This window comes from Bufo gargarizans, chromosome 5, assembly GCF_014858855.1.
Source record: "Bufo gargarizans isolate SCDJY-AF-19 chromosome 5, ASM1485885v1, whole genome shotgun sequence".
NCBI lineage: Eukaryota > Metazoa > Chordata > Amphibia > Anura > Bufonidae > Bufo > Bufo gargarizans.
Window position 1 is genome coordinate 288,878,185 of NC_058084.1, and position 576,716 is coordinate 289,454,900.

Sequence of the window (576,716 nt, forward strand, 5' to 3'; positions counted from 1 at the left end):
AATCCCAAAGGTGGATGGTTGCATATCCACGTACCTCGACTATATAACACCTGAACACCCTACAATAGTGAGGGGACACGACCACCGGCTCCCTACACCAGAGACAGAGGGAGTCAGGGTCACCTGGGATCCAGCAAACAGAAAATAACAGATAAATGTACAGCACTTAACTTAGTAGCAGACTGGGAAATAGGATCAGCATGCACACACACTCCAGGAAGAAGTATAAGCCGCCCAGTAAAGCATTATGGGGAGGAATTTAAAGGAAAGCAATCAATCCAACTACATGACAGCTGAGAGAGGCTAACCAGATGAGGAACTGAATACCACAACAAAGAAAACTCAAGGAGGAAGTTCTGAAAGGCCTCTGTTAGAGCTTCTCAGCTGTCTGGTTGTGACACTGAGTTGCTCCCTGGCTTGGAGTGGAGGTTGCTTTGTGGGCAGGTATCAGCGGTACTTTGCCCTGGTGCCAGCGTTACCACGGAAGAAGCCTGGTTGGAGTCTGGTTGTTGGAGGGGGAAACCGACTGTCTCCCCTTTGGCTAAACAGCCCTGTTGCTGGGGGGAAGGACCGACTGTCCCTACCCCCTGTGCTGTAAGTGCAGAGACCACGGTCCCATCTGCACTGTTGTGGGGCTTACTGTCTCCCCCTGGTGTGTTAAGCTGCCGCTGGGGAGAGGGGGTAACGAGCTCCTCTCCCATACATACTTCCAGCCGCTGGGGAGGGCGACCGACCGCCTCCTCTCCCAAGACAGTGTCCTGCTGCTGGGGAAAGGAGACTGGGCTCTCTATTCCCTGTAGGACACTCTGCCGCTGGGGGACAGGACCGACTGTCTCTGCCCCCTGTAACTCCGCCTGCCACTGGGGAATGGAGACTGGGCTCCCAATTCACAAAAAATCATGCTGCTGCTGGGGGCCAGGAACAACTACCTCTGCCCCCTGTAACTCAGCCTGCCGCTGGGGAGGGAGGACGTTGCTCTCCTCTCCCTGCATTTCACACTGCCTTCCCGGCATATCACTCTGCTGCTGGGGGGCAGGAACAACTACCTCTGCCCCCTGTAACTCAGCCTGCCGCTGGGGAGGGAGGACGCTGCTCTCCCCTCCCTGCACTCCACACTGCCACTGGGGAATGGAGACTGGGCTCCCTCTGTCCCGCAACTGTAACTTCCGATGGAGGTCCACCCAACGTAGCAGCTGACCGTCACCTTCTGCCGGGTATAGTAGGGTCTTGAACACTAGACTCCTCACGAACTTCATGTATTTCTCAGCTGGATTGGGTCCGAAGAAGTTCAGCCGCAACCACATCATACGGTCAAATTCCTCCACAGAGTATCTGTACTCCACTGCTGGTTCCATCCTGGTGCTTTTAGGGTCGCTGTACTGAGACATGCATTGCCCTTAAGTTGTAAAATCCAAAGAAATGGTGTCTCCTGTAGCTGTCCTTCTGGCTGTAGGAACGTTCCCGCTGCTTCCCACCAATTGTAACGGACCGTTTCAGCAGACAAGGGGTTAAAATCCGTTTAGGCGATATGCCCCTTTCTGAGAGACAGGCACAGCTACTGCAGAACACCAAACTCCCGAACTGGATACAAAATAGCACTCCAAACTGGAACCTCGCGAATAGCTGCTAGCAGACGAACAGGAAAAGCATACATCAGCTTACACTCCTGGAAATCAGTCTCTAACAGCATACAGGGAATCCCCCCAATAACGAGACAAGGCTCCGTGTTGAGGGTCAAGCAGTGCTCTGACTGTACTTCAGATACAGACTCTTTTATTCATAAAAAACAAACATAGTACTGCCCACAGGGTTTTGAAATCCAACCAATCAATATCTTACAACACACACAATGCAAGTACAGCAACCAATCGTTCACGCCCCCTAGAGGACCAGAAGGGAGACTGCGACACAGAACAGATACAACACATCCCCACAATGCATCATGGTTTCCTCCTCTCTGTCCCAGAGACAACCGAGGGCAATCCAATTATCTCTCAGGACAAAGGGGAGATCGCCAATACACATGCGGAGACAACAGGACAGACATCACCATTTAAACACACAATGGGACAATGGGACAATAGAACCACACCCATCATATTCCTCCCAAGCTGACAAGTTACACTTATTATAAATTGTTACAACTTTGTGAGGTTACCATTGTCCATACATATAACTTACATCAATTTAAACAGTATAACTTGGGGACAAACCTATCCAAAATTCACTTGAATAGGTTCAGGGGTTTAAAAGTTAGCAAAAGTATCTCAAAGGGCCGTAATCCTGGAGCAGGAGGCTGGCAAACAGCCCCCTCCAAAACACCGTGGCGAGGTTGGTTTTGCCACAGTCAGGCTACCTGACCCGATGTCACGAGGGTGTCAAGAGCCAAGTCTGACTCCGTGATACCCGGGGTCAGGAAGTCGCAGCGGGTGGCTGCGCGCTCTATGTCTAAAGATCACGTTGTTTCTTAGTGATTGTTTTCTGTGTTTGCCTTGCTATCCTTTTTGTCTCACTCAGGGATCCGTAGCTTCTCCTCCTCAGCTGTTTCTTGTCTGCCACTCCCAACCTCCTTATATTCTCCTCTCACACTTCTCTAGTTGCCAGTTATAGAGCTTCCTGTCTGGACTTCTATACTGACCCACTGGAGCTGTGAATCCTGGTTGTTGTTCCAGAGTGCTACCCTCCGGATCCCTGTTGGGCTTTTTGTTGTCTCCTGTTGTCGCCCACCTGGGATTATATGTTGAGTCTGTATTGTCTGTCCTCCCCTTGGTGTTTTCCTTTAGAGCTAGTGGTGCGGACTAGTGTTCCCACCGCCCTGTTCACTATCTAGGGCTCATCTTAGGGAAAGCCAGGGTTTTAGGCACGTGATCGGCGTACGGGTGAGGAACCCGTCTAGGGACGTCAGGGCAGCCAGGTGCCAGCCGCAAGGTGAGTCAGGGGTCACCACCTTCCCTCTCACTTGGGCAGGGCCTTCCTCTTTCCCTCCCTCTGTGTCACGTATGTGATAGTCACGCCGATCGTGATATTATAACTGGCCCTTATTTTTTGGGAGAAAAAAAAATATTATTTTTTTTCTCTCTACTTAGAATCCAATATAGATCCTATTGCTGCTTGGGCAAAACAGCTTTAAGGCCTGTCTTTGGAGGTGGAAGGATTGAAGGCGTCTGTCCTCCAACAACAGCAGCAAATGCAGCAGACCGCAAGCCCAGCGGTTGCTATGGGTAACCAGGTTGTTACAGAACCCAAGGTTGTTCTTCCTGACAGATTTTCTGGGGGAAGGGACAAATTTGTGACGTTCCGTGAGGCCTGCAAATTATATTTTAAGCTGCGCCCTTACTCCTCAGGTAATGAAGAACAGCGGGTGGGGATTGTTATTTCCCTGCTTCAGGGGGACCCGCAATCCTGGGCGTTCTCGTTACCCCCTGGTTCCCAGGCTCTCCGGTCAGTGGAGGGATTTTTTGGGGCTTTGGGTCTCATATATGATGACCCTGACCGAGTCGCCCTGGCTGAGTCGAAGTTACGGAGACTCCTACAGGGAGATCGGCCAGCAGAGGAATTTTGCTCAGAGTTCCGTAGATGGGCTACGGATACTCAGTGGAACGACCCGGCTCTCAGGAGTCAGTTCTGCTCTGGGTTATCTGAAAGGGTTAAGGATGCGCTGGCGCTGTATGAGACCCCCCTTTCCCTTGATGCTGTTATGTCCCTCTCTATCAGAATAGATAGACGTCTTAGGGAGAGATCGAAAATTCCTGAGCAATTGGTAACCTCTCCCAAGCAGCAGTTAGTCTGTACTGACTTAGATGAGCCTATGCAGCTAGGAGGAACTTCTCGTCAGGTCCGTCCTCCTGAGGTTCGCCGTAGGTGGGGGGCTTGTTTTTTCTGTGGGGGGAGGGGTCATTTCATTAATGTCTGTCCCCTCCTTTCTCAAAAACAAAAGACCGTCGGAAAACTACTAACCCCAGGCTGTGCGGAGGATGTCAGCCGGGGGGTATACGTTTCCTCCATACGAACATCTCAATTTGTGTTGCCAGCGGTTATTGTTTTTGGTGTTAAGACGGAGTCTATTTCTTTTTTTCTAGACAGTGGAGCAGGGGTAAATTTGATAGATGCCCATTTTGCCCGCACTATGGGTTTGTCTCTCTGTACGCTGCAGAGACCTATTCCCATATTCGCTATTGATTCTGCTCCTCTGTCTCAGAGAAACCTCACTCACATTGTCCATAACTTACACCTTCGGGTAGGGGACCACCATAATGAGTGTCTTTCATGTTACGTTCTGGAGGGCCTTCCCTCTCCTGTGGTATTGGGTCTTCCCTGGTTGGTAGCGCACAATCCAGTGGTGGATTGGCAGGCCAGGGAGATATTGGAGTGGAGTGAGCATTGCAGAGAGAATTGCCCGGTTAACCTGATTCCCGGTGCAAAATTACCCAAGTCCAGGTTGTATAATCTTTCGGGTCCCGAGAGACAAGCCATGAAAGATTATATCTCCGAGAGTCTGGCTAAGGGACACATCAGACCCTCTTCTTCACCCGTGGCTGCAGGGTTTTTCTTTGTTAAAAAGAAAGATGGGGGCCTGCGTCCTTGCCTAGACTTCCGTGAGCTAAACCGGATAACCATCCGAGACCCATACCCTCTTCCTCTCATTCCTGACCTTTTTAATCAGATTGCGGGTGCTAGGTGGTTCTCCAAACTTGATCTTAGGGGGGCCTACAATCTGATTCGTATCAAGGAAGGAGATGAGTGGAAGACAGCTTTTAACACCCCTGAGGGGCATTATGAAAATTTTGTCATGCCTTTCGGTCTGACCAATGCCCCTGCTGTCTTCCAACATTTCGTTAATGATATTTTTAGTCATCTCATCGGCAGGTTTGTAGTCATATACCTAGATGATATCTTAATTTATTCGGCTGATCTGAAAACACATGAAGTACATGTCAGGCAAGTACTGCAGGTCCTACGGACGAATAAATTATATGCGAAAATTGAAAAGTGTGTCTTCGCCGTTCAGGAAATACAGTTCCTGGGATATCTATTATCTGCTTCAGGTTTCCGTATGGATCCTAGGAAGGTCCAGGCAATTTTAGATTGGGATCTTCCTGAGAACCTTAAAGCTCTACAACGGTTTTTGGGTTTCGCAAATTTCTATAGAAAGTTCATTAAAAATTATTCAGTGATCGTTAAACCCCTTACTGACATGACTAGGAAGGGGACTGATTTTTCTAAATGGTCTGACGCCGCTAAAATTGCATTTTCCTCTCTAAAAGAGAGATTTACCTCGGCACCTGTTCTAATTCAACCTGATGTCTCCCAGCCTTTTATTGTTGAAGTAGATGCGTCAGAGGTGGGAGTGGGGGCTGTATTGTCTCAGGGTCCGTCTCCTGGCAAATGGCGTCCTTGCGCTTTCTTTTCCAAAAAGTTATCTACAGCAGAAAAGAACTATGATATTGGAAATAGGGAACTGTTGGCGATTAAACTGGCGTTTGAAGAGTGGCGTCACTTCTTAGAGGGAGCAATCCACCCCGTCACGGTGATACTTCTGTACCTAGAATCGGCTAAGCGTCTCACCCCTAGACAAGCTAGGTGGTCGCTATTCTTTACCAGATTTAACTTTGTAATCACCTATCGTCCTGGGGCAAAAAATACCAAGGCAGACGCATTATCTCGTAGTTTCCCTGGAGGGGGTAATGTTAGTGATCCGGTACCTATTTTACAAAGAGGAGTGGTTGTCTCTGCTGTACACTCTGTTCTAGAGGGAAAGGTGTTAGAGGCCCAGGGGGACGCCCCGGCCTCTTGCCCCTCAGAGAAATTGTTTGTACCGTTAAACCTGCGTCTTGAATTATTAAAGGAACATCATAATTCGGCACTTGCTGGGCACCCGGGTAGTAAAGCAACCTTGGAGCTATTGTCTCGTCGTTTTTGGTGGCCAAGGTTGCGTCAGGATGTAATGGATTTCGTGTCTACTTGTTCTACTTGTGCACGCGCGAAAGTCTCTCATACACGTCCAGCAGGGTCTTTATTGCCACTTTTCATCCCCAATAGGCCATGGACACATCTGTCAATGGATTTCATCACTGACTTACCGTTGTCTGCGGGTAAAACAGTTATCTTGGTAGTAGTAGACAGGTTTAGCAAAATAGTACACTTTATTGCGCTACCCGCACTTCCTAATGCTAAGACTCTTGCTCAGGTGTTTATCAGTGAAATCGTGAAGCTTCACGGGGTCCCTTCCGATGTGGTTTCGGATCGGGGAACCCAGTTTATTTCTAAGTTTTGGAAAGCTTTTTGTTCCCGTTTGGGGGTACACTTGTCCTTTTCCTCAGCTTTCCATCCTCAGTCGAATGGACAGACTGAGCGTACCAACCAAAACCTAGAAACATATTTAAGGTGTTTTGTGTCTGAAAACCAAGAGGTGTGGTCATCATATTTACTGTTAGCCGAGTTTGCCATAAATAATCGCTGTCAGGAATCCACTGGCAAGTCACCATTTCTTGGTGCATACGGTTTTCATCCCCAATTTTGTACTTTCAAAGAGGGGGGATCTTCTGGGGTTCCCGAAGAGGAACGGTTTTCTTCATCTCTTTCATCGGTATGGCAGAAGGTGCAAGCTAACTTGAAAAATATGAGTGGTAAATATAAATGCATGGCCGATAAGAAACGGTCGCCAGGTCCGGACCTAGGAGTGAATGACTATGTGTGGTTGTCTACTAGGAATATTAAGTTGAAGGTTCCCTCTTGGAAACTGGGCCCTAGGTTCATTGGTCCTTATAAAATAGTAGCCGTCATTAACCCTGTGGCTTTTCGCCTGGAGCTACCTCAGACTTTTAAAATCCATAACGTCTTCCATAAGTCGTTACTCAAGAAGTATGTTCCACCTCTAGAACCATCACCGCTGCCACCTCCTCCTGTTATTGTGGATGGTAATCTGGAGTTTCAAATATCCAGAATTGTTGATTCTCGTCGGGTCCGCCGCTCTCTTCAGTATCTGGTGCATTGGAGGGGTTACGGTCCCGAGGAAAGAATGTGGGTTCCAGCGTCAGAGGTAAACGCCAACAGGTTAATTCAGGCTTTCCATGCCTCTCATCCTGAGAGACCTGGTCCTGAGTGTCCGGAGGCCCCTCGTGAAAGGGGGGGTACTGTCACGAGGGTGTCAAGAGCCACGTCTGACTCCGTGATACCCGGGGTCAGGAAGTCGCAGCGGGTGGCTGCGCGCTCTATGTCTAAAGATCACGTTGTTTCTTAGTGATTGTTTTCTGTGTTTGCCTTGCTTTCCTTCTTGTCTCACTCAGGGATCCGTAGCTTCTCCTCCTCAGCTGTTTCTTGTCTGCCACTCCCAACCTCCTTATATTCTCCTCTCACACTTCTCTAGTTGCCAGTTATAGAGCTTCCTGCCTGGACTTCTATACTGACCCACTGGAGCTGTGAATCCTGGTTGTTGTTCCAGAGTGCTACCCTCCGGATCCCTGTTGGCTTTTGGTTGTCTCCTGTTGCTGCCCCACCTAGGTTATATGTTTAGGTTGTATTGTGTCTGGCCTCCCTTGGTGTTTTCCTTAGAGCTAGTGGGGCTGACTATGTTCCCACGCGTCCCTATTCCTATTCTTATGGCTCATCCTAGGAAAGCCAGGGTTTTCGGCAGTGATGCGTACTGGTAGGAACACCATCTAGGGAGACGACAGGCAAGCCAGGCGCCATCCGCAAGGTGAGTCAGGGTCACCACCTTCCCTCTCCAGAGGCAGGCCGCCCCGTTTTTCCTCCCTCCGTTCACGTTATGGGACAGTTACGCCGATCGTGATTAGTGATGAGCGGCAGGTGCCATATTCGATTTCGACGAAATTCGCGAATATTCGATAGAATATTCGTTTTATATTCGTCGAAATCGAATATTCGTCATTATTCTTGTTATCGCGATTAATATGCGATTTAAATAATCGAATTTCGATTTTAACTTAAAGGCTACTCTCCTATTGAAATTGCAATTCGATTTTTTCAAGTTATAATAATCGAATTTCGATTTTAACTTAGCACTGCTATATGCCATATTAGGCTAACTAATATGGCATATAGCAGTGCTAAGTTAAATTCGAAATTCGATTATTATAACTTGAAAAAATCGAATTGCGATTTCAACGTAATTCTCAAATCCGACAGTACATTCTAGTATATGGAGTCGTTCCCATGGTGATGGGGACGCTCCATAAGCATGGAATATGGCTTCAATGGCTTGGTAGAATTAGCGAATTGACGAATATATTCGTTATATTCCACAAAACGAATATAACGAATGTATTCGTCATATTCCACAAAACGAAGATAACGAATGTATTCGTCATATATCACAAAACGAAGATAACGAAGTATTCTGCATCTTCATTTTAGCTACATATTCATCAATTTCGCTAATTCTAGCAATGATATAGGAAAGTTGACTATAGAGACAGCTAAGTATAATTCGCTATGCGATTATATTACTGCTTTTTTTTATAAATAGTATAATTATAATAATTATCAGGTATTATAATTATTCTATTTATTTAAAAAAAAAGCAGTAATATAATCGCATAGCGAATTAAACTTAGCTGTCCAGTCAGTGCCCGTTGCCGCTTCTGCCGACTTCCATGCTCATGGAGCGTCCCCATCACCATGGGAACATCTCCATATACTAGAATGTACTGTCGGATTTGAGAATTACGTTGAAATCGCAATTCGATTTTTTCAAGTTATAATAATCGAATTTCGATTTTTAACTTAGCACTGCTATATGCCATATTAGTTAGCCTAATATGGCATATAGCAGTGCTAAGTTAAAATCGAAATTCGATTATTATAACTTGACATAATCGAATTGCGATTCCAACTTGGACCTGGTTTACTATATGGTTGGCTTCAATGGCTTGGTAGAATTAGCGAATTGACGAATATATTCGTTATATTCCACAAAACGAATATAACGAATGTATTCGTCATATTCCACAAAACGAAGATAACGAAGTATTCTGCATCTTCGTTTTAGCTACCTATTCATCAACTTCGCTAATTCTAGCAATGATATAGGAAAGTTGACTATAGAGACAGCTAAGTTTAATTCGCTATGCGATTATATTACTGCTTTTTTTTAAATAAATAGAATAATTATAATACCTGATAATTATTATAATTATACTATTTATAAAAAAAAGCAGTCATATAATCGCATAGCGAATTAAACTTAGCTGTCTCTATAGTCAACTTTCCTATATCATTGCTAGAATTAGCGAAATTGATGAATAGGTAGCTAAAATGAAGATGCAGAATACTTCGTTATCTTCGTTTTGTGATATATGACGAATACATTCGTTATCTTCGTTTTGTGGAATATGACGAATACATTCGTTATATTCGTTTTGTGGAATATAACGAATATATTCGTCAATTCGCTAATTCTACCAAGCCATTGAAGCCAACCATATAGTAAACCAGGTCCAAGTTGGAATCGCAATTCGATTATGTCAAGTTATAATAATCGAATTTCGATTTTAACTTAGCACTGCTATATGCCATATTAGTTAGCCTAATATGGCATATAGCAGTGCTAAGTTAAAATCGAAATTCGATTATTATAACTTGAAAAAATCGAATTGCGATTTCAACGTAATTCTCAAATCCGACAGTACATTCTAGTATATGGAGATGTTCCCATGGTGATGGGGACGCTCCATGAGCATGGAAGTCGGCAGAAGCGGCAACGGGCACTGACTGGAGCAGCCAGGAAGCCAGGAATCCAAAGGACAGGTAAGAACAACTTTAGGGAAGTGGGAAAGAAAAAAATATAACACTAAAAAAAAAAAAAAAAAAAACGAATATTCGAAATATCGAATTTATATCACTATATTCGAAATATTCGCGAATTAGCGAAGTGCCGATATTCGCGAAAAAAATTCGATATTCGAATATTCGCGCTCAACACTAATCGTGATACGTTAGACGATGAACTCAATGTTCACATGCCTAGGAGAGGCCGTGGGCACTTGAGGAGAACCCAGGCCCTTTAAAGCAGTTGATAGGTGGGGGTTTCTGAGAATCAAAACCACCTCCGATCAAATACTGATGACCTATCCTAAGGGTAGGTTATCAGTATTAAATAATTTAACCTTTAAAGTTTACTAACCGAGAACCAACAACCACTTTTTTTCCAGTATATGTCCAAAATCCTAGTCATTTGTGAGCCGCCCTCAAAAGCATTTTTTACCAATGCCTAAAGCACTTCTAACTACTGTATGTGCCTCTCCTAACTAAACGGTGTGTGTGTATATATATATATATATATATATATATATATATATATATACAGTATCATAACTGCCAACTGTCCCAAATTTGCCAGGACTGTCCTTGATTTTCATAGACAGTCCCAGCAAATTAAGGCTTATATGCCCTGATTTTACCAACTCAAATGTTGGTAAGTATGTAGTGTGTGTGTATGTATGTATTACTGCGCTGATGGATTTAAATGAAAATAAATAAAGCAACCCTACAAATACTTTCAACCTACAACATACTTCTTCATGCACAACTCTGCAGACCATAAATGATCCCTGCGTGTGGCTGCATTCTGCAGTCATATGTTACTCCCTTCCTTCTGTCCCATATAATATTTACTCTTGGTAGGTTGGTAAGACATACAGTACAGTAGGAGATAATGGGAGTAAGTAACACATGATTGCAGGATTAGACTACATGGACTGGTTTGCAATCTGCAACCATAGGAATACAGAACTGTTGATATATCAAAAATTATTTCTATTATTATTATTGGTAAAATATAATAGATATCCTGGTGTGTGTGTTGTCTGTAAATTAAAGACAAGCAAAAGGTTTTAAAGGGGTTTTCCAGAAATAATTATATTATATTATATATAATAACAATTTTATGTAACATCCATAGCCTGCCTCCTGGAAAAGAAGATTCACACTTATCTGCTCCACTCCTCGCTAGTCCTCTACTGTCTCCTTCTTCTGGTGCCCCCACTGTTTACTGTTGAATCTTCTTTTCCAGGAGGCAGACTGGGGGCATTACATAAAATACAATTATTACCAGAAAACACTTCTAAGAGGTGGTCTGGCTGAAATTATTTCTTTGAGGCTACTTTCACATCTTCGTCCTTTCTGGTTTTGAGATCCGGCAGAGGATCTCAAACCCAGAGGAAAACGATTCAGTTTTGTCACCATTCATTTTCAATGGGGATACAACCGAAGAGACCGGAACACAGTGTGCCAGAATGAATTTCGTTCCATTTTGTTGCATTCCAATCCCGGACACAAAAAAGCTGCAAGCAGCATTTTTGTGTGCTTCATGGGAAACTGAACCTGTAAGTAGTAAAAAACATGTAAGTTAATGGTGCCGGATCAGTTTTTTCGGACACAACAAAATCGGTTCTGGCACCCATTGACTTGGTATTGCATGGTATTGGATGCAGATGCCAGCATGTTCATTTTCTATATAATACAACTGGATCTGTTCTGAGTAGATGCAGCTGGTTATATTATTCAAACAGATTTGTTTTCCTGCGGTTTTGAGATCATTTGACAGATCTCAAAACCGGAAAGGAAGATGCAAATGTTAAAGTACGATAGCCTTATTTGTTTTTTACAGAGGCTTCCTAGGTCCTCTGCCAGTCTTTGCTACAGGAAATGAAAACAGGAGGGGGATCTGTGAGGTATTCTGAGCCTTTTTCGGTATACTGAGCTTGTAGAAAATAAAAATAAAAAATAAATTATACATATATATATATATATATATATATATATATGAACTAGGCAACCCGGATTTGCTCATATAGGTTAGAATTGCTTCTTAGTTTTCTCTCTAGGTGTGTCAAATGTGTGTCAAATTGTGTTAATGCAATCCTCCCATGTATGCTATATTGTCATGTAAACTATACCAGTGTGTGAAAATGCACGAATGTTTCTCCTTTACAGTTTGTGCAGTGACTTACCTTTTTTAGGATTAAAATCCCTTCCTGTGTATCATTATCTGTTATGATATCAAAAAGATTCCCACCATCTCCAGGAACAATATTGTACTCAATTTCTGCATTTATTCCAAAATCAGGGTCCACTGCCCGTATTCTTCCAATTGGTGACCTAACTTGTGAATTCTCTGGTACTTTTAAATGAAATATACCTGGTAAAGACAGACAAAAGAAAAAGAACTAGTTAAACACCCTTCATCAGAAACAGTGTTCTATTTCTATTTGCAAAACATCGATTTTCCTTTAATAAACTGCAAAGAGGGAACTCACAGCCCTAAAATTGTTTCTACAGATAACGGAAATTATGGAGATCAAGCAAATTCAGGAGTCCTTCAAACAGTCCCACTTTACTTGTCATGTCATGAAGAAACTGACAAAAATCAGGAGATTGGCTAAAATGCTATACTTGATAAGTTAGAGTAAACCCTTTTCTATCTGGAATATCTTACACTAGTGCAGAACAGATCATCGTGTTGGGCGAGCATGCCCTTTTGTACTCAAACACCGCGTGTGCTAGAGCGCAATGCCTGAGTCTCCTCCCCGCACGTTTGTTGGTTGCTACACATCCAATAAATGTGCGCAGAGGTACTGGCACTCACTGTAATGCCGTAGCCATGTTGGTTACTGACATTACAGTGATTGGCTGGCCGGAACGTGTCATCGGGCACTATATAGCACCCAATGACACATGGTTCGGCTCAGTATTAATCAGGGAGAGCTGTAGCAGAAGGGACAGATAGTGTAGGGACAGGAATAGGTTTCTTTGCTAGGCAGGTTTTACTGTTGAAAGGTGTTAGAAATAGGGATGAGCGAACTCGAACTGTATAGTTCGGGTTCGTACCGAATTTTGGGGTGTCCGTGACACGGACCCGAACCCGGACATTTTCGTAAAAGTCCGGGTTCGGGTTCGGTGTTCGTCGCTTTCTTCGCGCTTTTGTGACGCTTTCTTGGCGCTTTTTGAAAGGCTGCAAAGCAGCCAATCAACAAGCGTCATACTACTTGCCCCAAGAGGCCATCACAGCCATGCCTACTATTGGCATGGCTGTGATTGGCCAGAGCACCATGTGACCCAGCCTCTATTTAAGCTGGAGTCACATAGCGCCGCCCCTCACTCTGCTCTGATTAGCGTAGGGAGAGGTTGCGGCTGCGACAGTAGGGCGAGATTAGGCAGATTAACTCCTCCAAAGGACTTGATTAACTGATCGATCTGCAGCTGTGGATCATTGAGCTGCTGATCCTCAATTGCTCACTGTTTTTAGGCTGCCCAGACCGTTTGTCAGTCACATTTTTCTGGGGTGATCGGCGGCCATTTTGTGTCTTGTGGTGCGCCAGCACAAGCTGCGACCAAGTGCATTTAACCCTCAATGGTGTGGTTGTTTTTTGGCTAAAGCCTACATCAGGGTGAAGCTGTCACACCAAGTGCATTTAACCAGCAATAGTCTGTTCATTTTTTGGCCATATACAAAATCAGGGGCAAGCTGCGCCTGTCACCAAGTGCATTTAACCCTCAATGGTGTGGTTGTTTTTTGGCTAAAGCCTACATCAGGGTGGAGCTGTCACACCAAGTGCATTTAACCAGCAATAGTCTGTTCATTTTTGGCCATATACTAAATCAGGGGCAAGCTGCGCCTGTCACCAAGTGCATTTAACCCTCAATGGTGTGGTTGTTTTTTGGCTAAAGCCTACATCAGGGTGAAGCTGTCACACCAAGTGCATTTAACCAGCAATAGTCTGTTTATTTTTTGGCCATATCCCAGTCTAATTCTGTCACTAAATCCATACCGGTCACCCAGCGCCTAAATACTAGGCCTCAAATTTATATCCCGCTAAATCTGTCCTTAGTGCTGTAGCTGGGCGAGTTATTTAGTGTCCGTTCAAGCACATTTCTTGTTCTGGGTTGAAATACAATTCCCAATTTAGCAATTTCATAATTTAGTGGTTTCTGCTATATCAGAGCTATTTGAAATCTATCCCTAAAAGGGTATATAATATTCAAGGTGCACATTGGGTCATTCAGAATAACTTCACACACACCCGCTACTGTGTATTTCCAAGTCTAATTCTGGCACTAAACCCATACCTGTCACCCAGCGCCTAAATACTAGGCCTCAAATTTATATCCCGCTAAATCTGTCCCTAGTGCTGTAGCTGGGCGAGTTATTTAGTGTCCGTTCAAGCACATTTCTTGTTCTGGGTTGAAATACAATTCCCAATTTAGCAATTTCATAATTTAGTGGTTTCTGCTATATCAGAGCTATTTGAAATCTATCCCTAAAAGGGTATATAATATTCAAGGTGCACATTGGGTCATTCAGAATAACTTCACACACACCCGCTACTGTGTATTTCCAAGTCTAATTCTGGCACTAAACCCATACCTGTCACCCAGCGCCTAAATACTAGGCCTCAAATTTATATCCCGCTAAATCTGTCCTTAGTGCTGTAGCTGGGCGAGTTATTTAGTGTCCGTTCAAGCACATTTCTTGTTCTGGGTTGAAATACAATTCCCAATTTAGCAATTTCATAATTTAGTGGTTTCTGCTATATCAGAGCTATTTGAAATCTATCCCTAAAAGGGTATATAATATTCAAGGTGCACATTGGGTCATTCAGAATAACTTCACACACCCCCGCTACTGTGTATTTCCAAGTCTAATTCTGGCACTAAACCCATACCTGTCACCCAGCGCCTAAATACTAGGCCTCAAATTTATATCCAGCTAAATCTGTCCCTAGTGCTGTAGCTGGGCGAGTTATTTAGTGTCCGTTCAAGCACATTTCTTGTTCTGGGTTGAAATACAATTCCCAATTTAGCAATTTCATAATTTAGTGGTTTCTGCTATATCAGAGCTATTTGAAATCTATCCCTAAAAGGGTATATAATATTCAAGGTGCACATTGGGTCATTCAGAATAACTTCACACACACCCGCTACTGTGTATTTCCAAGTCTAATTCTGGCACTAAACCCATACCTGTCACCCAGCGCCTAAATACTAGGCCTCAAATTTATATCCCGCTAAATCTGTCCCTAGTGCTGTAGCTGGGCGAGTTATTTAGTGTCCGTTCAAGCACATTTCTTGTTCTGGGTTGAAATACAATTCCCAATTTAGCAATTTCATAATTTAGTGGTTTCTGCTATATCAGAGCTATTTGAAATCTATCCCTAAAAGGGTATATAATATTCAAGGTGCACATTGGGTCATTCAGAATAACTTCACACACACCCGCTACTGTGTATTTCCAAGTCTAATTCTGGCACTAAACCCATACCTGTCACCCAGCGCCTAAATACTAGGCCTCAAATTTATATCCCGCTAAATCTGTCCCTAGTGCTGTAGCTGGGCGAGTTATTTAGTGTCCGTTCAAGCACATTTCTTGTTCTGGGTTGAAATACAATTCCCAATTTAGCAATTTCATAATTTAGTGGTTTCTGCTATATCAGAGCTATTTGAAATCTATCCCTAAAAGGGTATATAATATTCAAGGTGCACATTGGGTCATTCAGAATAACTTCACACACACCCGCTACTGTGTATTTCCAAGTCTAATTCTGGCACTAAACCCATACCTGTCACCCAGCGCCTAAATACTAGGCCTCAAATTTATATCCCGCTAAATCTGTCCTTAGTGCTGTAGCTGGGCGAGTTATTTAGTGTCCGTTCAAGCACATTTCTTGTTCTGGGTTGAAATACAATTCCCAATTTAGCAATTTCATAATTTAGTGGTTTCTGCTATATCAGAGCTATTTGAAATCTATCCCTAAAAGGGTATATAATATTCAAGGTGCACATTGGGTCATTCAGAATAACTTCACACACACCCGCTACTGTGTATTTCCAAGTCTAATTCTGGCACTAAACCCATACCTGTCACCCAGCGCCTAAATACTAGGCCTCAAATTTATATCCCGCTAAATCTGTCCCTAGTGCTGTAGCTGGGCGAGTTATTTAGTGTCCGTTCAAGCACATTTCTTGTTCTGGGTTGAAATACAATTCCCAATTTAGCAATTTCATAATTTAGTGGTTTCTGCTATATCAGAGCTATTTGAAATCTATCCCTAAAAGGGTATATAATATTCAAGGTGCACATTGGGTCATTCAGAATAACTTCACACACACCCGCTACTGTGTATTTCCAAGTCTAATTCTGGCACTAAACCCATACCTGTCACCCAGCGCCTAAATACTAGGCCTCAAATTTATATCCCGCTAAATCTGTCCCTAGTGCTGTAGCTGGGCGAGTTATTTAGTGTCCGTTCAAGCACATTTCTTGTTCTGGGTTGAAATACAATTCCCAATTTAGCAATTTCATAATTTAGTGGTTTCTGCTATATCAGAGCTATTTGAAATCTATCCCTAAAAGGGTATATAATATTCAAGGTGCACATAGGGTCATTCAGAATAACTTCACACACCCGCTACTGTGCATTTCCAAATCTAATTCTGTCACTAAACCCATACCTGTCACCCAGCGCCTAAATACTAGGCCTCAAATTTATATCCCGCTAAATCTCTCGTTACCGCTGTCCTGTTGTGGCTGGGAAAGTTATTTAGTGTCCGTCAAAGCACATTTTTTGTTCTGGGTTGAAATACAATTCCCAATTTAGCAATTTCATAATTTAGTCGTTTCTGCTATATCAGAGCTATTTGAAATCTATCCCTAAAAGGGTAGATCATATTGAAGGTGCACATAGGGTCATTCAGAATAACTTCACACACACGCTTCTGTGCATTTCCAAGTCTAATTCTGTGACTAAATCCATACCGGTCACCCAGGGCCTAAATACTAGGCCTCAAATTTATATCCCGCTGAATTTGAATACAATACATTGGGCCAAATAATATATTTGTTGTTGTGGTGAACCATAACAATGAGAAAAACATCTAGTAAGGGACGCGGACGTGGACATGGTCGTGGTGGTGTTAGTGGACCCTCTGGTGCTGGGAGAGGACGTGGCCGTTCTGCCACATCCACACGTCCTAGTGTACCAACTACCTCAGGTCCCAGTAGCCGACAGAATTTACAGCGATATATGGTGGGGCCCAATGCCGTTCTAAGGATGGTAAGGCCTGAGCAGGTACAGGCATTAGTCAATTGGGTGGCCGACAGTGGATCCAGCACGTTCACATTATCTCCCACCCAGTCTTCTGCAGAAAGCGCACAGATGGCGCCTGAAAACCAACCCCATCAGTCTGTCACATCACCCCCATGCATACCAGGGAAACTGTCTCAGCCTCAAGTTATGCAGCAGTCTCTAATGCTGTTTGAAGACTCCGCTGGCAGGGTTTCCCAAGGGCATCCACCTAGCCCTTCCCCAGCGGTGAAAGACATAGAATGCACTGACGCACAACCACTTATGTTTCCTGATGATGAGGACATGGGAATACCACCTCAGCATGTCTCTGATGATGACGAAACACAGGTGCCAACTGCTGCGTCTTTCTGCAGTGTGCAGACTGAACAGGAGGTCAGGGATCAAGACTGGGTGGAAGACGATGCAGGGGACGATGAGGTCCTAGACCCCACATGGAATGAAGGTCGTGCCACTGACTTTCACAGTTCGGAGGAAGAGGCAGTGGTGAGACCGAGCCAACAGCGTAGCAAAAGAGGGAGCAGTGGGCAAAAGCAGAACACCCGCCGCCAAGAGACTCCGCCTGCTACTGACCGCCGCCATCTGGGACCGAGCACCCCAAAGGCAGCTTCAAGGAGTTCCCTGGCATGGCACTTCTTCAAACAATGTGCTGACAAGACCCGAGTGGTTTGCACGCTGTGCCATCAGAGCCTGAAGCGAGGCATTAACGTTCTGAACCTGAGCACAACCTGCATGACCAGGCACCTGCATGCAAAGCATGAACTGCAGTGGAGTAAACACCTTAAAACCAAGGAAGTCACTCAGGCTCCCCCTGCTACCTCTTCTGCTGCTGCCGCCTCGGCCTATTCTGCTGCTGCCGCCTCGGCCTCTTCCTCCGCCTCTGGAGGAACGTTGGCACCTGCCGCCCAGCAAACAGGGGATGTACCACCAACACCACCACCACCACCTCCGTCACCAAGCGTCTCAACCATGTCACACGCCAGCGTTCAGCTCTCCATCTCACAAACATTTGATAGAAAGCGTAAATTCCCACCTAGCCACCCTCGATCCCTGGCCCTGAATGCCAGCATTTCTAAACTACTGGCCTATGAAATGCTGTCATTTAGGCTGGTGGACACAGACAGCTTCAAACAGCTCATGTCGCTTGCTGTCCCACAGTATGTTGTTCCCAGCCGGCACTACTTCTCCAAGAGAGCCGTGCCTTCCCTGCACAACCAAGTATCCGATAAAATCAAGTGTGCACTGCGCAACGCCATCTGTGGCAAGGTCCACCTAACCACAGATACGTGGACCAGTAAGCACGGCCAGGGACGCTATATCTCCCTAACTGCACACTGGGTAAATGTAGTGGCAGCTGGGCCCCAGGCGGAGAGCTGTTTGGCGCACGTCCTTCCGCCGCCAAGGATCGCAGGGCAACATTCTTTGCCTCCTGTTGCCACCTCCTCCTTCTCGGCTTCCTCCTCCTCTTCTTCCACCTGCTCATCCAGTCAGCCACACACCTTCACCACCAACTTCAGCACAGCCCGGGGTAAACGTCAGCAGGCCATTCTGAAACTCATATGTTTGGGGGACAGGCCCCACACCGCACAGGAGTTGTGGCGGGGTATAGAACAACAGACCGACGAGTGGTTGCTGCCGGTGAGCCTCAAGCCCGGCCTGGTGGTGTGTGATAATGGGCGAAATCTCGTTGCAGCTCTGGGACTAGCCAATTTGACGCACATCCCTTGCTTGGCGCATGTGCTGAATTTGGTGGTGCAGAAGTTCATTCACAACTACCCCGACATGTCAGAGCTGCTGCATAAAGTGCGGGCCGTCTGTTCGCGCTTCCGGCGTTCACATCCTGCTGCTGCTCGCCTGTCTGCGCTACAGCGTAACTTCGGCCTTCCCGCTCACCGCCTCATATGCGACGTGCCCACCAGGTGGAACTCCACCTTGCACATGCTGGACAGACTGTGCGAGCAGCAGCAGGCCATAGTGGAGTTTCAGCTGCAGCACGCACGGGTCAGTCGCACTACAGAACAGCACCACTTCACCACCAATGACTGGGCCTCCATGCGAGACCTGTGTGCCCTGTTGCGCTGTTTCGAGTACTCCACCAACATGGCCAGTGGCGATGACACCGTTATCAGCGTTACAATACCACTTCTATGTCTCCTTGAGAAAACACTTAGGGCGATGATGGAAGAGGAGGTGGCCCAGGAGGAGGAGGAGGAGGAGGAGGAAGAGGGGTCATTTTTAGCACTTTCAGGCCAGTCTCTTCGAAGTGACTCAGAGGGAGGTTTTTGGCAACAGCAGAGGCCAGGTACAAATGTGGCCAGCCAGGGCCCACTACTGGAGGACGAGGAGGACGAGGATGAGGAGGAGGTGGAGGAGGATGAGGATGAAGCATGGTCACAGCGGGGTGGCACCCAACGCAGCTCGGGTCCATCACTGGTGCGTGGCTGGGGGGAAAGGCAGGACGATGACGATACGCCTCCCACAGAGGACAGCTTGTCCTTACCCCTGGGCAGCCTGGCACACATGAGCGACTACATGCTGCAGTGCCTGCGCAACGACAGCAGAGTTGCCCACATTTTAACCTGTGCGGACTACTGGGTTGCCACCCTGCTGGATCCACGCTACAAAGACAATGTGCCCACCTTACTTCCTGCACTGGAGCGTGATAGGAAGATGCGCGAGTACAAGCGCACGTTGGTAGACGCGCTACTGAGAGCATTCCCAAATGTCACAGGGGAACAAGTGGAAGCCCAAGGCCAAGGCAGAGGAGGAGCAAGAGGTCGCCAAGGCAGCTGTGTCACGGCCAGCTCCTCTGAGGGCAGGGTTAGCATGGCAGAGATGTGGAAAACTTTTGTCAACACGCCACAGCTAACTGCACCACCACCTGATACGCAACGTGTTAGCAGGAGGCAACATTTCACTAACATGGTGGAACAGTACGTGTGCACACCCCTCCACGTACTGACTGATGGTTCGGCCCCATTCAACTTCTGGGTCTCTAAATTGTCCACGTGGCCAGAGCTAGCCTTTTATGCCTTGGAGGTGCTGGCCTGCCCGGCAGCCAGCGTTTTGTCTGAACGTGTATTCAGCACGGCAGGGGGCGTCATTACAGACAAACGCAGCCGCCTGTCTACAGCCAATGTGGACAAGCTGACGGTCATAAAAATGAACCAGGCATGGATCCCACAGGACCTGTCCGTCCCTTGTCCAGATTAGACATTAACTACCTCCCCATAACCATATATTATTGGACTCCAGGGCACTTCCTCATTCAATCCTATTTTTATTTTCATTTTACCATTATATTGCGAGGCTACCCAAAGTTGAATGAACCTCTCCTCTGCCTGTGTGCTAGGCCTAAATATATGCCAATGGACTGTTGCAGTGGTGGCTGACGTGAAGCCTCATTCTCTGCTATGACATGCAGACTGATTCTCTGCTGACATGAAGACAGATTCTCTGTTACGGGACCTCTCTGCTCTGCCTGTGTGCTAGGCCTAAATATATGCCAATGGACTGTTGCAGTGGTGGCTGACGTGAAGCCTCATTCTCTGCTATGACATGCAGACTGATTCTCTGCTGACATGAAGCCAGATTGTCTGTTACGGGACCTCTCTGCTCTGCCTGTGTGCTAGGCCTAAATATATGCCAATGGACTGTTGCAGTGGTGGCTGACGTGAAGCCTGATTCTCTGCTATGACATGCAGACTGATTCTCTGCTGACATGAAGCCAGATTGTCTGTTACGGGACCTCTCTGCTCTGCCTGTGTGCTAGGCCTAAATATATGCCAATGGACTGTTGCAGTGGTGGGTGACGTGAAGCCTCATTCTCTGCTATGACATGCAGACTGATTCTCTGCTGACATGAAGACAGATTCTCTGTTACGGGACCTCCCTCCTCTGCCTGGGTGCTGGGCCTAAATATATGCCAATGGACTGTTGCAGTGGTGGCTGACATGAAGCCTGATTCTCTGCTATGACATGCAGACTAATTCTCTGCTGACATGAAGCCAGATTGTCTGTTACGGGACCTCTCTCCTCTGCCTGGGTGCTGGGCCTAAATTTATGACAATGGACTGTTGCAGTGGTGGCTGACGTGAAGCCTGATTCTCTGCTATGACATGCAGACTGATTCTCTGCTGACATGAAGCCAGATTGTCTGTTACGGGACCTCTCTGCTCTGCCTGTGTGCTAGGCCTAAATATATGCCAATGGACTGTTGCAGTGGTGGCTGACGTGAAGCCTCATTCTCTGCTATGACATGCAGACTGATTCTCTGCTGACATGAAGCCAGATTGTCTGTTACGGGACCTCTCTGCTCTGCCTGTGTGCTAGGCCTAAATATATGCCAATGGACTGTTGCAGTGGTGGGTGACGTGAAGCCTCATTCTCTGCTATGACATGCAGACTGATTCTCTGCTGACATGAAGACAGATTCTCTGTTACGGGACCTCCCTCCTCTGCCTGGGTGCTGGGCCTAAATATATGCCAATGGACTGTTGCAGTGGTGGCTGACATGAAGCCTGATTCTCTGCTATGACATGCAGACTAATTCTCTGCTGACATGAAGCCAGATTGTCTGTTACGGGACCTCTCTCCTCTGCCTGGGTGCTGGGCCTAAATTTATGACAATGGACTGTTGCAGTGGTGGCTGACGTGAAGCCTGATTCTCTGCTATGACATGCAGACTGATTCTCTGCTGACATGAAGCCAGATTGTCTGTTACGGGACCTCTCTGCTCTGCCTGTGTGCTAGGCCTAAATATATGCCAATGGACTGTTGCAGTGGTGGCTGACGTGAAGCCTCATTCTCTGCTATGACATGCAGACTGATTCTCTGCTGACATGAAGCCAGATTGTCTGTTACGGGACCTCTCTGCTCTGCCTGTGTGCTAGGCCTAAATATATGCCAATGGACTGTTGCAGTGGTGGGTGACGTGAAGCCTCATTCTCTGCTATGACATGCAGACTGATTCTCTGCTGACATGAAGCCAGATTCTCTGTTACGGGACCTCTCTCCTCTGCCTGTGTGTGTGCTGGGCCTAAATATATGCCAATGGACTGTTGCAGTGGTGGGTGACGTGAAGCCTGATTCTCTGCTATGACATGCAGACTGATTCTCTGCTGACATGAAGCCAGATTGTCTGTTACGGGACCTCTCTCCTCTGCCTGTGTGTGTGCTGGGCCTAAATATATGCCAATGGACTGTTGCAGTGGTGGCTGACGTGAAGCCTCATTCTCTGCTATGACATGCAGACTAATTCTCTGCTGACATGAAGACAGATTCTCTGTTACGGGACCTCTCTCCTCTGCCTGGGTGCCGGGGCCTAAATATCTGAGAATGGACTGTTCCAGTGGTGGGTGACGGGAAGCCAGATTCTCTGCTATGGAACCTCTCTCCAATTGATTTTGGTTAATTTTTATTTATTTAATTTTTATTTTAATTCATTTCCCTATCCACATTTGTTTGCAGGGGATTTACCTACATGTTGCTGCCTTTTGCAGCCCTCTAGCTCTTTCCTGGGCTGTTTTACAGCCTTTTTAGTGCCGAAAAGTTCGGGTCCCCATTGACTTCAATGGGGTTCGGGTTCGGGACGAAGTTCGGATCGGGTTCGGATCCCGAACCCGAACATTTCCGGGATGTTCGGCCGAACTTCTCGAACCCGAACATCCAGGTGTTCGCTCAACTCTAGTTAGAAACCCAAAAGTCCTTTTAAAGACTATTGTTTTACCTGGCTGCTATATATATATATATATATATATATATATATATTATTAGCGCAACGTGCGCTATATTGTGTGCAATTGTTTGGTTGCTGCTGACAATCACACAACCTCTGCTACATCTGCTGTGTTACATTTGCGCTGTGAAATTGAGCGCAATTGGTTGGCCGCTGGTGACAGCAATATTTCCTGCGCAACATCTCCAGTATAACATTAGCGCATCCAAAATATTAGTGACATTCAGTTAATTTTTTTCCCTGCTGGTGGCAGCGACATTACCTGTGCTACATCTCCTGTATAACGTTTGCCATCCTAAATATCAGTGACATTCACTCTAATTTATTTGTGCATACACTTACAAATCCTGTGCTACTGTACATGTGACATACTTGCAAGCATATATACCATTTAATATGCTGAAGGCGAGCAGTAAGGGACGGGGAAGAGTCCGTGCTGCTGATGGTGCACACAGAGGCCATGGCCCTGGGCACGGTGAAACTGTGCATGCTGCCAGAGCACAAGAAACAGACTCATCCACCATACCTAGCTTCATATCCCAGTTTGCAGGGAGGTACAGGACACCACTCTCGACGTCACACCAATGCGACTAGGTGGTCGGTTGTATTGCAGCAGATAGTGCTTCCAGTCGGTTAAACACCATCCTGTCTTCCACAAAGTCCAGTCTCAGTAGCCAAGAGTCTGGTCAATAGTGTTGGGCGCGAATATTTGAATAGCGAATATTAATCGAGAATATCGGCACTTCAAGAATTTGCGAATATTTTGAATATAGTGATATATATTCGTAATTTTGAATATTCTAGATTTTATTTTCATCAGTAACCTCCCTTCTTGCTTGTGAGCCAATGAGAAGGCTGCATTGTCTTTGTCTGAGCTTAGCAACATCCCTAGCAACCAATAGGAACGTTGCCTACTCCTTACTATAGACGAACCTCCCCAGCAGCCCTTGTATGCAGTATTTTGCAGATCTGAGAGAGACAGCAGTGTTATTGCTGTGCTCTCTGCTTTCCTGTGTGTCTGCTTTCATAGTGCTGTATGTATGTATATATCTATGCTAGATACATACATACATAGTGCTGTGATGTCACAAGTTCGCAACAATACTTAGTGCACCAATCACTAATTAGTAGACAGACCTGTTAAAATGTGAAATTGCACGTATTGTGCCAAAATATTTGCATCATTAGTGCCGATTTTGCAATCGCAAATATAATGGAGCACTTTATTTGCATATAAAGCTATTGTAATGTTCAGCCATGCCAACCATTTTCTCCAGTCTCAGGAAACTACTAGCAGCTTAAAAAATGTAGCTATAGTGACCCACGCCTGTATTTTGCGCGCATTGCACAAATATTACATTGCCAAATTTTTGCGATCAAGAAAATAATCTCGAATTTGCAAATATATGACGAATATTCTACCAAATATTTGCAAAATATCGCAAATTTGAATATTGCCCCGGCCCCTCATCACTACTGGTCAACAGAATCCTCACCCTGATACTCCTTACTCCCACCATGGAGAGTCTTGGTAAACAAGTGATCCCACACTCGGATATTCCGAGGAGCTCATTTCATCGACATTCCTTGATTTGGCCCTCTCGCCAAGCCCGCTTGAAGAGGGACATGAGGAGATCTTGTGCACTGATTCCCAAACTCTTGAGAATCCACAATCAGAAAAAGATGATGGTGGGGAACAGCAATTAGTGTTTCATGAGGTGGATGATGATGATGAGACAGAGCTGCTAATAAGTCAACCGCAATTAGTGTCTCAAGAGGTTCATGATGAGGATGAGACACAGTTGTCAATAAGTGAGGTTCTTGTTAGGTCAACAAGTCAGGAGGATGGCCAGAGTCAGGAATTGGAAGAGTATGTGGTGGACGATTAAATCACTGACCCAACCTGGGAAGGAGGCAAGCTGAGCGAGGACATCAGTACAGAGGGGGAGGGATCCGCAGCACCCCGACAGGCTGGAAAAGGCAGTGGGGTGGCAAAAAGGAGAAGGAGGGCCACACCAAAGAGGCCAGCAACTGATCCCCAAAGCACCCCCTTGCGGCAATCTCCCTTGCCAAGGGGTAGGTGTTCCGCAGTCTGGCGCTTTTTTTAGGAAAGTGTGGAGGAAAAAAGAATTGTCATTTGCAACCTGTGCCATACCAAAATGAGCAGGGGGATAAACACAAACAACCTCACCACCAACAGCATGATCCGCCACATGGCATCAAAAAACCCTAATAGGTGGGCTGAACGCCTGGGTCCACAATCAGTGTCTGCGGGTCACACCACTACCTCCTCTTCCCCTATGTTATGTGCTGGCCAATCCCCAAGACGCAGGCCCGGATACTTCCCGCCATGCACCTGGACCTTCGCAAGCACCATCATCTACCACATACACTTCTGTGTCCCAGCACAGCATAAAGATGTCCATACCCCAGGCCTTTGAACGAAAGCGCAAATACCTAACGACCCACAGGCCATAGCACTAAATGCGCACCTTTCCTTGCTGGCCCTGGAAATGTTGCCATTTAGGCTTGTGGACACTGAGGCTTTCCGCATCCTGATGGCGGTGGCCGTCCCTAGTCACTCAGTCCCCAGCCACCGCTATTTTTCCTGGTGTGCTGTCTCTGCCTTACACCAGCATGTGTCCTGTAACATCACCCGTGCCCTGACCAACACAGTTATTGGGAAGGTCCACTAAACGACTGACACATGGACAAGTGCTTGTGGCCAGGGAATCTACATTTCCCTGACGGCACACTAGGAGAACATTGTGGAGGCCGTGAGCGAGTCGAACTCCGGGATGGCACAAGTGCTACCGATGCCAAGGATTGCGGGCCCTACATCCTTCAGGATTTCCACCACAACCTACATTAGTGGCTGCAACCCCCCTTTCTCCTTCTCCACCTCCTCCTTCACTTCCACCTCTGAATTCTCATCTTGCAGCACCAGTCAGCCATCAGTCAGGAGCTGAAAGCAGTGTAGCACTGCAGTGGGGAAGCGGCAACAGGCCTAGCTGAAACTTATTTGCTTAGGTGACAAGCAGCACACCGCCGCAGAGCTGACAATGGCCTAACTTGGTGGCGGCTTTGGAACTCGGTAAGCTCACATACAGTGAGGAACAGAAGTATTTGAAAGTTTTCAAGTTCTCTTACTTAGAAATCATGGAGGGGTCTAAAATTCACATTGTAGGTGCATTCCCACTCTGAGAGATAGGATAAAAAATTTTTTTAAAAATCAGGAAGTCACATTGTATGATTTTTAAAGAATTTATTTGTCTTACACTGCTGAACATAAGTATTTGAACACCTGAGAAACAGCAAGAATTCTGGCTCTCAAAGACCTGTTACTGTTAAAAAGTCCACCTCTAATCCACTCATTAACCACTTCAGCCCCGCTAGGTGAAACCCCCTTCATGACCAGAGCACTTTTTACACTTCGGCACTACACTACTTTCACCGTTTATCGCTCGGTCATGCAACTTACCATACAAATGAATTTTACCTCCTTTTCTTCTCACTAATAGAGCTTTCATTTGGTGGTATTTCATTGCTGCTGGCATTTTTACTTTTTTTGTTATTAATCAAAATGTAACAATTTTTTTGCAAAAAAATGACATTTTTCACTTTCAGCTGTAAAATTTTGCAAAAAAAACGACATCCATATATAAATTTTTCACCAAATTTATTGTTCTACATGTCTTTGATAAAAAAAAAAATGTTTGGGCAAAAAAAAAAATGGTTTGGGTAAAAGTTATAGCATTTACAAACTATGGTACAAAAATGTGAATTTCCGCTTTTTGAAACAGCTCTGACTTTCTGAGCACCTGTCATGATTCCTGAGGTTCTACAATGCCCAAACAGTAGAAAACCCCCACAAATGACCCCATTTCGGAAAGTAGACACCCTAAGGTATTCGCTGATGGGCATAGTGAGTTCATAGAACTTTTTATTTTTTGTCACAAGTTAGCGGAAAATGATGATGATTTTTATTTTTATTTTTTTTCTTACAAAGTCTCATATTCCACTAACTTGCGACAAAAAATAAAAAATTCTAGGAACTCGCCATGCCCCTCACGGAATACCTTGGGGTGTCTTCTTTCCAAAATGGGGTCACTTGTGGGGTAGTTATACTGCCCTGGCAATTTAGGGGCCCAAATGTGTGAGAAGAACTTTGCAATCAAAATGTGTAAAAAATGACCGGTGAAATCCAAAAGGTGCACTTTGGAATATGTGCCCCTTTGCCCACCTTGGCAGCAAAAAAGTGTGACACATCTGGTATTGCCGTACTCAGGAGAAGTTGGGGAATGTGTTTTGGGGTGTCATTTTACATATACCCATGCTGGGTGAGAAAAATATCTTGGTCAAATGCCAACTTTGTATAAAAAAATGGGAAAAGTTGTCTTTTGCCAAGATATTTCTCTCATCCAGCATGGGTATATGTAAAATGACACCCCAAAACACATTCCCCAACTTCTCCTGAGTACGGCGATACCAGATGTGTCACACTTTTCTGCTGCCAAGGTGGGCAAAGGGGCACATATTCCAAAGTGCACCTTTCAGATTTTGCAGGCCATTTTTTACACATTTTGATTGCAAGGTACTTCTCACACATTTGGGCCCCTAAATTGCCAGGGCAGTATAACTATGCCACAAGTGACCCCATTTTGGAAAGAAGACACCCCAAGGTATTCCGTGAGGGGCATGGCGAGTTCCTAGAATTTTTTTATTTTTTGTCACAAGTTAGCGGAAAATGATGATTTTTTTTTTTCTCTTTTTTCCTTACAAAGTCTCAGTATTCCACTAACTTGCGACAAAAAATAAAAAATTCTAGGAACTCGCCATGCCCCTCACGGAATACATTGGGGTGTCTTCTTTCCAAAATGGGGTCACTTGTGGCATAGTTATACTGCCCTGGCAATTTAGGGGCCCATATGTGTGAGAAGTACTTTGCAATCAAAATCTGTAAAAAATGACCGGTGAAATCTGAAAGGTGCACTTTGGAATATGTGCCCCTTTGCCCACCTTGGCAGCAAAAAAGTGTGACACATCTGGTATCGCCGTACTCAGGAGAAGTTGGGGAATGTGTTTTGGGGTGTCATTTTACATATACCCATGCTGGGTGAGAGAAATATCTTGGTCAAATGCCAACTTTGTATAAAAAAATGGGAAAAGTTGTCTTTTGCCAAGATATTTCTCTCATCCAGCATGGGTATATGTAAAATGACACCCCAAAACACATTCCCCAACTTCTCCTGAGTACGGCGATACCAGATGTGTCACACTTTTTTGCTGCCAAGGTGGGCAAAGGGGCACATATTCCAAAGTGCACCTTTCAGATTTTGCAGGCCATTTTTTACACATTTTGATTGCAAGGTACTTCTCACACATTTGGGCCCCTAAATTGCCAGGGCAGTATAACTACGCCACAAGTGACCCCATTTTGGAAAGAAGACACCCCAAGGTATTCCGTGAGGGGCACTGCGAGTTCCTAGAATTTTTTATTTTTTGTCACAAGTTAGCGGAAAATGATGATTTTTTTTTTTCTCTTTTTTCCTTACAAAGTCTCATATTCCACTAACTTGCGACAAAAAATAAAAAATTCTAGGAACTCGCCATGCCCCTCACGGAATACCTTGGGGTGTCTTCTTTCCAAAATGGGGTCACTTGTGGGGTAGTTATACTGCCCTGGCAATTTAGGGGCCCATATGTGTGAGAAGTACTTTGCAATCAAAATCTGTAAAAAATGACCGGTGAAATCCGAAAGGTGCACTTTGGAATATGTGCCCCTTTGCCCACCTTGGCATCAAAAAAGTGTCACACATCTGGTATCGCCGTACTCAGGAGAAGTTGGGGAATGTGTTTTGGGGTGTCATTTTACATATACCCATGCTGGGTGAGAGAAATATCTTGGCAAAAGACAACTTTTCCCATTTTTTTATACAAAGTTGGCATTTGACCAAGATATTTTTCTCACCCAGCATGGGTATATGTAAAATGACACCCCGAAACACATTCCCCAACTTCTCCTGAGTACGGCGATACCAGATGTGTGACACTTTTTTGCAGCCTAGATGCGCAAAGGGGCCCAAATTCCTTTTAGGAGGGCATTTTTAGACATTTGGATCCCAGACTTCTTCTCACGCTTTAGGGCCCCTAAAAAGCCAGGGCAGTATAAATACCCCACATGTGACCCCACTTTGGAAAGAAGACACCCCAAGGTATCCAATGAGGGGCCTGGCAAGTTCATAGAATTTTTATTTTTTTTGCATAAGTTAGCGGAAATTGATTATTTATTTATTTTCTCACAAAGTCTCACTTTCCGCTAACTTAGGACAAAAATTTAAATCTTTCATGGACTCAATATGCCCCTCAGCAAATACCTTGGGGTGTCTTCATTCCAAAATGGGGTCAGTTGTGGGGTGTTTGTACTGCCCTGGCATTTGAGGGTCTCCGCAATCATTACATGTATGGCCAGCATTAGGAGTTTCTGCTATTCTCCTTATATTGAGCATACAGGTAATGAGATTTTTTTTTCCGTTCAGCCTCTGGGCTGAAAGAAAAAAATGAACGGCACAGATTTCTTCATTCGCATCGATCAATGTGGATGAAAAAATCTCTGCCAAAAAAAAAAAATGGAGGGGAAAGGCGTCTGCCAGGACATAGGAGCTCCGCCCTACATCCATACCCACTTAGCTCGTATGCCCTGGCAAACCAGATTTCTCCATTCACATCAATCGATGTGGATGAATAAATCATTGCCGGGATTTATTTTTATTTTTTTATATATATATATATATATACAAAGTGCTTGCCAAAGCATAGGAACGCCGCCTCCTCCTCAGCTCGTATGCCTCGGCAAACGTATCTGTCACTGCAGAGGAGAAAATCCCGTCTTGCAGCGCCGCATACACCGACTTGCATGTAATCTGACAGCAGTGCAATGCTTCTGTCAGAATGCACATCGGTGCTGCAGCTAGTCAATCGGTTGGTCCACCTGGAAGGTAAAAAAAGAAAAAAAAAAGAAAAAGAAAAAACCAGGCCGCAACGCTATAATTTTATTAACTTTGCAACAGAACATATAAACTTTAACTTTTTTAACTGAACATTAACGTGTTTGCTTACTGGTGTGTTTTTTTTTTTTTTACCTTTATAGAACAAACCTCTCCTTCCCCATGGGTCAATGTGCAAAGCGCAAATCGCCCAAAGATGTGGCGAAGTGCGTTATGCACTTTGTCCCATGTGAAAGGAGACGTTTGCAGCAGCAGTGAGTGAATGGGCCCTAATAGCCCTGTGTGCCTGTCCTGGTGAGATGATCCCTATGCTAATAGTGTACCTGTGAGTGGTACTTCCGGAAACACTCTCCAAAGCATAGGGCAGGGTGGTCCGGACAGTCAGGACAGAAATAGCGGGTGTCACGCCTTATTCCACTCCTGCTACAGACACGACATCTTTTTCGGGGTGACTGTTGGGTTGAGGTACCAGGAACGACATTGGGGAAATGTCGCTCGTGTAGACGGCTAACTACACTGGTGGTTGGGGCCACGGAACCTCCTGGATACAGGAGGTTCTCGATGATCTCTTCCTGAAATTTGAGGAAGGATCCAGTTCTCCCAGCCTTACTGTAGAGAACAAAACTATTGTACAGAGCCAATTGAATTAAATATACAGACACCTTCTTATACCAGCGTCTGGTGCGTCGGGAAACTAAATACGGAGACAACATCTGGTCATTGAAGTCGACCCCTCCCATGTGGAGGTTATAGTCGTGGACTGAGAGGGGCTTTTCAATGACACGGGTTGCTCGCTCAATTTGTATTGTCGTGTCTGCGTGAATGGAGGAGAGCATGTAAACGTCACGCTTGTCTCTCCATTTCACCGCGAGCAGTTCTTCAGTTACACAGTGCGGCCCTCTGCCCCCTTGCAAGACGGGTGGTAACGAGCCGTTGGGGGAAGCCCGCGCGACTAGTTCGCGCGGTACCACAGGCGCCAATCCGTTCTAGAAACAAATGCCTAAAGAGGGCCACACTTGTGTAAAAATTGTCCACATAAAGATGGTACCCCTTGCCGAATAAGGGTGACACCAAGTCCCAAACTGTCTTCCCACTGCTCCCCAGGTAGTCAGGGCAACCGACCGGCTCCAGGGTCTGATCTTTTCCCTCATAGACCCGAAATTTGTGGGTATAGCCTGTGGCCCTTTCACAGAGCTTATACAATTTGACCCCATACCGGGCGCGCTTGCTTGGGATGTATTGTTTGAAGCCAAGGCGCCCGGTAAAATGTATCAGGGACTCGTCTATGCAGATGTTTTGCTCTGGGGTATAAATATCTGCAAATTTCTGGTTGAAATGGTCTATGAGGGGCCGAATTTTGTGGAGCCGGTCAAAAGCAGGGTGGCCCCTGGGACGGGAGGCGGTGTTGTCACTAAAGTGCAGGAACCGCAGGATGGCCTCAAAACGTGCCCTGGACATGGCAGCAGAGAACATGGGCATGTGATGAATCGGGTTCGTGGACCAATATGACCGCAATTCATGCTTTTTTGTCAGGCCCATGTTGAGGAGGAGGCCCAGAAAAGTTTTAAGTTCGGAAACTTGGACTGGTTTCCACCGGAAAGGCTGGGCATAAAAGCTTCCCGGGTTAGCGGTGATAAATTGTGTGGCATACCTGTTTGTTTCGGCCACAACTATGTCTAAAAGCTCCGCAGTCAAGAACAGCTCAAAAAATCCCAGGGCCGAACCGATCTGAGCCGTCTCAACCCGAACTCCAGACTGGGCAGTGAAAGGGAAAACTACAGGTGCGGCTGAAGTTGGGGACTGCCAATCAGGGTTTGCCAGCACCTCTGGGATTCTAGGGGCTCTACGGGCACGTCTTTGCGGTGGCTGCTGGTGTATGCCTCACCACGTAATCCGACAGCACCAGCCCCACTCTGCTGCTCTTGAAGCGGATCCTGCGCAACCTGCGGTCTAGCGACACGGGGCCGGGTACGCCTGGTGGTATCAGGGACCTCAGCCTCCTCGTCCGAACTTTGGGTCAGAGAGCCACTGCTTTCTACAGGTTCGTATTCTGACCCGCTGGATTCATCAGATGAGGGTTCCCACTCCTCATCCGACTGGGTCAGAAGCCTGTAGGCCTCTTCAGAGGAATACCCCCTGTTAGACATGTGGGCAACTAAATTTAGGGGTATTCCCTGAGACTACCCAAGAAAAAAAAATCAAGCCTGTCTTACAAAGGGGAGGCTAGCGAAGTACCGGAGGCCGCTGCGGTTGATAAAAAATATCAAAACTGATTTTTTTATCGCCGCAGTGCGTGTAAAGTGAATGTGCAGTGATCAAAAAAAATTTTTTTTTTTTGTCACTGCGGTGGGGCGGGTGTGGGCGAACGCACGTGTGGGCGACCGATCAGGCCTGATCGGGCAAACACTGCGTTTTGGGTGGAGGGCGAACTAAAGTGACACTAATACAATTATAGATCTGACCGTGATCAGTTTTGATCACTTCCAGATACTATAAAAGTACAAATGATGATTAGCGATACGCTAATCAGCGAATAACGGACTGCGGTGCGGTGGGCTGGGCGCTAACTGATCGCTAACTACCTAACCAAGGGACCTAAACTATACCTAAAACCTAACGGTCAATAACAGTGAAAAAAAAAGTGACAGTTTGCACTGATCACTTTTTTCTTTTCACTTGTGATTGACAGGGGTGATCAAAGGGGTGATCAAAGGGTTAATTGGGGTTCAGGGGGGTGATCAGGGGCTATAGTGTAGTGTTTGGTGTACTCACTGTGAAGCCTGCTCCTCTGCTGGATCCAACCGACGAAAAGAACCAGCAGAGGAGCAGGCAGCCATATAACAGATCATATTTACTAATATGATCTGCTATCTGGCACTTTGATTGGATTTTTAAAAATCAGCAACCTGCCAGCCACGATCATTGGCTGGCAGGTTGCTGACGAAATACTGCTGTGTGAAATGCCGGCGCGAACTGCGCATGCGCGCGCGCATATTCGCGTCATCTCGCGTCTCGCGAGATGACGCGTATATGCGTGACTGTGCGCAGCGCTGCCACCTCCGGAACGCACATGTGCGTTAGGCGGTCCGGAGGTGGTTAATCTAACTTAGTAGCACCTGTCTGAGCTTTTTAAAGACACTTGTCCACAGTCAGTCAGATGCCAACTACTACCATGGGCAAGACCAAAGAGCTGTCAAAAGACACCAGAGACAAAATTGTGGACCTCCACAAGGCTGGAAAGGGCTATGGGGAAATTGAAAAGCAGGTTGGTGGAAAAAGATCAACTTTTGGAGCAATTGTTAGAAAATGGAAGAGGCTAAAGACAACTGTCAGTCTCCCTTGGACTGGGGCTCTATGCAAGATCTCACCTCGTGGGGTATCACTGATGATAAGAAAGGTGAGGAATCAGCCCAGAACTACAAGGGAGGAGCTGGTCAATGACATGAAGAGAGCTGGGACCACAGCTTCAAAGGTCACTGTCAGTAGAACACTATGCCGTCATGGTTTCAAATCATGCATTGCATGGAAGGTTCCCCTGCTCAAGTCATCACATGTCCAGGCCCATCTGAAGTTTGCCAGTGACCATCTGGATGATCCAGGGGAGGCATAGGAGAAAGTCATGTGGTCAGATGAGACCAAAGTAGAACTTTTTGGTCTAAACTTCACTCGTCATGTTTGGAGGAAAAAGAAGCATGAGTTGCATACCAAGAACACCATCCCTACTGTGAAGCATGGGGGTGCTTTTCTGCGAAGGGGACAGGAAAACTGCAGTGTATTAAGGAGAGGATGAATTGGGCCATTTATTGTGAGATTTTGAGCAACAACCTCCTTTCCTCAGTCAAAGCATTGAAGATGGGTTGTGGTTGGGTCTTCCAACATGACAAAGACCCAAAGCACACAGCCAGGATAACCCAGGAGTGTCTCTGTAAGAAGTATATCAAGGTTCTGGAGTGGCCTAGCCAGTCTCCAGACCTAAATCCAATAGAACATCTTTGGAGGGAGCTGAAATTCCTTGCTGCTCAGCAACAGCCTAGAGTAGATTTGTGTGGAGGAGTGCGCCAAAATTCCTGTGCTGCAGTGTGTGCAAACCTGGTCAAGAACTACAAGAAACGTTTGAGCTCTGTTATTGCAAATAAAGGCTTCTGTACCAAATATTAAAACTGATTTTCTAAGGTGTTCAAATACTTATGTTCAGCAGTGCAAGACAAATACATTCTTTAAAAATCATACAATGTGATTTCCTGATTTTATTTAAGTTTTTATTCTGTCTCTCAGAGTGGGAATGCATCTACAATGTGAATTTCAGACTCCTCCATGATTTCTAAGTTGGAGAATACTTCTATTCTTCACTGTACATACCATGCCTAGCCCAAGTCTTCAACTTAGGCCTCGTTCACACGGGCGAGTTTTCCACGCGGGTGCAATGCGTGAGGTGAACGCATTGCACCCGCACTGAATCCAGACCCATTCATTTCTATGGGGCTGTGCACATGAGCGGTGAATTTCACACATCACTTGTGCGTTGTGTGGAAAATCGCAGCATGCTCTATATTGTGCGTTTTTCACACAACGCAGGCCCCATAGAATTGAATGGGGATGCGTGAAAATCGCAAGCATCCGCAAGCAAGTGAGGATGCGGTGCGATTTTCAAGCATAAATGCTAGGTGACGATTGGAATGAGGACCCGATCTTTATAAATTTCCCTTATAACATGGTTATAAGGGAAAATAATAGCATTCTTAAAGGGGTTGTCCCGGTTCAGAGCTGAACCCGGACAACCTCCATTTTCACCCCGGCAGCCCCCCTGACTTAAGCATTGGAGAAGTTCATGCTCCAATGCTCTCCTTTGCCCTGCGCCAAATCGTGCAGGGCAAAGGCATTTTTTGGAGATCCGGTGACATACCTGGGCTCTCCATGGGGCTGCCAGGAAGCCCAGTGACGTCACGGGCACTGATGGGAAGGATTTAGCACTGCCCTAGCCAGTAAAACAGCTAGGGCAGCGCTAAAGCCCGCCCATCTGAGCCAGTGATGTCACCGAACACACTGCCGGCCGGAAGTTTCCGCCCGGCAGTGTGTTATTGAAAACAAAAGAGACCTTGCCCTGTGCAATTTAGCACAGTGCAAGGGAGTGCAGCGGATCATGAGATGCTCCAATACTAGCCTCAGGGGGGCTGCCTGGGTGAAAATAAGGGTATGTCCAGGTTCAGCTCTGAACCCGGACAACCCCTTCAATACAGAATGCTTAGTAAATCAGGGATAAAGGGGTTAAAAAATATATATATAAATAAATCAATCTCACCTCATCCACTTGTGGATGAGGTGAGTTTAAGATATATATATTTTTTTTTTAACCCCTCCATCCCTAATTTACTTAGCATTCTCTATTAAGAATGCTATTATTTTCCGTTATAACCATGTTATAAGGGAGAATAATAAAATCTACACAAACACCTAACCCAAACCAGAACCTTTGTGAAGAAGTCTGGGTTCAGATCTGGGTCCAAACATGCCGATTTTTCTCGTGCACGTGCAAAACGCATTAAAATGCTTTGCACTCACGCGGAAAGATCACACATTTTCCCGCAACGCACCCGCCTCCTATCCGGCCCTCACATGCACCGTGTGAAAGAGGCCTTAGTGGTTCAGCGGTTTCTCAAGACCTACCCCAATTTGCTTGAGCTACTGGTGAAGGTGCACAGCGTGTGTGCTCATTTCCGAAAGTCATCCGCAGTACAGTTGCCACCGGTGTGGCAACTCTGCAGCAGCACTTTCAATTGCCAGCTTACTGACTGTTATGTGACGTGAGCCCACGCTGGAACTCCACGTTCCACATGTTGGCCAGGCTTTGCGAGCAGCAGAGGGCAGTAGTGAAATACCAGCTGCAACATGGTCGTTGCCTTTCCAGTCAGCTTCCGCTCTTCACAAGCGACGAGTGGGCATTGATGTCTGATCTCTGTGAGGTTTTATGCAACTTTGAGGAATCAACACAGATGGTGAGCGGCGATGCCACTATTAGCAGCGTAACTATCCCACTTCTGTGTCTACTGAAACACTCTCTGCTCACAATGAAGGCGCATGCTTTGCATGTGGAAAAGGTGGAAATAGGGAAGATAGTACACAGTGGTGATAGCCAGACCACCCTCCGTTCGTCTTCTCAGTGCAAATTGGATGATGATGAGAAGGTGGAGGAGGAGCAGGAGACGGTTTCCTCCTCTACAGAGGGTAGTACCCACAGCAGATTTTTTCCATCTGTTCAACGTTGATGGGTCGAAGAGGAGGAAGAGGTTGAGGAGATTGAAAGTCATCCTCCTGATGAGGACAGCGAAGTCTTGTCTTTTGGGGACTCTGGCATACATGGCTGACTTTATGTTATGTTGCCTTTCCCATGACCCTCGCGTTATAAGCATTTTGGCCAACACGGATTACTGGTTGTTCACCCTTCTCAACCCCCACCAAAGAGAACTTCTCATCTCTCATTCCTATGGTGGACTATCAAAATGGTGCAATACAAAAAGGTCCTTGTGGAAAAATTGCTCCAAAAATTTCAAGCTGACAACACTGGCGAAAGAGTACGTAGTTCCTTGGGCAACCAAGGAGGGGAGATGAGGGGAACACGCAGCAGTTCCAACAGAGGCAAGGCAACACTCTTGATGGCCTGGGACAGTTTCATGACATCCCGCAGGCACCCTCACCCTGATGCGTGGCCTAGTGTCACAAGGAGAGAAAAGTTTTGTAAGATGATGAAGGAGTATGTAGCAGACTGTGTCAGCGTCCTCAATGACCCCTCTGTGCTTTACAACTATTGGGTGCCCAAGCTGGACACATGGCACGAATTGGCGCTCTACGAGGTGCTGACCTGCCCTGCCGCCAGCGCTTTGTCAGAGCGGATATTTAGTGCTGCTGGGGGCATAATAACTGATGAGCACATCAACTGTCAACTGAAAATGCTGACAGGTTGACTCTTATCAAATCTTTACTCCATAAAGCGGCTGAACATAAAGGCATTTTAAATGTGGCTTTTATGGTGTATTGAATACACTGTATTCCCATGCACCCCTTCCACCACAAAAAAGTGTATGGGGTTCAATCTTCCTTTTCTCCTCCTCCTCCTCCTCCATCATATCAACATGCTTATTAGGCTTCCCTCGCTCCTAATGTTTTTGAGGGTCAGCTTAGCAGCAGACCCTCACCCCAAATGTTTTAGAGGGTCACCAGCAGGCCCTCGTCCATAATGTTTAAGATGGTCAGCTCAGCAGCAGACCCTCAACCCTAATTTTTTAGATGGTCAGATCAACAGCCGGCCTTTGCTCCTAATGTTTTAGATGGTCAGATCAGCAGCAGACCCTCACCCCTAATGTTTTAGAAGGTCAGATCAGCAGCAAACATTACCCCGCCCCCCCTGCCATGCTAAACACACGTTCGGACAATACACTTGCTGCAGGGCAGGCCAGCACCTTCAAGGCATAAAGGGTAAGCTCAGGTCATGTGCCAAATTTGGAGACCCAGAAGATGAATGGGACAGACCCATCAGTCAGTACGTGTAGGCATGTGCACGCGTACTGTTCCACCATGTTGCTGAAATGCTGCTTCCTGCTAAGACAATTAGCCATTGTCAGCTGGTGGTTGTTGTGGCGTGCTGACAAAGCTTTTCCACATTTCGGCCATGCTAACCCTCCCTTCTGAGGTGCTGGAGGTGCCCCAGCTATTTTGCCTTCGCATTGTGCTTCCACTGAGCACCCGCTGTCAGGTGTGAATGCCATCAGCAGCGGGTCTACCAGCAGGGGCGTAACGATCGCGGTCGCAGGGAGTGCGACTGCGACCGGGCCCGGCGGGGGGAGGGGCCCGCTGTACTAACATGTAATGAAGCGCTGTGACGGGGCCCAGCATGAAGTACAGTGACAATGCCGGGCCCCCATCAGGGCGCTCCATTACATGTTTACATAGGCGTGCGCACGGGGTGTGCCTGGGCACACCCTAATAGGTTCGTCACCTCCGTGCTCACTGCCCTAGTCCCCTGTCTGTTATGCTGGCTGCCGCCGCCCACCGCACATAAATTAATCTACAATACCTGGCTGTGAGCTGCCGGCGGGCGGCGGCTAGTATTCACATAGGGGGGCGGAGTCCTGGACCCAGCTGACGCAGAGAGGGAGCAGTACGGGTCATGCTGTGCGGCGCAGGAGGAGTTGACGTCACGTCACGCTGCATCTGTGTGCCTGAGCCTCGCGCGCCTGCTAGCTGGTGAGGTGAGGGCATATAAAAAATAAGTATGTTCCATTGTACCCCCCTGTCCCACAGTGCTATGCCTTCTCTATTGTCCCCTGTATTACCCTGATACCCCTCAGTTATATAATATATCTGAGTGGTATCAGGGTAAATTATACAGGGGGCAATATAACTAGGGTTATCAGGGTAACATGAGGGGTAATATAACTGAGGAGGGCTAGGCTACTATCAGGCATTATACAGGGGTAATATAACTTATCTTACCCCTCACCCCTGTATTATGTCTTGATAGCCCTCCTCAGTTATATTACCACTGTATAATGTACCCTGATAGCTACCCCTCAGTTATATTACCCCAGTATAATGTACCATGATACCCCTCAGTTATATAATATAACTGAGGGGTATCAGGTTAAATTATACATTATTATACAGGGGGAATATAACTAAGGGCTATCAGGGGACATTATACAGGGGGTAATATAACTGAGGGGTATCAGGGTAAATAATACAGGGGGTAATATAACTAAGGGGTATCAGGGGATATTATTATACACGGGTAATATAACTGAGGAGGGCTATCAGGGGACATTATACCTGTGTATAATCTCCTTGATAGCCCTCCTCAGTTATATTACCCCTGTATAATGTACCCTGATAACCCTTAGTTATATTACCCCCTGTATTATTTACCCTGATACCCCTCAGTTATATTACCACCTGTATAATGTCCCCTGATAGCCCTTCTCAGTCATATATCATCAACAGGTCCTCCATAACAGTGTGTCATCCACAGATCCCCCATAACAGTGTGCCATCCACAGATCCCCCATAACAGTGTGCCATCCACAGATCCCCCATAACAGTGTGCCATCCACAGATCCCCCATAACAGTGTGCCATCCACAGATCCCCCATAACAGTGTGCCATCCACAGATCCCCCATAACAGTGCGTCATCCACAGATCCCCCCATAACAGTGCGTCATCCACAGATCCCCCATAACAGTGCGTCATCCACAGATCCCCCCATAACAGTGCGTCATCCACAGATCCCCCCATAACAGTGCGTCATCCACAGATCCCCCCATAACAGTGCGTCATCCACAGATCCTCCCATAACAGTGCGTCATCCACAGATCCTCCCATAACAGTGCGTCATCCACAGATCCTCCCATAACAGTGCGTCATCCACAGATCCTCCCATAACAGTGCGTCATCCACAGATCCTCCCATAACAGTGCGTCATCCACAGATCCTCCCATAACAGTGCGTCATCCACAGATCCCCCCATAACAGTGCGTCATCCACAGATCCCCCCATAACAGTGCGTCATCCACAGATCCCCCCATAACAGTGCGTCATCCACAGATCCTCCCATAACAGTGCGTCATCCACAGATCCTCCCATAACAGTGCGTCATCCACAGATCCTCCCATAACAGTGCGTCATCCACAGATCCTCCCATAACAGTGCGTCATCCACAGATCCCCCCATAACAGTGCGTCATCCACAGATCCCCCCATAACAGTGCGTCATCCACAGATCCCCCCATAACAGTGCGTCATCCACAGATCCTCCTCATAACAGTGCGTCATCCACAGATCCTCCCATAACAGTGCGTCATCCACAGATCCTCCCATAACAGTGCGTCATCCACAGATCCTCCCATAACAGTGCGTCATCCACAGATCCTCCCATAACAGTGCGTCATCCACAGATCCTCCCATAACAGTGCGTCATCCACAGATCCTCCCATAACAGTGCGTCATCCACAGATCCTCCCATAACAGTGCGTCATCCACAGATCCTCCCATAACAGTGCGTCATCCACAGATCCCCCCATAACAGTGCGTCATCCACAGATCCCCCCATAACAGTGCGTCATCCACAGATCCCCCCCATAACAGTGCGTCATCCACAGATCCCCCCCCATAACAGTGCGTCATCCACAGATCCCCCCCATAACAGTGCGTCATCCACAGATCCCCCATAACAGTGGTCATCCACAGATCCCCCATAACAGTGCGTCATCCACAGATCCCCCCATAACAGTGCGTCATCCACAGATCCCCCCATAACAGTGCGTCATCCACAGATCCCCCCATAACAGTGCGTCATCCACAGATCCCCCCATAACAGTGCGTCATCCACAGATCCTCCCATAACAGTGCGTCATCCACAGATCCTCCCATAACAGTGCGTCATCCACAGATCCTCCCATAACAGTGCGTCATCCACAGATCCTCCCATAACAGTGCGTCATCCACAGATCCTCCCATAACAGTGCGTCATCCACAGATCCTCCCATAACAGTGCGTCATCCACAGATCCTCCCATAACAGTGCGTCATCCACAGATCCTCCCATAACAGTGCGTCATCCACAGATCCCCCCATAACAGTGCGTCATCCACAGATCCCCCCATAACAGTGCGTCATCCACAGATCCCCCCCATAACAGTGCGTCATCCACAGATCCCCCCCATAACAGTGCGTCATCCACAGATCCCCCCCATAACAGTGCGTCATCCACAGATCCCCCCATAACAGTGCACCTGCGCACTGAGGAGAGACTGAAAGGAGGGGAAGATCCGCGGAAGGAAGCAGAGGACGGCGCAGCAGACGACTGAATAGCTTTTTTTGTAAGTAAATTATTTTATTATAGTGCTGAAACTGCTTTAAACTATAAAGAAAAGTTTTGGAGAGTGTTTCTCTCTTTCTCAGGTCTGAAGCAATACCGAGGAAGAAAGGAAAACTCTTGAAAGCTTGTCTTTTAAGTATTAGGTTGGTACAATAAAAAGGTATCTCTGCGTACAGCAATACTCGTATTTTGTAATCTTATTTATATATACTTATTTTGTTTTTTTCAGTGGTATGATTAAGTGGTGAAAATTATTAGTGCCCCCCCCCCCAGTTTTGACTGTGCCCCCTATATATTGTTCCTAGAGTCGCCACTGCGCAGAGGCGAGTCACAGCAACGCTAGGCTGAGGCCTGGCCTGTGTGTGTATGTATAATATATATATATATATACGGGCGTGTGTGTTTGTACTTTATGGTGCACACCCTAATGCAATAGGCTGCGCACGCCTATGCATGTTTAATATGAAGCAAGGTGGGGGAGGTTTGCGCAGAGGGGGGGAGGAGGAAGAGGGGGGGACGCGCGCACTCACTCACTCACATACAGTCCGCCCGGCATTTCTTGTCACTGCCAGGCTGTATCCAGATCATCAGTGAAGCAGGCGCTGCTGGCTGTGGGAGGAGCTCTGAAGGCCCGGGAAACTGCCTTCAGCACAGCCAGCAGTGCCATGTGAGTGTGGCAGCGCAACACCAGGGAAGAGGGTAAGTATGTGTTTTTTTATTTTCTTTTCCTAACACTGCAGACTGGGGGCAAAGGGGAAGGGGGTTGATGGGCACAACTAGAGTGAGGGGGCACAAAAGTGGGCATCTCTACTGAGGGGGCACCTAATATGTCATAACTACTGTGAGGGGGGCACATATAAAGGCATAACTATGAGGGGGCACATATATCAACTACTGTGAGGGGGGCACATAATCTAGCATAACCACTGTGAGGGGCACATATGTGGGCATATTTAATGTGAGGGGCACATAATCTGGCATAACCACTGTAGGGGGGCACATATCTGGTCATAACTACTGTGAGGGGCACATAATCTGGCATAACTACTGTGAGGGGTAACATATCTGGCCATATCCACTGTGAGGGGCACATATCTGGGCATAACCACTGTGAGCGGGCACATATCTGGGCAAACCCCTGTGAGCGGGCACATATCTGGGCATATCCACTGTGAGGGGGAACTTATCTGGGCATAACTACTTTGAGGGGGCACATATCTGGCATAAATACCATGAGGGGGCACATATTTGGCATAACTACTGTGAGGGGGCACATATTTGGCATAACTACTGTGAGGGACACATATCTGGGCATAACTACTGTGACAGGAACAAAGGTAGGCATAACTGCTGTGAGGGGCCACAAGAAGGACATAACTTTTGTGAAGGGACCACAAGGTGGGCTTAATTACTGTGAAAGGCCACAAGGTGGGCATTAGTACTGTGAGGGGCCACAATGTAGACATTAGTACTGTGTGGTTGCACTTAGGGGAAATGTCCTAAATTACCCTGCTATACATTGGCATAGCTCAGTCTACCAGGCCAGCACAGCGCCCCCTGCTGGTAGTTTCATAGGGGCAGTCACCATCCCTTCCTTATGTGATTATTCTTTTTTTCTCTATCACCACAGGAACCTTGTTCTGGATCCAGCGGACATCACGCCGACGCCAGAGACACCCTGGATGAGGTAGGACCAGATTTTATTAGGACTGGGTGAGTGTAGCCATGCATTGGGCTTAGGGCTCTTTAACACGAGCGGATCCCGTGTGGCTAAACTGCTGTGTGAAAGAAAGCCAAGCCCCGCTCCGGACAGCAGAGACACGGAGCAGTAACATGACTGATAATGCTCTTTGCCTCTCTGTGATCGTTTTGCTACAAAATCACGGTGACAACTTTATCTCATTGTGATTTTGTAGTAAAAAGGTCACAGAGAGGCACGGAGCTGTCTCTGCTGTCCGGAATGGGGCTTGGCTCTCATTCACGCAGCGGACTAGCCGCACGGGAAAGAGCCCTTAGTAAGAAATTCTGCCGCTTCTTTGTATAAATGGGGGGGGGGGGGGCCCCGATCCAAAGTTTGCACTGGGGCCCATAACACTCTAGTTACGCCACTGTCTACCAGCGTGTGCTTGTAATCACATATCTTCCGATCATGCTGAAGTGACGGAATTAAGCACGTTGTCCTTGTAACGGGGATCCAGCAGGGTGGCCACCCAGTAATCAGCACTGGTTAGAATGTGGGCAACTTGGCGGTCATTGTGCAGGCACTGCAGCATGTAGTCGCTCATGTGGACCAGGCTGCCTAGAGGCAACGACAAACTGTCCTCTGTGTTAGGTGTATCGTTTGTGTCCTCTGTATCCCCCCCCAGCCACACTCCATTGATGTTCATAAGCTGCTTTGGGTGCCACCGTGCTGTGAACACGGTTTTGCATTAGTTGGTGGTGAAGTGGTGCTGTTCCACAGAGCGACTCACCCGTGTGTGCTGCTGCTGAAACTCCACTATTGCCTGCTGCTGCTCACACAGTCTCTCCAGCACTGAGCTAAGCAACTTTTATGTAAAAAAATAAATAAATATATATATATATTTCCTAATTTCCCTGGTTCTTTACTGGCCCTTTGTTTACATGCAATAAAAACAATCTCTGCCCCTCCCCCTGCACTGCTAAGGGAGTGGATACAAGAGCTGCCCTGGGTGACATGTCTGCCTGCTGGGAGACTCAGCAGTATGTTGTATGTGTAGGACTACAAGTCCCAGCTGTATAATGGCACTGCTAAGGGAGTGGATACAAGAGCCGCCCCGAGTGCTGGGAGACTCTGCAGCATTTTGTATGTGTAGGACTACAAGTCCCAGCTGTATAATGACACTTCTAAGGGAGTGAATACAAGAGCTGCCCTGAGTGACATGCCTGCCTGCTGGGAGACTCTGAAGCATGTTATATGTGTAGAACTACAAGTTCCAGCTGTATAATGACACTGCTAAGGGAGTGGATACAAGAGCTGCCCTGAGTGACATGACTGCCTGCTGGGAGACTCTGCAGCATATTGTATGTGTAGGACTACAAGTTCCAGCTCTATAATGACACTGCTAAGGGAATGGATACAAGAGCTGCCCTGAGTGACATGTCTGCCTGCTGGGAGACTCTGCAGCATGTTGTATGTGTAGGACTATAATTCCAAGTTCTATAATGACACTGCTAAGGGAGTGGATACAAGAGCTGCCCTGAGTGCTGGGAGAATCAACAGCAACTTGTAAGTGTAGAACTACAAGTCCCACTTGTATAATGACACTGCTAATACACACAGGATCTTCCCCCTACCTTCTTGTGCAATGCTCTCTCTAGTCTGTCAGATCCTGTGCCTAGCATTGTCTCCTCACTGCTGCAGCTACCCAGTCTGTGTAGCTGAAGGGGTTAAGAATCTTAGGAGAGAGAGAGCAGATGGCAGTGAAGGGGGGTGTGGCCAGCACAGTGATGTCTCATTTACAGGCTTGTAAACAAACTTTATCAGAGCAGTAAGAGAAGCTGACATCACAGGTCATGTGACCCTCAGTCAAATCGGACAACCCCTTTAATTATTATATTTCTGTGTCAAGGGTACAAAGATGGTGCATTGCACCCACAAAAGATCGCTATAGGTCACCCACAGAATTAACAGCCAGATTAACTATTAAATTTCTGTGTCAGGGGTACAAAGCTGGTGTATAGCGCCCACAAAAAAAATTACTATAAGTCACCCATAGAATAAGTAGCCAGATGATATTCCTAACACTCTCCCTCGCTTCAGCTGCCTGCTTCCTGCCCTGTATTACTCAGAGCTGATGGGTTGTGCTACATGTGATCCAGCTTGTATAGAGGCTGGGTCACAAAATGTACCTGCCACAGCTTAAAAGCTTGTTGATTGGCTGCCCTGCAGCCTTTCAAAATCTTTATTTAATGCCCAAACACTGAACTCGAACCCCAACTTTTCCAGCAAATTTCGGGTTCGGGTCCGGGTATCCAAACTCGCAAAGTTCGGTATGGACCCGAACTTTACAGTTCGGGTTCGCTCAGCACTAATGGCAACAAAACAATTTTCCTTGAAATGGGGTAAAAAAGTGATACTCACCCCATCCATTTCAGTGCAAGGAGCCCGCCGCCACCATCTTGAATGAAGATTCCGCACAAAATCTTGTGCACAGTGATGTATGACTTCACCACATGGGCCAATGTGATGGCATCATTACAGGCTGCACAAGATTTCGCTCTGGATCTTCAATCAATATGGCATCAGTGGGCTCTTTGCAATCAAATAAATGGTGGAAAGTATGATTTATTTTATTTTTTATTATAGGCCTTAATATTTTTGTCAGATGCCGTGATCAACGACAAACGTGGCATCTGAATGTTACAATGATGGGGAGCTTCACAATCGCCATTCCCTTTCATTGCACCCACTACTTACAAAGAAATGCGCTTTGTGATTAAGTATTTTGTTGCAAAGCAAATTTTTTTGCAAAATTTGGCAAAGCAGCCAAATCAAATTTTCAAGAACTTTGCTCCTCTAAAGCCATAACTTTTTTATTTTTCTTTCTATGGAGCTGAATGAGGGCTTGATTTTTGTGGGACAACTTGTAGTTTTCATTGATATCATTTTGGCGTAAATAACACTTTTTGATCGCCTATTATTACCTTTTTTTTGTGGCAACTGAGCAAAAAGCAACAATTTTGGCATTTTTTGTTGTATTTCTTTTTACAGCATACATGATAATTTGAGTAGTGTGGGTCATTATGAATGCTGTGATACCAACAAGGGGGAGAGAATTTATTTTTGCAATTTTTTCCATTGAAAAGAATATAGCAAACTTATTGACATGAGCCCACTGTATTCAGGGGGGGGGGGGGATTGCTCACTTCACTTATTGCTGCCTTTCTGAGCAGTGGTTTTATTACAGATACATGGCAGTCACCTCATTGGTGAGAGGGATGGGAGGAGGCGATGGGAGTGATCTCAAGAATATGAAAACTCATAACTAGGAATCCACTGCATTTTTTTAAATCTTTGCTATTTGGGCAAAAACCATGCTGGGCCTGTCCTCATACGATGCTGCACTAAAAATAATAGCAATTAATAAATAAAAATAAATGATAGCATATTTCTTGGCTTAATGTACCAACATATACTAAACATTGTACTAAATCCCAAATTATCACAACTTTATTACTACTTTAATTTTGAAATAGTGCTGTTCTTAGCTGCATTCATACATTTGTTTTTATCCAAAGTTTCTACAAAGTGGTTAAATATAAAGTGTACAGTATATTGGAATAACCTTCTGGTAACCTTATGATATTCATTAACTGTTTTGTTCACCACTCTACCTTGACAAATTGCAGAGCAATGAAACCAAGAGACAGATGGGGACCACACACGCCACCATCATCTACACTGAGCAATGGGATGTTTCCCAACGTTAGTATTTTGACAATTAGAGCAAAGCAAAGTTTCATTATAAAATGGCAATAGTGTTGAGCGCAAATATTCAAATCGCAAATATTTATTGTGAATATCGCCACTTTGAGAATTTGCAAATATTTAGAATATAGTGCTATATATTCGTATTTGCGAATAGTGTTGATCACGAATATTCTAATTGCAAATTTATCGCAAATATCAGCACTTAGCAACATCCCTGGCAACCAAATAGGTAAGTTGCCTACCCCTTAGTGTTGACCGCAAATATTCTAATCGCAATTTTTTATCGTGAATATATTACATTGCCAATTTTTGCAATCAAGTAAATAATGACTGGAGATCACAAATTATCAAATTTGCAAATTTATGGTGAATATTCGGCCCAAAATTTGTGAAATATCACAAATTTGAATATTGCCTATGACACTCATCACTAAATAGCAATGATCTGATTTGCACAACCAAAATAGTTTCCTTAGATCTCTATAGATTTCTACATCTATTTTTTGAGAAATTAAAAAGACATACGGTACATTGTAACATATATTGTATATTGATTATTGTGCATATGTAGGTTAAAGTTTATGTACATCTTTGTGACTAAGGCCTCTTTCACACTTGCGTTCTCCGGCGTGTACTCCACTTGCCGGAATTACACGCCGGATCCGGAAAAATGCAAGTGTACTGAAAGCATTTGAAAACGTATCCGTCTTCAAAATTCTTTCAGTGTTACTATGGCACCTAGGACGCTATTAAACTCCTGGTTGCCATAGTAGGAGCGGGGAGCGGGGGAGCGGTATACTTACAGTCCACACGGCTCCCGGGGCGCTCCAGAGTGACGTCAGAGCGCCCCATGCGCATGGATGACGTGTCATGCGATCACATCATCCATGCACCTGGGGTGCCCTGACGTCACTCTGGAGCGCCCCAGGAGCCGCACGGACGGTAAGTATGCTGCTCCCCCGCTCCCCACTACACTTTACCATGGCTGCCAGGACTTTAGCATCCCGGCAGCCATGGTAACCATTCAGAAAAAGAAAAAACGTCGGATCCGGCAATGCGCCAAAACGACGTTTAGCTTAAGGCCGGATACGGATCAATGCCTTTCAATGGGCATTAATTCCGGATCCGGCAAGTCTTCAGGATTTTTGGCCGGAGCAAAAAGCGCAGCATGCTGCGGTATTTTCTCCGGCCAAAAAACGTTCCGTTCCGGAACTGAAGACATCCTGATGCATCCTGAACGGATTTCACTCCATTCAGAATGCATTAGGATAAAACTGATCAGGATTCTTCCGGCATAGAGCCCCGACGACGGAACTCTATGCCGGAAGAAAAGAACGCAGGTGTGAAAGAGCCCTAAAATTCTTTTTGGGAATGTCTCATTGACCTTTCTGAAAATAGTTTAATGTAGGCCAGACACTGAGACCCCAACAATCTCTAGAACAAAGAGGCTGCAGCACACGTCAGAGTTCTTTGCTACTTTGGTTTCTTCCATTGCTTTTAGGGTTTAACCACAAGAAGTGTCTGAGTCTTTGATCTTCACTGCTTGTTCTGTCTTGTAGTGATTTGTCGGCAATTTATTTGAAGTCTACATTTATTTAGATATCGTTTTTCTATGCTACTACTGTACATCACATAATATATATATATATATATATATATATATATATATATATATATATATATATAAATTTCACCTTCAATAAACTATAAAATGTTTGGACAATGGACTTTTCTAATATATAATGGATGATTTTATTAACCATATTTGCATTTAATATCTTACTGCACAAAAGGTAAAGCATATTGAAATGTATTATTACACTGTAAGTATACTATATACTAGCTTATTGACTTGCAGTGTATATTCTTGATGAAAACAGTGTTAGCTTTTTACATATTCAAGGCAGACAACCCACCAGGAATATGTTAACCTTGAGCATCTTACATCCTCATACATCATATAGTGTGACCTTGGTTAAACATTTTGATACTTCATATCTAAGTGGTATTCTAAGGGAATTGAGTTTGGTCTGTCACTAGCCAAGCAAAACACTGATTTAGGGGGTAGTGATATATACAGTATTTTAATGATGTGGATGATTATTATTAATATTGTCGTTGTTACTAAAATTGCTACTAGATGTATTCAGAATAATTTTATTTTAGCTTAATGGACTGATACATAGGGAAAGAATTACTTAGTTCACAATAAGGCAAGGTTCACATTGTCCCTTTCAAGGTTAACAAAGAAACTGTGGCTCATTTGTAGTGTTGAGCGAATGGAAGCATCTGAAGTAGAATTCTGTCTAAATTTAGGAAAAATTTGAATCAACACAAAGCTGAATTTCCTTGCGCTTCGTGGGAACAAATCAATTTTTCCTAAAATGGTGGCTGGAACTGTTACAAATTTAAAATAGAAAGCCCGGGAACTCAATATGACCCATAATGCCGTGCAGTCAGCTAATCAATCTGCCGGAACCCATCCCCTATGATGTCACAGGCCAATAAAACTCTGATTTTGCATGGTCTTCACGATTTTTACTGTGAGCTGAGTGTAGGGAGAGATGTGGCATGTGCTCATGTGCTAGGGACAGTGCTTCTCCAATAATCCAGCAGCCATGTTTGATCCATCCACAATATTTAGCCATCTGATCTTAACTCTAATAATTTTAAACCAAAATACCACTAGGTTCTTATTAAGTATCTTATGAAGAGATTAATGTGGGTTTATGGTCATCCCTGTTATGGATAGTTCAATTTTATTTCTTTGAACAAGATTTTCCCACCTCAATGTTGTGTACCATCTGTGGTACCATCACACAGGAGGAGAGGGACTGCTGCATACATGCTTTCGCTCCCTCGATCTCCACTAGGGGGACTGGAGAATACCCAAATGACCACAACATCTGAAGGTTTAAAAGTTAGTGCCAGACGTCTGCTCTTTAAAACAGCAGACACCCAGCTGCCATGGTACCCGCTGCATAGGCCCAGCTGCCAACGTAAATTTACTAATGATGTCTATCAGTACATGGTTATATAGTTTTCAATAGCTTGATCCTCACTCAGTATGAAAGGGCCCTAAAGTAGGACTTGTACTGCATATCATCAATGCAGCCAATCAGGAAGAGCATAAAAGATTACAAATATAATATGCAAATCGAGAGCTAAATATAACTAGAGTTGAGCGAACACCTGGATGTTCGGGTTCGAGAAGTTCGGCCGAACATCCCGGAAATGTTCGGGTTCGGGATCCGAACCCGATCCGAACTTCGTCCCGAACCCGAACCCCATTGAAGTCAATGAGGACCCGAACTTTTCGGCACTAAAAAGGCTGTAAAACAGCCCAGGAAAGAGCTAGAGGGCTGCAAAAGGCAGCAACATGTAGGTAAATCCCCTGCAAACAAATGTGGATAGGGAAATGAATTAAAATAAAAATTAAATAAATAAAAATTAACCAAAATCAATTGGAGAGAGGTTCCATAGCAGAGAATCTGGCTTCCCGTCACCCACCACTGGAACAGTCCATTCTCAGATATTTAGGCCCCGGCACCCAGGCAGAGGAGAGAGGTCCCGTAACAGAGAATCTGTCTTCATGTCAGCAGAGAATTAGTCTGCATGTCATAGCAGAGAATGAGGCTTCACGTCAGCCACCACTGCAACAGTCCATTGGCATATATTTAGGCCCAGCACCCAGGCAGAGGAGGGAGGTCCCGTAACAGAGAATCTGTCTTCATGTCAGCAGAGAATTAGTCTGCATGTCATAGCAGAGAATGAGGCTTCACGTCAGCCACCACTGCAACAGTCCATTGGCATATATTTAGGCCCAGCACACACACAGGCAGAGGAGAGAGGTCCCGTAACAGAGAATCTGGCTTCATGTCAGCAGAGAATCAGTCTGCATGTCATAGCAGAGAATGAGGCTTCACGTCAGCCACCACTGCAACAGTCCATTGGCATATATTTAGGCCCAGCACACACACAGGCAGAGGAGAGAGGTCCCGTAACAGAGAATCTGGCTTCATGTCAGCAGAGAATCAGTCTGCATGTCATAGCAGAGAATGAGGCTTCACGTCAGCCACCACTGCAACAGTCCATTGGCATATATTTAGGCCTAGCACACAGGCAGAGCAGAGAGGTCCCGTAACAGACAATCTGGCTTCATGACAGCAGAGAATCAGTCTGCATGTCATAGCAGAGAATCAGGCTTCACGTCAGCCACCACTGCAACAGTCCATTGTCATAAATTTAGGCCCAGCACCCAGGCAGAGGAGAGAGGTCCCGTAACAGAGGATCTGGCTTCATGTCAGCAGAGAATCAGTCTGCATGTCATAGCAGAGAATCAGGCTTCACGTCAGCCACCACTGCAACAGTCCATTGTCATAAATTTAGGCCCAGCACCCAGGCAGAGGAGAGAGGTCCCGTAACAGAGGATCTGGCTTCATGTCAGCAGAGAATCAGTCTGCATGTCATAGCAGAGAATCAGGCTTCACGTCAGCCACCACTGCAACAGTCCATTGTCATAAATTTAGGCCCAGCACCCAGGCAGAGGAGAGAGGTCCCGTAACAGACAATCTGGCTTCATGTCAGCAGAGAATTAGTCTGCATGTCATAGCAGAGAATGAGGCTTCACGTCAGCCACCACTGCAACAGTCCATTGGCATATATTTAGGCCTAGCACACAGGCAGAGGAGAGAGGTCCCGTAACAGACAATCTGGCTTCATGTCAGCAGAGAATCAGTCTGCATGTCATAGCAGAGAATGAGGCTTCACGTCACCCACCACTGCAACAGTCCATTGGCATATATTTAGGCCTAGCACACAGGCAGAGCAGAGAGGTCCCGTAACAGACAATCTGGCTTCATGACAGCAGAGAATCAGTCTGCATGTCATAGCAGAGAATGAGGCTTCACGTCACCCACCACTGCAACAGTCCATTGGCATATATTTAGGCCTAGCACACAGGCAGAGCAGAGAGGTCCCGTAACAGACGATCTGGCTTCATGTCAGCAGAGAATCAGTCTGCATGTCATAGCAGAGAATGAGGCTTCACGTCAGCCACCACTGCAACAGTCCATTGGCATATATTTAGGCCTAGCACACAGGCAGAGCAGAGAGGTCCCGTAACAGACAATCTGGCTTCATGACAGCAGAGAATCAGTCTGCATGTCATAGCAGAGAATGAGGCTTCACGTCACCCACCACTGCAACAGTCCATTGGCATATATTTAGGCCTAGCACACAGGCAGAGCAGAGAGGTCCCGTAACAGACGATCTGGCTTCATGTCAGCAGAGAATCAGTCTGCATGTCATAGCAGAGAATGAGGCTTCACGTCAGCCACCACTGCAACAGTCCATTGGCATATATTTAGGCCTAGCACACAGGCAGAGGAGAGAGGTCCCGTAACAGACAATCTGGCTTCATGTCAGCAGAGAATCAGTCTGCATGTCATAGCAGAGAATGAGGCTTCACGTCACCCACCACTGCAACAGTCCATTGGCATATATTTAGGCCTAGCACACAGGCAGAGCAGAGAGGTCCCGTAACAGACAATCTGGCTTCATGACAGCAGAGAATCAGTCTGCATGTCATAGCAGAGAATGAGGCTTCACGTCACCCACCACTGCAACAGTCCATTGGCATATATTTAGGCCTAGCACACAGGCAGAGCAGAGAGGTCCCGTAACAGACGATCTGGCTTCATGTCAGCAGAGAATCAGTCTGCATGTCATAGCAGAGAATGAGGCTTCACGTCACCCACCACTGCAACAGTCCATTGGCATATATTTAGGCCTAGCACACAGGCAGAGCAGAGAGGTCCCGTAACAGACAATCTGGCTTCATGTCAGCAGAGAATCAGTCTGCATGTCATAGCAGAGAATCAGGCTTCACGTCAGCCACCACTGCAACAGTCCATTGTCATAAATTTAGGCCCAGCACCCAGGCAGAGGAGAGAGGTCCCGTAACAGACAATCTGGCTTCATGTCAGCAGAGAATTAGTCTGCATGTCATAGCAGAGAATCAGGCTTCATGTCAGCCACCACTGCAACAGTCCATTGGCATATATTTAGGCCTAGCACACAGGCAGAGGAGAGGTTCATTCAACTTTGGGTAGCCTCGCAATATAATGGTAAAATGAAAATAAAAATAGGATTGAATGAGGAAGTGCCCTGGAGTCCAATAATATATGGTTATGGGGAGGTAGTTAATGTCTAATCTGGACAAGGGACGGACAGGTCCTGTGGGATCCATGCCTGGTTCATTTTTATGAACGTCAGCTTGTCCACATTGGCTGTAGACAGGCGGCTGCGTTTGTCTGTAATGACGCCCCCTGCCGTGCTGAATACACGTTCAGACAAAACGCTGGCTGCCGGGCAGGCCAGCACCTCCAAGGCATAAAAGGCTAGCTCTGGCCACGTGGACAATTTAGAGACCCAGAAGTTGAATGGGGCCGAACCATCAGTCAGTACGTGGAGGGGTGTGCACACGTACTGTTCCACCATGTTAGTGAAATGTTGCCTCCTGCTAACACGTTGCGTATCAGGTGGTGGTGCAGTTAGCTGTGGCGTGTTGACAAAAGTTTTCCACATCTCTGCCATGCTAACCCTGCCCTCAGAGGAGCTGGCCGTGACACAGCTGCCTTGGCGACCTCTTGCTCCTCCTCTGCCTTGGCCTTGGGCTTCCACTTGTTCCCCTGTGACATTTGGGAATGCTCTCAGTAGCGCGTCTACCAACGTGCGCTTGTACTCGCGCATCTTCCTATCACGCTCCAGTGCAGGAAGTAAGGTGGGCACATTGTCTTTGTAGCGTGGATCCAGCAGGGTGGCAACCCAGTAGTCCGCACAGGTTAAAATGTGGGCAACTCTGCTGTCGTTGCGCAGGCACTGCAGCATGTAGTCGCTCATGTGTGCCAGGCTGCCCAGGGGTAAGGACAAGCTGTCCTCTGTGGGAGGCGTATCGTCATCGTCCTGCCTTTCCCCCCAGCCACGCACCAGTGATGGACCCGAGCTGCGTTGGGTGCCACCCCGCTGTGACCATGCTTCATCCTCATCCTCCTCCACCTCCTCCTCATCCTCGTCCTCCTCGTCCTCCAGTAGTGGGCCCTGGCTGGCCACATTTGTACCTGGCCTCTGCTGTTGCCAAAAACCTCCCTCTGAGTCACTTCGAAGAGACTGGCCTGAAAGTGCTAAAAATGACCCCTCTTCCTCCTCCTCCTCCTCCTCCTCCTGGGCCACCTCCTCTTCCATCATCGCCCTAAGTGTTTTCTCAAGGAGACATAGAAGTGGTATTGTAACGCTGATAACGGTGTCATCGCCACTGGCCATGTTGGTGGAGTACTCGAAACAGCGCAACAGGGCACACAGGTCTCGCATGGAGGCCCAGTCATTGGTGGTGAAGTGGTGCTGTTCTGTAGTGCGACTGACCCGTGCGTGCTGCAGCTGAAACTCCACTATGGCCTGCTGCTGCTCGCACAGTCTGTCCAGCATGTGCAAGGTGGAGTTCCACCTGGTGGGCACGTCGCATATGAGGCGGTGAGCGGGAAGGCCGAAGTTACGCTGTAGCGCAGACAGGCGAGCAGCAGCAGGATGTGAACGCCGGAAGCGCGAACAGACGGCCCGCACTTTATGCAGCAGCTCTGACATGTCGGGGTAGTTGTGAATGAACTTCTGCACCACCAAATTCAGCACATGCGCCAAGCAAGGGATGTGCGTCAAATTGGCTAGTCCCAGAGCTGCAACGAGATTTCGCCCATTATCACACACCACCAGGCCGGGCTTGAGGCTCACCGGCAGCAACCACTCGTCGGTCTGTTGTTCAATACCCCGCCACAACTCCTGTGCGGTGTGGGGCCTGTCCCCCAAACATATGAGTTTCAGAATGGCCTGCTGACGTTTACCCCGGGCTGTGCTGAAGTTGGTGGTGAAGGTGTGTGGCTGACTGGATGAGCAGGTGGAAGAAGAGGAGGAGGAAGCCGAGAAGGAGGAGGTGGCAACAGGAGGCAAAGAATGTTGCCCTGCGATCCTTGGCGGCGGAAGGACGTGCGCCAAACAGCTCTCCGCCTGGGGCCCAGCTGCCACTACATTTACCCAGTGTGCAGTTAGGGAGATATAGCGTCCCTGGCCGTGCTTACTGGTCCACGTATCTGTGGTTAGGTGGACCTTGCTACAGATGGCGTTGCGCAGTGCACACTTGATTTTATCGGATACTTGGTTGTGCAGGGAAGGCACGGCTCTCTTGGAGAAGTAGTGCCGGCTGGGAACAACATACTGTGGGACAGCAAGCGACATGAGCTGTTTGAAGCTGTCTGTGTCCACCAGCCTAAATGACAGCATTTCATAGGCCAGTAGTTTAGAAATGCTGGCATTCAGGGCCAGGGATCGAGGGTGGCTAGGTGGGAATTTACGCTTTCTATCAAATGTTTGTGAGATGGAGAGCTGAACGCTGGCGTGTGACATGGTTGAGACGCTTGGTGACGGAGGTGGTGGTGGTGGTGTTGGTGGTACATCCCCCGTTTGCTGGGCGGCAGGTGCCAACGTTCCTCCAGAGGCGGAGGAAGAGGCCGAGGCGGCAGCAGCAGAATAGGCCGAGGCGGCAGCAGCAGAAGAGGTAGCAGGGGGAGCCTGAGTGACTTCCTTGGTTTTAAGGTGTTTACTCCACTGCAGTTCATGCTTTGCATGCAGGTGCCTGGTCATGCAGGTTGTGCTCAGGTTCAGAACGTTAATGCCTCGCTTCAGGCTCTGATGGCACAGCGTGCAAACCACTCGGGTCTTGTCGTCAGCACATTGTTTGAAGAAGTGCCATGCCAGGGAACTCCTTGAAGCTGCCTTTGGGGTGCTCGGTCCCAGATGGCGGCGGTCAGTAGCAGGCGGAGTCTCTTGGCGGCGGGTGTTCTGCTTTTGCCCACTGCTCCCTCTTTTGCTACGCTGTTGGCTCGGTCTCACCACTGCCTCTTCCTCCGAACTGTGAAAGTCAGTGGCACGACCTTCATTCCATGTGGGGTCTAGGACCTCATCGTCCCCTGCATCGTCTTCCACCCAGTCTTGATCCCTGACCTCCTGTTCAGTCTGCACACTGCAGAAAGACGCAGCAGTTGGCACCTGTGTTTCGTCATCATCAGAGACATGCTGAGGTGGTATTCCCATGTCCTCATCATCAGGAAACATAAGTGGTTGTGCGTCAGTGCATTCTATGTCTTTCACCGCTGGGGAAGGGCTAGGTGGATGCCCTTGGGAAACCCTGCCAGCGGAGTCTTCAAACAGCATAAGAGACTGCTGCATAACTTGAGGCTGAGACAGTTTCCCTGGTATGCATGGGGGTGATGTGACAGACTGATGGGGTTGGTTTTCAGGCGCCATCTGTGCGCTTTCTGCAGAAGACTGGGTGGGAGATAATGTGAACGTGCTGGATCCACTGTCGGCCACCCAATTGACTAATGCCTGTACCTGCTCAGGCCTTACCATCCTTAGAACGGCATTGGGCCCCACCATATATCGCTGTAAATTCTGGCGGCTACTGGGACCTGAGGTAGTTGGTACACTAGGACGTGTGGATGTGGCAGAACGGCCACGTCCTCTCCCAGCACCAGAGGGTCCACTAACACCACCACGACCATGTCCACGTCCGCGTCCCTTACTAGATGTTTTTCTCATTGTTATGGTTCACCACAACAACAAATATATTATTTGGCCCAATGTATTGTATTCAAATTCAGCGGGATATAAATTTGAGGCCTAGTATTTAGGCGCTGGGTGACCGGTATGGATTTAGTGACAGAATTAGACTTAGAAATACACAGTAGCGGGTGTGTGTGAAGTTATTCTGAATGACCCAATGTGCACCTTGAATATTATATACCCTTTTAGGGATAGATTTCAAATAGCTCTGATATAGCAGAAACCACTAAATTATGAAATTGCTAAATTGGGAATTGTATTTCAACCCAGAACAAAAAATGTGCTTTGACGGACACTAAATAACTTTCCCAGCCACAACAGGACAGCGTTAACGAGAGATTTAGCAGGATATAAATTTGAGGCCTAGTATTTAGGCGCTGGGTGACAGGTATGGGTTTAGTGACAGAATTAGACTTAGAAATACACAGTAGCGGGTGTGTGTGAAGTTATTCTGAATGACCCAATGTGCACCTTGAATATTATATACCCTTTTAGGGATAGATTTCAAATAGCTCTGATATAGCAGAAACCACTAAATTATGAAATTGCTAAATTGGGAATTGTATTTCAACCCAGAACAAAAAATGTGCTTTGACGGACACTAAATAACTTTCCCAGCCACAACAGGACAGCGTTAACGAGAGATTTAGCAGGATATAAATTTGAGGCCTAGTATTTAGGCGCTGGGTGACAGGTATGGGTTTAGTGACAGAATTAGACTTAGAAATACACAGTAGCGGGTGTGTGTGAAGTTATTCTGAATGACCCAATGTGCACCTTGAATATTATATACCCTTTTAGGGATAGATTTCAAATAGCTCTGATATAGCAGAAACCACTAAATTATGAAATTGCTAAATTGGGAATTGTATTTCAACCCAGAACAAGAAATGTGCTTGAACGGACACTAAATAACTCGCCCAGCTACAGCACTAAGGACAGATTTAGCTGGATATAAATTTGAGGCCTAGTATTTAGGCGCTTGGTGACAGGTATGGGTTTAGTGACAGAATTAGACTTGGAAATGCACAGTAGCGGGTGTGTGAAGTTATTCTGAATGTCCCTATGTGCACCTTCAATATGATCTACCCTTTTAGGGATAGATTTCAAATAGCTCTGATATAGCAGAAACCACTAAATTATGAAATTGCTAAATTGGGAATTGTATTTCAACCCAGAACAAAAAATGTGCTTTGACGGACACTAAATAACTTTCCCAGCCACAACAGGACAGCGTTAACGAGAGATTTAGCAGGATATAAATTTGAGGCCTAGTATTTAGGCGCTGGGTGACAGGTATGGGTTTAGTGACAGAATTAGACTTAGAAATACACAGTAGCGGGTGTGTGTGAAGTTATTCTGAATGACCCAATGTGCACCTTGAATATTATATACCCTTTTAGGGATAGATTTCAAATAGCTCTGATATAGCAGAAACCACTAAATTATGAAATTGCTAAATTGGGAATTGTATTTCAACCCAGAACAAAAAATGTGCTTTGACGGACACTAAATAACTTTCCCAGCCACAACAGGACAGCGTTAACGAGAGATTTAGCAGGATATAAATTTGAGGCCTAGTATTTAGGCGCTGGGTGACAGGTATGGGTTTAGTGACAGAATTAGACTTAGAAATACACAGTAGCGGGTGTGTGTGAAGTTATTCTGAATGACCCAATGTGCACCTTGAATATTATATACCCTTTTAGGGATAGATTTCAAATAGCTCTGATATAGCAGAAACCACTAAATTATGAAATTGCTAAATTGGGAATTGTATTTCAACCCAGAACAAAAAATGTGCTTTGACGGACACTAAATAACTTTCCCAGCCACAACAGGACAGCGTTAACGAGAGATTTAGCAGGATATAAATTTGAGGCCTAGTATTTAGGCGCTGGGTGACAGGTATGGGTTTAGTGACAGAATTAGACTTAGAAATACACAGTAGCGGGTGTGTGTGAAGTTATTCTGAATGACCCAATGTGCACCTTGAATATTATATACCCTTTTAGGGATAGATTTCAAATAGCTCTGATATAGCAGAAACCACTAAATTATGAAATTGCTAAATTGGGAATTGTATTTCAAACCCAGAACAAGAAATGTGCTTGAACGGACACTAATAACTCGCCCAGCTACAGCACTAAGGACAGATTTAGCTGGATATAAATTTGAGGCCTAGTATTTAGGCGCTGGGTGACAGGTATGGGTTTAGTGACAGAATTAGACTTGGAAATGCACAGTAGCGGGTGTGTGAAGTTATTCTGAATGTCCCTATGTGCACCCTTCAATATGATCTACCCTTTTAGGGATAGATTTCAAATAGCTCTGATATAGCAGAAACCACTAAATTATGAAATTGCTAATTGGGAATTGTATTTCAACCCAGAACAAGAAATGTGCTTGAACGGACACTAAATAACTCGCCCAGCTACAGCACTAACGACAGATTTAGCTGGATATGAATTTGAGGCCTAGTATTTAGGCGCTGGGTGACAGGTATGGGTTTAGTGCCAGAATTAGACTTGGAAATGCACAGTAGCGGGTGTGTGAAGTTATTCTGAATGACCCTATGTGCACCTTGAATATTATATACCCTTTTAGGGATAGATTTCAAATAGCTCTGATACAGCAGAAACCACTAAATTTTTAAATTGCTAAATTGGGAATTGTATTTCAACCCAGAACAAAAAATGTGCTTTGACGGACACTAAATAACTTTCCCAGCCACAACAGGACAGCGGTAACGAGAGATTTAGCGGGATATAAATTTGAGGCCTAGTATTTAGGCGCTGGGTGACCGGTATGGATTTAGTGACAGAATTAGACTGGATTATGGCCAAAAAATAACCACACTATTGCTGGTTAAATGCACTTGGTGATGGGCGCAGCTTGCCCCTGATGTAGTATATGGCCAAAAAATGAACAGACTATTGCTGGTTAAATGCACTTGTGTCACAGCTTGACCAACCACACTACTGAGGGTTAAATGCACTTGGTGACGGGCGCAGCTTGCCCCTGATGTAGTATATGGCCAAAAATGAACAGACTATTGCTGGTTAAATGCACTTGGTGACGGGCGCAGCTTGCCCCTGATTTAGTATATGGCCAAAAAATGAACAGACTATTGCTGGTTAAATGCACTTGGTGTGATAGCTTGACCAACCACACTACTGAGGGTTAAATGCACTTGGTGACGGGCGCAGCTTGCCCCTGATGTAGTATATGGCCAAAAAATAAACAGACTATTGCTGGTTAAATGCACTTGGTGTGACAGCTTCACCCTGATGTAGGCTTTAGCCAAAAAACAAACGCACCATTGAGGGTTAAATGCACTTGGTGACAGGCGCAGCTTGCCCCTGATGTAGTATATGGCCAAAAAATAAATAGACTATTGCTGGTTAAATGCACTTGGTGTGACAGCTTCACCCTGATGTAGGCTTTAGCCAAAAAACAACCACACTATTGAGGGTTAAATGCACTTGGTCGCAGCTTGTGCTGGCGCACCACAAGACACAAAATGGCCGCCGATCACCCCAGAAAAATGTGACTGACAAACGGTCTGGGCAGCCTAAAAACAGTGAGCAATTGAGGACCACAGCTGCAGATCGATCAGTTAATCAAGTCCTTTGGAGGAGTTAATCTGCCTAATCTCGCCCTACTGTCGCAGCCGCAACCTCTCCCTACGCTAATCAGAGCAGAGTGACGGGCGGCGCTATGTGACTCCAGCTTAAATAGAGGCTGGGTCACATGGTGCTCTGGCCAATCACAGCCATGCCAATAGTAGGCATGGCTGTGATGGCCTCTTGGGGCAAGTAGTATGACGCTTGTTGATTGGCTGCTTTGCAGCCTTTCAAAAAGCGCCAAGAAAGCGTCACAAAAGCGCGAAGAAAGCGACGAACACCGAACCCGAACCCGGACTTTACGAAAATGTCCGGGTTCGGGTCCGTGTCACGGACACCCCAAAATTCGGTACGAACCCGAACTATACAGTTCGAGTTCGCTCATCCCTAAATATAACACAAATCTTTTTTGGCTAATTAAGTCATTCATTTAGGAAGTGATATTATTATAATTATAGGTTAAGGGAGATAATTGTGTCTAAATAGAAGCTGTCATGGGAAAATTTGATTTGCAGGTCTTTGAGATGCATGAAATGAAAAAGACAAATATACTCTAGTTTAAAGAAAAGAGCCTCAGGTTATTAATCATTTTGATGTAAACTAGATCATTAAGAACTAAGGGAGCTATTCAATGATATAAAACTATACAAAATGATTACATTTCCATAAAATTGGTAAATTACTAATAATAATATGTTTTAAGTTTGGACTCCAACTTTACTTTTCAGATCTGCAGTCTTGTGACATTGTCCTTCACTGAATGCCCCTTTAAAATGAGCATGCCAAACTCAGTAAGTCCACATGCACCATGTGCCACAATTCTGGATTTCAATGATTTAGAAAGCAGCATCTAATTTCCGCTAAAGTCTGCACTAAGGCCACTTTCACACGGGCGAGTATTCCGCGCGGGTGCGATGCGTGAGTTGAACGTATTGCACCCGCACTGAATCCTGACCCATTCATTTCTATGGGGCTGTTCACATGAGCGGTGATTTCACGCATCACTTATGCGTAGCGTGAAAATCGCAGCATGCAGCATAGAAATGAATGGGGTCCATGAAAATCGCAAGCATCCGCAAGCAAGTGCGGATGCGGTGCGATTTTCACGCATGGGTTCTAGGTAGCAGTCTATTCACTGTATTATTTTCCCTTATAACATGGTTACAAGGGAAAATAATAGCATTCTGAATACAGAATGCATAGTATAATAGTGCTGGAGGATAAGGTGAGTTAACTTTTTTATTTATTTTTTACCCTTCCAGCACTATTATACTATGAATTCTGTATTCAGAATGCTATTATTTTCCATGTTATAAGGGAAAATAATACAATCTTCAGAACATCAATCCCAAGCCCGAACTTTTGTGAAGAAGTTCGGGTTTGGGTACCAAACATGCGCAATTTTTCTCACGCGAGTGCAAAGCGCATTACAATGTTTTGCACTCGCGCGGAAAAATCGCGCATTTTCCCGCAACGCACCCGCATCTTATTCGGGCAAAAAACATGACGCCCGTGTGAAAGAGTCCTAACAGTTTCAGTAAAGAGCTTCCTGAGCCGAACATGTTGCTTCTAAAGGAAGCAATTGGTCATATGAAAGGATTGTGTCACCCAAAACACATTATTAATAAGTAACTGATTTTATGTAAACAGTACCATGTTTATATAGTTTTATATCACTGGACAACCCCTTTAAAGAGACCATCTATTTATGGAAACTTAGGACCTAATTTATCTTACATTCTTCTGGTGTGAAAATAAGCAAATTACATTTTCGTATCATTTTCAATGTGACTTGCATAAATTTTTATTTTTTTGTACAAATTGCATTTCTCCACTGCCTTCATCACTTTCCCGGCAAGGGTGGGAGGGTGGAGGGCCAGTTTTGTGATGTAGAAAAAAGTTTTTTTAACCCTCAATTGACCACCTACTAAGCATTCTGTATTCAGAATGCTATTATTTTCCCTTATACAGTGAATAGACTGTCATCTTAGCAACCATGAGTGAAAATCGCACCGCATCCGCACTTGCTTGCGGATGCTTGCGATTTTCACTCAGCCCCATTCACTTCTATGGGGCCTGCGTTGCGTTATAAACGCACAATATAGAGCATGCTGCGATTTTCACGCAACGCATAAGTGATGCGTGAAAATCACAGCTCATGTGCACAGCCCCATAGAAATGAATGGGTCCAAATTCAGTTGCGGGTGCAATACGTTCACCTAACGCATTGCACCCGCATGGAAATCTCGCCCGTGTGAACGCAGCCTTAACCCTTTCCAGAACCGAAGATTTTTTTTTTTTTGCGTTTTCGTTTTAAGCTCCCTGCCTTCCAGAGCCATAACTTTTTTATTGTCTGTTCACATAGCATTATCAAGGCTTGATTTCTGTAGGACAAGTTGTACTTTCCGATGCCACCATTTATGTTGCATAGGATGTAGTGGAAAGTGGGCAAAAAAATTCCAAATGGGGTGAAATTGTAAAAAAATGCAATTCCACCACAGTTTTACAGTTTAATTTTTTTTATTTACGACGTTCGATGTACGATAAAACTGACCAGTTACTTTTCTACAGGTCAGTACGAATCCGGTGATACCTTATATGTATAGTTTTCTTTGCGTTTTGATAGTGATAAAAAATGTAAAAGTGGGAAGAAATATTTAGACCCCTATAACTGTTTTGTAATTATGTGTATGGAGCTATATGGGGGCTCATTTTTTGCGGGGTGATCTGAACTTTTCAATGATACTATTGTGGGGTGTGTATGACTATTTGATCACTTTTTATTTAATCTTTTTGTAGAAAATGAAGCTACCAAAAACTTCAGATAGGCCATTAGGATGTATTTTTTTTTCAGTTTTGCCGTTTGCCGTATGGAGAATATATTTTTATACTATGGCCATTTCGCACATTGGCACCCTATGATGTGTATTTTATTATTATTTTTGTTCTTTTATTATTATTTTGGGAAAAGGAGGGTGATTTTTTTATTTCTAAAACAAATTTTTTGCACTTTTTTATAGTTCCCATACGGAAAAAAAAAAGTGTACTATTTAGAGTTGGTCAGTGCCGTGATGGGCACAAAATTCTCACAGAGCTTGGCAACCTATTTATGGCATTTGGAGTATCTAAAGTGGATATAAAAAGTCTATCAGCATGGCACATTTTGACTTGGCAAGATTTGCCCACTCTTCTTTGCAAATCACTCCAAATCTGTCAGATTGCGAGGGCATCTCCTGTGCACATCCCTCTTCATATTCACCCAACAGATTTTCCATCGGATTCAGGTCTGGGCTCTGGCTGGGCCATTCCAAAACTTTAATCTTCTTCTGGTGAAGCCATTCCTTTGTTGATTTGGATGTTCTCTTTGGGTCGTTGTCATGCTGAAAGATGAAGTCCCCTCTTCATGTTCAGCTCTCTAGCAGAAGCCTGAAGGTTGTGTGCCAATATCGACTGGTGTTTGGAACTGTTCATAATTCCATCTAGCTTAACAAGGGCCCCAGTTCCAGCTGAAGAAAAAACATCCCTAAAGCATGATGCTGCCACCACCATGCTTCACTGTGGGTATGGTGTTCTTTTGATGATGTACAGTGTTGTTTTTGCACCAAACATATCTTTTGGAATTATGGCCAAAAAGTTCAATCTTGGTTTCATCAGACCATAACACCTTTCCCACATGCTTTTGGGATACAGATGTGTTTTTGCAAAATGCAACCTGGCTTGAATGTTTTTCTTCGTAAGAAAAGGCTTTCGTCTTGCCACTCTACCACATAGCCCAGACATATGAAGAATACGGGAGTTTGTTGTCACATGTACCACACAGCCAGTACTTGCCAGATATTCCTGCAGCTCCTTTAATGTTGCTGTAGGCCTCTTAGTAGCCTCTCAGATGAGTTTTCCTTGCGTCTTTTCATAAATTTTGGAGGGACATCCAGTTCTTGGTAATGTCACTGTTGTGCCATATTTTCTCCACTTGATGATGACTGTCTTCATGGTGTCCATGGTATATCTAATGCCTTGGAAATTATTTTGTATCCTTCTCCTGACGATACCTTTAACAATGAGATCCCCCTGATGCTTTGGAGGCTCTCTGTGGACGATGTCTTTTGCTCGGGGGATGCAACTAAGAAAATTCAGGAAAGACCAACTAGAGCAGCTGAACTTTATTTGAGGTTAATCAGAGGCACTTTAAATGATGGCAGGTGTATGCTGACTCCTATTTAGCATGATTTTGAATGTGATTGCTTGATTCTGACACAGCTACATCCCCAGTTATAAGAGGGCGTGCACACTTATGCAAGCACATTATTTTAGTTTTCTTTGCTTTCTTCCCTCCACCTAAAGATTTCAGTTTGTTTTTCAATTGAGTTGTACAGTTTATAGGTCACCTTAAAGGTGGAAAAAGTAAAGTTCTGAAGTGATTTTTCTTTGTCTTTTTTTTTTTTTTTTTTTGTTTTTACATCACAGAAACATTACATTTTAACAGAGGTGTGCAGACTTTTTATATGCTGCACAATACAAATACACTATATATATATATATATATATATATATATATACATATATTATATTATAGGCATATCACATCCCTGCCTCAATCAGTATTTTTGGGGGTCAACTGGTGTATCACACCAGTTGAAGTTAGTTCTTCCAGTAGAGTTTGTCCCTCTGTATAGCTGTGGTATCTTAGCAGAACTGCACACAAATGCTGCACATGCACTATATATAAATTATATTATAGGCATATCACACCCCTGCCTTAATCAGTTTTTTGGGGGGCAACTGGTATATCACAACAGTTTGCAATTAGTTGTTCCAATAGCGTTTGTCTCTCTGTATAGCTGTGGTATCGCACCAGAACCGCACACAACTGCTGAACAATACAAATGCACTATATAGAAATTATATCATAGGTATATCACACCCCTTCCTCAATCGTTTTTTTTGGGGGGGAAACTGGTATATCACACCAGTGAAATTAGTTCTTCCAGTAGCGTTTGTCACTCTGTATAGCTGTGGTATCGCACCAGAACCGCACACAACTGCTGAACAATACAAATGCACTGCATTGGTGTCTCTAACAGTCCATCCCTGCTACACACAGCAACCTCTCCCTACACTGGCAAAAGACTGAATGTAAAATGGGTTTATTTTTAGGGTGGGGGAGTGTCAATGTGCTGAAACATCTCAATTGGCTGTCCTGTCCCACCTGATGGATGTGTCTTGGGTCAAAGTTCGGCACAATGCAAAATAATATGGCGCCAGCGGATATCACCATATGTTTGCCTGTTCGGCGAACCACGAACAAGCAAAGTTTGCCGTGAAACGACCGCTGGTCCATATAAGATCTGCCATTATTAATCCTGTAGCTTTTTGTCTAGAACTTCCTCAGGCTCTTAAAATTCATAATGTGTTTCACAATCTTTGCTGAAGAGATATGTTGAACCTTTGGAGTAATCCCCTTTGCCACCCGCTCCTGTCATGGTGGATGGCAGTTTGGAATTCCAGATTGCCAAGATTATTTACTCTCCAGTTCTCCGTAGAGCTCTTCAGTGGCTTGTTCACTGAAAGGGTTATGGACCAGAGGAGAGAATGTGGGTACCGGCATCTGACGTGAATGGCAGTCATTTGGTCAAAGCCTTTCACAGTCGCATCCTGATATGTTTGGTCCTGGGTGCCCAGAGGTCACCTGTAGAAGGGGGAGTACTGTCGCAGACGTACCGCGACATTCGGACGAGTTAGAGCCTTGGCTCAAAATTATTCTGCTGATAATTTCCCTCCTTAGCCTCTTTAAAAATTGTGAGGTACTCCAGGCGGAGAAAGCTGAAGCAGGTGTACCATGTAAACTTACTGAAACCGTGGAAAGATAGGGGATCAATATGGACAACAGCCCCCGGATGGGTTTTCTGGGGTAGAGTTTCCAGTCCCACAGTCTGATACGAGGGAAGCAGTTGCCACAGTAACAATTGCTGATAACCTTTACTCTAAATAGACTTAGGGGGCCAGGGAGTTTGTCAGCGGGAACACAGATGTGTATTCGGTCCTCCCTGGACGCACTTCTATCATCCGACATGACATTGTCACTAAGCCTCAGGCCAGGATCCGGTTGAAACCATACCGGGTACCTGAGTCGGGGAGACAAGCCATCTCGGAAGAAGTGCAGCTGATGTTACAGCTAGTTGTCATCGAGTTGTCAAAAAGTCCTAATACCCAAGCCGTTACATTACGATTCTGTATGACTTCCGCAAACTTAATGGGGTTTCCAAGTTTGATGCATATCCCATGCCCCAAGTGGATGAGCTTATTGAGAAGTTATGCCAAGCCCGGTATTTTTCTGTTTTAGACCTCACCAAAGGGTACTGGCAAGTACCCTTGATGGAGGCTGCCAAGGAGAAAACTGCTTTCATCACACCAGAGGGGCTGTGTCAGTACAAGGTATTACCCTTTGGTCTACATGGCGCTCCTGCCACGTTTCAAAGGCTAATGGACATTGTACTCCGTCCACATCATCTGTACACTTTGGCGTACCTGGACGATTTCGTTAGCCACAGTACTGACTGGGAAAGTCACCTACCTAAAGTACAGGCTGTAGTGGAGTCCCTTAGGAAGGCTGGCTTAACCGCTAACCCAAAAAAGTGGGCAATAGGGTTAGAAGAGACCAAGTACCTGGGGTATGTAATTGGGCCTAGAGTTATTAAACCTCAGGTGAACTAAATTGAGGCAATTTGGAATTAGCCCCGACCTGTCACTACTGGGAATGGTGGGAAACTATATGAGGTTTGTCCCCCACTTTGCTACAGTGTCCGCACCATTGAGAGGCCTTTTCAAGAGATGAAAGTCAGTGGCGGTCCACTAGAATGAGCAGGCGGAAAAGGCTTTCTCTGCTTTGAAGTCAGCCCTGTGTTGGTCCCGGTTTTGGTGACACCCAACTTCAAAAGGGAGTATATAGTACAGACTGATGCCTCCAAAGTAGGTCTCAGTGCTGTACTGTCTCAGGAAGTCAACGAGGAGGAGCATCCCGTTGTCTTCCTCAGCCAGAAACTTACTCCAGCCGAAACCAGGTATAGTATAGTGGAGAGAGAGTGCCTGGCTACCAGGTGCACTCGAGTCTCTCCGCTATTATTTGTTGGGGAGAAAGTTTTGTCTGGTGACCGACCACTCCCCTCTCAAATGGATGAACCAGGCCAAGGACAGAAATGCCCGGGTCACCCGGTGGTTTCTGTCTTTGCAAAATTTCAAGTTTTCGGTGGAACACAGGGCAGGCCAGTTACAAGGAAATGCGGATGCCCTGACCCGGGTACACTGTTTATGTGTGTCCATCCCCTCAGAGTTGAACAAAGGGAGGGGTATGTAGGAAGGAACAAGAAGCCATCATTGATGGTCTGTATGTGTCACTGTGGTTCCTGGCCTCAGTGAGGTAAGAGCCAGTTTTTCTCAAGTGTCATTATTGCAGCAGTTTAGTATGCCTGTAAAGCTGGAATGACTTTCACTGGGAGTAGTCAAAAGCGGTGGGTGGATGGCTACTCCCCACATAGTCAGCACTATCAGGTGGTGTGGATCTACCTCCATCTAACAGTGAAGCTATGGAGTCCTCTGTACTGAAGGCTGAAAACTGCAAAAAATCATGCAGGCCGCCTGGAAGCCTACCAGTGAACTTTCTGTGGCTGAGCATTCAAACTGGTGTGAACTGACACCTAGAATTCCAGGTGAACATTGTTTTGTTTTGCTGTGTATGAACAAGTACCAAGACTGTTATGTTTTGCTGAGTGTGAATAAAACACTGAAGTTTGATTTACAACCTTGTTCCTTGCCTCTATACTGCGTCCGCTAACCTGTCTACAAGAGAAAATCCCCACAGGACCCAAAAGATGCCTCTGCGTATATACAAGTACATTACTAAAACACAAAAAAAAAGCTACTTATACATAAAAAGAAAACTATTTACTAAATATGTTTGTAATAAACACTTACTTTTGGGAAACCTAGGTGGATTATCATTGACATCAGTAAGTGTTATATTGACAGTGGTAGTGCCTGCCAAACCACCTAGTTGCCCTCCCATGTCCTTGGCTTGGATAAGTACTTGGTATTGTTCCTTGACTTCTCGGTCCATGTTTGGTAAAGCTGTCCTGATCACACCTTCCAAGAAGATAATACAGTTAGTTTAGAAGGAGAAATGACATCATATTCATAAATTTAAATAAAAAGAATTAAGTAAATTCACTGATAAGCCAGGCACAATACCTTGTAGGACTAGATCAGAGGAATGATATGATAAAAAGTACTTTTAATTCATATGAAAATTAGCAGTTAAGGGCACCGAGGGAAGTCATTCTTTGCACCAGCCCCTCTCTCCTTCTCGATTATAGATGACTATGCAGGAACTTAGCCCTGTCAATCAAAAAGAGGAGGGAGGAACTGGCAGAGGAAGGCAGAATGGTTTGGGCTCACCCTCATTACATTCAGCTGAGCTAGCCCTATACGACATTGTGTCTGGTGATTTTATGGTGACAGACTCAGTGTAACGATGGCTACTAAATCTGAACCTTTATTTCTTGTTGCTTGCATAGTACAAACATAATGTATTCCATGGATCTGCACTTACAGTACATCATCCCTCACACCAGTCTTTATTTCATTGGAGCTCATAATCTACATTATTCCTCTATTTCTAGGAACCATATGCTAATTTCATAGGGGGGGGGGGGGGGATATCATACAAACTCACAAGAGTTGGTTACCCTGGAAACAATATAATTGGACATTGCTAGAGAATTCTTCATCCTATAGAATCCTAAACACTGCCTTTAGACCACATCCACACTTCAGTGTTTTGGTCAGTGATTTCCAACAGTGATGGTGAGCCAAAACCAGGTGTGGGTCAAAAACACAGAACAGGTGCAAATCTTTCCATTATATTGTATCTCTCTGTAGGCGTCACTCCTGGTTTTGGCTCATAATCACTTATAGAATTCATTAATCAAATCACTGAAGTGTGAACTAGAACTTAGACAGGTATAATATGGCACATTATTATGCCTAATTCTCCTGTATTTTATCGAAAAATGAGTTAAAGCTCCATACCTGTGGTTTTGAAACTTCTGATGAACCTCAGGAGGTTCTCTGTTTTGGCTGGATTCAAATGGAATCTCTCACTCTTTGAGCTATATAATATACAGGGAGTGCAGAATTATTAGGCAAATGAGTATTTTGACCACATCATCCTCTTTATGCATGTTGTCTTACTCCAAGCTGTATAGGCTTGAAAGCCTACAACCAATTAAGCATATTAGGTGATATGCATCTCTGTAATGAGAAGGGGTGTGGTCTAATGCCATCAACACCCTATATCAGGTGTGCATAATTATTAGGCAACTTCCTTTCCTTTGGCAAAATGGGTCAAAAGAAGGACTTGACAGGCTCAGAAAAGGCAAAAATAGTGAGATATCTTGCAGAGGGATGCAGCACTCTTAAAATTGCAAAGCTTCTGAAGCGTGATCATCGAACAATCAAGCGTTTCATTCAAAATAGTCAACAAGGTCGCAAGAAGCGTGTGGAAAAACCAAGGCGCAAAATAACTGCCCATGAACTGAGAAAAGTCATGCGTGCAGCTGCCAAGATGCCACTTGCCACCAGTTTGGCCATATTTCAGAGCTGCAACATCACTGGAGTGCCCAAAAGCACAAGGTATGCAATACTCAGAGACATGGCCAAGGTAAGAAAGGCTGAAAGACGACCACCACTGAACAAGACACACAAGCTGAAACGTCAAGACTGGGCCAAGAAATATCTCAAGACTGATTTTTCTAAGGTTTTATGGACTGATGAAATGAGAGTGAGTCTTGATGGGCCAGATGGATGGGCCCGTGGCTGCATTGGTAAAGGGCAGAGAGCTCTAGTCCGACGCCAGCAAGGTGGAGGTGGAGTACTGGTTTGGGCTGGTATCATCAAAGATGAGCTTGTGGGGCCTTTTCGGGTTGAGGATGGAGTCAAGCTCAACTCCCAGTCCTACTGCCAGTTTCTGGAAGACACCTTCTTCAAGCAGTGGTACAGGAAGAAGTCTGCATCCTTCAAGAAAAACATGATTTTCATGCAGGACAATGCTCCATCACACGCGTCCAAGTACTCCACAGCATGGCTGGCAAGAAGGGGTATAAAAGAAGAAAATCTAATGACATGGCCTCCTTGTTCACCTGATCTGAACCCCATTGAGAACCTGTGGTCCATCATCAAATGTGAGATTTACAAGGAGGGAAAACAGTACACCTCTCTGAACAGTGTCTGGGAGGCTGTGGTTGCTGCTGCACGCAATGTTGATGGTGAACAGATCAAAACACTGACAGAATCCATGGATAGCAGGCTTTTGAGTGTCCTTGCAAAGAAAGGTGGCTATATTGGTCACTGATTTGTTTTTGTTTTGTTTTTGAATGTCAGAAATGTATATTTGTGAATGTTGAGATGTTATATTGGTTTCACTGGTAAAAATAAATAATTGAAATGGGTATATATTTGTTTTTTGTTAAGCTGCCTAATAATTATGCACAGTAATAGTCACCTGCACACACAGATATCCCCCTAAAATAGCTAAAACTAAAAACAAACTAAAAACTACTTCCAAAAATATTCAGCTTTGATATTAATGAGTTTTTTGGGTTCATTGAGAACATGGTTGTTGTTCAATAATAAAATTTATCCTCAAAAATACAACTTGCCTAATAATTCTGCACTCCCTGTATGTCCTATGGACAAGGTTGTCTTCATGAGTCAACCCCTTTAAATTCTGGTTTTGGATGGTCTGCATTAAGCTTTATGAATAATTAGCTACATGGTGTAATAACCATTTATTTAAAAACACTTTTTTCTTTTATTACTGCACAATGAAAATGATATGGCATGATAAAATGAATAAAAAATAAAGCAAGACTGTGTTAAATATATTTTGGCACTGTCTTGAATGCAGCTAATGCTCATTCAATTCCTTAGAAAACACTGTATTCATAATAATGAGGCTTCTTTTTTTAGAATGAATGTTTAAAAGAAGCTGTTATTTTAAATACTAAATGTGGCAGTGGAAAAATATCACATATTTGTGAGTTAATTTCATGTGACGCTACTGAGAAGTCTTGTGAGAATTTTTAAATATGTGTTATTCAGTCATATCCAGGCATGTAGACTCTGGAATTATATAAAATTATGCTAAACAATTCTAGGGATTATTTAACCATTCAAGTACCTGCACTGCACATGTATTACGCAGATGTCCATGACTTAAGGACCAGCACAGTACATGTTTGGCGCTGTGATCGGGTGGGTGCAGAAGATGCACCTGCCCAATCCGCAGCAGAGGTTCAGAAGTCACTGATAGCCGGGCCCCTGCTTCATGCGCAGGCATTGGTGAAATCACAGATTCCGTTGCATTAACCCTTGATTTGCCGTGATCAGCGCTGACCACGGCTCGTGCGATGTGTGGTGGGAGGGAGAGAGCAGCCATCGGATCCCCGTGCTGCTGTGACGGGGACTCAATGGCAGGGAAGGCAGCTTGATGCCTTCCTTAGCCATAGTGGCTGCCTTCCAGGAGAACCTGTGAGATCCAGCTTCCTGGATCTCACAGGCAAATAGCTGTATAGCCAATGCAGTTATAGCCAATGCATCACAATACAGAAGTATTGTGATGCATTGTAAAGGGGATCAGACCCCTAAAAGCTGAAGTCCCAGAGTAGGACAAAAGATAAAGTGAAAAAATTAAGTTTTACAAAGAAAAAAGAAGAGTTTCAAATAAAAAATAACTCCTTTTCCCAAAATAAAGTAAAAAATAAATAAAAATGAATAGGGAAAAAAAGAAAAGTAGACATATTCGGTATTCCACATATAAACTAGCTCTATAAAAATATCACATGACCCAAGCAATCAAATAGATGTATGCCCCCCAAAATAGTACCAATCTAACCGTCACCTCATCCCGCAAAAAATAATCTGCTACCTAAGACAATCGCCCAAAAAACAAAAAAAACACTATGGCTCTTAGACTATAGAAACACTAAAACATAATTTTTTTGGTTTAAAAAATGCTCTTATTGTGTAAAATTTAAGTAAATAAAAAAGTGTACATATTAGGTATTGCTGCATCCGTAACAACATGCACATGACCTAACCCCTAAGGTGAACACCATAAAAAATAAAATAAAAAGGGTATCAAAAAAGCCATTTACTGTCACCTTACATAGCAAAAAGTCTAATAGCAAGCAATCAAGTCATTTGCACCCCAAAGTGCCAATCTAATTGACACCTTATCCCGCAAAAATGATACCCTACCTGAGACAATCGCCTAAAACACAAAAAAACTATGGCTCTCAGAATATGGAGACACTAAACATGATTTTTTGTTTCAAAAATGATATTATTTTGTAAAACTTAAATAAATAAAAAAGTTGACATATTAGGTATTGCCACGTCCGTAACAAATATAAAATTACCACATGACCTAAACTCTCAGGTGAACACCGTCAAAAAATTAAAAACCTGTGCTAAAAACAACTTTTTTTTGTCACCTTACATCACTAAAAGTGCAACACCAGGCGATCAAAAAGGCGTATGCCCCCCAAAATAGTACCAATCTAACCGTCACCTCATACCTCAAAAAATGAGCCCCTGCCTAAGACAATTGACCAAAAAAAAAACTATGGCTCTCAGCATATGGAGACACTAAAAGAATATTTTTTTTGTTTCAAAAATGCTGTTATTGTGTAAAACTTGGGTAAATTTAAAAAGTATACATATTAGGTATTGACGTGTCCGTAACAACCTGCTGTATAAAAATATCAAATGATTTAACCCCTCAGATGAACACTGTAAAAAGTAAATAATAGAAACAGTGCTAAAATAGCAATTTTTTTTCACCTTACATCACAAAAGATATAAGAGGAAGCAATCAAAAAGTCATATGCACCCCAAAATAGTGCCAATAAAAGTCATCTCATCCCGCAAAAATGGTACCCTACCTAAGACAATCTCACATTATGGAGACACTAAAATGATTTTTTCTGTTTCAAAAATGATATTATTGTGTAGAACTTAAATAAATAAGAAAAAGTAGAGATATTAAGTATTGAGGCATCCAGAAGAATTTTCTGTATAAAAATATTACACGAACTAACCCCTCAGATGAACACCGTAAAAAATAAAAATAAAAAGTGTGTCAAAAAAGCAATTTTTTGTCACCTTACATCACAAAAAGTTTAATACCAAGCAATCTAAAAGTCATACGCACCCCACAATAGTACCAATCAAAATGAGCCCCTAAAGTCACCCAGTCACCCAAAAAATAAAAAAAATAAAGCTTTCAGAATGTGGACACACAAACAAATCATTGCTTTATTACATGAAGCTGAAACAAGCAACCAAAAAAAGTCATATTTGGTATTGTCACATTTGTAACAACCTTCTCTATAAAAATACCACATGATCTAACCTGTCAGATGAACGTAAATAACAAAAAATAAAAACTGTGCCAAAACAGCAATTTTTTGATACCTTGCTCACAAAAAGTGTAATATAAAAATCATATGTACCCTAAAATAGTACCAACAAAACTGCCACCTTATCCCGTACTTTCCAAAATTTATTCACTTTTTTGGAGTTTAAATTATAGAGGTGCTTCAAATGGGACATGGTGTCAAAAAAACAGTCTAGCAAATCTGTCTTCTAAAAACCATATGGCGTTTCTTTTCTGCTGCGCCCTGCCATGTGCCCTTATAGCAGTTTGCGATCACATATGGGGTGTTTCTATAAACTACAGAATCAGGGCAATACACATTGAGTTTTGTTTGGTTTTTAACCCTTGCTTTGTTAGCGGAAAAAATGGATTAAAATGGAAAATCTGGCAATAAAGTGAAATTCAGAAATTTCATCTCCATTTTCCATTAATTCTTGTGCAACACCTAAAGGGTTAAAAAAGTTAGTAAAATCAGTTTTGAATACCTTGAGGGGTGTAGTTTCTAAATTGAGGTCATTTTTCGGGAAGTTTCTAATCTAGGGGTGCATCAGGGGGTCTTCAAGTGTGACATGGGAGCTTAAAATTATCCCAGTGAAATCTGCCTTCCAAGAACCATATGGCGTTCCTTTCCTTCTGCGCCCTGTCGTGTGCCTATACAGCAGTTTACGACCACATATGGGGTGTTTCTGTAAACTACAGAATCAGGGCAATAAATATTGAGTTTTGTTTGGCTGTTAACCCTTGCTTTGTTGGCAGAAAAAAAAATGGATTAGAATGAAAAATCTGCCCAAAGTGAAATTCAGAAATTTCATCTCCATTTTTTATTAATTCTTGAGCAACATCTAAAGGGTTCACAAAGTTTTTAAAATCAGTTTTGAATACCTTGAGGTGTGTCATTTCTAAAATGGGGTAATTTTTGGTTGGTTTCTATTAAGTAAGCCTTACAAAGTGACTTCAGACCTGAACTGGTCTTTAATATGTGGGTTTTGGAAATTTTCAGAAAAATTTCTAGATTTGCTTCTAAATTTCTAAGCCTTCTAATGTTCCCAAAAATATAATTGCATTCACAAAATGATGCAAACATTAAATAGACATATGGGGAATGTAAAGTTTAGGTATTACTATCTATTATAGAAGTAGAGAAATTGAAATTTGTAAATTTTTCAAAATTTTTGGCAAATTTGGTAATTTTTCATAAATAAAAATGAAATTTTTGGACCCAATTTTACAACTGTCATGAAATACAATAGGTGACAGGAAAACAATCTCAGAATGGCCTGTATAAGTAAAAAGCATTTCAAAGTTATCACCACATAAAGTGACACATGTCAGATTTAAAAAAAATGGCCTGGTCCTTAAGGTGAAATGTGGCAGTGTCCTTGGGGTTAACAGACACTCAAGGGTGAGATTCATTAAAATTGATATAAAGCAGATCCATTCATAATGGATGCATATGGTTGTATTATCAGTAGAGTTGAGCGAACACCTGGATGTTCGGGTTCGAGAAGTTCGGCCGAACATCCCGGAAATGTTCGGGTTCGGGATCCGAACCCGATCCGAACTTCGTCCCGAACCCGAACCCCATTGAAGTCAATGGGGACCCGAACTTTTCGGCACTAAAAAGGCTGTAAAACAGCCCAGGAAAGAGCTAGAGGGCTGCAAAAGGCAGCAACATGTAGGTAAATCCCCTGCAAACAAATGTGGATAGGGAAATGAATTAAAATAAAAATTAAATAAATAAAAATTAACCAAAATCAATTGGAGAGAGGTTCCATAGCAGAGAATCTGGCTTCCCGTCACCCACCACTGGAACAGTCCATTCTCAGATATTTAGGCCCCGGCACCCAGGCAGAGGAGAGAGGTCCCGTAACAGAGAATCTGTCTTCATGTCAGCAGAGAATTAGTCTGCATGTCATAGCAGAGAATGAGGCTTCACGTCAGCCACCACTGCAACAGTCCATTGGCATATATTTAGGCCCAGCACCCAGGCAGAGGAGGGAGGTCCCGTAACAGAGAATCTGTCTTCATGTCAGCAGAGAATTAGTCTGCATGTCATAGCAGAGAATGAGGCTTCACGTCAGCCACCACTGCAACAGTCCATTGGCATATATTTAGGCCCAGCACACACACAGGCAGAGGAGAGAGGTCCCGTAACAGAGAATCTGGCTTCATGTCAGCAGAGAATCAGTCTGCATGTCATAGCAGAGAATGAGGCTTCACGTCAGCCACCACTGCAACAGTCCATTGGCATATATTTAGGCCCAGCACACACACAGGCAGAGGAGAGAGGTCCCGTAACAGAGAATCTGGCTTCATGTCAGCAGAGAATCAGTCTGCATGTCATAGCAGAGAATGAGGCTTCACGTCAGCCACCACTGCAACAGTCCATTGGCATATATTTAGGCCCAGCACCCAGGCAGAGGAGGGAGGTCCCGTAACAGAGAATCTGTCTTCATGTCAGCAGAGAATTAGTCTGCATGTCATAGCAGAGAATGAGGCTTCACGTCAGCCACCACTGCAACAGTCCATTGGCATATATTTAGGCCCAGCACACACACAGGCAGAGGAGAGAGGTCCCGTAACAGAGAATCTGGCTTCATGTCAGCAGAGAATCAGTCTGCATGTCATAGCAGAGAATGAGGCTTCACGTCACCCACCACTGCAACAGTCCATTGGCATATATTTAGGCCTAGCACACAGGCAGAGCAGAGAGGTCCCGTAACAGACAATCTGGCTTCATGACAGCAGAGAATTAGTCTGCATGTCATAGCAGAGAATGAGGCTTCACGTCAGCCACCACTGCAACAGTCCATTGGCATATATTTAGGCCCAGCACCCAGGCAGAGGAGAGAGGTCCCGTAACAGACAATCTGGCTTCATGTCAGCAGAGAATTAGTCTGCATGTCATAGCAGAGAATCAGGCTTCACGTCAGCCACCACTGCAACAGTCCATTGTCATAAATTTAGGCCCAGCACCCAGGCAGAGGAGAGAGGTCCCGTAACAGACAATCTGGCTTCATGACAGCAGAGAATCAGTCTGCATGTCATAGCAGAGAATGAGGCTTCACGTCACCCACCACTGCAACAGTCCATTGGCATATATTTAGGCCTAGCACACAGGCAGAGCAGAGAGGTCCCGTAACAGACAATCTGGCTTCATGTCAGCAGAGAATCAGTCTGCATGTCATAGCAGAGAATGAGGCTTCACGTCACCCACCACTGCAACAGTCCATTGGCATATATTTAGGCCTAGCACACAGGCAGAGCAGAGAGGTCCCGTAACAGACAATCTGGCTTCATGACAGCAGAGAATCAGTCTGCATGTCATAGCAGAGAATGAGGCTTCACGTCACCCACCACTGCAACAGTCCATTGGCATATATTTAGGCCTAGCACACAGGCAGAGCAGAGAGGTCCCGTAACAGACAATCTGGCTTCATGTCAGCAGAGAATCAGTCTGCATGTCATAGCAGAGAATGAGGCTTCACGTCACCCACCACTGCAACAGTCCATTGGCATATATTTAGGCCTAGCACACAGGCAGAGCAGAGAGGTCCCGTAACAGACGATCTGGCTTCATGTCAGCAGAGAATCAGTCTGCATGTCATAGCAGAGAATCAGGCTTCACGTCAGCCACCACTGCAACAGTCCATGGTCATAAATTTAGGCCCAGCACCCAGGCAGAGGAGAGAGGTCCCGTAACAGACAATCTGGCTTCATGTCAGCAGAGAATTAGTCTGCATGTCATAGCAGAGAATCAGGCTTCATGTCAGCCACCACTGCAACAGTCCATTGGCATATATTTAGGCCTAGCACACAGGCAGAGGAGAGGTTCATTCAACTTTGGGTAGCATCGCAATATAATGGTAAAATGAAAATAAAAATAGGATTGAATGAGGAAGTGCCCTGGAGTCCAATAATATATGGTTATGGGGAGGTAGTTAATGTCTAATCTGGACAAGGGACGGACAGGTCCTGTGGGATCCATGCCTGGTTCATTTTTATGAACGTCAGCTTGTCCACATTGGCTGTAGACAGGCGGCTGCGTTTGTCTGTAATGACGCCCCCTGCCGTGCTGAATACACGTTCAGACAAAACGCTGGCTGCCGGGCAGGCCAGCACCTCCAAGGCATAAAAGGCTAGCTCTGGCCACGTGGACAATTTAGAGACCCAGAAGTTGAATGGGGCCGAACCATCAGTCAGTACGTGGAGGGGTGTGCACACGTACTGTTCCACCATGTTAGTGAAATGTTGCCTCCTGCTAACACGTTGCGTATCAGGTGGTGGTGCAGTTAGCTGTGGCGTGTTGACAAAAGTTTTCCACATCTCTGCCATGCTAACCCTGCCCTCAGAGGAGCTGGCCGTGACACAGCTGCCTTGGCGACCTCTTGCTCCTCCTCTGCCTTGGCCTTGGGCTTCCACTTGTTCCCCTGTGACATTTGGGAATGCTCTCAGTAGCGCGTCTACCAACGTGCGCTTGTACTCGCGCATCTTCCTATCACGCTCCAGTGCAGGAAGTAAGGTGGGCACATTGTCTTTGTAGCGTGGATCCAGCAGGGTGGCAACCCAGTAGTCCGCACAGGTTAAAATGTGGGCAACTCTGCTGTCGTTGCGCAGGCACTGCAGCATGTAGTCGCTCATGTGTGCCAGGCTGCCCAGGGGTAAGGACAAGCTGTCCTCTGTGGGAGGCGTATCGTCATCGTCCTGCCTTTCCCCCCAGCCACGCACCAGTGATGGACCCGAGCTGCGTTGGGTGCCACCCCGCTGTGACCATGCTTCATCCTCATCCTCCTCCACCTCCTCCTCATCCTCGTCCTCCTCGTCCTCCAGTAGTGGGCCCTGGCTGGCCACATTTGTACCTGGCCTCTGCTGTTGCAAAAAACCTCCCTCTGAGTCACTTCGAAGAGACTGGCCTGAAAGTGCTAAAAATGACCCCTCTTCCTCATCCTCCTCCTCCTCCTCCTGGGCCACCTCCTGTTCCATCATCGCCCTAAGTGTTTTCTCAAGGAGACATAGAAGTGGTATTGTAACGCTGATAACGGTGTCATCGCCACTGGCCATGTTGGTGGAGTACTCGAAACAGCGCAACAGGGCACACAGGTCTCGCATGGAGGCCCAGTCATTGGTGGTGAAGTGGTGCTGTTCTGTAGTGCGACTGACCCGTGCGTGCTGCAGCTGAAACTCCACTATGGCCTGCTGCTGCTCGCACAGTCTGTCCAGCATGTGCAAGGTGGAGTTCCACCTGGTGGGCACGTCGCATATGAGGCGGTGAGCGGGAAGGCCGAAGTTACGCTGTAGCGCAGACAGGCGAGCAGCGGCAGGATGTGAACGCCGGAAGCGCGAACAGACGGCCCGCACTTTATGCAGCAGCTCTGACATGTCGGGGTAGTTGTGAATGAACTTCTGCACCACCAAATTCAGCACATGCGCCAAGCAAGGGATGTGCGTCAAATTGGCTAGTCCCAGAGCTGCAACGAGATTTCGCCCATTATCACACACCACCAGGCCGGGCTTGAGGCTCACCGGCAGCAACCACTCGTCGGTCTGTTGTTCAATACCCCGCCACAACTCCTGTGCGGTGTGGGGCCTGTCCCCCAAACATATGAGTTTCAGAATGGCCTGCTGACGTTTACCCCGGGCTGTGCTGAAGTTGGTGGTGAAGGTGTGTGGCTGACTGGATGAGCAGGTGGAAGAAGAGGAGGAGGAAGCCGAGAAGGAGGAGGTGGCAACAGGAGGCAAAGAATGTTGCCCTGCGATCCTTGGCGGCGGCAGGACGTGCGCCAAACAGCTCTCCGCCTGGGGCCCAGCTGCCACTACATTTACCCAGTGTGCAGTTAGGGAGATATAGCGTCCCTGGCCGTGCTTACTGGTCCACGTATCTGTGGTTAGGTGGACCTTGCTACAGATGGCGTTGCGCAGTGCACACTTGATTTTATGGGATACTTGGTTGTGCAGGGAAGGCACGGCTCTCTTGGAGAAGTAGTGCCGGCTGGGAACAACATACTGTGGGACAGCAAGCGACATGAGCTGTTTGAAGCTGTCTGTGTCCACCAGCCTAAATGACAGCATTTCATAGGCCAGTAGTTTAGAAATGCTGGCATTCAGGGCCAGGGATCGAGGGTGGCTAGGTGGGAATTTACGCTTTCTATCAAATGTTTGTGAGATGGAGAGCTGAACGCTGGCGTGTGACATGGTTGAGACGCTTGGTGACGGAGGTGGTGGTGGTGGTGTTGGTGGTACATCCCCTGTTTGCTGGGCGGCAGGTGCCAACGTTCCTCCAGAGGCGGAGGAAGAGGCCGAGGCGGCAGCAGCAGAATAGGCCGAGGCGGCAGCAGCAGAAGAGGTAGCAGGGGGAGCCTGAGTGACTTCCTTGGTTTTAAGGTGTTTACTCCACTGCAGTTCATGCTTTGCATGCAGGTGCCTGGTCATGCAGGTTGTGCTCAGGTTCAGAACGTTAATGCCTCGCTTCAGGCTCTGATGGCACAGCGTGCAAACCACTCGGGTCTTGTCGTCAGCACATTGTTTGAAGAAGTGCCATGCCAGGGAACTCCTTGAAGCTGCCTTTGGGGTGCTCGGTCCCAGATGGCGGCGGTCAGTAGCAGGCGGAGTCTCTTGGCGGCGGGTGTTCTGCTTTTGCCCACTGCTCCCTCTTTTGCTACGCTGTTGGCTCGGTCTCACCACTGCCTCTTCCTCCGAACTGTGAAAGTCAGTGGCACGACCTTCATTCCATGTGGGGTCTAGGACCTCATCGTCCCCTGCATCGTCTTCCACCCAGTCTTGATCCCTGACCTCCTGTTCAGTCTGCACACTGCAGAAAGACGCAGCAGTTGGCACCTGTGTTTCGTCATCATCAGAGACATGCTGAGGTGGTATTCCCATGTCCTCATCATCAGGAAACATAAGTGGTTGTGCGTCAGTGCATTCTATGTCTTTCACCGCTGGGGAAGGGCTAGGTGGATGCCCTTGGGAAACCCTGCCAGCGGAGTCTTCAAACAGCATAAGAGACTGCTGCATAACTTGAGGCTGAGACAGTTTCCCTGGTATGCATGGGGGTGATGTGACAGACTGATGGGGTTGGTTTTCAGGCGCCATCTGTGCGCTTTCTGCAGAAGACTGGGTGGGAGATAATGTGAACGTGCTGGATCCACTGTCGGCCACCCAATTGACTAATGCCTGTACCTGCTCAGGCCTTACCATCCTTAGAACGGCATTGGGCCCCACCATATATCGCTGTAAATTCTGGCGGCTACTGGGACCTGAGGTAGTTGGTACACTAGGACGTGTGGATGTGGCAGAACGGCCACGTCCTCTCCCAGCACCAGAGGGTCCACTAACACCACCACGACCATGTCCACGTCCGCGTCCCTTACTAGATGTTTTTCTCATTGTTATGGTTCACCACAACAACAAATATATTATTTGGCCCAATGTATTGTATTCAAATTCAGCGGGATATAAATTTGAGGCCTAGTATTTAGGCGCTGGGTGACCGGTATGGATTTAGTGACAGAATTAGACTTGGAAATGCACAGAAGCGTGTGTGTGAAGTTATTCTGAATGACCCTATGTGCACCTTCAATATTATATACCCTTTTAGGGATAGATTTCAAATAGCTCTGATATAGCAGAAACCACTAAATTATGAAATTGCTAAATTGGGAATTGTACTTCAACCCAGAACAAAAAATGTGCTTTGACGGACACTAAATATCTTGCCCAGCAACAACAGTACAGCGGTGGGTAACGAGAGATTTAGAGGGATTTAAATTTGAGGCCTAGTATTTAGGCGCTGGGTCGCCGGTATGGATTTAGTGACAGAATTAGACTTGGAAATGCACAGAAGCGTGTGTGTGAAGTTATTCTGAATGACCCTATGTGCACCTTCAATATTATATACCCTTTTAGGGATAGATTTCAAATAGCTCTGATATAGCAGAAACCACTAAATTATGAAATTGCTAAATTGGGAATTGTACTTCAACCCAGAACAAAAAATGTGCTTTGACGGACACTAAATATCTTGCCCAGCAACAACAGTACAGCGGTGGGTAACGAGAGATTTAGAGGGATTTAAATTTGAGGCCTAGTATTTAGGCGCTGGGTCACCGGTATGGATTTAGTGACAGAATTAGACTTGGAAATGCACAGAAGCGTGTGTGTGAAGTTATTCTGAATGACCCTATGTGCACCTTCAATATTATATACCCTTTTAGGGATAGATTTCAAATAGCTCTGATATAGCAGAAACCACTAAATTATGAAATTGCTAAATTGGGAATTGTACTTCAACCCAGAACAAAAAATGTGCTTTGACGGACACTAAATATCTTGCCCAGCAACAACAGTACAGTGGTGGGTAACGAGAGATTTAGAGGGATTTAAATTTGAGGCCTAGTATTTAGGCGCTGGGTCACCGGTATGGATTTAGTGACAGAATTAGACTTGGAAATGCACAGAAGCGTGTGTGTGAAGTTATTCTGAATGACCCTATGTGCACCTTCAATATTATATACCCTTTTAGGGATAGATTTCAAATAGCTCTGATATAGCAGAAACCACTAAATTATGAAATTGCTAAATTGGGAATTGTACTTCAACCCAGAACAAAAAATGTGCTTTGACGGACACTAAATATCTTGCCCAGCAACAACAGTACAGCGGTGGGTAACGAGAGATTTAGAGGGATTTAAATTTGAGGCCTAGTATTTAGGCGCTGGGTGACAGGTATGGGTTTAGTGACAGAATTAGACTTGAAAATACACAGTAGCGGGTGTGTGTGAAGTTATTCTGAATGACCCAATGTGCACCTTCAATATTATATACCCTTTTTGGGATAGATTTCAAATAGCTCTGATATAGCAGGAACCACTAAATTATGAAATTGCTAAATTGGGAATTGTACTTCAACCCAGAACAAAAAATGTGCTTTGACGGACACTAAATATCTTGCCCAGCAACAACAGTACAGCGGTGGGTAACGAGAGATTTAGAGGGATTTAAATTTGAGGCCTAGTATTTAGGCGCTGGGTCACCGGTATGGATTTAGTGACAGAATTAGACTTGGAAATGCACAGAAGCGTGTGTGTGAAGTTATTCTGAATGACCCTATGTGCACCTTCAATATTATATACCCTTTTAGGGATAGATTTCAAATAGCTCTGATATAGCAGAAACCACTAAATTATGAAATTGCTAAATTGGGAATTGTACTTCAACCCAGAACAAAAAATGTGCTTTGACGGACACTAAATATCTTGCCCAGCAACAACAGTACAGTGGTGGGTAACGAGAGATTTAGAGGGATTTAAATTTGAGGCCTAGTATTTAGGCGCTGGGTCACCGGTATGGATTTAGTGACAGAATTAGACTTGGAAATGCACAGAAGCGTGTGTGTGAAGTTATTCTGAATGACCCTATGTGCACCTTCAATATTATATACCCTTTTAGGGATAGATTTCAAATAGCTCTGATATAGCAGAAACCACTAAATTATGAAATTGCTAAATTGGGAATTGTACTTCAACCCAGAACAAAAAATGTGCTTTGACGGACACTAAATATCTTGCCCAGCAACAACAGTACAGTGGTGGGTAACGAGAGATTTAGAGGGATTTAAATTTGAGGCCTAGTATTTAGGCGCTGGGTCACCGGTATGGATTTAGTGACAGAATTAGACTTGGAAATGCACAGAAGCGTGTGTGTGAAGTTATTCTGAATGACCCTATGTGCACCTTCAATATTATATACCCTTTTAGGGATAGATTTCAAATAGCTCTGATATAGCAGAAACCACTAAATTATGAAATTGCTAAATTGGGAATTGTACTTCAACCCAGAACAAAAAATGTGCTTTGACGGACACTAAATATCTTGCCCAGCAACAACAGTACACCGGTGGGTAACGAGAGATTTAGAGGGAATTAAATTTGAGGCCTAGTATTTAGGCGCTGGGTCACCGGTATGGATTTAGTGACAGAATTAGACTTGGAAATACACAGTAGCGGGTGTGTGTGAAGTTATTCTGAATGACCCTATGTGCACCTTCAATATTATATACCCTTTTAGGGATAGATTTCAAATAGCTCTGATATAGCAGAAACCACTAAATTATGAAATTGCTAAATTGGGAATTGTACTTCAACCCAGAACAAAAAATGTGCTTTGACGGACACTAAATATCTTGCCCAGCAACAACAGTACAGCGGTGGGTAACGAGAGATTTAGAGGGAATTAAATTTGAGGCCTAGTATTTAGGCGCTGGGTCACCGGTATGGATTTAGTGACAGAATTAGACTTGGAAATGCACAGAAGCGTGTGTGTGAAGTTATTCTGAATGACCCTATGTGCACCTTCAATATTATATACCCTTTTAGGGATAGATTTCAAATAGCTCTGATATAGCAGAAACCACTAAATTATGAAATTGCTAAATTGGGAATTGTACTTCAACCCAGAACAAAAAATGTGCTTTGACGGACACTAAATATCTTGCCCAGCAACAACAGTACACCGGTGGGTAACGAGAGATTTAGAGGGAATTAAATTTGAGGCCTAGTATTTAGGCGCTGGGTCACCGGTATGGATTTAGTGACAGAATTAGACTTGGAAATACACAGTAGCGGGTGTGTGTGAAGTTATTCTGAATGACCCTATGTGCACCTTCAATATTATATACCCTTTTAGGGATAGATTTCAAATAGCTCTGATATAGCAGAAACCACTAAATTATGAAATTGCTAAATTGGGAATTGTACTTCAACCCAGAACAAAAAATGTGCTTTGACGGACACTAAATATCTTGCCCAGCAACAACAGTACAGCGGTGGGTAACGAGAGATTTAGAGGGAATTAAATTTGAGGCCTAGTATTTAGGCGCTGGGTCACCGGTATGGATTTAGTGACAGAATTAGACTTGGAAATGCACAGAAGCGTGTGTGTGAAGTTATTCTGAATGACCCTATGTGCACCTTCAATATTATATACCCTTTTTGGGATAGATTTCAAATAGCTCTGATATAGCAGAAACCACTAAATTATGAAATTGCTAAATTGGGAATTGTACTTCAACCCAGAACAAAAAATGTGCTTTGACGGACACTAAATATCTTGCCCAGCAACAACAGTACAGCGGTGGGTAACGAGAGATTTAGAGGGAATTAAATTTGAGGCCTAGTATTTAGGCGCTGGGTCACCGGTATGGATTTAGTGACAGAATTAGACTTGGAAATACACAGTAGCGGGTGTGTGTGAAGTTACTCTGAATGACCCTATGTGCACCTTCAATATTATATACCCTTTTTGGGATAGATTTCAAAGAGCTCTGATATAGCAGGAACCACTAAATTATGAAATTGCTAAATTGAGAATTGTATTTCAACCCAGAACAAGAAATGTGCTTGAACGGACACTAAATAACTCGCCCAGCTACAGCACTAGGGACAGATTTAGCTGGATATAAATTTGAGGCCTAGTATTTAGGCGCTGGGTGACAGGTATGGGTTTAGTGACAGAATTAGACTTGGAAATACACAGTAGCGGGTGTGTGTGAAGTTATTCTGAATGACCCTATGTGCACCTTCAATATTATATACCCTTTTAGGGATAGATTTCAAATAGCTCTGATATAGCAGAAACCACTAAATTATGAAATTGCTAAATTGGGAATTGTACTTCAACCCAGAACAAAAAATGTGCTTTGACGGACACTAAATATCTTGCCCAGCAACAACAGTACAGCGGTGGGTAACGAGAGATTTAGAGGGAATTAAATTTGAGGCCTAGTATTTAGGCGCTGGGTCACCGGTATGGATTTAGTGACAGAATTAGACTTGGAAATACACAGTAGCGGGTGTGTGTGAAGTTATTCTGAATGACCCTATGTGCACCTTCAATATTATATACCCTTTTTGGGATAGATTTCAAATAGCTCTGATATAGCAGGAACCACTAAATTATGAAATTGCTAAATTGGGAATTGTACTTCAACCCAGAACAAAAAATGTGCTTTGACGGGCACTAAATAACTTTCCCAGCTACAACAGGACAACGGTAACGAGAGATTTAGAGGGATTTAAATTTGAGGCCTAGTATTTAGGCGCTGGGTGACAGGTATGGGTTTAGTGACAGAATTAGACTTGGAAATACACAGTAGCGGGTGTGTGTGAAGTTATTCTGAATGACCCTATGTGCACCTTCAATATTATATACCCTTTTTGGGATAGATTTCAAATAGCTCTGATATAGCAGAAACCACTAAATTATGAAATTGCTAAATTGGGAATTGTACTTCAACCCAGAACAAAAAATGTGCTTTGACGGACACTAAATATCTTGCCCAGCAACAACAGTACAGCGGTGGGTAACGAGAGATTTAGAGGGAATTAAATTTGAGGCCTAGTATTTAGGCGCTGGGTCACCGGTATGGATTTAGTGACAGAATTAGACTTGGAAATACACAGTAGCGGGTGTGTGTGAAGTTACTCTGAATGACCCTATGTGCACCTTCAATATTATATACCCTTTTTGGGATAGATTTCAAAGAGCTCTGATATAGCAGGAACCACTAAATTATGAAATTGCTAAATTGGGAATTGTATTTCAACCCAGAACAAGAAATGTGCTTGAACGGACACTAAATAACTCGCCCAGCTACAGCACTAGGGACAGATTTAGCTGGATATAAATTTGAGGCCTAGTATTTAGGCGCTGGGTGACCGGTATGGATTTAGTGACAGAATTAGACTGGGATATGGCCAAAAAATGAACAGACTATTGCTGGTTAAATGCACTTGGTGTGACAGCTTCACCCTGATGTAGGCTTTAGCCAAAAAACAACCACACCATTGAGGGTTAAATGCACTTGGTGACAGGCGCAGCTTGCCCCTGATTTTGTATATGGCCAAAAAATGAACAGACTATTGCTGGTTAAATGCACTTGGTGTGACAGCTTCACCCTGATGTAGGCTTTAGCCAAAAAACAACCACACCATTGAGGGTTAAATGCACTTGGTGACAGGCGCAGCTTGCCCCTGATTTTGTATATGGCCAAAAAATGAACAGACTATTGCTGGTTAAATGCACTTGGTGTGACAGCTTCACCCTGATGTAGGCTTTAGCCAAAAAACAACCACACCATTGAGGGTTAAATGCACTTGGTGACAGGCGCAGCTTGCCCCTGATTTTGTATATGGCCAAAAAATGAACAGACTATTGCTGGTTAAATGCACTTGGTGTGACAGCTTCACCCTGATGTAGGCTTTAGCCAAAAAACAACCACACCATTGAGGGTTAAATGCACTTGGTCGCAGCTTGTGCTGGCGCACCACAAGACACAAAATGGCCGCCGATCACCCCAGAAAAATGAGACTGACAAACGGTCTGTGCAGCCTAAAAACAGTGAGCAATTGAGGATCAGCAGCTCAATGATCCACAGCTGCAGATCGATCAGTTAATCAAGTCCTTTGGAGGAGTTAATCTGCCTAATCTCGCCCTACTGTCGCAGCCGCAACCTCTCCCTACGCTAATCAGAGCAGAGTGACGGGCGGCGCTATGTGACTCCAGCTTAAATAGAGGCTGGGTCACATGGTGCTCTGGCCAATCACAGCCATGCCAATAGTAGGCATGGCTGTGATGGCCTCTTGGGGCAAGTAGTATGACGCTTGTTGATTGGCTGCTTTGCAGCCTTTCAAAAAGCGCCAAGAAAGCGTCACAAAAGCGCGAAGAAAGCGACGAACACCGAACCCGAACCCGGACTTTTACGAAAATGTCCGGGTTCGGGTCCGTGTCACGGACACCCCAAAATTCGGTACGAACCCGAACTATACAGTTCGAGTTCGCTCATCCCTAATTATCAGTAACGAAAGCGTTTTTGCTGAACCCTACCAGATCCAGCAAAAATGCTAGTGTGAAAGTAGCCATAGCTGGATGTTGCCACATACTGCCAGATCCCAATTGCAAATAGAGCTATATTTGTTGAGCCAAAAGCAGACATGTATGCAGTAAAGTGGACAGATCCCTATTGGATCCCATTATAGTCAAGGGGACCTGGCAGTGTGCAGCAGTCTCCAGTATATCCAGATACTGTAAACTCTGGTAGTTTGTTCCTCTGCCGGAACAAACTACTGGAGTTGTTTGCCACATACTGTGTGGGAAACTAATCTAACACTCCTATGACAGAGAAATCTCTGTCAGCCATACATTCTAAGAAGAGCAATTGATTTGAATATGAGTTATCTCAGAAAAGTTTGTAAAATTTTCTAATGTTTTGTCAAATGGGGTTAAATTCTCTGGTAGAGACCTTTTATTCTGGAAATCAGTGGAGGCCCAAGATCATAGATTTCACCCAAAAATTATCTTTACCTAGTAAGCAACAAAGAAAACTAAAGCATGCAAAAACATGTCTGTACCTGTCTTAGGATCAATAGAAAAATATGGTTGTCCCTGAAGAATGCTATAAACCACTCTGGCACTGCTTCCATATGTGGGATCATCTGCATCAGTTGCTTTAACCTGAAGTACATAGGCACCTGGAGTAAGGAAACAAGATTTAGTTATGTACGCTTTATTATGTCACATAAATGTAAATGATCACAAAGGCATAAAATTAGATAAAACAGCAATTAAAGTAGAAGCTGATTATGTAAAGGCTAGTTTCATATCAGTACATTAGTTCTGGAAAATATGGGCCTTGTGACAAAGTCATTTCCATTTTTGACCCAAAGTCACTGCATCATGCTAATCTATGGTGCTTTGAGTTCTAGCTCAAAGACAGTCCAATCTCCCTTACTAGCACGATGCAGGGAGTACAGAATTTCTGCATGTTTTAACCTTTAGATTCCTTTTTTTTAAACCTCACTTCTGTCACCTTAGGCCCTGGATAAATGGGTCTAAAAGTACATTTACAGCTTGGTCTTGCCCACTTTTCTTTCTTTCCATTATTTTTTTTTTTTTTTTTTTTTTTTTTGTGCTGAGAGAAGACAATTCTAAAAAATATTAATACAAATGTAGATGCAGATTTTCGAGTTTCCACCAAATACTTAAAAATAAATCCAAGGTTTTATTGAAGATGCATTAAAAGCAAGTGGTGTGAACCACAGAGAGGAAGGCGACCTGGTGTGTTTTCCTGTCTGTGGCTGCACACCACTTGCTTTTAATGTACGGTATGTTCAATACAACCTTGGATTTTTACAGTTGGCTGACTCCAGACATTGTATTGCCTGTGAAAAATAAATATGGACTGTTGTGTCTAGAGTATATGATTACACAATTTGCATTTACTTTAGTATGGCTATGATCAATATCATAAAACCTCTGTCTGTAGATAACAGCACAATTAACCTGGAATAAAACACATCAAGGAAATGTATCACCAAAATGTTTTTTCTACCAGTTAAAACCAAACTGTGACAAATATCCTTTTTATCTAATCTCTTATTTATTTATTTTTTTCTTGAAAAAATTATGGGGCTGCCATTTTTCCTGAGCTGTTCTTAACAGCATTTACAAAGCATTAAGAAAATTTCTTTATGGTAGTCCCATGGTCCATGTACACAATGGTCAGGAGGGGACACTATTGACTCGGAGAGTTTTCTGTTCATACTCTATAACCTGTGTAGAGGGCATTGTACAAAGAAAGAAAAGATAAGCTCTGACAATCACCTATTGTTAATGGTGGATCCTGTGTTATCTGTCATTCTAGTCCTGCCTATAAGGCTACATGCACATGACCGTTCTGTGTTTTGCGGTCCACAAATTGTGAAACCGCAAAACATGGATGGCGTCCGTGTGTGTTCCGCATTTTGCCTTTAATATAACTGCCTATTCTTGTCTGCAAAGCGCGGACAAGAATAGGACAGGTTATATTTTTTTGGCAGACCACGGAATGGAGCAATGGATGCGGACAGCATGCGGAGTGCTGTCGACATCTTTTGCGGCCCTATTGAAGTGAATGGGTCCGCCTCCAAGCCGCTAAAACTGCCGATCGGATGCAGACCAAAACAGCGGCCGTGTGCATGAGGCCTAAGGATATCATCTTGTGTATAGATAAGCAGGTAACTGCAGTAAAGTGATCTGTACAGACCAAGACAAGGTGCCTATTATTAGGCTTAGCAGCTAGTGGGATTTTATAGTTTTTGTTTAAATATAGATATTGGCATGAAAAATTTAAAATAACCCCCAAAAATTCTTTGAAAATACGTTAAACATAAAAACATAAGTTCATTTTCTAATGACATATTTCCTTTAAGATATCTAGCTCTGCCACTCTTGTTCTGTTGACTAAAATCTTATGGGACACTACTGATTCCTAGGATTGCCACCGTTTTCATATGCTATACCAATGGACATCTTTTCAAAAAAGCACTACAAGTGATATTTCTTAAGACTGGTGTTCCTTATGTCAGTCTTGATCTCCTATGAAATGGAGTTGTTCTTAATTTATTAAAAAGCAGATGCCTCTTATTAAAATTATGTACATCTGTAAGAAACAGTCATGTAATGTGTCTAAGTTTCATTATCCTGGTAAACTGTGTTAAAATTTAATGTATAATGCTATTCCAGTAATACAGATAAATGTAAATGCCTGCAGTATTCGATTGGTCAGTAGATGGCAGCATAGAACCAATTTGCATTGAAGTTTACCATAGAGAAAGTGTATTAATGTGATAGTGGCTCTTTAAAACAGCAGTTAAGTGTTGAAGTGACACGCCCCTTATCATGTCAGCCTGCCTCAGTGTGAGCAGGAAGAATGAGGAAGAGAGACTGGAACTATAACGGCTGCCATCTTGGCAAGAAAGAAAACAAGTTCTGTGCTGTGTAAGACGTGTGTGGAGATACTAAAGGACGTTCCTGTGCAGCCAAGCTGTGTGAACTTCAGTCTAGAGACGGATGGAGTGTAAAGAGACTGTGCATTTAGTGAAGGCAAGTTAAAAGGACTGTGTGCAGCAACTAACCTGTGGAGCCGACATTGGGCTGAGTGGATTGCCCCAAACAGTAAAGAGACTCACAGTGCTGTCGAGGTACCGGACAGTCACTGTAAAATTCTGGATTATATCCATCTGGTTTTCTGGCCTGCTGAGGAGGACTTCTTTGTTGCGGATCCTGCGCTGGTTAAAGGAAAAGGACGACATTGGGCCCCACCGTGCACTTCCACAAACTGTAAGAGGTCCACTTGGACCACTGGGATAAGGGGGGTGCGCACCCGCTTGAAAGTTAGGGTCAGTTAGGGATAGTTCCGGGGACTGTTATTTCTTAGTGCCCGCACTGCGAATACGGACACAGCAAAGGTGGAAATTGTTGCAGTCTCTGACTTGAATTGTTTATACTGTTTTGAATATTTTGCTTGTCTTTATCTCTGTGATTTCACTATTAACCTGCTTTTATTAATTTATAGTAAATGCAATTTTCTTAATCTTGACTTCTGCGTAAGCACTCTTTTCTGGTTGCGGAATCAAACCACCTGCCTTGCTCTCGGTTCACACATCTCTGGCATTTCATGGGACAAAAACTTGAATCCACACTAGTGACTATAAGTTATGCCAATCTCTGGCATAAATTATAAGGGGAGGAGGATTGACCCTCCCAATAATCCCCCTTTATCATTTTGGAAAACATTTTTGATCTTTCTGATTATTTGAAAATGTGGAATCTGATTGGTTGCTGTGGGCAACTAAGCCAGTTCTACTTTACACCAGTTTGATAAATGACTCCATAGTAAAATAAAAAGGGCACAAATATGGTGTGCACCATATTTTGTGACTTTTTACGCCACTTTTGTGGCATAAAATTCTTGTTAAATCTCCCACATATAATTTTTATATGCAATTACAAAAGCATTCAGATCCAGGGTCTTGTTTTAGCACTGTAGAATTTTTTTTTTTTTTTTAGGATAACCCCTTTATGATATAATTATAGTATTATATTATTAGTATATTATAGTATATTACAAGCCAACATTGCAAAATGTAAGTGTGACCTATTTGCATTTACATTCACATGTGTACAATGTGTGCAGAGTATTGTAGCTTTCCAAACCCTATCTGATGCCAGTATAAGTAAGATATGCTAATTGGGATTTTTTCATTTTCCAGAAACCCAGAGGAGCATTAACTGTCTTATTATACTCTTCATGCATACTTGGCAACCTCCATAAGAAGAAATAGTACCCCAACAATTTGTTCTGATTCTAACAAACTCAAATATTTTGCAGATTTTTTCACAAATTCGGCATAACCTTCTAGCTCAGCCATTTATACAGACTTTCTTAGCATAACCTCTATGATCCTGGGTCTGCTTCTGAGTGAGTAATGTGCTGACTTAGCTATAGTTTAAAAACAAATGACTATTACATTTTTTTGCAGTTTTCCCCACATAAAAATAAAAGGAAAATAAAAAGTTTTTGCTGAAAAAAACACATATAAAACACTAGGTGTCAAAATAATAATAATATCATAAGAATAGAAAATAAAAAAAACTTGCAACTTTTAAACTACCACATGTGCTAAATCACAAAAAAGTGTCTGGTCATTGTTTTAATGTTTATTTGACGATTTGAGAATACATAGGCTTACAGGCTAAGTGGTAAGTATACACAGGCTACGTGTCATCACATATATATATATATATATACACATATATACACTCACCTAAAGAATTTTTAGGAACACCATACTAATACGGTGTTGGACCCCCTTTTGCCTTCAGAACTGCCTTAATTCTATGTGGCATTGATTCAACAAGGTGCTGATAGCATTCTTTAGAAATGTTGGCCCATATTGATAGGATAGCATCTTGCAGTTGATGGAGATTTGAGGGATGCACATCCAGGGCACGAAGCTCCCGTTCCACCACATCCCAAAGATGCTCTATTGGGTTGAGATCTGGTGACTGTGGGGGCCATTTTTAGTACAGTGAACTCATTGTCATGTTCAAGAAACCAATTTGAAATGATTCGAGCTTTGTGACATGGTGCATTATCCTGCTGGAAGTAGCCATCAGAGGATGGGTACATGGTGGTCATGAAGGGATGGACATGGTCAGAAACAATGCTCAGGTAGCCCGTGGCATTTAAACGATGGCCAATTGGCACTAAAGGGCCTAAAGTTTGCCTAGAAAACATCCCCCACACCATTATACCACCACCACCAGCCTGCACAGTGGCATGATGGATACATGTTCTCATTCTGTTTACGCCAAATTCGGACTCTACCATTTGAATATTTCAACAGAAATCGAGACTCATCAGACCAGGCAACATTTTTCCAGTCTTCAACAGTCCAATTTTGGTGAGCTTGTGCAAATTGTAGCCTCTTTTTCCTATTTGTAGTGGAGATGAGTGGTACCCGGTGTGGTCTTCTGCTGTTGTAGCCCATCCGCCTCAAGGTTGTGCGTGTTGTGGCTTCACAAATGCTTTGCTGCATACCTCGGTTGTAACGAGGCGTTATTTCAGTCAACGTTGCTCTTCTATCAGCTTGAATCAGTCGGCCCATTCTCCTCTGACCTCTAGCATCAACAAGGCATTTTCGCCCACAGGACTGCCGCATACTGGATGTTTTTCCCTTTTCACACCATTCTTTGTAAACCCTAGAAATGGTTGTGCGTGAAAATCCCAGTAACTGAGCAGATTGTGAAATACTCAGACCGGCCCATCTGGCACCAACAACCATGCCACGCTCAAAATTGCTTAAATCACCTTTCTTTCCCATTCTGACATTCAGTTTGGAGTTCAGGAGATTGTCTTGACCAGGACCACAACCCTGCATGCATTGAAGCAACTGCCATGTGATTGGTTGACTAGATAATCGCATTAATGAGAAATAGAACAGGTGTTCCTAATAATTCTTTAGGTGAGTGTATATATATATATATATATATATATATATATATATATGTATATATATATATATATATATATATATATATTACAGCAGACAAATCACATACATAATAGTAAAGGAAAACAACAATCACCTGGCATGAAGACAAAGTTTTATATCTTTCAGCCCCTCCTCCTAAGGCCTCGTTCCCATTTAAATTTTTCACTGACGTGTGCTGACGCATTTTCTGCGGATAGTACACGTACCTATTGATTTAAATGTGTCTGTTCACATTTCAGTATTTTTTTGCTGACTTTGGATCAGTAAAAAAATTACTAGGACATGCACTACTTTGATCCATGAAGCAGACCAAGCATGCCCATTGAACTCTATGGGTCTGTGAGAATCACTGACACACATCACTGTTGTGTCCTTGTTGCATAAATTTTTCACTGAAGACTAATAGGAGATTCTTTAGAAATTTATTTTCAGCTGAACAATGTCAGTGAATTACGGATGACACACGGATGGTAAAAACGGACACTCGGACCAACCACGGATCCTTCACGGACAGCTTCACAGATAAAACATGTAGGTTTTTTTCACATACGTGACACTGACAAGGAAATGTGAACGATGCCTAAGGATGTACAGTGTGAAGTACTTCTCTGAGATTAAGGGCTCATGAACATGAACGTATTTTCTTTCCGCTTCCGTTTTGTTTGCGGACCTTATGCGGAACCATTCAATTCACTGGGTCCACAAAAAAATGGAAGTTACTTAGTGTGCATTCCATTCCCGTAAGTCTCTATTTCCCTTCCGCAAAAAAATGAAACATGTCATATTATTGTCCGCATTATGGACAAGGATAGTACTGTTCTATAAATGGCCGGCTGTTCCGTTCTGCAAAATACGGAATGCACACGGATGTCATCCGTATTTTTTGCGTATCAGTTTTTTGTGGACCGCAAAATACATACAGTCATGTGCATGAGCCCTAACTCTAAGGAATGCAGCCTTTTAAGCTTTATGGGGGTATTTGTATATGTTATCTAACTATCTCTAAGTCACTACATTACAAGGAATATCATTACAAAGAATATAGACGGTAATATAATAATTAAAGGAGACCAATCAGTACTGAACAATGTCAGTGAATTACGGATGACACATGGTAAAAACAAATAATCGGAACAACCTTAACGGACAGCTTCACAGATAAAACATGTAGGTTTTTTTCACATACGTGACACTGACAAGGAAATGTGAACGAGGCCTAAGGATGTACAGTGTGTAGTATGTCTCTGAGATTAAGGGCTGATGCACATGAACGTATTTTTTTTCCATGTCCGTTTCAGGTTTTTTTGCGGACCATGTGCGGAACCATTCACTTCAATGGGTCTGCAAAAAAACCTGATGTAATAATTAAAGGAGACCAATCAGTACTTAACTATGCAAAATACCCTTACAACACAGTCATTGAGGACTTTTCATAGTCATTAATGGGTTAAATTGTATGAACAAAGGAAAAGAAAAAGTGATCTATAATACAGTATGTCTTACACTTTCAGAATCCTATTTTGTGGTTTCAAAATAAATTATGGATAAAAACGTATGGAAAACTATGGTACTTGTCGAGAAGCCTTGACAAAGTACGACTAATGTGACTCTTGTTTTCAGAGCAGCAAGAAAAAATAGGTAATTCTCAGCTTCTCAAGGAAAATGTCCATGGTCATATTTTAGTAGTGGTCTAAAATTTTATTCAGCTTTTTTAATTTATTGTATAACAAAGAAAGAAGTTGCATGAATCAGAGCGCCACCTCATTAGTTTTCACGTTTCATTGAAAGGGAGGCCTTGCTCACGATCCATTGCCTTAGTAATGTCAATGGTAATTTCATCTTGGGTTTAGTAAACTATGTATGTTCATGTTTTCATGCATCTATAAAATAAAATTTTGACACTGCCCTTGTATGCCTTAACATAAAAATATGAACCATAAAAAACTAACAGTAATATAGTCTGATAGAAGTGTTCCTTAAGCTAGCATCTGTTGGAATTATAAAAAGGGCAATTTTTCACCTAAGAATAATGACCTAGTTTAAGGGTTTCTCATCATATTGTGGTAGTAACACAAGTCTGCCTGCATCATTAATATCTTTAAAGGCAGACAAAATCACAAAGCTATATTCCTCAATGACTCAGAGCTCCAGACAATGATAATGCTTTCCTTTGCCTCCAGAGAAGGCCATGTCTTTCTAAGCTATTGAGTTATGTATTGTTATTATTTAGAACTCAATTGCGTCTTTACTTTTTTATTCTATTTATTTTTTAACTCTATCTTGTAGTATTTTCATTGGAGAAAGTGATAGTTTCATGTGGCACCCCTGCCAATCAACTGTCTGGGTGCAGCTGAGTCGCCAGAAGTCATCACCAGAACTACACTGCACCCTCAACATCATTTTGGACAATGATTGTCACTGAAGTGATGCTCCCATTGACTTCGGTGATGAGCCCCATCCACTACAATATTGACAGTGCTCGGTAGCTTTGACAAAGACTCACAGCGATGGAGCTAGCCAGGTCAGCTTGGCATACCCCGCGGATTATCTAGTCTATATAAAGATAGGATATCATTAAAAAAAGAGATGGCTGTGAGATGAACAGGTGACCTAAACTTCAGCATCAGAAAACTAGATAATTATAAATGATGAAATAAATCAGCACCAATACTTGGACTCCAAAACAATTGATTTTGAGTTGTTGTACAGACCTCAAAGTATGTCAATATTCAATTATTTTAATGTAAATCATGTTAAGTACAATTAGAATTATATAACTTTTAAGAATAATCACAGTTATTAGCAAAAATATCTGAATTATTCTATTGTACACCAATAGTTTATTTAAAGCATACATATAAAATAAAGAAAGTATACATACAACACATCACAAGTTTTTAGTAGACATTGTCCATCTTTAAAAAAATATATATACCCCAACTAGCTGTACTTATAGATGAATCTTTACCTCCTGTTGCCCGTCGCTCCGTTGTAGCTCCCTAGTCTCTTCGCTGGTCTTCCAGTTCCTATCTGTCAACTTCTGCATGGATGGGCTCACATGTGCCACTGCAGTCCATGGCTTGCTTTAGCACTGACATTTGCCAAAGCAGCAAATGACCCAAGAGTGACAGGTCATTTGTTGACACTTCTTCACATCACTCCATCCATGCTGAACATGGAAATGGTGAGATTGGGAACAAAAGACGAGTGAGGAGAGCCAGGGAACCGTTGAGCCAAGGAGATCCAAGGAGCAGGTGAGTATACCTACATTTTTCCACAGGTACAGTAGACTGGGGTGCTAATAAAAAATAAAAAAAAATGCTGGACAACCCCTTAAAGTATAAAATCAGAGAGGGGATTATCACAACTTAGAGACTCCATGGAGAAAAAAGAAACATGCACTTCCCAGATGTGCTCCAAAGACATAGCAAACAGTAGTGCAGTGGGTGCAATGATACTGGGGCTTATATGTCTGGGAGGTCCTCTGTCACACAGGAGAATAACAAGATGTTTAAGGTTCAGTGATGTCTCTGGTTCATTTACTAGACAAAGCTATCTCATAAAACAGATGCATAATTTGAACTGAAAGATCTATGTACTGCGCCATAAAATGCAGTAATCCTACTATGATTTAGTTACTAAGCTGAATGTGGTCAATCTGCACCAAAACCATTTTATACACCTTGCTCCACATTTAGATACTTTTTTTTTTTGGGGGGGGGGGGGGGGGCATAGTTTGATGGGAAGGGGTTTGGCTTAAATGTGACATGTGGCAAAATGTTTTAAAATAAGGAAGCCAATCAATAGTGATGTGATAATAAACACAAATGTTTAGCATGTCTTAGCAACATGCAGAACATTCATCATTCAGCAAAAGCCATTGTACACGTAAATGATTTGTAGCATCTTTTGACTAAGGGAGGGCTCATGCACACGGCCGTTGCCCTGCCGTGGCCGTATTGCGGGCCGCATATGGCAGGTCCGCAATACACGGGGCACCAGTCTTGTGTATCCCGCATCATGGATGCAGACCTATTAACTTGATTTAGGGCTCATTCACCGTATTGCAGACTGCATTTGCCGATCCACTATACACAGGCACCTTTCCATGTGGATTCCACATCATGAATGTAGACCCATTCACTTCAATGGGTCCGGAAATCCGGAGATGCGGAACGGTGAGGGGTGTATAGCATGGTTCCATTCCGTGCCTCTGTACCTCAAAAAGTCAGAACATGCTCTATCTTTTTGCGAAACGGAGGGATCACAGACCCGATCAAGTGAATGGGTCCACGATCCCCATGCTGCTGAGCCACAGTCGGTGCTCATGCATCGCGAAACGCAAAAACAAAACATATCCGTATGGTTTCCGTAATTGATCCGTTTTTTGCGGATCGTATACAGAAACAGTAACTTATTAATCACAAAACACATGAGCAATATGGGCTGGGCATAGCATTTCTACAGTATAAATCCGCAAAATATAGATGAAATACGGATGTGTTCCGTGTGTGTTCCGTATTGTTTGCGGACCCATTGACTTGAATGGGGCCTCGGACCATGATTTGCGGACAATAATAGGACATGCACTACTTTTTTGCGCAACGGCCATGCAGACAAACAGATTGCACATGGAGTAACTTCTGTATTTTCTACAGCCCCATTGAAGTGAATGGTTCCGCATATGGAAAACGGAAGCAGAAAGAAAATACTTTTGTGTGCATGAGACCTTCGGCCTCGTTCCCATTTCCATCTCAGTGTCATTTCTGTGAAAAAAAAAGTATGTGTCGGTGAAGCTGTCAGTGAAGGATCCGTGGTTCTCAGTTTTTACCATCCGTGTGTCAACCGTATTTCACTGACGTTGCTCAGCTGAAAATTAATTTCCAAAGAATCTCCTATTAGTCTTCAGTGAAAAACGGAAGCAACATGGACACAACACAAATGTGTGTCAGTGATTTTCACGGACCCATAGAGTTCAATGGTCCTTGCTTGGTCCGCATCACGGATCAAAGTAGTGCATGTCCCCGTGATTTCTATACTGACCCACGGTCAGTAAAAAAATACTGGAATGTAAACAGACACATTTAAATCAATGGGTACGTGTGCTGTCGGCATAAAATGTGGAAAGCATGCATCAGTGAAAAACGGAAATGTGAATGAGGCCTCTTGCACACAACCGTATGCCCTCCGAGATATACGGTCCGAGAGTGGGCCATATGTCCCGGAGCGGCATTGATCATGCGCACGGGAACACACAGCATCATAGATTACAATGATGCTGTGCACGTCAGCCACCCGGGGGACTATTATCCCGCACCGTATATCTCGGACCGTATATCTCGGAGGGCATACGTCGTGTGCAAGAGGCCTGAGAGTACATATAAATCTATAATAATCTCTTATATGAAAAAGATACATTCAATAAAGACATATTGCACACGTTTAAAGAGGTGAATGATACATAATATAGGGGCATCAAAAGTGCTTTTCTATATGAAAATGTCAGGGTTGAAGAAATCTACTGAGAACATAACATTTTGCGAAAGTAACCCGGACTGGCGAGGTGCAGGGTTTTCCGCTTTTCCCATATTGATGACCTATCCTCAGGCATTAAAATAGATGAAGTGAACAATTTTGAAAGCGTTTTTCAGTGCTCGGAAGTCTATTTTTATTGAAATGATGGTAGATTATTGTAATTTTCTCCTTTCTTGCTATCGCTCTTGTTAGAGTCTCTTCTGAGTCTCATCTGTTCTGACAGCGCTCAAGGTTACGGAAATGCCTTGTCTTTTATGAACTGTTTGTATTACTCTGCTTTATAATCTTTATTTGCATTTGGTATTTTCTTGCTACATTAATTCACCCTGTCAATGCTCAGCTGACAGTCTGCCCTTTGTAAAGCATCAGCCACAGAACATCTGAAACACTTCTAACGCTTGGTAAGTCATTTAGCATTGTGTAAACTCATAGAATTGTGCTTTTTCTGCATAATTTCTTTTGTGTATCATTGGGTAAAGTACAGCATTAACAATGAATTATCAGTGAATTTAGTAAGTGGTAGAAATCTTCCACTATATAGCTATACCAGTGTATGACCAGCAGATGGCAGCAGCCCCCTTAGCAGACTCTGTACTGCAATCCTACAGGCACAAGATATGGTTTATTAGAAGGTACTAGAAATCATTCATTGGCCATTATTAAACCGAGGGAACTGTTAATTGTATAGAATGCTATAGATCGGTAGTAAAATTTCAATATTTTCTCATGCAAGCACATGGATTTCTACAAGCCCCATTCAGGTGATTTTTAGATATGGGAATTTCTAAAACAAAATCTGCAGCATGTGAAGGCAACCTTATGGGATGTACAGTGGATGTATAGAACAATTCTACCACTGTTGGAAAAAAGTTAAATTGTAACATTATTTTACGGGTACAAATGCAGTGGACAAACAAAATAAGTACAGTATAGTTTTTTTTTTTTTTTACTATTAATTCATCTTCACCAGAGATGAGTGAAGTATTCAAAAATTTGATGCGGCTTCTTTGCCGAATTTTACAACAAAATTCACTTTGGGACTAATTACTTTGTCACGAAGCGCATTTCTTTGTAAGTAGTGGGTGCAATGACAGGAAGCGGTGATTGTGCTGCTCCCCGTCATTGTAACCCTCAGATGCCGCATTCATAGCTGATCGTGGCATCTGATATAGTAATAACACAGTGTAAAATAAAAAATATATATATATAGAAATAAACATACTTACCTCATTCATTTGATCACAACGAGTGGTGACTTCATACATCAGCGCGCACAGGATTTCGTGCTAGATCTTCAATCAAGATGGCTGCTGGCTCATCGCAATCAAATGGAGGAGGTAAGTATGATTTTCATTTATTGTTTTACTGCCATTCAGGGAAAACCGATTCCCTATCACAAAGCACGAGGAAATTTGGCTTTGCGGTGAATCAAATTTTCCCTGAAATACTGATCACAGTAAAAAATATGTTTCATGGAAAAAAGTTGTTTACATGCTGCTGTAGTCTGTGGCCTATAACCTATTCTGCAGGTCGCTATGATTGTTTCTTAAAGAAAAAGGTAATTTATTATTTATAGATTTTTTCTTAATCCCACTAAGGCCTCATGCACACAAACATATTTTCTTTCCGTGTCCATTCTATTTTTTTTGCGGACTGTATACAGAACCAATCATTCCAATGGGTCTAAAAAAAATAATAAAAAAAAAATGGAAGGTACTCCATGTGCATTCCGTTTCCGTATGTCCGTATTTCCGTTCTGCAAAAAAATAGAACGTGTCCTATTATTGTCTGCATTATGGACAGGGATAATACTGTTCTATTAGGGGCCAGCTGTTCCGTTCTGCGAAATACGGAATGCACACGGACATCATCTGTATTTTTTGTGAATCCGTTTTTTGCGGACCGCAAAACATACGGCCGTGTGCATGATGCCTAAGGAATTTGAATCTGGGATCACTTGATGGTATACATAGTGTTTTGCGGTACAAATATGTTGCTATTAGTATAATTAGTGTAACACAGAAAGACTACTGGTGGCCAAGAAAATCTATCTGCTGCTCACAATCTCATCTTAGGTCACTACTAGACAGGTAGAGGGACCCCCCTCACTTTATCAGGCTTCCAAAATGCTTCATTTACTGTGCATGGCATGAAAGGGGTTAAATGGTTAGGTTCAGAGTTTTTTTTTTTCCTTCAGATTCTGGCCATTATAACAGGAACCTGGTTGTTAATTATAGTTGGACTCCTACTGTTGATCGCATCCTGCAAAGCTGATGTGCCTGCCGATCACCATGACCTACCTATACTTCATGATACCTTTATGTTAGACATGCAGGTACTGTACACTGTGGTGCCTTAAACGAGTTGCAGACCGCAAAATACTGAAAAAGCCATACAGTCGTGTGCAAGAGGCCTAAGAAAAAAGCAAACTTGTCTAATCTCATACACTTTATTACTTTATTGGTGCAGTTTTACGCTAAGGATTTCCTTCATGAAAATCCATGCGGAAAAACTGCATGCAATCTGCATCATGTGCAAACACCTTAAGGCTGGGTTCACACCTGAGCGTTTTACAGCGCGTTCAAACGCGCTGTAAAACGCTCAACACATGAAAACCAATGCTTCCCTATGGGAATGGTTCTCACCTGGGCGTTTTACAGCGCGTACGATCGTGCTGTAAAACGCCCGACGCATAATCAAGTACTTGAGCTTCTTTGGGGCAATTGACGCGCGTTTGTGGCCATAGGACACTGTAGTCAATCACACAAACGCGCGTCAAACGCGCGTTTACCATTACAAAAAACGCGCATAAAAACGCGCGACTAAAACGCGCGTAAAACGCGCGTTTGAGAAACGCTCAGGTGTGAACCCAGCCTAAGGCCACCTGCACACGAGTGAGGGGGAATGCACTTGAGATCTGCATAAATTTCCATTTACACCATATCCACATCAAAATCTGCAATGTCTAACAGCGTTTTTTGGTGCGAATGTGATGCGGTTTTGCCGCAAGTCTCGCTTTCCCTTGAAAAGGGTAAAATCTGCCGTTAAAACGGCAAACATAATTGACATGCTGCAGATTTTAAAATCCACCTAAGGGTCCAGTAAATAGTGGCATTTGTTATGTGACTTCTTGCGCCGAAAAATCATGCAACTTTTTTTTTCATGACAGTCAATGGTGTCATAATGCGACATGCTACAAATGCTATACGACATTCGCAAAAAATCCAAGTCAGACTTTTATGTGACTGTCATGTTGCAATCGCTGCATGTCACATTGCAACACCATTATTACATAGAAAGTTGCACAATTTTTGTGCGGTGAGAAGTCTTGCAATACATGTAGCAGTGTTGCAGGACCCTTAGGCCCCTTTCACACGGGCGAGAATTCCATGCGGGTGCAATGCGTGAGGTGAACTCATTGCATCCAGACTTAATCCGAACCCATTCACTTAAATTGGGCTGTGCACATGAGCCGTGATTTTCACGCATCACTTGTGCGTTGTGTGAAAATCGCAACATGCTCTATATTGTGCGTTTTTCACCCAACACAGGCCCCATAGAAGTGAATGGGGCTGCTTGAAAATCGCAATGCAGTGCTATTTTCAAGCATGGTTGCTAGGTGATGATCGGGATGGGGACCTGATCTTTATTATTTTCCCTTATAACATGGTTATATTAGGGATAGAGGGGTTAAAAAAAAAATTCAAAATAACTCACCTCATCCACTTGTTCGCACAGCCCGGCTCGTCTTCTTAATTCTTCTTTGAGGACCTGGGAGGAAAATCACTTTTGGTGACATCACTGCGCTCATCACATGGTCCATCACCATGTGATGATGCTATAAGGGAAAATAATAAAATCTACACAACACTGATCCCAAACCCGAACTTCTGTGAAGAAGTCCAGGTTGGGGTCTGGGTACCAAACATGACGATTTTTTTCATGCGTGTGCAAAACGCATTAAAACGCTTTGCACTCGCGCAGAAAAATCACACATTTTCCCGCAACGCACCTGCATCTTTTCCCGCAATGCGCGGATGAACCCAGCCTTAGGCCTCTTTCACACAAGCGTGACCACAAGCAACTTAAACAGGGAGGAATCATGACTTCAGATGGAAAAAAATGGCGAATATTCTAAAAAACAAATATATAGCACTATATTGAATATAGTTCTATATATTAGGTTTTTTTTTTTATAGTTGTCATTTTTACCATCTGAACACATGATTCCTCCCTGCTTTTTGCTTGTGGGCCAATAAGTCATTGGCCAACAAGCAACTTAAGCAAGGAGGATTCATGACTTTAGCGCGCTCAGCAGATTGGCACAGTTGTCGCACACCACTTTACCAACTGTCAAATTGAGCGGGGTTAGCCACTGATTGGCCTGTGACCAGTGTGGCTCTTGGTTTCCAGGCACAAGAGCAGCATGTCAACGTCTCACCTGGAACATCAAAAAGGTTCTGGGGAGCTTGGGGGTGCAGCGGAAGAGGCGGTAGCAGTGGAAAAGGAGGAGTCAGCTGAGGAGGAGACGGAGGATGGAGTAGGAGGAGGAGAAGAGGAGGCAGGCCTGCATGCAATCTGTGGCAGTAATACCAAATCCACACAGGTCCCACGGGTTACATGCTTGACGGCCATCAGAAGGTTCACCCAGTGGGCAGTAAAAGTTATGTACCTTCCCTGCTAAACCAAGTGTCTGTGGTCAGATGTACATATCATGGCACTGACAACACTGTATGCCAGAGATATATTAACTTGCCGCCAGAATGTGGCCATATAGTTCAGGGATGCCCTTCTGGGAGAAATATTTCCTTCTGGGGACCTTCCATTGCGGTGTGCCAATGGTCACAAATTTTCTAAAGGCCTCTGAGTCCACATATTTATATGGCAGTAGTTGGCGGGCTAGCATTTCCGACAAGCCAGCGGTCAAGAGGTTTTCCTAGTGTAATAATTTTTTACGTTCGAACAATTGAACAACGGCACGGTGGAAGGTGGAGTGGAGGACAAATGGGTGGAGAGAGGAGAAGGAGAAGAGGCAGGATGTGGAGCGCCGGGAGTGTGGCTTTGTGGGTTCTGACAGTGTTTCTCCCACTGGGCTCGGTGAAGGGAGGAGAGGTGCCTTCTTAAGGCATTCGTCCCTAGTTGAGCGTTGGGCTTACCGTGACTTATGCATTGACAGCACAGGCTGCAGATGGAAACACTATTGTCAGCAGTGGACACTTAAAAAAAAAAACCAAATTGCGGAGCCATGTGTCGGTGCCCTGGTGAACCCCAAGGCCATCTCTATTGCAGCATAGTTGTGTCCTATGTGCCGCACGACACATGTCATTGTGTAGTCCTAGCCTTATGCTGCTTTTTTTTTTCGTTTAAAAATCTGAGTTGAAAAACTGCAAATATTCTGCATCATATGGGCACCCTAAGGCCACCTGCACCCATTGTGGAATATGTTTTTCTTTTCTATGCTAATTCCTGTGGAGAAATAACACAGCGTAAAGCCTCTTTCACATGACCGTTTGTCCCCCGTGGCCAGATTTCCGCTCGAATGGGTCCGCAAATTCAGAGATGTGATGTGGAATGGAACCACGGAACGGAAGCACTACGGAGTGCTTATGTGGGTTTCCGTTGTGTCCTTCCATTCCGCAAAAAGATATAACTTTTTTCTATCTTTTTGCAGAACGGAGTGATCGCGGAACCCATTCAAGTGAATGGGGTCGCGATCCACATGCGGCTGGCCCAAGGTCACGGGACACGGTGCATTGTGGACCAAAATTTGCGGGTCACAGCACGATCACGGGACACAGCTTCGTGTGAAAGAGGCCTAATACAGTATCGGCAAAATGTATGAGAAAAATCTCATATACACTTTGTAGAATTTTTCAGTGCAGAAATTGACCTGCCACATGGATTTCCGCATGCCAATTATGGCCTTGTCCATATTTATGTTTTTCACTGACGTGTGCTGTCTGCATTTTCCACGGACAGCACACATACCCATTGATTTAAATGTGTCTGCTCACATTTCGGTAATTTTTTACTTATCGTGGATCAGTAAAAAAAATCACGGGGACATGCACTACTTTGATCCATGATGCGGACCAAGCATGCACCATTGAGGTCTATGGGTCCCTGAAAATCACTGACACACATCCGTGTTGTGTCCCTGTTGCATCTGTTTTTCACTGAAGACTAATAAGAGATTTTTGTGGATGTGGATGAAGCCTATGTTTGTGGTTTTAGCTGCAGATTTCACCTTTTCCAATGAAAGGTGAGATCTGCTATAAAACTGCATCAAATCCATACCAAAAAAACCACTGTTAGAAATTGCAGATTTGGGGGCGAATATGCTGCAGAAACGTACATATATCCCCACTGAAATTTTAAGCTGCAAAAATAAAACAACACAGGTCTATAGGAGAAAAATACTAAGGAAAATGCCAGACCCAAAAAATGCTGAAATGAGAAAAAAAGCCAATGACTCAAGAGTGAAAAAAGAATGCCACTACAAAAAGTGCCTGCTTGCTCTGAGTTTAATATCCCCATAGACTTCCATGCAACATTTGGAGCTGACTTGTTTTGCCTAAAGCACTGCACAACCACAAAGCGCCTAAAAGAAGGCAGAAAAAAACTATGTATAAGTAACATCATCCTAAGGCCCCTTGCAGATGAGCGTGTCTGGATTAGGTCCGGATGTGTTGCGTCTGCGATCAGGGAAAATTGTGCGAGTAGGTACGCAATTGCAGTCAGTTTTGACTGTGATTGTATTCTGATATTCAGTTTTTATTGCGCGGGTGCAATGCGTTTTGCATGCGTGTGCTAAAAAACTAAATGTGGTACCCAGACCCAAAACCTGGACTTCTTCACTGAAGCGCAGGCTTGGGATTGATGTTCTGTAGATTTTATTATTTTCCCTTATAACATGGTTATAAGGGAAAATAATAGCATTCTTAATACAGAACGCTTACTAAAATGTGGCTTTAGGGGTTAAAAAAATAAAATAAAACATAACTCACCTCATCCTGTTGTCCACGCAGCAGGCATCTTCTTCTTCTTCTTTCAGGACCTGCAAAAGGACCTTTGATGACGTAATCGCACTCACCACGTGGCGAGCGCGGTGACTTCAGCGCAGGTCCTGCTGAATGAAGATAGAAATTTGACTTTTATCAGTTTACTTGCATCATCTCATAGCAACTATGCGTGAAAATCTCACCGCATCAGCACTTGCTTGCGGTTGCTTGCGATTTTCACGCAGACCCATTCATTTCTATGGTGCCTGCTTTAAGTATAAATAGAACATGCTGCGATTTTCACACAATGCAAAAATGATGCGTGAAAATCACTGCTCATTTGAACAGCCCCATTGAAGTGAATGGGTCCGGATTCAGTGCGGGTGCAATGCGTTTAACTCATGAATTCTCACCTGTGTAAAAGGGGCCTAAAAGTTTAAATTGCCAATATTTAACATATCTTCAAAACCAAAAGAAGGACATGAAATCTACTGTTCAGTGAAACCCTCTGAGAAAGTAATTTGGCACAGTATGAAGTCATTCCAAATGCTGCCCTAGAATGGTGTTTTACTTCTAAAAATACTGTTAAACAACAGAATTGTCCAAAGGGTTACACAGGGTTAAATGTTGCAGTCCACTCTGTAGTATTAGGCAATTTAATTGAGTCAGCTTTCCAAATGTACTTTTCTATATGGTAATTATGTTTCAAGGAGAGTGCAGGGCTCTGAGCCCATCAACATTCCAGGATGTGGCTCCAGCACATGCTGCGCTGCATCAGATGTTGTCTCTCCGCTGTGTCTTGGACTGTGAATGCATGTTTACATTCATAAGCCTGTATCAATAATGTAAGTTCCGCAAGCAACGGATCTGTCTGCCAGAAATGTACTACATGAAATGGTGTCATTTTGTTATTTTAGGTTAGACATTTTTTAGGGGGACAATGTGTTACATCAGGTTACATCTTTTAGGCTTTTGGCTTTCTGCACCACCCCATGCCACTTTCCAAAGTGGAGTGGGATTTAGACCAAGTTTGTTGAATGTCTCATATATCTTTTGCAACTTTTTAAAAAGTAACAAAAAAGTTACACCATCATGCCAGGCATCCCCCAGATACTTTTACTGACATAGGCATAAACCACTTTACACTTGCACCAACGTTATCATGGCTGTGCACCAATTCCATAAATTTGGCACAAGTGCGAACAGCAACTCCAATCTAAAAAATGACCTAAAATATACCTAAAAAGATAAATTCTTCTCATAGTTTTTTTTTGTGGCATTTTTCTTCCTTTGGGGTATTCTCTGATTCTGGAGTTCTCCTGCCTGATGACGGTTGAGGTGTCCTTGGTGGTGAAGGTTTTAAGGTGCAAGGTAGAGTCCTGCTTGTCGTGATGCCAACACTTTGCAATGAAGTAGTAGTGTAGGAAGCAATGAGGAGGCCAGGTTAATTGCAGCAACTTCACTGTACTTTACTGTAGCAGCCAGTGGATTTCATGGGCACTGTGTACTCCAAATACAGCTTCCACGGTTGGTGTATGCAATTCCTAGGACTGTGTATGAGAGATGGAGGGATTCTTCCAACCTGCATAATCGGTCTAAACTGACTGAGCAATGCAACTGACCTTTCTCACTTTAGCTATGTACTGTATTTGCTTTGAAATATCCAGAATGGAATACAGTCTCTGAACAGGGGCGCATTTCTGTCCTTTGGCTATGTTGGGAGGCCTAAAGCTTACTCCCACCACATTCAGAAATCTCTGCAAACTCAGTGTAGGTAGTAACCCACATTGGGAAATGCCCTGCAATCTTCCTTATGGTTGAGGAACTCTTTGATGCGTTCAGTAACTTTGCTCAAAGGGTAGCAAATGTGTTGCTTGGTGATACACAGAGCATGAAGGTTCCCTGTGGTGCTGCCCTATAATGATCTGAAGTGTTCACTTGTCAGAAGTCAGCACTAGACTATTTCCTTCTAGAGAGAAAGGGTAAAGCCCTACCTTGCTACAGTAATTAGGTGTCACTCCCTTTTCATGCACAGCCTTTGGGTATATAAAATGCATTAAATAGAATACATTAGCAGTTTGAGTGGGCTTACAGGCCATCTAAAAGTCTATTTACATCTTGCTAGCCTCATATGTGGTTAGCAAATTATAAAAATGCTATTGAATTACAGTTTTGCACAGCTTTGAAGTGAGATAGGACCAACATAAACCAGACTTGCAAGTGTTGCTTTATAGAAAAGTGTGCAGAAAAAAGACTGGTCTAGGCTGGTAGTAATCAGAAGCTTCTTCAAATCTGGTGAAAATGGCAACAGAGGGGCTCGTTACACTGGGACATAATGGACAACCTTCTAAATTCTGAATGATATAAGTCTCAAAAGGAAATATAACTTTCAACTTCCCTATAAGGTTACAAGTGAGTTCTGATCTCCACTGTTCCACAAATCATATGAGCAGTTGCTTGAAGATTCTCAGCAAGTTCTTGGACCAAGCTTTTCATTAGACCAACAACAGCCAGCAAACTTGAAAACTGCTACCAGTCCTCCTTAACAACTACAGACAGCAGTAACTAAAGCTACCGCTAGGTTCTTCACCAGAATGCACTGCTAGGGACCCAGATTACATCTGCAGAGTAAAGAAGCAGTAAACATGTATAGGCTTGCTAGTAACAGAATATGGCAGGGAGGGTACAAAGGAGTAGTCAGCAAGCCAAGTAAGGGTATTTTCACATTAGAGGCAGGGGAGTCCGGCAGGCTGTTCCGCGGGTGGACAGTCTGTCAGATCCGTCCTGCTGCTAGTTCACATGTGCCCCCGGACTGCTGCTCCTTCCTCATTGACTATAATGTGGGTGGGGTGGAGTTCCGACGGCACCACGGCAGCGCACGGTGAGAGGCCTCTCGCTGTGTGCTGCCGTGCTGCCGTCGTAACTCTGCGCCCGCCCCATTATAGTCAATGGGGATGGAGCGGCAGTTCGGAGGCACACGTGAACAAGAGGCAGGACGGATCCGAGAGGCTGTTCACCCGCCGGAACAGCCTGCTGGACTCCCCTGCCGCTAGTGTGAAACTAGCCTAAAAACCAGGAGCAATAGATACAAAAGACAAAGGGGGTTTATCCAGAGATAATCCAAAAACAGCAGTAGCCAGATTAGCAGACAAGAGGTTAATCCAGAAAGCAAGCCAGAAGCCAGTTCACCAGGAGTCATAATCCAGGGATTGAGAGCAGCACAATGAACAGAAGCCAGGACACACACACATACACGGTGACAGATAAAGACACTCAGAAAGAGTTTGACTTGAATCTTTTCCTGCCTAGTTCTAGGATTGGACACTGAGCCAGGGACCTGATTGTCTTTGCACCCAGACTGACTGATAGCTCCGCCAGTTGGAGCTTGGTTGGTCAGCATACGGTTGCTACCCTATTGACATAGGATCATGGTTTATAACTTCCTGACACAAACACTTCCCATTTTCCCAAGAATACCAATCCGACAGTGAAACATGGTGGTGGCAGCATCATGCTGTGGGGATCATTTTCATTGGCAGGGACTGTAAATCTAATTAGGAGGTTAACAAAGTACTCACACTCTATAAGCTTACATATCTATCTCAAGGATGTCCTGACAAATCTGATAAAATTACTAAACTCTGCTACTAGCTTGTAGACACCAACTTCTTAAGTTCTTTCTCTCTCTCTCTCTCTCTCTCTCTCTCCTCTTTTCCCCTTTTTAGTACTGTTGTGCTGTTGTGGGCTGGGGAAGGAAATCAGCGCTCTTAGGAGACGCTAATGACTGTCTCTTTTTGTCTAGTAAGGGAAATGGCATTATCATTTTGGGGGATTGCCTATAGCCTGACCTTTGGTAAAAGATATGAATTATCTCTAAGCACATTTAGACCACTTGGTGCGTTACAGTGGCATACAATCATACTGAAGGTTGCCTGTCTAGGCAGGATCAATTGCTTAATTCTTAAAATAAATTGCCTATGAAGCATTTTACTAGATTGGAAACACTGTAGCAGCACTTAGCACTAGGCAGTGAAGTTTCCATAGACAACTATTAGGCCTCTTTCACACGGGCGTTCCAGAATTGCTCCGGATGCGTTGTGTGTGCATTGTGGGAAAACCGCGCGGGCAGGCACGCAATTGCAGTCAGTTTTGACTGCGATTGCATTCCGATGTTCAGTTTTCTCTGCGCTAGTGCAATTCGTTTTGCACACACGTGAGAAAAAACTGAATGTGGTACCCAGACCCGAGCCCGGACTTCTTCACTGGTACATCAAAGGTCCTTTAGCAGGTCCTGAAAGATGAAGAAAGAAGACGAAGCTGGCTGCGCGAACAAAAGGATGAGGCGAGTTCATTTTTATCTTATTTTTTAACCGCTCAACCAAATTTTAGTAAGCATTCTGTATTAAGAATGCTATTATTTTCCTTTATAACCATGTTATAAGGGAAAATAATACAATAAATTAACTTTTATCAATTTACTAACATTATCTCCTAGCAACCATGAGTGAATATCGCATTGCATCCGCACTTGCTTGCAGATGCTATGTGATTTTTACGCATCCTCATTCATTTCTAAGGGGCCTGCGTTACGTGAAAAATACAAAATATAGAACATGCTGCGATATTCACACAACGCACAAGTGATGTTTGAAAATCACTGCTCATCTGAACAGCTCCATTAAAGTGAATGGGTCCAGATTCAGTGCGGGTGCAATGCGTTCACCTCACACATTGCACCCGCGTGGAATTCTCACCCATGTGAAAGGGGCCTTAGGTTTTCTTTCCTTTTGTATCGATAAAGCCAAAGTTTCAAGGTTTTTGAAGACCTGTATAATCAGTCAAAGGTCAAACAATCCAGCAACCCAGGGATGTATCTCTAGGGAGCCAAAAGGTAGCAGTTGCACACAGGCCCAGGAACTTGGGGTAACCCAAAGACCAGTTTTTCACATAATAAAGCACTAGTATAGCACATGGTAGATGGTGAGCACCTTTTTGTTTTAATAGCCCCAGTCACAGCATACTTTTTAAAAAGGGTTATTCCATATTTTTTAATATAAAAATAAAAATACATATAATGTAAGGGATCTCTCTCTCAGGGGGTCTTATACAAGTCCAAATGATGCTTTATTTTCTAGCACTTTAGCACAATACAGCAACCAAAATAACTCCTGCCCGTCTGGGCACTACTTAATACATAATTAATTACCTGACTCACCTCTAAAGAACACAGTTCACACACATGATCAGATGTGGCTTTCTCATCCCAAACACTCCAGCAGCCTCCAGGCTGTGACTACAACATCAGTACTTTTGGGGGATTGTGGCCAAGAAGTCCGCTTGACTCTGGCCGTGCGACCCTGTCTCTGCAGGTGTGTCGCTAGGTCCCCCCAAACTCAGGCCTCCTCAGCCTCTCTCTCTCTCACTCTCAGGCTTCCTCAGCCTTTCCTTCCACCCGTCTAACACACAGAGGGTTGGTTTTATGCCTCCTTGATTAGAAAGGGTGTGGACTGCCAGATCCCACTAGAAAACCTATCAGTCAATCCAAGTAAAATCTAGCTCAGAAGAAAATGGATACAAAACTGTCTCAGCAAACTATACTTTGCTAAGACCACTATAGCTTTCTGGATTTTAGGTATCTAGATGGGATACACATGCCTTCCCACACTGTCCACATTACCACAATATATTCAAATTCTAATTACCTCATTCCCCATCTTAAAAATGTAAATAAATATATATAAAAAAATAAAGATCATTAGTACTGCCATGCCCCCAAAGTGCCTGAACTATTAAAATATAAATGTATTTATCCCATGTGGTGAACATTGTAATGGATACAAATAAAAATGGCTGATTTCCCATTTTTTTGTCACTTGCATTTTTTTTCAATTCCACCTCATTTGGAATTTTTTTCCAGCTTCTTATTACATTGTAGGCAACAATAAATGGTGCCATTAGAAAGTACAACTTATCCTACAAAAACAAGCCCTTATACAGCAATAAATAAAAATTCTATGGCTCTGGGAAGGCAGGGAGTAAACAATGAAAACTCAAAAACAGAAAAAAAAAACTGTGGCTAAAATAGTTACATACTTACTTGCTATGGTACTCCATTGTATTCTTTTAAACTCCTCTCAGAAAGCCTACCTAATGTATCCAGTTCAAATAGTTACACATGCTCAGTAGCTCATTTCCACTGTTAATTCAGTAACAAACAGTCCACTAGAAGTGGTTTCAATTTATTAGCATTAAACATGTTAGATAAAAATTCTGATCAAAAGAAAATTAGGAGACACCATAACAAATGTTTCTCTCTAACAGAGAAAAGTTATATTTATTTAGTGATAACCCCTTTAAGATGTAATTTATCACATTTCATAATTTGTAGAGCTAGTCAAATAAAAATAAGCTCTGAGTTGCATGGTTCACTTTAAACAGCATATTTTATAATTAGCTTGCTTTTGTTACTTTGATTAATTTTGTGGTTTTATTTTTAGGTTTTAAGTGAAAAAACTGTAAACAAATAAATTTCAAAGACTGTAATAGGCGGTTTCTTAAAAAATCTGTTGTTTTAAAAATAAATAAATACCTACGTGTATTACAGTTTGTCCTTAAGCATATGCAGACAAAACAGAATCCCTTGAACATATGCACAGCATACAAGTCAAGGGTAAAAGATTATATCTATAAAGGAACATAAGCATTCTGTACGCTGTATAAATGTGTTCAATAGCATCTGCTAATATTTTCTTTGCCCTCATCTACTAACCTACCATACTGGCTAAACAATTTCTTCTGCACTGTATAAATAATATAGTAGCTTAAAGTGAGAAAAATAATAAAAAATAAAAAGGAAAATGAACTCATTAAATATATATATATATATATATATATATATATATATACATACAGTACAGCTAGTCAGTGTCACCTGAAATGGTGTTCACTTCACAGGTATGCCCTGTCAGGTTTAATAAGTGGGATTTCTTGCCTTATAAATGGGGTTGGGACCATCAGTTGCGCTGTGGAGAAGTCAGGTGGATACACAGCTTATAGTCCTACTGAATAGACTGTTAGAATTTGTATTATGACAAGAAAAAAACAGCTAAGTAAAGAAAAATGAGTGGCCATATTTACTTTAAGAAATGAAGGTCAGTCAGTTCGAAAAATTGGGAAAACTTTGAAAGTGTCCCCAAGTGCAGTCACAAAAACCATCAAGCACTACAAAGAAACTGGCTCACATGCGGACCGCCCCAGGAAAGGAAGACCAAGAGTCACCTCTGCTGCGGAGGATAAGTTCATCCGAGTCACCAGCCTCAGAAATCGCAGGTTAACAGCAGCTCAGATTAGAGACCAGGTCAATGCCACACAGAGTTCTAGCAGCGGACACATCTCTAGAACAACTGTTAAAAGGAGACTGTGTGAATCAGGCCTTCATGGTAGAATATCTGCTAGGAAACCACTGCTAAGGACAGGCAACAAGCAGAAGAGACACGTTTGGGCTAAAGAACACAAGGAATGGACATTAGACCAGTGGAAATCTGTGCTTTGGTCTGATGAGTCCAAATTTTAGATCTTTGGTTCCAACCACCGTGTCTTTGTGCGATGCAGAAAAGGTGAATGGATGGACTCTACATGCCTGGTTCCCACCGTGAAGTATGGAGGAGGAGCTGTGATGGTGTGGGGTGCTTTGCTGGTGACACTGTTGGGGATTTATTCAAAATTGAAGGCATACTGAACCAGCATGGCTTCCACAGCATCTTGCAGCGGCATGCTATTCCATCCGGTTTGCGTTTAGTTGGACCATAATTTATTTTTCATCAGGACAATGACCCCAAACACACCTCCAGGCTGTGTAAGGTCTATTTGACCATGAAGGAGAGTGATGGGGTGCTGCACCAGATGACCTGGCCTCCACAATCACCGGACCTGAACCAAATCGAGATGGTTTAGGGTGAACTGGACCGCAGAGTGAAGACAAAAGGGCCAACAAGTGCTAAGCATCTCTGGGAACTCCTTCAAGACTGTTGGAAGACCATTTCACGTGACTACCTCTTGAAGCTCATCAAGAGAATGCCAGGAGTGTGCAAAGCAGTAATTAAAGCAAAAGGTGGCTACTTTGAAGAACCTCGAATATGACATATTTTCAGTTGTTTCACACATATTTTGTTACGTATATAATTCCACATGTGTTAATTCATAGTTTTGATGCCTTCAGTGTGAATCTACAATTTTCATAGTCATGAAAATAAAGAAAACTCTTTGAATGAGAAGGTGTGTCCAAACTTTTGGTCTGTACGGTATATACATATATATATATATATATATATATATATATAATTTTTTTTTTATTTTTTTTTCCACCTGCACATAACACCTGTTTTTTAGAGGAGAGAAATAAGTTTTTTTTTTTTTATTCATTACACCTCTGATCAGACCACCAATCAGACCGTAATATTAATCAGACCTCAGCTTAGGGCATGATCTGAGGTCTGATTAACATTTGGGGTTTGATCCCGATCAAACCCCAAATGTTAATCAGACCTCAAATCATGCCCCCAATGTTAATAAGACCCCATTCAGACCTCATCTCAAACCCCCTATGTTAAAAAATCCCTCAATCAGACCTCTGATCAGACCCCCAATGTAAATGACCCCCAATCAGACTTTGCAGCTGCATTCACCTCTTCCCAGTCCTCCTGTACAAATCAGCGCTTCTATAATTCACTCCATAAGACGCACTGACATTTCCCCCCCCCCACTTTTTATAGAGTGAGAAATATGATACAAAAAAGCCACCAGTGATTTTTTTTTTTTACATTTTATACACCATTTGCATTTCACTTTAAATTAGCATAAAACAGTAGCCAATGTTCCCTTTTTACCATTTAGTTATTGCAACTTATGGGAGGAAAGCAAATCTTACATGCCATGCTTACTAATAGCAAAACACTGTACACCTATATGTATATGTCCATTTAAATCTGCTGGTAATGGTGAATCCCCAATGCTTCATATTCTTTTTGAACCTGATCCGTTCTACAGAATGCCACCACTTTTTTGTAGCAGGAATAGTGCAATTAGGACAACTTATGCCCTATCAAGCGGATAGTGGACGTGACTGGCAGTAGTCTGATCACTGTGTCTTCCATCAATCAGAAGAACAGGGGACCCATATACCTTCCATTTGAATGGAGTGACAGTCACCATCAGCAATACTGCTCCTTTGAGTTCTGTGGGGTTGCAGGCGATAGAGGAGTGCTTGTACTTGGCTTTCTCTAACAGGACCATAGAGTTGAATGGAGTGGCAGACACATGGGGTGCATGGACCCCTGTTCTTCTAAAGAATCTATTCATTCATCTCTACTAATGATCTATCATTAAACTATCAGGTATTTATAAGGGTATTTACAGTATTTCGATAAAAGTATTTATTTCTAATTTATACATACATAAACTGGTCTTCTTGACTTGGACGGACTCATTTCCATACTGCAAGGAGAAGATTAAATGTGCATTTTCAGCACATTGACTAGTTAGGCTAGTTTGACACTAGCACTTCATATCCGATGGCAGAAAGCAGCTAGCCGGATCTCTCTGCATTCCGGCATTGCCATTTGTAAGGGCTCTTTCACACGAGCGGATGCCGTGCGGGTAATCAGTGCGTGAAATAGAGCAAAGCCCCGTTCCGGACAGCAGAGACACGGAGCATTAACATGATTCATAATGCTCTTTGCCTCTCTGTGACCTTTTTACTACAAAATCAGTGAGACAAAGTTGTCACCATAATTTTGTAGTAAAATGATCACAGAGAGGCAAAGAGCATTGTCAATCATGTTAATGCTCCGTGTCTCTGCTGTCCGGGCCGGGGCTTGGCTCTATTTCACGCAGCGGATTACCCACACGGCATCTGCTCGTGTGAAAGAGCCCTAAGTCTCTGTCCAACCCCATTAACTATAATGGGGACTGGTAGAGGCACAGCTGCAACTCTGCAAATATGCCAAGAATCGGCCTGGAGAAAACCGCCAGGGGCCGCAATGGAGACTTAAAAACTTCCAGCAATGCCAGAATGCAGAGAGAACCGGCCAGCTGTTCTCTGCAGGAACACCTGGCCGGATCTCAAGTGCTATTGTGAAACCAGCTGTGGAATACCACAACCAGAACTAAATCCAGGGCCCCATAAGCACATGAATACGTTTGCGTATTGCATATACAGGGAGTGCAGAATTATTAGGCAAGTTGTATTTTTGAGGATTAATTTTATTATTGAACAACAACCATGTTCTCAATGAACCCAAAAAACTCATTAATATCAAAGCTGAATATTTTTGGAAGTAGTTTTTAGTTTGTTTTTAGTTTTAGCTATTTTAGGGGGATATCTGTGTGTGCAGGTGACTATTACTGTGCATAATTATTAGGCAACTTAACAAAAAACAAATATATACCCATTTCAATTATTTATTTTTACCAGTGAAACCAATATAACATCTCAACATTCACAAATATACATTTCTGACATTCAAAAACAAAACAAAAACAAATCAGTGACCAATATAGCCACCTTTCTTTGCAAGGACACTCAAAAGCCTGCCATCCATGGATTCTGTCAGTGTTTTGATCTGTTCACCATCAACATTGCGTGCAGCAGCAACCACAGCCTCCCAGACACTGTTCAGAGAGGTGTACTGTTTTCCCTCCTTGTAAATCTCACATTTGATGATGGACCACAGGTTCTCAATGGGGTTCAGATCAGGTGAACAAGGAGGCCATGTCATTAGATTTTCTTCTTTTATACCCCTTCTTGCCAGCCATGCTGTGGAGTACTTGGACGCGTGTGATGGAGCATTGTCCTGCATGAAAATCATGTTTTTCTTGAAGGATGCAGACTTCTTCCTGTACCACTGCTTGAAGAAGGTGTCTTCCAGAAACTGGCAGTAGGACTGGGAGTTGAGCTTGACTCCATCCTCAACCCGAAAAGGCCCCACAAGCTCATCTTTGATGATACCAGCCCAAACCAGTACTCCACCTCCACCTTGCTGGCGTCTGAGTCGGACTGGAGCTCTCTGCCCTTTACCAATCCAGCCATCTGGCCCATCAAGAGTCACTCTCATTTCATCAGTCCATAAAACCTTAGAAAAATCAGTCTTGAGATATTTCTTGGCCCAGTCTTGACGTTTCAGCTTGTGTGTCTTGTTCAGTGGTGGTCGTCTTCCAGCCTTTCTTACCTTGGCCATGTCTCTGCGTATTGCACACCTTGTGCTTTTGGGCACTCCAGTGATGTTGCAGCTCTGAAATATGGCCAAACTGGTGGCAAGTGGCATCTTGGCAGCTGCACGCTTGACTTTTCTCAGTTCATGGGCAGTTATTTTGCGCCTTGGTTTTTCCACACGCTTCTTGCGACCCTGTTGACTATTTTGAATGAAACGCTTGATTGTTCCATGATCACGCTTCAGAAGCTTTGCAATTTTAAGAGTGCTGCATCCCTCTGCAAGATATCTCACTATTTTTGCCTTTTCTGAGCCTGTCAAGTCCTTCTTTTGACCCATTTTGCCAAAGGAAAGGAAGTTGCCTAATAATTATGCACACCTGATATAGGGTGTTGATGTCATTAGACCACACCCCTTCTCATTACAGAGATGCACATCACCTAATATGCTTAATTGGTAGTAGGCTTTCGAGCCTATACAGCTTGGAGTAAGACAACATGCATAAAGAGGATGATGTGGTCAAAATACTCATTTGCCTAATAATTCTGCAAGTAGTGTACGAGATGTCAGGTTCCTTTCATTTTTAATTTTCAGTCACAAGTTTGTGACTCACTGTACTGTCTGTCAGCATAAAAGATGATATACTGCATCATGTATTGTGCTATAAAATATCATTTTTGCAAACTATGGTAAACACTATGAAACGTATTTATAATAGTAGGTGAACCCTTTCTAGATTTGGCAGATTCATCATCAGTATAGCCGATAGTGAGAACTCTCTGATCCCCCATGCCCTACCCTGATAAGGTTTTGAGGCACATTTCATAGTACTATAATCCACACATTAGAAACCAAGACCCTGATTTATCACCAGGGGACAGTTTGAAGATTGTCTTTGTAAGATTAACAGTCTGTGAGCCCAATTTATGAAAGTGGCGCACAACACTTGTATTTAGCACAGGAAAACTATCACATTCTGACTTATTTTCGCCTGCCGCAGCAACGGTAGTTTGGGAATGGAAAGCAGCTGAGACATTTTTTTTTAGACAACCCCTATGATAAATAAGACCAAAAGCCAAGGTGCTGAATAGGCAGGTAGATTACAGCACAGTGCCTGCAGCACAGCTAGATATCCATACAGTGTATAGCAGTACAGAACAAGCTGTACATGAGGATAGCAGTACAGCACATGTAGCACAGGTAGATAGCGGTTTTGTAACCCTGTACTGGAATACTTCAGAAAAGTTGTGCTAGACATCCCATTAGCAAAAACAATTCAGTAATAAAGTGCCTACTGACTGGCATCTCTTGCTCCTAGTATGTGAATTGGTGGTTTACTTTGATCAATCGCAGATCGTTTACTATTGAAGCATGCCAGCTGGTTTGCTGGATTTGTCAGATAATCGGAACCGCAGATGGTTGGCTCTGCTGTATGTAAACAAACTTTACAATACTCTAGAGAAGACTGTTGAAAGTCTACAATATTGTAACCTAAGTAAGGTCAGGGTAATCCAAGGCATCCCTGATTTATGATAGCAGGTTACAGCTTGTTGAGCGGAGCTGAACAAAACTAAGAAGGACACGGAATTCCTTATGACTGTTCTATGCTAGGATCATTCCTACAACTGAGCGATTCAGCTGTATAATAACTATAAATGAATGCAGAATTTTGTATTTTTGATAAACTAACGGCGGTATTACACTGGCCGATTTATCGATTGTTAGCGATCATCTTGCAAACGCTTGTTCATCAGGTAACTCTGATTTTTAAGCATGCCGGTGCCGGTGGCAAAACACTAGACAGTATGGGAATGAGAGATGGCATAACGATCACTCCTCATGCTGCTGCTAAGTTCGCTGCATGTAAATGCTTCCCTCGGAACAATCGCCTGCTCAATCGGCCTGTGTAATACAGGCTTAAGAAGCATACCACCATTGTGCAGGTACCTACGATTTTACTACTATACTCTGCATCTACTCTTGTAAATGTCTGTGTGCAGGTATAAAATGAATTGCTATTGATTACTAACTGATAGATGCACAACCGTCTCGTTGCTCAAATATGCTTCACTTTCTTCCAATAATACAGAGATCGAAGAATGCTTGAACTTGCTTCAGGTAATTCATTTGCAGAATTTGGATTTCAAAAATGTAGTATTCATCCTGCTTATCAGAAGCAGCATCAAGTAAAATCCTTCTGTTACACAGGTTGTCTGGATGCAGAAGGAAAACGGATTACACGGGAGATCAGCCTGAAATAAGTAAATGATCATTACTTACCTCCAAGATCCCATGCGGCAGCTCGGATTCTGCCGGCTGAGATCTGTTTAGCCGGCTGCAGGCTGCAGGGGTGATGTCAAGTTGACAACACATGACCGCTGCAGCCAGTCACTGGACTCTTCAATGCACCTACCACAGTCACCTGTTGTGGGCACAGGATCTGCCAGGTAAGTTATGATCACTTATTTATTAAGTCACATCCCTTGTATTGTCTGACAACCGCTGGACAACCTCTTTAATGTTTATCAATTGGCGCTCAAAAATAATTTTGTTAAATGCTTTAAGTTGAACCTGTAGAGGTTATGTGCTCTGGGAACTTAAGATATTCATTAAAATATAGTGTTCAGGATCATGGGCAAGGAAGAATATGACAACTAGTGTTGAGCAAATCAATTTTCATGGAAAATTTTATTCGCCTCGAAGCCAAATTCCCTTGTGGTAGCAAATCAATTTTCCCTGAAATGGTGTAAATAACAAAAAAACAAAAACAATCATACTTATCTCATCCATTTGCTTGCAACGGGCTGCTTGAAGATCTTGCATAAATTCCATGCATGGTGATGTATGGCATCACCACGCAGGCTGACACAATGACATCATCATGGGCTGCACGAGATTTAGCGCCAGATGTGCAATCAAGATGGCGGAAGCCACTCTGCGCGATCAAATGGGTATGACTTTTTATTTATGACTTTATGGGTATGACTTTATTTTATTTTAAACTGTGTTATTACTGTCAGATGTCGCAATCAGCTATGAACCTGGTGTCTGAGGGTTACAATGACGAGACACGACAGAATCACCGCTCCCTGTCATTGCACCCACTACGTACAAAGAAATGTGCTTCGTGATGAAGTAATTTGTCACAAAGCGATTACATTTTGGAATACTTTGCTGATCTCAACCCAAGTACCATTTAGAATTAAAGTACAAGACTCTGTTTTCATGTTCCCAATGCATACAAGGTTCCGTGGGGTCGCCGAAAATGTTCTCATATTATATAAATGTATATTATTATGATACTTCATGTTTTGCAAATCAGGTACTTAGCATGCAGCACAACAAGTATTAGCAACTTAGGATTAACAAACTGTCAGCGCTGAATACAAAGGTTTTACATATGCATTCAGTGATGCATTTGTTATTGTGCTCTCCAGCATCTTGCACAAGTAGTTACAGATTCAGCAGAATTTCATATTTAGATAGACACGTTTTCTTCAGTTGATATAGCAGCATATTTTTCAAAGGAACAGACAGCACACACTGTAAGCCACAGAAAATGGAGGTTTATCTATTTTTTTTATTCCAAATGCATTAGTTTTTTTTTTTTTTACAGAAAATAAGCTCAGCATGACCTTTATTGCTTTTTAGCAGAAAACAGGAGTGCAAATTCTGCTAATTCTCAGCTTTATATATAATCTATAGCAGTAGTGTTTATGCTGGAAGCAAACCCACCAATATTAGGTGCTATAAAAAGCCACATAACACATTGACAGTCTACATAAAGATTTTTTTATATTCGAATTACAAATTGACTAGTATGTTAGTATTTTGTGAAAAAAAGAAAAAAAGTATAAATTCTTGTTAAAGGGTTTATCCCATGATTAATGCAAAAATTAAAATAGTACATGACAACCTCTTTCTAATGATGCTAGAACCTGCCCTGTACCTCACATGGATCCAGAGATCTCCCCATTCATTACTCAAATTGTTCTGCTACATTTACTTCAAGCTGGCAGCTCTAGAGGACATGTCCTTTATCAGTGGGCATGTCCTGTCTGCTGCAGCTGGTGGCAGTTGAAGGATGGAACTGAACATGGACACTCATCTCAGTAAGGTGGACATAGAAATTAAAAATAGCAGGTGACCCTATCCATAATTCTGTGGCTATACAAACTTTTTAATTAGATGCAATTACAAAAGTATTCAGATCCAGGTGCTGGTTTGAAAAATGTAGAATATTTTCCATGGGACAACCCCTTGAAACAACTTTCAATGTTGCGACATGTTAGCAAAACCCTTAATATGCTAAAATTCATTAAAAAAATAAATAAAATGCCACTAGGTGGCTACATATAGGTTAGACATCACTTGAAAGAATATTGAAAAATCTTTTTTTATTTTTATTTTGGCACCATATATCTTGGGAACTTTTGAGCGAATCAAAGTCTACGAAGTGAAGTTCAGGGAAAATGTGATTTGCCTAAAAGCTGAATTTCCTCGTGCTTCGTGGTAGCAAATCGATTTCCCTGAAATGGCGGTAAAAAAAAATAAAAAAAATCATACTTGCCTCGTCCGTTTAAGTGCGAAGAGATGGCCACCGCCATCTTTATTTGAGATCCCGTGCAAAATCCACTGCGCAGTGACATATGATAATGGTGACATTATCATGAGCCATGCCACGGCCGGCTCTTCGAGCTCAAACAGATGAAGTATGATTATTTTTTAATTTTTAATTTTACACTGTATTATTACTGTCAAAAGCTCCAATCAGTTATGAACGTGGCATCTGAGGGGTACAACGACGAGGAGCTGTGCATTGCACCCACTGCTTACACAGAAGAAAATTGTTTGTAAAATTTGGCAAAGCAGGCAAATTACATTTTGCAATACTTCGTTCCTCTCTAATCTTGGGATGTATTATGCCAACAAGGGAGGTAAAAAAAAATAACACATCTTATAGAACCCGCTTTCTCTACCTAGTTGCAGTGTAATCCCAGAAACACAACTGGGCGACAGTCCCTACACTAGTATAGGTGCAGGACAAACAAGACGCACAATACAGTCAACACAAAGGCAGAGTCATACGAAATGGGTCAGAACCAGACAGGCTGCACAGTATCAACACATGAGACAGAGAGTGGTTGGAAGATAAGGTCAGGAACACTGGGAACAGTCACAGCACGTCATTTTACAGTCCAACTCCTTTAAAACACATTATATGAAATGTTTCACAACCTTCCTGTCACGTAACTAATGCCGCTTTATAGTCGTCCCTTTTTTGTCACGTGACACACGTCACTATGAAGCCCTAGCCTAAAAATGCTTGTGCTCAAACACACCATTTGACCAAAAACACCACAAAATGCCTAGAAAAAACTACTAAAACACTAAACAAGTCAAGTATTTTGGATGTTTTTGTTTTGAAGAAACACAAAAAGGAAACCATGTGGCAGCGCCTATATATGGTGCCAGCAATGTTGGAAACAGCATAGCAGCATTTCAGATTTCCCCTCGTCTTCTTACTTTCTCTGCAGTAAATAGAACCTTAACAACAGCACATTTACCCATTCTAAGGTTTTGTGAAATATCTTGTAGCGTATTTTTCAGCGTTTCTATGGTTTCATATGCTCCTCAATTAGTCTATACAACAAAAAGAAAGGGTGACTTGCAGAACCTGGCACATTCAACTTTCATTGTTCCATTTTTCTTCTGCAGCAGTAGCAAACCATTAAAAGCGCATCTGAGAGTCACAACTCGTGACTCTGCTGATGCAAGTGTTACGGCTCAAAGAGCAAAAATTCCCGGCTTATATAAAATGGCATTTTTCTTCTTGCTGTACTCTCAAAAGTAGCATATAATCTGAGCCCGTGAGGGGAACTTATGAAAGCTGCAAATGTCTTGTTTTAGGATTTATTAAGCTGCAATCGGCATGAAGATATGTAGAGGAATGAAACGTCTATGGCTGAATGGAGGAACAGTCTGGAATGTAAATCTCTCAAGAAAACATATTAACCCCTGTACATAAAGTATAAGAAGTGCCTCATATATTGTATATCCAGCTGGGATTGCAGCTGCCTATTCTTTACCATCTGGGAATGTCTAATTAGAAACCACCTAGAGTCGATGCTCAGAGAAGCTATTAAAGAACATGTTCAACATCAGATGCCACGCTAACTCCCTGAAGACTTACAGACACAGCTATATAGAACAGAGAGTCACCCAACAATGGGACTATTATATTACAACTAATGCTTTTTATGCAACAAAATATTCTTTGGGAGGAAATAAATATCAACTGTGCCTCAAACGGTTTGGAAACTTTAGTAAGATCAATGTTGGTGTCTTGCAGTCATTTTTTTGCAGTGTATCTTATGGAAAATAGACACCGTGGAAATGAGATATCTCCTCTGCTGCTGCAGCAAACAATTACAATGCAGATCCATTTTTTTCACATCGTTATTACAGCTTTGGTTTGTGTGACATTTATTGTGGCTCCTGAAGCAACTGAGAAAAATAGACAATACATTTTCCTTGATTATTTATGTACCACTCACATATTTTGCAGTGTTGTATTGAAAAATTTGATTTGGCTGCTTGACCAAATTTTGCAAAAAAATTGCTTTGTGACTAATTACTTTGTCAAGAAGCTCATTTCTTTGTAAGTAGTGGGTGCAATGCCGCTCCCTGTCATTGTACCCCTCAGATCCCGCTTTCATATCTGACAGCAATAATACAGTTTCAAATAAAAAAAAAATATATAAAGTCATACTTACCCTATCCATTTGATCACAAAGAGCCAGTCGCCGCCATCGCCATCGCAATTCAATATCTAGTGCAAAATCTTGTGCGGTCCGTGATAACGCCATCATGTTGGGCAGTGTGGTGACGTCATACATCAAAGTGTGAGATCTTTACGGTCAAATGGATGAGGTAAGTATGTTTTTATTTTTATTTTACCACCATTCAGAGAAAATCGATTCACTACCTTGAAGCACTAGGAAATTCTGCTTCAAGGCAATCGTGGAGTTTGATTTGCTCAACACTACTGTATATGTGATGACTCTCCTACACATGCATCCACTCTTATCTGTGCTTGAATTTAACTATTTCTCATGTAACAAATGCAATCTAAATTTGTAATATATTATTTAAACCTCTGGGTGGCTACATATAGGCACACGTAAGATAGCCATCTCTTGAAGGTTTATTGCAAATGATGCTTTTGTTATTTTTTATTTTAAGATATTTATTTTTTAGATGTCCATTTCACCACACTTCTTTGGATATGTTGAGCTAGTAATTACTGAATAATACAGGATAATTATGGCAAAAAAATGTGTACTAATCCCTGCAAAACAATGCCTTTACCATAAGGCCTCTTGCACACAAATGTTTTTTTTTTTTTTCCCGTTTTCGTTCCATTTCTTGCGTTCCGTATACAGACCGTATACGGAACCATTCATTTCAATGGATCCGCAAAAAAAGAAGTTACTCCGTATGCCTTCCGTTTCAGTGTTTCAGTTTTTTCGTTCACAGATAGAACATGTCCTATTATTGTCCGCATAACAGACAAGGATAGTACTGCTCTATCAGGGGTCAGCTGTTCCGTTCCGCAAAAAAAGAAATGCACACGGACGTCATCTGTATCATATAGTTATTCACAAAGGCTCATGATGGCGGTGACATATCTAGGTGTTGTGATTCTGTTAGAAAACATCCTAGTTTTCTACACTGGCTCCTTGTGGACTACATACATAAAAAGTTGTGAACACTGATGGTTTCGCTGCTCTCATAAGGAACCAGAAGGTCTGACCCATAAGGGTTGCTGTAACATTGTAATCTGTTTTATTTCTGGTTGGCCTCTGTACAGTATTAGAATGTATTGGCTCCAATGAGCCGAAGTTATTGCTTTGCGATATAGTGATGAGTGGCAGGGGCAATATTCAAATTCACTATATTTTGCAAATATTTGGGTGAATATTCGTAATATATTATTTTCTTGATTGGGAAAATTGGCAGTGTAATATGCGTGTATTGCGTGCACAATACAGGCGTGGGTCACTTTTGCTATATTTTCCAAGCTGCTAGAAGTTTCCGGAGACTGGAGAAAATGGTTAGCATGGCAGAACATTAAAAATTACTTTATATGCAGTTAGAGTGCTCCAATATATTTGCAATTGCGCTAATCGGTACTAATGATGCAAATATTTTGGTGCAATATGTGAAACTTCACATTTTAGCAGGTCTGACTACATATTACTGATTGATGCACTAAGTATTGTTGTGAGCTTGTGACATCACAGCACTATGTCTGTAGCATGTATGTATGGACAGCAGAACCTATTACACTACCTAACACCCTGCACTGGAACCTATCAGCTACACTGTATCAGGAAATAACCTACACTGACTGTCTCCCACTAACTATCTGTATTATATATATAAAAAAGATATCAAACTATCTATCTACTGTAGTGTGGAAAGCACAGAGCACAGGAATGACACTGCTGTCTCTCTCAGAACTCCATAAAACTACAGAAAACTGCTGCTGGGGAGGTTCTTATATAGTAAGAGGTAGGCAACTTTCCTATTGGTTGCTAGGGATGTTGCTAAGCTCAGACAAAGACATTGCAGCCTTCTCATTGGCCCACAAGCAAGAAGGGAGGTTACTGAGGAAAAAATATATATCTAGAATATTCGTGACTACGAATATATAGCACTATATTCTAAATCTTTGCAAATTCTCGAAGTGGCAATATTTGCAATTAAAATTTGCAATACAAATATTCACTCCCAACACTATTCGCGAAGTCTCGTGAGATTTCGGGTAATAACTTCATAAATTAATTTTTTACTGTAAAAAAACATTTCCAGAACTCGGGTTCGGTTCCAAGGTGCCACTACAGTATTGGAACAGAGTTTTATGCGAATCGACTACGGATGTTTCATCCGAAGTCGATTCGCTCATCCCTATTTAGTGGTTTTAAGTTATGGTTTAAAATTTATCTTAAAAGTTAGTCATTTTGAAGATGCTGCATGTTGGGCTAAGAGCAAAGGTACCATAGAAAGTATCTGTATTTAATTACAGACAAAGCTCCATGACAAGATTTAACTGTATCCCGAAAGTAGCAGTCGGTACTCCGTAGATAGCGTGGTGCACGTGTCCAGGGTTGGCGTCCCACAGTTTATGGCAAAAAGAAGGACCGGCACTTCACTGTGTAGAGTAGCTTATTCTTCTATATATATATATATATATATATATATATATATATATATATATATATATGTATATATATATACACACTCACCTAAAGAATTATTAGGAACACCATACTAATACGGACCCCCTTTTGCCTTCAGAACTGCCTTAATTCTACGTGGCATTGATTCAACAAGGTGTTGATAGCATTCTTTAGAAATGTTGGCTTATAGTGATAGGATAGCATCTTGCAGTTGATGGAGATTTGAGGGATGCACATCCAGGGCACAAAGCTCCCACCACATCCCAAAGATGCTCTATTGGGTTGAGATCTGGTGACTGTGGGGGCCATTTTAGTACAGTGAACTCATTGTCATGTTCAAGAAACCAATTGGAAATGATTTGAGCTTTGTGACATGGTGCATTATCCTGCTGGAAGTAGTCATCAGAGGATGGGTACTGGTGGTCATGAAGGGATGGACATGGTCAGAAACAATGCTCAGGTAGCCCGTGGCATTTAAACGATGGCCAATTGGCACTAAGGGTCCTAATGTGTGCCCAGAAAACATCCCCCACACCATTACACCACCACCACCAGCCTGCACAGTGGTAACAAGGCATGATGGCTACATGTTCTCATTCTGTTTACGCCAAATTCAGACTCTTCCATTTGAATGTCTCAACAGAAATCAAGACTCACCAGACCAGGCAACATTTTTCCAGTCTTCAACAGTCCAATTTTGGTGAGCTTGTGCAAATTGTAGCCTCTTTTTCCTATTTGTAGTAGAGATGAGTGGTACCCGGTGGGGTCTTCTGCTGTTGTAGCCCATGGTTGTGCCTGTTGTAGCTTCACAAATGCTTTGCTGCATACCTTGGTTGTAACGAGTGGTTATTTCAGTCAAAGTTGCTCTTCTATCAGCTTGAATCAGTCGGCCCATTCTCCTCTGACCTCTAGCATCAACAAGGCATTTTAGCCCACAGGACTGCCGCATACTGGATGTTTTTCCCTTTTCACACCATTCTTTGTAAACCCTAGAAATGGTTGTGCGTGAAAATCCCAGTAACTGAGCAGATTGTGAAATACTCAGACCGGCCCGTCTGGCACCAACGACCATGCCACGCTCAACATTGCTTAAATCACCTTTCTTTCCCATTCTGATATTCAGTTTGGAGTTCAGGAGATTGTCTTGACCAGGACCACAACCCTACATGCATTGAAGCAACTGCCATGTGATTGGTTGACTAGATAATCACATTAATGAGAAATAGAACAGGTGTTCCTAATAATTCTTTAGGTGAGTGTGTGTATATATATATATATATATATATATATATAAAAGCTACTCTACACAGTGGAGTGCCAGTTCTTCACTTTGCAAAGGTTTAACTGCACGTGAGGTATGGTAAAACCGCAGAATTAAAGCAACATGTTTCACTTTTTTATATGAAGGAAATATAGTAAGCACTTTTTCTCATGTTGAAAGCTATAGAAAGTGTATCAAAATTGTAGGGCCATCATTCATGGGCAGTGAAAACAACCTCTCTGAGTTCCTTACTGAGCCAGTGTATGCATGTGATTTCAGGCCCAGGCATTGGAGCAGTAAGGATACCTAACCCTGTCAATCTCACGGTAAGGAGGGGTATCAATGAGAGAGGAGAGGTGAAATGGTGCTTCAATTGACTAGGATAGCCCCTAGGTGCTCTCAGCACCTAATATGTATGCAACTAAAATTAAGAATTTATTTGCATCAGTAATATTGATTTCAGAATGAAAAGGCTCATTTTAGTCTCCATGATCAACCCTATCAGACAGTATGCCTGGTTTAATAGGGTTGATCATAGAGACAGATGTTCTTTAATTAACCAGCAGCATGTTTTGGTCTGTTGACTGAATAGTGGAGTAGCTTGGAAAACATGCAAGTACATGATTGCAAATATATGCAAACCCATTGCTAAATAAGCACATAGTCACATTACAATGAAGAAGAAAACTACAGTATAAGAGCAGCTCAGATACTGCACATACACATTTTCTTCTGCAGCTCTTAATATATTTCTGAAGAAAGCATTTTATGGTTGACCAGACTGTTTTTTATTCCAGGCAGTCTGTGACATACATGAGTCAAAGGAGCCTTCAGGAGGGTTAGCTTGAAAAGTTGCATGTGTGATCACATTATACTAACTATTCTTATGGATTTACTATTCTAGGAAGAATAAATTATGCAATTGTTGGGTGTCTCGGCAAATCCATAGAACTGAATGGAGTAGCGTTGGAAATTAATGGTCCTTGTATTTGGAAGGGCAATAGCAGTCCGATCCCCCAATCAAGCATATTTGGTATACACAGGGAATCTGTCTGATCAGCGGGTGCCTGACCATAGATTTTGTTGGTTGGGTGAAAATCCCTTTGAGTAGGTTACAAAGATGATTTAGGATGCCATGGGCTCTGGGTTTTATGGAATGTTTGGCCAACCTTTCAGCCCAATGGAGTGGCACACTGTGTATAATTGCATTGTATTCAGAGAGTCTTCAGACCCTTTCACTTTTTCCTTTTTTATATGTAGTGGTGTTGAAATAAGAAAAAGTTCAAGTTTTTTTCCATCACTCTGAACTCAATGCCCCATAATGACAAAGTGAGAACAGAATATTCAAATTCTTTGGTAATTTATAATGGAACAGGCAGCCCATTGTAGAAATGCCTATTCTCGTCCGCAAAACGTATAAGAATAGGACATGCTAAAAAAAAATTGCGGGTCAACTTAACGGAGCACTCCGTGTGCTGTCCGCATCTTTTGCAGCCCCATTGAAAGATATTGGTCTGCGCCCAATCAACAAAAACTGCAGTTCGGATGCGGACCAGAACAATGGTCGTGTGCATGAGGCCTAATACTTAGGGTCTGAATACTTATGTCAATGCAAGATTGTAGTTTTTCATTTTGAACCACAAATTCCGGAAGGCACATGAGCGGCTTCTGTGTTTTGCGGATCCACAATTTGTGGACCCGCAAAAAATGGAACGGTCGTGTGCATGAGGCCTTAGCTGAAGCATGTTTGGCATAAATTACAGCCTCCAGTCTTCTTGAGTATGATGCCATAAGGTTTGCACAACAGGATTTTCTGTGATTCTTCTCTGCAGATCATCTCAAGCTTTGTCAGGTTAGATGGAAACTGATGGTAGACAGACATTTTCAGGTCTATACAGAGATATTTGATAGGGTTCAACTCAGGGCGCTGGCTTGGCCACTTAAGGAACTTCACAGAGTTGTCCCTAAGCCACTCCTGTGCTGTCTTGACTGTGTGCTTAGGGTCATTTTCTTATTGGAAGGTTAACTTTTGGCCCAGACACACAATCATTATTATTTAATAATCCCAAATGAATAGTTCCAAGTACAGCGCTCAGGTATTTCTGGCAGTCCCACAGAGGTGCATGCTCAAACTGCCGCTCCATTCATATTGGGGGTATGGGACACCCTTCATAGTGATTGTTAGCGGTTCCAACAGTCAGACTGCCACCAATCTAATAGTTTTTCTCTATACTATTTGTAGATGATAACTTCATCTAACTGCAATATGATTTTTATGTTTCCTGCTGTGATTAGATGCATCATAGGCACTAGTTTTCTCTTACAGATTGTGCATGATGCAACACTTACATGTGAAAATATATTCACTCCCCCATAGGCCAACATTAGTGATAACTAGAGATGAGCAAATTTTTCAAAAGTTTGATTTAGCTGATTTGCCGAATTTTACATAAAAAATTGCTTTGTGATGAATTACTTCGTCAAAAAGCAAATTTTTTGTAAGTAATGAGTGCAATGACAGGGAGCTGCAATAGCGCCGCCCCCGTCATTGTACCCCTCAGATGCTGCATTCATACATGATCGTGACATTTGAGTGCAATTTTACACTGTTTTTATCATTAAAAAATAAATAAATAGAACCTCCATTTGCCCGCGACAGGCCGGATGCCACCCTCTTGCTTGAAGATCTGGCGCAAAATATTGCACGGCTCAAGATTAAGTCATCACGCCAGCCGACGTAGTGATTTCATATGTCACCAAGCACGGGATTTCGGCCAAGATCTTAAATCAAGATGGCAGCTGGCGGCCCACCGTGAGAAAATGGAGGAGATAAGTATGATTTTTTATTTATTTTTTTACACTATTTCAGGTTAAATAAATTTGCTTACATGAAGCAAGATGAAATTTGACTTCGATGCAAAATTTCATTTTGTGGGATTCTCTTCGCTCATATCTACTAATAACACACAATATAATGTTTGACTGATGGACATCTCCATCAAGATGATCTTTGCAGCCATCAGGTATAAATCAGGGAGCACATCTAGGCATCCTTCATCAAAATAAAAGACAAGCTGAGAGTGGTAAGCAAGCCTTTATTTTCAAAACTCCCCATAAAAGTGAATAGAGAGAACCATGCATGCATAGCAAGCTTTCCATTCATGATGGTGTGAGACATGTCTCCATTTTTCAGAATAGGAGTAGGTCCCAGAGGACCCACACCTACCAGAAATGTGTGAATATGCAATAAATATCAAGATGGGGCAATCCATTTAAGCTTAAAGTGTAACTGCCGTTTTATTTTTATACCCTAATTGTATAGTACACCCTGCTGTATATATGCTTTTGTGCTTTAAAATGTCATTTTTAGTTTTACATTATGATAACTTCCCCAAATGCATGCTACTTTCCTATTCAGCAGCTCTCATCTCAAAGCGTTGTCATGTGCAGGCCGTCTCCTCTGTATTATAAACAAAAGATGGAAGAGCACTGAGTGCCTGTGCTCTGGCGGAAAGGGGAGGGCTGCTTTAGATGCTGCTTTCTCCTAAATAGTAGCAGCTAGAAACATGCAACTGGTCTTGTTTGAAAGCTGAAGGATTTCATACATGACCAAAATGAGAGCTGAAGTCCAAGCAACAGAGGAAAAATCACAGTTAGAAATCGAGTCGGGAATAATCTCTGGTAAAATCAGTTTTTATTTTCACTTTCAGCTGTATTCACTACATGCCGATTTCTATCAGTGATATCTTCCCCTGTACTGAACAGATTTCTGTCATTCTGGTATCATCTGCTTGGAATGTCAGCTTTCAAACAATACAAAAAGCCAATTTCTCTAGCTTGCACCAAACTAGAGATATGAGCAGCTAAAACAGCCCCTTTCCTTCCTGTTAGTGTGGAGGAGAATGAGATAGCAACTGCAGAGCTCACAAGTGACTATCAAGAGGCTAAAATAAATGCTTTCTTACTGATTTCATGTAATTGCAGGGCTTGTCTCTGGTTAGCTGTATGTGAGAGGATACACACTGCTCTAGGGTAGTGGGGGAGGTTATCTGCATTCTGATTGGTCTTGCTAGTTCATGTGAGGAGAGCAAGGGCTTATGGGAAGTGAGGGAAATACAGGATGGCCTCAAGGACATGGCGAAGATCACCATAGGAAGTGCAGCAGAGGCCATCTTAGGAAGAAGCTGAAATATAGGCACAGATAAATAGGGTTGCTAAGGGGTGAAAACAGACATCAGAAAGGTAAAATTAACTGAAAAATAAAGCTTCATGAATATCTTCCCTTCAGTATCACATATGTTAGGAATTTCATTTTGGGTAGTGAAATGGCAGTTACACTAATACTTTTTGAATGCTTGATTATTAAAGGAGAAGTCTGGTGCTTTGACTGTGGAGTATAAGATCAGATTTTAAAAAATTATAAAATAAATCTACCTTATAGTCTGAAAAATATTATATATACTTTACTTACAGTACATGTGAGTTATCAGTATTGTAGGCTAGACAATGCTGCTCTGGATTTCTGGGAAAAATATATGCACATTAGCATATATTACTTTTGCCACCATCAGACATTATATATATATATTTTCTTTTGGGGGGAAGTTAATTTGAATATCTTTGTCAGAAATCCAAAGATATGCAAATTAGCTTCCCGTCTAAAGAGAAAAGAAAACTAAGCCTTTTTGATGCCAGCATAAGTAAAATATTCTAATTTGCATATATTTTTGCCAGGAAACTAAAGTTTTATATACTAGGATCTCTCTCCCTCTCAGATCCGAGTCCTACGAAACCAGAGGGTGTTATATACGATGCCGATTTTCTGAGCATTTGGAGCAATTTGATTCAGATTCACTCAAAAATGTAATGATCAAAAATTTATGCATTAGCATTAGATATAGAACAATTTACTGCCTAAAATAGAAAATGGCAAGTACAGGCCGCAAACATTAGGCATTCACCAGACAGAAAAGAGAAAGTGATTATGTGGCTGGAGGTATATTAGGTGGTCAGTGGATAACAGTTTTACTGCAGGCCAGTGGAGTACAGGCCCAAAAAATTAGGCATTCACCGGACAGAAAAGAACAAGTGATTATGTAGCTGGAGGTATATTAGGTGGTCAGTGGATAACAATTTTACTGTAGGCCATTGGAATATAGGCCCCAAAAATTATGCATTCACTTGACAGAAAAGAACAAGTGATTATGTGGCTGGAGGTATATTAGACGGTCAGTGGATAACAATTTCACTGTAGTCCAGTGGAGTATAGGCCCCAAAAATTATGCATTCACCGGACAGAAGTGAACAAGTGATTTTGTGGCTGGAGGTATATTAGACGGTCAGTGGATAACAATTTTACTGCAGGCCAGTGGAGTACAGCCCCCAAGCATTAGGCATTCACCGGACAGTAAAGTATGTGGCTGGATGTATATTAGGCGGTCAGTGGATAACAATTTTACTGCAAGCCAGTGGAGTACAGGCCCCAAACATTAGGCATTTACTGGACAGAAAAGAACAAGTGATTATGTAGCTGGAGGTACATTAGGCGTTCACTTAATATCAATTTTACTGTAGGCCAGTGGACTACAGGCCCCGAAAATGATGCATTCACCTGACAGTAAAAAAAAAAACAAGTGATTATGTGGCTGGAGGTATATTAGGCGGTCAGTGAATAACAATTTTACTGTAGGCCAGTGGAGTACAGGTCCCATAAATTATGCATTTACTGGACAGAAAAGAACAAGTGATTATGTGGCTGGAGGTATATTAGATGGTCAGTGGAAAACAATTTTACTGCAGGCCAGTGGAGTATAGGCCCCAAGCATTAGGCATTCACCGGACAGAAAAGAACATGTGATTATGTGGCTGGAGGTATATTAGGAGGTCAGTGGATAACAATTTTACTGCAGGCCAGTGGAGTACAGCCCCCAAGCATTAGGCATTCACCGGACAGTAAAGTATGTGGCTGGATGTATATTAGGCGGTCAGTGGATAACAATTTTACTGCAAGCCAGTGGAGTACAGGCCCCAAACATTAGGCATTTACTGGACAGAAAAGAACAAGTGATTATGTAGCTGGAGGTACATTAGGCGTTCACTTAATATCAATTTTACTGTAGGCCAGTGGACTACAGGCCCCGAAAATGATGCATTCACCTGACAGTAAAAAAAAAAACAAGTGATTATGTGGCTGGAGGTATATTAGGCGGTCAGTGAATAACAATTTTACTGTAGGCCAGTGGAGTACAGGTCCCATAAATTATGCATTTACTGGACAGAAAAGAACAAGTGATTATGTGGCTGGAGGTATATTAGATGGTCAGTGGAAAACAATTTTACTGCAGGCCAGTGGAGTATAGGCCCCAAGCATTAGGCATTCACCGGACAGAAAAGAACATGTGATTATGTGGCTGGAGGTATATTAGGAGGTCAGTGGATAACAATTTTACTGCAGGCCAGTGGAGTACAGCCCCCAAGCATTAGGCATTCACCGGACAGTAAAGTATGTGGCTGGATGTATATTAGGCGGTCAGTGGATAACAATTTTACTGCAAGCCAGTGGAGTACAGGCCCCAAACATTAGGCATTTACTGGACAGAAAAGAACAAGTGATTATGTAGCTGGAGGTACATTAGGCGTTCACTTAATATCAATTTTACTGTAGGCCAGTGGACTACAGGCCCCGAAAATGATGCATTCACCTGACAGTAAAAAAAAAACAAGTGATTATGTGGCTGGAGGTATATTAGGCGGTCAGTGAATAACAATTTTACTGTAGGCCAGTGGAGTACAGGTCCCATAAATTATGCATTTACTGGACAGAAAAGAACAAGTGATTATGTGGCTGGAGGTATATTAGATGGTCAGTGGAAAACAATTTTACTGCAGGCCAGTGGAGTATAGGCCCCAAGCATTAGGCATTCACCGGACAGAAAAGAACATGTGATTATGTGGCTGAAGGTATATTAGGAGGTCAGTGGATAACAATTTTACTGCAGGCCAGTGGAGTGCAGGCCCCAAAAATTAGGCATTCACCTGACAAAACAAAACTAGTAATTATGTGTCTGGAGGTAAATAAGGCAGTCACTGGATACAAATTTACTGTAGGCCACTGGAGTAGAGGCCCCAAAAACAGAAAAGACCTGTTATTCTGCTGTATATACATAAGACAAGGACCAATCTTTGTTCTCAGCTGGCTGATATGTGTGGGCTGGCATGAGGAAATTCAATTACACGTGGTCATCACAGGTGTTGAATTTCTCTGAGATCCATGCCTCATTAATTTTTTTGAAATGTGAGGTAGTCCACACTGTCGTGAGCTAGGTGGGTGCACTTATCGGTCACGATCCACCCTGCTGCGAGGAAAGTCCTTTTGAACAGGACACTTGATGAAGGGCAATCCAAGAATTCCATGTCAAATTGTGCCAGCTCTAGCCTCAGGTCAAGCCTGCACACCCAGTAGTCAAGGGGCTCCTCGCTTTTCAGAGTGTCCATATCGGCCGTTTACCAGATGTAGTCGGACACCTGTAGGTCTAAGTGTTAACTGAGGCTGGTTCTAGAGGGCAGCTCTCAATGGGTTGGCTGCAAGAATGATCTTATATCCAAAGTGACCAACACATCCTCAAAACACTCTCTTCTTGCAGGCGCAATACGATTGGTACCAGCACCTGTTTCGCTGTGGGTGGAAATTCCTCTGCCAGCGCTCGCTACAGCAGAATGCAGTATCTCTCGCAGCAAGGCCTGGAAATGCCGCATTCTGACAGCCCTCTGTGATGCTGGTAATATGCCCGCCATTTTGTGTTTGTAATGGGGGTCTAAGCACGTTTTCAACCAGTACTGGTCCTTGCCCTTTATGCTTTTTATGAGGGGGTCCCACTTCAAATACTGGAACATGAAGGCCCCCATTTGCACTAAATTGGAAATGGTGGAGTGACCTGGATCCTGCTCATCGCCGAGGGGAATGTCGTCCTCGGTTTCCTCCCCCAGCAACAGACAACACCAGGGATCTACAAAAAGTTTAAAGTCCCCCTCAAATCCTGCTCTTCTTGCTCCTCCTCCTCCTCTCCCCAGCCGCCATCCTCCTCTGACTTGAGATGGGAATTCATTCGACCTTGCGACTTCCTCATCTTCCAGCTCCTGCTCCTCGATGGTTTAATCAATGACAAGACGCAATGCATGCTCCAGAAGAAAGGTGAAAGGTACGATGTCACTGATGGTACCCTGGCTGCGACTGACCAGTTTGGTGATCTGATCAAATAGCCGCAGAAGTCTGCATGCGTCGCTCATGAGCAGCCACTGGTGCGGTGAAAAGAAACCAAGCTCCTCAGAACCTGTCCTGCTGCAGAGTTTGTATAGGTAGTCGTTAACGGCACGTTGCTGCGGGAGCAGCATATCAAGCATATACAAGGCAGAGTTCCAGCACGTTGGGCTGTCACAAATTAGATGTCTGACGTGCAGGTGGTGTCCCCACTGAACGTAAGCAAGGTGAGCCATGGCCTTGTAAGATCATCTAAAATGGCAAAAGATTTTCCTGGCCTGCCGCAAGACGTCCTGGACCCTGGGGTATTTGGCAATTAATCGCTGCACAACTAAGTTCAGGACTTGTGTAATGCACGGCACGTGTGTCATTTTGCCCTGTTTCAGCGGATTTGCACCGTTGTTGCACACCACTTTACCAACTGTCAAATTGAGCAGGGTTAGCCACTGATCGGACTGTGACTGCAGAGCTGAAAGCAGTGCAGGACCAGTGTGGCTCTTGGCTTCCAGGCACAACAGTCACAGCACAGCATGGCAATGTCTCACCTGCTACATCAAATAGGTTCTGGGGAGCTTGGGGGGGGGTGCAGCGGAAGAGGAGGTAGCAATGGAAAAGGAGGAGTCAGCAGAGGAGGAGACGGATGATGGAGTAGGAGGAGGAGAAGAAGAGGCAGGCCTGCATGAAATCTGTGGCGGAAACACCAAATCCACACGGGTGCCAAGGGTTATATGCTTGACGGCAGTCAGAAGGTTCACCCAGTCGGCAGTAAAAGTTATGTACCTTCCCTGCCTGTGTTTGCTTGAGCACGTGTCTGTGGTCAGATGTATTTGGCACTGACACTGTGTGCCAGAGATATAATCAATTGCTGTTGAACGTGGCCATATAGCTCTGGGATACCCTTTTAGGAGAAATATTTCCTTTGGGGACCTTCCATTGCGGAGTGCCAATGGATGTAAATTTTCTAAAGTCCTCCGAGTCCACCAGTTTATATGGCAGTAGTTGGCAGGCTTGCAGTTCCGACAAGACAGTGGTCAGCTGTTGGGCAAGTGGGTTATCCGTCATCATCAACTTCTGCTGCTCTCACTCTGAACTCCCTCCTCTTCTTCGCTTGTGGGCACCCACGTGACGTCCATCGACACGTCATCATCTTCACCTTCACCACCACTGACATTAGAGATCTCGGAGTAAGCAGCAACAGCGGGGACCACCCTCTGTGGTCTGATCTGGGTATTGTTGTCAGACCGCTTGATGGCGGTCTTTGCTACCTCCTCTTCCTCATCCGGTCAAGTATTGCTGTGCATCGGTAAGGTCTGGGAATTGATAGGAAAATAATTCCTCTACCACCCCTGCGGAATGGCCTGCCTCTTCCACTGCCTGTCATTTTCTAAATGACCCTATGCCAAAGTCCCTAGAGAAGAACAGTATTTGTGGAAGCAGGTATATCTCAGGCCTCAATCAGTATTTGGTGGAAGCCGATATATAGCACCCCTCAATCAGTATTTTGTGGAAGCAGGTATATAGAACCCCTCAATTAGTATTTTGTAGAAGTAGGTATTTTGCACCCCTCAATCAGTATTTTGTGGAAACAGATATATAGAACCTCTGAATCAATATTTGGTGGAAGCAGGTATATCGCACCCCTCAATCAGTATTTTGTGGAAGCAGGTATATAGAACCCCTCAATTAGTATTTTGTAGAAGTAGGTATTTTGCACCCCTCAATCAGTATTTTGTGGAAACAGATATATAGAACCTCTGAATCAATATTTGGTGGAAGCAGGTATATCGCACTCCTCAATGAGTATTTTGTGGAATTAGGTATATAGAACCCTTAATCAGTATTTTGTAGAAGTAGGTATATTGCACCCCTTAATCAGTATTTTGTGGAAACAGGTATATAGAACTCCTGAATCAATATTTGGTGGAAGGAGTTATATCGCTCCCCTCAGTTAGTATTTTGTGGAAGCAGTTATATTGCACCCCTCAATCAGTTTTTTTGTGGAAGCAGGTATATAGAACCCCTTAATCAGTATTTTGTAGAAGCAGGTATATCACACCCCTCAATCAGTATTTTGTGGAAGCAGGCATATCAAACCCCTTAATCAGTATTTTCTGGAAGCAAGTATATCACACCCCTCATACAGTTTTTTTTGGGGCAACAGGTATATCACACCCGTTGAAAATAGTTTCTCCACTAACACTTGTTCTTCTATATACTTGTGGTATTGCAGCAGAACCACATACAACTGCTGCACAATAGAAATGCAGTTGCACTATGTTAGAAAGTATATTATTATGTATATAACACCCCTCAATCTTTTTTTTTTTTTGGGGGGGGCAACAGTTATATCACACCAGTTGCAATTAGTTATTTCAATAGTGTTTGTCCCTCTGCATAGCTGCAGTATCGCAGCAGAACCGCACACAACTGCTGCACAATACAAATGCACTATAATATACTTTCTATTTTAGAAAGTATATTATAAGTATATCACACCTATCGATAGCACACCTATACCAGTCCTTAAAAGGACTTTTGTGGCCATGTTAGCTAGCGTTTGGTTTCCCTAACAGTCTTTTCCTGCTCCACACAGCAACCTCTCCCTACATTGTTACAGAATGTAAAATGTCTGCCAGATCGGGTTTATTTATAGGGTAGGGTGTGTGTCCATGTGCTGAAAGTATCACTTGGCTGTCCTGTCCCACCTGATGAATGTCTCATGGGTCAAAGTTTGGCGCAATGCAAACAAATATGGTGCATGCTAACATCGCCATATGTTCGCATGTTCACCAAATTGTGAATGAGCAAAGTTCGCCACGGAATGACCGCTGGGCGAACCACAAGGCCATCTCTACAATATAGGCGTGGGTCACTTTTGCTACATTTTTCAAGCTGCTAGAAGATTCCTGAGCCTGGAGAAAATGGTTGGCACTGCAGAACATTACAATAGCTATATATGCAGATTAGAGTGCTGTAGTATATTAGCGATTGTGCAAATCGGCAATTAATGATGCGCATATTTTTGCGCAATACGTGCAACTTTGCATTTTAGCAGGTCTGAGTATATATTACTGATTGGTGCACTAAGTATTGATGATACATCACTATATCTGTAACATATATGTATGGACAGCTACCTACAACCTATAATGACCATCTCCTACTATCTGTATTATATATAAGATAACTAACTATCTAATGCAATGAGTTTGACACACCAAAGCACAGAGCACAGCAATGACACTGCTGTCTCTCTTATAAATGCAAAAAAAGTGCTGATAATTGCTGCTGGTTCTTATATAGTAAAGGGGTAGGCAACTTTCCTATTGGTTGCTAGGGATGTTGCTAAGCTCAGACAAAGACACTGCAGCCTTCTCATTGGCCCACAAGCAAGAACCAGGGAGTTGTTTTCAAGTAAAAAATAAATCTAGAATATTTGCAAATACAAATATATAGCACTATATTCAAAATATTTGCATATTCTCAAATTGGCGATATTAGCGATAAAAAATTGTGATACAAATATTCACGCTCAACACTACTGATAATAATAATCGCATATTGAGAAAAAATAACATTTCTATTTCAGGCAGTAAATCACAATTTGATTCAGGTAGAATCAATTCAGACTTGAATCACATTTTTAGAAAATGTTTCAAAATTACACGCAAAAAAAAAAAAATATATATATATTTTTATATATATATATATATATATATAGATATATATATATATAATATATATATATATATTCCTAACACATATACAGCACACATCGCATGCAAATATGCACATAACGCTATGTTATCATCTGTGTCAGATGCTCCATTATAAGTTGATAATGCAGATTCTCTCAAAAATGCACTATTAGGCCTTGTCCACATTTCCATATCACATCCGTGAAAAAAAAGCATACGTGTTTCATCTGTGAAGATGTCTGTGAAGGATCCGTCGTTGATCTGTGTATCCGTTTTTACTATCCATGTGTCACCTGTAATTCACTGATGTTGCTCAGCTGAAAATAAATTTCCAAAGACTCTATTAGTCTTCAGTGAAAAACTGACGCACCACAGATACTATCTATGTTGTGTCTCTGATTTTAACAGACCCATAGACTTCATTGGGCGTGCTTGGTCCGCATCACGGATCAAAGTAGTGCATGTCTCCGTGATTGTTTTTACTGACCCATGGTCAGTAAAAAATACTGAACTGTGAACAGGCACATTTAAATCAATGGGTAGGTGTGCTTTCTGTGGAAAATGTGGACAAGGCCTTATATGCACTTTTAAAATCCACTATTTTGTCTAGCAAGATGCTGGACTTCCTAATAGAAACCTGACAGCTCTCATTATAGCCGATGTCATCCATGGGGCGCTGTTCAATTCTGTCATCTGACAGAAATGGTGCTTCCTATATTGGAGCAGAACAAAAAAAAAAAAACCTGTTGATGTGAACATTGCCTTACACATACTGTACATAAACACGTATCACATAATTTCATACATATCACACATACATATGCATATTGTCCTGATTTTCCTTCAGAGAAGACACTTTGAATGTAGTGGAGAAAGGATTTTCTTTTGTTTGAAGAGGAGGGAAGGGAAAGAGGTAGTGGGACCTTACAACAACCTACTAATAAATTCAAAGAATGCAAAAGTAAGTCAATTCTTGAGAAAAGCAACAAAATGTATGTTTGCCTGGAATATCATTATCAGCGTTGGAATTTCTCTTTATGTGTCATTCAACCTCATATTGTGAAATTCATGCTGCATACTTTAAAACCAGTTAAAAGACTGGTGATGGGGGGAAATGTGACAGCTTATTCGAGAACTAAATTTGTAAACTGCCACTTCTCTTCCTTCTAAAGAAAAGTGAATACAATTCTAGCATTTGTGGAATGAATATTGCTTACAGAGGCACAAAGAACTCCTTCCTTCACATTATATGATCAGAGGTGCTGTTATGGTTGTTGCGTTTTTAACATTTGTAAATTCTAGTAAAATATAGAAGAAATGATTATTATGCATGAGCCTTTACTTCTGATTACCTATGGTCGAATCAATTTGCCAGTTTTAAGATATGCATCAAATCAGAGTGAAGAGCTAAAAGAGTATTCGTTATCACTGCTGAGTCCTAAGCTGCAGTGATTATATCCTATCACGAAGAACATAAAATATGGCATAATACACAAAGGCACTTTCTTACACAAAGCTCCTGTACATTAAGAATAGGGCAACTTTGGTATTTGTTTCTTGTGTTTGCTTGTCAGTGTTCAGGGGGTAGTGAAAGATGGAGTCAGTGCTGAACATTTACAGAGTTCCTAGTCCCATTTATGAGGTGGAGCCTGGTGTCAGCATAGACAGAAGCAAAGCCTAAAGTGGCCAAATTCCTAAATATCAAATCATCCATGTATTTCTCATTGCCAGTCATTTAATTAGATATAAAGAATTAATCCATGGTGGAATTGCAGTGCTTTTCTACACCAAAACCCTAAAATTGTTTTAAAAGATGTAGAATACATTTGATGTATGGTGCCAATAAAAAGTACAATTTGACATGCAAAAAACAAGCTCTTATACCGCTTTGTTGGCCGAACAAGTTATGGATTTTGAAATATGGACATGAAAAAAAAGAAGAAAACACTGCATCCTTAAAGGGGTTTTCCAAGATTTTAATATTGATGACCTATTCTCAGGATGTCAACGATGAGCAGGTGTAATTACAAGCCACCCCATTCCCTTCTATGGGATGACTCGTTCCTATTCAAGTGTATAGTAAGGAGCCGTCCCATGGAAGTGAATGAGCTTGTAATTACACCTGCTCATCGATGTGATGTCGACGGAGAGCAGGTAAATAATGAAATAAAGCATGACCTTCTCTTTAACCTGCTGATCTGTGGGGGTGCCAATTAATTATCTGTAGAGATGAGCGAATCGAAGTTGACGAAGTAGAATTCAATCCGAATTTCAGGAACAATTCTATTGCACTGAAGTCAAATTTCCTCACGCTTCGTTGTAACTAATCAAATTTTTTCCTAAAATTGCTGCTGCACAAGTTAGGACAGGGAGCAGAGAACTCTGGGAACGAGGGATCAGATCACCCACAATGCCATGCATGCAGAAAATCAGAAGCCAGCCCCTGTGATGTCACAGTGTATTCATAGTGTAGGTCAGTATAGGGAGGCATCATCTACACTATAAAAGGAGAACAGGGTGCAATAGGAGAGTGTAAAGCCCGGGTAATAGGAGCAATTCTATTACACCTTGTTACACTAATTGGGAATTCAAATTGCTGTTATACTGCTGCTTTTAGGTTTGCTCAGTAATTCCAGCAAACCTTGCTTGCTATTGGGGTGCAAGCGCTGTGTGATACAGCAATTTACAGGGTGTATTAATAGGAAATATGCATCTTAATAGCCATTCAGCGGTGAACGTACTTTTTTATAGATATTTTTCTGATGTATTAAGAAAAAAAGTACGTCCAATTAGCCGTTCAGTGGTGAACGTACATTGTAACATAGTAACATAGTTTATAAGGCTGAATCCAGCCAGTTCGGCCTGTTATCCTGCAAGTTGTTCCAGAGGAAGGCAAAAAAAAATAAAAAATTCCCCACTTAAGGGAAAGAAAATCCCTTCCCGACTCTATCAGGCAATCAGAATAACTCCCTGGATCAACAATCCCTCTCTAGTAGCTATAGCCTGTAATATTATTACACTCCAGAAATACATCCAGGCCCCTCTTGAATTCCTTTATTGTACTCACCATCACCACCTCCTCAGGCAGAGAGTTCCATAGTCTCACTGCTCTTACCGTAAAGAATCATTTTCTATGTTTGTGTACAAACCTTCTTTCCTCCAGACGCAGAGGATGTCCCCTCGTCACAGTCACAGTCCTGGGGATAAATAGATGATGGGATAGATCTCTGTACTGACCCCTGATATATTTATACATAGTAATTAGATCTCCCCTCAGTCGTCTTTTTTCTAAAGTGAATAACCTAAATGTTGTTAATCTTTCAGGGTACTGTAGTTGCCCCATTCCAGTTATTACTTTAGTTGCCCTCCTCTGGACCTTCTCCAGTTCTGCTTTGTCTGCCTTGTTCACTGGAGCCCAGAACTGTACACAGTACTCCATGTGTGGTTTGACTAATGATTTGTAAAGTGGTAGGACTATGTTCTCATCACGAGCATCTATGCCCCTTTTGATGCAACCCATTATCTTATTGTCCTTGGCAGCAGCTGCCTGACTCTGGTTTCTACAGCTTATTTTGCTGTTTATTAAAATTCCTAGGTCTTATTCCATGTCAGTGTTTGGCCTCATGCACACGACCGCAATTTTGAGGAACAGCACGGACAGCCTTTAATATAACTGCCTATTCTTGTCCGCAAAGCACGGACAAGAATAGGACATGTTATATTTTTTTGCGGACCACGGAACGGAGCAACGGATACTGACATGACACAGAGTGCTGTCCGCATCTTTTGCGGCTCCATTGAAGTGAATGGGTCCGCATCCGAGCCGCCAAAACTGCGGCTCGGATGCGGACTAAAACAACGGCCGTGTGCATGAGGCCTTACCCAGTATTTTACCATTTAGTATGTAAGGATGATTTGCATTATTCATTCCCATGTGCATAACCTTACATTTGTCAGTGTTAAACCTCCTCTGCCCAAGCCTCCAGTCTATCCAGATCCCTCTGTAGTAGTATACTGTCCTCTTCTGTGTTAATTACTTTACACAGTTTAGTGTCATCTGCAAAAATTGATACTTCACTATGCAAGCCTTCTACAAGATCATTAATAAATATATTGAAGAGAATAGGGCCGAATACTGATCCCTAAGGTACCCCACTAGTGACAGTGACCCAATCTGAATTTGTAGCATTAATAATTGGTGATGAGCGTCATAGACAATATTCAAATTCGCAATATTTTGGTAATTTTTGGCCCAATATTCGCCATAAATTCGCAAATTTGTGATCTCCAGTCATTGTTTACTTGATTGTGAAAATCGGCAATGTAATATATTCGCGATAAGTTCGTGATTATAATATTCAACACTTTTTGTGAATACAAATATATAGCACTATATTCTAAATATTCGCAAATTCTCAAAGTGGCGAAATTCGCAATTAACATTCGTGCTCAACACTATTAATAACCACCCTCTGTTTTCTTTTACTGGGCCAGCTACTTACCCACATACATACATTTTCTCCCAGTCCAAGCATTCTCATTTTATATACTAACCTTTCATGCGGAACAGTGTCAAATGCTTTGGAGAAGTCCAGATATACAACATCCATTGATTCGCCGCTGTCAAGTCTAGAACTTACCTCCTCATAAAAACTGGTTAACCCCTTAAGGACACAGCCTTTTTACACCTTAGGACCAGGCCATTTTTTGCAAATCTGACCAGAGTCACTTTAAGTGCTGATAACTTTAAAACGCTTTGACTTATCCAGGCCGTTCTGAGATTGTTTTTTCGTCACATATTGTACTTCATGACACTGGTAAAATGAAGTCAAAAAAATTATTTTTTATTTTTTATTTTACTTTTAAAATTTGCAAATTTCAAAGTTTCAGTTTCTCTACTTCTGTAATACATAGTAATACCCCTAAAAATTGTGATGACTTTACATTCCCCATATGTCTACTTCATGTTTGAATTATTTTGGGAATGATATTTTATTTTTTGGGGATGTTACAAGGCTTAGAAGTTTAGAAGCAAATCTTGAAATTTTTCAGAAATTTACAAAAACCCAATTTTTAGGGACCATTACAGCTCTGAAGTCACTTTGCAAGGCTTACATAATAGAAACCACCCAAAAATGACCCGATTCTATAAACTACACCCCTCAAGGTGTTCAAAACAGATTTTACAAACTTTGTTAACCCTTTAGGTGTTGCACAAAAGTTATTGGCAAATGCGGATGAAATTTGAGAATTTCATTTTATTGCTTAATTTTCCAAAGCAAGGGTTAACAGCCAAACAAGACTGTATCTTTATTGCCCTGACTCTGTTGTTTACAGAAGCACCCCATACATGGCCGTAAACTACTGTACGGCTACACAGCGGGGCGTAGAGTGAAAGGTGCGCCATATGGTTTTTGGAAGGCAGGTTTTGCTGGACTGGTTTTTTGACACCATGTCCCATTTGAAGCCCCCTGATGCAACCCTAGAGTAGAAACTCCATAAAAGTGACCCCATCTAAGAAACTACACCCCTCAAGGTATTCAAAACTGATTTTACAAACTTTGTTAACCCTTTAGGTGTTGCACAAGAGTTATTGGCAAATGGGGATGAAATTTGAGAATTTCATTTTTTTGCCTAATTTTCCATTTTAACCCATTTTTTCCACTAACGAAGCAAGGGTTAATTAATGACATTATTTAATAGCATTCTTTAATACAGAAGGCTAAGTAAAATGTCTATTGAGGGTTAAAAAATTATAAAATAATTACTCACCTCATCCGCTTGATCGCGCAGCCGTTACCGTCTTCTTTCTTCTTCTTGCAGGACCTGCAAAATGACCTTCGATGACGTCATAACGCTCACCACTTGGTGAGCGCGATGACATCATTGAAGGTCCTTTTGCAGGTCCTGCAAGAAGAAGAAAGATGACAATAACGGCTGTGAGATCAAGCGGATGAGGCAATTATTTTATTATTTTTTAATACCACTTATTAACTGCCTGAATAAATAAAATACCATTTTATTAAATACTACTTATTGAAAACTTGTAGCTCTCCACTAAAATCTACCGCCCTCTCACCGCCAAACACCGACAAACACCGCCCTCTCACATTGAGCCTGTTTTTGTAAATCTAGTAGAGAGCCACAAGTTTTTTAATAAGTAGTATTCAATAAAATGGTAATTTAAGCGTTCTATTTATTCAGGCAGTTAATTAATGGTATAAAATTTTGTATAATGCAAATCTATTCATCAAATATAAGTTAATCTTAATTTTTTTAACCCTCAAGGGACATATTACTTATTTTCCATTATAACCATGTTGTAATGGAAAATAATAAAATCTACATAACACCGAACCCAAACCCGAACTTCAGTGAAGAAGTTCGGGTTCAAGTCTGGGTACCAAAAACTGAACAACGCAATGCAATCGCAGACAAAACTGACTGAAAATGCGTGTGCATGTGTGTTGTGGTGAAGGGCGTGATTGCATGCTAGGGTGTGGAAAAGTGGGATCCAGGGGGTACAAGTAAATTGTTGCCCAGGGTCCAATCAATATTAAAGATGGCCCTGATCCTGTGGAACACTCCCTGTTAGTATAGAGTCCTTAAATATCAGATATAAGGGTCTGGCTATGACATTATTTAATTCTCTTAGGCTACGGGTATGTATGCCATCTGGTCCTTGCGATATGTCTATTTTAATCTTTTTAAGATGCCACTATACTTCTTCCTGGGACAGACAGGGCACTTTTAATGTGGAAATTACTTTTACATTCTGCATTTCATCTAACAGGTTTTTTTTCTCAGTAAATACAGAGGAGAAAAACATATTTAATAGTTTTGCTTTCTCCTTATCGCTCTCTACAACTCTCCCATCACCCATCCTCCCTCGGGCCGTCTGTACTCATGTTCCACTGCCAAGGCTCCTGGGGGGATGGGGGCAGGAGCAGTACCAGCTCCATCAGCAGCAACTTAAGTCTAGAGTTACTGATGAGCAGTTTTCTTCACCCACCTAGTGAAGAAACTACTCACCAGCAGCAGTAGCTAGACATGGAGCATAACCTGAACCAGCAGATTGTGGCATACTTGGAATGCACCCTGCCACCCCACATCAAGGATCCCCTGGACTACTGGGCAGCCAAACTCGATTTGTGGCCGAGTTTGCCCTGGACAAGCTTTCCTGCCCTGACAGTAGTGTGGCATCAGAGTGGGTGTTTAGTGTGGCACGGGCCATAGTTACCCCAAGGAGAACTCATTTGTCCACCCAAAATGTGGAAAAACTAACCTTTGTGAAGAAGAATCAGGCGTGGATCATCCAGGATTTCCACACACCAGTGCCTGATGCATCAGACTAGATCATCCATAGTGCCACACCTAAACTTTGCCAAAAGAAGCCTGTTTCTTCTGGCTACCTTCTTCAGCTAATACAACAACCAAGAAGCCCCAAAAAATTTACGTATATGACAAGTTGGCACCCTGATGGGTTGGACTTATCATAAAAAGACCTATTGCATAATAAGTTCAATAAATACCTATAAAGCAATACCAAACCTCTTACAAATCAAATACAAAACTTTATAAAAAAATTAAATTCATGATTTAAAGACATCAGTACAGGAAAAGGCAACATCATCTGGAGGAAGACACAGTAGATACAAAGTTCAAAAATTGTCCATATTAATGTACAAAAGCAAATCAAATAAAGTGCAAATGCATTTGTGTATCAAATACATATAAGGGACGAAGAACAGTTACCCACACAGTGTCTCCACCAGGATGGCGCCAGCCCCGACACGCGTTTCGGCGAACCTTTGTCTGGGGTGGCATCATCACTGAGGGACACAGTTTAAATAACTAAAGAAACCAATAACAAAAAACCCTATATATGAAACACCTGTGAGGAGATGTGGCCGCGCTGTTTCGGTGCTCGATATCATTAGAAGTCACGTCATATCAAGTGACCATGAGAATGAAGTATTGAGGCACTCAGGTTCTTTTTGCAATTTAAATGAAATTTATTTCATGAATTAATCTCTGCATCATCCATTCGCCCGTGGTATATATAGGAGCATTAAACAACAGAATATTTCTGACCATATTTCATGAATTAATCTCTGCATCATCCATTCGCCCGTGGTATATATAGGAGCATTAAACAACAGAATATTTCTGACCAAACGTTTCGGTCACGGTGGACCTTCGTCAGTGGTCATATTATCTGAGTGATGTATGGCTGTGTTCTGGGGCGCTGGATGCATCCAGCGCCCCAGAACACAGCCATACATCACTCAGATAATATGACCACTGACGAAGGTCCACCGTGACCGAAACGTTTGGTCAGAAATATTCTGTTGTTTAATGCTCCTATATATACCACGGGCGAATGGATGATGCAGAGATTAATTCATGAAATATGGTCAGAAATATTCTGTTGTTTAATGCTCCTATATATACCACGGGCGAATGGATGATGCAGAGATTAATTCATGAAATAAATTTCATTTAAATTGCAAAAAGAACCTGAGTGCCTCAATACTTCATTCTCATGATAAATGGCTTAATAAGCCCTTGATTGGCACCGGTGACACACTTGAATAGAGTGCGGTTCCTCACTGTATTATAAGATATCAAGTGACCACACTGCCGATCACATAACGATGACGCGGAACCGGAGTCGTGACGTACACATCCTGAGATCCGGCCCGGCAGCATCGAAGGTATAGATGCGCCTGCTTAGGCCTGGCAGTTAGATCAGTTATAATTATTGTATTTGCATGATTGATTATACTAGATGTGAATTCCGGCCAACAGAAAGAGTGGAGAGGTAAGAATCAAAAAGAACAAGAAAAACGAAGAAAACAAAAGAAGAGGTGGGGGGGGGGAGTCCTACAGAGAACTAAAATGGGGGGGGGGAACAGCATGATTCTTCTTCAGCTAATATTCTGATGCTGCCATCCACCTGATGTCACACACCTGCTGCCAGGTGCTCCTACTGTCACCCACCCACCCACCATCTTCAGTTGGTACTGGTATTGCCCCCCATCTACCCACTCTGTTACTGGGCCACTCTGTGGTCTCCTCGTGCTGCTGCCACCTCACAACTCTGTCACTGGGCCACTCTATGGTCTCCTCATGCTGGTGCCACCTCAACACTCTGTGGACTCCTCATGCTGTTGCCACCTCACTACTCAGTCATGGTGGAACTACTTGTTTCAGCGTGTAACAGAACAGGTTCTGTGGAAATCTATGTGGAATCAGCTGACGACGGTGTAGGAGTGTGCTTCTTCTTGATGCTAGCACTGACCTGTAAGGCTCAGTTCACACTTGAGTTATTTGGTCAGTTTTGGGCCTGGAACTGACCAAGTAAGCGAAGTGTGAAGTGATTCTAACAGTAACACCTGTCATCTGTGTGTCATACTGACTCACAATACTATTTCACTAGCACAGCGGGCTCCCTATGCATGTTTCTACAATGCACAGTGTTCTACACTATTATGCAGGCTCTCTGCAGCCAGGAAATAACTGTTTTTTAATGTGATTAATCACAAATAAACTCGGATCAAATTAGATCTTTTTGAAAAATTCGACAAACTGACCGAATAGAATTTTTGAGAAATTTGCTCATCTCTAATTATCTGGATATTTATAGTAAATAACAATTTGGAATCAAGACATACATTAAAAAATGAAATAATAATGTAATAAAAACATGATTTAAAAACATGTCATATTCAGATTATACATTCCCTTTAACTACATAACATACTTCAAGTCATTCTTCCGAAATATGGATAAAATAACATGTTTAACCCCTTAACCACTTCAACCCCCCTAGCTGAAAAACCCTTAATGACCAGGCCACTTTTTACACTTCTGCACTACACTATTTTCACAGTTTATTGCTCGGTCATGCAACTTACCACCCAAATGAATTTTACCTCCTTTTCTTCTCACTAATAGAGCTTTCATTTGGTGGTATTTCATTGCTGCTGATATTTTTACTTTTTTTGTTATTAATCGATTCAAAATTTAACGATTTTTTTGCAAAAAAAAATGCCATTTTTCACTTTCAGTTGTAAAATTTTGAAAAAAAAAACGACATCCATATATAAATTTTTCGCTAAATTTATTGTTCTACATGTCTTTGATAAAAAAAAAAATGTTTGGGTAAAAAAAAAAAAAAATGGTTTGGGTAAAAGTTATAGCGTTTACAAACTATGGTACAAAAATGTGAATTTCCACTTTTTGAAGCAGCTCTGACTTTCTGAGCCCCTATCATATTTCCTGAGGTTCTACAATGCCCAGACAGTAGAAAAACCCCACAAATGACCCTATTTCGGAAAGTAGACACCCTAAGGTATTCGCTGATGGGCATAGTGAGTTCATAGAACTTTTTATTTTTTGTCACAAGTTAGAGGAAAATTATGATTTTTTTTTCCTTACAAAGTCTCATATTCCACTAACTTGTGCCAAAAAATGAAAACTTCCATGAACTCACTATGCCCATCATGAAATATCTTGGGGTGTCTTCTTTCCAACATGGTGTCACTTGTGGGGTAGTTATACTGCCCTGGCATTTTAGGGGCCCATATGTGTGGGAAGTAGTTTGAAATCAAAATCTGTAAAAAATGGCCTGTGAAATCCGAAAGGTGCTCTTTGGAATGTGAGCCCATTTGCCCACCTAGGCGGCAAAAAAGTGTCACACATGTGGTATCGCCGTACTCAGGAGAAGTTGGGGAATGTGTTTTGGGGTGTCATTTTACATATACCCATGCTGGGTGAGAGAAATATCTTGGTCAAGTGCCAACTTTGCATAAAATAATTGGAAAAGTTGTCTTTTGCCGAGATATTTATCTCACCCAGCATGGGTATATGTAAAATGACACCCCAAAACACATTCCCCAACTTCTCCTGAGTACGGCGATACAACATGTGTTACACTTTTTTGCAGCCTAGGTGGGCAAAGGGGCCCACATTCCAAAGAGCACCTTTCGGATTTCACCGGCCATTTTTTACACATTTTGATTTCAAACTACTTCACACGCATTTGGGCCCTAAAATGCCAGGGCAGTATAACTACCCCACAAGTGACCCCATTTTGGTAAGAAGACACCCCAAGGTATTCCATGAGGGGCATGGCGAGTTCCTAGAATTTTTTAATTTTTGTCGCAAGTTAGTGGAATATGAGACTTTGTAATAAAAAATAAATCAAAAAAATCATCATTTTCCGCTAACTTGTGACAAAAAATAAAAAAATTCTAGGAACTCGCCATGCCCCTCACGGAATACCTTAGGGTGTCTTCTTTCCAAAATGGGATCACTTGTGGGGTAGTTATACTGCCCTGGCATTTTAGGGGCCCATATGTGTGAGAAGTAGTTTCAAATCAAAATCTGTAAAAAATGCCCTGTGAAATCCGAAAGGTGCTCTTTGGAATGTGAGCCCATTTGCCCACCTAGGCGGCAAAAAAGTGTCACACATCTGCTATCGCCGTACTCAGGAGAAGTTGAGGAATGTGTTTTGGGGTGTCATTTTACATATACCCATGCTGGGTGAGATAAATATCTCGTCAAAAGACAACTTTTCCCATTTTTTTATACAAAGTTGGCACTTGACCAAGATATTTCTCTGACCCAGCATGGGTATATGTAAAATGACACCCCAAAACACATTCCCCAACCTCTCCTGAGTATGGCAATACCACATGTGTGACACTTTTTTGCAGCCTAGATGCGCAAAGGTGCCCAAATTCCTTTTAGGAGGGCATTTTTAGACATTTGAATCCCAGACTTCTTCTCACGCTTTAGGGCCCCTAAAAAAGCAGGGCAGTATAAATACCCTACATGTGACCCCACTTTGAAAAGAAGACACCCCAAGGTATTCAATGAGGGGCCTGGTGAGTTCATCGAAAATTTTTTATTTATTTTTTTGGCATAAGTTAGCGGAAATTTTTTATTTTTATTTTTTTCTCACAAAGTCTCACTTTCCGCTAACTTGGGACAAAAATTTCAATCTTTCATGGACTCAATATGCCCCTCAGAAAATACCTTGGGGTGTCTTCTTTCCAAAATGGGGTCATTTGTGGGGTGTTTGTACTGCCCTGGCATTTGAGGGTCTCTGCAATCATTACATGTATGGCCAGCATTAGGAGTTTCTGCTATTCTCCTTATATTGAGCATACAGGTAATGAGATTTTTTTTTTCGTTCAGCCTCTGGGCTGAAAGAAAAAAATGAACGGCACAGATTTCTTCATTCGCATCGATCAATGTGGATGAAAAAATCTCTGCCCCCCAAAAAAAGGAGGGGAAAGGCGTCTGCCAGGACATAGGAGCTCCGCCCAACATCCATACCCACTTAGCTCGTATGCCCTGGCAAACCAGATTTCTCCATTCACATCAATCGATGTGGATAAATAAATCATTGCCGGGATTTTTATTTATTTTTTATATACAAAGTGTTTGCCAAAGCATATGAACACCGCCACCTCCTCAGCTCATATACCTCGGCAAACGAATCTTTTACTGCAGAGGAGAAATCTCGTCTTGCAGCGCCGCATACACCGACTTGTGTGTAATCTGACAGCAACGCAATGCTTCTGTCAGAATGCACATCAGTGCTGCAGCTAGTCGATCGGTTGGTCCACCTGGAAGGTAAAAAAAACAAAACAAAAAAGTAAAAAACAGGCCGCAACGCAATAATTTTATTAACTTTATAATAACCTTTGAACAGAACATTAACAACGTTAACTTTTTTGCTTACTGGTGTTTTTTTTTTTTGTTTTTTTTTACCTTTATAGGACAAACCTCTCCTTCCCCATGGGACAATGTGTAAAGCGAAGTGCATTATGCACTTTGTCCCAGGTGAAAGGAGGGGTTTGCAGCAGCTCTGTGTGTGAATGGGCCCTAATAGCCCTGTGTGCCTGTCCTGGTGAGATGTGATCCCTATGCTAGGTGTACCTGTGTGTGGTACTTCCGGAAACACTCCCCTAAGCATAGGGCAGGGTGGCCAGGGCAGTCTGGACAGAAATAGCGGGTGTCACGCCTTATTCCACTCCTGCTACAGACATGACATCTTTTTCGGGGTGACGGTTGGGTTGAGGTACCAGCAATGACATTGGGAAAATGTCGCTCGTGTAGACGGCTAACTACACTGGTGGATGGGGCCACGGAACCTCCTGGATACAGGAGGTTCTCGATGATCTCTTCCTGAAATTTGAGGAAGGATTGTGTTCTCCCAGCCTTACTGTAGAGAACAAAACTATTATACAGAGCCAATTGAATTAAATATACAGACACCTTATTATACCAGCGTCTGGTGCGGCGGGAAACTAAATACGGAGACAACATCTGGTCATTGAAGTCCACCCCTCCCATGTGAAGGTTATAGTCGTGGACTGAGAGGGGCTTTTCAATGACACGGGTTGCTCGCTCAATTTGTATTGTTGTGTCTGCGTGAATGGAGGAGAGCATGTAAACGTCACGCTTGTCTCTCCATTTCACCGCAAGCAGTTCTTGGTTACACAAGGCATCCCTCTCCCCCCTTGCAAGACGGGTGGTAACGAGCCGTTCGGGGAAGCCCGCGCGACTAGTTTGCGTGGTGCCACAGCAGCCAATCTGTTCTAGAAACAAATGCCTGAAGAGGGCCACACTTGTGTAGAAATTGTCCTCATAAAGATGGTACCCCTTGACAAATAATACCTCTCTAGGTATTAAAAACTGGTTTTACAAACTTTGTTAACACTTTAGGTGTTCCACAAGAAATAATGGAAAATAGAGACACAATTTCAAAATTTCACTTTTTTGGCAGATTTTCCATTTTAAGAATTTTTTCCAGTTACAAAGCAAGGGTTAACAGCCAAACCAAACTCCATATTTAGGATCCTGATTCTGTAGTTTACAGAAACACCCCATATTTGGTCATAAATCACTGTACGGGCACACGGCAGGGCGCAGAAGGAAAGGAATGCCATAAGGTTTTTGGAAGGCAGATTTTGCCGGACTGTTTTTTTTTTTTACACCATGTCCCATTTGTTGTCACGGATGCGGCAATACCTAATGCGTATACTTTTTTTTTATTTATGTAAGTTTTACACAATTAATTCTTTTTTGAAGCAAAAATAAATAATATTTTAGTGTTTCTAATTTTTTCAGTTTTTGGGCGATTACCTTGGGTAGGGTATGATTTTTGCGGGATGAGATTACGGTTTTATTGGCACTATGTTGGGGTACGCGTGACTTTTTGATCGCTTGTTATTACACTTTTTGTGATGTAAGGTGACAAAAAATTGTTTATTTAGCAGTTTTTATTTAAATTTTTTACGGTGTTCATCTGAGGGGTTAGGTCATGTGATAATTTTAAAGAGCCGGTCGATATGAAAGCGACGATACCAAAAATGTATACTATTTAAGTACTATGTACGTTTTACACAATAATAGCTTTTTTAAAACAAAAAAAATGATGTTTTAGTGTCTCCATATTCTGAGCCATAGTTTTTTTATTTTTTGGTTTATTGTCTCAGGTAGGGGCTAATTTTTTGCGGGATGAGATGATGGTTAGATTGGTACTATTTTGGTGGGCAAATGCCTTTTTTATCGCTTGCTGTTGTACTTTTTGTGATGTAAGGTGACAAAAAATATGGTTTATTTAGCAGTTTTTATTTTTTACGGTGTTCCTCTGAGGGGTTAGGTCATGTGATATGTTTATAGAGCCGGCCGATACGGCCCCTATTTTTTACCAATTTTTTTAAACTTTATTTTGGGAAAATGACGTTTTTTTTTATTTTTACTTGAAACTTTTTATTTTTGGGGGGAAAACTTTTATTTTCACTTTTTTTTTTGTCCCACTTTGGGACTCGAACTTTTGGGGGTCTAATCCTTTACAATGCATTTCAATACTTCTGTATTGGAATGCATTGGCTGTATGACTAATACTGTGTGTATTACTCATACAGCTTCCGGCCTATGAGATACAGGGAGCTGGATCTCACAGGCTCGTCACCGGAAGGCAGCGCAATGCCTTCCTTAGGCATCGCGCTGCCTACCATGCCATCGGGTCCCCCCTACAGTCGCATGGGGACCCGATGGCACCACCCGCTGCCGCCGCAACCGCAGATTAAAGCCGCAAACCGCAGGTCTGAATTGAACCCCTTTTGCCTTCAGAACTGCCTTAATTCTATGTGGCATTGATTCAACAATGTGCTGATAGCATTCTTTAGAAATGTTGGCCCATATTGATAGGATAGCATCTTGCAGTTGATGGAGATTTGAGGAATGCACATACAGGGCACAAAGCTCCCGTTCCACCACATCCCAAAGATGCTCTATTGGGTTGAGATCTGGTGACTGTGGGGGCCATTTTAGTACAGTGAACTCGTTGTCATGTTCAAGAAACCTATTTGAAATTATTTGAGCTTTGTGACATGGTGCATTATCCTGCTGGAAGTATCCATCAGAGGATGGGTACATGGTGGTCATGAAGGGATGGACATGGTCAGAAACAATGCTCAGGTAGCCCGTGGCATTTAAATGATGGCCAATTTGCACTAAGGGGCCTAAAGTGTGCCCAGAAAACATCCCCCACACCATTACACCACCACCACCAGCCTGCACAGAGGTAACAAGGCATGATGGATACATGTTCTCATTCTGTTTACGCCAAATTCGGACTCTAACATTTGAATGTCTCAACAGAGATCGAGACTCATCAGACCAGGCAACATTTTTACAGTCTTCAACGGTCCAATTTTGGTGAGCTCGTGCAAATTGTAGCCTCTTTTTCCTATTTGTAGGGGAGATGAGTGGTATCCGGTGGGGTCTTCTGCTGTTGTAGCCCACCTTTCTTTCCCATTCTGACATTCAGTTTGGAGTTCAGGAGATTGTCTTGACCAGGACCACAACCCTACATGCATTGAAGCAACTGCCATGTGATTGGTTGACTAGATAATCACATTAATGAGACATAGAACAGGTGTTCCTAATAATTCTTTAGGTGAGTGTATATGCGCTTGTGAATTTTCTGCAATTAATGATGAGCATATTTTTTCGCAATACATGCAACTTGTATAGTAAGGGGCAGACAACTTTTCCATTGGATGCTAGGGATGTTGCTAAGCTGTGACAAAGCCTTCTTATTGGCCCACAAGCTAGAATAAGGGAGGGATGATCACCTGATGTGTACGGTGTTAAAAAAAATATTTTTATATTTTTGGCATTGCGAATATATAGCACTATATTCTAAATATTCGCAAATTTTTAATGTGCCGATATTCGCGATAAAAATTTGCTTTTCGAATATTCACGTTCAATACTAGTTACTATGTTACATATGTATGAGTTTTATATGTCTAAATACTGAAAAAATAAATGTAAATTTAGAAATATTTTTAGATTTTAATACTATGAGCGTTTTTGGAAACTGAGATGATTTTTGTTTGGGGTAACATGCCTTATGCATGAGATTAACCCACTGAAACCTAAGCACCAGATTTATGCTTTCATATACAGGTCACATTTGTGTCCATTATCCATTAATTCTGTTCACAGAAATATGCGGGAAAGGCACAAATGTATGTTATCAGCTAGAGTTGAGTGGATCAAATGAAACAAAGTAAAATTTGATCCAAATTTCAGGATAAATTTGAGTTGCCACAAAGTCGAATTTCCTCTTGCGAATCAACTTAACCTGAAAATAGTGTAAAAAATGAAAACAAATACTTACCTTACCACCGCCACCTTGATTGAAGATCTTGGCCAAAATCCTGTGCGTGGTGACGTATGACGTCACCACACAGGCCGGCGTGACAACATCATCATAGGTTGCGCAAGGTTTCGCAACAGATCTTCAAGCAAGATGGTGGCGGCCAGCCCGTTGCTAACAAATTGCGGAAGTGTGCATGATTTATATTTTTTTCTGTTAATTTTACACTGTTTTTACAGTGTACAATTATGGGGGGCAGCACTATAGCAGCTCCCTGTTATTGCACCCACTACTTACAAAAAAATGAGCTTCGCAACAAAGTAATTTATCACAAGGTGAATTTTTGGGGTAAAATTTGGCGGAGCAGCCAAAATGAATTTTCGAAAACCTTTCTCATCTCTATTATCAGCATACGTTATGCGAAAAATAAAAATATCACTTTCAAAGGATTATGTGAATAGACCCTTATGGTACAGTTGCACAATTAGGTCTCCTGGTACAGTTTTAGAAGCCATAACCATGAGTGAATAAAAAAAAAAAGAAGTCATATCTGTCAATTATACTTTCTATCCTTTTTTTTCAATCTACTCCTGATATTGGCTACTTGTACTGCATCAGGAAACCTGACTGTGGGGACATACCCTAAATGTGACAGTGTCATATAGATCAGTCTTTAAGTTCAGCACATCAAAAAGCCAGAGAAATACATTTTCAAACACTTTTAGGTTTAAGTTATTCAGTTTTTATTAGTGACTTGTTGCTAAATAGGTACACTTCTGTTGATAATGAATTTGTGTGAGTATTTTCACTTAAATTTTTCAGTAATATGTTTTTTTTAATATAAATACAGTGGGATGCGAAAGTTTGGGCAACCTTGTTAATCGTCATGAATTTCCTGTATAAATCGTTGGTTGTTACGATAAAAAATGTCAGTTAAATATACACAGTGATATTTGAGAAGTGAAATGAAGTTTATTGGACTTACAGAAAGTGTGCTATAATTGTTTAAACAAAATTAGGCAGGTGCATAAATGTGGGCACTGTTGTCATTTTATTGATTCCAAAATCTTTAGAACTAATTCTTGGAATTCAAATTGGCTTGGTAAGCTCAGTGACCCCTGACCTACATACACAGGTGAATCCAATTATGAGAAATAATATTTAAGGGGGTCAATTGTAAGTTTCCCTCCTCTTTAAATTTTCTCTGAAGAGTAGCAACATGGGGGTCCTAAAACAACTCTCAAATGACCTGAAGACAAAGATTGTTCACCATCATGGTTTAGGGGAAGGATACAGAAAGCTGTCTCAGAGATTTCAGCTGTCTGTTTCCACAGTTAGGAACATATTGAGGAAATGGAAGACCACAGGCTCAGTTCAAGTTAAGGCTTGAAGTGGCAGACCAAGAAAAATCTCTTATAGACAGAAGCGACGAATGGTGAGAACAGTCAGAGTCAACCCACAGACCAGCACCAAAGACCTACAACATCATCTTGCTGCAGATGGAGTCACGGTGCATCGTTCAACCATTCGGCGCACTTTACACAAGGAGATGCTGTATGCAAGAGTGATGAAGAGTAGGGATGAGCGAACTCGAACTGTATAGTTCGGGTTCGTACCGAATTTTGGGGTGTCCGTGACACGGACCCGAACCCGGACATTTTCGTAAAAGTCCGGGTTCGGGTTCGGTGTTCGTCGCTTTCTTCGCGCTTTTGTGACGCTTTCTTGGCGCTTTTTGAAAGGCTGCAAAGCAGCCAATCAACAAGCGTCATACTACTTGCCCCAAGAGGCCATCACAGCCATGCCTACTATTGGCATGGCTGTGATTGGCCAGAGCACCATGTGACCCAGCCTCTATTTAAGCTGGAGTCACATAGCGCCGCCCGTCACTCTGCTCTGATTAGCGTAGGGAGAGGTTGCGGCTGCGACAGTAGGGCGAGATTAGGCAGATTAACTCCTCCAAAGGACTTGATTAACTGATCGATCTGCAGCTGTGGATCATTGAGCTGCTGATCCTCAATTGCTCACTGTTTTTAGGCTGCACAGACCGTTTGTCAGTCTCATTTTTCTGGGGTGATCGGCGGCCATTTTGTGTCTTGTGGTGCGCCAGCACAAGCTGCGACCAAGTGCATTTAACCCTCAATGGTGTGGTTGTTTTTTGGCTAAAGCCTACATCAGGGTGAAGCTGTCACACCAAGTGCATTTAACCAGCAATAGTCTGTTCATTTTTTGGCCATATACAAAATCAGGGGCAAGCTGCGCCTGTCACCAAGTGCATTTAACCCTCAATGGTGTGGTTGTTTTTTGGCTAAAGCCTACATCAGGGTGAAGCTGTCACACCAAGTGCATTTAACCAGCAATAGTCTGTTCATTTTTTGGCCATATACAAAATCAGGGGCAAGCTGCGCCTGTCACCAAGTGCATTTAACCCTCAATGGTGTGGTTGTTTTTTGGCTAAAGCCTACATCAGGGTGAAGCTGTCACACCAAGTGCATTTAACCAGCAATAGTCTGTTCATTTTTTGGCCATATACAAAATCAGGGGCAAGCTGCGCCTGTCACCAAGTGCATTTAACCCTCAATGGTGTGGTTGTTTTTTGGCTAAAGCCTACATCAGGGTGAAGCTGTCACACCAAGTGCATTTAACCAGCAATAGTCTGTTCATTTTTTGGCCATATCCCAGTCTAATTCTGTCACTAAATCCATACCGGTCACCCAGCGCCTAAATACTAGGCCTCAAATTTATATCCAGCTAAATCTGTCCCTAGTGCTGTAGCTGGGCGAGTTATTTAGTGTCCGTTCAAGCACATTTCTTGTTCTGGGTTGAAATACAATTCCCAATTTAGCAATTTCATAATTTAGTGGTTCCTGCTATATCAGAGCTATTTGAAATCTATCCCAAAAAGGGTATATAATATTGAAGGTGCACATTGGGTCATTCAGAATAACTTCACACACACCCGCTACTGTGTATTTCCAAGTCTAATTCTGTCACTAAACCCATACCTGTCACCCAGCGCCTAAATACTAGGCCTCAAATTTAAATCCCTCTAAATCTCTCGTTACCCACCGCTGTACTGTTGTTGCTGGGCAAGATATTTAGTGTCCGTCAAAGCACATTTTTTGTTCTGGGTTGAAGTACAATTCCCAATTTAGCAATTTCATAATTTAGTGGTTTCTGCTATATCAGAGCTATTTGAAATCTATCCCTAAAAGGGTATATAATATTGAAGGTGCACATAGGGTCATTCAGAATAACTTCACACACACGCTTCTGTGCATTTCCAAGTCTAATTCTGTCACTAAATCCATACCGGTGACCCAGCGCCTAAATACTAGGCCTCAAATTTAAATCCCTCTAAATCTCTCGTTACCCACCACTGTACTGTTGTTGCTGGGCAAGATATTTAGTGTCCGTCAAAGCACATTTTTTGTTCTGGGTTGAAGTACAATTCCCAATTTAGCAATTTCATAATTTAGTGGTTTCTGCTATATCAGAGCTATTTGAAATCTATCCCTAAAAGGGTATATAATATTGAAGGTGCACATAGGGTCATTCAGAATAACTTCACACACACGCTTCTGTGCATTTCCAAGTCTAATTCTGTCACTAAATCCATACCGGTGACCCAGCGCCTAAATACTAGGCCTCAAATTTAAATCCCTCTAAATCTCTCGTTACCCACCACTGTACTGTTGTTGCTGGGCAAGATATTTAGTGTCCGTCAAAGCACATTTTTTGTTCTGGGTTGAAGTACAATTCCCAATTTAGCAATTTCATAATTTAGTGGTTTCTGCTATATCAGAGCTATTTGAAATCTATCCCTAAAAGGGTATATAATATTGAAGGTGCACATAGGGTCATTCAGAATAACTTCACACACACGCTTCTGTGCATTTCCAAGTCTAATTCTGTCACTAAATCCATACCGGTGACCCAGCGCCTAAATACTAGGCCTCAAATTTAAATCCCTCTAAATCTCTCGTTACCCACCGCTGTACTGTTGTTGCTGGGCAAGATATTTAGTGTCCGTCAAAGCACATTTTTTGTTCTGGGTTGAAGTACAATTCCCAATTTAGCAATTTCATAATTTAGTGGTTTCTGCTATATCAGAGCTATTTGAAATCTATCCCTAAAAGGGTATATAATATTGAAGGTGCACATAGGGTCATTCAGAATAACTTCACACACACGCTTCTGTGCATTTCCAAGTCTAATTCTGTCACTAAATCCATACCGGTGACCCAGCGCCTAAATACTAGGCCTCAAATTTAAATCCCTCTAAATCTCTCGTTACCCACCGCTGTACTGTTGTTGCTGGGCAAGATATTTAGTGTCCGTCAAAGCACATTTTTTGTTCTGGGTTGAAGTACAATTCCCAATTTAGCAATTTCATAATTTAGTGGTTCCTGCTATATCAGAGCTATTTGAAATCTATCCCAAAAAGGGTATATAATATTGAAGGTGCACATTGGGTCATTCAGAATAACTTCACACACACCCGCTACTGTGTATTTCCAAGTCTAATTCTGTCACTAAACCCATACCTGTCACCCAGCGCCTAAATACTAGGCCTCAAATTTAAATCCCTCTAAATCTCTCGTTACCCACCGCTGTACTGTTGTTGCTGGGCAAGATATTTAGTGTCCGTCAAAGCACATTTTTTGTTCTGGGTTGAAGTACAATTCCCAATTTAGCAATTTCATAATTTAGTGGTTTCTGCTATATCAGAGCTATTTGAAATCTATCCCTAAAAGGGTATATAATATTGAAGGTGCACATAGGGTCATTCAGAATAACTTCACACACACGCTTCTGTGCATTTCCAAGTCTAATTCTGTCACTAAATCCATACCGGTGACCCAGCGCCTAAATACTAGGCCTCAAATTTAAATCCCTCTAAATCTCTCGTTACCCACCGCTGTACTGTTGTTGCTGGGCAAGATATTTAGTGTCCGTCAAAGCACATTTTTTGTTCTGGGTTGAAGTACAATTCCCAATTTAGCAATTTCATAATTTAGTGGTTTCTGCTATATCAGAGCTATTTGAAATCTATCCCTAAAAGGGTATATAATATTGAAGGTGCACATAGGGTCATTCAGAATAACTTCACACACACGCTTCTGTGCATTTCCAAGTCTAATTCTGTCACTAAATCCATACCGGTGACCCAGCGCCTAAATACTAGGCCTCAAATTTAAATCCCTCTAAATCTCTCGTTACCCACCACTGTACTGTTGTTGCTGGGCAAGATATTTAGTGTCCGTCAAAGCACATTTTTTGTTCTGGGTTGAAGTACAATTCCCAATTTAGCAATTTCATAATTTAGTGGTTCCTGCTATATCAGAGCTATTTGAAATCTATCCCAAAAAGGGTATATAATATTGAAGGTGCACATTGGGTCATTCAGAATAACTTCACACACACCCGCTACTGTGTATTTCCAAGTCTAATTCTGTCACTAAACCCATACCTGTCACCCAGCGCCTAAATACTAGGCCTCAAATTTAAATCCCTCTAAATCTCTCGTTACCCACCGCTGTACTGTTGTTGCTGGGCAAGATATTTAGTGTCCGTCAAAGCACATTTTTTGTTCTGGGTTGAAGTACAATTCCCAATTTAGCAATTTCATAATTTAGTGGTTTCTGCTATATCAGAGCTATTTGAAATCTATCCCTAAAAGGGTATATAATATTGAAGGTGCACATAGGGTCATTCAGAATAACTTCACACACACGCTTCTGTGCATTTCCAAGTCTAATTCTGTCACTAAATCCATACCGGTGACCCAGCGCCTAAATACTAGGCCTCAAATTTAAATCCCTCTAAATCTCTCGTTACCCACCGCTGTACTGTTGTTGCTGGGCAAGATATTTAGTGTCCGTCAAAGCACATTTTTTGTTCTGGGTTGAAGTACAATTCCCAATTTAGCAATTTCATAATTTAGTGGTTTCTGCTATATCAGAGCTATTTGAAATCTATCCCTAAAAGGGTATATAATATTGAAGGTGCACATAGGGTCATTCAGAATAACTTCACACACACGCTTCTGTGCATTTCCAAGTCTAATTCTGTCACTAAATCCATACCGGTGACCCAGCGCCTAAATACTAGGCCTCAAATTTAAATCCCTCTAAATCTCTCGTTACCCACCACTGTACTGTTGTTGCTGGGCAAGATATTTAGTTTCCGTCAAAGCACATTTTTTGTTCTGGGTTGAAGTAAAATTCCCAATTTAGCAATTTCATAATTTAGTGGTTCCTGCTATATCAGAGCTATTTGAAATCTATCCCAAAAAGGGTATATAATATTGAAGGTGCACATTGGGTCATTCAGAATAACTTCACACACACCCGCTACTGTGTATTTCCAAGTCTAATTCTGTCACTAAACCCATACCTGTCACCCAGCGCCTAAATACTAGGCCTCAAATTTAAATCCCTCTAAATCTCTCGTTACCCACCGCTGTACTGTTGTTGCTGGGCAAGATATTTAGTGTCCGTCAAAGCACATTTTTTGTTCTGGGTTGAAGTACAATTCCCAATTTAGCAATTTCATAATTTAGTGGTTTCTGCTATATCAGAGCTATTTGAAATCTATCCCTAAAAGGGTATATAATATTGAAGGTGCACATAGGGTCATTCAGAATAACTTCACACACACGCTTCTGTGCATTTCCAAGTCTAATTCTGTCACTAAATCCATACCGGTGACCCAGCGCCTAAATACTAGGCCTCAAATTTAAATCCCTCTAAATCTCTCGTTACCCACCGCTGTACTGTTGTTGCTGGGCAAGATATTTAGTGTCCGTCAAAGCACATTTTTTGTTCTGGGTTGAAGTACAATTCCCAATTTAGCAATTTCATAATTTAGTGGTTCCTGCTATATCAGAGCTATTTGAAATCTATCCCAAAAAGGGTATATAATATTGAAGGTGCACATTGGGTCATTCAGAATAACTTCACACACACCCGCTACTGTGTATTTCCAAGTCTAATTCTGTCACTAAACCCATACCTGTCACCCAGCGCCTAAATACTAGGCCTCAAATTTAAATCCCTCTAAATCTCTCGTTACCGCTGTACTGTTGTAGCTGGGAAAGTTATTTAGTGCCCGTCAAAGCACATTTTTTGTTCTGGGTTGAAGTACAATTCCCAATTTAGCAATTTCATAATTTAGTGGTTCCTGCTATATCAGAGCTATTTGAAATCTATCCCAAAAAGGGTATATAATATTCAAGGTGCACATTGGGTCATTCAGAATAACTTCACACACACGCTTCTGTGCATTTCCAAGTCTAATTCTGTCACTAAATCCATACCGGTCACCCAGCGCCTAAATACTAGGCCTCAAATTTATATCCCGCTGAATTTGAATACAATACATTGGGCCAAATAATATATTTGTTGTTGTGGTGAACCATAACAATGAGAAAAACATCTAGTAAGGGACGCGGACGTGGACATGGTCGTGGTGGTGTTAGTGGACCCTCTGGTGCTGGGAGAGGACGTGGCCGTTCTGCCACATCCACACGTCCTAGTGTACCAACTACCTCAGGTCCCAGTAGCCGCCAGAATTTACAGCGATATATGGTGGGGCCCAATGCCGTTCTAAGGATGGTAAGGCCTGAGCAGGTACAGGCATTAGTCAATTGGGTGGCCGACAGTGGATCCAGCACGTTCACATTATCTCCCACCCAGTCTTCTGCAGAAAGCGCACAGATGGCGCCTGAAAACCAACCCCATCAGTCTGTCACATCACCCCCATGCATACCAGGGAAACTGTCTCAGCCTCAAGTTATGCAGCAGTCTCTTATGCTGTTTGAAGACTCCGCTGGCAGGGTTTCCCAAGGGCATCCACCTAGCCCTTCCCCAGCGGTGAAAGACATAGAATGCACTGACGCACAACCACTTATGTTTCCTGATGATGAGGACATGGGAATACCACCTCAGCATGTCTCTGATGATGACGAAACACAGGTGCCAACTGCTGCGTCTTTCTGCAGTGTGCAGACTGAACAGGAGGTCAGGGATCAAGACTGGGTGGAAGACGATGCAGGGGACGATGAGGTCCTAGACCCCACATGGAATGAAGGTCGTGCCACTGACTTTCACAGTTCGGAGGAAGAGGCAGTGGTGAGACCGAGCCAACAGCGTAGCAAAAGAGGGAGCAGTGGGCAAAAGCAGAACACCCGCCGCCAAGAGACTCCGCCTGCTACTGACCGCCGCCATCTGGGACCGAGCACCCCAAAGGCAGCTTCAAGGAGTTCCCTGGCATGGCACTTCTTCAAACAATGTGCTGACGACAAGACCCGAGTGGTTTGCACGCTGTGCCATCAGAGCCTGAAGCGAGGCATTAACGTTCTGAACCTGAGCACAACCTGCATGACCAGGCACCTGCATGCAAAGCATGAACTGCAGTGGAGTAAACACCTTAAAACCAAGGAAGTCACTCAGGCTCCCCCTGCTACCTCTTCTGCTGCTGCCGCCTCGGCCTATTCTGCTGCTGCCGCCTCGGCCTCTTCCTCCGCCTCTGGAGGAACGTTGGCACCTGCCGCCCAGCAAACAGGGGATGTACCACCAACACCACCACCACCACCTCCGTCACCAAGCGTCTCAACCATGTCACACGCCAGCGTTCAGCTCTCCATCTCACAAACATTTGATAGAAAGCGTAAATTCCCACCTAGCCACCCTCGATCCCTGGCCCTGAATGCCAGCATTTCTAAACTACTGGCCTATGAAATGCTGTCATTTAGGCTGGTGGACACAGACAGCTTCAAACAGCTCATGTCGCTTGCTGTCCCACAGTATGTTGTTCCCAGCCGGCACTACTTCTCCAAGAGAGCCGTGCCTTCCCTGCACAACCAAGTATCCGATAAAATCAAGTGTGCACTGCGCAACGCCATCTGTAGCAAGGTCCACCTAACCACAGATACGTGGACCAGTAAGCACGGCCAGGGACGCTATATCTCCCTAACTGCACACTGGGTAAATGTAGTGGCAGCTGGGCCCCAGGCGGAGAGCTGTTTGGCGCACGTCCTGCCGCCGCCAAGGATCGCAGGGCAACATTCTTTGCCTCCTGTTGCCACCTCCTCCTTCTCGGCTTCCTCCTCCTCTTCTTCCACCTGCTCATCCAGTCAGCCACACACCTTCACCACCAACTTCAGCACAGCCCGGGGTAAACGTCAGCAGGCCATTCTGAAACTCATATGTTTGGGGGACAGGCCCCACACCGCACAGGAGTTGTGGCGGGGTATTGAACAACAGACCGACGAGTGGTTGCTGCCGGTGAGCCTCAAGCCCGGCCTGGTGGTGTGTGATAATGGGCGAAATCTCGTTGCAGCTCTGGGACTAGCCAATTTGACGCACATCCCTTGCTTGGCGCATGTGCTGAATTTGGTGGTGCAGAAGTTCATTCACAACTACCCCGACATGTCAGAGCTGCTGCATAAAGTGCGGGCCGTCTGTTCGCGCTTCCGGCGTTCACATCCTGCCGCTGCTCGCCTGTCTGCGCTACAGCGTAACTTCGGCCTTCCCGCTCACCGCCTCATATGCGACGTGCCCACCAGGTGGAACTCCACCTTGCACATGCTGGACAGACTGTGCGAGCAGCAGCAGGCCATAGTGGAGTTTCAGCTGCAGCACGCACGGGTCAGTCGCACTACAGAACAGCACCACTTCACCACCAATGACTGGGCCTCCATGCGAGACCTGTGTGCCCTGTTGCGCTGTTTCGAGTACTCCACCAACATGGCCAGTGGCGATGACACCGTTATCAGCGTTACAATACCACTTCTATGTCTCCTTGAGAAAACACTTAGGGCGATGATGGAACAGGAGGTGGCCCAGGAGGAGGAGGAGGAGGATGAGGAAGAGGGGTCATTTTTAGCACTTTCAGGCCAGTCTCTTCGAAGTGACTCAGAGGGAGGTTTTTTGCAACAGCAGAGGCCAGGTACAAATGTGGCCAGCCAGGGCCCACTACTGGAGGACGAGGAGGACGAGGATGAGGAGGAGGTGGAGGAGGATGAGGATGAAGCATGGTCACAGCGGGGTGGCACCCAACGCAGCTCGGGTCCATCACTGGTGCGTGGCTGGGGGGAAAGGCAGGACGATGACGATACGCCTCCCACAGAGGACAGCTTGTCCTTACCCCTGGGCAGCCTGGCACACATGAGCGACTACATGCTGCAGTGCCTGCGCAACGACAGCAGAGTTGCCCACATTTTAACCTGTGCGGACTACTGGGTTGCCACCCTGCTGGATCCACGCTACAAAGACAATGTGCCCACCTTACTTCCTGCACTGGAGCGTGATAGGAAGATGCGCGAGTACAAGCGCACGTTGGTAGACGCGCTACTGAGAGCATTCCCAAATGTCACAGGGGAACAAGTGGAAGCCCAAGGCCAAGGCAGAGGAGGAGCAAGAGGTCGCCAAGGCAGCTGTGTCACGGCCAGCTCCTCTGAGGGCAGGGTTAGCATGGCAGAGATGTGGAAAACTTTTGTCAACACGCCACAGCTAACTGCACCACCACCTGATACGCAACGTGTTAGCAGGAGGCAACATTTCACTAACATGGTGGAACAGTACGTGTGCACACCCCTCCACGTACTGACTGATGGTTCGGCCCCATTCAACTTCTGGGTCTCTAAATTGTCCACGTGGCCAGAGCTAGCCTTTTATGCCTTGGAGGTGCTGGCCTGCCCGGCAGCCAGTGTTTTGTCTGAACGTGTATTCAGCACGGCAGGGGGCGTCATTACAGACAAACGCAGCCGCCTGTCTACAGCCAATGTGGACAAGCTGACGTTCATAAAAATGAACCAGGCATGGATCCCACAGGACCTGTCCGTCCCTTGTCCAGATTAGACATTAACTACCTCCCCATAACCATATATTATTGGACTCCAGGGCACTTCCTCATTCAATCCTATTTTTATTTTCATTTTACCATTATATTGCGATGCTACCCAAAGTTGAATGAACCTCTCCTCTGCCTGTGTGCTAGGCCTAAATATATGCCAATGGACTGTTGCAGTGGTGGCTGACATGAAGCCTGATTCTCTGCTATGACATGCAGACTAATTCTCTGCTGACATGAAGCCAGATTGTCTGTTACGGGACCTCTCTCCTCTGCCTGGGTGCTGGGCCTAAATTTATGACAATGGACTGTTGCAGTGGTGGCTGACGTGAAGCCTGATTCTCTGCTATGACATGCAGACTGATTCTCTGCTGACATGAAGCCAGATCGTCTGTTACGGGACCTCTCTGCTCTGCCTGTGTGCTAGGCCTAAATATATGCCAATGGACTGTTGCAGTGGTGGGTGACGTGAAGCCTCATTCTCTGCTATGACATGCAGACTGATTCTCTGCTGACATGAAGCCAGATTGTCTGTTACGGGACCTCTCTGCTCTGCCTGTGTGCTAGGCCTAAATATATGCCAATGGACTGTTGCAGTGGTGGGTGACGTGAAGCCTCATTCTCTGCTATGACATGCAGACTGATTCTCTGCTGTCATGAAGCCAGATTGTCTGTTACGGGACCTCTCTGCTCTGCCTGTGTGCTAGGCCTAAATATATGCCAATGGACTGTTGCAGTGGTGGGTGACGTGAAGCCTCATTCTCTGCTATGACATGCAGACTGATTCTCTGCTGACATGAAGCCAGATTGTCTGTTACGGGACCTCTCTGCTCTGCCTGTGTGCTAGGCCTAAATATATGCCAATGGACTGTTGCAGTGGTGGGTGACGTGAAGCCTCATTCTCTGCTATGACATGCAGACTGATTCTCTGCTGTCATGAAGCCAGATTGTCTGTTACAGGACCTCTCTGCTCTGCCTGTGTGCTAGGCCTAAATATATGCCAATGGACTGTTGCAGTGGTGGGTGACGTGAAGCCTCATTCTCTGCTATGACATGCAGACTAATTCTCTGCTGACATGAAGACAGATTCTCTGTTACGGGACCTCTCTCCTCTGCCTGTGTGTGTGCTGGGCCTAAATATATGCCAATGGACTGTTGCAGTGGTGGCTGACGTGAAGCCTCATTCTCTGCTATGACATGCAGACTGATTCTCTGCTGACATGAAGCCAGATTCTCTGTTACGGGACCTCTCTCCTCTGCCTGTGTGTGTGCTGGGCCTAAATATATGCCAATGGACTGTTGCAGTGGTGGCTGACGTGAAGCCTCATTCTCTGCTATGACATGCAGACTAATTCTCTGCTGACATGAAGCCAGATTCTCTGTTACGGGACCTCTCTCCTCTGCCTGTGTGTGTGCTGGGCCTAAATATATGCCAATGGACTGTTGCAGTGGTGGCTGACGTGAAGCCTCATTCTCTGCTATGACATGCAGACTGATTCTCTGCTGACATGAAGCCAGATTCTCTGTTACGGGACCTCTCTCCTCTGCCTGTGTGTGTGCTGGGCCTAAATATATGCCAATGGACTGTTGCAGTGGTGGCTGACGTGAAGCCTCATTCTCTGCTATGACATGCAGACTAATTCTCTGCTGACATGAAGACAGATTCTCTGTTACGGGACCTCTCTCCTCTGCCTGGGTGCCGGGGCCTAAATATCTGAGAATGGACTGTTCCAGTGGTGGGTGACGGGAAGCCAGATTCTCTGCTATGGAACCTCTCTCCAATTGATTTTGGTTAATTTTTATTTATTTAATTTTTATTTTAATTAATTTCCCTATCCACATTTGTTTGCAGGGGATTTACCTACATGTTGCTGCCTTTTGCAGCCCTCTAGCCCTTTCCTGGGCTGTTTTACAGCCGTTTTAGTGCCGAAAAGTTCGGGTCCCCATTGACTTCAATGGGGTTCGGGTTCGGGACGAAGTTCGGATCGGGTTCGGATCCCGAACCCGAACATTTCCGGGATGTTCGGCCGAACTTCTCGAACCCGAACATCCAGGTGTTCGCTCAACTCTAATGAAGAGGAAGCCTTTTCTCCGCCCACAGCACAAAAAGTTCCGCTTGAGGTGGGCTAAAGCACATTTTGACAAGCCAGCTTCATTTTGGAATAAGGTGCTGTGGACTGATGAAACTAAAATTGAGTTATTTGACCATAACAAGGGGCGTTATGCATGGAGAAAAAAGAACACAGCATTCCAAGAAAAACACCTGCTACCTACAGTAAAATATGGTGGTGGTTCCATCATGCTGTGGGGCTGTGTGGCCAGTGCAGGGACTGGGAATCTTGTCAAAGTTGAGGGACGCATGGATTCCACTCAGTATCAGCAGATTCTGGAGACCAATGTCCAGGAATCAGTGACAAAGCTGAAGCTGCGCCGGGGCTGGATCTTTCAACAAGACAACAACCCTAAACATTGCTCAAAATCCACTAAGGCATTTATGCAGAGGAACAAGTACAACTTTCTGGAATGGCCATCTCAGTCCCCAGACCTGAATATAATTGAAAATCTGTGGTGTGACTTAAAGAGAGCTGTCCATGCTCGGAAGCCATCAAACCTGAATGAACTAAAAATGTTTTGTAAAGAGGAATGGTCCAAAATATCTTCAACCAGAATCTAGACTCTCATTGGAACCTACAGGAAGCGTTTAGAGGCTGTAATTTCTGCAAAAGAAGGATCTACTAAATATTGATTTCATTTCTTTTTTGTGATGCCCAAATTCATGCACCTGCCTAATTTTGTTTAAACAATTATAGCACACTTTCTGTAAATCCAATAAACTTCATTTCACTTCTCAAATATCACTGTGTGTGTCTCCTATATGATATATTTACCTGACATTTTTTATCGTAACAACCAACGATTTATACAGGAAAATCATGACGATTAACAAGGTTGCCCAAACTTTCGCATCCCACTATATATAATTATCAGTAATGTATAATTTCATTGTAAACTTTTTCGTAATTATAAAAGTAATAAGGGCACTTCTTATATTAGTGAACATTAACCTTGAAGCAAACCTGTATTAAGTACTCAGCAAGTTTGAATCTCCTCTTGTACACTATAAAGTGTATTTCATATCTGAACAAAGATGCCCAATGGCAGAAGTAGGTTTAGTGTAGGACCTGCTGACTGAGACCACCTTGGCGGGGGTAGGTGGGCACAGATGTGTTGTGATCAAAATATATTGGCTAAGAGTCTCAGATTTTATTATATCAGAATGAGGGGTTAGTCTATATATAACACTTGCATCTATTGTGTTGCATCTTTAAAAGACTTCCGTTTTGCATTCCGTCATAATACAAGTCTATAGGCAGCATAACAAATCCGTCCTGGTTTCCATTATACAGGACTGAATTCCTGCATAATGGAAACCAGGACAAATCTATTATGCTGTCCATAAACTTGTATTATGAAGGACCAAAATGGAATGCCTCTTAAAGGCTTAATTTTCCATTATAAGCATGTTATAACCGAAAACAAAAATGGAATCAGTAACAGGGATGTGAACCCGCACTAAATGACCTGACGTCTGCTAACCCAGCATCATTGGGTCCCTTTGCCGCGGTTAACCCGGCTCCTGCTCCACCATCTCCGTACGTACCAGGATCTGGACCTTGCCTTACAGCTCCCCTATGCTTTAATAGTGACTCTAAGCAGTGCCAGGGGTTTATAAATCAATGCACCCTTCATTTTGAACTCTTGCCTCACCAATTTGCCTCGGACCGAGCCAAAGTGGCTTTTCTTATGTCACACCTTACTGGAGAGGCGCTGGCCTGGATCAACCCTCTCTGGGAAAGGAATGACCCATTCATAATAGATCTACAGGCACTCGTGGCTACCTTTTGGGAAGGTCTCTGTGGGAAAATTAAGGACAAGCAGGCCGGACGGGATTTGTGACGAGCCAGGATGCACCACCTCAGCCACATCCTCTATACTGCAGTTGCGTCAAGGGAGATGATCCGTGGGCCAGTATACAGTCCAATTCCATATGCTGGCCTCTGAACTAGGCTGAATAATGAGGCACTCGTGGCTACCTTTTGGGAAGATTTCTATGGGAAAATTAAGGACAAGCTGGCCGGTCGGGATGTTCCTTCTACCTTGGATGACCCTGGCTACTCAAATTGATTTGCGGTTCCAGGAATGTGCCAGAGAGGTGGCACGTGAGAGGAGACCTTTTCATCCATGTTCCATGTTGTCTGCAGCTCCAGAGCCCATGCAGGTTGATTGAGTCAGGATGACTGAACAGGAACATGATGACCGCTGTGCCAAAGCACTTTGTTCCTATTGTGGTGGTTCTGATTGTTTTCTCTGTGTTTACTCCCTGAAGCTGGGAAACTCCCAAGCCTAGGGTCTGTTGGAGAGGTGACCCTAGGTGAAGATAATTCCTATCTACCCGTGAATCTGCCGGCAACTTTGTCATTTGGAGATGATCGATTCACGGAGACAGCTCTTCTGGATTGGCAGGAAACTTCCTGCAGCAAGTTATAGTGGATCGGTATTGTATTCCAGTCCCATGGTTGCAGAGACCATTGATAGTGTCATCTGTCGATGGAGGGGCTCTATCTGAGTCCGTACAATTTACTACTGATCCTGTGAAACTACAGGTGGGAGCTCTCCATACTGAAGAGATTTTTTTTCTGGATTCTTCCAAGTAAGTCTCATCATCTCCTTTAGGGACTACCATGGCTCTGTATCCATGAACCTGTTCATGATTGGAAGTCCAGAGAGGTGCTTCGTTGTGGACAGTTCTGCCTTGGAAAATGTCTCTCCTGTTCAGCCTGCTCGGTTACCCCGGGTACCATCCAATCTTGAAGATCTACCTGCAGCATATTATGTCCACACAGACCTTATGATTGTCCTTATAGACCTTGTTCCTGGGTTCTTCACCTCCACGTGGTCGTATTTATCCCCTGTCGCCAGCAGAGACACAAGCTATGCCCGAATAGGTTACCGAAAATCTTGATAGAGGATTTATCCGGAACCCGTGACGGTCACTATGAGTATCTGGTCATGCCCTTTGGGCTAAGCAATGCCTCAGTGGTATTTCAAGAATTTTCTGATGATATCTTCAAAGACTTACTCTATTCCTGTGTTGTAGTCTATCTTGAAGACATTCTAATCTTTTCCGCAGATTTGGTCTCCCACTGGAAACAGGCCCGCCTAGTCCTAAAAATGCTTAGACCGAATAATCTATATGCCAAATTTGAAAAATGTATCTTTGAACATATGGCCAATTTATTAGGCTGAGAAGGATCAATGGCACAGAGGAAAGTTTCCTGAGACAGTCAGCGGAGTTGAAAAAAAGCCTTTTGGCTAGAGCTTATTCTTTGGATTTGATAGAGGAGGCAAGGAATAAAGACTTCTCCATGTATCAGTATACTTTAGCATCAGAAAACACTGAGGTTTATAGTAAGGAGGTTAATCAGAAATGCCTTGCATTCTCCTTTACATATACAGGGAGTGCAGAATTATTAGGCAAGTTGTATTTTTGAGGACTAATTTTATTATTGAACAACAACCATGTTCTCAATAAACCCAAAAAACTCATTAATATCAAAGCTTAATATTTTTGGAAGTAGTTTTTAGTTTGTTTTTAGTTTTAGCTATTTTAGGGGGATATCTGTGTGTGCAGGTGACTATTACTGTTCATAATTATTAGGCAACTTAACAAAAACAAATATATACCCATTTCAATTATTTATTTTTACCAGTGAAACCAATATAACATCTCAACATTCACAAATATACATTTCTGACATTCAAAAAAAAAACAAAAACAAATCAGTGACCAATATAGCTACCTTTCTTTGCAAGGACACTCAAAAGCCTGCCATCCATGGATTCTGTCAGTGTTTTGATCTGTTCACCATCAACATTGCGTGCAGCAGCAACCACAGCCTCCCAGACACTGTTCAGAGAGGTGTACTGTTTTCCCTCCTTGTAAATCTCACATTTGATGATGGACCACAGGTTCTCAATGGGGTTCAGATCAGGTGAACAAGGAGGCCATATCATTAGATTTTCTTCTTTTATACCCTTTCTTGCCAGCCACGCTGTGGAGTACTTGGACGCGTGTGATGGAGCATTGTCCTGCATGAAAATCATGTTTTTCTTGAAGGATGCAGACTTCTTCCTGTACCACTGCTTGAAGAAGGTGTCTTCCAGAAACTGGCAGTAGGACTGGGAGTTGAGCTTGACTCCATCCTCAACCCGAAAAGGCCCCACAAGCTCATCTTTGATGATACCAGCCCAAACCAGTACTCCACCTCCACCTTGCTGGCGTCTGAGTCGAACTGGAGCTCTCTGCCCTTTACCAATCCAGCCACGGGCCTATCCATCTGGCCCATCAAGACTCACTCTCATTTCATCAGTCCATAAAACCTTAGAAAAATCTTCTTGAGAAATTTCTTGGCCCAGTCTTGACGTTTCAGCTTGTGTGTCTTGTTCAGTGGTGGTCGTCTTTCAGCCTTTCTTACCTTGGCCATGTCTCTGAGTATTGCACACCTTGTGCTTTTGGGCACTCCAGTGATGTTGCAGCTCTGAAATATGGCCAAACTGGTGGCAAGTGGCATCTTGGCAGCTGCACGCTTGACTTTTCTCAGTTCATGGGCAGTTATTTTGCGCCTTGGTTTTTCCACACGCTTCTTGCGACCCTGTTGACTATTTTGAATGAAACGCTTGATTGTTCGATGATCACGCTTCAGAAGCTTTGCAATTTTAAGAGTGCAGCATCCCTCTGCAAGATATCTCACTATTTTTGCCTTTTCTGAGCCTGTCAAGTCCTTCTTTTGACCCATTTTGCCAAAGGAAAGGAAGTTGCCTAATAATTATGCACACCTGATATAGGGTGTTGATGTCATTAGACCACACCCCTTCTAATTACAGAGATGCACATCACCTAATATGCTTAATTGGTAGTAGGCTTTCGAGCCTATACAGCTTGGAGTAAGACAACATGCATAAAGAGGATGATGTGGTAAAAATACTCATTTGCCTAATAATTCTGTGCTCCCTGTAGCTAGATGGCAGAGAGGATTAAAAGTGTGATAAGAGATAACTGGAGTATACTGGAGGCAGATGGTATTCTTAGGGGGATCAAGGGCACCAAACCATTGATAGCTGTCAGAAGAAGTCATACTCTGAGAGACAGGCTAGTGAGGAGTCGTTTCACTGGGAAAAAAATGTGCATGTGTTTAGGGAATTGGACCCCAAAAGGGAATTGTAGATGTGGGCATTGCTCCTACTGCAGGTTTAACCCAAATGGGATGTTCTGACCTTTGGAGGGTTACAGCATAGAGTCAATTCTCTAATTACATGTAAAAGTAAGTTTGTAGTCTATCTCATACAATGTAATTGCAGCCACTTTTACATAGGTAAAACTATTAGATGCTTGTCTAACAGGTTTAGGGAACATGTCAATTCCATAGTGACAGGAAAGGGGTGCCATAGACTTATAGAACATGTAAGGTCAATTCAATGGAGATAGCAAGGCATTGAGCTTTGCAGGTATTAAAATTGTCCAAAATCCCCCACAAGGAGGTGATAGACATCGCTTATTATTGAGAAAAGAAGCTAGCTGTATTATACGTTTAGGAGCAATGGGCCCTTTAGGCCTGAATGATAAAAACAATATGAGCGTGTTCTTGTAAACATGATTTATATATTTTTTTTAATATGGCTTGTTTTGTAATTTGTATGTATTATAGATATCCGACTCACCTATGGCAGTATTAGTTAATCCCGCCTAGTTGACTCGGCACATAAGAGGTGACGCACAAGCGTCATCGCGTTAGTAGCCTGAGGAAGCGCTGCGGCACGAAACGTCCGTCGCCATAAGTGTTTGCTTGAAGTGTGTGGTCCGGCCCAATGCCTGTCATATTTTTATCCCTGGAATAAATAAATACTACTTCACATTCTTAGTGAGTGCTGCCCAATTTTTCTACATATGTTTGTATCTTTAAACAATCTTCGCTTCAGTTTCTGGGGTACATAATATCTGATACTGGCCTGCAGATGGATCCTAAGTAGTGATGAGCGGCAGGGGCAAAATTCGAATTTGCAATATTTTGCGAATATTTGGTAGAATATTTGTCATATATTTGCAAATTCTAGATTATTTTCTTGATCGCAAATAATCGGCAATGCGATTGCGAAATCGGCACTAATGATGCAAATATTTTGGCGCAATACGTGCAACTTCACATTTTAACAGGTCTGACTACTTATTATTGATTGGTGTACTGAGTATTGTGAACTCGTAACATCACAGCACTATGTATGTATGTATGTATGTATGTATTTAGCATACATACATACAGTACTATATATGTAGCATGTATGTATGGACAGAAGAACCTAGAATCAGCTACACTATATCACTATCTAACCTACACTGACTATCTCCCACTAACTATCTGTATTATATATATAAGCTAACTAACTAATTAACTAAATAACTATCTAATGTAACGACACAGGAAAGCAGAGAGCACAGCAATAACACTGCTGTCTCTATCAGATCTGTAAAATACTACATACAAGGGCTGCTGGGGAGGTCCTATCTAGTAAGGGGTAGGCAACTTTCCTATTGGTTGCTAGGCATGTTGCTAAGCTCAGACAAAGACATTTCAGCCTTCTCATTGGCCCACAAGCAAGAAGGGAGGTTACTGATGAAAAAAAAAAAAAAAAAGAAGATTCACAATTACAAATATATATATCACTATATTCTAAATATTCGCAAATTCTCGAAGTGCCAATATTCACGATTAATATTTGCTATTCGAATATTTGCGCCCAACACTAATCCTGAGAAGCTGTCTGTGATTTTGAAGTGATCTCATCCTTCTGGTTTAAAAGCAATTCAACATTTTCTGGGGTTCGCCAACTGCTACCGCCAGTTTGTGCCTCACTTATCTTCTTTGCCAGCTTCCATCTCAGCCTTGACCCACAAAGTGGCAAATCCCAAGATTTGGACAGCTGAAGCTGAATCAGCCTTTCAAGCCTTGAAGCAGACCTTCCATATCGCTCCAGTACTCCATAGTCCTGATGCCAGTAAGCAATTCTTTCTGGAGGTAGATGCATTGTCTATTGGAGCTGGGGCTGTGCTTTCACAAAAGTCTTCCTCAGGTAAGATGACAACCTGTGGCTTCTTCTGCAGGGCCTTATTTGCTCCACAGCACAACTACTCGATTGGGGACAGAGAGTTGGCATTGGAGGAATGGTGGTACCTTCTGGAGGGAGCCGGTCATCCTGTGGTGATCTATACTGACTACAAGAACCTCACCTATCGGCAGTCTGCTCAGAGACTTAATCCTCAACAAGCTATCCCTGTTCTTTGCCTATTTTGATTTTCGTTCTTTACTTTTGTCCTGCAGACAAGAACATCAAAGCAGATGCTCTCTCTCTCTCGAGATCCTTTAAATCTACGGACTAGGAGGAGTAGCCCTAACATATCATCGATCCCGCTAAAATCTCTGCCTGCCCTGTCAAGCTGTTCGAGATTCCATCTGAAAAGACTTTTGTTGCAGAGTGTCTCAGAAAGCAAGTCATCTAAAGTGGTCGGTCATGCCGGTCAGCAAAAGACCTTCAGATTCATCGCGCAGTGGTACTGGTGGCTGTCCATGTGACAAGATATTCAAGAATTAGTCTTTTCTTGTCCACCCTGTGTGCAAAATAAGACTTTCAAACAACGTCCAGCTGGTCTTCTGCTTCCTCTTCCTGAGGTTCCCTGGCAACAAATAGCCATGGACTTTATTACAGATCTGCCCACTTCCTCTGCTTGTTCTGCGATTTGGGTAGTTGCAGATCGCTTCTGTAAAATGGAACATTTTGTTCCTCTGCCTGGAATCCCTTCTGCTTCCCAACTGGCCAATAAATTTATCGAGTACTTTTCCGTCTCCATGGTTTCTCTCTCTGTATTGTGTCTGATAGAGGAATACAGTTCACGTCAAAATTCTGAAGAGCTCCCTGTAAGCTACTGAATGTATCCCTGTACGTCTCTTTGGCGTATCATCCGCAGTCCAAAGGTCAAGTGGAGCGTGTCAACCAACTTTTTGTGCCACTTCACTAATATTAATCACGACAACTGGGTTGAACTATTGCCCTGGGCTCAATTTTCATACAACAATCATGTCAGCAAGTCTTCCAGGAAATCACCCTTTTTTGCTGTTTATGGTCAACAACCTAACATCCCACTCCCGGTGTCTTCTACTTCTGGTATCCCTAGTGCGGATGCAACTTCAAGAGGGTTCTCTAAAATCTGGGAGGAGACCCAGGGAGCTCTGAAAAAGGCTTCTGTGCGTATGAAGGAGGCTGCTGATAAAAGAGGCAGAGATTCTCCTAAGTTCTGTCCTGTTGATAAAGTGTGGCTTGCCTCCAAATACATCAGGCTTAAAAACTTGCAATTTGGGTCCACGTTTCATTGGTGCATTTGAGATCCTTGAGCAAATGAATGATGTTTCTTACAAACTAAAGCTGAATTCCTTCAATGTCTACCTGCTGAAACCTGTCATCCTGAATTGTTTTGTCAAAAAACCTGTCTCAGCTCCTGTTGCAGTCAGTGATGAAAATGTCTATGAGGTAAAAGCTATTCTGGGGATAAGGAAGAGTAGAGGTAAAACTCTGTTTCTTGTGGACTGGAAGGGGTTTGGCCCTAAGGAAAGATCTTGGGAACCGAGAAGGAACATCAATGCCTCTCTTCTTCTGAAAATTATTTTGTCTAGGGCCAAGCCTGAGGAGAGGGGGTGTAAGGGGGGAGGGTACTGTTAGCCCAGCGGTCCATGCCAGCGCTGCTGCCCCTACCTGTGGGTTCGGGCAACGGGCTCCGTTTTTCCCTCCTTCTGCCATGCGCTGTGCAGACAAGCGTGTGCAGCAGGTAGATGAACTCTTGTATCTGTGCTCCATGACAGAGCTTACTTCCTGCTTGAGTCATGCACTGTTTGTTAGGGCTTGCATGGGAGGGTCTCTCCTCCATTGTGTGACAGCACGTGCACACCCTATGTCTCCCCAGCCTATGTCTGGATTGCAGGAAGTATTTAAAGGTGCTTCCTGCCCAAGGAAGTTGCCTGAGTCACTAGCTTGTCTAGTTCCTAATGTGAAGGTGTTTTTGGAGTTCTGCTTTTCTCTGTACCGGACCCTGCTTTGGTGTACTACGAAACCCACATGTCCAAAAAGTAAACAGACAATATAGGAAGCGCTTCCACATATAATCACTGCTCGCAGATCCACTACAGCCTCTCCGGCATACACTATCAGCGCAGCGCAACCACGTGACACGCCAAACTCATCCAGCAGCGTGTGATGCACTGAGTCAACAGAAGACCACGTGGGATGCCAAGCTGTGTGAGCACAAAGCCCAACACCACATGGACGCCGTCACTGCCGCACACCCGGAGAGGAGACTGCTGCCAGAGGAGACATCGGCAAGCGATCTTTGAAGACTTCAGAAAGGTAACATCAGACAGTGTGTTATCCTCCTGTGGGACATCACAGGAACGATATATACAACACCTGCCTGCTATAGTCCTCTGAATATTGGTCACTTAGACCCAAAGCATTCCATATACCATTTTCTGTTGACCAACTGGAATCCCCTGCTGGACCAATCATTAACTCTTTGGATTATTACCTCTTTGGAATATTTATTCCTCATTTTATGGAATATTGACTACCACTAGATCTGGGAGATTAACCAGTACCAGATCAATAACTGCATTATAGTTTCTGAACAAATAGACTTCCTACTGATCAAACAGATTTTCCACTGAGTTATTATTGCTCTTTTAACAATCATTTTTCCTCTGAGGCATGAATTTATATCCTTATTTATATTTTTATATTTACTATTAAATATTTTTTTGTTTTCTCAATTTTACTATTCCTTAACTTTTTTTTTATTATTTTTGCCTTAATAAATTGAACCATATACATATAAACTTTCTGTATGTAGGACTATATTTATCCCTCTATATCAAAATAATAAATGACCAACCATTTTACACCATTTATCTGTTCTCTATGTGCTTCCAGATATAGAGTGCCAGTCTGTTCAACAATAATTCTATTTATCAGTTTTTGCTTGTTTGCCGCCTACCTCTGAACTTGGACTTCATTTATGGACTTTGCTTGATCTCTGCCTGGCCTGACTTCGGAATTCCTGACCACATACTTCACCTTGGTGCTTGCACCAGTATCTTTGACCCCTGGTCAGGTTTCACTGACTAGAGGACTGCTCTGGAGTGGCACCTGGCAAATACCCTAACGGCTCAAGCTTATCCTCACCATCAGAGGCTCTAGTGAAGACCAGGTAGTTGCCATTATATATATATATATATATATATATATATATATCTATATTGGTCATGAAGGTGGAATACTGGTGGAAGGAAGGCATATTTCACCTAGATTTCTCACCTGAGTGAAGTGTAATCCAGGTGGTGCAGTGGCCTGAACAAGTTTTTTAGGCAGGATTCTTTCTGGAAATACGTGGGGCCTGGATTATGAAGAACGGTTGTTAAGGTTAGTAGAGGGAGCAACTGTTCCCTTACTCCCAGACCAGTTTGTTGGTATGCTCTGAAACACCTTAAGGCAGTTAACCTCGTTAGGTTACTATTTACAGAGTGTTGTGGCTCACTTAGGTAAAGGCCTGCAAGGGCAGCACACGGTGCTGTGAATACTGAGGACGGGTGAGCGAACTACCTGCTGTGTGAACGTCAAGCTAACAACTGTAGCCTAGGTGAGACAAACTCTTTGTGTTATTAGTTAGTCCCAGATGGGAAGGCTTTTGTTTTGTGATTTGTTACTGCAATACTGGAAATCCTGGGTTCCACTAAAAAGCATGTGTTGATGTAACCCTCCTGAAATCGGACCCTAAAAATTAGTGACGTGAACTTTATTTAATCTGTGCCTCCGTGAATGTCCAGAACCGTACGCTGCCCCCCCTTGCAGGCTTAATATATATATATATATATATATATATATATATATATATATATGCACATATATCCATTATATATATGTATATATATATATATATATATATATATATATATATACACATTACAAAATACTGTACTTAGCTTATCATCCAGGTGCATGGTGTGCTACTGTAAAGTCTTCTTTTTGATGCCATCCAGCAAAAAAAATGTTTAGCTGCAAAAGGATTGCATTTTGCTTTTGCCAAGAAACATAAATAGATTTGTATGTCAGGAAATTGCTGAACAGATGGAATGTACCTTCCAAGAAAAACGATGTTCACAGATATTCAATGAGCTGGAAGAATTCAATTTTAATTTTGATACAGTTATTGAACTATTTTATTTATTTATTTACTTATTTATAGAAAAGATTCAACTAATAGGACAACCGCATTCATCAATCTATTCAGAAAACATTCATTTAAATGATACATGATTTTAAGCATTATTATTATTATTATTACTATTATTATTATTATTATTATTATTTTAAGTATACTGTGATGTATGAGTTTGCGGGCCCAAAATAGTGACCTTTTGAAAACATTGGATGTTTATATCCCTTAAAAAACCCATACATTTTATCCAGCCTGGCTACATGACCAAATGACCACAATTCTGTTTTCTCTTTTGAAAGTTAATAATTAACAATATTTTGTTCCCGATTTCCGATCATTGCTATCAAACACCCTTATAAATGTTGTATGTGATTTCAATGGTGTGGCAAGTAGGAGCTTGACAAAGGGAACTTCTTCACTTTGATACCCTGATAATCACTAATGATTGTCATGCCTTATGGGTGAAATATTAAAAAACATAATTTTAGATGTTGCTGATTGTTATTGCAGGAGTCCAGCTGTCAATCATAACTGCTCTCCTGCTTGCAAATACCACACTGTCCCTGTGTGAGATGGGAAAACAGCTTTCCTTGTCTGAACACTGTTTGTGTGATTAAATTAAATGTTCTAGAATCTAGACTGACATTCTGCTGTTTGGCCACAAGATGCCGCTGTTTTCTATCTCAGCTACAGACTGTACATATATCTTCATATTCATGAGAGGGATGGAGTTACAAGTCTTGAGCGGAAGCCAGCATCCATCTTAGAAGGAGGCTGTGAGAGACACTGGGAGACTGTGTGAGCAGTAAATCCAACAGCATCCAGGTGTGAGAGTGACCAGAGCTTCAGCTAAGTGAAGCTGATCGTGCCCAAGACTCTGATCCTGTCCAGAGGGAGGAATATTGCTGCCTGGAATGCTGATGAGAGCAGAGGAACAAAGCTACATACACTGTGGTATCCCATCTTGTTGGAAAGACATTTGTTCTGTTCAGAGTCACCAGCAGATGCAAAGTAGACCCGGGTTGGTAAGATCATGCACACACCTCATTACAGTGCTGGTGCCTAGACACTGAGACCAGGCATGTTGTTAGTTAGGGTTTCTGTTTTGTGTCAGGCCACAAGTGTTATACTGTTCATTGCAAGGACTCCTTAACTTGAAGAGACATTTCACCTTGGAGAGCTGACAAATCCCCACAAACTCAAGCCAGGCAGTTATTTTGCTCAGAAGGAATACTCAGGCACGTGCTACAGGACGTTATGGGAGGGAGAATACTGTAGATCTGTGTAAGATTGTAAGCTGTTGTGCTGCACCACAGGCTAGCCCGTACCGCACACCCATACAGTGATTCTTGTTGTTTTAGGGTAATAACAGGTAAGGTGTGGCAGATTATTTGTGCAAGCCAATAGGTAAATTACAGAAGTTTACTCCTGAATTCATCAGAGAGCGCTGTATTATGCAGCACATGGGTCTCAGCCTTCAGGCTGGGTGTATGTAAATTTACCTTATTATCCCAGCATTTGTAGTTGTGTTCATTACCACGTTTTAGTAAAATTCTGTTTTGGCGAAAGCTGGTATTGGAGTTGTTCTCCTCGTTCGTGACTTCCCTGTATCCTGGGGAGTAGTGATGGACAAACATCGGCTGGGACGAATCGCTAACGCGATCAAACGTCCGCTAACCGCAAGTTCGTGACGGGCCCCATTCACTTTAATGGCAGGCAAACCTAAAAAACCTTCAGGTCATATTTGCAGCCACCAAATACTAACCAGAAGTGACATACTAGAGGGGTTCAATGGCAGAAATTCCAACAAAAAATATGTTTTAAATAAGGGGCCATTAAAGGGAAACTGTTAAAAATGTGCCCTGTTGGAGCCTAGAATTTTTTTATTTTAAACCACAGGATTACAGGCCCCAAACATTAGGCATTCACCAGACAGAAAACATCAAGTGATTATGTGGCTGGAGGTATATTAGACGGTCATTGGATATCAATTTTATTGCAGGCCAGTGGAGTACAGGCCCCAAACATTAGGCATTCACCGGACAGAAAACATCAAGTGGTTATGTGGCTGGAGGTATAATAGACGGTCATCGGATATCAATTTTACTTCAGCCCAGTGGACTACAAGCCCCAATAATTATTAATTCACTGTACAAAAAAGATCAAGTGATTATGTGGCTGGAGGTATATTAGACGGTCATTTGATATCATTTTTACTGCAGGCCAGTACAAATACATGACAAATACATATATTTAAAAGAACTAAAAACATTATATTGGATTAAAAACATGGCTAATGAAATCCCCCCTCTTGAATAAACCACAAATAATAATAGGTAAAATTTGATAACACGTGGTCGTCATAGGTGTTGAATTCCTCTAAGGCCCTAACAATTAGGCATTCACCATACAAAAAATATCAAGTGATTATGAGGCTGGAGGTATATTAGATGGTTAATGGATGCCAATTTTACTGCAGGCCAGTGGACAACAGACCCCAAAAATTATTTATTCACCGGACAAAAAACATCAAGTGATTATGTGGCTTGAAGTATATTGGTCATTGGATATCAATTTTACTGTAGGCCAAATACATATGTTTAAAAGAACCAAAATATAAAATTGGATTAAAAACATGGCTAACGAAATCCCCCCTCTTTGTAGTGGAGGATATGTGTGAGGTGGCATGAGGAAGTTCAATTAAACCTGGTCATCACAAGTGTTGAATTCCTCCGAGATCCATGCCTTATTCATTTTTAGAAATGCGAGGTAGTCCACACTGTCGTGATCTAGGCGAATGCACTAATCGGTCACAAACCCCCTTCTGCGCTGAACATCCTTTCGGACAGGACACTCGACGAGGGGCAAGCCAAAAGTTCCATGGCAAATTGTGCCAGCTCTGGCCACAGGTCAAGCCTGCACACCCAGCAGTCAAGAGGTTCCTCGCTTTTCAGAGTGTCCACATCGGCCGTTCACCCGATATAGACCTGTCAGTCTAGGCGTTCCCTGAGGCTGGATTCGGAGGATGGCTGTCGATGGGTTGGCTGCACGAATGATCTCATATCCATAGTCACCAACACATCTTCAAACCACCCTCGTCTTCCATGCGCTGTTTGATTGGTACCCGCAACAGTTTCTCTGTGGGTGGAAAATCCTCTGCCAGTGTCCACAACAGCAGAATGCAGCATCTCTCGAAGCAAGTGCTGGAAATGCTACATTCTGACAGCCATCTGTGATGCTGGTAACATTTCTGCCATTTTGTGTTTGTACTGGGGGTCTAAATACGTTGCCACCCAGTACTGTTCCTTGCCCTTTATGCTTTTTATACGGGGATCCCTCTTCAAACACTGGAGCATGAAGGCCCCCATTTGCACTAAATTGGAAGCAGTGGAGAGGCCTGTGTCCTGCTCATCACCCAGAATAATGTTGTCCTCGGTCTCCTCCCCCCAGCCACAGATAACACCAGGGATCCCAGAAAAGTTTAAAGCCTTCTCTCCTTGCTCCTCCCCCCAGGCACAACCTCCTCTGACTCCTCTTTAGACTCCTGCTGACTTGTCTCAGGTGGAGTAGCCCACGTGGAAATTCATTTAGCATTATGACTTCCTCATCTTCCTGCTCCTGCTGCTCGACAGCTTGATCAATGATACAACGCAATGCATGCTCCAGAAAGAAGGCGTAAAGGTACAATGTCACTGATGGTGCCCTGGCTGTGACTGACCAGTTTGGTGATCTCATCAAATGGCCGCAGATGTCTGAATGCGTCTCACAGGAGCAGCGCGGTGAAAAAAAAAGCTCCCGAGATCCTGTCCTGCCGCAGAGTTCGTACAGGTAGTCGTTAACTGCACATTTCTGTTGGAGCAGACTATCAAGCATATAAAAGGTAGAATTCCAAATCAGACGTCTGACGGCCAAGTAGTGTGGCAGCTGAACGTCAGCAATGCAAGCCATGGCCGAGTAAGATCTTCTAAAATGGCCAGAGATTTTCCTGGCCTGCTGAGTGGCAACGTACTGGGTGGCAACATATTTAGGTATTTGGCAACAAATCTCTGCATGACTAAGTTTGGGACGTGTGTCATTTTGCCCTCTTTCAGGGCGCTCAGCAGATTGGCAGATTGTTGCCCACCATTTTACCAACTCTCAAATTGAGCGGGGTTAACCACTGATCGTCCTGTGACTGCAGAGCTGAAAGGAGTGCAGTACCGGTGTGGCTGTTGGCTTCTAGGCACAACAGCCGCAGAACAGCATGGCAACGTCTCACCTGGCTCGTCGAATAGGTTCTGGGGAGTTTGGCGGGCACAGCGGAAGACGCGGTAGCAGTGGAGTCAGCCGAGGAGGAGACGGAGGATGGAGTAGGACAAGAAGTAAAAGAGGAAGACCTGCAGGCAATCCGTGGCGGTAACACCAAATCCACATGGGTGCCATGGGTTGCATGCTTGACAGCCATCAGAAAGTTCATCCAGTGGGCAGTAAAAGTTATGTACCGTTCCTGCCCGTGTTTGCTAGACCACATGTCTGTGCTCAGATGTATCTTATCACGACACTGTGTGCCAGAATACATTCACTTGCCGCTGAACATGGCCATATAGCTCTGGGATGCACTTCTGGGAGAAATATTTCCTTCCGGGGACCGTTCATTGCGATGTGCCAATGGCCACAAATTTTCTAAAGGCCTCCGAGTCCATCAGTTTATATGGCAGTATTTGGCGGGCTAACAGTTTCGACAAATCGGCGGTCAGCCGTTGGGCAAGAGGGTTATCCAGCGTCATCAACTTTTTACATTCCAACATTTGCGCCATGGAAGCCTGCCGTCTGCCAGATGAACGTGACGACGGCACGGTGGAAGGTGGAGGACAAATGGGAGAAGAGAGGAGAAGGCGAAGGAGAAGAGGCAGGATGTGGAGCACCGGAAATGTGGCTTTGTGGGTTCTGACGGTGTTGCTTCCACTGGGCTTGGTGATGGCAGGCAAGGTGCCTTCTTAAGGCGGTCATCCCTAGGTGAGTGTTGGGCTTACCGCGACTTATGCGCTGACACACAGGCTGCAGATGGCAACACTATTTTCAGCAGCTGACACGTTAAAAAAAAAGCCCATAGTGCGGAGCTATGTGCCGGCGTCCTGGGAGCGCCACATTTTCAGTCTGCTTTTTGCCTCCTGTGCACTGCGAGTTCTGCCTGCTTCTCCTCCTTCTCCTCACTATGTGCTGCTCCATCTCTCCCTCTGAACTCCCCTCCTCTTCCTCTCTGGTGGGGACCCACGTGACAACCATCGACACGTCATCATCACCTTCACCACCACTGACATTAGAGATCTCGGAGTAGGCAGCAACAGCGGGGACCACCCTCCTTGGGATGATCTGTGTACTGTTGTTAGACCGTTGGGTGGCGGCCGTTGCTACCTCCTCTTTCTCATCCGATGTCAAGAATGGCTGCACATCAGTAAGGTCTAGGAATGGATGGGAAAATAATTCCTCTGACTCGTGTGGAGGGGCTATGGTGGTGGTGGTGGTGTCTTTGGGGGTGCACACAGCAGAGAGTGAGGAGGGTGCTGAAACAGAGGATGAGAAGGGTACAGAAGCGAAGGCTGAGTGAACCACTCAACCAACTCTGGTGCGTCCTTTGACGTAATCACATGCACCGTCTCTAACTTACCACTTAGGCTCCTGCCTGGCGCACCTCTCCGACCCCTACCACCACTGCAGGAATCCTGCCTCTTCCTCTGCCTGTCATTTTCAACATGTCCCTGTAACAAAGTCCCTATAGAAGAGCAGTGTTTGTGGAAGCTGGTGTATCGCAGGCCTCAATCAATATTTTGTGGAAGCCGGTATATCAATCCCCTCTATCAGTATTTTGTGGAAACAGGTATATAGAACCAAATAATGAGTATTTGCTGGAAGCTGGTATATCAAACCCTTTAATCAATATTTGGTGGAAGCTGGTGTATTGCAGGCCTCAATCTATATTTGGTGGAAGCGGTGTATCACACCCCTCAATCAGTATTTTGTGGAAGCAGCTATATATCGCACCCCTTAATCCGTTTTTTGAGGGGAAACTTCGACATATGTTCGCCTGTTCGACGAACCGCGAACGAGCAAAGTTCGCCGCAAAACGACTGCTGGGAGAACTGCAAGGCCATCTCTACTGGTAAGCTGACCCTGGTAGACGGCTTACACCTGTGCAATCACCATGATGACATAGTGTACCTGTTCAGGTTTTTTTGTGAGAATTATCTCCCACTGATAATGTACATCAGTTTGTGCTTAATAGCTTTATTTATTAGAAGGCTGTCATTTCTAAATTTTGTAAACTGGCAAGAACAGATAAAGCAAATCTATTTTGCCCAAAGAACTGAGCCCAATATTAATTTAAAGGGAATCTGTGACCAGTGACCTCTCCATGAAACTGTGGCTCATCTGATTAAACTCTGTTGTGAGTAATGATACTATTTATATGCAAATAAGTATGTCACTATACATTTTGTTGCACCCAAGTACTACTCTGTTCGGTGTCCAGTCCCTCCGTGGCTGCTCTCATTGACAGGGCCAGAAGGTAGCTAAACATTGAGCAAGGGCTGGAGAAGACAGGAGCAGAGTTTGAATCCAACAAGTAATGTCCTCATTGCACCAAAGGCCCAATTTGCAAATTAGAAAAAAGTAACAACAAAATAAAAAGTGCTTTAATCAGGTGAACTACAGCTACAGTGGAGGAAATAATTATTTGACCCCTCACTGATTTTGTAAGTTTGTCCAATGACAAAGAAATGAAAAGTCTCAGAACAGTATCATTTGAATGGTAGGTTTATTGTAACAGTGGCAGATAGCACATCAAAAGGAAAATCGAAAAAATAACTTTAAATAAAAGATAGCAACTGATTTGCATTTCATTGAGTGAAATAAGTATTTGAACCCCTACCAACCATTAAGAGTTCTGGCTCCCACAGAGTGGTTAGACACTTCTACTCAATTAGTCACCCTCATTAAGGACACCTGTCTTAACTAGTCACCTGTATAAAAGACACCTGTCCACAGAATCAATCAATCAAGCAGACTCCAAACTCTCCAACATGGGAAAGACCAAAGAGCTGTCCAAGGATGTCAGAGACAAAATTGTAGACCTGCACAAGGCTGGAATGGGCTACAAAACCATTAGCAAGAAGCTGGGAGAGAAGGTGACAACTGTTGGTGCGATTGTTCGAAAATGGAAGGAGCACAAAATGACCATCAATCGACCTCGCTCTGAGCTCAAGCTCAAGCTCAGAGTTGCACAGAGACAGCCTCGAAACCTTAGGGATTTAGAGATGATCTGCAAAGAGGAGTGGACCAACATTCCTCCTAAAATGTGCGCAAACTTGGTCATCAATTACAAGAAACGTTTGACCTCTGTGCTTGCAAACAAGGGTTTTTCCACCAAGTATTAAGTCTTTTTTTGTTAGAGGGTTCAAATACTTATTTCACTCAATGAAATGCAAATCAGTTGCTATCTTTTATTTAAAGTTATTTTTTCGATTTTCCTTTTGATGTGCTATCTGCCACTGTTACAATAAACCTACCATTGAAATGATACTGTTCTGAGACTTTTCATTTCTTTGTCATTGGACAAACTTACAAAATCAGTGAGGGGTCAAATAATTATTTCCGCCACTGTATATGTCTATGCAAACTGTTGGATACAGAGGTCGCTGGTGGCAAATTCACTTGAAGACTTGAATTTCTGTCAGTCTAGAAAATGGCAACACTTTTTACATTTCTTGGTCCAGAAAAGAGCAAAGCATATAAAGTTTTATGTTAAAACAGGTTCTTATGAAGATCCCTACAGAAACTGTGTATTATCAACACCACAGATTAGATGCCAAGTAAATCCAAATTTGTGGTGTGTTTGAGTTGTGCTTTGAATTTCCTCCATCTTTCTTCAAATAAAATGCAAAAAGGTATACCTAAAGAGGTATCTCCCAGAAAAAGAGAATAGTTTTTATAGTGTCATCTTTTGCCTATTTGCCTTTGTCTTTTCAAAAAGTAGGACATTGACTGGTGGGGAGCCACTTCTGAAAGGTGGCATTTTCGAGACAGTTTTCTTTCTCTAGGAGATACCTCTTGGCTTATTGTTTTTGCATGAAGCATTGCCACTAATTCTTCTTACAGAGCTGAGCTCCTCAAGGAGAGACAGTACCCTCTATAAGCTTTGTAAAACTCAGAGTAGTAGAGCAAATGATACCTTGGTGTGTCATTTCCACTGTGAAGTATTGCAGGAAGATTGTGAATGGTGCTTTTCTTGCAACACTATTGCCAAGTTATTTTCAGTATACGTTAATGCCTGAAGGATGCAGCTATTTTAGTCCTTATAGACACATCAATTTTTTCATCATTGCATTCTGAGGGCAATAACTTTTTAATTTTTCCATTGAGGTAACTATACTGTATGAGGACTTTTATTTGTAATTCCTTGCAACAGCCAGGACACATCCACATTCAGTTAAGTGTCCTTGTCATCATCAGTTATTGCTTCTCCCACTCAGACTACTACTCCTTGTATTCTGATCAGCCATCTATAAGTGAATTTGTGGCCAGGAAACAATTCTACACGCCCAGCAATCTGATGGTCTGCAAGCTTAACTCCCACCTGGCCAAGTTGATGCTGGTACAGTTGCTGACTTACCACTTAATGGATTGTAATGCCACCATTATTTCTCAAAAAAGGATCTCAAAACTGGGCCAAAACAGATTTGTTGTCCATGGGGACAAAACTGATCAGAATGCATCAGGATGCATTCTGTTCCATTTTGTTGCATTTTTTGACTGAACACAAAACAGTTGCAAGCTATAGGGTACTTTCACACTAGCGTTATTCTTTTCCGGCATTGAGTTCCGTCCTAGGGGTTCAATACCAGAAAATAACTGATCAGTTTTATCCTAATGCATTCTGAATGGAGAGCATTGCCGTCTGCGCATGCTCAGACCGCAAAATATGTGAAAAAAAATAAATGCCAGATCCATTTTTCCAGAGAGATCCGTCATTTCAATGCATGTGTCATACAGATTAGGATCCTGATCCGTCTGACAAATGCCATAAATTTGCATGCGTTTGACGTATCCGTCAGGCAGTTCTGGCGACGGAACTGCCTGCCGGAATACACTGCCGCAAGTGTGAAAGTACCCATAGTTAGGTAAAATAACGGATCAGGCGCCCATTGACTTACAATAATTTTTATACTAGATCCAGTTTTTTTCAGTTTAGATTTAATACAACCAAATCTAGCCAAGATCCTATGCCAGATCTCAAAACTGGAATTAATAACACAGGTGTGAAACAGGCCTTACTGAGGGAAGCCACCAGATTTGTCAGTAGTGACAACTACAGAATTTAGAAAGTCACCCCCCCCCCCCCCCCGCTATTTATCTTAGACCAGACACTAACACTGATTCTACAGTGGGTGACGGAAAAATAACAGCTTGAAGGACACCATATAGCTCTTGAGGACCCATACATGAGGAAAGTGGAGTAGTATGAGGTTGAGAAGCTACCACTGGAGCAGGAGGAGGAGGAATCGCTTATGCAGGAGGATGAGGCTGATGGTGACGATAACACTGGCCAAGATGACCAATCATCTCAGTGGGTGGGCTGAGCCATAAAGAACTGGGTCCTCAGCAGGAGCGTTGCTAGGGTCTCAAAAGATCGGGGGCCCAAGCCCCAATGCATATGTCACAATTCTCTAAGTCAACTATAGAACCCCCTCCCCGCAAACACTAGCACTAAAGACATTTTACTGTACTTGCTATACAGCTATACAGCAGCAGATATCTCTCACATCCAGTGTCTCCCAGGTGACATCTCCTCTGATGTAGATCTTCTCTGTCATCTTCTTCTCCATTCTGTCCGGACAACTTCTTTCAGCCGTGCCTTGTCTCTGCAGAGTGTGACACACAGACATCTTAACTTCCTTACTTTTCCATCATCATCCCCCAACCTGGAGTCCCCACACAGTGTTATCCTGCTGCTCGCTATCCTGAAGAAATAATAGTGCCCCCATAGTAATAGTGCTCCTCAAAGTCCCACCAATAGTAATTCCCTTCTAGAGTGTCCTCATTAGTAATACACAATTATAAGCATGTGTGATCTGCACTCTAATATTCTGTTCTGGGTGCTCGTGAGGGCAAATTGTCTGAGATAAGGGAAATCTACGGCACTCCAGTTCATTATGCAATTTTAATTGTCAAAAAAATGGTTCATTTTACATAGATTTCCATATAATGTTGGTTTACATCCAGAAAGAGAGAAAATATAATAGCCACATTGTGTATCCAGGAATTGCCTTTACCCTCCTGCCACTAATGAGAAATGCTGAAAAAGTTCTCATAACAGACCAAAACATCCGGGCAATACAATGTGGCTATTATGTTTTCTCTGTTTCTGGATGTAAACAACATTATATGGAAATCTATGTAAAATGACCAATTTTTTTGACAATTAAAATTGCATAATCTGAACTGGAGTGCCATGGATTTCCCTTATCCCCTTATCTCATTAGTAATACTGTCCCCTACAGTGTCCCCAACAGTGAAAATGCTCCCCAATAGTGCCCCCATTGGTAGAAGAGCCCTCCAGTATTAATAATGCCCTCACAGAGCTCCCAGTAGAAACAAGCCCCCCTATTGTTCCCCCAGTGGTAATAAAGCTCTCTACAGACCCTTCATTAGAAATAAGTCCCCCCTACAGTGCTCTTAGTAGAAATAAGGCAGCTCTATAAGTTACTCCTATAGAGTCCCCAGTAGTAATAAGAATGCTTATAGTGTCCCCTGTATTGAAAATGCCCCTACAGTGCCCCCAGTATTTATAATGCCCCCCACTAATATAATCCTCACCCTGAAGTGCCCCATATTTATTTTTCCCCCTACTGTTATAATGCTCACCCTGAAGTACCCCCAGTATTTGTATTACCCCCTACTATAATAATTTTCACCCTGAAGTGCTCCCAGTATTTACAGACGTGGACAAAATTGTTGGTACCCTTTGGTCAATGAAAGAAAAAGTCACAATGGTCACAGAAATAACTTTAATCTGACAAAAGTAATAATAAATTAAAATTCTATAAATGTTAACCAATGAAAGTCAGACATTGTTTTTCAACCATGCTTCAACAGAATTATGTAAAAAAATAAACTCATGAAACAGGCATGGACAAAAATGATGGTACCCCTAACTTAATATTTTGTTGCGCAACCTTTTGAGGCAATCACTGCAATCAAACGCTTCCTGTAACTGTCAATGAGACATCTGCACCTCTCAGCAGGTATTTTGGCCCACTCCTCATGAGCAAACTGCTCCAGTTGTGTCCGGTTTGAAGGGTGCCTTTTCCAGACTGCATGTTTCAGCTCCTTCCAAAGATGCTCAATAGGATTGAGGTCAGGGCTCATAGAAGGCCACTTTAGAATAGTCCAATTTTTTCCTCTTAGCCATTCTTGGGTGTTTTTAGCGGTGTGTTTTGGGTCATTGTCCTGTTGCAAGACCCATGACCTGCGACTGAGACCAAGCTTTCTGACACTGGCTAGTACATTTCTCTCTAGAATTCCTTGATAGTCTTGAGATTTCATTGTACCCTGCACAGATTCAAGACACCCTGTGCCAGACGCAGCAAAGCAGCCCCAGAACATAACAGAGCCTCCTCCATGTTTCACAGTAGGGACAGTGTTCTTTTCTTGATATGCTTCATTTTTTCGTCTGTGAACATACAGCTGATGTGCCTTGGCAAAAACTTCGATTTTTGTCTCATCTGTCCACAGGACATTCTCCCAGAAGCTTTGTGGCTTGTCAACATGTAGTTTGGCATATTCCAGTCTTGCTTTTTTATGATTCGTTTTCAACAATGGTGTCCTCCTTGGTCGTCTCCCATGTAGTCCACTTTGGCTCAAACAACGACGGATGGTGCGATCTGACACTGATGTTCCTTGAGCATGAAGTTCACCTTGAATCTCTTTAGAAGTCTTTCTAGGCTCTTTTGTTACCATTCGGATTATCCGTCTCTTAGATTTGTCATCAATTTTCCTCCTGCGGCCACGTCCAGGGAGGTTGGCTACAGTCCCATGGATCTTAAACTTATGAATAATATGTGCAACTGTACTCACAGGAACATCTAGTTGCTTGGAGATGGTCTTATAGCCTTTACCTTTAACATGCTTGTCTATAATTTTCTTTCTGATCTCTTGAGACAGCTCTTTCCTTTGCTTCCTCTGGTCCATGTCGAGTGTGGTACACACCATATCACCAAACAACACAGTGATTACCTGGAGCCATATATATAGGCCCAATGGCTGATTACAAGGTTGTAGACACCTGTGATGCTAATTAGTGGACACACCTTGAATTAACATGTCCCTTTGGTCACATTATGTTCTGTGTTTTCTAGGGGTACCATCATTTTTGTCCATGCCTGTTTCATGAGTTTATTTTTTTACATAATTCTGTTGAAGCATGGTTGAAAAACAATGTCTGACTTTCATTGGTTAACATTTATAGAATTTTAATTTATTATTACTTTTGTCAGATTAAAGTTATTTCTGTGACCATTGTGACTTTTTCTTTCATTGACCAAAGGGTACCAACAATTTTGTCCACGTCTGTATAATGCCCCCTGCAGTGGCCCTGTAGTTAAATTCCTCCTTTTAGTGTCCTCAGAAATTATAATTCCTCAGCCCCTCTACCATACAGTCACATGTAAATAACATTATTTCCCTCCCTCCGCCATATAGTCCCATGTAAATACCATCACACCATCTCTCCAGCCCTCTTCAATATACAGTCCCATGTAAATAACATCCCCCTCTATCTACAGGCCCCTCCAAAATACAGTCCCATGTAAATAACATTGCACCATCTCTCCTGCCCCCTCCAATATAAAGTCCCAAGTAAATAACATCACAGCCTTCCCAGCTGCCTTCAACAAACAGTCCCATGTAAATGACATCACTCCCTCATTCAGACACCTTCAACATACAGTCCCATGTAAATAACATCACCCCCTCCCCAGCCACCTCCTACATGCAGTCCCATGTAAATAACATCACCCCCTCAACATTCAGTCCCATGTAAATAACATCACACCCTCCACATTCATTCCCATGTAAATAACACCCCTCTCTCAACATTTAGTCCCATATAAATAACATCACTCTCTTTAGCCCTAAAATACCGTCCCAGTTAAAAAACTACAACTCCCAACATTGCTCTGCCTAATCTACCCCTTCACTTACCTCTCCTTAAGTAGCAGACCTCACCTCAGCATCTTCCCAGGACTTCTCTTCACTGCTGAGAACCATCCTCTCCTGCACTGGTCACATGATGGTGACATCATCACAGGTCCTTTTCAGCTACTGCAGTTAAAACTGATCACATGGACTGTGATGTCATCACAGGTTCTTCAGATCTTGCAGGACATTAGATTCAATTGTATTGCCGTCCCCAGGCCTCAAATGTTTTAACCTAGCAATGCCCCTGGTCCTCAGGCATGCCTGCAAGCATGGAATGCTGTATGCTTGCTTACGTACCGACTGGTGTATCGTTACCATGAAGCAATCTGCTGAATCCTGGATAGCCACACATTTTGACCCTCGCTTTCAAAGCAAAGTGGGGGAATGTTTTCCTCATGCCAAGCAGCTTGTTGCGGCTTTCTAACAATAGACGCTTGCCAACAGCATGTCTGCCAATAGACGCTCGCCAACAGCGTGTCTGCCAATAGACGCTTGCCACTCTGTCCCATGCTAAGTTACCAAACTCCCACCATCTCAGTTGCCACAGGTATCAGAAGCCATTGCAGCACCCAGTTCAGTCTCATTAAAACAATGAAGCTGTTTTTTTCATGTGCTGCTCCAGGCTGACGCAAATCAGCAAACAGAGATATACCATCTGAACAACAGGAACTATCTGGACTATGAGAACAAAAAACTGTCTCTAAACAGAGGGCATATATATATATATATATATATATATATGCCGTTTTTTTCGCCCCATAAGATACACTTGCCCCCCCTAAAATGGGGGGAAAATGCCCCTGCGTCTTATGGGGCGAATGCTAACATTTTTTACATCACAGGCTCCGATGTATGAGCGAGCGGGGAGGGACTGGGAGGAGGAGCTGGGGGCCGGCAATTGCGGCGGGGCGGTACAGTCACTGTACTCTGGCCCCGCCGCTCCAGTGCTGCACTATTCAAATATAAAATGTCTCATTCAATTAAAAGTGATTAAACATGGCCCCCCCACTTTTAATATTACCGTACACCCCAACAGCTTCTGTAGAATGCATGCAGGCAGACAGCCGGGCAGGCGGCAGCGTAACTCCCTGATGTCACGTGCCTGCGCCGCCTACTTTATGAATTAAGCAGGCGGTGCAGGCACGTGACATCAGTGAGTGACGTGCCGGCTGCCTGGCCTGCTTGATTGCATTGTACAGAAGCTGTTAGGATGTATGGTAATATTAGGAGTGAGGGGGCATGTTTAATCACTTTTAATTGAATGAGACATTTTATATTTGTATACTGCAGCAATGGAGCAGGGGGGTAATCTGTGGATGACAGTTTTATGGGGAACATCTGTGGAAGGCACTGTTATGGGCTGGGGGGTCTGTGGGTCTCACTGTTATGGGCTGGGGGGTCTGTGGATGGCACTGTTATGGGCTGGGGGGTCTGTGGATAGCACATATATAACAGTGCCACCCACAGATCCCCCATAACAGTGCCATTCACAGATCCCCCATAGCAGTACAATCCACAGATCCCCCATAACAGTGTCAGCCACAGATTCCCCCTGTAACAGTGTCAGCCACAGATCCCCCCTGTAACAGTGTCAGCCACAGATCCCCCCTGTAACAGTGTCAGCCACAGATCCCCCCTGTAACAGTGTCAGCCACAGATCCCCCCTGTAACAGTGTCAGCCACAGATCCCCCCTGTAACAGTGTCAGCCACAGATCCCTCCTGTAACAGTGTCAGCCACAGATCCCCCTGTAACAGTGTCCGTCACAGATCCCCTACCATAACAGTGTCTGTCACAGATCCCCCATAACAGTGCGTCATCCACAGATCCCCCATAACTGCATCATCCACAGATCTCCTCATAACAGTGCGTCATCCACAGATCCCCCCCCCATAACAGTGCGTCATCCACAGATCCCCCATAACAGTACCATCCCCAGATCCCCCTATAACAGTGTCCTTCACAGATCCCCCATAATAGTGCCATCCACAGATCCCCAGTAATAGTGCCATCCACAGACCACCATTAGTTCCAAACCCACCAAAAGCACACCTTTTGGTAAAACATTATTTTTTCTTATTTTCCTCCCCAAAAACCTAGGTGTGTCTTATGGGCTGGTACGTCTTATAGGGCGAAAAATATGGTACACACATTAACCTACAAAATGCTCCCAAAAGGAACAAAAAAGTAATGCACAAACACAATATATCATAAAAATGTCCAAAAAATTCCCTCAGAAAATACTCTCAGAATAATCAGGCTATATATATGTATATATATATATATATATATATATATATATATATATATATATGTAATAATATTAGTGCTTCCAAACAAATAACACAACTAAAGACATGATCAGGGATAGGGATGAGCAAATCGACTTCAGGTGAAACATCCGAAGTCAATTTGCATATAACTTTGTTCTAATACTGTACGGAGCACAAGCTCCATACAGTATTAGAATGTATTTGCTCCGATGAGCCGAAGTTATTGCTTTGCATACTATAAAAAAAAACATTTCCTGAACTCTGACGACTTCCAGAAGATTTGCTCAACCCTAAACAGGGCATGGTCAGAGAACACCTTGACGTGTGTTTTGTTTGCCGCAGCTTTACCAGGTTAATACTATCTGGGCTATAGCCTTTTTCATGGCACATATGGTGTTTCCTGATCCCATGGTCTTTTAGGTAGGCAGTTTACTCACTCTGAACTGTCTTGTCCAGCTTCCAATATCATCTCAGAGAGGGTTTTCAGTCTGGCAATTGACACTGTCACACTTAAATAGACAAACTTGCTGTCATAGTGCTGTTCACGGTGACACTGTGTTACCATGTAGACTGGTTGTGCTTCAGGCTTGGACTGGCTCACAGGGGTACAGGTGAATTCTCTTGTAGACCCCTGAGCAAGGTGGGCCCCTAGTCTCCCACCTCCTGCACAAATAGCACATAACACAGAAGACTTACTGCACTACATACATATATTTAATGTACAGCACCTCAACCAGCCTATGATCATATAAAAAACTTGATAGATTATTAAATAAACTCCCCATTTTATTATTATAGACATCAGAGCTGAGATGTCTTCTATGTATAGAAGAAAGCTAGCCAGTGTCCTCTTTTCTTCAAGACCTACCTTCTCAAAGTTGCTGCAGGGACCTCGATATTCAATAATCTGGTAGCATCTTGCTGCTGTGTGAGCAAGTAATATTTGAATGTATCCATATGGTGGTCCCCCAAAATAAATTTTACTGGTGGGCCCTAGACACCCCAGTCCGCCACTGCTGTGCTCTCATCTACTGGCTGCGGCTGACGTGTTTCCGTGTATGCTGGCTGCTTGTGTTGTGCATGCTGCCTGAAGACTTCTAAGAGTGAACAGTTCCCTGTGACTTATATGCTCTCTGTGATCATGGATTCATGGGTTAATGTTTCCCTGTTATGTGTGTCTGAATATCAGGTGGTAAGATGTCTTATTCACTAATTCACTATGCTATTTAGACCTGTGTGCCTGAAAGATCAGTCTGTCTCCAGGAAAGCAGTGTGCATGCTCTCCTGTCCAGAGTCTTTGTGATTTCACTCTGACTCGTGTGGTCGGGCTGATTGTTCATCAATGTTTGCAGTGTCTTTGTTTTGTCTTTGTTTATTTTCTGTTCTGACCGTGAACACCATGCTTCCTGAATGTACAGTCGTGGCCAAAAGTTTTGAGAATTACATAAATATTGGAAATTTGAAAAGTTGCTGCTCAAGTTTTTATAATAGCAATTTGCATATACTCCAGAATGTTATGAAGAGTGATCAGATGAATTGCATAGTCCTTCTTTGCCATGAAAATTAACTTAATCCCCCAAAACTCCTTTCCACTGCATTTCATTGCTGTCATTAAAGGACCTGCTAAGATCATTTCAATAATCGTCTTGTTAACTCAGGTGAGAATGTTGACGAGCACAAGGCTGGAGATCAATATGTCAGGCTGATTGGGTTAAAAAGGCAGACTTGACCTGTTAAAAGGAGGGTGATGCTTGAAATCATTGTTCTTCCATTGTTAACCATGGTGTCCTGCAAAGAAACGTGTGCAGCCATCATTGTGTTGCATAAAAATGGCTTCACAGGCAAGGATAGTGTGGCTACTAAGATTGCACCTCAATCAACAATTTATAGGATCATCAAGAACTTCAAGGAAAGAGGTTCAATTCTTGTTAAGAAGGCTTCAGGGCGTCCAAGAAAGTCCAGCAAGCTCCAGGATCGGCTTCTAAAGAGGATTCAGCTGCTGGATCGGAGTGCCACCAGTGCAGAGCTTGCTCAGGAATGGCAGCAGGCAGGTGTGAGCGCATCTGCACGCACAGTGAGGCGAAGACTTTTGGAAGATGGCCTGGCGTCAAGAAGGGCAGCAAAGAAGCCACGTCTCTCCAAAAAAAAGATCAGGGACAGATTGATCTTCTGCAGAAAATATGGTGAATGGACTGCTGAGGACTAGGGCAAAGTCATATTCTCCGATGAAGCCTCTTTCCGATTGTTTGGGGCATCAGGAAAAAGGCTTGTCCGGAGAAGAAAAGGTGAGCGCTACCATAAGTCCTGTGTCATGCCAACAGTAAAGCATCCTGAGACCATTCATGTGTGGGGTTGCTTCTCATCCAAGGGAGTAGGCTCACTCACAATTTTGCACCAAAACACAGCCATGAATAAAGCATGGTACCAAAACACCCTCCAACAGCAACTTCTTCCAACAATCCAACAACAGTTTGGTGAAGAACAATGCATTTTCCAGCACAATGGAGCACCGTGCCATAAGGCAAAAGTGATAACTAAGTGGCTCGGGGACCAAAATGTTGACATTTTGGGTCCATGGCCTGGAAACTCCCCAGATCTTAATCTCATTGAGAACTTGTGGTCAATCCTCAAGAGGCAGGTGGACAAACAAAAACCCACTAATTCTGACAAACTCCAAGAAGTGATTATGAAAGAATGGGTTGCTATCAGTCAGGAATTGGCCCAGAAGTTGATTGAGAGCATGCCCAGTCGAATTGCAGAGGTCCTGAAAAAGAAGGGCCAACACTGCAAATACTGACTCTTTGCATAAATGTCATGTAATTGTCGATAAAAGGCTTTGAAACGTATGAAGTGCGTGTAATTATATTTCACTACATCACAGAAACAACTGAAACAAAGATCTAAAAGCAGTTTAGCAGAAAACTTTGTAAAAACTAATATTTGTGTCATTCTCTAAACTTTTGGCCACAACTGTATACTAATATGCTTTGTGTTCCAGTTTATGCCTTGATCCTAATTCTGATCCTGATTCTGTGTCTTCATCTGGTTTACTTGTGATCTTGATTTGTGTCTGTCTGATCCGGCTGTATGAACAGGTCCCTGCAGTACTGTCAGTGTTTGGACTAGGTTCCTGCACTTAGCCAGCATAGGGACTGTCAACCATTGGGAGCTGTCATTTAGGACAGATAGTTCAAGCAGGTAGGGACAGTGGTCGGGAAAGACCAGATCTGCACTGTTCCTCACCTTTATGTCCAGTTTGATTCTGATTATGTTTGTGTCTTGTACCATTTGTTTAATAAACCATTTGTTTTTGCCTATTCTGTCTGTTTGTCTTGTCTGCGAATGCTTGGGATATGTACAGTGGTTCTCCTAACCACTGAACATGACATTTTCCTATGGCAGTGTATAAAACATAATTTGTGTCAAAATTAATGTGGCACGGATCTGTGAGAATTTTCACCTCCAGCTAAGGCCTCTTGCACACAAAAGTTTTTTATTTTTTTTTCATTTACATTCCGTTTTTTTTGTGTTTCATATATGGAACCATTAATTTCAATTGGTCCGCAAAAAAAACGGAATGTACTCCGTATGCATTCCATTTCCATATTTCCGTTCTGATTAAAAATAGAACATGTCCTATTATTTCCCATAAATAACCTCCACAGTACCTGCCTCTTTAACAGTGACCTCCCCAGCGCCCTGCCCCGTTAATGCTAGGGCTACATGACGACATGTGTTGCGCAACATTTTGTCTCAACAATTTTTATAATGATAGGCTAAGGTGTCGCACTGTGACCTGCTGCGACTGCGACATGACAGTCGCAAAAAAATCTATCCAAGATGGATGCATGTAGCAGAGTCGTTGTGCCCTATGTGTCAACTTATTGTCGTCCTGTAGTCCTAGCCTAAAGCTGACGTAGAGCAGTGAAGAAAAATGGCTGGGTTGTTATGGTAACCTGGAGTAAAACTGTGTGTATGTGGAGACTAAGGGTCTGCAAAATTGGCTGATAAGGGACATGTGACCGTGTGTATGGCAGTTGGGATATGATGATAAAGATTTGCATGCTTTAATTGGCTAATGCAGTTCATATATTGGGAATATCTCAGGAACAGTATGTCCTAGAGAGCTGAGACCTGGTCTAAAACCTTCCCGTACCTTTGCTCAAGTCGTTTGGTCGCACATAAAGAACAGAGAGACAGACGCCGGGACAGACAGACAGAAACTCATTTTTATAATATAAGAGATTGATAGATGAATTATCTGGTATATATTACAGAGGAGTCAGGATAGAAGCAAAAGGCTACTGCGAATATCCAAGAAAAGACACTGATCACAGGTAACTTGTGGCCAGCACTTCCTGGTCATGTGACACTTCTGATGACGTCAGCACGTTAGATATGTCAATGTCACCTCTGATTAGCTTGCACTTCCTGCACCAGGAGGCCCAGCCCTGTTGTCCTGACAACTGAATGTCAGCAGCGCTGCCTGCTGAGCAGCATGCCTGTCGGCAGAACATGAGAAACATACATTTGGCACCAATCTGTATGAGTATATATTGGACCCTACTGAACCAATTTTTACTGCATTGCAGTAAGTGCCCTTTTGCTTTACTACAACAACTATGTAACTTATGTTACACATGTTCTTCTTTAATTAAAATACCATACTTCTTAATCAACAAATATCACTCCAGTGAGGCCTACAAGCAGGATTTCTGTAGCACTGTACAAATATGTAATGGCTTACCAGTCTTTCTCAATTCAAGATGATTTTATAATACAGTAATCCAGCAATAAAACACAAACCAGACCAAATTATACATACAGTAGATGTGTTAGACTTTGTGATTTTCTACATTCATAATACAGTATATAAGGTTCTTTCTTATATCTTGACCATTCTTTGGTGAACTTGGCTTTTAAAGGGGTTGTCCTAGTTATTTCTTTGTTCTTTGTATGTCTCTAGCTAATCAAATGTAAGGGGTTTACAATGTACTTTCTTCATCTGCAGTACCTCCTTTCTCAGATCTTACTAAGGGTCACATGACCTGTGATGTCAGCTTATCTCCCTGCTCTGATGATGTTCTGTACACAATCCTGAGAGAGCAGGTCTATGTCTGTTCACAAGACATCATCGTGCTAGGCATGCCCCCTTGCACTGTCATCTTCTGCTGTCTGTCCTGTGTCTACCTCTCCCTGGATTGTTCAGGAAACTTTAACCCCTTCTGCAGCACATATTCAGGGCTGGAGGCTTTGCTGAGCAGGTGCAGACAGTGAAGAGACAAAGGATCCTCATGCTGCAGACACAGAGCTGATAGACTGGGGGAGTTCTGCAGAGCATTGCACAAGAACAGGTAGGGGGGTGATCCTGTGTGCATCACCAATGCCATTGTACTGCTAAGACTTGTAGTCCTACACATACAAAATGCTGCTGAGTATCCCAGCATTCAGACATTTCACTTAGGGCAGCACTTTTATTCACTCTCTTTGCAGAGTAAGGGGATGGGTTCAAATATTCACGAGGAAACCGCAGAGGTTCTTGTTATTGCAGGCAAACAAAGGGCCTGAAGAAAACTAGAGAAATGAGGAACTAGCCTAAAACTCGCTTAGCGTATGTACATATTACAGTGCAATATTATTATTTTTTCTCATAGCTCAGACAACCCCTATAAAGTCTGATACAAGCCTTCACATACAATGAAAGTAATGTGCATGAGTTCTTTATCACTTTATGTAACCTGGTAGAACATGCAAGAAAATCAATAGATGAATTATTCATTTCTTCAAAACTGTAATTTGGCTTTCATGTAATAAATAAGATAGAATTAAACTTTAGCTAGAACACACAGCTTTGGGCAATCACATTAATCTGTGTAAGGCTTGCAGTTATGTAGCCCTAAGTATTGAAATTAGTTTTACTTGTACTAAATTGTGTATTTTATGTATTAATACACACAGGCAGGCGAAACATCTAGCATTTATTACATCTGTAGAGTTATTTAACCACTTCAGTCAGGTCTCATTTAATTATCTTTTAGAATTAAATTCCACTGTTCAGTGGAAACTACTGGATATTGACATGATTATTTACGAAGACAACAAAAAGGAGAATATAACAAGAACAATTGCTGTCCCGATGCACATGTCAGCACATCTAAACCAAAACTAAGAAACTGTGTTGGAGAAAAGAAATAGGAAAATGCAAACACATTAGGCCTCATTCACATAACTTCAATGGATCCGCAATCCTCAAGATGGGGCCCACAGATAGGACACATGCTATCTTTTACAGAGTGGAAGCATGGACCTAGAAACACATGGAAGCTCTTCCGTCAATCAAGAGGGGATAGGGTCTGGCAGAGGAACCAGGAGTAGTAAGGGTGCACAAAGTGGCTGGGCCCGCCCTCGGTGCACTTAACTACTTATTTGCATATGGATTAAAAGTACCTTTTCTCCAGAATGAAGCAACAGATTGTTAAGTGTGATGTATCATTATTTTCAGCTGAGCTGGCACTACAAGGCATTGTGCATGGGTTAACAGATGATTTTGCTTTCAAGACATTGATGGTACAGTTCTAGAATATGTCATTAATATCCTAGAGATAGGTGTTCATACTTAATATTTTACATTTGTTATTCTATTTGACTATAATTTAGCTTAATCCACACAAAATGCACAGGTGCTAAACGCACACCAAAAATATGTACAAAATATCAATAATTTATTAAGGATGCAAAGAAAAAACAAACATTAAAAACAATAAAAAAGCAATCAAGACCGGATGCACAGTGAACAGCACAAGCCCTGAATAGGGCAATATCAGGAGACCATAAGTGCTCTGAAAAACTCAATTATACAAGAACATATTGATAAAAAATAAATAAAGCCCCACAGAACATGTGCCGTGGGGATGGGTGACATCCACGTGTATCACCGTCCATCAGCTTCTCCCATCCCCATGGCACATGTATGTTCTATATGACCTTATCTATTGTTTTTATATTATTATTATTTTTTTCTTCATGGGATTTTCACATTATCATTATGTTTTTATATAACTGACTTTTAGAGCACTTTTGGTCTCCTGATACTTCCCTATTTGGGCCTTGTGCTGTTCATTGTGGAGGATTGGTCCTTCCTGTTGTGGATGCTTTTTAATTGTTTTTAATGTTTGTTTTTTCTTTGCATCCCTTTGCAAAAATTGAGATTTTGTACATATTTCTGGTGTGCTTTTAGCTCCTGTGCACTTTGTCTTTTTGTGTGGATTAAGCTGAATTATAGTCAAATAGAATAACACATGTAACATTTTAAGTATAAGCACCTATATGATATTAATAGCAAAATCGTCTGTTAACCCATGCACAATGCCTTGCAGTGCTAGCTCAGTACCGGTGTACCTTGTCTCTTTATGTCGATCATACATGGCCGCACTCTACGATTATTTTACAGGTGCCTGCCTCTTTTGTATGCTACAATTCTGCTTAACAGATTAGCTTCAATAATAGATTATACATATCCCGCAAAAACTTTTATAAATTTTTTTGGGTGGAAAAAAAACTGGAATTCTGCTATTGTTTTTTGGGTTTAGCTTTTACAGTGTTTACAGTGTGGTTTGTTCTGTGAGTGGTTATTATTTCAGAGATCCTACATTTATGTACCATGGCACAGCTACAGTATTCCTGTCTCATCTTTATTCCGTAATAAATCTCAAGGTGTGAAACACCTTTGTTTCATTTTCCCAACTAATGTTGCAAAATTCCATCTCTACAATTTTATCTACTTCTTTATTAGGCTTCTTTCATATTAGTGTTAGGTTTGTCCTGCAGGCTGTTCTGGCAGGGGAACAGCCTGTCGGACCTGTACTAACGCTTGCACATTTGTGCTGCCAGAAGTCCGGCCCAGCCCCATTCACTATAAAGCAGGCTGCATTTTTTTGTCCAGCTGCCTCTTGGCTTGCTTGTCGTGCTGCAGCCGCATCTCCCACCCATCCCCATATAGTGTGATAGTGTTCCACTGCTGGAACAGCCTGACATACAAGCCTAATGCTAATGTAGCCTTAGAATTCTGTCTAAATCCATGCTCCTTATGTATAAGAGGTATCAATAAATGCTATTAGGTTAATAATATGCCTTCCTCTGACCTTTAGCAAAATGCAACCATAATAATTAGTGATGAGCGAATCAAAGACTTCGATCCAAATTTCAGGATAAATTTATTTTCCCGCAAAGCTGAATGTCCTCGTGCTTCTCGGTAGTGATTTGATTTAACCTGAAACAGTGTAAAAATGAAAAGAAAACTAATACCTGATCCATTTGCTCTAAACAGGCCAGCAGCCGCTATCTTGCTTGAAGATCCTGGCTTGAAGATCTCGCACAGTCCGCGTGAGATTTTGCTCCAGACCTTCAAGCAAGATGGCAGCGGCCGGCCTGTTGCCTTATTATTTTTTTATTGTACATTTTGTTATTAATATCAGATGTCGCAATCATGTATGAACGAGGCATCTGAGGGGTACAATGAAGGGGGTGGGTGGGAGGCGCAATCACCGTTCCCTGTCATTGCACCCACTAATTGCAAAGAAATGTGCTTCGTGATGAAGTAATTCATCACAAAACAGATTTTTCTTTTTTTTATTCGACAAAGCAGCAGAATTAATTTTTTAAATACTAATCACTAATAATAATGTCTGACCAGTGGTACTGTAATCACCTTAAAGGGGTTATCTTATGAAAAGTATTACTATGTAATGAACAGATCATTTCAAATAAAGAATATATATATATATATTGAAAATATTGTTTGTTTTTTAATGTATACTAATTGAAAAAATAAAAAATAATGTCATTGTTATGGGAAGGTTTCCTACTGGCATTTTTCAGCAGGGTAATGTTTGCCCACATACAGCAAAGGTGGTACACGTTCTGATTTATCACCAAACAAGCATTTATGGGACCAGCTGGGGTGCCAGCTTCTGCCCAGTAGTGTGCAGGGTCTACTGGGCCAGCTGTAGTATCTGTGGGCAAATGTGCTGCAGAATAATAAACAGAATCTGTATACCACCATTCCTAACTGTATCTCATCTTGTATCCAGGCTAGAGGTGGCCCAACAAGGACCTAGAACCTTCTTTTAATTGTACAATTTTCCCTAATAAACATATCTTTTCACTTACATATATCATCCTTTATAAAGTTTCATTCAAATACAACAATTGCTTCTTGGTGTGTTACTTGGTGTGATACATTTCCCTCTCTGGTGGCGCCCCCTGTTGTTTAACCTAATGACCCTCCTACTGCATTCAGACATGGAGTAATTTGCTCAGCAGCTTCCTTCAGTGGCGTAGTGAGGGGGGTGCGGCCCGCACCGGGTGACACCAGTGATGGGGTGACACCAGTCTAATGGAGCTGGTGGCAGGGCACAGGGAGATGAGCGCTTCATCTCCATAGTCATCTGTATCGCTGTCCTCAGGACAGCGATACAGATGGCTGTGCTGCGGCGGGGCAGGGTAGGGATAGGTGTGTTCCTTCCCTGTTCCTCTGATAGGCTGCCAGAACTAGGCAAGTAGTCTATCAGAGGCCGATGCAGGCGGCGTCGTGATGACTTACAATGCAGGACACAGGCTGGAAGAGGCCTGCATTGCATCGCTGACATGGAGGTAAGTATAACTGTTTTTAAGTACTGGCACATGATGGGAGGCTCTTATTACTGGCACATGATGGGGGGGCTCTTATTATTGGCACGTGATGGGGGGCTCTTGTTACTGGCACATGATTGGGGTGGTCTTATTACTGGCACATGATGGGGGTGCTCTTATTACTGGCACATGATGGGGGGTGCTCTTATTACTGGCACATGATATGGGGGTGCCCTTGTTACTGGCAAATGATTGGGTGCATCTATGGGGGCACATTTTACTGGCACATTATTGAGGGGCATCTATGGGGGCACTTATTACTGGCACATTATTGGGGGAACTTATTACAGGCACATTATTGGGGGCACTTATTACTGGCACATTATTGGTGGGCACTATAGGGGCATCTACTGAGGCCACAAAGAAGGGATATTTTATATGGGGGGCTCTGTACAGTAGCATTTTATACTGGAGCACATTATGGTGGGTACTATGGGGAAGGGGGAGAGAATTACTATGGGCTCATCTATGGGGGGCACTAAGAAGGGGTATTTTATACTTGCAAATTATGGGGGACACTGGAGGCATTTACTGTGGGCAATATGTAGGGGTATTTTATACTGGCACATCATGGGGGCACTATGGGGACATTAGCTCAACTGGGGGCATTACAAGGGGGTCTTTTTTGCACTGTCACACTATAAGGAGAATTATTTCTACTGGGGGGGAATTATGGTGGGCTTTATCATTCCCCCATGGTATGAGCCCCCTAGTAGCAGCACTAGCCTCTCCCTGCTCTGCACTCCTTCTGCCCCTTCTACAAACCCTTATTATCAAATCTTTCTCATTAGGATAAAACACAACATCAGCTCCACCTAGCCCCCCAGCCAAAGTGTTGAATAGTGTCCGAGATCCCCAAGGGCCAAGCCAAGTAATTGTAAGTTTTCATGTGAAATATGTTTGTTATACACATATAGCATACACTGTGCCACACAATATACAGTATACCGCTACACTGTGTAGTCTATTCTATAAGCACCATTGTTCTGTGGCAGCGGAGCGAAAATAATCTGGAAATGCCCCTCCCGAGTTCAGGCTCTGGATCCGCCACTGCCGGGTAAGCGATCTGACTGCTAGCCCCCCACCCCTCGGCAATCTGTCTGCTTAGCCCCCACCCCACATCAGTCTTTTGTTTACTGACCAAACCCCCCGTTATCGCTTGGGTAAGTCGGCAGGCTCAGCAAAGGACGTGAAGGGATTTCAGCGGTGCCACAGCGGCAGGCCGGAGCTTGATGGACGTCCCCTATGTGACTCGTCCACACAGGTACCGTATCTTAACCCTGTATATATTGATTAAGCTAATATTTCTACATGTCAAATAGTTGATGCAGATGTGGCTTATGCATGTCCATTGTAAAAAAAAAACAACAAAAAAAAACACCTACTGTACATCTAGTAATTTTATTGTCCTTATAAAAGATATTAAAATAACATACTCAAAGCCACTTTTACTGAGAAGGCTGTGTTCAAAAATGTAATACTGATAACCCCAATTGTAGACTTTTGCGTGCACTGTGCTATTCTCATTATAATGATAACAGTATAATTATTATTTTCAATCCAGGAAGATAAAATAGCCATAGTAATTATTGCTGTGCTCCTTGCCTATCCTGCCATGCTCCCTGACAAAGCAAGAAAGCATAAAAAATGGCTGTAGACCAGTGTAACTTTATTTCCTGAGACTGCTTTAAGCTACAATAGAGAAGATTCTTGCTGCTACAGATTGCCTTGGGTATTTTTGCCAGACTAACCAAACAGAATGACATATGATTGTGTGAACCCCTACTCTGACCAAAAGTGCAGTAGAAGACAACCTCATTTAGGACTGTCTTTGGAGCTAATCACTCTCTGCATCTATTATATGTTTAATTACCAATATCTCACTTGGGCTCAGTGACATGATCTGCTGGACATCAATAAAAATGTATGATGTTATTGAAATTTGACATATAGATGGAATATAAGCCTTTAGGTTAATTTCCTATGCTGAGTACTAGAGTTGAGCGAATCAAATCCAATAACGTGGAATTTGATCCGAATTTCAGGGCAAACTTGATTAGCTGAGAATTGATTTAACCTGAAATAGTGTAAAAAAAAAAAAAAATCACACTTGCCTCCTCCATTTGCTCGTGACGGGCCAGCCACTGCCTTCTTGATTGAAGATCTCGGCCAAAATCCCATGTGTGGTGAGGTATGACATCACCAAGCTGGCGTTTTGATGTCATCTCGGGGCGAGAAAGATTTCGCCCCAGATCTTCAAGCAAGATGGCAGCGAACAGGCCAGCGCGAGCAAATGGAGGTGGTAAGTATGATTTCATTTTGTTTCTGTTAATTTTACACAGTTTTAACTCTCAGATTCTGCAATCATGTATGAACGCAGCATCTGAGGGGTACACTGATGGGGGGCGGCGCTATCGCTGCTCCCTGTCATTGCACCCACTACTTACAAAAAAATGTGTATCGTGATTAACTAAATCCTTATGAAGTGATTTTTTTTTTATATTTGTAAAATTCAGCAAAGCAGCCAAATCCAATTTTGAAGAAATTTGCTCATCTCTACTGGGTACAAACAAACTCATTTCAACTCTGTCTCCTGTGACACAAGCTCTATACCAACTTTGATCCATCTAAAATGTCTTCCATTTTTGCAAGACAAAATGATCTTGCTGGAGATAAATGAGTAGCAAGCTGCACCCTGGTCAAGCTCCTTCCGAAAGACAAAACCCAAAACTATTTCAGCTGTTTTGCAAATATGAAACAAATCACTATTACATTACAGCTTCAACCTATTGATAAATCAGCTACAATGTATCCAAACAAAACACTTATTTTATTCCCAATTTTTATGTATATCTTTACATACACATGGATTATCATAGGGTAGTTGCTTATAAAAAAGCTTGTACAGAATGGTAGATAAATAGATGTGGTTTGTACTTTAAGATTGCAGAGCTTTTATTCCAGAGCTAAAAAAAATTGTAATAAATAAAATAAAAATTGAAAATGCACACTCTTCAAACAAATACCATTCATGTCGGTTTAAAAAAAATGCCTCCCACTCAGTATGATTATCATTTCTCAAAGGGTTTTCAACTTTATTGCTGTGTGTTGCCAAAGGCAAATCCCACCTGTTCTACATGCTGGAGTCTCAAAGCATAAATATTCAGCACCGAGCCTCTTTGCATAAATACAGGTGCTATGCTAGAAAAAAAATGGTCTGCTTTCTTTGTAAAATGTATTACATTGTATATGATTGTATTGCATAAATAAGCTATAAATATGTTGAGTATTAATATGTACAGTACATAATGAGAGTTACTAGCATTGGTCTCCATTGGTTGTCCGATGTTGCAGAACTACAACCCTGAGTCTGTGTGCTGATTTTTTATTTCTTTTTTACCAGGCTACTAGAGTAAAGAAACTTTAGGTGTTTCCACAATTATTTAGTACAGAGAAATCTGCAATGCTAAACAGGGTCATATAAGTCACTTTTCTACAACTCTGGCTCATTGAGATGTTCCTATTTCCGAGAAGTTGGGGGTTGATGTTCTCTTTGTTTGACCTCTGATTTGCACCATAAGGATCTATGAGTCTTCACTGGACCGACTAGTCTAAGTTTGATAGTACATTATAAAGATGTCATCATAAAATGAATCTGTTCTGGTAACACAGTAACATAAGTGCATTTTTCTCAAACAAAAGACACTTAAAGCTTTTGGAATAACATGTGCAAAATTGACCATTATTGTCCATTACTTATGAAAGATAATTTTATTGTAATAATTTTATAGTAATAAAGCTTAATAAAATAGAGCAAAGACCTAATTTCTTCAATTTTTACTCACCAACCGGAGACATTTCGGGAACACTGGCAACATAAGGGCCATCCAAAAACTTTGGTTCATTATCGTTAATGTCCTGAACTTTGATAATGAATTCAGATTCTGGCTCCACTGGTTTTCCAGTAACTATATCCACAGCTTGAGCACGTAATGTATAGAATGGTTTTTCTTCTCTGTCCAGACTTCTAATAGCATGGATATCACCTGTAGTATCATCAATTGTGAAAATTGTACCAGCTCCATCACCTAAGAGGGTATATTTCACTGATCCAACGCCCTTGTCCACATCAGAGTGAAGCTATAAAACACAAAGGAAAGAGGTCAAATGTTTAATAGCCTGTCTAACTGTATGATGTATGGTACGTGTTACCAACAGCTTTTCATATTATACCGTATGATTATCAACAGTGAATTGATAAAACTATTTCCATTGATTTTGGTATATTCTTAGACTTTTGTTGAGACTAAGGGAGGTACAGTAGACTACTATAGTATAAGTTATAGTTGGAAGTGTTATACTGTCTTGGGTAATTTCTTTACAGAAGTAGTGTTTCCCTGATCTATGCCTTGCACTGATTATGGGGTTAATGTGTTATGGAATGGATCATTGAATACTAAACATGTCAGTGGGTAGCATGAGTTAAAATAGCCCAATACTGTTACACAGTTTACTAATATCACCAGCATTATTTTGCCATTTCATTAATAATTAAATCAACTTTATTTTATTCTAGAATATCTATTATTATTTCAGTAGGAACCTGCTTCAACAAGGTTTATGAAAGGTCTAAATGTACAGTATTTCTTCTGCTATTCTGTTCTTCTGAAAAGACCTGTCTGTATCGGTAGCAATCACATTAGCATACATATGTGTGTTGGAAACTCATTTGTAGAACAGATTAATATAATACATGCAATTTATTCACCAGGCTATTTCAGCTGCAGGTTCTTCTTTCCACTTTCAACAGTTTTAATAGTACAGATGTTGTAGACTGTCATTTATGTAATTACTCAAGCATAATGAGCCAAACAACAAATAAAGTTCAATGTCACAGCTTTTTAGTTTGCCTTTTCATGCTTTTAAAATGTTGTCTCGCAGTTTGAAACCTAATCGTTGTGATCAGCTGTTGTCACCTGCAGAACACTTCCAACATCACATGTTAGCAATTCAAGTGACTGTCCATCCATGTAATGGAAGAATGAGACGGGTCCAAAAGGGGGCAACTATTTTCAAAAGCATTGTGTTTACTATTTATAGTACTTTAGAGTATTTTTATTTATTTTTTTACATCGAACAACCATTAAGGATGTTTGCATTATAAAGCTTGCAACTGTGCAGGAAGCCGACTCAGGGTGGATTCCGTAGTTAGGTCCTCAAATTTCTTCCCCACAGCTGTCACCCTACTGAACTCAGTCCACCTCTGAACCATTTCCTCCATACTCACTTAACCCTCTGCACTCCTCCTCCCCTCCATCCCTTACTATGACCTTGATCATGACTGTCATTCATTCATTCTCAACATTCACGGTATGTTCACATTGGTTGCTATAGTTGGGACACTGTCATAGCATAAGTCTCTGCTGTAGTAGGTACTTACACTACATTGTTCACTATTACAGACTGTCCATAGCGCTACTCTTCAACTTCTGGAGCTATATTCATAGCATTTTGCAGATCTGTTTACTATCTGTAAATTTGTATATATGTAGCGCATCTGTATAACTTGTTCATAGTAAATCTGTATACTGTACTTGTTCTAAGTACATCTGTGTATTCACCGTCTGTATAGCAATAGAACTTTTTTCTGTATACCTATATATTTATGTATACATCAGAACATCTGTATATCTATATATTTATGTATACATCAGCACATCTGTATATCTGTATATTTATGTATACATCAGCACATCTGTATATCTGTATACATCAGTACATCTGTATATCTGTATATATGTATACATTAGTACATCTGTATATTTGTCCATAGTACATCTGTATATTTGCACTCTATATAGCAATATAAACACCTGTGTACTTAACTTATTTGTACATAATCTTCACATAACTATTCCTACTTTCTACACTATCCTTATCTGTATAAAACTTGTTTTTATTACACTGTATTTCCTTACCCTGAACTTTACATGTGTAATGACAATAAAGTTGAATCAAAATTAAATACAGTTGGTATTGGAAATAAAGGGTAAGCACACATTTTTATAATAATTATAGCAACAATTAGAGATGAGCAAATCGACCTTCTGATCCAAGATCCAATACTGAAATGGGTTATCACCAAAGTCTCGAACTTCGGCATTCAATATTTAAACTTTAAAACCATTTTAAAACAGGAATCCGAAGTCGCCTTTGGTAACGGTGGTACCTTGGTACGAAAGCCGACTTTGGATCCAAGATTTAAAATGATTTTCAAGGGGGGGCGGAGCTAGCGCCAGACGGAGATGGCTGCATAGCTCTGTGCTCTCTTAAGAGGACTGTGTGTAACATAAGCTAACATCAGCACTGTCGGGAGATAATGGTCAAAATCGGTAACCCGAAGCAAGTGGACTCCTCCGCTACCTTCAAGAACCAAGTTCCTCCGGGCGATATGGAGAAATTCCTCCGGAAAGCCGCAGCAACGGTCGCACAGAAAGAAACCAAGATGGCGCCGACACCACAGCCTAAAGCTGCAAAGCGCGCTCCAGGCCCATCTGAAGGAGAGAGCGAGTCGGAGGATCCCCAGGCCAGCTCCGACTTACCCATAACCAGAAAGTATCTGGACCGGGCCCTGAGCGGGGTAATGGAGCCTATCCTCACGGAATTTGCGGCATTCAGACAAGAGGTACGTCATATTGGGGACCGGGTGGAAGCCCTAGAAACGCATCAAGCAGCGTCCCTGAACCACCATACGGCAGTGTCGGATGCCCTGCGCCGCTGCTCTACCTACCTGAACGGGCTGCATAACGCGATCGAAGACCAGGAAAACCGGGGGCGCCGCAACAACTTGAGATTCCGCGGAATTCCAGAGGCGGTTCCACCTGGGGATATCTCGGTGACTGTCCTGGCTATATGTAGTTCACTGTTGGGCCCCGACTTCCCGCAAGAGGTGATCATTGAACGGGCACATAGGGCCCTGCGCCCGAAACCCAAGCCTGCTGACCCACCCAGAGATGTTATATGCAAATTTCTGAATTTCCCGGTCAAGTCCGCCATCTTAGAAGCTGCCCGTAATAGCTCAGATTTATCCTATGAGGACTTCAAAATTGAAATATATCAAGATCTAGCCCCCTCTACCCTGAGAAAACGCAGGGCATTGAAGCCTCTGACCGACTGGCTCCGCTCTAACAAGATCATATACCGCTGGTCCTATCCTTTTGGACTCTCTTTTACCCGTGCAGGGAAGAAAGTTTTCATCTCGTCTTACACGGATTTACAAGCTGCCTACGACGTCCTGAGCATTAACCCGTTGCCGATTGAGAATTGGGAGCTCTATCAGGACTTGAACGACCTACCGGACCTTCCTGCAATAGCTCCATTTGAGGTCCAACGTACTCCGAAGTCAACCAGATCTAGGAAGAGGGGTCTGCAGTTTACCCCCAGAAGCAACTCCCTAGACCACCAGCCTACTCAGCAGTGACCCTTCTTTGTATGTATGGGACTTAACTTGTATTGTTTCTCTCCCTGAGTAGGTCCTCACTTGAAGTTCTTGCTAAAGTTCCTTTAATAGATTAACCGCTATAATGTATGTGCTCGCCATACTGACCAGACGGGCCCATTGTCCCTGATTGCTCATTAGAATTTTGATTTGTTATACGTCCTCTTGCATGGTCACAAGACCACACTCCCCCCACATGTACGTTGCATATGTAATTATGCTTAGTTTTCCTTTGTTTCCCCTGTTATGTTTTGTCCCCTTTTCCTACTTGCTCTTTCCCCCAGGATATGAGACACTCCTGACCGCCTTACGCGTCCTATGCTGCATCCTGATCTTGCCAAAGCATACTGAGAAGAGTCTGTACGACACCTCCTTGCTCTCCTGGAGGGGACATTACTGGCTTAGAGGTAACTCCACTCACACTATGTCATATGGCTGATCTACTTATGGCTTCTTACAATGTCAAGGGCTTTCACTCCCCATCCAAGAGGAGTCAGGTTTTTGCCGTTCTGAGAAAAGCTAAGGCCGAGGTGGTGTTCCTCCAGGAGACGCATTATAGTTTTAACCGCTACCCAAACATGCAGTATTCCTATTATTCCACCTGGTATCATTGTGGAGGTAACTCCTCTGCGTCCAGTGGGGTGAGCATAGGTTTCCACAAAAAGATCCCATTTAAGCTTGCTGACCAATTGCTTGACCCTGAGGGAAGATATATACTGATCAAGGGCTCAATAGGACAACAGACCTACACCTTCGTTAATGTATATGGTCCCAACTCCAACCAGTCCCACTGGTTAGCCAGTCTAGCCCCTATTATCAACCTTTTTAGTGAGGGGATTGTGATAGTGGGAGGAGACCTTAACATTGCCCTATTCCCTCAACTAGATATATCCACACACAAATCTTCCCACTCTGGCAGATCCCTTAAACTCATTAGGAAAACCCTTTGGGATCTTCACCTGATTGACGTCTGGCGTTCTCTTCACCCCAATGACCACGATTACACCTTTTACTCTCCTGTTCATGGCACGTATCATCGTCTAGACTATTTTTTTATTTCCAAAGAACACCTCCATCTATGTAACACAGCATCTATAGGTTCCATCCACCTGTCTGACCACTCCCCAATATTTATTAGGGTCCTAGCTCCCGTGAAAAACCCATCTTGTTTTAATTGGCGACTTAATGAAACCCTCTTAGGCTCCCAGGATCTGATAGACCAAATCTCCAAACATCTAGCTGATTATTTCTCCTTGAATGGGAGCACTGATATCTCAAGTAATACCCTCTGGGACGCCCATAAGCCGGTTATCAGGGGTCACTTTATTAACATCGGGTCTTACAGGAAAAAACTTCAAGGAAAAGCTATAGACGAAGTCCTGCAGAAAATTCAGAGCTTGGAGCATAGCCATAAGTCCTCCCCCTCTGAACCCCAGTTAAGAGAGCTTTCTGAATATAGAGCAAAGCTTAAATCCCTGTTAGCGGCAAGAACTGCTAAATACTTCATGAGTATGCAACACAAGTTTTTCGCTCATGGGGATAAAGCGACCAAGTTTCTGATGAGCAGAGTCAGGGGGAGAAGGTCTTCTAACTATGTCCATCAGCTTCATACCTCTGGTGGGAAATCGATCTTTTCAGTTTCCCAGATTGCAACTCAATTCCGGGACTTCTATAATAGTCTATATAACCTTTCCCCCCCTGATTCCGACGACAGCAGAAAATCGGCTATAGAAAGCTTCTTAGACTCATCCGAGATGCCCCACCTTTCATCCGAACAGAAGCTGAAGTTAGAAGCCCCTTTTACCATTTTGGAACTTAAGACCACCATGTCACAAATGCCCATAGGGAAAAGCCCGGGCCCCGATGGCCTTCCACTTTCATATTACAAGACCTTTCAGAATCTTCTTCTCCCCCACCTCTTGAAGGTCTGTAACCAATCTCTACTCGGCTGCCCACTCTCCAGAGATATGACGGTGGCACACATTTCTCTTATACCCAAAGAGGGGAAGGACCCTAAACAATGCTCCAATTACAGGCCCATATCCCTCCTAAACATAGACCTCAAACTCCTCGCTAAGATGATGGCCAATAGGCTTGCTGTTTTCCTTCCCCTCCTCGTACATGGCGATCAGGTTGGCTTCATCCGGGCCAGGGAAGGTAAAGACAACACTACCAGAGTGGTAAACGTACTCTGTCACGCCAAGAAGCACTCCTCCCCCCTGCTTTTCCTTAGTACGGATGCGGAAAAAGCGTTTGATAGGGTCAATTGGCAATACCTAAAGAGCGTTTTGCTTAAATTTGATCTCCCTGACCCCTTTGTGGGGGCGGTGTTCGCCATGTACGAGCAGGCATCAGCTAGAGTACAGGTTAACGGTGGTCTATCGCCCCCTTTCCCGATAAGTAACGGGACAAGACAGGGCTGCCCCCTTTCGCCCCTCCTGTTTGTCCTGGCTCTAGAGCCGCTTCTTGCCATCATTAGGCGAGATGGGGAGATTTCGGGTCTATGTTTGGGAGGCAGGGAACAGAAAATTGCAGCATTTGCAGATGATGTCCTCATGATGACGACCAACCCTAAACTTTCCCTACCTAGGATTCAAGCCCATTTGAACGCTTTCAGCTTAGCATCAGATTTTAAAATTAACGCAAGCAAATCCCTCGTCCTATGTAGGGGAATTCCCCAATCCACACAGGACGATTTAAAGAAGGATTCCCCCTTCAACTGGTCTTCTCCCACTATCACTTATTTAGGGATTAAACTCAGTCCTAATATTAACGATCTTTTTTCCCTTAACTATATCCCATTACAAAAATCTATATTCGAGGCCATCGACAAGTTAGCACAATCTAACCCGACCCTCTCCTGGTTCGGCCGCAAGAATCTTCTCACATCCTTAATCCTCCCTAGACTGACATATCTACAGCAAGTCCTACCAATCCCAGTTCCCAAGCAATACTATGTGCAAGTCTCCAAGAAGTTTAGATCTTTCATCTGGAATAACAAAAAGGCTAGACTATCCCATTCCCTTCTAATTAGACCTAGACATGCAGGAGGGATTGGTATGCCTAACCCCGAAATTTATGGTAGGGCTATCCTCCTTACTCGAGTGGTAGCCTGGCTGCGCCTCCCCCCGTATTCTCTCTCGGTAGCAACCGATTTGGCCATATTGGAAAAATCTCCTAGGGCCCTACTCCTTGGTTCCCAAACGGTTCTCTCTGGACAATATTCCCAATACCCAATAATAAAAGCCACGCTAGAGGCCTGGAAATGGTTCTCGTCCTCACACTGCTCTGTTCCATTCCCATCCCCCCTACTGACAATAAAAGATATTGTAGATACAGCCCCTTACCCCATACGATCCGCGTCCTCCCAGGGATTAAAGTCCTCTCCCTTGTGCATCACTGCTTTGGCACTCCCCTCGGGTAACTGGATGGATCAACAATCAACTGACGCCCTCCTAAACCCACATCCCTGTGATATCTTCACTGTCATCTATATTAGAGCTTTCCTGAAGCAACACGTAGAAATAGGAGACCTTTCTCGCCCTTTGGTGTGGTTTGAGTCGATTATCTCTCACCACTCAGTCCCTGGGAGGCTCATTTCGTTAATCTACGGTAGACTCCGTTCACCTCCCATGATTTCCAAGCCAGCATTCATTACTTGTTGGGAAAGAGACCTTGATATCGTGATCCCCTTTAGTAGTCTGCCCCGTCTGCTGTGCTCTCCCCATGGTGCCTCCCGCTGTGTACGGATCCAGGAAAATAATTATAAGATCCTCACCAGATGGTACAATACCCCTGATAAAACATCGCTGTATTCAACATCAGCCTCTGATGACTGCTGGAGGTGCCACGGGGAGAGGGGAACCTTCTTTCATATATGGTGGTCCTGCCCCCCTATTTATAAATGGTGGACGGAGATCTTTGCTCAGTCAAACTTGATTTGTGGGACCTCTATTCCCATTTCACCCCAGCTAGCCCTCCTCTCCATCCCTCCAATAGCACAAAAGTCAAAGCCGCCATATGTATTTACTCAAATGCTGATTGCGGCCCGCTTCCTGCTACCCAAGCATTGGCTGCAACCCCATGTCCCAACCATTGAAGACTGGTTACAAAAAATGGACCAACTTCAAAGATTTGAAGAACTCTCTTCGTGGGAAACGCGGTCACATGGCACATTTCTCAGGAAATGGCTTTTGTGGTCGGTTTACAGAGACCCAAATAAGTAACCCAATCCACCTGAGAATTTCTGCCCGACGCCTCGGGCTCATTTCACATCAAATCTCCCTCTCAACTATATTGACCATTGGGCGGGTAACTTACCTTCGGTTTGGGAGGCTGTTTCTATAAAATTGCTTATTTCACCCCTTATTGATATTGGCCTATTAAGGGATTGATGTCCTCACTAGGTACTATGTCTATACGGTCCTGCCCCCAGGTTCCAATTTTGCTGAACGCTAAGTCCTTGCCCCCCTCGGAGACGCACCCCTGCTGATTGGGCTCTTTACTTATGTTTTTAATCCTATGGCTCCCTATATGTTTTATGATATGCATGACCTGAACTTGTACGACTCTTACTGCTGGACAGTACTGTACTTGATGCTAAACAGTGATGTACTTATTTTAACTCATAGGTAGGCCTGCGTGCCTTATTCCTGGTACCTTGTTACCCCCTGTTTCCTTTTTTATGTTGAAAAACAATAAAAACATAATAAAAAAAAAAAAAAAAAATGATTTTCAAGTTGAAAAATGAAATCCTGAAGTTATTCACGAAGTCCTGTGAGACTTCAGTGATAACGAATGTCCCTGGCCGGAGCCCATACATTTGAATCATTTATGGAGAGGAATCTCTGTACAGCATTCAAACATCTTGGATCCGAGGGTCGATTTTCTCAACACTAATAACAATACATGTTTTTGACTCTCCAGGGACATTATTCTCTTAGGCCCCTTTTATACGAGCAAATTTTCTGCGCGGGTGCAATGTGTGAGGTGAACGCATAGCACCCGCACTGAATCCTGACCAATTCATTTTAATGGGTCTGTGCACATGACTGTTGTTTTTCATACATCATTTCTGCGTTGCGTCAGAATCGCAGAATGTTCTATATTCTGCATTATTTACGCAGCCCTGGGCTACCGTGAAAAAAGAATTGCATCTGGATACAATACAGATGCATTGTGTTTTTCACTGCTGGTTTCTAGGAGATGTTGGTTTTAAATCTTCTGGGCTTTTTTACGCTTGTGAAAAACACATGAAAACTGATTGCACCCGCACGAAAAATACGAAGCACTGAACACAATTGCAGACAAAACTGACTGAACTTGCTTGTGACATGGTGAAATGCATCTTAACGCCATTTTACATTCAGTCTTTTGCTAGTGTAGAGAGGTTGTTGTGTGGAGCATGGACAGACTGTTAGAGAATATAGAGACACCAAACGCTAGCTAATAGGGCCACAAAAGTCCTTTTAAGGACTGGTATAGGTGTGCTATCGATAGGTGTGGCATACTGAGGGGTGTGATAAAATTGTAATATATCAAGGGGAGAAAAACAGAACTGGATCAAACATCCACACTCCTGGGTCCTGCTACCCACTAGGGCAGTGCCGCTTTGTCACTGCAGTGTGCTCACTCAAAGAGTGGTGACCCTGGTGTGGTGAGTGGGCTTATGCCTTTTGATCAAAATGTACACTAATGCCTCTTGTACAGCATGTAGTATAGGGGGCTGTACACTTTCATATTGCGCTGAGAAGCAAATTTAATTAGATCCCGTTCTGTTTTTCTCCCCTTGATATAAACTTAGAATATACTTTCTAACATAGAAAGTATATTATAGTGCATTTGTATTGTGCAGCATTTGTGTGTGGTTCTGCTGCGATACTGCAGCTATGCAGAGGGAAAAACGCTATTGGAACTACTAATTGCAACTGGTGTGATAAACCAGTCGACCCCCCCCAAAAAATGACTGAGGCAGTGGTGTGATATACCTATAATATACTTCTAATTTGGGTGCATTTGTATTTTGCAGCATTTGTGTGCGGTTCTGCTGAGATACCACAGCTATACAGAGGGAAAAACGCTACTGGAACATCTAATTAGGTTAATGGCCGATGTGGACGCTCTGAGAAGCAAGGAACCTCTTGACTACTGGGTGTGCAAGCTTGACCTGTGGCCAGAGCTGGCACAATTTGCCATGCTACTCTTGGTTTGCCCCTCATCGAGTGTCCTGTCTGAAAAGACATTCAGTGTAGCAGGGGGGATTGTGACCGATTGAGGTGATTTGCGTGTACTAGGTGATTTGCACTCACCTAGTACACGACAGTGTGGACAACCTCACATTTCTAAAAATGAATGGGGCATGGATCTCGGAGGAATGCAACACCTGTGATGACCATGTTTAATTGAATTTCCTCATGCAAGCCCACACATATCCGCCACTAACCAGAACAAATAATGGTCCCTGTCTTATGTAAATACTGTGGCATAAAAGGCCTTTTCTGTCCGGTGAATGCCTAATGTTTGGGACCTCGGAGGATTTCAACATCTGTGACGACCATGTGTTATCAAATTTCAACTATTATCATTTGGGGTTTTTCAAGAGGGGGGATTTCGTTAGCCATGTTTTTAATCCAATTTTATATTTTTTGTCCTGTATTTGACATATATTTGTACTGGCCTGCAGTAAAATTGATATCCATTGACCATCTAATATAAATCCAGCCACATAATCACTTGGTCTTTTATGTACGGTGAATGCATAATTTTTGGGGCCTGTAATCTAAATGGCCAACAGTAAAATTGTTATACGGTGACCGTCTAATGTACCTCCAGCCACATTATCAATTGTTCTTGTCTGTGTGGTGAATTAATAATTTTTGGGGCCTATAGTCCACTGGCCTGCAGTAAAATTGTTATCCAATGACCGTCTAATATAGCTCTAGCCACATAATCACTTCATGTTTTCTGTCCGGTGGATTCCTAATGTGGGGCCTGTACTCCCATGGCCTAAAATAAAATGTTTCTAGGCTCCAGTAGGCCACGTTTTTGAGAGTTTCACTTTAAGACACATAAAAATGGCCCCTGATTAAAATACATATATTTTCTGTGAATATTTGCCATTGATCCCCCTCTGGTATGTCACTGTCCATGTTGTGAGACGATTTGTGCACTTATTGTAAGTATTTGGTGGCTGCAATAATGACCTGAAGGTTTTTCAGGTTCGCCTGCCATTAAAGTGAATCGCTTTTTTGCAATTGTGTTCGCAAATCGTCCCGGCCTATGTTCATCCATCACTATTGGTTTCTATGACGCCGTGCGCTTTGTACTGCGGCGGCGGCACAAAGCGCACGGCCTCATAGCAATAAATGAAGCAGTGCGATCCTGCACTAAGCAGGATGCCAGTCCGGTAACTCACGGACCGTGTTCCACGGACGTGTGAATGAAGCTTTAGAGAAAGAGAATGATCATTGCTCAGCAGTTAACATGATGATCTAACATGTACCTAAGGGTTCATGCACACAACTGTATGTATTTTGGAACAGATCCTGAGTTTTGGAAATGGTTTTCTACAGTACAAATGAATTTATGAAGTTATTACGCAAAGCCTCCTGAGACTTCGCAAAGCAATAACTTTGGCTCATCGGAGCCAAGTATTAGAACCAACTGTTATGTGAATCAATTTTGGATGTTTCATCCGAAGTTGATTCGCTCATCTCTAATTGTAACAATGCCTGTCCTTGTCCGCAAAATGGACAAGATTAGGACATGTTCTATTTTTTTGATGAACGGACTTGCCGGGATACGGAATGCACACAGACTGATTTCCGTTTTTTTTTGTGGCCCCATTGAAATTGATGGTTCCGCATATGGACTGTAAAAAAAAATGGAATGAATACTGACAAAATATACATTTGTGTGCATGCGCCCCAAGGATGAGAAAATTTGTTTTGGATTCCGTCCGAGAGAGGATAGCTGCCTTGCATCTGGTGGCATTAGAGGCAGAGCTTGTTAAGAGCTCATTTGCATCCCTTCCCTCCCAAAATTTTAGAGGAGCATGTATGGCCTGTAATTCTCCGCACACTGATTAAGGTGCTCTTTCCCTAAGGAGAGCTAGTTCTCCCCTTACCCGGACACAGGCCTCTTACCCATTTAAGCCAGTACTCTCTGCTCTGAATTGATGAGCGGCAATTACCCCGAAACAGCTGTCTGCAAATGAGGTGCTGGCTTGGCTTGTTTGATATCCAAGTCATGTCTCAAGGTTCTTTTAAGAGCTGAACATTTATTTATAGGATAGCTGCCTTGCATCTGGTGACATTAAAGGCACAGCTTGTTAAGAGCTCATTCGCATCCCTTCCCTCCCAGGGTTTTTACTTCCACTTTGCAGCAGCTCCACCCACACAGTCTCTCATTAATGGGAGCATGCTATGCTAAATGCAATAGAAAAATATTATATATATATATATATATATATATATACAGTATATCTGTCATGATACAAATTCCTCTTGGCTTTAGTTATTGTCTGGGGCACTTTATTTGTTTTTATACTTATAGTGGCCAACCCCTTTAAAGTGTTATCTCTGCTGTTGGCTGAAGTTCTAGCCATCTCTGAATTATGTGATCATTATGGACACTATTGTGTTTCTTGACTGCTCACTCTGCCTATGATTACCTTAATTTAATATATAATTTGGATTTCTCATTTATGTCACTGTGTATGATGGCATGTTTCCTTATCACTATTGTATCCTGCATTATCCCTACTAAAGTGCAACCTAGTTGAAATAATGCTAATATTATTTCCACCAGGTACAATTTTCAGAGGCTTTGCAAATAGAGAAAAAAAATGTTAAATCGTTTTTAAGTTCTACATTTCACGCAAAGATTTTACAACATTTATTTTAATAATAAAAAGACATAAAACTAGCAATAAACTTTCCTTTTTCAATTACATTTGGGAGCAAGACTGGGGAAGAGATGTTATTTTCTTCAAATAGGCTTTTTATTTGGTATTTAATGCATGGCTTTATACTTGAAAGTTATATTCCCTTAGATAGAAAATAATTTATCATGCTAACCTAACTGACAAGCAGTAAATTCAATTTGAATACATAACTGATAGGTGATAAATGCTGTAATATGTGAGAAATTGCTTCATCATTCTGGGATACACTGTCATTTTGATCGGTGATGCACTCAGTGTCTCTATGCAGGATTTTGTTATTTGTTATATATACTGTATATAACTGGATTTTTAAACTAAACAAATATTTTATGATCAGCCCATCATTTGACTAATATTTTTTCTACTAAACTATAGGAAGTCATAACTGTAATTCAGTCAGACAGTATATGTCTGCAGAGTATATTTACAGCTTGCTTCAACATGATATGAGATTAGAGAACATGATAAAGAGGTGACTGGTAGAAGACCTAAGATATATGCATGGATGATATGTTCACTGTATTACCAGAGGTTCTCGAAAGTGGTACTTCAAGAGGTATTCGATTTTTTAACAAATAAAACACATTTATTTTAGAATGAAATGTTAGGCTGTTTTCTAATATACTTTATGTGTCATTCCTCACAGGATCTCTGCTAGTTCTAATTGAGCAGGAAGAGCATTCCTTGCTATATGACAATCACATAGGCGTGTGGCTTGTTAAACTTAGAAGCTATGGACACCTTTGAGATGTAAAATAATTTTTACATATGTTAGTGATTACTTTCATTGAAATAACAAAAAATGATATATCTAAGTTGCAATCTATAATCTTCACACAATTTATTTTGACACCCCTCATATTCTGCTCGTAGTTTCTGAATTGTCTCATATGGGTATGTCCCTCCCTGTAATGCATGGGGGATTTAGGTATCCAGGATACTGTTTTCTTATAAACATTTTCCTTGTGTGTTCACTCCTCAGTCTGCACTCTATGTGGGATATCTTCCTTGGATCCTCCCTCTACTCCATACACATCTGTTTAGATAGCTGACTGGCCAAACACTCCCTAGGCCAGTGATGGTGAACCTTTTTAAGACCGAGTGCCCAAACGGCAACCCAAAACCCACTGATTTATCGTAAAGTGCCAACACGGCAATTTACCCTGAATACAACAGTCCAATATAGTATATCTTCCATGTACTTTATCGTTTAGCTGTAATAACCTGCCTACATTCAATGCGCTGCCTGTGCTGTTCATAGTGTTCCCTGCACTGATGAATGGCAGGAAAAGTCTAAAGCATATTGGTACACCATAGACTTTTTCCAGGGTGTGGGTGCCCACAGAGAGGGCTCAGAGTGCCGCCCTCTGGCACCCGTGCCATAGGTTCGCCAACACTGCCCTAGGCTATGCCTCACAACTCCCCTATACACATGCACACTTAATGGGGTTGGCCACTTTCTAGTTATTGTTCACCAATATGTATGTAAGATGAATATATAGCCTTACTAATGCAGTCTTTGTTAAAATTCTGCACCTTTTTCTGCATTTCATATGATATGCTCTCTTGTTTATAAAGTTTTTGTCTGCTGTCCATACAGAGGTCCTGTCCATAAAATGACTTGCCATGTGACAAGGCAAATCACCTCCAGGTGATGTCTCATCCATTTAAACACACTGCACCTCCACTAAACTCACAGCAGAACAAGGTCAGATGGCAGGTGCAGTGTATTTAAATGGAGGAGGCATCACATGGAGATGATTCTCCTTATAACATGACCCTCCATCTGCAGCCATTTTATGGACAAGACCTCTGTGTGGACGGCAGAAAAGACTTAGTAAACAAGGGAGCATACCATAAGAAATACAGAAAATAGTGCAAATTTCAACAAGGACTATATTAGTAAGTATAATATAATTATCTCACAAACACACTGCCACTAGGTCCCTCTGAGCTGTAGGTCGATCTCACTGCTGCTTTACCAATCGACATAACACCTAACACCGCTGTTATGGTGACCACTTTCATAACCTTCAATCATACCCTGGACAGTGGGACTCAATACTACTATACACAGAATAGAGACCATAATCTATATGACAGCGTCAGCCAAATAAAACTAGAAATCTATGAGATAAATGATAGTTTTACTCACCAAATTTGGAGCCTACTATTTAACTATTTTCCTAACTACGTCCCAGAGTTTGCTATTGGACATTACAGAGAGAAGGTGTAAGAGGACAGAAGTATAACACTCAGTATATCCAGGCTGTTATTATGTGATACCATAGAGCTATAAGAGAAGAAAACTGCAACTCCCAACATTTCTCTTTCTCTCAGACTGACTTCATTGCTTCTTTGTTTTCTTCTCCTATGTACAAAGCTCCACCCCCTCATGTCACATAACATCATCACAGATCCTTCACCAACACCTCTCTCCATTGCTGAGGTCTGCCAGAGCAGGACCTGGTTGGTAGTGTTTGCTGTTGTGTTTTGAGCTCTTTTTTTCTCTCTGTTAAGAACCATTAGCAGAGAGTCACAACCCTTCTGGCCACCAGGTGACCAGATAGCCCTATGTGCAGGAGGGGCTGGACAGATTGGAAAAAAATGAAAAAAAGTCTCTCTGATGCCCTCCCCCTGCTGCTTAGTGACCTGGACACATGCTCTACTTTCATTTAGACATATGCATTAAGAGGGTCATTCAACATGACTTCCCTATACCAGGGACCCCTAAATTTTTGCATTGTACATTTGCACAGTCCCAGGAAAATGACTGATAATCAGCATGCTCTCAGGGAAACCACGAGAAAGGAGGTTAGCACATACAGGTATTGAATTTGATTCAAGAGAAACTGGAGTACTTAACCAGATTAACCACTTCCAGACCAAACTAAATTTTCAGCTTTTTGACCAAGGCAAATTTTACAAATCTGACATGTCACTTTATGTGGTAATGTGGTTATGTTATGTGGAATGCTTTTACTGTTCCAAGTGATTTTCACATTTTTTGCAACACATCATACTTCATTTTAGTGGTAAGATTGGGTCCAAATGTTTTACCTGTATTTATTTAAAAAAAATAAAAAAAATCCAAAATTTAGTAGCAAATAGTGATGAGTGAAGTATTCAAAAATTTTATTTGGCTGCTTCGCCCAATTTTACCAAATTAATTCACTTCATGATGAATTACTAGTCACAAAGCACATTTTTTTATGTGGATGCAATGGCAGGGAGCAACATTGTACCCCTCAGTTGCTACATTCATAGCTGATCATGGCATCTGACATTGATATTAAATAGTAAAATAAAAAATATTAAATTATGCTTATCTCATCCATTTGATTGTAACGAGCTGGCCGCCTGCCATCTTGATTGAAGATCTAGCGCAAAATCTTGCGTGGCCTGTTGGCTGATGTGGTGACATCATATGTCACCGTGCACAGGATTTTGTGCGGGAACTTCAATCAAGATGGCAGCGGCCAGCTTGTCGCAAGCAAATGGATGAGGTAAGTATGATTTTAATTTGTTTTTACAGCCATTCCAGAGAAAATCAATTCACTACCACCAAGCACAAGGAAATTGGTCTTTGCAGCGAATCAAATTTTTCCCTGAAATTCGAATCAACACTGAGATTCGCTCAACACCAGTGGTAAAATTAGCAATTTTCTAAATATGAATTTCTCTGCTTATAATAGTTCACAAAACAGTTTTTAATTTAAATTCCCCACATGTCTACTTTATGTTGCTGTCATTTTGTAATTGTTATTTTATTTTTTTAGGCTTTGATTTTAAGAGGCAAATTTACTAAAATATTTTCAAAATTACATGACATACGGTAACTGCTGTTTGAGCATACTACAGGACTCAGAAAAGAAAAAGTACCATCTGCAGAGGCTCTGAGGTGAAATAAAGAAAGAAAAAAAAATAAACCCCAAGAAGTGACTCGATTTTAGAAAACACTCCCCTCATAGAACTTATCAAGGGGTGTAATAAGCATTTTGACCCCATAAGTTTTTTGCAATTTTTTTTTTATAGCAGATGGTGAAAATGTCAATTTTTTCACAGATCCGCCATTTAAGTGCCCAGTATATTGTGTCCATCGAGTGCCAGTGTGGAAAGTCAGCCCTCTTATTATTCTGTGCTTCCTGGCTTAAGAAATTCCCTATGTGTAGCCCTAATCTTTTGCTTGAGGAGTATAAGAGCATCATGGACATTAAGGCTCAGTGTGGTGATTTACGCAGCTTGTGCAGGCAACTGTAGATGCTCTGGGCAGAAATAATAAATTAAACCCCAAAGAAGTGATCCAATTTTGGAAATTGTGCCCCCTATTAGGGGCATTTTGAATCCACAGATATTTTGTGGAAATGAATGTGCAACAGACCGTGCAAAATAATAATTGTAATATTTTTCACAGATATGGCATTTCATTGCCCAATATGCTGTGCCCAGCTGATGCCATCTGATACTCTTATCATACCTCTTGAATTCAGCAGCAGGTTCTACTGGTTGTGCTAAAATTTAGCGCTGTGCATCAAGTGGTAGAAAAGCCAGAGACAGTGAAAAAACATCCCTGCCTTCTCTATGGGCAGGCCAGCAGTCACTGCTGAGATCTCTGCACTAATGTTTTTAAAGTTTGAGCAGAGATATGTGTATGGCACAAAAATAAATGTGTAATAAAAAATAAATAAATTATATATATATATATATATATATATATATATATATAAAGGAAGAAATAAGCACACCGCAGCACATCCATCAGGTGAAAAAATTGTGGGATCCTTTATTCACCCAAGTAGCGACGTTTCGGTCCGCTTACTGGGACCATTTTCAAAATGGTCCCAGTAAGCGGACCGAAACGTCGCTACTTGGGTGAATAAAGGATCCCACAATTTTTTCACCTGATGGATGTGCTGCGGTGTGCTTATTTCTTCGTTTATTGACGCTTTTTGGACTTGGTGTCGACACCGCTGGCACCCAGTACCTTTTACCAGGTGTGCTGCCCTGAACTTCTATCATTTATATATATATTTATATATATATATACGCACACTTCTGATATATATGACTGCATAATATGTGGGAAACTACAACGGATGTTTTTAGCCATAATATATTTACATATATTATAATATATTTTATATTTTTAATATATATATGTAAATATATTATGGCTAAAAACACATATATATATATATATATATATATATATATATATATATATGTTTCTGAATGGATTCAAACTCCCAACCTTGTACATTAGAGACAAGGACTTTAACCACTACACAATACAACAACATGTTAACCTGCACAGAAATATAAAATAAGTCTTCTGCTGAATAGGAATACTCACTAAATCAGAAGCTTCTATGAGGTTTTTCTGACACAGTTTAGCATTCAGCTTTATAGCTGAGTGGATAAGGTCCTTGTCTCTAATGTACTACGTTGGGACTTCAAATCCCGGCAGAAACTTTTCAGAAATTAGATTTAAATACACTGGGGTGTCCACAAGCACTGACTCCATATATGGATATAGCTATATATGGAGTCAGAGCAGGGACTCCTAAACTGGACTAGAGCCCTGACACCCTCCCTTCTTCAGAGCAGGGGTGCCTGGGGTTCTTCCATTGATTTCCATTGTGCTCGGGTGCTCGGTAGAACACCAGAGCATTGAAAAGTGTTCTACTTGAGCACACAAGCACTTTGGTGCTTGATCAACACTAATCTGTATGTCTTTCCTATTTATAAACAATTGAAAAAACTAATTTTTCATTAATGGGGTTATCTAAATTAAGCTTAAAGTGGCTGGGCAAGAACAACATTATCTAGTTGCAGGATAGGTGATAAAGGTATGATCATTGGGGTCCAACCACTGGGACTCCCACTGATTATATGCAATGGGTTTTCACTGTCCCTTGGTATGAAGCAGCAGTGCATATGTGTGACATTGACTGCATTCACATCTATGGGATTGCCCAGGACAGTAGAATGCTGCACTTAGAAGTATCATAGATGGTAAATGAGGCCAACTCTATTAACACAAAGGACTTGGGAACCCATGTTCTCATGATTGTAGGGGTCCCATCAGCCAGACCACAATGATAATACAGTTATTAGTGTTGATAGAGCACTAAAGTGCTCTGGTGCTCGAGTAGAACACTCTGGGATGCTCGGGTGCTCTACAGAGCCCCCGAGCACAATGGAAGTTGGTGGGAGAACCAGAGCATTAAACCAGGCATCCCCTGCTCTGAAGAGGGGAGGGTGTTTGGTTCATAGGAAAAGGTCAGAAATTGATGGAAACACCACTGAAATGGTTCGGGAACAGCAAGGGGAGGATGTCGAAATGCATCTTGGACTCCTAGGTCACTGCTAGGAACGAAGTTGTCCGAGTAGTACGTCACTTTTACAGACTGACAATAATACACACAAAACCAAAGGAAAAAAATCGATTTTAGAGGAAAAATTGTTAGGAAACATTCTTTCCTGTATATTTACTTGTATATAAAGTGCGAGTGCTGCAAAAAATTACAAGGAAGAGGCACTCCGATACAACCTGTATATCACATAAAGGAGGGCCTCATTCACATGGTGGTACAATTGTTCAGGTAGTGGGACTCCTACACTCATAAAGCCTATGCACTAATTGAAAGGGCTGACAAAAATTACAAGGAACCGGCACTACAATACATCCTTTATTACACATAAAGGAGGGCATCATACACACCCTTGAAAAATTATGATTGATGGCCTGCTGGTGACCCTCAAAAACATTAGGAGCAAGGGCCTGCTGGTGACACTGTAAAATAATAGGGAAGAGGGCCTGCTGCTGAGCTGACCATTTAAAACATTAGGGGTGAGTGCCTGCTGCTGATCTGACCATCTAAAATATTATGGGTGAGGGCCTGCTGGTGACCCTCTAAAACATTAGAGGTGAGGGTCTGCTGCTGAACTGACCCTCTAAAACATTAGGAGCGAGGGCAGCCTAATAAGCATGTTGATATGATAGAGGGGAGGACGAGAAAAGGAAGATTGAACCATATACCCTTTTTTGTGGTGGAAGGGGTGCATGGGAATACAGTGTATTTAATACACCATAAAAGCCACATTTAAAGTGCCTTTATGTTGACCAGCTTTTCTCTGGTGGAGTAGAGAAGTCATGGTCAATCCAGGTCTTGTTCATTTTTATAAGAGTCAACCGGTCAGCATTTTCAGTTGGCAGGCGGATGCGCTGATCAGTTATTATGCCCCCAGCAGCACTAAATACCCGCTCTGACAAAACGTTGGTGGCAGGGCAGGCCAGAACCTCCAAGGCGTAGAGCGCCAGTTTGTGCCATGTGTCCAGCTTGAACACCCAATAGTTGTAAGGCACAGAGGGATCATTGAGGACGCTGACACGGTCTGCTACGTACTCCTTCACCATCTTCCAATACTTTTCTCTCTTTGTGACAATACGCCTCGCATCAGGGTGAGGATGCTGGTGGGGTGTCATGAAACTGTCCCAGGCTTTGGAGAGTGTTGAGTAAACAATGAAAGATGTCCAGCACTGAGATGAATAAAAAACTGCTATCTTTATTTCATGAATCTAAAAGAATACACTACCAACGCGTTTCGATCTAACAGATCTTAATCATGGTATGGGTTGGATGCAAGTGTAGTGCACTTATATACTTAAATAACATGTAGCTGCTCCAACCAAGTTGGAGTTACCAATGCCACACAGGTGATTGCAGTATCAACCACTCCTTGCATTTAACCCTACATATACTTGTAAAAACAATGCAATATAAAGTAAAAACTAAACTTCTAACTACCATTGCTATATATAAGTTTAAAGACTGACACTATTCCTCCAAATTTAATCAAAACCTAGTGGGGCACTTACATATATTGAGACCGCTATGTTATAGTATATGGTATTCTGTTTGTTCAAATATAGCGATTCAGCTTTGCCTCATGTGTTTCCTCAACATACATTTCAATATTGTATTCAGACTGCTACCGCAGTGCAAACTGCCCTTATACATACTGCATGCACAAAGGTATCTGTACTTAGATGAAATGTCGAGATGAAAGTGCTAGATCCGCATATTGTGTATTGTGTGACATAACCAATGACCTCAAGTATTGTGGATATTGAGTCTGTAAGGGCCAAATAGACTAGTAATAATACATTATCTCACGTTTCATGTTTAAACCGTTTGGAGCTACTGTATTACATTGAAATATCCAGTATGACACCTTGTTGTGCAACAGGTCTTTGACATTGCCTTCCCTGAACGGGAAAAAAAAATCTACACCACTTATATATAAGGGCAGTTTGCACTGCGGTAGAAGTCCTTTCCCGCAGATTAATCTTCGAGCATGGCATCAGCAGTCTGAATACAATATTAAAATGTATGTTGCAAAAACACATGAGGCAAAGCTGAATCACTATATTTGAACTAACAAAATACCATGTATTATAACATAGCAGTCTCAATATATCTAAGTGCCCCCCTAGGTTTTATTAAATTTGGAGGAATATGTCTGTTGATGCAATACCCCTCTGTTTGTATGGTTCTATTCACCTCGTAGATTAAGTTTATGTATGTTTGAATTTGCTTTATCAAAGCCTACAAAATATAGCAATGATAGTTAGATGTTTTGTTTTTACTTTATATTGCAGTGTTTTTACAAGTATATGTGAACAGCAAGGGTTAAATGCAAGGAGTGGTTGATACCGCGATCACCTGTGTGGCATTGGTAACTCCAACTTGGTTTGAGCAGCTACACATTATTTAGGTATATAAGTGCTACCGCTGTCCATGTGAAAAAGTGTATTCTTTTAGATTCATAAAATAAAGATAGAAGACTTCTATTCATCTCAGTGCTGGACATTTTTCATTGTTTTTCTAGATTAACCATGGACTGGACCTGGTCCTTGCACTAGAGGTAATATGGGGAGTGCTGGCTTCCTTTTTTGACTCTCACTTGGAGAGTGTTGCCCTGCATCTGTTGGAACTGCTGTGTGTTCCCCTCATCTCCGTTCATTGGTTGCACAAGGAACTACATACTTTGCCGCCAGTGTTGTCAGCTGGAAATTTTTGGACCAATTTTTCTACAAGGACCTTCTGGTATTGCACCATTTTGCTAGTCCTCTCCACCACAGGAATAAGAAGTTCTCTTTGTAGCGGGGGTCAAGAAGGGTAAATAACCAGTAATCGGTGATGGCCACAGTGTGTATAACGCAAGGGTCACGGGAAAGGCAGCATAACATAAAGTAAGCCATGTGTGCCAGTGTCCCAACAGAAAAGACTTTGCTGTCCTCATCAGGAGGATGACTCTCAATCCTCTTCCTACTCTCGGGCCCATCCACGCTGAACAGATGGAATAAACCTGCTATGGGTACTACCCTCTGTAGCGGAGGCAACCGTCTCCTGATCCTCCTTCTCATCATCATCCAATCCGCGCTGAAAAGACGAACTGAGGGTGGTCTGGCTATCACCCTATGTACTGTCTTCCCCATTTTCACATCTTCCACATCCAAAGCGTCCACCTTCATTGTGAGCAGCAAGCATTTCAGTAGGCACAGAAGTGGGATGGTTATGCTGATAATAGCGCCATCACCGCTCATCATCTGTGTTGAGTCCTCAAAGTTGCTCACAAAGGTCATACATCCATGCCCATTTTTTGATTATGAAGGACGGAAGCTGACTGGAAAGTCGACAATCATGTTGCAGCCGGTATTCCACTACTGCCCTCTGCTGCTCACAAAGCCTGGCCAACATGTGGAACGTGAAGTTCCAGCGCGTGCTTACGTCGCACAACAGTTGGTGAGTGGGCAATTGCAAGCACTGCTGCAGCGTTGCCAGACCAGCTGCAGCTGTAGATGACTTTTGGAAATGGGCACACACATGGCACACCTTCACCAGTAGCCCAGGCAAATTTTGGTAGGTTTTGAGAAACCACTGAACCACTAAGTTGAAAACGTGGGCTAGGCATAGTATGTGTGCAAGCTTGCCGAGCGCCAAAGCCACCACCAAGATACGGCCATTATCAGACACAACCATGCCTGGTTGTAGGTTGAGTGTCGAGAGCCACAACTCAGTCTGGTCCCTTATACCCTGCCCCAGCTCTGCGGCTGTGTGCTGTTTGTCACCTAAGCAAATTATTTTCAGCCCGGACTGTTGCCGCTTCCCCACTGCAGTGCTACAGTGCTTCCAGCTACTGACTGATGGCAGACTGGTGCTGCAAGATGAGAATTTAGAGGTGGAAGTGGAGGAGCAGGTGGAGGAAGAGAAGGGGGAGTTGTAGCTACTAATGTAGGTGGTGGCGGAAATCCTGATGGAAGTAGGGCCCTCAATCCTAGGGGTCGATAGCACCTGTGCCATCCCAGGGTACAACTCGCTCCTGGCCTCCACAAAGTTCACCCAGTGTGCCATCAGGGAAATGTGGCATCCCTAGCCAATAGCACTTGCTCATGTGTCAATGCGCCTACCCAATAACTGCGTTGGTCAGGGCACGGGTGATGTAATGGGACACATGTTGGTGTAAGGCGGGGACGGCACACCGGGAAAATTGTGGTGGCTGGGGACTGAGTAACGAGGGACGGCCACAGCCATCAGGCTGTGGAAAGCCTCAGTGTCCACAAGCCTAAATGGCAACATTTCCAGGGCCAGCAATCTGGAAAGGTGTGCATTTAGTGCTATGGCCTGTGGGTGGGTGGCTGGGTATTTGCGCTTTCGTTCAAAGGCCAGGGGTATAGACATCTGTACTCTGCGCTGGGATATAGAAGTGGATATGCTAGAGGATGGTGCTTGCAAAGGTCAAGGTGCAGGGCAGGAGGCATCCGGGCTTGCGTTTTGGACAGGGAATTAGCCAGCATGTAACACAGGTGAAGAGGAGGCAGTGGTGTGACCCGCAGACACTGATTGTGGACCCAGGCATTCAGTTCACCTATTAGGGTGCTTTGATGCCATGTGGTGGATCATGCTGGTAGTGGTGAGGTTTCTAGTGCTCATACCCCTGCTCATTTTGGCATGGCACAGGTTGCAAATGACAATTATTTTATCGTCCGCACTTTCATCAAAAAAGCACCAGACTGTGGAACTTGGCAAGGGAGATTGCCGCAAGGAGGTGCTCCGGGCAGCAGTGCTCCGGGGAACTGTTTGGTGTGGCCTGCCTTCTCCCTTTTGTCACCCCACTGCCTCTTCGAGCCTGTAGTGGTGCTACAGATCCCTCCTCCTCTGTACTATCCTTGCTCGGCTTGCCACCTTCCCAGGTTGGGTCAGTGATTTCATTGTCCACCACCTCCTCTTCCACTTCCTCACTCTGGTCATCCTCCTGACTTGTTGACCTAACAAGAACCTCACTTATTGACAACTGTGTCTCATCATGAACCTCTTTTTTTTTTTTATAATTAACAATTTTATTGTTTTGTCATAAAGGGAAGATTGTACATATCAATGTATCACAAAACGCCTAACATAGGCGTATAGACAGTAATCATAGAAGCATTTTTAAATATTATTCTTGAATAATGACAATCAAAGTGTAAATCAAAACACTGATAGGGTAAAACAGTGTAACTATACCAAAAATTAGATGTGGGTTAGCATATTAACAATGTTCTATGTTAAATCGCATCTGTGGCAAGTCATAATTTCTTTTTTACATGGAAGTAGGAGGAGATCAGGATATCTGGACTGATCAAGAAAAATTCCTGTAGTTCTTCCAAGCCGACCATATTTGAAGGAAGGTAGGTCTCGACCTTGTTTCCCAATGAGAGATCTCCTCGAATCTATAGATTTGATCAACTTTGTTGATCCAATGGTCTCTCTTTGGTATCTCGGTGGAGAGCCAGTGGGTAGGTAGAAGCATTCTGGCGGCCGCCAGCAGAAAAGAGAAGAGAGAAGCCTTATGTTCTTTAGATCCAGTTACTCTTAGGGATAGAAGAACCAATTCTGGGGTACATGGGTATGTGGTATTACAAATTTGGTTGCCAAGCCTAACTATTTCAAGCCACCATAATTTGAAAGGATTGCAGGACCACCAAATGTGGAGGTACGTCCCTTTATCAAGTATCTGGAGACCCCGGTTTAAAACGACAGGTTTTGTCAGGAGTATTATACCAGCGGAGGAGAATTTTATAGCTATTCTCCTGAATGCGGATGCATCTGGAAATTTTGTGCGGCGCTAGCAGTATCTTTTCAATTTCAGGTGGTGAGAAGGTCTTCTCCAAGTCTCGTTCCCAAAAGCCTAGAGCCGCTAATTTGGGGCAGGGGGGAGAGATCTTTAGAGATTTATATATGGTAGAGATTGATTTAAGGGGGGGCAATAGTTGGCTAAACAACTTCTCCAGCCAGCTAATCTGTCTTGTGGGGGGTATTTTTTTTGACAAGGGGAGGTATTTTTGTTATCAGATAACGGGTAAGCATATAGTTTTGGGCCGAGAGTCCTAGTTTCCTTATAAGGTCAACTTCTGTAGGAAAGTAACCTTCTGAATCCAGTAAGCTTGGTAAAATTAGTTTTGAGCACCTTATAGCAGAGGGGCAGCTTTGTCTTAGTTCCTTAGGGGCAAGGGCTACAATATCTTCAACAAGCAGCAGAGGGGAGGAAAGCATCAAGATCTCCCTGTCAGCCGAGACCGACTTCCAGACCTTTAGAGTGTTGCGAATCATGGAGTTAGGTATGGAGATAGAAGCTGGAAGAGGGCTGTCAGCCAACAAGAGGGCTCGAGCTGGGGCGCTAAGAAAGGAGTGCTCTAACTTAAGCCATGTTTTGTGAGGGGGGCTTCTAAGCCAGTCCACTGCCCTAGACAATTGGATGGCCTTCATATAAACTTCAGGGTCAGGCAAACCCATTCCTCCATGGGTCCGGGGTTTGGTTAGCGTGCTAAAGGAGATGCGTGGGCTTTTCCCTTGCCAGATGTAAGTGCGATTTTTTTTATTCAGAGATTGAAAAAATGTCTGGGGAATCTCAATAGGGAGTACCTGCATTAAGTAGGTCAATCTGGGGATAACTAAGGACATGAGGATATTTTTCCTCCCAAACCAGGTCAGGTAAGGGAGATCCAGAGAGTCAAGCTGAGCAACCATGGAAGCAAGAAGGGGTTTGTAGTTTAGGTTAAACAAGTCAGAGAGGTGGGGCGTGAGCTTAATACCAAAATACGTTAATTGTTGCGTATGCCAATTAAATGGAGAGTTTTTCTAGAGCGAGGAGAGGGTTAAAGGTGAAAGCCCGGTGTGAAGGACCTGCGACTTGGTGGGATTTACTTTAAAATTGGACAAAGAGCCAAAGTGATCAAGGATTGACAGGATAGTGTTCATGGCTTTAGATTATTAGCAGGTCATTTGCAAAAGCAGCAAGTTTGAACTCACAGCCATCCACTAGGAGACCCCTAATTTTCTCCTCTTGCCTGAGGGTTTGCAGGAGAGTCTCCATTACCAGAACAAAAAGTAGGGGGGAGAGTGGGCATCCCTGTCTGGTTCCGTTCCTGATTGGGAAGGGGGATGATAAGATTCCATTCACTGACACGGACGCCGAAGAGCAAGTATACATAGAAAAAATTGCATTCACAAAGGGTTCCGGGACCCCAAATTTAGTTAGGGTCAGCCTAATATATAACCAATCCACTCTATCAAATGCTTTTTCGGCGTCCATGCCAATCAGGACCAGAGGGATGGATTTGTGGGAGGCATAATAAAGGGCGTTTAGGACCTTCATAGTATTATCCTTTTCTTCTCGGCCTTTGACAAAACCCACCTGATCAGGATGGATCAGTGTGGGTAATAAACCCTGGAGTCTAGAGGCAAGCATTTTGGCTAACAATTTGAGGTCCACATTGAGTAGCGAGATGGGGCGATAATTGGGGCACAGGGAAGGGCCCTTGCCCTCTTTTGGGATGATAGTGATCATGGCCCTAGTCATATCCATGGAAATGGGGTGGTTCTCCAAGGAAAGATTACATACGGAAAGCAGAAAAGGGAGAAGGGGTTTCTTGAATGCTGAATAATATGTTATGGGAAGACCGTCAGGGCCTGGGCACTTGCCCTTGGGGCTGGAATTGATGGCTAGCGACAGTTCGTTTATTGTAAACGGTCTAGTTAATAAGTCTTGTTGAGACTTCAGAGAGGGTTGGGAGATGCAGTCGTCTCAGGAACTCATTAATATTGTCCTCTCTCCCCTTAGTGGGGTCAGGCGGCGTAGGGGTGGGTAAATTATACAGGGCTTTGTAATAAAGTTTGAATTGTTCAGCAATTTCTTCAGCCTTAAATAGGAGGTTCCCCTGGGGAGATCTGATGCTCTGGACGAGGCGGGAGCCTCTCCTCTGTTTGATTCTCTGCATCATAAATTTTGATGCCTTGTTACCATGAGCATAAAATTTTTGTTGTGCAGACAGAAAGTATTCAGCTGAGCGCTCATTCAGGAGGTTTTTTAGTTCAGTCCTAAGGGAAGAAAGTTCTACCAACTGTTGAGCTAGTAATGACTGCTTGTGAGCCTTTTCCAGAACATGGATCTTTGCCAGTAAAGTTGTGTATTTTTTGTCAGATTCTTTTTTTAAGGAAAGAGCAAAGGCTAATCAGTCTACCTCTAATATAGGCCTTATGGGTGTCCCATAGGACCTGGGGGGATACATCTGGGGTGCAGTTGATGGAGAAAAATTCCTTTAGAAAGGAAGTAATTTGGGATCTGTGACTGGGGTTGCTCAGCAGAGACTCGTTGAACCTCCAATTAGGTTTCTTACCTGACCCGGGCGTAATACAAAGGTAGCAATATACCGGGGAGTGATCCGAGAGGGTCATGTCACCTATTTCTGCAGAGGAGCAGTGCTGTAAGTGTTCTCTTGAAATAAAGATGTAGTCTATCCTGCTATACGAATCGTTAGCTGAGGAATAGAAAGAATAGTCACGTACATCAGGGTTAAGACAACGCCAGGTATCTAACATACCCATATCAAATAATCTGGTTTGTATCTGGTTTGTATTAATTTGAGAGCCTTTATGGGGATGGAGGATCTCTTTGAAGAGGTCTCTACTAAAGGGTGGAGTGCTATGTTAAAATCGCCCGCCATAATCAATATTCCCTCCCTGTAATGCCAGAAACCAACATGGCGATGGCACTACAGTGAGTGCCAGTACTTTCCCGCACATTTATTGGCTGCGTAGCAGCCAACAAACGTGCGGAAGGAGACTTGATCATCACGCTTCGGCCGAACACTACGATGTGCAGAGCATCACGATTCTCGAGTCAAAATGGTGTTCGGCCAAGCATGCTTGCTCAACACTAACAGTTATCACCTATTCTGTGTATTGGGGATAAAAAATAAAATAAAAAAAATTGTCTCAATTTATTGCACAGTTTTGTATGTTTTGATATACTTTGTGTTCCGATTCCTCTCCAATGTCAAGATCTGATCTTTCTGTCAGCGTATTAAAATATTGATATTTACATCCAAAGGCTAAACTATGTACAGGCCTTAAGGTTTGTTTCAATTGTTAAGTATAGACAATCCTTTATGAACTCGCCTGTCCACTCTGTACAATATATGTATCAGAGAACGGGAACTGTATCCACCTGGATTTCAGGCTGTTCATACAGGTTTGTCTAGACTGGATACAACTATAGCAAAACTCACAGCTACGTTTTAGACATGTACACAAAGAAGAATGTTTTTATTCACTGACAGCAAACCACCAGATTTGTCACAGTGGCTTCTATAAATTTGGCATATGGTTAGCTACTTTTGACTTACTCTATACCAGGGATGCTCAACCTGCGGCCCTCCAGCTGTTGTAAAACTACAACTCCCACCATGCCCTGCTGTAGGCTGATAGCTGTAAGCTATTCAGGCATGCTGGGAGTTGTAGTTTTGCAACAGCTGGAGGGCCGCAGGTTGAGCATGCCAGCTCTATACCAACTATTCTTTGGCTTACTTTGAGAGAAAATTATATGCCAAAATTGTGGCACAATTTTAGATCAGAATGTTGCTTGGTAGGCCACGCCCCTTTCTGATGAAACTCTATATTTTACACTAAACCCCAACTCTTTCCTAGCGAGTCGGAAAAAGTTGCCAAATTTTTACAGAAGTTTTAAGTCCAGACACATTAGTAAATATGGCCATATTATGTTACAATGCCAAATAAAAATTTTTTACACTCTGATTAAAGGTTGCACAAACAGAACAGAGACAGGCAGAAGACTAGAAAGTACAAAATCAACTGGGATGGGAAAGCTGAGGTTTCTTCTTTTATTATTTTAAAGAATTCAGACTTTTTTAAGTGTAATTTAAGACAACCTTTTTAGCATTTAGTTATATAATGGAAAGACAATTCTTTAAGGGTTAAATTGAAAAAATCCACAATTACAAAAAGGTTTCTTGGGTTTTGATATTATAGTGTTCACTGTGTGCTAAAAATGGCATGACATCCTTATTCTGTGGCACAATTTTATTTTTTTGGGTGCATGCAAGTGTTTTTATTTTCTTTCCATTATGAAGTACACTGTGCAGGAAATGTATTTGTATGTTTTAATAGTTCAGACATTTTCAGACATGGCAATACCTGTTATGTCTATTTTTATTGTTTATATATTTTTATATGCAAAATTAGGAAATCTAAAGATCTATTTAACTTTAAAAAAAAATTATTATTTTTTTTTTTTAAACAAAAACATGAGTGGCAAAATGGGGCACCAGCAGAAGGGAGAATTGCATTCAGCCTTCCTGGACTGTGAGAAATATAATCTGTATTAATACAGTAATCATGTGCATATGCCGCCTCATAAAATTTAACCCCCCCCCCCCAAAAAAAATAAAAAATTCAACCGTGTTAAACCCCACCCCACCACCCTCTCCGAAAATTGTTTTAATTTTTTTTTTTTTTATTTCAACACTGTGGAAAGTGAGGAAACGGAAAATGACGATTGGGTTATTAGTGGCTTGATGCAGGCCCCAGCATCACAAAACTGTTACAAATATGTTGGTATTGACGCAATAATTACATACAAATGCTGCTTAATGAAAAGGAATCCCCCCTCAAATTTTTATTTTATTTTAACTGTGTGGAAAGTAAGTGAGTCCGTGGAAACTGACCCTCAACATTGCCTGGACTGTGATAAAATGTCAGTATTGACGCAGTCAATACATACATTTATGCTGTGACTTAAAGGGCTTCTGTCACCCCACTAAAGTGTTTTTTTTTTGGGCTGGTGAAATTAATTATATTGCGATATATCACAATATAATTGTGTCACTTACTTTGATCCAGCAGTTTCTTCCAAAAACGAAGTTTTATCATATGTTAATTAGGTCTCTAACAGCAAGTAGGGCGGCTACTTGCTGCTAGCTGCTGCAGAAATCCGCCCCTCGCCGTGTTGATTGACAGGGCCAGCCGGGATCTCCTCCTCCGGCCAGCCCTGTCGGCATTTCAAAAATCGCGCGCCTCTGTGGGTTCGGCGCAGGCGCTCTGAGATGAGGAGGCTCGTCTCCTCAGCACTCCCTCAGTGCGCCTGCGCCGATGACGTCTTCTATTTCGGTGATGTCATTGGCGCAGGCGCACTGAGGGAGTGCTGAGGAGACGAGCCTCCTCATCTCAGAGCGCCTGCGCCAAACCCACAGAGGCGCGCGATTTTTGAAATGCCGACAGGGCTGGCCGGAGGAGGAGATCCCGGCTGGCCCTGTCAATCAACACGGCGAGGGGGCGGATTTCTGCAGCAGCTAGCAGCAAGTAGCCGCCCTACTTGCTGTTAGAGACCTAATTAACATATGATAAAACTTCGTTTTTGGAAGAAACTGCTGGATCAAAGTAAGTAACACAATTATATTGTCATATATCGCAATATAATTAATTTCACCAGCCCAAAAAAAAATAATCACTTTAGTGGGGTGACAGAAGCCCTTTAAATAAATTGAACCAACCCCCACACTCAAAATGTATTTCTTTATTATTTTTTTGACATACAGAATTTTAAAATTTCAACTGTGCAGAAACTAAATACAATTAAACTGATGATTGAGAGGCATTAGTAGCATGATGCAGATCGCAGCAGCAGTAGCAGCCGTACAGACAATTATAATAGGCAGACAGACAGCAACAGTGGCAAGAGCGTGAAAATCCTACTGAATCCAGGCTTAGTTCATTTTGACAAAAGTGATGTTTTATCATTAGTGGAGGACAACTTAGTCCGATTCGGTGTCACCATGCTTCCCAGAATGCTGAAAACCCTTTCCAAGGTGACACTGGAGGCAGGTCAAAAAAGAAGGGAAGAGTGTGTTGTGCCAGTTCAGACCACTGTACCAGTCTGAGTGCCCAGAAATCCATAGGCTCAGTGAACTGGGTATGCAACAGAAACTGGCCATAGTTTAGGTAGGGCTGAACCTGGGCATTGAGGCAGGAGCTGTGGGCTTGCTGACTGGCAGGCCACGTGGAAAAGTTGCTCCATCTAGTTCAGGAGACTGAAATGGCTGCTGCAGCTTCTGCTGCTCATGGCAGCGGGAGGGGATGTTCATGGAGGCTGGAAGGGGTGACCTTTTAGACATGCTGATGGCAGGCATCTGCTTGCCATAAGCTGCTGCAAACTGCATACATAGTGTTTCCTGGTAGTAATGTAATTTGTCCTCCCTTTCTGGGAGCAGAAAATATTCCCCCATTTTGCCTAGGTAGCGAATGTCTAAAATCATAGCTATCTAGTAATCATCAGACTGCTTGATGGCAATGATACGCCTGTCATTGTGTAAGCCAGCTAGTATACAGGTTGCCATTCTGGACAGTGTGCCCGAGAAGCCACTTCTTTCTGGCTCTGCCCCCTCACTTAGATGATTCCTCATATTCCTGATTCTTATCTTTGTCATCTTCCTCCTCCAACAGCTTTAGGGCGGACAGCAAGATGTGTCAGCTGCTCTTCTACCTCCATGGTCCCCTGCTGCATGAGTGTTAGCTTCTTTTCTATAATGAATATGAGAGGGATAATATTGTCCATGCCGCAGTTGTCCCTGATGGCAAACTTTGTGGCTTCTTTCAAGGGCTTCAGCACTCAGCAGGCATCTCATATGAGCTGCCAGTGTCTGATCTCAAAGTAGCACATGCTCCCTTGCTGCTGAGGCAGTCTGGTGCATGACAAAATCCTTCTCAGCTTTCTGCTGCTCGTACAGATGCTTGAGCATCTGCAATTTCTAATTCCATCGAGTTAGCATGTCACAGATTATGCAGTGTAGAGGCAGGCTATTTTGTCACTGCAGGTCCAGGAGAGCAAGATGTTTGCTGCGTGATGTACTTGAGCAACTTCTTGCTGGTGTGGCTACTCTCTTTCAGGCTGATCAGCTCCAACAAAGCATGACAACACTTTACCTGACACGTGATAAGAAGGAGGGGTGGTGCGAAAGACCCTGAGCCCTGCTGCTGTTGGGGACTGGACTGTGTCCATAGAGGAGGAGGTAGAAGAGGGAGATAGGTGCCTGCTGTGGGAGCCAGCCCTATGATATGGTGGGAGGTGAGGTGCCTGCTGTGGGAGCCAGCCCTATGATATGGTGGGAGGTGATCAAAAAGACCTAGCTATGTTGCTGGGGTGGTCATCTACTGCCACAAAAAACATTGACCTTGTGGGCTGTGAAAGACATGTACTGTCCCTGCCCAAAACAGCTGCTCCTAGTTTCCACTGTGGACTGCAGCTTGATGCACAGCAAGAATCACAAAGAGTGGTCCACATTCTCTGCCATGTGAGAGTACAAGGCTCTACTACAATGGTACTACAGGGACTGCACCGTCAGCAACATGGCCAGATGGTTGTTCCGCTTGTAGACAAGCTAATTGCTGGTGAATAAAAGTATTTTCATGGCCAAACGTTCTGTTATAGATGTCTCACGATGGAGCCAAAATGGAGGAAAAGAAGAAGAAGGTGATAATGATGACAAAGATAACATACTGCTTGGGGATGCGGGTTGGCTGCCACAAAGAGGACCAGGAAAAGAAGAACAAACGTGTCCTGATTGGAAATACTGGCCAGCTGTATTTTCCCAAAGGATCCGGTGATGCCGCCTCATGTCCTGCAATAGACCTTTGATACCTGTAAATGTGTTTGAACAGCCACGGCTTATTTTAACCCTGCAGATCATGTACAACACTGTAGAGTTTAATTGTGCCCGTAGAGCTACAGGCAGCCAAGCTGTGCTCAGCTATGGCACGTTTTGGGCCTAACCCACCCACAGTGTAAATAGCATCACCAGATCCCGAAGCAAATTTGGCTCGGGCTGTTCTTTGGGGGGTAAGTGGCCTCTGCTGTTTATTGCTGCCACCATTGACCTTCTCCACTGATATTGCGTTCTCCTTAGCACACTGATGCGGCTCCCAGGTCCTATCCCGCACACAATCGTCATCGGACTCCTCACCCTCCCTGCTGCTTTTATCAGACTGTGAGATATCATGGTTGGCTCCTTCTGCAGTGATCACATATGCTGCTTAAAGGGTTTCTACCACTTCGTTTTCACATAATTAGGTGTCAGACACTAGCGATCCGCTAGTGTCTGCTCTGCTAAACAGTCCTAATATAATAGCTTTTGGGGCAGCCGTTTCGCTAAAAAATAACTTATATTGATATGCTAATGACCCTCTAGGTGCTATGGGGGCGTCATTAGCAGCTAGAGGATCGGTCTACTTTCACAAGATGCCGCCGCCCAGCGCATCCCTCCAGCCCGCCCATCTCCTCCGGAATGCGATCAAACGGACGACTTCTCGCGCATGCGCCGTGCGCGTCTGTATTTGGCGCATGCGCAGTGAATGTCCGACCGCTTCCCTGCTCAGACATCTCCACTGCGCCTGCGCCGATGACGTCATAGTGCTCCATCGGCACAGGTGCAGTGGAGATGTCTGAGCAGGGAAGCGGTTGGACATTCACTGCGCATGCGCCGAATACAGACGCGCACGGCGCATGCGCGAGAAGTCGTCCGCTTGATCGCATTCCGGAGGAGATGGACGGGCTGGAGGGACACGCTGGGCGGCGGCATCTTGTGAAGGTAGACCGATCCTCTAGGTGCTAATGACGCCCCCATAGCACCTAGAGGGTCATTAGCATATCAATATAAGTTCTTTTTTTGCGAAACGGCTGCCCCAAAAGCTATTATATTAGGATTGTTTGGCAGAGCAGACACTAGCGGATCGCTAGTGTCTGACACCTAATTATGTGAAAACGAAGTGGTAGAAACCCTTTAATTAAATTGAAAGTACCCCCCAAAAAATGGTGTTCGTGTGGAAACTGAAAAAGAGTGTAAAAGGACGAGGCTTGAACCCTGCCCACTTTTCCTTACTAGTTGCCCCCCCCCCCCCCCCCCCACAAAAAAATAAAAATAAATTGCAATTGTGTGGTAAGTGAAAACATGTAAAAGGACAACTGGCTTGATGCTCAATTTTAACTTAATACACATAGATAGCTTCATGACGCACCATGGGTATTGCTGCAGTAATTATATATATATATATATATATATATATATATATATATGAAAATAAAAACCACCAGCAACGTCATCCAAGAGAAAAAAGGGAGGTTACAAGGCCCAAATATGGCAATAGGTGCTTACCCACTTGTAAGACAAAAATTGGACTGCACTCCAAAGGACTTTCCAATGAGTCAATATGCTTTATTCACCCATCAAGTTGCACAGAGTGATGTTTTGGCTCATACATGACCCCAACAACAACAACAATAAATCTGTGAAAATGGGGAAACAAAATAAAAGTATTTGCTTGTAGGTATTGTAGGTAGCTGCTCTTGAGGTGCACTTGCAGTTCTGATAGTAGGCACAACCACAGGTCCTGTCTCCTCTCTCCCTGTCTGTCAGATGCTCTGCTTCTCTCTATTATATACAACATACGGATGGAGTAGAGTTAACACTTCTGTTTTCTGAGATTTCTGAGTTGTGTTATCTAATCTAAGAAAACACCTTCAATTGCTTTTCAATGGCTTTTGTCCCAAGATAACGCGATGAGTTAAGACATTTGAGTTAAATGCTGGCGTGCTAACCCTGCTCCATCTGTACACAATTCTTCTTTGGGATCCTAGATCCTAGCCTTTCCCCTCACTCTCCCTGGCAATAAGCTTGATTGATTTCTGACAGTTCCTGATTCATTTTCATTCTCCCTGACTCCGTAAGATTGTTTTTCTGGCAGACATGGTAAGACTCAACCTCAATGTTGTTCTGCTCATTATGCTAGTGCACTTCCCTGTCTGTTGAAGCACTGATTGGCTCATCTAGGCTGTCTGTCAGCCTGGGAGCCAATCAGGGCAAGCCCTTCCCCCCACTTCCTCTCAGGGTCAATTGAGAATCCTTCTTCTTCCGCCCTAGTGTTGTTTTATTCTACCAACATGAGCACTAAAATGGCGCTATGCACTGTTTTAGTGGATTAGTCCAAAACAAAGCCGGAAAGATATGGGTTTGTCTGCCATCCAGAAAATCTGAACTGGTTCATACGTCCTCACTGAAGAGGTTAAAATGGCATCTGCCAGCAGATTTGTACCTATGAAACTTGCGAACCAGTTGCACGTGCACTTGGTAGCTGAAGGCATCTGTGTTGGTGTTGTGTTCATATGCGCCCATATTGCTGAGAAAAATGAAGTTTTATTATATGCAAATGAGCCTCTAGGAAAAACGGGGTGTTACTATTATTCCTAGTGGCTCTTCTCTTATACAACTGCCATGACCTCTGCTCTTTGATTGACAGGGCCAGGCAGTGAAAACATGATCACAATTGTCCCTGTCAATCAAAGTGCAGAGGGTGCAGCACCTGCGGGTGTATCGGCAATGCCCCCTTGCTCCTAGAGTCTAATTTGCATAGCATATATTAAAACATCATTTTTCTCAGGAATGCAGGTACATATGAACATGGGACCAACACAGATGCCTTCAGCTGCCAAGTGCACATGTAACAGGTCAGCCAGTGTCATAGGTAGAAATCTGCTGACAGATGCCCTTTAAGATATACAGTTTTACAAAGCATGCATATGTTACTACTGCTTAGTGCTTTAATTGAAGGCATATACATTTATCATACATAGTAAAGTTAAGAAATAAATATGGCTAGACTTTACAGGGAAAAAAGTCTTCAAATATTTTAAAGAGAAAAAAAAAAGATTCACTGTAATGTAAAATTCCTATTCTAAAGTAATCAGACAGATGGTTAGGGGCACGTAACATCTATTCATTAAAATACGGAATAGTGTATTCTTCTGATGATGCTACACTTAAGTCATATTGAACGTTAATAAATGTTCTTGTTTAAGTGCAGACTAAATTTCAATATCTTGGTTGAGATGACGCACTTTTGTTGCTAATTATATATAACACAGAATTATTCCCTGTGGTGATGAAAGTCCCACTTACTGCTTTGAAGTAATGTTCCTTCTGTACATGATCAATATTTCTCATAATGTGCAATGGGAAGTAGAACAAAAACGTTATTTATTAGTAATAGTTTTTTTCTCCCTTAGACCTGGTGGGCATCTGAGCGCTTTGTTCCATTACAGAGTGAATTGCATTTTCCAGAGATTGATGAGACAATCACTGTGTAACACTCAACATTATGCAAAAGATGAAGAATATCAAATAAATAAAATACGTGGTGGACGGTCATCTGTTTTCTCTCTGACATAAATGCTACTGATAGATAAAGCAATTTTATTTAACGGAACGAGAAACCTCAGCGATCTATATGTTGCAAATTCTAAGCCGTAGGCTGAATACAATGTACCTTTTGAGCAATTGCTTCATAATTACAACTATACCTGTGTGATACGTTCCAATTGTTTCTAGTAAAAGTGAACCTATATATCTGTGCACAATGTAATTTACAAAGTCAGATTTGATTTTTGTTTTCACTGAGAAAGCAAGTACTTCTGATCAGAGAAAGTAATTTAAAAACTCTTTTTGTGTAACCTATATCTCTGGAGAGGAATTACTTAGCCATAGTTCCATTCTGTCTAAATTGTAACTCCTGGTAGGCAGCTTATATTTCCAATTGAACCTAATTTAATAACATTGTTATGGTGTCAGATTCCATTAAGTTGATGACATCATCATGCTTTTTTTTTAGTAAATTAACCCTATAAAAGCTGCCAATACACCTTTTTAAAGTCAACCTTTAAGGGGTCTTGTTCTATAACTCAGTGTTTTAGGGGCTGCAGAATAGGTTTTACATGAGTGCCATCCTGGAAAAGAGTGCATAGCTGTCTAATGACAACTGAAATCCTGCACTAATGACCTTTGAGCATGCTTTGGTTACTTTTTATGGCTGCATCTAATGAGATGCAGCCATAAAAAGTAACCAAAGCATGCTCAAAGGAGACTCCTTTGTGTGATCAGGTCACTAGATGTCCCAGGAATACAATTAAAAACGGGGGGAAACATGCACAGTTAGTCTTGGGGATCAAGAAAAAAAAACCTTATATGTCTACATGCTATACCCACTGTTTGGGCACAAAGCAACCTGCATCACTGTGAGACAGATCGTAATGTATTAACATGCATTAGTATATAAATACTGTACATTAGCTTAACATTGCTTATTATAATCCAATTAACCCAATGAGAGTTTAAAAAAATTAAATGAATGAATATTTAATAGAAAAACACAATTATTTAATATGAAATGCAATTTTGCTCATGATGTATATATATAAAAAAAAAAAATTAACACTTATTAGGTATTCACAGCATTGTAAAAACCTGAGAAATTATTTTAACAATTTATTTTAATGTGAAACATGAACAGAAAATAAATAAACATATGCTAAAAATTATGTTAACTATATTTGTACTGCAAACAATAATTTATAGTTATTAATAATTAAAATATCTAATTGACAGAGCTAGAAAAAATTTATAATAAAGGAAATAAAACATAAAATAACACCTCTTTTAGCCACATGCATGAAAACATAACGTTATGGCTGCTGAAATGTAGAGACAAAAACAAATAAATGTGCTGGTCATTAGCACCTAAGCTACCTTAAAGAAGAATGTTTAGATTATCCCTGTCCGCAAGATAGAGGATGACTAGTAGATTGGTGAGATTCATACTGCTGTGACCACCACTGATCCAGAGATCAAGGGTCCCCCACCATAAGGTTTCCTAAAACGAACAGAGTAGCAAATCTGGTATGTGTACTGCTGCTTCATCCATCTCTATGGGACATAGATAGTCGAATACAATGTTTGACTATTTTTGGCAGGTCTCAACAGACTAAATGGAGCAGCAATGTGCATGCCCCACCTGCTGTTCCGTGTCATTCAAGGGGCCTGTGGGGTATTGTACCAGCATCCTCAAGAACAGTGATGGTCACTTTGGTAGGACCTAGTGTTGGTTAAGCACCAAATTGCTCGGGTGATCGAGTAGAACACCTTGAGATGGTCGGGTTCTCTACCGAGCACCTGAGCACAATGGAAGTCAATGGGAGAACCAGAGCATTAAACCAGACACTACCTTCTCTAAAGAGGGGAGGGTGTCTGGTTCACAGGAAAAGGTCATAAATTGATGGAAAGACCACTGAAATTGTTCGAGAACAGCATGGGGAGGATGTCTGGATGCATCTTGGACTCCCAGGTCGCTGCTGGGAACGATGTTGTCCGAGTAGTATGCCACTATTACAGACTGACAATAATAGGCACCAAACCGAAGATAAAAGTGATTTTAGAGGAAAAATTGTTAGGAAACATTCTTTCCTGTATATTTACTTGTATATAAAGTGCAAGTGCTAACAAAAATTACAAGGAAGAAGCCCTTTGATACAACCTGTATAGCACATAAAGGTGGGCCTCAGTCACATTGTGGTACATTTCTTCAGGTAGTGGGACTCCTACACTCATAAAGCCTATGCACTAAGTGAAAGGGCTGCCAAAAATAACAAGGAACCGACACTACAATACACCCTTTATTGCACATAAAGGAGGGCATCATACACATCCTTGAAAAATGATGATTGATTGCCTGCTGGTGACCCTCAAAAACTATTGGAGCAAGGGCCTGCTTATCTGACCATCTAAAACATAAGGGGTGAGGGTCTGCTGCTGATCTGACCATCTAAAACATTAGGGATGAGGGTCTGCTGCTGAGCTGACCATCTAAAACATTAGGGGTAAGGGTCTGATGCTGAGCTGACCCTCTTAAACATAAGGGGCAAGTGCCTGCTGCTGATCTGATCATCTAAAACATTAGGGACGAGGACCTGCTGCTGAGCTGACCCTCTAAAACATTAGGGGCAAATGTCTACTGCTGATTTGACCATCTAAAACATTAGGGGTGAGGGCCTGCTGGTGACCGTCAAAAACATTATGAAAAAGGGCCTGCCGGTGACCCTCTAAAACATTATGGGTGAGGGCCTGATGATGACCCTCAAAAACATTAGGAGCAAGGGCCTGCTAGTGACCCTCTAAAACATTAAGAACAAGGGCCTACTGCTGACCCTCTAAAACATTATAGGCGAGGGCCTGCTGGTGACCCTCAAAAACATTAAGAACAAGGACCTGCTGATGACCCTCTAAAACATCATGGGCAAGGGCCTGCTGGTGACCCTCTAAAACATTATGAGTGAGGGCCTGCTGCTGAGCTGACCCTCTAAAACATTAGGAGCGGGGGCAGCCTAATCAGCATGTTGATATGATGGAGGAGGAGAAGGAGAAAAGGGAGATTGAACCATATACCCTTTTTAGTGTTTGAAAAGGTGCATGGAAATACAGCGTATTCAATACACCATAAAAGCCACATTTAGAGTGTCTTTATGTTCAGCCGCTTTCTTCTGGTGGAGTAAAGAAGTCAGGGGCAACCAGGCCTTGTTCATTTTTATAAGAGACAACCGGTCAGCAGTTGACAGGCGGATGCACTTATCAGTTATTATGCCCCCCAACAGCACTAAATACACGCTCTGATGAAACGCTGGCGGCAGGGCTGGCCAGCACCTCCAAGGTGTAGAGCGCCAGATCGTGCCACATGTACAGCTTGGATACCCAATAGTTGTAAGGCACAGAGGGATCACTGAGGACGCTGACACGGTCTGCTAAGTACTCCTTCTCCATCTTTAAAAAATGTTCCCTCCTCGTGACACTAGGCTGCGCATCAGGTTGAGGGTGCTGGCGGGATGTCATAAAACTGTTCCAGGCTTTGGCGAGTGTTGCCCTGCCTCTGTTGGAACTGATGTGTGTTCCCATCATCTCCTCTCCTTGGTTGGCCAATAAACTACATACTCTACAGCCAGAGTTGTCAGCTGTAAATTTTTGGAGCAATTTTTCCACAATGACCTTCCGGTATGGCACCATTTTGCTTGCCCTCTCAACCACAAAAAAGAGAGATGAGAAGTTCTCTATGTAGCGGGGTTCGAGAAGGGTGAACAACCAGTAATCGGTGTTGGCCAAAATGCATACAATGTGAGTGTCACGGGAAATGAAGACTAACATAAAGTCAGCCATGTGTGCCAGAGTCCCAACAGACAAGACTTTGCTGTCCTCATCAGGAGGATGACTCTCAATCCCCTCATTCTCTTCTTCTTCTTCTTCTACACATCCACGCTGAACAGATGGAATAAAAATTCCATGGGTACTACCCTGGGTAGCAGAGGCAACTGTCTCCTGCTCCTCCTCATCATCCAATTCACGCTGGGAAGACAAACTGAGGGTGGTCTGGATATCACCCTGTGTATTGTCTTCCCCCATTTTCACCTCTTCCACATGCAAATCGTCCTCTTTAATTGTGAGCAGAAAGCGTTTAAGAAGACACAGAAGTGGGAATGTTATGCTGATAATAGTGTTATCGCTGCTCACCATCTGTGTTGATTCCTCAAAGTTGCGTAAAACCTCATAGAGGTCAGACATCAATGCCCACTCGTCGCTTGTGAAGAGCGGAAGCTGTCTGGAAAGGCAACAACCATGTTGCAGCTGGTATTCCAATACTGCCCTCTGCTGCTCATAAAGCCTAACCGACATGTGGAACGCCAGAGTTCCAGTGCATTCTCACGTTGCACAAGAGTCGGTGAGCTGGCAATCGCAAGCACTGCTGCAGCGTTGCCAGGCCGGCGGAAGCTGTCGATGACGTGGCGCACCTTCACCAGTAGCTCACGAAAATTGGGGTAGGTTTTTAGAAACTGCTAAACCACTAGGTAGTATACGTGGGCTAGGCATGGTATATGTGTGAGCTTGCCAAACTCCAAAGCCACCACCAAGTTACAGCCATTATCAGACACAACCATGCATGGTTGTAGGTTAAGTGGCGAGAGCCACAGCTCAGTCTGGTCCCTTATCCCCTACCATAGCTCTGCGGCGGTGTGCTGTTTGTCACCTAAGCAGATCAGTTTAAACACGGCCTGTTGCTGCTTCTCCACTGCAGTGCTACACTTCTTCCAGCTACTGACTGATGTCTGACTGGTCCTGCAAAATGATAATTCATAGTTGGAAGTGGAGGCGGAGGAGGAGAAGGGTGTGTTGCAGTCACTAACGTAGATGGTGGCGGAAGCACCTGTGCCATCCCAGGGAACAAATCGTTCCCGGCCTCCACAACATTTACCCAGTGTGCCATCAGGGAAATGTAGCGTCCCTGGCCAAAAGAACTTATCCATGTGTCGTTAAGTGGACCTTCCCAATAACTGCGTTGGTCAGGGCACTGGTGATGTTACGGGACACATGCTGATGTAAGGCTGGGACAGCACACTGTGAAAAATATTGGCGGCTGGGGACATAGTAACCTGGGACTGCCACCGCCATCAGGCTGTGGAAAGCCTCAGTGTCTATAAGCCTAAATGACAACATTTCCACGGCCAGCTATTTGGAAAGGTGCGCAATTAGTGCTATGGCCTGTTTGGTGGGTGGCTTGGTATTTGCGCTTTTATTCAAAGGCCTGTAGTATAGATATATGTACGCTGCTCTGGGACATAGAAGTGGATGTGCTAGCTGATGGTTCTTGCTAAGGTCCAGGTGCATGGCGGGAGGCATCCGGTCCTGCGTCTTGGACAGGGGATTGACCAGCACGTAACACAGGAGAATAGGAGGTAGTGGTGGACCCACAGACACTAATTGTGGACTCAGGCGTTCGGGCCACCTATTAGGGTGATTTGATGCCATGTGACGGATCATGCTGGTGGCGGCGAGGTAGATAGTGTTTATTTCCCTGCTCATTTTTGTATGGCACAGGTTATAAATGACAATTCTTTTATCGTCCGCACTTTCCTCAAAAAAGTTCCAGACTGCGGAACACCTACCATTTGGTAAGGGAGATTTCCGCAACGGGGTGCTCCGGAGAACAGTTGTGGGCCTGTTTGGTGTGGCCCGCCTTCTCCCTTTTGCCAGCCCACTGCCTTTTCCAGCCTGTTGGGGTGTAGCGGATTCCTCCCCCTCTGTTCTGCTGTCCTTGCTCGGTTTGACACCTTCCCAGGTTGGGTCAGTGACTTCATCGTCCTCCACCACCTCTTCCACTTCCTCGCTCTGGTTATCCTCCTGACTTGTTCACCTCATAACCTCAGTTATTGGCAACTGTGTATCATCCTCATCATGAACCTCTTGAGACTTAATTGCGGTTGACTTATTGGCAACTGTGTCTCAACTGTGTCTCATCATAATCATCCACCTCATCAAACACTAATTGCCGTTCCCCACCGTCATCTTCTTGTGACTGTAAATGCTCAAGAGTTTGGTATTCAGGGCACAATATCTCCTCATGTCCCACTTTAAACAAGCTTATCAAGAGGCACAAATCAAGGAATGGCGATGAAAAGAGCTCCTCGGAATATCCGAGTGTGGGATCACTTGTTTGCCTAGACTCTCCATGGTGGGAGAAAGGAGTATCAGGGTGAAAATTCTGTTGACCAGACTCTTGGCTACTGAGACTGTACTTTGTTGAAGACAGGATGGTGCTTAACTAACTGGAAGCATTATCTGCTGCAATGCAACCGGCCACCTGGTCGCACTGGTCTGACTTTGAGTGTGGTGTCCTGCGCCGCCCTGCAATCTGGGACATGAGTGTGTTTTTTGTGCCCCGACTGCAGGCACAGTTTCACCACTCCCAGGGCCACGGCCTCTGTGTGCACCATTAGCAGCATGGCCACTTTCCCATCCCTTACTGCCCACTTTGCGCATATTAAATGGTATATATGCTAAGTTGCAAGTATGTCACACGTACAGTAGCGCAGGTTTTGTAAGTGTATGCGCAAATAAAGTACATAGAATGTCACAGATATTTTTAGGATACGCAAATGTTAAACAGGAGATGTAGCACAGATAATGTTGCTATCTGCAGCGTCTTTGAAAAAAGTACAATGAATGTCACAGATAATTTTAGGATGCACAAACGTTATACAGGAAATATAGCGCAAGTAATGTTGCTGTCACCAGCGGCTAATAATTTTTACATCAACTAGTTGATTTCTGAGAAATGGTGGATTCACACACAGGCCCAGATTTATTATTGTGTCTGTGTCTAAAATCTGTCTAAAAATTGCCACAAATTGGACTATTTTATTGCAGTTTGGCACTGCTAAGGTTTCTACACTGTTCTCTGGCCTTTTTGAAAAAGGGGACTGGCTTATCAGAAAGGGTCAGAGCAGAAAAGGTGGCAAGGGATAAGATGCATCATTTTGTGTCAAAATTGCACTAAAATTCTGGTGTAACAATCTGTCTTAACTTAAAGGGGTTGTCCGGGATCAAACTAATTTTTTTAAAGACAGTTTACTCACTGTTGCTCGTCGAGTCAAGGTTCCCCAAATGTTTTTAGGTAGCTTTTACACTGCTGCATGGCTCCTATGGTCCCCAACAGATTGTTTACATAACTGCTTATCTGTGCGATCCCTTCCTGCCGTACTACACTGTGGGTATCAGGGCAGCTTGGCATCTCCTGGTTTCTACAGTCTAGCATCTTGTCCCTGCACCCATCCCCCTCATACATATTCAGCCTCCTGCACATTATAAAGCTCCATGCCCGGTGACATCACCGGACCGGAGGGGCGGGGCTTAGCGCAATGTCGGCCAGGCTATTTACCTCCCCTCCATCCACTCTGCATAATTACTTAGGCTGCCCGTGATGTAACCAGGCTCCTTGAGCAGGGGAAGAGGAGGCTTTGTTTGCCTGCAAGAATTTCCTTGATGAAAACAGGGCTTCAGAAATATGTGCCAAAGGTAGTACATGCATGTTTGTAATGTGTATGTCAGTCTAGTACTATTAACCAATGTCCCCAATCCTGGACCACCCCTTTAAGCCAACCAATAGCTGGTATAAAGTTATAGAAAATTGTCTAGCCCTGCACAAGATTTATCATCCAGTCTTAACCACGGTAAATCTGGTGCTGGTCTAGACAGCCTATTTTAGTTTATGACATTTAAAGGGTTAGTAAATCTGGGCCGTAGTATTTGTTTGCATTATTGCAATTTTAGCATAATTCTTTAATCAACATATTTTACATATCTTAGCATTTCTACAGGGCCTGTTAATTCTTTAAAGTCTTTAATGTTGCCTTGCATCACAGACAAAGCTTTTTCAATTTAATTTTGCCTTATTTATTTATTTATTTTTTCAAAAAGGGACATATATATATGCTGAGATCCGGAAGTGTTACCCCGGGGGCGGAGCTTCATGGCCTCCTAGGCTCCTGTCAGTTTGTGCTGGTGCGGTCCTCAAGCATGGAACTCACCTGGCGCAATTTTATCATTAATCTTTTTTATTGATTTTGCATAGCATATGTTTACAGACGTTGGTCATTATGCAAAAGGGTACATATAAAGAGAACAACTGGTAGTACACCAGTTACAGTTTGAGGGTGAGGAACAAACCCTCATTTTGCCTTATAAAATAACAGGAAATCAGGAGACCATGCAAGTATACAATCGTTATTAAACTTACAATTCTTTGGTAGCAACTGAATTCTAAGTTCTTCACTTTGACAGGAAAATAAAATGAAATTGAGACAATAAAGTATAAGGTCTATTGAGCAGTGCAACGGTCTATGCTAATGAATGATAAGTGAGTCAAGGTACATAATAGGGACTCAATATCCAGGGGGACCATGTCTTTTTCTTTAAAGTCTGGCTTAACATTGAGTCTGGGAGAAGTCTCTCAAGTCTACACGTGGTGTTTAGAGTTTGGATTACTTCGGAGATTGCTGGAGGATTCACTGCCTTCCAATGTCTAGTGATAACCAATTTAGCACTTAGTAAGATATGTCCTATAACAAGTCTGTCATCAAATGGTAGCTCATCTATATAAAGAAATAGAAGGGCTAACGCCGGGGAAGGAACCGACCGTATACCAGTGGTTTGAGCAATCAGATCAAATAATGAGCCCCAAAAAGGAGTGAGTTTAGGACATGCCCAAAGTATATGGAGAAGAGAGCCAGTATTACCACATTCACGCCAGCAACAAGCCGAAGTACCAGGATAAATGATGCTCAGGCGATGAGGCGTATAGTACCACCTAAGAAGGGTTTTAATCCCGGCTTCATAATGTGTAACACACTTATATTGTAACTCCCATAAAACGGACTGCCTCAGCCCATCTCTCCTCCGAAAATGATATTTTTTAGTTCACTTTCCCACTTCAATAAAGGAGGAGATTTGCTAAAGTTAGCTTTCTCATTTAGTATATTGTATAAATGATGAGTGGTATGATGCCTGAATAGAGAAGGCGACTGAAAAATCCTAATCACCTCTGATTGAGATCTAGGAGGGAAGAGAAGGAAATTACTGAGGCAGTGGTCTATTCTCATATAGGAAAGAAATTGGGAGGAAGGTAAGCAGTATAATTGGCATAGTTTGTCAAAGGAAATCATGACCGAATTCTCCACTAATTGGGCAGCAGGCTTAATGCCAGCCACGGTCCAGGATGAGAGATCAATATTAGTTATACACAAACTTAGAGTATTCATTGATACATGCGGTAAAATATTGAGATTGGTTGTGCCTTGTGACAAATGGAATTTGGACCACAGAACAATAGCCTGTTTCACCATGATCAGAGGATGATCTATTCTCTTAGGTTTTAATAGAGATAGGTAGAGTAAATCCTTCAACGATCCATTAGGGGTAAGTATGAATTCCATCTTAACCCACGGTTTTGTTGAAAGTGGATTCCACCACTCTCTAGTAAAAGAAAGACTAATAGAGAGAAATTTATCTTTAATGGAGGGGAGGCCCAGTCCACCTACGTGTCTCCTTTTAAACATAATAGATTGGGCCACTCTAGGACGACTAGATTTCCATATATAGCTATTAATGATTTTTTTGAGCGTCTCTGAAGAAGGAATCAGGAACTAGAACAGGTAGCGCCCGAAAAATATAAATTAGCTTGGGTAAGGTCATTTGAAAGGATGCTATTCTGCCAACCCAGGAAACCTCATGCATGCTAAAAGAAGAGAAATCCTTAGCCATAGTGGTGAGGAGTGGTGCGTAATTGTGTTGGTATGTGAGTGAACAAGGGTAGGACAATTTAATTCCCAAGTAAGGGAGATGTGATGTTTGTCAGTCAAGCGGAAACATATTCTTTAGGACTCTTAGCTCTGTCAGAGGGATGTTAATAGGGAGCACTTGAGATTTGGAATTATTATTTTTATAATATGAGAGACCGCCATAATGAGAGATAATGGAGAATGCGTGAGTTAATGATTGGGTAGGATTGGTCATTGTCAATATAATATCATCAACATATAATGATATTACATAGGATTTTGAACCTATTTGTATCCCGTGTATATCAGGCGAAAGGCGAATGTGTTGGGCAAGGGGTTCTAAGGCTAGAATAAATAAAAGGGGTGAGAGAGGACATCCCTGCCGGGAACCATTAGTAATATGGAAGCTTTTTGAAAGTACTCCATTGACAAAAATCTTTGCCATAGGGTCTGAGTATAAACCGCAGATTGCATGAATAATAGGGCCAGAAAAACCCATGGAATCAAGAATAGAAAAAGCATAATGCCAGTGAAGGCGTTCAAAAGCCTTTTCTGCGTCCAGGGTAACCGCCACCATAGGGGTATTGCGTAAATCTGCAACATTAATTATAGTAAACAAGCGTCTAGTATTATCAGACGCCTGTCTGCCTTTCACAAAGCCTGATTGGTCATCACCTATTAATTGGGCCAGTCTGGAAGCAATCAGTTTAGCGAAGATTTTTATGTCAGAAGTTTAGAAGGGATATTGGCCTAAAATTTTGGGGTGAGTCCGGGGTTTTGCCAGGTTTGGGTAAAGTGACAATTAGTGCCATCAACATGTCTGAGGGGAAGGAAGAGCCAGACATCGTTTTTTGAAACAGTGGGAGAAGGAAAGGGGCCAGAGTAGGGTAATAGTGTTTATAATATTCATTTGATAACCCGTCTGGGCCTGGAGATGTTCCCAGGGGGAGGGAAGAAATCAACTTATTCAATTCAAGATCTCTAATTGGGGCATTTAGTTGTGATAGGTGAAATTGGGATAGTTTGGGCAGTTTAGCTTTGTCTATAAAATCATGTACAAGGGATTCATAATCAGTTGGCAGGGATAAGCTATCCTTTAGGCTATATAAGTCATTTTAGTAGAGGCGGAATCGTTCTGCTATATCTCTTGGATCAATAATTTTGGATTTAGTCGTGGGATGTAAGAGGAAGGGGATCCTAGATTTTGCTTGTTGATGTTTAAGTTTAGAGGCTAGAAGTTTTCCTGCTTTGTTTCCCTGAGCATAATATCTGGCCTTAGTGCGCATGAGGGATTTAGTAAAGTCATTGTTAAGAAGACACATTAATTTATCCCTTTCAACACGCAGGTCAGTGGTTGTCTCAATAGTTGGAAGTCGCTTATTTCTAGATTCTAGATTTGAGATCCTTGCTAGAGTATCCGTTAGATCTTTTTCTCTTTTTTTCTTTTCTATGTGGTTTATCTGTATCAAGATTGCCTCTTATAAATGCCTTATGTGCCTGCCATACTATGTACGGGTCAGGAACTGAGTTTGCATTCAACTGAAAGTATTCCTGTAAAGCTTTTGTGATCACAGGTTTGTGTTTAGGGTGGAAAAGGATAAATGGGTTATTCCTCCAAACTAGAGGGGGAGAGGATTGGAATTGTTCCGCCAATTGGATTAAAGTAGGAGCGTGGTCAGACCATTTGATAATACCAATGGATGAATTTTAAGTGTGGAAAAGGGTTGTTTGGTCTACTAGAAACATGTCGATTCTAGAGTAAGAGAAGTGTGAGGAGGATAGGAAGGTGGCTATGCTGGCTATGCTGAGCCCTCCAGACGTCTATAAGGCCTTCAGAGTGAACAAAAGCTGCTAAGCCTATAGGAGAGCGTCTGGAGGGATTAGTTGAGTCAAGAGAGGGATCTACTATTGAGTTGAAATCAGCACAGACGATTAGTTTACCTTGCTTAATTATGTGGACCTTCTTCATGACTCTATGTACAAAAGAAATCTGGTGTTCATTTGGCGCGCAAATATTCACCAATGTATATTTGATATTGTTCACCATACATACCAAGACAATGATACCAATTCAGGATACTGAATTTCTGACAGCGATAAATACTCCTCTATTTGTACATTATGAGAATGAATTATAGTTGGGAACAAGCGGTGTCTAATCCTGTATGCATCTTTCTGCATCAGGTGGGATTCCTGAATACATAGTATATCAGCTTTACCAGACATTGCCTCTTTCCAAAGATAAGCCCTTTTTTGTGGACAGTTTAGTCCCCTGGAGTTGAGGGAAAGAATTGTCAGTCCCATGGTTTTGGTCCATGGCGCTGAAGGTGGCCGCTACATTGCTCAAAAAGACCTGGAGGAGATACAAGCAAAATTAAATACATTGCAAAGTGAAGCATTGTTGGAAAAAATCAGAAGAAATTAAAAGAAATAAACAGAAAAAACTGAAGTAGACATAGCAATGTGTCTACAGGTAGGGGCAAAAGTTCCATGTTGAAGCCAAGAATAGGAATGTATTCAACCTTGGAGAGGTATAACATAACCTGAAGTGCACCAATGATAATCATAAGTACGTATTCAGCTGAAAAACGCATTACGCCACCTGTGGCAGATGATTAGAAATCAAAATTAAACATGTAACAGAGAACAGTCACTTGACAAATCCGTTGAAAGAAGAAAAGGAGGTATCTGTGTCTTTATCTTCTGGAATCTTCACGGCTTGCCCACGCAGAATCTGTAACTGGTATTTCAGCATAAGAGTAAAGTCAGTGACTTTAACTTGCAATTGAACAGGAAAAGTCCTTTAGAGGACCAGTATGCAGATCACTTTTGATGTTGGGGAGGATAAGGAGTATTGTAGGCTGGGTGGAAATGGTTATTTGCCAACCTTTTAATAAAGTTTTCCCCTCATCAAGGGATCGTACCAGGTAACAGCATCCATCTTTAGATATAAGTAACTTCATAGGGTATCCCCATTTGAAAACAATTTTGTGTTTGCGTAGGGAAAGTGTAATAGGTAGAAGCTCTAGGCGTTGTTTCAAGGTAGCCGCAGAGAGATCTGTGTATAATCGAACAGATTGGTAAGGAGCCGGGAGAGTGCCTAGTTTTCTGGCTGCTAACATCACTGCTTCATTTGTTGGGAAAAAGTGAATACGCGCTAAGGCGTCTCTAGGGATATCTGGTCCCAGGTGTTTCGGCTTTGGAACCCTATGGGCTCGGTCCACAATTAAATCTTGAGGAGAGAGTGTTGGAATAAGAGACACAAAAAGCTTCTGGATAAAAGAAGGCAGTTCCATGTTAGAGATATCTTCAGGGATGCCGCAAAACTTAATGTTGTTCCGTCACAAACGATCCTCTAAATCTGCCATTTTTAGCTTTACTTTCCATCTCGTCCGCCATTTCATTGTGAGCATCAATTACTTCATTTTGGGATGCTGCAAAGTCTGACATTTTAGACTCAATGTGCATCACCCTTTGCTCAACATTATGTAACTTAGCAGACATGGGAGCAATTAAGGCAGCTAGGTCCTGTTGCATAGCTGATTTAAGAGCCAACAGCATATGCTTTAGAGAGTCCTCTGACACTAGCTTATCAGAGACAGGGTAATTAGTGAACAGTTCAGTCTCTTGGGGTGAGGTAACCAGACTAACCTGAAATTCCTCAGGCAGCTCTATCCTCGGTCTCCTCTTCTGTGGGCTTGAAGAAGGTGAGCTAGATGTGCCTGCGTTGCCTTCTTGTGAGTCCCGATATCCTGATCCTACTGCTCTGATGTCTTCTGGGGTAGCGGGAAACGGAGGTGTCTTGAGGTGAGAGGGCTCCGGAGGTGCAGGAGAGGAAATGGAAGGGAAATGATCTGAGACCTGCGTTGTAAACGGAGCGCTCAGCGGTGCTGTGGCGGGAGCAGAAGCAGCTCCAGGGCTCCGGGCGCCATCTTGGATTTTCCCTTTCTCAAAATATTTCTCTAAGTTTTCGCTGTTCAGCCTTGGGAGCAGTCTTTTTGATTTCCCCATCACTCGCTGAGTAGAATGGGCCCCTTTTCGGGCTAATTCAGGTGCAATTATATGTAGTATGCTCGCTTTATATCGCTGCGGTGCAGGAGCTGCTGGGCTATGCGTCCATCCGACTCGGCAGCCAAGCCACGCCCCCCACCTGGTGCAATTTTAAGGAACACTTACCGACAGTTTGTCAGAATATTGCAGAGGCAGACTTCTTGGCTATTGATAGAGAATTTTCAGGGATTAGTGACGGGCCACCTTTCACAGCTTTAACAAATAGTTTGAACACACCAGAGGAAAGATATAGGAAGCTGAAGGAGCACTCTATGGAGTTTTTGTTATTTCAGTTTGGGCTGTGCACCTTTAAGTATGACGACACCGAAGCCAAGTACATCATAAAATAGTTTAATATATATATATATATATATATATATATATATATATATATATCAAGTTTTCTTCCATCAATTTGCAGTCAATACTACATTTTTCAAAGTAAAAACTGAATTTTAGATAATGTTTCCAAATGCAGGAAGAAATCAACCCTTTTGGTATGACTTCTTGAAATTTAGCTCTAGGGGCCTCCCATTTCTCTTGATCCTCTCTGAGATGTTTTTACACCTTAACTGGATTTTACCTATGATAAATTGAGTTGAATGGACATGATTTGGAAAGATATATTCTTTCTATATAAGGTCTCACAGCAGATAACGCATATCAGACATGTGTGAAGGTACATAGCTTGACAGACAGCTAAACCTTATCCCGACAATGAATTGACAATAGTGTACCGTGCAACTTTATCATTATTGCAAGGATGTAAATGTGCAGTAAAACTGGGGAACAGAAAAAACAATGCACTTACTAACGTGGTCGGACATATAGTAATGCATAACACAGATTCATATCTAACCAGAGCATGTTTCCTATCTGCATAACAAGCATGGTCCCTAACTGCTAACTATAAGCTGAAACAAAAGCAAAACAGGCTGTAATGTGGCTATGTGACATACCAGCGATGCTACTGTGAGCTTAGATGTAGAGGATGTCTCAAGAGGCTTCCAAGCCATGTGCTATCCTCATGCAGAGATGACTGTGAATGAAGAAAATAGCTGCTATGTGCAGGGATGATGATGTCACTAAGATATGGAAGCTGAAGTAGACCAAACTTGTAGTGTGAAATAACTGCAATTGTATTTAAAACGGGCACTAGATGGAGCTGTTACACAATCAACAGAGAATTATACAGAAAACATATTAACTATGTATGAAAGTTATGCATAAATTAACAATAACCTTACCGGAGGCATGACAAGGAGGAAATAACTGTCTGAAGAAATCAGACACATGATAGTGTGGAGGCACAGATCTGGAGAATAGTAGAAATTCCTAGAGCTAACCACCCCACCAAACTAAGTATATGGGGGAAAAGGTCCTTGGTAAAAGAGGTGACCAAGAATCACTCTGGTTGAGCTAGAAAGATCCTGTGTGTAGATGCGAGAAACCTCCAAGAAAGAAAACCATCACTGCAACATTCCACCAATCTTGGCTTTATGGCACAGTGGCCAGAAAGAAGTCTCTACTAAGTAAAAAACACATGAAAGTTTGCAAAAAAAGCACCTAAAGAATTCTCAGACTGTGAGGAACAAGATTCTCTGGCCAATTTCAAGCATCATGTTTGGAGGAAACCAGGCAGTGTCCAATGCCATCCATACAGTGCAGCATGGTGGTAACAGTATCAGGCTTTTTCAGCTGCTGGCAGAAAGGTCACAATTGAGAGAAAGCTGAATGGAGCAAATTAGATATATTCTTAACAAAAGCCTGATCCAGAATGCTCTGGGCCTCAGACTGGGCTGAAGGTTTACTTTCCAACAAGTCAATGGCTCTAAGCACACAACCATGACAACATAGGATTGGTTTAGGGAACAATCTGTGAATTTCCTTTAGTGGCCCAGCCAGAGCCCTGACTTGAACCCAATCAGACATCTTAGGAGAAATGTTTCAACCTGACAAAGCTTGAGAGATGCTAAAGAGAAGAATGGCTGAAAATCCCCAAATCAACGTGTGCAAACCTTGTGACATTATACTGAAGATGACTGGTAGCTGTAATCGCTGCTAAGAGTGCTTTAATTATATAGTGAGTAAAGGGCTTGAATACTTACTGTATATCAATGCAATATTTAACATTTTCCTTTTCAGTAAATTAGCAAATATTTCACATTCTGTTTTCATTTTCTCATTATGGGATATTGAGTGCAGAATGATGGGGATTTATTTATGTATTTATAATTTACAAGGCCACAACATAAAATGTACTTTAATTATATAGTGAGTAAAAGGCCTTAATACTTACTGTATATCAATGCAATTATTTACATTTTCCTTTTCAGTAAACTAGCAAATATTTCACATTCTGTTTTCATTTTCTCATTATGGGATATTGAGTGCTGAACGATGGGGATTTATTTATTTATTTACACATCCATACATACATACAAGGTCACAACATAAAATATCAAAAAAGTCAAAGGGTCTGAATTGACATTTTTCTTTTAATCCCTTAGGCATCTGTATGAAAGTTGAAAAATGGCAGAAAAAATTAAATGCTTAAAAAGCCGCAAAAATGCTGGAAAAATATCAACAGAAAGAATGGGATGCCATTTTTAAGATGAAAAAAAAAAAAAAACCTGCAAAAATGTGTAAAGTATCAAAGGTATGTGTACAGGAAACATATGTAGGATATTTTTGTTTTTTATATCCCATTGAGGTATCCACAACTTCTGTCCTCTGATATGTCAACAATTCTAGTTTCCATAGTGATTCTGCTTAATTCTAAAGGAAATGGAGTCTGGGTGTAAAGGTGTTTCATTTAATGCTTTATTTTTTTTTCTCCTTTTTATGCCTATAACCTAAATGTGGTGATATATAGTAAAACTGCATGTATTTTTTGGCCATGCTGTGTATGACCACCTAGTATGCTATTAGTACATGTGAAGCCCCCACCCCTTACTTTACAGATGAACATTTTATCAGCCAAGTTACCAAAGGAATACCAAAACTTTTATGAAAATCTCAATATTAAACAAAGCATACATTAAAATAGGATTGAAAAATGCATTCATTTGGCCTCAAAATTCATTTCTCCTGCCACTAGTAATAGACAACATCCCCGCTCTCCTTTCTCTGTGATTTCATACCGCGACCACAGTAGCCAATTGTTGACTGCACTGATGATCAGTAGATCAGATAATCAGTAGAAAAGAGGAGGAGAATAAATCAATAAGTTCCAGCCAATTTTTCAGTCAAAATGTGGTGTATAGCATAAAAAAAATTGGCATTGGCCTGAATTCCTGATTTTTCTAATCCATTGATTGTAAATAGTGATCAATATTCACCCAGATTGTTGATCTTTAGGGCTCATGCACATAAACGTATTTTCTTTCCGTGTCTATTCCATATTTTTTATTGCGGACGATATGCGGAACCAATGGGTCCACAAAAAAAACGTAAGTTACTCCGTGTGCATTCTGTTTCCGTATGTCCGTATTTCTGTTCCACAAAAACATAGAACATGTCCTATTATTGTCCGCATTATGGACAAGGATAGGACTGTTCTTTTAGGGGCCAGCTGTTCCGTTCCGAAAAATACATAACGTCATTTGGATGAACCCTTAAGATAAAGAACTTAACCACCAATGTGTTTTGCACTACATTATATACACTATAACCTGCACATTTGTGAGGTAGTTTAGATTTTTATTACATAGCAAAACCTTTCTGTCTACGTACACTGAATATGCTTTTACCTAACTTGTCTATAAGGAATACATTGACTATGAAGTAAAAAAGTACATTTTTCAATATCTAGTAGTATTATGTACAATAATGGAAAATCCTGGCAGTCCAGGGTTTTCTAGAAACATGTAAAGTGGAGTTCCAAAGAAATGATTTCTAAAATTCCAATAGAAATGAATATAGTAGCCACATACATATCTAATTGGATGCTTAGTTCATTTCATGGGGCTGCGGGTGGTACAGACCCCCCATTCTCATGATCAGTGGGGGTCCCAGCAGTAGGATCCACAAAGATCTAATCGTTATCCCCTATCTTGTGGATAGGGGATAACAATCTAACTGGAATACCCCTTTAATAACATGCCTATGTAATGTAAGCTCTAAATGGAATATACAGTTCCAATTTTATTTCTTTATTGTGACCATTCTTATCAGGTACATAGTCAATGGTGTGGTCATGAGACATTCTATTTCCCGCCACCCCTGACTCTTTACATTGTTGCTGTCTCTATCATAGCACATCTTTAGCCTACAGCTTAGGGTAATCCAGTGAAGTGCAGCTTGATTGAAAAATCTGGCTACAAGAAATATGTGTAGCCCTAGGGTTAAAGGGGAAACTCCCAACATGATGTTAATGGGGATCATCTGGCGCTTGCTATATTGCCAGTGACATTATTTATTTGTAATTAGAAATCCACTTGAAAGGGTTGTCCAGTTTTTTGTTAGCTTTTTTTTGCTCTTTGTGTGTTTCTAACTAAGCATTTGCTCTTTGTGTGTTTCTAACTAAGAACAGTGGATCTTTTCATCTAGGTAGCTGAGTGTTACATGACCTGTGATGTCAGCTTCTTTCCCTGCTCTGATAACGTTCTGTGCACAAGCCTAAGGGAGCAGGTCTGCCTTTGTTCACAGAACGTCACTGTGAATACTGGTTAGAGCGATAAGCCATGCCCTCTGCACTGCCAGATCTATGTATCCCCTCCTGCTGCATTCTTAAAGGGAACCTGTCATCAGTTTTATGGTGTCCTAACTAAGGGCAACATAAATAAGTGACAGATTCTCTTAGCAAAATGCTAGCTCACTTTCTTTAATTGACCCAGTCAATCTGCCAACATCTTGTATTGAAAAGCTCCAGCTCATATTGATGAGTCCTGAATATTCATGAGCTCCTGACTCTCCCCGCCTACCTGCTGCTGACAGTTATTTTCCATATGAATCAGCAGCAGGTGGGCAGGGGAGTGGCTATAGCTTTGAATAAAAAAAACAAAAAACGCTGGACTCACTGGCATCACGCTGGACTCAAATCAGCTCATTAGCATTCGGCATGTGGCATCTTTGTGTGTATATTATGAGGTAACCATCACACCAGTAAGTGAATACATCTAAGGTACTTTTTAGCAGTTAATGATTGTATATAATTAGTTAGATTATAATACAATATCCACATTACAGGTTTCCTTTAAGCAAAGTTTAACCCCTTAAACCACCAGAAGCACAGACTCGGGTTTGGAGGCTCTGCCTCAGGTATGGAGCAGCTGCAGGGTTTCCTCTTCTCCAGGCAATGAGAAAACAAATGCTGCACACAGGATCCCCCCCCCCCCTTCACCCTACAGACACAGAGCTGACAAAGACTGGAGGTGTTCCCTCCTCTGTACTCTTCTGATGGCCATATCTTCAGAGCATTGCACAAGAACAGATAGGGGGGAATGGCCTGTGTGAATCAGCAATGACGTTGTTCTGTACAGCTGGGACTTGCAGTCCCACACAAACAACATGAGTATCCCAGCAGTCAGACTGTAGACAGGGCACCAATTTTAATTATTCCCTTTGCAGAGCAGGGGAATGGGAAAGGGGGGCTTTGTTGACACCCACAAATATTCCTCAGAGATTGTTGTACATTTTCTACATACACAAAAGACCCATTACTCTCAAATATTGTTCACAAATCCATCTAAATCTATGTTAGTGAGCACTTCTCCTTTGCCGAGATAATCCATCCCACCTCCTCACAGGTGTGGCATATCAAGGTGCTGATTAAACAGCATGAATATTGAACAGGTGTGCCTTAGACTGCCCACAATAAAAGGCCACTCTGAAATGTGCACAGTTTTGCATTACTGGGGAGGGGGTCAGAAAAACATTCAGTATCTGGGGTGGCCACCATCTGCCTCACGCATTGCAACACATATCCAAGTTGATCAGGTTCTTGATTGTGGCCTGTGGAATTTTGGTCCACTCCTCTTCAATAGCTTTGCAAAGTTGCAGAATATTGGCAGGAACTGGAACACACTGTCATATATGCTGATCTAGAGCATCCCAAACATGCTCAATGGGTGACATGTCCGGTGAGTATTCTGGCCATGCAAGAACTGGGATGTTTTCAGCTTCCAGGAATTGTGTACAGATTCTTGCAATATGGGGCCATGAATTATCATGCTGCAACATGAGATGACGGTCATGGATGTATGGCACAACAATGGGCCTCAAGATCTCGTCACGGTATCTCTGTGCATTCAAAATGCCATCAATAAAATGCACCTGTGTTCGTTGTCAATAACATATGCCTGCCCATACCATAAGCCCACCGCCACCATGGGCCACTCGATCCACAATGTTGACGTCAGCAAACCGCTCACCCACACAACGCCACACACACTGTTTTCCATCTGCCATGAACAGTGAAAACCAGGACTCATTCGTGAACAAAACACCTCTCCAATGTGCCAAACGCCATTGAATGTGAGCATTTGCCCACTCAAGTTGGTTGCGATGATGAACTGCAGTCAGGTCCAGACCCCGATGAGGACAACGAGCATGCAGATGAGCTTCCCTGAAACAGTTTCTGACAGTTTGTGCAGAAATTCTTTGGTTATGCAAACCGATTGTTGCTGCAGCTGTCCAAGTGACTGGTCTCAGACAATCATGGAGGTGAACATGCTGGATGTGAAGGTCCTGGGCTGGTGTGGTCACACGTGGTCTGCGGTTGTGAGGCTGGTTGGATGTACTGCCAAATTCTCTTAAACACCTTTGGAGATGGCTTATGGTATAGAAATTAACATTCATTTCACGGGCAACAGCTCTGGTAGACATTCCTGCAGTCAGCATGCCAATTGTACGGTCCATCAAATGTTGCGACATCTGTGGCATTGTGCTGTGTTATCAAACTGCACATTTCAGAGTGGTCTTTTATTGTGAGCAGTCTAAGGCACAGCTTTGCAATATTCATACTGCCTAATCAGCACCTTGACATGCTGATTAGCATTCATATACCTGTGAGGTGGGATGGATTATCTCGGCAAAGGAGCTCACTAACACAGATTTAGACAGATTTGTGAACAATATTTGAGAGTAATGGGTCTTTTGTGTATGTAGAAAATGTTTCAGATCTTTGAGTTTAGCTCATGCAAAATGGGAGCAAAACCGAAAGTGTTGGGTTTATATTTTTGGGCAGTTTATATATAATATATATATTTTTTTGCTTAGCACACTACATTACTCAGATAATCCCTTTACAATAGTGTTTTTGAAGAACATTTTACAGTAACCCAGCAATTAAGTAATTAATGCATTTAATATTATTGTTTGCAGTGTTAATACATTTCCTCCCATCTTTTCTGGTTTTACTTCTCTCATTTTATAGTAACAAAATTGGTCTTTAATGACTATGCCCCAATGACCCAATTAAATTGATAGTTAGGTCATTATCTTGGGAATAAATTAGCTATCAACAGCTACAAGTTTAATGCTTTAAAATATACAAGACAATTTTTTTTTTTTTTCCAGGAAACTGATTATAATTGACATTTCACGTTTGCCTACATAACTACTGACTTTAATGCTGGATTTGAACTAGGGTAATGCTGTGATAAACTCAGCCACACATAAAACTCATAAAACTATAAAAGTTTAAAGAATTTTTTAAAAATTAAGGATTCTTAACCCCTTTGCAGCCAAACCATACATATTAAGGGGCTGCTGACCTGGTCCTTGTGCCTACAGCCCATTAATTTGTGTGATGAGGAGGAGTGAACTTTGTTACAAGAAGGACTGGATTGTCAAAGTGACATCCCCATCCTATACTGGGACAGGGAACTGAAATAAACAGTTCTGTTACAGATAATTCTTCAACACAAAGCTCATACTGTATTGAGCAATGTGTTCCTGAACGCAAAGAGCTGCTACTGCATTTGGGCAGTTACTGGGGATCCTATTGTGTCAGAGAAAACGGATCCGTCCCCATTGACTTACATTGTGTGTTAGGAAGCATCCGTCTTGCTCCGCATTCCAGGTATCCGCCTCCAGAGCAGATTGGTGACTGAATGAAGGCAGAGTAAAGCATTCTGAGCGAATCCATTTCCATTCAGAATGCATTAGGGCAAAACTGATCCGTTTTGGACCACTTATAAGAGCCTATGATGGATCTCACAAACGGAAAGCCAAAACGCAAGTGTGAAAGTAGCCTTACTGTTAAGGGACCTATGGACTTTTACCATAAAATATTATCAGTGATCAGCATACGGGGACAGCAGGTAGTTCTCACAGATAATGTGTTCATTGATTATCTGTGCCTCCAGAAGAAAAATAAATAAATAATTGTAACAATAACTAGGCTTTAGCTTGCTCCGTAGAAAGCTAAAATGTATCAGATCCGCAGAGGCCTTGAAAATCTTGCAGTAAATAATGGGAGACTTGCTTCATCTCACATCTATGATGTTACACTTTTGTTGTGAGCACATAAATGATATAAAGTACTGTTTCAAAATCTCCTTAACAAAGCCAAATTCATCTTCGGATTTGAAACAGTAATTTATGCATTTAACCAAAGTTTAACGTCATAGCAAAGTCTTGTGTTATTTGCAGCAACATTTTCAAGGCCTCAGTGGAGCCCATACATTTTAGTGCTCTACGGAGAAGATATTGTAAATTAAGTTTTCAAACAAATTGGGTTCGGATAGTGTGAAGCAACTGAAAATATGTCATATTCTAGGTTCTTCAAAGTAGCCACCTTTTGCTTTGATTACTGCTTTGCACACTCTTGGCATTCTCTTGCTGAGCTTCAAGAGGTAGTCACCTGAAATGGTCTTCCAACAGTCTTGAAGGAGTTCCCAGAGATGCTTAGCACTTGTTGGCCCTTTTGCCTTAACTCTGCGGTTCAGCTCACCCCAAACCATCTCGATTGGGTTCAGGTCCGGTGACTGTGGAGCCAGGTCATCTGGCGCAGCACCCTATCACTCTCCTTCATGGTCAAATAGCCCTTACACAGCCTGGAGGTGTGTTTGGGGTCATTGTCCTGTTGAAAAAAAAAATGATGGTCCAACTAAACGCAAACCGGATGGAATAGCATGCCGCTGCAAGATGCTGTGGTAGCGATGCTGGTTCAGTATGCCTTCAATTTTGAATAAATCCCCAACAGTGTCACCAGCAAAGCACCCCCACAACATCACACCTCGTCCTCCATGCTTCATGGTGGGAACCATGCATGTAGAGTCCATCCGTTCACCTTTTCTGCGTTGCACAAAGACACAGTGGTTGGAACCAAAGATCTCAAATTTGGACTAATCGGACCAAAGCACAGATTTACACTGGTCTAATGTCCATTCCTTGTGTTCTTTAGCCCAAACAAGTCTCTTCTGCTTGTTGCCTGTCCTTAGCAGTGGTTTCCTAGCAGATATTCTACCATGAAGGCCTGATTCACACAGTCTCCTCTTAACAGTTGTTCTAGAGATGTGTCTGCTGCTAGAACTCTGTGTGGTATTGACCTGGTCTCTAATCTGAGCTGCTGTTAACCTGCGATTTCTGAGGCTGGTGACTCAGATGAACTTATCCTCCGCAGCAGAGGTGACTCTCGGTCTTCCTTTCATGGGGCGGTCCGCATGTGAGCCAGTTTCTTTGTAGCGCTTGATGGTTTTTGTGACTGCACTTGGGGACAACATAGAAAGACAAAAAACATGCAATGCGACAATTGACTGCAATATAAAGTACAAAATTGCATAATAATAACAAGTGCTACACTATAAGTGCGAGATGCTTGGCAAATCGTTTTGTACAAAACTATCCGAGCCCGTCTGCCAAGCGTCAAGGCGATCTCTGTTAGACGGGTTCCTACGCTAAATTCTGCCTGTTAGGTGCCATAACAGCTACCGTACACTTCAGGGAGTGTAGGTTCCACATTCCTGCATTGAATCCTACCTGTTAGGTGCCAAGATGGCTACCATACACCAGGGAGTGCAGGTTACACAGCAGGCCCACTCCACAACACCACCGGCGCCACACCACCGGCGCCAAACGGCTACCAAGGACTGCAGTGGGAGTCCACAAACTAACCCACTCCTGGTGCCATGGCTTCAGTGAATGAAGGGGAGCAGGCCAGACTATGTACTAACACTAATTAAAATCAGCCTGTGAGGCAGACAGGGTGGTCAGGAGTGCAAGACTGAGGAGGCAGCCACACCTCCAAGACAAACTGCAAAGAAGAACCTAAAAAAGGGGGTCAGTCAGCACATACCAAACCGCAGGAGCGCATTGCTATAGCAGGGAACAACATAGAAAGACAAAAAACATGCAATGCGACAATTGACTGCAATATAAAGTACAAAATTGCATAATAATAACAAGTGCTACACTATAAGTGTGAGATACTTGGCAAATCGTTTTGTACAAAACTATCCGAGCCTGTCTGCCAAGCGTCAAGGCGATCTCTGTTAGACGGGTTCCTACGCTAAATTCTGCCTGTTAGGTGCCATAACAGCTACCGTACACTTCAGGGAGTGTAGGTTCCACATTCCTGCATTGAATCCTACCTGTTAGGTGCCAAGATGGCTACCATACACCAGGGAGTGCAGGTTACACAGCAGGCCCACTCCACAACACCACCGGCGCCAAACGGCTACCAAGGACTGCAGTGGGAGTCCACAAACTAACCCACTCCTGGTGCCATGGCTTCAGTGAATGAAGGGGAGCAGGCCAGACTATGTACTAACACTAATTAAAATCAGCCTGTGAGGCAGACAGGGTGGTCAGGAGTGCAAGACTGAGGAGGCAGCCACACCTCCAAGACAAACTGCAAAGAAGAACCTAAAAAAGGGGGTCAGTCAGCACATACCAAACCGCAGGAGCGCATTGCTATAGCAGGGAACAACATAGAAAGACAAAAAACATGCAATGCGACAATTGACTGCAATATAAAGTACAAAATTGCATAATAATAACAAGTGCTACACTATAAGTGCGAGATACTTGGCAAATCGTTTTGTACAAAACTATCCGAGCCCGTCTGCCAAGCGTCAAGGCGATCTCTGTTAGACGGGTTCCTACGCTAAATTCTGCCTGTTAGGTGCCATAACAGCTACCGTACACTTCAGGGAGTGTAGGTTCACACTTGGGGACACTTTCAAAGTTTTCCCAATTTTTCGCACTGACTGACCTTCATTTCTTAAAGTAATGATGGCCACTCGTTTTTCTTTACTTAGCTGCTTTTTTCTTGCCATAATACAAATTCTAACAGTCTATTCAGTAGGACTATCAGCTGTGTATCCACTTGACTTCTCCACAACGCAACTGATGGTCCCAACCCCATTTATAAGACAAGGAATTCCACTTATTAAACCTGACAGGGCACACCTGTGAAGTGAAAACCATTTCAGGTGACTACCTCTTGAAGCTCATCAAGAGAATGCCAATAGTGTGCAAAGCAGTAATCAAAGCAAAAGGTGGCTACTTTGAAGAACCTAGAATATGACATATTTTCAGTTGTTTCACACTTTTTTTGTTATGTATATAATTCCACATGTGTTAATTCATAGTTTCGATGCCTTCAGTGTGAATCTACAATTTTCATAGTCATGAAAATAAAGAAAACTCTTTGAATGAGAAGGTGTGTCCAAACTTTTGGTCTGTACTGTGTATATATATATATATATATATAAAATGAGAAAAATATGCAAAAATAAAATAAAAATTGCTGATAAAAATAGGACGTTACTCTCTGAACCCCATGTGCCAGGGGTGGGATTCAAATTTTTAACAACAGGTTCCCTACTCAACTGTGAAAATCTGGCAGCAGGACACATATTTTCAAATACCGTACATACACCATATATATGCAATACACATAAAGAAAATAAAAAGCACTAATACTTACCTCCATGCTTCTGACAGTGATGCGGTGAAAGCTCCTTCCAGTCTGTGTCCCACGCTGTATGCTGCCTGTCTCAAGTGGCGCAATGACGTCAATGCAGAGCACCGGATCTGGATTCAGCCGGCAATACGGTTCTCCTATCTGTCTGTAATTTTAACAACTGGATGTGGAGAACCTGAGGGAACTGGCTGAATCCCATGCCTGCCTTGCGCAAAATTAGACATTCTGTGTGACATTAACAGGTTTTGCATGGATGTCCGGTGCTCAGGTATTAAAGTGTTCCTGTCAGGCAAAATATCTAACCAAAATAAAAAAAATGCATCTCATTTCAGGCAATCCACATATGAAAAGCATGTGCAATTTGGGTAAGAACTAAATTTATTTTAGAAATTTCTTGATGAATTTCACATTGATAGAATTGATTTGCTTATTCCTAGCAATATCACCTTGTGCTTCATAGATCAAATTTCAGCTATTTCTGTGATTACATCCACATATAATGTTTCTCTGGAAAATAGACATGCAGGAAATAAAAACGGAGTTCCTCATACCAGGAATACAACTATTTTCTGGGTAACTCCCCTAACAGAGCTGAGCAAAGAAAGTTTACTTGGCAGCCTGAGAGGCCTTGGTTGGGGCACTATTTCTCATTATCGAGGGCGCCAAGTATACATGAGCAGTATCATATCCCAGTCAATGCTCCACTGGGTTTCTGGGGAAAAGAAAGTATATAAAAACTAGTACATCTTACATCTTCTGGCATCAGATAGGCTTAGTAAAGCTAATTTGAATATCGTAGAAACCCTGAGAAGCATTGCCTGGCCTATAACACTCTGCTCACATACTACACAAACTAGGTGCTCTCCATAAGGAGAAAGAGTATCCCCCCCCGCCCCAGGCAATGCATATATAGTGCCTAGATTAAAATATACGTTTCAAATGTGACTAGTGATAAGCGGCATAGACAATATTCAAATTTGTGATATTTAGCAAATTTGTGCCCGACTATTCGCCATAAATTTGCAAATTTGAGAATTTGTGATCTCCAGTCATTGTTTACTTGATTGTGAAAAATCAGCAATGTAATATATTCATGATAAATTTGTGATTAGAATATTTAACACTATTTGCAAATACAAATATATAGAACTATACTCAAAATATTAGCAAATTCTCAAAGTGGCTATATTTGTGATTAAAATTAGCAATTTGAATATACGCACTCAACACTAGTGACTACTGTGCTCTTTCTTTCTTCTTAAATTTGTGGCAATGTCCCTTGATTGCACTATGAATTGTCTTTTTAATATTTAAGTGAGCAGCAACCCATAGAGGTTTCAGCAATTATGACCATGTGTAATGCAATGAATGCTGTTACATAAAATGTCAAAAGATGTAGCTGAGGAGGCAGTTTTCATAAGAGAGCATATGCTATAAAACACTATCTTTAACTGCAGCACGCTCTGGGTTTGCAATGCATTTGGCACATAATAAACATTTAAATTTTGCACTGTGTTTAGTGAAAAATGAAACACGAAAGGTATAATTAGCAAGAGTTAAAATTCAAAACAAAATCTGGCGACTGGGGGGGCAGCCAACAACAGACCACGTCGGGATCAAGCCTCCCTAGTGGGATCAAGCCACCCGCTAGTGGGTCTTGTTCCCGTAGTGGCCTGGTATTGGCTGCACCCCCCTTCCCCTTCAGGAGCGACACAGGTGTCGGGGTATGTATAACCTGCATAAGGCGCTCAAGCATTTTGGGTTGCATTATAAGGGTTGGAAAACCCTTTTAATATTTATTTCCTGTTGCTTATATAATGCCAACATATTCTACAGGCATGGGCCAACATTTTGGTATTGTGACCATGCATGAATTCTACCCTAAATTCCACCAGCATTTGGTGCATTTTTCATGCAGTTTGGCATGTGTATCAAGTAAGCCAAATAGAATAGCACATTATGCCTAATTTGTCAAGGGGGCATAATTCCTTCACAGGAAAATGGATGTGGCTTATGATGCAAAATTTTGTGCAAAAATTCTGACAAGTGTCAAAGTAAGCCAACCAATAGGTGGTATAAAGTTAGACAAAGGTATCTAGTAAAGCATTACATTTAGCATTTAGCCTGGGCCACTGTAATAATTATGGCACATTTGTACATTGCATAACTATTAGAATCAGTAAATCTGCCCACTGTCATCACTTACATTTGCCTTTGTGTCTACAGGAGCTGTCAATCTAATCTTCCTGTCTCAGATTTACACGCATGGACCGATTTCATGTATATCATCATTACATGGGCATTATGTGAGAGTTTTACACCCTTCACAACATTCGTTGTAATATACAGTGGATGTTGGGCTTTTAAACAGGAGCACAGCTAAAAGGGTGCTATATAGCAGGAGGGGGGATTGTAGACATACTGTACACCTGCTATGTCTGTGATTGGAGAAACCTTTAATCATGGACCCTCCAGATAATGTGGTCAATTACAACAAAAACATCTAAGGGGGTCATTTACTAGAAGGAAGTTGCTCCCATTGAGTAAACACTACCTCTGTTCTGCGCAAGATTCTGGGAGCCATTCATTTACTAAGGCAACCAGGAGCCTTCTGTATGCCCTGTGCCTGCCATAGTAAACTGCCTAGTAAGCCCTACCTCAGACAGGGCTCAGTGGGAAAATAGCAATTTTACCAATCTTACCAGCAAACTATTGCAGTCAATAGTATAAGCAATATAACATGTACATGTTTAAGTCCCATTGAAGTCAATGGAAACAGCACTGCATCTACTAGCTCCATCCCCTATATAATGGTTGGAGTTGTGTATGTTTGGAACCAACTTCTTGCTACTTTGAAACATCTGAATTGGCTGCATTGCAGGGTATCAGATGCCTGCAGTTCAGATATTGATGGCTATTCTGAGGCTAGGCCAAACATATGAATATGCCGAAATACTCTTTCAAAGTCCCTTTGATGGTGAGAAAAATATTGTAAATGCAAAACTGCAATAGTGTGAAATAACACAACAATTGGAATGCAATCTATATGACATATCTCAGAGGTTTTCTGGGCATTCAATACTGATGACCTATTCTCAGGATAACTGATTTGTGGGGCTTGGAGACCCAGCACCCCTGCCGATAAGCTGTTTGAAGAGCTGCCTCCTTGAGGCTTTCAAGCCCAGCACTGTCCATTGGATAGGAGCAGTGTTTGGTATTGGAGCTCAGCCCCGTTCATATGAATGGAACTAAGCTGCACCTAGGCCATGTGACTGATGAACATGATGGCTCTGGCCTAGGAAGAGATCTCTTCAAACAGCTGATATTGTGTGAATCCCGGGAGTGGGATTCACAGTGATCAGGAATTGATGACCTACACGGAGGACCATAAGTCTATACCAGTGTATTACTGTACTGTGGCGGCAGCAGGGAGCGCACGGCGTCATAGCAACCAATGACGCTGTGCGCTCCTGCTCTCAGCAGGAATCCAGGCCGCGGTTCCACGGACCACTCACGCCCGTGAAAAACGGCCGTGTGCATTTGGCCTTATACAGTAGTTTCTTCATGAGCTGGAATTGGTATACATAGGTTAAGTTACCTTTTATAAAACTTCCTGTAGTTCATATTTGTAGGGCCCTAAAAAAAAATATATAGTCATTAATTTAAAAAAGAATAAAAGCACACTTGGGGGCACAAAGGTGCCTCATTAATGAAAATGCCAGTAAAATGTTGTAGGAAAATGCAGAAGATAAACTTACAATTTTCCCTTTTTTTCTTGTATCTGATACAATGAGCATATTAAATGCTAAGGTCATGTTTTTAGCCTCAACAAGTTATTTTTCATTTTATTTTCCAGCACTGCTTTGCACGTAAGAATGCTGTTTGTTTTATCATCGGTAAATTGAACTTTGCTTACATGTAAATTTTAAGACATAAATCATCAATATCAAAAACATGAAAGGAAGAAATGTATTTATTTCTTATATATATTTACCTCATTAATGGCTATAATACACAGCACTGTGTGTTGAATAGGACAAATCCCATGCAGTAAAAGCATAACCTGGTTAATAAAGGTTATGCTTGAAACTTAAAAGCAAACGTATTGTATGCTCATTTGCTTATTATCACTTGCCCTTTTTCTGTTTATTGCAGGCCAATAAAAAATAATAAATATATATAAAATACTATGAACTTCAAACTGTCTTCTGTTGTGTCCTTGGTAGGTGAAGTTAAGAAGCTTACACTGGATTATTTTAAAATGTAGATGAAAGTGGAACAATATTTTCAGTAGAGATGAGCAATTTTTACAAAAATTTGATTCGGCCAGTTCGTCAAATCTTCAGAAAAAATTTGGTTTCGATACAAATTTATTTGCAGCAAATTGCGTTAAAAAAGGGTATTTCCAGGCTGCAGAGTGCCTTTACAGTGTTGTAGAATACTGTGCCGAGGCAGTAACACGCATAGGGGGTCTGCTGTGGTAGTGAAATAATACTGTGAGTCACTATGACATGCAGATGACAGGCATCGCTCTTAGAATCACTGCACAATCTCGGGGCCAAAACTGACCAAATAACTCAAGTATGAACTCAGCCTTACAGGTCAATATTAGCGTCAAGAAGAAGCACGCTCCCACATAGATGTCTACAGAACCTGTTCTTTTAAATGCTTATACAGAGTGGAGAGGATGTCAGCAGTAGTTTGTGTTGATGTCACTGATTATTTTCCCCTTTTCCCCTTCCTCTGATCCATCAGAATAATAACCCCCAAAAAATGGATCCTGTCTGTGGAGCATCCGACTTCACTCGTCAGCGTTTGGTCATTAATCCATCAGTATTGCTAATGCCAAAAAACAGGAGTGGATCCAAAACAGAGATGACACATAAATGGAATATTTGCATGTCTTCTGTGTTTTGTACCCACTCTTGCTTTTGGCTACCAAATAACAAGCCAATTCTGATGGGACCATACTGGCCTTACAGCTGCTAACCAGAGAGGATCCGTTGTGTGTCTTATTTTTTTTGCCTTCTGACAGATCAGAAGAAAGGTCAAATAAATAATGATGTCAGCCAGGCCGAAAGGCAAAATAGTGGCCCAGTCATGAAGTGGGGAGGGTGGGAACAGCATGATAAGTCCACAGAGTGGCCCTATGACATAGTGGTGAGGTGGAAGCAAAATGAGGAGGCCAAAGAGTGGCACAATGACAGTGTGGAGATGGCAGCAGCAGCAGCATCAGGAGGCCACAGAGTGGCAAGCTGACATAGTGTGGAGGTGGCAGCAGCATCAGAAGATCACAGAGTGGCAAGGTGACATAGTGTGGAGGTTTGCAGCAGCATGAGGAGACCAGAGAATGACCCTGTGACAGAGTGTGTAGGTGGAAGCAGCAGCATCAGGAGGAGGCCACAGAGTGGCAAAATGGCAGTGTGAAGGTAGTGGCAGCATCAGGACACCACAGAGTGGAAAGGTGACATATCGTGGAGGTGGCAGCAGCAGGAGGAGACCACAGAGAGGCAAGGTGACATAGTGCGGAGGTGCCAGTAACATCAGAACACCACAGAGTGGCAAGGTGACATAGAGTGGAGGTGGCAGCAGCATGAAGAGACCACAGAGTGGCAAGGTGACATAGTGTGGAGGTGGCAGCAGCATGAGGAGACCACAAAGTGACCAAGTCACAGAGTGTGGAGGTGAAAGCAGCAGCATCAGGAGGCCACAGAGTGGCACAATGACAGAGTGTAGAGGTGGCATCCGCAGCATTAGGAGGAGGCCACAGAGTGGCACAATAGCAGTGTTAAGGTAGTGGTAGCATCAGGAGGCCACAGAGTGACAAGGTGACATAGTGTAGAGATGGCAGCAGCATTAGGAGACCACAGAGTGACCCGGTGACAGAGTGGGGAGGTGGGTGGCAATACCAGTACCAGCTGAAGATGGTGGTTGAAAGAAGGAGCACTTGGCATCAGATGTGTGAAATCAGGCGGGTGGCAGCATCAAAATAGTAGATGAGGCAGGTAGCCAGAAGAAACCGTTCTCTTTTGTCAAAGTGTTTGTGTGGCACCATGAATGATCTAGTCTGATGCATCAGGCATTGGTGGGTAGAAATCCTGGCTGATCCACCCCTGATTCATCTTGACAAAGGTCAGTCTCTCCACATTTTGGATGAACAGGCCAGTTCTTCTTGGGGTAACTATGGCCCCTGTCGCACTAAACACCCGCTCTGATGCCACCCTACTAGCCAGGCAGGACAGCTTTTCCAGTGTAAACAAATCCACTTTGGCTGCCCAGTAGTCCAGCGGATCTTCAATGATGGCTGGCAGGGTGCACCCCAAGTATGCCACCACCTGCTGGTTCCGTTTCTGCTCTATGTCTAGCTGCTGGTGAGTAGTTTCTTCACTATACGGGTGAAGAAACCTGCTCATCAGCGACTTTAGACTCATGCGGCTGCTGATGGAGCTGGTACTGCTTCTGCCACCCCACCCCTCCCCAGCAGCCATGGCAGTGGAACATGAGTTCTGAGGGCCTCCCGGTCAGACCTGCGAGAGGATGGACGATGGCACTGATAGGCAGCGGCCAACTGACTACATAGGATGTCTCTATAGTAGTTCAATTTGTCCTCCCTCTCAGCGGGTGTAAAAAAGGCCCCCATTTTGAACCGGTACACAGGGTCCAACAAGGTGGAGAGCCAAAAGTCATCCCACTGCTAAATAGTGACAATTCGGCTGTCACTACGCAAGCAAGTGAGCATGCATCGGGCCATTTGTGCAAGTGACTTGGAGGGACACCCTGCCTCCATCTCCAAAGCATACTGCCATGGTGTGTCCAGGTCCTCTGCCTCATCTTTCTCATCACCCTTTAGCATCTCTGGCTGCTCCTGCTCCTCCTCTCCTGTCATCTGTGTGTAAAAAGCACCCATTTTGCTACACATTGGTTATGCTCCAATGTCCTCCTCCTCCTCCAGTTTAGCCCTCCAAGATTAGATTTCTTGATGAAGTACTTGAAGCTGATTCTCCCCTGTGTGACTCCGTTCACCCAGGCAAACGAGGTGTAGAACAGCATGCCACCGCCGTGCCCTGCACATGTGGTATGCTGGAGGAGCACTGTGAATTGTCCCTGCAGTGAAGGCTGAGGACATGGTGGAGGATGAGGAACAAGTGATTATGTGGCTGGAGGTATATTAGACGGTCAATGGATATCAATTTTACTGCAGGCCAGTGGAGTACAGGTCCCAAACATTAGGCATTCACTGGATAGAAAACATCAAGTGATTATGTGGCTGAAGGTATATTAGACGGTTATTGGATAACATTTTACTGCAGGCCAGTGGAGTACAGGCCCAAAATATTAGGCATTCACCATGCAGAACAGAACAAGTGATTATGTGGCTGGAGGTATATTAGACGGTCAGTGTATAACAATTTTACTACAGGCCAGTGGAGTATAGGCCCCAAACATTAGGCATTCACCGGACAGAAAAGATCAAGTGATTATGTGGCTGGAGGTATATAAAGCGGTCATTGAATATAAATTTTACTGCAGGCTATTGGAGAAGAGGCCCAAAAATTAGGCATTAACCGGACAGAAAAGTTCAAGTGATTATGTGGCTGGAGGTATATTAGACGGTCAATGGATATCAATTTTACTGTTGGCCAGTTAGATTACATGCCACAAAAATTATGCATTCACCGTACAGTAAAGATCAAGTGATTATGTGGCTGGAGGTATATTAGACGGTCAATGGATATCAATTTTACTGCAGGCCAGTGGAGTACAGGCCCCAAACATTAGGCATTCACTGGGTAGAAAACATCAAGTGATTATGTGGCTGGAGGTATATTAGACGGTCAGTGTATAACAATTTTACTGTTGGCCAGTTAGCTTACAGGCCCCAAAAATTATGCATTCACTGTACAGTAAAGATCAAGTGATTATGTGGCTGAAGGTATATTAGATGGTCATTGGATATAAATTTTACTCCAGGCCAATACAGTACAGGCCCCAATCATTAGGTATTCACTGGACAGAAAAGATCAAGTGGTTATGTGACTGAAGGTATTTTAGATGGTCATTTGATAACAATTTTACTGCAGGCCAATACAGTTCAGGCCCCAAACATTAGGCATTCAACACACAGAAAAAAAACTAGTGATTATGTGGCTGGAGGTACATTAGGCGGTCACCGTATAACAATTTTACTGTTGGCCAGTTAGATTATATGCCCAAAAAACTATGCATTCACCGTGCAGAAAATATCAAGTGATTATGTGGCTGGAGGTATATTAGACGGTCATTGGATATCAATTTTACTGCAGGCCAGTGGAGTATAAGCACCCAACATTAGGCATTCACCGGACAGAAAACATCAAGTGATTATGTGGCTGGAGGTATATTAGACAATCATTGGATAACAATTTTACTGTTGGTTAGTTAGCTTACAGGCCCCAACAGGTGTTGAACTCCTCCAAGGCCCCAACAATTAGGCATTTACCGTACAGAAAAGATCAAGTGATTATGTGGCTGGAGGTATATTAGACAGTCATTTGATGCCAATTTTACTGCAGGCCAGTGGAGTACAGGCCCCAAACATTAGGCATACTGTCGTGAGCTAGGCGAGAGCGCTTATCGGTCACGATCCGCCCTGCTGTGCTTAACGTCCTTTCGGATGTTACACTCAATGAGGTGCAAGCCTAGAGTTTGATGGCAAATTTTGCCAGCTCTGGCCACAGGTAAAGCCTGCACACCCAGTATTCCAGGGGTTCCTCACTTCTCAGAGCGTCCACATCGTCCGTTATCCCGATGTACTCAGACACCTTTCATTCTAGGCGTTCTCTGAGGCTGGATCCGGAGGGCGGCTGTCGATGGGTTGGCTAATAGAATGATCTTATATCCGAAGTGATTAACACTTCTTCAAACCGCCCTCTTCTTGCATGTGTGTTAGGATTGGTACCCGCAACTGTTTCTCTGTGGGTGGAAATTCCTCTGCCAGTGCCCGCAACAGCAGTATGCAGCATCTCTCGCAGCAAGGCCTGGAAATGCTGCATTCTGACAGCCCTCTGTGATGCTGGTAACATGTCCGCCATTTTGTTTTTGTACCAGGGGTCTAAGTATGTTGCCACCCAGTACTGGTCCTTGCCCTTTATGCTTTTTATACGGGGGTCACTCTTTAAACACATGAAGGCCCCTATTTGCTCTAAATTGGAAGCGGTGGAGCGCCCTGACACCTGCACATCGCCCAGGAGAATGTCATCGTCGGTCTCCTCCCCCCATCCATGGACAACACCAGGAATCCCTGAAAAGTTTAAAGCCTGCACTTCTTGCTCCTCCTCCTCCCCCCAGGCATCATCCTCCTCTGTAGAGATGGCCTTGCGGTTCGCCCGGTGGTCGTTTGGCGGCAAAATTTGCATGTTCGTGATTCTTCGAACATGTGAACATTGTGAAGAACTTTGAGCCATGACACATCCATCAGGTGTACAGGACAGCCAATTGAGACATTTCAGCACATGGACATACCTCCTACCTTATAAATAAACTTGATCTGGCCGCCATTTTACATTCAGTGTTTTGCCAGTGTAGGGAGAGGTTGCTGTGTGGAGCAGGGACAGGCTTTAGGGACACCAAATGCTAGCTAATAGGGCCACAAAAGCCCTTTTAAGTACTGGTATAGGTGTGCTATCGATAGGTGTGATACACAGAGGGGTGCGATATACTTATAATATACTTTTATAATGAGTCAGAAACACATAGATCTATATTGTGATCACCTGGAAGTCAGGGGCCTAGGGGCTAGGGGCTTACTAGGGCCATTTTTATATAGGGTAAGGTTCCGGACGGGGTCACACTTATCAGGGTGGGTTGTCTGTTGTTAGGTTATCAGGGCCAGATTAGTACCCCCCTGTATGGCAATATCAGGGACAGTTCTTTGCCCACCCTGTCCTTCAATACCACATCATCATCTAGCCCAGGGATAGATGTTTTTTGCTTTCCCTCCCAGATTCATGGATGTGCACTGGAACCCCCCCGGATTGTAGTAGGACATACGATTTCTGATTTGGTGCCGCCGAACACCTGATTTTGTGCCGCCGAGCATTTGTAATTGCCTACTACATCTATGCTTTTTGCTTAACTTTAATTCATTTTGCAGACCCATTCATTTTCAACGGGCCGGAATGTGCTTTCCGCATTCGCATTTGCGGATCTGCACTTCTGCATCCGTGCTACCAATTCTGAAAAAAAATAGAACATGTCCTATTCTTGTCTGTAATTGCAGACAAGATTAGGCATTTTCTATTATAGTGCCGATGTGCAGTCCGCAATTTGCAGAATGCACATTGCCGGTGTCTGTGTTTTTCAAATCCGCAAAACACTTACGGACGTGTGAATGGACCCTCATAGTAACATTATTAAAGGTTACATTTTATCTGTATGTATATTCTAATGGATTGCCTTTCTTTTACAATGTTATAATATACTTTCTATGTTAGAAAGTATATTATAGTGCATTTGTATTGTGCGCCATTTGTGTGTGGTTCTGCTGTGATACTGCAGGTATATAGTGGTACAAGCGTTATTAGAATAAATAATTTCTACTGGTGTAATATACCAGTCGCCTCCCCCAAAAAACTGATTAAAGCGGGGTGTTACATATTAATATACATCCTTTATAGTGCATTTGGGTACTGTATAGTGCATTTGTGCATGCGCGTATGCAAAAATTATATTGCCAATATTTCTCATTGAAAAAAATTGTGAATGGACATCGCAAATTGGAATAATATATCTGATATGTCACTGTCCATGTTGTGGGACTATTTGTGCACTTCTTGTAATTATTTATTGGCTGCAAATATGAGCTGAAGGTTTTTTAGGTTCACCTGCCCTTAAAATGAATGGGACCTGCCGTGAACTTGCGGTTCGCGAATATTTGATTGTGTTTGCGAACCGTCCCGGCAGATGGTAATCTATAACTACTCATCTGACTCCTCCTCAGTCTCCTGCTGACTTGTCTTAGAAGGAGTAGCCCCCCCTGGAAATTCATTCAGCATTGCAACTTCCTCATCTTCCAGCTCCTGCCGTATAAGATCTTCTAAAATGGCCAGAGATTTTCCTGGCCTGCCGCAAAAAGTCCTGGACCCCAGGATATTTGGCAACGAATCGATGCACGACAAAGTTTAGGACGTTTGTTATGCATTGCACGTGTGTCATTTTGCCCTGTTTTAGCGCACTCATCAGATTGGCACCGTTGTCACACACCACTTTACCAACTGTCAAATTAAGCGGGGTTAGCCACTAATTGGCCTTTGTCCGCAGAGTTAAAAGCAATGCAGGACCGTTGTGGCTCTTGGCTTCCAGGCACAACAGCCGCAGAACAGCATGGCAACGTCTCACCTGGCACGTTGAATAGGTTCTGGGGAGCTTGAGGGGGTGCAGCGGTAGAGGACGTAGCAGTGGAAAAGGAGGAGTCAACCGAGGAGGAGACAGAGGATGAAGTAGGAGGAGGAGAAGAAGAGGCAGGCCTGCATGCAAACACCAAATCCACAAGGGTGCCACGGGTTACATGCTTGACGGCCATCAGAAGGTTCACCCAGTGGGTAGTAAAAGTTATGTACCTTACCCATATGTGTTTCCTAGACCACGTGTCTGTGGTCAGATGTATCTTGGCATCCACACTGTGTGCCAGAGATACATTCACTTGCCGCCGAATGTGGCCATAAAGCTCTGGGATGCCCTTCTGGGAGAAATATTTACTTCCAGGGACCTTCCATTGTGGTGTGCCAATGGCCACAAATTTTCTTAAGACCTCCGAGTCCACCAGTTTATATGGCAGTAGTTGGCGGGCTAGCAGTTCCAAAACGCCAGCGGTCAGCCTTTGGGCAAGAGGGTTATCCGGTGCCATCAACTTTTTGCGTTCAAACATTTGGGCCACGGAAGCCTGCCTTTTGCCAGATGAATGCTACAAAGGCACGGTGGAGTGGAGGACAAATGGGAGGAGAGAGGAGAAGGAAAAGAGGCAGGACGTGGAAGACCGGGAGTGTGGCTTTGTGGGTTCTAACGGTGTTGCTCCCACTGGGCTCGGTGATGGGAGGCCAGGTGCCTTCTTAAAGTGGTCGTCCTTAGGTGAGTGTTGGGCTTACCGCGACTTATGCGTTGACAGCACAGGATGCAGATGGCAACACTATTGTCAGCAGCGGACACATTAAAAAAAGCCCACACTACGGAGCCAGGTGCGATCTGGAAGCGACAGATTTGACCGTGCATGGTGGATGGCTCGTTCCAGATACGTTAGCAGTCTGATTTTTGCCTCCTGTGCACTGTAAGTTCAGCCTACTTCTCCTCCCTCTCCCTATGTGCTGCTCCATCTCTCCTCTCAACTCCCCTCCTCTTCCTCTTTTGTGGGCACCAACACGTAATCATTGTCACCTTGACCACCACTGACATCAGAGTAGGCAGCAACAGCGGGGAACACCCTCCTTGGGCTGATCTCGGTACTGTCGTCAGACCGCTGGGTGGTGGCCATTGCTACCTCCTCTTCCTGATCTGATGCCAAGAATGGCTGCGCACCAATAAGGTCTGGGCATGGATGGGAAAATAATTCCTCTGACTCGAGTGGTGGGGCTATGGTGGTAGTGGTGTCTTTGGGGGTGCACACAGCAGAGAGTGAGGAAGGTGCAGATACAGAGGATGAGGAGGGTGCAGAAGCGGAAGGCTTAGTGAGCCACTAAACCAACTCTGGTGCGTCCTTTGACGTAATCACAAGCACCTTCTCCAACCTCCCCCTTAGGCTCCGGCCTGGTGCACCTCCTGACCTCTATCATCTTTGAGGAATGGCCTGCCTCTTCCTCTGCTTGTCATTTTCAAAATGACCCTGTGCCGAAGTCCCTATAGAAGAGCAGTATTTGTGGAAGCAGGTATATTGCAGGCCTCAATCAATATTTGGTGGAAGACGGTATATCAATCCCCTCTATCAGTATTTTGTGGAAGCAGGTATATGGAACCTCTTAATGAGTATTTGCTGTAAGCCAGTATATCAAACCCCTTAATCAATATTTGGTGGAAGCTGGTGTATTTGAGGCCTCAATCATTATTTGGTGGAAGCCGGTATAATAATCCTTTCTATCAGTATTTTGTGGAATTAGGTATATAGAACCCCTTAAAGAGTTTCTGTCATGAGAAATAACATTATGAAGCTGACTGACAATAGTGATAACAGTATGCTTTATAACTCCCTGCCTGTTGCTGTTTTCTTAAAATAAAGACTTTTAAAATATGCTAATGAGCCTCTAGGGTGTTGGTTCAGCACCTAGAGGCTTGGTCTACTCACCCTTTGGCACGCCCAGGTCCAGTTAATTGACCTTTGAGTTCTCCTCAGTGTTCCGTAAATCAGGCGCCTGCGCTGTCCCTTTTAGTATTTGTCGCAGGCACAGTGAGTGAAAGATGCACTCCCGCTGCCGGCTTCCTTCCTTCGGCACAGGCACAGTGAGGTAGCTGGCAGCAGGAGCACATCCTTCACTCACTGCGCCTGCACCAAAAACTAAACGGGATGACGCAGGCGCAGGATTTACTGAACACTGAGGAGAACTCAAAAGTCAATCAACTGCACCTGGGCGTGCCAAAGGGTGCGTAGACCGATCCTCTAGGTGCTGAAGCAATGCCTTAATAGCACCTAGAGACTCATTGTGCAGCAGAACCGCACACAACTGCTGCACAATACATATGCACTATAATATACTTTCTATGTTAGAAGGTATATTATAGGTATATCACACCCCTCAATCATTTTTTTTTTTTGGGGGGGGGGCAACAGGTATATGAAACGCCAGTTGCAATAAGTTATTCTAATAGCGCTTGTCCCTCTATCTAGCTGCAGTATTGCAGCAGAACCGCACACAACTGCTGCACAATGCAAATGCACTATAATATACTTTCTATGTTAGAAAGTATATTATAAGTATATCACACCCCTCAGTATGTCACACCCATCGATAGCACACCTATACCAGTCCTTAAAAGGACTTTTGTTGCCCTATTTGCTAGCGTTTGGTGTCCCTAACAGTCTGTCCCTGCTCCACACAGCAACCTCTCCCTACACTGGCAAAAAACTGAATGTAAAATGGCTTCCATATCGGGTTTATTTGTAGGGTAGTGGGTGTGTCCATGTGCTGAAACATCTCAATTGGCTGTCCTGTCCCACCTGATGGATGTGTCATGGGTCAAAGTTCAGCACAATGCAAAAGAATATGGTGCCGGCGGACATCACCATATGTTCGCTTGTTCGGCGAACGGCAAACCAGCAAAGTTTTCCGTGAAACAACCACCGGGCGAACCACAAGCTCATCTGCATGCTCGTCGTCCTTATCGGGGTCTGGACCTGACTGCAGTTGGTCGTCATAATTGACTTGAGTGGGCAAATGTTCACATTCAATGGCGTCTGGAACATTGGAGAGGCGTTCTGTTCACGAATTAGTCCTGGTTTTCACTGTTCAGGGCAGATGGCAGACAGCGTGTGTGGCATTGTGTGTGTGAGCGGTTTTCTGACATCAACATTGTGGATCGAGTGGCCCATGGTGGTGGTGGGGTTATGGTATAGGCAGGCATATGTTATGGACAATGAACACAGGTGCATTTTATTGATGGCATTTTGATTGCATAAAGATACCATGACGAGATCCTGAGCCCCATTGTTGTGCCATTCTTCCTCGACCATCACCTCATGTTGCAGCATGATAATGCATGGGCCCCATATTGCAAGGATCTGTACACAAAGCCTGGAAGCTGAAAACATCCCAGTTCTTGCAAGGCCAGCATATTCTCTGACCAACATTCCACATGCCACAATCAACAACCTGATCAACTCTATGTGCGACAGAGAAGTATTGCACTGCGTGAGGCAAATTGTAGTCACACCAGATTCTGACTGGTTTTCTGCCCCCGCCCCCCAGTAAGGCAAAACTGTGCACATTTCAGAGTGGCTTTTTATTGTGAGCAGTCTAAGGCACACCAGTGCAATATTCATGCTGTTTAATCATCGCCTTGATATTCCACACCTGTGAGGTGGGATGGATTATCTCAGCAAAGGAGAAGTGCTCACTAACATAGATTTAGACAGATTTGTGAGCAATATTTGAGAGTAATGGGTCTTTTGTGTATGTAGAAAATGTTTCAGATCTTTGAGTTCAGCTCATGCAAAACGGGAGCAAAACTGAAAGTGTTGTGTTTATATTTTTCGTCAGTGTACATTCCACATTAATATAGTGTGGTTAGAATATTGTAAATATTTTATTTTTATATAGAAGTAGAAGCAATGTTCCATTGCTTTATACCCCCTCCCCCTCCCCATTGTACTTTAGATCTAAAAGTTTGCAGTCCAAGGGACTCTGTTTGAATCACACCCCTAGATATATGGCTTCATATTAAAGCTGTACACGATCTGGACACTGCCATGCACGCTCCATGTAGAGGAGACTGTTGTGTGCATGAGCTTCCACAATCAGAATCAAACTGTTAATCAAGCTTTTACTTTTACTTTACTGGTCCTAAAGGAGCTATAGAGATAAATCTCTCGGTCATAGAAACATAGAAACATAAAATGTGTCGGCAGATAAGAAACATTTGGCCCATCTAGTCTGCCCAATATACTGGTCTTTCACCTTCTGGCTCTAAAGAAATGTAATATATGTATGGATCTCTGAAAATTTTGATGTATTACTTACATAACTTTTCATAGAATATTCAACTATGTTAATAATCCTAGTTTGTTAATTTACTATGTGCCAAACCTTTTATTTTGTGACTGACATATGTGAATATATAATCCTGATACAGGATAAACTTGGCCAGCAAATAAAAATTACTTTTCAACTAGATGACAATGGTGTACAAAAATTAAAACAGAAAGCATTTTTAATTCCCCACTCCCCTTCCCCTCCAATCTTGATGTTGCCTAGGTTCCCTGTTGCTCTCTACTTCCTGCAAGTCACTAATAGCAAAGTCTGCAGCACACTCAGTTCAATTTTATCCCCAGTAGTGTGTCAATAAGGATGCAACACCATACTTTTATGTTGGATCAATAAATATTGGTGGATGATTTGACACTCAGATAGATGTAGTCACTATTTGAACCCTTTGCTCTCTTCTTCCTTATCCCTCTTAATACATAGGTGAAGTGCTTCAGGAAATGACTGGTTGAGTGTTTTCGCAGTGGGTGTGGAACCACTGCATCAACCAACAGAATTTACTTTGGCCTAATCCTAAGGGCATTATTCTGGCAGCACTCTATGTTCATCTGTTAACCCCAATACAGTGATCTGGACTGGGGAGTGACCAAACCACTACTTTCTGGGGTAGTCTCAGTGTGGTAGACAGCTCACCCGTAGAGGTCATAGACACTAGTGCCAAACACCAGGGAAGGCAAAGGTCAGGGCTGGAGGAGTCCAGGAATAGTTATGAGCAGCAGGGGCAATTATTGAATTTGTGATATTTTGCGAATATTTGGGCAAATATTCGTTATAAATTCCCGAATTTGAGAATTTGTCATTATTTTATTGATTGTTAAAATCGGCAAGTGTAATATGTGTGTATTCCGTGTGTAATACAGGTGTGGGTCACTTTTGCTACATTTTTCAAGCTGCTAGAAGTTTTCTGAGCCTGGATAAAATGGCTGGCACGGCAGAACATTACAATAGCTTTATATGCAGATAGCGTGTTCCAATATATTAGTGATTGCGCAAATCGGCAATTAACGATGCACATATTTTGGCCCAATATGTTCAGCTTCACATTTTAGCAGGTCTGACTACATATTACTGGTGCACTAACTATTTTTGTGAACTTGTGACTTCACAGCACTATGTCTGTAGCATGTATGTATGGACAGCAGAACCTATGACACTACACCTTGCACTGTAACCTATCAGCTACACTATATCACGATCTAACCTACACTGTCTCCCACTAACTATCTGTATTATATATACAGTATATAAGCTAACTAACTATCTAATGTAATGACTCAGAAAATCACAGAGCACAGCAATAACACTGTTATCTCTCTCCGAAACGCAAAAAACTGCAGAAAACTGCTGCTGGGGAGGTTCTTCTATAGTAAGGGGTAGGGAACTTTCCTATTGGTTGCTAGGGATGTTGTTAAGCTCAGACAAAGACAATGCTGCCTTCTCATTGGCCCACAAGCAATAAGCAGGGAAGGATCATGGGTTCAGATTAAAAAAAATCTAGAATATTTACAAATATGAATATATAGCATTATATTCTAAATCTTCACGAATTCTCAAAGTGGCAATATTCGCAATGAAAATTAGTGATTCGAATATTCGCATCCAGGAATCAGGAAGAAGTCAATACAGGAGCAGACAAATGGATAGTGCACATCTTTGCAGGAACTGGTAAGCTGCAGTAGATAATCTATTGCTCCATAAAAAGTAGTAGGAGTCAGTCAGTATGGTTGCATTTACAGCACAATTTAAAAATAACTACTTTACATTTGTATGTCAATTATTTCAGCAACATTGCTTTTCTAAAGAGCAGACAGAAAACTTGAAATACGAATATAAAACTTTGTATAACATTTAGGTTCTCTTGAGATGCTTTTATTTTAATGTATTTGCTTCAAGTGATTTCCTGTTGAGTTGTCAAAAGTATGGTATAATTAATCCCTTGACAATCATTATTTCAAGATGCACTGTCCATACTTCAGATCAAACACCAATAAAACATGCCAAAAATAAAGTTTTAGTAAAGGTTGATTTATAGGTGGTGACTTGAGTAACTTATATAAGAAAACATATTTCCATTGTATAAAGCACTGTTAAGATTGGATTTGTTTGACATGTTTGAGTGGTCACTTAGTTGAACTGTTAGACTATTATGTGACTATGGCTATATCTTTATGTGACTTCTATTTAAATGCATAATATCTTTAATGTAAATACTATGTGTGCTTGTCTTAAAGGGGTTATGCAAGAATGAGGGGGTTTGGCACCCTCCCCTTCCCACTCACCTGCTTAACTGGCTCCCTGCTCCTTATGCCCCAGGCCTTCAATGCTCTTCTGGACTCCCTCACTATAAACTTATGGTTTCACAGTGGTGCTTGTGTCCTTCTTCTTCCCTAGGCCTGCAATGCTGTTCTATGGTCCCTGTAAACATGCGGTTTGACGTCGCAACAGCCAATCACTGGCCGCATATCTCCCACTACGTCATGACAAATGGTCTTTCCTATACAGGTCTGGTTATAGGAGGGAAAGGGTGAGGGTGACATAAAAACACTCTCATTCTTGCACAACCCCTTTAATGTATGAGATGCCATGTTTTATATGCAATGTGATGTGTTACTGTGTGCTGTGTTGATCTTATACTGCTAGTAATTGCTATTTGGGGTACTAGAAGAGTACTTTCTTCATTAGGCTCCATTCACACGTCCGCAATTGTGGTCCTCATCCGTTCCACAACTTTGCGGAACGGGTGCGGATCCATTCATTCTCTATGGGGACGGAATGGATGCGGACAGCACACAGTGTGCTGTCCGCATCCGCATTTCCGGAGCGCGCCGCCGATCTTCCGGTCCGCGGCTCCGGAAAAAAATAGAACATGTCCTATTCTTGTCCGCAATTGCGGACAAGAATAGGCATTTCTATGGGGATGCCGGCCTGGTGTATTGCAGATACGCAAATTGTGGATCCGCAATACACTGCGAATGTGTGAATGGAGCCTTAAGGCAAATAAAACATCCTCTGTGCACAGGCCCTGAAAAATGCTGTCAAATAGTGAGCGTTATACACCTTGGGTAGAATAAGATGGGCATTGTAGATAAACTGCACTGTAATGTATGTGATATAAATGTGGAGTTACTACACTGGATATATTCTGCATTGTGAAATACAATACTGTAAATGTATGCACTGTATGATATCTATTGCATTGAAAATGTATGTATTTGAAACAATACTGAGGCTACTGACCAACTGTTATATTATTGTTGGGTAATAGGTGGGAGAGCAAGACCTTTTAGTTCCTTTAATATGTACTGCAATCACAAGGCAGGAAAGGCAAATAGCAGTGATTTCCTGATCTCATGGTCTGAAGCATGCAGGAGATTCGAAAATGAGCTAGAAAGCTACTGCTGGAAACAAAGCCAGCATTAATCTAGCAAGCAACAAGCTAGATAGTGATTGCTACTAGTAATAAGGGTACTATACCTCAGAAACTAGCTAGGGCATCCGAATATTGCAGGCTAGAGCTGAGAGGTAGATAGAAGATGCCTAGTTCACAGATCCAAGAAGTAGTCAATGCCTATATAATAGTCAGGCCTGTTGCCAAGATCAGCCAACTTCTAGCCTATAAACAGCACTGTGTGAGAGACTGTGTTCTGAAGAAGGGCATACTGTAATTCAGAGGGGTGTGCACAGTGGTTTTGAGGACTGTGATATTGCAACCGGGGAGCACTTGGTAAATACTGAGTAGATTGTGTTGCTCTCCACCACATGGAAAGGAAGCCATAGGGAAAGCTCAGTGAAAAAGTCTACATTTGCTAAGAATGGAATACGCCTATAAAAGATAAAGTCATACTAACCACAAGATCTGCTACAAGCTTACTTGCTACTAAAGCACCAGTATTTTTTGTCTGAATATGACAAAGAAAAACATGGTTTACAAAATTATAACCTACTGTAGCCCATGATAGGAGTGAAGGTTTGCATAAGATTGTAAGCTTCTGTATTTTACCAGTGACTCCCATATTTATACACTAATTTCAAACTACATACAATTTAATATAGTAGCAATTTAATAATACATGTCATGATTGTTTTCTTTATCAGGACCAAGAATAATTCATCCTGTATGTCACAATACAGTAAGAGTTTTTACAACTTTAAAGTAACACAACGGACAAAACTAATGCACTATGTTACATACAGTATGTCTAGTACAGAGTCTAAGGGGACAGTGCAAGACAGAAGATTTCAGAGAACTACAAAGAAAAAATCTTAGTATTATGCAGTGTCCAATTAGTCAAGGATGTATTCAGATCTAGCAGCCATGGTGCAGTCCTTATAACGTGGCTGAGAACCACTCAGCAACAATCTGCATGGTTTTACTGCTTATTGCTGCAGTTTCACAGTTTTATCTATTTTCTCTGCAAATCTGCAGCAATTAGCAGTAAAAATGCAATGCAGGCCGGTTTTTGCCATGTAGTTCTCTGTAAGAACCCTATCATGACCACTACATCTGGATGCACCTAACTAATTTAATTCAAGATCAAAAAGAAAGATTAAGGGGGACATGTATCAAACCAGATATGAAAGGTTTTTGGTCAAAAAATGTCATACAACATGTCAATTGCGACATTTTTTTGCAATATTTCTGCAACATTTTGGAGACACCAGAAAAGAGAGATTATACCTGTAGTATGGCACATTTGACTGTCTGTGAAATGTCACCCAAAAAAAAAAAAAAAAGTTGCATCCTAAGCCAGGCAGTCCTCTGGTGTAATTTTTAAGACTAAGTCATACAACACAGTGCGTTGCACCAAATACGTGAAGACTGTGTACCATTTAATTAATTTAGTGCAACCATACAATGTTAACCAGACTTAAAGGGAACCTGTCATGTGGGTATTTGATTATAATCGAACTAATTATATACAATCATTAACTTCTAAAAAGTGCCTTAGATGTATTCACCTACTGGTGTGACAGATGGTTACCTCATAATATACACACAAAGATGCTGCATGCCGCATGCTAATGAGCTGATTCGAGTCCGGCGTGATGTCATTGAGTCCAGCGTATATTTAATTCAGAGCTATAGCCACTCCCCTGCCCACCTGCTGCTGATTCCTATGGAAACAAACTGTCATTCAGCAGCAGGTGGGCAGGGAGAGTCAGGAGCTCATGAATATTCATGACTCATCATTATCAGCTGGAGCTTTTCAATACAAGATGTTGGCAGATTGACTGGGTCAATTAAAGAAAGTGACCCAGCATTTTGCTGAGTGAATCAGTCACTTATTATGTTGCCCTTAGTTAGGACACCATAAAACTGGTGAGAGGTTCCCTTTAAAAGTAACATCTCCTGCTGGCAGCTCTCTTTGTAATTGCAGACCAATAACATCCCAGATATGCTCGAAAAAAGACAAACCTGGAGATGTTGCAGGTCATGGTAGCATGTTTAGGCTGCTCATTGTAGCATGATCAACACATGTAATGCTGAGAGGTTAGTGTACCTGAAATGAAGACTGGAGGGGTTCAGCTACCATATATTATGCCACCCCAAACCATAAATCCTGGAGTAAGACTCTTGTGAAGGCCTTGTCATGCCACTGACCACGTGGTCTTCAGTATGCACTCATCTTCAACTTGCAGGATAACAGGCCGAACTGGATGGACAAATGTCTTTTTTCGGCCTTATATACTATGTTATATACTATGTTACTATAAACCGGTCATATTTAGCGTAGGTATCTTAAAGTACAATTTTCCTTTAACTTGAACTGACATATCCAGTTATTCTGCAAAGCTGTGCTCTGAAGTTCTTTACAATTACAACTGACTGAGGTCTTGTTAGGTCAAGAAGCAATAATACATAGCATAATAATCCAACATACTAATGAACTCTACCTTTACTTAAACATTGCTTAGAGATCAAATGTTGATCTAATATCTATTCTAAGCTTCAGGCTGCCATAGACAGGGGCCTCCTGTCTGTGACTACAAAACTTCCCCTTGTCCTTTAAATGACAAATTCAATTATTTAACCAATAACCATACTTTACATTTATGTGATTGTGTTCACAATTTTATTATTGCTTAGAAGTAATGAAGACATATCGCTGTCAGAGATATGTGTAATTCATTCTCAATCATTTATAGAACCAAGTGCTTCCTTTTCATAACTAATGCAATACAAATTACGTTCCTTTACCCCATGGCAAATAGTCATTTTAATTAATTAGGTCAGAGACCAGTTACTATTCTAAGCACATTCCATCAACAATAAGGAATCTTTGTTAAGCCTTGCAAACTGTAATTTACTCCACCGTCATATAACAATAGTGGAGATGATTAGCCATTTTGAAGCCTTTTTATAAATGACAATATTTATACAGCAAGTTGCCGATACAACGTGTTGCATGAAATCTATACCATTATTACCAAGCTTGATGAAATATGCTCTTAAGTCAAATATAATAGGATAATAATGAATGCTTACAAAATATGAGCCCATTATGCAAATGGCACAGCTTGGTTGTCTTTTCTAAAATAAATAACTACTAATTATTAGCACAATAGAAGCATGGCAGAAAATAAATAGTCATTCGTTTTCACTTAATTTGTATCTGGTTTATGACCATTAGAAAGAGAAGTGAAGAAATCTTGTTTAATGTGGGACTTATTTATATGTGCTAGTTGTTTTCTGTGATGATCGTTACCGCTTTACAAAATATATACTCTGTGGTCAATTTCCTAGGTACAACTAGGTTTTCTGGATGTGGCAAAGTCATGAGGGCAGAGTTCTACAGTTCAGTATAATGAAGCTGCTGGCATCTAGCTACATAATATAAAAGGGGAAAGAACACCATTTTTTTTTCTCTTGGAAATTCCTCCATACAATGCACAGCCACATTCCCCATATACAGAGGACACATGGGTTACCTTCACACTTATGCTGGGTTCACACCTGAGCGTTCGCGATGGAGCGCTCTGTATGAGCGATTGTACCGGCAATTGCGCATACAGAGACAAGAAAAAACTGTAAAAACACCCAGGTGAGAACCATTCCCATAGGGAAGCATTGGTTTCTTCTTGTTGAGCGTTTTACAGCGCGTAGGAACGCGCTGTAAAACGCTCAGGTGTGAACCCAGCCTTATGGTGCATTACATAAACAGTTATAGCAGACATTATCTTGACTCTTAATGGCTTATGTTGTGTCCATTTAAAGGTGTTGTTAACCTTTCTTGACATTTTCTACAAGCTCCACATAATATGGCCAGACCTGCATTGGTAATCATACCACTGGGTATGTGGAAACTGAATACAATGACTGGTTGCAACAGTAACATGTCATCCATGTGTCAGATCACTGAGTCACCTGCCCCATAGGTAATATGTCACCTCTGCAGCCAGTCATTGGCTGCAGTGGTCATGAGACCCAGGGGCTGCAGAGCCAGGAGAGCAGGGATGGAGCCGGAATCCAGTGGTGGGGATCAGGTAAATATGATTACCACCATGGGTCTGCCATGCTGTGGGGCCTGTAGAAAATGTCCAGTAAGGTGAGCAACCCTTTTAAATTTTGCTGCAATTGTTTATTTAGTGGGTTAAGTGTCAAGTTAAATATTGCTGCATCTGAATGCAGTGCAGCTAAACAATCCAAATGTGCACTGCAGAAACCCGAATCCTAAATACTGCAGCCAAATAAGTATTGTATACAGTATGACTGAATATCTCCTAAAAATTGTGATGACCCCTATCTACAGTGTAGCTAAATGAGCCCTATATAAAAATATAATCTTAATGAGTCCCAAATACAATGCAGTTACATGCATCATACAAACAGTGCAGTCACATAACACTAAAAACAATGGGGCCACATATGCTCTATAAACAATGTGCTGCTTGCCCCTTCAACCTTCCCATTATGTTAAGGTCTCATTTTATCCCAGTGTACACTGAAGTTCACCCTCTAGCCAGTTTTCTCCTTCCAAGTAGTGAAATTGAGTGATGCTGCCATCTGGTGTCTGCATTAATCATATCTTTGCCACATGGTTATTGCCACATGGTTATTTATAGAAAGTTTGCTTAGTCTCAGTGGTGCTTAGGCGTGCTGGTCAAAAGTAGTCCACCAGTTATCCATTAGTGTTTGGATATCTAATGTATGCCCTAACAGCCATGATAACTGTTGCAGGGATAATTCCCAAAAAACAGGACTGCCTTGCAATTGCAGAGCTCAGTGTGTGGATGCAATGGATGCTCATTTGACGGTAGAGGAGCTGCACTCTCCTGTTGTCCTTTATGCTTAGTAGGACTCATGATATTGACTTTTTCCCAGCAGAGCTCTATGTAGCTTCATTGGCCTGGACCTGAGCCGTATGAGATAGTGGTGGTGGGCAGAATCTTTCTGTTTATGACGGAAGGAATTATCACAATATTGCATAAACATAAGGGGCAGAGACATTATTTAATAATGTATCCAGAGGTGAAAGGTATCAGTGCACCAGGACTAGACCGACAAGTGGTCAAGTGCTCACGGCACATTAACAACATAATCATCTTCTATGCAGGCCAGTGTTTGGTGACAGCAGTTGTTCAGACCTGCGAGGAATTCAGCTGGGCTTCGGGAGCTACAGTCAACTGAAGGAAGTTAGAAGCCATGCTGTTTAAGGGGTTGGGCCCTGACTTCCTTCTCCTTCTCCATTCAGTCAGATTTTATCAAGTTCCTGTTTTTGGAAAGAAAGAGCAACACTAAAGTCCTGGGAAGATATTTGGCCAAGGCCAACCAAAAGATCAGACTCTAGAGCCTAAGACAACTAACTAATGTGGAACCTCCCTGCTCTTCAGTACATGGTACAAGACTGGCATCCTCATGTCACCTTATGCCAGGCCATTACTAGGACTTTCTTTCATTTCATCTGGGACTCCAAAATGGACAGAGTGAAATGGATGGTCATGAACAATGGGCCCCTCAAGGGTGGGGAAGGAGTTCTTGACATCTCCACTTTGCTGTGGGCAGATTTTGCATGTGACTGTTTCAAAGGACTTTGGTATCAAAGGAAGGTAGTCCAGTTCATGTCCCATTTATTTCTTCTGCCTCTCTGGGGGAGGCTGAGTTAGGACAAGTGGGATAGCCCCTACTCCTACTAATGGGACATCCCCTGGTACTACCAGGACCTTCTGACATTTTTAAGAGAACACCAGCTGGAGTGATTGAAGCCTAACTTGTGGAAACCAAAAACTATTCATAAGCTCCTCTGAGAAAAATACTTGACAGAGTCTTTTCCAGTGTTCCAGTGTTCCTCTTTGAGCCTGTTTGGAGAAAAATGGCTTCTAGCGGGTTAACTAACCAGCATAAAGTGATGGAAATATTTCTTAGAGATTTTGTTTTTGTTTTTCTAGCCTTCAACTACTGCATTTCATGAGTCTATCCTCACTTCAGATATAATTATATAATTAGAGATGAGCAAATTTCATATTTTGAAAATCGTTCACACTTGGTTGGTAAAAGGTGAATTGCTTATGGATTCCGTTACCACGGACCATAACACAATTCTATGACGGAATGCATAACGGAACGCCTTTAGAGGCATTCCGTTATTCATTCCGTCATAATAGAAGTCTATGGGCTGCAAAACGGATCTATCCCGTTTCCGTTATGCAGGAGAGGACTCTATTATGCATTCCATCATAGAATTGCGATATGGTCTGTGGTAACATAGTAACCTAGTAGTACATAAGGCCGAAAAAAGACATTTGTCCATCTAGTTCGGCCTGTTATCCTGCAAGTTGATCCAGAGGAAGGCAAAAAAAAAAAAAAAACTGTCAGGTAGAAGCCAATTTTCCCCACTTTAGGGGAATAGAAAATTCATTCCCGACTCCAATCAGGCAATCAGAATAACTCCCTGGATCAATGACCCCTCTCTAGTAGCTATAGCCTGTAATATTATTACTCTCCAGAAATACATCCAGGCCCCTCTTGAATTCCTTTATTGTACTCACCATCACTACCTCCTCAGGCAGAGCGTTCCATAGTCTTACTGCTCTTACCGTAAAGAATCCTCTTCTATGTTTGTGTACAAACCTTCTTTCCTCCAGACGCAGAGGATGTCCCCTCATCACAGTCACAGTCCTGGGATAAATAGATGATGGGATAGATCTCTGTACTGACCCCTGATCTATTTATACATATTAATTAGATCTCTCATCAGTCGTCTTTTTACTAAAGTGAATAACCCTAATTTTGATAATCTTTCAGGGTACTCTAGTTGCCCCATTCCAGTTATTAGATAACGCAATTCACCTTTTACCAACAAACAAAGTGTGAACGAATTTCAAAATATGAAATTCACTCATCTCTATATATAATTAAACTTTATTTTTCATGAAGTCACATACATTTTAGTTTTTATTCATGCCTTTCTTACGTTACATAAATAAGATTATAAAGACTGCTTGTGAGTAGAGTTGAGCGAACACCTGGATGTTCGGGTTCGAGAAGTTCGGCCGAACATCCCGGAAATGTTCGGGTTCGGGATCCGAACCCGATCCGAACTTCGTCCCGAACCCGAACCCCATTGAAGTCAATGGGGACCCGAACTTTTCGGCACTAAAACGGCTGTAAAACAGCCCAGGAAAGGGCTAGAGGGCTGCAAAAGGCAGCAACATGTAGGTAAATCCCCTGCAAACAAATGTGGATAGGGAAATTAATTAAAATAAAAATTAAATAAATAAAAATTAACCAAAATCAATTGGAGAGAGGTTCCATAGCAGAGAATCTGGCTTCCCGTCACCCACCACTGGAACAGTCCATTCTCAGATATTTAGGCCCCGGCACCCAGGCAGAGGAGAGAGGTCCCGTAACAGAGAATCTGTCTTCATGTCAGCAGAGAATTAGTCTGCATGTCATAGCAGAGAATGAGGCTTCACGTCAGCCACCACTGCAACAGTCCATTGGCATATATTTAGGCCTAGCACACAGGCAGAGGAGAGAGGTCCCGTAACAGAGAATCTGGCTTCATGTCAGCAGAGAATCAGTCTGCATGTCATAGCAGAGAATGAGGCTTCACGTCAGCCACCACTGCAACAGTCCATTGGCATATATTTAGGCCCAGCACACACACAGGCAGAGGAGAGAGGTCCCGTAACAGAGAATCTGGCTTCATGTCAGCAGAGAATCAGTCTGCATGTCATAGCAGAGAATGAGGCTTCACGTCAGCCACCACTGCAACAGTCCATTGGCATATATTTAGGCCCAGCACACACACAGGCAGAGGAGAGAGGTCCCGTAACAGAGAATCTGGCTTCATGTCAGCAGAGAATCAGTCTGCATGTCATAGCAGAGAATGAGGCTTCACGTCAGCCACCACTGCAACAGTCCATTGGCATATATTTAGGCCCAGCACACACACAGGCAGAGGAGAGAGGTCCCGTAACAGAGAATCTGGCTTCATGTCAGCAGAGAATCAGTCTGCATGTCATAGCAGAGAATGAGGCTTCACGTCAGCCACCACTGCAACAGTCCATTGGCATATATTTAGGCCCAGCACACACACAGGCAGAGGAGAGAGGTCCCGTAACAGAGAATCTGTCTTCATGTCAGCAGAGAATTAGTCTGCATGTCATAGCAGAGAATGAGGCTTCACGTCACCCACCACTGCAACAGTCCATTGGCATATATTTAGGCCTAGCACACAGGCAGAGCAGAGAGGTCCCGTAACAGACAATCTGGCTTCATGACAGCAGAGAATCAGTCTGCATGTCATAGCAGAGAATGAGGCTTCACGTCACCCACCACTGCAACAGTCCATTGGCATATATTTAGGCCTAGCACACAGGCAGAGCAGAGAGGTCCCGTAACAGACAATCTGGCTTCATGTCAGCAGAGAATCAGTCTGCATGTCATAGCAGAGAATGAGGCTTCACGTCACCCACCACTGCAACAGTCCATTGGCATATATTTAGGCCTAGCACACAGGCAGAGCAGAGAGGTCCCGTAACAGACAATCTGGCTTCATGACAGCAGAGAATCAGTCTGCATGTCATAGCAGAGAATGAGGCTTCACGTCACCCACCACTGCAACAGTCCATTGGCATATATTTAGGCCTAGCACACAGGCAGAGCAGAGAGGTCCCGTAACAGACAATCTGGCTTCATGTCAGCAGAGAATCAGTCTGCATGTCATAGCAGAGAATGAGGCTTCACGTCACCCACCACTGCAACAGTCCATTGGCATATATTTAGGCCTAGCACACAGGCAGAGCAGAGAGGTCCCGTAACAGACGATCTGGCTTCATGTCAGCAGAGAATCAGTCTGCATGTCATAGCAGAGAATCAGGCTTCACGTCAGCCACCACTGCAACAGTCCATTGTCATAAATTTAGGCCCAGCACCCAGGCAGAGGAGAGAGGTCCCGTAACAGACAATCTGGCTTCATGTCAGCAGAGAATTAGTCTGCATGTCATAGCAGAGAATCAGGCTTCATGTCAGCCACCACTGCAACAGTCCATTGGCATATATTTAGGCCTAGCACACAGGCAGAGGAGAGGTTCATTCAACTTTGGGTAGCATCGCAATATAATGGTAAAATGAAAATAAAAATAGGATTGAATGAGGAAGTGCCCTGGAGTCCAATAATATATGGTTATGGGGAGGTAGTTAATGTCTAATCTGGACAAGGGACGGACAGGTCCTGTGGGATCCATGCCTGGTTCATTTTTATGAACGTCAGCTTGTCCACATTGGCTGTAGACAGGCGGCTGCGTTTGTCTGTAATGACGCCCCCTGCCGTGCTGAATACACGTTCAGACAAAACGCTGGCTGCCGGGCAGGCCAGCACCTCCAAGGCATAAAAGGCTAGCTCTGGCCACGTGGACAATTTAGAGACCCAGAAGTTGAATGGGGCCGAACCATCAGTCAGTACGTGGAGGGGTGTGCACACGTACTGTTCCACCATGTTAGTGAAATGTTGCCTCCTGCTAACACGTTGCGTATCAGGTGGTGGTGCAGTTAGCTGTGGCGTGTTGACAAAAGTTTTCCACATCTCTGCCATGCTAACCCTGCCCTCAGAGGAGCTGGCCGTGACACAGCTGCCTTGGCGACCTCTTGCTCCTCCTCTGCCTTGGCCTTGGGCTTCCACTTGTTCCCCTGTGACATTTGGGAATGCTCTCAGTAGCGCGTCTACCAACGTGCGCTTGTACTCGCGCATCTTCCTATCACGCTCCAGTGCAGGAAGTAAGGTGGGCACATTGTCTTTGTAGCGTGGATCCAGCAGGGTGGCAACCCAGTAGTCCGCACAGGTTAAAATGTGGGCAACTCTGCTGTCGTTGCGCAGGCACTGCAGCATGTAGTCGCTCATGTGTGCCAGGCTGCCCAGGGGTAAGGACAAGCTGTCCTCTGTGGGAGGCGTATCGTCATCGTCCTGCCTTTCCCCCCAGCCACGCACCAGTGATGGACCCGAGCTGCGTTGGGTGCCACCCCGCTGTGACCATGCTTCATCCTCATCCTCCTCCACCTCCTCCTCATCCTCGTCCTCCTCGTCCTCCAGTAGTGGGCCCTGGCTGGCCACATTTGTACCTGGCCTCTGCTGTTGCAAAAAACCTCCCTCTGAGTCACTTCGAAGAGACTGGCCTGAAAGTGCTAAAAATGACCCCTCTTCCTCATCCTCCTCCTCCTCCTCCTGGGCCACCTCCTGTTCCATCATCGCCCTAAGTGTTTTCTCAAGGAGACATAGAAGTGGTATTGTAACGCTGATAACGGTGTCATCGCCACTGGCCATGTTGGTGGAGTACTCGAAACAGCGCAACAGGGCACACAGGTCTCGCATGGAGGCCCAGTCATTGGTGGTGAAGTGGTGCTGTTCTGTAGTGCGACTGACCCGTGCGTGCTGCAGCTGAAACTCCACTATGGCCTGCTGCTGCTCGCACAGTCTGTCCAGCATGTGCAAGGTGGAGTTCCACCTGGTGGGCACGTCGCATATGAGGCGGTGAGCGGGAAGGCCGAAGTTACGCTGTAGCGCAGACAGGCGAGCAGCGGCAGGATGTGAACGCCGGAAGCGCGAACAGACGGCCCGCACTTTATGCAGCAGCTCTGACATGTCGGGGTAGTTGTGAATGAACTTCTGCACCACCAAATTCAGCACATGCGCCAAGCAAGGGATGTGCGTCAAATTGGCTAGTCCCAGAGCTGCAACGAGATTTCGCCCATTATCACACACCACCAGGCCGGGCTTGAGGCTCACCGGCAGCAACCACTCGTCGGTCTGTTGTTCAATACCCCGCCACAACTCCTGTGCGGTGTGGGGCCTGTCCCCCAAACATATGAGTTTCAGAATGGCCTGCTGACGTTTACCCCGGGCTGTGCTGAAGTTGGTGGTGAAGGTGTGTGGCTGACTGGATGAGCAGGTGGAAGAAGAGGAGGAGGAAGCCGAGAAGGAGGAGGTGGCAACAGGAGGCAAAGAATGTTGCCCTGCGATCCTTGGCGGCGGCAGGACGTGCGCCAAACAGCTCTCCGCCTGGGGCCCAGCTGCCACTACATTTACCCAGTGTGCAGTTAGGGAGATATAGCGTCCCTGGCCGTGCTTACTGGTCCACGTATCTGTGGTTAGGTGGACCTTGCTACAGATGGCGTTGCGCAGTGCACACTTGATTTTATCGGATACTTGGTTGTGCAGGGAAGGCACGGCTCTCTTGGAGAAGTAGTGCCGGCTGGGAACAACATACTGTGGGACAGCAAGCGACATGAGCTGTTTGAAGCTGTCTGTGTCCACCAGCCTAAATGACAGCATTTCATAGGCCAGTAGTTTAGAAATGCTGGCATTCAGGGCCAGGGATCGAGGGTGGCTAGGTGGGAATTTACGCTTTCTATCAAATGTTTGTGAGATGGAGAGCTGAACGCTGGCGTGTGACATGGTTGAGACGCTTGGTGACGGAGGTGGTGGTGGTGGTGTTGGTGGTACATCCCCTGTTTGCTGGGCGGCAGGTGCCAACGTTCCTCCAGAGGCGGAGGAAGAGGCCGAGGCGGCAGCAGCAGAATAGGCCGAGGCGGCAGCAGCAGAAGAGGTAGCAGGGGGAGCCTGAGTGACTTCCTTGGTTTTAAGGTGTTTACTCCACTGCAGTTCATGCTTTGCATGCAGGTGCCTGGTCATGCAGGTTGTGCTCAGGTTCAGAACGTTAATGCCTCGCTTCAGGCTCTGATGGCACAGCGTGCAAACCACTCGGGTCTTGTCGTCAGCACATTGTTTGAAGAAGTGCCATGCCAGGGAACTCCTTGAAGCTGCCTTTGGGGTGCTCGGTCCCAGATGGCGGCGGTCAGTAGCAGGCGGAGTCTCTTGGCGGCGGGTGTTCTGCTTTTGCCCACTGCTCCCTCTTTTGCTACGCTGTTGGCTCGGTCTCACCACTGCCTCTTCCTCCGAACTGTGAAAGTCAGTGGCACGACCTTCATTCCATGTGGGGTCTAGGACCTCATCGTCCCCTGCATCGTCTTCCACCCAGTCTTGATCCCTGACCTCCTGTTCAGTCTGCACACTGCAGAAAGACGCAGCAGTTGGCACCTGTGTTTCGTCATCATCAGAGACATGCTGAGGTGGTATTCCCATGTCCTCATCATCAGGAAACATAAGTGGTTGTGCGTCAGTGCATTCTATGTCTTTCACCGCTGGGGAAGGGCTAGGTGGATGCCCTTGGGAAACCCTGCCAGCGGAGTCTTCAAACAGCATAAGAGACTGCTGCATAACTTGAGGCTGAGACAGTTTCCCTGGTATGCATGGGGGTGATGTGACAGACTGATGGGGTTGGTTTTCAGGCGCCATCTGTGCGCTTTCTGCAGAAGACTGGGTGGGAGATAATGTGAACGTGCTGGATCCACTGTCGGCCACCCAATTGACTAATGCCTGTACCTGCTCAGGCCTTACCATCCTTAGAACGGCATTGGGCCCCACCATATATCGCTGTAAATTCTGGCGGCTACTGGGACCTGAGGTAGTTGGTACACTAGGACGTGTGGATGTGGCAGAACGGCCACGTCCTCTCCCAGCACCAGAGGGTCCACTAACACCACCACGACCATGTCCACGTCCGCGTCCCTTACTAGATGTTTTTCTCATTGTTATGGTTCACCACAACAACAAATATATTATTTGGCCCAATGTATTGTATTCAAATTCAGCGGGATATAAATTTGAGGCCTAGTATTTAGGCGCTGGGTGACCGGTATGGATTTAGTGACAGAATTAGACTTGGAAATGCACAGAAGCGTGTGTGTGAAGTTATTCTGAATGACCCAATGTGCACCTTGAATATTATATACCCTTTTTGGGATAGATTTCAAATAGCTCTGATATAGCAGGAACCACTAAATTATGAAATTGCTAAATTGGGAATTGTACTTCAACCCAGAACAAAAAATGTGCTTTGACGGGCACTAAATAACTTTCCCAGCTACAACAGTACAGCGGTAACGAGAGATTTAGAGGGATTTAAATTTGAGGCCTAGTATTTAGGCGCTGGGTGACAGGTATGGGTTTAGTGACAGAATTAGACTTGGAAATACACAGTAGCGGGTGTGTGTGAAGTTATTCTGAATGACCCAATGTGCACCTTCAATATTATATACCCTTTTTGGGATAGATTTCAAATAGCTCTGATATAGCAGGAACCACTAAATTATGAAATTGCTAAATTGGGAATTGTACTTCAACCCAGAACAAAAAATGTGCTTTGACGGACACTAAATATCTTGCCCAGCAACAACAGTACAGCGGTGGGTAACGAGAGATTTAGAGGGATTTAAATTTGAGGCCTAGTATTTAGGCGCTGGGTCACCGGTATGGATTTAGTGACAGAATTAGACTTGGAAATGCACAGAAGCGTGTGTGTGAAGTTATTCTGAATGACCCTATGTGCACCTTCAATATTATATACCCTTTTAGGGATAGATTTCAAATAGCTCTGATATAGCAGAAACCACTAAATTATGAAATTGCTAAATTGGGAATTGTACTTCAACCCAGAACAAAAAATGTGCTTTGACGGACACTAAATATCTTGCCCAGCAACAACAGTACAGCGGTGGGTAACGAGAGATTTAGAGGGATTTAAATTTGAGGCCTAGTATTTAGGCGCTGGGTGACAGGTATGGGTTTAGTGACAGAATTAGACTTGGAAATACACAGTAGCGGGTGTGTGTGAAGTTATTCTGAATGACCCAATGTGCACCTTCAATATTATATACCCTTTTTGGGATAGATTTCAAATAGCTCTGATATAGCAGGAACCACTAAATTATGAAATTGCTAAATTGGGAATTGTACTTCAACCCAGAACAAAAAATGTGCTTTGACGGACACTAAATATCTTGCCCAGCAACAACAGTACAGTGGTGGGTAACGAGAGATTTAGAGGGATTTAAATTTGAGGCCTAGTATTTAGGCGCTGGGTCACCGGTATGGATTTAGTGACAGAATTAGACTTGGAAATGCACAGAAGCGTGTGTGTGAAGTTATTCTGAATGACCCTATGTGCACCTTCAATATTATATACCCTTTTAGGGATAGATTTCAAATAGCTCTGATATAGCAGAAACCACTAAATTATGAAATTGCTAAATTGGGAATTGTACTTCAACCCAGAACAAAAAATGTGCTTTGACGGACACTAAATATCTTGCCCAGCAACAACAGTACAGCGGTGGGTAACGAGAGATTTAGAGGGATTTAAATTTGAGGCCTAGTATTTAGGCGCTGGGTCACCGGTATGGATTTAGTGACAGAATTAGACTTGGAAATGCACAGAAGCGTGTGTGTGAAGTTATTCTGAATGACCCTATGTGCACCTTCAATATTATATACCCTTTTAGGGATAGATTTCAAATAGCTCTGATATAGCAGAAACCACTAAATTATGAAATTGCTAAATTGGGAATTGTACTTCAACCCAGAACAAAAAATGTGCTTTGACGGACACTAAATATCTTGCCCAGCAACAACAGTACAGCGGTGGGTAACGAGAGATTTAGAGGGATTTAAATTTGAGGCCTAGTATTTAGGCGCTGGGTGACAGGTATGGGTTTAGTGACAGAATTAGACTTGGAAATACACAGTAGCGGGTGTGTGTGAAGTTATTCTGAATGACCCAATGTGCACCTTCAATATTATATACCCTTTTTGGGATAGATTTCAAATAGCTCTGATATAGCAGGAACCACTAAATTATGAAATTGCTAAATTGGGAATTGTACTTCAACCCAGAACAAAAAATGTGCTTTGACGGACACTAAATATCTTGCCCAGCAACAACAGTACAGCGGTGGGTAACGAGAGATTTAGAGGGATTTAAATTTGAGGCCTAGTATTTAGGCGCTGGGTCACCGGTATGGATTTAGTGACAGAATTAGACTTGGAAATGCACAGAAGCGTGTGTGTGAAGTTATTCTGAATGACCCTATGTGCACCTTCAATATTATATACCCTTTTAGGGATAGATTTCAAATAGCTCTGATATAGCAGAAACCACTAAATTATGAAATTGCTAAATTGGGAATTGTACTTCAACCCAGAACAAAAAATGTGCTTTGACGGACACTAAATATCTTGCCCAGCAACAACAGTACAGCGGTGGGTAACGAGAGATTTAGAGGGATTTAAATTTGAGGCCTAGTATTTAGGCGCTGGGTCACCGGTATGGATTTAGTGACAGAATTAGACTTGGAAATGCACAGAAGCGTGTGTGTGAAGTTATTCTGAATGACCCTATGTGCACCTTCAATATTATATACCCTTTTAGGGATAGATTTCAAATAGCTCTGATATAGCAGAAACCACTAAATTATGAAATTGCTAAATTGGGAATTGTACTTCAACCCAGAACAAAAAATGTGCTTTGACGGACACTAAATATCTTGCCCAGCAACAACAGTACAGTGGTGGGTAACGAGAGATTTAGAGGGATTTAAATTTGAGGCCTAGTATTTAGGCGCTGGGTCACCGGTATGGATTTAGTGACAGAATTAGACTTGGAAATGCACAGAAGCGGTGTGTGTGAAGTTATTCTGAATGACCCTATGTGCACCTTCAATATTATATACCCTTTTTAGGGATAGATTTCAAATAGCTCTGATATAGCAGAACCACTAAATTATGAAATTGCTAAATTGGGAATTGTACTTCAACCCAGAACAAGAAATGTGCTTGAACGGACACTAAATAACTCGCCCAGCTACAGCACTAGGGACAGATTTAGCTGGATATAAATTTGAGGCCTAGTATTTAGGCGCTGGGTGACCGGTATGGATTTAGTGACAGAATTAGACTGGGATATGGCCAAAAAATGAACAGACTATTGCTGGTTAAATGCACTTGGTGTGACAGCTTCACCCTGATGTAGGCTTTAGCCAAAAAACAACCACACCATTGAGGGTTAAATGCACTTGGTGACAGGCGCAGCTTGCCCCTGATTTTGTATATGGCCAAAAAATGAACAGACTATTGCTGGTTAAATGCACTTGGTGTGACAGCTTCACCCTGATGTAGGCTTTAGCCAAAAAACAACCACACCATTGAGGGTTAAATGCACTTGGTCGCAGCTTGTGCTGGCGCACCACAAGACACAAAATGGCCGCCGATCACCCCAGAAAAATGAGACTGACAAACGGTCTGTGCAGCCTAAAAACAGTGAGCAATTGAGGATCAGCAGCTCAATGATCCACAGCTGCAGATCGATCAGTTAATCAAGTCCTTTGGAGGAGTTAATCTGCCTAATCTCGCCCTACTGTCGCAGCCGCAACCTCTCCCTACGCTAATCAGAGCAGAGTGACGGGCGGCGCTATGTGACTCCAGCTTAAATAGAGGCTGGGTCACATGGTGCTCTGGCCAATCACAGCCATGCCAATAGTAGGCATGGCTGTGATGGCCTCTTGGGGCAAGTAGTATGACGCTTGTTGATTGGCTGCTTTGCAGCCTTTCAAAAAGCGCCAAGAAAGCGTCACAAAAGCGCGAAGAAAGCGACGAACACCGAACCCGAACCCGGACTTTTACGAAAATGTCCGGGTTCGGGTCCGTGTCACGGACACCCCAAAATTCGGTACGAACCCGAACTATACAGTTCGAGTTCGCTCATCCCTACTTGTGAGGCTTAACATCTAATTTTTCAACCTCTAGTACAGATTCTCCTGGGTCAATATCCTAGGAAGGCAATTAACCTAAGCATGATTTAGGAGTTCTGGGAAACAACTTGAACATAGGAACTATATGCAAACAAACTGTGACCTTACCAGACCTTACTCTTGCATGCACAATGCTAAGTAACATATGGAAAGATATAAACTAAAAAAAATATATATATAAATATTAGTATTGTTTTTTTTTGTCCTAATATTCTATAGTTGTGAATGTTATATTCCTTTTGCTATAAGTCTTTTTTTATCTCTAATGTTTGTAAAACTTTTCTTTTATTATATTATTATTAATGATAATGTAGTAAACTACTGTACCAAGGGCTTCATGCACACAAATGAATTGCGGCTTAATTTTGTATGGATCTGTATTGCTTGTTATACTGTAGATGTCCTCTGCATTGCTCAGTTTTCATATAGGCCTTTGGAAAAAAATTTTCTATCTGATACCATACAAATTCAATAGATACAAATCTAAAAAAAAAATAATGAGTGCTTCATTGGATTTCATAAAGACTAGGCTAATCTCTCCCTTTTTTCTAGCAGGGAATATTTTTCAATATAGGGAGTCTGAAAGAACTTTCCATGCTTAGAGGATATACAGTATGGCTCCATACTAAGTTGTCATGCAGGCTCTGTGCCCTGCTATACACCTTCGGTGTGCATCGCCCGACCATGTGAATGAGCTGAGACTACATAGCAAGATTTGACAGTGAGTTTGCTGTGGTGAAATTCTGCAACTACTACAACCACAAAGCTACTCACTGTTTTCATGTGGGAAACAAAGTTGTGGTGACTTCCCACCTGTATAAACAAACTAAATCAAGTTTGTCAGTTTGCCCATAATGATTTTTATATAGGTAAACATTGAAGATTCACACTTGATCAAATGTTGTCATATAGATCCAGCCTAAACGAGTTATTTCGGAAATCATAAGGTGGAGTGTTGGAAACATTTGAATTCAAGCTACCTGATCAATGCATTCAGAGAGCTTTGTTTTGCAATGAATATAGATTTCAAAAACTTTATATACATTCCAGCAGAACACAAACCTAAAGAATATTTCCCTCTCAAATGGTGGCATTTGTAATGAGTATAGGTTCTACCTCTGAGTTCCCCACCAATCTTGAGAATAAAGAGAACAAAGCAATGGTTTAGCACCCCATCCCCTTTCCTGTTCTCCCCAGCACATTGGTGCTCTCAGCCTCCCACCGCACCAGGAATCAAGTGAATGGGACCACACTGCATCCCCTTTCTCAGGAACAGTGAGAGTTCCACAAGTTGTATAGATCCTACAGATATCCCATCACTTATGAGATGGAAATAACCCTTAAAAAATTTACAATATCTTTATTATTTTATATAAAAATCATTGAATTATGGTGTTCTATTGATTCCTAATAAAGCCTGCAGTGTTCAAGTGGAAACATGCTGTGCTACTTTTAAGACTTAGACTAACAGAGTACAATGAAACATGAACATTTACGAGTGGTTATGCAATAGTATTTCATTGAAAATCTTTTAATGCAAGCATTATTACCACAGTAATCCTATAGCAAACACCTTATTATGCTCTCTATATTAAAACTCTTCCATAAAAAGAGTTATTATACAATGCAGAAAATTGCCAAGGAGCTATAATCCCTATACGAGGTTTTCAATTTTGTCTTGTTCTCCCACAATTAATGCAATATTAAAATTCAAAGCTGAGTGAATTTCTTACGGTCTAGCTCCTAAAAAATGTGGAAGTTTTTTTTTTTTTTTTTGCTGTGGTTAATGATTCAAAGTGTGAACATTTATTATGTTTAGAATATATTAAGCTAATTTGCTGTGAATTTTCAAACCTGTAACTTAATTCATCTCTGCTATGCAAAAGCAGTCTATGACTAGCAATTATTGCAATCTATGAGAAGTAGTCTATATTTTATAGAAATATATTGTATTACACATGTCTTAAAGTAATACTTTATGCCAAACGTACGGTATGTCCATTTCATTCCGAGTGTAAAAGGCGAGGGAGCAGTGCATAACCAGGCTCAGAGTCGTGAAACCCCTGCTGGGCCCCTGAACCAGATAATGTTATGTTAATAATAGTAACTCCTTTTGATATATTGTTTTAATGGTAATTTCTTAGAAAAAATATGTGTTGGTAAGATTTTGCAAATGTTCATGCCTCCTATCTTACATAGCTCTTTGTATTAGCATTGGTCTCAGCAGTTCTGAGGATAGTTGTATTTTATACATGCATGTCTCACAAGTACCATTTTTATTTTCCGTTATAAGATGGTTATAACGGAAAATAACGGAATCCATAAGATGGGAGTCAAAACAGAAGCCTTAAAGAGTTTTGATCCAATACAAGTCTATGGGCAACATAACGTATCCTTCTAGTTTCCATTATGCAGGAGTCCAGTCCTGCATAACGGAAACCAGACTGATCCGTTATGCTGCCTATAGACTTCTATTATGACGGAAAGCAAAACAGAATGCCTTTTAAATAGGGTTGAGCGAACCCAAACTGTAAAGTTCAGGTTCGTATCTAACTTTAGGATTTTTGGACCCCGGACCCGAACCCGAACTTTTCAGTAAAAGTTTGGGTTCGGTGTTCGGAGAGTTAATGGCCCTTTTTGAAAGTCTCCAGAGCAGCCAATCAACAAGTGTTTAACTCTGTGCCCTTAGAAGCCATCACAGCCATGCCTACTAATGGCATGGCTGTGATTGGCCAGTACAGTATATCACCCAGCCTCTATATAAGCTGGAGTCACATAGCGCTGCACGTCACTCTGCTGTTACTAGGGAGAGGATGCTGCTGCTGTGAGGGAGAGAATAGGAAAGAATCTTTAATCAGAAGTGCTTGTTAACTCAATGATCTACATAGATTTAGTTTTGTGGGTACAGTGCACAATCTTTTTACCCTGCCCTGAGCCCAGTGACACAGAAAAATGACTGTTAGTTAAGTGGGCGGCCGCGGACATTTTATGCAAGCTCAGTGCACCAGCACATCATATGTGCATTTGTGACATTCAAATCCAAGCTTGAAATACTGCAATAATAATCTGGGTTTTAAAAAAAAACACACACCCATTTTTGGCAATATCCTACATCTGGAGCCTTTGCAGCATTTGTCAGTGTGAAATACAAGCTTAAAATACTGCAATAATTTTCTGGGTTTAAAAAACACCAGTTTTTGGTAATACCCTACATCTGGGGCCTATGCTGCATTTGTTAGTGTGACATACAAGCTAGAAATACTACAAAAATATTCAGGATTTTAAAAAAACACTTTGGCAAAATACTTAATTTGAAACCTTTGCTGCATCTGTCAGTGTGAGATTCACACATTAGATTCTGGTGTTATATTCTGTTATTAAAAAAAAACACCCATTTTGGTCAAAATACTTATGTTGCAGCACTTTGCTGCATCTGTCAGTGTGACATACAAGCTAGACATACTGCAATAATATTCTGGGTTTAAAAAAAACACCCATTTTAGGCAAAATACTTAATTTGCAGCCTTTGCTGCTTCTGTCAGTGTGAGATACAAGCTAGAAATACTGCAATAAAATTCAGTGTTAAAAAAAACACCCATTTTGGGGGGGGGGGGAAATTGCAGCCTTTGCTGCATCTGTCAGTATGAGATACACGCGTTAGATACTGGTGTTATATTCTGTTATAAAAAAAAAACACCCATTTTGGTCAAAATACTTATGTTGCAGCACTTTGCTGCATCTGTCAGTGTGACATACAAGCTAGACATACTGCAATAATATTCTGGGTTTAAAAAAAACACCCATTTTAGGCAAAATACTTAATTTGCAGCCTTTGCTGCTTCTGTCAGTGTGAGATACAAGCTAGAAATACTGCAATAAAATTCAGTGTTAAAAAAAAAAACACCCATTTTGGGGGGGGGGGGGAAATTGCAGCCTTTGCTGCATCTGTCAGTGTGAGATACGCGCGTTAGATACTGGTGTTATATTCTGTTATAAAAAAACACCCATTTTGGGCAAAATACTTAATTTGCAGCCTTTGCTGCATCTGTCAGTGTGATATACTTGTGTTAGATACTGGTGTTCTATTCTGTTATTAAAAAACACCCATTTTGGCCCAAATAGTAGATTTGCGGCCTTGGCTACATCTGTCAGTGTGAGATACAAGCTTGAAATACTGCAATAATATTTAGGGTTTAAAAAAAACACCTATTTTTGGCAATACCCTACATCTGGGGCCTATGCTGCATTTGTTAGTGTGACATACAAGCTAGAAATACTGCAATAATATTCTGGGTTAAAAAAAACACCCATTTTGGGCAAAAAAACTAAATTTGCAGCTTTTGCTGCATCTGTCAGTGTGAGATACACGTGTTAGATACTGGTGTTATATTCTGTTATAAAAAAACACCCATTTTGGGCAAAATACTTAATTTGCAGCCTTTGCTGCATCTGTTAGTGTGAGATACATGCGTTAGATACTGTTGTTCTATTCTGTTATTAAAAAACACCCATTTTGGCCCAAATAGTAGATTTGCGGCCTTGGCTGCATCTGTCAGTGTGAGATACAAGCTTGAAATACTGCAATAATATTCAGGGTTTAAAAAAACAAAACTATTTTTGGCAATATCATACATCTGGGGCCTATGCTGCATTTGTTACTGTGACATACAAGCTAGAAATACTGAAAAATAATATTCTGGGTTTAAAAAAACACCCATTTTGGGCAAAAAAACTAAATTTGCAGCCTTTGCTGCATCTGTCAGTGTGACATACAAGCTAGAAATACTGCAATAATTTTCTGGTATTAAAAAAAATACCCATTTTGGACAAAATACTTAATTTTCAGCCTTTGCTGCATCTGTCAGTGTGAGATACAATCTAGAAATACTACAATAATATTCTGTGTTTAAAAAAAAAAAATACATTTAGGGCAAGAAAATAAATTTGCTGCTTTTGCTGCATCTGTCAGTGTGAGATAAATGCTTTAGATACCGGTGTTCTATTTTGTTATTTAAAAAAAAAAACACCCATTTTGTGTCAAATAGTAAATTTGCGGCCATGGCTGCATCTGTCAGTGTGAGATACAAGATTCAAATACTGCAATAATATTTAGGGTATATAAAAACACCCATTTTTGGCAATACCCTATATCTGGGGCCTATGCTGCATTTGTTAGTGTGACATACAAGCTAGAAATACTGCAATAATATTCTGTTATTAAAACCACTTCAGCCCCGCTAGGTGAAACCCCCTTCATGACCAGGCCACTTTTTACACTTCGGCACTACACTCCTTTCACCGTTTATCGCTCGGTCATGCAACTTACCACCCAAATGAATTTTACCTCCTTTTCTTCTCACTAATAGAGCTTTCATTTGGTGGTATTTTATTGCTGCTGACATTTTTACTTTTTTTGTTATTAATCAAAATGTAATGATTTTTTTGCAAAAAAATGAAATTTTTCACTTTCAGCTGTGAAATTTTGCAAAAAAACGATATCCATATATAAATTTTTCGCTAAATTTATAGTTCTACATGTCTTTGATAAAAAAAAAATGTTTGGGCAAAAAAAAATGGTTTGGGTAAAAGTTATAGCATTTACAAACTATGGTACAAAAATGTGAATTTCCGCTTTTTGAAACGGCTCTGATTTTCTGAGCACCTGTCATGTTTCCTGAGGTTCTACAATGCCCAGACAGTAGAAAACCCCCACAAATGACCCCATTTCGGAAAGTAGACACCCTAAGGTATTCGCTGATGGGCATAGTGAGTTCATAGAACTTTTTATTTTTTGTCACAAGTTAGCGGAAAATGATGATGATTATTATTTTTATTTTTTTTCTTACAAAGTCTCATATTGCACTAACTTGCGACAAAAAATAAAAAATTCTAGGAACTCACCATGCCCCTCACAGAATACCTTGGGGTGTCTTCTTTCCAAAATGGGGTCACTTGTGGGGTAGTTATACTGCCCTGGCAATTTAGGGGCCCAAATGTGTGAGAAGAACTTTGCAATCAAAATGTGTAAGAAATGACCGGTGAAATCCGAAAGGTGCACTTTGGAATATGCGCCCCTTTGCCCACCTTGGCAGCAAAAAAGTGTCACACATGTGGTATCGCCGTACTCAGGAGAAGTTGGGGAATGTGTTTTGGGGTGTCATTTTACATATACCCATGCTGGGTGAGAGAAATATCTTGGCAAAAGACAACTTTTCCCATTTTTTTATACAAAGTTGGCATTTGACCAAGATATTTTTCTCACCCAGCATGGGTATATGTAAAATGACACCCCAAAACACATTCCCCAACTTCTCCTGAGTACGGCGATACCACATGTGTGACACTTTTTTGATGCCAAGGTGGGCAAAGGGGCGCATATTCCAAAGTGCACCTTTCGGATTTCACCGGTCAGTTTTTTACAGATTTTGATTGCAAAGTACTTCTCACACATATGGGCCCCTAAATTGCCAGGGCAGTATAACTACGCCACAAGTGACCCCATTTTGGAAAGAAGACATCCCAAGGTATTCCGTGAGGGGCACTGCGAGTTCCTAGAATTTTTTATTTTTTGTCACAAGTTAGCGGAAAATTATGATTTTTTTTTTCTCTTTTTTCCTTACAAAGTCTCATATTCCACTAACTTGCGACAAAAAATAAAAAATTCTAGGAACTCGCCATGCCCCTCACGGAATACCTTGGGGTGTCTTCTTTCCAAAATGGGGTCACTTGTGGGGTAGTTATACTGCCCTGGCAATTTAGGGGCCCATATGTGTGAGAAGTACTTTGCAATCAAAATGTGTAAAAAATGGCCTGCAAAATCCGAAAGGTGCACTTTGGAATATGTGCCCCTTTGCCCACCTTGGCATCAAAAAAGTGTCACACATCTGGCATCGCCGTACTCAGGAGAAGTTGGGGAATGTGTTTTGGGGTGCCATTTTACATATACCCATGCTGGGTGAGAGAAATATGTTGGCAAAAGACAACTTTTCCCATTTTTTTATACAAAGTTGGCATTTGACCAAGATATTTATCTCACCCAGTATGGGTATATGTAAAATGACACCCCAAAAAACATTCCCCAACTTCTTCTGAGTACGGCGATACCAGATGTGTCACACTTTTTTGCAGCCTAGATGCGCAAAGGTGCCCAAATTCCTTTTAGGAGGGCATTTTTAGACGTTTGGATCCCAGACTTCTTCTCACGCTTTAGGGCCCCTAAAAAGCCAGGGCAGTATAAATACCCCACATGTGACCCCACTTTGGAAAGAAGACACCCCAAGGTATCCAATGAGGGGCCTGGCAAGTTCATAGAATTTTTTTTTTTTTCGCATAAGTTAGCGGAAATTGATTTTTTTTTGTTTTTTCTCACAAAGTCTCACTTTCCGCTAACTTAGGACAAAAATTTCAATCTTTCATGGACTCAATATTCCCCTCAGCAAATACCTTGGGGTGTCTTCTTTCCAAAATGGGGTCAGTTGTGGGGTGTTTGTACTGCCCTGGCATTTGAGGGTCTCCGCAATCATTACATGTATGGCCAGCATTAGGAGTTTCTGCTATTCTCCTTATATTGAGCATACAGGTAATGAGATTTTTTTTTCCGTTCAGCCTCTGGGCTGAAAGAAAAAAATGAACGGCACAGATTTCTTCATTCGCATCAATCAATGTGGATGAAAAAATCTCTGCCCAAAAAAAAAAATGGAGGGGAAAGGCGTCTGCCAGGACATAGGAGCTCCGCCCTACATCCATACCCACTTAGCTCGTATGCCCTGGCAAACCAGATTTCTCCATTCGCATCAATCGATGTGGATGAATAAATCATTGCCGGGATTTTTTTTTTTATATATATATATATATATATACATACAAAGTGCTTGCCAAAGCATAGGAACGCCGCCTCCTCCTCAGCTCGTATGCCTCGGCAAACGTATCTGTCACTGCAGAGGAGAAAATCCCGTCTTGCAGCGCCGCATACACCGACTTTCGTGTAATCTGACAGCAGCGCAATGCTTCTGTCAGAATGCACATCGGTGCTGCAGCTAGTAGATCGGTTGGTCCACCTGGAAGGTAAAAAGACAAAAAAAAAGAAAAAAACAGGCCACAACGCAATAATTTTATTAACTTTGGAACAGAACATGTAACTTTAACTTTTGGAACTAAACATTAACCTGTTTGCTTACCTGTTTTTTTTTTTTTTTTTTTTTTTTGTTTTTTTACCTTTATAGAACAAACCTCTCCTTCCCCATGGGTCAATGTGCAAAGCGCAAATCGCCCAAAGATGTGGCGAAGTGCGTTATGCACTTTGTCCCATGTGAAAGGAGACGTTTGCAGCAGCTGTGAGTGAATGGGCCCTAATAGCCCTGTGTGCCTATCCTGGTGAGATGATCCCTATGCTAATAGTGTACCTGTGAGTGGTACTTCCGGAAACACTCTCCAAAGCATAGGGCAGGGTGGTCGGGACAGTCAGGACAGAAATAGCGGGTGTCACGCCTTATTCCACTCCTGCTACAGACACAACATTTTTTTCGGGGTGGCGGTCGGTTTGAGGTACCAGCAACGACACTGGGGAAGTGTCGCTCGTGTAGACGGCTAACTACACTGGTGGATGGGGCCACGGAACCTCCTGGATACAGGAGGTTCGCGATGATCTCTTCCTGAAATTTGAGGAAGGATCCAGTTCTCCCAGCCTTACTGTAGAGAACAAAACTATTGTACAGAGCCAATTGAATTAAATATACAGACACCTTCTTATACCAGCGTCTGGTGCGTCGGGAAACTAAATACGGAGCCAACATCTGGTCATTGAAGTCGACCCCTCCCATGTGGAGGTTATAGTCGTGGACTGAGAGGGGCTTTTCAATGACACGGGTTGCTCGCTCAATTTGGATTGTCGTGTCTGCGTGAATGGAGGAGAGCATGTAAACGTCACGCTTGTCTCTCCATTTCACCGCGAGCAGTTCTTCGTTACACAGTGCGGCCCTCTGCCCCCTTGCAAGACGGGTGCTAACGAGCCGTTGGGGGAAGCCCGCGCGACTAGTTCGCGCGGTACCACAGGCGCCAATCCGTTCTAGAAACAAATGCCTAAAGAGGGCCACACTTGTGTAAAAATTGTCCACATAAAGATGGTACCCCTTGCCGAATAAGGGTGACACCAAGTCCCAAACTGTCTTCCCACTGCTCCCCAGGTAGTCAGGGCAACCGACCGGCTCCAGGGTCTGATCTTTTCCCTCATAGACCCGAAATTTGTGGGTATAGCCTGTGGCCCTTTCACAGAGCTTATACAATTTGACCCCATACCGGGCGCGCTTGCTTGGGATGTATTGTTTGAAGCCAAGGCGCCCGGTAAAATGTATTAGGGACTCGTCTATGCAGATGTTTTGCTCTGGGGTATAAATATCTGCAAATTTCAGGTTGAAATGGTCTATGAGGGGCCGAATTTTGTGGAGCCGGTCAAAAGCAGGGTGGCCTCTGGGACGGGAGGTGCTGTTATCACTAAAGTGCAGGAAACGCAGGATGGTCTCAAATTGTGTCCTGGACATAGCAGCAGAGAACATGGGCATGTGATGAATTGGGTTCGTGGACCAATATGACCGCAATTCATGTTTTTTTGTCAGGCCCATGTTGAGGAGGAGGCCCAGAAAAGTTTTAATTTCGGAAACTTGGACTGGTTTCCACCGGAAAGACTGGGCATAAGAGCTTCCCGGGTTAGCGGTTATAAATTGTGTGGCATATCTGTTTGTTTCGGCCACAACTAAGTCTAAAAGCTCCGCAGTCAAGAACAGCTCAAAAAATCCCAGGGCCGAACCGATCTGAGCTGTCTCAACCCGAACTCCAGACTGGGCAGTGAAAGGGAAAACTACGGGTGCGGCGGAAGTTGGGGACTGCCAATCAGGGTTTGCCAGCACCTCTGGGATTCTAGGGGCTCTACGGGCACGTCTTTGCGGTGGCTGCGACGGGGTCACTACTGCACGTGCCACCGTACCAGCTTCAACTGCCCTTCTGGTGCTCGCTACTTCACCAGGTTGTACGGCAGTGCTGGTACTAGGTCCAGGAAGGGCTGGGCTGCTGGTGTATGCCTCACCACGTAATCCGACAGCACCAGCCCCACTCTGCTGCTCTTGAAGCGGATCCTGCGCAACCTGCGGTCTAGCGACACGGGGCCGGGTACGCCTGCTGCTATCAGGGACCTCAGCCTCCTCGTCCGAACTTTGGGTCAGAGAGCCACTGCTTTCTACAGGTTCGTATTCTGACCCGCTGGATTCATCAGATGAGGGTTCCCACTCCTCATCCGACTGGGTCAGAAGCCTGTAGGCCTCTTCAGAAGAATACCCCCTGTTAGACATGTGGGCAACTAAATTTTGGGGTATTCCCTGAGACTACCCAAGAAAAAAAAAGCAAGCCTGTCTTACAAAGGGGAGCCTAGCGAAGTACCGGAGGCCGCTGCGGTTGATAAAAAATATCAAAACTGATTTTTTTATCGCCGCAGTGCGTGTAAAGTGAATGTGCAGTGATCAAAAAAAAAAATTTTTGTTGTCACTGCGGTGGGGCGGGCGTGGGCAAACGCACGTGTGGGCGACCGATCAGGCCTGATCGGGCAAACACTGCGTTTTGGGTGGAGGGCGAACTAAAGTGACACAAGTACTATTATAGATCTGACCGTGATCAGTTTTGATCACTTTCAGATACTATAAAAGTACAAATGCTGATTAGCGATACGCTAATCAGCGAATATTGGACTGCGGTGCGGTGGGCTGGGCGCTAACTGATCGCTAACTACCTAACCAAGGGACCTAAACTATACCTAAAACCTAACGGTCAATACCAGTGAAAAAAAAAAAAGTGACAGTTTGCACTGATCACTTTTTTTCCTTTTCACTAGTGATTGACAGGGTGATCAAAGGGTTAATTGGGTGCTGGGAGGTGATCTGGGGGCTAAGTGTACTGTAGTGGGTACTCACAGTAATGATGTGCTCCTCTGCTCCTCTCCTGGAACCAACCGACCAAAAGAAGGAGCAGAGGAGCACAGCAGCCATATAACCCCATCATATTTACTAATATGATGGGTTATCTGGCTGCTGATTCGTTTTTTTGAAAATCATCAACCTGCCAGCCAATGATCGTGGCCGGCAGGTTGATGACGAAGTTCTTCTTTGAATTTTTCCGGCCCGCGATGCGCATGCGCGGGCCGGCATACCCGGAAATCTCGCGTCTCGCGAGAGGACGCACCGGCGCATCCACCCAGAACAGCACGACCGCCGCGAAGACGCAATCCTGCGTACGGCGGTCGTGAGGAGGTTAAAGAAACACACATTTTGGGCAAAATACTTAATTTTGCAGCCTTTGCTGCATCTGTCAGTGTGAGATACACACGTTAGCTACTGGTGTTATATTCTGTTATTTAAAAAAAAAAACTTTTGGGCAAAATACTTAATTTTGTAGACTTTGCTGCATCTGTCAGTGTGAGATACACGCGTTAGATATTGGTGTTCTATTCTGTTATTAAAAAAAACACCCATTTTGGGCAAGATCCAAAATTTGCGGAGAATGAGAAGAGCGTCAAATAAGCGACGTGGCCCGGTCGTGGTGCTGCTGGTGGAGCTCCTGTTGCTGGTAGAGGACGTGGTCGATCTGTGCCAGCTACACGCACAAATGAAACACCTTCCTCAGGTGCGAGTAGGCGACAGAACCTTCAGAGTTATTCGGTTGGGCCTAATGCGGCTCTACGAATGGTAAGGCCAGAACAAGTACAGGCGATAGTAGATTGGGTGGCTGACAGTGCCTCCAGTTCCTTCACATTGTCTCCCACCCAGTCTCCTGCTGAAAGATCAGAGTTGGCAACTGCAGACTATGTGCATAAGTCCTTCACCTCAACCCCTTGCAAATCAGCCAAGCAGTCTGAGCCCCAAGTCATGGAGCAGTCTCTTCTGCTTTTTGATGACTCTGCTAGCAGGGTTTCCCAGGGCCATCCACATAGCCCTGCCCCAGAAGTGATAAAGATTGAGTCCACCCATGCCCAACAACTAATGTTTCAGGATGAGTACATGGAAGTACCACTGCAGCACGTCTCGGATGATGAACACATGTGCAACTGCTGTGGCTTTCGAAAGTGTGCAGACCAACAAGGAGGGCAGGGGTGAAGACTGTGTGGAAAAAGACGAGGAGGACGATGAGGTCCTCGACCCCACATGGAATCAAGGTAATGCGAGTGACCTGTGTAGTTTGGAGAAAGAGGCGGTGGTCGCTGAGAACTACCAGAACAGCAGAAGAGGGAGCAGGGTGCAAAAGCGGAGCTGCCGTCCAATAGATAGTACACCTGCTAATGCCCACCACAGCAAGGGACCGAGCACACCAAAGCCAGCTCCAAAGAGTTCCCTGGTGTGGCAGTTCTTCAGACAATGTGCTGACGACAAGACACGAGTGGTTTGCACGCTGTGCAATCAGAGCATAAAGAGAGGCATAAACATTCTCAACCTGAGCACAACCTGCATGACCAGGCATCAAAATGCAAAGCATGAGCTGCAGTGGAGTAGACACCTCAAAAACCAAGAAAAGGTCTCTGGCTCCTCCTGCTTCCTCTTCTGCTGCAGTCTCGGCCTCTTCATCCACCTATGGAGTGACAGTGGCACCTGCCACCCTGCAAACAGAGGATCTGCCAGCAACACCACCACCTGGGTCACCAAGGAGGAGTAGATGGAGGACGAACTGTGTTCACAGCAGGGTGGCACCCAAACCAGCTTATGGCCATCACTGGTGCGTGGCTTGGGGGATTCAGAGGACACAGATGATACACCTCCCACAGAGGACAGCATTTTGTTGTCTCTGGGCAGCCTGGCACACATGAGCGATTACATGCTGCAGTGTCTCCCAATGACCGCCGAGTTGCCCACATTCTAACTTGCGCTGATTACTGGGTGGCCACGCTGCTGGATCCCCATTACAAGGACAACGTACCGTCCTTAATTCGGTCACTGGAGCGTGATCATAAGATGCGTGAGTACAAGCGCACACTGGTAGACGAGCTGCTGGTTCCCACCTGACAGCAGGGGCACAGTGGAAGCACAAGGCGAAGGCAGAGGAGGAGAAAGAGGTCACCAACGCAGCTGGGGCACCACCAGCATCTTAGAAGGCAGGGTTAGCATGGCCGACATGTGGAAAAACTTTGTCAGCACGCCACAACAACCAGCACCACCAGCTGATATGGAAAGTCTTAGCAGGAGGCAACATTTCAGCAACATGGTGGAGCAGTATATGTGCACACGCCTATACATACTGAATGACGGGTCTGCCCCCTTCAACTTCTAGGTCTCCAAATTGGGCACATGGCCTGAGCTTTCCCTTTACGCCTTGGAGGTGCTGGCCTGCCATGCAGCCAGTGTATTGTCTGAACTTGTGTTTAGCATGGCAGGGGGGGTTATCACAGACAAGTGCAGCTGCCTGTCCACAGCCAATGTGGACAAGCTCACATTCATGAAAATGAACCAGGCATGGATCCCACAGGACTTGTCCCTGCCTTGTGCAGAATAGACACGTATACTGAATAGACATGTATCGTTATACTACAGCGCTATTGCTCATTCTTGTATATTGGATATTTCCCACTGCCAGGGTGGGAATCCTAATAAAAAAAATATATATATATTTAAAACAAAAAAACTGTGTTGGCTACCTCGTCCTCTCCACCGCCTCTCCCACCTACACCGCTACGCCCCCCAACTCCTGAAACTTCTACTTCATATGGACCTTCACCTCATAAATCAAGATTGTTATTTTTTCATTTGTACATATTTCATTTTATGTCATTTCACTAATTTGTCTGTAAAATTTTTGGGTGAAATTCACAAAATTTTGGCTGTGATATACCACTGCTATACCTAGTAGACAGGTAAAAAAAATTCATTAATTTATCTCTTACATATTCTGGTGAAATTCATACATTTTTGGGTGTGATATAACCCTGCTCTACCTAGTAGACAGGTAAAAACATTTCACTAATTTGTCTGTTGCATATTCAGGTGAAATTCACCTATTTTTGGGTGTGATATACCCCTGTTCTACCTGGTAGACAGGTAAAGAAATTTCATTAATTTGTCTGTTACATTCTCGGGTAAAATTCACCAAATTTTGGCTGTGATATACCACTGCTATACCTAGTAGACAGGTAAATAAAAAATCACTAATTGGCAGTTACATATTCAGGTAAAATTCACCAATTTTTGGCTGTGATATATAGTAGATAGTAGACCTAGTAGACAGGTAAAAACTTTTCTCTAATTTGTCTGTTACATTCTCGGGTGAAATTCACCAATTTTTTGCTGTGATATACCCCTGCTATACCTAGTAGACAGTTAAAAACATTTCACTAAATTGTCTGTAACATTCTCGGGTGAAATTCACAAATTTTTGGCTGTGATATACCGCTGCTATACCTAGTAGACAGGTAAAAAAACAAACAAAAAAACCCCACTAATTTGTCTGTAACATTTTCGGGTGAAATTAATCAATATTTGGCTGTGATATACCCCTGTTCTACCTGGTAGACAGGTAAAGAAATTTCACTAATTTGTCTGTTACATTCTCGGGTGAAATTCACCAAATTTTGGCTGTGATATACCGCTGCTATACCTAGTAGACAGGTAAAAAAAAAACACTAATTTGTCTGTAACATTTTCGGGTGAAATTCACCAATTTTTGGCTGTGATTTACCACTGCTATACCTAGTAGACAGTTAAAAACATTTCACTAATTTGTCTGTTACATTCTCGGGTGAAATTCGCCAATTTTTAGCTGTGATATACCCCTGCTATACCTAGTAGACAGGTAAAAACATTTCACAAATTTGTCTGTAACATTCTCGGGTGAAATTCACAAATTGTTGGCTGTGGTATACCGCTGCTATACCTAGTAGACAGGTAAAAAAAAGAAAACTAATTTGTCTGTAACATTTTTGGGTGAAATTCAACAATTTTTGGCTGTGATATTCCACTGCTATACCTAGCAGACAGGAAAACTCATTTTTTAATACAGGTAAAAAAAAAGAAAACTAATTTGTCTGTAACATTTTTGGGTGAAATTCAACAATTTTTGGCTGTGATATTCCACTGCTATACCTAGCAGACAGGAAAAATAATTTTTTAATAATTTGTCTGTTACATTCTTGGGTGACATTTGACCATTTTTGACGAGATTAAACCCCTGCTCTGCATAGGTGACAGGGACATAAATTTCAAAAAATCATCTGTTACATTGTCAGGTGATATTTTACCAACTTTGCCGTATACAAACTTCTGCTCTGCATAGGTGACAGGGAAATACATTTCAAAAATTCTTCTTTATTTGATGCACACCACCTCCTTTACTTTTAAGCTTCGGCTTCAATAATTTGTCCCACTTTTCCACTCGATCAACATTTAATTTCATCCACTCACTTCCCTTGAATGTGGTATCTCTTTCTCACGCTCCCTCTCCGGAGTGGAACCCTGATTCGCCGATAACCGTGATCAACATGGTAGGCTCAGAAAAGAACATCCAAATTGATCATGGACGTCACGGGGACGTGCAAACAGGTTGAAGTTATCTAGAGTCAACAAAGCGTTCAGCAGGGCCTCTCCTGTCTAACGTTTCCGAATCAAAAATGCCCCAGTGACATTCCCTAATTTTTTTTAGTAATCATTCCAATAACAGGGCATCTTAAGAGTACTGTATTGTTATTTATCGTCACTACCTCCCGGAGTCGGGAGTGGGTAATTGCCGTGCGCCCACTCCTTTACTTTCCTCAGTTTTAATAACTTCTCCCGCATTTCCGCTCGATCACATTGAATATCATCCATTGACCTCCCTTGGATGTGGTAGCCCTTTCTCACGCTCCCTCTTCGGCGTGGACCCCTGATTCGCCGCTAACTGTGATCAACATGGTAGGCGCAGAAAAGAACATCGAAAGTTGATAGAGAAGATATCCAATTGTATGGTGAACATCACGGGGACGTGCAACATGGTGGAGCAGTATGTGTGCACACGCCTACACGTGCTGACTGATGGGTCTCCAAATTGGGCAATGTTTGTTTAACACGACTGGAAGGGGTTATCACAGGTTATATTTCCCAATGTTGGTGTACCCTAATTTAAACAAAAAAATAATAATTAAAACAAAAAAAACAATGTAGGCTACCTCTTCCTCCTCCACCGCTGCTTCCACCTACACCACCACATCCACTGCCTCCTCAACCTCCTGCTCCATATGGACCTCGTCCTCCTAGATAAAGATTATAATTTTTATTTTTACGTATTTTATGTAATTTAAAGTCATTCCCCTATCCATATTTGTTTGCAGAGCACTTGCCATGCTCTTAACCACATTTTGACGACATTTGCAGCCCTCTTGTGCTTTCTAATACATTTTTACAGCCATTTTAGTGCTCAAAAGTTCGGGTCCCCAATGACTTCAATGGTGTTTGGGTTCAGGGTCAAGTTCGGGTCAAGTTCGTGTCCCGAACTCAAACTTATTTTGTGAAGTTCGGCCGAACCCGTCGAACCCGAACATCCAGGTGTCCGCTCAACTCTATTTTTAAAGGCTTCCGTTTTGCATTCCACGATAATACAAGTCTATGGGCAGCATAACAAATCCAACCTGGTTTACGTTATGCAGGACTGGACTCCTGCATAATGGAAACCAGGACGGATGCAATCTGCTGCCCATAGACTTGTATTATGAAGAATCAAAACTGAATGCCTCTTAAAGGCTTCCGTTTTGACTTTCGTCTTATGGATTCTGTTATTTTCCGTTATAACCATGTTATAACAAAAAATAAAAACAGAATCTATAATGGTGATGTGAACCCACCCTAACCGTTTAGCTTTCCGTTCTTCTGGTCCATCAGAAGAAGAGAGAGAGTTGTCATCAGTTGTCATCCGTTTGAGACATTTCTGAGATAGTTTTTTTTGCATGCAGTACTTTTGTTTCAGTCTTAAAAAATGGATCTCAGATGCAAATGGCTCAAACGGATGACAATTGATGCAACTGGATCTATATCCTGTAAAAAAAAAAATGATCCTATGCAATCCTATGCATAACTGATGCAACACAATCCATTTTTTTTTTTTTTTTTTTTTTTTTTTTTTACAGGATCCTGTATTTATTTTTCTCTCTCTTTTTCTGACGGATTAGAAGAACGGAAAGCTAAACTGTGATGTGAATGCACCCTCATATATTTCTCTCTTTCCCTAAGAAGCAGAATCTGGCAGAATAAAAGCCCATGTTCTCAATACTCATGATAACTTCCATTTCTTTCTCAAAATGCTGTTTGCCATTTTTTGGCTGAAAAGACAGGAAAGATGAAGGAGGACCACATGACCCCAAGCAGGGTGTGTGTATGTACCCCGGCAAATATTTACCACCAAAAAGCTAATATTTTTTGGAGCATAAAAAAAAAAAAAATCCTACAGTGCATTTTTTTTTTTAAAGAGGCTATTTGTTACCAGCAGCTACTGGTACAAATGATGGCTAGGTGCTAAATCCATAGGAGCACATTTATTAAATGTAAGCCATCTTCATTGCTGTTTTACATTTAGACGATTTTCTACGCCTAAAACAGGGGTAAAAAATGGTAAATTTGACGGGTCTGCACATGCCACGCCTACAATTTTAGACCTAACCGTCGCACCGCAGATTAATAAATGGCCCCCATAGTTTCTACCGCTAATAACTATCGCCATAATATTGGTTACTTTATTCATTTTAATACTATCAGTGTCGGACTGGGTTACACAGGGCCTACCAGTATTTGCTCTGGGGGCCCCACTGTAAAGCTACATGCATATACTACATGCCCACACAACCTATTTATTTTTATTTTTATAAGGACATAGGCAATGTACTGTGTAGCATCTCAGCCAGCCTATCTATATGTCAGTCTACAGTGTCATGTGTCACTTCAGCAGGGGGTAGGGTACTAGGGGCTCACCTTGCACAGGGGCCCACCGGGCGATTCACCTGTTCCCCTGTGGGCCAGACCAAGCCTGCTCACTATGTTTTATTTCATTGAATATATCAGTTTTACTACCCATAATCTTAAGACCTGCATTGGGGAACATTTGAAAAGCATAAAAAATCCTGCTACCAGACACTGGTCAGGCGCAGCTGCACACAAGCATATACCGATCCAGCTTACCCTCGTTTTTGATCCATTTTTCTCCTACAACGGAAACTCCTATAGTTTGGGTCCAGGGAAATATCACAAACTGACGATCTGGCATTGAAAAATAAAATCCACATTATTAAATCATATTATTGAAAAAATGCCAACATGGAGAGCAGCGTAATTGGCCGTTTATGTTGTGCTCCACATTGACACCTTTTTAATACCATGATATCATAAAACTGGATTTTATTTCACAAGGCTCGGTGCAGGATCATCAACTTGCCTTTGTGACTCACTGATTCCTGGTACATTTTTATAAGTACATAGAAAATAAATCTCGAAGCACTGTGTAACATGATGACAATGCAGTCTCATATCCCTTTCAATGTCCTGTCACTCAGTCTGGTTTTGATTACATAAAACTGGGAGTGAAGCAGAACGTCCTGAGAGAAAACACTATTGTACATGCAGTAATATGTCTCGTACCATTTAGTCTGATTCAGTGGATCAGAATGAAATATTTCTATTCTGCCCTACGGATTCTGAATGGATGAGTGATTGTTCAGCAATTCCTTTCAGATCAGGAGGATACACTGAGAACTAGACTCTATTAAACTAGCAATTCTGAAGTGCCCCCCCATCCCAAATAATGTACAGTGTACCTCACTAACAATACAGCACTCGGGCCACAGTATGGCCCCTTAATTGAGTGGTAGGTGACCAGACACATCCATCTGTGTCCTCCACTGACTAACACTACATATGGCATTAGAAGATTATGACTGTGCAGATTCTTTCTTGTTCAAAGGGGTTTGGTCATCTGCTCCACCATCATCAATGATGTTGGGATTGGTGTGCTGTGATTTGAGTTGGGCTAACTCCATGTTAGGGCAGTACTTTAGAAATTAGGACATTGGCACTGTTCTGTACTGGTAATTGGAATGTATGCCTTATTTTCTGCATATTTGTAAAAACATGCCAACCCCTTTAATTATAATTGTGTAATAAACTAAAGATAAAGATTGTGAACACTGTTCTTATTAATCATGATAGACTAAATTAACAACATAAAACTAAAGAGTCTGTCTCCGAAAAGTGATTTTTCGGCTTTTTCCAGGAAGCTACAAGGTAAATGATGGACTCCTGAGAAAAGCCATATCAAGCCCATAATAAAAGAAGAATGGCTTGGTTTCATTACTAAGAAAGTAAAAATAAAAAATAAAAATTCTACATCCCTTTCTTCTGAGTGGCAATAAGGAAAATGGAATAGTTCAATTAATCTCTTCCCACAAAACATACTATTATTATAACTAGAGATGAGTGAATCGAATTTAACGAAGTGGAATTTGATCCGAATTTTATTAAAATTTTTATTTGCACCGAATCCAAATTTCCTCATGCTTCATGGTAATGAATCACATTTTTTCCTCAAATGGCTTCTGCATGTGTGAGGACATGGAGCAAGGAACTCTGGGAAGGCTGGATCACCCATAATGCCATGCATGCAGCCAATCAGCAGCCAGCCAGCCCTGTGATGTCATAGCCCTATAATAGCCTCAGCCATCTTGGATTCTGCCATTTTCCAGTGCACTAGAAAAAACTTAATTGTGCTAAAAAAAAACAAGTTACAAGTGCTGGGAAAGATTATTCAAGGTGTAGGTAAAGGATAAGGATGAATCATTCCATAGCATTTATGTTGAACAGGGTTCAGTAGGGGAGGTTACAGCCTGGATAATAAGAACAATCCTATTATACCTTGCTGCACTGACTTGGCACCCTAATTGCCATTATACAGCTCTGTAATTCCAGAAAACAGTTCTTGTTATTGGGTTGTTACAGCCATTAACAGGGTTTATTACAAGGAAATATTTATACATCTTATTTCCCTTGTACGATGCAGTTATATGTTTGAAAGCATTTTTTGCCATGTATTAGTGGGGGGGCTTATTAGCCGCTGTGTGGTGAAGTGCGGAAATTACAGCCCTTTTGGTTGTGTATTAGTGGCAAAAGAAAAATATATTTGACGTTCAGATGTGCAGTTATAAATCCCAAGAATATTGCTGAACTGAAACAGTTCTGTAAAGAGGAATGGTCAAGAATTACTCCTGACCGCTGTGCACGTCTGATCTGCAACTACAGGAAACGTTTGGTTGAAGTTATTGCTGCCAAAGGAGGTTCAGCCAGTTATTAAATCCAAGGGTTCACATCCGTTTTCCACCTGAACTGTGAATGTTTACAGTGTGTTCAATAAAAACATGGTAACATTTAATTCTTTGTGTGTTATTAGTTTAAGCAGACTGTGATTGTCTATTGTTGTGACTTAGATGAAGATCAGATTTTATGACCAATTTGTGCAGAAATCCATATAATTCCAAAGGGCTCACTACTTTTTCTTGCAACTGTATGTTCTGAAACCCTTTTTGTTGTGTAATAGTGGCAAAAGAAAAATATATTTGCTGTTCAGCGGTGCAGTTATATGTTTTAAAGCGTTCTGTGGCGTCCATAAGTGGAAAAAAATAAGGGCCTATTTGCCGTTCAGAGGTGCAGTTATATGTTTTAAAGCCCTTTTTTGAGTGTATTACTAGAAACAAAAAGGGGTTATTAGCCATTGTGTGGTCAAGTGAGAAAATTACAGACTTTTTTGGGGTGTTTTAAATTCCTTTTCATTTATTTGATCTAACAGTATGTCAGATAGAGAAGTGCCATGCCCTGCACAGGGGAGTGACAGAATCCAAAATGTTTCTTGCACAGGCAGAGGTCGCAGCAGAGTAAGGGGGCGTGGCAGCAGGGGTCGCAGCGAGACCCAGTGTCATCTAGCGGTCATGCCTTGACCAACAACCCAGCGGGTTCTTGAATGGTTTCAATGGTCATCTCTGTTTTGGATCCACTCCTTTTTTTTTTGCATTAGAAATACTGATGGATTAATGACCAAATGCTGACCGAGTGAAGGCGGATGCTCCACAGACAGGATACATTTTTTGTGGGTTATTGTTCTGACGGATCAGAGGAAGGGCAAAATAATCAGTGATGTCAACAGAAACTTATTGCTGATACACTCTCCACTCGGGAGCTCTACTTGTATAAGAATTTATTAGAACAGATGTGGAACAGAGAAGGAACACTATGCCGGCACTCATATGTGGCATACTTGCGCATGCGCAGGATTACATCCCTTCAACTCTGTGACATTGGGGGAGCAAGGAGGAAATTCAGAGGACGCGGGCGGTGCTGGGCTCCTCCACAGTGGGTGTGGCTGGACTCCTGAAACGTTGATTACAGCCCCTTGGGCGTCTTACTTGCCTCATTTGCATATATATATATATATATATATATATATATATAAAATCGTTATTTTGTGGACGTGCTAGTTGCGATCTAGCAGCACATGTCCTCAGCTTCATAGGCTAAACTTAGCTGACAGAAGCCCTTTAATATAATATCACATACTCACTGCAATCTCCTCATTATAATAATAATAATAATAATAATAATAATAATAATAATAATAATAATAATATGTAATAGTAAGTCCTGGTGATTGTCCATGCATAGAATCTTTGTCAACATGATCACCGTGGCAACCTGACTGTGATTGATAGTTTAGCTCCAGACATTTAACCAATCAGATGCCACAATTAATAGTGCCATGTAATGGATGGTAGAGTGACTGGAATTAATTAACAGAAGCTGCTGATCTGCAGCCTCTCAGCATAGTGGCTCTGCCTCTCTGCAACCACACAGGCCTGACTTGGATCTCTCTATCTCTAGCTGTACACTTAGGGGTGTTTTAGATGCTGCTCTTCATACAGTAAGCACTATACTAGCCATTGGAACGTCGGTGGATCCTCTGCCAGTTATAAATGTAAGACATCTTCCTAACTGTCTTACACTTAGACCATTTTATATGCCTAAAACAGCCAATGGAAATAATAAATGAGACGGGCCTGCGCCAGTCCACTTTATTAGACCTGATGTGAGCAGGGAGAAGTCGCAGATTGCGGCGCAGAGGACCTTTGCAACTTAATGTGCACCAGAAATACTCCTAATTTTGGGGTATTTCTGTTTGATAAATGACCCCCTTAGGTTCAACACTCTAAGCATGCATCCCTCAGGCTGTCTCACACACAGCTCCTCCATCTGCTGTTGCCGCTATCCCTGCTCTCTAAGGAAGTCTGGGACTAATGCCCTTTCTCAGTAAGTAGCTGGTACCTCAGTGTTTCAGTCACAAGCACCAGACTTAACCTGCTTCTACCGTTTGCACAGGGAAGCATCCTTGTTCTCCACAAGCTCTTCAGTACAGAGTGTCTACATCCTGCAACTGCTTGTCAGGCTTAAAGGGCTTCTGTCACCCCACTAAAGTCATATGGGCTAGTTAAATTCCTTATACTGCGATATATGAAAATATAATGGTGTTACTTACTTTCCTTCAGCAGTTTATTCTAAAAACAAACTTTTATAATATGTAAAAGAGGTCTCTACCAGCAAGTAGGGCGTCTACTTGCTGGTAGCCGCCGCAAAAAACCACCCCTTCATCGTGTTGATTGACAGGGCCAGCCGCGATCTCCTCCTCCGGCCGGCCCTGTCAGCATTTCAAAAATCATGCGCCTGTGTTCATTCGGCGCAGGCGCTCTGAGATGAGGAGGCTCGCTTCCTCAGGACTCCCTCGGTGCGCCTGCGCCGATGACGTCTTATCTTTTGGTGATGTCATCGGTGCAGGCGCACTGAGGGAGTGCTGAGGAGGCGAGCCTCCTCATCTCAGAGCGCCTGCATTTCACAAACAGAGAAATGGACTCTTTACTATGACATTAGGGAGACTATCAAGATCTCTGCCACAGAGAATTGTGGACTGTGGGAATTCCCTAAAGAGTTCAAGAGGGGCCTGGATGTATTTATCGAGAGAATATTTTACAGTGGGGTTATTAGATTAGGTAACAAATCCAGGGAGCTAGATTGATTGTCAAATTTGGACTCGGAAGGGACTTTTTTGTCCCTAAATGAGGAAAATTGGCTTCTAGATCATATGCCTTTCTCTAGATCAACAGGCTGAACTGGATGAACTAATCTCTTTTCTCAGCCTAACAGACTATGGTACCTATGCAGGTGTACTATTCAGAGGATACTTTCATTATCGTAGATTGTGAGAACAATCTTAAAAGGAGGCTCTCTGCATTCCCACATGCCCCCTAAATATAGCCTCTTATGCCCCCACCTTCACTTTGAGTTGATTCTCCAAGTCTGCATATCAACACAAAGCCTGCCTGTCCTGCCTGCTTAAAGCCCCATTCAGACAAATGTATGGCCTACATGCCAGTGTTGGTCTGCAATACAAAGGCACTGGCTGTGTGAACTTTGTGCTATGGACCCACTGTAATGAATGGGTCTATGATATGCAACATACAGGAAAAGATAGGTGTGGAGGCATGGATTGGAAGCCCAGGGAAACAATCGGAAGCCCTTCCATGGGCTTCCGGGTCTGTTCCTCTGCACCACAAAAGATAGGACATGTCCTATCTTTTGCTGTATGTTTTGGATTGCTGACCCATTCAAGTCAATGGGTCTATACCACATCATAGCATTCAATTGGCCAGTGCCCGTGTATTGCAGACCCACTGTTCGCAGTCCACAGCATAGGCATGGAGGCCGTACATTCGTCTGAATGGGACCTAACTTGTCAATTTAAATTTGTAGTTATTCTGAAACAACTGGATTGAACCTTTAGCTAATGATTCACAGGATGCTGTGTCTTCATTTTTTCGGTATTTTTTTTTTTTTTATAATTCCATGAGTATGCCAGTACTGAAAGTATTGTTTTATATTCTAAACTTGTTAATAGACAGATAGATAGAATGAAATATAGGCATGAGATTGATATGAGATAGATGGATAGATATTTTTAAAAAAGCTTGCTGTTTCTCTGAGAAAAAAACAAAAAAAAACACATATATTTTGGCATCTATGCTACACAATACTTTTTATAACAGGTTAATAACAAACCAAATCTGAGAAATTCCAGCTATTTCACCAGCCAACACCGTAACAAATCCGTGAGTGTTTTCGTAGATAGCACAACTTTTAATAAATCACTTTGACTCCAGTGTTAAAAACACAATGGTGCAGTGTTCCACATAATGGGCAACAAATCCCAAACATTTACTGTATATAGGATTTAAAAACTAAATTAAGCAGTATGCTTCTGTTACATTAAATATTGAATCTTGTTAATAGCAGCCTCTTTACTGAAATATGAATAGGAATGTAAACCAGCATAACCCGGCATTAGCTGAGCCCAGATTGTGTGCAAAATACTTAAATTATCACTTGATGAATGTATTTTTTTTCTGCCTTCTGTCTCATACTCAGTGAGGATGAAATGCTTCAGGTAAGATGCTTCTGATGAATATTTAGAATGTCAATAATAATTTCACTTAAAATGCAGAGCACCATTGTGAGAAATGAACTAGAACTTTATAACTCACACTTTAAACAGCACCTCATGTAATTTCATAAAATATATTTATAAAATCTCTGCACGTCACCGGCGTTTCAAAGCCGCGCATTCATCTGACGTCACCTCAAAGCCAGTACCTCAAAAATAGTGTTGCAAAACACACATCATTAAAAACTATTGCGTCCAAATAGACATACAATAGATGTGACAGAAATACTCCTAAATCAATTTTTCCATTCACTCTCAGAGGACCCATTGCGCATGAGCATAGGATCCACTTCCCTTCTCTTCTCAAAAGTTTGCGATGTCCGTCTCCCTCTTGTGGGGGACTCGATACAGTCTCAATTCGGGCAAATATGAGGACACTACTGTTCCCTCCGTGTTCAAAATTTACATGATCCAACAAACGTGGGCACCCCTTACTTGTTCTAAAAATCTTAGGTATGGGACACTATATAATATGCAGCAGTAAGTACAGTTCATAGGGGGTAGTGTACGCTATGTGATACAAAGCAGCAGGCACAGTTCATGAAAGGACATGGCGCACAATATAATATCCAGCAGCAGGCACGGTTCGTTGTAAAGTGGGAGGGGCCTGGTGCAGTTAGTGGGAGTAACCAAGGATGGGTAGTGACAGCAGCTAGGGATGAGGCATGGGGGCCCAATTCAGATTCTTGCTATGAGGCCAATGATTTATAAGTACGCCCTTGCTTAAATGATTGCAGCCATTACATAAAGGATTAAAATAAGCTTGATATTATGCACAATGAAAGCTATATACATTTTAGGAAGCTCATTCTAGTGTTGACTGCAGGTTGCAACAATTTCACGTTCAGACTGTTGCTGGGTCCCCACTGGCCTCTACTTACTGGTATCTCTCAACACACAGTTAATACCTGCTCAGCCAATCACTGGCCTCTGCTTACTGGTGTCTCTCAACACACAGGTAATACCTGCTCAGTCAATCACTGGCCTCTGCTTACTGGTGTCTCTCAACACACAGGTAATACCTGCTCAGCTAATCACTGGCTTCTGCTTACTGGTGTCTCTCAACACACACGTAATACCTGCTCAGCCAATCACTGGCCTCTGCTTACTGGTGTCTCTTAACACACAGGTAATACCTGCTCAGCCAATCACTGGCCTCTGCTTACTGGTGTCTCTCAACACACAGGTAATACCTGCTCAGCCAATCACTGGCCTCTGCTTACTGGTGTCTCTCAACACACACGTAATACCTGCTCGGCCAATCACTGGCCGATGCTTACTGGTGTCTCTCAACACACACGTAATACCTGCTCAGCCAATCACTGGCCTCTGCTTACTGGTATCTCTCAACACACAGGTAATACCTGCTCAGCCAATCACTGGCCTCTGCTTACTGGTGTCTCTCAACACACAGGTAATACCTGCTCAGCCAATCACTGGCCTCTGCTTACTGGTGTCTCTCAACACACAGGTAATACCTGCTCAGCCAATCACTGGCCTCTGCTTACTGGTGTCTCTCAACACACAGGTAATACCTGCTCAGCCAATCACTGGCCTCTGCTTACTGGTGTCTCTCAACACACACGTAATACCTGCTCAGCCAATCACTGGCCTCTGCTTACTGGTGTCTCTCAACACACAGGTTATACCTGCTCAGCCAATCACTGGCCTCTGCTTACTGGTGTCTCTCAACACACACGTAATACCTGCTCAGCCAATCACTGGCCTCTGCTTACTGGTGTCTCTCAACACACAGGTAATACCTGCTCAGCCAATCACTGGCCTCTGCTTACTGGTGTCTCTCAACACACAGGTAATACCTGCTCAGCCAATTACTGGCCTCTGCTTACTGGTGTCTCTCAACACACAGGTAATACCTGCTCAGCCAATCACTGGCCTCTGCTTACTGGTGTCTCTCAACACACAGGTAATACCTGCTCAGCCAATCACTGGCTTCTGCTTACTGGTGTCTCTCAACACACACGTAATACCTGCTCAGCCAATCACTGGCCTCTGCTTACTGGTGTCTCTCAACACACACGTAATACCTGCTCAGCCAATCACTGGCCTCTGCTTACTGGTGTCTCTCAACACACACGTAATACCTGCTCAGCCAATCACTGGCCTCTGCTTACTGGTGTCTCTCAACACACAGGTAATTCCTGCTCAGCCAATCACTGGCCTCTGCTTACTGGTGTCTCTCAACACACAGGTAATTCCTGCTCAGCCAATCACTGGCCTCTGCTTACTGGTGTCTCTCAACACACAGGTAATACCTGCTCAGCTAATCACCACAATGAGCAGTGATTGTCTAAGAGGGCATTTCTTGTGTGTTGAGAGGCACCGAGAAGCAGACATGGAGAGTGTGGAACAGGAGCAGACGTTACTGTGACCTATTTGTCGCTAGACAGAACCCTTGTATTCTGAAGGTGCATGCATGTTTTGAGTCACGCAGACTCTCCATGGAAATATGGATATGAAAACACATGGATGTGAGTAGTGTTACTCTGGCTTTTAGTAGCCCATGACTGTTTTACGATACGTTTCACTGTTTCACAACATGTTTCACTGGTTTTGGTGGCATGTTTTAAAATGTGTTACCTGTGTAACAAGCAATTTTTCTACCATTTATTATACAGAATCCTAAGGAAAAAAGAGAAGAAGAGAACACCATACGCAGAGCATGAAGCATGTTAAAAGCATAACATTCATAACTAATTCTGAAAAAGATTGCAGAACATAGAGAAGAGTCTTAGCATCAAAAGGAACATTTCTGTATAGAAATCACTTGAGGCAATTCCTGATATAACAGTAGTGGGACACTATACGAATAAATATGTACACGATTTCTGGCTCACATGATGTGTGCCAAGTGTTTTAGACATTTTTAGTGTTTTGCAGTACAAGAGTTTGTACCTTAGATTAAAAGGGTGTAACTTATTGGGAAATTTGCTCCATAAATATGTTACAGTGGTCTGAAGTATGCCAAGATGGGTCGTAAGTTCATGAAAAGTGTATTTAACATGAATCACTATGATAAACTTGACCCATCTAGCCCAAGTTTTTTTTAAATTCTAGGCAATATTAATAAATCTGCCCCGATTTGCATTAAAAAAACATTGAAAAAATGTTGCTGTGTTTTAAGTTAAATGTCATTGTGTCCTAGGAATGTTGTCTGCTGTATTTTATGTGAGATCCTAACTGTTTTCTTCCCAAGGGACTATTCAAAGGGAAATGTAAAATTTGTCTGGCTTATTTTAAAAAGCGACATTAACCCTGTAGTTATGTGCCTCAAGCACACTGTACGTCTTACCTGGAGAGTGGCAATCTGCTGCTTCCCAATCCATGACCCACACAAAAACGGACTCCTTTAACATTCTGTACAAGTTTTGTTGCCTGAAGCAGCCTTCACAAAAACACTGGCTCCAGTTCAAGGATATGGTATTTCAGAGCGTAAAATGTGTGTATAGAAAGGACCAAATGCAGTTTGTCTGTTTTGGACAGTTTGTGAACAGAATGGAGGGAGGATAGCATAAATGGCACAAACTGTGTCAAAATGATAAAAAATAACATTAAATATTTGGCTCAACTTGTTAGATGTGAGACAAAAGTCCTTTCTTTACACCACCTATTTACACTGCCTCCTATATAGTGTATGTTAGCTCAAAAAGTATTTTTTCTTAATTTACAACTTAGCCCCACCTATTTTTCTAGGCTGTTTTCTAGGGAATTTTTATGACTAAGTGCCTTGTTGCAGTATATCTCTGTGAATCAGTTCCATTTATCTGAATGGGCTTGTTCTGGTGGGAAACATATGGGGGAAGATTTATCAAACTGGCATGAAGGAAAACTGGCAAAGTTGTCTATAGCAACCAATCAGATTGCACCTTTCTTTTCCTGAAGGGGCCTTGAAAAATTAAAGGTGAAATCTGATTGGTTGCTATAGGAAAGTAACCCAATTTACACCTTTACACCAGTTTTGATAATTCTTCCCCATGAATGAAACTGGTTTTCACTAGCAGAATATTTTTTTTTGCTACAAAATCTGCCATACGTAAAGGCATCCTTAATGTCCCATCATATTTGGAAGGCAGAGTAGACTGAAGGGAAAATTGTGTGTGTGTATATATATATTTTCCTTAGCAAGCCTACTTTAATATCTGTGCTAAAGGTAATCTGGTAGTCTGTTCTGGCAGAGAAGTTACTGTATCTGACATAGCCAGACGCCACCACATATCAATGGATCCCCATCTACTACAATAGGATATCCAATGGGGATCCGGAAGCTTTACTGCATAAATGCCTGCAATTGGCTGGAAGATACAGCTGGATCCTCGTTGGATCCTATTATAGTCAATATGGATCTGGTGTTGTTGGTGGTACCCAGCTATGTCGGATATGGAAATTCCTATAGACAGTTCCTCTGTTGGAACAGACTACCAGATTACAAAGCATATTTACAACTACGGGGGCTCTGTAAATGCTGTCGGCACTAAAAGGGACATAACATTTGCTGGAGGCACTATGTGGGATGGGTTTAATAACTACAAAGGGTCTCTGTAAGTACTGGGGGCACTGAAGAGGGCATTATATCTATTAGGAGCACTATGTGGGGAGCATCACAATTATAGGGGGCAAAAAAACTACTGTCGGCACTACAGTGGAGTACTATACATATTGAAGACACTAAAGGGGACAATATACCTACCGGGGATGCAACTACTAGGGAACTACAGAGGGCCTTAAAACTATTAGGGTAGAACAGGGTGCATTATAACTACTGGGGCACTACAAGGGACTTAGTACCTACTGAGGGCACTATAGAAGGGCCTTATTCTACTGGTGCACTACAAGAAGACATTATACCTATTGGGAGCACTAAAGGAAAATATACCTACTGGGGCACTACAGGATGGATTAATACATATGGAGACTACCACTGGAGGGCATTATAGCTTGCAGGGCACAACAGGAGAGCATTATAGCTACTGGGGTACTACAGAGAGGCATTATATTTGCTGGGGGTCTATAGGGGTTTAATTTTAACTACTAGGACACTATAGGGGACATTATAGCTACTGGGGCCACTATAGAGAGGCTTTAATACTACTATCATGTCCCATGTGAGGCATTGTATGTAAGAGGTTCGTAGTGCTGAATGTAATGTCCATCCAGCAAGTAAACTATGCCTTTGCTGTTATGGTGTGTGTGTGTTTGGTAAGGGAGAGTTTACTTTGAGAATTTGGCACATATGCATAAGGGCGTGGGACCCTGATCTTTTCAGATCTTAACAATGCCCCTGCCCTGACGGCAAATAAGCAGCTTTTTTGTAGCATTCTTGCAAAAACATTATCTCAAGATGTTAACTGAAGGTCTCTATATTACATATGAAATGCAGGACACACAAGTCACTTAAACTTTTGGCAAACTACAAATACACATACTATTGGGAGATCCTATTAACATTTCTTATTAACAGTTCCCATAAATGTCTGGCAGAACAAAGAAGGCAATTAAAAATAATACAATGAGCAGCTCACCACATGTGTCCAATCCAACAGAACATCACAAGCACAGTTGAGAAATGTCCAGATTATGGATTTGATGCTGGACTTTTCTCTCTTTGTGATGAAAATGGAATGCTAAGGCTACTTTCATATAAGTGTTTTTGCTGGATCCGGGAGGGATAATAAAAAACGCTTCTGTTATGATAATAGAACCGTCTGCATCCATTCTAAATGGATCCAGTTATATTATCTCTAAAATTACCAAGATGACGCCAGATCCTTTTGTTTGTTCATGTTTGAGAAAATGGATCAAGCACCATTGACTTACACTGTGTTTCATGCTGGATCTGTCTTGATCAGTATCTTACGACGCACACAAATACGCTGCTTGTAGTGCTTTTGTGTGCGGCATGGGAATGCAACAAAATGGAGTGGAATGCATTCTGGTGCACTCCGTCCTGTTCAGTTCTGTTTTGTCCCCATTGACAATGAATGTGCACAAAACGGAAGCGTTTTCCTCTGGTTTTGAGATCCTATGATCTCAATACTGGAAAGAAAAACACAGATATGAATGTAGACTAAAACACCTTGCCATAACCAGATATACTCTTTTAGCATAGCTGCGCTTTATTCAAGGTCAGCCGCATGGTGCACTATATTTTCACAAGGCATACCCTCTCACAATATTGTTCTACAATAATCACTGCAGGTTATAGTCCTTTTACAGGTTTTTCCAATATGACTGGGGACCCAAAGTCCTCACCTCTAGTCAAAGGCTCTGAAGTCCAAAGTCAGAACATACAGTCATGTGAAAAAATTAGGACACCCTTTGAAAGCATGTGGTTTTTTGTAACATTTTTAATAAAAGGTTATTTCATCTCCGTTTCAACAATACAGAGAGATTAAAGTAATCCAACTAAACAAAGAAAACTGAAGAAAAGTCTTTTCAAGATCTTCTGTAAATGTCATTCTACAAAAATGCCTATTCTAACTGAGGAAAAAGATAGGACACCCTTGCCCCTAATAGCGAGTGTTACCTCCTTTGGCTGAAATAACTGCAGTGAGACGGTTCTTGTAGCCATCTACCAGTCTTCGACATCGGTCTGAGGAAATTTTACCCCACTCCTCAATGCAGAACTTTTTCAGCTGTGAGATGTTTGAGGGGTTTCTTGCACGTACAGCCCTTTTCAAGTCACCCCACAGCATCTCAATGGGATTCAAATCTGGACTTTGACTTGGCCATTCCAGGACTCTCCATTTCTTCTTTTTCAGCCAATCTTTGGTTGATTTACTAGTATGTTTTGGGTCATTGTCATGTTGCATGGTCCAGTTCCGCTTCAGCTTTAATTTTCTAACTGATGGTCTCACATGTTCTTCAAGCACCTTCTGATACACAGTAGAATTCATCGTGGATTCTATGATGGTGAGCTGACCAGGTCCTGCTGCAGCAAAGCAGCCCCAAACCATGACACTTCCACCTCCATGCTTCACAGTTGGTATGAGGTTCTTTTCTTGGAATGCTGTGTTTGGTTTACGCCAAACATGTCCTCTGCTGTTGTGTCCAAATAATTCAATTTTGGACTCATCTGTCCAAAGAACATTATTCCAGAAGTCCTGGTCTTTGTCAACTTTATCTCTGGCAAATGTCAGTCTGGCCTCGATGTTTCTCTTGGAAAGCAAAGGTTTCCTCCTTGCACACCTCCCATGCAAGTTAAACTTGTACAGTCTCTTTCTGATTGTAGAGGCATGTACTTCTACATCAACAGTAGCCAGAGCCTGCTGTAGTTCTCGAGATGACACTTTAGGGTTTTTGGAGACCTCTTTTAGCATCTTGCGGTCTGCTCTTGGGGTGAACTTGCTGGGGCGACCAGTCCTGGGCATGTTGGCAGTTGTTTTGAAAGCCCTCCACTTGTAGACTATCTTCCGGACAGTGGAATGGCTGATTTCAAAATCTTTTGAGATCTTTTTAAATCCCTTCCCAGACTCATAGGCTGCTACAATCTTTTTTCTGAAGTCCTCTGACAGCTCTTTTGCTCTCACCATGGTGCTCACTCTCACTTCAACAGTCAGGAGCACACCAAACTAAATGTCTGAGGTTTAAATAGGGCAAGCCTCATTCAACATGCAGAGTAACGATCTACTAATTATGTGCACCTGGTGTGATATACCTGTGTGAGATCTGAGCCAATTTAAAAGGGAATACATGTGAGGGTGTCCTATCTTTTTCCTCAGTTAGAATAGGCATTTTTGTAGAATGACATTTACAGAAGATCTTGAAAAGACTTTTCTTCAGTTTTCTTTGTTTAGTTGGATTACTTTAATCTCTCTGTATTGTTGAAACGGAGATGAAATAACCTTTTATTAAAAATGTTACAAAAAACCACATGCTTTCAAAGGGTGTCCTAATTTTTTCACATGACTGTATGCATTAGGCCGAATGCACACGGCGGTGTTTCACGACCGTGAGCGGTCCGTGGTAACACTGGCTGGATTCCTGCTGAGAGCTTCTATGACGCCGTGTGGTTGCTGCTGCCGCCGCACTACAGTAATAAACTGCTATAGATCATACCAGTGTATTACTGTACTGTGGCGGCAGCAGGAAGCGCACGGCGTCATAGAAATTAATGACGCCGTGCGCTCCTGCTCTCAGCAGGAATCCAGCCCATGTTACCACGGGCCGCTCATGGCCGTGAAACACGACCGTGTGCATTCGGCCTTATCTTCACCTCCAGTTGTCTTTCACCAACCAATATGACTGCTAAACTTCAATATAGTTTCTTTCTACACTCTCAAAGTGGATGGATGACTAAAATCAAGTCCCTAATCAAGGTAGGCCCTAACTACTTGTCTGTATGTCTCCTCACAGGACTCAGGTTCTGCAGAGCTGCTTACTCTTCAGCTTCAGACTGTCTCAATGAGGAGGCTAAGCCCAGGCACCTCAGCCAACACTTGCCTGATAACCTAAAGCAGCAGAAATGAACCCTTAGTGTGCCAGACAGAAATTAACATATCATTGCAGGAATACAGTTTTAGCCTATAATCTCATATAAAGGAACATTACACATATCAAACGTGGTAATGAGGCACAGTTACACAACTTTCATTTCTAGCAAGACACTCCATGCTCAAAAGGTGACAGAAAAAGATAGCACAAAAACCACAGGTGGCTAAAAAGAGAAACATGAGCACTTATTCTTGCTTTTTTTTGCCAGCTGTGCATTCATTAACATATGCAAAGGATTTCCCATACATGAGCAATTGTCAGCATTCACTACTATGTACTTAGCAAACTAATAATGAGGATTAGCTTCTATGTGTAAGCAAAGTTTTTATTCTACCTTTTTGTTAATATTTTCCTATGATCCTTATGTTCTTTTACTTTTACAACGTAACTGACTTAAACATTTTGGTATCACTTTTCTATCATATGTTAGGGCGAGTTCACACTTTATTATTTGGTCAGTTATTTCAATCAGGTATTGTTAGCCAAAACTACGGTATGTGAGTGCCAAAAACACAGGACAGGAGGAAATGTTTGCATTTTACTATACTTCATCTCAATACTGCTTTTGACTCACAATAACTGATGGAAATAACTGACCAAATAACTATAGTGTAAACTCGGCCTCAATAGTCATCAGTAGCAATTGTAGGTTTACGGACTTTAAAGAGCATTTCACCTCAAGGTACGATCATACGGTGCAGTAGTATGGCACTCAGTGTGCGGCTATGCTGCAATCAAGAACTGTTAGGCCGTATAGGCTGCGCCGGGCCCCAATTAAACTGATGAGACCACACTGTTTTGCCGGTCTACATTGTTAATGGCCTGCATTGGATTGGCGGATTATCTATTTATTTTTTAATATATAGGGGCACTACAGGCTGGAGCGCTAAGGGGGTTATTACAGGCTGGAGCACTACAGGGGAGCATTACAGGCTGGAGGACTACAGGGGTTAGAGGCTGGAGCACTATGGTGGGGCATTAGAGAGTGGAGCAATACAGGGGGCATTAGAGGCTGGGGCACTATAGGGGGGCATTACAGGCTGGGGGAATGCGGAGGACATTACATGCTGGAGCACCACAGGGGGCATTATTGGCTAGAGCATTAAAGGAGGGCATTACAGGCTGGGGCACTACAGAGGAGCATTAGACTACAGTGGGCACTCTAGGGGCATATAATTATATAATTAGGAGGGCATTATACATATGGGCTCTAATGTTGGGGCATTACACATACTTGCAGCAAGGGGAGCAATATAATACAGTGGGCACTACAGTAGGTTTATAACTGTAGACAACATTATAACTACAGGGGCATTAAAAGTACTGGGAGCACTAAAGATGGTTTAATAAATACTGGGGCACAACAGGGGTATTGTAAATCCTGGGGCACTACCAGGGGCTTTATAACTACTGGGGCTACTACAGGGGGCAGTATAGCTGCTGGAGCACTATGAGGGCCTTGTTACTACTGGAGGCTCTATAGAGGTTCCTTATAGATGGGACTTGTTACTGCTGAGGTCACTATAGGGAGTCATAATTTCTACTAAGGACACTAGGGGGCAATTTTGAATACTGGGGGGTACAGTGTGGACATTATTATTGGGCACAATATGGAGGGCATTGCTACTAATGGGGGCACTCTTAATAGCATTATTGCTATTGGTGGTACTGTAGGGGGCATTATTACGATTAGTGGGACTTTGAGGCACATTATTACAATACAGAAGGGATGCTCAACCTGCGGCCCTCCAGCTATTGTAAAACTACAACTCCCATCAAGCAATGCTGTTAGCTATCTATGCATGCTGGTAGTTGTAATTTTGCAACAGCTGGAGTGACGCAGGTTGGGCACCCCTGCAATAAAGGATTATCTGTTCAGCAGTACTATTTTGCAGGGGCACTGTCAGCAAGACCAGATCTAGTATAATGTTGGGGGTGTTGGAAAGCACAGTGGCCACAGTACTGGGGTAACAGCAGGATCACACTGCTGGGGCACCAGTAGGGAGAGATGATGAAAAAGTGATGGCTGAGCCATTTAATTTTTTACTTCAGGTGGCAGTAAGGCCAAGTGCACCCCTGTTGATTAGCTATCATTAGGATGGGGTATTAATACAAGATCATCTGTTTAAAGGGGTTGCAGCACAGGAGTGAGAGCTGCTTCTTCTTCAATATTTACCTGCATGCTGTCTCCTTCGTAGCGGTGGAGTAGTGTAATAACAACTGTTTGTCCAATTCAAATGAGTGCTGCAACTAGAGTTGAGCGAACACCTGGATGTTCGGGTTCGAGAAGTTCGGCCGAACATCCCGGAAATGTTCGGGTTCGGGATCCGAACCCGATCCGAACTTCGTCCCGAACCCGAACCCCATTGAAGTCAATGGGGACCCGAACTTTTCGGCACTAAAAAGGCTGTAAAACAGCCCAGGAAAGAGCTAGAGGGCTGCAAAAGGCAGCAACATGTAGGTAAATCCCCTGCAAACAAATGTGGATAGGGAAATGAATTAAAATAAAAATTAAATAAATAAAAATTAACCAAAATCAATTGGAGAGAGGTTCCATAGCAGAGAATCTGGCTTCCCGTCACCCACCACTGGAACAGTCCATTCTCAGATATTTAGGCCCCGGCACCCAGGCAGAGGAGAGAGGTCCCGTAACAGAGAATCTGGCTTCATGTCAGCAGAGAATCAGTCTGCATGTCATAGCAGAGAATGAGGCTTCACGTCAGCCACCACTGCAACAGTCCATTGGCATATATTTAGGCCCAGCACACACACAGGCAGAGGAGAGAGGTCCCGTAACAGAGAATCTGTCTTCATGTCAGCAGAGAATCAGTCTGCATGTCATAGCAGAGAATGAGGCTTCACGTCACCCACCACTGCAACAGTCCATTGGCATATATTTAGGCCTAGCACACAGGCAGAGCAGAGAGGTCCCGTAACAGACGATCTGGCTTCATGTCAGCAGAGAATCAGTCTGCATGTCATAGCAGAGAATGAGGCTTCACGTCACCCACCACTGCAACAGTCCATTGGCATATATTTAGGCCTAGCACACAGGCAGAGCAGAGAGGTCCCGTAACAGACAATCTGGCTTCATGACAGCAGAGAATCAGTCTGCATGTCATAGCAGAGAATGAGGCTTCACGTCACCCACCACTGCAACAGTCCATTGGCATATATTTAGGCCTAGCACACAGGCAGAGCAGAGAGGTCCCGTAACAGACAATCTGGCTTCATGTCAGCAGAGAATCAGTCTGCATGTCATAGCAGAGAATGAGGCTTCACGTCAGCCACCACTGCAACAGTCCATTGGCATATATTTAGGCCTAGCACACAGGCAGAGGAGAGAGGTCCCGTAACAGACAATCTGGCTTCATGTCAGCAGAGAATCAGTCTGCATGTCATAGCAGAGAATGAGGCTTCACGTCACCCACCACTGCAACAGTCCATTGGCATATATTTAGGCCTAGCACACAGGCAGAGCAGAGAGGTCCCGTAACAGACAATCTGGCTTCATGACAGCAGAGAATCAGTCTGCATGTCATAGCAGAGAATGAGGCTTCACGTCACCCACCACTGCAACAGTCCATTGGCATATATTTAGGCCTAGCACACAGGCAGAGCAGAGAGGTCCCGTAACAGACGATCTGGCTTCATGTCAGCAGAGAATCAGTCTGCATGTCATAGCAGAGAATGAGGCTTCACGTCACCCACCACTGCAACAGTCCATTGGCATATATTTAGGCCTAGCACACAGGCAGAGCAGAGAGGTCCCGTAACAGACAATCTGGCTTCATGTCAGCAGAGAATCAGTCTGCATGTCATAGCAGAGAATCAGGCTTCACGTCAGCCACCACTGCAACAGTCCATTGTCATAAATTTAGGCCCAGCACCCAGGCAGAGGAGAGAGGTCCCGTAACAGACAATCTGGCTTCATGTCAGCAGAGAATTAGTCTGCATGTCATAGCAGAGAATCAGGCTTCATGTCAGCCACCACTGCAACAGTCCATTGGCATATATTTAGGCCTAGCACACAGGCAGAGGAGAGGTTCATTCAACTTTGGGTAGCCTCGCAATATAATGGTAAAATGAAAATAAAAATAGGATTGAATGAGGAAGTGCCCTGGAGTCCAATAATATATGGTTATGGGGAGGTAGTTAATGTCTAATCTGGACAAGGGACGGACAGGTCCTGTGGGATCCATGCCTGGTTCATTTTTATGAACGTCAGCTTGTCCACATTGGCTGTAGACAGGCGGCTGCGTTTGTCTGTAATGACGCCCCCTGCCGTGCTGAATACACGTTCAGACAAAACGCTGGCTGCCGGGCAGGCCAGCACCTCCAAGGCATAAAAGGCTAGCTCTGGCCACGTGGACAATTTAGAGACCCAGAAGTTGAATGGGGCCGAACCATCAGTCAGTACGTGGAGGGGTGTGCACACGTACTGTTCCACCATGTTAGTGAAATGTTGCCTCCTGCTAACACGTTGCGTATCAGGTGGTGGTGCAGTTAGCTGTGGCGTGTTGACAAAAGTTTTCCACATCTCTGCCATGCTAACCCTGCCCTCAGAGGAGCTGGCCGTGACACAGCTGCCTTGGCGACCTCTTGCTCCTCCTCTGCCTTGGCCTTGGGCTTCCACTTGTTCCCCTGTGACATTTGGGAATGCTCTCAGTAGCGCGTCTACCAACGTGCGCTTGTACTCGCGCATCTTCCTATCACGCTCCAGTGCAGGAAGTAAGGTGGGCACATTGTCTTTGTAGCGTGGATCCAGCAGGGTGGCAACCCAGTAGTCCGCACAGGTTAAAATGTGGGCAACTCTGCTGTCGTTGCACAGGCACTGCAGCATGTAGTCGCTCATGTGTGCCAGGCTGCCCAGGGGTAAGGACAAGCTGTCCTCTGTAGGAGGCGTATCGTCATCGTCCTGCCTTTCCCCCCAGCCACGCACCAGTGATGGACCCGAGCTGCGTTGGGTGCCACCCCGCTGTGACCATGCTTCATCCTCATCCTCCTCCACCTCCTCCTCATCCTCGTCCTCCTCGTCCTCCAGTAGTGGGCCCTGGCTGGCCACATTTGTACCTGGCCTCTGCTGTTGCCAAAAACCTCCCTCTGAGTCACTTCGAAGAGACTGGCCTGAAAGTGCTAAAAATGACCCCTCTTCCTCCTCCTCCTCCTCCTCCTGGGCCACCTCCTCTTCCATCATCGCCCTAAGTGTTTTCTCAAGGAGACATAGAAGTGGTATTGTAACGCTGATAACGGTGTCATCGCCACTGGCCATGTTGGTGGAGTACTCGAAACAGCGCAACAGGGCACACAGGTCTCGCATGGAGGCCCAGTCATTGGTGGTGAAGTGGTGCTGTTCTGTAGTGCGACTGACCCGTGCGTGCTGCAGCTGAAACTCCACTATGGCCTGCTGCTGCTCGCACAGTCTGTCCAGCATGTGCAAGGTGGAGTTCCACCTGGTGGGCACGTCGCATATGAGGCGGTGAGCGGGAAGGCCGAAGTTACGCTGTAGCGCAGACAGGCGAGCAGCAGCAGGATGTGAACGCCGGAAGCGCGAACAGACGGCCCGCACTTTATGCAGCAGCTCTGACATGTCGGGGTAGTTGTGAATGAACTTCTGCACCACCAAATTCAGCACATGCGCCAAGCAAGGGATGTGCGTCAAATTGGCTAGTCCCAGAGCTGCAACGAGATTTCGCCCATTATCACACACCACCAGGCCGGGCTTGAGGCTCACCGGCAGCAACCACTCGTCGGTCTGTTGTTCAATACCCCGCCACAACTCCTGTGCGGTGTGGGGCCTGTCCCCCAAACATATGAGTTTCAGAATGGCCTGCTGACGTTTACCCCGGGCTGTGCTGAAGTTGGTGGTGAAGGTGTGTGGCTGACTGGATGAGCAGGTGGAAGAAGAGGAGGAGGAAGCCGAGAAGGAGGAGGTGGCAACAGGAGGCAAAGAATGTTGCCCTGCGATCCTTGGCGGCGGAAGGACGTGCGCCAAACAGCTCTCCGCCTGGGGCCCAGCTGCCACTACATTTACCCAGTGTGCAGTTAGGGAGATATAGCGTCCCTGGCCGTGCTTACTGGTCCACGTATCTGTGGTTAGGTGGACCTTGCTACAGATGGCGTTGCGCAGTGCACACTTGATTTTATCGGATACTTGGTTGTGCAGGGAAGGCACGGCTCTCTTGGAGAAGTAGTGCCGGCTGGGAACAACATACTGTGGGACAGCAAGCGACATGAGCTGTTTGAAGCTGTCTGTGTCCACCAGCCTAAATGACAGCATTTCATAGGCCAGTAGTTTAGAAATGCTGGCATTCAGGGCCAGGGATCGAGGGTGGCTAGGTGGGAATTTACGCTTTCTATCAAATGTTTGTGAGATGGAGAGCTGAACGCTGGCGTGTGACATGGTTGAGACGCTTGGTGACGGAGGTGGTGGTGGTGGTGTTGGTGGTACATCCCCTGTTTGCTGGGCGGCAGGTGCCAACGTTCCTCCAGAGGCGGAGGAAGAGGCCGAGGCGGCAGCAGCAGAATAGGCCGAGGCGGCAGCAGCAGAAGAGGTAGCAGGGGGAGCCTGAGTGACTTCCTTGGTTTTAAGGTGTTTACTCCACTGCAGTTCATGCTTTGCATGCAGGTGCCTGGTCATGCAGGTTGTGCTCAGGTTCAGAACGTTAATGCCTCGCTTCAGGCTCTGATGGCACAGCGTGCAAACCACTCGGGTCTTGTCGTCAGCACATTGTTTGAAGAAGTGCCATGCCAGGGAACTCCTTGAAGCTGCCTTTGGGGTGCTCGGTCCCAGATGGCGGCGGTCAGTAGCAGGCGGAGTCTCTTGGCGGCGGGTGTTCTGCTTTTGCCCACTGCTCCCTCTTTTGCTACGCTGTTGGCTCGGTCTCACCACTGCCTCTTCCTCCGAACTGTGAAAGTCAGTGGCACGACCTTCATTCCATGTGGGGTCTAGGACCTCATCGTCCCCTGCATCGTCTTCCACCCAGTCTTGATCCCTGACCTCCTGTTCAGTCTGCACACTGCAGAAAGACGCAGCAGTTGGCACCTGTGTTTCGTCATCATCAGAGACATGCTGAGGTGGTATTCCCATGTCCTCATCATCAGGAAACATAAGTGGTTGTGCGTCAGTGCATTCTATGTCTTTCACCGCTGGGGAAGGGCTAGGTGGATGCCCTTGGGAAACCCTGCCAGCGGAGTCTTCAAACAGCATAAGAGACTGCTGCATAACTTGAGGCTGAGACAGTTTCCCTGGTATGCATGGGGGTGATGTGACAGACTGATGGGGTTGGTTTTCAGGCGCCATCTGTGCGCTTTCTGCAGAAGACTGGGTGGGAGATAATGTGAACGTGCTGGATCCACTGTCGGCCACCCAATTGACTAATGCCTGTACCTGCTCAGGCCTTACCATCCTTAGAACGGCATTGGGCCCCACCATATATCGCTGTAAATTCTGGCGGCTACTGGGACCTGAGGTAGTTGGTACACTAGGACGTGTGGATGTGGCAGAACGGCCACGTCCTCTCCCAGCACCAGAGGGTCCACTAACACCACCACGACCATGTCCACGTCCGCGTCCCTTACTAGATGTTTTTCTCATTGTTATGGTTCACCACAACAACAAATATATTATTTGGCCCAATGTATTGTATTCAAATTCAGCGGGATATAAATTTGAGGCCTAGTATTTAGGCGCTGGGTGACCGGTATGGATTTAGTGACAGAATTAGACTTGGAAATGCACAGAAGCGTGTGTGTGTGAAGTTATTCTGAATGACCCAATGTGCACCTTGAATATTATATACCCTTTTAGGGATAGATTTCAAATAGCTCTGATATAGCAGAAACCACTAAATTATGAAATTGCTAAATTGGGAATTGTATTTCAACCCAGAACAAAAAATGTGCTTTGACGGACACTAAATAACTTTCCCAGCCACAACAGGACAGCGTTAACGAGAGATTTAGCAGGATATAAATTTGAGGCCTAGTATTTAGGCGCTGGGTGACCGGTATGGATTTAGTGACAGAATTAGACTTGGAAATGCACAGAAGCGTGTGTGTGTGAAGTTATTCTGAATGACCCAATGTGCACCTTGAATATTATATACCCTTTTAGGGATAGATTTCAAATAGCTCTGATATAGCAGAAACCACTAAATTATGAAATTGCTAAATTGGGAATTGTATTTCAACCCAGAACAAAAAATGTGCTTTGACGGACACTAAATAACTTTCCTAGCCACAACAGGACAGCGTTAACGAGAGATTTAGCAGGATATAAATTTGAGGCCTAGTATTTAGGCGCTGGGTGACAGGTATGGGTTTAGTGACAGAATTAGACTTAGAAATACACAGTAGCGGGTGTGTGTGAAGTTATTCTGAATGACCCAATGTGCACCTTGAATATTATATACCCTTTTAGGGATAGATTTCAAATAGCTCTGATATAGCAGAAACCACTAAATTATGAAATTGCTAAATTGGGAATTGTATTTCAACCCAGAACAAAAAATGTGCTTTGACGGACACTAAATAACTTTCCCAGCCACAACAGGACAGCGTTAACGAGAGATTTAGCAGGATATAAATTTGAGGCCTAGTATTTAGGCGCTGGGTGACAGGTATGGGTTTAGTGACAGAATTAGACTTAGAAATACACAGTAGCGGGTGTGTGTGAAGTTATTCTGAATGACCCAATGTGCACCTTGAATATTATATACCCTTTTAGGGATAGATTTCAAATAGCTCTGATATAGCAGAAACCACTAAATTATGAAATTGCTAAATTGGGAATTGTATTTCAACCCAGAACAAAAAATGTGCTTTGACGGACACTAAATAACTTTCCCAGCCACAACAGGACAGCGTTAACGAGAGATTTAGCAGGATATAAATTTGAGGCCTAGTATTTAGGCGCTGGGTGACAGGTATGGGTTTAGTGACAGAATTAGACTTGGAAATACACAGTAGCGGGTGTGTGTGAAGTTATTCTGAATGACCCAATGTGCACCTTGGATATTATATACCCTTTTAGGGATAGATTTCAAATAGCTCTGATATAGCAGAAACCACTAAATTATGAAATTGCTAAATTGGGAATTGTATTTCAACCCAGAACAAGAAATGTGCTTGAACGGACACTAAATAACTCGCCCAGCTACAGCACTAAGGACAGATTTAGCTGGATATAAATTTGAGGCCTAGTATTTAGGCGCTGGGTGACAGGTATGGGTTTAGTGACAGAATTAGACTTGGAAATGCACAGTAGCGGGTGTCTGAAGTTATTCTGAATGTCCCTATGTGCACCTTCAATATGATCTACCCTTTTAGGGATAGATTTCAAATAGCTCTGATATAGCAGAAACCACTAAATTATGAAATTGCTAAATTGGGAATTGTATTTCAACCCAGAACAAGAAATGTGCTTGAACGGACACTAAATAACTCGCCCAGCTACAGCACTAATGACAGATTTAGCTGGATATAAATTTGAGGCCTAGTATTTAGGCGCTGGGTGACAGGTATGGGTTTAGTGACAGAATTAGACTTGGAAATACACAGTAGCGGGTGTGTGTGAAGTTATTCTGAATGACCCAATGTGCACCTTGAATATTATATACCCTTTTAGGGATAGATTTCAAATAGCTCTGATATAGCAGAAACCACTAAATTATGAAATTGCTAAATTGGGAATTGTATTTCAACCCAGAACAAGAAATGTGCTTGAACGGACACTAAATAACTCGCCCAGCTACAGCACTAAGGACAGATTTAGCTGGATATAAATTTGAGGCCTAGTATTTAGGCGCTGGGTGACAGGTATGGGTTTAGTGACAGAATTAGACTTGGAAATGCACAGTAGCGGGTGTGTGAAGTTATTCTGAATGTCCCTATGTGCACCTTCAATATGATCTACCCTTTTAGGGATAGATTTCAAATAGCTCTGATATAGCAGAAACCACTAAATTATGAAATTGCTAAATTGGGAATTGTATTTCAACCCAGAACAAGAAATGTGCTTGAACGGACACTAAATAACTCGCCCAGCTACAGCACTAACGACAGATTTAGCTGGATATGAATTTGAGGCCTAGTATTTAGGCGCTGGGTGACAGGTATGGGTTTAGTGACAGAATTAGACTTGGAAATACACAGTAGCGGGTGTGTGTGAAGTTATTCTGAATGACCCAATGTGCACCTTGAATATTATATACCCTTTTAGGGATAGATTTCAAATAGCTCTGATATAGCAGAAACCACTAAATTATGAAATTGCTAAATTGGGAATTGTATTTCAACCCAGAACAAGAAATGTGCTTGAACGGACACTAAATAACTCGCCCAGCTACAGCACTAAGGACAGATTTAGCTGGATATAAATTTGAGGCCTAGTATTTAGGCGCTGGGTGACAGGTATGGGTTTAGTGACAGAATTAGACTTGGAAATACACAGTAGCGGGTGTGTGTGAAGTTATTCTGAATGACCCAATGTGCACCTTGAATATTATATACCCTTTTAGGGATAGATTTCAAATAGCTCTGATATAGCAGAAACCACTAAATTATGAAATTGCTAAATTGGGAATTGTATTTCAACCCAGAACAAGAAATGTGCTTGAACGGACACTAAATAACTCGCCCAGCTACAGCACTAACGACAGATTTAGCTGGATATGAATTTGAGGCCTAGTATTTAGGCGCTGGGTGACAGGTATGGGTTTAGTGACAGAATTAGACTTGGAAATACACAGTAGCGGGTGTGTGTGAAGTTATTCTGAATGACCCAATGTGCACCTTGAATATTATATACCCTTTTAGGGATAGATTTCAAATAGCTCTGATATAGCAGAAACCACTAAATTATGAAATTGCTAAATTGGGAATTGTATTTCAACCCAGAACAAGAAATGTGCTTGAACGGACACTAAATAACTCGCCCAGCTACAGCACTAAGGACAGATTTAGCTGGATATAAATTTGAGGCCTAGTATTTAGGCGCTGGGTGACAGGTATGGGTTTAGTGACAGAATTAGACTTGGAAATACACAGTAGCGGGTGTGTGTGAAGTTATTCTGAATGACCCAATGTGCACCTTGAATATTATATACCCTTTTAGGGATAGATTTCAAATAGCTCTGATATAGCAGAAACCACTAAATTATGAAATTGCTAAATTGGGAATTGTATTTCAACCCAGAACAAGAAATGTGCTTGAACGGACACTAAATAACTCGCCCAGCTACAGCACTAACGACAGATTTAGCTGGATATGAATTTGAGGCCTAGTATTTAGGCGCTGGGTGACAGGTATGGGTTTAGTGACAGAATTAGACTTGGAAATGCACAGTAGCGGGTGTGTGAAGTTATTCTGAATGACCCTATGTGCACCTTGAATATTATATACCCTTTTAGGGATAGATTTCAAATAGCTCTGATACAGCAGAAACCACTAAATTTTTAAATTGCTAAATTGGGAATTGTATTTCAACCCAGAACAAAAAATGTGCTTTGACGGACACTAAATAACTTTCCCAGCCACAACAGGACAGCGGTAACAAGAGATTTAGCGGGATATAAATTTGAGGCCTAGTATTTAGGCGCTGGGTGACCGGTATGGATTTAGTGACAGAATTAGACTGGGATATGGCCAAAAAATAACCACACTATTGCTGGTTAAATGCACTTGGTGATGGGCGCAGCTTGCCCCTGATGTAGTATATGGCCAAAAAATGAACAGACTATTGCTGGTTAAATGCACTTGGTGTCACAGCTTGACCAACCACACTACTGAGGGTTAAATGCACTTGGTGACGGGCGCAGCTTGCCCCTGATGTAGTATATGGCCAAAAAATGAACAGACTATTGCTGGTTAAATGCACTTGGTGACGGGCGCAGCTTGCCCCTGATTTAGTATATGGCCAAAAAATGAACAGACTATTGCTGGTTAAATGCACTTGGTGTGATAGCTTGACCAACCACACTACTGAGGGTTAAATGCACTTGGTGACGGGCGCAGCTTGCCCCTGATGTAGTATATGGCCAAAAAATAAACAGACTATTGCTGGTTAAATGCACTTGGTGTGACAGCTTCACCCTGATGTAGGCTTTAGCCAAAAAACAAACGCACCATTGAGGGTTAAATGCACTTGGTGACAGGCGCAGCTTGCCCCTGATGTAGTATATGGCCAAAAAATAAACAGACTATTGCTGGTTAAATGCACTTGGTGTGACAGCTTCACCCTGATGTAGGCTTTAGCCAAAAAACAACCACACCATTGAGGGTTAAATGCACTTGGTCGCAGCTTGTGCTGGCGCACCACAAGACACAAAATGGCCGCCGATCACCCCAGAAAAATGTGACTGACAAACGGTCTGGGCAGCCTAAAAACAGTGAGCAATTGAGGATCAGCAGCTCAATGATCCACAGCTGCAGATCGATCAGTTAATCAAGTCCTTTGGAGGAGTTAATCTGCCTAATCTCGCCCTACTGTCGCAGCCGCAACCTCTCCCTACGCTAATCAGAGCAGAGTGACGGGCGGCGCTATGTGACTCCAGCTTAAATAGAGGCTGGGTCACATGGTGCTCTGGCCAATCACAGCCATGCCAATAGTAGGCATGGCTGTGATGGCCTCTTGGGGCAAGTAGTATGACGCTTGTTGATTGGCTGCTTTGCAGCCTTTCAAAAAGCGCCAAGAAAGCGTCACAAAAGCGCGAAGAAAGCGACGAACACCGAACCCGAACCCGGACTTTTACGAAAATGTCCGGGTTCGGGTCCGTGTCACGGACACCCCAAAATTCGGTACGAACCCGAACTATACAGTTCGAGTTCGCTCATCCCTAGCTGCAACCCCTTTCAAACAACTGATCAGAAGTGGGGCCAGGAGTTGGACCCCCGTCGATCTGATATTGATAACCTAGCCTTAGGTTATGTTGCATATCTGTGTGCAGAAAATCCGCCTAAAATCCGCACCAAAACCACATAATAACAATTGAGCACTACTTATTCACAGTTTTGACGCATATTTTTGTGGGGGGTTTTATGTTGATTTTCGTGTGGAAGAACCACATATAATTTGCACTGTGTGCAGTTACCCTTAACATTGCACATATAAAGGCAAATATTTGGGAAAAAGAGTAAAACGAGTAAAAACATGTACAAGAACTACACCCCAGCCAGTATATCTCAATGCACCCATTCCCGTTGCACTGCTTTTAACCTCCCTGGCGGTATGATTATGTCAGGAATTTTGTACCAAAAGTGGTACCATTTTTTGCATAAATATTTTATGGGCACAAATGACAGTAAAATGGCAGGCAAGGGGCACCGTACAGTCATCAAATGTCAGATCTGAGGTTATACAGTGTAATCCTCTCAGATTACAATGTATAACCTCTTTTATGTGTGTTTGTCACTTTTTATGTTCATATTTATTTGAATTTCCCGCCCAGTTCCGCTCCCATGCGCAGCTGCTGCTCGCAGGGAATGGAACCAGGAAGTCAAATGCCGGCCGGTGTTCTGCCTGATTTCTATACCTTGCGAAAAGTCTATACCGGAAGTGACGCGGCCGCACAGGAATCAGCGGTGTACGCGGCGCTGTGCAAGCACATCCACAGGCTTAGGAAAGAATCGTTGCAGCGCCGAGATAGAAGTACTTCGTGCACCACGCGTGCGCACTTAAGGGTATAGAGATTTTGCAGCGCATCAGATCTCCCTACCCCTGAGTGCACACACGTGCACAAATCATCAGTTGCAGTTCATCCTGATTTGATCTGATGATTTGTGCGCGCGTGCGCACTTAGGGGTAGGGAGATCTGATGCAACATTGTGCGCTGCAAAATCTCTATACCCTTAAGTGCGCACGCGTGGTGCACGAAGTACTTCTATCTCGTCGCTGCAACGATTCTTTCCTAGGCCAGTGGATGTGCGCTTGCGCAGCACCGCGCATGCCCTCCTCCAGCTGATTCCTGTGCAGCCACATCACTTCCAGTGAGGCCGCATCACTTCCGGTATAGACTTTTTACAAGGTATAGAGATCTGGCAGAACACCGGCGCTCTCAGCGAAGGACATCGCCGGATCACCGGCAGAATGTGAAGGGACTCTGCAATGTTACTCCGAGCGTGACTCGGGGTTACAGCTCCTGGCAGCGAAAATTAACCCCGAGTCACGCTCAGGAATACCGTTAGGGAGGTTAATAATACTCAATTCTATACATTATCCAGTTAAAGGGGTTCTCCGGGAATTAGTAAAATAAAATTACTGAAAATACCTAAGTATTACTTTACTGCAAACACATTTCCATATACTATTTATTATTTATAATGGTTCATTTCTCTAGGGGGAAATAAAATGGTTGGTGCCCTATTAGCATACACAAAACCTGTCCTAATAAAACAGCAGGATGGATTACTTCATAGCACTGAGCAAAAGAGCTGCCTCAGCTCTCCTCTTAGCTCTGACTGTCGTGAATTACAGTTTTACACACAGCTGATGACATATCTTCACCTTTGAGTGTGTAGGAATGAATATTGAACAGACAAGACTGCTGTGCGGATGTGGTAATGTATCAGAGTGCACCCACGCTGCTGCTCATTACCCATACACCCCAATAGTTCATCCTCTCTGAGGTTTCACTACATTTGTTCCTATGCACACAGAGCTGAAGATGTTATCAGCTTTTATTAGCTGTGTGTAGGATCGGAATTCATGACATGTGGGGCACAGAGCAAAGCTAAGACAGCTCTTTAGCTCCTTCTTTCAAACTAACCCATCAAGCTATCCGTTAGGACAGGTTTTTTGTGTGCTAATAGGACAGTGGCCATTTTATTTCCCATTATAAATAATGAAATATATTCAAAAATGTGTTTACAATAAAGTAATATTTAGGCATATTTCATAATTTTATTAAATCTCCGAGAACCCCTTTGAGCTTCTCTACATATGAATATATAGACATCAAAATTATGTCATATAGGACAGTACCTTTCCCACATATTGTGGTTCAGATCCCATGTATTCTTCAAGCACAAAGAACTGATTCCATACCCAACCACGTTTAACTCTTTGTGCTGCTGATCTCCTTCCCGACATTGTGATGATAACATTTTCCTTTTGCTTGGATGCTGAAGTTTGTGGCGGCTGCTGGGAATGCAGTGGTGTTAAAAGACCTCCATCAAAAAGGAACCAAAGAAGCAGCGATAAGCAGTTCCTTGTAAGCATTGGAAAAGACGTCCCTACAGCCTGGTAGTTAAAACGCCAACACTTGCTGTAAAACTGTAGGATCCAGCTTGATGTGCACCTTTTTCTCACCATACAAGTTCTACTGTTGTAAAATGTGCATAAAAAGTATTTCTTCAGCAGACCATTTTGTCCTCACATTCAAATTCACCAATGGACTCCTGTAAGAACACACAATAAATGTGATTCTCTGCATAGACTGTAGAGGAAATGTAGTAAAGTAGATGCAGTGGCAGGACAGATTTGTTTTTCTCGTCATAAACATTATATTGGGTAGAGATAAAAACAGGAAATGCATTTTAATAAGTTATGGAAAGATATATGTGAGTGAATAGAAGAGAAACAATTGATGGTACAATATAATGTGGCTTTGAGAATGCAGAAGAGTCCCAGGTGGCTCACACTCTAATATTGCTAGGATGCAATATATTGATATTAAACTATGCTAATTTAGGACTGCGCTTGTGATATAATATTGAATCATGAAAATATATTTACATTATATGAATTCCTCTTTCTAAAACCTGCTGTGTTGTTAATCTAAGAACAATTGAAAATATAACTGGTTTTATCTTCAAAGCAAAGACAATACCTAAGTTTCCCATTGTCTGATAATTACTCATTAGGGATTCCTTCAGACTCCATAATAAATGCTGTTTTATGCAGTTTGCTTGCTTGTTACAGTCTGTATATACAGCAAACTGTGAATCCTAAGCGTTATAGATAAGAAAGTTTTTTTAAATGTGCCGTTTTAAAGTAAAGTAATCATTAATTTTATTATTTTTTAACACATTCTAAGCATTGTATTAAAAATAATAATAAAAATAACTGGCCTGGCAGCTCCTCTAAATGAAAAAAATAAAATAAAAAAGAGAGGATTATGGTACAAGATACTAGTCAAGGGTGGTCAGCCCAGAATAGAGAAAAGTACCTAAAGATATTGGGTGCCAGGAGGATGGCGTGTAAAGAGAGAGGGATAGGTAAGCAAATTAATGCAGGTGTGCAAATTACTGTGGTGGGAAGAGACGAGAACAGGTGGAGCCAGGCAAATTCCCCCCGTGAATCGTCAAAGAAAAAACACACAATCAGGCACCACTCCCTAGTGTCAAAAAGTGGTTGGAATACCAATATAGGATGGTATGTATAGTAGGATAGATCAATCCAGAACAATCATCAGTAAAAGTAATTATTAAAATTAGTTAAAATAAAATGAAATCTGTATACACTCACTTCTCTGGGGGGTAGTCAGCTGGATTACATCTAGACACCTGAGACTTTGAACCCCCCTGGCCAGGATTACACATAGAAATATTGGAAATGATTGGCAGCCCATGTCTGAAGGCTTCTGATCAGTCACTTTAATTCAGCAAATGATATATGGCTCGACTCTTTCTGGGGTCTGAATGCTTCCTTCTTCAGGAGTAATACAAAGATCAGTACATACAGAAAATCTTAAAATAATCTTAAAATAACATAACCCTTAAACATGAGGCCATAGGGCTTAAAAAACACATGTAAAAAACACAGAAAAAACCTACCTTCAGAAGTAATACATGGTATATAAAGACCAATAGATACATATGGTCCCAAGATCCCATAGCACTTTGGATACCTTTTTATATGTGTCCACGGGACTAGGGAACACATATAAAAAGTGCGGGATGTCTGGTACCGGAATTGAAACCTGACTTCCGTTTTTTTGTCCTAGGATGGAACGCTTTACTAAAAGAATAAATAGTATAATCAAATATTATATAAGAATAAGGGGAAAAGATGCTATCCTCCACTAGCTACATAACTTCCAGGCGTCCCAAAATCGTGGGTAGGGATCAGGGTCACTTTTTAGGTGGTGTGTTCCAACGTTGAACGCACCGCACTCACCATTACCTTTCTCCTGCCTAATACTCTGCATCTAAGGACTGCCCTCTGTTCATTCCAGTAGTAAGAGCCATGGCAGAGAAGGGGGGGTATTGATATCGACCAATTGTGAATAATATCAAAATGTAATGAGGAAAAATTACAATGATAGATAAAGTAATGGTAGTAACATCTGCGTTCTGCAGTAGAGTGTATGTGATCTTGCACACAACCAAAGGGGTCTGAATTACTAAACATATAGAAATAAAACTAATAAAATTTACAAAAGAGAATATATACAGAACGAAAAATGAACTCCAATATAAGTATATGACTTTTTTCAGAGCACATATATACCATGGGACATATACACATATAAAATATTCTCATAACGATGATAAGTTTAAGGGGTATATATCATATAATTCTGCACGACCCACTGAAACCAAAGGTATATCGGGAAGGCCCTGTCTTTTTGTAAGCACAAGATAAGAAACTGACCATATATTTATATATGTATGTGTCAGTGTACATGTGCATATATGTGCACGTACACAAGCGCACATACATAACCCACTAAAGGAAAAAAAAAAAATGAAATATATCACAGAGTTTTCCTGTTATATAGACGTATAGGGCAAGAAACTGGCTATCAGGGTTCCACACAAATGATTTACTAATAATACCGGAACGGCCTATAAATACAAAATAAGACTAAGAGATACATATATCTAAAAATAGAAATAATAACTAAAAATAATATAAAAATATAAATGGCATCTAGTGTATTATAATATAGCATAATATAATAAAATGTGTGTAATATAATATATAGGCTATAAAATATGTGCCTGTATTCTGTTACGATTGGAGAGGAGTGTATAGAATATGCACCCCCACCATCATTATATTGCCTTCTTTTATTCAGGATCAGGGCAAATTTTTCATATAGGATAGACCAATTAATAGTTGGTGTATTCTAGTGATTCATTAAGGCCAAACGATGTCAAGGTGTTGAAGCGGAAAATCCAATACATTTCCTTGCGACATAGAGACTGTGTGTCACATTCAATCGGAGTGACCCGCAGGGACGAAGGGTCTCCATCATGGGATATTGCAAAATGTCGAGAAACACTGTGGGTTGTTACTTTCCTGGTCATGTTAGAACAATGTTCATTCATCCTTTCACGTAAGGACTGGGTTGTGCACCCAACATAAAGGAGATTACATGGACACTTCAGGAGACAAATAACAATAGTGGTCCCACGGTTTATTCTATGTTTAATGGTAAAGCTTTCTCCACTAGAGGGAATTGTAATTTAAGCTGTGCATAATCATATTACAGCATTTACATCTGTTGGCTTTACACTTAGAGACCCCTGGATCCTTTTGCCGCACGGTTTTCCCTGAATCTCTATTTAGTTTAGGGCATGAAGGGGCTAACAGGTTCTTCAGGGTCTTAGCTCATCGGAACATAATAGTGGGGGCTGGAGGGATTATTTTGCCGAAGATGGGGTCTTTCATTAGAATCAACCAATTTTTTTGTCAAGGTTTTTCTGATCAAAGTATGCTGGGGGTTAAATCTAGTGACCACACTGAAGTGGTGAATTTCATTCTTATTCTCTTCAATGGGCATTTTAGTTTTTGGTAGTATACTTTCTTTTTGGGAAACTTTGGAGATTCTCCTAGTTGAATCCTCCAATATTCTCCTTGGATACCCCTTTTCTCTAAACCTGTTTTTAAGTAAATGTATTTGATTTTTCATGGTTCAGTCATCAGGACAATTCCTCCTAATCCTCTTCATTTGACTGAAGGGGATGTTTTGCTTCCACTTAGGGTGGTGACAACTCTTATAATCTAAGTAACTGTTAGTGTCCATGCACTCAAAATGAGTCTTGGTGACTATCTTTCTATTCTCGATGATGAGATGTAGACAGCAGACCAAATCTATCTTCAAATACCCCCAATGAAAAGATTTCCACAAGATGGTGCAAATTTGGTGTCCATCGCCATCCCCTGGACCTGAATGTAGAAGGTGTCATTGAACATAAAATAGTTGTGCTGAAGTATGAACTCAATGGCTCTCAAGATGAAGTCTTTTCAGGATTTTGGCATACAGGGGTCCTGTGTGTGTGAGATAGCTGCAATCCCTAGTTCATGCCTGATATTGCTATACAGGGCCGATACATCTAGTATTAATATATAGTCGTCCTCCCATTGAAATGACTTGAGTGATTGTATAAGGTGAGATGTGTAAATAGTTGTCCACATATGCCGATACATTGGATGTTAGGCAACCTACCCCCGAGAACGTGGGTAGGAGTTTCTGATAGACTGGAAGGTAGAGTTAGAAAGTGATCTGGGCTAATGGGGGAGACTGAATGGGTGGATATATTGATAAATGAATTTTGTGACTCAGTGGAGGTCCTATTAAAATAGGATGTATCTACTAATAATACCTTTGGAGCCTCTACTGTAGATGGCTTTCTGTCCCGACTGGGTTTATCACTAGCTATTAGTGTTCGGTATATCAAATTGTTGTGATCTTCAAACCGTGCATTTGCAGTCGCTTATGCTTGCTCTGTCTGTTGGTAATCTTTTACTGGGGTTCTTTTTAGTGGCATAATTACAGGGTCCAAGGGTCTAGGGTCAGTTTGTGGGACAGTGGCAGGATCGGAAGTTTCCCTTGGTTTACAGACCTTTAGAGAAGTTCCCTTGAAATTATTTTTGGAGTGTTGTGACTGTGTTGTTAGTCCTCACTGGGGGGTAATGGGAAGGGGTACCCTGCCTATTAGTAGGTTCACTATTTTTGAGTTTCCCTGAATTAGTGTTGGGCATCTTAGTGGACGTAGGAGGTATGAAACCAGTCTTAGGTTTTCCTAAGGTGGAGGGTTTCTGTGGTCGTCTGTTCCTAGTGCTGTTGTAAATGGTCCTCCCTCTCATAACGGCATGGGCATAGGAATTTGGTGCACTAGTCTCCACACTGGAGTTCCAAGGTGGTAAATATCTCATTCCCCCCATGCGGGTATTAGTAGTACTATGATTACTTTGTTTAGGTGGGGTATCTTTTTGCTTCCGATCCCATACTCTTATATTGTGATTCTGATAGTCTAATAAATCCCTAGAAAGCTTAGAGCATTTTGCTCTTACCTCATTGTACTCATAATCTCTAAACAATTTGCGCTTAGAGTAAAGGGACGGACAAAGATTGTTGTTATTGTTATAAAAATACAGATAGCTTTTCAGTCTCCTAACGAGATCTGAGCAAATTAGTTTACGTTTTGCTCTCATGTATTCTCTAGAGCATTTGTCACTAATGTCCAGCTAGCAGTTTTTGAACACCAAGTCATCTGAAAAAAGTGGGCTTAAGGGATGATCGCAGGCCCTGTGGTATGATTCCCAATGTTAAATATATAGAACCATAACCATTTTGGTAATGTTCATATCGATCTGTTTGATGCTCTCATCATTCCTGTTTAGGCTGATAGAAGACCAAGATCCGTCTGATGTTTTTGTGGGATATGTCAGATCAAACTCTGATGAGAGATGATCCACCTCACATTTGATTCTATTTAGAAGATTAGGAATATAATCTCGAATGTAACTACACACCAACTATTAATTGGTCTATCCTATGCGAAAAATTTGCCCTGATCCTGGATAATATAATGATGGTGGGGTGCATACTCTATACACTCCTCTCCGATTGTAATAGAATACAGGCACATATTTTATAGCCTATATATTATATTACTCAAATTTTATTATATTATGCTATATTATAATAAACCAGATGTCATTTGTATTTTTATATTATTTTTAGTTTTTTTTTCTATTTTTAGATATATGTATCTCTTAGTCTTATTATGTATTTATTGGCCGTTCCGGTATTTAGTAAATCATTTGCTTTGTGTGGGACCCCGATAGCCAGTTTCTTGCCCTATATGTCTATATAACAGGAAAACTCTGTGGTATATGTAATTTTAATTCAATTTTGCCTTTAGTGGGTTATGTATGTGTGTGTGTGTGTGTGTGTGTGTGTGTGTTTGTGTTACATGAGCATATATGTGCATGTACACTGATATATATATATATATATATATATATATATATATATTTATTTATTTATTTAGTAAGTTTCTTATCTTGTGCTTACAAAAAGACAGGGCATCCCTGATATACCTTTGATTTCAGTGGGTGTTGCAGATTTATATGATACTGTATATGCCCCTAAAATGTATCATCGTTATGAGTATATTTTATATGTGTATATGTCCCATATGTGTATAAGTCCTATCCTTATATTGGAGTTAATTTTTGTTCGGTATATATTCTCTTTTGTAAATTTTATTAGGTTTATTTATATATGTTTAGTAATTTATACCCCTTTGGTTGTCCACGAGATCACATACACTCTATTGTAGAGTGCAGATGTTAATACCATTACTTTATCTCTCATTGTAATTTTTCCTCATTAAATTTTGATATTATTCACAATTGGTCAATATCAATACCCCCCTTCTTTACCATGTCACTCCCCTGGTTCTTACTACTAGATAGAACAGAGGACGGTTCTTAGGGGCGGAGAATTAGGCAGGAGAAAGGTAATGGTGAGTGTGGTGCGATCCACGGAGGAACGCATCGCCAGAACACAGGAAGGGGGTAGGAGTGAATGAGTGTAAGGGCGGTTTGTTCCTTAATGGAACGCTCACCCCAGCGCAGGAAGAAGATGGGGGTGCATTTCATGGTGGAACCCACCGCCCCGAGTGCAGGAAGAAGATGGCGGTGTGTTCCACCGTGGAACGCACCACCTAAAAAGAGACCCCTATCCCTACCCACAATTCTGAGTCCCCTGGGGGCGATGTCCTCACAAGTACACAGGCCTGGGGATAGCTTCTTTGCCCCTTTTTCTTATATAATATTCAATTATACTATTTATTCTTTTAGTAAAGCGTTCCAACCTAGGACAAAAAAACGGAAGTCAGGTTTCACTTTCAGTACCAGACATCCAACACTTTTTACATGTGTTCCATAGTCCTGTGGACACATAAAAAGGTATCCAAAGTGCTATGTGATCTTGGGACCATTTGTATCTATTGGTCTTTATATACCATGTATAACTCCTGAAGTTAGGTTTCCTGCGATATTTACATGTGTGTTTTAAGCCCTATGGCATCATGTTTAAGGGTTATGTTATTTTAAGATTATTTTAAGATTATCTGTATGTACTGATCTTTTTATTTTTCCATATATTATTTGCTGAATTAAATTGATTGATCAGAAGCCTTCAGATGTGGGCTGCCATCAATTTCTAATATTTCTACGTGTGATCCTGGCCAGTTCACTGTCTCAGGTGTCTTGAGTTTATCCTGCTGACTATCCCCTAATGAAGTGAGTGTATAAAGATTTAATTTTATTTTATTTTAACTCATTCTATGAATTACTTTTACTGATCCTTCTTCTGGATTGATTTATCCTACCATACATACCATCCCATATTGGTATTCCAGCCACTTTTTGACACTAGGTAGTGGTGCCTTATTAATTGCAAATCATACTCTTTTTGGAAAAACTCAGATAAAAAAAAAAAAAATTATCCTTAGAATCTGGAAGAGGTGGTTATGGGTGAATTAGTTTAGGATTGATGCTGTATGGATTAAACTTGTGTAGTGTTGGGCGAGCATGCTCTGCCAAACACTATTTTGACTCAAGCATTGCGATGCTTGGCACGCCGCGTGTGCTCGAGCATGATGCTTGAGTCTCCTCCCCGCACGTTTGTTGGTTGCTACGCAGCCACTAAACGTGCGGGGAAGTACTGGCACTCACTGTAATGCCGTAGCCATGTTGGTTACTGGCATTACAGTGATTTTAAGTACTATTGTTTTATCTGGCTGCAATATATATTTGTAGTGCAACCTGCGCTAAATTGCGTGCAATTGTTTGGCCACAGCTGACAGCGATACAACCTCTGCTACATCTGTTGTGTTACATTTGCGCATCCTAAATATCTGTGACATTGAGCGCAATTGTTTGGCCGCTGGTTACAGCGACATTACCTGCGCTACATCTCCTGTATAATGTTTGCGCATCCTAAATATCAGTGAAATTCAGTGTAATTTATTTGCACATACACTTACAAAACCTGCGCTACTGTACATGTGACACACTTGCAAGCATATATACCATTTAATATACTCAAGGCAAGCAGTAAAAGTGTAAAAGTGGCGTACTACTCGGACAACATTGTTCTCAGTAGTGACCTGGGAGTCCAATATGCATCCAGACATCCTCTCCATGCTGTTCCCGAACCATTTCAGTGGTGTTTCCATCAATTTATGACTTTTATTTTTGTGAATCAGACACCCTCCCCTCTTCAGAGCAGTGGGTGGTTTAATGATCAAGTTCTCCCATTGACTTCCTTTGTGCTCCGGTGCTCTGTAGTGCACCCGAGCATCCAGAGGTGTTCTACTCAAGCACCAGAGCACCCGAGCACTTTGGTGCTCGATCAACACTAAACTTGTGCACTAGTTTTAAAATTTAAATAATATAAAATGGAACAAAGGTTTAAAAGAATCCTCCTCTCTGTTAGATACCTAGCAACAGCCTCTGCTGTGAATAAGTGACTTAAGAGAGGGTAATGTATATGGGTGCCTTAATGAGTTTTCCCATGAATTTCAAACTATTTTTAACTCTCTTATCTGGAGGACTTTCTTCACTTATGGTGAGCAGGCAGTAGCTCATTAAGCACCTGCATCTCCCGGGATGCACTGCAATTTGTTCTTGTTAACTGCTTCCTCCCCTCCACAGAAAATAGTCCGATAGTAGTACAGTATATAGCCCCAGAGATCCATATGGTATCTGATGTCCCAGCAATTTTCTTCTCCATCTTTTAATGCCAGCTTTTGATCCAAAACTAGGGATGTCATTGGCTTCAAAAGAACAGCATTAGCTTCAAAAACATCATCAAAATGTTATGACAGTGTAGGAACAGCTGATGCAACCTTTATTTTCTCCCTGCACATATAATGTATGCCTACTTCACATATGCTTCTATCTCTTTGTTAATTTTGATGTAAAACCGCTGTATAATTTTTTAAAATGTTTTTGGTGAAATTCTTTTATTTGCTTTAACTTTGTACATATGTTTTTCTTGGCATTTTTCAAGTTTTATAGAGAAGACTATGGTGAAAAAACATCATACCTAGAACATGGGTTCTATATCTGCTAGTCACATAAAAAATGGAAGACGCATGTGCACAGGACCTCCTTTGTTGTGATGAGTTAGGATCCCAGAGGTCAGATTCCTACTGATGAATTAAGGTGTATTTGCACACGCTGAGCAGCAGCAGATTGTAGGGAAGGAAGCATTCCTACCCGAGGGTCAGCTATTCGTTTAGTGGAGGTGAAAAGCTGCATTTACTGTATATGCAGTGATCACCTCCACAGTACAGCCACATTGTTTCTAGGTAGCAGATCACTGTTTAGATAGGACAATCTGCTGCCCAGAAATGATAATTTAGGTACCTGCACAAATGACAGTATAATCTGATGAACGAGCATCTTGCTTATTCATTGGGTGATTGGCAGAATCTAGGATGCATCTAGTCTTTCTGCTGCCTGAGACGAAAACTAAAATGACGCCACCCCCCATGCCAAATTCTCAACCTAACCACTTCTCTCCAGCCCTAATGTTAAAGGCATATTTGGAAAACATTACATACAGCTGTACAAAATGCATAGGTTAATATAGCGCCACATACTTCTTACATCCAGTGATTTCTCCTCTAATGTATATTTTTTTTCTTTCCTTATCTCTCCATTCATAGCAGGCTGCCATGATTATTTCTTTCAGCAATCACTTGTCTCTGAAGTTTGGCCCACAGACACCTTATTTTACTACTTCCCATATTCTGAACACCCTATCCTGCCATCCCTAATACTATGCCAACTGTGCTCCCCAATACGATACTGTTGAAACAGTCTCCCTGAAAGTTTTCCCTTAAATAGTAATTGGCACAGAGCGCCGTAAAAAATAACAGTGCCTAGCAAACAGTGCCCCCGACACTTATAATGCTGTAAACAGTGACCCCCAAAAATAATTGTGCTAAGCTGATACTGTACCAGGATGCCCCCCACTGTAAAAGTCCTCTAATAGTAACAATTCTGTGCCAGAGTGCACTATGTGGTGACAGTGCCCCTAATAGCAATCATGTCCCTTATTTTGCCCCAGAAGTAATAATGCCCCATAATGTCCATACTAGTAATCATGTTCCTCGTAGTCCTCAAGTATTAATAGAGCCAACAAGTCAATAGAGCCAATAGTAATAATTTCCCCTATAACATGTGCTTGTGCAAAAAATACCCCCTTGTAATATGTGACAGTACCAAAATGCTCCCTTGTAATGTGAGACAGTACAAAATACCCCTTGTACGTACCAGTACAAAACATGCTCACTTATAACATGTGCCAGTACAAAAAATGTCCCCCTTTTTGTGCCCCTAGTAGAACAAATGTCACCATAGTGACCCTCTAATAATGTGTTTCAGTACAAAAATGCCCCTTTTTAGATCCCCCAATGTCCCCATAGTGCTTTCCCCAGTTAGAAAATAATGACCCCCCATTGTGGTCCAACAGCATGCTGCCAAATAAAAATAATAAACTCAAATACTTACCTCCATTCTGCTGTGGCAGGCAGTGTGATGATGATGATGATGACACAGCTTCTAATAGACTACAGGCACTAGGACTAAATCCTATTAGAGCGAACGATAAGACAGGGAGATATCACTCCACACCCTGTCACAGCATTCAACTGCATCACTGCCCTGAGAACAGTGATACAGTTAAATAGGCAGAGATGAATGCTTACACAATGAAAGCACTCATTGCCCAAGGCCTTTCCGCTATTCCTCACTTGTCCCTACCAGGTGCTGCCTGAGTCAATCACCTCACCTTGCCTCATTGGGAGTGCATCCCTGATGGAACCTTTACACGAGCAGATTGTTGGGAACGAGCATTCACAGGAACGTTCATTCATCATGATCTGCCCAATAATCTACCCATGTAAATCTAGCTTTATTTAACCTCTATATAATTGAATTAGCAGCAAGGGGAGTGTTTTCTCATCTCCAAATGTCTTCCTTTTTAATTTTTATCTTAACCAGCAATATTCCATTTTATGGCAGTCGCTAAAAGGCCTTAGGCTGGGCCAGTGCTTTTTCAGCGCGGCCTAGTCTAAAGGCTGCACGGGTCCCCATTGCAGTGGAGAGTGGGGGTTTGGTATACACATGTTTTACCCCTTACATGCCATTGACAATGGCAACCTCTGCATGTAAGTGATGACAGAGAGAGCAGACTCCCTCTGTCTATCATCAGCACCTCGCAAATGCAAGTGTGTAAAGGCTGGCTGGGACCTGATATAGGCCCCAAGCCTGCCTTGAATGTTTTCCAGTAGGCTGCACCTTTCTGGTGAATGTCAGTATGGAACTGACATTAAAATGCAAACTATAGGGATAGTGCATTGTATTTTAAAAGCAATCCAAAAATGTACAGTTATAGTCCCCTTGTGGGACTATTAGGTGGCAAAAAAAAAAAAATTAAATAAAACAATTCCAATTAAAAAATATTTTTTTTTTCCATTGAAAGTATGCTTTTCAATAAAAAAAATGCAAAAATAAAATCTCCACATGTTTGGTATTGCCATGTATGTAATGATCCGCACTACACAAATATCATGTAAATTATCCCCTAGAATTTTCTTCCTTTTAAAAGGGTTCAATTACACAAAAGTAGCAAAATGTCAAAATAGATATGTATTTGGTGTCTCTGTAAACATATTTACCCAGAGAATTAAGATATTATGTTATTTATACCGACAAATGAACACCGTAAGATGTATAATGTAAAAACTCAGTGGCAGTATTACTGTTTATTTCCCATCTCCCTCCCAGAAAGGGTTAATAAAAGTTAATCAGAAAGTACCTAAAATTGACACCATAAAAAACAAGCCCTAAATTAGCTACATAGACAGAAAAAATATATATAGCTTTTGTAAGGTGATGATGAAAAAAGGGAGAAAAACGCTTGGTCTGTAAGGCCCAAAACAGGCTGGTCACTAAGGGCTTAACCTGTTCCAGACATAGGGCGTACCGGTACACCCTGATTTCCCGATCCTTAAAGGGAACCTGTCACCAGTTTTATGGTGTCCTAACTAAGCGCAACATAAATAAGTGTCTGATTCTCTTAGCAAAATGCTGGGTCACGTTCTTTAATTGACCCAGTCAATCTGCCAACATCTTGTATTGAAAAGCTCCAGCTCATAATGATGAGTCCTGAATGTTCATGAGCTCCTGACTCTTCCCGCATACCAGCTGCTTATTCACAGTTATATTCCATATGAATCATCAGCAGGTGGGCAGGTGAGTGGCTACAGCTCTGAATTAAAAAAACGCTGGACTCACTGAGATGCTCATTAGCCTGCGGCATGTAGCATCTTTGTGTGTATATTATGGGTAACCATCTGTCACACAAGTAAGTGAATACATCTAAGGTACTTTTTAATAGTTAATGATTGTATATAATTAGTTAGATTATAATCAAATTTCCACATGACACGTTCCCTTTAAGGACACAGGGTGTATCGGTATGTCCTATGAACCCAGTGCCTGCTAAAATCAATCAGCAGGCACCCAGGGTCAATGCCCATGGGGGTCCTGTGACTCCACCGTATCGGCAATCGCTGCAAAACGCAGGTCAATTCAGACCTGCGGTTTGCAGCGCTTTCGGGAGGTTTCCACGGGGATCAGAAACTTCAAAATGCCTTTATTTTATGGGAAGGTGTGGGCGGTGCAGCAGTGCGGGCAGGAGGGCCATGATCATCAGGGCAGTGCTGGGGGGGCAAGCAGGCATGCGATCATCCCCCCGCCCCCTCTCTCAGGATGGCCAAGCGGTTTGCAGAGTGTCATCACATTGGTGACACTCTGCTTGAAATTCCTGACATCTATGCTGGCACAGATATCAGGCGTTTAACCCCTTCCATGCCGCGGTCCGTAGGGACCACTGTATGGAAGAGGTTAACAGGGAGGGAGCTCCCTCCCTCTCGCATCAGGGGCTGCTGTACCTTTTCAGCCCCAGATGGGAGAGGGAGAGGGCCCCCCCCCCTCCCTCCCCATCACCCACGGCTCTGCTCGATGGTTACCATGGCAACTGGATGCCTTGACAGGCGTCCGGCTGTCCATGGTGCTGATCAGAGGCTGTCCATGGTGCTGATTAGACTTTTAATAAAGGCAGAAGTCTAATCAGACTTTGTAAAGTGAAAATACAGTGCAGTACTCTATATAGTGTACTGTACTGTATTATACAGACATCAGACCCACTGGATCTTCAAGAACCAAGTGGGCCTGGGTCAAAAAAAAAATTAAAAAAGGGAAAAAAAAGTAAAAAAATAAATAAAAATTTATCACTGATTAAAAATGAAAAATATTAAATTCCCTAAAATGTTTGATATCACCACGTCTGTAAGGACCTGATCTATAAAACGGTCATGTTACTTTCCCCGCACAGTGAACGCCATAAAAAATAAAATAATAAAAACTATGATGATATTGAAATTTTTCCCACCTTACTTCCCAAAAAGGTAATAAAAGTGATCAAAAAAGTTGTATGTACGCCAAAATAGTACCAATCAAACCGTGACCTCAACCAGCAAAAATTGAGCCCCTACATGAGACAATTGCCCAAAAAATAAAAATAAACTATGACTCTCAGACTATGGATACACTAAAACATGATTTTTTTTTTGTTCCAAAAATGATAGTATTGTGTAAAACGTACATTAAAAAAATATACTTATTTGGTATCGCCGTGTCCCTAATAAAATGCTCTATAAAAATATCACATGACCCAACACCTCAGGTGAATACCGTAAAAAAAAAAAAAAAGTGTAAAAAAAAGCCCTTTTATTGTCACCTTACATCAAAAGTGTAATAGCAAGCGATCAAAAAGTCACACACACCCCAAAATAGTGCCAATCAAACCATCATCTCACCCTAAGATCATACCTACCCAAGATAATCGCCCAAAAATTGAAAAAAACTATGGCTCTCAGACTATGGAAACACTAATACATGATTTTATTTTTGTTCCAATAATGATATTATTGTGAAAAACTTACATAAATAAAAAAAGTATACATATTAGGTATCACCGCATCAATAATAACTTGTTCTATAAAAATATCACATGAACTAACCCCTCAGGAGAATACAGTAAAAATAAATAAAAAATTGTGTAAAAAAGCCAATTTTTGTCACCTTACATCACAAAAAGAGTAATAGCAAGCGATCAAAAACACATATACACCCCAAAATAGTGCAAATCAAACCGTCATCTCATACCGCAAAGACCCTACCTAAGATAATTGCCTAAAAACTGAAAATACGATGGCTCTCAGACTATGGAGACACTAAAACATGATTTTTTTTTTGTTTAAAAAATGAAATCATTGTGTAAAACTTACATAAATTATTAAAAATAAAAACGGTATTAAAAAGCCATTTTTTTCACCTTACATCACAAAAAGAGTAATAGCAAGCGATCAAAAATACATATACACCCCAAAATAGTGCAAATCAAACCGTCATCTGATACCGCAAAGACCCTACCTAAGATAATTGCCTAAAAACTGAAAATACAATGGCTCTCAGACTATGGAGACACTAAAACATGATTTTTTTTTTTTTTTTTAAATGAAATCATTGTGTAAAACTTACATAAATTATTAAAAATAAAAACGGTACAAAAAAGCCATTTTTTTTCACCTTACATCACAAAAAGAGTAATAGCAAGCGATCAAAAATACATATACACCCCAAAATAGTGCAAATCAAACCGTCATCTCATACCGCAAAGACCCTACCTAAGATAATTGCCTAAGACTATGGAGACACTAAAACATGATATTTTTTTGTTTAACAAATGAAATCATTGTGTAAAACTTACATAAATAAAAAAAATTGTATACATATTATTTATCGACGCATCCGTGGCAACCTGCTCTATAAAAATACCACATGGTCTAACCTGTCAGATGAATGTTGTAAATAACAAAAAATAAATAAAACGGTGCCAAAAAAGCTATTTCTTTTTACCTTGCCTCACAAAAAGTGTAATATAGGGCAACCAAAAATCATATGTACCATAAACTAGTACCAACAAAACTGCCACCCTATCCTGTAGTTTATAAAATGGGGTCACTTTTTTTGGAGTTTCTACTCTAGGGGTGCATCAGGTGGGCTTCAAATGGGACATGGTGTCAAAAAACCAGTCCAGCAAAATCTGCCTTCCAAAAACTGTATGGCATTCCTTTCCTTCTGTGCCCTGCCATGTGCCTGTACAGCAGTTTACGACCGCATATGGGGTGTTTCTGTAAACTACAGAATCAGAGCCATAAATATTGAGTTTTGTTTGGCTGTTAACCCTTGCTTTGTTACTGGAAAAAAAATTATTAAGATGGAAAATCTGCCAAAAAAGTGAAATTTTTTAATTGTATCTCTATTTTCCATTATTCTTGTGGAACACCTAAAGGGTTAACAAAGTTTGTAATATCAGTTTTGAATACCTTCAGGGGTGTAGTTTCTAGAATGGGGTCTTTTTTGGGTGGTTTATATTATATAAGCCTCACAAAATGACTTCAGACCTGAACTGGTCCTTAAAAAGTTGTTTTTTTGAAAATTTCTGAGAAATTTGAAAATTTGCTTCTAAACTTCTAAGCCTTGTAACGTCCCCCAAAAATAAAATGTCATTCCCAAAATGATCCTAACATGAATTAGATATATGGGGAATGTAAAGTAATAACTATTTTTGTAGGTATTACTATGTATTATAGAAGTAGAGAAATTGAAACTTGGAAATTTGCTAATCTTTGGCATTTTTGGCAATTTATTCATTTTTTATAAATAAAAATGTTTATATTTTTTTTTACTCCATTTTACCAGTATCATGAAGTACAATATGTGATGAAAAAACAATCTCAGAATGGCCTTGATAAGTCAAAGCGTTTTAAACTTATCACCACTTAAATGACACTGGTCAGATTTACAAAAAATGGCCTGGTCCTTAAGGTGAAATATGGCTGTGTCCTTAAGGAGTTAAATTAGATACTGCAACTCCTCATACAATAACGACAAATGTGACAATTTAAATCCTCTATAGACATTTTCCTTATTATTTTTTTTCTATTTTTGTCTGACTTTTGACTGAACTGTCTTCAAATCTATTTACGGTAATATATAATCAAACTGGATAAAGTACATGGCTGGGTCTAGCGTGTGATAAAATGCTATTTTTTTTTATTATTCACATGTTAAAAATCACTATTCCTGTAGAGCTTTATCACGATGGAGCTCTATATGAGAAATTATTTTTACCATTTGATTAAGAAAAATTAGGATTTTATTACTCACTAGACCAAGCCATCTACTTAATCTAAAGCCAAACATGTCATGCTTGACTGTGTTGTGGGAGCTGGCTCTTTTTCACGCTACAGTCATAACTAAACTGGACTATGAGAGATCACTTTTATCTGTGAGAGCACCTGGAAGCAAATTGTCATTCAGCGCCCCACCAGGGAAATTAAACATTATAAAATTCCCATAAATCTACAGTAATACATGCAATAATTACTTCAAAGTGATAATTCTTTGGTCATCACTACTGGTTAAAAGAGTACTTTGACAATAAGCAGATCACAGACTGTCTCACTGTTAGGACCCCCAACAATCAGCAAATACCTGCCAAAAACCTGTCAGTAAGTATTACATTTCCCTGTAGTGCCACCATAAAGAATTGCATGTTTGCAATTTTAATCAATGAGTTTATGAGAAATGGACAAGGGGTCCTACTCTGTTATCTCATAATTCCCCAATAGAGTACATGAAGGTGGTAAACCATTTTAAAGAGAAGTTCCACAAATGGGTTTTCTGTAACTCCTTTTTAACAAAAAAAAAATATATATATATATACTCCTATACCCTTTTGTAGCTGCTTTTTATTTTCCACTTTATTATCCTATTATTGTTCTACTATTTTCTTAATATTACTTGAGCATCAATTACTTACTCACAATATGTATTAATTGTGAAACATTTTTAGGAATACTTCAATAGGCCCAATTTTCTTTTTAATGAATGTATAAGTCAAGCAAAAATAGACTACAAACTAGACTAAGACTGCAATTGCTGAATAGTGCAAAACAAGAGAGCACTGCAGGATGTACTGTAAAAGTGTTTTATTATATATGAAATAAACAATATAGCATTTATGCATGTGCAACATGGAAAACAAAACCATAAAGTTTTATGAACCAGATCATGACAACTCAATAATGAGATTCCAATTACAAAAAATGAACACCATAAAAACAGAATAAGATGGTATTAATGTTTATTCCAAAGTAATACTTTGTCAGCAGCATGCTACTCTAAACAAAATTTTGTAAAGTGAGATTAAGCTAAGTGCATAAGAAAACATTTTCTTGCCGTTGCATCATTAGTTTTTGGACTTATAATCCAATGACAGCATATTTACTATGAGTACAAGCCTTGCGGGAAGATTTTGTCTCTAAAAGCAAGCATTCTTTTGTAGTTCACCATGAGACTAACGTACATCAAAGTGTAGAAACTAACCTTGATTAAAGTTATTGGAGCATAAAATCATGGTCAGAGCTTTCTATTGTTGTGCACATTTTTACTATCATAAATGTATCAAAAGGTTTTTTTTCTGCTGTTGGGATTTATTAAAGATTAAAAGGCTGATAACACAAAAATGTTATCCTCAGCCTCATAGGGGAAAAAAAAAAACTAGACTGTTTTAATGTAGTAAATTTACAGTTTCTGAAAAATATGCAGCTATGAGTATATAGAAATATTTTCACTGGTTTAGCTATATATAGTAGTATACTACTAGTTTACTGCAATCTCCCAAAGTAGAACTCTGTGGTAGGATTATAGGTTGGACTTGAAAACCATGTGTAATATGTTTAGCCTCTTCCAGGGTCCTACCTCTCTTTTTCTATATTACTTTAAAAAGGAAACCAGTGATCCACATGTACAGGAAACCGTACATATACAACACCAGCAAATATTCTATATACCATCAAAACACCTTATCAGGCTTTTGATGGGGTCTACAGGAGTTGCTATTGTCTGTCACCAGTGGTCCAGAATATCCAGATTCAAGAAAAAGAAAGGAAGGGTTTTTTGACAGAGTTGCTTTCAGAGGTCCAATAGATCCAAATAGTTATGCAACTAGTTGATTACTAATATGGGTGCTCACATAAAATATTACCCTACCTCTTGTTTTGGCTGTGATACGATCTACTGGGTAGCCTCCTATTGTTCCATCAGTTCCCAGGGCTTGTATCTAGAGATGAGAGAATTTCTAAAAAATGTGATTCGGTTGGTTCGCTGAATTTTCAGAAAAAATTTAATTTGATCCAAATTTATTTGTGGTGAATTGTGTTAAAAAACAGCTACTGCCTGGCTGCAGAGAGCCTGTATAGTGGTATAGAACACTGTGTCTTTCAGTAACACGCTTAGGGAGTCTTCTGTGGTAGTAAAACAATACTGTGAATCAGTATGACACACAGGTGACAGGTGTCGCTCTTGGAATGACTTCACACATTTGGTCAATTACGGGGCGAAATTTGACCAAATAACTCAAGTGTGAACTCAGCCTTACAGGTCAATGTTAGCGCCAGATATAAAGAACCATGTATAGGCCCAAGATTCTTCTATAGCGTGAAAGAGCGCACACCTTTTACACCATCATCAGTTGATTCCACATAGATAAGTCTAAAGAACCTGTTCTATTAAACGCTTATACAAGTAGAGCCCCCCAACAGAGTGGAGAGAGTGTTAGCGGTAAGTTTGTGTTGACGTCACTGATTATTTTGCCCTTCCTCTGATCCATCAGAGCAATAACCCCTCAAAAAATGGATCCTTAGATCAAATTTACCGATTAGAGGAGTTATCCTCATGGGAACTGAGATCCCATCATAAGTTTCTAAAGATCTGGAGGCAATGGATTTCCTTTAGAGGCTATTAGACAGAGATTAGCACTATCAACATTATCCTTAGATATACAGCATCTAGGGCCTACCCCATCTGTCTTCCCACCTACTTATTTCCTAACCCTTCTTAGATTGTTGGACGTTGAGTTGCTCAGACGGTGCTGCTGCTTCCGCTTGGGACCGTCTCGGATGGATCATATCACTAAAACTTAAGGTAATTAACAGACATTTTAGATTAATAATTGCCACCTGGTTTTTAAATGTCCTTTTTCTAAAGTATATCTTCCATATTTTCCATGGGATTTTCTATACCGATTAACCCCTTGGATGCCGTCTTATTATACTTATTGTATAATTAATATTTGACAGACCTGTATTCTGTTCTTCTTATATATAAGAGTAGAGGAGTTTGTTTACTTCTCTTCTGCTCTATTTTTGTATTGTACTGATTTATTCAATAAAACTTTTAAAACCAAAAAAAAAATAAAAAATGGATCCTGTCTGTTGAGCATCGGTCTTCACTCGATCAGCATTTAGTCAGTAATCCATCAGTGTTGCTAATGCCAAAAAAGCAGGAGTGGATCCAGGAGTGGAGGAGGGTGGGAGAACAGCTTGAGAAATCCACAGAGTGGCCCAATAACAAAGTGGTTAGGTGAAAGCAGCATGTGAAGACCCCAGAGTGGCCCAGTGACATAGTGTGGAGGTGGCATCAGCAGCATAAAGAGGACAAAGACTGGCAAGGTGAAATACTGTGGCAGTGGCAGCAGCATGAGGATACCACAGAGTGGCAAGGTGACATAGTGTTTAGGTGGCAGCATCAGCAGTATGAGGAGACCACAGAGTGACCCGGGGAGGTGGGTAGCAATAACAGTACCCACTGACGATGGTGGGTGTAAAAAGGAACACTTGGCATCAGATATGTGGCATCAGGCGGGTGACAGCATCAGAATGGTAGCTGATGCAGGTAGCCAGAAGAAACCAGTCTCTTTTTCGGTGAGGCAGCATGGATGATCTAATCTGATGCATCAGGCATTGGTGGGTGGAATTCCTGGCTGATCCATGCCTGATATTCACAAAAGTCAGTTTCTCCACATTTTGGGTGGACAGACATCTTCTCCTTGGGATAACTATGGCCCCCTCCTCACTAAACACCAGCTCTGATGCCACACTACTGGCTGGGAAGGCAGCTTTTCCAGGGCAAATTCGGCCAGTTGCAGCAACAAATCGAGTTTGGCTGCCCAGTAATCCAGTGGATCTTCAATGATGCCACCACCTGCTGGTTCAGGTTCTGCTCTATGTCTAGCTGCTGGTGAGTAGTTTCTTCACTATGCGGGTGAAGAAATCTGCTCATTAGCGACTCTAGGATCAGGCTGCTGCTGATGGATCTGGTACTGCTCCGGCCACCGCACCCCACCCCTCCCCAGCAGCCATGGCAATGGAATGAGAGTGCTAAGGGCCCCCCTGTCAGACCTGCGAGAGGATGGACAATGGCGCAGATAGGCAGCGGCCAACTGACTACATAGGATGTCTCTATAGTAGTTCAGTTTGTCCTCCCTCTCAGCGGGTGTAAAAAAGGCCCCTATTTTGGACCGGTAGACAGGGTCCAACAAGGTGGAGAGCCAGAAGTCATCCCACTGCCGAATGGTGAATATTCAGCTGTCACTATGCAAGCAAAATCTAAAAATTGATGTTCATATATATATGATCACTCGCATAAATCAAGGAAAGAAGGAAGTGAATAGTGATCTGGAATATTTAAGACATAACTTTTACTTCTTATACATTAAAAGATATATCCCTCAATATTAATGAAAGATCAATGTGAATAGGTAACATCTATGCCTGCGGCGTCAATCGTGCACCACAACTAGGGGAGGAGGTCTTCCATCTGCCCCTCTTCCCTTTTTTTTGGCACTTATCTGTGTATTTTATTTCACTGGGAGTTATCTTTCCCAGTGGTTTTGTATTTGCTGGTGGGCATTTTTTCCAGCAAGCGCTTGTTGGTGAATATTTTCTCCAGCAAGTGAATTACTCATAGCCCACTTTTTATGTTTTCTCTAATGAGAGGTTTTATTTCCGCCTCAGAAATGTGCATGTTGGGATATTTTCAGGGCAAAATAGGGAACGCTATTCCAGGGTTAGGTTTCAGACGGGGGCCCAACTAGTTGGACACTCCGTGGATAGACCAATAGGGCTATTGTAGGGCCCTATAGGGTCATCCAGGGACATATAGGATTATCTTCCTGTAACTCCCTCATATCTCAAGGACCTCCCACCATCGAACCGGACCACCCTGTCAAGAAACTGTGAAACAAAGGTGTCTGAAGATTCCATCATCTGTAGGGTAGGACACTGGGTTTCATTGGTGCCGCCGTGCACCTTTGTGATACAGGCGCAGCTGTGCACTCTCTTGCATGGTGACTTTTGGCACCAAATCATTCAGTTTTTTCTTTGATGCCGCATTATGTATATACTGTTATATGTTGTTTCCAACATCATTGCTTAATTGTGTACTTAAGGTGCCAGTGCATACCGGCCATTGCTACCGTACTATTGTGCACCTACTGTAAGGTGCTAGTGCATATCGACTCTTGTTACCTTTTAGTGTCTTACACTGAATGTATAAGTGTGGACACGGTTGTTTCTGTTTCCAATGCGTCCCTTGTGTGCGGGATCGTGGGAAATTGTATTCACATTAATATTGAGGGATATATCTTTTAATGTATAAGAAGTAAAAGTTATGTCTTAAATATTCCAGATCATTATATACTTCCTCCTTTCCTTGTCACTACGCAAGCAAGCGAGCATGCATCGGGCCATTTGCACAAGTACAGAGTCCCTGCCTCCGTGTCCACTGCATTCTGCCACGGTGTGCCTGGGTCAACCGCCTCATCTTCCTCATCTCCATACTGCTCCTCCCGTTACTCCTGCTCCTCCTCTCCGGTCACCTATGTAGAAAACCACCTTTTTTGCTAAACATTGCTTGTGCTCCAATGTCCTCCTCCTCCTCCTCAGGGCTCATTTGGCCATGAGATGTAGGCGCCAGCTCTCTAGTCCCCTGACCAGACAGATTTACCAGCATCTTTTCCAGGATATTAATCAGTAAAATGTTGTTTTGCATCCCGTAGTACTGGCGACTGACAAACAAAGTGGCCTCCTCAAAGAGAGTGCAAATGGCAGGAGTCACGCATGAGCTGCCACTGACTAACATTGTAGTTACACAAGTGAGTACATATGTCTGCTTGGATCATCAAGAAATTGTTTATGGCTTTTCTCTGTTTGAATAGTCGGTAAAACATATGGAGGGTGGAATTCTAACGGGTGTAAATGTTACATAGTTGGGGGGCGCCGTTTTGCTGCTGCAGCTTAACCACCTCAGGACCGCCGTACGCAGGATTGCGTCCTGGCGGCGGTCCTGCTCTTCTGGGTGGACGCATATACGCGTCCTCCCGCGAGAGCCGAGATTTCCTGTGAACGCGCGCACACAGGCGCGCGCGCTCACAGGAACGGAAGGTAAGCGAGTGGATCTCCAGCATGCCAGCGGCGATCGTTCGCTGGCAGGCTGGAGATCCGAATTTTTTAACCCCTAACAGGTATATTAGACGCTGTTTTCATAACAGCGTCTAATATACCTCCTACCTGGTCCTCTGGTGGTCCCTTTTGTTAGGATCGACCACCAGAGGACTCAGGTAGGTCAGTACAGTCGCACCCAACACCACACTACACTACACCCCCCCCGTCACTTATTAACCCCTTATAAACCCCCGATCACCCATGATCACCCCATATAAACTCCCTGATCACCCCCCTGTCATTGATCACCGCCCTGTCATTGATCACCCCCCTGTCAGGCTCCGTTCAGACGTCCGTATGATTTTTACGGATCCACGGATACATGGATCGGATCCGCAAAAAGCATACGGACGTCTGAATGGAGCCTTACAGGGGGGTGATCAATGACAGGCGGGTGATCACCCATATACACTCCCTGATCACCCCCTGTCATTGATCACCCCCCTGTCACTGATCACCCCCCCTGTAAGGCTCCATTCAGACATCCGCATGATTTTTACGGATCCATGGATACATGGATCGGATCCGCAAAACACATGCGGACGTCTGAATGGAGGGTGATCAATGACAGGCGGGTGATCACCCATATACACTCCCTGATCACCCCCTGTCATTGATAACCCCCCTGTAAGGCTCCATTCAGACGTCCGCATGCGTTCTGTGGATCCGATCCATGGATCCATAAAAAATCATGCGGATGTCTGAATAGAGCCTTACAGGGGGGGTGATCAGTGACAGGGGGGTGATCACCCTGATTACCCTGATCACCCCCTGTCATTGATAACCCCCCTGTAAGGCTCCATTCAGACGTCCGCATGCGTTCTGTGGATCCGATCCATGTATCCATGGATCCGTAAAAAATCATGCGGATGTCTGAATGGAGCCTTACAGGGGGGGTGATCAGTGACAGGGGGGTGATCACCCTGATTACCCTGATCACCCCCTGTCATTGATAACCCCCCTGTAAGGCTCCATTCAGACGTCCGCATGCGTTCTGTGGATCCGATCCATGTATCCATGGATCCGTAAAAAATCATGCGGATGTCTGAATGGAGCCTTACAGGGGGGGTGATCAGTGACAGGGGGGTGATCACCCCGATTACCCTGATCACCCCCTGTCATTGATAACCCCCCTGTAAGGCTCCATTCAGACGTCCGCATGCGTTTTGTGGATCCGATCCATGTATCCATGGATCCGTAAAAAATCATGCGGATGTCTGAATGGAGCCTTACAGGGGGGGTGATCAGTGACAGGGGGGTGATCACCCTGATTACCCTGATCACCCCCTGTCATTGATAACCCCCCTGTAAGGCTCCATTCAGACGTCCGCATGCGTTCTGTGGATCCGATCCATGTATCCATGGATCCGTAAAAAATCATGCGGATGTCTGAATGGAGCCTTACAGGGGGGGTGATCAGTGACAGGGGGGTGATCACCCCGATTACCCTGATCACCCCCTGTCATTGATAACCCCCCTGTAAGGCTCCATTCAGACGTCCGCATGCGTTTTGTGGATCCGATCCATGTATCCATGGATCCGTAAAAAATCATGCGGATGTCTGAATGGAGCCTTACAGGGGGGGTGATCAGTGACAGGGGGGTGATCACCCCGATTACCCTGATCACCCCCTGTCATTGATAACCCCCCTGTAAGGCTCCATTCAGACGTCCGCATGCGTTTTGTGGATCCGATCCATGTATCCATGGATCCGTAAAAAATCATGCGGATGTCTGAATGGAGCCTTACAGGGGGGGTGATCAGTGACAGGGGGGTGATCACCCTGATTACCCTGATCACCCCCTGTCATTGATAACCCCCCTGTAAGGCTCCATTCAGACGTCCGCATGCGTTCTGTGGATCCGATCCATGTATCCATGGATCCGTAAAAAATCATGCGGATGTCTGAATGGAGCCTTACAGGGGGGGTGATCAATGACAGGGGGGTGATCAGGGAGTCTATATGGGTGATCACCCCCCTGTCATTGATCACCCCCCCCCCCCCCCTGGTAAGGCTCCATTCAGACATTTTTTTTTGGCACAAGTTAGCGGAAATTTTTTGTTTGTTTTTGTTTTTTCTTACAAAGTCTCATATTCTACTAACTTGTGTCAAAAAATAAAATCTCACATGAACTCACCATACCCCTCACGGAATCCAAATGCGTAAACATTTTTAGACATTTATATTCCAGACTTCTTCTCACGCTTTAGGGCCCCTAAAAAGCCAGGGCAGTATAAATACCCCACATGTGACCCCATTTCGGAAAGAAGACACCCCAAGGTATTCCGTGAGGGGCATATTGAGTCCATGAAAGATTGAAATTTTTGTCCTAAGTTAGCGGAAAGTGAGACTTTGTGAGAAAAAAACAACAAAAAAAATCAATATCCGCTAACTTATGCAAAAAAAAAAAAATTCTAGGAACTCGCCATGCCCCTCATTGAATACCTTGGGGTGTCTTCTTTCCAAAGTGGGGTCACATGTGGGGTATTTATACTGCCCTGGCTTTTTAGGGGCCCGAAAGTGTGAGAAGAAGTCTGGGATCCAAATGTCTAAAAATGCCCTCCTAAAAGGAATTTGGGCCCCTTTGCCCACCTTGGCTGCAAAAAAGTGTCACACATGTGGTATCGCCGTACTCAGGAGAAGTTGGGGAATGTGTTTTGGGGTGTCATTTTACATATACCCATGCTGGGTGAGAAAAATATCTTGGTCAAATGCCAACTTTGTATAAAAAAATGGGAAAAGTTGTCTTTTGCCAAGATATTTCTCTCACCCAGCATGGGTATATGTAAAATGACCCCCCAAAACACATTTGCCCAACTTCTCCTGAGTACGGCGATACCACATGTGTGACACTTTTTTGCAGCCAAGGTGGGCAAAGGGGCACCTTTCGGATTTCGCAGGCCATTTTTTACACATTTTGATTGCAAGGTACTTCTTACACATTTGGGCCCCTAAATTGCCAGGGCAGTATAACTACGCCACAAGTGACCCCATTTTGGAAAGAAGACACCCCAAGGTATTCCGTGAGGGGCACGGCGAGTTCCTAGAATTTTTTATTTTTTGTCACAAGTTAGCGGAAAATGATGATTTTTCTTTTTTTTTCTTTTTTCCTTACAAAGTCTCATATTCCACTAACTTGCGACAAAAAATAAAAAATTCTAGGAACTCGCCATGCCCCTCACGGAATACCTTGGGGTGTCTTCTTTCCAAAATGGGGTCACTTGTGGGGTAGTTATACTGCCCTGGCAATTTAGGGGCCCAAATGTGTGAGAAGAACTTTGCAATCAAAATGTGTAGAAAATGCCCTGCAAAATCCGAAAGGTGCACTTTGGAATATGTGCCCCTTTGCCCACCTTGGCAGCAAAAAAGTGTGACACATCTGGTATCGCCGTACTCAGGAGAAGTTGGGCAATGTGTTTTGGGGTGTCATTTTACATATACCCATGCCTGGTGAGAAAAATATCTTGGTCAAATGCCAACTTTGTGTAAAAAAATGGGAAAAGTTGTCTTTTGCCAAGATATTTCTCTCACCCAGCATGGGTATATGTAAAATGACAGCCCAAAACACATTCCCCAACTTCTCCTGAGTACGGCGATACCAGATGTGTGACACTTTTATGCTGCCAAGGTGGGCAAAGGGGCACATATTCCAAAGTGCACCTTTCGGATTTCACCGGTAATTTTTTACAGATTTTGATTGCAAAGTACTTCTCACACATATGGGCCCCTAAATTGCCAGGGCAGTATAGCTACGCCACAAGTGACCCCATTTTGGAAAGAAGACACCCCAAGGTATTCCGTGAGGGGCATGGCGAGTTCCTCGAATTTTTTATTTTTTGTCGCAAGTTAGTGGAATATGAGACTTTGTAAGGAAAAAAGAAAAAAAAAGAAAAATCATCATTTTCCGCTAACTTGTGACAAAAAATAAAAAATTCTAGGAACTCGCCGTGCCCCTCACGGAATACCTTGGGGTGTCTTCTTTCCAAAATGGGGTCACTTGTGGCGTAGTTATACTGCCCTGGCAATTTAGGGGCCCAAATGTGTGAGAAGTACCTTGCAATCAAAATGTGTAAAAAATGGCCTGCGAAATCCGAAAGGTGCACTTTGGAATATGTGCCCCTTTGCCCACCTTGGCAGCAAAAAAGTGTGACACATCTGGTATCGCCGTACTCGGGAGAAGTTGGGGAATGTGTTTTGGGGTGTCATTTTACATATACCCATGCTGGATGAGAGAAATATCTTGGCAAAATACAACTTTTCCCATTTTTTTATACAAAGTTGGCATTTGACCAAGATATTTTTCTCACCCAGCATGGGTATATGTAAAATGACACCCCAAAACACATTCCCCAACTTCTCCTGAGTACGGCGATACCAGATGTGTCACACTTTTTTGCTGCCAAGGTGGGCAAAGGGGCACATATTCCAAAGTGCACCTTTTGGATTTCACCGGTCATTTTTTACACATTTTGATTGCAAAGTTCTTCTCACACATTTGGGCCCCTAAATTGCCAGGGCAGTATAACTACCCCACAAGTGACCCCATTTTGGAAAGAAGACACCCCAAGGTATTCTGTGAGGGGCATGGTGAGTTCCTAGAATTTTATATTTTTTGTCGCAAGTTAGTGGAATATGAGACTTTGTAAGAAAAAATAAAAAAAATAAAATCATCATCATTTTCCGCTAACTTGTGACAAAAAATAAAAAGTTCTATGAACTCACTATGCCCATCAGCGAATACCTTAGGGTGTCTACTTTCCGAAATGGGGTCATTTGTGGGGGTTTTCTACTGTTTGGGCATTGTAGAACCTCAGGAAACATGACAGGTGCTCAGAAAGTCAGAGCTGTTTCAAAAAGCGGAAATTCACATTTTTGTACCATAGTTTGTAAATGCTATAACTTTTACCCAAACCATTTTTTTTTTGCCCAAACATTTTTTTTTTATCAAAGACATGTAGAACAATAAATTTGGCGAAAAATTTATATATGGATGTCGTTTTTTTTGCAAAATTTTTCAGCTGAAAGTGAAAAATGTCATTTTTTTGCAAAAAAATCGTTACATTTTGATTAATAACAAAAAAAGTAAAAATGCCAGCAGCAATGAAATACCACCCAATGAAAGCTCTATTAGTGAGAAGAAAAGGAGGTAAAATTCATTTGGGTGGTAAGTTGCATGACCGAGCAATAAACGGTGAAAGTAGTGTAGTGCCGAAGTGTAAAAAGTGGCCTGGTCATGAAGGGGGTTTCACCTAGCGGGGCTGAAGTGGTTAAGGAGCGTGCGCTTTGTGGTGTACGAGTGGCTGAAATGCATGCAAAGTTTCCTGGCCATTATTAGGATGTCTTGCAGATGGGTGAAGGACTTCAGGAACTACTTTACAACCAGATTGAACATAAACACCATTCAGGGCACATGACTCAGCCCTCCTTGACAGAGCGCTGACACCACGTTCTTTCCATTTTCGGTCACAATGGTTTCCAACTTTGAGTTGTCACGGAGAAAGCCAGGATTAGATTTCTTGCTGAAGGACACGTAGCAGTTCCTCCCCTGTGTGAATCAGTTCACCCAGGCAAACGTGGTGTAGAACAGCATGACACCACCTTGCCAGGCACATGTGGTATGCTGGAGGAGCACTGTGAATTGTCCCTGCAGTGGAGGCTGAGGTCACGGTGGAGGATGAAGAAGCAGAGGCGGACATTGTTGCAGGACCAACGGTGTCAGAACGTGGAGGCGGAAGTGGTGTCACCTGGCCAAGTTGCTCGTGTGGCTGGGCAGGAACCATATTTACCCAGTGGACCACAAACAAATTTCACCACTGAATTGCTAGCAATTACTCAGTCTCTATAGAAGAAAGTCTACATTCACCGACCAATATTTATTAAAAAAAGGCTGTATCACAAAAAAATTTCATTACTGAATGACAATGTCTGCATGACAATGTAAATTCACTGCAGAACGGCTAATAACACATACTTATTTTTCCCATTAATACACCCCAACAATGGCTGTATAGCAATGCTGGTTCACTGCAGACTAACTAAATAAGATGTATACTTTTTCCTATTAATATACCCAAATAAAATAAATATAACAATCACAATTCATCGCAGAACGGCTAATAGGCTGTACGTATATATATCCTATTAATACACCCCGTAAATAGCTGTAGTACAATGGAACTTCACCGATGAACTGCAAATAATATTTTTTATACAAATACACGCCAAAAAAGGCAGTCATTTTCTCACTTCAACGTACAATGGCTAATAAGCTCTGATACACGTTTTAGAATATATAACATATATATATATATATATATATATATAGAATGGCTAATAGGCTGTACGTATCTATCCCATTAATATACCCCATAAATAGCTGTAGTACAATGGCATTTCACAGCTGAACGGCAAATAGCGTTTTTGGGGTGTACACAAATACACACCAAAAAGGGTTGTAATTATCCCACTTTACCACACAATGGCTAATAAGCCCCTTTCCCCCCACTAATACACAACTAAAAAAGGCTTTAGAAGATATAACTGCGCCGTGAACGGCAAATACTTTTTTTTTGCAACTAATACATGTCAAAAAGAGCTGTCATTTTCCCACTTCACGACACAACAGCTAATATTTTTTTTTTCTTTTTCCCCCCACTAATACACAACAAAAAAAGGCTTTATAACATATAAATGCGGCCATGAATGGCAAATAATATTTTTTTTTGCCACTAATACACAGCAAAAAAGGCTGTAATTTTCTCACTTCACCACACCCTTTTTCCCCCACTAATACACAACAACAAAAAGCTTTAGAACATATAACTGCTGCCGTGAATGGCAAATAATACTTTTTTTGCAACACTAATACACACCAAAAAGGGCTGTAATTTTCTCACTTCACCATACAACAGCTAATAAGCCCTTTTTCTTTTCCCCCACTAATACACGCCCAAAAAAGACTTTAGAACAACTAACTGCAGCCGTGAACTTCAAATAATATATATTTTTTGCCACTAATACACGCCAAAAAGGGCTGTCATTTTCTCACTTCAACACTCAATGGCTAATAAGCCCCTTTTTTTTCTCCAATTAATACATGACATAAAAAGGCTTTAGAGCATATATATAACTGCACTGCACAAGGGTTAATAAGACTCCAATAACAAGAACGGTTTGCTGGAATTACAAAGGTATTGCAAACCTGTAATGAGCAACAGTATAATGGCAATTTGGATCCACAGTCAGTACAGCAAGGTGTAATAGGATTGTTTATATTACCCAGGCTGTACACTCCCCTGTTCTGCTTCAATACTGTGGAATAATTCCTCCCTATGCTTTCCCTATACTTATAATGCTCTTTCCCTAAACTTCTATTAAGCAAAATATAAGTTTTCAAGTCTTTCCTAGCACTGTCCCTAGCACCTGCTAACGTCTTTCCCTGCACTAACAACCCTGGAAAATGGCCAAGATGGCTGAGGCTATTTAAATGGCTGTGACATCACAGGGCTGGCTGGCTGATGATTGGCTGCATGCATGGCATTATGGGTGATCCCTTGTTCCCAGAGTTCCTTGCTCCATGTCCTAACATGTGCAGCAGCCATTTAAGGAAATAATGTGATTCATTACCACGAAGCGTGAGGAAATTCGGATTTGGTGCAAATCGAATAATTTATGAAATTCGGATTGAATTCCAATTTGTCAACTTTGATTCGCTCATCTTTACTTGTGTCATATGCCATCTCATCATACTGTACACTGTTTTTTTAGTGTAATAGGGAGTTGACACTTCCCAGGAGATGCCATGAGCTTTTTTTGGCCTCCTCACATTTATATGTTATTTTTAATTTCATGTTGAAAGTAAAATACACTATTTCATGTTCCAGTTGTGCAGAAGTGAGAGCCAGTTACACACCTTTCTGGACATGGATGCAATGTCATAAAGCATTATTGACATAAAAAATGTATCATACCTGAAATGAGTTGTCCAATTTCAACATTTATGGCACATGAGTAAGATCTGCCATAAATGTTGAAATGTGCAGGCGCAGGCACAGCTGCACTTTCTTAACTTTGGGAGTCTCATTTTAGAAATTAATGGGTCTTAGAGATGGGACTGACACCTCTTTAAAAATCATGATATCTCCTAGAGATATTCCTCAAATCTTTTTATGGGACAGCCCTTTTAATCTAAAATAGGTGTTCCTAATTAAAGGAAGTGACAGTAATATTTCTAAATAAACTGCATACCCCTGCCTCTAGTAGCAAGCCACTACAGCATAAACCCATACAATTTCAAATTGCTAATTCATATCTCCTAATGCTTGAAAGAACATTAAACCTAGAAATAGATGGCAAAGGTAAACAAGAGATATAGTCACCTGCCTGTTTCAGTCTTCAGTATTTTCTGCATAAACCTAGCAAAAACATACATGTAGAAATTCTGCTGAGATCACTGGCTAAGCTCCAGTTGATCTCTCTTTCATCTAAGGCAGCGATGGCTAGCCTCTGGCACTCCAGCTGTGGTGAAATTACGATTTCTATGGAAGTTCTGAGAACAGCCAATCAAGTTTTTACCACAGCTGGAGTGCCAGAGGTTAGCCATCACAGATCTAAGGTTTGTGGCCAAATTAAAAGGGTTTAGCAAAGGGGTTGGGCCTTTAAGATCTTTTTGTCCAACTGCAGACATGATGGAGCAGGTAGGCTTGTGCTCCGGACAGTTGTCTTACATGACAGTGAGGAGGGTGGGAAAGGTCTGAGCATATTGGACAAATAGATTTTTTTATATAAATATTTTTAAGTTTTGATTATAATCTGAGCCAAATAAAACTAATGGAAAGGAGGATCTGAAAAAAATAAATAAATAAAATCTCTTTCAAACTCCCTTTCATTCTTTATGCATTTTCAGTTTTGTGGCATTGTTTTTGGAAGAAAACAGTTATAGTAACATAGTTTGTAAGGCTGAAAAAATACATTTGATCATACAGTTCAGCGTGTTATCCTGCAAGGAGATCCAGAGGAAGAAAAAAAAAAAAAAAAAAACATGACATGGAAGCAAATTTTCCTCATTTTTTGGGAATCAGGCAATCAGAATAACTCCCATGATCAACAACGCTTCTCCAAAAATCTAGCAATGATAACCTGTAATATTATTGCGCTCCAGAAATACATCCACTACATAAAAAATATATATATATATTGTATTGTGCAAGCCTATTACAAGATCATTAATACATATATTGAGGAGAATGGGGCCCAATACTAACCCCTGTTGTACCCCGTGACCCAATCTGAGTATGTTCCATGAATAACCATCCTTTTCTATCACTGAACCAGTTACTTACCCAAACACACACATTTCCTCCCAGTCCAAGCATCCTTTTTTTATATACTAAACTTTTATATGGCACAGTATCAAATGCTATGGAGAACTCAACACACTGTATATGACATCCATTTACTCACCCCAGTCAAGTCTAGAACTTGCCACCTCATAGAAACTGATTAAATTAGTTTGATTATCAAATGCTATGGAGAACTCATGCAACTTTATGATCTTATTTTCATTGAGGTAGGTACTCTAGAATAGCATTTCTTTAAAAACCCTCCGTTTACCCCCAACAGATGTTAGACTTACCGGCCTATAGTTTCCAGCCTCAGTTTTTTACTCCATTGGCACCACATTTGCTAAGCTCCAATCCTGTGGAACACTCCCTGTCATTATCGAATCTTTAAATATTTGTTTATTTTTATTTTTTTAAGATGTTGCTCTACTTCTTCCCAGTTTAGACAGGCCACTTTTAATGAAGAGTTTATTTTTACACTCTGCATTTTATCTTACAGTTCATTTTCCTCAGTGAATACAGTGGAGAGAAAAAAAAAATGCTTTCTACACATTGCTCTGTACAACTCCTCCCTCATCACTCTGTAAAGGGCCAATGCTTTCTGCTTTAACATTTTTGCCATTTATATAATTGAACAACATTTTGGGGCTAGTTTTACTTCCTTTGGCTCTCTCTTTCTCCATCTTGTTTACTTCTATTTATCTTTTACATATGCTATTTTTTCCTTATAGTTTTTCAATGCTTCCTCGCTACGATCCTCTTTTAGTGGTTTACATACTTTATTTTTGCCATTTATTGCTCCCTTTGCATTTCTATTTATTCACATTGTTTCTTTCTTGTTCCTCAACTTTTTATTCCCTTATGATATACACCTCTTTCAATTGCAGTCTATGTATTATTGCACAATCCCATCTCTATTATATGAACATCCCTTTCTGATTTATTTTCAGACAAAAGTAATTATATATATCTATATATAGCTACACATACAGACACATATGCATACATAATAATTTAGCAATATACTTACATAGTTACCAAGACGGACTCCCTTTTGGCATAACACAGAGTATTCTGCAGCTCCACTCCAAGAGCGTCATGTGTATGCTGATAAAAAGAAAGATATACTTGTGTTATATTGTACTAAATTTAACACACACTCTCTCTCTAGACATGCTGCAGCTGTTCAACTGATATTAAGCAACAGGTGCCTTAGTATGCTATGCTGTTCTCAATAAGATTGTCTGCGATTGCAGTACAATAAGAAGGTAGAGAATTTCTGATGAAAATACTTGCAGGAAAGTAGTTATTGTATTACTATTCTAAGTATGAGTTTCAGCAAAATATATCAATATGTATCTGTCACAAGGGAGTTGGAACAGACTGATGATCTGCACAGTACTACAGAAGATAATAAACTGCATGTCTTCAAGTATCTGTTGCAGAAAATCAAGGGGGAATCTAAGTAATAATGGGATTATAAGGTTCTCAGTGGTACAAAGCGTCTGTTTAGCATTGTGCACTGATGATTATAGCTCAAAATATGGGCAGCAAAAACCTCCTATGATTGAATTGTATATTTTATAAGAAAAGTGAGAATAAGTGAAGATGTCTAAAGTTGATCCTATTTTAGCATTTCAGAATATTCCAGATCATGAACAGAATGCTATTTTAACATATGTCTAATATTACTCCAATCACAAGTTCTATTGCAGAGAACAGATGGAGCTGTTAATGGGGAGGGTGAGGAATTAAATTGCAGACATGTTTTCTAATCCCACACCATGTCCTAAGGAAACAGAAATGCCTGTTTGTTTACTTTAAAAGTTTTTTTTATTTTTTTCTTCCTCTGCAGATTTAATGAACAAGCGTACATAACATGATCAATTTTACCTTCACATCAGGAAAGAACAGCAAACTGGCTTAAATAAACATCATTACCAAATAAATCAAGATAAAGGATGACACCTGAGAGTAAGACATGAATAATACTGTGCAAATAGAGAAGACAGTTGTATAAAACAGTGATCAATGTACCAGCAGGCGAAAGACCAGTCCCAGTTTCTCAAATGTACAGTTTTATAATTTTTTATGAAATGTTTTCTTTTTCTTTTTGTGTTTTATTTTACAAAATTACATTTTAATTTCCAATTAAGCCTTTGCACAGCTGCACTGCACTATGAACATTAGAACAATATTCTAGGCAGTATTGAAAAAATTAGTTTGTGCTCCCCATAACCCCATTAATTTGCATCCAATGCCACAATATATGCATTATACAACGTCCAGGTCATTAGAGGACAGTAGATGGGGGGGGGGGGGGAGGGGGAACTATCCAAGATCCAAGAAGAAAAAGGCAGATTTATGTCAAGCTCACCAGCTCATTTGGGGGGAGGGTCTTGGGATAGATGGTCCCACATTACTTTCATTCTGATATAGCTTCGTTTTTTTATATTCTGCCTGTTTTGGGTCATCTTACTGGAAGTGCTAGGAAAGCCTGCTTATTTGATCACTGACTGGGGTACTATAGGTTATCAGAAGGCCAGTGACTAGCTCAGAGGACCTTTCCTAGAATTTCTGCTAGGAAATTGGGGACTGATGCTAAATCAGAGGGATAGCAGCAGAAGATTGGTTGAAGTGAGTGAAGGTTCCTTGTCTTTTTTTTGTTTGTTTGTTTTTAATTCTCCATGAAAAAATCACTTAAACGATAATTTGCAAGTAAATCGATCATGAGGGAGCACACCAAAAATGAATGCAAAACATTTCTGCTTTGCTCCCTAAATAATTCCACTGAGCAGACTGACGTTATCTTAATTTAGAGATGTATTTTTCTTATTTGTCCCCTATCAGTGTGCACCGATCAACTCTTACTCCACCTTTACTAGCATATACATACTAAAAACATGATTGGGCAACTAGTTGTCTCAATTCTACATGCTCGAGTACTGGTCCTGGTGTCCCTTCTAGGAAACCAGCATTGTTCAACAATTATACCAGCCAATAGATTATTTATGATTAAATGTATTTCCACACTGCATTTAACTAACCTGACATCATCTATTGCCTATCAAGCTGGAGTATTTGGATTAAAGGACAGCACCTGGGGTCTGCTAACATTGAGGGATGAGGCAAGTCCTGGATAATGGTAAATTCATACTGTGATGAATGCTTATAGCAAGGATTACGTGATTAACAGTGGCACGCTTGTTCCAACATGTTTCTGAGGTATAGCATCCTTCTTCATCCCAACATGTTTCGGAGGTGTAACATCCTCCTTTATTCTTGAGGAAGGAAGATGTTATACCTCAGAAACATAATAGAATAAGCACACCACTTCTATCTATGCCTTAAGTGATAGTCACTTCTGGTGAACCTGTCTGATATTTGGATTCTCCTACCTGTGAGTTGAGCCCCCAGCCAGAGCTTTTGCCCTTATCTCCTGACTGTCATCTTGGAATTGGTATTGTTTGCAACTCACTCGATCTGGATTTACTATTATCCAGCACTTGGCTCATCCTTCATTGGGAAGAGACCCCATGTGCGGTCCTTTGATACAAACACTCCAGTTTGATATAGATACAGTTATAAGTTAACCATAGTGGGGAAATACATTTAATCAACAGTTAACATTTACTTAGTTGTTTTTTTTATAGGGAACTGTGGGCTCCCTCACTCTGTTGTTTCCTTATATTCTTCATACTAGTTTTAAAACCAGTCTATCCTACTTTTTTTTATCAACAATAGATTTTTTAATCATGATTTGTATGCTTATAATTGATTAGTTGAGGAGAATGACAGGTTTCAAACAGAAACATTTAAGGTATCTGTGGACCCTTGGTTAATAGAGTCACAGGGACCTGCTTTCATTGGGTCTGGTCTCTGGTTTTAAAGAGTTGTAATCATCGGTTGGATTAGGGAAATGAGTCCCTGAAATTACCATTAATGGAGTTTCTTTGATGGGAAATGATTGCCTTTGGTTTGAAGGAGAATTGATGTTCATACTTCCAGCAGTGTTATATCTTTCATGGAGCACATTTTTTTAAGTTACAGTAAGCACCTTTCCATCTATATATTATTTCACAAAAGTAAGTACACCCCTCACATTTCATTGTTGCTAATATTTTATTATATCTTTTCAGGGGTCAACGCTGAAGATATGACACTTTGATAAAATGTAAAGTAGTCAGTGAACAGCTTGTGTAACATTTAGTGTGCCCTCAAAATAATCTAACACACAGCCATTAATGTCTAAACTGCTGGCAACAAAAGTGAGTACACCCGTAAATGATAATAGCCAAATTGCCATATTTTTCACCCTATAAGACACACCGGCCCATACGACACACCTACGTTTTTGAGGAGGAAAATAAGAAAAAAAATTTTTTAACCAAAAGGTGTTCTTTTGGTGGGTTTTGAACTAATGGTGGTCTGTGCATGTATGACTACTATGGGGGATCTGTGGATGGCACTGTTATGGGGGGGATCTGTGGGTGGCACTGTTATGGGGGGATCTGTGGGTGGCACTGTTATGGGTGGATCTGTGGATGGCACTGTTATGTGGGGATCTGTGGATGGCACTGTTATTGGGGGGATCTGTGGATGGCACTGTTATGGGGGAGGATCTGTGGATGGCACTGTTATGGGGGGTTGATCTGTGGATGGCACTGTTATGGGGTGATCTGTGGATGGCACTGTTATGGGGAGTGATCTGTGGATGGCACTGTTATGGGGGTATCTGTGGATGGCACTGGTTTGGGGGGTGATCTGTGGATGGCACTGTTATGGGGGGAGATATGTGGATTGCACTGTTCTGGGGGTGATCTGTGGATGGCAATGCTATGGAGTGGGATCTGAGGATGGCAGTGTTATGGGGGGTGGATCTGTGGATGGCACTGCTATATATGTGTCACCCACAGATCCCCCACCCCATAACAGTGCCATCCACATATCCCCCACCCCATAACAGTGCCATCCACAGATCTCCCCCCCCATAACAGTGCCATCCACATATCCCCCACCGCATAATAGTGCCATCCACATATGCCCTAATATACCTGTGAGAGGGATTGGTGGCATGCAAATGCGGCGGGGCCTGCAAACAGTTTGCTGAAGACAAGCAGACTAAGGAAATGGGTTACTGGAAACATATCCTGTGGTCTGATGAGACCAAGATACACTTATTTGGTTCAGATGGTGTCAAGTGTGTATGGCAGCAACCAGGTGAGGAGTACAAAGAAAAGTGTGTCTCGCCTACAGTCAAGCATAGTGGTGGGAGTGTCATGGTTTGTGACTGCATGAGTGCTGCCGGCTGTGGGGAGCTACAGTTCATTGAGGGAAACATGAATGCCGACATGTACTGTGACATACTGAAGCAGAGCATGATCCCCTCCCTTTGGAAACTGGGTCACAGGGCAGTATTCCAACATGATAACGACCGCATGCACACCTCTGCCTTGCTAACAAAATTGAGGGTAAAGGTGCTGGACTGGCCAATCGTGTCTTCAGACCTAAGATCTATTGAGAATCTGTAGGGAATCCTTAAATGGAAGGTGGAGGAGCACAAGATCTCTAACAACCACCAATTGTCATGGATGAGAAGAGGATTTAAGTGGCAACCTATGAAGCTGAGGTGAACTCTATGCCTAAGAGAGTTAAGGCAGTGCTGGAAAATAATGGTGGCCACACAAAATAGTTACACTTTGGGCACAATTTGGCCATTTTTACTTATGGGTGTGCTCACTTTTGTTGCTTAGACATTAATGGCTGTGTGTTGAGTTATGTTGAGAGCCCACCAAATAAATAAATATATATATATATATATATATATATATATATATATATATATACATATATACACAGTGGGATGCGAAAGTTTGGGCAACCTTGTTAATCGTCATGATTTTCCTGTATAAAACGTTGGTTGTTACGATAAAAAATGTCAGTTAAATATATCATAGACACACACAGTGATATTTGAGAAGTGAAATTAAGTTTATTGGATTTACAGAAAGTGTGCTGTAATTGTTTAAACAAAGTTAGGCAGGTGCATACATTTGGGCACTGTTGTCATTTTATTGATTCCAAAACCTTTAGAACTAATTATTGGAACTCAAATTGGCTTGGAAAGCTCAGTGACCCCTGACTTACATACACAGGTACATCCAATTATGAGAAAGAGTATTTAAGAGGGTTAATTGTAAGTTTCCCTCCTCTTTTAATTTTCTCTGAAGAGTAGCAACATGGGGGTCTCAAAACAACGCTCAAATGACCTGAAGACAAAGATTGTTCACCATCATGGTCTAGGGGAAGGATACAGAAAGCTGTCTCAGAGATTTCAGCTGTCTGTTTCCACAGTTAGGAACATATTGAGGAAATGGAAGACCACAGGCTCAGTTCAAGTTAAGGCTCGAAGTGGCAGACCAAGAAAAATCTCGGCTAGAAAGGAGCGACGAATGGTGAGAACAGTCAGGGTCAACCCACAGACCAGCTCCAAAGACCTACAACATCATCTTGCTGCAGATGGAGTCACTGGGCATCGTTCAACCATTCGGCGCACTTTACACAAGGAGATGCTGTATGTGAGAGTGATGCAGAGGAAGCCTTTTCTCCGCCCACAGCACAAAAAGTGCCGCTTGAGGTGGGCTAAAGCACATTTGGACAAGCCAGCTTCATTTTGGAATAAGGTACTGTGGACTGATGAAACTAAAATTGAGTTATTTGGCCATAACAAGGGGTGTTATGCATGGAGGAAAAAGAACACAGCATTCCAAGAAAAACACCTGCTACCTACAGTAAAATATGGTGGTGGTTCCATCATGCTGTGGAGCAGTGTGGCCAGTGCAGGGACTGGGAATCTTGTCAAAGATGAGGGACGCATGGATTCCCCTCAGTATCAGCAGATTCTGGAGACCAATGTCCAGGAATCAGTGACAAAGCTGAAGCTGCGCCGGGGCTGGATCTTTCAACAAGACAATGACCCTAAACACTGCTCAAAATCCACTAAGGCATTTATGCAGAGGAACAAGTACAACATCCTGGAATGGCCATCTCAGTCCCCAGACCTGAATATAATTGAAAATCTGTGGTGTGACTTAAAGAGAGCTGTCCATGCTTGGAAGCCATCAAACCTGAATGAACTAAAGATGTTTTGTAAAGAGGAATGGTCCAAAATACCTTCAATCAGAATCCAGACTCTCATTGGAACCTACAGGAAGCGTTTAGAGGCTGTAATTTCTGCAAAAGGAGGATCTACTAAGTATTTATTTCATTTCTTTTTTGTGGTGCCCAAATTTATGCACCTGCCTAATTATAGCACACTTTCTGTAAATCCAATAAACTTCATTTCACTTCTCAAATATCACTGTGTGTGTCTCCTATATGATATATTTAACTGACATTTTTTATCGTAACAACCAACTATTTATACAGGAAAATCATGACGATTAACAAGGTTGCCCAAACTTTTGCATCCCACTGTATATATATATATATATATATATATATATATTGCAAAGGGTTTGGTAAGGTCTAATTAATTTAACTGCCAGTGAATGGTCAAAGAACATCTCTGAAGCGTCCATCAATTGATCCTTGCCTTCTGCATCGTGCAGATAAACTACAGATGTGCTTTTAAGGGAACATTAAAACCTTTATCTTTAAAGTAGAAGCAGTTTAGAATAGGGAAGACACATTAAGTATGTACCTTATGAGCAAACAGATGGTGCTCAGCTGGGACGATGATGTTTAGAGGCAACTTTGTGCCAGCAGGGAAAAACTAATCTCAGCTACACAATAGTTTGGGTTTCTATGACAGTGTGTCAGTGATTATAGTAAAAACATGAGACAGATTTTTTTATTTGATATGTGAATGAACACAGATTTGTTTAACTCACTTTTAACATTTTGTTACTTTATTTGCTAGATATTTGTGTAAATATATATGCAAACAATATATCCGAAAACCTCTGTAATGTAATTTGAATAACATTTAGTTTGGAACCAGATGACTATGGGAATGGCACCACAGGTAACGTACTGTAGGTTATGTCATTATAGTATTCTCCTGGGCCTATGGGGACCATATTATTCTTAAGTGCAACACAACAATTGCTGTACAAACTCCATTCACAGTACATAAGCGTTTGTAAGCAGCTCCCTTATTCTGCTAACACTGCCTGTAGGGAATTAGTGAGGAATTTGATTTTCATGCAGCCCTGCAAGCTTTTCACAGAAATTGTTCCTGCTTGCAAAAGTGTTATATTTAAATATGATATTACACCATTGTTCATAATGTAATATTAAGAATGTTTTCAAAAATTCTAAACAATAGTAACAATAGCAATCTTAATGCCAGTGCAAGGATGCCACCAAAAAGCTTAATCACAGGTTAAGACTGGTTTCAGTGGGTTATAATACTGCCTATTTTAATAGCTCAAGGACTGGAATGCCCCACGGTTCAATTTCACAGAACTTAAATTACCATGGGGTTCAATGGTAATCTACACAAGGTTCAGTTTAGTAGAGCCAAAGAGATGCCCAGATCTTACAGCTTTAAAGGGGTTGTGCAAAAATGGGGGAAGGGTTGGGTTTGCAAATTCTCCCACCTGGCCAGACCTGTAAAGGGAAGCTTACTTACCTGCTTCACGGTGCTGGCTCCCAACCTTATCCTCCCAGCCTACAATGTTCTGCTGAGGTCCATAGCTATAAACATCCAGTTTGACATCACTTGCAGTCAATTACTGGCTGTGGCGGTGACCAGTGCCCCTTATATCATGACAAATGATCACATGAAACAAGGGGATATAGTCTTCACTGCGGACAGTTATTTGTACCGGTAATATCAAACTGGATATTTTTACAGAGGGAGTCCTGTGGAACATCGAAGATCAGGAGGAAAAGGAGCAGGGAGCTATCCCCGGGAAGCAGGTAAGTAAGCTTTCCTTTGCAGGATTGCTAGCCACATCCACACATTCTTGCACAACCTCTTTAATTTATATTATAACCTCAAACTGGCCTTGTACAAGACTAACTCATAAGGAAAATATTGTCTAATGGGGGTTAGGTGTGAATGTTAGAAGTTAAGAGGGTTATCTGTTTATTTGTGCTGGTGAGTGGATGTGCTATTTATGTGTAATATGTGATCTACAATTTCTCCACAAAAATCTTATTACAAGTCTGTATTTTCATACTCCTCTAAATGATAGATCTGTGATATGGAGAATAATACACATATGTAATTCTTCTTTCCTCATACCATTGAAATCTATCCATATATCTTATTATTAAGCCATACTTTACTAATCATAGGACATATCCCAAACTAAGCAAATCTACCACCATTGCTATTGCTCAAATTTGGTTATGAACTCCAATTTCTCATGAAAGAATTCAATATAATACATGACATAAATTAGCAAAACCTTGACAGGTTGCAGTTCAGACCACAACCAGTGGGTATCCACAAATAGACACATGGGAGGAATGTAAAATTAAGGGATTTTTTGGAGTCAGTTTTGCATTGCCTTTAACCCCTTAAGGACACATGACGTACCGGTACGGCATGTTTCCCGAGTCCTTAAGGACACATGACGTACCGGTACGTCATGGCTTTAAATAGCGATGCCGGCACCGCGGGGGTTAATCGGAACGGGATGCCGGCTGAAATCATTCAGCCGGCATCCTGTAACAATGCAGGGGGGGTCATTTGACCCCCCCGCATCGACGATCGCAGAAAACTTCAGACCTGCGGTTTGCTGCGCTTTTTGCAGTTTCTGATCCCCGCGGTCCCTGACCGCGGGGATCAGAAACTTTAGAGTGCCTAAAATCAATCTAGTACACCCCCCCCTGCACCCCAGCATGATTTGATGGCGGCGGGTGGTGCAGGGGGGGTGTCGCAGGCGGTGGGGGCGTTGCGGGAGGCGGGCGGTGCGGCAGGCGGGATCGCGATCCCCCGCCCGCCTCCTATTGCGTAATCGTTGGTGTACAGTGGGTATACCAGGGTGCCAGCACATTGCTGGCACCCTGGTATAAACGGCTGACATCGTTGATGCGATGTCAGCCGTTTAACCCTTTCCATACAGCGGTCCGTACGGACCGCTGTATGGAAAAGGTTAACAGTAAGAGGGAGCTCCCTCCCTCTCCGATCGGGGGGCTGCTGTGCCTTTGCAGCCCCCCGATGGAGAGGGAGAGAGCCCCCAGAGAGCCCCCCGAAGCCCCGTCCTCACCCTTCCCCGTCTGCGAAGTTCTGACCATAACTGAGCAGACGGGGAAGGTTCCCATGGCAACAGGACGCCTGCTCAGGCGTCCTGCTGTCCATGGTGCTGAACAGATCTGTGCTGAAAGCATAGATCTGTTCAGTGTAAGTAAAATACAGTACAGAAACCTATATAGGTTCTGTACTGTATTTTACAGACATCAGACCCACTGGATCTTCAAGAACCAAGTGGGTCTGGGTCAAAAAATAAAAAGAATAAGTGAAAAAAGTTAAGATAAAAAATAAAAACATTTATCACTGAATAAAAATTAAAAAAATAAAATAAACTACACATATTAGGTATCGCCGCGTCCGTAACGACCTGATCTATAAAACGGCCATGTTACTTTCCCCGCACAGTGAACGCCATAAAAATAAAAAAATAAAAACTATAAGAAAATTGAAATTTTGCCCACCTTACTTCCCAAAAAAGGTAATAAAAGTGATCAAAAAAGTCGCATGTACGCCAAAATAGTACCAATCAAACCGTCATCTCATCCCGCAAAAAATGAGACCCTACTCAAGATAATCGCCCAAAAACTGAAAAAACTATGGCTCTTAGACTATGGAAACACTAAAACATCATTTTTTTTGTTTCAAAAATAAAATCATTGTGTAAAACCTACATAAATAAAAATAAAGTATACATATTAGGTATTGCCGCGTCCGTATCGACCGGCTCTATATAAATATCACATGACCTAACCCCTCAGGTGACCACCGTAAAAAAAAAAAAAAAAAAACGGTGTAAAAAAAGCTATTTTTTGCCATCTTACGTCACAAAAAGTGTAATAGCAAGCGATCAAAAAGTCATATGCACCCCAAAATAGTGCCAATCAAACTGTCATCTCATCCCGCAAAAAATTAGACCCTACTTAAGATAATCGCCCAAAAACTGAAAAAACTATGGCTCTCAGACTATGGAGACACTAAACAATTTTTTGGTTTTAAAAATGAAGTTATTGTATAAAACTTACATAAATAAAAAAAAATTGTATACATATTAGGTATCGCCGCGTCCGTGACAACCTGCTCTATAAAATTACCACATGATCTAACCTGTCAGATGAATGTTGTAAATAACAAAAAAAAAAACGTGCCAAAAAAGCTATTTCTTGTTACCTTGCCGCACAAAAAGTGTAATATAGAGCAACCAAAAATCATATCTACCCTGAATTAGTACCAACAATACTGCCACCCTATTCCGTACTTTCTAAAATGGGGTCACTTTTTTGGAGTTTCTACTCTAGGGGTGCATCAGGGGGGCTTCAAATGGGACATGGTGTCAAAAAACCAGTCCAGCAAAATCTGCCTTCCAAAAACCGTATGGCATTCCTTTCCTTCTGCGCCCTGCCGTGTGCCCATACAGTGGTTTACGACCACATATGGGGTGTTTCTGTAAACTACAGAATCAGGGCCATAAATAATGAGTTTTGTTTGGCTGTTAACCCTTGCTTTATAACTGGAAAAAAAATATTAAAATGGAAAATCTGCCCAAAAAAGTGAAATTTTGAAATTGTATCTCTATCTTCCATTAAATCTTGTGCAACACCTAAAGGGTTAACAAAGTTTGTAAAATCAGTTTTGAATACCTTGAGGGGTGTAGTTTCTTAGATGGGGTCACTTTTATGGAGTTTCTACTCTAGGGGTGCATCAGGGGGGCTTCAAATGGGACATGGTGTCAAACAAAAACTGTCCAGCAAAATCTGGCTTCCAAAAACCATACGGCGCACCTTTCACTCTACGCCCCGCTGTGTGGCCGTACAGTAGTTTACGGCCACATATGGGGTGTTTCTATAAACGGCAGAGTCAGGGCAATAAAGATACAGTCTTGTTTGGCTGTTAACCCTTGCTTTGTTAGTGGAAAAAATGGGTTAAAATGGAAAATTAGGCAAAAAAATGAAATTCTCAAATTTCATCCCCATTTGCCAATAACTTTTGTGCAACACCTAAAGGGTTAACGAAGTTTGTAAAATCAGTTTTGAATACCTTGAGGGGTATAGTTTCTTAGATGGGGTCACTTTTATGGAGTTTCTACTCTAGGGGTGCATCAGGGGGCTTCAAATGGGACATGGTGTCAAAAAAACTGTCCAGCAAAATCTGGCTTCCAAAAACCATACGGCGTACCTTTCACTCTACGCCCCGCTGTGTGGCCGTACAGTAGTTTACGGCCACATATTGGGTGTTTCTGTAAATGGCAGAGTCAGGGCAATAAAGATACAGTCTTTTTTGGCTGTTAACCCTTGCTTTGTTAGTGGAAAAAATGGGTTAAAATGGAAAATTAGGCAAAAAAATGAAATTCTCAAATTTCATCCCCATTTGCCAATAACTCTTGTGCAACACCTAAAGGGTTAACGAAGTTTGTAAAATCAGTTTTGAATACCTTAAGGGGTGTAGTTTCTTAGATGCGGTCACTTTTATGGAGTTTCTACTCTAGGGGTGCATCAGGGGGCTTCAAATGGGACATGGTGTCAAAAAAACTGTCCAGCAAAATCTGGCTTCCAAAAACCATACGGCGCACCTTTCACTCTACGCCCCGCTGTGTGGCCGTACAGTAGTTTATGGCCACATATGGGGTGTTTCTGTAAACGGCAGAGTCAGGGCAATAAAGATACAGTCTTGTTTGGCTGTTAACCCTTGCTCTGTTAGTAGAAAAAATGGGTTAAAATGGAAAATTAGGCAAAAAAATTAAATTCTCAAATTTCATCCCCATTTGCCAATAACTCTTGTGCAACACCTAAAGGGTTAACGGAGTTTGTAAAATCAGTTTTGAATACCTTGAGGGGTGTAGTTTATAGAATGGGGTCATTTTTGGGCGGTTTCTATTATGTAAGCCTCGCAAAGTGACTTCAGAGCTGTAGTGGTCCCTAAAAATTGGGTTTTTGTAAATTTCTGAAAAATTTCAAGATTTGCTTCTAAACTTCTAAGCCTTGTAACATCCCCAAAAAATAAAATATCATTCCCAAAATAATTCAAACATGAAGTAGACATATGGGGAATGTTAAGTCATCACAATTTTTGGGGGTATTACTATGTATTACAGAAGTAGAGAAACTGAAACTTTGAAATTTGCAAATTTTTCCAAATTTTTGGTAAATTAGGTATTTTATTATGCAAAAAAATTAATTTTTTTGACTTTATTTTACCAGTGTCATGAAGTACAATATGTGACGAAAAAACAATCTCAGAATGGCCTGTATAAGTAAAAGCGTTTTAAAGTTATCAGCACTTAAAGTGACACTGGTCAGATTTGCAAAAAATGGCCTGGTCCTTAAGGTGAAAATGAGCCTGGTCCTTAAGGGGTTAAGGACACAGCCTTATTACACCTTAGGACCAGGCCATTTTTTGAAAATCTGACCAGTGTCACTTTAAGTGGTGATAACTTTAAAAAGCTTTGACTTATCCAGGCCATTCTGAGAATGTTTTTTCATCACATATTGTACTTCATGACACTGGTAAAATGAAGTTATTTTTTTTTCGCATAAAAAATGCCAAATTTACCAAAAATTGGGAAAAATTAGCAAATTTCAAAGTTTCAGTTTCTTTACTTCTGTAATACATAGTAATACCCCTAAAAATGGTGACTTTACATTCCCCATATGTCTACTTCATGTTAGAATTATTTTGGGAATGATATTTTATTTTTTGGGGATGTTACAAGGCTTAGAAGTTTAGAAGCAAATCTTGAAATTTTTCAGAAATTTACAAAAACCCAATTTTTAGGGACCACTACAGGTCTGAAGTCACTTTGCGAGGCTTACATAATAGAAACCACCCAATGAATGACCCCATTCTATAACTACACCCCTCAAGGTATTCAAAACTGATTTTACAAACTTTGTTAACCCTTTAGGTGTTGCACAAGAGTTATTGACAAATGGGGATGAAATCTGAGAATTTCATTTTTTTGCCTAATTTTCCATTTTAACCCATTTTTTCCACTAACAAAGCAAGGGTTAACAGCCAAACAAGACTGTATCTTTATTGCCCTGACTCTGCCATTTACAGAAACACCCCATATGTGTCCGTAAACTACTGTACGGGCACACAGCGGGGCGTAGAGTGAAAGGTGCGCCGTTTGGTTTTTAGAAGGCAGGTTTTGCTGGACTGGTTTTTTTACACCATGTCCCATTTGAAGCCATTCTGATGCACCCCTAGAGTAGAAACTCCATAAAAGTGACCCCATCTAAGAAACTACACCCCTCAAGGCATTCAAAACTGATTTTACAAACTTTGTTCACCCTTTAGGTGTTGCACAAGATTTCATGGGAAATAGAGATACAATTTAAAAATTTCACTTTTTTGGCAGATTTTTCATTTTAATATTTTTTTTCCAGTTATAAAGCAAGGGTTAACAGCCAAACAAAACTCATTATTTATGGCCCTGATTCTGTAGTTTTCAGAAACACCCCATATGTGGTCATAAACTGCTGTACGGGCACACGGCAGGGCGCAGAAGGAAAGGAATGCCATATGGTTTTTGGAAGGCAGATTTTGCTGGACTAGTAGAGTAGAAACTCCATAAAAGTGACCCCTTCTAAGAAACTACACCCCTCAAATGATCTGTTCAAAACCATGGACAGCAGGATGCCAGAGAAGCCTCCCACCGGGCTCAAATAACTCAGGTGTGCGGGGGGGGGGGGAGGGGTGGGGTGATACAGGAACATTTTTGGAATCCTAAAGTTTCTGATCCCCACGGTCAGGGACCGCAGGGATTAGAAACTGCAGAAATTGCATCAAACCGCAGGTCTGAACTGCCAACATGGGGGGGTCACGGGACCCCCTTGCACATTTAGCCAAGGTGCCTTCTCAATGATTTGAGCAGGCACTGGGTTCCAATCACTGCCAGCTGCACGGCAGTGATCGAAAATACACAGGGCGTACATGTACGCCCTGGGTCCTTAAGTACCAGGGCACAAGGCGTACCTGTACGCCCTGTGTCCTTAAGGGGTTAAGTTGGCAAAATATATATCAAAATTTGGTGTATCAAATTTATCAAAGCTGCACAATGTTTGTTAAATTTGGTGTATCTGTAAATCTTCTAAAACACTTTTGTTTTGAAAAGCTGGACTGATTTTTTATATATATTTTTTTTAACAAGTTGGTATGATAAATCTGGCATTAAATACCATACCTGATCACACCAACTAATTTAAAAAAAAATTGGTGGTGGTGTAAATCTGCAAAGTTCAACATTTTGATGCAGAATGCTCCACATGTGTTAAGCCAAGAGCAAAGGTGGGAAAGGAAACATTTTTGCTTATCTTTAACGATTAATGGCATATCCATTTGTCACAAATCATCCCCTATCGTAACTATTAGATTAGTGGGGGTCCTCCTGCAGGGACCCCAGCAATCATATGAACAGGGACCTCAAAACCCTTGGGGCCCCCATTATGGCATGCACACTGATATTTCATTCATTTCTATGGAAGTTCTGGAAATAGCTGAGCTCTGTACTGAGCTGTGTTCAGAACTCCCTTATGGATGAATGGAGTGGCAGGATGGCAGTGCCCATGCCGATCTGTAATTCAGTTTATTTTGGGAGGAACAAAGGGTATGGGGTCCCCAATATCTTGAGCAGTGAGGGTCTCAGTAGAAGGCTTCCCACAGATCCTAAAATGATCCTCTATCCTGTGGATGAGGGATAATTTGTTGCAAACAGAATGCCCCTTTAAGTATGGAATACAATCCAGATATTGTTTTCTATAAAGTTGCATTTACATTTTAGTTTCATGAAATATTCACATTTACCTTAATAGAAATGCAAGCATTCCCAAATAAAGCATTTATGTGTTGTACAAGTACAGGAGATAAATGGTTTCTAAACTGTGATAAATTGCCATACTTGCTTAGAAAAACATTCTTTTTTTTACTTCTCTTACCTGTTTTATATAAGAAAGTTCTTTTCCAAATAGACAGTAGATTATCCACTAGCACAAAGACTCTGAGAGACCCATCATAACTGACAGTTCCAACGAGACCGTGGTCCGTCCCTGGAAGTGTTTATAGTTTCATATATTCCTCATCAGATACTGTATTTCACAGCTTCATATTTATCTGACACACAGATTTAAAGAAATAAGACATTTTCAAGCCCTGGTTTGAAAATAGAACAAATTGCAGTATATATGACCTGTAAGAGAAAAAAAAAAATAATACTATATATTTGTATAACTATATTGAGATACATAAGCATACACATCATTACACATCATTACTCATCAAATAGACATCATTAATGATGCAATTTCCAAGCATATTTCTCCACCTTCATACCATTTCAGTCTAAATATCCACACTATATCCCCAGTTAAAATTATTTTCAGGTGACATAATTGCTTCCTGAGAGCTTACATTAAAGACATAGCTGGAAGCTCCTGGGTCCCAATTCAAAATCTGTGAAAGGACCTCCATCAACTTTGTGTCTCTTATAAGTGAAATGGGCCCTTAGGCACTAGGAGTTGTGTGCAACTGTTCACATAGTTAACTCCATGATATAATCCTCATATATTATTTATCTTTATTATAGTTTAAAAAGGCACAAAACATCTGGCAGACAAAAAAGTGTAAAATGCCTATTAAAAGGATGTAATATGTCATATTGTTAATACAAGAACACCATACTACAATATGTTTGAAAATCTCATAAATTGACACTAGTTGACATCAGTTAATACAATGTGTCAATGGTCAGAGATGTAGCTAGGATTAAGAGGTGAAGTCACAATAGTACTGTCATTGGTGCTGGTCCCAGAGGTCAGATTTCCACTGATCACACACTGAAGGCAAGACCTTGTTCAGTTGTACTTATACTTTTATACAGGGAGTGCAGAATTATTAGGCAAATGAGTATTTTGACCACATCATCCTCTTTATGCATGTTGTCTTACTCCAAGCTGTATAGGCTCGAAAGCCTACTACCAATTAAGCATATTAGGTGATGTGCATCTCTGTAATGAGAAGGGGTGTGGTCTAATGACATCAACACCCTATATCAGGTGTGCATAATTATTAGGCAACTTCCTTTCCTTTGGCAAAATGGGTCAAAAGAAGGACTTGACAGGCTCAGAAAAGTCAAAAATAGTGAGATATCTTGCAGAGGGATGCAGCACTCTTAAAATTGCAAAGCTTCTGAAGCGTGATCATCGAACAATCAAGTGTTTCATTCAAAATAGTCAACAGGGTCGCAAGAAGCGTGTGGAAAAACCAAGGTGCAAAATAACTGCCCATGAACTGAGAAAAGTCAAGCGTGCAGCTGCCAAGATGCCACTTGCCACCAGTTTGGCCATATTTCAGAGCTGCAACATCACTGGAGTGCCCAAAAGCACAAGGTGTGCAATACTCAGAGACATGACCAAGGTAAGAAAGGCTGAAAGACGATCACCACTGAACAAGACACACAAGCTGAAACATCAAGACTGGGCCAAGAAATATCTCAAGACTGATTTTTCTAAGGGTTTATGGACTGATGAAATGAGAGCCCGTGGCTGGATTGGTAAAAGGCAGAGAGCTCCAGTCCGACTCAGACGCCAGCAAGGTGGAGGTGGAGTACTGGTTTGGGCTGGTATCATCAAAGATGAGCTTGTGGGGCCTTTTTGGGTTGAGGATGGAGTTCAATCTCAACTCCCAGTCCTACTGCCAGTTTCTGGAAGACACCTTCTTCAAGCAGTGGTACAGGAAGAAGTCTGCATCCTTCAAGAAAAACATGATTTTCATGCAGGACAATGCTCCATCACACGCGTCCAAGTACTCCACAGCGTGGCTGGCAAGAAAGGATTTAAAAGAAGAAAATCTAATGACATGGCCTCCTTGTTCACCTGATCTGAACCCCATTGAGAACCTGTGGTCCATCATCAAATGTGAGATTTACAAGGAGGGAAAACAGTCCACCTCTCTGAACAGTGTCTGGGAGGCTGTGGTTGCTGCTGCACGCAATGTTGATGGTGAACAGATCAAAACACTGACAGAATCCATGGATGGCAAGCTTTTGAGTGTCCTTGCAAAGAAAGGTGGCTATATTGGTCACTGATTTGTTTTTGTTTTGTTTTTGAATGTCAGAAATGTATATTTGTGAATTTTGAGATGTTATATTGGTTTCACTGGTAAAAATAAATAATTTAAATGGGTATATATTTGTTTTTTGTTAAGTTGCCTAATAATTATGCACAGTAATAGTCACCTGCACACACAGATATCCCCCTAAAATAGCTAAAACTAAAAACAAACTAAAAACTACTTCCAAAAATATTCAGCTTTGATATTAATGAGTTTTTTGGGTTCATTGAGAACATGGTTGTTGTTCAATAATAAAATTAATCCTCAAAAATACAACTTGCCTAATAATTCTGCACTCCCTGTAGTGTGTGGAACAACTATCCAAATGTTTCCAAACTACTGACTAACACATAAAAACATGTAGCATCTCATCAAATATCTATCATGCACTAGATACCTAAACATATATAAATACTAAGATATCATTTATGACATTATTTATCACAGACTTTTGGACCTAAAAAGATAATTGTGGACATTAACTTCAAATATGTAGGTGTTTATTGGGCAGAGCTCTTCTGGGAGAAAGCCCATTTTGAGGGTTCCTAAGGGGTCTATGATTTCTTTCCATGCTCCTCCGATCTTTGCATTTCTGTTTGTCACGTTATTATTCTGTTCTGTCAGACATTTTCATAAATAACATTTCCATTGATCTCAGTTAGATTTTTGTTTTCTGAAGCACAAATAGTCGCCTTTGTTTAGCCCCTGTTTTTTTCAGGTTAGTATTGATTTTGGTTTGCAAAATAACAGTGCAATTATGAGCTTGGATGCAAACAGAACCTCTAGGATATAATTTATAGATTTAGACCACATGCGTTTGGCCATCTTATGGCTTTGTACAACCTCAGTTGAATGCAGCCATAATCCATAATACAGTACCCATAGGCTTCATCTGACTTTAATATTTAAGTCTATAATAAAAAAATAAAGAAAATAATACCTCATCCATTTGATTGCGAAGAGCCATCTTGATTGAAGATCCAGGGCAAAATATTTTGTGGCCTGTGATGGTGTCATGCCAGAGTGGTGTCATGCGTCACCGCGCACAGGATTTTGCAGGATCTTCAATCAAGATGGTGGTGGTAGGCTCTTTGTGGTCAAACAGATGAAGTACATTTTTTTTTCACTTTTTTTACCGCATTTCAGGCAAAATTGATTTGTCACCACAAAACACAAGGAGATTTGGCTTTGCGGTGACTCAAAATTTTCCTTAAATTTGGATAGATATCCACTTTGTGCACTTTGATTTGCTCAACACTAATGAATACATAATAATGTGGCATCTACAAAGTATGGTGTGATTTCTTTTTCTGTTGGATCTCTTATTGTGTTATTTTAAATTAGAGACATAGAAAAGTACATTAGGGCCCTACAGAAGACTATGGAGACTGCAAATGTTATATCACTAGAGAATGCCTTGCGGTTCGCCCGGCGGTCGTTTTGCGGCAAACTTTGCGTATACGCCATTCGCCGAACATGCGAACATATGGAGAAATTTGCGCCCGCCATATTCTTTTGCATTATCAAGAACAGCCAATTGAGACATTTCAGCACATGGACATACCCCCTACCTTATAAATAAACCTGATCTGCCCGCCATTTTACATTCAGTGTTTTGCCAGTGTAGGGAGTGGCTGCTGTGTGGAGCAGGGACAGGCTGTTAGGGAAACCAAACGCTAGCTAATAGGGCCACAAAAGTACTTTTAAGGACTAGTATAGGTGTGCTATTTATATGTGTGATACACAGAGGGGTGCGATATACTTATAATATACTTTTATAGTGAGTCAAAAACACATAGATCTATATAGTGATCACCTGGAAGTCAGGGGCCTAGGGGCTAGGGGCTTACTAGGGTCATTTTTATATAGGGTAAGGTTCCGGACGGGGTCGCTCTTATCAGGGCAGGTGGTCTTTGGTTAGGCTATCAGGGCCAGAATAGCACTCCCCTTAAGGGCAATATCAGGGACAGTTCTTTGCCCACCCTGTCCTTCAATACCACCTCATCATCTAGCCCAGAATTCATGGATGTGCACTGGAACCCCGCCGGATTGTGGTAGGACATATGGTTTCTAAATTTGGTGCCGCTGAGGACCTGATTTTTGGCTGATGAGCACTTGTTATTGCCTACTACATCTATGCTTTTTGCTTAAAGGGGTTCTGCACTTTGTATTAACTGATAATCTATCCTCTGGATAGATCATCAGCATCTGATCGGCGGGGGTCCGACACCCGGGACCCCCGCCAATCAGCTGTTTGAGAAGGCAGCAGCGCCGCCGCCTTCTCGCTGTTTACCGCTGGCCCAGTTTGTTCTTTAAACACTGTAATAATGTTTAAAATAAAATTCAGTTTAGTATTCTCATAGCCTCTGGATAGATCATCAGCATCTGATCGACGGTGGTCCAACACCCAGGAACCCCGCCGATCAGCTGTTTGAGAAGGCAGTGGCGCTCCAGCGGCGGAGTGGCCTTCTCACTGCCGACCCAGTGACGTCACGACTAGTATCAACTAGCGTGGGCGGGGCTAAGCTCTGTTCACTTGAATGGAGCTTAGCCCCGCCCACACTAGTTGATACTATTCGTGACGTCACTGGGCCGGCAGTAAACAGTGAAAAGGCCGCTCCCAGCTGGAGCACCGCTGCCTTCTCAAACAGCTGATCGGCGGGGTTCCTGGGTGTCGGACCACCGCCGATCAGATGCTGATGATCTACCCAGAGACTATGAGAATACTAAACTGAATTTTTATTTTAAAAATTATTACAGTGTTTAAAGAACAAACCGCATTATAATAACATGAATAATAACAGAACATGTAATGGAGAATGTTTGTGTTCATTTTCGAGCATTCAAAGATGAAATGGGGTATAGGGCTTACAATGCTGTTTGATTTAAAATTCAGCTTTGTGTAATTAAAAGGTAGAATTTTTTTTTTTAAAAGCCCATCCTTATGAATTTGGCTATGGCATTTTTCCCCTGAAAGTTTTTGTTAATCCTAAAGATGACATAAGCTTAGACAGGCTATGTAGGCCAGGACCATGTTTATCACAGGGCTCAGGCTGTATGATAACTCTGGTGCAAAGAGAGACACTTTTCTCTGACTCTATAATGACTATTGGTCGGCTTACTTTTTAGGCTACTTTCACACTTGTGTTCGGAGCGGATCCGTTCTGAGCGGATCCTATAATGCAGACGATGGGATCCGTTCAGAACGGATCCGTCAGCATTATATTTCAGAAAGAATTCTAAGTGTGAAAGTTAGTCAGACGGATCCGTCCAGACTTTACATTGAAAGTCAATGGGGGACGGATTCGTTTGAAATTGAGCCATATTGTGTCAACTTCAAACAGATCCGTCCCCATTGACTTACATTGTAAGTCTGGACGGATCTGTTTGGCTCCGCACGGCCAGGCAGACACCCGAATGCTGCAAGCTGCGTTCAGGTGTCCGCCTGCTGAGCGGAGCAGAGGCCAAACGCTGCCAGACTGATGCATTCTGAGCGGATCTGCATCCACTCAGAATGCATTAGGGCCGTACGGATGCGTTCGGGGCCGCTTGTGAGAGCCTTTAAATGGAACTCACAAGCGGAACCCCGAACGCAAGTGTGAAAGTAGCCTTAGACATGCAACACGCCAGACCTGCAGGGTATGACGAAGTGAGGTCATGGTTATGGGCAATCGAGGGTACTCACTATATTTGAAGAACCCTGGGCAGGCGCGTTCTGTAGATAGGGACCAGGCCTGATGGTGGATGAGGTGCCCTGGATGTTACAGGTATTTTGTGTGCCTGGGGCAAGGTCCCTGTGATATTCGTGACGCCAGTGCCTTTGGACGGTGGCACGCCGGTTGGTGGTTGGAATGATGGAGGTACACAAGTATATAGTGAACCAAACGTAACTTTACTGAACAATTCCAACTTTGTACAGCAGGTAGTCGTACAGTCTTTCATACACAGTTCCACAAGGAGGCTTATTCACAAAATGGCAGGCAATATATATATGCAAGATACGCAGAGGGTAAACTTCACAAGCACTCAGCAGCAGGTTGTACCTTTCCTCAGAATCAATGTACAGTGTCCTTTCTAGAACTCCTGCTCTGGCTCTATATCTCCCAAGGCCCGGATGCCTAAAAGGGTGGCTTAAATCCATGGTTACTGACTTCCTCAGGTATTAGATTCTTGCTGCACTGTCTAAGGTCCTCTGTCCATCAGGGTCACTTAGCTTACCCTGGGTCGCATTCTCTTGTAAGGTGGATAACTGTAGGTTTCTCCCAGGAGGTTGGATCCTGCAACTGGGGTATCTTCAGAGCTAACTTAGGCTCTCTTGTTCTCAGGCAGGCTGGAGCTTCTCAACAGCCTCCTGGACATCACTAGCAGCCAGGGATATCCAGCTGCATGTCAGGAGCAGGCTTTTTAACCTCTGTCTTCTCAGACTCCTGACTCTGCACTAACTCTCCCTGTCTGGGCCTGGACATTTATACTAGGGGCTCCCTATCTCCCTCTAGTGTCTGGGATGTCTAACTACACCCAACTAGGCCTGCTGTTGCATCATACAGGGGTACATTGCATGTAAAAACACATTAGAACATACATAAAATGCACAATTAAATATAACACTTCTGTTCCTTGTGAGTAGGAGTAACGCGCACACCAATTGACCCTTGTGTAGTGCCCACCCCTACCTAGTGGGACACTACAGACATATGTTTACTCCAGAATTGTTGTGCAATTTTGGTGCAAACTAGCACTTTCTTGGACCAAAGTCCTACCACTTTCAGCTATGCCTCTCCCCCTTGACAACTGCAAATAAACTAGGGCGTCAGTCAGCACATCCCAATGCACAGGTGCACGTCGCCATGGCTGAAAGCACAAAAAAAAACAATGCAACAACACTATGAACACACAAAAATGCACTAATGTCATAATCATTAACCACTTAAGGACCACAGGTTTATACCCCCCTAGTGACCAGGCCCTTTTTTACACTTCACAACTTTAATGGTTTATTGCTCGGTCATGCAACTTGGCACCCAAATTAATTTTACCTCCTTTTCTTCTTACAAATACAGCTTTCTTTTGGTGGTATTTGATTGCTGCTGAAAATTTTCGTTTTTCTGATATTAATCAAAATAGACTGCAATTTTCTCAAAAAAGTGAATTTCTAACTTTTTCAGGTAAAATTGTTCAAATATAATTAAATTTCTATACAAGTTTGTGTCAGAATTTATTGTGCTACATGTCTTTGATTAAAAAAAATCCAATAAGTGTATATTTATTGGTTTGCGCAACAGTTATAGCGTTTACAAACTATGGTACAAAAATGTGAATTTCCGCTTTTTGAAGCAGCTCTGACTTTCTGAGCACCTGTCATGTTTCTTGAGGTTCTACAATGCCAGGATAGTATAAATACCCCCCAAATGACCCCATTTTAGAAAGAAGACACCACAAAGTATTTGCAGAGGGGCATGGTGAGTTTATGTATGATTTAATTTTTTTTCACAAGTTAGTGGAAAATGACACTTTCTGAGGAAAAATAATAATAATAAAGGTACTTGTTGGACTTTCGGCCCCTTTGCGCACCTAGACTGCAAAAAAGTGTCACACATGTGGTATAGCCGTACTGAGAAGAAGTAGGACAATGTGTTTTGGGGTGTATTTTTACATATACCCATGCTGGGTGAGAGAAATATCTCTGTAAATTGACAATTTTGTATACTTTTTTTTTTTTTTAAGTTGTCATTTACAGAGATATTTCTCACACACAGTATGGGTATATGTAAAAATACACCCCAAAACACATTGCCCTACTTCTTCTGAGTACGGCAATACCACATATGTGACATTTTTTTGTAGCCTAGGTGCGCAAAGGGGCCCAAATTCCAATGAGTACCTTTTAGGAGGACCAGGTAGCAGGTATATCAGACGCTGTTAACAAAACAGCATCTAATATACCTTTCCGATGATATTTATTTAACATCTACAGCCTGCCAGCGAATGATCATCGCTGGCAGGCTGTAGTTTAACTTCTCAGCTGCGAGTTGCTGTCAGCGTGCTTGCGTTCAAGTGAAATCTCGGGTCTCACGAGATGACGCCAATAGGCGTTGCTGAGACCTGAGAGTGTCGCCGCACTGACGCCTTTCGGCGTTAGTGTGACGGCAGGAGGTTAAAGAAAATAAACAGGTGCAAATGCTACACTTGCTACACTCATTTTATAGATATGAGATCCTTGGCAAATACATTTTGTATAAAATGATGCCTGTCCATCAGCATCAAGGCAATCTCTAAAGGACAGGAACCTATAGGACAGTAAAAAAATGCAATAAAAAAATATATATATATGTGTGGTATTACCAGACTCGTACTGACCTGGAGAATGAAATTAACTGGTCAGTTTTATGGTTTAGGGAACATTGTAAAAACAAAAACAAAAAAAAAAATATATTTCACCTCATTTATAGAGTTGAGTGGACACCTGGAAGTTCGGGTTCAACGCAAAAAAGTTTGAGTTTGGGACCCGAACTTGATCCCGAACCCGAACCCCATTGAAGTCAAGGGGGACCTGAACTTTGGAGCACTAAAATAGCTCTAAAAAAGTCATGGAAAGGGCTAAAGAACTGCAAAAGGAAGCAGAATGTGGTTAAGAGCATGGAAAGGGCTTTGCAAACAAATGTGGATAGGGAAATGACTTCAAATAACATAAAATACGCAAAAATAAAAATAATAATCTTGATCTAGGAGGAGGCGTTCCATATGGAGTAGGAGATTGAGGAGGCGGTGGATGTGGCAGTGTAATTGGAAGTGGAGGTGTAGGAGGAGGAGGTAGCCAACAATGGCTTTTTTTTCTTGTTTTTATTTTATTCTATTTTTTTATTTTTGTTTAAATTTGGGTAGACCCCAACACATTGGGAAATATAAAAAAAATAAAGCAAAGAGAAAGTGCGCTGGAGTACAACAATGGATGGGTGAGGCTGGCATACATGTCTATTCTGCACAAGATACGGACAAGTCATGTTGGATCACTGCCTGGTTCATTTTAATGAATGTAAGCTTGTCCCTATTGGCTGTGGACAGATGGCTGCACTTGTCTGTGATAACCTCCTACTGCCGTGCCTAACAAACGTTAGGACAATACACTGGCTGCAGGGGAGGCAAGGACCTTCAAGGCTTAAAGGGCAAGCTCGGGCCATGTGCCCAATTCTGAGACCCAGAAGTTGAAGGGGGCAGACCCATCAGTCAGTATGTGTAGGCGTGTGCACACATACTGCTCCACCATGTTTCTGAAATGCTGCCTCCTGCCAAGACGTTCCATATCAGCTGGTGGTGCTGTTGTTGTGGCGTGCTGACAAAATGTTTCCACATTTCAGCCATGCTAACCCTGCCTTCTGAGATGCTGGCGGTGCCCCAGCTGCGCTGGCGACCTCTTCCTCCTCCTCTGCCTTGTGCTTCCACTGAGCCCCCACTGTTAGGTGGGAATGCCATCAGCAGCGCGTCGACCAGCGTGCACTAGTAGTCACGCATCTTCCGATCAGTAACAGATGCTTTTACTAAATTTAGTTCCCTGTCAGCAATGCAGAGCAGGGGTTTCTCACAGGCAAAAATGGGTTAATGTCAACCATCAATGTAACAGACAAATTTTAGAAATTTAGGCCCCTGTCACCTATGCAGAGCAGGGGTTTGTATACGGCAAAGATGGTAAAATGGCGCCCATGAAGGTAACAGAAGATTTTTAGAAATTTAGGTCCCTGTCACCTATGCAGAGCAGGGGTTTGTATATGGCAGCAAAACTTGGTTCATGTCACCCCCCCCCAATGGAACAGACGATTTAGCAAAAATTAGGTCCCTGTCACCGATGCACAGCAGGGGTTTGTATACGGCAAAAATGGTAAAATGTCGCCCAAGAATGTAACAGATGCTTTTGCACTCTGCTCTCTCTTTTGCTGTGCTGGTGCCTCTGTGCGACCACCTTCCTCCAAACTGCACACGCCACTCGCATGACCTTGATTACATGTGGTCTCGAGGACCTCATCATCCTCCACATCATCTTCCAGTCACTCTTTACCCCTGCCCTCCTTGTCGGTCTGCAGACTGCAGAAAGCCGCATCAGTTGGCACCTGTGTTTCGTCATCATCAAAGACGTACTGTGGTGGTCTTCCCATGTCCTGAAACATAAGTGGTTAGGCATCAGTGCACTAAATCTCTACCACTTCTGGGGCAGGGCTATGTGGATGGCCCACAGAAACCCTGCCAGCCGAGTCATCAAAAATCATAAGAGACTTCTGCATGACTTGGGGCTCAGACTGCTTGCCTAATTTGCAAAGGGGTGAGTTGAAAGATAGATGGTCATGTGCTGTAAGTTCCAACTCTAATCTTTCAGCAGTGGGAGACAATGTGAGGGAACTGGAGGCACTGTCAGCCACCCAATCTACTATCGCCTGTATTTGTTCTGGCCTCACCATTCGGACTGTCATAAATGTAGTGTAGGCCGCAAATGTACTTTCTAGCGCAAAAGATGAAAATTTGTCACCCTACAATGTAACATACGCATTTGTGAAATTTATTTCCCTGTCCACTATGTAGAGCAGGGGTATGTCATAGACAAAAATTGGTGAATGTCACCAACAATGTAAGGCCCCTTTCACACGAGCGAGTATTCCGCGTGGGTGCGATGCGTGAGTTGAACGCATTGCACCCGCACTGAATCCTGACCCATTCATTTCTATGGGGCTGTTCACATGAGCGGTGATTTTCACGCATCACTTATGCGTTGCGTGAAAATCACAGCATGCTCCTCTTTGTGCGTTGCGGTGCGATAATCCACGCAACGCAGGCCCCATAGAAGTGAATGGGGTTGCGTGAAAATCGCAAGCATCCGCAAGCAAGTGCGGATGCGGTGCGATTTTCACGCATGGGTTCTAGGTGACTATTCACTGTATATTTTCCCTTATAAGATGGTTATAAGGGAAAATAATAGCATTCTGACTACAGAATGCATAGTATAATAGTGCTGGAACGGTTAAAAAAATAAAAAAGTTAACTCACCTTATCCACTTGTTCGCGTAGTTCGTTCCCGGTCTGTTCTTTGCTAGCTGTGGGCTTGGGCTAAAGGACCTGTGGTGATGTCAGATCACATGCTCCATCACCATGGTGATGGACCATGTGATTGAAGCATGTGATCTGACGTCACCACAGGTCATTCAGCCCAAGCCCACAGCTAAAGAAGAAACCGACCGGGAACGAACTACGCGAACAAGAGGATAAGGTGAGTTAACCCCAAAACGCGTCTGGTCACACCCCCCATCTTTCAAAGAAGTAGTGCACTACGCAAAGGATAAAGATCGCTGCCTACCATCTGCTAAAGGGTCACGTAGAGGGTAATATCACATCGGGTCTGAAGCCAAACCGGCGGACCCACGTGTGTAGACCTACGTCGTGATCGAAATCCTGGTGGATAGAAAGCTAAACTCCATTTGAATTCCGCAGGACGGCTGGGGCCGCGTCTAGCGGGTAAGATCGTTCTGACTCTGAGGTCGGTGTAATCAAGTTTGCTATATAGTAACTTTCAGCGGGACGCCGCTGAGGCATACATGCAGCGGGACGCCGCCGCATGTTCAGCTTTCCTCTGCATTTAACAAGCTTCACTGTGTGCGCTATTCAGGCAGTACAAAGCTGCCTGTTACCGATACGGACTTTCTACTATCCTGCACAACAGAGATAGGAACGCACATCTAGCTGCTATCCTGTTGTCTTCTGTTCCAAAGATACTGTTCCATTATAAGTGACTAATTGTTTCTGCCATCAGAAGAAACCATCTAAGCCGTTGCGCATATACACTCAGCTCTTTACCAATATATCTGCTGCTAATCACAACTTTTGGCGCATTTTATGATTGTACCGTCACAGTATTTTATTATAATATATTTTATAGATCTTTTTTTATTATTTGAAAGCAATTAAAGTTAGTGGCCTAATATCTTGAAGTGTGCCCAGTCCTTTATATACTTCTTTTATACCATTTTTGAGTAGTGGGGTGATACTACTCGACTGTGGGCACCCTGTCTGGTGGTCACTCAAACCTGTGCGTCAACTACCTTTGATTTTACAAGTTTGAATATGGCCAACTTGGCGGTCGTTGTAATTGCTCATGTGTGCCAGGCTGCCCAGAGGCAACAACAAGCTGTCCTCTGTGGGAGGTGTATAGTCTGTGTTCTCTGTATTCCCCCAGACATGCACCAGTGATGCTCTGATCTGTTTTGGGTGCCACCCTGCTGTGAACACAGTTCCTCCTCCTCCATCTCCTTCTCCTCATCCTCCACCTTGTCATCCTCCAGAACTGTGCTTTGGCTTAATAATTGTGTATGTGATGTATGTTGGTGCAGTAACCCACCCTCTGAGCCACTTGTGAATGACTGTCCTGAAACCCTTGTAAATGATCCCTCTTCCTCATCCTCCTCCTGTGCCACATCCTCTTCCATCATCGCCTGAAGTGTTTTTCCAAGAAGGCATAGAAGTGGGATAATAACACTGACCATCGGCACTGGCCATGTTGGTGGAGTACTCGAAACAACGCAACAAGGCACACAGGTCTTGCATGGAGGCCCACTCATTGGTGCTGAAGTGGTGCTGTTCCACCAAGCGACTCACCCATGTGTGCTGCAGCTGAAACTCCACTATCGCCTGCTGCTGCTCGCACAGTCTGTCCAGCATGTGCAAGGTGGAGTTTCACCTTGTGGGCACTTCGCATATGAGGCGGTCAGCGGGAAGGTCGAAGTTACACTGTAGTGCTGACAGACAAGCAGCAGCAGAGTGAAAACGCCGAAAGCATGCACAGACGGCCTGCACCTTCTGCAGCAGCTCTGACATATTGGGGTAATTGTTCGTGAATTTCTGCACCACCAAATTCAGCACAAGCACCAGGCAAGGGATGTGCGTCAAACAGGCTAGTCCCAGAGCTGCTACGAGATTTTGCCGATTATTGCTCACCACCAGGCCGGGCTTGAGGCTTACTAGCACCAACCACTCATCGGTCTGTTGTTCCATGCCTGTCCATAGCTCCTACAAGGTGTGGGGTTTGTCCCACAAACAGATATGTTTCAAAACTGCCTGCTGTCGTTTACCCCTTGCTGTGCTGAAGTTGGTGGTGAAGGTGTTACGCTGACCAGATGAGGAGATGGTAGAGGATGAGTAAGTGGAGTAGGAGGAGGAAGCAAAGAGAAGCGCCCTGCAATCTTTAGTGGTGGAAGGACAAGTGTCAAACTGCTATCCGCCTCAGGCCCAGCCGCCACTGCATTTACCCAGTGTGCTGTTATGGAGATATAACGTCCCTGACCGTGCTTACTGGTCCACGTATCTGTAGTTCAGTGGACCTTGCCACAGATGGTGTTGTGCAGTGCACACCTGATTTTGTCTCCCACTTGTATGTGCAGGGAATGAATGGCTCGTCTGGAAAAGTATTGATGGCTGGGCACAACGTACTGTGGGACAGCCACCGCCATCAGATTCTTAAAACTGTCCGTGTATACCAGATGGAATGACAGCATTGAAAAGGCCAGGAATTTGGAAATGCTTGCATTCAGAGCGGGTAGGGGGGTACATTCTCTTTCGCTCTAGTGTTTTCGGGGTTGCTGCCACATCCTCTGTTTGCGGGGTGGCAGGTGCCACTGTCACTTCAGAGGGGGATGAAGAGGCCGAGACTGCAGCAGAAGAGGAAGCAGGAGGAGCCAGAGACCTTTCTTGGTTTTTGAGGTGTCTACTCCACTGCAGCTCGTGCTTTGCACTTTAATGCCTGGTCAAGCAGGTTGTGCTCAGGTTTAGAATGTTTATGCCTCGCTTCAGGCTCTGATTGCACAATGTGAAAACCACTCGTGTCTTTTCATCAGCACATTGTCTGAAGAACTGCCATGCCAGGGAACTCCATGGAGCTGACTTTGGTGTGCTCGGTCCCTTGATGCGGTGGACAGTAGCAGGCGTTCTGTCTAGGGGGTGGCCGCTCCGCTTTTGCACCCTGCTCCCTTTTTTTCTGTGCTGGTGGCTCTGTGTGACCACCGCCTCTTCCTCCGAACTACACAGGTCACTCGCATGACCTTGATTCCATGTGGAGTCGAGGACCTCATCGTCCTCCACATCATCTTCCACTCAGTCTTCACCCCTGCCCTCCTTGTCGGTCTACACACTTCAGAAAACCACAGCAGTTGGCACCTGTGAACTCAATCTCTTCCACTTCTGTGCAGGGCTATGTGGATGGCCCTAGGAAACCCTGCCAGAGTCATCAAAAAGCATAAGAGACTGCTGCATGACTTGGGGCTCAGACTGCTTGGCTGATTTGCAAGGGGTGAGGTGAAAGACTGATGGCCATGGGCTGCAGGTGCCAACTTTGATCTTTCAGCAGGGGACTGGGTGGAGACAATGTGAAGGAACTGGAGGCACTGTCAACCAACCAATCTACTATTGCCTGTACTTGTTCTGGCCTCACCATTCATAGAGCGGCATTCGGGCCTACCAAATAACTCTGAAGGTTCTGTCACCTAGACACACCTGAGGAAGGTGTTTCACTTGTGCATATAGCTGGTATAGATCGACCACGTCTTCTCCCTGCAACAGGAGCTCCACCAACACCAGCAGCACCACGACCAGGGCTTTATCCCTTATTTGACACTCTCCTCATTTTTTTGCGTTCACCCACTAAACTAACAGATGGTTTATGTCAGGCAACAATGTAACCGCCAATAGTCAACAATTAAGTTCACTGACAGTAAGGCTGTGTTGGTGTCATAAAGAGAAAAAATTTCTTGAGGTCACACAACAGTTTGACAGGCAAATTTAATACAATTACTTCACGGTCACAAAAAATGTGAATTTGTCAACCAACAATGTAACAGCAGTATTGACTGCTTTTATTGGACTGTTAGAAATGCAGTGCAGGCTGCAAATGTATGATCTAGTACAAAAAGGGTGTTTTTTTTTCAAACAACAATGTATCAGCAGTATTTAATGGTTTTAGTGGACTGTTAGAAATGCAGCTCAGGCTACGAATGTACTATCTAGCACAAAAAGTGTGCTTTTTTTAACCAACAATGTAACAGCAGTATTTAACGGTTTTATTGGACTGTCAGAAATGCAGCGCAGGCTGCAAATGTTTTATCTAGCACAAAAAGGGAGTTTTTTTTCAACCGACAATGTAACAGCAGTATTTAACGGTTTTATTGGACTGTCAGAGGTGCAGTGCAGGCCGCAAATGTGCTATCTAGCACAAAAAGTGAGTTTTTTTCAACCAACAATGTAACAGCAGTATTTAGCGGATTTAGTGGACTGTCAGAAATGCAGCGCAGGACACAAATGTACTATCTAGCACAAAAAGTGTTTTTATTTTTCAACCAACAATGTAACAGCAGTATTTAACAGTTTTATTGGATTGTCAGTCAGAAATGCAGCGCAGGCCACAAATGTACTATCTCACACAAAAAGGGTGTTTTTTTAAAACAACAATGTAACAGCAGTATTTAACGCTTTTACTGGACTCTCAGAAATGCAGCGCAGGCCGCAAAGGTACTTTATGGAAAAAATATATGATGTTTTTCACACAGAGTGAAACAGCTGGATTTACTGATTTTATTTCACTATCAGATTTGCAGTGCAGGCCGCAAAGGTACTTTATGGGAAAAAAAAATGATTTTTTCAACCACAGTTAAACAGATGGATTTAACTGACTTTCTTTCACTATCACAAATGCAGTGCAGGCCAAAAAGGTACTTTATGGCCAAAAAAATGTTTTTTTCACCCACAGTGAAACATATGAATTTACAGATTTTATTTCACTATCAGATTTGCAGCAATGGCCACAAAGGTACTTTATGGGGAAAAAAAAAATATGACTTTTTCACCCACAATGAAACAGATGGATTTACTGATTATATTTCACTATCAGATTTGCAGTGCAGGCCGCAAAGGTACTTTATGGACAATTTTTTTATTATTTTTTTGACCCACAATGTCCCAATTGCATTTACTGATTATATTTTACTATCAGATTTGAAGTGCAAGCCGCAAAGGTACTTTAAGATTTTTTCACCCACATTGAAACTGATGTCCCCCCAGAATCTAACAGATGGATTTACTGAATTGATTACACTCACATATGCAGCACACAGGTACTTTACAGAAAAACATTTGACTATGTCACCCCCTGGGTCCCTGAACTCACAGACAGATTACCTATATTATTTTCCCTTTCCCTGGCACATATGCAGTGCAGGTGCACTTAAAAAAATTGTATATGTTGCCCACTGAACTAAAAGAACAGGATTAAATGATTGTCCCTGGCACATATGCAGTGCTGGTGCACTGAACTTGCACAAAATGGCCACCGATACCCGCCTAACAGATGAATACAACATATTTTTCTGTGTCACTGGGCTCAGGGCCGAGTACAAAAATGTTGCATTGCACCCACAAAAAAATTACTAAAAATTGCTGTAGATCACAGAGTTAACAAGTTCTGATATCAGATTCTTTCCTATTCTCTCCCTAACAGCAGCAGCATCCTATCCCTACACTAGTAAGAGCTGAGTGACATGTGGCGCTAGGTGACTCCAGCTTATATAGAGGCTGGGTCATAAGCTGCACTGGCCAATCACAGCCATGCCATTAGTAGGCATGGCCATGATTGCTTCAAAGGACACACGAGTTAAACGCTTGTTGATTGGCTGCCCTGCAGCTCGTGTTTGCTCAACCCTACTCATTTATAATTTTTACCTGCTTACCACCACATTGTATGCAACCATAAATAATGCCATTAGAAAGGGCAGCTTGTCCCATAAAAAAACAAGCCATTATAAAACTATGTGAACAGAAAAATAAGAAAAGTTATGCCTTTGGGAAGGCTGGGAATAAAAAAACTAAAATAAAAAAAAAACTGAAAATTCCCTGGTCATGAAAGGTTCCATTACATAATGGAAAAGTCTCTGAACCTATGCATAATATAGATATCTCAGGAGTTTATGCTTCTTTGTCAAGCTAAAATACTGTATAACTAATAAATGTAGACAACTCCTTTACATGTGGATTATTTTAGATTTAAGCCTTTTCATAGGATTGTATCTTCTTTATAAACATGTCAATATGTCAGATTCCTATAAGTATTTTTTCATTATTTATTTTCTCTTGAAATATCTGATAATTCTTAACCTGAACAATAGGTTAAAGTTAAAGTCCCTTTGTGGCTATTTATTTGCTATATTTGTTAAGCCATATGGAGTTTTGGCTGCATGGGAATATTTTTGAGATTTGTAACTGCAAGAAATTCCCTCATGCATTACGAGCCAAGCTTGGAATTAATTTGCAACTCTACCTCGAGTGATAATGCAATTTTAGAATTAAATATCTCACATAAAAAGCTGAAATGTTCTAATTTATGTGTTGCTAGCTTATTAAAAGATCATTATTTAAAAAAACTGATGCTGTAGAGAAAATAATTCAAATAAATATCTAGCTCACTGGCCACATTTTTAAGGTTGGTGACAGTGGAAATTTTGGACTCGTGTGTAGTTTGCAAAATATTTGAAATCCAAATGTTAATAGTGCCACAAATTTATGAGACTGCAGTCAACTACCAAATGTTACAAAAGAGAGAATACGTAAGACGGGTGCAGACTCAGTCTTTAAAATATGGGAGTGACTGTCTTATATGTAGTCTAGAAAATAGCTACATTTATTATGCTTTGGATTGCAAGCATGCATCTTACTAATATTGTGTGAAATGTACATTTTGGCCAGTTTTTTACAATAATCAGATATGCACACAATATGGAATGAATATACAGGTGAAACAAAAAAAAATTGAATATCGTGCAAAAGTCCATTTATTTCATTAACACAAATTAAAAGGAATTGCATTAATGCAGCTTAAAATTAGAATTTTGTGAAAAGGTTCAATATTCTAGGCTCTAAGTGTCACACTCTAGTCAGCTAATTAACTCATACCCCCTGAGCAAAGGGTACCTCAAAATTGTGACTTTGAGGTTTCATAAGCTGTAAGCCATAATCATCCAAATTATAACAAATAAAGGCTTGAAATATCTCGCTTTGCATGTAATGAGTCTATCTCATATGTTAGTTTCACCTTTTGAGTTGCATTACTGAAATAAATGAACTTTGCACAATATTCAATTTTTTTGAGTTTCACCTGTAAATATTATACATGTAATAAATTCTTAGATGAAAATGGTAGTAGTTCATAAATTCTATAAGTATTTAATTGAATAATGAATTGCTTTAATCCTTTGAATCCAGAGGGGAAAAAACAAACAAAAAAACAGCACTCTGGTTTGAAGTTGTCTGAGGGCCTATATAAGCAGATAAACAAAGCAAGTTTGTGAGTGTTCACATGTTTGAATGCAAGTGTGTGTTTGTATTAAGTGTGTGACTGAAAATTAAGTAAACTTAATATTTAGGAACTTTAGAAGGCAACTACAGTAAGGGATGTTTCACTCTGGCTTTAATGGTTCCCAATAGTGTCCCTATGAGAGACTGGTGGAGGGAGACAGCAGCATCGACAGTGACAATAGTTGCCCAATGACAGAGTGGGGGTGGGGGCCAACAGCAGTGGCAGTAACATTGATAATAGTGGCCCCATAACAAAGTGGGGATTGGGGCCAACAGCAGTGGCAGTAACTGGGGCAATAGTGGCCCCATAACAGAGTGGCAATGGAGTTAACAGCAGTGGCAGTAACAGGGACAATAGTGGCCCCATGACAGAGTTGGGAGAGAGGGCAGCAGCAGTGACATGCAGCACAAGATGGTGGAAGATCACAGTAGTAGCAGAACCTAACAATTTAACATGTACACATCAGTAGGCCAAGAAATCCCATCGTAGGAATGTCAGTAGAGGCAGTAGGAGGATGGCAGAATCAAAATGGTGGCAGCAGCACATGGCTAGAAGTAAAGGCCCATTTTTCAGAAAATTCCAGTGTGGCAGCACATTGTAGTATAATCAATATTGGCAGTATGATCTATTATGTTGCATTAGGCACAGGTGTCTGGAAATCCTGGCTGATCCACACCTGATTCATCTTTATGAAGGTTGGTCCCAACATTTTGGGAGGAAAGGCGAGTTCTCTTAGGGGTAAATATGCCCCCTGCCTCACTAAACATCCTCTCTGATGCCACACTACTATGTAGGAAAGCATGCCCATGGCAAACTCTGCCAATTACAGCCACACTTTAAGTTTGAATGCCCAGTAGTCTAGGGGATCTTGGATCATGGGTAGAGATGAGAGAAGTATTTCAAAAATTAAATTCCGCTGCTTTGCCGAATTTTACAAAACATTTGCTGTGTGATGAATTACTTTGTCACAAAGCACATTTCTTTGTAAATAGTGGGTGCAATGACAGGAAGTGGCGACTGCGCCAGTCAATGTAACTCTCAAATGTTGCGTTCATAGCTGATCACGGCATCTGACAGCAATATTACAGTGTAACATAAAAAATAAAAAAAATAAATCATACCTAATCCACTTGAACGCAAAGAGCTGAACGCCTCCATCTTGATTGAAGATCTAGCGCAAAATCTGGCACGGCCTGTGATAATGTTATCATGTCGGCCGACCTGGCGACATCATACGTCACCGAGCACAGGATTCCATGTGAGCTCTTCAATCAAGATGGTGGCGGATGGCTCTTCACACTCAAATGCATGAGGTACATTTTTCACCGCTATTCAAGGGAAATTGATTCGCTACCACGAAGCACGAGGGAATTTGTCTTTGCTGCAACTTGAATTTTCTCTTAAATTTAGATTGAATTCCAGTTCAATTCACTTATCACTAATCGTGGGTGACAGGGTGAAGTCCAAGTATGTCACTACCTGCTGGTTGAGGTTCTGCTAGATGTCCTACTGCTGCTAGCTGGTTTCTTCAGTGGGTGGCTGAAGAAAACTGCTCATTATAGACTCCAGACTGAACTTGCTGCATATGTAGCTGGTGCTGTCCTGCCCCCCCTCCCCCAGTCATGGCAATGGAGAGTCAGTGCAGATGATCCCCCAGTAAGATCTTCTTGATGATAGGCAATGGCATTCGTAAGCAGTGACACAACCGACTACACAGTATGTCTCTTCAGAAGGTCTAAAAAATGCAGCCATTTTTTGACTGGTAGCGATGGTCTAACAATGTGGATAGCAAGTATCATCCCATGGCCGAATCCTGGCAATGCGGCTGTTACTACCCAAACAGGACAGCATGGATATGGCCATTTGCACAAGGAACAAGGAGGACCTCCCTGCTTCCATCTCCACTACATACTGCCAGTCGGGTCATCTGGTCTAAATTGTTTCCCTCTGGCTCCTCATGCTCCTCCTTCTCCTCTTCTGTGGCTTGGGCAGATAAACCACCTAGTTGTGTGTAAAATTCCTGGGCATTTATGTCATCTTACTCATCCTCTACTAGTTCATCCTCCTCAGGGCTCAGGATGTCGTGAGATGTATGCATGTGCCACATCTTCTTCCTCCTTGCCAATCAGATTTCTCAGCAGCCCTTCTAGGAAGTGAAGGAGTGGAATGACATCTTTCATCCCATAGCTCTGCCGACCAATAAACTGGCATTCTCAAAGTGCCTAAACAATGAGCATGTGTCACGCATGAGCTGTCACTGGTTAATGTGGAAGTTACACCAGGGAGTAGTCCTATCTGTCTGCAACATTAAGAAATTGTTGACCACCTTCCTTTGCTTGTACTGGCGGAGCATGGAGTTCCAATGAGTGGAAATGCCGTATATCAGGCAATATTGGGGAAGAGAATTTTGCCTTTACACCTCAAGGAGGGTGTGTCTTGCATGGTAAGAGACATTTCAACAGCTCTTGCAGTTCAGTGCAAGACTTTAGGAACCATGTGATAAAAAGAGCGAAGATGTACACCATGCCCTTGATGCAGCACAGACAAAATACTCTTCCAGTTATCAGTAACCATGGTTCCTATCTCCAGTTGACGAGGAAACAGCTAGTATTTGATTATTTTATTGATAACACCGAGCAGTCCCCCTCAACCCCCTGTGTGACTTCATTCGCCAAGGCTGATGAGGTGCAATATAGAGTGACAAAGTATAGCTTTGTATAGGTGATATGCTGGAGAACCACTGTGAACTGTGCCTGCAGTGGTGGGTAAGGACAAGGTGGATGATGAGGAGGCAGAGGAGGATATTGACACAGAAATCCTAGGATTATAACACGAAGGTGGCATTGCAATCACCTGGCTAAGTTGCTGGTGTGCCTGGCCCGAAACAACATTTAGCCAGTCGGCTGTGAATGATATAGTCCTTGACCGTAGTTACAACTCCATATGTCAGGACTGGCATGAACTCTATCGGACACTGAGAGGCCCACAAACTGGCCCACCTTCTGCTTAATGTACGTGTGCAGTGCTGGTACAGCTTTTTGGGAAAAGTAATGGCTTGGGACTCTTCACATTGGGTGGCATAAGCCATCAGTTATCTGAAGTGTGCAGAGTCAACTATATGGAAAGAGAGGTACTGTAGTACCAGCAACTTGACCAGGTGCACATTTAGCTTCTGCTTTGGATTCGAGCATGGCTACTGTTGTCTTTTTGCAATCGCCTTGGTGTTCGATTGCTGTCGAAACAACTGATGAGGATAAGGAGGATGAGCATCAGGAGCAATAGATGTCATTGAAGTGGATGGGAAGGAATGACAGCTTCCTTATGTTGATGTTGCTGAGCCATGACAGCTGTAGAAGGGGTGCAGACTGGTGGGAGATGCAACATTTGCTGCCTCAGGCTGTAAAACTAAATGAGTGTCACGTTTTTCTCAAATGCCACTTTACGGTGACACTCCATGTGTTGACGCAGGGCCATCGTTCCAATATTAGTAACCTGGCCACACATTACCATCTGCCCCCTTATCCTACATATCGCCGAACTAACGCCCCCCAGTGACATGGTGAAAAATTCTGACACTGGTGAGTGTGGTATTTTACTTTCACCTCTGTGTGATGCCTGCCTGTTGTTGCTTTTATGTCCCTGTGCACTGCTAGTGTGTTCCTCACAGGTAGTTTCCAAATAGCAGACAATGTACTCCTCCCATGTTTGGCGGCAGATCTCCCACTGCTTCTACCCTGTTGTCTCATGGGCACATTACCCTTTTCCCCTTATGATGACGATGCCCCCTTTTTACCCAGGTCCCATGTGCAATTGGCTGTTGGCCATAATGTACAGTAACTGTATCAGTAATTTAACAAATTATCTATGAATGTTGCAACAAGATGCATGTGGCAATATATTAAACTGCCCTTTAATACTGAGGCACATTGGCCACATTTATTAATACCAGCATTTTAGAACTTAACTGATGTAACACGTTGATACCTACACAGCAGTGACTAGGACGATTATGACAATAAAGTGATGTACAGTATTTGTATTTTCGGAAAATTGATTAAGTAAATCTACAGCATCAGTGCACATCATTTTTGTCTCCTGCCTGTAGATCTAGCCAGCTAGCCAGTTAATGTTAAACTATTTTATGGAATTTGTCAAAACAGTTAAATATTTGAATCTATGTTAAAGTGCAGAAACTAAACATATACATGTACACTGTTCTGTTTTTCTTAAGCTCTGAAGAATTAATTCACTATGAATGAATGTATAAAGCACAGTAAATTATTGAATGAAAAATGCAACACAGAAGCACGGTGATGAAATCAATACCCAGAATACAATAGAGTTACAACTATTGGCCGTAATCCATTACCAAAATAACAAGCATCTACAGAGCTTTTCTTTGTACTCCAGATGTATAAGTGACATGAGAGAAAATTGTCCATTTGATAATGACTTTGAAACACAAAAGAGTAAAATCTGCTTTTAAATAAAATAGAAATTTGTGTCGGCTCATGATAGGAATTTCTTGTTATCAACAGTGCGTTAAGCAATTTGAGCTTTTTTCATTATACTGTTGATCTTGTACAATCTGGAACTTAAAAGAAAATCAAACTAAATAAGAAGACTACATTTGTAGCCAACATCTATAAATACTTAATAGTAACTTACTCTATAAGTTAAACATGATAAGTATATTACATTGTTCTACAGAGCATTAAGAGCAGATGGTTTTTGCATTAATGCATCTGTTTGTCGACTTGCTTGCCAAGTTTCCCCACACTTTGTTGTATATATATATCTACGACTCCCTATAGCAACAGCTTCGGGCCTCATTCAGAAGCATATTGTCCTCATGTGTAAAAGTTTGTATTCTGCATGTAACATACAGTATAAAGTATTATACTGCCTAATATTTGGGCAGTCCAAGTGCTGAAGAATGATAGCACATCCATCGGCACGTGCTTGTATTAGCCTGACTACACAAGCCAACACAAACTGAATGTGGGAGAAATGATTGCTACTGACTTCACAGGGAGATGTATTGCCAATAATCGTCCATCATTGTCCTGATAAAAGATGGCTATCAACTGATTGGTTGCTTAACAGCTGATTAACTGCTCATTAATATGGGCCAATTATAGGGAATAAGCATTCCAATGAGCACTTGTTTCTGATTATTAGCCCTAAAATCATGAGTTCTAATAGGGCCCTCACTTACAGCACCAAAGATGCTTATAAATTGTAAGTTTGGATCAAAAGAGCCACGTAAGTCTTACTAATTTCAAATCTTTCACACTGAAAAAGCTGAATTTTTATAAATGTTATATTGTTGAAATCTTATTAACTACAGTCAGGTCCATAAATATTGGGACATCTACACAATTCTAACATTTTGGTCTCTATACACCACCACAATGGATTTGAAATGAAACAAACAAGATGTGCTTTAACTGCAGACTGTCAGCTGTAATTTGAGGGTATTTACATCCAAACCAGGTGAACGATGTAGGAATAACAACAGTTTGCATATGTGTCTCCCACTTGTTAAGGAACCAAAAGTAATGGGACAGAATAATAATCATAAATCAAACTTTCACTTTTTAATACATGGTTGCATATCCTTTGCAGTCAATTACAGCCTGAAGTCTGGAACGCATAGACATCACCATATGCTGGGTTTCATCCCTGTTAATGCTCGGCCAGGCCTCTACTGCAACTGTCTTCAGTTCCTGCTTGTTCTTGGGGCATTTTCCCTTCAGTTTTGTCTTCAGCAAGTGAAATGCATACTCAATCAGATTCAGGTCAGGTGATTGACTTGGCCATTGCATAATATTCCACTTTTTTCCCTTAAAAAATTCTTTGGTTGCTTTTACAGTATGCTTTGAATCATTGTCCATCTCCACTGTGAAGTGCAGTCCAATGAGTTCTGAAGCATTGGGCTGAATATGAGCAGATAATATTGCCCAAAACACTTCAGAATTCATCCTGCTGCTTTTGTCAACAGTCACATCATCAATAAATACAAGAGAACCAGTTTCATTGGCAGCCATACATGCCCACGCCATGACACTACCACCACCATGCTTCACTGATGAGGTGGTATGCTTAGGATCATGAGCAGTTCCTTTCCTTCTCCATACTCTTCTCTTCCCATCACTCTGGTACAAGTTAATCTTGGTCTCATCTGTCCATAGGATGTTGTTACAGAACTGTGAAGGCTTTTTTACATGTCATTTGGCAAACTCTAATCCGGCCTTCCTGTTTTTGAGGCTCACCAATGGTTTACATCTTGTGGTGAACCCTCTGTATTCACTTCGGTAAAGTCTTCTCTTGATTGTTGACTTTGACACACATACACTGGAGAGTGTTCTTTATCTGGCCAACTGTTGTGAAGGGTGTTTTCTTCACCAGGGAAATAATTCTTCGGTCATCCACCACAGTTGTTTTCCGTGGTCTTCCGGGTATTTTGGTGTTGCTAAGCTCACCAGTGCGATCCATCTTTTTAAGAATGTTCCAAACAGTTGTTTTGGTGACGCCTAATGTTTTTGCTATCTCTCTGAAGGGTTTGTTTTGTTTTTTCAGCCTAATGATGGCTTGCTTCACTGATAGTGACAGCTCTTTGGATCTCATCTTGAGAGTTGACAGCAACAGATTCCAAATGCAAATAGCACACTTGAAATGAACGCTGGTCCTTTTATCTACTCATTGTAATTGGGATAATGAGGGACTAACACACACCTGGCCATGGAACAGCTGAGAAGCCAATTGTCCCATTACTTTTGGTCCCTTAACAAGTGCAAACATATGCACATATGCAAACTGTTTTAATTCCTACACCGTTAACCTGATTTGGATGTAAATACCCTCAAATTAAAGCTGACAGTCTGCAGTTAAAGCACATCTTGCTTGTTTAATTTCAAATCCATTGTGGTAGTGTATAGATCCAAAAATTTTAGAATTGTGTCGATGTCCCAATATTTATGGACCTGGCTGTATACCAGTGTTGGTAAATAAATGTATATACTATACTTACTGAGAAAGAGGCATTTATGTATGCTCCACAGATTTACCCAGTTCTCATGATAATTTTTAAGCCACTGACAGAAATAATCCATATTTTATGCTGGAATATTAGTAAACATGAAATGCACTTACAAAGAAATTGTCTTGTGAGCTTTCCATTTTGGAACAATGGAGCCATAATGGCTCAGTGGTTAGCACTTTTGCCTGGAGGAAATTTCATTCTGGTTTCAAATTCTACCAAAGGTAACATATGTATGCCATTTTTATGTTCCCTCCATGTTTACCTGGTTACTTCTGGTACTGCTTTTCTATGAAAATGATCCTACTATGTATGTCTGAGACTAGGAAATCAGATTGTGAGTACCGAGGGAGACAAGGATTAATGTGAGTAATGACAACCCCTGAACAGAGTTTCTGATTAATTTGGAACTATATAAATACTGGAAAATAAGCATACATAATTAAAGATATATCTATGGTTTCTTAATCAGGGAATTTACCAGATCATATCAACAGTGCATTGAGAATCTAATTGGTCTTTATTCCTTTTCTCAGCAAATTAATGTTTCTCCCTTCTTTATACCAACCTTTTCATGTGTGTTATTTAACACAATCAATGATATGACATATAGATTAGAAACACAGTGATCAAACTATATTTTGATTAGTATTTTGAACCAATAATAGAGACCAAACATGCCCATTGAAGCCTATGGGTCCATGAAAGCCACTGACACAACACAGATGGCATCTTTGTTCTGTCAATAATTCACAGACTATTGGTAGGAGATGCTATTGGAAGGAATTATCAGCTGATCAATGTCTGTAGAATATAGATGACATATGAAGTACAAAAAATGGACACAAATTCCTCACAGTTACAGGATCTTCATGGAAGAAAGATTCCCCATGAAGGTCTTAGGTCACTTTCACATGGTCAGTATTTGGCCAGTGTTTTACATCAGTATTTGTAAGCCAAAACAAGGAGAGGAACCTATAGAGAAAAACTACAATGGGAAGATTGTTGCCTCCTCTGTGTTTTGAAAACAGTTCTGGTTTTGACTTACTGATTAAAAATTCTGACCAAATACTGACTGTGTGAAAGTGTTCACTTGTAGGTTCACTTGTTAATGGCGTATGAAATTTACTTAAGAATAGGTTAGCAGAAAATAGAGGAAAATTAAAAGTGAATATGATTACAGAATCAGGGTACAAAGTGTGTCTGTAATCTGTTGCTATGGAGACACAGATTTGCACAAAAATTGTAGATATAAAATTGTAGGATCTATTTAAGCAATATTTGCAAAGGTGCTTCATTTAGCTTTTCTGCTAAGTTGTAAAGATGCATACTGTTTCAGAGTAATGACTATGAGTATTGCAAACATGGATTTGTCCCTTCAGTGAAACTAGCAGTTAAAATAATAAAAATACTTAAAAAGTTAATTAAGCACAAATAAGACCAATAGCCATCTGTTTAACAGATAGAACATATTGGATTTTCACAAATGTCATTTTGGTACATGTCACATTGAGTGCAGTTCATAAAATTATATTTAAAAAACAACTTTCAAACAAATCTGCCATTTAAAACGTACTGAAGTTTGAGTGTTTTGACTATACATAATATAATCATTTTTTTTTTCTTTGCTAAACTATATCAAGTAAAAAAAGTAAGGCAAATAGCATGCATATTTTTTCTCCAATGTACACTGAACAACTATAAAATTAAATCCACCAAATACTGGGTAGGTCATTCCCCTTACTGACACCGTTGAGGCAGGGGCTCCACAAGACCTCTGAAGGTGTCCAATCTGACACTATGGCCTTAGCAGTAGATCTCTAACCCCTTTACACAATTTCAGGCACATGTACGTGAGGGAATGTCACTTCTTACCGCATCCTCACATGCATGTACGTGATGTGATCCTGCACCCCCCCATCCTCAGCATGGGCCCAGCTGTTACTGATAGCCAGGCCCGAGATGCATGCACCGGCATTGCTGTATGCAGATTAACGCTTTCACATGCCACAGTCAGCACTGATTCCATCAACCAACCCAACCCCTGCTGCGCTGACAGGGGGCCAATGGTTGCCCCAGCGACGGAATTCCAGGAGATCCAGCTTGAGGGCAGGGTCTTCTAGGCAACTGTCAGCATCTTACTGTGTAATGTATCGTACTAAATTGAAAAAGGGATAAAACCCTAAAAAGGTGAAGTCCCACAGCGGGACAAATATAAAACGTAAAAAGAAAAATGAAAAAAGTTTTTTTTTTTATAATAAAAAATTAAAGTTTAAATAAAAATGTGTCCTTTTCCCAAAATAAAGTAAAAAAACAAAAAGTAAAAAAAAAAATAGGAAAAATAACAAAGGTAGACATATTAGGTATTGCCGTGTCCATATTGACCGGCTCTATAAAAACATCACATGACCTAACCCCTCAGGTGAACACCATAAAAAAAATTGGGTCACCTTATATCACTAAAAGTGCAACACCAAGCGATCAAAAAGGCGTATGCCCCCTGAATAGCACCAATCTGTCACCTCATCCCACAAAAATGAGCCCCTACCTAAAACTCTCTCTACAAAGTAGCAATATCCTTCTGGAGATATGGTCTCCAGTACTGCACATAATACTCCAAATGATGTCTCACTAGTGCTCTGTAGAGTGGCATGATCACCTCCCTATTTCTACTGGTAATTCCTCTCCCTATACACCCAAGCATACTGCTAGCATTTCCTGCTGCTCTATGACATTGTCTGCCTACCTTTAAGTCTTCTGAAATAATGACCCCTAAATCCCTTTCCTCAGATACTGAGGTTGGGACTGTATCACTGATTTTATATTCTGCTCTTGGGTTTTTACGCCCCAAGTTCATTAACTTGCACTTATCAACATTAAATTTTATTTGCCAGATTTTTGACCATTCCTCTAGTATTCCTAAATCCTTTTATATTTGGTGTATCCCTCCAGGAACATCAACCCTGTTACAAATCGTTGTGTCATTAGCAAAAAGACACACCTTACCATTGAGGCCTTCTGCAATTTCACTGATAAAGATATTAAACAATATGGGTCCCTAGTTGCCCGATTCCTCCCTATTACCTTTCTTGTGAATGGGCACAACATTTGCTAATTTTCAATCTTTTGGGATGACTCCTGTTACCAGTGATTGGTTAAATACATCTGTTAATGGTTTTGCTAGTTCACCGCTGAACTCTTTTATTAGCTTTGGGTGTATCCCATCCGGCCCCTGTGACTTATTTGTATTAATTTTAGACAGCTGACTTAGAACCTCTTCATCTGTAAAGACACATGCATCAAAATATTCTTTAGTCTTTCTCCCTAACTGATGTCCTTTTCCTTAATTTTCCTTTGTAAAAACTGAAAAGAAGTATTCATTGAGGCAGTCAGCTAGTTCTTAATCTTCTTCCATATACATTCCCTTCTTTTGTTTTTAATTTGGTAATTACTTGTTTTAGTTTCCTTTTTTTATTTATGTATCTGAAGAATGCCTTATAGCCTTTTTTCACTGACTGAGCTAATTTCTCTTCTGCCTGTGCTTTAGAAGCACTTATAACTAGCTTGGCCTCTCTCTGCATAACCTTTTAAATGTGCCTGTCATCCTCGTATTTTTTATTTTTTTTTATAATTACTAAATGCTATCTTTTTGTTTTTCATTTTTGCCACTTCTGCTGAGTACCACAGTGGTCTCTTCCTTTTTTTGCTTTTACCGACAAGCCTAATGCAATTATTTGTTGCCTTCAATAGTGCCACTTTTAAGTAGTCCCATTTCTCCTGGACTCCATTGAAACTGTTCCAATCTGATAGGGACTCATATACCACTAATCTAATTTTAGAAAAGTCAGTTTTTCTAAAATCTAAAACCTTTGTTTTTGTGTGGTGTGACTCATTCACTGTACTTATAGTAAACTACACTGACTGGTGATCCCTAGCTTTCCCCTACAGTAATATCAGATACCAAATTCCCATTTGTGAATACTTAATCAAAAATGGCCTCCTTACTTCATAATTAGTAATATTCTATATATATATATTTTTTTTTTCCATTAGTAACCTTCCTTCTTGCTTGTGGGTCAATGAGAAGGCTGCAATATCTTTGTCAGAGCTTAACAACATCCCTAGCAACCAATAGGGAAGTTGCCTATCCCTTTACGATATAAGAAACTCCCCAGCAGCCATTTTCTGAGAGAGTCTTAAAAACCACGGGTGAATCTAAATTCCACTCGGTCACGAGGGGAATAAAGAAAACAAGAGGGATGGGGGGTGCGCAATAGGATAGTACGTTCAACACAAAATAAATTGATTGAAGAATAAAGGTGCTCACCTTTTAGGGTTGTGCTAAAATTAGGCACAACTCTATTGTAGAAGAAAAGTTGGCGGGTGCCGTGCTAATTTGTGAAGCAGTATAAGGGATCAGGAACCAAAAATACAATGTGCCAAGTTCGTATTCTGCACAGGTGAAAAATCACAAATCCATAAACAATGGTACACAGGCGGATCTCACAAGTCTATATATAACATGCGAAGATTGTCAGCAACCTTTTGCTCAGCTGCGCATATGTGAAGACGGCTGCCTCACGTCTAATAATCCACATACGAAAAAACTGATGTCCGCCTGCAATATGTGATGAAATCTCCCTTTGTGGCAGCAGTCGCACGGAACACCTGATCCGAAACAGTCCAGATTACCTTGATAAAGGACAGAAAAAGATGCGCAATACCCTCGGGATTTAGAAGTAAGAAAACTTTAATCTACTTACAAAAAAGCAGTTTTTCACATGCGTGTTATAAAACTAAATATTAGTGATTCAAAGGAAAGCAAAATCTTCAAACATTTTTCAGTTTAAAGAAGAATACAAACACTGCTATTTTTTTTTTGAACAGTCTAATATTCATTTTTCTTCATTTTTTTTTTAGAGGAACAACACAAATTTGATATATTTTTCTTCATGTTTAGATCTGGAATAGGATGTGTAGTGTTGCCAATGCATTTGTGTGTATGTAAATAAAAGCTATTAGAAGGATTTTGAGCTTTATTCACTTTTTTAAACACACTGCTATTATTTAGAACACAACTTTATATATTCTGAAATCAAGAGTTCTATGTTTATTTTTATGTTTTTCTTAGTGTGGGTTGAAGGCTTGATCAATTTAGAGTAGATTTCATACTGGCGGTATTAGCTCTGGCAGGCTGTACTGGCAGAGAGCCGTTGTGTGCAGCATCCGTCCGAATCCTGGAATATTTGCTGGGTAGCAGCCATATCTCCCATTATAGTGGAGCAGTGCAGTAATATCCAGCTATGTTAGAACCAGATAGCTCTAGCACAGTGGTGGCAGCACTCACAGCCCTCTTTGTGGGCACCTGCACCCTGGAAAAATATTCCTGCCATTCATCAGCAAAGGGCCCGCTATGAACAGCACATTGAATGTAGGCAGGATATTACAGCTAAATGATAAAGTACATGGACTATATACGATATTGGACTGCCGTATTCAGGGTAAATTGCCTTGTTGGCAGTTTGCAATAAATAAGTGGGAAAGAAGTTTTAAAAGTTTATCACAACCAAAAATAATAATTAAAAAAATTCAGAAGACATCTTCATGAATCTATGATATATATATATATATATATATATATATATATATATATATATATAGTATACACTGAAAATTAGAGTTGAACATTATTTTGCCTTAAAATCATAGTCTGCCAATTAAACCGTTCTTCATTTTATCTTTCGATTCCATGTCTCCTGACATGGCAAAACCTGTAAGTTGCTTCAATATTTTCTTCCTATACCTTTCAATATTGCATTCCCCAAATGGAAAAGAAAGAAACAATATTTAATCTGAAAGTGAAAAGAATGAGAAGTATGGCATGTGTTATTTATTCTGTAGTCATCTATAATATATGATGCCGATGTGAAAGTATTTATAGAACACATGCACACTAAAAATTGCATAGAAACCAACTTTTGTTAAGATATTCTGGATCACAGAAGGTAGAAAAGAATATACTTGGTTTTCTATTGTGTATCAGTTTTGAAGCAGCATGTAATATCCTGCCTACATGTGAGTGCTCGGGTGCTCGAGTAGAACAATGGAAGTTAATGGGAGAACCTAAGCATTAAACCAGACACCCCCTGCTCTGAAGAGGGGAGGGTGTCTGGTTCATAGGAAAAGATCAGAAATTGATGGAAACACCACTGAAATGGTTCGGGAACAGCATGGGGAGGATGTCTGGATGCTGGGAACGATGTTGTCAGAGTAGTACACCACTTTTACAGACTTATTCAGAATATTCTTTCCTATATATTTACTTGTATATAAAGTGCAAGTGCTGCCAAAAATTACAAGGAAGAGGCACTCTGATTCAACCAGTATATCACAAAAAGGAGGGCCTCATTCACATTGTGGTACAATTGTTCAGGTAATGGGACTCCTACACCCATAAAGCCTATGCAATAAGTGAAATGCTGCCAAAAAAAAACAAGGAACCGGCACTCGAATGCACCCTAAAGGAGGGCATCATACACACCCTTGAAATCACGATTGATGGCCTGCTGGTGACCATCTAAAACATTAGGGGTGAGGGCCTACTGCTGAGCTGACATCTAAAAAAAATTGTGGGCCTGCCTCTCCCTCCGTCACAACCTCTCTTCTTACCTCGCATCGCACTGGTGCCTCCTATTGAGTCCTATACTGGATCTCACCTCTTACTTTGGGCGATATGACATTTCACTGGGTGATCTCTCCCCTCTCTTATTTTCCTTCCTTTTCTTCACTTCTCTCTGCTTACGCAGTACTTTCTTTCACTCTTTCTACACTCAAGTCTTATTTACATTCATTCTTACTACTAGGGATGCCTTCCCTAAAAGCAGTGTATTTGGTGCCGAGTTATAATGTTTGTTTTGATTATGTTCTGGTTTCTAGACATGACTGGTCCAGCAGTGGACACCCATACTATGCTCCAGGGAAAATGTTGGACACCCCTGTATGTCGAAGCAGCGTCCCCCCTCCGGAAATGCCAGATAAGTGCACCTGTAAGGTGAGATTACTCCTTCTCCCCTTCTCCCCCTTTCATTATGATACACTATGACCACTCTCAGAATTGCCTCATATAATGTTAAAGGGATGAGATCCCCCTCCAAGAGGAGTCAAATTTTCTCCCAATTACACAAAGAGAAATGCTTTGTCATATCTTTACAGGAAACCCACTTCAAACAGGGCAATTTTCCTAATCTTACCTTTTCCAAATTCCCTGACTGGTATCATTGCGGAGCTGGGGGCGCTGCTTCGAGGGGAGTAAGTATTGGCTTTAACAAGGGCCTGGCCTTCCAATACAAGACCCATACTCAAGACCCAGAGGGTGGATTCTTGATACTTAAAGGACTCATTGGCCAAACACTCTACACTTTAGTTAACATTTATGCCCCAAACTCCAACCAAATTTCCTGGCTATCCTCTCTATTTAAACGCATAGAGACACTAAAGGAAGGTATACTGGTAATAGCAGGAGACTTCAACCTACCCCTGAATCCTCTTATGGATACCTCTAAGAAAAAGTCCTCTATCCCTGCTAGCGCCCTTAAAGCCCTTCTTGAAAAAGGAATCTGAGATAAAATACTCTTCCCTACTAGATAGGATACATACTCTTGAAAAAGCCCACAAGCAATCTCTTCTGGCTCAACAGCTGGACAAGCTTACTTCTCTCAGAAATGAACAGAAAAATCTCCTAAATGAGCATTCTGCTAAATATTTTTTGTCTGCGCAGCAAAAATTCTACGCTCACGGAAACAAGGCATCCAAGAAGGGAAAGATCCCTCAGCATGCACTAGCTATCGACCAATCTCCCTACTTAACGTGGATCTCAAATTAATAGCCAAAATGCTAGCCTCCAGAATTCAGACATTTTTGCCCCTTTTAATTAACCCAGACCAAGTAGGATTCGTCAAGGGACGTGAGGGAAAGGATAACACTATGAAAGTTCTGGACGCTCTTTTTTATGCTTCCCATAAATCTATCCCCCTAGTCCTGATGGGCACGGATGCCGAGAAGGCGTTTGATAGGGTCGACTGGACTTACATCAGGTTAGCCATGTCTAAATTCGGGTTCCCTGAGCCCTACATCAACGCAGTATTTTCCATGTACTGCTGCTCCTCGGCATCCGTGTCCGTCAATGGTACCTTATCTTCCCCCTTCCGAATCAGAAATGGTACGAGGCAGGGCTGTCCCCTCTCGTCATAACCATGGAAACCCTACTGCAATCTCTCAGGGAGGAGGGTGACATTAGGGGTCTTCAGGTTGGGGACTTAGAAATTAAACTAGCTGCCTTTGCGGACGACTTGCTCATTCTCACGACTAACCCAGGTAAATCTATAGGCATTATTTTATCAATTCTAACCCGCTTTGGCTCCTTGTCCAATTTTAAAATTAATCCCTCCAAAACTCAGGTTCTTCATGTTGGCCTCTCTTCCCTGAATCTCTCTATGCTTCAAAAAGACTCCCCTTTCAATTGGCTCTCTCAACAGCTAGCATACCTAGGTGTAAAGCTCTCTCCCTTCCTATCGGATTTATTCAATCTAAATTATAAACCACTCCTAACTTCCATAATTGCTCAGCTGGACTCATTGGACCTCCCATATCTATCGTGGTTCGGGCGGAAGAACATACTCATGTCCTTAGTCATCCCGAGGTTAACTTACCTGATGCAGGTTTTACCCATTGAGATCCCCAAGTCATTCTTTACTGCCCTAAACAAGGCAATCCATAAGTTTATATGGCAGGGGAAGAGCTCACGTATCTCCTTTCAAATGCTTACCAAGCCCAGACCACAAGGGGGAATAGGTCTACTAGATCCCGAAATCTACATGAAGGCCATCCAGCTCTCCAGGGCAGTGGATTGGATAAGAAGCCCACCTCATAAAATGTGGACTACTCTGGAGAATTCATTCTTACCCTCTCCTGCCCGGGCCCTACTATTAGCCAATAAGCCGCTTCCGCCCTTCAGCTCTATAGCTAACTCCATGATCCGTAACACTCTGAAAGTGTGGGGGTGGTTCTTGACTATTGGTCGAGCCTTATCGGTACCATCTCCCCTTCTACTTCTAAAGGATATTCTAGATCTAGCTCCCGTGGAACTCAGAGGCAGCTGTCCTGTCAATCTGAGGTTGTCTAGGCTCCCTATCTCTGACATTCTGGACTCTGAGGGCTGTGTTCCCTCTGATTCAGAGTTTTGCGTTAAATTGGGTATATCTGCCCAAAATTTTATGCTGATACACTTTATAAAGAAGGAAATCTGTAGCCTCATAGGGGGTTCCCCCTACCCATCAGACGCAGAATGGTTCGAGAAGTTGATAGTGAGCTCACTCCCCCCAACTAAAGTAATATCAACAATTTATAAGTCCCTTAAGTCCCCCATTTCCAGTACCAAACTGGCGATCATTGGCTTATGGGAGAGAGACTTAAAGAGAGCTTTGACAAATTCAGAAATTGCAAGGGCTATGATCACTCCTCATAAGATCTCCAGATGCACCCGCTTACAGGAGAATAGCTACAAGGTATTGTCACGCTGGTATAAGACCCTGGACAAAACTAGCTTGTATAACCCTAACTCTCCCGATATATGCTGGAGATGCCAAGAAGAGAAGGGCACTTTCTTCCACGTGTAGTGGTCCTGCAAATTAATATGTCCTTGGTGGACAGAAATAGAGGAGCTCAGTAACCAAATATGTAAAACAACCTTCCCATGTACCCCAGAACTGGTATTGCTAACTCTGGGTTTGGAACGTAGCAACAAATTCAAATCCTCTCTCTTTTCTCTGCTCTTAGCGGCAGCCAGAACCCTCCTACCATCCTGTTGGCTCTCAACAGAAGTCCCAACGACTCAACATTGGATCAACAAGGTTGATCAGATTTATAGATTAGAAGAGATTTCACATTGGGAGTTGAGATCAAGACACACTTTCCTCCTAATTTGGTCTCCCTGGAGAGAATATAGGAATTTCTCCTAACCCAACCCCCCTACACTGAGTATTTATCCCTGTGAGTAAATCTATTGCGGCTTAGTAACTAAAGTACACTGATATGCTGACACCACCTCATGTCTTGTTTAAGTTATTACTGTTATGTTATAAAACTTATTTTAGCAATAACTCATATCCCCATTGTGAGACGGATAAGGGCGTTACCCCGCCCTGTCCATTCATGTATGTAACTCATATGTCTGTATTACATTTGCCTGAGATATAACTTCATGCTTATGGATATGTGTGACCATTTGATAAAAACAATAAAAATTGTTAATATAAAAAATAAAATAAAAATTGTGGGCCAAGGCCTGCATCCGAGCTGACCATCTAAAAAAAAATTGTGGGAGAGGGCCTGCAGCCGAGCTGACCATCTAAAAAATTTTTAGGGTGAGGGCCTGCTGCCGAGCTGACCATCTAAAAATATTGTGGTGAGGGTCTGCTGCTGAGCTGACTCTCTAAAACAATGTAGTTGAGGGCCTGCTCGTGACCCTCAAAAACATTATGGGTGAGGGCCTGCTGGTGACCCTCTAAAACATTATGTGTGAGGATCTGCTGCTGAGCTGACCCTCTAAAACATTAGGAGCGAGGGCAGCCTAATAAGCATGTTGATTTGATGGAGGAGGAGGAGGAGGAGGACAAGAAAAGGGAGATTGAACCATATACCCTTTTTAGTGGTGGAAGGGGTGCATGGGAATACAGTGTATGTAATACACTATAAAAGCCACATTTAAAGTGCCTTAATGTTCAGCCACTTTCCTCTGGTGGAGTAGAGAAGTCAGGGGCAATTCAGGCCTTGTTCATTTTTATAAAAGTCAACCAGTCAGCATTTTCAGTTGACAGGCGGATGCGTTTATCAGCTATTATGCCCCCAGCAGCACTAAATACACACTCTGGCAAAAAGCTGGCAGCGGGGCAGGCCAGCACCTCCAAGGCGTAGAGCGCTAGTTTGTGACATGTTTCAACCTTGGACACTCAATAGTTGTAAGGCACACAGTTATCACTGAGAATGCTGATACTGCTACGTACTCCACCATCTTCCAAGATTTTTCCCTCCTTGTGACACTAGGCCACGCATCAGGTTGAGGGTGTAGGCGGGGTGTCATAAAACTCTCCCAGGCCTTGTAGAGTTTTGCCCTGCCTCTGATGGAACTGCTGTGTGTTCCCCTCGTCTCCTCTTCTTAGTTGGCCAAGGAACTACATACTCTGCAGCCAGCATTTTCAGCTGGACATTTTTGGAGCAATTTTTTCCAAAAGGGCCTTCTGGTATTGCACTATTTTGCTCGCCCTCTCCACCACAGGAATAAGAGATGAGAAGTTATATTTGTAGTGGGGGTTGAGAAGGGTGAACAACCAGTAATCGGTGTTGTCTAAAATGTATACAACGCGAGGGTCATGGGAAAGGCAGCCTAACATAAAGTCAGCCATGTGTGCTAGAGTCCCAACAGACAAGACTTTGCTGTCCTAATCAATTCAGGAGGATGACTCTCAATCTCCTCATCCTCTTCATCCTCTACTACCCATCCATGCTGAATAGATGGAATAAAACTTCCATGGGTACTACCCTATGTAGCGGAGGCAACCGTCTCCTGTTACTCTTCTTCCTCCTCCTCATCATCCAATTTGCGCTGAGAAGATGAACTGAGGGTGATCTGGCTATCACCCTGTGTACTTTCTTCCCCCATTTCCAACTCTTCCAAATGCAAAGTGTCTGCCTTAATTGTAATGCAGAGAGTGTTTCAGTAGGCACAGAAGTGGGATGGTTACACTGATAATCCATCCATGTTGATTCCTCAAAGTTGCGTAAAAGCTCACAGAGGTCAGATATCAATGCCCACTCGATGCTTGTGAAGAGCGGAAGCTGACTGGAAAGGTGACAACCATGTTGTAGCTGTTATTCCACTACTGCCCTCTGCTGCTCACAAAGCCTGGCCAGCATGTGGAACGGAGAGATCCAGCGCATGCTCACGTCGCACAACAGTCGGTGATCTGGCACTTGAAAACGCTGCTGCAGCGTTGCCAGACCGGCGGAAGCTGTCGATGACTTTCAGAAATGGGCACACACAGGCGGTGCATTATTAGCTCAGGCAAATTGGGTAGGTTTTGAGAAACCACTGAACCACTAGATTGAACACGTGGACTCGGCACTATGTGTGAGCTTGCCGAGCTCCAAAGCCACCACCAAGTTATGGCCATTATCAAACACAACCATGACTGGTTGTAGGTTGAGTGGTGAGAGCCACAGCTCAGTCTGGTTTCTTATCCCCTGCCACAGCTCTGGTGCGGTGTGCTGTTTGTCACCTAAGCAGATCAGTTTAAGCACAGCCTGTTACCGCTTCCCCACAGCAATCCTACACTGCTTGCAGCTAATGAGTGATGGCTGACTGGTACTGCAAGATGATAATTCAAAGGTGGAAGTGGAGGAGGAGGCGGAGGAGGAGAAGGGTGGGTTGCAGCCACTAACGTAGGTGGCGGCGGAAATGCTGATGGAAGTAGGGCTTGCAATCCTTGGCGATGGTAGAACCTGTGCCATCCCAGGGTATGACTCGCTCCCGATCCAACGTTCACCCAGTGTGCCGTCAGGGAAATGTAGCGTCTCTGGCTAAAAAACCTTATAAATGAGTCTGTCGTTAAGCAGACCTTCCCAATAACTGCATTGCTCAGGGCATTGGTGATCTCAAGGGACACATCCTGGTGTAAGGCTGGGACTGCACACTGTGAAAAACACACGTAACACAGTTTGTAGAGGAGGCAGTGGTGTGACCTACAGATACTGGTCGCGGACCCAGGCGTTTGGCCTACCTATTAGGGTGCTTTGATACCACGTGGGCCATCATGCTGGTGGTGGTGAGGTAGCTAGTGTTCATGCCCCTGCTCATTTTGGTACAGCACATGACAATTCTTTCATCGTCCGCACTTTCCTCAAAAAAGCGCCAGACTGTGGAACACCTACCCTTAGTCAAGGGATATTGCCGCAAGGAAGTGCTCCGTGAAACAGTTGCGGACCTATTTGGTGTGGCCCGCCTTCTCTCTTTTGCCACCCCACTGCCTCTTCCAGCCTGTTGTGGTGCGGCTGATCCCTCCCCCTCTGTACTTCTGTTCTCGCTTTGCTTGTGACCTTCCCATGTTGGGTCAGTGACTTCATTGTCCAGCACCTCCTCTTCCACTTCCTCACTCTGATCATCCTCCTTACTTGTTGACCTAACAACAACCTCAGTTATTGACAACTGTGTCTCATCCTCATCATGATCCTCTTGAGACAGTAATTGGCGTTGATTTAATGGCAACTGTGTCTCATCATCATCCACCTCGTGAAACACTAATTGGCATTCCGCACCATCATCTTCTTCTGACTGTGGATGCTCTAGAGTTTGGAAATCAGGGCACAAGATCTCCTCATGTCCCTCTTCAAGCAGGCTTGGCGAGAGGCCCAAATTAAGGAATGGCGATGAAAATAGCTCCTCAGAATATCTGAGTGTGGGATCACTTGTTTCCCAAGACTCTCCATGGTGGGTGGAAAGAGTATCAGGGTGAGGATTCTGTTAACCAGACTCTTGGCTACTGAGACTGGACTTTGTGGAAGACAGGGTTGTGCTTATCCGACTGGAAGCATTATCTGCTGCAATCCAACTAACCACCTGGTCGCAGTGGTCTGACTTCTAGAGTTGTGTCCTGCGCCACCCTGCAAACTAAAACATGAAGCTAGGTATTGTTGAGGTGTGTGTTTCTTGTGCTCTGGCAGCAGGCACAATTTCACAGCGCCCAGGGCCACGGCCTCTGCGTGCACCATCAGCAGCACGGCCACTTCCCCATCCCTTACTGCTCGCCTTGCGCATATTAAATGGTATATATGCTTGCAAGTATGTCAACAGGAGGTATGACATACTTGCAAGTATGTCAATAGGAGGTATAGCACAAGTAATGTCGTTGTCACCACCGCCTATCAAAAAATAACATTGAATGTCACTTATATTTAGGATGCACACACATTAGCCAAGAGGTATAGCACAAGTGATGCCGCTGTCACCACCGCCTAATACAAAATTACACTGAATGAATGTCACTGAAATTTAGGATGCACACACGTTAAACAGGAGTTGTAGCACAAGTAATGTCCCTGTCACCACCGCCTAATTAAAAATTACACTGAATAAATGACACTGATATTTAGGATGCACAAACATTATACAGGAGGCATAGCACAATTAATGTCGCTGTCACCACTGCCTAATAAAAAATTACACTGAATGAATTTCACTGATATTTAGGATGCACAAATGTTATACAGGAGGTATAGTGCAAGTAATGTCGCTTTCACCACCGCCTAATGAAAAATTACACTGAATAAATGACACTGATATTTAGGATGCACAAACATTATACAGGAGATATAGTGCAAGAAATGTCGCTGTCACCACCGCCTAATAAAAAATTACACCCAATAAATGACACTGATATTTAGGATGCACAAACATTATACAGGAGGTATAGTGCAAGTAATGTCGCTGTCACCACCGCCTAATAAAAAATTACACTGAATTAATGTCACTGATATTTAGGATGCACAAACGTTATACAGGAGATGTAGCGCAGGTAATCTCGCTGCCACCAGCAGCAAAATTTTTTTACTGAATGTCACTGATATTTGGGATACGCAAACGTTATACAGGAGATGTAGTGCAGGTAATGTGCAGAGAACATTGTCTACAGAAAACACTGGATATAACAGTACACTGGATATAACAGATATTGTTAGGCTGATCAAACATTACACAGGAGATGTAGCGCTGATAATGATGCTGTCACCAGCGGTGAAAAAAATTACACTGAATGTCACAGATATTTTGGATACGCTAACGTTACACAGGAGATGTAGCACAGGTAATGTCGCTGCCACCAGCAGCAAAACAATTAGACTGAATGTCACTGATATTTCAGATATGCAAACGTTATACAGAAGATGTGGCGCAAGTAATGTAACTGGCCGCAGAGGATGCCGTCTACAGAAAAAGTACACTGGATGTCACAGATATTTTTAGGCTGCACACACCTTAGACAGGAGAAATAGCGCAGATAATGTTGCTGTCTGCAGCGGCCAAACATTTGCGAACTATTTAGCGCAGGTTGTGCTAAAAATATATATTGCTGCCAGATACAACTATAGTCCTTATAAGGACTTTTGGGTCTCTAACAAGTTTTAGCAATTTAGCTCAGTTTGCGCTAAAAATATATATTGCTGCCACACACAATAGTCCTTAAAAGGACTTTTGGGTCTCAAACAAGTTTTAGCAATTTAAGATAGGATGCACTAAAAATATATATTGCTGCCACACACAACAATAGTCCTTAAAATTACTTTTGGGTCTATAAAAAGTATAAAAACGAAAATATTGCTATTTCACTCCATACACTATATCTCCCTTCTGCTTTCCAGCTCTCCCTCACTAAAGCTACATGCACACGACCATTCAGGTTTTTTTGCGGTCCGCAAACCGCAGATCCGCAAAAAACTGAAGCTGTCCGTGTGCCTTCCGCAATTTGCAGAACAAAATGGGCGGCCCATTGTAGAAATGCCTATTCTTGTCCGCAAAACGCACAAGAATAGGACATGCACAGAATGCAGTCTGCATCTTTTGCGGCCCCATTGAAGTGAATGGGTCCGCACCTGAGCCGCAAAAACTGCAGCTCGGATGCGGACCCAAACTACAGTCGTGTGCCTGAGGCCTAAGACTGAGCCGAACACGTGTCATCGGGTGCTATATAGCACCTGATGACTCGTTCAGGCCAGCCAATCACTGTAATGCCAGCAGCCAACATGGCTACTGCATTACAGTGAATGGCAGTACTCACCTGCACGTTTATTGGATGCGTAACAGCCAACAAACGTGCAGGGAGGAGACTGAGCATCGTGCTCGAGCACGCGCGGTATTCGGCCAAAGTAAAATTTGTGTTCGGCTGATCATGCTTGCCCAACACTAATTATCACAAAACATTTGACAAACTAATTTTTGTTTATAATGGTTAAAGGGTCACTATTTTATAAAGAAAGAGACAAAATAACATAAAAAAATAAAATAAAATAAAAACTGAAGTGATACCCTTTCACCTGTTTCAGGACTTCCCAAGTATCCACTTTTTTCAACTTCCTGGTACCTCTCAACAGTGATGGCCAGTTCGCATTATTCGCCCGCGAACACATGCGGGCTGCCGTATTTTCTCACAAGTCCCGAAAAGCACAGGTAAGCCCTTACCTGTGCCGTGAGCCAGTCTGAAACAAATGCGGTCAGCGGGAGAAGTCAGTTCCGAGAACAGCCGATGAAGGCCCCCGGCGGCTGTTCTCAGAACTGTCTGCTCCCAGTGACCGCATTTGATTTCAGACCGGCTAGCACAGGCACAGGTAAAGGCTTACCTGTGCCTCGCCGGACTTGTGAGAAAAGATGGCAGCCCGCATGTGTTCGTGGGCGAACAGTGCAAACTGGCCATCACTGCCTCTCAACACACAGGAACGTCTCAGCCAATCACTGATGATCTACAGATGTAACCAAGCTAAAATCTGCTAAAAAAAAGCCCTTTTCTTGTGTGATGCATGAAATGCTCCGATGCTCATCTCAGAGGGGCTGCCTGGGTGAAGAAAGGGATATGTCTAGGTTAAGCTCTGAACCGGGACATTCCCTTTAAGGAGAAATATCGTGGCTTAGCAGAAAAGGGACATGGTTGCAGACACATTTACCACCATTTTGATAAAAATTATTTATCAAAGTAAGTCAACCAATGTACCAACAAAAAGAGAAAAACATGGTTTGCACATCCACATGCTATTCATTGATCTTGCCACGACAGACAGTAGGGAAAAGTGCAGCCCTAAACTCCACCCCACCTCTGTCCCTGCCTACTTGCACAGCCCATCCTAACAGACTGCGTACAACTTGGCGGCAGTGCCTTACTTAGATATGTGTAGGGGCCTAAGAAGATAACAGAAGTACTTTACCAAAACAGAGTCAGACAAGCCAAAGTCAAAGCCAACAGGTCATGCAGGTACACAGGGAGCAATCCGATAACTAAGTTAAAATACAATCCGGAGTCAGATGCCAAGAGGTAGCGACAATACCAGGGAGGTCACAAGGTTGAGGTCAAAAACAGAGCCGAAGTCCAGAACACACAGAAGGCACAATATCAAAATGCTGGTGAGGGTAGCCAGACCATTCACAGGCAACCTGTGGCCAGCAGGCTGCCTGTTTAAATAGCATGACATTACGTGGCCAGTGTCACGCGACCCAACTCCAGCCCAAACCATCTAAACGCTGATAAATTGTGATCTGCGCTGAGCACCTCTTTCAGGTAGGAGGATGCCGGCCGCGCTAAGGAGGCGTGCATGGCCGGGTCCTCCCCGTCCCTTGTTCCCATGGATGCGGGATGCCAGTGACAAATTTCTAGAGCTGTACCAAGTGTAAGCAATTACATTTGTGGCGGAACCCGCCTCGCCACTGGGCATTGGAGAGGACTGGCTACCCGCCTCCTACCTGCTGACTATGGCCCCTGGTAAATTTGTACGTTTGAATGCAATTTGGGCATATGGTATTTTATATTGCTGCTACTGGCCCTTTAAGGACCATCCGTGGACATGTGACTTTTGGGAACAATGGCCTTTGAGACTGTGTAGCAGATTGCATTCAGGCTGTCTTGAATATTGTGTATGTTGTTATGGGTTCGGTTGGATTGTATTGCGATGTATTGTGGGCTGTGTGTATCTTGCTCTTGCTGTGATGTTAAAGGCATTGCTGTTCTGTGCCTCTTCTCCTCCCCCTTTTCCTGTCCCTCCTCCATCTCCCATCAGCCCTTGCTATTGTCGGGCCCCACCCTTCCTTGTACCATAGACCTCCATGTGCCCTATTGTATGCAAATGAGGCTGTTGGGGGGGGGGTTAAAGTAGGTGTGCTATGTCTAAATAAAGTGAGTTCCTGTTTTACCCTCAAGGCGAAGTGTCGTCTCATCATTGGGGAGGATTTATGGTATGCTGTTCCAGTTTGACTGCTAGGAGCATAAACCTATTTGTATGGTTTCCTATTCCACTGTCTACAGCATTCATATGTTTGAAGAGGATTCATCTGCTTCTTCGGTTCGGTGATGGTGGTGTCTGCCAGAGTGCTTGGAGACCTCAGGAAAACGCTAGGAGCATCCGTCAACGGAGGTACTCAGTCAGGGTGCCAGGTGATCCGTTACATTGGTGGCAAGCAGTGGGATGGCGTCCTGGTGTGAGAGGAACAACACCCTGGAGACACAGGAATTATTATGGAGTGGCATAGAGCCAGCGAGTCCCTGGACAACGCTCGAGGTAGGAAATGAATTTAACCGGAGGTTACAGAACCTCTTGGCACCACTGGTCAAGCCAATAGGAGAGGCAACCAGGTTGGACTGCAGAGAGAGCGCCCGACAAGAGATGTGGGAAGAAACCCTAAAAGGTGTCCAGCGTTGGCGAGGTGAATGTCTTCCCAGCAAGGAGCAGCGGTTTCAGGCCAGAGTGGCCCTACGGATACCTATGCTGGGAGAACAGGCCCAGGAGGAATTGGTGATGCAACTTAATTCACTGGCATGGAGGGAACTGGGTCTCGATGATGCATACCAAGCGCTACGTTGGTACGCGGTTCAGCGGGTTCCCGGAATGGCCAAATTTGACAAACCCGAGGGCAAGGATTATAATGGCCCTGGCTTATTATGGGGGACCTTTGCAGAACCGGAATTTGGGAGTGCAGCAGAGTCACGGCTTTGGGACATATTTGACTACAGAGAGGCCGTACTGGATCTCCCTATGGCCGAGGACCTAAGGCCAGACCTGATTGAACTAGCTGTCCAGGAATGGGAACTGGAGCAGGATTACCAGCACCTGTTCAGCTCCAGTCAGTCACCCTATACCCTGCAAGTACCACCAGAGCAGTGGGAGATGGAACAGTATTATGCGTTCTTATATAATGAAGTGACACCGCCTGTCTCTAACCTGATGGGGCTTATGGACTGTACACCATTGGGAGCGGTGAGTTTCGTTCCCCCTCCCCAACAACTAAGCCCGTCATCAGGAGACTTGCATTCGGTACCTCCTACTCCCCAACCAGCTCCGGAAATGAGGGACCTTATCGACTGGTCCTGGAAAGACCCACAGATGGCAGATGGAGATGGTACTGCGGTCTCTCTACCGGCCCTACAGGGATGCTGGGCAGTTGGCCCAGATCCCCAGCGGCAGAATATTCCACCGGGAGGGGAGAATCTCGTTCCCCCTCCCCAGCGGCAGCCTAGCCCACCAAGGGGAGACAGTAAGCCCCACAACAGTGCAGATGGGACCGTAGTCTCTGCACCTACACCACTGGGGATAGGGACAGTCTGTCCTGGTCCCCAACAGCAAGACAATGTATTGGAAGGAGAGGCAGTCTGTCTTCCCCTGCAACAAGGGAGGGTGTCGCAGAGAGAGGAGCCTGTTACCCCTTCCCCCTAGCAACAGCTTTGTTCCACCAGGGGAGAGGGCACCCTGGTTACCTTCCCCCCAAGCCATGGATCTACAACTGGGCACAAGTGGCAGGGGGCCATAGGGACAACTACACACTTTGAGAAAAGCCGGCTGACTATCAGAGCCCCAGACCGACGGGAGGTCTGGAGTCTGGATAGTCTCAATGGGAAAGGGGAGAAATGTGGCGGAACCCGCCTCGCCACTGGGCATTGGAGAGGACTGGCTACCCGTCTCCTACCTGCTGACTATGGCCCCTGGTAAATTTGTACGTTTGAATGCAATTTGGGCATATGGTATTTTATATTGCTGCTACTGGCCCTTTAAGGACCATCCGTGGACATGTGACTTTTGGGAACAATGGCCTTTGAGACTGTGTAGCAGATTGCATTCAGGCTGTCTTGAATATTGTGTATGTTGTTATGGGTTCGGTTGGATTGTATTGCGATGTATTGTGGGCTGTGTGTATCTTGCTCTTGCTGTGATGTTAAAGGCATTGCTGTTCTGTGCCTCTTCTCCTCCCCCTTTTCCTGTCCCTCCTCCATCTCCCATCAGCCCTTGCTATGGTCGGGCCCCACCCTTCCTTGTACCATAGACCTCCATGTGCCCTATTGTATGCAAATGAGGCTGTTGGGGGGGGGGTTAAAGTAGGTGTGCTATGTCTAAATAAAGTGAGTTCCTGTTTTACCCTCAAGGCGAAGTGTCGTCTCATCATTGGGGGAGGATTTATGGTATGCTGTTCCAGTTTGACTGCTAGGAGCATAAACCTATTCGTATGGTTTCCTATTCCACTGTCTACAGCATTCATATGTTTGAAGAGGATTCATCTGCTTCTTCGGTTCGGTGATGGTGGTGTCTGCCAGAGTGCTTGGAGACCTCAGGAAAACGCTAGGAGCATCCGTCAACGGAGGTACTCAGTCGGGGTGCCAGGTGATGCGTTACAACATTTATCTTTAGATTGTGCACTTACAGTAGTTTTTTGCAACATATTTACAAAACACAGAAAGATAGTTGTTGGATTTGTCACTAGGGTTGAGCGAACGCAAACTATAAAGTTTGGGTTCGTACCAAACTTTAGGATTTTTGGACCCCGGACCCAAACCCGAACATTTCAGTAAAAGTTTGGGTTCGGTGTTCGGCGATTTATTGGCGCTTTTTGAAAGGCTGCAAAGCAGCCAATCAACAATTGTTTAACTTGGTGCCCTTAGAAGCCATCACAGCCATGCCTACTAATGGCATGGCTGTGATTGGCCAGTGTAGCATGTGACCCAGCCTCTATATAAGCAGGAGTCAAGTAGCGCTGCACGTCACTCTGCTGTGCTTAGTGTAGGGATAGGATGCTGCTGCTGTGAGGGAGAGAATAGGAAAGAAACTTTAATCAGAACTGCAATTGAACCCAATGATCTATATAGATTTAGTTGAGTGGGTGCAGTGCACAATCTTTTTACCCTGCCCTTAGCCCAGTGAGAGAGAAAAATAACTTTTATCTGTCTGTTAGTTAGGTGGGCGGTTTCGGCCATTTTATGCTAGCTCAGTGCACCAGCACTGTATATGTGCTTTTGTCACATTGACATCCAAGCTTGAAATACTGCAATAATAATCTGGGCTTCTGCCGCATTAGTCATTGTGCAATTTAAGCTAGAAATACAGCTATAATTTTCTGGGTTTTAAAAAAAAACACCCTTTTTGGGCAAAATACTTAATATTGCAGCCTTTGCTGCATCTGTAATTGGTAAAAACAAGCTTGAAATAATTCAATAATTTTCTGGCTTTGAAAAAACACCAATTTTTGGCAATATCTTCCATCTGGGGCCTCTGCCACATTATTCAGTGTGCAATTTAAGCTAGAAATACAGCTATAATTTTCTTGGTTTTAAAAAAAAACACCCATTTAGGGCAAAATACTTAATTTGCAGCCTTGTCTGCATCTGTACATATGAGATACACCCTTTAGATACTACTGTGCTATTCTGGTATTTAAGAAAAAAAATCCATTTAGGGCAAAATCTTATTTTTTTAGCCTTTGCTGCATATGTCATTGTGAGATACACCATTTAGATACTAAATTCACCAACTTTTGGGTGTGATATACCACTGCTATACCTAGTAGCATGTAAAAAATATTCACTGATTTGTCTTTTACATTTTTGGGTGAAATTCACAAATTTCTGGGTGTGATATGCCACTGCTATGCCTAGTAGACAGTGTAAGAGAGTGTCTGGAATGGTAGTGGATGGAAGATACATGCCACCGGGGGTCGTGGCCCCGGTGGAGTAAGAGCCGGGTCTTTTGTGTTTTGACAGCAGTGAGTGCTGTCACACAGCGGTCTGGGCTGGCTCTTACTGGGAACAGGCAAAGAGCAGGGTGGGTGTCTGTTCCCCACGGACCACCACAGGTGGACGGGTTTCGGTTGTTGGTGTCAGTCTACACTGATCCTGGCAGGTTGGTTATCTCTGGCCTTAGTTGGGTAGGGAAGGAATTAATCCTTCACTATGCTTGGTGGGTGTGGTCTGCCTGCTACACACAGGGCTGTGGATATAGGTTTCATGCTCACTGACTGTGGGGCTGATGAAGTGTGGTCTCCTGTCTCACTGCAGGAAACTGTACTGGAGGCTGATTGCATGGTCGGGTTGAGCTCTGTAGTCCGCTCGTCTAACAAAGACTGCCCAATTGCTGTAGCAAAGGACCAAAAGAAGGGATCCTGTGGCTGAGGCCAATCCCTTGTCCAGGCCGACACGTGGCCTGTCTAACTTCCACAAACTTGGACAAACCCGCCCCACGACAAGATGTAGTACTGATCACGGATGTAAGAAACTGTGTGACCTGGCACCAAGACACCTGGAGCGTTTGGGGCTCCATTGTTGGAGGTGGGGTTTATGGGCATTGCTGTTGTGTGAATTGCACAGTTTTGATGTGATGCACTGGAGTGAATAAAAGAGCACGGTTTGGACACAAAGCCTGTCTCCTGAGCCTCTATACTGCCACCGCTACCATCTGCCTACCAGAGCGACCCCCCCAAAAGGTTAAAAAAAATCTATAATTTGTCTTACATTTTCGGGTAAAATTCACCAATTTTTGGCTCTGATATACCCCTGCTCTACCTAGTTGACAGCTTAAAAATGTCACAAATTTTTCTGTAAAATTCTTGGTTTGACATTTTACAATTTTTGCCGTGAATAAACCCTTGCTCGGCATAAGTGACAGGGACCAACATTTCTAAAAATAATCTGTTCCATTGGTGGTTGACATTAACCCATTTCTGGCGATGAAATACCCCTGCTCTGCATATGTGACAGGGACCTAAATTTCTAAAATGTGTCTTTAATTTGTCCTTTCATTAGATCCTTCTGCTTTAATAACTTGTCCCACATTTCTGCTTCATCCCATTGCAGCCATTGACCTCCCTTGGATGAGGTCTCCCTTTCTCATGCTCCCTCTCTGGCGTGGAACCCTGATTCTCTGATAACCGCTATCAACATGATAGTCTCAGAAAAGAACATCAAAAGTTGATAGAGAAGATATCCAAATGGATGGTGGACGTCACAGGGACGTGCGATCAGGCAGAAGTTATCTAGAGTCAACAAAGCGGCAGCAGGGCCTCTCCTGGCTAACGTTTCCAAATCCTAAATACCCCATAATTTTTTATTAATCATTCCAATAACAGGGCATGTTAAGAGTCATGTATTGTTATTTATCCTCACTTGAGTGGATAATTGCCGTGTACCCCCTCCTTAACTTGGAAGCTTATGCTTCAATACTTTGTCCCACATCTCCGCTCGATTACATTTAATTTAATCCATTGGATGTGGTACCCCTTTCTCAGGCTCCCTCTCCGGCCTGGAACCCTGATTCCCCGCCACCAGTGATCACCATGGTATGCACATAAAAGAACATTGAAAGTTGATAGAGAAGATATACAATTGTATCGTGGACATCACAGGGACACCTACACGTACTGAAAGATGGGTCTGCCCCCTTCAACTTCTGGGTCTCCAAATTGGGCACTTGGCCTGATCTTGCCATTTACTCCTTGGAGGTGCTGGCCTTCCCTGCAGCTAGTGTATTGTCTGAATGTGTGTTTAGCACGACTGGAGCGGGTTATATTTCCCAATGTTTTGGGGTGTACCCTAATTTAAAGAAATAAAAATAAATTCAAAACCGAAAAGCAGTGTAGGCTACCTCCTCCTCCTCCACCGCCTCTTCCACTTACACTGCCACATCCACCATCTCTTCAACCTCCTAATCCATATGGACCTCATCCTCCTAGATCAAGATTATTATTTTATGTTAATTAAAGTCATTTTCCTATCCACATTTGTTTGCAGAGCACTTGCCATGCTCTTAACCACACGTTGATGCCATTTGCACCCCTCTAGCCCTTTCCATGACATTTTTACAGACATTTTAGTGCTCAAAAGTTAGGGTCCCCATTGACTTCAATGAGGTTCAGGTTCAGGGTCAAGTTTGGGTCAAGTTCGGGTCCCAAACTCAAACGTTTTTGTTAAGTTCGGCCGAACCTGTCAAACCCGAACATCCAGGTGTCTGCTGAACTCTATTTGGCACCCAAAATATGCAAAAAATTCTAGTCTAAAGTCTAATCATATTTAATGCAAATGTTATGTCAGTTAGTACGTTGTCAGGGGGCTGGAGTAACTTTTTACAAAAAATTGCAGTGATAAATCTAGCTAAAAATATAATCCCACCCACAAAACATCTGGCCATCCGTTATTTAATGTAAACTGCTAGGATTTATGCAAATCGCCATAAAGTTGAGCAAACACTTCATTTTTTCAGGGGGGGGGGGGCATTGCCTACTCCACTTACAAGCTAATCAAAACTCACAAAAAAGATACAAAACATCCAGTGATTTTTCATTTATAAATGTAGCCATACACATCCACACATTCATTTATTACATCAGATTTTTTTTTTAAATCATTTTCTGTGATTTTTTTTTATTAGTTTATAGTATACACTTGAAGGAGTGGCACATTCAAGTGTGAATGTGCTTCTATTTTATCTTGGGAATAGCATTTCTGTTGGTTTATCCACAACTATCCCACAAGTGACCTTGATTAGGTGGTACATATGTCTGTGCATGCTCTTCCTCTCATTGGTTGCTTGATGCACACAGAGGTGACTAGGAGCGGCACACTATATGTGCAAGGTCTGCTTTCCTGAATGTAGATGCCCAATGGCACAGGTAGGTTTAGAATAGGTCCTACCTGACTGAGACCACCATGGCACTGGTAGGTTGGCACAGATGTGTTTTGATCAAAATATATTGGCTGAGAGTTTCAGATTTTATCATATCAGATGATTTAGTCAATATATAATGTTTGCATCTATTATTTTGTGTGATTTTTCTACTCCACCGACAAACCAGATTGAAATAAATAGAATAAATTTTGACCATCTTTTGCAAAATCTTTTTCTTACAAAAAAAATAGGAATGGATCAGAAAAGGTGACAAGTGTGAACTAGTGTTGATCATGAATATTCAAATTCAATTTTTATCGCAAATATAGGTAATTCGAAAATTTGCGAATATTTAGAATATAGTTATATATTCATAATTTTGAATATTCAAGATTTTTATTTATTGCAAATTTTTGTAATGCAAATTTTTATCGCAAATTTTTCAATTGCCGAGTAAAAACATGATTCCTACCTGCTTTTTGCTTGTGGGCCAATGACTCATTGGCCCACAAGCAAGAAGCAGGGAGGAATCATGACTTTAAAAGGGTAAAAATTATGACTATTCTAAAAAACTAATATATAGCACTATATCGAAAATATTCCTTTTTTTGAATATTCGTAATATTCTAAAACAAGAATATATAGCAATATAGCGAATATTTGAAAATGCAATTTAGCTAATATAGTGCTATAATCTTCTTTGTCTAATAGTTGTAATTTTTTTCTCATCTGAAGTTCAGGTTGGAAAAAAATTACAACTATAAAAAATAAAAGATTATAGCACTATATTAGCTAAATTGCTCTACATTCTTTTTTTTTTTCGAATATTGGCTGGATTGCTATATATTCTTGTTTTAGAATATTACGAATATTCGAAAAAACAAATATATTTGATATACTGTTATGACTCTTTGACCCACAAGCAAGAAGCAGGGAGGAATCATGTTTTTGCTCGGCAATAAAAAAAATTGCGGTAAAATTTTGAATTACAAAAATTTGCATATTACGCAATCATTACCTTGTCGATTTTTCGAGTAAAAAAATCATAGAATATAATGAATATTCGAATTTGCGAATATTCACCGAATATTCTACAAAATATTCGCAAAATATTGCAAATTCAAATATGACTACTACCGCTCATCACTAGTGTGAACAGTCCCAGAGAACAGTGATGATCATGTAAGAAAACTCAACCAAAATTCATGAACTTTAATTTCCTCTGCACAATTAGGTCATATTAACAAAAAACAAACACGCAAAAAAAAAAAATATATATATGTATGTATATATGTATGATCATGAAATTAAGCCATCAAAAATTTTGCATACTGTCCTTTAGAATTTTGTAAGGTTCTGTATTTTGTAAATCTGCTTTACATTATTAGCACAGCTAAGCTAGGGTCAAGATATTTTTTTTTATTTTTTGAAAATTGTGTAATCAACTAAATTAGAACAACACATTTACCAGCAAATAGCTGCTGCTTAGCCGAGCTACGTTTTGTGAATGTTGGACATTCTGACTATAAAAATGATTGTAATTGCTGCTTGTAAGTAACTGATGGTTTATTTCTAATTGTTCTAGGCTGCACAAACAGCTGGGATAACATTTGCAAGATGACTCATATCTACGATTACATTTCCTGGCTAGTTGGCTATTTTACATCATACAATATTGCTGAAATTAACACATGCAAACTTTTGTTTAAATTGACAACATCAGAAATATGCTAATCTCAGCATCTTCAGGCCAGTTATATTCATAATGATAACGTTTGCATTATCCATATAAAATGTGTTAACTGATTCATGTCTCAGATTGGGAAATACATTTTGCTCCAAATTTCATTGTGTTTAGTTTTCTAATTTATTTTTGTTATTCAAGAATAAACTTCTGCATAATGGTCCAGGAAAGAGAGGTTTTCTAAGCAGACCTGATTATTTATGTAATAGTGGGATATTTGATGAGCCTGCTAGTCCCTCTGTCTCCAGTACAGGATTTCTGTATAGCCCTCAGGTGTTAATCTTGAACTTGGTACTGGGCCACAAAGATTGACATGCCATGGGGCAGCTGCCACACTCATCAAGTACAATTATGGTCATTGACCATCAGGAGGTTGATGGGCACGGCAGGGTGAATTATTTTAGAGGCATGAATGCCATGCAAACCTTTTTGGCAAAGATTACAGTATGTTTTTAATGTGAAAACTGTGCTGAATCTGCACTGCAACTTTGAAACTTCCTCCCTTCATTGTCAACGGGAGGATACACCACAGTTCATGCAAGTGAGGATTTTTCCTGTGAGGTTTTTTAGACTGCAACAAAAATGTACACCTCCATTCTTGTTACGGTTATTAAACGGACACCTTGAAAAGCCGGAGCAGGAGCATGCTCACGGTTTAGCGCCATTGAATGGAGTAAAAGAGTGGGACCACATCTTTTAAAATGAAAACTCAAGATAAATACAAAACACTGCACTTTCTGCCATGGGATATGCAGATGATTTTAATGTGGTCAAAGTTTGTGAACCTACCCTTAAATTTTAGTATTAGTGAGGAATTCTGTATTTTATTTGCTAAAAAGGGTTGTCATTAGGCTAGTTTTAGACGAGTATGTTCATCCTGGGAAAGTTGCTCCATGTGTGAGCAGTATTTCCCGGCCTGAGTGATCCTAATATGAAGTGAACTCAGCACAATAAAATAATTTATGAAGTTGAGAATGCCCATCTCATTGCTGATCTACTGAACTGTAGTCACTGCATTATGTGATGACAGGTCAGTAGATTGTTACTGAGACTATAATTCACAACATCATAAATCATTATAATGTTGCAAGCTCACTTCATAGGAACAGGGTTTAGGTTGGGAAATACCACTCACTCATGGAGAATGTTTCCTGGAATGAACATGCTTTTCGGAAGCTAGCCTTAGAGTAAACTTATGCATTTAGTCATTTTTCCTGAAGTACATCTAAATGAAGATCTAAACAATCTCATCTGCTTGTGTTACATTTTGGTACATATTGAGCTTTGGATATCACTCATTGCATGTCAGTAAATGAAATCCAAAGTCAAAATTCACACATGTTCCATAACAGATGAGACTTGGGTTTTCAAATCTGCAGCATGCCTTGAATCTGTGTTGAATCTGTGTATGTCAATGGGATTTGTTAAATGCCATTCAGTAGCATTATATTGTATTATGTTGCAGGATTGCAGGGTATATTCAACAATTAGAATTCCAATACAAAATTATAAGTGGGTCAAAATGTGGTTCCCTAAAATACTGTATGGTATAAAAATATAATTATGATTAATATGATTAATAATGATGGATTTAGCTAACATTTACAGACTTTAATGCACTCAAGTGTAAGCTCCACAAATGTATCATCTGACTGACATATGCTTGTAATTTAATAGCCATGTTAATCTCTAAGTTTATAACTGCTTTGCGTCCTTCTCTAGTAATCAACTAACTACCCTAATCACTCCATATAAATGCTGGAATTATTTCCTAATTAGTAACGCATGGAAACAAACTCCTATCTATCTGATATATATATATATATATATATATATATATATATATATATATATAAATATAAATATAGAGAAGGAAAAGTCCAGTGGGAGCACCAACCAGAATATGGGTGCAAGGTCCTGTGCAGGGTAGCGGCAATCCCCAATGGTATAGAAATTGAAGAAATAGGACTGCACTCCAAAATAGTGATAAAATCAGCAGTGGTTTATTCACCCATAATATGGCAAGTCTTGCTTGTATTGTAAATATATATACTAAAAATTATGAGGGTCACTTACTAAATGATATACACAGATTACGGCACAAAGGTTATTTGGGTCACAATCTGTGACTTTTCACGGCTCATTCCAGGTCTAAAATTTATCATTTTCTATGCCTTAAACAGGAAGCTGGCCTACATTTAGACCATTGGTGGATGTCCCAAAGTTATATAGTCATATATTGTGCAAAAAAATAAAATAAAAATACTATAAAGGTCAATACAGAGATCTCTACATAGGACTGTGACAATAACGAGGGGACATCCATTACATTTAAAGGGAAGAAGGTTTCTACATCAACATAGAATATGATTCTTTACTGTAAAAGCTGTGAGAATATGAAACTCTCTCCATAGTCTCCAGTTTGTGATGGTGAACTTGCTAAAAAAATTATGTTCTTGAGTATACCAATATTACAAATTATAGTTACTAGATTATTGGAGCAGGGTCATTGATCTATACGGGACACGGGATAAAGGAATTTTCCCCCCAAAATGAAGAAAATTGGCATCTTCCTCATGGAAGATGGATGGACGCATGTCTTGTTCAGCCTTACAAACTATGTTATTATGTTACTAGTCCATTTGCATTTTCATACATTTTACAAAGAAGCTTACAGAAAGCCTATGAATCTGTCTGCAGAACCCACAATTGCCTCCATATTGTTTAAAATCACAGAACTGTGTCCTAGCAAAAAAAAATCACAGAATAAAAACCAAAATACTCCCTAACATATAACCTTTATTAATGTATTAAAACAATGAGTAGAACCACATACGGATAGCTAGTAGCTAAATATAGATATAGGTCCATCTATACATAGGCAACAGATACAAATAGGGAGGCCATCCCATGGATAGCATAGGTAATGACTGTCCAGGAAAAATCTGACCCTTAGTAGCCCTACCTATAGCAAAATGACTGCCCTGAAAAGAGTGCTCCTACTGTGTTCGGTTCTAACCCTCAAATGCTCTAATTTGGCATATAATAGAGGTAATGAAATTAGGATGCTCTTGAAAGTATAGGAAGGTTTACAAATGAGGATCTGGATATATAAAAAATAAACATTACATTGATACACTCTAAATATATGGCCCACCAGGACAGTAACCATCCATTCGTTATACAAGAATGATAAAACAAGTAAATTTAAAAAAACAATCAGACTGTCTCACAGTATTTTTGCATTTATTACAATTAATACAATTACAGTTGTTAAAATAACAATTATAAAAATAAATTGCCCACTAAATATTATTAGCCATATTCTGATTACATGTCAACTCATTAGCATAATAATATAGGTACTTTGAACGCGGAGCTCACGCATATACCTAAATGACAGGAGTACTCCAAAATATGACCACTTAATTTTGCTACGCGGTGTCTGTCTGTAGCGTATTATGTTTAAACTTTTCAAATGCTCAGATACTTATGTATTAACTTGCCGGTAATCTGCATACAAGTCGTTCGGAAAATGTTCACTTTGCGGTCACCGGTACATTGTCTTGGCGTCCAAAGAATACTTTGTGCTTTTTGAATCAGCGTTGGTTTCCTACCTCCTGCCACGAGGTAGTCTCTCGGCTTCTCCTTCTCGGCGTCTCTTGTGACCTGACCTGGAGATGGTTTCCTGGTCAGTGATGTCATCCACCTGGGCCGATCGGAGTAGCGGAGATCGATGTAGCAGAGCCACGCCGGTGTAAGAGTCAATTGTCCTTCAATAGAGATGCTGAACGGTGGTTAAATCAGTCCACTTTGATGGTATTAGACCACTGCCGATACCGTGTTCACTCTTTTAGAGTGGTTCCAAATGAAAATGAGCAAAAGTCTTTTTTGAGCAGAGACAGAAATAGCGCACCACTAGCTGGGTCCAGTTCACACTAGTTCGCACTAGACGCGTTTCAGAACCGTAGTTCCTTCCTCAGTAGGCAAATGTGAAATGCTAAATGAGGCTGAACATGTCTTTATATCCCCTTATTGGGTTTACTAGAATATCTGGTCTGGATTCCGGATTTTGCAATTGCAAAACATTTGCAGATTGCACTCTCCCGATCCTTTCCATAAATCCAGAAGGGTATTTACATACATATACTATAATTAGTAGGCAATAGATATACAATATACAATAATAAAATATTAAAATACATAAGATAAAAATTTCATACCAGTAAAATTAAATTAAGTATAATATAAAAATAAAAAAATAAAATGATATCAATATTACAGATGGATCTCAGGTTCATGGGTCTTATACGAATTTGCAGGAGTAGAGAGAGGGGGGGAGGACCGCAGGGAAAGCCAGCGTGTTGCTAAATAGCCCGACACTGACTATCCATGTGGTCCTACCCACCTCCCCTATAGAAAACCAAAAATTTCGATCTCTGAATTCAACCCCAGCCGCATCAGGGATCCAAACTCAAAGATCTTATTTGATTCTTGTCTGGACATTTTTGCCAGAAAGTCACCTCCTCTCCAGTCCTGAGATCCATCTGTAATATTGATATCATTTAATTTTTTATTTTTATATTATACTTAATTTAATTTTACTGGTATGACATTTTTATCTTATGTATTTTAATATTTTATTATTGTATATTGTATATCTATTGCCTACTAATTATAGTATATGTATGTAAATACCCTTCTGGATTTATGGAAAGGATCGGGAGAGTGCAATCTGCAAACGTTTTGCAATTGCAAAATCCGGAATCCAGACCAGATATTCTAGTAAACCCAATAAGGGGATATAAAGACATGTTCAGCCTCATTTAGCATTTCACATTTGCCTACTGAGGAAGGAACTACGGTTCCGAAACGCGTCTAGTGCGAACTAGTGTGAACTGGACCCAGCTAGTGGTGCGCTATTTCTGTCTCTGCTCAAAAAAGACTTTTGCTCATTTTCATTTGGAACCACTCTAAAAGAGTGAACACGGTACCGGCAGTGGTCTAATACCATCAAAGTGGACTGATTTAACCACCGTTCAGCATCTCTATTGAAGGACAATTGAATCTTACACTGGCGTGGCTCTGCTACATCGATCTCCGCTACTCCGATCGGCCCAGGTGGATGACATCACCGACCAGGAAACCATCTCCAGGTCAGGTCACGTGAGATGCCGAGAAGGAGAAGCCGAGAGACTACCTCGTGGCAGGAGGTAGGAAACCAACGCCGATTCAAAAAGCACAAAGTATTCTTTGGACGCCAAGACCATGTACCGGTGACCGCAAAGTGAACATTTTCCGAACGACTTGTATGCAGATTACCGGCAAGTTAATACATAAGTATCTGAGCATTTGAAAAGTTTAAACATAATACGCTACAGACAGACACCGTGTAGCAAAATTAAGTGGTCATATTTTGGAGTACTCCTGTCATTTAGGTATATGTGTGAGCTCCACATTCAAAGTACCTATATTATTATGCTAATGAGTTGACATGTAATCAGGATATGTCTAATAATATTTAGTGGGCAATTTATTTTTATAATTGTTATTTTAACAACTGTAATTGTATTAATTGTAATAAATGAAAAAATACTGTGAGCCAGTCTGATTGTTTTTTAAATTCATTTGGTTTTCAGTTGGTACCTGAAAGACTGGGCTCCAGTAGGTTGCTGGTGAGCTTCTCTGAATTGTTTATTGATAAAACAAGTAACTATATAGATAGAATGATGGTATAATCACTTGGCAAAGGACCACTGTGTATAGGGATCAATCACCCCTTTTTAACATGTACAATTCAATACATAATAGGTACTAATAAGAGAGGTAGATTCTACTGTATTACCACACAATGATATATACAGTTTAATCCACAAGGGTTCTGATTAAAGGGGTAGATTTTATTGTATTGTCACAAGATAATTAATTAGATCAATTCCCGTGAGGATAATGTGAAATCATCCACAGTTTTGGCTAGTTTTGGTGTTATACACACCAGCTATTCATCTGATTGGACAAATATTGGTGAGATAAACTGTTGGTGTAATGCAGGTCTTAGGTAAGTCAAAGTAAGTATATGCAAGCAACAGTATACAAAAATAATGAAAAGCAGAGTGTAGAAGATAGTCTGGTGCTGGTGGTGCCGGTCTTTCTGTGCCATAAGAGGAGACTCCTCGTAGGAGGCGCTCCATCCATCAAAGCATTGAAGCATGCCAGCATCCACCACACATGATCTTTAAAGGGGCATGTGGACATAGCCAAATGAGCAGTGTGCCTCTCCTGCTGCCCAAATTAATGATGGCATCATGTATATAGATGTTGCGCTACTGGAAGCGAGCACACACAACCGCTCTTCCTGAAAGAAAGTGCAGTGGCACCCACAACTAAGATGGTGTGATCTGCCAGTTTTAGGCAGAAATAATGCATAGTTCTTCTCAATGGGGGCCATCTATAAGGCAGAGAGGGGTATCTAGCACCAAGAATGTTGCACAGTTCAACCATATGAAGCAGAGCATACAGTTGTGTACCCACTGGCCTTAATAGGCAAAAAATGTAAGTGGGTGGCGAGCAGTTACACGGGGGGCAATATAAGAGAAAATACCCACACTGGAGAGCGTACTGTGTAAAGTATACTATGGTCACATATTTTAATATGGGGTGTATGTCTCAATAGAGGATGTGCATACAGTATATAGGATAACCGTCCAGGAAAACAACAACATTGTCATTTTATAAAAATAGATAAAAGCCCAGGCAGATACAGACATAGGATGTTCTCTATATGAAGTAATGTAGTGGTGAGTATGGGGTTATATAGCCAACTGAGAGGTAGTGGGGGGGGGGGGGGCGCGAATTGAAGCCACAGCATGTGTTCTAGTGCATCCTCCCTCCTTCTCACCTTTAGATAAAACATGCAAAATTGATCTGTTCATTCAGTCCCAGTGGAGTTACTGTTTTCATTCTATATATCCACTAGGTCTCCATTTTCTATAGTATGTAGTACTGAGATACCACATATACTTTTTATTCTTTCAACATTATCGGGTCTGTCTTGTAATACAAATACTGTAGACTGTAACACAGTTGACCGCCATATTGTGCCTTTCATTAGAGTCTACAATTAGAGACACACAGAGATATAGTATTCTTCCATTACAGATTATGGATGCAAGATGCTGAACATAGGTTTGCATTACGGGCATAATTATGAACAAAATATCATTAGGACTGAATAGTGCAATGACAGAAAATCAAAATGGCCAATTCATCTTTTTATTTGTCGCTTCACCTCCCAAATAAAAGTCAATAAAAATTGATCATAAAGGGCATACACACTCAAAATGGTATGAATAAAAACAACAGATTGGCCAGCAAAAAACAGCCCTCACACAGCTCCGTATATATAAAAGTTAATATATAGTAGACAATAGGCAAACTCAATCTGAAACCTCATATGAGAAAAATTGGATTAGCTAGAAATCAGTTAGAAGACAGATTTTTTTTTTAGGTCACCTGCAGTTTTTGTGGCGTCTCTATATCAGAAACTGGCATAAAAAAAATCACAGGGCAGTTGCTTGTCACTTTTTGAATGCTACTACACCTAAATTTAGGTGCATATAGCCTTTTAACATGTGAATGGGGTAAGGACATGCATAGGGTGGTTCCATCAGCCCCAACACTTTCAATATCATTTACACCAAATTCAAATTTTCCATAACTTCGCTTTCATCTCTAGTGTTAAACATAAAGTTAAATATTAAGGAGGTCATTTACTATGAGATTAAGGAGGTCATTTACTATCAGATATACATGTATATCTGTTGCATTCTTTGACTTTTCCCCACTCACGCCAGGTCGAAAAAAAGGGGGCATGGTGTTGGCAGGGAAGGAGATGGGTCAGGAGGACCTTCTCATTTATCATTTTCTACACCTGTTTTAGGAGTAGAAAATGGTCTAAATCTAAGCCAGCAAGGAAGCTATGTTACATTTAGACCATTGGTGCATGTGTCAAAGTTATTAAGAGGTCAGCGCAGTGGTTATTAAGACCGGAATTTTAGGCTTAATAAATAACCTCCTTACTTCTCCAATCATTTAGTATATTTGTCTCTCTGTCATCAAGGCTCTGCATAAAATTTGAAACCACATTGTCCTATCATGTTCTTGATCATGTTATCCAATATACTATACAACATCAAATAAAGGATTTTAATTTATTTATTTTTGCTAGATATAGATTATTGCCTAAAAATATTTTATAGATCCCATGATCATGTGGATTAGCCTAAGACTGGCCACACACTTTAGATAGCTATGTGTCCTGACCACTTATTCCACACACATTTATGCCTGGCTAAGCATGCATGCAGGTGACCTAAACTGAGATAGTTTGAAATCAAAATCCATATCTCCACCAAGGCCCCAAGGAGTCTCAAGGCCCCATAATTATTATATGATCAGCCTATCCCTCTAAAATCAGCAGATTCAGTTAACATTCATCTATTATGTAAAGCTAGATTAATGAGGTCCCTATTAAATCGTCCCAATTAAGACAATTTATCCCCTATCCACAACATTTTATGGGTTTCGTGTCTATGGAATTCCCTAATGCAGTAAAAATGACCTGTTCCCTTCATTGCACGAGTCAGTAAAATAACATCAATACCACATTTATATAGTTTTTCTTGAGTTAATATTGAAAAAAAAACTTTTATTTTTTTCTTTGCATCACCACATTCTGACCTTCAGAACTTTTTATCTATTAACTTTTATGTATATGGAGCTGTTGAGGGCTCATTTCTTTGCAAATGGTTTTTAATTTTTAAAAATGTATTTTTACAATGGGAAAAGGGGGTGACACATTTTATTTATTTTGAGTCATTGGCCCACAAGCAAGAAGCAGGGAAAAATCATGTTTTTACTCGGCAGTTGAAAAATTTGCGATAAAAAATTGCATAACGAAAATTTGCATAACGAAAATTTGCAATATCTTGAATATTCGAAATTACAAATATATATCACTATATTCTAAATATTTGCGATAAAAATTGGCAATTTGAATATTTGTGATCAACACTAGTCATGAGATCCTTAGATCAGTTTTCATTTACACTGCAATAGATTAATAATCTAAGCCACTTGTACTGTTTTCCTATGGAGCATTGTCATCTACAGGGTTCAATAGGAATTACAGCTCTATTAGCCTGGAACACTTTAGCGAGATCCAGCCCAATAGAAAAAATGAACAGCTTCCCTGATGTCCATTTGGGGAAGCTGTTCAGGCCCCGGGATCACAATGCTCCCTGGGAAAGCCGACTCAAATGCCATGGTCACAATTAAGGGTTAAAAGTCTGCAATCAACACTATCGCCAAACACAGACATTAGCCTCTGGTGTCTGCTGTTTAAAAAAGCATAAAACCCAGCAGCTATGGTGCCCTCGGCACTTGTGAGCTGATACCATTTTTAAAAATTGGACTACCCAGGTACATTTAAAGGTTAAATGGAGCATCAGACACACATGCTCAACTATAACTGGCAGGTCTGCTGCTCCATTTAAACAGCGGAGCATGGGCCCCTGTTCTGGTGATGGGTGGCCGCACTAGTGATTAGACTCCCATCAATCAGACACTTATCCTCTATCCTGTGGATAAGGGATAAGTTGTAACGGGACAATGCTTTTAACCAATAACTTCCAGTCTCAAAAAATGAAATCTGCTGAAATCAAATGCCCCTATAAGCAACCTGCTAAAATTATCTTTCATCCTATCACAGTTCTAACCTTAAGACATAAGACACTATACAGTATAAGCTATGCAGTGATGTTTTTCAGACTTCAGTAAAATATTGTTACTATTTGTTTTTTTGTAAACTGTTTTCATAAGATGAATTGAAAACTAATGTATTTTGCCTTGTGAAGATGGAACATTCTACGGACATTTGCTTGATTATAGAAAGCAGTGTGAAACAGATGCATGCAAAATATGTCAAACAAATTAAAGCTGTTTTCTTGGTCCTTTGTTGATAACACAATGGGCAGACACAACTAAGTATTTCTTTTTCTTGTTTGCTATGTAATCTTTGGCTGCAATTTATTTAAAAATGGTGATTAAGAATTTGCTAACAAAACACAAAAATACAGAGCTAAAAGATATTTTGTGCACATGAAAACAAGTTGCATGCTTTGTATATGATTTTCTAATAAATCCAACCTGCCCATTGCTCAAATTAAGGACTACAATTTTTCATGAAATAAATTTAACACGATATTGCAGTAGGTTAGGAAAAGCATTGACAGACTGGTGGCCACACGTAGTCATATATAGCAGTGTTTCCCAACCAGTGTACCTCCAGCTGTTGCAAAACTACAACTCCCAGCATGCCTTGACAGCCTTTGGCTGTGCGGGCATGCTGGGAGTTGTAGTTTTGCAACAGCTGGAGGCACACTGGTTGGGAAACACTGATATATAGGATCGGTATCTCAGAATAAATGATTGCAATTTGCATAAAATAATGGTATTTGCACCAATACTCTATACAGAAATCACTATATTTAGTGCTGCCACCTGACAAATAACGTGGACTCCTCAAAGGGCCTGAGCAAATGGCAGGTGTCACGCATGAGCTGCCACTGGCTGACATCGAAGTTACACAGGGGAGTACTCCTGTCCACTTGGATCATCAAGAAATCGTTTATGGCCTTTCTCTGTTCGTATAGTCGGTCCAACATATGGAGGATGGAATTCCAATGGGTGGAACTGTCACATTCTATCTTGGTGGGCCCCGTTCTGCCCCTGCAGCTCAAAGAGGGTGTGCTTGGCGGTGTACGAGTGGTTGAAGTTTATGCAAAGTTTCCTGGCCATATTTAGGATTAGTGATGCGCGGCAGTAGTCATATTCAAATTTGTGATACTTCGGAAATATTTTGTAGAATATACATTGAATATTTGCGAATTCAAATACTTGTTATATTCTGCATTCTTTTTTTTTACTCGAAAATCAGCAAGTTAATGATCGCGTAATATGCGAATATTACACAATCAATAGAGGCGTGGGTCAAAAACGAATATATAGCACTATAGAATATAGTGCTATATATTCATTTTTAGAATATTCATCATTTTGTCCATCTAAACACATGATTCCTCCCTGCTTCTTGTTTGTGGGTCAATGAGTCATTGGCCCACATGCAACTTAAGCAGGGAGGAATCATTACTTCAGATGGAAAAAAAAATATGAATATTCTAAAAAATGAATATATAACACTATATATAGCGCTATATATACTATATAGCACTATAGTGTTCAGTGTTCACTTCAGATTAAAAAAAAAAAAAGACAAATATTCAATATAACGAATATATTAGCACTACATTCTAAATATTCGCAAATTCTCGAAGAGGTTATATTCGAGATGAATATTTCAAATATTTGTGCTAAAAACTATTTAGGATGTCTTGTAGATGGGTGGAAGATTTCATGAACGAATTGACAACCAGATTGAACATGCTCGCCATGCAGGGCGCATGGCTCAGCCCTCCTTGATGCAGCGCCGACACCATGTTCTTCCCGTTGTCGGTCACCATGGTTCTGATTTTGAGTTGTCACGGACAAAGCCAGGATTGGATTTCTTGATGAAGGACACAGAGCAGTTCCTCCCCTGTGTGACTGTGTTCACCCAGGCAAACGAGGTGTAGAACAGTGTGACACTGCCGTGCCCTGCACATATGGTATGCTAGAGGAGCTCTCTGAATTGTCCCTGCAGTGTAGACTGAGGACACAGTTGAGAATGAGGAGGCAGAGGTGGACATTGTTGCAGGACCAATGGCGTGAGAACGTGGAGGCGGAAGCGGCGTCACCTGGCTAAGTTGCTGGTTTGGCTGGACAGGAACAACGTTTACCCAGTGGGCTGCAAAGGACATATATTGTCCTTGACCATAGAAACATAGAAACATAGAATGTGTCGGCAGATAAGAACCATTTGGCCCATCTAGTCTGCCCAATATACTAAATACTATCGATAGCCCCTGGCCCTATCTTATATGAAGGATGGCCTTATGCCTATCCCATGCATGCTTAAACTCCTCCACTGTATTTGCAGCTACCACTTCTGCAGGAAGGCTATTCCATGCATCCACTACTCTCTCAGTAAAGTAATACTTCCTGATATTACTTTTAAACCTTTGCCCCTCTAATTTAAAACTATATCCTCTTGTAGCAGTTTTTCTTCTTTTAAATATTCTCTCCTCTTTTACCTTGTTGATTCCCTTTATGTATTTAAAAGTTTCTATCATATTCCCTCTGTCTCGTCTTTCTTCCAAGCTATACATGTTAAGGTCCTTTAATCTTTCCTAATAAGTTTTATCCTGCAATCCATGTACCAGTTTAGTAGCTCTTCTCTGAACTCTCTCCAAAGTATCAATATCCTTCTGGAGATATGGTCTCCAGTACTGAGCACAATACTCCAAATGAGGTCTCACTAGTGCTCAGTACAGCAGCATGAGCACCTCCCTCTTTCTACTGGTAATTCCTCTCCCTATACACCCAAGCATTCTGCTAGCATTTCCTGCTGCTCTATGACATTGTCTGCCTACCTTTAAGTCTTCTGAAATAATGATCCCTAAATCTCTTTCCTCAGATACTGAGGTTGGGACTGTATCACTGATTTTATATTCTGCTCTTAGGTTTTTACCGTCCCAGGTGCATTATCTTGCACTTATCAACATTAAATTTTAGTTGCCAGATTTTTGACCATTCCTCTAGTTTTCCTAAGTAACATAGTAACATAGTACATAAGGCCGAAAAATTACATTTGTCCATCCAGTTCGGCCTGTCATCCTGCAAGTTGATCCAGGGGAAGGCAAAAAACCCCTGTGAGGTGGAAGCCAATTTTCCTCACTTTAGGGGAATAAAAATTCCTTCCCGACTCCAATCAGGCAATCAGAATAACTCCCTGGATCAATGATCCCTCTCTAGTAGCTATATCCTGGAATATTATTACACTCCAGAAATACCTCCAGGCCCCTCTTGAATTCCTTTATTGTACTCACCATCACCACCTCCTCAGGCAGAGAGTTCCATAGTCTCACTGCTCTTACCGTAAAGAATCCTCTTCTATGTTTGTGTACAAACCTTCTTTCCTCCAGACGCAGAGGATGTCCCCTCGTCACAGTCACCGTCCTGGGAATGAATAGATGATGGGATAGATCTCTGTACTGACCCCTGATATATTTATACATATTAATTAGATCTCCTCTCAGTCGTCTTTTTTCTAAAGTGAAAAACCCTAATTTTGATAATCTTTCAGGGTACTGTAGTTGCCCCATTCCAGTTATTACTTTAGTTGCCTCCTCTGGACCCTCTCCAGCTCTGCTATGTCTGCTTTGTTCACTGGAGCCCAGAACTGTACACAGTACTCCATGTGTGGTCTGACTAGTGATTTGTAAAGTGGTAGGACTATGTTCTCATCACGGGCATCTATGCCCCTTTTGATGCAACCCATTATCTTATTGCAGCATCAAATCTACATACAATAGTGGGTCTCACCTAAGCCGACCGCACAGGCGGCACATAGCCACTGTGGATCCCACAATAAAACCCACCAACACTAAAGGGGCTAAGATACCACAGGTATAGGATGTTGAACCTGGGTACCTATTACTAACAAGGTAAATGCCTGGTACAGAACCAGGTATCTTACCTAACAGTGAATGTCAGCGCGCAGACATTCACTGCACTAATATAGTACAGGTGCAGGATAAGGTACAGGCAAACACAAGTCGCTCCACTAGATATGTCTGGAGCTGTGATAGCCCTCCCCTGACTTAGATAGTATAAGCTCTACGCGTTTCTATGCATTAAATATGCATTTCATCAGGAGCAAGTGCACCAAGGATAATATATGCCACCACCTCTCAGTTGTATATTTGAACAAGGCTGTAAGCATATACTGTCAATGATATAGCCCAAAAACCTCTGACGCTAGTGTCTGGCAGAGGCCGTGAACATTCCGCAACCAAGACTGTGATTTGGGACCCACATAAACTGTGCGTCAGCCACATAGATTGTTGCTACGCCGGTAGGTGACTAAGGGTCTAGATGGAATCATACTCAAATCGGATCCCGACATTGGGAGCATGATTCCATCTAGACCCTTAGTCACCTACCGGCGTAGCAACAATCTACGGGATATGCTGACGCACAGTTTATATGTGGGTCCCAAATCACAGTCTTGGTTGCGGAATTCGCTCACAGGGACTTTTCCCTGTGGATCGTGCAAATTCTGTAGATTTATAGACAAGACCAAGAGTTTTGCCAGCAGCACCCTAGAAAGGACCTTTTTATCAGGTCATTTTACAATTGTAAGTCGGTTGGGGTTGTTTACCTCATGACATGTGGTTGCGGTATCAAATACGTTGGCAAAACCATCAGAGAGCTCAGGCGTCGCATTGGGGAACACATCTTGGACATCACAAACTTAAAAGATACCCCGATTGCACGCCATGTATTAGAATTTCATAATGGCAATGCATCATCGGTTAAATTTCAGGTAATTGACTCTGTGAAGATGTCATCCAGAGGTGGTGATTGTGACCGGATTTTGCTACAAAAAGAGGCAAGATGGATTTTTCTTTTGAAAACCATTAAACCATCCGGCCTCAATGATGCCATTTCATATGTCCCTTTTATATGAATATACATCAGAAGTTTGGGATTTTTTCTAATTATATATGCCTCTTTCTACATAGAAAGCCTCTTTCTACATATGTTTACTGTGTGTCGGCGCGCCTTAGGAGGATCTTTGAGTGTGGGTTCACTCCACTGTATATTCACTATTAGGTTTTGTAATCTGCAGTGACAATACATATCAAACCGCTATAAATCTCCCTGGTTACTATGCGGCGCATCGTGCTTTCTCTGAGACCAACATAATCCCTCCCTCTGCTTTGCCATTGGTGTTTCCTGTACCGAGCCTCCTGGCCGGATTGGCTGGCAGGCGGGGGGAGTGTCTAGCAGGGCGGGGTTTACCCTGTAAATTCCGGCGTTCTGAGGGCCGCTTGGCGGCCATTACAACGCTGGCTAGTCTGCACACCAGCACGCTGTGCCTCAATCTAGAGGTTGTCAGCTTAGGCAGGGCAGACAGATCACAAGTGATACATCATATCTCAAACTAGAGAACGCTTGGTGCTAGTGAAATCACTCTGTTACTGCCTTCTGTCCGACATCACTGATGGTGGATGCCCGTAGCGTTGGTTAAATACACAACCTAGAGGTCTGGGTCTGCACTGTCTGTGGTGTTTATGTTCACGGCCTCTGCCAGACACTAGCGTCAGAGGTTTTTGGGCTATATCATTGACAGTATATGCTTACAGCCTCGTTCAAATATACAACTGAGAGGTGGTGGCATATATTATCTTAGTGCACTTGCTCCTGATGAAATGCATATTTAATGCATAGAAACGCGTAGAGCTTATACTATCTAAGACAGGGGAGGGCTATCACAGCTCCAGACATATCTAGTGGAGCGATTTGTGTTTGCCTGTACCTTATCCTGCACCTGTACTATATTAGTGCAGTGAATGTCTGCGCGCTGACATTCACTGTTAGGTAAGATACCTGGTTCTGTACCAGGCATTTACCTTGTTAGTAATAGGTACCCAGGTTCAACATCCTATACCTATGGTATCTTAGCCCCTTTAGTGTTGGTGGGTTTTATTGTGGGATCCACAGTGGCTATGTGCCGCCTGTGCGGTCGGCTTAGGTGAGACCCACTATTGTATGTAGATTTGATGCTGCGGCTACAGTGATTCAGCATTGACCCCTTATTCTAACAAAATAAACTAATAAACATTTATTATTTTGTTTTAGCGTCCTACCTCCATTTATATTTGTTCAATTGTGCATTAGGACGCATACCCAATATACTTTTTTCTATAGCTTGTAGGCCATTATCTTATTGGCCTTGGCAGCAGCTGCCTGACACTGATTTTTACAGATTAGTTTGCTGTTAATTAAAATTCCTAGATCTTTTTCCATGTCAGTGTTACCGAGTGTTTTACCATTTAATAAGTACGGGTGACTTGCATTATTCCTTCCCATGTGCATAACTTTACATTTGTGAGTGTTAAACCTCATCTGCCACTTATCTGCCCAAGCCTCCAATCTATCCAGATCGCTCTATAGTAGTATACTGTCCTCTTCAGTGTTAATTACTTTACACAGTTTAGTGTCATCTGCGAAAATTTATATTTTACTATGCAAGCCTTCTACAAGATCATTAATAAATATATTGAAGAGAATAGGGCCCAATACTGACTGAGGTACTCCACTAGTGACAGTGACCCAATCTGAGTATGTACCATTAATAACCACCCTCTGTTTTCTATCATTCAGCCAGTTACTTACCCACTTACAGACGTTTTCTCCCAGTCCGAGCATTCTCATTTTATATACTAACCTTTTAAGTGGTACAGTGTCAAATGCTTTGGAGAAGTCCAGATACACGACATCCATTGATTCGCCGCTGTCAAGTCTAGAACTTACCTCCTCATAGAAACTGATTAAATTAGTTTGACATAACCGATCCCTCACGAAGCCATGCTGATATGGCGTTATTTGCTTATTTCCGTTAAGATGCTCTAACATATCATCTCTCAGAAAACCTTCAAACAGTTTACCCACAACAGATGTTAAACTTACCGGCCTATAGTTTCCAGGCTCTGTTTTTGGACCCTTTTTGAATATTGGCACCACATTTGCCATGTGCCAATCCTGTGGGACATTCCCTGTCAATATAGAATCTGCAAATATCAGAAATAAGGGTCTGGCTATGACATTACTTAATTCCCTTAGGATACGGGGGTGTATGCCATCCGGTCCTGGCGATTTGTCTATTTTAATCTTTTTAAGTCGCTGTTGCACTTCATCCTGGGTCAGACAGGACACTTTTAATGGGGAATTTATTTCAACATTCGGCATGTCATCTGACAATTTATTTTCCTCAGTGAATACATTGGAGAAAAAAAATATTTAACAGCTTTGCTTTCTACTCGTCGCTCTCTGCGACTCCCCCCTCATTACTCTTTAAAGGGCCGACACCTTCAGATTTATACTTTTTAATATTTATATAATTGAAGAACATTTTAGGGTTAGTTTTACTCTCTTTGGCAATTAATCTCTCGGTCTCTAGTTTGGCCGCTTTTATTTGTTTTTTACATGTTCTATTTTTTTCCTTATAGTTTTTCAGTGCTTCCATGCTACCTTCCTGTTTTAGTGTTTTATATGCTTTCTTTTTGTCATTTATTGCTTTCTTTACAGTTCTGTTTATCCACATTGGTTTCTTTTTGTATCTTAACCTTTTATTCCCATACGGTATGTACCTCTCACAATGAGATTTTAGGATGCTTTTAAAGATATCCCATTTTGTGGCTGTATTTTTATTTGTGAGGACTTTATCCCATTTAGTTAGGCCTATGGCCTCTCTTAGTTGGCTAAATTTAGCTTTTTTGAAGTTTGGTATTTTTGTTCCTCCCTGTAGAAACGCTCTTTTGAATGATAAATGGAAGGTTATTACATTATGGTAACTATTTCCCAGGTGTCCCCCAACCTGCACATCTGTTGTCTGGTCAGGCCTATTGGTTAATACTAAGTCCAGTATGGCCGTCCCTCTAGTCGGGTCCTGAACCAGTTGGAAGAGGTAATTGTCTTTGGTTATTGCCAAGAACCTGTTTCCTTTATGAGATATACAAGTTTCAGTTTCCCAGTCTATATCTGGGTAGTTGAAGTCCCCCATAATAACCACCTCATTATGATTTGCCGCCTCGTCTATCTCCTTTAGTAGTACATTTTCTGTGGACTCTGGTATATTAGGTGGTTTATAGTAAACGCCTATTACTAATTTATTATTGTTTTTAGCGCCATGTATCTCTACCCACAGTGACTCCACATGTTCATGTCCCTCACTTATATCTTCACGGAGTGTGGTCTTTAGACCGGACTGCACATAAACGCAGACCCCTCCCCCTCTCCGGTTTTGACGATCCTTTCTAAACAGACTGTAACCTTGTACATTAACTGCCCAGTCATAGCTATCATCCAGCCATGTCTCAGTTATTCCCAATATGTCATAGTCCTCCTCACACATCACTAATTCCAGTTCACCAGTTTTATTAGTCAGGCTTCTGGCATTAGTATACATACATACATTTGAGAGGTTTATGTAAATTTTTTACTCTACACCTTTCCTTCTGAACTGTTCTAGTCCCTCCTTCCATTCCTCCCCCAGTCTCACTACCTTGCCCCCGGTCTCTATCTGCACTATCTTCCCATTCTATAACATAATTACCCTCCCCCCCAGTCCCTAGTTTAAACACTCCTCCAACCTTCTAGCCATCTTCTTCCCCAACACAGCTGCCCCTTCCCCATTGAGGTGCAGCCCGTCCCTACGATAGAGCCTGTAGCCGATAGAGAAGTCGGCCCAGTTCTCCAGGAACCCAAACCCCTCCTTCCTACACCAGTTCTTGAGCCACTTGTTAATTTCCCTAATCTCCCGCTGCCTCTCTTGTGTGGCCCATGGTACAGGTAGTATTTCGGAAAATACTACCTTTGAGGTCCTTGCCCTCAGCTTTTGACCTAAATCCCTGAAATCATTTTTAAGGACTCTCCACCTACCCCTAACTTTGTCATTGGTTCCGATATGGACCATGACCGCTGGATCTTCTCCAGCCCCTCCCAGTAATCTGTCAACCTGATCCGCGATGTGTCGAACTCTAGCGCCAGGAAGACAGCACACTGTTCGGCGATCACGGTCTTTGTGACAGATTTCTCTATCTGTTCCCCTAATAATTGAGTCTCCCACTACCAGCACCTGTCTGTATTGCCCTGCTCTCCTGGTCCCCTGCTTACCGGAGCTGGCATTCCCCTGACTGGCAGAGGAAGTGTCTGGCTGCGGCAGTGCCATCCCTGGACTGACATCCCCCTCATCTGCCAAACGTGAAAACTTTTTGGGGTGTGTCAGATCAGGGCTAGCCTCCCTGGCACTCTTCCCTCTACCCCGCTTTCTAACTGTTACCCAGCTAGCTACCTCACTTTCCTCAGCCTCCTCTCTGTCACCCTCCCCCTCATCTACCCCAAAGAGTGCTTGCTCGGTGAGAAGCAAACTCTTTTGCAAATTGTCAATGCCTCTCAGTGTTGCGACTTGCCCATTTAGAGACTCGATTAGCGATTCCAAACGGGTAATTTGCTCACATCTTGAACAAAGATATGCACCCCTAAACTCCTGTTTCAGGACTGCATACATCATGCAAGATGTGCACTGGACTACGTTGTCAATTGTGCAACACATACTAAATGGGGAATACACCACAAAAGCAAAAAAATACAATATAATGTAGTACTAAGAAACTGGCTAATTACAGTCCCCCACTGAAGTCCCTGAATCTAAAGTCACTTAATCTTAAGTCACACACTTACGCAACCACGCATCGTGGTCAAACTCGTGTTATATATCTCCTTATATAAATAAATATAGATGCAGCTCACTACACCAGCCTGGTTTGTTTCCCCTCTGGATTCAAAGTCCTTTTCCATTTGGTGTATCCCTCCAGGAACATCAACCCTGTTACAAATCTGTGTGTCATCAGCAAAAAGACACACCTTACCATTGAGGCCTTCTGCAATTTCGCTGATAAAGATATTAAACAATATGGGTCCCAGAACAGATCCCTAAGGTACCACACTGGTAACAAGACCTTGGTCTGAATATACTCCATTGACTACAACCCTCTGTTGCCTGTCCCTCAGCCACTGCCTAATCCATTCAACAATATGGGAGTCCAAACCCAAAGACTGCACTTTATTGATAAGCCTTCTATGTGGGACAGTATCAAAAGGCTTACTAAAGTCTAGATAAGCGTTGTCTACTGCACCTCCTCCATCTATTATTTTAGTCACCCAATCAAAAAAAATCTATAAGATTAGTTTGACATGATCTCCCTGAAGTAAACCCATGCTGTTTTTCATCTTTCAATACAGGGGATTTTAGATGTTCCACAATCCTCTCCTTAAGTATGGTTTCCATTAATTTCCCCACTATTGATGTCAGGCTTACTGGCATATAGTTGCCTGATTCCTCCCTACTACCTTTCTTGTGAATGGGCACAAGAAAGGTAGTAGTTTTAGCTCCACACGTTGGCGCTGCCATTCATTTTGGCAGACACTGACAGGCTCAAGGACTGGCCCACCTTCTGTTCTACATATTTGTGCAGGGCTGGTACTGCCTTTTTGGCACAGAAATGATGGCTTGTAACTCTCCGCATCGGCTTGGCACAAGCCATCAGTTCTCTGAAAGGTGCAGAGTCCACTACTTGGAAAGGGAAGGACTGCAGCACCAGCTATTTGGCCAGGAATATATTCAGCTTCTGCGCAGTTGGATGAGTGCACGCATACTGTTGTCTCTTGGCAATCGCTTTGGTGATCAATTGCTGATGGAATGACTGACAAGGAGTAGGAGAGCGAGGAGCAGCTGCATCAGGACCGATAGATGATTATAAGGACAGACAGCTCTCTTCGGCTAAGGTGGTGGAGCCTTGACTGCCTGGAATTGGGTGCGTATTACTGGGTGATGTTGCAGGTTGCTATGGCAGGCTGGACCGCCACATTGGAGCCATTATTCTCCCAGGCCACTTTATGGTGACGCTTATTATGTTGACGCAAGCCTGTGGTACCCTGGACCCGCTTTACCTTCTGCCACAGATTCGGCAAATGGCCATGTTCACCTTCTCTTGTGGCTTAACAAACAACTGCCACACTGTCGTGTATGTTTATTTTACCCCCAACACTCTACACTGACTGACTGCTATGGCCGTTGCCTCCGTGAACCCCTCCATTACTACTTTTTGGGTAGGTAGGCTCCTACAAAGTGGGTGGTCTACACTGGGCACGTTTGGCTACCGACTTCCCACTGCTGCGACCCTGCTGACTCCCAGCCACAATACCAACTTGCTGGCTCCACCTCTGCCTCACACGCAAGCTGCCACCCTCTTCTCCCGATGATGATGAAGCCCCTTCGTCATCTGGCTCCCAATTGCGATTGGCTACATCATCATCAAGTACTGTCTGCAATCAGTAATGTCCCCCTCAATAGTCTCTGTGCCAGGAGTCTGACCGCTCGCAACACCAGCTTTTACTCCACTCTTCTCATCACTACTTGCCTGCCTACCGGAGGAAGCGGCGGATGTCTCCTTCATATCTTGGCTGACCAGTAGCTGATTACTGTCCTCTTGTAGCTCGTCCTAGCTGTATAGTGGAGCTGAGCCCACAGCATATAAAACTTCTCTGGCTGAGGGAACAGAAAAGGACAAAGGCAGGTTGAGGACAGGTGAGGGCACAGGACCTGCTTCTGTACTTTGCCAACTAAGGGATGTGTCTGATGAACCCAACAACTCTTGGCTGGGGGTGTCTGATGTCACTTGGGATGAATTGGATGACCGAGTCAACCATTCAAGAACTGCTGATTTGCTTGTCAAGACACGACCGCTAGCTGACACTGGGAGCTCAGGCCTCTGGAAGTGACCCCTGCTGCCATGCCCCCTTACTCTGCTACGACCTGTGCCTGCGCCAGAAACATTTAGGCCTCTGATTCTGCCTTTGCCACTAATACATGGCAAAAAAAGCTTTAGAACATATGACTCCACCGCTGAACAGCAATTTTTTTTCCCACTAATACACGCCAAGAAGGGCTGTAATTTTCTCACTTCACCACACAATGGCTAATACGCCCTTTATTTTCCACTTATACATGCCAAAAAAAGCTTTAGAACATATACTGTAACTGCACTCCTGAATGGCAAAAAATACATTTTTTGCCACTAATACAAGCCAAAAAGGGATTTAATTTTCTCACTTCACCACTCAATGACTAATAAGCCATCCCCTCCCAATTATACATGCAAAGAAAGGCTTTAGAACATATAACTGCATAGCTGAACGACAAATAATACATTTTTTTGCCACTAATACATGACAAAAAAGGCTTTAGAACATATAACTGCACCGCTGAATGGAAAATAAGCCTTTATTTTTTTTCCACTTACATAGAGGTATCATCTATTGCAAACCTGAAAGCAGCAGTATAATAGCAATTTTGATCCCCAGTCAGTGCAGCAAGGTGTAATATTGAACCCTGTTATGCTTCAATACTGTGGAATAATTCCTCCCTATCCTTTCCCTACACTTCTAATGCTCTTTACCTGAACTTCTATTCAGCAAAATAAAAGTTTTCAAGTCTTTCCTAGCACTTTCCCTAGTGCCTGCTGAAGTCTTTCCCTGTACTAAGTACACTGGAAAATGACAGAATCCAAGATGGCTAAGGCTATTTATAGGGCTGTGACATAACAGGGCTGGCTGCTGATTGGCTGCATGCGCCCGCCCGATCAGCGGCAGGGGTCCCGTAGTCATTGATAGCTGGACCCCTGCTGCATGCACCAACATTGGTGAAATCACCGATGCCGGTGCATTTACCCTTGATGTGCCGCGGTCAGCGCTGACCGCGGCATAGGCAATGTCCTTGCGGGGATCTGAGCTTCCATCTGGTCCCCGCGCTGCTGTGATAGGGACCAGATGGCAGGAAAGGCAGCCCGATGCCTTACTTAGGCATCATGGCTGCCTTCCGGGACAGTCTGTGAGATCCAGCCCCCTGAGATTTGCTTCTAAACTTCTAAGCCTTCTTACATCCCCAAAAATGGCATTCACAAAATGATCCAAACATGAAGTAGACATGTCTAGGCTTTATGATGTGGACATTACAAATGCAAGCATAATTATACTGATTATGCACATCCACAACATTATTTATCAATTAAAAATATATAAAGAATTGAAAAAAAAAAATGATAAAAATGCACATTTCATATTAAAGAAAATGTGTATATGAGAATGAAATTTGTTACTCTCTTTAGTACTTATAAGGCCTCTTTCACACTTGCGTTCTCCGGATCTGGCGTGTACTCCACTTGCCGGAATTACACACCGGATCCGGAAAAACGCAAGTGTACTGAAAGCATTTGAAGTGTTGCTTTCAGTGTTAATATGGCACCCAGGACGCTATTAAAGTCCTGGTTGCCATAGTAGGAGCGTGGAGCGGGGGAGCGGTATACTTACAGTCCGTGCGGCTCCCGGGGCGCTCCAGAATGACGTCAGAGCGCCCCATGCGCATGGATGACGTGCCATGCAATCACATGATCCATGCGCTTGGGGCGCCCTGACGTCACTCTGGAGCGCTTCGGGAGCCGCACGGACGGTAAGTATGCTGCTCCCCCGCTCCCTGCTACACTTTACCATGGCTGCCAGGACTTTAGCGTCCCCGCAGCCATGGTAACCATTCAGAAAAAACTAAACGTCGGATCCGGCAATGCGCCGAAACGACGTTTAGCTTAAGGCCGGATCCGGATCAATGCATTCCAATGGGCATTAATTCCAGATCCGGCCTTGCGGCAAGTCTTCAGGATTTTTGGCCGGAGCAAAAAGCGCAGCATGCTGCAGTATTTTCTCTGGCCAAAAAACGTTCCGTTCCGGAACTGAAGACATCCTGATGCATCCTGAACGGATTTCACTCCATTCAGAATGTATGGGGATAATCCTGATCAGTATTCTTCCGGCATAGAGCCCCGACGACGGAACTCTATGCCGGAAGAAAAGAACGCAGATGTGAAAGAGCCCTAAATAAGATCCTGTCTATGGTTCAAACTTTTTGGCACTCTGCTGTCTAACATAAAAATACAGTAAGCTTCCTACTCAGAATACTGGGGATTACACACTCTCTCTGTACCTAATATTTCTAGGCTAGTCAAATCCACATCATGGCACTCCCTAAAATATCTTGACAGCATAGAAATATTAGTCCCCTTTTTATTAGTCATGCAGCCATTATAACATTTACAGTGTTACAGTTTGTCTTAATTTTATAGCTTTCTTTTGTAGCACTTGATATAAAGGGGGTCATTTATAAAGCTGAAACACTCCTATATTTGGCATATTTCAGGCGCAGATTGTGGTGCAACAGTTGTGTCATAATCTGTGACTTCTCCCCACTCACGCCAAGTCTAAAAAAGTGGGTGTGGGCGAGAAGGGGAAGGGTCAGCAGGCCCATCTCATTTACCATTTTCTACACCTATTTCAGGCATAGAATACGGTCTAAATGTAAGATAGCTAGGAAGCTGTCGTACATTTCAAACTTGTGGAGGATCCACCAAAGTTATGAATAGGCCGACACCGCCAGCTTAGAAGTTTTAATAAACGTTCCCCACATCTTATTCCAGGTTTATTGTATGAGCACAATTTACATTTATTGTGTCCACACTTGTAGCAGGCTACTATGGTTAACCACTAGAGATGAGCAAAGTTTAGAAAAATTAAATTTGGCAGCTTTGCTGAATTTTGACAAGAAATTTTATTTGTTATGAATTAATTTGTCACGAATCACTATGTTAAAACCTCATTTAGCCTATCATTCAATGACAATGGTAACACGATAGTGCAATATGGCCTTTTGGGTTTAAAAAATAAATTAAAAATCACTCATCTCATCCACTTGCTCCCACAGAGGCTGTTTGCTCCTCTTTTGATAGAAAAAGACCTGCCAAAGGACCTATGCTGAGTGTGATGATGTCACCGCACGCTCCCAGCATGATCACGCAGTGACGATGGCTGGAAGCACATGGCGGCTAGTGTTGAGCGCGAATATTCGAATTACGAATTTTTTTCTCGAATATCGCAATTTCGAGATTTCGCGAATATTTAGAATATCGTTCTATATATTCGCGAATTCGAATATTCGTTGTTTTTTTTTTATTATAATATTTTTTTTCTTTCCCACTTCTCTAAAGTTGTTCTTACCTGTCCTTTGGATTCCTGGCTTCCTGGCTGCTCCAGTCAGTGGTGTTTTCAACTTACTGCTATATTCAATATTAGCTAAATTACAATCTAATCTATATGTGTATTTTACGAAATTTCGCAAGTTGCGATGCGAGTAATATAACACGAAATAATCGCATGAAGATTTCAATTTAGCACTGCTATATTCCATATTCTAGACTAATATGGAATATAGCTGTGCTAAGTTAGCACTGCTGTATTCCATACTAGGCTAGAATATGGAATATAGCAGTGCTAAGTTGAAATCTTCATGCGATTATTTCGTGTTATATTACTCGCATCGCAACTTGCGAAATTTGCAAATGTTCTTAATATTGCTCTAACTTCGTCTTTTAGAATATTACGAATATTCTAAAAGACGAAGTTAGAGCAATATTACGAAATTTCGTAAAATACACATATAGATTGTAATTTAGCTTATATAGTGCTATAATCCCTTTTTTTTTCCTCTAATTTTTTTTGCCTCTTCTGAACTTAAGTTTTGTAAAATATGTACACTGTTAAAAAATATTACTATAGCAGTATATTAGCTTAAATACAATCTATGTGTATTTTACGAAATTTCGTAATATTGCTCTAACTTCGTCTTTTAGAAATTTCGTAATATTGCTCTAACTTCGTCTTTTAGAATATTCGTAATATTCTAAAAGACGAAGTTAGAGCAATATTAAGAACATTTGCAAAAGCCGAAATTGCGATGCGAGTAATATAATACGAAATAATCGCATGAAGATTTCAACTTAGCACTGCTATATTCCATATTCTAGCCTAGTATTGAATATAGCAGTGCTAACTTAGCACAGCTATATTCCATATTAGGCTAGAATATGGAATATAGCAGTGCTAAGTTGAAATCTTCATGCGATTATTTCGTGTTATATTACTCCATCGCAATTTCAGCTTTTGCAAATGTTCTTAATATTGCTCTAACTTCGTCTTTTAGAATATTACGAATATTCTAAAAGACGAAGTTAGAGCAATATTACGAAATTTCGTAAAATACACATAGATTGTATTTAAGCTAATATACTGCTATAGTAATATTTTTTAATAGTGTACATATTTTACAAAACTTAAGTTCAGAAGAGGCAAAAAAAAAATTAGAGGCAAAAAAAGGGATTATAGCAGTATATTAGCTAAATTACAATCTATATGTGTATTTTACGAAATTTCGTAATATTGCTCTAACTTCGTCTTTTAGAATATTCGTAATATTCTAAGAGACGAAGTTAGAGCAAATCACGAAATTTCGTAAAATACACATATTAGCCTAGCCATAGTCAATTAGCATAGGAACGTTGCCTTATACTATCAAGATAAATAATCGCAATACGCGGAAAAAAAAAAATCGTATATTATTCGTGATAATTGGAATAATTACGAATATTCGATTTCGACGAATATAACACGAATATTCATTCGAATATTCGCGAAATATCGCGAAATCGAATATGGCACCTCCCGCTCATCACTAATGGCGGCATCATCATGCTCAGCACAGGTCCTTCGGCAGGTCTTTTTCACTCAAGAGAGGTGTGGACTGCTTCTGTGCAAGCAAGTGGATAAGGTTTTTTTTTTTTACCATTCTTTCTAAGATAATTCCAGCTGCCATTTTAAGAAAAAATATTTGTTACCATGAATCATGAGGAAAATCGGCTTTGTTTAGAATCAAATGTTTCCTAAAAGTCGGACCGAATTCCACTTTGGATGCTTCTCTGTCAGGGTCCCTCCAGTGACAGAGGTTAGAAGATCTGAGAGACGGGCTGCACGTTAGGTCATATGACAGCCTATCTGTTTTTAGTGTTTTTTTGTGATATTACGCAAATTTTTCGCATACCTGTAATATTCACAATAAATTCACAAATTCTAGTATTCCTTATCTCCAGTCATTATTTTCACGATTGAGCAAATCGGCACTAATGATGCACATATTTTTTTGCATGATACATGCAACTTCACATTTTATCAGGTCTGAGTTGATATTACTGATTGGTGCATAGGTATTGTTGTGACATCACAGCACTATGTCTGTATCATGTATGTATGGACAGCAGAGAAACAGTGATTCCTATCACTATCTATCCTACACTGACTATCTGTATTATATATATGAGCTAACTAACTATCTAATGTAATTGGATAAGGAATAGGATCCAGATGAAAGCACAGAGAACAGCCATGTATAGTAAGGGGTAGGCAACTTTCTTATTGGTTGCTAGGGATGTCGCACTGAAAAAGATATTGCAGCCTTCTCATTGGCCCAGAAGCAAGAAGGGAGGTTACTGGTGAAAAAAAATCTAGAATATTCACAATTACGAATATATAGCACTATATTCTACATCTTTGCAAATTATTGAAGTGCCGATATTCGCGAAAAAATTTGCGATTAGAATATTTGCTATCAACACTATGTTTTCACTTGTTGCAGTGTTTTGGTTAGTAATGACCACACCTCTTGTCTCATGTGCAGCTTGTGGTCATTACTGCTTTTCTATTTAGTCTGGACTCACACTTCATACCATGTGGTTGATATTCTCTGCCTGGAGTTGGAAGAGCTGGTGTGTGGTCCTCATCTGAGTTCCTGCTCATCCATTTTCTATTGAAGATAAGTGTACTTCTCTTGGTATTTTGTTGCTCCCATTTGTTCATTGTTTACTAGGCCTCATGGAGACGCTGGTGTGTTTATCTGGGAAGGAATCAGTAGTCTCAGACCCTGTCACTAATCCTAGGGATTTTCAGGGTTATAAGGGCAGGTTTTCGGTGTATGAATATTCCCACCTTCAGGGTCTATTCATATTGACAGGAGTCAGGGCTAGGTTTAGGGTTTCCATAGGTGGTCGCCATTTCCCTTTCCCTAGCCTTGAGGCCTAGTCGCTAGTCATTTTCCTTTTGTTGTCATTCTGGTGTTCCACCCCTCCCACTACACTGATACATTCTCTTTGCTCACCACTATTAACCATGTACACAATTTTCTAGGTGTATCCAAAAACAAACTTGGGGAGAGTGTAGATCCTAAAGTGGGTGCTTTTCTATTAAATTCTCTAATAACTGGATCCAAAGTAGCCCAAAATTTTGCATCCTGAAAACGGATGGGGAGATATTTATGTACATAATAAATAATGTATATATTTATATGTATATTTTAATGTTGGGGCCATTTCCAGGACTCCTTGTTTTTTTTTTGTTTTTTTACAATGAAGATAGTTCTAGGTGACATTGGCTCTATGTTTGGGAACATTCTCCTGTGGCAGAATAAACTTGGAGCTGATAGAGATGAATTAAGTCAGCTACGGATCCTAGATCCGAAGTTCTTTGCTCAAAACTTTGTTTTAATGCTGTACTAAGGTTTGTCTCCACATAACATTAAAATGTATGCGCTCTTGTGAGGCTAAGTAAGTTATCACCGAAGTCTGGCAGGACTTCAGTGAATAACTTCGGGATCTGACTTTTCATCTTGAAAACCATTTTAAAACTTGGTCCCAACGTTGGATTCTTTCCCGAGGGTACCAAAGCCAAATGGTTTTCAAGTTTAATAATCAAATGCCAAAGTTATTCACCAAAGTCTTGCCTTGCTGGAACCCATACATTTTAGGATCTAAAGCCACTTAAATCAGCCCTACTGATAGTATTGCATGGTGGATAAGTAACTGCCTAGATTTTTTGGTATTGAGAATACCATTAATCCTGACCAAATCCTCAATGCTATTTGCCATCTCTAGCCCTTTGGTGTCAAACTACTTTCTGTTATAGCTAAATACTTACTTCTTTTTAAAATTGGAAGTTGTCTAGCAGTGACATCAGCTCAGAACTGGCATAAACCAATGGGACCCAGGTACACCCATCTATAGGTTGGTGTCATCTGGCCTGAAGTGGCCTTCATAGAATAATTGTGACATTGTCACGTTGTCATGGAAACAAGGTCAAGTGACTCAACTATGGACACAAAAATAGGAACTGGGGTGCAGAAAAATGGCAGCAGGTGCTCTAAAACTGATTAATCAAAATTTGAAATACTTGGCTTTGACAGAAGGCAGATTTTTGCCAAAGAGCTGAAAAGTGGTACACTAATGAGTAGGGTTGAGCGAATCGAAGTATCCAAAGTGGATTTCAATCTGAAGTTTGGGAATTAATTTTCCCTAAAAAGACGGTAAAAAAACAAAAAAAACATACTCATTCATTTAAGCATGAAGAGGCCGCCTCGGCTATCTTAATTGAAGATCCCACGCAAAGTTTGTGTATGATGACATATGACGTTGCCATGCCGGCCAGCGTGATAACATCATCATGCACCACAAGATTTCCCGCTTTGTCTCCAATCAAGATGGCTGTAGTGGCCTCTTCACACTCAAATAGATGAGGTGAGTATTGTTTTATTTATTTCTTTTTTACCAGATTAACCCCAAAAAACCTCACTATTATTCTCAGATGCCGAACCTAAATAGATAAAGTAAGTATTTTTTTTTCCTGGATTAACCCCTGAAAGCCCTCACTATTACTCTCAGACACCGTGATCAGCGATGAATGTGGCATCTGAGGGGTTCAATGACGGGGTTGGTGCAATCGCCTTTCCCCATCATTGTGCCTGCTACTTACAAAGAAATAAGAAATGTGCTTTTTGACAAAGCAATTTGTCACAAAGCAAATTTCTTTGTGAAATTTGGTGAAGCAGCCGAATCACATTTTTCAATACTTTGCTCAACACTAATAGCGTGTCTGCAGGTAACAGTGGAGCATGATGTACGATCCTTCTAAGTTTGTGAGCTGCATTTCAGCAAGTGGAGTTGGGAATTTTAGAAATACAAGAAGATACTTAACCATCATGCAATAATACTACTAGGAGGCATCTGATTGGCTCCAGATTTATTCTGTAGCAGGACAATGACCCAAAGCATACAGCCAATAGCAAGAAGAATTTTAAGTGTTAAGAAAAAAGGGATTGTGGCGCAAAGCTCCTTTGTGCCACAATCTGCGACTTTTTCCCTCTCACACCAGGTCTTAAAAAGGGGGAGATAGGGGTCCGCCGGCAGGCCTGTAACATTTACCATTTTCTATGCCTGTTTAAGACATAGAAATGGTCTAAATGTTAGACAGGTAGGAGGCCAGCGCCTCTACATACTGTAACATAGCAAATCTACCTCCAGAGCTGGGGTTATTAAGATCGGTGTCTAAAACACCAGCTTAATAACTGTGCCCCAAAGAGTCCTGAAAGTGATTATATGGCCTCCACAGAACCCTGATCTCAACATCATCAAGTTTGTTTGGGATTACATGAGGAGCCAGAATGATTTGAGCTAGCTTACATCCACAGAAGATTTTAGGTTAATTCTCCAAGATGTTTGGAACAACCTCCCTCTTGAGTTACTTCCAAAAATATATGGACGTGTACCCACAAGAATTAATGCCAAAAAAGGGTGGTCACACCAAATATTAATTTCATCTAGATTTTTCTCTTGTTTATTCACTTTGCATTTTGTTAATTAATAAAAATAAACTATGAACACTTCTATTTTTTGAGTTTTAAAGGGGGACAATCATCAAGTCAAAAGTAAGTTTTATAGGGGGACAATCATCAAGTCATTAGTGTGCAAATGTCACAAGTGATGCCTAAGTGTGACATTTGATGAGCTTCACTATTTTCAGAAAAGCGTTAAAAATAGGTTAGGATTTTAGATTAGAATACCTGTAAGTCTCATTCATGATGTGTTCTAAAAAAGTTGCATCTCCAAGCTAGACAACCTGCTGGTGTACTCTTATAGACAATAGGTGTACATCATATTGCACAACCTTTAAGTCTATAGCAACCAAGAAGAGCTTGGGTTTCACTTGATAAATTTTGGTGGAAAGAATTAAAGCTACACTGTGATTGGTTACTAGACCAGCAAGACCAAGGTGGTCACTTACTAAGATAAAATACACCAAAATTAGACTAACAGTTGCACTGCTATCTGTGACTTTGCCCTGCTCTTGCCAGTTCTAAAATTGTGAACGTGGTGTGGGCAGGGAAGGGGACGGGTCAGTAGGCCCGTCTCATTCATCATTTTCTATGCCTGTTTTAGACGTAAAAATTGATCTAAATGTAAGTTCGGAAGCTGTCTTACATTTAGAACTGTCGCTGGATGCTTCGAAGTTATGGAGAGGCCCGCGTCTCTTCATAACTCCGGCAGAACCATCACCAGCTTAAGGCTTTATTAAGACTAAAAAAATGTGCCCCAATTGTCTATTTAGTCTAGTTTTGGTAAATGAGGGGCAAAAATCCACAGTCACTATTGACTCTCCCCCTCCATTTTGTCTTAAATGGTGATGTAAATGTTATATCTAGTGGGCTTAACTAAGCTCAATAAGGATTCATGGCTTAAATGAAAATAAGTGTGGCTTGGGTGGCCTGAATTGTGATTTTTTAATATTTTTTTGCACTAAAATGTGTCAACATGCTGTCTTAAAAAATGGAAAGAAAGTAATAGAACTAAAGCTGCCTTAAACCATTAAACCTATATTCTATAGAACCACCAGATTTATCATACAACTTGACCCACTGTCATAATTTAAAGACTCTTTAGGGGAAATCTTTAATATGTGGTGGTTTTGGTGTCAATTTTAAGTCTGTCTTTGCTTTGTGAGGTTGGAACAAATTTATGAAAAAATAAAAACTTATAACGTTATAATGTTTGCCGTAAGTTTAATGTGGTGTATAACCATGTCTGAAAAAGTAAATCAGTGAGTTGTCTGCTGTGCAGATACAACTTTTTTTGCAATATTTTTAAAAGTTACACATCATAAATTGTAAATTTGCCTTCAAACATTTCTAAGCACAAAGCATCTCCTAAAACTGAAGTATGGCATAAGTGAGAAAATGTCACTGAATTTGGTGCAAAAAAATAATTAAATGTGTGACAAATTATGCGACAAATCTAGAATGATAAATGTACCCTTCATATGTCTACCATGTCTAACTAATAGAACATCTGCTAACAGATCTATTTCACTTTCAAATAGTGTTAACACATAAGGAGGACTTAAAGCAAGCAAGCATTCAATATATATTATAGAAGACATTTATCAATTCTGCTATGCCAGTTTTGTGCCATAAAAATGTTGCAAGCCATTTTTTTTTGTGTCAAGATGTTGCACATTTTGCACTTTTGGTTAACTACATCTTCCCATGAGTGAGAAGTTGTTCACTCAATAAAAATATAGAGTTTTGTTTTGCTGCTACCTTACAGGGATAAATGGATTAAAATGGAAAATCTGCAAAAAGAACTGAAATATTTAAATTTCTCCTCCATTTTTCTTTAATTCTTATTGAACAGGGTTAACAAAGCTTGTAAAATCATATTTGAACAACTTGAGAGGTGTAGTTTCTGAAATGGGGTAATTTTGGGTGGTTTCTATTATGTAAGCCCCACAAAGTGACTTCATAACTGAATTGGTCTTTTAAAATTGCATCAGAAATTGAAATTCATATAACAACAAAAAAAGAATTAAATTACATTTACAAAATGATGCCAACATAAAGTAGACATATGGTGAAAGTTAAAGTAATAACTATTTTATGAGGTATAACTATCTTATGTATAACTATGTCTTAAAAGTAGAGAAATTGAAATTTTAAACATTGCTAAAATTTTTAGAAAAAATAAAGGTGAAATACATTGACTCAAATTTACCACTGTCATAAAGTACAATGTGTCACAAGAAAACAATCTCAGAATAGCTTGGATAAATAAAAGTGTTCCAAAGTTAATACCATATGAAAACATATGTCCGATTTGCAAAAAATGGCCTAGTCAGGAAGGTAAAAACTGGCCTGGGGGTTGAAAGGGTTAAAAAAAAAAAAAAAGAAAACCTTAAAATAAGCCTATTATTGAGAAGAAATGAATCTGAATTAACTAATTGAACAATTATACAATTAGCCCAATAACAAAAATGTTACCTACTGGGGTCACAACCTGGCAATGCAATGTCAAAATTAATTAAATAAATATATTATTAATGAAAGATTGCTTAACCCATTCACTATAGAGCCACTTTTCACCTTAAATCCCAGGCAGATTTTTGCAAATCTGACATGAATCACTTTATGTGCTAATAACTTTGGAACGCTTTTACTTATTCAAGACATTCTAAGAGTACCTTCTCATGACACATTGTACTTCATGACAGTGGTAAATTTGAGTCAATATATTTCACCTTTATTTATATAAGAATCCAAAGAGTCTTAGGTAGGGACTCATTTGTTGCGGGATGAGATGACGGTTTGATTGGATTTTGATTACTTGGTGTTACACTTTTTGTGAGGCAAGGTGACAAAAAATTGTTGTTTTAGCATAGCTTTTATTTTTTTTTTCAGAATTCACCTGGGGGGGCAATCTCATGTGATATTTTTATAGAGCAGGTTGTTACGGACATGGTGATACAAAATATGTTATTTTTATTTTTGTTAAGTTCTACATAGTGAAAGCCTTTTTGAACCAAATAAAATCTTGTTTTTGTGTTGCCATTTTCTGAGAGCCATATTTGCTTTTTATTTTTTTGGCAATTGTCTTAAGTAGGGGTTCATTTTTTGCAGGATGAGATAACGGTTTATTGCACCATTTTGGGATATATATACGCCTTTTTGATCGCTTGGTATTGCACTTTTTGTGAGGCAAGGTGCACAGTTGTTATTTTTTTTATGGCATTCACCTGACGGGTTGGCTCATGTGATATTTTTATAGACCCAGCCATTACGGATGTGGTGATACCTAATATGTATATATATATTTTTTTTATTGATTTGGGGTTAAAGAGGTTGTTTTTGGGTTAAAGAGGTTAATTTTGGGAAAAGGATGCTTTTTTACTTAAAACTTTTATTTTTTTATTGTGTATAACTTAATTTTTTCACTTTTTACTGGTACTGTACGGGTTAAAGAGGTTATTTTAGGATTAAAGAAGTTAATTTTGGAAAAAAGAACGCTTTATTTTTTTTACTTGAAACTTTAATATTTTATTGCCTAAAACTTTTTTTTTTTAACTTTTTTTACTTTATTTTTGTCCCACTCTGGAACTTAAACTTTTGGTGGTCTGATACCCTGTACAATGCATTACAACATATCTGTATTGTAATGCATTGGCTATAAGTGTATTATTCTCTGTAATACACTTACATCCTGCTTGTCTGTAAGATCCAAGGGGCTGGATCTAACAGGTTTACAGGAAGGCAGCCACAATGCCTAAGGAAGGCATTGCCTAAGCAAGCCATTCCTAAGCAAGCCATCGACATCACATGTGCCACGGTCAGCGCTGACCGGAGCACATCTAGTGTTAATGCGCCGGCATAGGTGTTTTCACTGATGCTGGTGCAAACTGCAGGAGTCCGGCTATCAGTGACTGCCGGACCCCTGCAGCTGATCAGAGCGCTGTAGTACTATAATGCAGGTATTTTAAACAGAGTAGCACTGTACATATGGCACTGGTACTGTACGGGTTAAAGAGATCGTTCAAGTGTTTAATACTAATGACCTATCCTCAGGATAGCTCATTTGTATCTGATCGGTGGAGTCCGACTCCCATCACCCCTACCAGTCAGCTCTTTCATAAGACTGTGGTGCTCTAGTAAGTTCTGTAGCCTCTTCCTAGGTCAGTGCCATTAAGTTTATTGGTCACATGGACTATGCAAAGCTCAGTTTTATTCAAGGGAATGAGGGGAACTGCCATACCAAGCACAACTAGAGATGACTAAATTAAAGATGACAAAGCAGAATTTGTTACGAATTTCAGGTAAAATTTGATTTGCACCGAATGCTAATTTCCTTGTGCTTTGTAATAACGAATCACATTTTTCCTAAAATGACTGCTGCACGTGTGGGAAATGAAGTCTGGGAAGGCGGGATCACCTATAATGCCATGCATGCAGCCAATCAGCAGCCATCCAGTGTTGTGATGTCACAGCCCTATAAATACGGCAGCCATCTTAGATTCTGCCATTCACCAGCGTAGTTAGTGTAGGGACAGGCGCTAGGGACAGTGATAGAAAAATCGTCATTGTGCTAAAAAAAAAAGATTTATAGGTGCAGGGAAAGATTATTCATGGTGTAGAGAAAGGATAGGAAGGAATCATTCCACTGCATTTCTGTTAAACTGGGTTCAGGCGTGGAGGTAACACCTTGGTTAATAGGAACACCTTGCTGACTGCCGATACAAATTGCCATTATACAGCTCTGTAATTCCGGCAAACCATTTGAATTAGGGTGCAAATGCTGTTTGATACAGGCATTAACAGGGGTTACAGTATTAAGAGGAAATATTTATATATTTTATTTGCCCTTGTGCGATGCACTTATATGATCTAAAGCATTTTTTGGCTTGTATTAGTGGGAAAAAAGGCTTATTAGCCATTGTGTGGTGAAGTGCAAAGATTACAGCCCTTTTTGTCGTGTATTAGTGGCAAAAGTAAAATATATTTGCTGCCTAGCAGTGCTGATATCTGTTTTAAAGCCCCTTTTTGCATGTATTAGTGGAAACAGGAAAAATATCTTTGCCACTCAGTGGTGCAGTGAGATATTTTACAGCCCAGTTTGCTGTGTATTAGTGGCAAAATACAAATATATTTGCCGTTCATAGTTGTACTTATCTTTTGAAAAGTCTTTAGTGTAAAAATATGAAAAAAATTAGGGCCTATTTGCCGATCAGCGGTGCAGTGAGATATTTTACAGCCCAGTTTGCCCTTCTGAGTTGTATTTTATGTGTGTTAATATCCTGTTTGTTAAATAAAAAAATTGGCTTGTGATTTGGTAGCCAAAAGCAGGAGAGGGTGCAAAACACAAAACACATGTGACTATTCCATTTTTGTGCCATCTCTGTTTTGTATCCACTTCTGTTCATTTTTTTTTTCCATTAGCAATACTGATGGATTACTGACCAAATGCTGACTGAGTGAAGGCGTATTCTCCACAGACAGGATCCATTTTTCGTGGGTTACTGTTCTGATGGATCAGAGGAATGGAAAAATAATCTGTGAAGTCGACAGAAACTTACTGCTGACACCCTCTCCACTCTGCCGGGGGCTCTACTTGTATAAGCGTTTAATAGAACAGGGTCTGTAGACATCTATGTGGAATCAGCTGACGACGGTGTAAAAGGAGTGCACTTCTTCTTGGCGCTAACATCGACCTGTAAGGCTGAGTTCATACGTGAGTAATTTGGTCAGTTTTGGCCCTGTGACTGCCCAAATAACTGAAGTGTTCAGTGATTCTCAGAGCTACGCCTGTGATCTGTATGTCATACGGACTCATAATATTATTTCACTACCAAAGCAGACTTCCTTTGTGTGTTACTGCAAGGCACAGTGTTCTACACCACTATAACGCTGGGTTCAGACCTGAGCGTTCGCGATGGAGCGCTCTGTATGCGCGATTGTACCGGCGTTTGCAATCGCGCATACAGAGACAAGCGAACGCCCATTGTCGCGCGTTCCCAGAAGTCTATGTACGGGAACGCGCGACAAGACACCTCAAAGAAGCTCATGTACTTCTTGGGGCGTCGGACGTTTTACAGCGCGATCGTACGCGCTGTAAAACGCTCATGTGAGAACCATTCCCATAGGGAATCATTGGTTCTTGTCTGAACCCAGCCTAAAGGCTCTCTGCAGCAAGGAAGTATTTTTTATTTTATTTTTTTACGAAATTAGCCGCAAATTTATTCTGTCTAATCAGCACCTTGATATGCCACACCTGTGAGGTGGGATGGATTATCTTGGCAAAGAAGAAGTGCTCACTAACACAGATTTAGACAGATTTGTGAACAATATTTGAGAGTAATGGGTCTTTTCTGTATGTAGAAAATGTTTCAGATCTTTGAGTTCAGCTAATTAAAAATTGGAGCAAAACCGAAAGTGTTGCATTTATATTTTTGCTCAGTACAGTTTGTCCTCCAGCCTGTGAACATGGATGCATTTTTATACGGACCACTCACAGACAATGTCTGCATGTTGCTTTTCTTGCAGACCCACTCACTTGAGTGACTGAATTGTGCAGGAAAAATTAGAACTGGATGGTTCATGCTGTGATTTTTTCCTATCATAGCATGCACCAACTATTGATGGAGATGCCTTCAGACTTGAGAATTAGGTTTTTATTTTAGTGGCAGCTGCATAAGGGTATATTTAGTTAAAAACTTTTACCCACACAGTTACAATTACAATAAAAAGGCATCTAAACCCCATTCAAGTTTACCAGGTTTGTTGCAGGTTTTGTGATGTGGTTATTTTCCACACATTATTCCAGGCTAAAACTGTAGCATAAATGTATTTCACTTGTATAAACTGCATGGTATTTCACTTGTATAAACTGCATGGCCAAGTGAAATACATCACAAAAACACAGTAAAACCAAGTGTCTTTTAAACAGCGTTTTTTATTTCATGGACAAAATAATTTTATGAATAGCAGCCCTGCTTGTTTGATCAGCATTTAATATTTCCAATAGATGTCCATGCAACATGTGGAACTGAAGTTTTTTGGGGGTTTTTTGCATAAAAATGTGTGTGACACCAGTCATAGATTTGTGGCAAGAAAAAAATTAAGATATGTTATATCCAGTAATACCAATTTTCTTATTTTGAACATATTTTGAGACTGATGTCAACTTTTATTAATCACCTTTTTTTTTTTTTTTATATTTACACATTGAGTAGATTTTCCCTGCCGTACTTTTTTCTCATAAAAATAGAGATTTTCACCATGTAAAAAAAATAAAAATAAATACAGGAGACTATACAGCAGGTATAGTTTTGGGATCCACTGTATTATTTCAACTTTGTACATTTATTTAAGAGAAATACATAAAAAAATTTTTTTTTTCTCTTATTCTGTCTAATCAAAACTTCCTCTGGCTGCAAGCAATAAATAAAATTTAGTTTTTGTTGCAGTTTTTATGAACATTCAGGAATGGATCCAAAAATAAGGAAATACTGCTGCTTCTCTGCTGTTTTGCATCCACTCTTGTGTTCTGCTCAGAAACTGTCATAAAAACTGCATGCCACATATCAGTGAGTGTTAACCCGCTGTGTCAACTCTCTTGTTTGACTTTGGGCTAAATCCTAAGGGCATTGTTCACCCTTTAACCCCTGTACAGGGATCTGGACCTTGCTACAGAAAGAGCGACCAAACTGCTACATCTTGGGATAGTCACAGCATAGTTGACAGCTCACCCACTGGAGTCAAGGACTATGGTTGAAGCACCAGAAACTATAAGAACAGAGAACACACCAAACCTACAAATACATCCACCTCTTCCAAACACACTTGCTGGTCATAGAGAACCTTAACGCTCAGGCACCTTGTCAAAGGATGGCACAAGATAACATTGTGATATGTTATCACAGTTATCAGAGTCAATTTTAGCTTGGTTACATCTATAGGTCATCTCTGTGATTAAAATAGATAGGGAAATGCTAGCTCTGCAAACTAACAGAGAAATAAAAATAGACATGATGGCCAGTACAAGTAATTACAGGGAAATAAAAACAATACAGAATAGCATATTGTACATGTGAGTGTGTAGAATTGGAACATAGAGGTTTGATGTACCTGACAGCAGCATAACCAGAGTCCTGTGGGGCTATATGCAAGTTATGGATCAGGCCCTCTCACTTGTATTTTACCCAAAAATATTGCCGTCCCCATATACCTCTCCATCATACATATAAATATATTATTGGTGACACAGACTGGCAGGATTAGTTAAGTAAAATGTTTCAGTATTGGACACAAATTGGGCTAAAAAGCTAGCTGTGAGGAAAACATATTAGGTATTTTAAATTATTGGCAAAGGGGAGACATTTATGTTGCAACGTTTAATAATGTATACTGCAAACACTGCTGCTGGTCAATCCACAGTCTATTGCAAATTATTTTACTGGCAGTCCACAGTCTAGTGTAAACGCTGCCACCCAATAATCCACAGTCTAGTGCAAACACTGTCACCAAACAATACATTATCTAGTGCAAAGACTTCCACCAGCCAATCCATGATCTAGCGCAAAAACTGTCATCACCCAATCAATGGTTTAGTGCAAACACTGCCAGCAACCAATCCATGGTCTAGTGCAAATACTGCCAGCAACCAATCCATTGCCTAGTGCAAACACTGCCACCAGTCAATCCATAGCCTAGTGCAAACACTACCACCAGCCTATCCATGGTCTAGTGCAAACACTGCCATCAGCCAATCCATGGTCTAGTGCAAACACTGTCACCAACCAATCCATTGCCTAGTGCAAACACTGCCATCAGCCAATCCATGGTCTAGTGCAAACACTGTCACCAACCAATCCATTGCCTAGTGCAAACACTGCCATCAGCCAATCCATGGTCTAGTGCAAACACTGTCACCAACCAATCCATTGCCTAGTGCAAACACTGCCGCCAGTCAATCCATGGCCTAGTGCAAACACTACCACCAGCCTATCCATGGCCTAGTGCAAACACTGCCGTCAGCCAATCCATGGTCTAGAGAAAACACTGCCGTCAGCCAATCAATGGTCTAGTGCAAACACTGCCACCAACCAATTCATGGCCTAGTGCAAACACTGCCGCCAGCCAATCCATGGTCTAGTGCAAACACTTCCACCAACCAATTCATGGCCTAGTGCAAACACTACCACCAGCCAATCCATGGTCTAGTGCAAACACTGCCACCATCCAATCCATGGTCTAGTGCAAACATTGGCACCGACCAATCCATGGTCTAGTGCAGGGATCAGCAACCTTCGGTACCCCAGCTTTTGTGAAACTGCAATTTTCAGCATGATCCATTCATTTTTATGGATCAGGCTCTCTCACTTGTATTTTACCCAAAAATATTGCCATCCCCATATACCTCTCCATCACACATATAAATATATTATTGGTGACACAGAAAAATAAATAATTTAAATCAAGAAAAAGGCTTTTGTTTTAATGACATGACGAGGAAGCCCTCACCCTCTTTTAACCTAGATTCCATACGTGCTGACCATCATATCATCTAAGGGGTTAAACTGCCAATCCCAACAGTTGCAGCAGGATCAGAGTTGTATTTGACCTGTGATTAGTTGCATTTTTAACACAGGCCTATTCATTTCTATGGGGTCCTTTTGTATAAAAAATGCAGAGTCATTTGGCATACATATACCTATTGTCAGTTTTCAGGGTGAGTGTTGTCTACTTTAAACATGGACAGCACCTATATGTGAAACTCACTTATGTGCATAAGCCCTAACAGTTACATTATGGTAATGCCAATGAAATCACCAAAGGTGGTGTGAACTTAGCCTAAGCATTTTGACTTTGCTGAGACGTGTGCCTAACCTCGAACAGAAGAGATTTATTACAAATGATTTAGGAGCCAATGAAATGATCCTACCCATGTCCAGATCTTAAATAAAATCCAGTCATGTAGTAGAAATTCAGCTTTTGTGTCAATTATAAATTCTTTCTGTTAGACATGAAGTATAGCAGCAAAATAGAATTTCCCCATCTCTTTTCTATCACCTGGTTTACATGTAGAGCTTAAAGGAGACTTTTAATATGTCAGAATATTTTATTATGGACAAGATGTAGTGCAGAGAGTTCCTCACTGAATAAAGAATGTACAACAGATTCCCAAGAGTAATTCTGCATATTATTTTATGCAAATTCTATTTGACGGAATATCATGAGAATATTCTCCTCCATGATATTCTTAGCATTTCCCTGTCAATGGAAAGGAATGCCAATTCATGCAACACTATCCCAGGGGAAGAGGTAGAGAAAAGGTACACACATTTAAAGTGGTAATTGTGTGCAGGCTCCAGTAAAGATATAAAAGATGTGCCAGGAAGTCTGGACATTATGGGGGAAATTGTTTTTGGTGGTTTTGGTGTCAGCTTTAAGTCAGTTCTTGCTTTGTGAAGTTATGCAAAATTTATGAAATGGTACACAGTAATAATATATTTGGCACAAGTGCAATGTGTTGTACACTTATGTCTATAAAAAGTACATCACGGGGCTTTCTGGCACGACTGTTTAAAAAAGTTGCACATCATAAATCAGAAGTAAGGGTTAGTGATGATTGAAGCAAGCTTTGGATGCTACATCCAAAGTCACTTTGTTCAAAACTTTGGATTAATACTGTACAAAGATCCGTCTCCATACTATATAAAAATGTATGGGCTCCGATGAGCCGAAGTTAGTTATTTGTGACGTTGTGCATGACTTTGTTGAATAACTTTGGTAGTTGATTTTTAATGTGGAAAACTACTTTAAAACTACAGTACTTAAAGAAATCAACTACCGTAGTTATTCAGTGAAGTCTCATGCAACTTCACAAATAACTGACTGGCTCATGGGAGCCCATAGATTTTTATACCATACAGAGGCATATTTCTGTACAGTATTAATTAGAAGTTTTAAACAAAGTGACTATAGATGTACCATCCAAAGCTCGCTTCACTTATTGCTAGTAAAGGTGCTCTAATCTTAAATCATGACATACTTTTCACTCCACTTCTGAAAGAGGTGGGTCTCACTAAATGTCACTAAAATATCTTATAATATAAATTTTATATATATAAAAATATATACAGGCATCCATTTTTACGCCCCTAAAATGGCACAGCATATTTAATAAATGACTCTTATTAGAGATGAGCAAATTTCTCAAATATTCGATTCGGCCGGTTCACAGAATTTTCTGAAAAGATTTTATTCATTCCAAATTTATTTGCGGCAAATTACATTAAAAAACTGCTATTTCCTGGCTAAAGAGAGCCTGTATAGTGGTACAGTAACACGCATAGAGAGTCTGCTGTGGTAGTGAAACAATACTGTGAGTCTGTATGACATGCAGATGACAGGCGTTGCTCTTAGAATCACTGCACACTTCATTTATTTGGGCAGTTATGGGGCCAAAACTGATTAAATAACTCAAGTATAAACTCAGCCTTACAGGTCGATGCTAGCGCCAGGTACAAAGAACCAAATACAGTCCTGATCAAAAATTTAAGACCACTTGAAAAATGGCAAAAAATCTTATTTAGCATGGCTGGATCTTAACAAGGTTCCAAGTAGAGCTTCAACATGCAACAAGAAGAAATGGGAGTGAGACAAAACATTTTTTAAGCATTCAATTTAATGAAAACAACAAATAAACTGAAACAGGCTGTTTTTCAGCTGATCAAAAGTTTAGGACCACACCTCCAAAAAATCCCTAAACCCCCCAAAACAGAAATGCAACAGTTGAAAAACCCAGTTGTTACCATACAGACGAGGGCCTTCAGCCCCTGCACTTCCTGAAGCTCCATTATTCCACTGAAGGAACAAGCACCCCAGACCATTATGGTGCCCCTTCCACTGTGGCGCGTAGAAAACATCTCAGGTGGGATCTGCTTGTCATGCCAGTAACGTTGGAAACCAAACCATCAGGACCATCAAGGTTAATTTTTTTTTCATCAGAGAATAAAACTTTCTTCCACCTTTGAATGTCCCATGTTTGGTGCTCTCTTGCAAAGTGCAAACGAGCTGTTCTGTGGCGTTCATGGAGACGAGGTCTTTGAAGAAGTTTTTGTTTTTTGTTTTTGAAGCCCTTCAGTCTCAGATGCTGTCTGATGGTTATGGGGCTGCAGTCAGCACCAGTAAGGGGCTTAATTTGGGTCGAGCATCATCTTTTACATTGTTGGATCTTAACAAGGTTCCAAGTAAAGCTTCAACATGCAACAAGAAGAAATCAGAGTGAGACAAAAAAAAATTTGAGCATTCAATTAATTGAAAATAACGATTAAACTGAAACAGGCTGTTTTTCAGCTGATCAAAATTTTGGCCAAATCTGTACAAAAAAAGGCCAAATCTGTACAAAAAGGCAAAAAAAGTCTCCCTGGTCGGGTTGTTGAACTGCATAAGCAGGGTCTCTTACAGTGCGCCATCGCTGCTTAGGTGGGACGCAGTAAGACAGTCATTTGGAATTTCTTAAATGATCCTGAGGGTTATGGAATAAAAAAGTCAAGTGAAAGACCCAAAAATAATTCATCAGCACTGAGCCGGAGGATCCATTTGGCTGTCCATCAAGACAGGGAGACTTTTTTTGCCTTTGGCATCACAACGTGTGACTACCTGACAGAGAATGACAATGAATCCACATCTTTGTACAGATTTGGCCTTTTAAAGGCATGTGGTCCGAAAATTTTGATCAGCTGAAAAACAGCCTGTTTCAGTTTAATCATTATTTTCAATTAATTGAATGCTCAAAAAATGTTTTGTCTCACTCTGATTTCTTCTTGTTGCATGTTGAAGCTTTACTTGGAACCTTGTTAAGATCCAACAATGTAAAATATGATTTTTTTGCCATTTTTCAAGTGGTCTTAAACTTGATCAGGACTGTACATTGAAGCACTGTATCTGCATACAAAGACATTTTTAATGTTCTGTCATGCCAACCATTCTCTCCAGTCTCAGGAAACTTCTAGCAGCTTGGAAAATGTAGCAAAAGTGACCCACACCTGTATTTTGCGCGGATTACGCGAATACTACATTGCCAATTTTTTGCAATCAAGAAAATAATCTCAAATTTGCGAATATATGACGTATATTCACCCAAATATTCGCAAAATATAGCAAATTTGAATATAGCCCCTGCCACAAGATCCTACTGTAGCGTGAAAGAGCGCACTCCTTTTACACAGTCGTCAGCTGATTCCTCATAGATGTCTACAGAACCTGTTTTATTAAACACTTATACAAGTAGAGCCCCCAACAGAGTGGAGAGGGTGTCAGCAGTAAGTTTGTGTTGACATCACTGATTATTTTGCCCTTCCTCTGATTATAACCCCCCAAAAAACAGATCCTGTTTGTTGAGCATCCGCCTTCACTCAGTCATCATTTGGTCAGTAATCGATCAGTATTGCTAAGGCCCAAAAAAATAGGATTGGATCCAAAACAAAGATGACACGTGAATGGAATATTTGCATGTCTTCTGTGTTTTGTACCCACTCCTGCTTTTGGCTACCAAATCATAAGATAATTCTGATGGGACCATGCAAGCCTTATAGCAGCTACACAGACAGGATCTGTTGTGCATCTCATTTTTACTTCCTTCTGACAGACCAGAAGAAGGTTCAAATAAATGATGATGTCAACCAGGCTAAAAAGGCAAAATAGTGGCCCAATCATGGAGTGGGGAGGGTGGGGGAAAAGCTTGAAAAGTCCACAGAGTGGCCCAATGACATAGTGTTGACATAGCAGCAGCATGAGGAGACCACAAAGTGGATCATTTACATAGTGTTGAAGTGGCAGCAGCATGAGGAAGCCACCGAATGGCCCAGTGACATAGTGTTGAGTTAGCAGCAGCATGAGGAGGCCACAGACTGGCAAGGTGACATAGTGTGGAGGTGGCTGCAGCAGCAGCAGCAGCAGCATGAGAAGGCTTCAGAGTGGCCTAGTGATATAATGTTGAGTTAACAGCAGCATGAGGAGGCCACAGAGTTGCCCAGTGACATAGTGTTGATTTAGCAGCAGCATGAGAAGACAACAGAGTGGCACAATGACAAGAAAAGACAATGACAGTGTGGAGGTGGCAGCAGCAGCATGAGGAGACCACAGACTGGCAAGGTGACAGTGTGAAGATGGCAGTAGCAGTAGCATCAGGAGGTCAAAGAGTGGCAAAATGACAGAGTGTGGAGGTGGCAGAAGCATGAGGAAACAACAGAGTGGTAGTGTTGGGCGTGAATATTCAAATTGCGAATATTAATGGTGGATATCGGCACATCAAGAATTTGCGAATATTTAGAATATAGTTATATATATCCGTAATTTTGAATATTCTAGTTTTTATGTCTGCAATGTCTTTGTCTGAGCTTAGCAACATCCCTAACAACCAATAGGAAAGTTGCTTACCTCTTACAATATAAGAACCTCCCCAGCAGCCATTTTCTACAGTTTTTCAAGTTCTGAGAGAGACAGCAGTGTTATTGCTATGCTCTGTGCTTTCCCCACTATATTAGATAGATAGTTAGATAGCTTATATACAGTATATAATACAGATAGTTAGTGGGAGATAGTCAGTGTAGGTTATATCCTGATATAGTGTAGCTATTGCAGTGCAGTGTGTTAGATAGTGTGATAGGTTTTGCTGTCCATACATACATGCAGACCTGCTAAAATGTGAAGTTTCACATATTGCTAAAAATATTTGCATCATTAGTGCCGATTGCACTATAAAGCCATTTTTAATGTTCTGTCGTGCCAACCATTTTCTCCAATCTCAGGAAACTTCTAGCAGCTTGGAAGATGTAGCAAAGGTGACCCACGCCTGTATTTTGCATGCATTACGTGAATATTACATTGCTGATTTTTTGTAATCAAGAAAATAATCTAAAATTTGCGAATATATGATGTATATTCGCCCAAATATTCATGAAATATTGCAATTTCAAATATAGCCCTTGACGCTCATCACTACTGGCAAGGTGACATAGTATGGAGGTGGCAGCAGCAGCAGCATGAGGAGGCCACAGAGTGGCACAATGACGGAGTGTGGAGGTGGCAGCAGCAGCATGAGGAGACCACTGACTGGCAAGGTGACATAGTGTGAAGGTGGCAGCAGCAGTATCAGGAGGCCACAGAGTGGCAAAATGACAGAGTGTGGAGGTGTCAGTAGCATGAGGAGACAACAGAGTGGCACAATGACAGAGTGTTGAGAAGGCCACAGACTGGTAAGTAGTGTTGGGCGTGAATCTTCAAATCGCGAATATTAATCGCGAATATCATCACTTCGAGAATTTGCAAATATTTTAAATATAATGATATATATTAGTAATTTCGAATATTCTAGATTTTTTTTCATCATTAACCTCCCTTCTTGCTTGTGGGCCAATGAGAAGGCTGCAATGTCTTTGTCTGAGCTTAGCAACATCCCTAGCAACCAATAGGAAAGTTGCCTACCCCTTTACTATATAAGAAACTCCCCAGCAGCCATTTTCTGCTGTTTTTTTTTTTTTTTTTTTTTTTCAGCTCTGAGAGAGAGATTAATGACATTGCTGTGCTCTGTGCTTTCATCTGGATCCTATTCCGTAATTCCTTATCCAATTACATTGGATAGTTAGTTAGCTCATATACTGTATATATATATACAGTTGCAAGAAAAAATATGTGATCCCTTTGGAATTATATAATGTGATCTGATCTTCATCTAAGTCACAACAATAGACAATCACAGTCTGCTTAAACTAATAACACACAAAGAATTAAATGTTGCCATGCTTTTATTGAACACACCATGTAAACATTCACAGTGCAGGTGGAAAAAGTATGTGAACCCCTAGACTAATGACATTTCCAAGAGCTAATTGGAGTGAGGAGTCCAATCAATGAGATGAGATTGGAGGTGTTGGTTACAGCTGCCCTGCCCTATAAAAAACACACACCAGTTCTGGGTTTGCTTTTCACAAGAAGCATTGTCTGATGTGAATGATGCCTCACACAAAAGAGCTATCAGAAGACCTATGATTAAGAATTTTTGACTTGCATAAAGCTGGAAATGGTTATAAAAGTATCTCCAAAAGCCTTGCTGTTTATCAGTCCATGGTAAGACAAATTATCTATAAATGGAGAAGGTTCAGCACTGCTGCTACCCTCCCTAGGAGTGTCAGTACTGTAAAGATGACTGCAAGAGCACAGCACAGACTGCTCAATGAGGTGAAGAAGAATCCTAAACATTGCTGCACGTTTACAGTTTGCACAAGAGCACCTGGATGCTCCACAGCAGAACTGGCAAAATATTCTGTGGACAGATGAAACCAAAGTTGAGTTGTTTGGAAGAAACACACAACACTATGGGTGGCGAAAAAGAGGCACAGAACACCAGCATCAAAACCTCATGCCAACTGTGAAGTATGGTGGTGGGGGCATCATGGTTTGGGACTGCTTTGGTGCGTCAGGGCCAGGACGGATTGCTATCATAAAAGGAAAAATGAATTCCCAAGTTTATCAAGACATTTTGCATGAGAACTTAAGGCCATCTGTCCACCAGCTTAAGCTCAACAGAAGATCTGTGTTGCAACAGGACAAAGACCCAAAGCATAGAATAAATCAACAACAATGGCTTAAACAGAAGAAAATAAGCCTTCTGGAGTGGCCCAGTTAGAGTCTTGACCTCAACCCGATTAAGATGCTGTGGCATGACCTCAAGAAAGCGATTCACACCAGACATCCCAAGAATATTGCTGAGAAATGGTCAAGAATTATTCCTGATTGTTGGGCACGTCTGATCTGCAACTACAGGAAATGTTTGGTTGAAGTTATTGCTGCCAAAAGGAGGTTCAACCAGTTATTAAATCCAAAGGTTCACATACTTTTTCCACCTGCACTGTGAATGTTTACATGGTGTGTTCAATTAAAACATGGTAACATTGAATTCTTTGTCTGTTATTAGATTAAGCAGACTGTGATTGTCTATTGTTGTGACTTAGATGAAGATCAGATCACATTTTATGACCAATTTGTGCAGAAATCCATATAATTCCAAAGGGTTCACATACTTTTTCAACTGTATATATATATATATATATATATATATATATATATTCTGTTCATGATTATGACGGTAACCTTCTTGCCTAAGTTTGTACTGTGTCCTGTTAACAACAGTTCAGAGATATCATTTATAGCAGCTAAGTAGACCATAGAAAACTGGTACCCAGAGCTGACTTGACTTCTATGATAGACTATTTAGGTATGCTCTGTGATCTATGCAGAGGTAACTGGGTATGGAGGGGATGTCACCTATAGTCACTGATGAACCCTGTTATCTGTCCCAGATTTATAATAGAAGTGTTACCCTTTTATTGTAATCCTGCTAAAGATGATAAGATAACTGCTGAGAAGCGATCTACAAATCAGGAATTGTCACCCTAAAATCTTCATAATTTCATGGTTAATTTTGCCTTTTTTCAGCAACCACTTTTCAGTTTGCTGTGTAGTCTGGGGTAGAGTCAATACAGGGCAGGTATTTAATGAGATATGATATCTCTAGTGTACTGCTGAAGGCCTAGATAAGATAGTATAGCAAACATTATACAGTACACACAGATAAATTGCTGTATACCTCTCTTCATCTCTGTACTCCATCACTTCCTGTACCCAATAAGAATCTATTCACCTTTCTATGTCAATTAATTCCCATTCACTGTGATTGCCATTGAAGTTTATTTTTTATTATTATTATTTTTTTAGCTATAACATATAAAAAAGCATACAGTCCATTCATTAACCAGTACATTGTATTAGTCATTATCTATTTTGCCCCACAACTTGAACAATGAAAGCATACGTATGCTTCACTGTTCGGTAAGCGCATGTGCATGCAGAAAAGATAAAGTAGAAAAGATAATTGTGCAGAAGGGTCAGAAATCTATTTTTTAGAAACATACAAAAGGCATGAATTGTGTCCCTTGCTAATAAAGAATATTATAAAAATGATCATAATTATTCCCCCTACACATTAAAAAATAAAATAAATGGAGTGACAATTACACTTTTATTGCAAAAATAACTGGTTGCTAAATTATAACTCCCTCTATAACAAAAGTTATATTCTGTTCCTTTTCTAGATGTAAAATTAAGTTCCAAAGGTTAAAGGGGTTGTCCTGCCATATATATTGATGACCTATCGTCAGGGCACCCGAAACCGGTTTGAAGAGGAGGCGAAACTCCCTGTTCATTACACTATGCCTCTTCTCCTCTGCAGTGGTGGCGTAGTGTAATTACAAGTACTCCATTTAAGTGAATGGAACGAATACTTGTCATTAAACTGCACTGCCGAAACATCCGAGACAAAAGGAAGTGTAGCAATCAGGAAGCTGCACTCACATAGAATGTCATACCTCTTCAAACAGCTGATTTTTGGGGGTGCTGGGTGCAGTACACTCGCCGATCAGATATTGATGACCTATCCTAATAGTGGGTTATCAATACATATGGCCTGCACAACTCCTTTAAGGCTGCCATTACAGGTATCAAAGTTCGCCTTCCTTTCTTCAATTCCATTAGATAACTCGGCAGTGGATATTATATTTAGGAAAACTTTGATGGCCATAATGACATCCCTTGAACAATATAGATATAAGGAAATGAAATGTGTAGATTGGTATGTAATTAAAAATAATCAAACAGCCCCTGTTCCATTTACTTTAACTCAAAACCCTAGCAATAAATTCACCATCCTAGTGTGCTGGTTGTCAAAATTAAGCTGGCTACATATGTAGTCTTCGTTTTGAAGGAAAGTAGACTTCATTTCTAGCAATATAATAAAACATGAGACAAGAACAAGTGGTTATTTTCCCAATTTAGTGTTCTGTACAGATTCTATACAGATGAATACTCAAACACGTATAATGAGAAAAAGGCCAACAAAGCAGATTAAATCTCTTTTGGACAAATTCTCTTTTGGCTAACAGCTATTTATCTTGAGTCAACCATAAATATGCATGATTGGCTTGGCCAAGGGCTCATGTTTAGTGGACATACCGTTAGCCACTGCCAGACACCTCTGGCATGTCCCTGGGGACAAAAGATTTGGAATGTTGAAATCCAATATGTTTGTTTTTCTGCATTCAACTATGCCATCTGGGACTATTTGGTCTCACATTGACTTTCATTTTCATTGCAGAAAGTATTATTCAACCTTTGTCATTGACACATTTTTTGTGTGACTTAGATATGACAATGTCCTGAACGCTGGTGTATATGTGATTCCATGCAAATGTTGGGATGTTGGGCCGTTTTCACAACCCGTTCAGAGGGCAGCATATATGGCGGGAACATTTCCCTGGACACATACTCAACATATGATTTAAATACAGCCTAGAATAAATTACAGTGGTCTCTCAAATTGCAATATTTATTGCTTTGGGTTGACCATTGTACAAATGAAACCATTGTAACTTGAGTCCATAACTCAATAGAAAACTAGTAATTTGTTCCAACACCCTAAAAGTTCATCCCAAGATAGAAAATGATGATTTAAGGAAAAATAATAAGAAAAAAAAAGATAGATAAAGCGATCAATTACATATAAGTCAGGAATAGATGCTCGACGTTGAAAATGACTATCAGTGATGAGGAAAGGAGCTTCTTCAAGGTCATGTATAGCACACAGTGTACCAGAGAAATAAAATGGAGCTGCTCTCACCCGACATCCTATGGAGAAGATCATTCTGGCACAGATACAGGGAAGTACATGAGATGTAGTACCATATTGTACTCTAAAGAGGAGCTACTAGACAACCAATACAGGTGTTTTACCAGTGAAATGCCCATGGTGATTGGTTAAAGAGGAGCTACTAGACAACCAATACAGGTGTTTTACCAGTGAAATGCCCATGGTGATTGGTTGGATCTTAATCTGAGGCATTGCATGTTAAGTCTAGTTTCAAGTTGTGATGGCCCAGAAAAGACCATTGCATGTAGAAAACATTATACACCGAGACCATTGTATCTTGAGGGACCACTGTATTAATATCAGTTTTTAAAACAGTTTTTTTTCTATACTTCTAATTAAATTTATTTGAGATACCTAATAATCTGATGAGTGAGCTTGCCAATCCATAGCCCTTTATTACAATCAACACCATAGCAAATGAGCATATATTATTTGCAAATATCTGTAGCTGCTTCCATACTGTAGCAATATAATGTGTGCCTTCCACTGTGGACTATACTAGCTGCCATTGAGCATTGGTGGTGAGTAATTTAAAAGTGCAGCTCTCTTAATTTATTGGGCTTCTATTTTATGAGAGTGACTAACTGCATCATTTTGAAGATTTCCCAGTGGAACAAAATATGCTATACTGTTGGAATTTCCTTTAAAAACACCAAATAGTTGGGAAGGCAACACATCAACCACTGGTGAAACAGGTGGCACATATGGTCTGGTATCCAAGACTGCAATAGTACCAATAGTAATGTATTATTTGTACATTGTATGAAACTGTTATCAGAGCTTTAATTTGGTTACTCTACTTTGGTATCCTTGATTACTGTACAGTGGTATCCACTTTGACATTGGAATTGTGCACCACTGCTTTATACAGTATGCACTGTACCATATATTACTGTTGCAGGGCATAGCGGTGATATTGCTGCACAGCAATGATATTTAGGCAATTGTATGGATATACTATTTCCCAGTGTACGGCACTGGGCACTATAGTTTGTAATGTTTATCATTAAACACCATTTCTAATAATTATTTGTATACTTTATGCCTTTACACCCTATGTATGCGAGAGCCCCCTCCCATAGTAATATAACACCCAAGAGCACCATCTAATAAAAGGCTTGCACTGCACCCATGGCACTTTGATTAAACTGGTATATATTGCATGGAAAACAGAAACAGATGGGAAAAAGATAAGCAACAAAAAATAAACATTTATATATTTGTTAATGTTGATTAAAGAGCAACTGCAATATTGCTCAGCAGCTGAGAAAGTAATTTCATGGATTTGCATAATAATTCTCCCCTATGGTCCTGAAAATCCTTAAACACTGTGTTTACAATGCATCTCATGCATACAAAAGATTCACTGGAACTGTTTTCCCAAGACCATTAATATCTCAAGTGGTCTGGCAAAATTGTTTCTGAATCATGGACTAGCCCTTTAATGTATGTAAATCTGTGAGGGGAAAAATAGAAGTCTCATTTTTGTTTTGTCATAAATCACAAATACTGAATATTATATAATAAAGCTTACACTATTACAGTGTTTTGCATTAGATAATCACCTACCATACCATATGTCTCACTGCTGTGATTTTTTTTTTACTCTACAAATAACAGCATACACTTTCCATGACTGACAGTTTTAGAAGAAAACAATAATAATGATGAAAAGTAAAATTGCAAAAAAATGTGTCTGCTTAGTACCACATTGTAAACTTATACTAATCATATATAGTAACTGGCAGATTATCAAACATCCATCTGGATAGACCATTAGCTGATAGCATTGCAAACAGTGATACTATCTGTTGTCAAACGGTATTGAATGCACAGGACAGGGAATAATAACACCCCCACCCCATAACATGTGACTAAACCATCATTTTCAACCTATGGCCAATCAGCTGCAAAAATACAACATATAAGAATGACATTTCAATTTACTGTTTGTCATTTATGGAGTAATTCAGCAAAATAAATAGAATCAGCCACTTTGTTAACATTTATCCCATATGTATGCCATTGCCTAGCTTTAAATTATCTGCTCAAAATCAACAAAACTATTAAAATTATTAAGGCTAGATTCACCCCACATTTTGGCGCTAAACAATTGTCCTTTTTTTTCTAAACACCAGATTCAATTTATCTACCATTTGTAATTGGACATTTCAGAGCATTTAAGTGGATCAATATACCAGATACATTTGAAGCTTTCTATTGTTTTAAGATACTATGCCTAATTAGTGAACCTGCTGAGTTACAATAACAGGATTTATATACAGTTTCAGATAAAGCATTGCATTGTGTCAAGATAGTATTGCAATTGCTGCCGCATGCTACTATTACCCCTACACAACTTAGACCTTAAACTTTCCCGCATTGTAATGCTGCTGCTCCCAAATAAAAGGCAGATCTTTTACAGGCTTGTGCAGAACAAGCCACTGTTTCTTCTGTCAATTAACATATTTGCATATAAATATATAGTCCTAGGAGATTTCAGAGTGTCATATGCCAATTTTCAGACAGGTTAGAGCAAGTTTGATTTGGTAGAATTAATTTGTACACAAATTTTTCAAAAATCAACAAATCTGACAAGAATGTATCCTTTTTTGCATTTGCAGATGGCGGGAGCAGAGGGACTGTAAGCATTTTGGTCTCTGAAGACTACAGTATTGACACAGGTATTTACTGTACATAAGCTTTTGCATTTTTTTCTGTATTTAAGGATTATTGACGCTGCAAGATCATTTAGAATTTTATCATGTATTGAATATCATTAGGCTACTTTCACATTCGCATTTGGTGTGGATCCGTTATGGATCTGCACAGACGGATCCGTTCAGATAATACAACCGTCTACATCCGTTCAGAATGGATCGTTTGTATTATCTTTAACATAGCCAAGACGGGTCCATCTTGAACACAACTGAAAGTCAATGGAGGACGGATCCGTTTTCTATTTTGCCAGATTGTGTCATAGAAAACGGATCCGTCCCCATTGACTTACATTGTGTTTCAGGACGGATCCGCTTGGCTCAGTTTTGTCAAGCAGCGTTTTGGTGTCTGCCACCAAAGCGGAATGGAGACGGAACGAAGGCATATTGTGGCAAACTGATGCGTTCTGAACAGATCCTTATCCATTCAGAATGCATTATGGCAAAACTGATCCATTTTGGACTGCTTGTGAGAGCCCTGAACGGATCTCAGAAACGGAAAGCCAAAACGCCTGTGTGAAAGTAGCCGTAGGACGTTCTGAAATCATACTGTTTTATACTTACAGAGTTGCCCTATATATTAATCATCTATTGAAATCATAATGCTGTTCTGGAATAATACTCTTTTATACATATTTGAATTTCTCTCCTTGAAAATAATAAGGAAAAAACCTGCTAATTTTCCAATTCATCGACCTTGACAGTGTATCAGGCTGAAAAATTCCTCACACTGTGTTGTTGTCTGGTAATTTACTTTTTAGCAGCTATTTCAATAGCAATGCCAAAAAATAAGAAACTGCATTTCTATCATTGCTGAAATACTGGAGAAGGGAAGGTAATGTAGCAGAGATGCTGCTTATCTACAGCAGGATACAAGTGAGATAATGCTAATAGAAGAAGGTCAGTGTGCAAAGCCACTTGAAATAAAAACTGGAGAGCTCTTTACAAAATGTGTGTTTGCATAAAGCAGATATAAACAGTTCTTTTGCTATGCATTTCTTCCGCAAACCCTTATGTCAATAATAGATCTCTTTCTTGGCGAATATTTCAAGCTAATGCCATATTCAGTTCTGTGCCAGCCTTGCACGTGCCACCACCAATAGAGGGTAGTAACTCAAAGGAGGAGATGAGGAGAAATGAGACAGCTATTGATATTAAGATAAGTAGAGGAACACACTAGTAAGTCTAGAGAGAGCAATAGTGAATGTGTGCAGAATGTAAATGACCATAAAGAAAAGACACACTGGGGAAGATGCATAAGACAAATTACATTCTGACTGTAAAGCCTTGCCGGATCAGAGACAGAGTTACTAAGACTTTATATGAGAAAGCCTGTTCGGAAGAAAACTCAATGTCCTCTAACTTATGAATTATGAATTACCAAATATGGAAATATTCAGAGAATTTCTAGGGGTTTACGACTGACCTAACTAGATTGCATTCAGTGAAACATTATTGTTGCAAACACTTCATGAAAATAATAATGTTTAAAACTGTCCTGCTAGGACTATTGTTACAATGGAGTATGTCATTCTAAAATATGAGTAAGAAAAGATCAGGCTTTGTAATTCAATGCATTACTTCTTCTTACATTATGTGGGCAGTTTTGGTATAAGAGATACCTATTGTGTTACATTGGCTGCCTATGGCTGTTGCTGCTCCACTACTTCTATTAGAAATAGTGTTGAGTGAATCAAATTATCCGAAGTGGACTTCAATCTGAATCTGATTTGCCACAAGACCAAATTTCAGTACGCTTCATGGTAACAAATCTAATTTTCCTAAAAAAATAATAATAATAATACTGACCTCATCCACTTCATCGTGGAGAGGCCATCTGCTCCCATCTTGAAAAACGTACTAAAGGACCCGCAGCGAACGTAATGATGTCACCACGTGATCACGCTGGCCACGTGCAGTGACATCATCATCAAGTAGATGAGGTTAATATAATTCTTCTTCTTTTTTTTAACACCAGATTAATCCCTGAGGAGATAAATGTGAGTCTCAGATACCATGATTAGCATTGAACACAGCATCTGAGGGGTTAAATGATGGTGAGCGGCATGATCGCAATTCCCCATCATTGTGTCCGCTCTATAATTAGGAACATAAGGGCACATTTATTAACACCGGCATTTTAGACTCCAGTCTTAATAAACCTCTAAGTTGGTGGTGTTTCCGCCAAAGTTATGTTGAGGCGCTTGCCTCTACATATCTTCAGCAGATACTCTACCAGTTCTAAATATAAGACAGTTAACCGGGGTGTGCTGCAATCTACGCCTGAAATATGCATAATTTAGGCATATTTTAGATTAATACATGACCCCCATTATTCATTGAACTGCTACTACTCCCATTTGCAGGTGCTGCCATTTTTACCAACTTTGAAATAACAAATAGTCCTAAGACTAGTGCGCACTATTAGCATCTGTGTGACTAATAGATTGAAACTTCAACTTTTAATTAGATAATTAATTAGTTAATTAATTAGTTATAATAAAATAATTTGAGAGTGAAAGTCACTACTGAGAATTTTAATAATTCACTTTCACTCTCAAATTATTTTATTATATGAACTAATTAAAAATGAAGTTTTAATGTATTACTGAGACAGATGCTAATAGTGTGCACTAGTCTTAGAACTATTGGTTATTTTAAAGTTTCCTTTTGTTTGCTCATGTACCAACCCGTGCCTGTCTACGGATAAGCACAAACTGTGCCTGCCCTATCCTCAGTCTGTTTCTGACTACGTGTTTTGCATATTCCTTCTGTGCCTTACACTGGTGTCTCTGACCCCTATGGGGAAGCTGTCAACCACATTAGGACTTAGGCCCCTTTCACACGGTGGAGTTTTCCGTGCGGGTGCGATCCGTGCGGCGAACGTATGGCACCCGCACTAAATCCTGACCCATTCATTTCTATGGGGCTGTGCACATGAGCGATGTTTTTAACGCATCACTTGTGCGTTCAGTTGAAATCGCAGCATGCTCTATATTTTCCGATTTCGACGTGACGCAGGCCCCATAGAAGTGAATGGGGTGTGTGAAAATCGGATGGCATCCGCAAGCAAGTACGGATGCCGTGCGATTTGCACGCATGGTTGCTAGGAGACCATCGGGATGGAGACCCGATCATTATTATTTTCCCTTATAACATGGTTATAAGGGAAAATAATAGCATTCTGAATACAGAATGCATAGTAAACCAGCGCTAGAGGGGTTAAAAAAAAATAAAAAAATTTTAACTCACCTTAGTCCACTTGCTCGCGAAGCCGGCATCTCCTTGTGTCTCCTCTGCTGATGAACAGGACCTGGGGTGAGCTACTCCATTAAATAGAGCTTAAGGACCTTCGATGACGTCACTCCGGTCATCACATGATCTTTTACCATGGTGAATCACCATGGTAAAAGATCATGTGACGTACCATGTGATGACCGGAGTGACGTCATCGAAGGTCCTTAACCTGTATTTAATGGAGCAGCTCACCCCAGGTCCTGTTCATCAGCAGCGGAGACAGAAGGAGATGCCGGGCTTCGCGAGCAAGTGGACTAAGGTGAGTTAAATTTTTTTAATTTTTTTTTAACCCCTCTAGCGCTGGTTTACTATGCATTCTGTATTCAGAATGCTATTATTTTCGCTTATAACCATGTTATAAGGGAAAATAATACAATCTTCAGAACATCAATCCCAAGCCCGAACTTCTATGAAGAAGTTCGGGTTTGGGTACCAAACATGTGCGATTTTTCTCACGCGAGTGCAACGCATGACAATGTTTTGCACTTGCGCAGAAAAAATCGCGCATTTTCCCGCAACGCACCCGGCTCTTATCCGGGCAAAAAAAATGACGCCCGTGTGAAAGAGGCCTTACCCAGGAGGTAGTGGTCTGGTGGTTCCTGGCAGCCAAATCCAAATCCCTGTATAGGAGTTAAAGGACGAACACCTGGGATCCGCCAGGATAACGCCCTTAGTTTTAGCCCACAGTCAAACCACTGGCAGACACAGCAGTTACACCCTCACTATTGTAACATATTGTATATATTTGTATATTTTGAATAGGCTGTTACTAAGCAGCAATTGTCAAAATGGGTCTATTATGGCAAAAAAAGTGCCTATTAACAACCATGAAATCCGGAATTGTGACTGATATTAAAACCAAGCAAATTTTCTTAATTAGCACCAGGGGTGTGCCTGGGTCAATAATATATCAGGGTTTCCAACATGCTCTGTATACTGTCTGTAGATCCTTTACACAACAGGATATTGCATGCTATTGGCTGTACAGGACAATATACCAATTAATACCCCTTCTCTGATGTAATTTACTGCTCTGTAGCTATTGGACATATGTGCTATGCTGCCCTTACTGCTTTCAGGCATCTGTCTCTTCTGAGCTCGCAGTCAGTATTTTGTATAGTACTAACAACGTGCATGCGCCAGTTCTGAGAGGGAGATGAGAGGCTAGTTGTCCCCACCCTCGCTTCCCTCTGGATGATGACTAACAGGTTTATTCCCTATGTATAACAGAATCTGGAGGTGGGGGAGAAGGGGCAGTGATCTTCTTCAGACTTATCTCCCTTGTACTGCTGGAGTGCACTGCAGGGTTCGGCATGCCAGTACTATAGAAAAATACTCACTGCCATCCCAGAAGTGACAAACTGCTGAAACTCTATGATCACTTCTGTTATGTAAGAGAAGACGACTGCAGGGAAGGGTCCCTACAGTCAAATTCTGGCTATGACTAAGATGCTGTAGTGGGATTTGTAAGATGCTGTAAGGCAGGGCCGTCTTTAATATTGATTGGACCCTGGGCAAGAATTTACTTGGGCCCCCTGGATCCCGCCTTCCCACACCCTAGCATGCAATCACGCCCTCCACCACAACACACACAAAAAAAAATCCACACACCTCGTAGAGTATTAAACTTTAATAACAATGAGTGGCCGCTAGAGCTGTTCCTTGGCAGTAATGCAGCTACTGCCTTTTTTCTGAAAAGCCAGTGTTTACATTAAAAAACTTGCAGAGACATGCTATAGACACCAGAACTGTTAAATGTAGCTGTTGTGGTTCTGGTGACTATAGTATCCTATAATATAGAGGGGGAAAAAGAATCAGCACAAAAGTATCAAATAAAATGGCTTCTTCAAATAAAATATATAGTATTATGCAGATTACTTTTATTTTATAATGTGCAGATAGTACTGTACTACTAACCCCTCCATCCTCCCTTACATACAGGATAATACAGCGCATCATACCTCTTACATCCAGTGACGTCTCCTTTTATGTTGATGTCCTCTGTCCTCATTTTCTCCTTTCAGACCTTCAGACCAGACCACTATTTTTCAGCCATTTATGGTGTCTGCAGTTTGACAAACAAAATCATAGTTTACTACTGTTCCATCAATCTCCCATCTTCTGGACAAATCATCCTACCACCCCCAATACTGTGCCACTGTGCTCCCCAATACTATACTGCAGAAACAAATAAACCCCTTGATAATAGTAGTGCCATGCAGATAGTGCCCTTCAATAATTATTGTCACCCAGTGCCCTAAAATAACTACACTGAGCAAATAGTGTCCCTGACACTAATAGTGTAAATATAACTTCCCCCAAAAATAATTGTAGCAAGCTGATACTGTGCCAAGGTGACCCCACAGTAATAGTGCTCCCAAAAGTCCCACCAATATAAATAATTATCTGCTAGAGCACACATGGTAGTAATAGTGCTCCTACAGTGCCCCCAACATGTCCCTACTGTGCCCCAGAAGTATTAATGCTCCCATAGTGCCCATACTAGTAATTATGTTCCCCATAGACCCCCAGTAGTAATAAAGCCCATCGCAATGCCCCCCAGTAGTAATAATTCTTCTTATAATGTGCCAGTGCAAAAAATACCCCCTTTTAATGCCCCCAGTTGAGCTAATGTCTCCATAGTGCCCTCATAATGTGCCAGTATAAAATACCCCTATATAGTGCCCCCCCCCCTGTAAATGCTCCATAGTGCTCCTCTCCCCCTTCTTCCTAGTGCCCCCATAATGTACTAGTATAAAATGCCCCATATATAGTGCCCTAGTAGACGCCCTCAGTGTCCCCCATAATTTGTAAGTATAAAATACCCCTTCTTAGTGCCCCCCATAGATGAGCCCATAGTACTCCTCTCTCCCTTCCCCATAGTACCCACCATAATGTGCCCCAGTATAAAATACAATACCCCTATACAAAGCCCCCATATAAAATACCCCTTCTTTGTGGCCTCAGTAGATGCCCCATAGTGCCCCCAATAATGTGCCAGTAAGAAGTGTGCATATAGATGTCGCCATAGTGCCACCCAATAATGTGCCAGTAAATAGTGCCACCAATAATGTCCCAGTAACAAGTGCCCCCAATAATTTGCCAGTAAGATGTGCCCCCATTGATGCCCCTTAATCATGTGCCAATAACAAGTGCCCCCATAGATGCCCCCAATCATGTGCAAGTAATAAGTACCCCCATAGATGCCCCCAATCATATGTTAGTAATAATTACCCCCATAGATGCCCCACAATCATGTGCCAGTAACAAGTACCCCTTAGATGCCCCCCAATCATGTGCCAGTAACAAGTACCCCCATAGATGCCCCGAATCATGTGTCAGTAACAAGTGCCCCCATAGATACACCAATCATGTGCTAGTAACAAGTGCCCTCATAGATGCCCCCAATCATGTGCCAGTAACAGATGCCCCACAGATGCCCCCAAATCATGTGCCAATAACAAGTGCCCCCATAGATGCCCCCCAATCATGTGCTAGTAACAAGTGCCCCCATAGATGACCCCCAATCATGTGCCAGTAGCAAGTGCCCCATTGATGCCCCCAATCATGTGCCAGTAAAATGTGCCCCCATAGATGCCTCCAATCATGTGCAAATAGTTGTACCATATAAAAAAATAATAAACACTTATACTTACCTCCATCAGTTTGGCAGTGATGCAATCTAGGCCTCTTCCGGCCTGTGTCCCTCGCTGTACGGCTCAGGTGGCACAATTACATCATCGCGCCACCTGCATCGGCCTCTGATAGGCTGAAGGCCTAGTGCCTGCAGCCTATCAGAGGAAAGGGGAAGGGAGATGCCTCTCCCTCCTCTGCCCCGCCGCAGCAGTTCCATCAATATCGATGTCCTGAGGACGGCAATACAGATGACTATGGAGATAAGCTCTTCCACAATGGAGGTGCTCATCTCCCTGTGCCCTACTGCCACCCCTCACGTCACCAGTTGCCAGCGGGGCTCAAGAGGCAGCTGCCTTGGGCCAACCAGGCGCAACTGGGCCTGGTGCAGCTGTCCCTTTTGCCCCGTGTTAAAGACGGCCCTGCTATAGGGCTTTTTATAAGATGCTATAGGGGGATTTATATAAAGCGGTGCATGCAAGAAAACCCTCAAACATCACACAGATCAATTGTAAGAAAAATCTCCATATAGAAGTAGGTCTCTCCCATGTTGATAGACAGTAAGACCAAAGACTTGTTGGATATTGCTTTTGCCAAATTGGGCAATACCAGGTCTTATAGTCAAGGACATTTTAGTATTTTAGTTATTTATTTATTGTGTAATTATGTCTCTTTATCTTTATATTCTCTTTGAATAAAAAAATCAAATATTAACCCTCTCCTGACATGTACAGCGGATGTCGGGTCTGTAAAGTTGACATCTACTCAGAAGCTCAGTGGGTGCCATAGCTGCCATAGTCTTGACATAATTTTTTTTAATAAAATTTGCCTGTAATATGTCTGATTAAGATGGTTTCCTTTAGATTTATTTTTCTAAAATTAAAATTTTCTTCCATTAACCTAGTTTGTGCCCAGACTGGCTACATTTGGAATTTTAGAATCCTCTTGATATTATACTAGAATTGAGGATTGCTTGTTTTAGCATGCTTGCAAAAGACCAGCTGATTCAGCAACCACAATAGGTGAATTATTTATAGCATGCATCGTACTTTATTTCGCTGTGAACAAGCATATTTAATTTATTACAAGACTGTTAAACAGAATTTTGCTTTGAATAGAAAGTGATCATAGGCTAGTCATTTTGTAGACTAGCCATGCTGTCAACTAGAGATGAATGTCAGAGCTGAGAATTACGGTAGCTGTAGTAATAAATACAATATGATTACAAGCCATAACGATCATGTAATGTGGTTGTCAGTAAAACCAATGTAGAATTTTTAGAGCAGTCTTAAAATTTGCAGTGCATGTAAAACATTATTCATATAACTAGCAATATATGTGTGAAAATTGACAAAGAAGGTGATTTTGTCCCGTGCCATTTTTCCGTGATGACACCAAACTTGACACAAATCAGAACAGGCCACATTATCAAGGGATTCTGCATAAATGGAATGGTAATAGTTTAATTTAATCAAGAACACGTTTCACAACAAAATCTGTATGTAAGATCCAAAAGCTGAATAGAACCTTAACTCCTTCAACACCCTACAAAGTAATAGTATGTCACAGAGTGTGTCATTTCTGCAATATGTTCTATAGCCACAAACAACACCTAAGTATATCTGTAAAGAATAGATCAAGGTAACTGGACTTACTGTAGATTTCTTGAAAACGTTTCACTCGTTCTTCCAACGAGCTTTCTCAATTCTGAGTGACTGTACACAGAATTCTTGTACCTTGATTTATTCTTTACAGATATACCATGACCTGGATAAATGAGGACCTTCACAGACAACACCTAAGTAGTTTGACAAAAAGATCTGGGCCCCTCTAGAACATCATCAAAGGCTATAATAATATAATTGTGAGAAGCCAAAGACCCAGAGGCCTACATGGTCTATATTTTTGTTATTTTTATTCCAGTAACCACCCCAGAAAAGAAACATTAAGTAAATGAATAAATTATTTGCAACAACACTGAAAAAAAATATATGAATTGTCTTGCAAAAATCATGCCCTCTCACAACTACATTGATGGGAGAATAAAAAACTGGAAAAGGGCCAAAGCAGGACAAATTCATAAGGAGTTAGGGCTCATGCACACAAACGTATTATCTTTCCACTTTCCATAGACATGGGATAAAGATCGGTCTCATGATCGTTCATGCAAACTCCCATTCTGATCACCTCATACTGTATAACACTTGCTATTGACTGCATCTTGTATATGGACAAAAACATCATCCTTTGTCAGCGACACGTCCCATGTAAACAGGGGATCAGATGCTGACAATAATGTAAACTGTATGGGGACAATAATCATATGATCTCCATCAATTATATAATCTCCAAATATACTGCCAATAGTTTTACCATGTGAATGTAAGTAAATTAGTGGGAATAAACTTGCAATATCTACCCTTTTGAAAGAAGGATAGAGTACCAGTGCACATATACAGTATAGGTAATTTTCTCTTAGGTTTTCACATATAGGGAGATATTTATCGTCCCCTGTAGACCTAAAAACTGGTGTTAAAAAGCCGTAACATTTGGGACAAACCATGCTTATGCAAAATTATGTAACTTTTTGGGGGTTAAGAACTTCCTTCAACCTTTTTTTTCCCCCCAAAGTTGGAAGGAGTTGGGCGAGGATTGGGCACTGCTTGTACAGTCATTGCCAGCTTTGCACATTTGTTATAAACTAATATACACAAGCTCCCTGGCTGCTATACATTTACATTTTGCTGCACCTCTTAATTTTGGCACAGCTGACATCAGTGGGTAATAGATTAAGACCACAGTGTAATATGGTGATCGTAATAAATGCATCCTTTTGAACCTTGTTTGGCTTGTAAAGAACAATAAGAATTTCATGCATTATTCCCAAGTGATTTTGGTGTTTTTTTAATATTTTTAATTAAAAAAAAATGTTGCAAGCATTTTAAAGGGGTAGTGACAGAATAGTGGATAACTATTAGATCAGTAGGGGTTCTACCGCTGGGACCTACAGCAGTATCATTATTGACACCAAGCATAGCCACTATTCAATGTACGACACTGTTCTTGGTAAGCAGCTGATCAACAGAAGTCTTGGGTATTGGAGACTGATTACTAGTGATGAGCGAAAATCGGACGGGATGTTTCGTAAAAGCGTGTTCACGATGTAATGTTCGCAAACCACGCAATTGCGGTGGGCTCCATGCACTTTAATGGCAGGCGAACCTGAAAAACCTTCAGGTCATATTTGCAGCCACCAAATACTTACTAGAAGTGCACAAATAGTCCCACAACATGGACAGTGACATACCAGAGGTGGCTCAATGGCAAAAAATAAAATATGTATTTTAATCAGGTGCCATTTTTATGTGTCTTAAAGGGAAACTCTTAAAAATGTCCCCTGCTGGATCCTAGAAAAAAATTATTTTAGGCCACAGGAGTATGGTCCCCAAAAATTTGGCTTTCACCTGACAGAAAAAAACAAGTGATTACATGGCTGGAGAATTATTAGACAGTCAGTGGATAACAATTTTACTGTAGTCCAGTGTAGTATAGGCCCCAAATGTTAGGCATTCACCGGACAGAAAATAACAAGTGATTATGTGGCTGGAGGTATATTAGGCAGTCAGTGGATAACAAGTTTAATGCAGGCCAGTGGAGTACAAGCCCCAAACATTAGGAATTCACCGGACAGAAAAGAACAAGTGATTATGTGGCTGGAGATATATTAGACGGTCAGTGGATAACAATTTTACTGTAGGCCAGTGGAGTACAGGCCCCAAAAATTATGCATTCACCTGACAGAAAAGAACAAGTTTACTGCAGGCCAGTGGATACAGGCCCCAAAAATCAGGCATTCACCAGACAGAAAAGAACAAGTGATTATGTGGCTGGAGGTATATTAGACAGTGGATAACAATTTTACTGCAGGCCAGTGGAGTACAGGCCCCAAACATTAGGAATTCACCAGACAAAAATGAACAAGTGATTATGTGGCTGGAGGTACATTAGGTGTGCACTCAATAACAATCAGTAATTTGTGGAAGCAGGTATATCAAACCCCTTAATCAGTATTTTGTGGAAGCAAGTATATCGCATCCCTCAATCTGCATTTTGTGGAAGCAGGTAAATCGCACCCCTTGATCAGTATTTTGTGGAGACAGATATATAGAACATCTGAATCAATATTTGGTGGAAGCAGATATATCGCACCCCTCAATCTATATTTTGTAGAAGCAGGTATATCAAACCCCTTAATCAGTATTTTGTAGAAGAAGGTATATTGCTCCCCTCAGTATTTTGTGGAAGCTGGTGTATCTCAGGCCTCAATCAATATTTTATGGAAGCAGGTATATTGCACCCCTCAATCAGTATTTTATGGAAGCAGGTATATAGAACCCCTTAATCAGTATTTGTAGAAACAGGTATATCCCACCCCTCAATCAGTAATTTGTGGAAGCAGGTATATCAAACCCCTTAATCAGTATTTTGTGGAAGCAGGTATATCGTATCCCTCAATCTGCATTTTGTGGAACTAGGTAAATCGCACCCCTCGATCAGTATTTTGTGGAGACAGGTATATAGAACACCTGAAATAATATTTGGTGGAAGCAGGTATATCGCACCCCCCAATCAGTATTTTGTGGAAGCAGGTATATAGAACCCCTTAATTAGTAATTTTTAGAAGCAGGTATATCCCACCCTTCAATCAGTATTTTGTGGAAACAGGTATATAGAACACTTGAATCAGTATTTTGTGGAAGCGGGTATATGAAACCCCTTAATCAGTATTTTGTAGAAGCAGGCATATTGCACCCCTCAATCAGTATTTTGTGGAAGCAGATATATAGAACCCCTTAATCAGTATTTTGTGAAAGCAGGTATCTAGAACCCTTGAATCAATATTTGGTGGTAGTAGGTTTATCACACCCCTCAATCAGTATTTTGTGGCAGGCGGTGTATTGCAGGCCTCAATCAATATTTGGCGGAAGCAGGTATATCTCACCCGTCAATCAGTATTTTGTGGAAGCAGGGACATAGAACCCCTTAATCAGTATTTTATAGAAGCAGGTATATCGCACCTCTCAATCAGTATTTTGTGGAAACAGGTATATAGAACCCCTGAATCAATATTTGATGGAACCAGGTATATTGCACCCCTCAACCAGTATTTTTTTTGAGGCAGGTATATCAAGACCCTTAATCTGTCTTTTGTGTAAGGATGTATATTGCACCCCTGAATCTGTTTTTTAGGGGGCAATAGGTATATCACACCAGTTGCAATTTGTTATTCCAACAGTGTTTGTCCCTCTATCTAGCTGCAGTATCGCAGCATAACCGCACACAACTGCTGCACAATACAAATGCTCTATAATATACTTTCTATGTTAGAAAGTATATTATAGCTATATCACACCCCTCAATCAGTTTTTAAGGGAGCAATAGGTGTATCACACCACTTGCAATTAGTTATTCCAATAGCGTTTGTCCCTCTATATAGCTGCGGTATCACAGCAGAACCGCAGACAACTTTTTATGTTAGAAAGTATATTATAAGTATATTACACCCCTCAGTATGTCACACTTATCTATAGCACACCTATACCAGTCGTTAAAAGGACTTTTGCGGCCCTATTCGCTAGCGTTTGGTGTCCCTAACAGTCTGTCCCTGCTCCATACAGCAACCTCTCCCTACACTGGCAAAACACAGAATGTAAAATAGTTGCCAGACTGGCTTCTGTTATAGGGTAGGGGGGTGTCAATGTGCTGAAGCATCTCAATTAACTGTCCTGTCACACCGGATAGATGTGTCATGGGTTAAAGTTCGGCTCAATGCAAAAGAAAATGGTGCATGCGAATATCGCCATATGTTCGGCGAATCAAAAAAGAGCAAAGTTTGCCGCAAAACGACCACCGGGTGAACCACAGGCCATCTCTACTGATCACACTGATCAGATACTGATGGCCTATCCCAAGGGGCTCCATTTTTCTGTTCTTGCTGTCCCAGTCTCCTCCTTCACTTCACAAAGAGAGCTACATTTTGGAAATCTTATTATATGCAGCTATCATTAAGGGGTTTACAAGTTCCTGAATATGAATTGTTGGAGGAACATTGTAAATTGTATTTCTAGAAGTTTGAACAGAATTAATTGTAGCATGACTTCCTGTTCCTTTGAGGTGAATAGGTTATGTTGGCATTTTAAGAGCTCCCAATGAAAAACACGCCTTAATGAATAATAATATCTGCATGTGGGGAGTTTCTTTGAAATAAAGCAGGGAAAATGAGAAGCTTCAGATTAAAAGCAAGTCACATGCATGTAATGAGAACTGTCACATACAGTAGTTAGCTATTCATTGAAAGAAACGGGCTGCCATGTAACAACTAATAAAATGACACCTTTTGCTCTAAAATTAGAGTTAAACTTGATGTGATACTGTAATATTCATATGATACAAAGTGTATCAAAATGTAACTTGCCTCATTGAACACCATGAATTTAATTAATGTGTCATATTGCTGGTGGCACATAATTGAGCTTATGCACATTTTAATGTACATTAAATGGGTTATACCATGATTAATATAAAAATGAAAATCAGATAGCATATAGTACATGAAATTCTAACAAACTAGAACCAGCCTTGTAGCTTATAGGGGACCAGAGATCTATCCATTAATTCCTCCACTTGCTCTGCTAGATTTATTTCAAGCTGGTAACTTAGGTTAGTGCCCTTTATGCTATAGCTGGTGGCAGTTGAAAGATGGAACTGAGCATGTGTGTCAACCTCAGTGAGATGGACAAAAAAAAATGAAAAAAAGCAGGGGGTGCTATGCAGAAATATTTCAGTTAATAATTAAGTGACAATTCAAAATGTTTAATTTTATGTACATGCAATTAGAAAAATATTCAGATTTGGGTGTTGGATTGAAAAATGTAGATTTTTTAAGGGGACATCCCCTTTAAGGAGGCTAAAAAAATTATGTTGAAACATTGTTCTTCTGTATACTTATTCCAGGACAGTAAAGTGTACTTTAAACATTTAAGGTAATTTTGTTATTTGTATATTTTAATTTACTTACTGCAATCTGATTATTTTTTTTTTTAAGACTTTGACAAAAATTACCAAAAAAAAAGTCATAGGATCCAAATGATGTGTTTGTGAAGGCAAACATTACCTAAAAATAACAGCAAGCTGTGCTTAAAGTTCAGGCAACATGTATTTATGTCCCTTCAAAGTGCAGAGCTGACATATTAAGCTGTCGATGACTTACACGAAGAAGCTATAAAATCTATCTTTGGGAAAATTTTGCAGCATAAAATTTGTGCACTCAAACATTAAACTGCTAACGTGTTCATGTATTACACATCAGGTTTGGCAAGATATTGTACATCAAAATCACTCCAAATATAAAAATATTCATAATAATAATAATAATAATATTAATAAAAAAAATAATAACAACAACTTAAAGAACTCTACAGGCAAGGTATACACTGTTTTATGTCCTCTTATGCACTTACCCCTTCAGGCCCTGTACTTGACATAACACATTGGGGCAATTTTACAAATTGTAATTTTTAGACCATGTAAACTTGGACAAGATTGTCTAAAGGTGCACCCAATTGTTTACAGTGGTTGATAATGGATGTTAAATCTTGTGACAATCTTTAAAATTTTGTGCCAAACTTTTGCTGCACTTTCTGGTTCACACTTTTATAACTTAAGCCATAACCACCCCTTTTCAGTTTTTCACACCTCCTTGAAGTCAAAAAGCCTATCTAAAAATGTAATAAATGCAGTGAAAATACACCATTGTTTTTTGTTTCTTTTGGTGCTAACTGTAACATGATTATTAAATCTACTCTGATGTATTTATTTTGGTACAAGTGTTGTTTTAAACTTCAAGTCTCTGTAGAATAACAACTCTTCTTAGCCACTTCAACCCCGCTAGCTAAAACCCCCTTCATGACCAGGCCACTTTTTACACTTCTGCACTACACTACTTTCACCGTTTATCGCTCGGTCATGCAAGTTACCACCCTAATGAATTTTACCTCCTTTTCTTCTCACTAATAGAGCTTTCATTTGGTGGTATTTTATTGCTGCTGACATTTTTACTTTTTTTGTTATTAATCAAAATATAAAGATTTTTTTGCAAAAAAATGACATTTTTTCACTTTCAGCTGTAAAATTTTGCAAAAAAAACGACATCTATATATAAATTTTTCGCCAAATTTATTGTTCTACATGTCTTGATAAAAAAATAAATGTTTGGGCAAAAAAAAATGGTTTGGGTAAAAGTTATAGCGTTTACACACTATGGTACAAAAATGTGAATTTACGCTTTTTGAAACAGCTCTGACTTTCTGAGCACCTGTCATGATTCCTGAGGTTCTACAATGCCCAAACACTAGAAAAACCCCACAAATGACCCCATTTCAGAAAGTAGACACCCTAAGGTATTCACTGATGGGCATAGTGAGTTCATAGAACTTTTTATTTTTTGTCACAAGTTAGCGGAAAATGATAATTTTTATATTTTTTTTCCTTACAAAGTCTCATATTCCACTAACTTGCGACAAAAAATTAAAAATTCTAGGAACTCGCCATGCCCCTCACGGAATATCTTGGGGTGTCTTCTTTCCAAAATGGGGTCACTTGTGGCGTAGTTATACTGCCCTGGCAATTTAGGGGCCCATATGTGTGAGAAGTAGTTTGCAATCAAAATCTGTAAAAAATGACAGGTGAAATCCGAAAGGTGCACTTTGGAATATGTGCCCCTTTGCCCGCCTTGGCTGCCAAAAAGTGTCACACATCTGGTCTCGCTGTACTCAGGAGAAGTTGGGCAATGTGTTTTGGGGTGTCATTTTACATATACCCATGCTGGGTGAGAGAAATATCTTGGCAAAAGACAACTTTTCAATTTTTTTTATACAAAGTTGGCATTTGACCAAGATATTTATCTCACCCAGCATGGGTATATGTAAAATGACACCCCAAAACACATTCCCCAGCTTCTCCTGAGTACACCGATACCAGATTTGTGACACTTTTGCGCATCTAGGCTGCAAAAGTGCCCAAATTCCTTTTAGGAGGGCATTTTTAGACATTTGGATCCCAGACTTCTTCTCACGCTTTAGGGCCCCTAAAAAGCCAGGGCTGTATAAATACCCCACATGTGACCCCACTTGGAAAGAAGACACCCCAAGGTATTCAATGAGGGGCATGGCGAGTTCATAGAAATGTATTTTTTTGGCATAAGTTAGCGGAAATTGATTTTTATTTTATTTTTTCTCACAAAGTCTCACTTTCTGCTAACTTAGGACAAAAATGTAAATCTTTCATGGACTCAATATGCCCCTCAGCGAATACCTTGGGGTGTCTTCTTTCCAAAATGGGGTCAGTTGTGGGGTGTTTGTACTGCCCTGGCATTTGAGGGTCTCCGCAATCATTACATGTATGGCCAGCATTAGGCGTTTCTGCTATTCTCCTTATATTGAGCATACAAGTAATGAGATTTTTTTTTCCGTTCAGCCTCTGGGCTGAAAGAAAAAAATGAACGGCACAGATTTCTTCATTCGCATCGATCAATGTGGATGAAAAAATCTCTGCCCAAAAAAAAAAAAGGAGGGGAAAGGCGTCTGCCAGGACATAGGAGCTCCGCCCAACATCCATACCCACTTAGCTCGTATGCCCTGGCAAACCAGATTTCTCCATTCACATCAATCGATGTGGATGAATAAATCATTGCCGGGATTTATTATTATTATTTTTTGATATACAAAGTGTTTGCCAAAGCATAGGAACGCCGCCTTCTCCTCAGCTCGTATGCCTCGGCAAACGTATCTGTTACTGCAGAGGAGAAATCTCGTCTTGCAGCGCCGCATACACCGACTTGCGTGTAATCTGACAGCAGCGCAATGCTTCTGTCAGAATGCACATCAGTGCTGCAGCTAGTAGATCGGTTGGTCCACCTGGAAGGTAAAAAAAAAAAGAAAAAAGAAAAAACCAGGCCACAACGCAATAATTTTATTAACTTTAGAACAGAATACATAAACGTTAACTTTTTGAACTAAACATTAACCTTTTTACTTACTGGTGTTTTTTTTTTTTTTTTTACCTTTATAGAACAAACCTCTCCTTCCCCATGGGTCAATGTGCAAAGCGCAAATCGCCCAAAGATGTGGCAAAGTGCGTTATGCACTTTGTCCAAGGTGAAAGGAGAGGTTTGCAGCAGCTGTGTGAGTGAATGGGCCCTAATAGCCCTGTGTGCCTGTCCTGGTGAGATGTGATCCCTATGCTAATAGTGTACCTGTGAGTGGTACTTCCGGAAACACTCTCCAAAGCATAGGGCAGGGTGGTCAGGACAGTCAGGACAGAAATAGCGGGTGTCACGCCTTATTCCACTCCTGCTACAGACACAACATTTTTTTCGGGGTGGCGGTCGGTTTGAGGTACCAGGAACGACACTGGGGAAATGTCGCTCGTGTAGACGGCTAACTACACTGGTGGATGGGGCCACGGAACCTCCTGGGTTGAATTAAATATACAGACACCTTCTTATACCAGCGTCTGGTTCTGCGGGACACTAAATACGGAGCCAACATCTGGTCATTGAAGTCCACCCCTCCCATGAGCAAATTATAGTCGTGGACTGAGAGGGGCTTTTCAATGACACGGGTTGCTCGCTCAATTTGGATTGTCGTGTCTGCGTGAATGGAGGAGAGCATGTAAACGTCACGCTTGTCTCTCCATTTCACTGCGAGCAGTTATTCGTTAGACAGTGAGGCCCTCTGCCCCCATGCAAGACGGGTGGTAACGAGCCGTTGGGGGAAGCCCGCGCGACTAGTTCACGCGGTGCCACAGGCGCCAATCCGTTCTAGAAACAAATGCCTAAAGAGGGCCACACTTGTGTAAAAATTGTCCACATAAAGATGGTACCCCTTGCCGAATAAGGGTGACACCAAGTCCCAGACTGTCTTCCCACTGCTCCCCAGGTAGTAAGGGCAACCGACCGGCTCCAGGGTCTGATCTTTTCCCTCATAGATCTGAAATTTGTGGGTATAGCCTGTGGCCCTTTCACAGAGCTTATACAATTTGACCCCATACCGGGCGCGCTTGCTTGGGATGTATTGTTTGAAGCCAGGGCGCCCGGTAAAATGTATCAGGGACTCGTCTACGCAGATGTTTTGCTCAGGGGTATACAAATCTGCAAATTTCAGGTTGAAATGGTCTATGAGGGGCCGAATTTTGTGGAGCCGGTAAAAAGCAGGGTGGCCTCTGGGACGGGAGGTGCTGTTATCACTAAAGTGCAGGAAACGCAGGATGGTCTCAAATTGTGTCCTGGACATAGCAGCAGAGAACATGGGCATATGATGAATTGGGTTCGTGGACCAATATGACTGCAATTCATGCTTTTTAGTTAGACCCATGTTGAGGAGGAGGCCCAGAAAAGTTTTAATTTCGGAAACTTGGACTGGTTTCCACCGGAAAGACTGGGCATAAGAGCTTCCTGGGTTGGCGGTGTAAATTGTGTGGCATACCGATTTGTTTCGGCCACTACTAAGTCCAAGAGCTCCGCAGTCAAGAACAGCTAAAAAAATCCCAGGGCCAAACCGATCTGAGCTGTCTCAACCCGAACTCCAGACTGGGCAGTGAAAGGGAAAACTACAGGTGCGGCTGAAGTTGGGGACTGCCAATCAGGGTTTGCCAGCACCTCAGGGATTCTAGAGGCTCTACGGGCACGTCTTTGCGGTGGCTGCGACGGGGTCACTACTGCTCGTGCCACCGTACCAGCTTCAACTGCCCTTCTGGTGCTCGCCACTTCACCAGGTTGTACGGACAGTGCTGGTACTAGGTCCAGGAAGGGCTGGGCTGCTGGTGTATGCCTCACCACGTAATCCGACAGTACCAGCCCCACTCTGCTGCTCTTGAAGCGGATCCTGCGCAACCTGCGGTCTAGCGACACGGGGCCGGGTACGCCTGGTGCTATCAGGGACCTCAGTCTCTTTGTCCGAACTTTGGGTCAGAGAGCCACTGCTTTCTACAGGTTCGTATTCTGACCCGCTAGATTCGTCAGATGAGGGTTCCCATTCCTCATCCGACTGGGTCAGAAGTCTGTAGGCCTCTTCAGAAGAATACCCCCTGTTTGACATTTGGGCAACTAAATTTAGGGGTATTCCCTGAGACTACCCAAGAAAAAAAAGCAAGCCTATCTTACAAAGGGGAGGCTAGCGAAGTACCGGAGGCCGCTGCGGTTGATAAAAAATATCAAAACTGATTTTTTTATCGCCGCAGTGCGTGTAAAGTGAATGTGCAGTGATCAAAAAATAAATAAAAAATTGTCACTGCGGTGGGGCGGGCGTGGGTGAACGCACGTGTGGGCGACCGATCAGGCCTGATCGGGCAAACACTGCGTTTTGGGTGGAGGGCGAACTAAAGTGACACTAATACAATTATAGATCTGACCGTGATCAGTCTTGATCACTTCCAGATACTATAAAAGTACAAATGCTGATTAGCGATACGCTAATCAGCGAATAAGGGACTGCGGTGCGGTGGGCTGGGCGCTAACTGATCGCTAAACTACCTAACCAAGGGGCCTAAACTATACCTAAAACCTAACGGTCAATACCGGTGAAAAAAAAAAGTGACAGTTTGCACTGATCACTTTTTTCCTTTTCACTAGTGATTGACAGGGGCAAGAAGGGGTGATCAAAGGGTTAATTGGGGTGCTGGGAGGTGATCTGGGGGCTAAGTGTGGTGTTGGTGGGTACTCACAGTGATGTGTGCTCCTCTGCTCCTCTGCTGGAACCAACCGACCAAAAGAAGGAGCAGAGGAGCACAGCAGCCATATAACCACATCATATTTACTAATATGATGTGGTATCTGGCTGCTGATTCTTTTTTTTGAAAATCATCAACCTGCCAGCCAATGATCGTGGCTGGCAGGTTGATGACGGACTTGTCCTTTGAATTTTGCCAGCCCGCGATGCGCATGCGCGGGCCGGCATTCCCCGAAATCTCGCGTCTCGCGAGAGGACGCACCGGCGCGTCCACCCAGAGCAGCACGACCGCCGCGAAGACGCAATCCTGCGTACGGCGGTCGTGAGCAGGTTAAAGGAAATCAGCATGAATTTAACATGTCAGGTAGATTACTGGTGCCATAGGCAGGGGTACACCACTAATATACCAGGTGAGGCCAGGTGAGGCGATCACACCAGGTAGGAGCAAGAGGGGGCAGCCTAAGGGCTATGAGCTGAAGAGAAGGGGTTAGGTCAGAGGCGGACTGGGCCGGGGGGCAGGGGGACAATTGCCCCCCGGGCCTCTGTTGCCTCACTGTCCCGGCCGGCCGGCCCCGAATCAGACTGTCACAGTCACTAAGGGCACTGCCCCCGCTGTTAATGATAGTACTAACCTACTGCTGCGGAGGGAGAAGGGGAGGTGTGCTGCCGGCAGCCTATCAGAGAGGCCGCCGGACCGGCGCAGGCGGCGCGAGGACGTCATCGCGTCCGCCTGACTAAGTCGCTGCGCTGCCGTAAAGACATCAGCAGAACTGGAGGCGGGACGGGGGTGATTCAGTGAAGGTGCGGTAAGTATAAGTCTGACTGAGACTATTTATTATTTTTTTGTTGTCATTTCTGTCACTGATAGGGGCCCTTTCTGGCTACTGGCACATTATGGGGGGGGGGCCCTATCTGGCTACTGACACATTATAGGGGGGGGTTCCTATCTGGCTACTGACACATTATAGGGGGGTTCCTATCTGGCTACTGGCACATTATAGGGGGGGGGGTTCCTATCTGGCTACTGGCACATTATAGGGGGGTTCCTATCTGGCTACTGGCACATTATAGGGGGGGGTTCCTATCTGGCTACTGGCACATTATAGGGGGGTTCCTATCTGGCTACTGGCACATTATAGGGGGGGTTCCTATCTGGCACATTATAGGGGGGTTCCTATCTGGCTACTGGCACATTATAGGGGGGGGGGGGTTTCCTATCTGGCTACTGGCACATTATAGGGGGGGGTCTATCTGGCTAACTGGCACATTATAGGGGGGGGGTTCCTATCTGGGTACTGGCACATTATAGGGGGGGTTCCTATCTGGCTACTGGCACATTATAGGGGGGTTCCTATCTGGCTACTGGCACATTATAGGGGGGTTCCTATCTGGCTACTGGCACGTTATAGGGTGGGCCTATGGCTACTGGCACATTATAGGGTGGGCCTATGGCTACTGGCACATTATAGGGTGGGCCTATGGCTACTGGCACATTATAGGGGGGCCTATGGCTACTGGCACATTATAGCGTGGCCTATGGCTACTGGCACATTATAGGGGGGCCTATGGCTACTGGCACATTATAGGGGGCACTATGGGGACATTAGCTCAATTGGGGACATTACAAGGGGGTATTTTTTGCACTATTATAAGGAGAATTATTTCTACTGGGGGGGGGGGGCATTACGGTGGGCTTTATTACTCCCCCATGGTATGAGCCCCCTAGTAGCAGCGTCAGCCTCTCCCTGCTCTGCTATCCCTCTGCCCCTTCTCCAAATCCTTATTATGAAATTTTTCTCATTAGGATAAAACACATCAGCTCCGCCGAGCCCCCGGCCAAAGTGTGGAGGTGTCCGAGATTCCCAAGGGCCAAGCCAAGTAACTGTAAGTTTTCATATGAAATATGTTTGTTATACACATATAGCATATACCGTGCCACACAATGTACAGTTTCTTCTGCAAAAGTCATCAAGTGTCATGGGGGGGGACACAGAGGAGCGGCCAGCGAGGTGGAGAGAAAACACGGATGCAACACTGTATCAGCCAGAAAATGACACTTTCGGCATTATACCAAAAATTCCATTTTCGGGCTGATGTGTTTCGGCGGCCGATATATCGGAGCATACCTAGTTTATTTTGTTTTCCTGTGTTGTAATTTACATGGCTGACAAAAGTGGCAAGGGGGGAAAGTCAGGAGGAGGCAGGGGAAATGGGAAAGCAGGAGGGGGGTTCAGTGGGACTCTGGGTGTTACTTGCCCCCTGGGCCAAAAGTTGCCAGTCAGACCCTGGGTTAGGTTAAGAAATTAGCATTGGGGTGGGGGGCGCACTTTCAGTTTTTGCCTCAGGCGGCATAAAGGCTAGGTGCACCACTGGTCATAGGTCTCCTTTAAAAGGGGCTACACTGTAATTCAAATTAGCAGAAGCCAGCTCATCCATTTGAACTGGAGGTGTCCCACATGCATGGAGTATGAAGGAACAGCACTAATAGAAGGAAGAAGCTTCAGCACTGTAGGGCAGGGTGATCTCATAAAACCAGTTTCTTCTTTATTGCAGCATATACACAAAGGGGCAGAACAAAATACAGTGAACTAGAACTCACATACATATTTCGACCGAAAAATATTCTTTATTACAGATGTATTTTGTACTGCACCTTTGTCAATATGCTGCAATAAAGAGGAAACCACTTTTACAAGATTTCCCTGCAGTGCTGAAGCCTCCATCTTTTAACTGTATGTCAAATTTTAACTCCATATGAGGCTCAGGACATGATTTGGTTTTTAATCCTTGATCTCCCAGGCAATTATTGGGAATGAACTAGGAATGAGCAAATTGATTTGGAATACATTCATACTTTTTAAGGAGCATCCCCACAGCTCAGCATGCTTCTGCAGCCAGCAGATTAATAAGTATGCGGTTTTCTAATTGGCATGAACACAATCGCTGAGCCGTATGATCAGGCATAACATTTGCACATGCACTGATACTTGCAGTTATGGCGCATGCAAGAGATTATCATGACCTCGCGAGATATGTGGCCATGTTAATGTGCTGGTGCATTCATTTATCATTAGAGAGATGCTCAATCACAGACATTAATTTTTTAGTATGAACAAATCGATTCATACAAATCAATTTGCTTATCATTAGAATTAACTGTTCTTTCCCTATAATTGCTTGCTTGTCTAAGTAGAGGAAAGCTACATTTACAAGCAACAATCAACTCCACTGGATAGGAACAAGCAATCACTACAGATTCATTGAATCTGGACTGCAAATTGAAGATATTCTGCCCAAAAAACATGATTTGGTGTTCATATCAACAATGCTTTTACCTGATGAACAAGCATTGGCTTCCCTAAAATTGCCTAAAGTGTCAGTCCATGTAAAGAGACCTTAGGAATATTGGAACAGATTTAATAATCCTATCTATCGGTTATACATCATAAACTTAGACTGGCATCAGATTTATCACAGTGGGATATGCTGTGTGACAATTTTGTGCATTGCTAGACATGCTTTTCTAAATTTATACAATATAGTGGTTGGCTAACTTTAGTGCAAAACGTTATCTTTAATTTGGACCATGTTGCCACATTTTAAGCCATGCACATTCAATTTCTGCTAAATCATGTTCACTTGTCAAAAGAGACACTAAAATTGTAAACAAATAATAGTAATAATAAAAAAATAATAAAAATATATATTATATATATATATATATATATATATATATATATATATATATCATGCAGTGCCCGGGATGTGGGCTAAAAATTTGACATATTAGTAAAAATGCTCCAGTATTTTCCAGTGAGATGATTTCTACAAAATCTTCAAAAGTGAGCTAGATTTATGTCACACTTGGACTCGAAGGATCAATACAGATACTGTATAGACACAAATGGGTATCTGTGGAAAGTCAGCACTTGTCATACTCTAAAGGGTGTATTAGACACCCCAATCAGGCAGACGATTGTCGGGAGGGAAGCGTTCCTAATGGAGGAGACCATTTCTATTACATGCAGTGATCTTCTCCGCAGCATGGGGAGAAGCAATCGCTATGCACATCGCTCGTCCCCATGCTGTACAGTGGTTTGCTGACGGCAGAATCATAATTAGACAGCACAATCTGCCAACAGCAAATCCTGATCTTTCAGCATGCTGAAAGATCTGGATTGCCCGATGAACGAGCGTTTGTTCGTTCATCGGGCAATTGGCGGCAGTATTAAACTGCAAGATGATCGCTAAAGAGTGTTTGTTCGAAAATCTGCCCATGTAATACACCCTTAAGGTTTATATATCAGCTACACAAAAGGCAGTTTAGAGCTTTTTCCCGAAAATGATTAGAATTTTATCACAAAGTAACCCAATTGGCTTTGCTATACAGGTATATTCCAGGCAAAATAACAACAAAGTTAATTTGAACAAAATGCCTACAAGGCTTAGTAAACCTCCTCTCATTATTTTTGTCAGTTACGCCAGATTCATTTTCATTAGCATTAATAGTAGCTCTGTGTGTCATGTCCATGACCAGATTATTCCCAGAGCTCTTCTAGTATTCTTGATTGTGTTACTCCCTTATCTCTCAATCACAGTACAAAATGTGAGATCATTTCTCCAACCATCAAAGCCTCCTGCTTGCTGCCTTGTCAGTCAAATTTGTCAATCCTAATGCAGAGTTACTTTTGTGCCCTTTATAGGACGTGCAGTATTCTGTAACCTTGTTCTCTTATACATTCATCAGTTGAGCCCCTTTATACATGAATCTGCCTTTGTCCTTTTTTGTCAATAAACAGCACCAGTAAAAAGACATGCTTTTTTTCATGTCATATTACATTTCTTTTTATGGCAGTTTTCAGTGGCTTTGTAGTGGTATATTTATATTTTGGAGATTTTTCTAGATGTTCTTCCACACCTTGTTTTATAGGCAAAATAAAACCATTATTATAATGTTATATAAACCCCAAAACATTGTACACACACAAAAAAAAAAATGCACCCCAATTGAAAAATCTACCACTATGGAAACATGTGCACTGCCTTTCAAAATCCCCATAGACTTTCAGCTAACAGATAGTATTTTTCCAGTAAAAATACCCCCAAAAAGTATGTAATAAATTCATAACGATGCAAATTTTGGCAAAAAACAAACAAAAAACCCCACAAAAATATGTGTAAATCCAGCCAAATAGACATAGTAATATCCTTTCTTAAATCTTGTAAAACAGAGGCGTATCAATGATAGTCTGTGAGTATAGAGATTATGGGGGTCATTTACTATACTGAAATTTCAGACGCTCACAACAGGTCTAAAATTGTGGGTGTGGCATGGGCGAGGAATAGGACGGGACAGCAGGCCCATCTCATTCATCATTTTCTATGCCTGCTTCAGGCATAGAAAATTGTCTAAATGTAAGACAGCTCGAAATCTGTCTTACATTTAGAAGCGGTGCTGGATACACTGAAATTATGGAGATGCTGCCGCTTTTTCATAACTTTGGCGGATCTACCGCTAGTGCAGGGCCTATTTTAAGACCGGCATCTAAAACGCTGGTCTTAATAAATATGCTCCCATGTTCATTTGGCAGTATGTAGAGGGTTAGTGTACAGGGTTAGAGAAATGCAGTGACATCTTCTAGCTAGAAAATATTACTAGAAAACAAGGCTAAAAGGGTAAGTAAATGCAGCAGTTAATAAATTATTGGTGATTTTATACCTACTATTAAGTAAACTGATTAATCCATTACCCTGGATAACATAAGAAAGCAGGTTTAAATGGAGACATTCTTTACTTTGTACAACTTTCCAAAGATTAGTAGCAGATAGTGAATGATTAATATACAAGACTCTAGATCAGGCATGCTCAACCTGCGGCCCTCCAGCCGTTGCAAAACTGCAACTCCCAGCATGCTCGAATTGCCTACAGCTGTCAGCCTACAGCAGGGCATTGTGGGAGTTGTAGTTTTACAACAGCTGGGGGGCCGCAGGTTGAGCATGCCTGCTCTAGATTATATAATGCAAAAGTTTGTCTTATGACCTTTACAGATCCATATGTAAAAGTTCTCCTGCTGTGACACTTTCACATTGGAAGTAGCCATGTTATTTACTAAATGGTAGGACATTTTCCTTTTTTAAGTCATTCTAAGCACTAAAGTGCTCCCTGGAGATATTTTTCAATAGATTTACTTACCGAAAAATCGGATGTGGTTGGAAAAAAACAGTCATCTACTACACATTGCAGTAAACCACAGGGTGTGAGCTTACTTTTGATTAATGCTCATGGCAAGACCACCAGCTGTTAAGGAAACCACCCCCGGTGATGAGGGGAAATCAACCGTTGGCTTTTCAGTAGCTGTGAAGTGCTTAGCTTAACACATTAGAATGGAACATTATCCTGTATGTGAGCTTCTTTAAATATGCACAGCAAAATGATCAATGTTTCAGACCGACTATTCCAACGTATAGTTTATGGCGCAATGGGGAAAAAAATTCATAAAATAACATTAAGATAGTAGAATCCTAAATATATTCTAGATTATTTTTATCCTATTCTATAGCACTTCTAAAATGAGCTATTCTTATGGTGTTCATAGTCATATTTTGATAGTGAGAAGTCCTGTAGTTTTTCTTGGGCATGTTTCAATAGCAATATGAAATTAAATTCTGGTCTGTATAAGTTCTATAAAACATAATTATTAAAGAGAAAGGAGGAAATAAATCCCCTACCATTGCTTGTTCATCTGTCAGCCTTCTCTGAAATTAGCTCCTTTAAAAAGTACTCCTGATTACTATTGTTGCTATGCAATCAAATGGTAATTTTCACAGTTGTCCTTGTTGTATTACGTAATTAAGAATCGGTTGGTAGATACTTATCTTGGTTATATTTATAGGCTAAATATAACTTTCTTATCAGACTTCCTGAAATGGATTGAGTAGGCTTATCTTTGAGATAATACCTGGATCAATAGTTAAAGACATTTAGAGTATTTGGGTGCTGCTTCTGGTCATGGACAACAAGATTAACATTTATCTACTGATTCGGTCCCTGCATGGGTTTGAGCTGGTTTTGTGCCAGAAAATAAGAAATCATAAAAATAATGTTTACCTTATAGAAATGTAATTAATATTATTTTTTCATGTTAATTCTATATTTTGTTTTTGTTTTTTTTCAGAGAAAGATCATTATTCATTACATGTTTGGAGACCATGGTTAAGTTATACAGGTGCCATACAGGATACCATACAATTGTCATTGAGTTTTATTCCATACAAGATTATACTTTTCATGTAGTCAAAAATAGATTCCAGATGTGAGAATATCAAACTCTTTTGACATGTTTTCCCATAGATGTTTTTCTAATAAGCCACTGGATGCATTCAAAATAACAGTGCTGCAATGCATACTACATTTCAAAGAGAAGATAGACAACTTGCTGTCTAAAAAGATAACATATTCCATGAATATACTTACATTTTATTGTACAGTCATGCACACTTATTTTATTGGAATATATATATATATATATATATATACATTTGCAAGAAAAAGTATGTGAACCCTTTGGAATAATATGGATTTCTGCACAAATTGGTCATAAAATGTGATCTGATCTTCATTTAAGTCAAAACAATAGACAATCGCAGTCTGCTTAAACTAATAACACACAAAGAATTACATGTTACCATGTTTTTATTGAACACACCATGTAAATATTCACAGTGCAGGTGGAAAAAGTATGTGAACCCCTAGACTAATTACATCTCCAAGAGCTAATTGGAGTGAGGTGTCAGCCAACTGGAGTCCAATCAATGAGATGAGATTGGAGGTGTTGGTTAAAGCTGCCATGCCCTATAAAAAAAATAAAAATACACACCAGTTCTGGGTTTGCTTTTCACAAGAAGCATTGCCTGATGTGAATGATGCCTCACGCAAAAGAGCTCTCAGAAAACCTACAATTAAGAATTGTTGACTTGCATAAAGCTGGAAAGGGTTATAAAAGTATATCCAAAAGCCTTGCTGTTCATCAGTCCATGGTAAGACAAATTGTCTAAAAATGGAGAAAGTTCAGCACTGCTGCTACTCTCCCTAGGAGTGGCCGTCCTGTAAATATGACTGCAAGAGCACAGCGCAGACTGCTCAATGAGGTGAAGAAGAATCCTAGAGTGTCAGCTAAAGACTTACAAAAGTCTCTGGCATATGCTAACATCCCTGTTAGCGAATCTACGATACGTAAAACACTAAACAAGAATGGATTTCATGGGAGGATACCACAGAGGAAGCCACTGCTGTCAAAAAAAACTACAGGAAATGTTTGGTTGGAGTTATTGCTGCCAAAGGAGGTTCAACCAGTTAATAAATTGAAGGGTTCACATACTTTTTCCACCTGCACTGTGAATATTTACATGGTGTGTTCAATAAATACATGCTAATATGTAATACTTTGTGTGTTATTAGTTTAAGCAGACTGTGATTGTCTATTGTTGTGACTTAGATGAAGATCAGATCACATTTTATGACCAATTTGTGCAGAAATCCATATCATTCCAAAGGGTTCACATATTTTTTTCTTGCAACTGTATATATATATATATATATATATATATATATATACATTTATATTACAGGTGCAGTATACATTCACCAAAAAAGTCTTCACTTATGAAGAAACTGAGCTTGGTTGATCAAGGAACAGCTATAGGCAACTGACAATCTATGCCACATGTCAATTAACTTACTTCAGCCATATTGATATTGAATTATTCAGTTTACAGTATAAACACAGATTGCCTTAAAGAGGTTGTCTGATTCCAGGAGAAAACTGAGCAACCCTTGGAATCAGCTTGTAATAAATTGATAAAGTACTTATCTGACAGATCCTGCACTGTTGCTTCAGTTCTCCTGGCTGGGCTCTATTTATCCGGCTGTATCGGTGACATCACTTTGAAAACATATGACTTATACAGCCAATCATTGACCTCGGTGGAGCACCAAATAGGCCAGCAATAGACTACAGTGGTCACATGATGTCACTGCTGCAGTCAGGTAAGTAGAGACTGGCAGAAAGAACTGGAGTGGTGGCATGGGATCTGTCAGCTACGCAATTATCAGCTCTTTATTGAAGGCTTAGTCTGAGAATTGCCCTGAAATCAGACAACCCCTTTAAACTGAGGTGTTTTATTACCTTTGCCATATGTCAGGGGTGACCAACCTTACAGACACAAAGAGCCCCCCAAAAAACTTAAGACTATCCAGGAGCCACAACTATACATTTACACACGAGTCATCATATTTTTCACCCTACAAGATGCACCTAGATTTTAACAAAAAAAAAGATTTTTTTTTTTAAATCTGACCTGAGGTCTGATAAAAATATATATTTTTTTTATTTTTCATTAGCAGAGAAAAAAAGAAAAATATATGTTTCATCAGACCTCAGATCAGACTCCTAAATCAGATCACCAATCCTCATCTGACCTAAAATAAGATCCCCAAGTCTCATCAGACCTCCAAACCAGACCCCCAAAATAAGATATTCAACTGGATCGACACAGTCTTGTATGTAAACAAGGGTGTATCACCTTAATATATATACCAACAAAAGAGAACTGATACTAATAAATACCCAATAAAATGTTAGCTTTATTTTGACATAAAAACGGACAAAAATACATAAATGTAGAGACCATGCAGAGTGCTCTGCATGGTCTCTACATTTATGTATTTTTGTCCGTTTTTATGTCAAAATAAAGATTACATTTTATTGGGTATTTATTAGTATTAGTCCCCAAAATAAGATACCCAATGCTCGGATCAGAGAACACAAATCAGACTCCCAGTGTCAGACCCTCAGTGCTCAGATCTCCCACCCATGCTCATATCTCCCCTCCAATGCTCAGATACCCCCCTTATGCTCAGATTTCCCCCATGCTCATATCTAAACCCCAATGCTCAGACCTGACCAACCCAAGCTCAAACAAGACCCACCCATGCTCAGATGTGCCCCTCATACTCAAATCTGAACTCCCACGCACGCTCAGATCCCCCCCAGACCCCCAGTGCTCAGATCAGTATCCCCATGCTCAGATCGGAACCCCATTGCCAAGATCAGGACCCCCCCATGCTCAGATCAGAACCTCCCATGCTTAGATCAGACCCCCATGCTCAGTTCTATTATTTTAAAAAAAAATCTCTTCCCTCTCCTGATCAGGCATTTGGCTCCTGCTTGGGCACCTGCTACTCTGCAGGTCTGACACGCTCTCCACTCTGACCTGATAAGCACAACGTCAGGTCATAGTGTGTATCTCCACGCACTACGTTCTCAAACTGTGTGCATCAGGATGTAGTGGAGAGTGAGCTGTAGCTGCAAAGTAGCAACAGTGCCTGATCAAGAGAAGAGATCTGAGAATGGGGTGGAGAGTGAGCCGGCCTGACTGCTTCCCAGCTCCACAGCTAGAGCTGCACTTGAAGAAGCAAAGAGCCACAGGTTTGCCACCCCTGCCAATGTGAAGGCTGCAATGTGTGCATTTGCCCTAATAAAATAAATGTACTTAATTATATAAATAATACATTAACCACTTAAAGACTGAGCCACCACCCCCCTTTTTCAGTCTTTTTTTTATTTTTTATAGTACATGCATCTTTGAAAGCCATAAAAATTATTTTTTTCCGTTTGGTTATGAATAATTTTTGGTCTTTTTATTTATTTTTATGTAATTTTAATGTCACTTTAATACATGAACTATATGCATTATGGTCACTGTGGGGGGCTAGAAGCTGAAGTATGGAGTTTAATTTTATTTATTTTGTCTTCGAGTTTTTATGCTTTCATTTTTTTTTATTTTTTTATTAATTTTTTACACTTTGTGTCCCTAATATGGTCATACAAGACCTTTGGGGGTCATTTAACTTTACTTTCTGTTATAGCTGCTATGTCAGCTCCAGTCAGAGGAGGAATTCAGTCCCCATCATTAAGGTCTTGGACCGTATCTAAAATCACGACGGAGCTATTACGCAGAGAGATCGATTCCCAGCATCCGCCAGGAAGGATGAACTATTTTGCCTGTTACAATCTGAGCCGGGGTCCAGCCAAGAATTATTTTCCACAAACACTATACAAACTTCCATTACGCAGTTACATGCCGCGATCAATAATATCACTTCCTCCATGTCTTGTTTTCAATCTAGACTGGAGGCTATAGAAAACAGGGCCACCACCTTCAGCACTGCTGTGCAAAGACCACCAACTCCGTCAGTCCCCAAAACGACCTCTGCAACTTTTCCCCCAAACTTCCCCAATACTGCGCCATCACACTTCATACCGGCCAATATTAGGCAGGATATCCTAGACGGTAAGGGACGTGAACCTAGCCTGTTTGCTCATTGCTACACACGAGGTACCTGATAACAAGACCATCACCTGCGGCGAGGTATCAGTCATTCTTAAATCACGGAATGTCAAGTTAAACCGCAAACTCAGTATCACAGAGTTTGTTCTTGCATTTAGCCTGTACCGGGACGTAGTTTGTTCCGTGTCCCCCAATCGTAGCGAGGAATTGGATTTGTATCTATATAAAGTAGTGGATCTAGGCCATAAATACGGGGAAACAGCATTCTATGATTACCATAGATCTTTTTACGCAAAGACAGCAGCATTACTTACACAATTCCAGCACACGGTTGACTGGTCAGTTACTGACACTGAGCTATTCTGTCGCCATTTCGCGGGGTTGAAAGTCCCTGCGTGTTCCACATATGGTTCCCACTCCCATACCGCAGAATGGTGTTCCTCTAATAACCCTCCAGCAGGCTGTTCCCAGGCAAACTATGCATCTGACAGCATATTGCCCAAGTCAACGATAGGGGTTGACAAATTAGGCAGACCTATCAAATACCTAGGCAAGTCGCAGATTTGTAATAACTTTAATTCCGCAGGGTGCTTTTATAGCCAATGACGGTTATTGCATTTGTGCACTGATTGCTTCAGGGATCACCCCAAGACAGCATGCCCCCAGAAAGGCCTTAATACGGCATGACTAGGCAGAGTACACATGGACGCGCTAGCTACCTTCTTGGCAGACCATCCAGACAAACAATGGGTGCATTTCCTCCTCAGTGGTTTTACCGAAGGCTTCTATACAGGTCAGATATCCTTACCACAAACTACATGCGAGTGCAGGAATTTACTGTCAGCCATCAGGAACCCCAAGGCAGTTAGTTGTCTCATTCAGTTGGAATTGGAGAAAGGCTATCTGATAGGACCTTTGCGTCAGCCCCCATTCAAATGCTGGAGAAAAAATCCAATAGGTAGGGTTGTTGGTAAATTTTCAAATAAAAGACACCTTATTTATGACCTGTCAGCTCCACATTCTTCAGACATTCCAAGCCTCAACGCTCTAATTCCCTCCGAGGAATTTGGCATGAAATATGCATCCATAGACGAGGCAATCTAAGTGATACTGTCTTTGGGCAAGCAGTCGTGGCTGTCGAAAGCAGACATCACTGATGCCTTAAAACTTTTACCTACTCACCCCCAACTGTGGCAGTGGCACAGCATTAAATGGGATGGCCTGTATTATTTTGCCAATAGTCTCACATTCGGTTCCAAATCAAGCCCATGGCTGTTCGATCAATTTGCCAAAAGTCTGCACTTGGATACTCGAAAACACTTTCAGTGCCTATCACGTGATACATTATCTAGACGACTTTCTGCTGATCGAACCTCCATCTCGGCCTCCTAGGGATTTAGGGGTATTAACTGAAGTCTTTGGGAAGCTCAGAAGTACCAGTAGCTGATCACAAACTCGACGGCCCGCACACTAGGTTGACTTTCTTAGGCATCCAGCTAGACACATTACAGGCTAGTTTGCCTCAGGAAAAGTTACAGAGTCAGAGACACTGTTCATAAGTTAGCCCAAGCAGGCATTTGTTCCAGAGCAGATCTTCAGAGTTTACTGGGAATGCTCAATTACGCCATGAGGATTATCCCGCAGGGCAGGGCTTTTATCTCTAGACTTCTTAGCCTGCTTCCATTAACTACAGACCAAGATAGCCAGGTGAGTTTAGATCAGCAAGCTTTGGCCGATCTGATCATGTGGGACCTGTTCCTTTCCAATTGGAACGGCATTTTGTTTTTTACTCCTGCAGTATCCAGCAAGTCTCCGGTCCTCCATTCTGATGCTTCGTCGGCAATAGGGTTTGCGGCCATTTACGGCAGTCACTGGCTAGCCAGCTCTTGGCCGTCCGAGATCTCAACCATTCCTGGGTTATTCGGAATCTACCCTATTGTCGCTGCAACACAGGCATGGGTAGCTTACTGGAGCAAGCACACAGTATTAATCTTGTTTTTTTCCTTCTCCGGTGCCCAGTGACGCCCCCCTGCAGTGCCCAAGAACGCCTCCTGATCCTCAAATAACCTCCCACAGCCCCTGCAAACGGTTCCACCCCCTCCCCACGTCATAGTCTACCTTCTAGAAATGCCCCGTCCTTCTTCCTGTTGGCGGCCAGAAAACTTGCGCAGACGCAGTACCGCCTGCGGCCTGCGCGATCATCAATCTCCTCAGGGCAACAGCTCTCAGGTTACATCACTGGGCTCAGCACATGCCCAGTGAGACTTTTGAGGCTGTTGCCCTCAGGAGCTTGATGATCGCGCAGGCGCAGGCCGTAGGCGGTACTGCGCCTGCGCAAGTTTTCTGGCCGCCGACAGGAAGAAGGACGGGGCATTTCTAGAAGGTAGACTATGGCGTGGGGAGGGGGCAGAACCGTTTGCCGGGGCTGTGGGAGGTTATTTGAGAATCAGGAGGCGTTCTTGGGCACTGCAGGGGGGAGTCACTGGGCACCGGAGAAGAAAAAAAACGCCCCTCTGGGCACCTTGGAGCCTCATTAACATATCATAAAAAGTGCTTTTAGATCAAAAGGACAAAACAAAATAAAGTAAAAAGAAGACTGCTGGAAATAAGGTACTTTAGTGAACATAGCGATGGTGACAGCTTAAAGTGATAAAAGCAGGTGACAGATTCCCTTTAACTGATAATGCAGATCTGGCCGCCCTGCTAAATAAGGGTAGATCAGCATCCAGAGAGATCATGTCCTTTATGAGGCGATTTATCTGGCTGGCTTTGGAACACCAATTCCATTTTTAATGTGTACACTAGGGCTGCACGATATGGGAATTTTGTGCGATTGCGATTAGGGCCCTAAAAATTGCGATAACGGTATGCGATGCAATATTTTAAGGGAATTGTGCTAGAGGTCTATTTGCTTGGATTTTGCAAGGCAAAAGCACTCACACAAATTACTGATAATGCTGAAATGTAGTTATGCTTAACTCAAGAACTGAAATGCACAGTGTTTTTCAAAATAAAACATATTTTACTAAATTAAATAACATATTTGCATTACTGCAAAAGTACAAAATACAAAACTTGCCATTTTCTTAATAGCACTGCACAGAACAGATAAATAAACAACATTTGTTCATTAAAATAACGACTTGCCTCCAGCCCCTCCTCCCTCCCCATACTGAAACTGATGTATCGCCGGCCGCACTGTGCAGCATAGCGGCCGGCGATACATCCGTGTCAACCACGTAAAAAGTCAACCATCGCTTTATAAGGCGCACTGCCATTTTCCCCCCACTTTTGGGGGGGGGGGGAAGTTTGTCTTATAAAGCGTAAAATATGGTAATATAATTGGCGATTGTGATATGGCGATTAATTGTGATTGCGATTGCTTTGGCGATATATTGTGCAGGCCTAGTGTACACATTCCCGAGAAGCTAAATTTAGCAGCAGACGCACTGTCCAGGAGTAAGTTTCAGTTTTTCTTTCAGATTTCACCCGAAGCGGACCCAACACCAACTCCAACACCATTGCACAACCTGTTAGTCATGGATTGAGGGAGCACCTGGATACAGCCAGGGTTCTTATTCAGAAGTCATTATCCAAGAACACGGCAAGGACTTACCAGACTGCTTGGTCCCATTTCACTAGGTTTCAGCAGTCTTGTCCGCAACAGGGTTTGGATCACATTACACACCTACTAGCATTCATAGCATTTTGCCACTCAGATCTTAAACTTTCCCACGGAAGTTATATTTAGCAGGTATACAACACTATTGGCATATCTCCTATCCAGACAGGTCATCTTTATTCTTAGCGCACCCTATAAAAGCGATCCTAAAAGGTATACATAATACATCAGCTGTTAGTAAGATTTTCAGGAAACCATTTTCAGGTAAAATGTTTAAATCCATTTCCATAATGTTAAGTGCAAACCCCTTCGGTTTGAAGACTAGTGCGTTGATCAAAACAGCTCTGTATTTATGTTTCTACGGGTTCCTACGACCTGGGGAATTTACGTGCCCTATCACTGGTAGTGCCTTCGTACAAAAACAACAATTAAAATGCCAAGGTTCCCACTATGTCTCTACACTTGATCATACAAAGACCACAAGACGAGGCGAGACCATAAAGGTGAAATATTTCCCTACGGGTAACAAGTGGTGTCCAGTGGCAGTCGAATGGTCGGTATTGATCAAATGCGCCCCACCCAACTCCCCTCTTTTAGCATACAACTCCGGCCCGCTGAGCATTCAAACATTCCTAAAGTACATACGTGTCTTATTGCCTAAACTAGAGGTCGATCCATTAAGCATTACTGGACATTCACTCAGAATAGGAGCCGCCTCAACCGCTTCAAAGAACAACATACCGGTTCACATTATAAAGAAACTGGGTCATTGGAAATTGCTGTGTTACACTCGTTACATACCCAACCCTAAACGAGAGATGTCATTGGCTTTTCAGAATTTGCTGTCATAATGTGTTTGCAATACAGTTTGTTGTTTTCTCTACTACTGTGTCTTGCATTTTTGGCCCCTTTAGGCCACCCTTTACAGCAGTTCCGCCACTACTCTACTGCTATGCTTTTGGGTACTGTCACTCTGATAGTCGATCCAAGCACAAGTGTAGGCAACGCAGTTGCCGTATTTGTGGGAGGGGAGGCTCCCGCACATCCAATTTAAAGCACCGCTGCGCCCTCCCCCTGTCAGCTGCCTTCGATTTACATTCATTCATATCATCCTTATGTACAGGGTGGCCCTCTTTAGGCTACTCTTTACAGCAGTTCCGCCACTACTCTATTGCTATGCTTTAGGTTACTGTCACTCTGATAGTCGATCCAAGCACAATTATTTTTTAAGAATTCATCTAAGCCATGTTTTGAAACTGTTCACTATTCCTGCTGTGACCACATCCTGTCATAGACTATTCCACAGATGTACAGTTCTTACAGTAAAGAAGCCTTGCCTACTCTGGAGACTGAACATTTTCTTCTCCAGACTAGTGCCCCCTTGTCTTTTGAGGAGAATTTACACAGAAAGAGTTTTTCACTATATGTTTTGGTAAGGCCTATTTATGCAACGTATCATGCCCCCCCCCCCCCCCCCCTTGACGCCTCTTCTCAATACTAAATAGATTTAATTGTTTTAATCTTTCTTTAAAACGAAATACATTTAATTATTTGAATCTTTCCTCATAACTGGAGGAAAGATTCCTCATAACTGAGACTTTTCTTATCAGTTTCTTATCAGTTTACTTTTCCAACCCCAGAGCATCATATCTAAGGAATGGTTCCCAGAACTGAACTGCATATTCCAGATCAGGGCATACCAAAGCTTTGTAAATATCCTGCTAGCTTTAGAAGCAGATGATTGACATAGTATGTTGTTAATCTATGATCTACAAGTACACCCAAATCTTTCTGTACAAGTGACTCTCCCAGTGTTACTTCCATTCCCTAGGACATATGATGCATGTAGATTATCACTACCAAGATGCATAACTTTACATTTATCCACACTCAATCTTATTTGCCAAGTAAATGTCCAAGCACTCAGGCTGTCCAAGTCAGCTTGTAGTTTATAAACATCTTCTATAGACTGTGCAGTCTGTCATCTGCAAAAATAGAAATTTTGCTATTAATCCCGTCCTCTATATCATTAATAAATAAAAAATTAGGGTACCCAGCACTGAATCTTGGCGTCACCACTTATAACCCAGGACCAGTCTGAATAGGAATCATTGACCACAACTCTCTGGACAAGGTCCTTCAACCGGTTTTCAATCCAATTACAAACTATACTGTCTAGAAGACCTATAGAACTTATTTTTACCAAGTAAACGTCTACGAGGGACAGTATAACATGCCTTGGCAAAATCTCTGCATTCTCTTGTTTCTTTTTTTTTTCAGATCTTTTCTGATAAAATCCTCTATAGGAAAACGAATGTCTAAAAATGTTAGATGACTAATAAATGCAACCTCCCAAAAATGCCTGAATTTTATGGTGGTACAGAAAGAAAAGCCAATAAAAAGATTTAACTTGCAAGCATGAAAATCTTGTTGGGATAAAAGCTAAGCAGTAATGAACAAAATTTATATGTAGTTGCAAAGCAATAAAAAATAAATAAAATAATGCTATATCATGGAAGATCTGCTGCAGAAATATTTGTGGCTGATCCATTCATCTGAATGTGGTTTACAGAAATCCAGGTGCTTGCTGCAGATACAACCCCATTTGCATGCTACAGAACTGATTTTCCAAATTTCTGTAACAAATCTGCCTCATGTCAATATACAATATAATTAGAGTGGCTTTTGAGACTGATTGCAGTGTTTCCTCACAGCATTGCACATTTTGAACATTGCACATTTTCAGCATTTGGTTATAGACTACAAGTAGTGAAAGTGATTTGTGAAAGGTTAAAGGCAAATGATGTACCAGAGATGGCAGTTCTGCCACAGAATATGCACAATCCTATACTATATATAATACTTCTGTCTGTTGGAAAGGTTCAAAAACATGAAAAATATGCTGACTGGGGAAATTGTCACCCCTTAGGCCTTGGTACATTAAGGTGCTCAACCTGAAGCATTATTTTTTATTATAGCCATGTACATCATACTAGCAGGACAGTTGTCAAAATATGATGTTCTTAAAAGTCACATAATCCTGTTTATGTTCACATAGATCCATAGCCATCTACTGTAAGACTTGCACTCAAAGGGTGGTGTCAAAATAGGCTATTGTTTCCATTTTAGAAGGATTTTGTTATTTTTGCTCCATTTTGGGGGGGGGGGGCTGTAATTTTTAGTCTATAGGAAATATTAGACACAACACAAATATTATTTGTATTGGCATTTTTTATTCACATTATGTTTTTGAGTAGGGATGAGCAGACCCGTGGATGTTCGGGTTCGCCGGGTTCGGCCAAACTTCGAGTCAAAGTTCAGGTTCAGGACCTAAACTTGACCCGAACTCGAACCCGAACACCATTGAAGTCAATGGAGACCCGAAATTTGATGCACTAAAATGGCTGTAAAATAGTCATGGTAAGGGCTAGAGGGCTGCAAAAGGAAGCACAATGGGGGTAAGAGCAGGACAATTGCACTGCAAACAAATGTGGATAGGGAAATTACTTACTTACTAACATAGAATATAAAAAAAAATATATAATAATAATCTCAAACTAAGAGGCAGAGGTCAAAGTGGAGTAGGAGGTTGAGGAGGCGGTAGACATGGCAGTGTAGGTGGCAGTGTAGGTGGCAGTGTAGGTGGAAGTGGCGGTGGAGGAGGAGATAGCCAAGACTGTTTTTGCTTATTTTTTTTTTTAATTTTTTTTATAAATTTGGGAAGGCACCAAAACATTTGGAAATGGAAAAGAAAACGCAAAGAGAAAGTGTGCTGGAGTATAACAATGGATGGGTATGGCCAGTATACTTATCTGTTCTGCACAAGGTACGGACAAGTCCTGTGGGATCCATGCCTGGCTCATTTTAATGAACATGAGCTTGTCCACGTTGGCTGTGGACAGGCGGCTGCTCTTTTCAGGGGATCACCCCCCCCGCCATGCTAAACACACATTTAGACAATACACTGGACGCGGGGCAGGCCAGCACCTCCAAGGCGAAAGGCGAAAAAGGGCAAGCTCAGGCCATGTTCCCAATTTGGAGACCCATCAGTCAGTAAGTGTAGGCGTGTGCACAGGTACTGTCCCACCATGTTGCTGAAATGCTGTCTCCTGCTAAGACATTCCATATTTGCTGGTGGTGCTGGTTGTTGTGGCATGCTGACAAAGCTTTTCCACATTTCGGCCAAGCTAACCCTCCCTTCTGAAGTAGTGGCGGTGCCCCAGCTGCGTTGGGGACCTCTTCCTCGTCCTGGGCCTTCGCCTTGTGCTTCCACTGAGCTCCCACTTTCAGGTCTGAATGCCATCAGCAGTGTGACTACCAGCGTGCGCTTGTACTCCCACATCTTCCGATCACGAATTAAGGACAGCACATTGTACTTGTAGTGGGAATCCAGCATGCTGGCCTCCCAGTAAGCAGCACTGGTTTGAATGTGGGCAACTCAGCAGTCCTTGCGCAGGCACTGCAGCATGTAGTCACTCAGGTGTGCCAGGCTGCCAAGAGGCAATGACAAGCTGTTCTTGTTTATATTCTCTTTATCCCCACAGCCACTGCTCCAGTGATGCTTATGAGCTACTTTGGGTGCCACCCTGCTGTGAACATAGTTCCTCCTCCTCATCATCCTCCTCATCCTCCAGAACTGTGTCCTGACTCGACAGTTGTGTACCTGGCCTCTGTTGGTGCAGGAACCCACCCTCCGAGTCACTTGTGAATGACTGGCCTGATAACTGTGGAAATGATCCCTCTTCCTCCTCCTTTTCCTCCTGAGCCACATCCTCTTGCATCATCACCCAAAGTGTTTTTTTTCAAGGAGACATAGAAGTGGGATAGTAATGCTGAGGACGGCGTCATTAGCACTGGCCATTTTTGTTGGAGTACTTGAAACAGCGCAACACGGCACACATGTCCCGCATGGAGACCCACTTGTTGGTGGTGAAGTGGTGCTGTTCTGCAGAGCAACTCAACCGTGCATGCTGCAGCTGAAACTCCACTATTACCTGCTGCTGCTCGCACAGTTTATCCAGCATGTGCAAGGTGGAGTTCCACCTTGTGGGTATGTCACATATGAGGCAGTGAGCAGGAAGGCCAAAGTTATGCTGCAGGCCAGACAGGCGAGCATCAGCAGGGTGAGAACGCGGAAAGCGCGCACAGACGGCCGGCAAATTTCTGAAGCAGCTCTGACACATTACTAGGCATGGCTGTGATGGCTTCTAAGTGCCCACAGCTTAAAAGCTTGTTGATTGGCTGCCATGCAGCTTTTCAACAAGCTTTATTAAATGCCTGAGCACCGAACTCAAACCCAAACTTTTGCTGCAAAGTTCGGGTTTGGGTCCGAGTACCCAAACTCGCAAACTTCTGTTCGGACCCGGACTTTGCAGTTTGGGTTCGCTCAACACTATTTTTGGGTCAATGGCCTTTCTGTTGCATAAGGAGGCTACTCTGATTTTTAGGATGCATTAGATTGTTTTGAGATGAATGACAGAAATTAACTAAATGGATTCTTGTTGCAATACTGTATATGTCACCATATATACTGCTGTGTTTTCTTTTGACCAATATACATTTCAATTGTTTGAGGGTTATTTAAAGGGGCAGTAAAAATAGTTCCATACATGATAATGTGAGGCATTTGACACTGTACCACATAAAAGGTTAGTATATAAAATGAGAATGCTCGGACTGGGAGAAAATGTCTGTATGTGGGTAAGTAATTTCCTCAATGATAGAAAACAGAGGGTGGTTATTAACGGTACACACTCAGATTGGGTCTCTGTCACTAGTGGAGTACCTCAGTATTGGGCCCTATTCTCTTCAATATATTTATTAATGATCTTGTAGAAGGCTTGCATAGTAACATATCAATTTTCGCAGATGACACTAAACTGTGTAAAGTAATTAACACTAAAGAGGACAGTATACTACAACAGAGGGATCTGGATAGATTGGAGGCTTGGGCAGATAAGTGGCAGATGAGGTTTAACACTGACAAATGTAAAGTTATGCACATGGGAAGGAATAATGCAAGTCACCCGTACATACTAAATGGTAAAACACTCCGTAACACTGACATGGAAAAGGATCTAGGAATTTTAATAAACAGCAAACTAAGCTGCAAAAACCAGTGTCAGGCAGCTGCTGCCAAGGCCAATAAGATAATGGGTTGCATCAGAAGGGGCATAGATGCCCGTGATAAGAACATAGTCCTACCACTTTACAAATCGCTAGTCAGACCACACATGGAGAACTGTGTACAGTTCTGGGCTCCTGTAGACAAGGCAGACATAGCAGAGCTGGAGAGGGTCCAGAGGAGGGCAACTAAAGTAATAACTGGAATGGGGCAACTACAGTACCCTGAAAGATTATCAAAATTAGGGTTATTTACTTTAGAAAAAGACAACTGAAGGGAGATCTAATTACTATGTATAAATATATCAGCGGTCAGTACAGAGATCTATCCCATCATCTATTTATCCCCAGGACTGTGACTGTGACGAGGGGACATCCTCAGTGTCTGGAGGAAAGAAGGTTTGTACACAAACAAAGAAGAGGATTCTTTATGGTAAGAGCAGTGAGACTATGGAACTCGCTGCCTGAGGAGGTGGTGATGGTGAGTACAATAAAGGAATTCAAGAGGGGCCTGGACGTATTTCTGGAGCGTAATAATATTACAGGCTATAGCTACTAGAGAGGGATCGTTGATCCAGGTAGGTTTTCTGATTGCCTGATTGGAGTCAGGAAGGAATGTTTTATTCCCCTAAAATGAGAAAATTGGCTTCTACCTCACAGTTTGTTTTTTTTTTAGTTTTTTTTGCCTTCCTCTGGATTAACTTGTAGGATAACAGGCCAAACTGGATGGACAAATGTCTTTTTTTCGGCCTTATGTACTATGTAACTATGTTACCTAGAAGAAGCATTGTTCGATCTCAAATGGATGTAGTGCTGCATCTGGAACTAGGAGCCTACTGGAGCTTATGCACACTGTGAAGATTACTGAATAAAGATATAATTTTTATGGTGAGTGTTGTGTACCTGCTCTTATTCACTACATTAACTTTTGGACGTTGTGTATACACTGAGCACCGCAAACAGAAAAAGTCTGCATTGGGACGTACTGTTCTCCTGATTAATATATATTGGGAACTGTAGTGCTGATTACTATTTGTTTGGAAGAAAAGCACATTATTGATACTGGAATTTGTTCATTAGTTGTCATATTTTGTCTTTCTTGTTTCATTATAAAATATGCAGCAAGATTTTTCCAGTTACTTTTTGACAACACCTTCTCTCCAGTGAGGGAAAACTAGTGGTGTGGCAAACTGTGTGCAAAAAAAAAAAAAAATACCCAAAATGCCTAAAAGGTCATAAAAACCATGTGGTAAAAATAAAATAAAAAAAGAATTATTTGGGCATCATTTTACAGAAAATAAATTCACTGCTAAATTCATATGTGTAAGGACAGTAATAGTAGTTGTCCCAAGTATGATGTTGGGAGGAGTCAAGAGAAACTCTATTTCTCACTCACATTGAGCACAGAGCAGGTGTTTTTAAGGACCATACTATTGCAAGGTTCTGCTTCTCTAAGGTACAATTTACAAACACAGCAGGAATTCATGGTCTATACCAGGCATCTCAAACTGTGGCCCTCCAGCTGTTGCAAAACTACAACTCCCAGCATGCCTGGACAGCCTACAGGTATCAGCCTACAGCAGGGCACTGTGGGAGTTGTAGTTTTACAACAGCTGGAGGGCCACAGTTTGAGATGCCTGGTCTATACAATGGTGTAAGCCCTGGGATCAGCAACCTCCAACTTTCAGCATTCTCCATTTACTTGCATGAGAGTACCAAGAACATCTGAGGTACTGTGCCTGTGCAATAGCTTTGCTATGATTTTGTTTTGCATCTGTTGACTGTTATACTAATTACGTGTGAATATATTTGTAGAAAAGAACTTAGGAAGCTGCGACAGCCGTACAAGATGTGCTGTATACTTCGACAAGAGTTAGAGCCCTTTTATATGTGCCAACGATCATCTGAAAAATAGATAATCTACAAAAAGATGATCAGATCTTTTATGTAGGCATAAAAATGGTCTCTGGTAAACCAGGGATGTGCTGCAAACATTATGCAAACTGGATGGGGATGAGCAATCATACTAGCGATTACTCAACCCCTTTTCAGTTTTCATTGGCTGGCATGAGGGCCCTTTAAATTGTGTTGATTGACATGATTGACTTGTTATATTGTGGATTGGTATTCATTTAGGATCAGGTATTGGCCTGTATAAAAGCACCCACTCTCATGGACAACCCAGTGGTTCAGTGGTTTATCCAGTTGTCTTGTGGCGCTGGAGTCCTGAGTTTAAATCTGACCAAGGACAACATCTGCGTGTATGTTCTACCTATGTTTGTGAATTTCCTCTGGGTACTCTGATTTCCTCCCATATTCCAAGCTCTACTGGGGAGAGCAAGGGATAATAATGTATGTAAAATGCAGCAAAATATGTTGGTGCTATATAAACAACTAAGTATAAGTGGCATTGTTTTACTAATGTTAAACGTTTGATTTAATATATGTCCCTGCCATGTATTCTGTAGTTTTCTACAGATGTGCTAAACACTGCAATAAAATAGTGGTATTTAACTCATAGTCATTTATTACATGCATTGCAGCATGCATTGCATTTGTCTTGCATTTGTCTGTTTCAGTACCTTATGTGGGTCTCAATAACACCTAGTTTATCAAATATAATCATACTAGCCACATGTTAGACATATTGCAGCTGCCATGGAAGATTTTGATGTACCTCCCATTCCAATGTACTAGTGCTTCTCAGTATGCCTTGACACAGTGTAACCTTCTATCTGTCTCTCTGTAAAGCTTCTTTTATGCAGCTAAGCTGTCGTCTGCAAGCGTGCTTCTTACTATGCTTATGTAGCAAACAACTTAATTTTTATCTGCTGCTGAACCTTAAATAATAGCCTGCCATGCTCCATGCTGATCTGCTTTGCGCTGGGAATCACTGGAGGGCTTAGAAGCTTGTCTAAACGGAATGTAACAGAAATGTGTAATATTATAACTGGCCCGGTCAAAATCAAAATTTTCTCTCTACAATGTGCATGATTCCTCTATTTAATTCAATTTATGTCCAAAAATCTCTGTTTTTATAATGATGGAGAGTTAGTCTGAATATGGTCTCTTAGTGTAAGCTTAATATAAATTATAGAAGATTTAAAAAAAACTAATTGATATGATTATCTGGGGCAAATGGGAAATATTAAAGAGTTTGTGCAGTACAAAGATATTGGTGACCTGTCCTCAGGATAGGTAATCAATATCAGACCGGCAGAGGTTGTTTGAAGAGATAGTGGACCTGATCCAAGTGCTACTTCCAAATCAAAATTGCCTGTGTGCTGGAAGTCAACAGTAGCATTTTCCTGAAATTTGTTTAGTTGCATTTTATACCAAAAGCTATGGTGCGTAAACAACTTAGAAAACATTAGTGGGATCTCATTGTCGAAAGGTATTATTAGTCAGAAGAAGGGTGCAATTATTTTTTCCCAAGGCAGTAGATTTACCATGGAACACAGTGAAGACAGTCATAAAGAAGTAGATAAAAATGTGCACAACAGTGACACTACCAATAACTGGGCATCCCTCAAAAAGTTATGAAAAGACAAGAATAAAATTGGTCTAGGATGCTGCCTAAAGGTCTACAGCAACGTTAAAGGGGTTGCAGGGAATTCAGACAAGTACTGGTTGTGTACTGCATGTGGCAATCTCCCATATTCTTCTTATGTCTGGGCTATGGGGTAGGGTGTCAATATGGAAGCCTTTTTTCTTACAAAGGAATGGACTCTACATGCCTGGTTCCCACCGTGAAGCATGGAGGAGGAGGTGTGATGGTGTGGGGGTGCTTTGTTTGTGACACTGTTGGGGATTTATTTAAAATTGAAGGCATACTGAACCAGCATGGCTACCACAGCATCTTGCAGCGGCATGCTATTACATCCGGTTTGCGCTTAGTTGGACCATCATTTATTTTTCAACAGGACAATGACCCCAAACACACCTCCAGGCTGTGTAAGGGCCATTTGACCATGAAGGAGAGTGATGGGGTGCTGCGCCAGATGACCTGGCCTCCACAGTCACCGGACCTGAACCCAATCGAGATGGTTTGGGGTGAGCTGGACCGCAGAGTGAAAGCAAAAGGGCAAACAAGTGCTAAGCATCTCTGGGAACTCCTTCAAGACTGTTGGAAGACCATTTCAGGTGACTTCCTCTTGAAGCTCATCAAGAGAATGCCAAGAGTGTGCAAAGCAGTAATCAAAGCAAAAGGTGGCTACTTTGGAGAACCTAGAATATGACATATTTTCAGTTGTTTCACACTTTTTTGTTATGTATAGAATTCCACATGTGTTAATTCATAGTTTTGATGCCTTCAGTGTGAATCTACAATTGTCATAGTCATGAAAATAAAGAAAACACTTTGAATGAGAAAGTGTGTCCAAACTTTTGGTCTGTACTGTATGTGATCAACTAAAATGTTGATCAGACACATTTACCCCCTCAGATATGACCATAGCATCTGGGTGGTGTGACACAGTGAGGGGTGGTATCTGGCAAGGCAGGAATTTTCCTCCCAGCATGTGCGGCTGGGCTGGTTTCCAGGCCTCTACTGGGTTCTCTCCCTTCAAACTGCTATATGGAAGACACCCTCGTGGTCTCTTGGACGTGGCCAACAACAACCCACTCCAAATAAAAGTCTCATTGAGCACTTTACCCAGATGCAAGATCCGATAGAGACAGTGTTGCCTCTTATTAGGGAACATATGGAGGCAGCTCAACAAGCCCAGGTCGGGTCGGGTCTATAATCAGCAGGCTCGGGTCCGGATCTTTAACCCAGGTGATCGGGTTTTGGTTCTGGTGCCGACTGTGGTCAGTAAGTTCCTGGCTAGGTGGAAGGACCTACAAGGTACTTGAGAAAATTGGAGATGTAAACTACAAGGTACACCAGCCAGACAAGCGAAAGCCAGGGGGGAGTTTACCATGTGAATTTACTCAAACCATGGAAATATAAGGAAACCTGTACAGAAGACAGCCAGCAGCAAGGTTTTCTAGGAGAAGAGGTACCGGCCCCTCTGTCCGATGCAAGAGAGGTGGCTGCCGCAGTAAAAATTGCTGACAGCCTCTCCTCTAAACAGACTCAGGAGGCCAGGGAGTTCGTTAGTCGGAACACCGATGTGTTCTCGGACCTCCCTGGATGCACTTCCATAATCCAGCATGACATTGTCACTGAGCCTCAGGCAAAAGTCTGATTAAAACCATACCGGGTACCCGAGGCTCGGCGACAGCCATATCGGAGGAGATGCAGCTAATGTTGCAGCTAGACATCATTGAGGAGTCAAAAAGTGAGTGGGCCAGTTCTATAGTATTGATACCCAAGCCCAGTATGTAGTTTTGTAATGACTTTCGAAAACTTAAAGAGGTTTCCAAATTCACTTATCCTATGCCCTGGGTGGATGGGCTCATCAAGAGGTTAGGAGAAGCCCGGTATTTTTCTGTTTTGGACCTCACTGAGGCCTGAGGGGCTGTATCAATATAAGTTCTTACCTTTAGTCTGCATGGCGCCCCGCCACTTTTCAGCGACTAATGGACATTGTGCTTCGTCCACATCATTGGTACACTTTGGCTTACCTGGACGATATTGTCATCCACAGTACCGACTGGGAAAGTTGCCTACCCAAAATGCAGGCTGTAGTGGACTCCCTTCGGAAAGCTGGCCTAACCACTAACGCAAAATTAAATGTGCAATAGGGTTAGAAAAGACTAAGTCACTGGGGTAAGTCATTGGGTGCGCAGTTATCAAGCCCCAAGTGAACAAAATAGAGATGATACGGAATTAGCCCCAACCTGTCATCACTAGGCAAATAAAGTCATTCCTGGGGATGGTGGGCTATTACATGAGGTTTGATCCCCACTTAGCTACTCTAGCCAAACCCTTGACAGGGCTCTGAAAGGGACGAAAATCAGTGTTGGTTCACTGGGATAATTGTGTGGGTCAACGGTGGGACACCTGACTTCAAGAGGGAGTTTGTGGTACGGATGCCTCCGAAGTTAGCCTTGGTGCTGTACTGTCTCAGAAAGTCAACGGGGAGGAGCATTCCATTGTCTTCCTAAGCTGCAAGCTCAACCTAGACGAAACCAGGTACAGTATAGTGGAGAGAGAGTGTCTGGCTATCAAGTGGGGACTCGAGTCTCTCTGCTACTATTTGTTGTTGAGAAATCTCTGCCTGGTGACTGATCCACTCCCCTCTCAAGTGGATGAGCCAGGCCAAAGACAGGAATGCCTGGGTCACCATATGGTTTTTGTCTCTGCAGAACTTTGTTCTCAGTAGAACACAGAGCAGGCCGGCTGCAAGGAAAAGTGGATGTCCTGTCCCAGGTGCATTGTCTTGTGTGTGTCCACCGCCTCAGGGTTGAACAAAGGTGGGGGGTATGTGACACAGTGAGGAGTTGTGTCTGACAAGGCAGATATTTTCCTCCCAGCATTTGCAACTGGGCTCGTTTCCATCCTGGTGAGGTCAAATACCAGACCAGAGTTTAAGTGCCGGTCCGTGTTTTTGCAGCACCTGGCTGTCTCTGTTTTTGGTATCTGAGGCTTTATGCCATGCTGGAAGGCTGAGAGCCAAAACAGGCCCCCTGTGGACTACTGGCTTGCTGTGGACTACTGGAGGCAGAACTGCCAGCAAGGTGACTTGTGTTATATGAACTTTCCATTGTGTGTGAATTAACACCAAGACTGCAAAGTTACATGCTGTTTTGTGCAATTGTCTCAAGTGTGAATAAACACTGACGTTTTGAGTTAAGAACTTGTATTTTGCCTCTGTACTGCACCTGCTTACCCTATCTACCAGAGCAAAACCCCAAAGTGGTCAAAAACTGGGAGCGAGCACACCTGGTCGTGCATGGCTCCCCCTAATCAGGATCAGGGGAGCTTTATACAATGTGCAGCAGCCTCTTCCCTCTGGAGTGACCAGCTGCTGCCGCACATTAGTTCCTATGGAGAGCCTGCCTGTGGCAGGGCTCCATAGGAACATAGTGTAAATGTCATAGATGCCAATGCTAATGCATTGGAGTCTATGAGCGAGGCAATCTAATGATTGTTTATTATAGTTCCCTATTGGAATTATAAAAAAAAAATGTATTTAACCCCTTAAGGACACAGGGCGTACCGGTACCCCTATTTCCCGAGTCCTTAAGGACCAAGGGCGTACCGGTACGTCCTGACTTAAAATCGGCATTCCGGCGCCGCGGGGGTTAATCGGAACGGGATTTCGGCTGAAATCATTCAGCCGGCATCCCGTAACAACGCAGGGGGGGGTCATTTGACCCCCCCGTATCGGCGATCGCAGAAAACCGCAGGTCAATTCAGACCTGCGGTTTTCTGCGTTTCCGGTCCATTCGGGTGTCCGGTGACCCGATGAACCGGAAAAAGACTGCGATCGGTGGCGTAATTATACACCACCAATCGCAGTCCGAGGATTTGAGGAGGCGGTGCTGGCCCTGGTGCTGAACACTGCTGTCCAGGGTGCTGATTGGTGCAGGGGAGAGAGGCGCGAGATTCAAACTTCCTGCGCTCCTCTCTCCCCTCCTCTTCCTGTTCTGCACGAGCACCCGGCAGCATCGTCCAGCACCAGCTCCTGTGTCCCCCTAATCGCCATCCATCACCCTCCTGCACCCATCGCCACCCAGGTAGGTTAGGGTCAGTGAGGGAGAGGCATCGTTAGGCAGGGAAAGAAGGGAAAAGTTAGTTAGGAAAAAAAAAAAAAAAAACTTTTAACTTTTACACAAATCTTTTTTTGATCCATCAGACCCCAGACCCCCCCCTGCCACTTGCCCCCCCCTACCAGCCCCCCACCACCACCAGCCCCCCCACCCACCCCCCCACCACTCCCCCCAACCCCCCCCCATCCCCCCACCACCACCACTAGCCCCCTCACCACCACTTTTTTTTCTGCGTTCGCTGACTGGTCGGCACTTTTTAGCGTCCGTCCACTGTTAGCGCATCGCCTGCCCCACCGCTGATCAGCGTTGTACCGCTAATCAGCAACTTTTTTTTTTTTCCTAACACTTGCCCTTTTTTCCTTTTTTAGTACGCGAACACCCGTTGCCCCCACACACACGCACATATAATAAAGTTTTACACACACGCACACCTACACGCACACACACCCATGGCCCGCCGGGTGTTCTCGGCCGAGGAGGCATATGCCCAGATTGCCTCCGACTCCGAGAGCCCCAGTGAGGATGAGGATGACCCCACATTCCTCTTATCATCAGCATCCTCCTCATCATCATCGGATGACGATGAGCCACCAAGGCGGCGGAGACGCCGCCAGGCGGAGCCAGGGGCCGCACATGCTAGGGATCCTGTGGCCCACCCTAGTACGAGCCGCCCTGGGGTTCGTACTGGTTTCCCGGCCCACCAAATAAGTTCACCGGAGACCCCTGCCGATGAACTTAGCTGGTGTCCCCCAGTGGACTTTGAGCCTGAGATTCCGGATTTCGCTGGCAATCCTGGAATCCAGATTCCCACAGTGGGGTTTACTGAAATTGACTATTTTAGTTTTTTTTTCAGTAACCCACTGGTGAATTTGATGGTGGAGCAGACGAATCTGTACGCCCAACAGTTCGTCGCTCAAAACCCAGGCTCAGTTTTGGCTAGACCCGGTGGCTGGACGCCGGTCAGTGCAGCCGAAATGAGGACATTTTGGGGCCTCGTGCTGCATATGGGTCTAGTCCAAAAACCCAGTGTCAGGCAATACTGGAGTGGGGACGTCCTGTACCAGACCCCACTGTACAGTATGGTCATGACACGCTCCCGGTTTGAGGCCATCCGGAAATGTCTGCATTATTCCGATAATGCAGCATGTCCACCCCGAGGTGATCCTGCCTATGACCGGCTGTATAAGATACGGCCTGTCATCGATCACTTTGGGGCCACATTTCAGCAGGCCTACGTACCTGGAAGGGAGGTCGCGGTTGATGAGTCGCTCATTGCGTTCAAGGGGAGACTCAGTTTCCGCCAATATATTCCCACAAAGCGAGCGAGGTATGGCGTGAAGCTATACAAAATTTGTGAGAGTACCTCAGGGTACACTTACAAATTTCGTGTGTACGAGGGGCGAGATTCCCGTATTCAACCCCCAGAATGTCCCCCCACTCTGGGTGTTAGCGGGAAACTCGTGTGGGACCTTATGTACCCACTGCTGGATAATGGTTACCACTTGTACGTGGATAACTTTTATACCAGCATTCCCTTGTTCAGGTCCCTTGCCGCCAGATCTACGTTCGCTTGTGGGACCGTGCGGAAAAATCAGCGCGGCCTCCCTGCCTACCCCCTCCAGGTACCTATCCCCAGGGGTGAGACCCGTGCACTTACCAGTGGAAACCTGTTGCTGGTCAGGTATAAGGACAAGAGGGATGTCCTTATGCTGTCCACAATCCACGGTAACGGCACCACCCCAGTCCCTGTGCGAGGTACCGCGGCAACGGTCCTCAAGCCCGATTGTATCGTCGACTACAATCGGTATATGGGAGGAGTTGATCTCTCGGATCAAGTCCTCACGCCATATAACGCCATGCGCAAAACCCGGGCATGGTACAAAAAAGTTGCGGTCTACTTGGTGCAGGTTGCCATGTACAACTCTTTTGTACTATCCCGAAGCGCTGGCAGCACAGGGACATTCCTCCAATTCTATGAGGCAGTCCTCAAGGACCTGATCTTTTCGGACCGGGAAAGAGCAGGCCGGAGTACCTCGGGAACTGGAGGCGCCCGGATCGTCCCTGGCCAACACTTTCCAGGTGTGGTCCCCCATACTGGAAAGAAGGGACGAACCCAAAAAAAGTGCAGAGTGTGTCGCAGGAGGGGGATACGGAAGGACACCACCACTCAGTGCGACACGTGCCCCGATCATCCGGGCCTCTGCGTTATCGATTGCTTCAGGGAGTATCACACTTCCATGGAGTACTAAATTTTTATAATCCCCAACAGTTCACTAGAGAACATAAAACACTATGGCTCTCAGACTTTGGAGACACGAAAACTATTTTTCTTTCCCCCAAAAATATTAGTTTTAGTGCAGGCATCCTCAAACTGCGGCCCTCCAGATGTTGTAAAACTATAACTCCCAGCATGCCCAGACAACCTACAGCCATCAGCAGGGCATGGTGGGAATTGTAGTTTTACAACATCTGGAGGGCCGCAGTTTTAGGATGCCTGCTTAGTGTCTCCAAAGTCTGAGAGCCATACATATTGGGCATCGTCGCGTGCGTAAAAGTCGTCGCTATAAAAATAACTTTTGACCAAACGCCTCGGATGAACGGTGTTAAAAATATAAAATAAAAACGGTGCCAAAACGCCTATTTTTGGGCAAAATTTCAATTTAAATCCATTTTGCCGGTAATAAAGCAAGGGTTAACAGCCAAACAAAACTAAATATTTATTGCCCCGATTCTGTCGTTTGCAGAAACACCCCATATGTGGTCGTAAATGGCTATATAGCCGCACGGCAGGGCATAGAACGAAGGGAACGCCATACGGTTTCTGGAAGGCAGATTTTGATGGACAGTTTTTTTTTTTGACACCATGTCCCATTAGAAGCCCCCCCTGATGTAGCCCAGACTAGAAACTCCAAAAAAGTGACCCCATCTAAGAAACTACACCCCTCAAGGTATTCAAAAGTTACTTTACAAACTATGTTAACCCTTTAGGTGTTCCACAAAACTAAATAGCGAATGTAGAAACAATTTTAGATTTTTTTTTTTTGTTACATTGCCTCAAAAAAGAGTAATATAGAGCAACCAAATATCAAATTTACCCCAAAAATAGTCCCAAAACAACAACCACCTTATCCCGTAGTTTCCTAGATGGGGTCACTTTTATGGAGTTTCTACTCTAGGGGTGCATCAGGGGGCTTGAAAGGGTACATGGTGTAAATAAACCAGTCCAGCAAAATCTGCCTTCCAAAAACCATATGGCGTTCCCCTTCTTCTATGTCCTGCCGTTTAGCCAAATAGTAGTTTACCACCACATATGGGGTGTTTCTGCAAACTACAGAATCAGGGCAACCCATTTTGAGTGTTGTTTGGCAGTTAACCCTTGTTTTACTCCTAGAAAAAATTGATTATATTGGAAAATTTTCCAAAAAATTGAAATTTCATAATTGTTTCTCCATCTGCCATTAACTCTTGTGGAACACCTAAAGGGTTAACAAAGTTTGTAAACCCAGTTTTGAATACCTTGAGGGGTGTACTTTCTTAGATGGAGTCACTTTTTTGAAATTTCTATTCTAGGGGTGCAACAGGGGGCTTCAAATGGGACATGGTATAAACAAAACCAGTCCTGCAAAATCTGCCTTCCAAAACCCATATGGTGTTCCCCTCCTTCTATGTGCTACCGTTCGGCCAAACAGTAGTTTACGACCACATATGGGGTGTTTTTGCAAACTACAGAATCAGGGCAACCCATTTTGAGTGTTGTTTGGCAGTTAACCCTTGTTTTACTCCTAGAAAAAATTGATTATATTGGAAAATTTTCCAAAAAATTGAAATTTCATAATTGTTTCTCCATCTGCCATTAACTCTTGTGGAACACCTAAAGGGTTAACAAAGTTTGTAAACCCAGTTTTGAATACCTTGAGGGGTGTACTTTCTTAGATGGAGTCACTTTTTTGAAATTTCTATTCTAGGGGTGCAACAGGGGGCTTCAAATGGGACATGGTATAAACAAAACCAGTCCTGCAAAATCTGCCTTCCAAAACCCATATGGTGTTCCCCTCCTTCTATGTGCTACCGTTCGGCCAAACAGTAGTTTACGACCACATATGGGGTGTTTTTGCAAACTACAGAATCAGGGCAACCCATTTTGAGTGTTGTTTGGCAGTTAACCCTTGTTTTACTCCTAGAAAAAATTGATTATATTGGAAAATTTTCCAAAAAATTGAAATTTCATAATTGTTTCTCCATTTGCCATTAACTCTTGTGGAACACCTAAAGGGTTAACAAAGTTTGTAAACCCAGTTTTGAATACCTTGAGGGGTGTACTTTCTTAGATGGAGTCACTTTTTTGAAATTTCTATTCTAGGGGTGCAACAGGGGGCTTCAAATGGGACATGGTATAAACAAAACCAGTCCTGCAAAATCTGCCTTCCAAAACCCATATGGTGTTCCCCTCCTTCTATGTGCTACCGTTCGGCCAAACAGTAGTTTACGACCACATATGGGGTGTTTTTGCAAACTACAGAATCAGGGCAACCCATTTTGAGTGTTGTTTGGCAGTTAACCCTTGTTTTACTCCTAGAAAAAATTGATTATATTGGAAAATTTTCCAAAAAATTGAAATTTCATAATTGTTTCTCCATCTGCCATTAACTCTTGTGGAACACCTAAAGGGTTAACAAAGTTTGTAAACCCAGTTTTGAATACCTTGAGGGGTGTACTTTCTTAGATGGAGTCACTTTTTTGAAATTTCTATTCTAGGGGTGCAACAGGGGGCTTCAAATGGGACATGGTATAAACAAAACCAGTCCTGCAAAATCTGCCTTCCAAAACCCATATGGTGTTCCCCTCCTTCTATGTGCTACCGTTCGGCCAAACAGTAATTTACGACCACATATGGGGTGTTTTTGCAAACTACAGAATCAGGGCAACCCATTTTGAGTGTTTTTTGGCAGTTAACCCTTATTTTACTCCTGGAAAAAATTTATTATATTGGAAAATTTTCCAAAAAATAGAAATTTCAAAATTGTTTCTCCATCTGCCATTAACTCTTGTGGAACACCTAAAGGGTTAATAAAGTTTGAAAAAACAGTTTTGAATACCTTGAGGGGTGTAGTTTCTAGAATGGGGTCATTTTTGGGAGGTTTCTATTATCTAAGCCTCACAATATGACTTCAAACCTGAACTGGTCCATAAAAAGTGGGATTTTGAAGATTTCTCAAAAATTTCAAAATTTGCTTCTAAACTTCTAAGCCTTGTAACATCCCCAAAAAATAAAATATCATTCCCAAAATGCTACAAACATGAAGTAGACATATGGGGAATGTAAAGTCATCACAATTTTTGGGGGTATTACTATGTATTACAGAAGTAGAGAAACTGAAACTTTGAAATTTGCTAATTTTTCAAAATTTTTGGTAAAAAATGTATTTTTTTATGCAAAAAAAAATAACTTTTTTGACCCAATTTTAGCAGTGTCATGAAGTACAATATGTGACGAAAAAACAATCTCAGAACGGCCTGGGTAAGTCAAAGCGTTTGAAAGTTATGAGCACTTAAAGGGACACTGGTCAGATTTGCAAAAAATGGCCCGGTCCTTAAGGTGAAAATGAGCCCGGTCCTTAAGGGGTTAATATAAAAAATAAATAAATTCACATCACCCCTCCTTTCCCCAAAATAAAAATAAATATACATGAACAATTAAAAAAAATCATCATGGATATCGCTCCATGGGAAAACGCCTGCACTATTAAAATATAAAAGTATTTATACCTACGGCATACATATTAGGACATCGTCAGACATCATCCACAACTCCATCCTCCGTCAGGCAAAACTCCATCAGCCCTCAGACATCAGACAAAACTCCGTCCTCCGTCAGGCAAAACTCCATCAGACATCAGACAAAACTCCGTCTTCCGTCAGACAAAACTCCATCAGACCTCAGACATCAGACAAAACTCCGTCCTCCATCAGGCAAAACTCCATCAGACCTCAGACATCAGACACAACTCCGTCCTCCGTCACCCAAAACTCCATCAGACCTCAGACATCAGACAAAACTCCGTCCTCCGTCACCCAAAACTCCATCAGACCTCAGACATCAGACAAAACTCCGTCCTCCGTCACCCAAAACTCCATCAGACCTCAGACATCAGACAAAACTCCGTCCTCCGTCAGGCAAAACTCCATCAGACATCAGACAAAACTCCGTCCTCCGTCAGACAAAACTCCATCAGCCCTCAGACATCAGACAAAACTCCGTTCTCCGTCACCCAAAACTCCATCAGACCTCAGACATCAGACAAAACTCCGTCCTCCGTCAGGCAAAACTCCATCAGACCTCAGACATCAGACAAAACTCCGTCCTCCGTCACCCAAAACTCCATCAGACCTCAGACATCAGACAAAACTCCGTCCTCCATCAGGCAAAACTCCATCAGACCTCAGACATCAGACAAAACTCCGTCCTCCGTCACCCAAAACTCCATCAGACCTCAGACATCAGACAAAACTCCGTCCTCCATCAGGCAAAACTCCATCAGACCTCAGACATCAGACAAAACTCCGTCCTCCGTCAGGCAAAACTCCATCAGACCTCAGACATCAGACAAAACTCCGTCCTCCGTCACCCAAAACTCCATCAGACCTCAGACATCAGACAAAACTCCGTCCTCCGTCAGGCAAAACTCCATCAGACCTCAGACATCAGACAAAACTCCGTCCTCCGTCACCCAAAACTCCATCAGACCTCAGACATCAGACAAAACTCCGTCCTCCGTCAGGCAAAACTCCATCAGACCTCAGACATCAGACATCAGACAAAACTCCGTCCTCCGTCAGGCAAAACTCCATCAGACCTCAGACATCAGATAAAACTTCGTCCTCCGTCAGGCAAAACTCCATCAGACCTCAGACATCAGACAAAACTCCGTCCTCCATCAGGCATCAGCCAAAACTCCGTCCTCCCTAACTCAAAATACGCTCTACTACACACACTATTCACCTGACGGAGCTGCTAGCTGCTGGAGAGGCAAAGGACCTGTGATGACGTCATGACCATGTGACGAGTCACGTGTGTGGGAGGGGTCAGACGTACACAGCAGCTGGTAGAGTGTACAGAACAGTAGCTATCAAATAGAGCTCTGTACTAGAGATGTGTGTGTAACCTGCATGTAGCAGAGCTGTGTACTGTGTTACAGAGATGTATGTGTAACCTGCAGGTAGCAGATCTGTATGTGTAACCTGCAGGTAGCAGAGCTGTGTACTGTGTAGCAGATCTGTATGTGTAACCTGCAGGTAGCAGAGCTGTGTACTGTGTAGTAGATCTGTATGTGTAACCTGCATGTAGCAGAGCTGTGTACTGTGTTACAGAGATGTATGTGTAACCTGCAGGTAGCAGAGCTGTGTACTGTGTTACAGAGATGTATGTGTAACCTGCATGTAGCAGAGTGGTGTACTGTGTTATAGAGATGTATGTGTAACCTGCAGGTAGCAGATCTGTATGTATAACCTGCAGGTAGCAGAGCTGTGTACTGTGTAGCAGATCTGTATGTGTAACCTGCAGGTAGCAGAGCTGTGTACTGTGTAGTAGATCTGTATGTGTAACCTGCATGTAGCAGAGCTGTGTACTGTGTTACAGAGATGTATGTGTAACCTGCAGGTAGCAGAGCTGTGTACTGTGTAGCAGATCTGTATGTGTAACCTGCAGGTAGCAGAGCTGTGTACTGTGTAGCAGATCTGTATGTGTAACCTGCATGTAGCAGAGCTGTGTACTGTGTAGCAGAGCTGTATGTGTAACCTGCATGTAGCAGAGCTGTGTACTGTGTAGCAGTGCTGTATGTGTAACCTGCATGTAGCAGTGCTGTGTACTGTGTAGCAGAGCTGTATGTGTAACCTGCATGTAGCAGTGCTGTGTACTGTGTAGCAGAGCTGTATGTGTAACCTGCATGTAGCAAGCTGTGTACTGTGTTACAGAGATGTATGTGTAACCTGCAGGTAGCAGAGCTGTGTACTGTGTAGCAGATCTGTATGTGTAACCTGCATGTAGCAGAGCTGTGTACTGTGAAGCAGAGCTGTATGTGTAACCTGCATGTAGCAGAGCTGTGTACTGTGTAGCAGTGCTGTATGTGTAATCTGCATGTAGCAGAGCTGTGTACTGTGTAGCAGAGCTGTATGTGTAACCTGCATGTAGCAGAGCTGTGTACTGTGTAGCAGAGCTGTATGTGTAACCTGCATGTAGCAGTGCTGTGTACTGTGTAGCAGAGCTGTATTTGTAACCTGAATGTCGCAGAGCTGTGTACTGTGTAGCAGAGCTGTATGTGTAATCTGCATGTATCAGAGCTGTGTCCTGTGTAGCGGAGCTGTATGTGTAACCTGCATGTAGCAGGCTGTGTACTGTGTTACAGGGATGTATGTGCAACCTGCATGTAGCAGTGCTGTGTACTGTGTTACAGAGATGTGTGTGTAACCGCATGTAGCAGAGCTTTTTACTGTGTAACAGAGATGTGTGTGTAACCTGGGAACTATAAAAAAGTGTAAAATAAAACAAAAAAATTCAGATCACCCCCCTTTTCCCAAAATGAAAATAAAAAAAAATAAAAAAATACACATCATGGGTGTCGCAATGTGTAAAAACACCCATTGTATAAAAATATATTCCCCATACGGCAAACGGCAAAACAGAAGAAAAAAAAGAGTCCAAATGTCCGATTCGCCGTTTTTGGTCGCTTCATTTGCTACAAAAATGTAAATAAAAAGCGATCAAAAAGTCTTAAACACCCCAGAATGGTATCAGTGAAAAGTTCAAATTGCCCCGCAAAAAATGAGCCCCCACCCAGCGCCGTACACATAATTACAAAAAAGTTATAGAGCTCAAAATATGACGACAAAAAAAAAAAAATCTGATTCTGTAAATCTCCTGTCACTCCAAGTTACTCAGAATTGGTAACCCTAATTAATAAATACATGCAACATGAATGCATATATGCCGCTTCACACAGATCACAAGTGTTAGGCCTCTTGCACATGAACGTTGTTGGTCCATTCCGTGCATTGGGGACAGCAATTTGCAGTCCCCAATGCACGGGCAACGTGCGTGCAGCAGCCGGGACAGATCCAGACCCATTCAACTTGAATAGGTCCGTGAATATGTTCTACTTTTTTGCTGTGCGGAGGCACGGCCAGAAACACCACGGAAGCACTCTGTAGTGCTTCTGTGGGGATCCGATCCGTGTTTCTGTTCCGTTCAAGTGAATGGGTCGACATCACGGATGCGGGATGCACACGGCTGGTGCCCTGTGTATTGCGGAACCGCCGTATGTGGTCCACAATACAACTACAGGCACACAGCGACCATGTGCAAGAGGCCTTACAAAGATGGGATTTAAGGTGCACATCCTCTTGTGCTTCCCATATTCCACAGATTTATATCACACAGCTACTTACAGTTGTGCTGATAAGTTTACATACACTTGCAGAATTTATGATTTCTTAAAGGGGTATTCTCATCTTCCCTTTTTCATACTTACCTTCCTTGAGCGTGACGTTCACTTCCTGTATTCTTCTCCCGGCCGGGCCGCGCTTGCGCAGAAGACTGAAGATTCTCTCCCGGCCGGGCCGCGCAATGTCCTGAACGCGCACAGCGCCGCGCATGTGCCATGGTGACTTATTCCTGGCCTGTATAGTACAGAGTCGGCGTGCGCATTCGCGGCTCTGTACTATACTTGCCAGGAAGAAGTCATCATGGCGCATGCGCAGCGGCATGCGCAGCGGCATGCGCGTTCAGGACATTGCGCGGCCCAGCCGGGAGAGAATTTTCCGTCTTCTGCGCAAGCGTGGCCCGGCTGGATTCGACAGGAGAGGTGGCCGTGACCAGGGAAGACCAAAGACAACATCAGGTAAGAGGGGACTTATTTTCTAAAAAAGGATGGGAATTGGGTAATAAAATGTATTTAGAAAAATTATCACTGTCAAATCATTAACAGATTTAAGAGTGATCATTAAGATGAGAATACCCCTTTAACCATTGTTCAGAGAATATGATTGATACCACAGACACTTCTCTCTCGCTCGTGGTTAGTGGTCGGCTGAAGCCATTTATGTCAAACAACGGTGTTTACTCTTTATAAATCATAATCACAACACAAACTCCCCAAATGACCCTGGTCAGAAGTTTACACACCCCAGTTATTAATACCATGTATTGCCCCCTTTAGCATCAATGACAGCTTGAAGTCTTTTGTGGTAGTTATGGATGAGGCTCTTTATCTTCTCAGATGGTAAAACTGCCCATTCTTCCTGTTGAAAAAAAAAAGCAATTCCACCACAGTTTTACGTGATTTCTATTTACGACATTCGATGTGCGATAAAACTGACTGGTTACTTTTATTCTACAGGTCAGATCGAATCCGGCAATACCTTATATGTATAGTTTTTCTTGCGTTTTAATAGTGTTAAAAAAATAAAAATATCCGATTTTTTTTGTCGCCATATTTTGAGCCCCATAACTTTTTTGTAATTATGTGTACAGAGCTGGATGGGGGCTCATTTTTTGCGGGGCAATCTAAACTTTTTACTGATACCATTCTGGGGTGTTTAAGACTTTTTGATCACTTTTTATTTACATTTTAGTAGCAAATGAAGTGACCAAAAACGGCGAATCGGACATTTGGACTCTTTTTTTTTCTGTTTTGCTGTTTGCCGTATGGGGAATATATTTTTATACAATGGGCGTTTTTACACATTGCGAAACCCATGATGTGTCTTTTATTTTAATTTTGGGAAAAGGGGGGTGATCTGAATATTTATGTTTTTTTTTTACACTTTTTTATAGTTCCCAGGTTACACACACATCTCTGTAACACAGTACACAGCTCTGCTACATGCGGTTAGACAAACTGCTCTATATACACAGTACACAGCTCTGCTACCTGCAGGTTGCACATACATCCCTGTAACACAGTACACAGCTCTGCTACATGCAGGTTACACATACAGCTCTGCTACACAGTACACAGCACTTCTACATGCAGGTTACACACACATCTCTGTAACACAGTACACAGCTCTGCTACATGCTGTTACACACACTGCTCTATATACACAGTACACAGCTCTGCTACATGCAGGTTACACATACAGCTCTGTAACACAGTACGCAGCCTGCTACATGCAGGTTACACATACAGCTCTTTAACACAGTACACAGCTCTGCTACGTGCAGGTTACACATACATCTCTGTAACACAGTACACAGCTCTGCTACATGCAGGTTACACATACAGCTCTGCTACACAGTACACAGCACTTCTACATGCAGGTTACACACACATCTCTGTAACACAGTACACAGCTCTGCTACATGCTGTTACACACACTGCTCTATATACACAGTACACAGCTCTGCTACATGCAGGCTACACACACATCTCTGTAACACAGTACACATCTCTGCTACACAGTACACAACACTGCTACCTGCAGGTTGCACATACATCCCTGTAACACAGTACACAGCTCTGCTACATGCAGGTTACACATACAGATCTGCTACACAGTACACAGCTCTGCTACCTGCAGGTTGCAGATACATCTCTGTAACACAGTACACAGCTCTGCTACATGCAGGTTACACATACAGCTCTGATACACAGTACACAGCACTGCTACATGCAGGTTACACATACAGCTCTGCTACACAGTTCACAGCTCTGCTACATGCAGGTTACACATACAGCTCTGCTACACAGTACACAGCTCTGCTACATGCAGGTTACACATACAGATCTGCTACACAGTACACAGCTCTGCTACCTGCAGGTTACACGTACATCTCTGTAACACAGTACACAGCTCTGCTACATGCAGGTTACACATACATCTCTGTAACACAGTACACAGCTCTGCTACATGCAGGTTACACATACATCTCTGTAACACAGTACACAGATCTGCTACCTGCAGGTTACACATACATCTCTGTAACACAGTACACAGCTCTGCTACATTCAGGTTACACATACATCTCTGTAACACAGTACACAGCTCTGCTACATGCAGGTTACACATACATCTCTATAACACAGTACACAGCTCTGCTACATTCAGGTTACACATACATCTCTGTAACACAGTACACAGCTCTGCTACATGCAGGTTACACATACATCTCTATAACACAGTACACAGCTCTGCTACATGCAGGTTACACACACATCTCTGTAACACAGTACACAGCTCTGCTACATGCAGGTTACACACACATCTCTAGTACAGAGCTCTATTTGATGGCTACTGTTCTGTACACTCTACCAGCTGCTGTGCACATCTGACCCCTCCCACACATGTGACTCGTCACATGGTCATGACGTCATCACAGGTCCTTTGCCTCTCCAGCAGCTAGCAGCTCCGTCAGGTGAAGAGTGTGTGTAGTAGGGCGTATTTTGAGTTAGGGAGGACGGAGTTTTGTCTGATGTCTGAGGGAGGACAGAGTTTTAGCTGAAGTCTGAGGTCTGATGGAGTTTTGCCTGGCGGAGGACGGAGTTTTGTCTGATGTCTGAGGTCTGATGGAGTTTTGTCTGACGGAGGACGGAGTTTTGTCTGATGTCTGATGGAGTTTTGCCTGATGGAGGACGGAGTTTTGTCTGATGTCTGAGGTCTGATGGAGTTTTGTCTGACGGAGGACGGAGTTTTGTCTGATGTCTGAGGTCTGATGGAGTTTTGTCTGACGGAGGACGGAGTTTTGTCTGATGTCTGAGGTCTGATGGAGTTTTGGGTGACGGAGGACGGAGTTTTGTCTGATGTCTGATGGAGTTTTGTCTGACGGAGGACGGAGTTTTGTCTGATGTCTGAGGTCTGATGGAGTTTTGTCTGACGGAGGACGGAGTTTTGTCTGATGTCTGAGGTCTGATGGAGTTTTGGGTGATGGAGGACGGAGTTTTGTCTGATGTCTGAGGTCTGATGGAGTTTTGTCTGACGGAGGACGGAGTTTTGTCTGATGTCTGATGGAGTTTTGCCTGACGGAGGACGGAGTTTTGTCTGATGTCTGATGGAGTTTTGCCTGACGGAGGACGGAGTTTTGTCTGATGTCTGAGGGCTGATGGAGTTTTGCCTGACGGAGGATGGAGTTGTGGATGATGTCTGACGATGTCCTAATATGTATGCCGTATATACCATACAGCAAAGGGCGAAATGCAAAAAAAGTGAAATGTGCTTCGCTGTTTTTTGGTCACTTTACTTCCCCCAACAAATAAAAAATAATTTAAAAAATCATACACATCCCAAAATAGTATGAATGAAAGCTACATATCGCCTGACAAAAGCCCTCAAACAGATCTGAACCCATAAAAACAAAAAAGTTATGGGGGTAATAATATGATAATGCAAAGAAAAAGTTTTTTTTTTTTTTAGTATCAAAGCGTAAAAACCTATACAAATGTGATATTGTTGTAATCATACTGACCCGTAGAATGAAGGTGACGGGTTCATTTTACCACATAGGAAATGCTATAAAGACAAAACCCATAAAACTATGGCAGAATTCTATCCCACTTGGATTTTTTTTCCTGCTTCCCACTACATCTTATGCAACCATAAATGGTGCCATTAGAAAGTACTATCCCCGCGAAAAACAAGTCCTCATAATGCTAAGTGAAAAATAAAAAAAGCTCTGTGAAGGCTGAGAGTCAAAAACTAAAATAAAATACAAAAATTGAAAATTGCCTGGTCATTTAGGGGTTTAAATAGTATAGATATTATTTAAATAGGTAATCTGTAAGATTAGTATCTGTAGTGAAATTACAATACAAGTAGTCTATTAGGTGTTTAACACATTAGGCATCATTTATCCAAGCTTTTTTAGCATACAAAAGTTAAAAACTTGCTGCCTGCCCTGAATTCTGCACTGATGTTTTCCACTGCTTGTGGAAATCTGTGACCATTCAAACACTTTGGAATCATCCTTAACCACTTCAGCCCCGCTAGGTGAAACCCCCTTCATGACCAGAGCACTTTTTACACTTCTGCACTACACTCCTTTCACCGTTTATCGCTCGGTCATGCAACTTACCACCCAAATGAATTTTACCTCCTTTTCTTCTCACTAATGGAGCTTTCATTTGGTGGTATTTTATTGCTGCTGACATTTTTACTTTTTTTGTTATTAATCAAAATGTAACGATTTTTTTGCAAAAAAATGACATTTTTCACTTTCAGCTGTAAAATTTTGCAAAAAAAACGACATCCATATATAAATTTTTCGCCAAATTTATTGTTCTACATGTCTTTGATAATAAAAAAAATGTTTGGGCAAAAAAAAATGGTTTGGGTAAAAGTTATAGCATTTACAAACTATGGTACAAAAATGTGAATTTCCGCTTTTTGAAACAGCTCTGACTTTCTGAGCACCTGTCATGATTCCTGAGGTTCTACAATGCCCAAACAGTAGAAAACCCCCACAAATGACCCCATTTCGGAAAGTAGACTCCCTAAGGTATTCGCTGATGGGCATAGTGAGTTCATAGAACTTTTTATTTTTTGTCACAAGTTAGCGGAAAATGATGATGATTTTTTATTTTTATTTTTTTCTTACAAAGTCTCATATTCCACTAACTTGCGACAAAAAATAAAAAATTCTAGGAACTCGCCATGCCCCTCAGGGAATACCTTGGGGTGTCTTCTTTCCAAAATGGGGTCACTTGTGGGGTAGTTATACTGCCCTGGCAATTTAGGGGCCCAAATGTGTGAGAAGTACCTTGCAATCAAAATGTGTAAAAAATGGCCTGCAAAATCTGAAAGGTGCACTTTGGAATATGTGCCCCTTTGCCCACCTTGGCAGCAAAAAAGTGTGACACATCTGGTATCGCCGTACTCAGGAGAAGTTGGGGAATGTGTTTTGGGGTGTCATTTTACATATACCCATGCTGGATGAGAGAAATATCTTGGCAAAAGACAACTTTTCCCATTTTTTTATACAAAGTTGGCATTTGACCAAGATATTTTTCTCACCCAGCATAGGTATATGTAAAATGACACCCCAAAACACATTCCCCAACTTCTCCTGAGTACGGCGATACCAGATGTGTGACACTTTTTTGCTGCCAAGGTGGGCAAAGGGGCACATATTCCAAAGTGCACCTTTTGGATTTCACCGGTCATTTTTTACACATTTTGATTGCAAAGTTCTTCTCACACATTTGGGCCCCTAAATTGCCAGGGCAGTATAACTACGCCACAAGTGACCACATTTTGGAAAGAAGACACCCCAAGGTATTCCGTGAGGGGCATGGCGAGTTCCTAGAATCTTTTATTTTTTGTCGCAAGTTAGTGGAATATGAGACTTTGTAAGGAAAAAAGAAAAATCATCATTTTCCGCTAACTTGTGACAAAAAATAAAAAATTCTAGGAACTTGCCGTGCCCCTCACGGAATACCTTGGGGTGTCTTCTTTCCAAAATGGGGTCACTTGTGGCGTAGTTATACTGCCCTGGCAATTTAGGGGCCCAAATGTGTAAGAAGTACCTTGCAATCAAAATCTGTAAAAAATGACCTGTGAAATCCGAAAGGTGCACTTTGGAATATGTGCCCCTTTGCCCACCTTGGCTGCAAAAAAGTGTCACACATCTGGTATTGCCGTACTCAGGAGAAGTTGGGGAATGTGTTTTGGGGTGCCATTTTACATATAACCATGCTGGGTGAGAGAAATATCTTGGCAAAAGACAACTTTTCCTATTTTTTTTATACAAAGTTGGCATTTGACCAAGATATTTTTCTCACCCAGCATGGGTATATGTAAAATGACACCCCAAAACACATTCCCCAACTTCTCCTGAGTACGGCGATACCAGATGTGTGACACTTTTTTGCAGCCTAGATGCGCAAAGGGGCCCAAATTCCTTTTAGGAGGGCATTTTTAGACATTTGGATCCCAGACTTCTTCTCACACTTTCGGGCCCCTAAAAAGCCAGGGCAGTATAAATACCCCACATGTGACCCCACTTTGGAAAGAAGACACCCCAAGGTATTCAATGAGGGGCCTGGCGAGTTCCTAGAAATTTTTTATTTTTTGCATAAGTTAGCGGAAATTGATTTTTTTGGTTTTTTTCTCACAAAGTCTCACTTTCCGCTAACTTAGGACAAAAATTTCAATCTTTCATGGACTCAATATGCCCCTCAGCGAATACCTTGGGGTGTCTTCTTTCCGAAATGGGGTCACATGTGGGGTATTTATACTGCCCTGGCTTTTTAGGGGCCCTAAAGCGTGAGAAGAAGTCTGGAATATAAATGTCTAAAAATGTTTACGCATTTGGATTCCGTGAGGGGTATGGTGAGTTCATGGGAGATTTTATTTTTTGACACAAGTTAGTAGAATATGAGACTTAGTAAGAAAAAACAAAACAAAAACAAACAAAAAAATTTCGCTAACTTGTGCCCAAAAAAATTTCGCTAACTTGTGCCCAAAAAAATGTCTGAATGGAGCCTTACAGGGGGGGGGGGGGTGATCAATGACAGGGGGGGTGATCAATGACAGGGGGGTGATCAATGACAGGGGGGTGATCAATGACAGGGGGGTAATCACCCATATAGACTCCCGGATCACCCCCCTGTCATTGATCACCCCCCTGATAAGGCTCCATTCAGACGTCCGTATAATTTTTACGGATCCATGGATCGGATCCGCAAAACACATGCGGACGTCTGAATGGAGCCTTACAGGGGGGTTATCAATGACAGGGGGTGATCAGGGTGATCACCCCCCTGTCACTGATCACCCCCCCTGTAAGGCTCCATTCAGACATCCGCATGATTTTTTACGGATCCATGGATACATGGATCGGATCCACAAAACACATGCGGATGTCTGAATGGAGCCTTACAGGGGGTTTATCAATGACAGGGGGTGATCAGGGTGATCACCCCCCTGTCACTGATCACCCCCCCCTGTAAGGCTCCATTCAGACATCCGCATGATTTTTTATGGATCCATGGATACATGGATCGGATCCACAAAACACATGCGGACATCTGAATGGAGCCTTACAGGGGGGTTATCAATGACAGGGGGTGATCAGGGTGATCAGGGTGACCACCCCCCTGTCACTGATCACCCCCCCTGTAAGGCTCCATTCAGACATCCGCATGATTTTTTACGGATCCATGGATACATGGATCGGATCCACAAAACACATGCGGACGTCTGAATGGAGCTTTACAGGGGGGTTATCAATGACAGGGGGTGATCAGGGTGATCACCCCCCTGTCACTGATCACCCCCCCTGTAAGTCTCCATTCAGACATCCGCATGATTTTTTACGGATCCATGGATACATGGATCGGATCCACAAAACACATGCGGACGTCTGAATGGAGCCTTACAGGGGGGTTATCAATGACAGGGGGTGATCAGGGTGATCAGGGTGATCACCCCCCTGTCACTGATCATCCCCCCTGTAAGGCTCCATTCAGACATCCGCATGATTTTTACGGATCCATAGATACATGGATCGGATCCACAAAACACATGCGGACGTCTGAATGGAGCCTTACAGGGGGGTGATCAATGACAGGGGGGTGATCAGGGAGTGTATATGGGTGATCACCCGCCTGTCATTGATCACCCCCTGTAAGGCTCCATTCAGACGTCCGCATGTGTTTTGCGGATCCGATCCATGTATCCATGGATCCGTAAAAATCATGCGGACGTCTGAATGGAGCCTTACAGGGGGGTGATCAATGACAGGGGGGTGATCAATGACAGGGGGTGATCAGGGAGTGTATATGGGTGATCACCCGCCTGTCATTGATCACCCCCCTGTAAGGCTCCATTCAGACGTCCGCATGTGTTTTGCGGATCCGATCCATGTATCCATGGATCCGTAAAAATCATGCGGACGTCTGAATAGAGCCTTACAGGGGGGTGATCAATGACAGGGGGGTGATCAATGACAGGGGGTGATCAGGGAGTGTATATGGGTGATCACCCGCCTGTCATTGATCACCCCCCTGTAAGGCTCCATTTAGACATCCGTATGCGTTTTGCGGATCCGATCCATGTATCCGTGGATCCGTAAAAATCATACGGACGTCTGAACGGAGCCTGACAGGGGGGGTGATCAATGACAGGGCGGTGATCAATGACAGGGGGGTGATCAGGGAGTTTTTTATGGGGTGATCATGGGTGATCAGGGGTTTATAAGGGGTTAATAAGTGATGGGGGGGTGTAGTGTAGTGTAGTGTAGTGTGGTGTTTGGTGCGACTGTACTGACCTACCTGAGTCCTCTGGTGGTCGATCCTAACAAAAGGGACCACCAGAGGACCAGGTAGGAGGTATATTAGACGCTGTTATGAAAACAGCGTCTAATATACCTGTTAGGGGTTAAAAAATTCGGATCTCCAGCCTGCCAGCAAGCGATTACCGCTGGCAGGCTGGAGATCCACTCGCTTACCTTCCGTTCCTGTGAGCGCGCGCGCCTGTGTGCGCGCGTTCACAGGAAATCTCGCGTCTCGCGAGATGACGCATATATGCGCGACTGTGCGCAGGGCTGCCACCTCCGGAACGCACATCTGCGTTAGGCGGTCCGGAGGTGGTTAAACTGCTCTATAATTGGTTACTGTAGGCCACAAATATAGGGGGTCATTTATTAAGAGCGGCGTTTTAAACATCAGTCTTAATAAGCCACTGTGCTGGCAGTGCATCTGCCGAAGTTATGTAGAGGCACTGACCAGGGCTTCTATAGGTAAGACAGCTTCCTAGCTGGCTTACATTTAGACCATTTTCTATGCCTAAAAGAAACATAGGATATAATAAATGAGATGGGCTTGCCAGCCCGTCCCCTGCCCACACCACTCCCACTTTCTTAGACCTGGTGTAAACGGGGAAAAGTTGCCACAATCTGTGTCAGATATATGCCTAATGTAGGCGTATTTCAGATTGTAAATGACCCCCATAGCCTTTCTGTTGCACAGATATGATAATAAAGTTCACTAAACAGTATGTGATATGAGAATTTGGACAATGTGTGACAGAAATTATGTCTGTTTTCCGTGTTAAACTTTCATATGTCCATTAGTGGTCTTTATTATCCTGAAATGTTTTTTCTCTTGAATGCACTGTATTCTTAGAATCTATATCTTTAAAGATGTAACAAAATCATAATATACAGAAGTAACAAAGAAAACTGTGTAGTCTTTCGAGAACAGAACATTCAGTCATAACAATTCTTAACCCAGTGGGAGATCATAATGCCTTTTGAAACACTTGGTCTATCACATATATGTGTTTTCATGTTCATAATTTTTCAGATTCTCTCCAGTAGATATACCAAGGCACTGAATGATCTTCTATCTCTAGAATAGATAATAGAAGATGATAAGAAAAGTATTGTCACATTGTTTCACTGTAAAATCAAGAATGTCTGCCATGCTATAGTAGAATATGTTTCCCTTGGAGATATTGCATATGGATACTTTGAAACCGACCACTCCATAAAAGGTATTAGTAATGCATATATAGATTACATCCTTTTTATTTTTCATTTTATTGTTAGAAACTCTACAGTAGAATGATCAGTTCACAACTGGAAATGCATTTCATAAAGAAAGATAATTTTTTAAATCTTTTTTAAAAAAAGTCAAAATATTTATTATTGCCTAATTCAGATTCTTTTCTGATGATTCTGCTTAGTGGTTTCAAGTGAGTTTCTTGGCATCAGGAAGCAAATATCACACCTTCAGATTTCATCTCTACCAAAGTACCAAATTATGAAGCAATGATTAATATTTAGGCTATGTTCAGGCAACTAATTAAAATCCAATCTGTAGTTTCTGAGGCAGAAATCTCAGGTTGATCATCGTATTTCTGCTGTTAATTTGTGCCACAGCTCTCAGTTTAAAGTACCACTGATCTACATCAAGAGTAATCCCATATGTCACTTATTTCTACAGCAGACAGAAAAGATTAGAAAAAAGTACACATCCAATTTTTCCCATTTTAGCAGAGATGCAGAAACCTGATTTATGGGCAAGTGATGCGGATTCCAAGTAGATTTTATGATGATTTTGGTACAGAATAAATGACAAATAGAATTTTGTGGTTTATTCAAGATATGCCAAAACATAATGTGCAGAACTTTCACAATTTTACTGTACAAAACAATATGGTTTAAACATTTTTGACCAACATTATTATTAGTGTTGAGCGAATCAAAGTCCACGAAGTCTGTCACCACGCCAGCCGAGCAAATGGATTAAGTATGATTATTTTTTTTTTCATCTGTGCTGTGTTATAATTGATATAACTGTCAGATGCCGCAATCAGCGATGAAC

The 576,716-nt window shown here is 42.3% G+C and overlaps 1 protein-coding gene across 1 annotated transcript; it reads right to left on the reverse strand.

Moving 5' to 3' along the window:
• Positions 1-10,706: 10,706 nt before the first annotated feature.
• Positions 10,707-388,008, reverse strand: LOC122939420 (cadherin-12-like). Its single transcript, XM_044295487.1, has 7 exons — positions 387,930-388,008; positions 354,804-355,219; positions 208,980-209,274; positions 87,351-87,470; positions 67,425-67,592; positions 11,970-12,157; positions 10,707-10,727 (listed from the first exon to the last, which is right to left on the reverse strand). The coding sequence occupies exons 2-7, from the start codon at positions 355,131-355,133 to the stop codon at positions 10,707-10,709; spliced, it is 1,122 nt and encodes a 373-aa protein (XP_044151422.1). The 5' UTR covers positions 355,134-355,219; positions 387,930-388,008.
• Positions 388,009-576,716: the final 188,708 nt, after the last annotated feature.

Bases quoted from the DNA above. Each gene is read 5' to 3' on its own strand.
- LOC122939420 (XM_044295487.1), bottom strand. From the start codon at position 355,133: ATGGTGAGAAAAAGGTGCACATCAAGCTGGATCCTACAGTTTTACAGC. The intron at 87,471-208,979 runs GTGAGTAAAAAT...TCCTTACTCCAG, and splicing joins TCCCGAAATGTCTCCGGTTG to GTGCCTATGTACTTCAGGTT. The intron at 12,158-67,424 runs GTAAGTGTTTAT...TGTCTTTACCAG, and splicing joins TCCACCTAGGTTTCCCAAAA to GTATATTTCATTTAAAAGTA.